The 576,716-nt window shown below is 36.7% G+C and overlaps 1 protein-coding gene and 1 long non-coding RNA gene across 3 annotated transcripts in view; both read left to right on the forward strand.

Moving 5' to 3' along the window:
• The first annotated feature begins 109,648 nt into the window (after nt 1-109,648).
• On the forward strand, nt 109,649-441,947 carry KCNH5 (potassium voltage-gated channel subfamily H member 5). Of its 2 annotated transcripts, none has more exons than XM_082386478.1 (11): nt 109,649-110,855; nt 137,699-137,822; nt 149,044-149,150; nt 153,481-153,609; nt 170,741-170,856; nt 177,692-178,084; nt 197,949-198,375; nt 319,276-319,475; nt 357,719-357,971; nt 373,312-373,508; nt 431,114-441,947. In XM_082386478.1, the coding sequence occupies exons 1-11, from the start codon at nt 110,783-110,785 to the stop codon at nt 432,059-432,061; spliced, it is 2,967 nt and encodes a 988-aa protein (XP_082242604.1). In that variant the 5' UTR covers nt 109,649-110,782; the 3' UTR covers nt 432,062-441,947. The 2 variants fall into 2 exon arrangements, with proteins under 2 accessions (XP_082242604.1, XP_082242603.1); XM_082386477.1 differs by lacking the exon at nt 109,649-110,855 and adding an exon at nt 110,959-115,111.
• Nucleotides 441,948-533,068: 91,121 nt separating this feature from the next.
• LOC309626206 overlaps nt 533,069-576,716 on the forward strand; it is a 1,050,100-nt gene continuing 1,006,452 nt past the window's right edge. Inside the window, exon 1 of the long non-coding RNA XR_014243021.1 lies at nt 533,069-538,636. This is a non-coding gene — a long non-coding RNA (uncharacterized lncRNA). The remainder of the gene's footprint in view (nt 538,637-576,716) is intronic.

Consider the following 576,716-nt stretch of genomic DNA (forward strand, 5'->3'; position numbering starts at 1 on the left):
ATGTTCATACCAGCTTTATTTATAATACCCACAAAATGGGAATAAGCCACATGTCCATAAATAGAAGAATAGGAAAATAAAATCGAAAAATACTCACACAATGGAATACTGCATAGTATTGAGATTGAATAAATTATTGCTAAATGCAACAATATTGGCAAATCTTAGAGGTATAATGAGTGAAAGCAGCTTGACAAAAAAGAGCACAGTACTATATTATTTCTTTTATATGAAGTTCAAGAACAGGGAGAACCAATCTATAGTGATAGAAATCAGAATAATTATTGCCTCTGTGGAGATGACGAGAAGGGGCAAAATAAACTTGCTCGGGTGATTAAAAAGCTCTATATCTTGGTTGGGGTTAAGTGAGCTTATATATAATTGTCAAAATTCATCAAATTGTACACTTAAGATCTGTATGTAAATGATAATTCTATTAAAAAAAAAAAGAAAAAGAACCCTTCCCGCCCCACCCCCAGAATCATGGTAAGGAACTGAATGCTGCAAAGAAAAAGAAAACTCTCCTGTAGCCCACATTCTATAATCCAATAGGTACAATTTCTTCAAAATTAACCTAGACTGGTAATTATCTTATTTAACAAAAATGTATTGTGTACCTCCTGTGTATGAGGCATGTTCTCTCATAGGAATTAGTGAACAGAGCAAAAAATAGCCTTGTTTTCATGTGCTTTACCTTTTAGGGGAAGTAAAGGATGGCGGTGGAGGGAAAAGCAAAATACAAGCAAGCAAACATCTTAAAGGATGAAATAATTTCAGATATGTGCCATGAAGAAAACTGACTGGGAGAAGAGGTAGGGGGGAAACATTTTCGATGACGTAATGAGGGAAGACTTCTTTGAGGAGGAGGTGACATTTGAGCTGAGTCTTAAATGATAGGAAAGAGCCAGCTGTGTGAAGATCTGTGGGAAGAGTATTTCAGGCAGAGGGGACAGCCAGTGTACACGTCCTATGGTGACAGTAAGTGTGGCACATTGAAAGAAAGGCAGAAGTTCTCTGTGTGACAGGGCATAGTCGGCAATGGCGAGAGGGGTAGACAGTAAAAGTGATCTTGTATCTGCTATTTATGGCTATGTGGATTCTCACTGATTGTTTTGAATATAAATATCCCTGGCCAGTGTCCAAATCATTTTATGGATATAGAATTTACATGAGAATATGCTTTGCAAACTGAAAATAACTAAATGCATTCCGGTTATTATTGCTATTATTTTTTTTAAATTAATTTACTTATTTTAATTTATTTATTTTTGCCTGCGTTGGGTCTTCGTTGCTGCACGCGGGCTTTCTCTAGTTGTGGCGAGCGGGGGCTGCTCTTCGCTGGGGTGCTCGGGCTTCTCATTGTCGTGGCTTCTCTTGGTGCGGAACATGGGCTCTAGAGCGCAGGCTCAGTAGTTGTGGTGCGCGGGCTTAGTTGCTCCGCGGCACGTGGGATCTTCCTGGACCAGGGCTTGAACCCTGGTCCCCTGCATTGGCAGGCAGATTCTTAACCACTGTGCCACCAGGGAAGCCCCATTGCTATTATTTTTAATGATTAAATATTTGTATGTTTTCATCAGTAAGCCCTACTTGTAAAAACTCTGCTTTTTTATTGCTTAGTAATCAAAGTTATAGTGGAACAATTAGAAAACTATAGATAGAGACAAAAGAACTTTTTGAAAAGCCCTGTAGTTATCTTAGTTATATAATTCTGAACATAATCATGTATATTAAGTTTCTATATTGTACTGCTCTGAAAATTGATATCACTATTCTATTTCCATGTCACTTAATATGTATCAAAATATTATTTAAAAGGCTACATAGTGAACCACTGCGCAAACGTACAATAATTAAATCCTGTAATCTTGAATATTTAGGTTGTTTTTTCCTCTGCATCATCATAAATGATTGTGCATCTTTGCGCTCATCCCTGTTTATGGGATAGAGTTTTGGAATTGAAGTTCCTTTTGATATATACTAATTGACCTTCCCAGTGTCTGTACCAATATAATGAACTGTTTCAGGGTCACTTTTTCCTTTATAAAAGTTACCTGGAAAAAATGATAGTTTTTCTATTGTTTTGTAGGCACATTCTGAACCAGGAAATGTGCTGTTTTGGTTTTTAGAAAATCAAGTCCAAGACAAAAGCTTTGTCTGAAAAAAAAAAGAATAAAGGCTATGCTCCAGTGGAAAAGTGTGGCTCAGGGGTTGACCCATTATGCTTCCTTCTTCCTGTTTGGCTAGTGTGTTACTGGAATCATTACGTGGTTGTATTACGAGGGGAAAGAATGAGAAGGAGACAGTGGTAATAGGATGAAGAGAATAGGTGCAGACAGAGCCTAGAAACAGGGTGAGGGAGATAGCATGAGCCTGCTGTGGTAGCACACGTCCACCTCCCAATCCCCGGAACTTGTGTTATTACACATGGCAAAGGGGACTTTGCAGATGTGATTAAGTTATGCATCTTGAGTTAGAAAGATCATCCAGAATTATCCAGGTGGGCTCAATGTAAGTATAGGGGTCCCTATAAGTGAAAGAGGGAGGCAGAAGAATCACAGTCAGAGGAGATGTGACAACAGAAGTAGAGGTCAGGGTTATGCAGTTGCTGGCTAGAAGGAGAAAGGCAAACTGGGAAAGGCAAGGAAATCCCCCCAGAGCCTCTAAAAGGAATGCGGCCCTGCCAACACCTTGATTTTAGCCATTAAGCCACCAGGGAGATCTATTTTGGACTTCTTACCTCCAGAATTTTAAGATAATAAATTTGTTTTGTTTTAAGCCACTTAGTTTGTGGTAATTAGTTATAGCAGCAGTAGGAAAGTAATACAGGGGCTGAATTTAACAGGGGGAGTTAGGGAAGTTATGTGATTTGAAAGAATATGAATATTTGCAAAATGAGTTTGATGTTTAGGTGGAGAGACAATGATGAAGGTAGGTAATGTATGTGTGAAACTGCAGGGAGTGGGTAGATCTGAATAAGGTTGACTCTTGAATAAAGTTGACGCCAAGACCTGAATCAGGTTGACTCCTGAGGCCACCACCCCCTCAGTACTTGTAATTTTCCTTCACAGCACTATTTGAAGTTAAATATATATTTATATAAATAATATATAATATGTTATCAATATATGTTTATATTTTTGTGTAATTATTATTTAACCTAGACTGCATTCTAGACTGCAAAATCTATGAGGGCAGAGACTGTTTCGTTGATCATAGTCTTCTGAGCAGTGCCATAATAACTAATAAAGAACAAATGGGCATGATAAAGATTAAGGTGAATGAATAAATTGGGGGAAGAAATTGATGATGGGTAAATAGAAAATAATAGAAAATCTAATAAGGAGGGAACCTAACATATAGCCAACTTCTTGTAGATGTAAAACTCCTTACATTGGCTATAGTGGTTTTCAGCCAGCAGGAGGTACTATTCTCTTTTGCAGTTCTGCTGGCATAGTGATTGATTAAGAGCAGGTGGGGGTTTTCGAACTAGACTTCTTTGGTTCAAATCCATATAGCTATGCATACTGTTCCTTGTATAGGTCTGTAACATGCTCAAATGTGATATGTGTCAGATAAGCTGGGCTAAAGTATAGCAAAAGGGTCCATCCATCCATCCATCCATCCATCCATCCAGTTCAGTGGTTAGGAGAGCACAAGTCATGGAGCCAGGGTTCTGTCTCAGCTCTGCCAATTACTGTGTGGCCTTGGGTAAGTTACTTAAAACTCAATTATTTATAAAACAGGGACACTAATAGGGTTGTGTTGTTGTAAGAATTAGATATAAAACTGTTAGAATAATTCCTGGCATATAGTCATTGATAAATATCATCTATTATTATTATTATTAATTGAATAGGATCAATTTTGGTTTAATAGAAAGAAGCAGAAACCAAGTCTGCTGCTAATAGCTGTGTGACTGTGGCCAGATTTTTCCTCTCTGGTTAGGGGAAGGGATTGTTCTACACCAGTGATTCTCAATCTTTAATGCACAAATGAACTGCTTGAAGGTCTTTGGAAAATGCAGGTTTGATTCAGTAGGTCTGGGGTAGAAGATGAGATTCTTCACTCCTAACGCACTCCCAGCTGATGCTGGTGGTTCAAGGACCACACTTTGGGAGGCAAAGAACTAGACCAGCTCTAAGTTCTAGCATCAATATTTCTGCTGTTGGTATCATCATCCTGCTAATTTCCCAGGCTATATAAATCTTGCAGTTTACATCAACTTTTTCTTCCTTCTCATTGTCTAAATCCAATCTTTTTTTTAAATTTTTTTTTTTTTTTTTACTGATTTTGTTTCCTCTTTGAAAATGTCTCTTCAATGACCTCTGAACCTAAACTATGTTAGAATAATTTAGAAAATTGACATAACTGCTTGATTATGTAGCCATTAAAAATTGTTAAGAAGAATCTTAACATGGCAAAATTTGTATAATTTAATATCATGAATATAAAAACACACATCATGTATGAGTGAATCTAGGGAGATCCCCTTCTCCCACCTGATGCTACATACAGGGGAAAAAAGAGTAGGAAGGAAATGTCCCAAAGGGGTTGAGCTTGGATGATAGAAATATGGTTCTCTCTAGGTATGTATGTTTTCCTTTCTTTTTCTATAGTTTCTTTAGTGAATACGTATCATTTGGAAAATGAAAACATTGTTTTCAAAGAATTATCAGACCAGAATCCTTCCAATTCAAAGATATTTCTGGAACCCTTAGGGACTGTTGGCCTCCTTTCTCTCATAAGTGTCTTTATAGACTCCCCTCTTTATTCTTTGTCTTCAGGCTTCACTGACAGGAAAGTCCCCACTCTCCAAAAAGAGTTTTCATTTCATCTCCCCTGTGAACAGAAACTCATTTTTTCCCCCAGCTCCTGCCTGACTGAAGGGATTAACCTCTTTCCTAAACCTTAACACGGTACAGAATACTCGTCCCCGCACCACTGGGTCTCACTTCCAATGGCTACTGAGGGCATAGGCCCAGAGTTCTGACACCATCAAGAATCTTGCCCCAACTCCTTTGGGTCTGCTTTACATAAAAGGACAGGGGGAGAATGTGGAAGGATGAAGTCAGACGTTGCCCAGCTGCAGCTTATGCCAGAAACAACTTGGGATGCAGTTCTACAGCTGCGAAGCAAACCAAGCAGCCAGCCATGTCCACAGCCGCTGAATCTCCAAGGGGAAAAGAGCCATAGGGCCAGATGTTACTTCTAGAAAAAAAATTGCTGTGCAGATCTTGGCCCCTGAATGGTGCATCTGTCCAACCTATCTTCCACTTGGTCATAGATAATAAAAACCCTGCTAGGAAGGCCTGGAAAAAACAAAGAAGGAACATAACTTGTCTATGAAAAGAAAGTCATGAAATACATGTTTTTGCCAAAGCATTTATTTTGGAGTTTCTCAGATTTCTTAGCTTGAATTCATATTGAAATGTCCTTTCTGGGAGGAAAAAAGTCTTTTTATCAGCTGCTGATGCACGTTCCTCTTGATTCCAGTTTTTATTCCCATAGGGTATGTGGACGAGGCTTGGTTATTCCTTAGAGGAGAGAAGGAAAACCCTTTCCTTGCCCTCGACTCTAGACTTTTCCAGAACACATCTTATCCTACTGTTAAGCCACTGTACTTTCCAGGTCATCTGGGTATGTTGGACAGGTTGTTTACTGCCCAAGTGTGGCTGATTGAGGAATAAGGAGGAGGCTAGAATCTAGCTGGTGTTCTAGACACTAGGCTGTGCCCTACACAGGTCTGCAACCAACTGGGAGGGGCATCTTTTCATAAAGAACACAAAGATGCTGTCCACTTGCCAAGAGCTGTGCCGATAGGTTTACCTTTGCATGGACAGGATGCCTTTTCCTCATTAGCATAAAGTGTTATGTGGGCTTATAGCCCAACCTAACCCTTAGACCTCCAAACTGGGATCACCATCCTTTCAGCTGCCGGGCCAGCAGCACCAAAGTCTTTGTCCTGACTGCAAATAGAGAGCTTGTAGGACTCTGCCCAGGGGTCAGAGCACCAAGTCTGGCTCTGAACAGTGTCTCCATTCTGATTAGGGAGGCTTTGCCCTGAGACCCAGGCTTCCCATTTATACTTAAGGGATATACTTTCTTGCCTTATTTTTTGACCCAAATTGATGTCTCAGATACATGCCTGGTATCTTGGTCCCTTTAAGCCCAGGAACCTGTTTTGGTCTGGCAGTTCGGTGTGCCAAGGAGTCAAGCACAGCTCCTGCTCCCCAGCCTGGCTGCAGCTCCGAGTTTCCCCCGTGGCTCGTTCCTGCTTGGATCTCAGAACGTGACCTGCTCCAGGGTGAACCTCCCCTTACTGTTCCACTTGCCTGTCTGCACGCTCCTGCCAATTTGTCTTATGTTCCTGAAGCTGACAGCTTGCCTGACCATCTCCTTTCTCTGTTGCTACGAATCATCTGGATAGTGCGTTCTCTTTCTTGGCCTGAGCTTGTCCTTAAAGCCTAGCTGTCTTCATTGGGGGGGTCTGGTTCTCTGTCTGTTCTTCCCTAGGGTGCCTCATCCTACCTCAGGGAAGGGGGCACATACCTGGCTATCCTCTGAGATGAGGCGCTTAGCTCCGAGAAGACCCCAGCTTTATGTGACCAAATAACCACTTAAATATTATAATGAATACTTCCTAAAAATATCTCCCTACCAGGTACACAGTGTCTGAAATTCTACCAAAGGCATTGCTCCCTCCAGGAGTCCTCTGCAAAGGTAAGGACCAGTGACCAGTCACAATTACTCATCACCAAAGTTAGTAATATCATGATCTTCCCTAATGACAGGAATCCAGAGTGGTATGTGGGCATAAGAGGTCTGGGGAGAGCCGAGCAGAAGAGACTTATACAAGGAGCAAGTAGCGGGGGGCGGGCACTGAGGACAAATTTCCCATTTTACTGCCTTTATGTGGTTCCAGTCTTGGGCAAACAGTTCACATAACTTTAGGCTTTGATGTGGTTTGGAATATCGTGGAGGCTGAGAGCAGACTGGACAAAAGCATTGTCTTTTGGGGTTAATAGAGAAAGAAACAGAAACAGGATTTGGTTATTATTTGGAAGTGAGCAGAAAAACTGAGGAAAGAACCATAACTGCACCAATTCAATAGATTATCATGTAAAACAGGGATCAAAAGATGGCTAGTGTCAGAAATGCATTAGGAACAAAGGTCAGGGAAAGGATGCAGGATTACAGGTAAGTCAACCTGTGGTTAGTCCTCACATCTCCAACATTAAGCTTTGAATGTGATGTACACCCTCATACTCTCACAGACTGTCTCTGGCACAGGTTGGAGTGCCTCACTTCCTCCATGTTAATAAGGGTAGTATTGACTGAGGGCAAGAGCTTAATATGTGATTAATAGGTCACTAAGTGGGGCTGAAGACTTTCCATCGATTTTTCTGAATCACTAGGGTTGCTTCATGGAAATTAACCTTGAGAGGTAGTGATCCAGAGGGGCAGGAACATGGCTTTGGTGTCAGCCAGGACTGGGTCCTCTCTAGTCCTGGCTCAACTATTGATACTTACTAGTTGTCAGAGCCGGAGAGCTTAACCTAAGCCTCACTTTCCTCATCTGTAAACTGGTGCTAAAATAGTAGCTATGTCAAGAGGGTATTATGAGGATCGCATATGTTGTTACATGGTATGATATCACAAGGCTCCAAATAGAATGCCCGGCAGAGGGTGAGTGTGAATGGTGCTTCTGTTTTGGAGGAATTCCCTATTTTCCTACAACACAATCTGGTATTCCTGTCAGTAGAGCTTCTCAGATGTCCAAAGAAGTCAGAGCACTTTCAGTTTTGAAACCTCTGGTATGGGAAGAAGTGAAATACAAAAGCAGATACACAGTTTATGTGATTGTATTTAACAAATCAATGTTGGTAACACATGCATGCACACCCAAATAGTATCATGCAACATGATTGTATTATTCATGTGATCCTGGTGCCCTACAGGGTGGTCTGGAAGGGATCCACGTTTAAAGTTGTGTGGGGAATGTCTTTCAGTTCTGTTTGTGTCATTCTGTAACTGAATGTTTAATCTTAACTGGAGATAAAGCGAAATAAAGTGAAAAGTCTAAATTTGAGACTTGGGCTCATGGCCCTCTAGCCCCTCATGGGATAAGCTCCAGCATTTAGAGAAATCTGAGCTGCACAGACAGACTGCTATTCTGTTTGTTTCTGCTGGTGGAAATCAGAGAATGTCTGCTGTGCTCTTATCAGTGCAACAAACAGACAAAGTGTAGGCTGAACTCGTCTTTATTTCAGGAAGATTGTAATGTAGAATGAGAACTGGACCAGGAAGAGGAACACTGCCTTAAGGTTTGATTCCAACGACCAGCACTAGGAGATGCAGAGGAAGGTGCTTTTCTTCCCCAGGATTCAATGTCCTGTCATTTGAATGACAGGGCTGGGATTAGCTCTTCCGAAGGCCTCTACTCTGACTTCTGTGATCCTGTTTGTGTGTGGAGTTTGCACATATGCATGGGGCATGCTTTCTTAAAGGCTGATATAATCTAGCAGAGTAAAAGATTTGATCTCACAATTTTCAGGTCAACTAAGTTAATTATAAAAGGTAATAAGTGGATAGTTAATTAATCACTAAGTTGCTTATAGAGGTTTTTCCTTGAAATAAAATTAATGCTTATCTTTAGGTCAATCGCTATCTTTACAAGATCTAAAACATCAGGGAAAGCAGTGAATCTGGAGATGGAAGGAGTAAGGAGTCAAACCTGAAAAGACTTATGGTTAGAAAGGGATGAGTCTGGGATAAAAATCAATAACAAGGTCTTCAGATACAACCCCAGGACCCCATTAGATGTTTTTCCACTCAGTCTTTACTTCTTTCATTTTCTCACTGTGTTTCTTTTTTAGCTTTATTATCTTCTTCTCTAACTATTTTTGTCCATTCACTATTCCACTTTTGTCCTTTCATTTTTTAATAAGTTCAAAGTGTAAAGCATAATGACTTGACGTATATCTTTTGAAATGATTACCATGATAAATTTAGGTAAGGTCCATCATCTCATATAGATACAAAAAATTTTTTTTCTTGAGTGATAAGAGCTCTTAGGATCTACTTTGTACATTTTAAAATTTATATAGTATAAGGTTTAAATTGGCAGATGGTAGAATACTCTTGGACAAGAAGAAAATCCTATCTATGAAAAAATTTTGACTTTTTATTTTTCCTCTCTGCAAACAGTGATTAGGTGGAAAGTGGGAAATATTTTCCGGTAAATAACTCACATATTTGGACATGTTTAGATGAGGGATGAGAAAATAAATGTATAACTTTATTTGAAGAGGAAGTTAAAAATCTATATTTAAGGTCTTTTGTGAAAGTGATTAATTCATATATAGCAAAAAGGCATTTAATAGAGTTAATTTTAAAAATTTACTTGAATAAAAATCTTTTGGCTAGAGCAACAGATTTCTCTACAAAATATTATTCACATAAGTTATTCAAACATAATGGTAAATTTACTATGATTCCAGATCAAGACAGATCTTGGGTGAGTTATGGGTGTGCCAGTCATGGTTCTCAAATTTCACCCTTGAGAGTTTTATTCCTTTAGATTCTGAAGATCTTTTGTCCTTCTGAGGTCCCCAGTAAAAATTCAAATATTTCTGAAGGGTATGGTTTGTCCTTTATGTGTTTTGACAGAAAGGGTGGTATCTGAGTGTGGCACAGGACCTGGAAGAGGGCTCACAGGGGCATGATCCCCTCTATTTCACTCATGTAGCAAGAACTATATTACCAGTGCTGTGTGGAAGGCTAAAGGCTGAGAGGCAGAACAATAACTCATTAATTCAAACTCTGAGGGTTATCTTGATGAGAAGGGCAGGGAACTCATTCTTGGAAAGTGAATGCATAGATTCCAGGGAAAAGAATAATGACCCCCAAGTGCATGGAATACTTGGCGTCACCATTCATAGAGATTTCCTTTGTTCATAACTGAATCCAAACTACTATTTAGAGAAGTCACTAAGTGAATCTGGGGAACTAAAAATTCAGTTCATGCCTTTGGCTAGGGGGTCACTGGGTATCTTTCTCCACCTAGTGGCCAATGGCTCCCGACCACAAAGTTAAAAGACAATTGGTTATCATGGCAATGAAACAGGCAAGGTTTCTTGTTTTGCTATACTAGGCTATCAAATCCTAGAATGAAGAAGATATTTAAGCATATGTTTGGAAAAGCCAGTGGGCGAATTAATAATTAGGTTGGCTTACATAGCTTCCATTGTTCAGTTGACATGCTTTGCATTCTAGAGGAGAAAGCAGTCAGGAATGCTTGCTGATAAGTAATGCACAAATAGAGTTAAAGCTTGAGGCCAATTTCATGATATCAAATGTTCACATTATAAAACTCACTTTTCAAGGACAGAAAAAGATACGAAGAAGAGATGCAAAGAAAATTAAATTATTAGTTTTATGTGATTTTTGGATAATCAGTTTCAGTTATGCTCTGGGCACACTGTAGGTACTCAGTAAAAGACTTTTGTATTGAATTGAATTTGGTGGATCTGCCTGTGCCTCAATTTTTAAATCGCTCGTGTTGCTTCTACTTTTCCCAACTAAAATCATACTCCATTAAAAACAAATACATATTTAAAAATATGTATGTAATGAGCATTTGTCAGTTGTTTTCATGTTGGTCTCTGCAATATTTGATGCTGTTGGATACTCCCTCCTTCTGGAAACTTTTCTCTTCCTCTCTGCTCTGGTTTCCATGACACCACCCTCTCCTGCTTGCCTCCTAGCTCCCTGGCAGGATTATTTTGTGTTTGCTTTCCAGTGTCACCCTTCTATCGTGGTCTCTTTAATACTACTGTGGCCTAAGGTTCTATTCTTAGCCCTCTTCTTTTCTCCATTCAACTTGTCTTTCTCTATGATCACATATTAATATTTGAACTCTAATGTAGATACTGGTGGTTCCAAAGTCTCCATCTCCAGCTCTTACCCATTCTCTCCTAAGTTCCAGACCCAAATTCCTACATGTCTGTTGGTTATCTCCACCACAGTACCCTGTAGGCACCTAGAACCCTGTGAAGTCCTAACTGAGCTCATTATTTTGTGCCCTTCTGCTACTTGCACTCTTGCTGGCATTGCCTATCTGGGTATGTGTCACTATTATTCAGTATCCAGGGTCCAAAGGATGAATAGTGTTTGTCTTCCTACAGCACAGAGTTGATTCTGATAACAAAATTAACATTAATAATAAGAACTATGATTTATTAAGCAGTAACTATTTTCCATTCATTGTGCTTGGTGTTTCATACAGTGTGCCAGATAATTTCTGAACCTAACGCCTACATCAGTTTTTAGTGCAGCTATGATGAAAAGTTCTGTGCTGGTTGCTATTATCCCAGCTCAAGGACATGCCTCAGCTGTCCTGTCTCAGGGCTTCCTCTGAAGCTGGGGAAGGCTGCTGAGCCAGCGAACAAGCCAGCCATGTTGTGAGGGGGAAATTAAGCTCCCAGGAGTGAACCTCACAAATGAGGAGTGAGAGTTTGTGGACTAATGCCCCAGCTTTCCATCCTTTAAAGGTACAACTCTGAGGGCCATTCTATAAGGCTCTTCAGAATGCTCCCTGCAGGATTGAGCCCCAGTTGCTTGGAGTAGTAACCAGTCCTAGAATGCATCCTTAGTGGGGCTTGGAGTTTCTCCCTCGCTAACTTACAATCCTGGCTCCCTGGGAGCACCTCCCAAACAAGCTACCTGAACCCAAAACCATTTTAGTCTCAACTTTGGGAGAACCCAAATTGAGACACACACATTTAATCCTCACTATAGACCTTTTTATGAACTAATACCAGCCTTAGCCCCATTTTATAGATGAGGAAACTGAGGCACAGAGAAGGTAACTAAACTTGCCCAGGGTTATTCAGCCTACTAGTTGAAGAACTGGCAGTCTGACTCCAGAACCTTCTGTCTGCCAAAACAGTGATCTGAGGGGCAAGCAAGAGAATAGCTGGGAAGGATACCCGATTGGCTCTGATATCCACACATCACTGGCCCTTCAATGTCAATAGATTTTTTCCTCAGCGTTTTCCAGTTTGATGATGAAAATTCTCAGGAGATTTTTGGTTTTATGAAAAAGTAGAATGGAAAGATTGACAGTTTTAAATATGCGTGCCTCTAAAAAAAAACAAAGTAGACTTTTATGACAAATTTAAAGGATATTGATGATTTATAAGGGAAAATAAGAATGATTTTTGAAATTTTTTGACACTGTGTACTTGAGGTTAATGCTTGGATGTTCTTGTGGATCTCTTTGCTTTAACAACAGAGGCATCTAAAATGTTTCCATAAAATGAGCACTCAGCTTCATTGTGAAAAAGCATTTTAAAATGTAGATAAAATGCTGATAAGCATTTTAGAAACATTAATGGTTCCTTGTATGATCATACTGAATCAGACAAAGGAGAAGTCAAAGATGGAATTCACCTTAATTTAGAGTAGCAGATGGGTTTTTGAAACTTTTTTGAAATTTGAAGTAAAATGAGGAAGAGGAACCATGCTTTGCCCCAGGTTCTTTAGATACGTGATCTCCTTTCACTTTCCAACAACTCTGCAAATATTCCTGTCATTTTTCTTGTCTGGCAAATGAGGAATTAATTTTAAAGGATTTGACAAATTCCTTTTAAGTCACACAGATATTAAGTGGGAAGCTGGGATTTAAGCCTGGTTTGAGTGGCTCTCCAAATCACACTCCCATTACATTGCCTGGGAAATAGAATGTAGAAACAAGATGCAAAGATTTTGCAGATGCAAATTTATAATGAGAAATCACTGTATATAAGTTGTTCCAGATTACATGGTATGCCACCTGAAGGCTGATGGTGTGTTATAGGATATGCATAAATACATTTTGGTGGACCTTGAATTAAAGAAGACAGTGACCTCCTATGGAATGGCTACTTGCAAAGTTCTTCTGACAATGTTCACAAGAACAGTCAAGGATTCTATATATAATAAAATCTCAAAAGTATTCCAATTTAGAAGGCTACCAACCTTGGCTAAATTACTACATTGAATGAAGTTAACTTGCCTTTCTTTTATGAGAAAAGTGTCCAATGTGAGATGTTATATTTATTTACTTATTTATTTGTAATTAAAATATAGTTGGTTTACGATGTTGAATTCATTTCAGGTGTACAACATAGTGATTCAATATTCTTATAGACCATACTCCATTTAAAGTTATAAAATATTGCCTGTATTCCCTGTGCTGTACAATATAGCCTTGTATCTCATTTATTTTATGCAGTGCTATGTACCTCTTAATCTCCTACCCCTAGCTTGCTCCTCCCCCAGCCCTCTTCCCACTGGTAACCACTAGGTTGTTCTCTGTATCTGTGAGTCTGTTTCTGTTTTGTTGTATTCATTCATTTGTTTTATTTTTTAGATTATACATATAAGTGATAATGTACAGTATTTATCTTTCTCTGAAATTTCACTAAGCGTGATACCCTCCAGGTCCATCCATGTTGTTGCAAAATTCCATTCTTTTTTATGGCTGAGTAATATGCCACTGAATATATATGCTACATCTTCTTCATCCATTCGTCTGTTGATAGAAACATGGATTGCTTCCATATCTTGGCTATTGTAAATAATGCTGCTATGAACATTGGGGTGCACGTATCTTTTCAAATTAGTGTTCATTATTTTCTGGATATATACCCAGGAATGGAATTGCTGGATCATATGGTACTTTTGTTTTTAATTTTTTGAGGAATCTCCATACTGTTTTCCATAGTGCCTGCATCAATTTACAATACATTCCCACCAACAGTGTACAAGGATTCCCTGTTCTCCACATCCTCTCCAACATTTGTTATTTGTAGGCTTTTTGATGATAGCCATTATGACAGGTGTGAGGTGATATCTCATTGTTGTTTTGATATGCATTTCTCAAATAATTAGGGATGTTGAGCATCTTTTCATGTGCTTTTTTGGCCATCTGTATGTCTTCTTTGGAAAAATGTCTATTAAGGTCTTCTGCCCATTAAAAAAATTTTTTTTTGGTGATAAATTGAGTTGTATGAGCTGTTTATATATTTTGGGTATTAACCCTTTGTTGGTCATATCATTTTCAAATATTTTCTCCCATTCTGTAGGTTGCCTTTTCGTTTTGTCAGTGGTTTTCTTTGCTGTGCAAAAGCTTTTAAGTTTAATTAGATACCATACCTTTGTCTTAGGAGGCAGATCCAAAAAAATATTGCTATGATTTATGTCAAAGAGTGTTCTGCCTATATTCTCTTCTAGGAGTTTTATGGTTCCAGGTCTTACATTTAGGTCTTTAATCCATTTTGAGTTTATTTTTGTATATGGTGTGAGGAAATGTTCTGATCTCATTCTTTTACATATAGCTGTCCAGATTTCCCAGCATTACTTATTGAAGAGACTGTCTTTTCTCCATTATATATTCTTGCCTCCTTTGTTGTGGATTAATTGACCATAGGTGTGTGGGTTTATTTCTGTGCTCTCTATTCTGTTCCATTGATCTATGTGTTTGTTTTTGTGCCAGTACCATACTGTTTTGATTACTGTAGCTTTGTAGTATAACCTGAAGTCAGGGAGCCTGATTCCTCCAGCTGTTTTCTTTTTTCTCAAGATTTCTTTGGCAATTTGCAGGCTTTTGGGGTTCCATATACATTTTAGGCTTATTTGTTCTAGTTCTGTGAAAAATGTCATGGGTATTTTGATAGGGATTGCATTAAATCTGTAGATTGCTTTGGGTGGTATGGCCATTTTAACAGTATTAATTCTTCCAATCCATGAACGCTGAGTATCTTTCCATTTCTTTGTATAATCTTCAACTTGAGATGTTATCTTTCATACTAGTGGTTGGCACATTGACCAAATCTGCTCTGATCCCTGTTTTTGTACATTCCATGAGCTAAGGGTTTTTAAATAACTAAACGGTTTTAAAAAAATCAAAAGAAGAATAATATCTCATGCCATTTGAAAATTAAATGAAATTCAAATTTTAGTGTACATAAGTAAAGTTTTACAGTAATATTCATGCATTTGTGTATTGTTTATAGCTGTTTTTGCACATCTGAGTTGAGTAGTTGTGACAGAGATTGTATGGCTCACAAAACCTAAAATATTTACCCTGTTTTATGCTATTTGGTGGCTGAAAGTAAGACTTGGAGCACTCGTTTCCTATGGCTTAATTTCCTAAAAATCATTAAAATGTCCAATGCAAATACACTGTACACCAAAATACTAATGTGCATGTACATTTTATTTATACATGATTGATTTTCTTCTCCAGTTTCATGAAAACACTACCTGAAACTTTATCTTTCAGAGTCAACTCCAATAATATATAACTATAGGGAGTGAGGACTGAATTCATCTGGGGAGTGGGTCATTCTTTGGAAAGCCATTTGCCTTGTAGGAATCATATTAACAGTGGTTATAATGGTGACCTAGCACTTTAGAGTTTAGAAATCACCTTTATTTACCAAGTCACATTTAATCTTGATATTTAACTTTATGAGATCATATTATGATTACTTTGTCTTTTGTTTACAGATAAGGAAACTGAGGCTTTGTAAGATTAATTGACTTGTCCAAGATCCCAAAATCAGTAAGTGTCATCCAGACTCAAATAGAGTATTTCATTTTCTTTTCTTTTTTTTTTTGAGAGGAGAGATTTTATTGTTAAATGGAAACATTTACGTTTTTATATCTCTAAACTATAAGAATGTTTTGTTATCAAAAAAGTGATGGGAATTTATTTAAAAGAACAGTTCTTAGAATTTTGATTTTATTTTTGGACTGCTTTACTATTTCTGGTGTTCTTCAAAGCAACATCCTTTTATCACTATAATTGCCAATATTTTATGCCAATTAAATTTCCAGCAGTGAGATAGATTTTACAAGTAGTGATGCATGTGAGTGTATATTAAAATTATTTTTACTTGTATGAGGAAATATGTTCATTTGATTATAGAAAAATTTCCATTTTAGTATTTTTCTGAATGAAAACCAATATTTCAAATGAATAAAATATATTAAAAAGAAAAGAATCAATGTCCCAAGGCACATGTATGAATTAACAGTGTCTTAACAAAGAGTTTATTTGGATGTGTAGTTTACTAAAGATATTAATGCAGAATATCAAGCATTATATGAGGTATTGGTGAAAGGGAAGAAGTCTTGTGCCTTTAATAAGTTCATGGTTTATGGAGAGATTAGCATGTGAAGCAATAATTATAATATATCTCAGGTTGATACACGTTATCATGAAAATCTGTGTAAAAGTGCTGTGGGTACTAATTAATTCTGACTGTGAAAGGAGAATATTGTCAAAAGATGTGTTGAAGAATTGAGTGAATAGATGGTTTCACCTAAGCAGAAAATATAGAAGAAGGGAAGTTTGGGGGATGGAGAGTGAATGACTGGGTGAGTGGGGTGGGGGTGAGGAGAAGTTATTGAGTTTGGTTTGGACAGACTGAACCACGAACAGTTTAAGTAGGGGCTAACACAGGAAAACAGATGGTTGCAATATTTTGTGAAAAGGGCTGTGATCAATAGCATGAGGTACCAAAGGAGGACAGAAGACAGGCACTAACTTTGACCAAGAGAGGAAATCTAGAAGAGCTTCCTGAAGGAAGGGACCTCTAAGCAGAGACTTAAGGAAAGAGCAAGAATTGTTTGGATAACATTGGTGGACCAGGGCTGTCATGTATGACTGTGTAGACACAGTAAAACTCCAGGGGATGGTGGTCACATAGACTCAGATGTGATTAGAGTTCTCCTGGAGTTCTTCAGTGCACAGCCTATACAACCATATATGCTGGACCTGTATGGGAATTGGGTGTTCTGGGTAGAAAGGAATGAAAGAGGGAGAAGGTTCTAGGCAGAGTAGACCAGAAGAGAAGATAAGGGCTCTGAGGCAGGAGAAAGCATGACATGGTCAAGGAACCAAAAATGGATTTCAGTTTCTGTTGTGCAGTTCAGGAATGGGATAGGGATGTAGAGGATAAATTGTTACTGACCCTTTCAAGTGGGTCCTAAGCAAGGATCCTCCTGCCAATAGAATGAGACCAAGTTCAGTAGATAAGCAAAGGAAAGCTTTAGTTTTTGATCAAAGAATGGAGAAACGTGAGCTCACGCTCTAGGGCACACACTCCCTGGCAGGCAGGCTGTGGGTGGGGCTGCCTTACAGGGGTCTTGTCGATGGGGAGGGGGTGGAGTTCTCATGGGGCAGACGCAGCTGTGCTGTTCAGGCCCCAGGTTGCAGTGCCGGGCACAGAGTCTCTGCACTCGGCCCACCACCATCTTGAATGGCCCACCCAGCTGAGGTGTCAGTGCATATGTTTTGCACCAGGAACTCTGGTCTGAAGGGCTAGGTGCCAGGCCTCTTCACGTGGGCTCTTATGAGCATGTGAAACTAGACAAGGCACCCAGGGAAAAAAACGGTTAGACTTTATTTTATTTCCCAGATTCTATCTTTATTTCCTGGGAACTGTTACTGGGCTTTGTCAGTAACGAATCCCTCCTGTGCCTTTTGTCCTCCTCCTCATTCTTGAGGGCACTGAGGGGCGCAGGTCTGGCTTCTGTAACTGCTTCCTGCTAAGTCTGGGCATCATCATAACCCCGGGTGGAGGAGCAGAACTTCTCCCCAGCCGCCTTTAGATGCGTGTGATTGTCTCCTGGTCTTAGTCCAAACTGTTCTATCCCTGAGTGACCAGCATTTGTTAACCTTTTGGAGACAAAGGACACCAGACAATTTCAGGTGCTTGCCTCATATCCTAGCAAGAGAATAATAGTCACATGTCAAATTTTTTCCTAAAGACGAAGGCATCTAGATCTTTTGCCTGAAGACACAAGTGTGCCCTGCTGTCGAGGCTCACTGCCCTGGACTGAGTATCCCTGGTCATACTTTTGTTGTTTTTCAGAAGAAAAGCTTCAGGTCAGAGAGAGGTTCACACCAGCAGTCTGGGGGTCCTTTGCCCCAGGTTGTCTTTCTGGAGGCTGGGACTTGGGGTCCCCTCTTCACTCGAGTGTGATGTACCCCTGGAGTTACCCCTGCAACTTCAGGGCACAATGGGTGGTTGGGATTACCAAGTGAGGCCCATTTGTGTAGGAGTGAGCTGATTTTGCCGGCTGCCAGTTTTCCAGGTTTTTAGGTTCACCCAGTCTCCTGGCCGGAATGGGTGCAGGGCCAGGTTGGTGGGTGCAGGCAGCACCTGGTTACCATATTCGTGAGGGCTTTCGTGGTTGCTCCTATCTGGAGGGCATACTTGAGTTGTTCTATTTCAAGGGGGTTAAAGTGTCCCTCCTCTCGGGCTTGGGGAATGGGGTCTACCATACATGAGTCAAATGCACTAAACTTATCCCTTGGGGCTAACTGCGTGGGGAGCAGGACAATGGGAAGCAACTTAATCCAACTTTCTTGAGTCTCGTGACATTGCTTGGCTAATGCCTGTTTCAAGGTCTGATTTGATCTCTCTACTTTCCCCCGATGACTGGGGGCCTCCAGGCTGAGTGCAAGGTCCGTTTTAGCCCAGGGCACTCATTATTCCCTTTTCACTAGAGACACAAATGCTGGACAATTATCACTTTGTGGGGGATCCTGGGAGCCCCAAACTGGGGAGTATTTCCTTTCGTAATGCCTTAGCCACTTCAGCTGCCATTTCAGTTGTAGCAGGGAATGCTTCTATCCACTCAGAACATGTGTCTACTAGCACCGAGAGATAACTGAAGTTGCCCGTACTCTCGGCATGTGAAATCAGTCTGCCAGTCTTCCCCGGGACATGTCCCTCTGGTCTGAATGGGCCTAATCTAGGGTCACTTGGGGGTCTGGTGCTGGGGCCGTTCACTGTGCAGATGGCGCAGGTCTCAACTATCCGACTGATTATACTTTTCATGCCAGGAGTTACCATGACCTCAACTAACCAATTACATAAGGCTTCCCTCCCATAGTGAGTTCCTTGATGAGCCTCCCTGATGGCTTGACAAGCTGCAGTTTGGGGAAAGAAGTATTGCTCATGTTCGTTGACTAGCCACACATGGCCTCCTAGATCTCTGTTGAAGCCCCATTTTGGGGTTTTATCTAATTCTTCCTTGTGTGGATTGGGGAATAATTGGATGGATCTGGCCTTCGAATTATGAGGGGTAGTGGCCAAGTTACTTTACTGGTTCTAGGGCCGCCCTTCTGGCAATTGCAGCCACCTTGTTGTTTTCCTTTATTACCTCTGCACCCACCTTTTGGTGACTCCCCCAGTGAATCACTGCCACCTTTTCTGGAAGCTGTACTGCTTCTAAGAGCTTCAGTATACTTAAGCCATGTTTCATTTGTTTATTCTCCACAGTAAGCATACCATACCTCTTTTCTTCCAAATGTGCTTGTTGGATGGCATATGCGTACTGGGAGTGTGTGTTAACATTTACGACCTTCCCTGTCCTGAGCATTAAGGCTCCTGTGAGGCCTACCAGCTTGGCCTTTTGGGCAGAAGTCCCTGGGGGTAGGCTTCTTCTATGACTTGGGTCTATGAGGTTGAGACTCTTAGGACTGTGTATCCTGCCAGTCTTTTTCCCTCTCTGATAAAACCGCGGCTGCCTGTGAACCATCCCTCTTTGGTGTTCGGGAGAAGCTCACTTTCCAGGTCAGGACGACTGGAATAAATCGTGTCTACGGTTTCTGTACCATCATGCACCAGGGTCCGCATTTCTGTGGGTAGCAGGGTGGCAGGATTTAGTGTGTGACAGGTTTTTATGGTAGCCACTGGTTTGCCTAAAAGCATAGCCTGAACTTGAATCAAACTTTGGGGGATAGCCATTCCGTTCCCCTAGAAATTACTGAAGCCTGAACCTGGTGTGAAGTCCATATAGTGACTGGCTGACCACACATTAACTTTTCAGCTTCCTTTACAGTTGTAGTAGCTGCTACTTCCTGTAGGCAACGAGGCCATCCCTTAGCGGTTTGATCTAATTGTTTAGAGAAATAAGCAACCACCAGAGTAAGGGGTCCCAGTTTTTGAGCTAATACCCCAGAGGTGATTCCCCTCCTCTCATGAATGTAAAAGTCAAAGGGTTTAGCAGAATCTGGGAGCGCCAGGGCAAGGGCCTGAAGTAATTGCTTTCTCAATTCTTGAGAGGCCCCTTCACATTCTGAATTCCATCCAAAAGGATCCTCATCCTTTCCCTTCAATTTTTCATATAGAGGCCTAGCTCTTAGACTATAGTTAGGAATCAGATGCAGCAAAATCTGGCCATCCCCAGGAAACCCCTAAGCTGTCTTCTAGTTTTAGAAGGGGTGAGACTGCAAACGACTTCTTTCCTTTACTGGGGTAGGTTTCTCTGACCTTCTGTGAGAAAGGAGCCTAGGTAGGTCACCCTAGTTTGTGATGTTTGAGCCATTTTCTTGGACGTCTTACATCCTTTATCAGCTAAGAGGTTCAGAGTGGCTACAGTATTTTTGTCAGAGGCCTCCTTAGTAGGGCTGGTGATCAGAGTATCATCCACATACTGGAGGAGGGTTCTTTCCTCCAGATGTAGATCTTTTAGGTCTTTAGCTAAAGTTTCCCCAAAGATGGTAGGGGAATTTTGAACCTTTGGGGCAGGACTTTCCAGCAGAATTGTTTTTGTTGCGTGTTTGGGTCCTGCCACTCAGAAGCAAACATTTCTTGTGACTCTGGGGCTAATGGAATACAGAAGAATGCATCTTTTAAATCTAATACAGAATACCAGGTCCTGGTGGTGGTAGAGTGACCAGCAAGGTATAGGGATTAGGAACTACTGGATGTATATCCTCAGTGGCTTCATTGACTGCCCTGAGGTCCTGTACTATCCAGTATTCCCCATTAGGTTTCTTTATGGGAAGAATGGGGGGTATCACAGGCTGATTGGCAAGGTCTAATAAGGCCATGGTCAGTTAGGCTCTGTGTAACAGGAGCAATGCCCAGCAAGGTGTTCCGATGGAGAGGATACTGCTTTCTATTGGGCCATGTATGCTGGGTTTTAGATGGACTATCAGGGAACTGCCTCCTACGGCTCATCCTACCCATCCTTGGGCCCAGACCTTGGGATTCACTCCAGCGAGGTTGACTTGCTCTGTCTGCGGAGGTCTGTCCTCAGCCATTAACATTATCATCTTGTGCCCTTAGTCTGAGGAGACACCAGTCTCCAGTTTGTCTCCCATCAGGTGGATAGTAGCCCCCAATTTATGTAAGATATCTCTTCCTATCAGGGGTATAGGGCATTCGGGAACATATAGGAAGGAATGGGTAAGCATGTGTTCATCCAATTTACATTCTAATGGCTCTATGAATGCCCATTCTTGGGCCTTGCCTGATACCCCCATAATTTTACAACTCTTATGACCGAGTTTGCCTGATCTGGTGTTCAGAACCGAGTAAGTGACACCGATGTCAACTAAGAATTCAATAAGCTTTCCCCCTATGTCCAATGCCATTCGGGGCTCCTTGAGGGTCAACTGGAGTGCCAGCTTAGGAGGCCCTGGCCCCATCATTCTTCATCTATTTGGACCATCTGCCTTTGAGGGTAGTTGCTGGGATCTGCCATTTCTGTCCCCTTTGGGAGTGGTGAGGGCATTCCCTCTTCCAGCGTCCCTCTTGTTTACATATGGTACACTGATTGGTCCTGGTTTCCTTGGCTTGCTATCCTTTGGTGGGGGCCAGGGCTCACTCACCAGAATTGAGAGTCTCTGTGGGCAGTTAGTCCAGATTCCCTGCACTGACCAGTTGACAGTGGAGGGCAACAGCCAGTAGGTGGGTTTGCCTCTGGGCCTTTTTATCCTCTGACTTTTCCTCCTCTATGTCTCGGTTATTAAACACCTGGTAGCTAACCTCGACCAGGCAAGAGGTAGGGTTATCTGGTTCTATTTCCAGTTTCTGAAGTTTACACCTAATGTTGGGGGCACTTTGGGAAATGAAATATGACCTCAGGATTGCATTCCCTTCCAATGACTCAGGGTCAGTGGTAGCATAGATTTGGAGGCAGTCCCTGAGGTGCTCTAGGAATGCTGAAGGGTTTTCTGTTGATTCCTGATTGATTTCCTTTATCTTATTCCAATTGATAGATTTCTTTCCTGCTGCCTGGATTCCCTTTAGGATCATATTTTTATAATGGGTCAGCCTTTGTCTTCTACCCACTTTTCCATTGTCTTGGTCGTCCCAGTTGGGTTTGTTATCTGGGACCACTTGATTCCTTGGTCTGAAAATAGCATGACCTGCGTTGTTTCTGTTCTTTGTCTGCTTCCTCCAGGGCTTTTGAAAAGACTGTGGCTTTTTCTTCCCCTGTTAGGAGTACATTGAGGGGCCTCTGGATGTCAGCCCAGGTAGGGTCATGGGTCTGAAAGATTCCCCTATTCAGATTCAGGAACCCCTCTGGATTTTCCCTCAACCCCTTACTATGACTTTTCTAGTTATATAGATCAGAAGTAGTAAATGGGATGTGTACCTGGATAATCCTTTCTTCTCCATCAGGCACCTGCCTCAAAGGGAATGCTTTTCCTGGTGGACTGTTGGACCATGGTTGGTAATTAGTTCTGCTTTGTGTAGTTGCTGGACTGGGTTCTGGGAGTGGGGGCTGGTATTGAGGGGGCCTCTTGGGCCTATGGCCCAAATTGAGACATATGAAGGAACAGAGTAGGGAGGCAGCAAAGAGGGTTATGAGTGACTTTAGTGGAAACAATGTTAGAAGAATGAAGGGAGTAGAGACTAGCACATCCTAGGTTGAAAAGTGAATGGGAACTACACATAATGGAGAGAGCCAAGGTATATGTTGATTGAAGTGGAAAAGAGGTCATTAACTAGAGAGGAAGAAGTTAGGTCAAGGGAGAAAAATATCAACCTGCCTGTCTGTCTGTCTGTCTGTCTATATATCTATCTATCTGTCTACCTAGTCTAGTCACCAAGGTGATATGGATCCACAGGCTCTGGATCAGCAGGTGGGTTACTTCTGAGACCTGCTATATATTAGTTTCCAGAAGAATCAGAGTGCCATCTTGTGATGCATCAGACAGAAATGAGGAGTTCTTCTGCTTTAACTGCTTTCAACCTGCCCACGTAAAGCTGCCATGCTTGAGGGGGAGGATAGTGCCTAGAAAACTATGGGAAGCCCCAGAATTTGCTCAGAGAGTTATTCCTTCCTTTTATTACTGAAGATCCACCTCACTTCAGTTCCTGCCTTGGTTCCCTCTTCACTTGGTTCCACTTTCTCATTTTGCTCCATTCAGACAGTTTACTCTGGAAACAACTTGGAAACTCTGTAGGATACACTATTTCTTGCTGTAGCCCCTTGGTACTACTTGCCTTGCAGAAGGTTCCCATGGTACTGCTGGTGAAGTTCATGGCTCTTCTCACAAAGAAAGTGATGAGTCACTGAAGTCATTTCTTGGCATGCTTAGAGACTGATGGGAAAAACCCAGTGGGAGGGAGATGCTTTGTCTTCTTGATTATTGAATTCATTTCCAGGGCCTTCTCAAATCCTTATATTTCTCCTCTTACTTTAAAAAATTATATTGTTGACTCATATCAGTGGAAAAATAAAGCATACACAGAAAATTTATGCCTTTCCTCAAACTCTCTATTCAATGTCTCTCTCTCTCTCATTTATCTATCTTGTATAATGTTATTGAAAAATAGGAGCTTTTTTTCCCCATGAGTAGTAGCTGATTTTTTGTTCTTAGGAAAATGTTTTTTGTTCCACAAATTTTAACTGTTGATGCCAGAAGAATAGAGATTTATAAAATTAGAGCCTGTGATTCTGTTAGTCTAGAAAGATCCGTGTTAAAGTTTTAAAAATTATCTCAGTAGTCTTTTACAGTGACGATCAAAAACAAAGAGGTTCCTATCGTGGCTATTAAAGTGTTCAGTTATTAAGTATCAATATTAGACATTTGTAAAATGTGTCTTTGAAGAGGAATTAGCAAAACTCCCTGAAGTCAGGAGCTGTTTTTCTTCTCATCTATTTATTTATTCATTCTATTTTGCACCATTCCCCCGCCCACCCTCTATCCCCCCAAAACCGAGGGCTTAGTATAAATGCTTGTATATATAGTGGTTCTCAATGAAAATTATTGTTGTTTCGGGTATTAGTTCTATTGATTTTCTGTTTTAACTCATTCATTTCTGCTTTCACCTTTGTTAATTCCTTTATACTACTTTCCTCTGGTTTATTTTCTTATTTATTTAAATTTTTTGAGCTCCATGCTTTATTTATTTTCATGTTTTAATGATGTAAATATATTTTTTAAACATCTTTATTGAAGTATAATTGCGATGTAAATATTTTAAGGCTATGAATTTTCTTCTGATCATTACTTTAGTTGTAGCCTATAGGTTCTGATATGTACTTTCTTCATTACTATTGTTTTCCAGAAATTCTATAATTTCTCTTTTCATTTCCCATTTGGCTTAAGAGATCAGGATTTTCTTTTTCTAGGTAGAAGAATATTTTCTAAAATTTTAATTAAATCCTACTTATGTTTCATTATTATTAGTGAATATTTTCTATATTATTATTACTATTATTAATTTATTTTTAAAATTGCACTTCAATTTATTGTGCTTTGCAGATATTGTGTTTTTTACAAAGAAAAGGTTTGTGGAAACCCAGTGTTTAGCGAGTCTTTCAGCGCCATTTTTCCAATAGCATTTGCTCACGTCATGTCTCTGTGTCACTTTTTAATAATTCAATATTTCAAACTTTTTCATTATTATTATATTTGTTATGGTGATCTGTGATCAGTGATCTTTTTTTTAAAAAACATCTTTATTGGAGTATAATTGCTTTACAGTGTTGTGTTAGTTTCTGTTGTATAACAAAGTGAATCAGCTATATGTATACATATATCCCTACATCCCCTCCCTCTTGTGTCTCCCTCACTCCCTCCCTATCCCACCCCTCTAGGTGGTCTATATTATTTTAATCTTTGGGGATTTATTAAGATTTTCCTTGTGGACCAATAGGCAATCAATTTTAAAGATAAGATGCATTTCTGTTTTAAAATATAAAATGAGGGGGGGCAGAGTCAAGATGGCGTACTAGGAGGAGGCGGAATTCATGTCTCCTTACAACTAGGGAACCTACCAGGCACTGTTGGGGGACCACAGACACCTAAGGGGATGGGAGGAACCCCCAGTGACCTGGTAGGACATGGGGCATGGGGGGAGTGAAGGGGGAAGAGAAGTGGTGGTGGGATGGGACTAGTGCCCCTGAGGGGTGGCTGGGGGAGGGGAAGGGATCCCATGCCCGAAGGAGGAGGTTGGGGGACCACTGGGAGGGCAGAGGATCAAAAGGGAGAATGGCTAGGTTTCCCCTGCCCACTTGGGTCCTCAGGAACCTGCTGAGATCCTGGGCCTGATCCTCTACCCACCGAGGCCCCCTCCAGCTGTGCGGGTCCTGATGGAGTGGGAGGGAGGGAAGGGGTAGCAAAAGTAAAGGCTGGACCTCCGGGACTGGCATCCCTGAGGGGTGGCTTGAGAAGGGGAGGAGTTCCTACACCCAGCATGACCCACCCACATTTAGGGGTCCAGCGGTGATGGGGGAGACCCTGGAGGAGACAGTGGGGGAGGGGCACAGAGGAACGGAAGGGAATGGGACCAGCGCTTTCCCACTTAGGCACCAGGGGGCCTGTTGGGCTCCTGTGCCTAAACCTCTGCCCTCGGAGCCTCCCTCCTGTGGCGCAGAACCCAAGCCCTGCCCCTATACCCCCACCCAGGGCCCTACCTCTACACTTGGAGACCCCCCTCTGACACCCCTTCCAACACGCTGGGCCTAAACCCCACCCACACAACCTCACTCAGGGCCCTATCTCCAAACTCCGAAACTCCACATTCCAGATGCCCTCCTTTCAACGTGCTGCCTATCCCCTTCTGCGCAGGTCCTAAGAAGAGGCCCCGCCCCACACTTCAAAGTCACCCCGCCTAGGCCCCTTCCCCAGGGCCTTTTCCAGCTGTGTGGGTCCTGAGTCTAGGCCCTGCCTCACGCTCAAATATCACCCTCCCACCGGCCTAGGTCCTGCCCCACCCTAAACCCCGCCCTTGCCTAAGTTCCACCCCTGCCTAAACTCTGCCCCCATAGCCAAGGCTTTTTTTTTTTTTCTTTTTCCCTCTTTTAGATTGGGGATCTCTTTGACCTTGTTGATTCATTATTGTTGATTCTTTTATATTTTTATTTTTCCTAATAAATCTTTTATTTTTCTAATTTTATTTTATTCTTTATACTTTGTTACTGTTCTCTCCTTTTGGCTTGTTTCCCTCCCCGCCCCCCCTTATTTTCTTTTTTCTGTTGTGGTTTTATTTTACCTTGTTGCAATTGTTTCAATTATAGTTTTATTTTCCCTAATATATTTTTTATCTTTCTAATTTTATTTTGTTTTTTATTCTTTGATATTGTATTGCTCCTTTCTCTCTTTCTTTCTTTATCTTTTCTTCTTTTCTTTTTTTACTGTGCCACGAAAGTTGTGGGATCTTGGTTCCCAGGCAAGAGGTTGGGCCCTAGCTCCTGTGGTGGGAGTTCTGAGTCCAAACCACTGGACTAACAGAGAACCTCAGAGCCCAAGGAATATTAATTGGAGTGAGGCCTCCTGGAGGTCCTCATCTCAGCACCAAGACCTGGCTCTATCCAACTGCCTGCAAACTCCAGTGCTGGATGTCTCAGACCAAACAACCAGTAAGACAGGAATACAGCCGCACCCTTTAAAAAAAGAAAAATTGAAATGACAAAAAAAATGTTACACACAAAGGAGCAAGGTGAAAACCTACAAGACCAAATAAACGAAGACAAAATAGGCAACCTACCTGAAAAAGAGTTCAGAGTAATGATAGTAAAGATGATCCAAGATCTCGGAAACAGAATGGAGAAAATACAAGAAACACTTAACAAGGATCTAGAAGAACTAAGCAGCAAACAAACAGTGATGAACAACACAATTACTGAAATTAAAAATACTCTAGAAGGAATCAATAGCAGAATAACTGAGGCAGAAGAATGGAAAAGTGAGCTGGAAGATAAAATGGTGGAAATAACTGACAGGGAGCAGAATAAAGAAAAAAGAATGAAAAGAATTGAGGACAGTCTCAGAGACCTCTGGGACAACATTAGACACAAAAACATTCAAATTAGAGGGTTTCCAGAAGAAGAAGAGAAAAAGAAAGGGTCTGAGAAAATATTTGAAGAGATTATAGTCGAAAATTTCCCTAACACGAGAAAGGAAATAGTCAGTCAAGTCCAGGAAGCACAGACAGTACCATACAGGATAAACTCAAAGAGAAACATGCTGAGACACAGTAATCAAACTATCAAAAATTAAATACAAAGAAAAATATTAAAATCAGCAAGGGAAAAGCAACAAATAACATACAAGGGAATCCCCATAAGATTAAGAGTTGATTTTTCAGCAGAAAACCTGCAAGCCAGAAGGGAGTGACAGGACATATTTAAAGTGACGAAAGGGAAAAACCTACAACCAAGATTACTCTATCCAGCAACGATCTCATTCAGATTTGATGGAGAAATTAAAACCTTTAAAGATAAGCAAAAGCTAAGAGAATTCGGCACCACCAAACCAGCTTTACAACAAATGCTAAAGGAACTTCTCTAGGCAGGAAACACAAGAGAAGGAGAAGACCTACAAAAACAAACAGAAGACAATTAAGAAAATGGTAACAGGAATATACATATCGATAATTACCTTAAATGTAAATGGATTAAGTGCTCTGACCAAAAGACATAGACTGGCTGAATGGGTACAAAAACAAGACCCATACATAAATTGTCTACAAGAGACCCACTTCAGACACATACAGACTGAAAGTGAGGGGATGGATTAAGATATTCCATGCAAATGGAAATCAAAAGAAAGCTGGAGTAGCAATTCTCATATCAGGCAAAATAGACTTTAAAATAAAGGCTATTACAAGAGACAAAGAAGGACACTACATAATGATCAAGGGATCAATCCAAGAAGAAGATATAACAATAGTAAATATTTATGCACCCAACATACGAGCACCTCAATACATAAGGTAAATGCTAATAGCCATAAAAGGGGAAATCAACAGTAACACAATAATAGTCAGGGACATTAACACCCCACTTTCACCAATGGACAGAGCATCCGAAATGAAAATTAATAAGTAAACACAAGCTTTAAATGACACATTAAACAAGATGGACCTAATTGATCTTTATAGGACATTCCATCCAAAAACAACAGAATACACTTTCTTCTCAAGTGCTCTTGGAACATTAGCATATCTTGCTAATTTGGGGTCACAAATCAAGCCTTGGTAAATTTAAGAAAATTGAAATCGTATCAAGTATCTTTTCCGACCACAACTCTATGAGACTAGATATCAATTACAGGAAAAAAACTGTAAAAAATACAAGCACATGGAGGCTAAACAATATGCTACTAAATAACCAAGAGATCACTGAAGAAATCAAAGAGGAAATCAAAAAATACTAGAAACAAATGACAATGAAAACACGACGACCTAAAACCTATGGGATGCAACAAAGCAGTTCTAAGAGGGAAGTTTATAGCAACACAATCCTACCTCAGAAACAAAATCATCTCCAATAAACAACCTAACCTTACACCTAAAGCAATTAGAGAAAGAAGAACAAAAAAACCCCAGAGTTAGCAGAAGGAAAGAAATCATAAAGATCAGATCAGAAATAAATGAAAAAGAAATGAAGGAAACAATAGCAAAGATTAATAAAGCTAAAAGCTGATTCTTTGAAAAGATAAACAAAATTGATAAACCATTAGCCAGACTCACCAAGAAAACAAGGGAGAAGACTCAAATCAATAGCATTAGAAACGAAAAAGGAGAAGTAACAACTGACACTGCAGAAATAAAAAGGATCACGAGAGAGTACTACAAGCAACTTTACGCCAATAAAATGGACAACCTGGAAGAAATGGACACAGTCTTAGAAAAGCACAACTTTCTGAGACTGAACCAGGAAGAAATAGAAAGTATAAACAGACCAATCACAAGCACTGAAATTGAGACTGTGATTAAAAATCTCCCAACAAACAAAAGCACAGGACCAGATGGCTTCACAGGTGAATTCTATCAAACATTTAGAGAAGAGCTAACTCCTATCCTTCTCAAACTCTTCCAAAATATTGCAGAGGGAGGAACACTCCCAAACTCATTGTACAAGACCACCATCACCCTGATACCAAAACCAGGCAAAGATGTCAGAAAGAAAGAAAACTACAGGCCAGTATCTCTGATGAACATAGATGCAAAAATCCTCGACAAAATACTAGGAAATAAAATTCAACAGCACATTAAAAGGATCATACACCATGATCAAGTGGGGTTTATCCCAGCAATGCAAGGATTCTTCAATATATGCAAATCAATTGATGTGATACACCATATTAACAAATTGAAGGACAAAAACCATATGATCATCTCAATAGATGCAGAAAAATCTTTTGACAAAATTCAACACCAATTTATGATAAAAATTCTCCTGAAAGTAGGCATAGAGGGAACCTACCTCAACATAATAAAGGCCACATATGACAAACCCGCAGCCAACATCGTTCTCAATGGTGAAAAACTGAAAGCATTTCCTCTAAGATCAGGAACAAGACAAGGTTGCCCAGTCTCACCACTGTTATTCAACATAGTTTTGGATGTTTTAGCCACAGCAATCAGAGAAGAAAAAGATATAAAAGGAATCCAAATTGGAAAAGAAGAAGTAAAACTGTCACTGTTTGCTGATGACATGATACCATACATAGAAAATCCTAAAGATGCTACCAGAAAACTACTAGAGCTAATCAATGAATTTGGTAGAGTAGCAGGGTACAAAATTAATGCACAGAAATCTTGCATTCCTATACACTAATGATGAAAAATCTGAAAGAGAAATTAAGGAAACACTCCCATTTACCATCGCAACAAAAAGAATAAAATACCTAGGAATAAACCTACCTAAGGAGACAAAAGACCTGTACTCAGAAAACTATAAGACACTGATGAAAGAAATTAAAGATGATACCAACAGGTGGAGAGATATACCATGTACTTGAATTGGAAGAATCAACATTGTGAAAATGACTATACTACGCAAAGCAATCTAGAGATTCAATGCAATCCCTATCAAACTACCAATGGCATTTTCCACAGAACTAGAACAAAAAATTGCACAATTTGTAGGGAAACACAAAAGACCCCAAATAGCCAAAGCAATCTTGAGAAAGGAAAATGGAGTTGTAGGAATCAGGCTCCCTGACTTCAGACTATACTACAAAGCTACAGTAATTAAGACAGTATGGTACTGGCACAAAAACAGAAATATAGATCAATGGAACAAGATAGAAAGCCCAGAGATAAACCCACACACATATGGTCACCTTATCTTTGATAAAGGAGGCAAGAGTATACAGTGGAGAAAAGACAGCCTGTTCAATAAATGGTGCTGGGAAAACTGGACAGCTACATGTAAAAGAATGAAATTAGAACACTTCCTAACACCATACATAAAAATAAACTCAAATGGATTAAAGTTCTAAATGTAAGGCCAGACACTATCAAACTCTTAGAGGAAAACATAGGCAGAACACCCTATGACATAAATCACAGCAAGATCCTTTTTGACCCACCTCCTAAAGAAATGGAAATAAAAACAAAGATAAACAAATGGGACCTAATGAATCTTAAAAGCTTTTGCACAGCAAAGGAAACCATAAACAAGATGGAAAGACAACCCTCAGAATGGGAGAAAATATTTGCAAAGAAATTGACAAGAATTAATCTCCAAAACATACAAACAGCTCATGCAGCTCAATATCAAAAAAACTAACAACCCAATCCAAAAATGGGCAGAAGACCTAAACAGACATTTCTCTATAGAAGATATACAGATTGCCAACAAACACATGAAAGGATGCTCAACATCACTAATCATTAGAGAAATGCAAATCAAAACTACATTGAGGTATCACCTCACACCAGTCAGAATGTCCATCATCAAAAAATCTACAAACAATAAATGCTGGAGAGGGTGTGGAGAAAAGGGAACCCTCTTGCACTGTTGGTGGGAATGTAAATGGAAACAGCCACTATGGAGAACAGTATGGAGGTTCTTTGAAAAACTAAAAACAGAACCACCATATGACCCAGCAATCCCACTGCTGGGCATATACCCTGAGAAAACCATAATTCAAAAAGAGTCAAAAAAAAAAAAAAAGAGTCATGTACCACAATGTTCATTGCAGCACTATTTACAACAGCCAGGACATGGAAGCAACCTTAGTGTCCATCAACAGATGAATGGTTAAAGAAGATGTGGCACATATATACAATGGAGTATTACTGAGCCATAAAAAGAAATGAAATTGAGTTATTTGTAGTGAGGTGGATGGACTTAGAGTCTGTCGTACAGAGTGAAGTAAGTCAGAAAGAGAAAAACAAATACTGTATGATAACACATATATATGGAATCTTAAAAAAAAAAAGGTTCTGATGAACATAGGGACAGGACAGGAATAAAGACACTGTTGTAAAGAATGGACTTGAGGACATGGGGAGCAGGAAGGGTAAGTTGGGACAAAGTGAGAGAGTAACATTGACATATATACACTACCAAATGTAAAATAGATGGCTAGTGGGAAGGAGCTGCATAGCACAGGCAGACCAGCTCCGTGCTTTGTGACCACCTAGAGGGGTGGGATAAGGAGGGTGGAAGGTGACGCAAGATGGAGGGGATATGGGGGTATACATATGCATATAGCTGATTCACTTTGTTATATAGCAGAAACTAACAGAACATTGTAAAGCAAGTATACTCCAATAAAGATGTTAAAAAAATTTTAAAAATAAAAAAATAAAGTACAGCAAAGAACCAAGGGAAAAAAAAATATATAAGATGATATATATCAATCAGATCTATATTATAGATTATGTTGTGTCAGTATCAGTGTCCTAATTTTTTTTCACATTGATCTTAGACAAAGAGAGGTAAGTTTAGATCTCCTATTGTTAGTATTTCAATATCTCCTTCTGTAATTTCTGTTTTTTAAAATATTTATTTATTTATTTGTTTGTTTGCACTGGGTCTTAGTTGTGGCAGGTGGACTTCTTAGTTGTGGCTCGTGGGCTCCTTAGTTGTGACATGTGAACTCTTAGTTGTGACATGCATGTGGGATCTAGTTCCCTGACCAGAGATTGAACCTGGGTCCCTTCATTGTGAGCGTGGAGTCTTAACAACTGTGCCACCAGGGAAGTCCGTGTAATTTCTGTTTTATGAAAGTTGCTACTTGGATTTTTTTTGTGTTTAGACATTGAGGGGAAAAATGAAGCAGATATTAAGGAAAAAAAAAAAAAAACAGCCCCTGATAGCAGACAATTGGTGCCTGGTCTGGCTCTTACAGGTAGGCCATGACATTCCACTGTTGAACTCACACATCACAGAATACCAACATCAGACAAGGTCACAAGATAATGTGAGACAAAAAGACCACTCCATAATCATGTGTGAGCAAAGGTAACATGAAGAACACGGTGCAAGTCAGAAAAATGACCACACATCCCCTTCTCCCAGTTAACATGAGCGACTGCTGCTTCACTATATTAGTCAGGCTTCTCCAGAGAAACAATAGGATACATATGGAGGTATAGAAAGAGATTTAGCATGAAGGTGGCTCACATGATTATGGAAGCTGAGAAGTCCCACAGTAAGCTATTTGCAATTACCAATCACAACCTTAACCCTACTCTGTTTTTGTTTTTTTTTTTTAACATCTTTATTGGAGTATAATTGCTTTACAATGGTGTGTTAGTTCCTACTCTGTTCTTAATAAACATTATTAAGATACCCAGTCATAGAATTAATCATTCCCACTTTTGGATACTACCTGATCCAGAGCTAAATCACATTTCCTTGAACCCTCCTCCTAATCACCTAACAGACCCAAATCTTCTAACAAGTCCTCCTTAGGTTACTGAGACACCCCAAGTTTCCCCCTGAGCTGTGGTCTCCCTTCTTGCAGCAGTGTCAGTAAACCCAACTTGGTTGGTGAGCATAAAACATAACTGGAATGTCTTTATTGTGAATTGTGACCTTGAGCGATGTTGTACCATTCTTTGTCTCTTTTGATGCTTGATCTGAATTCTACCTTGTGTAATATTATAGTCACAACCTCTGTTTTTTTTCTTTCTGTTTTTCCTTTATTTTATTTCTTGTGTTTAAAATTAGCTTTAAGCATGTCTTTTGTATAGAGTACAGAGGTGGATTCTGTTTTGTGATCCTATCTGAAGATCTTTTCCTTTCAATAGATTACTTAAGCTTACATACATGTATTGATAGAAAAATGTATGTTTGGTCTTAGTTCTGTCATTTTTTGTTGTGTTGTGACCAGAGACTCCCAGGAACCTAACCCTGTGTTTATCTTAGGAGCAATGGTTCAGGGTTTGCTAATTCAGTGTCTAGAGTGACCTTATAGAACATAATTACCACGAACAATGAGAGTCATCTGTATTTGTCTGCAGACTTTATACTTTAGGAAGAGTTGAGCTGTATAAAATCCTTGAGCTACATACATCTTAGCATGAGTATCTTGTAGGTGCTGCTCTGCTGTCTTCTGTGGTCTTTATTGAATGTTGTTGTCAATAAATCTGATCAAGCTTGTTTTTTCTGCCCTATAAGTGACTTGTTCTTTTTACTGTTTACACAAAAGCTCCTTTTTTCTTATTTTAAAATTCAAATAATTTTCTAGAATATGCCTCAGTGTTGACCATTCTGGGTCATCTTTCCCTGGTGCTCTGTGTGCCCTTTCTATATGTAGATTCAGCTCAGTCTATCTTCCTTCCTCTCTACTCCCCACCTCTCCCCCTCCCTCCTTTCCTTTCTTTGTTTCATTTCAGGCAAGGTTTTTTCTGTTGTTTAAATAGTTTAAAATGTTTGTTATGTTCCATCATTTTGGTTTTGTTTCTTCATTGACATCTATATCTATCTATATATTATATATATATATATATATATTATATATATATATATATATAGATCTATCTATCTATAAATAATATTTTAGTCCTGACTTTTTTAATGTAGTCCTTTTTGCCTCTTTCTATTTTATTTTGCATTTTGTTCGATTTTCTTTTTCTATCCTCTGTATCCTTACTGTGCTTTTTATGGTGTCTGCTCTTCCTTGTATTCCTTGTAGTTTAGTCTTCATTTCTGAAGTGATTTTGTCATTTTTTTCTATTTCTTTTCTGAGTGCTGTCAGTTCCTCTTGCCTATCCTCCTGTTATTAACTGTCACTTCCTCTTGTCTGACATCTCTTCTCTGAGTTTTGGTATTTCTCCTTTATAGTTTCAGTTGCTGCATAAAGGTTTAAGATTCTCAGCTGGAATGTTAGGTTGCACTTTTTAACCTGTTTTGTATCAATATTTTTCTGGGGTTTTACTGTCTGTAAGAAAGCTATCTTGCTCTTTTTCATCTTTTCATCAATATATTTCCTTGTAGTATCTTTGTGTGAATATAGAGCATATTTTTTGTTGTTACTCATATTTTAATGAGATAGATTTTTTTGTGTGTGTGGTTAGCAGGAAGTTCCCGTGGAGGTACGAGGCCAGGGTAGATTTCTAGGCTTCACAGCTCTCAAGGGTGTCCTCTCCTGTTGCCCTAGCAAAAGACTTAACAGATGGCCTCTTGTGAAGTCCCATCTTTATTCATTTCACTCATCAGCCTTGGGCTCACCTAGACTGTTCAGCAGGAGGTAGAGCCTTCCAGGCCAACTCACCCTTTTATAGTTTTTATATTTGCTGGTTCCTTCTGAGATCATTCTCCCTCAGGCTCCTCTGCACATCTTTCCTTCCTTCTGGTTCTGCTCCATCTTTGGGCAGCAATTATTTGCAATTTGAAGTTTTCTGATTTTTCTTTTTCTTGGTTTCATTGAAAATACAATTTATAAGTTTATTTTTCATTTTCCTTGCTCTTCTTTGTGGTGAGAAAGTTTAGAACTAAGATGTTTCTGTGTTTCTGCCAAAATCAGAACTCTTCTGGGTTGATGGTTCACCAGAGTCAGAATCAATATAATGTAGTGCTTCTTAGTCCTCAATCTCATTTGGGCCCCAGACTTGATTCCCCATTTCCCAGACCTGCAAGCTTATCCCCAAGCCACATTCGAGGTGATGGATAACAGTTATTTTGAAGAAATATAGGGAAAAAGACTCAGACTAAAGCCGATAATTTTTAAAAATTTTAAAATTTTTTATTGAAGTATAGTTGATTTACAACATTGTGTTAGTTTTTGGTGTACAGCAAAGTGATTCAGTTATATATTTATATAATTATAATATAATTTTATATATAATATAAATATTCTTTTTCATATTCTTTTCCATTATGGTTTATTACAGGATACTGAATATAGTTCCTTGTGCTATACAGTAGGACATTGTTATTGATTTGTTTTATATATAGTTGTTTCTATATGATAATCCCAAACTTCTAATTTATCCCTCTCTCACCCCCTTTCCCCTTTGGTAACCATAAGTTTGTTTTCTATTCTGTGAGTCTGCTTCTGTTTTGTAAATAAGTTCATTTGTGTCATATTTTAAATTCTAATTATAAGTGATATCATATGATATTTGTACTCTTTCTGACTTACTTCACTTAGTATGATAATCTCTAGGTCCATCCATTGTTGCTGCAAATGGCATTATTTCATTTTTTTTAATGGTTGGGTAGTATATATATATACTACATCTTCTTTATCCAGTCATCTGTCATTGGACATTTAGGTTGCTTCCATGTCTTGACTGTTATAACTAGTGCTGCTATGAATATTGGGGTGCATGTGTCTTTTTGAGTTTGAGTGTTCTCTAGATATATGCCCAGGAGTGAGATTGCTGGATCATACGGCAACTCTATTTTTTGTTTTTTAAGGAACCTCCATACTGTTTTCCGTAGTGGCTGCACCAATTTACGTCCCTGCCAACAGTGTAGGAGAGTTCCCTTTTCTCTACACCCACTCCAGCATTTAAAAAACATTTTTTTATTTTATATTGGAACATAGATGATTAACAATGTTGTGTTAGCTTTAGGTGTACAGCGAAGTGATTCGGTTATACATTTACATGTATCTATTCTTTTTCAAATTCTTTTCCCATTTAGGTTATTACAGAATATTGAGCAGCATTCCCTGTGCTATACAGTAGGTCCTTGTTGGTTATCTATTTTGAATATAACAGAGTGTACATGTCAACCCCAAACTCCCAATCTATCCCTCTCCCCCACCCTTCCCCCATGGTAACCATAAGTTCGTTCTCTAAGTCTCTGAGTCTGTTTCTGTTTTGTAAATAAGTTCATTTGTATCTTTTTTGTTGTTGTTTAGATTCTGTATATAAACGATATCATATGATACTTGTCTTTCTCTGTCTGACTTACTTCACTTAGTGTGATAATCTCCAGGTATCTATGTTGCTGTAAATGGCATTATTTCATTCTTTTTAACTGGCTGAGTAATATTCCATTGTATGTATGTACCACATCTTCTTTATTCATTCATCTGCTGATGGACATTTAGGTTGCTTCCATGTCTTGGCTATTGTAAACAGCGCTGCAGTGAACAGTTGGGTGCGTGTATCCTTTTGAACCACGTTTTTCTCCAGATATATGCCTAGGAGTGGGCTTGCTCTCCAGCATTTATTGTTTGCAGACTTTTTAGTAATGGTCATTTATGGCCAGTGTGAGATGATACCTCACTGTAGTTTTTATTTGCGTTTCTCTAATAATTAGCAATGTTGAGTATCTTTTCATGTGCCTGTTGGCTATCTGTATGTCTTCTTTGGAGAAATATCTATTTAGGTCTTCTTGGACTAAAACAGATAATTTTTGACTTATATTTGCATCTCTCTTCTTTTATGCAGAAAATATTTCCTGATGACATTTCTTATTTACTGTATTTAAAAAGTAACCGTGGCAATATTTGTACTAAAAAGAATACAGCTGAATACAGTTTGTGATTTCTTGACAGTTCCTTTCTTTTGTATATGTTCCCAGAGGAAGACACACTCAAATACGTTTTAGAGTCACTTGAAATAATTCTTCTGTATATATTCATACTATCAATTTGATATACTATTAGGTACATTTGTTTCAGTTATTTTTACAGAGCACTCTTTTTAAATCTATTTTAAAAAATTATGTAAGAGCATTTACATGGTTCCAAAATCACAATAATAAAGTACATTCAAAGACGTAGCTTTCATCCTTGTTGCCTGCACCCTATTCTCTTCCTCTCCTATATATAGCAGTTTATTCATTTTTGGTTTATTCATCAACTGTTACTTTTTCATAAATATACATATTGGTATCTCCCTGTCTCCATTCTTAGATAAAAAGTGTCATGTAATAAATATTTTTCTGAGTTTCAATTTTTTACTCTACAATATATCCTGGAGATCATATCATCACACAGTAGCAATATATAAAGTTCTCCTTCCTTCCCTCCCTCTCTCTCCTTCTCTTCCTTTCTCCCTCCCTCTACTTTTTTCCTTTCTTCCTTACTTTTAAAAATGAGGTATAACAACATAAATACAGTAAAGTGCACACATCCTAAGTGTTCATTTCATTGAATTTTTTCATATGTATGTGCCTGTGTAACTACTATCAGATCAAGATAAAGAAATTTATCACCACCCAAAAGGCTCCCTTTTGTCTCTTCACAGTCAGTATTCCAGAAATGAAATGATTATTTTGATGCCTGTTTTCATGGGATAGTTTTGCCTATTCTAGACATTCATATAAGTGGAATCACATGGATGTATAGTCTTTTACGTCTGGCTTCTAACATAATGTCTGTGAGATTTATCCATATTCTTGAGTATTTAGGAATTTGCTCTTTTCCAACACTGCGTAATATTCAGTTAAATGAATATACCACAATTTATTTATCCATTCCTCTGCTGATGGACATTTGGTTATTTCTAGTTTTATTTTTAAATTTTTAAATTTAATTTAATTTATTTTTTTATACAGCAGGTTCTTATTAGTCATCAATTTTATACACCTCAGTGTATACATGTCAATCCCAATTGCCCAAGTTTATTTCTAGTTTTTTGAGAATATTTTATTTTCATATGCATATCCAATTGTTTAAATGACTATGTCTTCTCCACTGAATTCCCTTTGTCAAAAGTCTGTTGACTGTGTCTGTGAGCCTATTTCTGGAACATTTACTCTGCTATATTGGTCTGTATCTGTCCTTTCATTAGTACTTTACTGTCTTGGATACTAGAGCTTCATATTTTCTTGAAATCAGGTAACAGGAGTTCTCCAGCTTTGCTCTTCTTTAAAAGAATTGTTTTGACTGCTTTAGTTTCTTTGCCTTTGACATAAATGTTAGAAATAGCTTGTTGTTATCTACTAAAAATGCTAGGATTTTCACTGAGATTATGTGGAGTCTAAAGACCAATTTGGGAAAAATTCACAACAGTATTGAGTCTTCTGATCCATGAACAGTGTGTATGTCTCCATTCATTTAGATGTTCTTTATCCCAATTCTGATTTCTTTGATAAGTGTTGTATAATTTTCAATACAAAATACCTGCACATATTTTGTCAGATTTGTATCTGAGGTGCTATTATAAATAGTACTCTTTCTTTAATTCTAGTTTCTAATTGTTAATTGTGAGTATGTTCAAATACAATTGATTTTTGTATCTTGTGATCTTGCTAAACCCACTTATTAGCTCTAGGGGCTTTTTTTAGATTCAGTGGAATTTTCTAATAGATAATCATGTTGTCTGAGACTAGATGACAAATTCCATGGCTTTTATTTCTTTCTTGCCTTATCAAATTTGCTAGAAATTACCTCTCTTATGTTCAAACTCATCATGTGTAAAGTTCAGGTGTTAGTCAATAACTTGAGGGGAATTTATATACAGCTCATGGGGCTTGCTTTCCTGAGGCTCCCTACCTTCTGTGATTTTAATTTTCAAGTTCTAGCTGCTTTGGCCACCTGAACTCCAGACTCTTTCTCCATAGCCCATTTAGACCACTGTATTTCTGCCAGGCGTCTATTCCTCTGTTTACAGGAAACGGGAAAGCAACCTCAGGGAAAGAGCCAGATGAATATGCTAAATCTCACCACCTGTTCCTTTCTTCCCGTATGTACCAAAGCTCCATTCCCTCCAATGCCCACAGTTATTTTAAAATATTGTAATTTTTCAGTGGGATGATTAGTTTGATACCAGCTATCCAATTATGGCTGCTATTGGAAGCTTTTAAATGTACCTTTAAGTGAAAGAAACAAGAAAAATAAAAGAAGCTGATATCAAGGATTTGGCTGTACAAGTAATTTTCAGACTTTCCCTTTTCTATATGACTCAGGCTCATGCATAAGTATTTATAAGTGTTATGGAACACCAACCAGATTGAGGAGGAGCTGCTTTGGGATTAATCACTGAAGATCTGCAACATTGACATTGTTTGCTACCATTGTACAATGGTTAGAATTTCTAAAGTGGAACCCCAAAGTATGAATATGCACACATGATACTCCAAGAACCTTAGGTTTTTCTGGAATCTCTTGATAACACGAGTCTTTAATGTCACTACCCTTATCTTTACTCTTAGAGTCCAGTCCAGGTACTTGGAGTATCCTTACACTTTTCTTGCTCCAAGCAATGACGCAAGAAGTATTAAGCAGAAAGATTCTACCAAAATGTTGCTGATTCCTATCTCCATCTGAAATTTCTATTGCCCTTTCCAATTTTTATCTCCAAACTTGAGGCCATTTCTATTATGCCATAAAATGCTGCCATTTGTTACATCTTCCTTCTAAACAAGCTCTTCTGAGTATGTATCTATACATATTTAATCCTTTTTGGTTTGTTTCACACCTTCCTTTCATAAACTCTTAGCATTTACATTCTCAATTTGATTTCAGATGAGTTTATACCTTTCCTTACCAAAATACTGTGTTACCTCCCATAGTCTGGACCCTATGTAGAGTGTATGTTTTTTCAAGAAAAAGACTTTGTCATCTCTATATTTTGTGCCTACCTCAGATTGTAACAAAATCCTTTGGTTCACAGCTGTTCTGTAAATGTGCTTACCAGCTAAATTACAGCATCGTATAACATTGCCTTTTAGTTGCTATTTGTATAGTTTTTCAAGGTTATTTTTTTCAGATGTTATTGGTGTTCAACCTAAAATTAGTTCCTTCAGTAAACAATTTGAAGCACAAAAGCTGCTTCAAGACACCATAAATATTGTTGATATCAATTGCCCATTTAGTGCTATAGGAGAGATTTTACCAACATATTTCCATAAACCTTAACTTCAGGGATTTATAATTGCAAAAGTGAAAAAGAACGTAAATTAAATTTCAGGAACTCATAATGCTAAGCTGTTTTAGAAATAGAGTTAGTGCTGTTGTATGTGTGTTGCAATTTGTTGTAGAAGTATTGGACACTTGGGTCATGTGGTGTCATGTCTGAGGTGATGGTGGTGGTCATTCTGCCATGCACAGCAGCCCTCATTTGTGATCCATTAATCTTCTGCAGTTGGCCTTCTTGTGACCAGATTAATTGCAGTAGAAAAGTGTGGACATTTTATAATAAGGCTCAATTTATTCTGGAGATGAAGACCATAAATGAATGTTTTTCTTTCTGTATTTCCTGATAAGACTTCAAATTGAGAGACAAAAACAAATGTTCAGAATAGCTAGAAGTTGGTCTAGAAATTGAAAATGATCATGAGTTCTTTGAATTACATTTCTGTTAACGTGGTGGTCTATTCCTTATTCTCCCCACGCTGAGCCTTCCTTTTTTTTTTTGTCAGATTAATGTTCCTTCCTTATTCACACAAAAGATTAAAGAGGACATATGAATATGAAACATATTCTTTTCATTAATCAAAGTTTTAATTCACCTTCTTGATAGACATCAAAAGACATACATTTCTGTGTTAGAATTAGAATTCTATAATACAACTAATATGAAGTGGGTAGCTTTATTTTAAACATGTAAAAGTATTTAATATATTTCTTTATTCTCATTTTAGATGAGGAGTTGTGTGGTGGGTGATAATTTCCCAACAGGAATCACCCTGTTTTTTTTTTTTTCTTTCCTATAGCAGCCTAACCTTTCCTTCTCTTCGTGGGAATGACAAGGGTATTTGATTGGAAGCAGTAGCTCTGTAGAAGGGGAGAAACTGTATCCACATGAAGGAAAATGGAGGTAATTTACTGTGATAATACAGTTAGAATTGTAGTGCTGTAAAAGACATTAGAGATGATCTATTCATGATTCTTATAGATGATGAAAACTGATATTCAGAGTAGAAGTGGACTTGCATGAGATCACATCACCATTTGACTAAGCAGGAATATAGCCAGGAAGAATGCTCTTTACCACTCCATAATGGTCGCAACCCACAGTCAGTACTCACACTGCTCTTCAGTAGTCGGGAGCACCCTCAACCCCACAGGGTATACAGCAAGGGTTCATGAGAGGAATTCCTGCTTAGGGAGTTTCATGACCCAGGGAAACTAGGGCATTCATGCTTCGTTTTTAAAGATCTTTGTGACAAGGTACAGTAAGGTCAAATGAGCACCTATGAAGGAGCCTCATTCTCATGCAGGGTATCTGCCAGCTTCCCTCCAGCTACTTGTTCTCACACCTGGTGAGCCAGATCCCATCTGCTAAACCAGGAGCACAGCTCAGGTGAGATTTTCCCAGAGGGAGAGGTAGAGGTAAATGCTACACCAACTCTGACATTGCTGACTTTTCTGATTAGTGCCAGGTGGTTTTGGCATTGTAGATAAAGGCAAAGTGGTTAAATGTTGGAATGTCTGGTATTTTAAAAATCTGGGAAAAATACAAAAATGATACCAAACCAAGCCAAAAATGATTGAAAAATACTTAAATAATACCAGAGAAATTTCTTATTACACCCTCCCTTCTTTGCTCCATGATACCCACTGGCATCAGATAAATGAGATTCTACCTCTTTTTCTATGGTTACACAAACAAAAAGAATTAGGATTTTATTTTGTTTTTATAAAAATGAAGCTATATTCTGCATACTTGATTTTTATCCCCAACAGTCATTCTTGGATTGCATTCCATATCAGTACCCAGCTACATAGTATTCCAAATTATGTATTATAACATCTCTGCGCTGAAGGATATATGTCACCTCTGATTTTTTACTTACAAGTAATACTGGAATGAATATCCTACACCTATCTATGTAATCATGTGTGAGCATTTCCTTTTGCTAAATCTATGGAGGTTGAATTTCTTGGTCAATGCATTTAGACATTGAAAAAGTTTCTAGATATAGACAATTCATCTTGAGGATTTGATATATAGGTGAAAACCAAGGAAAAGGGATAGATCTATATAAAAGTCCTAAATGTTCTCAGTACCAAAAATCTACAGGGATAAAGAAATTAAAATAATTGGCTTTTCTTACTCATTTTGGTATTCACTCAAAGTGGCTCTGAACCAGGGCTTCTCAAGATCATACTCAGACTTGATGATATGCTAGAAGGACTTACAGGATTCAAAAAAGCTGTTATATTCACAGTTATAGTTTATTACAGTGAAAGGTTACAGATTAAAATTAGCAAAGGTAGAAGGTGAATGGGTGAAGTCCAGGAGGAACCAGATGTAAGCTTGCAGGTCTCTTCTCCCAGTGGAGTCACATGAACCTGCTTAATTCTCCCAGCAATGATGTGTGACAGCATGTTGCCAACAAGGGGAACTTACCTGAGCCTTGGTATTCAGGGTTTGTAGCTTTAAAAGGTTTCAGGTTGTTCTTGTAAGCATGCAGCATCCACATGATTAAACTTAGCTACCCACTATTCAACCCCCCAGAGATCAACCTGGTAGAACATGGCCCAGAACCTCATGCATACAAAAACAGGCATTCACCATGGGTTGCATTATTAGCATAAATCATTTGGTCAAACTGATACAATCTGGCCCCAAGGCCTCAAGAATATAAAACCCTTAACAAGCAGGATATTCCAAGGGCTCAGAGGTTGTCTCCTAGGAGTAGGCCAAGGGCCAGTCCTCTTGAGATCAAGCCTTTCTTTAGAATGTGCAGGGGTTTGAGCAACCAGGCCTGAGTTAACTCTTTTCTGTACAGGCTCCTTGAACTTTATTGGAGTGATTCTGTCATGATAGGTCTAGATCTATTTGAAGAGAAGGAGATATTAAGGCTAATTGGAGGATGTTTGATCATTTCTTTATTTTAGGACTGAGCAATTTCTACTTATAATATGGAGCCATAATGTATGTGGTGGGGTCAGTGTCTGACCAGGGCTGACATAACTTGATTTGAATCCTAGTCTGAGCAAGTCCTGAATTTGAGTCTGTAGAGACTCATTTACTCCCATAAAGATCGGGAATTTGTACATGGGAGCAAAGCAAGACTTTTCAAGGATGGAAAGACAGTCATGTGAGTTTGAAAGAAGATGCATTTTTGGGGTATTGGTCCTTGGTCTGGTAAGGAAGAAGTGACATTAACAAATGTTAAATATCCAACATCAATTAATATCTATTCAAAAAACACAAACATTTGCTGTATACTTACTATATGCAGGTACAATGATATCCAGGTGGAGACAGGACCAACAGTTTTTCAAGGGGATAGGTGTTAACATTATAAAACTTTGACAACCTAATCAGTGACCTGACTCTAAGGAGAATAAAATCCAGGACAAGAATACAATTTCTTGGTCATACTGAGATAGCAGGCAGAGAATTCAGAAATTGCAAATCCTACTCTTAAAGGGGAAAACAAGAATCTCATCATGAGATGCTGGTCCAGAAATTAGGAACTTAGATAAGGAATAATAAGAAGAAAGGGTAAGGATTCAGTCACTGGGAGCCTAGGTCACAAGTCAGGAAATCAATTACTGACAAACTGCAGTTTTCTATTAGCATGGAACCAGAAGTATAACTCAAAGCCAGACTCTTACATTCACTGCATATTACCAAGATTGGGTTCAGAGCCTGAGAGGGACTCATTGGGTCCATTTGTAGATTAGAGCTATTTGGGGACCAGGTGTGAAGGGCTTTATACCACTCTTGTGCCTGTGTATGGTAACTTTTGTTTTATTAAGAAGAAATGTGTTTTATTTATTAAGTGACAAAAAATTCAGTAGGAGATAGGAAAGTATAGATCCAGTTGACTTATAGGAAGAGGGGAGGTGGATGATATGAATTAAGGGGTGATAAGGCAAAAAACATGGAGGAAAGAGTTTCCTAAAGTGTGGTGATTTTAGGTGGCTTATTAAAGAGATACAAACTTCATTCACTGGACGGCAGGTGGTGCCAATTCTATTCTGGTCCATTCTCAGAAAGACTCATCCCTCCTGTTATGGGTTCAATTGTGTCTCTCCCCACGCTCCGAAAAATGAAAAAAGATATACTGGAATCCTAGTGTCACAGAATGTGAACTTTTTGGAAATACAGTCTTGAAAGAGGTAATCAAGTTAAAATGAGGTCATTAGGGTGGACTCTAATCCAATATGACTGGTATCCTTATAAAAAGGGGAAATTTGGACACAGAGACAGTAATACACAGTAGGAAGATGATGTGAAAACACATGGGGAGAAGACAGCCATCCACAAGCCTGTAACAAGGAGAGAGGCCTGTAACAGATCCTTCCCTCATGGCCCTCAGAAGGAACCAACCCTGCCGACGCCTTGATCTCAGACTTGTGGCTTCCACAACTGTGAGACAATACATTTCTGTTGTTTAAGCTACCCAGTCTGTGGTACTTCATTGCGGCAGCTGTATCAAACTAGAGTACCTCCTATATCTGCCTCTTATGGCATTTCTCATCCTGTGCTCTAACTCCAAGGACATGGTCCTTTCTACCTTTGATCCTTACCTTATATATTTTTTTTTATAGATTTTTTTTTGATGTGGACCATTTTTAAAGTCTTTATTGAATTTGTTACAATATTGCTTCTGTTTTATGTTTTGGTTTTTTTGGTGGCGAGGCATGTGGGATCTTAGCTCCCCAACCAGGGATTGAACCTGCATCCCCTGCATTGGAAGGTAAAGTCTTAACCACTGGAACACCAGAGAAGTCCCTATATTTTCTTATCTATCAGTTCCCCTTAAAAAATATATTTGAGTAAACACAATAGGTCAATAAGATGTCATATTAAGTAAGTGATTGGATAGGTGGCAGGTAGAATATAGACTAGAGGGCAGTGGAGAAGAAAAATAAAGAATACAGTATGTAGAACAAACACCCTTGTGAAAACACAGAACCATTCAAGGCTATTCAGTTTCAAGTGAGTTGCTGATTAGGATAATAAAAGGAAGGTGAGAGAGAACTAATTTTAAAATCTTTGTCCTGGAGTAGTTTGTTCCTTGGCTGAATGAATAACTAAAACAATTCTCTAATATATTTACACTACATTACCGATAAATTTTGACATGTAGTGATTTTATTTTTGTTATTGTCAATCTGAAATTATATTTTGATCAATTTTTCTTTTTATTTGTAATAGTTTTTGCTTTACTTAGTTGATATAAAAATTTATGGTGGTTTGTTCCTTCTGTCAACGTAAATTCCTCTCTTTGCTACTTAAGTCTTTGTCTGTAATTGGTATGTGTCCCTGGCTTACTTTTTTGTTCTTTACACTTGATAAATATAACTCCATCTTCTTGTTTTTGACCGAAGTGCTCCCAGTTCACTTCCTAGTGTCTGGAAGGCGTTTATGTGGTGTGGCAACTGCCTGGTTGAGGCAGGATCTTATTGTATTTCCACTGCTTCTGACTCCATGAGTCATTGTGGCACATGAAAAATCATAATCCCCGGCATCGACTTCATCCAGTGCTCTTCCGTTCACTTCCTCCCTCCAAGGTTCTACACTGAGGACTGTACCTCATGTTCCTTTCCCCCACCTTCCTAGTTAGTTGGTTCCTTGAAGTTACAGCCTCCTGGTGTGTGTAAAAACAGATGTTGTACTGTTTGAGCAATCTGGGGAGTGGTATTTCAGAATGAATTGCCACTACAAGAGAGGGACTTGCTCAGTTTTCCATTAGTGCAAACATGGAATTTCTAACCTGAGGGCAACAGTAAGTATAATAGGTATTGTTTTTGCCCTCTCTTATGCATTCTCCCATCTTTTGGTATCAAATTCAATTTTTCTTTGAGAGGATACTCTTTCTCTCTTCCCCAGAGCTGATATGGGGTGGGAATAGGGAAGCAAGTGTTCCCCTAGAGCACATTTTCCCAAAGTGATGCTGTCTCAGATAATTAAATCCTTTTCAGAAAGTGTGTAGCTTTGTGTGTCCTCACCCACCCTGCAGGTAGAAAGTGACAGTAAGTGATGCGTTTCCACTCAGTCCCTGTGTTTTTAAAAGGTGTCCTTCTCTGCGTCTAAGGAGGAGACAGGTGGCTCTGGCACTGCAAATCAGAGAGCACTGCATATTTCCATAGTCACAGTGATTCATTCAAAGGTGGGGTGTGACCTGGGCAGAACCAGTGAGATATAATTTTCCCAGGCTGAGAAAGAGATACATACTCTTTCTTTTTGCATCTGAGCCCAGGAGAATACGATCTTGGAGCTGGTAGGGCCGCCACATGGAGCCTGAAATCCATTCAATTCAGCCTTTGTGAGAAAAGGCAGAGTCAAAAGATGAAGACGAGCTGAGTCTTACTAACTGCCTGAATTTTTATGCTAATGTGAGTTGAATTTTTGTCATTTGGAAACAAAGAATCACTGGCTGATATAGTGGCAAAGGGATGGATTGTCTCTCTACTTTCTTTTTGGTCATCTTGTTACCTACGTTCTGGTAGCAAAGGATGACCCATAGGTCACCAATTATTTTCCATTCCTACTTTAATGGCCTCACAGTTAGTTGAAATTCCTTCCAAATTCTTAGGACACATTAACAGTCAGCCCTAGTTTTCTCTTTCCGGTCCTTGTACATGTCTAGTGGGAGGTTGAGTGAGAATTAATGAAGGACTCTTTCAGATGCATTTTAAACTGGAATGGTGATGCAGATGACTGAGCTTTATCATGTTCTCATTTGACAATTTTCCCCAGTCCTCTCATGTTGATCCCTTATTAATTAGACTTTTTAAGTTTGGCTGCATGTAGCAGAAAAGCCAAGTGAGAGTAGCTTAATCTAGTTATGTTTTCTGTTTTCCTCACATAATGAAGAGTTGGAGGTAGGCAGAGTAAGGATGGCAGGGTGGTCTAGGTTGTCATCAGGGACCTGACTTCTATATTTCTGCCCAAATATCTCAAGCATGGGTTCTCAGCCTTCGGGTTTCAGGGCCTTGATACAGAATTCCAGATGGAAAAGAAAAAGACTGAGGAACAAACACCATGTGCCAGCTGAGTGAATTGTTTAAGAAAGCCTTCTTGGAAGCCCTGCTGAGTGACTTCCACTTACTTCTCGTTGGCTCAAACTGTCACATGGCCACTGCTAGCTGCAAAGGAGGCTGGATAGTATAATTTCTTAATTGGACACATGGGTGCTCCAAAGAATAACAGTGTTCTTTTAGTAAGAAGGGAGAAGATAGGGCTTCCCTGGTGGCACAGTGATTAAGAATCCGCCTGCCAATGCAGGGGACATAGGTTCAAGCCCTGGTCTGGGAAGATCCCACATGCCGCGGAGCAACTAAGCCCGTGTGCCACAACTATTGAGCCTGTGCTCTAGAGCCCGCGAGCCACAACTACTGAAGTCTGTGTGTCTAGAGCCTGTGCTCTGCAACAAGAGAAGCCACCGCAGTGAGAAGCTCACTCACAGCAACGATGAGTAGCCCCTGCTCGCCGCAACTAGAGAAAGCCTGCGCACAGCAACGAAGACGCAATGCAGCCTAAAATAAATAAATAAATTAAAAAAAAGAAGGGAGAGGAGAATGGGTAATTGATAGGTGGCTGGCAGGCTAATCTATAAGGAGAATAGGTACTGGATGGGTAACTAAGAGTCTCATCTGTGAAGTCCTTAATGCAACAACCCTTTCTAACATACTCAGTGCTTTGTATCTATTCCTATATTTTTGTTTTTATAAATATTCTCTGTATTTTTTTGGGGGGGGACCTTGTGTCTCTTTGCTACAGTGCTCTGTTTTCTGAAGTCTCTGAAGCTCACACATACTCACATACTGAAGGATACTAGTAGATTGCATGTTACTCGTGTTCAGAATTGTATTTTACATATTTAGGTCATGGAGGGACCAGTGGTATGCTGGAGCCTGCTCTACTGTCTCCTGAGAGTTGGTTAAATTTTCAGGAATTTTGCAAGATGGCTGTTAAGCACAGTCATCATTAAAACGTAAATTACGTAAACTTACAGTGAAATAAGTTATATTAAAAACAAAGGAAAAAACTTACTTCTTAATTATTTTACTCTGTAATTATCCCTATGCTCTTGAGGTTACTTGTATTTATTTTATCTGTGTGATGAAAATTAGATAATAGCATGCTACTGTGTATCTCTTCCCAATTCTGAATTCAATGACATCATGTTGGTAGCTGGAAGGGGCCATGGTGGGAATATTTACACCACGGAAATCAGCAAACACTACAAATTAAGGCTTGAGTTATTATTTTGTTGATTGTCTATCTAGACCTAAGAAAGTGATGGAGGAAAGGCTAATAATGCAGATTAAACTTAAGTTTGTGATGTTTTTAGCTGTTTCATTGTGAATAGCACAAAAGAAGAAAAAATTTCTTTCAGTATTAGGAAATTATTATCTGGTTCAGCAGAGTTTGTTCACATAATTGGCGAACTGGTGAAGTTTCAACATACATCTTAATTGTTTCATATTCATCTTTCTCACTAACAGTAACCAAAACATCAACCAAAATTCAAGTCAGAATTACACTTAGAGAGCCAGTTGTTAAGCAGTTACTAGTAAACCATGGCTGGCCCCTAAAGGGGAAGGAAGTTATATTCTTGACTTCTAGACTAGAGTTAGTTTATGTTGGAAAGAAACATCAGAGAACTTGCTTTACTTTTCTTCTAGACTAGAGTTAGTTTATACTGGAAAGAAACAGAGGACTTGTTTTACTTGACTTCTAGGCTAGAGTTAGTTTATGTTGGAAAGAAACATCAGAGAACTTGCTTTACTTGTAAGAGTCAACACAGCATCACTAGACCCCGATTCTAGCTTCTGCCTGCCTCTTATGCTCAAATGGAATCTGCCTTGTACCAGGTTCACTGACAAACTTTGAAAATATTCTTTACTTTGTGTGTGGTTTTCTTAAGTTATGCTTATTTGAACAAAGGGCTGGTTTGGAGTTTACCTACCTGTTTACCATTCATGAAGAACAGAGATTACTAAATGAATAGTCAAACAGGAAGGTGGAAGCAAGAATTCTGAAGTACTTTACCGGAACATTTGTAAATGGTTTTGTTTGCTGATGTTGCTAATTAGCTAACCGTTAATGCAGATCCTGTGGGCCTCCACTTGGCTGAGTTGTGTCTGTCACTAGGTGTGTTCAACTTACTAAAAAGTAATGTCATTGTATATCCTTACAAATCACCTATAATTAAGACTTTTCACTAATTCAGGTTTTTCTTCAAGTAGACTCAAACAGGTATTATGGTATAGAGTTAGGCACAGTTCTTAACTATTATACAGTAAGTTGCATATAAGCTCACTGGAATGTATTTCTCACTGTTGTCAAAATTTTCGCATTTTTCATCCCTTGAGAGTCATCATCCTCTAGTATCTTTGTGTAGTTGTGTGTGCATGTATGTGTGTGTGTGTGTGTGTGTGTGTGTGTGTGTGTGTGTGTACAAGCTAGAGGAGGGAAGAGTCTTGGGTCTTCTCCTCCTCCTTCATTCACTGGATCACTGCTCTTCTGAGTCTTGTCTTCCCACCCACCACTCTTCATTCTACCACTAGATATGGCTGTCGTTGCTAGAGTTAAATCCAACAACAAAAAGTCCATAGTACCTTTAAGACAGTGTTGTTCCTGTCTCAAGGGCCACTGTGGAGAGGGTTGTGGAGAAGGTAGAGGTAGTAAACACTTGGCAGGGCTCACTTCTCTTCGTGCTCCTCCTCATTTTCTTTAAGAACTTCACTGTGCTAAGTTGTATGAACAACAAGGATTATATAAAAGGAAGACATCTAAAAGTTTATTCAAAGTGCTACCTTTCCCATGGTTCAATAGAAATGTATCCAAGAGGTTAAACCATTGTCAGCCACTTTGTGGGCCATTGTCACTCCCCTGTAACATTTCCTAACTTTATTTTTGTGTCCTCAGGTTTACCTTCTCTTCTAACTTCCTCAGGGTGAATCTCTGCTCATCTTTTGGAAACCTTTTCCACAGGGCCAAGTGTGGCTTCAGGATCTATCTCTTTTACCCAGTAGTACATTTCTCAAAGTTTGAGTAATGTAGTGTAGAGATATGTCTTAGGGGCTCTAGGGAGACAGTGTAGGATAGCTTTTGAAAGGACTTCAGTCTAGAGTCTAGTCCTTTCCCTTTCAAATCTCTCTATTAAGATGAGTGCAGATGTGCTCGTTATATTCCTTTTTGAGTAATATTGATAAAAGTTCCTCTCTCTCAAATACACACACAACACTAAAACACACATGTACCCTCTATAGACACATATAAATTCTCAGAAATTAGTTTAGTATAATACAAACTCACAGATGGAAGAATATTCTCAACTACATTTTAATTTGTGAAGTCACTTATCTCAAAATATAAGATTTCACACTTTTATGCAGAGCATAATTCACTCATCTTCATTCATTCCTCTCCATGGCCTCTAAATTGTGTCCCTTCAGTCTCACTGAAGATTAAAAACCAACCAAATGGTATATACGTCTTAAAGAAAGCATTTAATGAAAAAAAGCCCCAGCTTGTGAGGGCTTCATTAAGCCTTCAGATGACTTGTCAGCTATTTCTTTAGTTTCTATCTGGATTGGAGAAAGTTTGTTTTTCCATTCGCACTACTCTTACCCATCAAGCAATCTTCTACTCATTCTTTGTGACCAAATATTGGAAGCTTTTCTCAACTCTATAGACGATTGGTCACTCACTTCTCTTTGCTCCTATGTTACTTCATATGTATCTCTTCAACAGTCTTGGTCACCTGGTAATTATTTCTTTATATAATGGTCTAGATTGTATCATCCAATATGGTAGTCACTAGTCACATGTGGCTGTTTAAATTAATTAGAACTAAGTAAAATTAAATATTCATTTCATCAGTTGCATGAGTCATAGTCCATGTGCTCCATAGTTGCATCTGGCTAATTGTTACCATATTGGTAAAAGAAATTATACAACATTTACATAATCACAGAAATTTCCATTGACCAAGCTGGTCTGTACTTCAGACTGTGAACTCTTGTATTACTAATCTTTGTGATCCTGGCCCTTAGTGTAGTGCCTGTAATAGATGCTCAATAAATACTTATTGAATAAATGAATGATGAAGAATTCCTTTATGTCACTTCTGAAGTCTAAGTTTTCTATGAATTTTCAATCTCTTTTTTACTGGAATGAAGAATATAGAGTTTGTTTCTGAAGTTTTAAGAGTACACTAGAAGTCACAAAGAATGAGTAGGAGATTGCTTGATGGGGAAGACAAGTACAAATAGAAAAACTAAACTTCCTCTAGCCCAGAGAAAATCTGAAGAAGTAGTTGATAACGAATCTGAAAGCTTAATGTAGTCCTCACAAGCTAGGGCTCTTGAGTGGCTTTTGAACAGTGAGGACTTTGCCTGGCAAATAAAATAAGAAAAGTGATTTGAGGAAGAGACAGGAACAAAAACATCAGGTTCAAAGAAATTTGGGGTGGCTTGTCCATGAGATGGTAACTAGTGTTGGGCCAGGTACTGTTCCATATACTTTACATATATTACCTCACTTAATTTTTAGGGAATAGTATTGTCTCCATTTTGAAGATGGGAAGACAGAGGCACATAGAAGTTAAATTCCTTGTTCAAGTAATTCAGGAAGTGACAGAGCCAAGATTCAAACTCAGGCAGTCTGATTTCAAAGCCTGGGCTCTACATCTATAAGTAAGACTGCCTCTCCCCATGAGTGGGAAAGGCTTAGAAATTAGGCTGGAGAGGAAATGAGAGGCAAATCATGGTGGGGCTTTCAGGGCCCCCTGAGGTGTTGAACTTTCCATAGCTGTGGAAAAAAACTGTTTGGAGCTTTGTTTTAGAAATATTATTGTGGCTGTAGGAGAGAGGATTGACTATTGGGGGACGATGTACTACCATGGGATTTATTACAAAAAACCTGGCCAAGAAATGATATGGGTAATGTACAGGGGGTAGGGTGGAAAGGAGTTGGTTTGAGAGAGATTTAGGTGTTTTTCTCATTAATAAAAAGAGCTGAATGGAGGAAAACACTCCAATTGTTAGCTGGATGTTGTCATCTACCTGCGATATCCAAAATGCTCTAGCTATCTTGTGACCATCAGGGGATGGTCCTGCTCCTGCATGCTAAGCACGCAGAGCAGAGAGAAGAAAAGAACCCAGAGGCTTTAGGATGTTATTCTGAAGCTGAAATAATTGGTCCAAAACTGACTCAAAGCTGCCTTTTCCTTGGTTTTCTAGTTGTGTGACATAATAAAATTTTTAATATTTAGACCTCTGTTAGTTGGATCCTCCATTACTTGTAGCTAAAAGGATCATAATAGGTTCAGCCACTCTTCTGGCATAAAGGTGATCATCCTCAGAACCCATTCATTATTTTATTTTATTTTATTTTTTTAACATCTTTATTGGAGTATAATTGCTTTACAATGGTGTGCTAGTTTCCGCTTTATAACAAAGTGAATCAGCTATACATATACATATGTCCCCATATCTCTTCCCTCTTGCATCTCCCTCCCTCCCACCCTCCCTATCCCACCCCTCTAGGTGGTCACAAAGCACGGAGCTGATCTCCCTGTGCTATGCGGCTGCTTCCCACTAGCTATCTATTTTACATTTGGTAGTGTATATATGTCCATGCCACTCCCTCACTTCGTCCCAGCTTACCCTTCACCCTCCCCGTGTCCTCAAGTCCGTTCTCTAGTAGGTCTGCGTCTTTATTGCCGTCCTGCCCCTAGGTTCTTCATAACCGTTTTTTTTTTTTTTTTAGATTCCATATATATGTGTTAGCATACGATGTTTGTTTTTCTCTTCATTCATCATTTTATACATTTAATAAATGTTAATTGAACATGTATGTGCCAAGCATGGCCCAGGTGCTTAGGCTACAGTAGAGAAGAGCACAGGTATGGAGCTGATGTCATGGAGTGTTGTAAAAACAGAGAGAAACTTAGTGTGTCTGGAGCTGAGTGAGTAGGGGGGAAGAGTATTGTGGGATGCAGTTAGAAAGATAGGCAGGAACCAAATTATGCAGGTAGAAAACATTGAAGAATATAAAATGAAGGAGACATGATCAGATTTGAAGTTTTAAAATGACATGTTAGCTTCTGCAGAAGCACTGAAGAAAGTTTAGAGTAGAGGCAAAAAGGGCAACTATTTACACTAGTCCAGGTAGAGATGAAATTGGTTTGAACTAGGGTGATTGCCATAGAAATGGAGAAAAATATGTGACTTCAAGTTATACTTTAGTGGTAGAATCAGGACATGATGATCATTTGGATCTGGGCACTAAAGGAGAGATCATTGTCAAAGTTGACTCCCAAGTTTCTGGCACTAGGTGGAGAACAGTCCAACTTTCTAGATAAGTAACACTAGAGAAAGAGCAAATTGAGGTAGCATAAGATACAAGAATTCAGTTTCGGACATGTTAAATATGAGATAACTGTGAGACATTTAAGTGGAAATTTTAGAGATGTAAGTCTGGATCTCCAAAAAGGAGTCTGACAACCAAACACATGGGATTGCAAGATGTCTGCTTATAGGTCTTTGGTCAGGAGATCTTTAACAATAAAGAGGAGCAAAGTTAACAGGAAAGTGAACTTATGCTCTCAGCCTCATGCTGGTAGACTTCCAACAATGCGAAGTAACCCGCATCTCTATGTCATAGACACTCCTACTGACACAACTCTTAAAATATATCTCAAACTACTTCTTTTGCCCACCTTCACTGCTACCAATATAGTATTTCAACTGGACCAATGCCATAGACTCCTCATATCTCTTGGTGGAGATGAACAAGGCAATTAGATGTGTGGTTTTGAGAGTCAGGAGAGAATCTGGGAGTAGAGATGTAAATTTAGAGTCATTGGAATAGGTAGGAGTTGGTAGACAAGGGATCAGGGTAGGGAGCATTCTAAGAAGGAGGATAATGTATGAAAGCACAGAAATATAAGGTAGTATTGGTTTGGGGAACTAAAAATTAAAAAAGGAAACTAACATTGAGTACAATTAGTCACTGGTGGGGAGGGGGAAGCTGGGGCGAAGTGAGTGTAACATCGACATATATACACTACCGAATGTCAAATAGATAGCTAGTGAGAAGCAGCTGCATAGCACAGGGAGATCAGCTCGGTGCTTTGTGACCACCTAGAGGGGTGGGGTAGGGAGGGTTGTAGGGAGGCTCAAGAGGGAAGGGATATGGGGATATATGTATACATATGGCTGATTCACTTTGTTATACAACAGAAACTAACACAGCATTGTGAAGCAATTATACTCCAATAAAGATGTATTAAAAAAATAATACGGTACATTGTTATTTAATCAATATAGCTTAAAATATATATGGGTTGGCACATAGTTCTGGGTGAATGGGAGAGATAAGGCTGATAAAGGGGCAAGTATATGGCCAGTCTTGCATGCTACACAAGGTATTTAGATTTTGTGCTATAACTCGATTTGCTTGGACGGTGTCAGAGGAGGCTTAGATGAAGACGAAAGAAAAATGTTCGTTCAAATTCAACAAATAATTATTGAGAACCTATTACGTAAGCTCTGGGTGATAAAAAACGAGGCCAGACTTGGTTCTGACTTTTGAGATGATCATCTGGTCAGGAAATGAGACGTGCAAACTAATAACTACATTATGAGGTGGAATGTGAGGCCTGAGGGCTTTAAAGTCAGGAAATGTGGGAAATAAAGATGTTCCAGGGAAGGTGGGTGAAGAATGATGGGCATAGACAAAGCTTTTGTGCATATGCAAGTGCATTTGTTGTCTGTGCAGAGGAAGAAAGGACTGAGATTTTCATAGAGCATGTGGTGCAATCAGGAAGGGATGAAGACAGAATTTGTGAGTAAATGAAAGTCATTCCATGAAATCCAACAAATAAAGATCCAGATTTAAAACAGATAAACTATGTTACCAAGTGATATTTGGTTTTATGAAAGAAGTCACTGTAGAATAAAAGCAGTGCTCTCCCCAAAGATAAGAGAGAATTTTATTCAAAAATTTTCCTTTATGTAACTTTCTAGCTCTAACTCAATGCAAGGTCTGTCTGTCAACTCCACACACATGCCTCTAGCACTTCTCTTTCGGTACACTTGACTATACTGCTACATCCCATTGCCTGAACCTGTAAACTGTATCAACCCCAAAACAACTAGGGGTACACACAAAGTAGAATTAGAATGTAGGTAATGAAAATAGATTAATAGCCTGAGCAGGTAGTTTGGGTGGCTGCTTTGGGGGAGGCTGATTACTTTGCTTTACAAGATAAGGTTATTGTGTAATGTTGGTCAAAATCTGCCCAGGAGAAGCAAACTGCTTTTATCTGTACTGCTGCTGGTTGGCAAACCATTAGACTGATTTTTGTGTTTGTTTGTTTATTAATTCTCCATGAAACCTGGATAATACTATAAGCATAAAGCAGCAAGCTTAAAATTAGAAAAAAATTTGAATTTACTCTGAAATCATGGTAATACTTTGTAAAGGAGAAGGAAAAGCAAAACAGTTTGTCAAAGCTAGTTATTGTGCTAGAAAAAATTGGGAGGTTCATAAGGTAAAACAAAAAAGTTTTATTTTCATAGTCTGAGATTCAGAGCAAATAGGAGGAAAAAAAGAAAGTCTAAAGATCTTACTACTCATTTAATAACTAGTCCAGTGCCTCTTTTAAAAAACTGCAGAATTAAGACTTGCATTCTGAAGTGGTGTGTTTTTTCAGAATACAGGTCTATGTTTCCCCTTGACGCCTGTTAACTGTGAGCTTCCCAGATTGGAGGTACACTGTATCTTGCAGTTGCACGTGTGTGCGTGTGTTTAAAGCTTTCGCTAAACTGGATTTTTTTCGTACCAATCTTACAGGAGGATTTGTGGAATCCTTTCCAGATATAATATTGCATTATTGTAAAAGCTTTACTCCTCTTATCTTTGTGGGCAGAGCGTCAGAATGGACTGCATATGAGGATTAAAATCAGCCTGTCCTGGAGTCAAATAAACCGGGATGGATTACACAAAACATTTTAACAAACGCTGGACGTCCTGGCTTGCCTTTATCTTTTACCTCTGAGATTTCAGAAAATGTTCCAAGAATATCATTTGGAGGAAAACAGAAATCAGATAAAAATTTAAGCAGCCATGAAGGCTGAACTTATGTAAAACATTGATCTTAGTTTCAGGAACCGCGTAAATGCATTTAAAAAAATAGTAGAAATATTCTTAGCTCTTCCTGCATTGGTGAGATGGGGCACCCCAAGGCCTTGCCCTATGCTCTGCTCTCCCCAGTCTCTGTCAGAGCAGCTCATTGCCATTCCCTGGTTTCCTTTGTAACCTACCAGTGTGGGTCTGGGCAGTTTTCAGCTGCACTTCTGAGCTCACCTCACATCCAGGGCCATCCCACTGCCTGCGATGCTCTAATTGGAAGTTCTGGAACGTCTCTCATTCCATGTGGCTAAAACATAGACCAGTCTCTTTGTTACTTATTTGTTATTGCTAAAGATTTTGTGGGAAAATATTAACTTAAGAGTATATTAATAATGTGGTCTAGGATTAATATAATACTTTTTCTCTAAAATGTTATAACCTAAGAATGGTTTTGGCCTGCCTGTGCCCCTAGAGAATTAGTAACAACGCCTCTTGCTACCGCCATTTGAAGACAGGTGTTTTCTGTGTAATTAAATTATTAGTAGGTTATAAGTAATTCCTTAATTAATGTTAGTAAGAGTCAGTTAAAAAAAAATCCTAACTACAATGAACAGCATCTGACTTTTGAAGTAGGTAGAATAATTTACACAGGTGAGAGAAATAAACCCCTATCTGGGAGCTGATAGGAGAGAGGGAAAGAAAAGAGAGGAAAATGGGCTGTTGTCCTGTTCTTCTGGACATGCAAGTCAGGGAACTCAGAGAAGCTGGTCCATTATTGAGCACAGGAATGAATCTTAGAGAAGCAGCAATGCCCAAGCCAAGCCACAGGGAGCAGAGAGCTGAAGCGTTCTGCAGATTAAAGAGTGGAATTGAGTTTCAGAGGATTCCTGAGGGAGGAGAGCTTCGGAAGCAGAGAAGCATGAAGTCTTTAGGGAATATCTAGTATTCAAATTTTGTTTGCCAGGCAGTACGTGGTACTCAAACTTCATGCCTTGCGTTTTGGGTAGAGATCAAAGAAAACGCGTCGTGTTCTTTCTCTGACACAGAACTTGGAGGACAGAGAAAGTATGTCTAGAAAAGACAAAAGCAACCTCTTTTACTTTCTCTTTCTATCCTGCCTCACTTAGGGAGAATCCCTGGTGAGGATGGGCAAGGTAGCCCGTTTCCACTGCCTGGGCGTTGAGAAGCACCTTCCTAATCTCTAAGGGCATCTGAGTTACACCTGGCTGTAGATGCCAGCTTGTTTGGCATTTTCAAAGGGAATTTTAGAAATTCGAAAATTATCTTTGGAGCCATCCTGTCCTGGATTTGAATCTTGGATCTGAAAATATATAAAACCTATATGACTATGGATAAATTTTAAGACTTGTAAAAAATGTTTGACTCCTCACCTATGAATAAGGGGCAATGATCCTTGCCCCAAAATGTTGTACTGAATTATATAATATTTGTCAAGCAAGTGGCACTGAGCCTGATATGTGATAGGTATGCAATACACAGTACCTTATATTAATGTCAGCAGATTGGGTTTTTATAATGAAACTTCAGGATGCACTAAAGCTGAGGCAGGAGGAAGCATGGAGCTGGCTCACGCATTTCTCCTCTTGCCTCTTTCCTCCTTTTTTTTTTTCTAAGAATCTAAATTTTTTTTTTTTTTTTTTTTTTTTTGGGGCGCGTTGGGTCTTCATTCCTGCACGCAGGTTTTCTCTAGTTGTGGCGAGTGGGGACTTCTCTTTGTTGCGGGGCTCAGGCTTCTCATTGCGGTGGCTTCTCTTGTTGCGGAGCGTGGGCTCTAGGCACGCGGGCTTCAGTAGTTGTGGCTTGTGGGCTCTAGAGAGCAGCCTCAGTAGTTGTGGCACGCAGGCTTAGTTGCTCTGCGACACGTGGGATCTTTCCGGACCAGGAATCGAACCCGTGTCCCTGCATTGGAAGGCGGATTCTTAACCACTGAGCCACCAGGGAAGTCCCTCTTCCCTCCTTTCTAACCTTCATTATCATCTGTTCTTCCCTCTCTCAACTGGCATTGGAATGATGTAAGAATTGAAGCCAGGTGGTAGTTCCAGGTGGGTAAGGATTGCTAGCAGAGAGCAAAGAGGAAAGGAAATGCAAAGATGGGCGCTTAGCAACAAAGAGAAATTTCCTTGGTTTTCTTGGTCAAGGCAGCATTTCCCGTGCTCACTTGGCTGACAGAGGAGGGACGCTCCTCTCTACCTGACCCTATCTAAATCCATCCTGTCCCTCGGGGCACCTCCTTGTAACTTTGTCTTGGGCACTTTTCTAACAGGTGCTTCCCACAGTTGTCACTACCAGGCATTAGGGGTGGATGGAGGTGGGAGGAGGGACTGGACTGTCCTGTGGTTATTGGATCCCCACTGCAGCTGGCTAATTGCAGGTTGGCCTTACTAATTTATCATACAGAGCATGTCAGGAGGTAAAACAGCTTCCCACAGCCTGTTTTCTGTCCGTGGTGCCTGGCCCTCTTCTGCTCTGGACAGCCATTTCCTGCATCTCTGGGTCCTAAATTCTATCTTCACAGAGGTTTCTTATGATTTTTGGTCTTCTGAGTTCTGTTAACCTCTTCTGGGCGTTTCCAAGTCTCAGTTCAAGGATGAGAAGGCTCAGTTCTACATGTGTCATATTTTCCCACAACTCCCTTTGGAAATGTTCTTTTTTGCATCTCTGATTCTGCTCTGATACACTCAGCCTATTAGAAAGTTTAATTTTTTAACAGGTCTTTTAAATCTGAATGAGTCTACTCAGTATTGTGGAACCTTGGTTACACAGATTAGGTAGGAAGGGAGGGTGACATTGATTTCAGATAAGGAGAAACTCCATTAGGTGCTCCTTCTGTGTATTGGAGAGGTATTTTATAACTTGTTAAATGCGTATTTTAAAAAGTACTTGCAAATTGACCCAAAGTATAATTTGAGAAAATGGCAAAGTGTCCAGCTTATCACTAAACTCTACAGGCTGGGCATCATCAGAATCATCAAGGTAGAGATGTCTTTTTATTTTAAGATCACAGTTAAGTATTCTAGATACAAGATGGGATAACAGGGGCTTCCCTGGTGGCGCAGTGGCTGGGAGTCTGCCTGCTGATGCGGGGGACACGGGTTCGAGCCCTGGTCTGGGAGGATCCCACATGCCGCGGAGCAACTGGGCCCGTGAGCCACAATTACTGAGCCTGCGCGTCTGGAGCCTGTGCTCCACAACAAGAGAGGCCGCGATAATGAGAGGCCCGCGCACCGCAATGAAGAGTGGCCCCCACTTGCCACAACTAGAGAAAGCCCTCGCACAAGAAACGAAGACCCAACACAGCCATAAATAAATAAATAAATAAAAAACAAAAAAACAAAACAAAACAAAACAAAACAAAAAAAGATGGGATAACAGATATTAAGAGCCTTCATCACAACATGCAAATAAGCTGTCTCAAGAGGTGAAGAATGCTGGCAATTTAGCTGATTTTGTTTCCTTTCTTGAGGAGGATTTGATCATCTGAAGGCACTGTGTGAAGGAAAACATTATAATTGCAAATCACGCCTTTATGAGAAACAGTGAAAAACCTATTCAAATCGGCTTACTTGCTACATCAGCTTCCTTGTACTACGGAACTTCAAAATGTAATTACTGGGCCAAACAAAGACAATGAATTAAAAAAAAAAAATGTCATACAACCAAGAAAAATCACACTCCCCAGTGTTTCCTTGGTGGCGTGTAATCCACACTGCTTCCACACAATAAACAATCCTTTGGGTTTTCTAAAGCTTTATAAATATTACAGTAAATTAAGTATCCTCAGAGAGTGATTATTTTCCCTTAATGAGTAATAATAATTGTTCTGTGCTGGCTTAACATGGCTGCTTTTCTCCAAAGAACTGATAATCTCTGTACTTTTGTTGCACTTTTTTGTTTATATTTGTGATTTTATTTTTATCCTAGGATATTTCAAAATGAGATTATTACATATGCTATATCTATGTCATTCAAGTGAATTTGTGAGACTAGAGAAAACATTAAGTGTTAGCTGGGCCATTTACTCTCTGTGTTGTCTTGGTCAGGTTAATTAATATCTTGTACTTTCATTTCTTCACCTGTATAATGTGACACAACACATGGCGTTTTTTGAAGACAAAGAATGTGAAAGTTGTTAAAGCATGATACAAAATACAGTTATTAGTTGTTTCAATTATTTATAAGATAATAATTACCATCATGTGAGAAATAGGTTTGTATCATTTACTGAGTATTCTGATTTTGGAGCATTTCTGCCTCAACTCAGAGGAATCTTTGACTCAAAATACACAGTGGTAAAAGCTCTTATTTCTAGTTTGAGCTTCTACAGTTACCTTCCTTTTTATTTCTCAGGAGTATATCCCACAAATGAATGGTCTGAGGGAAGAGAAACTTCAGCGCTACTCCACATACCCTACGACCTGTCTCTGGTGTACCCATCCTTTAGTGTGTACTTTACCTGTGGAAACATCTTTCTTCATAAGTGACCTTCATGCTAACAATCTGTTGCCTTTTAAGAAATGTATTCAGTTTATTTGACTTGATCTATCATCAAGACTCCTGCTTGGGCTTAAGCCATTATGTCCACTGATAGATTTGCAAACTGACATTTTACCGTATCTTTGGGTTCTGCATTCATGATTTGTGTGGTTCAAGTGGTTCCCCATGTAGCATATTTGCCCTTTTCTGTGATCACTGCATAAAGCAAGCACACCAAAGACTTAAGTCACTCATCTGCACAGAAGATTAAATTTGGTTCACTCCTTGAATTTGTTTCTAGGACAAATGACCTTTAAAAGATGTCTATATCAGTATTAGTTGCTTTGTTTTATTCAATTGACCTCACCCATTTAGATGGTTTTCAAAAACTTGTTCTATGAATTTTATTGCTATGATTTAAGTTTGTGGACCTCTAGAACTTATAACAATGCTCTTTTGAAATGATGGAGGCCCATCTCTCTGACCAGGTTTAAGCACTCCAGGCCTGTGTGCAGCAAGATTCACAGTAGCCTGGAGACACTGCCTGGCCTAATAGTTATATGATCCCCCAAAATGTCGTACTTAAGTGGAAAATGAAACATGTCATACTCTTACATATTTGTCTTTTATCTTCAATATTGTGACTTTGTAGAACATCTTTATGTGATCTATCTGTAAAATTTTTTTACAGAAATTTCCAAGTGTTCCCATTTGGATTGAAGAGGTCCTTATGCTACCACTTTCAAGTTGATGAAATATGAACTCTTTAAATCCATGCCTTAAAGCAAAATGTCTCAAAGAGATAAATTCCTAAGAAAGATACACTGCAAATTGAAAGTTATAATTCATTTTCATAGGAAGACAGCCAGGGGTTATTTTGATTTTAGATCATTTTATTCTGAATTTCTAAATATTCTATATCATTTTCCAGGCACTTGCAGTATGTTTTTGCCTGCATATAGTCTTCAGTAATTTTTGAAATGAGTTGTTGGCCTACCTTTGTGACCTTAATGGTGCCTTCTGTTCTTCTTAGACGAAGGGGACTTACATTCACTGAGTACTAGGTCCTGGGTGCGGTGCTGGGTATATTACCTGCATTATCTTATTTAATCCATAGAGTATTATTATGAGGAAATATATTATTGTCCTTATACAAATGAAAAAAATGAGGAAAAGAGAGCAACATATTCCGGCAAAATAGTAAACAAACTAGTATATGACAGAACTTAGATTAGATGTCAGACTCTGAAGTTTATGATCTTTCTACTATACGAGGTGGAGGTAAGAATGTTTTAAAGAAATCATCCAATTATAGTGAATTATCACAGTGTGCATGAATTTAATGTGTAGGTGTGTGTGTGTATTTAATGATAGTCTGCCAACTTGCAAGTAAAGATTTGAAGTATCTTGGAATCCCGGTGTATCTAGAGACCACAGTTACAGAACCTAAACATGGCATGGTCTAGCATTTGCCTGCACTGCTGAGTCAGCATGGACATGACCCCCCCCCCCACCCCCCCGCCCCCTCACATAACTTTGGATACAGAGATCTTGGCTTTGGGTGTTTCCCTCTGCTGACATCTAGTGCAAGGGTATCATTGCTAATGAATGCAAAGAATTTAGAAAACTGGAATTTAGAAAACTCTAAGTTATCATGAAATTCAGTGCCAGTGCTGTCCTGCTGGTGGGACTTTGAATCACTATGGGACCTAAAAGATGTAAAGTTAATTTAATCAGCCTGAGATGAAGCCAGTGGTCTGGTTACAGACAGTTTTAGAAATCAGCACTCAGGACCTAGTACTGATAGTGATTCACACTTCCATTCCTCTTGGAAGGAATAGGAATCATGAGTGCTGAACAATGGGAGGATTAGGCCTTTTCATGATGGCTCATATTTTTTAAAAATACATTTATTTATTTTTGGCTACATTGGGTTTTCATTGCTGCACGCGGGCTTTCTCTAGTTGTGACGAGAGGGGCTACTCTTCATTGTGGTGCACGGGCTTCTCATTGCGGTGGCTTCTCTTGTTGCAGAGCACGGGCTCTAGGCACGCAGGCTTCAGTAGTTGTGGCATGCGGGCTCAGTAGTTGTAGCTCACGGCTCTAGAGCACAGGCTCAGTAGTTGTGGCGCATGGGCTTTGTTGCTCCACGGCATGTGGGATCTTCCAGGACCAGGGCTCGAACCCATGTCCCCTGCATTGGCAGGCGGATTCCTAACCACTGCACAACCACGGAAGTCCCGATGACTCAGATTTAATACAGAAGAAGATTTTAATTCCCCAATTGAATGGAGACTTGGAAAATGCAGGCTTTTCTTATGACTCTAAATTAGTAATGTGGCATATAGGTAAAATAACCTGGGCAATATGTGGCTTTAAAAATTATTAAAAATCTACCTTTGCTTGAATGTGGAGGAACTGATCATGTAAAGTATAATAACTTCCTATACAGGGGAAATTATATATGCATATATATAGACAGAGGGGTAGATCCATTGATCCCTCGATCCATCCATTGATTTATCCATCCGTCCAACCATCCATCCAACCATCTATCCATCCACCATCCATCCATCCATCCATCCATCCACGTGCAACATAAGAAGAATTAACAGTAGATTATGAGATTTAAGTTGGCTTTCTTCTATGGTCAATGGAACAACTGCAGTAGTAAAATTGAATCAGCAATACTAATATCTGGATAAAAAATTTAAAAACCCCTCAATACTTGCAGTGACTCCAATAAGGAATTATCCTGGCTCTGTGCTTGTACTTTTTCATTAGCAGAACAATGGTGTCCATGTCTTCTCAACTCTCAAGAGTCAGGAATCAGAAGTTCTACTTTAACTCCTTTAAGTTTCCCCACTTGTAAAACAAAAGGGTGAATTGAGTGATCTCTAAGATCCCTGTGAGCAGCTCAGGATATATGGAAAGAGCTTTTTTTTTTTTGAAGTGACCTTATTTTATTTATTTATTTATTTATTTTTTTGTGCAATCTATACACACATACATCTCATTGATATGAAATCAGGTTTCTATACCCTATATATATATTTTTTTCCTTTTATGTAATTTTTTTAAAAAACATCTTTATTGGAGTATAATTGCTTTACAATGGTGTGTTAGTTTCTGGTTTATAACAAAGTGAATCAGTTATACATATACATATGTCCCCATATCTCTTCCCTCTTGCATCTCCCTCCCTCCCACCCTCCCTATCCCACCCCTCTAGGTGGTCACAAAGCACTGAGCTGATCTCCCTGTGCTATGCGGCTGCTTCCCACTACCTATCTATTTTACGTTTGGTAGTGTATATATGTCCATGCCACTGCCTCACTTTGTCCCAGCTTACCCTTCCCCCTCCCTGTATCCTCAGGTCCATTCTCTAGTAGGTCTGTATCTTTATTCCCATCTTGCCCCTAGGTTCTTCTGACCATTTTTTTTTCTTTTTCTTTTTTTTAGATTCTATATATATGTGTTAGCATATGGTATTTGTTATTCTCTTTCTGACTTACTTCACTCTGTATGAGTGAAGTAAGTCAGAAAGAGACTTACTTACTTCACTCAGTCTCTAGGTCCATCCACCTCACTACAAAAAACTCAGTTTCGTTCCTTTTTATGGCTGAGTAATATTCCATTGTATATATGTGCCACATCTTCTTCATCCATTCATCTATTGATGGACACTTGGGTTGCTTCCATGTCCTGGCTATTGTAAATAGAGCTGCAATGAACATTTTGGTACATGACTCTTCTTGAATTATGGTTTTCTCAGGGTATATGCCCAGTAGTGGGATTGCTGGGTCGTATGGTAGTTCTATTTTTAGTTTTTTAAGGAACCTCCATACTGTTCTCCATAGTGGCTGTATCAATTTACATTCTCACCAACAGTGCAAGAGGGTTCCCTTTTCTCCACACCCTCTCCAGCATTTATTGTTTGTAGATTTTTTGATGATGGCCATTCTGACCAGTGTGAGATGATATCTCACTGAAGTTTTGATTTGCATTTCTCTAATGATTAATGATGTTGAGCATTCTTTCATGTGTTTGTTGGCAATCTGTATATCTTCTTTGGAGAAATGTCTATTTAGGTCTTCTGCCCATTTTTGGATTGGGTTGTTTGTTTTTTTGATATTGAGCTGCATGAGTTGCTTGTATGTTTTGGAGATTAATCCTTTGTCAGTTGCTTCATTTGCAAATATTTTCTCCCATTCTGAGCATTGTCTTTCCGTCTTGTTTATGGTTTCCTTTGCTGTACAAAAGCTTTTAAGTTTCATTAGGTCCCATTTGTTTATTTTTGTTTTTATTTCCATTTCTCTAGGAGGTGGGTCAAAAAGGATCTTGCTGTGATTTATGTCATAGAGTGTTCTGCTTATGTTTTCCTCTAAGAGTTTGATGGTGTCTGGCCTTACATTTAGGTCTTTAATCCATTTTGAGTTTATTTTTGTATACAGTGTTAGGGAGTGTTCTAATTTCATTCTTCTACACGTAGCTGTCCAGTTTTCCCAGCACCACTATTGAAGAGGCTGTCTTTTCTCCACTGTATATTCTTGCCTCCTTTATCAAAGATAAGGTGACCATATGTGCGTGGGTTTATCTCTGGGATTTCTATCCTGTTCCATTGATCTATATTTCTGTTTCTGTGCCAGTACTATACTGTCTTGATTACTGTCGCTTTGTAGTATAGTCTGAAGTCAGGGAGCCTGCCTGATTCCTCCAGCTCCGTTTTTCTTTCTCAAGATTGCTTTGGCTATTCGGGGTCTTTTGTGTTTCCATAGAAATTGTGAAATTTTTTGTTCTAGTTCTGTGAAAAATGCCAGTGGTAGTTTGATATGGATTGCATTGAGTCTGTAGATTGCTTTGGGTAGTAGAATCATTTTCACAATGTTGATTCTTCCAATCCAAGAACATGGTATATCTCTGCATCTATTTGTATCATCTTTAATTTCTTTCATTAGTGTCTTATAATTTTCTGCATACAGGTCTTTTGTCTCCTTAGGTAGGTTTATTCCTAGATATATTATTCTTTTTGTTGCAATGGTAAATGGGAGTGTTTTCTTAATTTCACTTTCAGATTTTTCATCATTAGTGTATAGGAATGCAAGAGATTTCTGTGCATTAACTTTGTATCCTGCTACTTTACCAAATTCATTGATTAGCTCTTGTAGTTTTCTGGTAGCATCTTTAGGATTCTCTATGTATAGTATCATGTCATCTGCAAACAGTGACAGCTTTACTTCTTCTTTTCTAATTTGGATTCCTTTTATTTCTTTTTCTTCTCTGATTGCTGTGGCTAAAACTTCCAAAACAGTGTTGAATAATAATGGTGAGAGTGGGCAACCTTGTCTTGTTCCTGATCTTAGTGGAAATGGTTTCAGTTTTTCACCGTTGAGGACGATGTTGGCTGTGGGTTTGTCATATATGGCCTTTATTATGTTGAGGAAAGTTCCCTCTATGCCTACCTTCTGGAGGGTTTTTATCATAAATGGGTGTTGAATTTTGTCGAAAGCTTTCTCTGCATCTATTGAGATGATCATATGGTTTTTCTCCTTCAATTTGTTAATATGGTGTATCACGTTGATTGATTTGCGTATATTGAAGAATCCTTGCATTCCTGGGATAAACCCCACTTGATCATGGTGTATGATCCTTTTAAAGTGCTGTTGGATTCTGTTTGCTAGTATTTTGTTGAGGATTTTTGCATCTATGTTCATCAGTGATATTGGCCTGTAGTTTTCTTTCTTTGTGACATCTTTGTCTGGTCTTGGTATCAGAGTGATGGTGGCCTCGTAGAATGAGTTTGGGAGTGTTCCTCCCTCTGCTATATTTTGGAAGAGTTTGAGAAGGATAGGTGTTAGCTCTTCTCTAAATGTTTGATAGAATTCGCCTGTGAAGCCATCTGGTCCTGGTCTTTTGTTTGTTGGAAGATTTTTAATCACAGTTTCAATTTCAGTGCTTGTGATTGGTCTGTTCATATTTTCTATTTCTCCCTGGTTCAGTCTCAGAAGGTTGTGCATTTCTAGAATTTGTCCATTTCTTCCAGGTTGTCCATTTTATTGGCATAGAGTTGCTTGTAGTAATCTCTCATGATCCTTTGTATTTCTGCAGTGTCAGTTGTTACTTCTCCTTTCTCATTTCTAGTTCTATTGATTTGAGTCTTCTCTCTTTTTTTCTTGATGAGTCTGGCTAATGGTTTATCAATTTTATCTTCTCAAAGAACCAGCTTTTAGTTTTATTGACCTTTGCTATCGTTTCCTTCATTTCTTTTTCATTTATTTCTGATCTGATCTTTATGATTTCTTTCCTTCTGCTAACTTTGGGGTTTTTTTTGTTCTTCTTTCTCTAATTGCTTTAGGTGTAAGGTTAGGTTATTTATTTGAGATGTTTCTTGTTTCTTGAAGTAGGATTGTATTGCTATAAACTTCCCTCTTAGAACTGCTTTTACTGCATCCCATAGGTTTTGGGTCATCGTGTTTTCATTGTCATTTGTTTCTAGGTATTTTTTGATTTCCTCTTTGATTTCTTCAGTGATCTCTTGGTTATTTAGCAGTGTATTGTTTAGCCTCCATGTGTTTGTATTTTTTATTGTTTAGCTTGGTGGTTGTTGAGTGGAGTTGGGTCTTGATGTTGAGATGGAGATCTCTGGGAGATTTTCACTGTTTGATATTATGTGGTGCTGGGAGGTCTCCTATGGACCAATGTCCTGAACTTGGCTCTCCCACCTCAATGGCACAGCCCTGTTGCCTGGCTGGAGCACGAGGAGCCTGTCCTCCACACTGCTCAGAATAAAAGGGAGGAAAAGAAAGAAAGAAAGAAATAATAAGATAAAATAAAATAAAATAAAGTAAAATAAAATAAAATATAATAAAATAAAATAAAGTTATTAAAATAAAAAATAAAAAATATTAAGAAAAAAATTTTTTAAGTAATAATAAAAAAAACACAAAAATGGGCAGACAGATCCCTAGGACAAATGGTAAAAGCAAAGCTATACAGACAAAATCACACACAGAAGCATACACATACACACTCAGAAAAACAGAAAAAGGGAAAAAAAAAAATATATATATCATTGCTCCCAAAGTCCATCTCCTCAATTTTAGATGATTCATTGTCTGTTCAGGTATTCCACAGGTGCAGGGCACATCAAGTTGATTGTGGAGATTTAATCCGCTGCTCCTAAGGCTGCTGGGAGAAAGTTCCCTTTCTCTTTGTTCACACAGCTCCCGGGGTTCAGCTTTGGATTTGGCCCCACCTCTGCGTGTAGGTCACCTGAGGGCGTCTGTTCCCACCCAGACAGGACGGGGTTAAAGGAGCAGCTGCTTCGGGGGCTCCGGCTCACTCAGGCTGGGGGGAGGGAGGGGTACGGAGTGCTCGGGGAGGCTCCGGCGGCAGAGGCCGCCGTGACGTTGCAGCAGCCTGCGGCCGGAGGTGAGTTCTCCCGGGGAAGTTGTCCCTGGATCACGGGACCCTGGCAGTGGCGGGCTGCACAGGATCCCGGGAGGGGCGGTGTGGAGAGTGACCTGTGCTCGCACACAGGCTTCTTGGTGGTGGCAGCAGCAGCCTTAGCGTCTCATGCCCGTCTCTGCGGTCAGCGCTGATAGCCACGGCTCGCGCCCGTCTCTGGAGCTCGTTTAGGCGGCGCTCTGAATCCCCTCTCCTCGCACACCAGGAAACAAAGAGGCAAGAAAAAGTCTCTTGCCTCTTCGGCAGCTCCAGACCTTTTCCCGGACTCCCTCCCGGCTAGCCGTGGCACACTAGCCCCCTTCAGGCTGTGTTCACGCCGCCAACCCCAATCCTCTCCCTGCATCCGACCTCCGAAGCCCGAGCCTCAGCTCCCAGCCCCGCCCGCCCCGGCGGGTGAGCAGACAAGCCTCTCGGGCTGCTGAGTGCTGCTCGGCGGTGCTCCTCTGTGTGGGAATCTCTCCGCTTTGCCCTCCGCACCCCTGTGGCTGCGCTCTCCTCCGTGGCTCCAAAGCTTCCCCCCTCTACCACCCGCAGTCTCCGCCCACGAAGGGGCTCCTAGTGTGTGGAAACCTTTCCTCCTTCACGACTCCCTCCCACTGGTGCAGGTCCTGCCCCTATTCTTTGTCTTTTTTTTTTTCTTTTGCCCTACCCAAGTACATGGGGGAGTTTCTTGCCTATTGGGAGGTCTTAGGTCTTCTGCCAGCGTTCAGTAGGTGTTCTGTAGGAGTCGTTCCACATGTAGATGTATTTCTGATGTATTTGTGGGGAGGAAGGTGATCTCCGCGTCTCTTCCGCCATCTTGAAGCTCCTCCAAGAGCTGATTTTTAAGTCTGACCTACGTTTGAATCCTGGCTTCATTCCTTTCTAGTTATATAATTCGTCTGTGTCTTGAATTTTGTCTGTAAAATGAGAGTGTAATATTATTTCATATGGTTGATGGAAATATTAAATTAGAATAGGAAAAATGGTTTAGTGCATTGTAGCTAAGCAAGGGATTTTTTTGTTCTCTTTCTATAACTATAGGGACTAATTGAAATACCAAAACTTAGCTATTATTCTGGCTCTTTATTTTAACGGTTCAGATGAAACTGGTAAAAAGTATAGTATTACATGGGCCAATAGACAACAACTGCATTGAAATAAGCTGTGGTTAGGAGAGAAATCTCTCACAGGGCTGCTGTGGAAATTAAGCAAATAGAACATTTTTAAGTGACTTGTGGTTTCCTCCATTCAAAATATATTTACTGAAAGGGTGTGTGTGCTGGCACCATGCTGGGTGTACATGGGTGTGTCAAACCAGACGAGGTTCCTGCTCTCAGGAAGCTTAGAGTCTAGAGTGGGGAGACTATCATTATTCAAAGAAGCACACTGAAGAACCACTCTGTAGCCTCTTCTCTTGGGAGAATAAATCCGCATTTGTTCCAAAGGGATACTGATTATGGTAGGCTTCTTGTTACTCGGTGGCGAGTCAGGAGTAGTAGTGCATGTGAAGTGATTTTGATACAAGCAACTCAAGATCCTGCTCGCCCCAATTTATCACGAGGGCGTCTGTGAGCTGACAAAGGAAAGCAGCCAAGAACTGGGACCATTTTAGAGACCTGGGGAGACTCTGCCTCCTCATGGTCTGCCATGGTCTCTGTGCTCATGGTGTCTTTTTCTCTCTGTGGTTTTCTTTGCCTCTTAACCTTGGTTTTCCATGACCTACCATGGCCCTGACAAGATTTCATGGCTTTGTTCCAGCTTCTGCTCACTAGCAGCCTCATTATCTTAATAATGTCTACTTAAAATTTCCAAGAGAGACAACTTGGATCTCCTCACCTTTTTGCTCCAAGTCACACCAGAGTCCCTGACCAGCATGGAATGCTGCTCCTGATTCAGATCTACACTCCTTATCCTATCAGTTGTGGCCGGGGCTGCTGGACTAACTCTCAGCAGGAGGGGTGAGTAAGGAGGCCCTGGGTTGTTTATTGTGGGTCATCAGACCTAAACATAAAACCTGGCTGAAATATTTACTCAGGCCATTGGCTTCATATACTCACCAAAACACTTTCTGTTAGCTCACATGTCTTCTCACGTACCTGACCTTGGGGACATGGGGCTGTGAATAAGTTATGAATGCAATGGTGGCCGGAATGTAATGGTCATGCCATTGAAAATTAGGACATGGATATTTGGTCTGTAGATTCATCTCTTTTTGGGCAGTGACCACCAATCTGACCAGCCTTAGGTGTAATGACAAAACTGAATGTGCAAAGTGGAGAAACACACACTAGAATGGAAACCTTTCCAAGAACCAGGTTTGGTTTTGGAGTCTTTAATCTCATAGCATTTGAACTTGACCACACTCTTTGAGTTCAAATTTGAGAATTAATTTGTTGGGGTACAATATTTGAAATTACTTTATATACAAAAGTAATACAGAATAAACAGATAAATAAAATACAGATAATAAAAATAGCTTTAATCTTGCTACTGAGCAATAACTGCTAATCAAATTTTTATGTAATCCTTCCCAAAAGGGTGAAAGAACGTGTACAAAATATACAGACTGCTACATTTATAAAAATGGGATTATACTGTTTATACTTTTGTAGTCTGTTCACCTCACAATATTTCTGGAATTTATTTCCATTTCTCTAAATGTTCTTTTAGTATATCTTTACTTATTTATTTTAACATCTTTATTGGAGTATAATTTTTAGTATACCTTTAATGGCTAATGGCATCCTGTTGTATGAACAAAACATATACCTCCTAAATTGTTAGGAAATTAAATGTAGTTCTTGTTATTACAAACAATATTGGAACGAATTATTTTCCCTAAATATTTGCCAACCTCCATGAGGACTCCTTTGGGGTACCTAGTAGATTTGGTTGATGCTGTGCCCAGATCCCCTTTGCTAGACCCGTGCATCCATCCCCTAGCTGCAGTGTTTTGGTTGCTAATGACTCACAGCTACTTGCTTTCATCAGAAAGATAACAGCTCTCAGCTAATGGGAACCTGCTTGCTAAAAGGTTACAACTTCAACTGCTGGTGGCAGCTGCAAGCCAAAGACTGATTAATATGAGGATATATAAGACCAACCCTCTTTTTTTTTTTTTTTTTAAAGCACTTTTCTTTTTTATAGCTACTTTATTTATTTATTTTATTTTATTTTTGGCTGTGTTGGGTCTTCGGTTCATGCGAGGGCTTTCTCTAGTTGAGGCAAGTGGGGGCCACTCTTCATCGCGGTGCGGGGACCGCTCTTCATCGCGGTGCGCGAGCCTTTCACTATCGCGGCCCCTCCTGTCGCGGGGCACAGGCTCCAGACGCGCAGGCTCAGTAGTTGTGGCTCACGGGCTCAGCTGCTCCGTGGCATGTGGGATCTTCCCAGACCAGGGCTCGAACCCGTGTCCCCTGCATTAGCAGGCAGATTCTCAACCATTGCGCCACCAGGGAAGCCCCAAGACCAACACTCTTGATTCAAGGTAGGGCCATCTCGACAGGAGCAGTTTAGGCTCCAGAGCTAAACTTTATCCTTGCTTGACTCTTTCCTCTCCCAGAACTGCAGTCCTCACTCTCTTAAAAGTTTTCCCGAAGAGCAGTCCCTCAGTACATTATATGCACTAGAATCCAAGACTCCGGCTCTGTTTCTAGGGAATATGACCTAAGATAATATGAATACCTAGACGATATATTAAGAAAGAGAGCATGCATAAAGGACCATTGAATTTTTAAATTACTTCTTTACTGAGAATAAAATTCATGTACTATACAATTAACCCTTTTAAAGAAATCAAATCAAGGGTTGTAGAATATTCACAGATATGTGTGATCATCACCACAATTTTAGAACATTTCATCACCTCAAAAAGAAATAGTTTAACTATCACCCCTTTACCCAACCATCTTTCCCAGCCCTAAGAAAGCAATATTCTACTTTCAGTTTCTGCAGATTTGCTTAATTTGGATATATCATACAAATGGAATAATATGATTTGTGGCTTTTTGTGGCTGGCTTATTTCACACAGCATAATGTTTTCAAGATTCATCTATGTTCATATTAAAATTTCATCAATTGCCTTGTCTTGTTCTTGGAGAGAAAGCATTCAATATTTCACAATTATGTATGATGTTAGGGGTCTTAGATGCCCGTCTCTTATTAGGTAAAAAAAGTTTCCTTTTGTTTCTAACTTGCTAAGATTTATTATAAACAACTGTTGAATATTGTTAAATGCATTTTTTGCATTTATTTAAATGATCGTGTGGTTTTCCTCCTTTCTTTTTTTAACACGATGAATTACACCAATTGGGTTTTGAATGTTAAACTAAACTTACATTTCTAGGGGAAACTCCTCTTGGTCATGCAGTATTTTCCTTTTTATTTTGCTGGATTTCATTTCCTAGAATTTTCTGAAGGAGTTTTGTAACTATGTTCCTGAAGGATGTCAGTCTTGATAAAGCTAAAAGAGATGAATTTGAGGCCATAAGTTTATAATGCACACAACTATTGATTTGAAAAGCAGTGTTGAGAATTTTGACAATTTGTATAAATTTATATATAAAAAAGACTTACAAATCCTCTATTGTAAGTTGTCACATAGATTAAATTCGCAAAGAATAAAACTAGAATTTGAGAGCTTTTAGCTTTCTTTTATGTAGCAAAGGTATTCTGTGTCCAGATAAAAGAGATTTCTTTTATTAATAAGTTGTTCTAACTCTGTGTTTTTTGAATACTTTTAAATAACTTTGCAAAGGTGTTATCTATTTTCTTAAAGTTAAAAATATTAATAGTTATGGTTACATATTTTAAAATGTTGCATGTAACTATTTCTTATCTTTGGACATTTATGACTTACCTTCTGTATTTTTCTGACAAGTCATCTGGATTTTGCCTTTCCCAAACTCAAACCCCAAATTCATAATAATAAAATTATTGAGATGGGCTTTATGTCTAAACTATGTTTGAGTTTCCTGGAATGGCCACCAGGAAGCTCAAAGGTTTCCTCCTCCTTCATCCTTATAAAAGAAAGTGTAGGAATAATTATGTTTGCAGGGTATTCTCTACATGTTAATTAATTCACAGCTATTGTGAGAGCTCTTTTCTTTACCAAACACAGGATAAAGGAACAATATATGAAATCAACAACTCAAAAGAGAATTTCAGCCTTCCTAGGGTATTTATGTAAAAATAAAATATGTTAATATGAATAGATCTCAGTGATTGTGTATCTTTCATATTAAAATAAACATTATCATGTTCATGTACAAAGGCTGACGATATCTCCAGAAAGGTTTTGTTTCTAGGTTTTAACACTCTTGTCAATCAGGGACAATTATAATACAGTTTATGGGATAGATTAAAGGCCTAGAGGTATGTCAGTTTTCTCACTTTTCGTAGTATAATCTTTCTCCCAGCATAATCAGTGACTAAATTTTTATAAAATTGATTATGTGTTATAGCTCAGTAGAAGGTTCCATTCTCCTTCATTCTGATATTGTTAGCTGTTACAATAAATTAACCGGAGCATTTAGTTTTATTGTCCACAGGGGTTTTTGCTGCTTCTTTTCATTCCCCTAAAGGCCTCTGATTGTAAGATTAGTATCTGGAATGTGTCTTGTGAAAGGAACACCAAAAGAATCTGAGTAAGGGACTGCAACAGTTTCTTTCTTTCTCTCTCTCTCTCTTTCCCTTCCTCCCCTCTTCTTGGGATGCACTCTTGGAAAACTGTCACCCTATTGTCAGGAAGGCAGGCCATATAAAAGTGTTCTGGCCAGCATCTCCAGCTAAGGTCTCAACCCACGGCCAGCATTAACCATCAGTCAAGTGAATGAGCAAGCTCTCAGATGATTCCAATCCCATCCTTCAAGTCATCCCAGCTGGTGCCCAGTAAAGCAGGGATGAACTGTCTTTACCAAGCTCTGCTCAGATTACAGATCCATGAGCAAATTAAATGTTGTTTTGAGCCACTAAATTTTGTAATAATTTGTTATGCAGATATAGTAACCGGAACTGGGTTTTGGTCTGGAACGCAGTAACTGGAACTGATAGTATAGGGGATACATTTATAAGTGTCACTGACCTCACCACCACCAACAGGTGACTGAGTCAGTATTCCCACAATGATTTGGGTTCAGAAGCAGAAAACAACATAAAGCAAGTTGCTTCTTTCCCAGATCATTGGCACAAGACTCCCAGATTCCAAGAGCCACTGATTGCCATGAGTTTCTTGGCACTTTTTGTTTGTTTGCTTTTATCCTCTTTGTTATTGTTACACTTTTATTTAAAAAGTATTAGTAGGCAACCCTGTTCTTTAGTCACAGTAGTCCCAAATGTTTTATCCTTGACAATTATGAGATATGTGATTAATTCTTCAAATACTGCGAAGTTGAGTAACTCATACCCAAAGTAAAGGAAAGGCCAACTGGTTATCTAAGGAGGATCGAAATAGATTATGGGATATATAAGTGTGCTTCAAACTTTAATAATAATCTTCGTCACTGGAAGTAGAAGTTTACAAAAATGATTTTGATGTATTGGAAAATTATTACTCAGGGTAACCACCACCAGAAACAGGTGGCGGATCATTTCTGCATACCGGAATAAACACTTTTTTTTTAATAAGTTAGAAATGTCTTAGTCAATCTGATAAATAAAAACAGGTATAAATATTTTAAAAATTAAGTCTAGCCGACTTACAATATTATATTCATTTCAGATGTACAACATAGAGATTCAATATTTTTATAGATTATACACCATACAAAATTATTATAGTATTATTGACTATATTTCTTGTGCTGTAGATCCTTGTGAATTATTTATTTTGTAACTGTAGTTTGTACCTCTTAATCCCCTTCATCTATTTTGCCTATCCTTCCACCCTCCTCCCTTTTGGAAACCACTAGTTTGTTCTCTGTATCTGTGACTCTGTTTCTGTTTTGTTATATTGGCTCATTTGTTTTGTTTTTTAGATTCCACATATAAGTGAAAATGTATGGTATTTGTCATTCTCTGTATGACATATTTCACTTAGCATAATATCCTGTAGTTTCATCTATGTTGTTGCAGATGACAAGATTTCATTCTTTTTAATGGTTGTTTAATATTCCCTTGTATGTACGTGTGTATATATATATACACCACATCTTCTTTATCCATTTATCTGTTGATGAACACTTAGGTCGCTTCCATAACTTGACTATTGTAAATAGCGGTGCAATGAACATAGCTTAGGGGTCCACATATCTTCTGTAATTAGTGTTTTCCTTTTCTTTGGCTAAATACCACCCAGAAGTGGAATTGCTGGATAATATGCTAGTTCTATTTTTAGTTTTTTGAGGAACCTACATACTGTTTTCCATAATGGCTGTATCAGTTTACATTCCCACCGACAGTCTACTAGGGTTCCCATTTCTCCATATCCTCATCAACACTTGTTATTTCTTATCTTTTTGATGGTAGTCATTCTGACAGGTATGAGTTGATATCTCTTGTGGTTTTGATTTGCATTTCCCTGATGATTAGTAATGCTGAGCATCTTTCCATGTACCTGTTGGTCATCTGTATGTTTCTGGAAAAAATGCCTGTTTGGGTACTCTGCCCATTTATTAATCAGATTTTTTTTTTGATAGTCAGTTATATGAATTCTTTATATATTTTGGATATTAACCCTTTATCAGACATATCATTTGCAAATATCTTCTCCCATTTAGTAGGCTGCCTTTCTGTTTTGTTGGTGGCTTCCTTCACTGTGCAAAAGCTTTTTAGTTTAATGTGTACCAATTTGTTTATTTTTGCTTTCGTTGCTTTTGCATAAGCAGACAGATCCAAAAAAATATTGCTAAGATTGATTGCAAAGAGCATACTGGCTATGTTTTTTTCTAAGAGTTTTATGGTTTCAGTTCTTAATTCATTTTGAGTTTATTTTTGTATATAGTTTGAGAAAATAGTTTCATTCTTCTACTCAATATTGTTTAATTTGAATTTAGTTGTTACTAGTACAGTTAAACTTTCTTATGTTTATTAGATTTAAAAAATTTCCTCTGTTGTGAATTGAATGGTCACATTGAATATCTTTCTCATTAATGGGGTGTTCATACCTTTCTATTGATTTGTAAGAACATCTTATGTATATTAAGGATATTAATCGCTTATCTATCATATATTTTCACACAATATTTAGCTTGTAAATTTAAAAAATTTTATAGTGTTCCAACATACAGAAACTTGTAATTTTTTTTTTGGTCACTCGATCTACTAAGCTCTTCCTTTATGATCTGCCTTTGGTGTTAGACTCAGAAAATCTTTTTAAACTCAAGATTACAAATAACCACGTTCTTGTATGCATTTGTTATTTCAATTTTTAAAATTAAATATTTATATCAGATGTGACTTTTTTCTATGATTAGGCTATAAACAGATCATTTTTATATTTATTATCATAAAGCACAGCAATTAAGATAATTTATCCTCCAATTATTTGTTTTATTTAGTTGTAATATAAACTTTATGATGACTATGAAAACACATTTTCCATTATATATTTTAGTATTTTTAGAATCATCTTTTTGAGTTCCTACAATAATTTCACAATCTTTCCAAAATGTGTTCTTAATTTTTCCCTTCTTTTCATTCATTGCATACTTATTTATTCACTCACCAAACAGTTGTTGAGCCCACTAAGTACAAAATGCTGTGCTAAACCTTTCTACAACACATTATCATATTACTATTAGTAATGTACTAGTTGCAACCAAAGCAAGAATCATACATGTTATAGACAAGGCCGTAATTTAGTTACATATGGGAAATGTTGTCCAGCTTATTCTTATTGAGTTGCAATGTGGATGACCTAATATGGGCAAAAAGTATTGTAATACATATTATAAAAATATTTATTACATATCTGTCTATTTTGAAATTACTGAATAAAAATGTATCAAAGTTTGAAAAAAAAACTATCCTGGTGATTTAAAATAAAGATCTAATCCTATACATAATGGAGAAAATTATAAGCTCTAAAATGAGAGTTGTAGAAAAATATGCTATCGTTTATATTTAATGGTAAAAAGAATTAATGTCTGAGGCTTATAAAGCACAAATAAATATATCATAGGGAGAATCATAAATAATGACAAAATTATGAATTCCTCGTGTACACATTATGTATACAACATATTTGTTCCTGCTAGAAATTGATTTGTTCTTTGATAATAATGGTACTTGTAGCTCTATATGTCTCAGATGCTTAAAAATAATTTCCAATCTTGGGACTGTATTGACATGGAAATATTTACAGTGTCTTTCTGAGTGTAATTCTCAAGTCTCCTAAATTGACTTTTGCCCTCTATTTGCAATGCTGGAATCCTGTCCATCCTTTAAGGTCCTGGTTATTTTGCACCCTGGGTCAGGGATCTCCAAGACCACACTACAGTTCCATGATTCACTAGAAGGACTCACAGAATTCAGAAAAGTTATTATATTCATGGTTGCAGTTTACTATAGTGAGAGGATACAGACTGAAATCAACAAGGTAACCAGGTGCATAGGGTAGAATACAGGTGAGACCAGGTACAAATGTCCAATTGTCCTCTTCCAGTGGAGTTGTATGGGCAGTGCTTATTTCTCCCAGCAATGATGTGTGACAGCATGTACAGAGTATTGTCAACCAAGAAAGCTCACTTGAGCCTAGATCTGCAGAGATCTAATTGTAGGTGAGCTAGGTAGGTGTGGACCACACATGTGGCTGACCTTAGTTACTCAGTCTCCAGCTCATCAGAGATTAAACTGATACAGTATGGTCCAAGGCACCCCCCTGCCCCGCCAATAATTCACATTGTTGGCATAAACTATCTGGCATTGGCCCAAGGTCCAGGTATACAAAGACAATTTTATCAAGCAGGATATTCCAAGGGCTTAGAGGTTATCTCCCAGGAGCTGGTCAAGGATCAGCCTTTTCTTTGTAATGTGCAGGGTCTGAACAACCCAGGCCTGCTGAGTTAACCCTTTACTGCACGTGTCCCATATTTGACATGCTGAAATACTGCTCATTCTCTGAGGTCCAGATTATTTTGTACCTATTCATGAAGCTCTTCCTGATCCTGTCTCCTCCACTGACTGGCAACAACTTCCAGCATTATATGTTTTGAAAGCACTTTTTATTGAACTGGTCTTACTATAATACATAACAATGTGAAAGGGAGTTATAAATTAAGCTAGTGCACAGTGTTTCTTCCCAGCACCTGGGACAAAAGCTTTCATGTAATAGGTGTTAAACGTTTACTGAAAAGAATTACTGTTATATCTGCTCATGTTTTGGTGTTCCTACTAACTGGTGAACTCCTGATGATCAAGGACCATCTCGTGTTCATTTATTTGCTTTCCACAGAGTTTAAGGCCTTCTGTGGAATGTGATGGTTAATTTTCAGTGTCAACTTGACTAGCCTAAGGAGTGCCCAGAAAGCATTATTTCTGGATGTGTCTAAGAGAGTGTTTCCAGAAGAGATTAGCATTTGATTCAGTAGACTGAGTGAAGAGTACCCCCTCACCAATGAGGGGTAGGCCTCATCCAACCTGTGGAGGACATGCCTAGAACAGAAAAAAAAAAAAAAAAAAAGGAAGGCCAAATTCTCTCTCTCTCTTCTTGAGCTGGGATATCCATCTTTTCTTGCCATTGGACATCAGAGGTCCTGGTTCTCAGGCCTTTGGATTCCAAGACTTACATCAGTGGACCCTGGTTCTCAGGCCTCAGACTTGGACTGGATTATACCGCCAGTTTCCTGGTTCTCCAGTTTGCAGATCGCAGATTGTAGGACTTTTTGCCCTTCTGTAATCACATGAGCCAATTCCTATAATAAATCTCTTTGAAGATATAGATATAGATAATCTCCTATCGGTCCTGGTTTCTTTGAAGAACGTGACTAATACATGGAGTTAGGGATCAATATATATGTTTTTAATGGTGTATTCATGAAGCATTGGTTACATATCAAATGTTATTTAATCCTCACAAAACCCTATGTAGTAAGTACTATTATTATTTTCACTTTACAGATAAAGGCTAAATCCATGACCACTTAGCCAGCAAGCAAAAGAACTTGGACTCAGCTGCACAGTCTGGCTTCAGGGCCCTCACTCTTAACTGCCTCAGAGCCTCCTTGTTCTGACCACCGTGCTACAGTACTGCTGGTGACTTTTATTTTATTTTATTTTTTTATTTTTTAACATCTTTATTGGAGTATAATTGCTTTACAATGGTGTGTTAGTTTCTGGTTTATAACAAAGTGAATCAGTTATACATATACATATGTCCCCATATCTCTTCCCTCTTGCATCTCCCTCCCTCCCACCCTCCCTATCCCACCCCTCTAGGTGGTCACAAAGCACTGAGCTGATCTCCCTGTGCTATGCGGCTGCTTCCCACTAGCTATCTATTTTACATTTGGTAGTGTATATATGTCCATGTCACTCTCTCACTTTGTCCCAGCTTATCCTTCCCCCTCTCCGTGTCCTCAAGTCCATTCTCTAGTAGGTCTGCATCTTTATTCCTGTCCTGACCCTAGGTTCTTCAGAACCATTTTTTTTTCTTCTGGATTCCATATATATGTGTTAGAATACAGTATTTGTTTTTCTCTTTCTGACTTACTTCACTCTGTATGACAGACTCTAGGTCCATCCACCTCACTACAAATAACTCAATTTCGTTTCTTTTTATGGCTGAGTAATATTCCATTGTATATATGTGCCACATCTTCTTTATCCATTCATCTGATGATGGACACTTAGGTTGCTTCCATGTCCTGGCTATTGTAAATAGAGCTGCAGTGAACATTGTGGTACATGACTCTTTTTGAATTATGGTTTTCTCAGGGTATATGCCCAGTAGTGGGATTGCTGGATTGTATGGTAGTTCTATTTTTAGTTTTTTAAGGAACCTCCATACTGCTGGTGATTTTTAAAAGCCTGCCTCACCTTCCAAAAATACTGAACGTTAGTTTTGACTTATTTCTTAAACTATGGTTTCTTATATAACTACTGTTCAGGACTACATTGTCTTAGTTTAAAAATATGCATCAGTGACATTTATTAGTCAAGTAACTTAATTTCACTGTCTCTGAGATTTATCATCCCACTGAGGTATACACTGTTAAATGTTGGTGACTGAAATTACCATGTTATCTTTCAACAGTGGAAGCAGAAGGCAGAGCAGAATAATAATTTTATTTTCTGTAAACCCAGCATTGTCACTAGCTATATTAGGCATTCTAAAGAAAAGGGAATTTAATATATAAGATAGTGCAGAACACAAGAAAGTTCTTTCTATTTGGCAACTGTTACACTGTTATAATTTTTTAAAGCTTTGCCTACATGGGTGGATTAACACTTGACTGTTTCTACTTCAATTCAATTAAATTAATCATTATTTTTCTACCTCATGCATCAGAAGGTAGACACTTTTATGATTGACAGAAATCCTTGCATTTGAAAATCTCCAGTAATTGTTGAATACTCTTTGAAACTTCCAATTTCAACAATATTTCATAAAACTATGCAGTTGGCTTTCCAGGTTTTAAAGCAGATAACATATATAATGTGATTGTTTACCCTCTCTTCCCCTTTGCAAACAGAAGTACATTCTCTCCTCATTGGCAATATGCCACTCTGGCATAGACCATAGGGCAGAGAGCCTAGTGTTTTCTGTTGAACCATGGTTTCTACTTAAAACATGGTTTTTTGCTCCTATCTCACTGTCAGACTGATTCCTCTTGAACAACAGTAGCAAAAATGATAACACTGTTAAGTCTCTCAAGTTTAGGCCCACCCCAGGCCACAGACCTATTTAAAAAGAGGCAAGATGTATATTAATATCAATATTTTCCCCATTCCTCTCCATTATGTAGTGGGTCTCTCCGGTTTCATTTCTATTCCTCTCTCTCTGACCACACCCTGCCTCTGAGTCTTTTGCTGCCACAGCCAGTGTTTGGTGTCTATAACACTCCAGGCTGTATTTCCTCCCTTCCCTTCCTCCCCTCCCCTCCTGTCCCTGCCCCCCCTTTTCCACCCTCCCTCCTTTCTTTCTTTCTTTCTTTCTTTCTTTCTTTCTTTCTTTCTTTCTTTCTTTCTTTCTTTCTCTGTCTCTGTCTCTGTCTCTCTCTCTCCTTCCCTCCCTCCCTCTCTCTCTCCCTCTCTCCCTCCCGCTCTCTCTCTTTCTTTCTTTCCTTCTTTCTTCTCAACTCAGCACTACAGCTTTTGCTCTGATATTTCTTTTCTCTCTTCTTTGCTTATTCATCATTTGAGTCCCAGGATCAACCTACTTTATGAAAATTTTCTTTTACTCACAGACTCTATCTCCTGTGTTCCCATCCTACTTTGTCCATTGCTTTGTAAAAGCAACTTTTGTGTATTGAGGTAATTCAACTGCATACATGTTTTTTTCCTTAGTGAGACTGTAAATTTCTTGAAGGGAGAACCTTGTAATAGTTCTCTTTTACATTCTCATTGCTTATCACAGTGACGTGCAAAAATTTTTTGTTGAATGATTTAATGTATAATTCAAAAGCACAGATTCAATAATTAGACCTGGGCTGGAATCTCAACTCTACAACTTCCTTGCTGTGTAAACTTAGGTGTGCTCCATATCCTCTCTGAACCTCCTTTTTATTAATTAAAATGAGGACATTATAATCTTCCCCACAGGGTGATTGTGCAGTTTAATGAGATTATGTATATAAAGTTCCTAACAGAGTTTAGCATGTATTTTTCTTCTACTAGATAGATAAAAGTAGTTTCATCCCCAACATTTGCAAAATATATGCTCAATTATGTCAAAGGGATCAAATATAGCAACTGATGATTGAATGTGAGAAAAGAAAGTTATGTTAGAATTGGATATTTGTTACTGGAAATTTATAAACTGAATCATCTACATGTTGATTGAAAATTGACCATCCAAGGGTAGAGGTGGGAATTAGGACTATCAGGTAGATTTATCTTAATTTTATCTTGTAGAGGAAACTGGAAGCAATTTTTCCCTTTGTCTTTATGTGACAAATTGCAGTGTTGTCCACAGTGTATGTATGTAGAGTGTACCTACAGCAATAGGTGTATTTCCCTGTATACCTCCTGGGGTTGGATACCTGGTTTATCACTTCTTTCATTCATTCTTTTCCTACTTAAATTGGTTAGAAATCTTTTGGTTGCAAGTGACAGAAAACATAATTCAAACTAGCTTAATCAATCAAGGGAATGATATGTCACCCTGACATATCATTATATATGTCAGATTTAGATGCCAAGGATGCACGTGTGGGTATCAATTGGAAACTCCAATTGCTGACCCATTGTAGCTCTAAGTTCCTCCTTTTAAGTACAAAAAGCACTGCTTTAATTCTAGGCTTCATACTCCACTGACTAGGGGAAAGAGAGAAAGCTTCTTCTTCCCAGGAGTGTTTAGTAAAGTCTTTTCACATCTCTTTGGTTCTGACTAAGTAATGTGCTCATCTTTAAACCAGTCATGGTAGACAAAGTAGATAGGAAATGCTGACTGACTTAAGTGAAATAGACTCCTCTCCCAGAGCTGGTAGTGTAATGGGGTCAAGGCCATCTACACCATGTGACTGAGTTTGGGAGATGGATGCTACCAAAGGTACTTTGGGTACAGTGGAGAAAGGAGAGGGGGCGACAGGAGAATACATTCCAGAGAAGGAGCAAATAAATACCCCCTCCACAATCACCTGATTATCTACTCTGTACCTGGCACTGTTGTGGTAAATGCTGCTATTTTTTTTGGCAGTCCTGCTCTCTTCCTGTTTCACAGGTAGAATCTTGGACAAAAGAGAATGCAGAGGAGGTAGGAATGGAATATTCTTTTTTAAAGTGTGCTAAGTAGCACATGTTAATAGCATTATCCTGAATGTTGTTGAGAAGGTGTGAGCTTGCTTGTAATTTAGAATAGAGTCATTTTCTTTCATTTGATTTTTGTTACCATGGGCAGATATATTATGTTGGGTGTTTGCTCAGTTAAGTCCCTTGGGAAACTCCCTTTTCTCTAACAAAGAGGTGCTTTCTGTTTCCTTTCATATGGAATATAGTTTAAAGCAGAATGGATTTTGAGCATTCCTGACAAAGTGAGTGGATCTTTTGAACATGACACATGGAAAAATATTTTTTAAATCTTAGAGTTGGTTCTAGCTTTTTACTTCCTGATTTTATTTCAGCCTGATTCACCTTGTCACACATAAGACAAAGTGAATTGAAAAGTTATTAACAAATTATAAAAATCTATTGTGTTAATAAACATAATCTCACTCGCTGGAAATTTTATTCCAAATACTCCCATTCTAGGTTTCATAGGTACCAGAATGAAAATTTCTTTGTTTCTTCACTACATTTTGGTCAATTTTTCTACATTTTAAATGTGAAACATAAAGGTGAATGTGTCATATAGTATCTAATCATTTTACCAGAAGAGAATAATTTTCTTTATATGATTATTATTATTTTGTAAGATATTAATGAATATCTGGTTCAGATTTTACAAAGAAAATTTAAAAGACATCAGTAGTGAGTCACAAAATAAATAGGAATCGTACAAGTGAAGGTTTAATTTTGTGGATCCTTGTTATGGGCTGAATTGTGTCTCCCCAAACTCATATGTTGAAGTCCTAACACCCAGTACCTCAGAATATGACTGTATTTAGAGATAGGGCCTTTAAAAAAAGGTGATAAAGTTAAAATGAGGTCCTAAAGGCAGACCCTAATACAATCTGACTTATAAGAAGAGGAAATTTGGACACAGAGAGACACTAGGGATGCACCAGCACAGAGGAAAGATTATGTGAGGACACAAAGAGAAGGTGGCCGTCTGCAAGCCAGGGAGAGAAGCCTCAGAAGGGACAAAACCTGCTGACTGACACCTTGATCTTGAACTCCCAGTCTCCAGAACTATGAGCAAATAAATTTCTGTTGTTTATGCCAGTCTGTCTGTGGTATTTTTTACCCTAGCAAAATAATGTAATCGTCTATAAATGTGTATCTAAAGCCAGGTTATTTCCTTGTGAATTTATTGAGGTCAGGAAATATGGTGGATTTGTCTATGCTTCCTCAACATCTAACCAGAGTCTGGCCCAGAGTAGGTACATGGAAAGTGTTTGCTGAATTGAATTGAATAAATAGAAACCATGTTTTGATCACGGCAGTGGCAGAGCAGCTGACTGCCAGCCTGGCTCTTTCTGGTTTCCACCTGAAGTTTCCAGACTGTTGTCTGTTTGGTTTTCCCTAAATAAAAATGGCTGTTTTTGTTCTTTCTGATTATAAAGATGTAAAAGCATACACATATAGAAATGTGTGTTCATTGTAAAAAATAACCTGGTAATGCATCAAAGTATGAAGAAGAAAGTAGAACTCATCCAGAATTTCACCACCCAAAGTAACTGCTATTCAAATTTCAGAACATATGTATTTCTCAAGGCTTTGAGGGGGTGTATATCAATATGGTTATTAATTTTTCTCTTACAAATACATGACATGACTTATATGTGCTTGTTGTTTTTGTAATATGCCTTTTCCATATAATATAATTTGTATATCTTCCATACTAGAAAATAAACAAATATAAATTTATGGTAGCAATTTCAAGTGACTGAATTATATTACATTTAAGGTATGTGCAATTACTTATTTAGCCTAGCCCCTACTGATAGTAATTAGGTTGTTTCTAGTATTTTCCTAATATGAATAGTGCTGTGAGGATTTAGTCTTTTTGTTGTGGTTCTTATTATCCCTCTTTCTACTTCCATCTCTTTATTTATGACAAGAGGAAAGTATAAAACAACACACTCTGTAACATGTGTGCAATTGTGGAACTGGTAATATAGACACAGAGGTAATATATTGATCGATGCCTTAAGAGGAAATCCTTGCAGAATTCCCTTGGCTGGGATAGTTCCATCTTCTCCCAGGACCCAAAACCTTTCCTGGGAGTTCCACACTCAACTCTCAAGTTCCTTCCTTGCTGTCTCCATTTTGGATATATCAAATTCAAAATGTCCAAAATGCATCTTCTGATTTTGCTTCTGAAACATGTCTTTCATTAGTGGATCTTTCCCATCTCGGCCAATAGTGCCATTGTTCACCCAGTTGCTGATGTCTGGAACAGAGAAGTTATCCCTGACTCTTCGCTTGTCCTTACTTCCCACACCCATTTCATCAATGAGTCCTTGTTGATTTTACCTCCGAAATTTATCTCCAACCTGCCCTCTTCTTCCTGTCTCCACTGTTCATTTCGTGGCAGGACACTTTTACCTCTTGCCCAGAGTATGGTAACAGCCTTCTCGTTGGTCCCACACTCTCCTCTCCTGTTTCTTCCTGCTGCAAATTGATCATGCTACACCCCACCGATAAAAGCCTCAATGGGTCCCCTTTTTACTTTGCAAGGAAAAGTTCTAACTCCTTGCCTTGGTCTACACACTGAATGATACTGCATTTGTTTATGTCCAACATCACTTTGCATTGCTCTCCCCCGCATTACGCCACTGCACCCCCACTTTCTTACAGTTTCTTTAATGTCCCAAACTTTTCTGCACCTGCAGCTTATTACATGGGCTTTTCCCTCTGCCTGGTCTGCTCTTCCTTTTACTCCTTTTGGGCTTAGCTTCTTTCCTCCCTCTTAGTGTGCAGCTTAACTGTGACTTCCACAGAGAGACTTTCTATAAACTTTTAATCTAAAGTATGTCCCCTTTCCCTTTACTTTTCTCTTTGATCTCCATCTTTTGTTTTTTCCTTTCTTAGAAATTTTTTTGGTATTTACAAATATTTCACATCTTTATTGGTTTTCTTACCCATTGTCTCTCTCCTTTACTAGGAGCCATGCTTGGATACCAGTGCCAAAGACCTTCAACCTGCAGGCTTAACTCCACTCAGAGGCTGAGGCGGTCTTAGGACTTAAGGAGGTATGTCCCCACCAGATGTGATTTTGCTGCCTAAGCCCGAGGTGTGGTGACTGGGATGAGTGCTAGGGGCTTGCAGCATATTGAGCTGCAACTTTCGTCCCATCCCCTTCTCCTGAGCACCAATTCCATATGATGGGACTTCTGCCTCCAGTTTGGGTTTAAATATCAGTTGCCATCTAGGACGGATGGTTCCTTGACTACAAGCATACCTTGGTGATACTGCAGGTTCAGTTCCAGACCACTGCAACAAAAAGAATATCACAGTAGAGTGAGTGACAGGAATTTTAAATATTTTCAGTGCATATAAAAGTTATGTTTACACTATACTGTACCCTATTAAGTGTGAAATAGAATTATGTCTAAAAATTTATATACCTTAAATAAAAAATACTTTATTGCTAAAAATGCTAATCATCATCTGAGACTTCAGCAAGTTGTAATCTTTTTGCTGGTAGACGATCTTGCCTCAATGCTGACGGCTGCTGGCTGATCAGTGTGGTGGTTGCTGTGGCCGTTTCTTGAAATATGACAACAATAAAGGTTGCTGCGTTGATTGACTCTTCCTTTCACGATTTTTCTTGTAACATGCAATACTGTTTGGTAGCATTTTATCCACAGTAGAACTTGTTTCAAAGTTGGAGTCAGTCCTCTCAAACCCTGACAGTACTTTATCGGCTGAGTTTATGTAATATTCTAAACCCTTTGTTGTCATTTCAACAATCTTCACAGCAGCTTCACCAGGAGTAGATTCCGTCTCAAGAAACCACTTTCTTTGCTCACCCATAAGAAGTGACTCCTCATCTGTTGAAGTTTTATAATGAGATTGCAGCAATTCAGGCACATCTTTAGACTCCACTTCTAATTCTAGTTCTTTTGATATTTCCACCACATCTGCAGTTTTCTATCATTGAAGTCTTAACCCTTCAACGTCACACACGAGGGCTGGAGTCAGCTTCTTCTAGACTGCTGTTAATGTTGATATTTTGACCTCTTCCCATGAATCACAAATTTTCTTGATTGCATCTAGAATGGCAAATTCTTTTCCAGAAGGTTTTCCATGTACTTTGCCCAGATCCATTAGAGAAATCACTATCTATGGCAACTATAGCCTTATGAAATGTATTTCTTAAATAATAAGACTTGAAAGTCAAAATTACTCCTTGATCCATGGGCCGCAGAATGGATTTGTGTTAGCAGGCATGAAAACAGCATTAGTCTTGTTTGTACATCTCCATCAGAGCTCTTGGGTGACCAGGTGTATTGTCAGTATTTTGAAGGAATATATATTTTTTCTGAGCAGTAGGTCTCAACATTGGGCTTCATATATTCAGTAAACCATGTTGTAAACAGTGGATGTGCCGTTATCTAGGCTTTGTTGTTCCATTTATAGAGTAAAAGCAGAGTTGATTTCACATAATTCTTAGGGGTTCTAGGATTTTCAGAATGGCAAATGAGCATTGGCTTCAACTTCAAGTCCCCAGCTGCATTAACCCCTAACAAGAGAGTCAGCCTGTCCTTTGAAGCTTTGAAGCCAGGCATTGACTTCTTCTCTCTAGTTATGAAAGTCTTAGATGGCATCTTCTTCCAATAGAATGCTGTTTCATCTACACTGAAAATCTATTGTTTAGTGTAGTGACCTTCATTAATTATCTTAGCAAGATCTTCTGGATAACTTGCAGCTTCTACAACAGCTGCTTCACCTTGCACTTCTATGTTATGGAGATGGCTTCTTTCCTTAAACCTCATGAACCAAGCTCTGCTAGCTTCAAACTTCTCTTCTGCAGCTTCCTCACCTCTCTCCCTTCATAGAATTGAAGAGAGTTTGGGCCTTGTGCTGGATTAGGTTTTGGCTTAAGGGAATGTTGTGGCTGGTTTGATCTCTATCCAGATCATAAGAACTTTCTCCATATCAGCAGTAAGGCTATTTCACTCTCTTATCATTCATGTTCACTTGGAGTAGCACTTCTCATTTCCTTCAAGAACTGTTCCTTTGTATTCACAATTTGGCTAACTGTTTGGTGCAAGAGGCCTAGTTTTTGGCCTATCTTAGCTTATGACAGGCCTTCCTCAGTAAACTGAATCATTTCTAGCTTTTGATTTAAAGTGAGAGATGTGTAACTCTTCCTTTTACTTGAACACTTAGAGGCCATTGTAGGGTTATTAATTGGTCTAATTTAAATATTGTTGTTTTAATAGGGGGGCTCAAGGAGAGGGAGAGAGATGGGGAATGGTCGGTCAGTGGAGCAATCAGAACACACAAAACATTTATCAATTAATTTCACTGTCTTATGTGGGCACAGTTCATGCCCACAAACAATTACAATAGTAACATCAAAGATCATTGATCACAGATAATCACAAAAAATACAGTAATAATGAAAAAGTCTGAAATATTGCAAGAATCACCAAAATGTGACACACAGACATGAAATGAACAAATGCTGTTAGAAAAATCATGCTGATAGACTTGCTCGATGCAGGGTTGCCACAAACCTTCAATTTGTAAAAAAATGCAGTGTCTGCAAAGCACAGTAAAGTAAGCCTGTATAGCCATACCAGGCTCTCTCCCTGAAATTGGACTTGTTCCCAATTCCATCCCTAGCCATTGGCTAAGATGCCGCCACTAATCAGACAGAGTATTCTCTTCTACTTGTCCTACTCCTCCCTGCCTGTTTCGCCACCGACAGAAAATTCTGCTACTGTCTAGAGCTTCCTGTCATGCTTCACTCCCAGGTATAAATGATAACCTACACTGGAATCAAGCTCACCACTCTCCCTTTGGCTATTAGGATTTGGATTGCTTGCTGTCCAGTTTCATTGGAGCCAAACTGTAGGAAGAGGGGTTTTGAACCAAATAGTTCTGAATTTGAACTCTGGTTCTGACATTTATTAGCTGTGTGATCTTAGACAAGTTATTGACTTCTCTGAGTCTCAGTTTCACCATCTGTAATATGGGGGTAAATAATATCTACCTTGAAGAGTTGGGCAGATTCGTGATTACCTATGACAAGTAGCTAATGCAGAGCCTAGCATATAGCTGGCATTGAAGCCTCCCCACCCTGCCTGCTCTATCCTCTGTCCCTAGCTTCCTTCTCCCATTCTACTAGCCCATGGCACAGATTCCGTCCTTTGACTACGGAATTGCATGGGCTGTTTCAGGCTCTTCTTTCTCTCTTGATTTGAGCTGAGCTGACTGCTTTAACTTCCTGAGTTTATGTTTTCTTTTTGGCCCATATCCTTTAAACAAAAACTCCTTTTTAACTGCCTCTAGTTTACACATCTCAGCCACTTTGATCTATTTCTTTCTAGCATAAAAGCCATTTGTTCTATTTGGAGGTAAGATGTATGCCATAGTTTTTTCCAAGAACGCTATAGTAATCTCCAGAGAAGATGTTGGCCTGATCTCCCCAAAGATGATATATAGGGAGGATGGCATTCATTACATTCACATGCAAAAGATGTTCTTTTGAACAAGAGTATTTTTTGCGATGAATTTTTAAGTGCACAATTTATTTATTTTTTTTCAAGGTTACAATTAGCATTACATGACCATATGACTTTTCTGGAAGGCATAAAGCTGCTCCCTGGAGCCCAGCACCCTCAGACACCTTGGCAGGAATGGCTGGGATCCCATATGTTTCTTCATTCCTCCTAGACAGCGCTGACATTTGGGGGTTTATTCTTAGAGTTTGCTTCTTTGAACGTGTTTGGTTCAATCAGTCTACTGAAGCTGAGGTGGAATAAACTGTTTTTTAAAGAAATGGTACCATATTCAGAACAGGATGTTTGAGACACAACAGATGGGCTTGTGATCAGGCTAAATTGCCATTTATCAAATTTAGAGTAAACTTAACTAGATCCACAGCACTTAACCCAGTTCCTTAAAAAGTAGAAGCTCAAGAAATGCTGGTTAGACGAAAGAATGAATCATAAACAACTAAAGGCTGGAAATCTATTGACACCTTAGGGAAAGGAGAATATTTAAATAAGTTGCAGATCATTTAATCTTAGAATGTCAGATGTACTACAGTGTGAATAAATTGTCACTAATTTTCTTTTCCGAGATGAAAAGGTCAGAGCTGCTTTACATGGTAGTGGGTTACCATTTGTTGAGGACCTACTGTAACGGGCATCTACTCTTTTTGTTTACCCAGCGTCTCTGTTCCTTTTGGGGAACTGTGCCTGTCGTCGTAGTCAGTGAGATGATCGAATATGGTATTGTCTAGCACATGTTCCACTCTGAGCCAGGTCCTGTACTGTGTACCCTGCACAACCATTCTTGGTGCAGGCATAGACATGCAGATGTGTGACACAGGTAGTTCTCATCAGGGTCTTCCTCTGAACTGAAACATAGATATTGAAAAGAGAGGTTTCTATTTGAACTGGGATTACTAAACTCAGAATTAGTGAGTCTGGGCATTAGATGCAGGTAAATGTTTAATGGCAATCTCTGGCTGACTTCCAAAAAATGCATATTATATATATATATATATATATATATATATATATAAATTTATTATAAAGTCCACTGATATAAAAGGCATGTAACATAATTTTCAAGCAATATTAAAATATTCAGTACTCTTTCCTGTGAATTCCATATAGCCCATTGATTCTCACAGGATACTTTCACTGATTTTGGCTTAACTCTTGAGTTTGTGGTCAACCTATGGTTGTCATTGAGGATCATGTAGTTCCAACATAAACACTGGTTGATATTTTCATTTATCTTAATGATAAAAATCAAACAATGAAGCTATATGCTAGAATTTACAGTCATGCTAGTGATATGAGTGACTTCTTTGTTGAATTGTGTAACAGTTTTTGAATACTGGAAGAATATTTCCTTAAATGTTTTGTTGCTATTTACAGTGTGACAGCTATAGACATGAACACTTTAAACTTTAACCCTCATTATTTATAATCTGCATTTTCTCCATCATTTAGATAATCAACAAAACAGTAAATCATTTAGATTATCATTTAGATAATCAACAAAACAGTAAATCAAACCCTGATTTGTAGCATTAGCCGATATCCATGGCTGACGTCAAGGTTCCAATGTGACATCACTGAACATGGGGTTGAAAATTGATGTGCAGTAGCACACCAGTATAGCGGATTTCCACTGTACAGATATAATAGGAATCAATAGCCTTAAGAGCAGGGATAATACTAAAATGTAGTAACATAATTAGGAAGTGAATTTTGAGTATTGATTGCCTTCATTTTTAATATAATTCATTTAATTGCAAATTACTGTAATTTAATTTTTATTAATGATTATGTTTGACCACTCACTCACTAGATCCCTGAAAATTTACAAGTTGCTTTCACAAGCCAGTAGAAGCTAGTTCCAGCACATCACTGAACAAGGGCTGTTGCGGTGTGGATAATTCCTTCACCTGATAGAGAGGATCTGTCTGCAGAAAACCAGGCTCTTCCTCAAGGGAAGCGCTGTGGAGAAAGGGACCAGCAGACGGGATTCTGCCCAGGGATTATCTCCATTTCTTTCTGTTTTCTAGCTAGATGGACCCAGATTTTTGTTGCTACCAAATAGTCCTGAAATGTGGAGAGTTCCGTACTTTATATTTATTACTTCCATTTAAAATGGCCTTCATTTTACAGGTGAAGTATTTTGGTTATTAAACGCTGTCTCATTTAATCTTGAGCACAATCTATAAGATGTCTGAATGCATGTTTTCCTTTGTTCTCATTTTTCCGATAAGCCGTGAGAAGTTAAGTGACTTGGGCTTGGGTGAATTCAAGCCCAGTTCTGTCTGACCGCAAAACAACTTCCTCAGCCTGCCTTCTCAGCAAATGTAGGTTTACTAAATAGCAAATATAACAGCATCTGTAAGATTACTAAGCTTCTGCCCTAAAGAAAAGAAAACATCTGTTCACTGGCTTCTTCCACCTCTTAGCTCCCTCCCCAGTCTGCCATGATTCCTTAAAGCTCCCTTTTTGGCATTTCTTAGATATTTCATCATTTAATCCTCTTGTTCTCTCAAACCTAGAGATGTTAACAGCTTAGGGAAATAAGCTTAGGGAAATGATATTATCCTGAAAGAAGGCAGACAAAAAAGAGTCCATGTTGTATCATTTATATACTATTCTAGAAAATGCAAACTATAGTGAAAGAAAGCAGATCAGTGGTTGCCTGTGGACCAAGAAGGAGGGATGGATTGTAAAGGGGTAAAAGGAAACTTTTGGAGGGTGAAAGATATGTTCACTACTTGATTGCAGTGATGATTTTAACATCATGTATGTCAAAAGTCAATAAATCCAACACTTTAAACATGTGTAGTTTATTGTATGTCAATTATACCTCAATATAGCTGTTTGTTTTTGAAAACAAGTTGCTTTATACTTATTCCCTAGACATTTTATGTGTGTGTGTCTATCTTTCAGGCAGACTTTTGCTTTGGTTTTTAATGATCTATTTAAACAACTGACAGTGAACATTAACTAGAAACATTAAAGTCAGTAGTAACATGAAATATTAATATATGGAAAGGAAAAACGAAACCCCAATCTTATAAATCACGATTGAGTCATAAAATCTATAGCCTTTTACCATGTTCCTGCTTTCAAGTCAAAATGTATATTGCAGAAATCAATGAATATGTAATGTTTCACATTACATATGTTTTTTCCATTAGCCTGTATTTTTAAAGATCTTTTCCATATTTCTACATAGTCCGTGAATTTGGCAATTCTAATGGAATTTTGCTTAAAATTAAATTAACATATCATGATTTGCTTGTTGATTTATTCATATCTAAATATTTGGGTCATTTAAGTTTACTAGTAAGAATGCATAGTTTAGTTTTAGCAATTTTTATAAATTTATTTTTCATTTGAATCATCCCCTTGCCATATATTATTGATATTCCAACGTGACATAGGGGAAAGGACATTGAACATGGTGTCTGAAGAACTGGGTTGAGCTTTGACCTGCCACATACTGGCTGAGGATCTTCTAAAAGTCACTGAATATATCTGGGACATTTAAAAAATGTGAGCAATAAAAATAATTATACTTGTTCTATTAATCTCACAAGGTGTGGTTGAGAATCATGGAAAAATTTACAATTATAATTATTATCCATTAATTCATTGGGCTATTTTTTCATTGGAACCTCTTCTGTATAGATTTGTATTCATTCCAAGCAGATTTTGAAGAAAAAAATGTTTCCCAATCATATTAATTATGAATAATTTCTCATTCCTTCAAATTCTTCTTCATCTCCATTATGCTTTCTGTGTGTGTGCAGGTGATATAGTTTGATGTAATCAAACCTGCTAACCTTGTTATTTATAATTTCCTATGCTTCAGAAATAATTTAGAAACCTATTTTAAACAGTTTTAAAATATTTAACTCAGTAGTATATTTGGAATTTATTGTGGTGTATGGTGTGAATTGTGGCTAGAAATTATAATCTTTAATTCTACACTAAAATTTTCTCAACAGCATCGAATAATTAACAAATCAATTTACTTTGTGGCCTGCATGTTCTAGGTAGGCACTGAATAAGAGCTAAAGAAACATATATATGGAAGACTTGATCTCTGACCTTAAAGAGTTCATGGTGTAGTGAGGGAGACAAGTAGGTAAAACCAATAACATATATGATATAATTTCAGTGGGTTTCACTTTCTCTCCTTCCTGGGTGACCTTTAGGGCATGTGAGAATCATTCCATAACGTGTCCATGTGCCCATCAAGGTGTGGGGAATTTCTCTGCTAATTAAGGTCCTATCTCTCCAACCATTTCTCCTCTATGGCCTTCTTGGCTTCCTAGAATTCTACCCAGGAGATGAGGCAGATCTTCTCTGTCTTGACTCCCATAAACCTATTGGGGTTTTTGTGATTTTCCTTGGAAATCTAGGGCTCTGCCCACTTTGCAGCAGAGATAGGATGTTCTTACTCTTTGCTTCCTCTCCTGCTTGTCTCCCTTCCCTGAACACAGGGAAATTTTTTCTCATCTAGGCTGGAAGTGAGAGCATTAGGGATAGCTGGTTCTCTTTTGTTATTTACCAAATAACAGTGGTTAACAGAATAGTTAAGCATTTGGACTCTGAAGACAGAATACCTGGGTACATAATCCTGGCTACATCACATACCAGTTTTGTGACCTTGTGTAAGTTACTTAAATTCTCTGTACCTCAGTTTCATTTTTTGGTTCAATGGGAATAATTTAAACACTTACTATAGCGCCTGGCACATAAATGTTCAATAAATATTTGTTTAATTGAATGAAATTCAGTCTTCCTTTACTAAAATTAAATGAGATTAAATGAGAAAATGCCTGTTAAGTACTTAGAACAGTGTCTAGCACCCAGTAAGAGTACACATAGCCTTTATTATAATACTTTTCTTGTTGCATTTCTGCTTTTCCAATGCCTAGGACTTTGAAATTCAAAAGTCAAGAAGGGGTGAGTTATGGTGAGGAGCAATGATGCAATGATAGCAAGAGAGTAACAGTAAATATAGGGGTTGAAGGGGAACATTTATTAATGTTTCAAAAATATAATCTCTTCATATGCAGGGATCTCTTGTTTCCCCAATGGTCTTTTCTTTCCCCAAAGCATTAAAAAAACTGAGATATAATTGACATATAACATTATATTAGTTTCAGGTGTACAACATAATGATTAGATATTTGCATATACTGTGAAATGATCAACACAATAAGTCTAGTTAACATCCGTCACAATGCATAGTTATAAAAAAATATTTTTGTGATGAGTCCCCAAAGATCTTGTACGCCAATCATATACAGATTCCTTCTCCTAAAAGAAGTTACTTTTTTACTCAAAACACATCTTTCATTGCCTACAGAATAAACCCAAACTCCTTAATGACGTGTCCCTAACTGTGTCTCCAATTCTATCTCCCATTTGTCTTTTTCATTTTTTTTAGTTTTTATTGCAGTATAGTTGCTTTACAATGTTGTGTTAGTTTCTACTGTACAGCAAAGTGAATCAGCTATACATATACATATATCCCTTCGCTTTTGGATTTCCTTCCCACTTAGGTCACCATGGAGCACTGAGTAGAGTTTCCTGTGTTATACAGTAGGTTCTCATTAATTATCTATTTTATACATAGTATCAATAGTGTATATATGTCAATCCCAATCTCTTAATTCATGCCACCCCCACCCTTTCCCCCTTGGTGTCCATACGTTTGTTCTCTACGTCTGTGTCTCTATTTCTGCTTTGCAAATAAGATCATCTATACCATTATTCTAGGTTCCACATATATGCATTAATATATGATATTTGTTTTTCTCTTTCTGATTTACTTCACTCTATATGACAGTCTCTAGGTCCATCCACGTCTCTGCAAATGACCCAGTTTCATTCCTCTTTATGGCTGAGTAATATTCCATTGCATATATGTACCACATCTTCTTTATCCATTCCTCTGTTGATGGACATTTAAGTTGCTTCCATGTCCTGGTTGTTGTAAATAGTGCTGCAAGGAACATTGGGGTGCATGTGTGTTTTTGAATTATGGTTTTCTCTGGGTATATGCCCAGTAGTAGGATTGCTGTATCATATGGTAGTTCTATTTTTAGTTTTTTAAGGAACCTCCATACTGTTCTCCATAGTGGCTGTATCAATTTACATTCCCACCAACAGTGCAACAGGGTTTCCTTTTCTCCACACCCTCTCCAGAATTTTGTTTGTAGAATTGTTCACGATGGCCATTCTAACTGCTGTGAGATGATACCTCATTGTAGTTTTGATTTGCATTTCTTTGATAATTAGTGATGTTGAGCATCTTTTCCTGTGTTTGTCGGCCACCTGTATGTCTTCTTTGGAGAAATGTCTATTTAGACCTTCTGCCCATTTTTTGATTGGGTTGTTTGTTTTTTTGATATAGAGCTGCATGGGCTGTTTGTATATTTTGGAGATTAATCCTTTGTCAGTTTCTTCATTTGCAAATATTTTCTCCCATTCCGAGGGTTGTCTTTTCATCTTGTTTATGGTTTCCTTTGCTGTGCAAAAGCTTTTAAGTTTCCTTAGGTCCTATTTGTTTATTTTTGCTTTTATTTTCATTACTCTAGGAGGTGGGTCAAAAAGGATCTTGCTGTGATTTATGTCATAGAGTGTTCTGCCTATGTTTTCCTCTAAGAGTTTGATGGTGTCTGACCTTACATTTAGGTCTTTAATCCATTTTGAGTTTATTTTTGTGTATGGTGTTAGGGAGTGTTCTAATTTCATTCTTTTACATGTAGCTGTCCAGTTTTCCCAGCACCACTTACTGAAGAGACTGTCTTTTCTCCACTGTATATTCTTGCCTCCTTTGTCAAAGATTAGGTGACCATAGGTGTGTGGGTTTATCTCTGGGCTTTCTATCCTGTTGCATTGATCTATATTTCTGTTTCTGTGCCAGGACCATACTATCTTGATTACTGTAGCTTTGTAGTATCGTCTGAAGTCAGGGAGCCTGATTCCTCCAGCTCCGTTTTTCTTTCTCAAGATTTCTTTGGCTATTTGGTGTCTTTTGTGTGTCCATACAAATGGTAACATTTTTTGTTCTAAATCTGTGAAAAATGCCATTGGTAATTTGGTAAGGATTGCATTGAATCTGTAGATTGCTTTGGGTAGTACAGACATTTTCACAATACTGATTCTTCTACTTCAAGAACATGGTATATTTCTCCATCTGTTTGTGTCATCTTCGATTTCTTTCACCAATATCTTATAGTATTCTGCATACAGGTCTTTTGCCTCCTTAGGTAGGTTTATTCCTAGGTATTTTATTCTTTTTGTTGCAGTGGTAAATGGGATTGTTTCCTTAATTTCTCTTTCTGATCTTTCATTGTTAGTGTATAGGAATGCAAGAGATTTCTGTGCATTAATTTTGTATCCTGCAACTTAATAAATTTATTGATTAGCTCTAGTAGTTTTCTGGTGGCCTCTTTAGGATTTTCTATGTATAGTATCATGTCTTCTGCAAACAGTGATAGTTTTACTTCTTCTTTTCCAATTTGGATTCATTTATTTCTTTTTCTTCTCTGATTGCCGTGGCTAGGACTTCCAAAACTATGTTGAATAATAGTGGTGAGAATGGACACCCTTGTCTTATTCCTGACTTTAGAGGAAATGCTCTCAGTTTTTCACTATTGAGAATGATATTTGCTGTGGATTTGTCATATATGGCCTATATTATGTTGAAGTTGTTTCCCTCTATGTCCATTTCTGGAGACTTTGCATCATAAATGGGTGTTGAATTTTGTCAAAACCTTTTTCTGCATCTATTAAGGTGACCATATGGTTTTATTCTTCAATTTGTTAATATGGTGATTCACATTGATTGATTTGCATATATTGAGGAATACTTGCATCCCTGGGATAAATCCCACTTGATCATGGTGTATGATCCTTTAAACGTGTTGTTGGATTCAGTTTGCTAGTATTTTGTTGAGAATTTTTGCATTATGTTCATCAGTGATATTAGCCTGTAATTTTCTTTTTATGTGATATATTTGTCTGGTTTTGGTGTCAGGGTGATGGTGGTCTTGTAGAATAAGCTTGGGAGTGTTCCTCCCTCTTCAATTTTTTGGAAGAGTTGGAAAAGGATAGGTGTTAATCCTTCTCTAAATGTTTGATAGAATTCACCTGTGAAACCATCTGGTCCTGGACTTTTGTTTGTTGGAAGATTTTTAATCACAGTTTCAATTTCATTACTTGTGATCAGTGTGTTCATATTTTCTATTTCTTCCTGGTGCAGTCTAGGAAGGTTGTACTTATCTAAGAATTTGTCCATTTCTTCCAGGTTGTCCATTTTATTGACATAGAGTTGCTTGTAGTAATCTCTTATGATCCTTTGCATTTCTGCAATGTTAGTTGTAACTTCTTTTTCATTTCTAATTTTATTAATTTGAGTCCTCTCCCTTTTTTTCTTGATAAGTCTGGCTAAAAATTTATCAGTTTTGTTTATCTTCTCAAAGAACCAGCTTTTAGTTTCATTGATCTTTGCTATTGTTTTCTTTGTTTCTATTTCACTTATTTCTGCTCTGATCTTTATGATTTCTTTCCTTCTACTAACTTTGGGGTGTTGTTTTGTTCTTTTTTCTCTAGTTGCTTTAGGTGTAAGTTTAGTTTGTTTATTTGAGATTTTTCTTTTTTCTTGAGGTAGGATTGTATTGCTATAAAAGTCCCTCTTAGAACTGCTTTTGCTGCATCCCATTGGTTTTGGGTTGTCGTGTTTTCATTGTCACTTGTTTCTAAGTATTGTTTGATTTCCTCTTTGATTTCTTCAGTACTTTCTTCGTTATTTAGCAACGTATTGTTTAGCCTCCATGTGTTTGGTTTTTTTTACAGTTTTTTTTTCCTGTAATTGATTTCTAATCTCATAGTGTTGTGGTTGGAAATGATGCTTGATACGGTTTCAGTTTTCTTAAATTTACCGAGGCTTGATTTGTGAAGCAAGATGTGATCTATCCTGGAGAGTGTTCTGTGTGCACTTGAGAAGAACGTGTATTCCGCTGTTTTCAGATAGAATGTTCTATAAATATCAATTAAGTCTATCTGTTCTAGTGTGTCATTTAAGGCTTGTGTTTCCTTATTAATTTTCTGTCTGGATGATCTATACATTGGTGTAAGTGGAGTGTTAAAATCCCCTACTATTATTGTATTACTGTCGATTTCCCCTTTTATGGCTGTTAGCGTTTGCCTTATGTATTGAGGTGCTCCTATGTTGGGTGCATAAATATTTACAATTGTTATATCTTCTTCTTGGATTAATCCCTTGATCATTATGTAGTGTCTTTCCTTGTCTCTTGTAATAGTTTTTATTTTAAAGTCTATTTTGTTTGGTATGAGTATTGCTACTCCAGCTGTCTTTTGATTTCCATTTGCATGGAATATCTTTTTCCATCCCCTCACTTTCAGTCTGTATGTGTCCCTAGGTCTGAAGTGGGTCTCTAGTAGAGAGCATATATATGGGTCTTGTTTTTGTATCCATTCAGCCAGTCTGTGTCTTTTGGTTGAAGCATTTAATCCATTTACATTTAAAGTAATTATCAATATGTATGTTCCTATTACCATTTTCTTTATTGTTTTCAATTGTTTTTGTAGGTCTTTTTCTTCTCTTGTGTTTCCCAGCTAGAGAAGTTCCTTTAGCATTTGTTGTAATGCTAGTTTGGTGGTGCTGAATTCTCTTAGCTTTTTCTTGTCTGTAAAGCTTTTGAATTCTGTGTCAAATCTGAATGAGATCATTTCTGGATACGGTAATCTTTGTTGTAGGTTTTTCCCTTTCATCACTTTAAATATGTCCTGCTACTCCCTTCTGGCCTGCAATATTTCTGCTGAAAAATCTGCTGATAACTTTATGGGGATTCCCTTGTAGATTATTTGTTGCTTTTCCCTTGCTGCTTTTAATATTTTTTCTTTGTATTTAATTTTTGTTAGTTTAATTAATATGTGTCTCGGTGTGTTTCTCCTTGGGTTTATCCTGTATGGGACTCTTTGTGCTTCCTGGACTTGATTGACTGCTTCCTTTCCCATGTCAGGGAAGTTTTTGACTATAATCTCTTCAAATATTTTCTCAGACTCTTTCTCTTTCTCTTCTTCTTCTGGGACCCCTATAATTCAAATGTTGGTGCGTTTAATGTTATCCCAGAGGTCTCTGAGGCTGTCCTCATTTCTTTTCATTCTTTTTTCTTTATTTTACTCTTACAGCAGTTATTTCCACCATTCTGTCTTCCAGCTCACTTACCCGTTCTTCTGCCTCAGTTATTCTGCTATTGATTCCTTCTAGTGTATTTTGCATTTCAGTAATTGTGTTGTTCATTACTGTGTGTTTGTTCTTTAGTCCTTCTAGGTCCTTGTTAACTATTTCTTGTATCTTAACCCGTGCCTCCATTCTATTTCTGAGATCTTGGATCATCTTTACTATCATTACTCTGAATTCTTTTTCAGGTAGATTGCCCATTTCCTCCTCATTGATTTGGTCTTGTGGGTTTCTACCTTGCTCCTTTGTCTGCAACATATTTCTCTGTCATCTCATTTTGCCTAACTTACTGTGTTTATGGTCTCCTTTCTGCAAACTGCAGGGGTGTAGTACCTCTTGCTTCTGTTGTCGGCCCCCTGGTGGGTGAAATTGGTCCAGGGGCTTGTGTAGGCTTCTGGGTAGGAGGGACTGGTGCCTGTGCTGTGGTTGTTGGAGCTGAGTCTTTTCCCTCTGATGGGCAGGGCCACATCAGGTGGTGTGCTTTGGCGTGTCTGTGAGCTTAGTATGACTTTAGGCAGCCTATCTGCTGATGGGTGGGTTTGTGTTCCTATCTTGCTGGTTGTTTGGCATGAGGTGTCCAGCACAGGAGCCTGCAGGCAGTTGGGTGGAGCTGGGTCTTGGTGTTGCGATAGATACTCCCGCAGGCTGGGGAGGGTAGGCGGCCACAACTGGGGTGTGAACAAATTGCCTGTGGCAGCATAGACCAGCAGGCAGTTGCAACAGACTGGGGCATGCTGGCTCTCACTCCAGGCTTATTTTGTACTAGTTCATAATCTCAGAAGAGAAAGTTTCTCTTTCCAGTAGTTTCAATAAAAGTTCTGTGGTTGATGCTCACTGGAAAGTGCTGAGTTGCTTTCAATCTTTGTGTTACAGCCTCCTTTGCTGCTGTGATGACCCTGGCCAGAGCTACCTCCTCAGCATGTCTTGCTGCCTCCATGACCCCAGCACGGGCAGCCAGAAACCCCATTTGTCTTTGTTAAGTCTGAATTATACATTTTTAATCACATATTTTAAGGTTTCCTATTATTATGAATTTCCCTTTTTCTAGTTCTCTTACCTAGAAAGCTTTCCTCCTTCTTCTCACTGAGGGTACCCATCAAAGGGGACAAATAGAGGCTTATGTCCAGTTCACAATAATCTCACCAATTGATGTCCTTGCCTTGGACCTATGACTGTCCAAAGAAGACTTCTTTTCTTAATTCTCACAAAGATGCCAAAGTGGCTAGTGGCAGCTCTGGTGAGAAGATAATTAGGATTTCAACTGTATTTGTGATCTTTTCTTTACAACAGTGAGGCAAATGCTACAATAGAAAAAGCATATGGTGGCACTAGAAGAAGACACAGGAGGGGCTCTTTACTAAGTCTTGGAGAATCAAAGAAGGCCTTTTGGAAGAAATGATATCTAATCTAGGATCTGAAAGAATATGCCTGGTGATATAGGATGTGGGTAAAGGAAGAAAGAGAGAGCATGGTAAGCACAAGGAACAAAAAGGAGTGTAGGGAGCAAGGAAGTATGAGGATGTGGGGTTGCAATGGGGAATGGTGAGCGTCAAGACTGGATAAGTAAGCAAGAGTCTGATAGGGAAGGCTAAAGAAAGCCTAGCTAAGGGCTTTGGACTTTTACCTGAGGACAAAGAGGAACTTAGAAGGGTGACATAGATAGATTGATGCTTTAAGAGCTTTAGCTACAGTGCAGGGTGAAGAATGAATTGGGTGGAGCTTGGAGATGGAGATGGAGAGGAGTATGGCACGAAAACTGTAAGCAGCAAGACAAGTTTAAATGACTGTTGCAGTAATCCAAGTGGAAGATAAGACCCTGCAGTGTTTATTACTGTACCATAACCTAGTCTATCCTGACTGATACAAATTATGAATATGCTTTAGATACATGAAATTGGGGTAACAATAATTCTCAACCCTGATCTGACCTTGAGCAGTGCCAATGGTGATAGTAAAAAGTGGGCTCTTTAAGACATCTCTAGATGGTAGAATGAAGAGGATTGCCTGCCAGGGGTAGGGATAAAGAAGCATTGAAGTTATTGACTTGACAACTAAGTGGATGGAGGTGGTACACACTAGATGCAGAGAATGCTTGGGCAGGCTGCAAGATGATACACTTGTTTTGGATATGTTGAATTTGGGATCCCTGTGAAATTGCCACATAAAGAAAGTCAGTCAGCACATAGGTAGGCATGTCTAGAGTTACAGGAAAGAGAGCTATATTTTGGAATCCAGAAATTTGTGGATTTCCATATATTCATATCTTTCCTATAAGGATTGGGGACAGCAATTCCTGTTATCAAACACATTAATGTCTATGCAGCAAAATATATCAATATTCACAGCAAGTGGGATAAAGAAAAAGTACAAATAGCTTCATGACAATTCAGGTCAGCCTTTTCTGACAAATGAGTTTGTGACAAATTTATGAAAAAAAAAGTTTAGGATTTCAGAGTGTTCAATTTTAGAAATGTTGATACAAGACTGCCTACCTGTACTATCTCATTTAATTATTAAATCAACCATATGAGGTGGGGACTATTACTGTTCTCTTTTTACTAATAAAGGAACTCAGGCACACATAGGTTAACTAAAATGCTGAGGTCACACAATCATTATTCAAAACCAGGCAGTCTAAGGCAGGAGAATATTTCAAGTAGATGGGGGTTGGAACAGAGTCAACCATCATAGGCAGGTAAAGTGAAATTAAGAATGAAATTGCCTCACTTGATTTGGCAATTAACAAAAGGAAGGCAGCTTAAGGGAAGTAGTGGGGTGGAGGCCAATCCGTGGTGGGTTAAGGAGTAGATAGGAGACAAGGAAGTGGAGACACCTACTACAGACTACCCTTCTGAGAAACTGACATGAAGGGATGGGAGAGATGGAACAAAAGCTGGACTGAAAGTTGAGTTAAGAAAGCATTCTTAAAGCTTATTAGATGTTGAAGAGAGAGGAATGAGGGGACAGTCAGTAAAGTGAAGTCCCTCCAGAGGCATGAGTTAATAGGGTCCAGAGTGCTAGTGGAGGGATGTTGAGGGGAATTGCCTCCTATTCACCTAGAAGAAAGAAGAAAAAGAAGAGAGAGCCAAGGCAGGAAGTCTAAGAATTGACAACATCACCTATTCTCTGTAAGTCATCTTCTGAGACTGAGAGGTGGGAAGGTTACATCTGAGATGTGAAAAGACAGAAAAAGCTTTGAGAAAGCTACTGTAGAGAATGGAATGGATAGTTGACTAGGGATGTGGATAAGGATTGGGCTGCATAGAGAGGCAACTTGATTATGGAGGCCTTGAGTTTATGGTGCATCAGTCTTGGAGGTTTTGTGATTCTCTCCTGAGAAGCTCAGCAGCTACAACTATGAAGAAACTCACAGGTGGATATATGAGGGTTGAGTCTTTGCTGGATAGGTGTAACCATAGGTCTGATCCGTGAGAGTTGGGGATCTCGGCACAATATCTAAATCCCAGAGATTCTCATAAAGTGCAGCATTGCTCTAGGACAATGGTTCTTAACTTTAATGCACGTTGAAATCACCTGGGGAACTTTAAAAACTACTGATGTCTGAGTCTCATGCTCAGAAATCCTGATATACTTGGTCTGGGGGCTGTGGCCTGGACATTGGGATTTTTATAAGCTCCCCAGGTGATTCTAGTGTATAGTCAGGGAATTATTCCCCTAATTTCCTGTACCTAAAGTAAGTTCATAATCTGTACCAGTCAGGATAGATTAAGGTACAGTACAGTAAGAAACAGTGCCAAAATCTCAGTGTCTTAGCACAACAGAAGTTTATTTCCTGCTTATATAATGTCTACCTCAGGTCTAGGTAACTATTCCTGCAATTGTTATCCCTGTGTTGCTTGGCATTCCATAGTCACTGAGGTAGCGGAAGAGGAGCATCAAGAACTGAGTCCTGGCTCTTATCTGCTTTTACTAGGAAGTAATACATGTCACCTCCATTCACATTTCACTGACCAGAATTAGTTTATGGCCATAAATAATTTCAAGGAAGTGGAGAAGGCACCTGGTTATTGGTGAGCATTAGTAGTGACCACCACCTAGAGTTACTACTGTAAATGAAAGTAGAAGGGGATGAAAAGTGTTATTTACTTAAGAAACACTTACATGGTCCTTGTTACATGCCAGATACTATTTAATAGCTATCGAATAGGATCTCATTTAGTCCTCGTGACAGCCCTACTAAATAGGTCATTTTTAATCCCCATTTTACAGCAAGGGAAATTGAGGCTAAATAACTTGCCCTAGGTTATATAAGTGGCAGGGGCAAGATTAAATTACAGGCCGTCTGGGTCCAGAGTTGAAGCACTGAACCTCTATACAATACAACCTCTATTCTGCTTTCTCTCAACTTAGATTTTGGTGTGGGGGAAGGAGAAGGAGGAAGGTTATAAGTTTAAGTGTGGGACTGTGCAAGCAAAGGAATCAAACAATCATTTGGATATTTCATTGCTAGAGCACGGGTAGGGCTCTGGGGGAGGCAGAGAGTGAGATTCGGAAAATAGACTGGGAAGGAGGAAATGTTTGGACTGACACTACTGCTGATGACACCACTCCTGGAGGCCAGGATGGAGAGCAACTTCTGGCTTTCTGTTTTCTTCCTTCTGCCATTTCTCCTTCAGAGCCACCCATTTAGCATCTGAAGATTGCACCTTAGACCTCTGCTGAGGTTAGCTCAGAAACAGAGAGCAGGGTTAGAGAGAAAAATCATCCCCCTAGAGAGCAGTGGGTGGGCCATTTTCACATAAGGGATCAAACATTGTCAGATTGGACCTATTTTTAATGCATTTTTGAGAGTTTATACATAATTACAGCTACTGTCAAATAAACTATATCTTAAATCCTCAAAGGAGGATGTGCTTGATAAAAGAATCCTTCAGCAAACCTATAGTAATTACAAACCATCATTTCCTAGTATATCAGTTTTCTAACTCTTCACTCTTGTCTTGGTTACTGTTAAACTGGAACACACCTGCAGCCTCAGCCAGCTTTCCTTCATTTCATAGCAGTGACTTAGGAGTTCGCGAACACCTCTGGGTATTGGAACTCTTCGTTCTCACAGACAACACCACTCTAATTACAATACCCCAAGACAGAAGAAAAGGACAAATGCTTCTGCTTTGAAATGGAATCTCTGCAAGGAAACAAACAAAAAGAAGCCCTTTGTGTGACACTGAAGCTTTTTGATTCCTGTCTCTCTCACCTGTACATGCTGTGGCTTGGTTACAACAACTCTGTCTGCAAAACACTTATAAAATGCTGTACTGGCACCTGCTGCAATCTGCCAGCACATTCCTTAGGGCCAGTCAGTACATACGGTGCCGGTGCTGCTCTGTTTTCCTTAACTCTCTGTTGATTAGGAGCTATTGCAAGTGATTACCAGCTGTTGCAAGTGATTCTCTCTAGTGCTGCAAAACCAGTGATGGCAATAGAGATAATTGGATGTTGCTGGTTGTTACCACACTATGCCAACATCAGATTATTTTCTGTTATTTACAAGGAGCTCTCACCACAGGATTAGAAGACCCAGTTCTAGTCATAATGTACGTCTAAAGCACTGTGTCATCTTGGATTAGGCACTTCATCTCTCTGGGTCTTGTTTTTTTCTTCTGTAAAATGAAAATTTAAAGTAGAGGATTAAGAAAAGTGTGTAAACCAAGGATTTGACACTTTATAATGACCATTTTTTTTTACAATAATTAAAATAATTCCAAAGTTATAATGCTATGCAATTATTAAGGACAAAGAAGAAAGGATAAATGTCATTTTAATTAAATCTGCAGATGGAAATAAATGGGGAAGTTCTACCAGTAATTGTGTGACTGTGTCTTAACAGAGTCCAAAAGAGTTTCCTCTTTGGGAAGCGTGAGCTAATACACCCAGAGATGAGTGATTAGGAACAGGGATATTTATACTAGATGGGAAATGCTGGGAAGCTGAGATTTTATATCAATACCCAGAGGCGAGATGTGGGCAGCTGATGATGTGCAAAAGAACATACAGATTTGAGATATCTTCTGTTAATGGTGATGATGGATTCATCATATGTTAGAAGTCTAGGATAGCAGTCTATGAAATATATATGTTTATTTTTATACATATTTATATATATTTTATTTTAATTTTATATACATATAAAATCAGCCTGCTTGTTCACCACTTCATTCTGGGAATGGCTGATTAGTCATGGTCTGTACCGTAGCCTAGTCGACATAAACACAGGTCACACAAGACCCACCAGAGGAGAGGCAAAATCCAATTGTGTGTCTAAGCTCAGGTTTCGAGTTCCCCTTCCCCTTGAGGCAGGAGATAGGTGGGCTCCAGGCTAGACATTTACAACTGGCCTCCTGTTCACACTTCCTGGGGTGAGAAGAAGATGGGCTCCAGGCCGGACGTTCATTACCAGCCCCGTGTTTACATTTCCTGAAGCAAGAGACAAACGGACTCCAGGACTACATATTTATGACTGGACTCCTGTCTATATTTCGAGATCTGCACCTCGATATAGAAACCAGCAACAGAAATAGGGTAAATAACCGGACATTGGACATTTTTATGGCAGGGACAGAGTGGGACTAAACCCTGTTAAAAGGTCAAGAGGTCATACATTTCCCATCCTTGGGGCAAGGGAAACATTGCACATATGCAGAAAGGCTCCTTGGGGGTCAAAAAGGGCCCATAATATGTGATGCTAAGGCCGTCCCATAGGCCTCCGGGCTGTAATCCATCTTGGAAAAAAGTTGCTCACGCATGTTGGGGAGGGTCCTAGGGCAGGGCAGGTGTGGAAAAAGAAACCAGATAATTGGCCAAAGGTAAACAAAGATCTGGAAGAACTGCGGTATATAGATGACTTAACCACTTCTTTACTACGCTCCTCCTCATTAGGGAGGACGCCCACCCCCTTTCTCTCCAGGTGTGCATCTCTGCCTTGCTTTTGTCTTAACTAAACAAACTGTTTCTCTGTGTGCTCTCCCACTTGCTGTTGTGCTGTGTCTTTAATAATAAACTTTGTACCTGTTTTTTTTTAACATCTTTATTGAAGTATAATTGCTTTACAATGGTGTGTTAGTTTCTGCTTTATACCAAAGTGAATCAGTTATACATATACATATATCCCCATATCTCTTCCCTCTTGCATCTCCCTCCCTCCCACCCTCCCTATCCCACCCCTCTAGGTAGTCACAAAGCACCGAGCTGATCTTGCTGTGCTATGTGGCTGCTTCCCACTAGCTATCTATTTTACGTTTGGTAGTGTATGTATGTCCATGCCACTCTCTCACTTTGTCCCAGCTTACCCTTCCCCCTCCCTGTGTCCTCAAGTCCATTCTCTAGTAGGTCTGCGTCTTTATTGCTGTCTTGCCCCTAGGTTCTTCATGACCATTTTTTTTTTTTTTAAGAGTCCATATATGTGTTAGCATACGGTATTTGTTTTTCTCTTTCTGACTTACTTCACTCTGTATGACAGACTCTAGGTCCATCCACTTCACTACAAATAACTCAATTTCGTTTCTTTTTATGGCTGAGTAATATTCCATTGTATATATGTGTCACATCTTCTTTATCCATTCATCCGACAATGGACATTTAGGTTGCTTCCATGTCCTGGCTATTGTAAATAGAGCTGCAATGAACATTTTGGTACATGACTCTTTTTGAATTATGGTTTTCTCCGGGTATATGCCCAGTAGTGGGGTTGCTGGGTCGTATGGTAGTTCTATTTTTAGTTTTTTAAGGAACCTCCATACTGTTCTCCATAGTGGCTGTATCAATTTACATTCCCACCAACAGTGCAAGAGTGTTCCCTTTTCTCCACACCCTCTCCAGCATTTATTGTTTGTAGATTTTTTGATGATGGCCATTCTGACCGTTGTGAGATGATATCTCATTGCAGTTTTGATTTGCATTTCTCTAATGATTAATGATGTTGAGCATTCTTTCATGTGTTTGTTGGCAATCTGTACATCTTCTTTGGAGAAATGTCTATTTAAGTCTTCTGCCCATTTTTGGATTGGGTTGTTTGTTTTTTGATATTGAGCTGCATGTAACTGTTTTTACAGTTTTTGCCTCTGTGAGAAATGCATTTTTCACTGGGGGCAAGAGCCAGGGGGTGTGGTGGCTAGGATTCCTGGTTTTCATCCAGGCTACCCAGGTTCAATTCCTGGGCAGGGAATTAAGATCTCGCTTCACACCACCACTCACCGCTGCCTGTCCGAGATCACCCTTGTACACACCCGGTCAACTGCAGGAAGGGAGCTGTAACCTCAGCCACATCTCTGACTCCTGTCATGGCAGGCCAACCACAAGGATCCAATCTGTGCCTGAGTCCCTTGTTATTTAACTAAAGACACCCCAACGCATTTAGAAGGCAGTCTATCTGTAGGGAAATAAACTTGCACCACCAGCCGTGCTTGGGGTAGAAAGCAAGGTTAGACTAGTGTTATTCTACCGAGTCTCTTGATTTTGTGCGGAAAGAATCCTAGCAGAGCAAACTGCTCTTTACCTCGCATCAACCTTCTGGGTTTGCTCAGCTGCCCAAGCACTGCAGGAACGGGTGGAAATTTCAGAGGAGAGGGAGAAAAGGATCCTAAGATAAAGCCTGGATTCTGGCTGTGTATTTATGTGTCTCTCAGCTACAGGCAACAGGCCCTTACACCGACAGCTCTGGAGAGGCGGTGATGGTAACCTGAGGCCAGTGATTGGTAATCTAGGGGTTTAGGCGAGACACCGCCCCCACTCCCCCATCCCCCTTCCTCCCTGCCCAGGGTAGGAGCCGAGCAGGAGTTGTTTTCTCTGACCCCTGCCGGGGAGATTCCCGCTGTCTCCGGGTAACCTAGCCTTGACCTTTCCTAACAGGGGTTATCTAGCATATTCTTATCTAGCAAAAGGGGACGCCCCCATCCAACTCTCCTTTCGCCTTGCCTTCCTGCCTAACACTTTGCCTCGCCACCAACCTCTGACCTGGCCGCAGCGCACTTTGTCCTCACTCCTTGACCCTGTTTATGCAGTCGTCCTTTCTAGACAGGCCCGGGCGAAGCCTCTGGAGGGGAATCCGTAGGTCAGTTCTTCTCAAACTTGAGCGGGCATAATATTTATCAGGAGGGCTTGTTAAAACATTGTTGGCCCTCGCTCCCAGAGTTCCCGGTTTCCTAGCTCTTGGATAGAGCCTGATAATTTGCATTTTTAACAAGTTCTTAGGAGATGCCGCCAGTCCGGGACCACTTTGAGAACCACCGCCTTAGATAAAAGAAGGTGCCGGTGCCGCGGCGTGAGCTCCTCCATTTCTTTCCATCTCTTTCCCCGGTCCCTTCGCACTTATGCTATTTTCCCTTCTCCGTCATAGACTCTGGCTTTTGGACTCTGTTTCTAGCGGTTCCCCTCTTGTCGCCGGTTCCGAGCGTTGTTAGAGAAAATTCCTGCCCACACTCCCCAGTCCTGTGCAACGTCGCCCCCCCCCCCACCCCCCGCCTTTACTGTTTTTCCACAGCAAACGCTGCCCGCTGCACTCTCCCTCTCTCGGGTGTGAATTATTCACTCTCTTCCCTTACTCCTTGCATTAAGTGCAAGCTTTCCCTCAACTTAGCAGTGGCTGGGCTCGCTGCTCGCCTGTGCGCTCCGCAGCCCTGGGAAGCGTCCCTGTACTGCCGCCACGCTCCTCCGCGCGCCAGACCCAGCCTGGGGCGCCCGGGCCATTCCCGCTCCTGCTCTGCGCTCAGACCCTATCTGGCTCGGGCTCCAAGGTGTGGGCCAGGGCGGGTGCTGAAATCGCCTCTGTTGAGCTTCGGGCGCCGAAGCCCAGAGGGGGGCGGTAGCAGCGTCAGGTGGCTGCTCTGCGTCCCCGCGCGCCGCTCAGTCAGTCCCTGCTGCGCCCTCAGCCCGGACTGGAGCGGGAGATGATCAACACCTCCGCCCCGGCAGCTGCGTCCCCGGGAGCAGCCGGGACTCGGGACCTTGGCAGGAGAAACTGAGATGTGACCCCCTCCGACTGCCCATTGCCCTCTTTGGCATCCTGCCTGCTTCTCCCACTTCCTCTCCCACTCCACGGCCCCACTGGACAGCGAGCGTTTGCCTCGATCTCCGGGGAGAGAGGAGCGGCCACCAGGCGCACAGCCGGGCTGAAGTTGGGCTCAGCTGGGCAGCGCTGATCCGGCTGCGCCAGTGGGGTAGGCTAGGAAGTGGGAGAGGAGGGCGCAGTAGAGGGTCTGGGAGATAGGGCTTTGAGTGGGCTTTTCCTGCTCCCCCGGCCCCGGGGTCGGGGCAGGGGGAAAAATGCTGAGCCCGCGCCTAGGTGATCGCCGCCGCGACAGCAGCCTCAGCAACAGCTTCAGCATCAGCACCGGCGGGACAGCGACAGCGGGGGCGGCGCAGGCGCACTGTGCCCCGCGGAGCCTGCAGTTCCCGAGCCCCGTGTGCGGCACCGCCACAGTCTGGGCAGCGGCGGCCGGGGGAGCGCTACTACCATGAACTGCCTGGTCCTCCTCCCCAGAGCTGCTCATCCGGGTCGGGCTGGAGACACAGTCAGGGGACCCCGTCGCCGCCGCCGCGCCCCCTCTTCTTTCGGCTCGATCTTCTCTTCCACCTTTTCCTCTTCTTCCTCCACCTTCTCTTCTTGCGTTCCCCCCTCCCCCGCCGCGGATCCTGGCCGCTGCTCTCCAGACCCAGGATGCCGGGGGGCAAGAGAGGGCTGGTGGCACCGCAGAACACATTTTTGGAGAACATCGTCAGGCGCTCCAGCGGTAAGAAGAGTTGCAGTCAGAACACCCCTCCACCTCCATCCTGCCCACCCACGCCCCCCATCCTCCCCGTCCCATCCCTCTCCCAAGGCGGGAGGGGGACGCAGACCGCCCTACCTGGCGGCTGCAGTTACAAGATGGACCTGATTTTAGGTGGGAGTGGGAATGAGGTGGCCGAGGAAAGTTAGTTGCATCCCCTCCCCAAGACGTACTCTCCCCCCTCCCACCTGTCCAGAGCCCAGAACCGCAGGAAGCCAAGAGGGAGCAGCGGCTAGGGTGTAGGTACATCTGGAGAACAGAGTTGAGTTTCGCTATGTTGAGGGATATCTTTTTTGTTCATCGTTTCCCCACATTTTTAAACAAGTAGGCTGAAGAGACTGATCAAATTCTTAGAGTTAATCTCAGTGGAAGGGTTCCCTCAAGTTGGGAATGGCTGTGAAAGTGGCTACTTAAGATTTAGTTTCTGGAATGGCTTTCAGGCCCAACGGGCACCGCTGAAAGGAGCCTTGTGTATGAGAGGGTAGTTGGAGTTGAACCTAAGAAAGAGAGTCAGTTCTGGAAAAATGGGAAGGCAATTATTATGGTCAAATTTGTGTTTAAAGTTTTTTTTAAATTTTATTTTGCATTGGTCTGTATTGATCTATATGATATATTTGATTTGACTTAAACAGGAGAAATGTAGAAGGGAAGCAATAGCTACTGTGCTTTTAAAGTAACTAGAGAAAGAATTTTAAAAATGCCATTCTACCTTGCTATTGATGTTAGGGTTTTCTTGCCTTAAAGTGTCTTTGAATTGCCATCCATTTATGCATTCATTTCGTCTAAGATATCGAAATGGGGATGGTTATATATTTCACATTTTAGGACCTTATAAACTTTGCATTTTACTGAAATATACATTTTCTACTTGCTTTCAAATCTTTTATATAATTTTCAATTTTACAAGCAAGATATGTAAAATATCCTTTAAAGTTTTTTGTTTTTTGTTTTTTTCCTTCAGAGGCCTGTTATTATATTTTGAGATCCTTTGCTTGCAGAATTATGAGAAAGACATTTCTGCATATTGATTACAGTAGATTTTGGACCAAAGCAATGGAAATACTCTATGCAATTCCATAATCATTGTTTATTCATTCATTCATTCGTTCATTCAATGAAACAATATTTATTTGGGTGCCTTATACAAGAGACACTCTGTGGGGTCCTTCGGATAAAAAAATGATTAAGACATTTCTGCTCTCAAAAAGCTCCCTCCTTAGTGGCAAGACAGAGGCACACTCAAATGATAATAAATAATTAAATACAATTATGCTCTTCCTGAATTGGTAGATTAGGTTATATTAATTCTTAGGATATGATCTCTTCTAAAACTAGGCTTGCAAATATTTCCCCTGATTTAGGGACTATATGTTAAGTGTCCCAAGGTATTTTTCATCAATCTCTGACATGGTATTTGGTTTTCATTTGAGGCTTTTGACTTTATTTCTTTGCATTTGGTCAATGCCTGATACTATACAAGTCTTGAACAGACTTTTTTGGGTTCCAAAAAAAAAAATAGCTAATAGGCCTGGTTTAGTGTAAAAAAAAAAAAAACTATAATACTTTTAGCCATTCCAGTGTGATTTCAAATGTGTTTGATTTTTTATGATAATATAAAATATAAATTCCTCATGGTAGCCAATGTCTATGTTTATACATTACTTTCTTATATTAATATTGTACAGAAACCTAGAGTACAAGGAGATATTACTGTTAAAACAACCAGTTTGGGAAATTTAAAGGTTATTGGAATTAGCTATTTAAGGTATATCAGTCTGTTTTTCAACTTTCTCATCCTCTTGGGTTATTTCAACTCCATGCAATTTGGTCTGTGAGAGGACTTTTCAGAGAAGGCCTTAAAGAATAAAATCTGGAGGCTCTCTATTGCTCTGCGTGGTAACCAGAAAGTAGATGAGAATTCCTTGGCTGAAGTTTACTCATATAGCATCTTTGGGTGAAACTTCTCATACATACCGGAACTATGAGCCAGTTTTTAGAATATCTTTTATTTCTGATATACCATGAAATTAAGACTTACCTTATGTGGCTTAGAAAGAGCTGCTTCCATTGCCTCCATTTTAAATCTACCATCCAAGTCAATGAATGTTTTATCTTTTTTACACTTCATGTTATAATTGCTTCACTGGTTTAATGTTTCTTTCCATGGATAGCACCAAGTACAAATGAAAATTGATCTGTTTTTGCATTTTAAATATCACCTCTAATTGCTTATGGCTAACTTTTAATACCACTACTCAAAACCTCTGAGCTTTGTTTGAAATGTGTTAGATATTTGAGGAAAGTATATGAGCATGTATATGTAATCAATAAAAGAAAGTCTCAGTGCCACTTGTACAGGAAGAACCTCAGAAATTGAGAATTACAGTATTAAATTTCTCTACACTTTTATGTGCGAGTATCCCACACTTGTTGCCATTTCTATATGATTTGGCAGAGAAATAGAAAAATTCATTCTGAGAAATTGTTTGAGATTAACAGAAAATTCCCTTCAGGGTTCTCACAGATGGATTGAGTTTGTCACCGTGAAGATTTCATTATTCATTAACTTAACAACTTTGAAAGTGAAGTATTGGCAGAGCTTTAGTGGAAAAGAAAAGAGGCAGCACTCCTAATCTAGCTAAGAATTGAAGAAAGATGGGTTACTTTTACCCCATGAAGTGCTTCTTTTTCTGATACAACATCATTTTCTTCTTATGAAAATATCAGATCTTTTAGTGAGAGTCGGAGTAGAAGCATATCTAGAGATACACACAGATAAACATACAGACAGGTATCTACCCAGACACAAAGGTAGATGCAGAGGAAGAAAACTCTCTCTCTGTCTCACCACATAGAAAGAGCAAAAGAGAGATGTAAAAAGTAGCAGAAATACAGGGAGAGAGGGAAGGAGAGAGAGGGAGGGAAGGAGCATGGGAGGGAGAGGGAGGGGGAGAGAGAGAGAGAGAGAGAGGGAGAAAAGGAGGGATACTAGATATGAAAGGGCAATGGACACCAAGAGAAAAGGTCAAGTTTTATTTGTCTACGGTGATCATTAATGAGCTGAAATCTCTGCCAATTAGAAATCTATCAGAAAACTTCTTGATGGAGAAAAAAAGAGCAAGAAGTGTGGTATATTTGGGTATAGCTTTTAAACATGAGGATATTCTAATAAAGTTCCAAACTCCTCAGTTGCAATTTCCCAGAATAACAGTGCTGTATTCTTTGCCTTAGAGTAGCACTGTAGCCTATTTGCTGTTATTTTACACCTCTTGAGACTGGCTTTTTATTTTCCTTGTTTAGTTGACAGAGTCTGTTATGGGAAAGCATTTCAAATTGTCACTGGTGATTCAAAGTCTATAAAATAAAATAATGAGGGCCATTGAGTAGGATGGATACAAACATATCTTATAGCCAAATCCCAAAATAGTAGAAGTAGGGAATTCCTCTCTTTAGTTTTAAGATAAAAGATAAGATCATTTTTAGACAAATAAAAGGAATTACAATCATTCTTAACATGTGATTCTAGTAGGTATAGGGTACACATTATTACTCCAAGAAATTGTAAAGGTCAAAAGCATAAATGCAATAGCAAGGTTTAGATACATTTTTGGCCAGTAGAATCAAAATATGTTGCTAGGAAGGGAAAGTTTGGGAACCATGTGGTGAGTTCATTACCTGCGTGCAGTGTCTCATAGAAGGCCCCCGTCCAAAATGCCGACTGACCGAATCTGTGTCTGGAACATTATCAGGCCATCTTCCCTTATTTAAACCTTGCATAGTATTTATGCGAGCTATTCACCAATATATTTTGGGGCGTAGGGAGCAGTACACTTACGGGTAGAAGGTAGGTACCTGAAAGAAAGCAACAGTTTTTTAAGACTTTTAGGTGGAATTTTAGATTAAAACAAAACAAAACAAAACATTTCCAAGGCCTTCAATCTGATTATTGCTTTGGGCAGTACATTTTATATATATGTTGTCTTTGATTCCTTAACAAATAGGCAGAAATGATTAGTTTGGGTGACAGTAAACCTGGTTGCCATCTCGAAAATTTTTAACTATAAAAATAATGTCTTTTAAATTAGAATTTACTGTTCTTAAATATTTTAAACATTATGAAAAACTAGAAATGTTTTTCTCTTTAGAGAAAAAAGGGGCCCAGGAAAGAAGAAAACAGAAAAGGCAGTATTTTATGAACCACTTAACCTTCAAGAGAAGAAGTTGAGTATACTCAGTTTTTCATTTTGCCTGAAATACCTGGTTGCACAAGCACTTTCTTTACTCAGTGCTCTTACCTATAGGAAAATCCAAAATCATTTTTGTGCTATAATTAATATTTGTAAAAACTAAGATCTTAAATGAGAACCTATGGGAGGGGAAATAAGAGAACTCGTGATTTAAAAACAAAACAGAAAAGAAATAATAACTCATAATTCTCATCCAATTAAAAAAATTGTGGAAAACAAATGGATTATTGTGGGGTTTTTTGGTATAGAGTACTTGATATTTTTTCTTGAAAGATCTAAAATACTATTCAGGAAATGTTGATAAAACCACTTAGAGTTTGAAGCTTTGGTTTACCCAGGTCTTATAATGTATCACTTTTACCTTTAAAATATCATAGAGATTGAAATTATACTGACCACTTCCTAAATTATATTTATAAGTAAGCCAGAGGATTGTCCCTTGCTTTAGAGTACACACTGCCTTGTATAACAAATGCAGTGCTTTGTTGACTAGCGAGTTGCTTGTCCCAGGACATTCTTGTGTTCATTAGAAATTGCTCTGGTTGTTTATCTTTTGCTTGATTCCAGAAGTAGAGTATATAAGAAATCCCCGTGCCTGGCCATCTGTCAACTGCCCTACTAAAAGAAACATAAAGCAGTATTTTTGTTAATAGAAGGGAGTGGCTATGATTGTTTTAACTGATGGTGACTGAGTACATTTCTATAAAGGAGTCTTTTAGTTTAGTCAATATTTATCTTTTACTTTCATTGTTAATAACAGCTGCTTGGTAGCATGGAGGAACAACGCTTCCACCTTCTCTCCAGTGTCTGGTCTAGGAAAAGTTGTACTGTTCTCCAGAGCGCTGTAGTTAAGATTCACCACAAGAGGGCACTATAGGTCCTGCCACAGGTGAACTAAGTAGTTAATATCTTTCTGTTTCTCTTTTCTGTCCTTTTCCTCAAGTTTGATTGGGGGTTAAAATCAACGCAGTTAGTTCTTACTCTTGGCAGAAAATATCTAAAACACAAGACATATAGGAAAGTGAAATGAAGAAAGGAATTGCAATCTTATATTAGTTAATGGTGACCTACGTTTTGTGACTGAATGTGATATTAGTAAAAGCAGTTTATGGAAACAAATTCAAATAAATTTTAGACTAGTAGAGTATTTACTTTAGCAGATGAACAAAATTTTATTGTAATAAATCACCTCAGTGTGGTGATAATATGTATGAAATATAAAGTTTTGCAGAATAATAATGTATAATGTTCATAACTAGAAGGATGAATATATTTTCTATTTCAACAAAAATTTTCCTCATCAGATGTCTTGATATAATTTTGATTAAGTTGGTGAAGTAGAATCAGTTCATGACAGTGCTTTGATCTTATTAAAAGGTAGTTTACAGATTTACAGTTACTTACTTAGGGTATTATATGATTCTAGTATTTTGATGTTATCCAAACTTTAAAAATAAAATACAGAGCTAAAGTAAATATTCTTCAAAGTTCTTCAAATTTATTAAACTCTCCAAAAAATATGATTGGAGACATATTACTTTAGGAGGTTCTATTTCCTGTCAGTCATCAAGTCTGAATCTTGGTTTTAGGGATTTTTTTCTTTTTGGTAGGGTTAGAAACCATATTTTGAGAGATGCTCTGAAATGTCTCAAACAAAATCATTTTTAATGGGAAAAATTAAAATATGCCATACAGCACTTCTATGAAGAACAGAGATACATAGTGAAATCAAATGAACATGAATAACAAGTCACAAAACCAGTGGTAATTATTGTGGAAATTGAGGTCAAAGAAAGTAGTCTTGATGTGCTGTAAGAAATGGACATTTGTAAAACATTTTTCTTTACTCATAGAATTTTTAAAACTACAGTCATATGTTCTCACCACACACACGATAAAAGAAAACACTAGCTATGTGAGATGATGGACATGTTAATTAGCTTGATTGTATACGTATATCAAACCATCAAGTTGTACACTTTAAATATATACAATTTTTATTTGTCAGTTATACCTCAACAAGGCTGAAAAAAAAATCCTTAGTGTGTTCCACTAAATACCCTAGCTTAATAATGTATGATATAACTCCTCTTCATTATTGAAGAGTGACTAAAAAGAGTAAATATTCTCATTTTATATAATATAGAAGTTTTAATATTGGAAAGGCTTGGTCTTGAAAGATACTTGATCAAATGAGGGCTGTGACAATATTGTCACATATATCAGTGTGTTAGATGTTATTTTAGTGTTTGGTTGTTTATGGATACTGTTACTAATACAGAGAAATATTTGTGTACATTCTAGATAGTAGTTTTGTGATATGTTGAGTTTTCACATGGGAAAAGATAGGAAAAGTAAATAAAAAGTGAAATAGTTTATAAAGGAAGAGTGGTTGCAAAGCTGTTTGAAATTTTATTGAAATGGATTTCTTTCTTTCTTGGGTATGGTCCCATCAGAGAAACATAAGTACAAAGTCCTATTGATTTCACAAGTTATATGATTTGAGATCCGAGCTTAGGTGCACAATCAGTTTCTAGAGGTAATGACATGTAACTGGGACGTTGTGGAAGTGTTGGTATGTGGACTAAGCTTCTTGAGGATATGGGTTATACCTTACACATGCACATAGCACTAAGTACTAGTTGAATAAATGTTTTTTTGCTATTGCCTCCTAAATTAACCAAGTCTAGAATTGATTTTTTTCTGAAACACTGCTGATGAAATCTATTAAGTAAGCTTGTATCAGTAATTGTATAGTTTAAAATATTTAGGTAACTAATGTGTATATCTGAAAATGGAAATCATATTGTACAGGGAAAATCAGATGGGACTCATGAGAGCATGAGAGGTGGATGTGTATGTGATCTCACACTCATCTCTTATTCCAACTTGATGTACAGCTGAAATATTTCCTATCATTTTTGTTCTAATCTCCAAGGGCTTAAAAGATAGACTTTTATACAGGAAATAACTGTTTAGAAATTTGTTGATCCTAATTATTGTTTTAAAAACGATTTTGCAGTTAGGAGTTATTGATGGTTAACTTTTATCCTTGGGAATCGATCCGTACCAGTTTATGTATCTTCTGAGTGAGTTCTGCCTTGAGAAGCAGCTTGCAGTCCTGTGCACTATCCAGACGAAGAGGCAGAGTAGATTTTGGCTTTTTAGAGGCTGCACGGCCAGCCTCAGATCACCAAGTTTAACTGAAAATCAAGCGACTCACTTAGATTGAGGGCAAATTTCATCTTTATCCTGATCTTTTCTGTAAGCCTTTTCTGTCTGCTGGCATATTTTTGATTTGGGATAAATTATAGCACAATGAGTTTATTTTCATATATTTATGGCATTGAGAGAATAGAGGAATTTTTCAATGAGGGCTAAATAATCCCAGAATAAACTCCCCTAAAAATAACTCCCATCCTTTTGCTTGATGTTCATACTCTTTCTAGTTAATCATTCACTAATTCAACATATACTGTTGAGTGCCCACTATGTGCTAGGCTCTGATATAAGCACTGGGGATGCACATTGAACACAATGATAAAAATAACATTTCTCCTATTTTTTTTTTCTTTCTGTGAGGGGCAGTGTGCACACTGGTTAGGCACCATAGGTTCTGGAGGCTCGCGTTAAAGTCCTGGCTCTGATGCTTTTTAGCTCTGTGACTTATCTATACCTAGTTTTCTCCTTTGCAAAATGCAAGTAATAAAAGTGCCTAGCTTACGGTGTTGGAGTGAGGATTAAATGAGGAAATACAAGCAAAGTGCTGAGAACAGTGTCTGGCACATAACAAGCACCGTATCAGTATCAGTGTGGTTAGTTATTGTTATTAGTTAGATGTTTAAAACTTTGAATGCACCTTCTGTAGTTCATGCCTTTAATTCTTGGTCACCATTTCCTTTTGCACCTCTTTTCAATGGATTTCTGTGTAAAACGTAATGTTGAAACTTCTAGAAGTTTACAGGTGAGCATTCTTCTTGTGAATCCAAAAATCTTTTATTTGTCCATATTTTTCTGGCTCTGTAGGATTTAAGACTCTGCTCCCCTACCCTCTCCACATGAGTTCATCTTTTGGCTTTCATGACTTTTCACTTTCTCCTGCCCTTTTCCCTTTCTTTTTCTATACCCTTTCTATTCCTTTTCTATCCCCTTTCTCCTCCCCTCTCCTCCTCTTCCCTCTCCTGAAGGATGTTTGTCATTCAGGTTCAACCTTCAGCTGTCTTTCTTACATCTTTATCCTCCTTTTCAGAGCAAGTTTGTCCTTGGTCATAATTTAAAATGTATCCTTTCTGTTCTCCAGTCCTGTATTTCCAGTGGCCTATAGAATTTCTCTTGTACACCTCACAAGTTATCTAAAACTCATTGTGGCCAGAGAATTGAATTTATCATTGGTTTTGGCTTCAAATAGACTTACTTTTTTGGTATTTCCCCATTTTTGTCAAAGGTGTCTTTAATATTTTAATCTTTTAGTCTAGAAATCTTAGGGTCATTTTTGGCTTCCCACTCAGTGTAATATTAGTCTTACTTGCTAACCAGATTACTGATCCCTAGGGGTAAGAATTTTGCCAAGTAGTTTTTTCTTACCCTTTATAAGCGCTGTGTGCCAAGTGAGTGATTCCTGCCCATTCACTCTACTGACTCAGGGCATGAAACATGTCCATTACTGATATCATATACAGCCAATGTGTATAAGTATGATGGACCAAAGGAGGAGTTACAGGTTGAAAGAAGAGTTGCCTCACTACTGGGCCCAGAAACAAAAGATGTCCTCTGAGAGTGAGGAATGAAAGGTGTGATACCTTCTCCTTGTTCATTCCCAAGCAGCCTCTTTTTCCACTAGAGCAACCATCGTCAAGGTAACTGGTCATCTTTCTGGAGCTCTGTGGGGCAGAGAACAGTGCTCTGAACAGAGCAAAGGCATTTCCATCTTGTCTTGACACAGACTTCCGTCCTGACTCTAGCCATTACTCTTGGTGACATCCTAGGGCTCTACAGGATTATAGTAACTACCTTGTGGGTTTGCTGGGAAGATTCAGCAAACCCACAAATGTAGCAGATCTTGCACTGTGCCTCATCATAGCAAGGGCTTAATAAATGTTCACCTGTTCCTATTTTCTCTGAGGTAGGGGAGATTTACTTTTCTTTTCTTTTTTTTTAACCTGAAGAAAGCAAAGTATTAAATAGTTAAGGCTTTCCTAAGTCTTAAACTGGTGGATCTGAGATTAAAGGCATTTAGATTCACTTTACCAAGGGCTTACTTATTTGGAGAAAAAAACCAAAACCCAAACAAACAAATAAACACCACTCTTTCCCCCAACAAAAAAACTACTACTTACAGTCAAAGAAACATCAGTTCTTTTTACCTCAATAATTGGCAGTGCTTGGAGAAGCTGAAGAAGAAGGCAGAAATTCAGCCTCTTTTTGTAACTGCCTCAGTGAAATCTGGCCAAAGGAGAGAAATGAATTGAATTTGTGATCTGTATCTTTCCCTTGAACAATTAGCTCCTAATGCATAGATAGTAGAAATTAAAAAAAAAATAAGACAAAGCTTTAGAAAATTAATCGGATTGTAAATGCATTCAGAAAAGCCTCATTTCTACTTTTTCTACCAGGTGTGGAGCTTAGACTAGTCTTTTAATTGAAATTCTCCATTAGTTATCTTGCTATTAGTGTTTGATTGCCTTAAAAGGTTAACTTCAAAGAAAATAGAATCCCTTTAGAACAGCTGTAGTTCATTTGCAAAAACAAGGTTTGCTTATTTGCAGGATTGAAAAATGATGCTTAAACATTAAAAATGTAAAACTTTATTCCCCCTGACAAACATATCTTGACTGATTTAGCTTTTATCCAAGATTATATAACTAGCGAATGTTTTAAGTCCTTAGGTGTTTTAAGAAATGTCATTGTAATGAAATTCAGTAAAAATTTGTTCTTATCAACAGCAGGGTGAAGGTTTTCTGTTGTACTATGAGACTATGAATCTCATAGGCCATTATTGCAGTTATCTTTTACTTTTAATGATTCTGACGCATATACTTTTTAGAAACACATCTTTCATGAACAAAACACCAGTGATTAAAAGTAGAAACTTTGAATTGTTGAACATTTTTGTGTGTGTAGAAATATTTTCTATAACAAAATTGCTATTATTCCTACCATTAGAATTTCAGGAATATAAGTTAAAGTATCTCATGAATTCTGAACCACTTTGGCTAGATGGAAAAATGATGAATTTAATGCCATCAAAGAAACACAGAAACTTAAAAGTGTACCTTTGATCTTGAAGGAGATGAAAAGTGAAGGCATATTTTTATCTTTGATGACAGCTGAACAAGTTTGAATAAATTAACAGATATTTTTTGCATATTTCCAACTCCCACAGTGATGGTCTGCTTAATGTTGCCAATTAATACTATATAATAATTAGTTTCATTGTGGAATGAGACAGGTACAAAGTGTATGTGTCTACACACACACACACACATACACACACACACACATTTCCTTGATATAGAGCTGTAGGATAAAGGTGTATTTGTAAGGACATGAAACATACCAGTTTTATATTCTGTTATTGACATAGTAGAAGTGGGTAATTGAACCTACCAGAAATCAACATTGTGGATGTGGGCATGACATATAAATTATTTATGCTTTTGTTTAGCCATCTGTGCCAGGATTTTATTTAACCCAAATAAAAATGTGCTATATGTGCTTCAGGGATTGTTCTGCTGTTACTGTTCTCTGAAACTTAAATATATCTATAGATATCACTCACCCACTTAAGACAAGTTTAAAAAGTAATGTATGCTCCATGACTTAAATTCACAAGTTTCCAGAGTTCAGGGAAATCTGTGTCGGAACACCTAATTTTAATTTTTTTACAGAATTGTCAGTTCTTTGAAGAAAAATACCTAGCATAATTCTTATCTATATTCTTGACAATGTCTACCATTGCTCTAGTAATTACTTATTGGCCGTATGACTTTAAATAGGAATAAGAATTTTTATATTTGATCATTCAACAAACTTTTGTAGGTATACAGTGATGAACCAACAGACATCGTCCCTGCCCTCATGGAACTTGGAGTCTGGTGGGAAGATAGGTGTTCAACAAACCCAAACAAAATATAAATTACAGACTGTGGTAAGCACTTTGAAGGAAAAAGGGAGGGTGCTGTGATCAAGTGTAACAGAAACTAATTTTAATTGGGAGATGGTGTCAGGGAAGACATTTCTAAGGAAGTAGTGTTGAATTGAGGCCTAAAGTAAGAGGTAACTAGATGATGAGTGGGCAGAAGAATATTTCAGGCAAAGAGAAAACATGTGAACCATCCTAAGGAGGAAAGAGAAAACGAGTGGCTAAGTTTGTGAAGCTTAAAAGCCAGTGTAGTTGGATTGCAGTGGGCAAAAAAAGAGGAAGGTGGGAAACAAGGGTGGAGAGACAGTTAGAGGCTTGACTATTCCGGATAAGGCTTTTGCATTGTATTCCAAGTGCAGTGGACAGATCTCCTGGCCACAGGGGTCACTTGCTGTATAACAGCAAGTTGGGTTGGAGGGAGGAACAGTGACAGTAGGGGACCAGCCAGGAGACTGTTGCAATTGTCCAGGCAAGAGATGATGGTGGGTTGGCCTGGGAAGTAACAGTAGAGAAGGAGAGAAGTGTGGATGTCTCTGCTGTAGAATTATTAGGGTTTAGTGTTGAATTGGATGGCATGAATGAAGAGGTGTGAAGGATGGCTTTCAGGGTTTTGGCTCAAGCATCGGGCATAGAGAGAGGTAAGGATGGAGATGAAAACTGAGATGAGAAAACTGGGAGATTGCCAGGTTTGTAGTGAAGCTCTAGAGATTACCTGCATTATCACTTTGTTATCTAGCTCCCTTTTCATTCCCTTGAAGTAAATAAGAATGCAGCCAAAGAGAGCTTAGTTCAGTGAGACTGTGTACAGAGGTGATTTCTGTATTCTCCTTACAGAGGTTCAGAAGAGTATTACAGGCCAGATAACTAGCTTGGTCCGTCTGGTTGTTCTTGTGGATTAGAAATATGTAACTTCAGATTTTAACAGGAGGCTGGTTCAGATGAGAAACAAAGTAAATTTTTTTTTTGTATGTATGTATGTATGTATGTATGTATGTTTCCGAAGTAGGTTTTTTAAATTGAGGTATGGTCGATTTACAATATTATATTAGTTTCAGGTGTACAACTTAGTGCTTCAAAATTTTTATAGATTATACTCCACTTACAGTTATTATAAAATATTGGCAATATTCCCTGTGCTATACAATATATCCTTGTAGCTTAGTTATTTTATACACAGTAGTTTGTAGCTCTTAATCTCCTACGCCTCTCCCCACTAGTAACCACTTAGTTTGTTCTCTCTATCCAAGGTAAAATTTTGAATAAAACCAAGATTCCCAAACCAAATCTAACTTTATAATGAATATTTGACAATCAGCATTGTTGAAATACCCTCTTCAATACTTTTTAGAAAACATTAGTGATTGTTGCATGAGCTTCATTGTGTTGCTTTTAAGCTCCAAGTTTCCATTCTTGGCCACTGATTTTTGGAATGTGAATTCTTTAGCTCTTTGAATCAGAGAATTGCGGAGGGTGGGGTAATACTTGGAACTGTGAGCACCTGCACTCAAGTCCTTCCCTCATGGAGGCCCCGGGGTTCTGCGAGAGTGGCTGCAAATAGCCCTTAGCTCAATTTACCGGTTTCTGCCTATACTTCACCTCTGCTGGAGGAGGTCTATGCCAGGGTTTTAGGGCTTTCAGAATAAAGGTGATGATTTCTGGGTGGTGTGCTTCTCCAAGGTTAGGACTAAATGAATATAATGTGAGGGAAAATCCCGTTGACTTTTCTCAGAATCAGCACTAGACCTTGGAAATAGTATAAATTAGTGAATGTGTTTTATTCAGTGTGTTTGGTTTCTTTTTGTGAAGTCTTTTCCTTTCTCACCTCCATGTCTTGGTTCTTCCTCAGTACTCTAGAATTCTTTTGTGCCTTAGCAGTTCTTAAAATATCTGAAAACTTCTCTGTGCTTGTGCTTTGAAATACTTCTCTCTAGGGTAATTTGCATAAAAAAGATGAGAGGGAGAGAGAGAGGTTTAACCCCCAAAAAGGCGTTCCACACTTGTTAATGTCCATGGAATTTCTGGATCAGAGAATGGGGTAGTTTTCATAAAAACAAATGGAACGAAAACCTAAATAACCATCTAGTCATGCCAGATACAGGTAGTGTTGGAGCAGCTCAGAGGAAAAGATTCTTTTCCTGGAATTGCTATAGAAAGGAAGAATACATGCTTTTATATTGTTTTCATTGACTGAATATAACCTTTCTTCTTCCAGAAACTTCTGCCAGTGGAATTATTGACCTCATGGTTTCTATGTGATCTCCTTTAGGAATGGGATTAATATGTAGTGGTATTAAATTGTAGTTACTTTCCGTGATGTCTGAAGAAATAGCACTGTAAAGAGGAAGGGCTTCCCTTATATTAAATGAAAACAAAAGTTTAAACAGCAGTTCAGAAATATAGTGATGAAATAGAAAGTCTTAGATGGCAAGGCCTAATTCTGTCTTTCTCCCCCACTAGATGCCCTTTTCCTATGTTTGCCGAGTCCTCTAACTTCCCTGGCCTGCTTTCCCATCCTTAAAAGGAAGAAAAGGATGCACAAGATGAGTGTAGTCATGAGCTTGGGGAATCACCTGATGATCTCACTAAAAGGCAGATTCTGATTCATCAGGTCTGGGGTGGGTCCCAGGTTCTGCATTGTTAATAAATTCCCAGGTGATAACCGTCTACACTTTGAGTAGCAAGATATGAGAGCAAAGTTTCCCAAACCTGGCTGAGAATGAGACTGACCTCTGAGGCTGTATTTTTGTGTTCCAATCCCAGGGAGTCAATTCAGTGTGTCTGCATTAGAATTTAGCAATCTGTAGATTCTATTGCCGCTGCCAGCATTTCGGCATTATTGCAGTAGATTAGGGCTTCTCCACCCTGGCTGCGTATTAGACCACATGAGAAGATTTAAATATCTTATGCCTGACTCTCACTCCAGACCAATTAAAACCAACTCTTTGGGGCCTAGAATGAGTAATTCCTGTGGCCCCCTCCAATTCTCCTCAACCTCTATCCCAATCGAATGAATAGTCAAAATTGAGAAACACTCATAAGGATCCTAGTGGGAATTTTGAATTAGGGACGTGCTATTTGGTTTTTGACCTTCTAACTCTTGAAGAAAAAGTGCTTGTTTTATTTCATGTCCATCTCTGAGAGGATACTCGATGGTCTTGAAAGAATATAATAAGGTGTTTTCAAGTCTCAGGCTCTTGCAGAGATCCGTTTGAGAATTTGTCCATGTGTAGGATTATTGCTTCTGAAATGTTTTACTGGACTAGACCACCTGGTAGGGATAATTACCCAATTCTTAGAGCCCTCATACAGGAACGTCTGTGTATTTAAAACATTTGGACATGATTGTTTCAGTCCTTGATGATGTTTCTAAACAGTCTGAATTCCAAGGAAGGTTTAATTTTTCAGAATTCATGGCTGTTGGTGTGCTAAGAGCTGTGAGGACAAATCAGAACTGGTTTCCCTAAGCTTGGTTGATGAATGTCAGTGTATTTGTGCTGCTATTACAAAATGCCATAAATTGGGTGGCTTATAACCAACAGAAATTTATGTCTTACAGTTCTGGAGCCTGCAAGTTCAAGATCAGGGTGCCAGCATGGTCAGGTTCTGGTGAGAACCTTCTTCCTGATTGCAGACTGCTGGCTTCTCATTGTATTCTCCTCATATGATGGGAAGCCCAGCAGAGGAAGCACGTGCTCTCATCATTATTATAAGGGCCCTAATCGCAATCATGTGGATCTCCATCCATACGACCTCATTGAATCCTAATCAAATCTCAAAGGTCCCACCTCCTAATACCATCACACGAGGCGTAGAGTTTCAACATATCAATTTTGGGAGGACACACGCATTCAGTTCATAACAATGAGGATGATGATGGTTACTAAGAATTCTGGGCAATTTCTTTAATGACTTTATGTTTCCAAAACTTCTGAGCTGATCTTGCTTTCTAGATTTGCAACTATTTCCTTTGTAAAGAAGTTATCATTCAGTAAGCAGTTTGCTTTTCCCTGCCATGTTTTAAAGCCAAAGGGAATTAAAATTTTCTGGGAAGCAATTTTAATTACTCTGCTATCTTGTTCTTAATATTTGTTAATAATACCAGGTTTTACATTCACCAAAACAACAATTTTCATGACTATAGGGAAATGGAACAGTTGTGTGACTATATCATATACACATATTGCATTTCAACTAACAGACAAGTTTCCGAAAGAAGCTCCTGGACAATTTAATACTGAGCAACTTCCCTCTAATTTAGCTCTTAACATTAAAAAAATCTGTCTCCCCTTCTTCTTTCTCTCCCCCTTCCTCCTAATATTTTATTTTGTAGTTTAGCTCTCAGTATAATTTTATAGGTTTTGGTTTGCAGGGTCAACATTTAAAAATTTATTTTTTCTAGGTTCTTTGTTTATACACACACACAGAGCTCACACACAGAAAGCTCTCTCTGGGTATCTAATACAGTTGAAAAAGAATCTTATATATAATAAACAATAACAGTTTATAGTTTATAAAGAATTTTTACTCCAGTGGGTAGTTTATAAAGATTTTGCCTACATTATTCTAATCTCCATAAACTACCCAGAGTGGTAGGTATCATTATGAGGAAGCCAATAACCTAATTAAAACTCCCCAGGTTTTTCACAGTAGCTCCCTTGGTAGTATTGAGACAGGATCCAAATGCTGGCGGAAAATTTGGGGAAAGGATTTTAATGATAATTTGATTGTTATGACTGTTTACCAGTTGATGACTAGTTATATGAAGGACCTAGCACTGTGGTTGATTTTCTCAATTATGGTTTTATAAAACATTCAGAAATGATAGAAGCAGTTCTTATGCTTGTCTTCCTAAACCCAGAGCACATATTGCTAATGCATAATTATTAAGACCTTGAGGTAAGGGCTAGTGAGCACACAGTCCAGTTACTTTACTCTGTGTTGGTCTAAATTAATGGAATCAAACTTGAAGAATAAAGATAAATGGAGAGCATATTTCCTCGACTATTTTTTAAAACTTTAAAAAAACTTTGAGTTGCTAGGTTGAATTGAATATGCAAACAAATACTCTAGAGCGTACCTAGCAATTATCTGAATTGTCCATATTTTATGTTATTGGTTAAAATCAAGCATGTATTTAAAAAAAATAAGATAGAAGATAGGCAACATCTCAACAACTCACTTTTTTTAAATTTAATTTTTATTTTATACAGCAGGTTCTTATTAGTTATCTATTTTATACAAATTAGTGTATATATGTCCATCCCAATCTCCCAATTCATCCCACCCCCCCCACCCTTACTTTCCCTCCTTTGTGTCCATACATTTTCAACAACTCACTTTTGATTCCAACTTCTAAGTTCTTTTTCCTAAACCACTCTGCCTTCATGCTAATATGAGAGTTATTCCTCTCTGCCGTGAATTGTTTTAGGACTTACCTTTCATTCCTAGTCTTCTACTTTTCTGTCTAAAGCAAAAAATGAGGCACAGTTTCCCCTAGAAAAGGTTTGAAGTTGCAAATGTCTCAGTCAAGAATTAGAATTTAAGGAACCTGGGTGCTAGTTCCTGCTTCTGACCTCCTGGGGCACTTGGGGCTTGGTGAGTCTCCAACTCACTGTGGGATGGAGTTGCATGTAGACATCTGGCCCAATGCCTGGCAGAGAGTAAGGGCTCTGCTCCTGGTTGCTTTTGTTATTAATTTTGTTATTACACAGAATTACTAGGATGTAAGTGAAATAATATATCAACAGCAAATGGATAGTGAGAGCAGGGCCCTGCTGAGCTGGAGTCTTAATTTTCCTATTGTAGAGCTATTGAAAATGGTACATTGGGTTAGGGTTACATTTTTGATAGAGTTAACTAGGAACAGTTAGAGCTTCTGATCTAAATCCTAAAAAATGTCTAGAAAACAAGTCTGTTTATGAGAGAGGGTGGTCTGCAAGGCCTTTGGGGATAGTTTAAAGCAAGTTTTTAAAACCATGAGATACAACCCTCCATAGGGTGTAGATCCATTTAATGGGTCTTGACTGGCGCACTAAAAAATTGAAATAGAACAGAAATAGAGTACATCTCATGTAGTAAGAGTGTTATCTGAGAATTTTTTTCAGTTGTGTGTACATGTGTGCATGTGTGTAAACACACATTGAGTCACTATGTAAAATTTGTTTCTTACTATGAGCTTCAATTAAAGAAAGTTTGAAAAACACCGATTTGGATAGTTTCTGGGGAAAGAAGGCCTCCTGCAGTAGACCCTTTAATGTTTATGGTCCTTCTGTTTTAGAACTGTGGGATTCTCTTTCCTGGGATACTGACAGTTCCTTTAATTAATAAGTAATTACTGTATTGTGACTACTGTATGCATAGTAGGCATAAACTTTATAGTTCTGAGGACCGTATCATCTATTTGAGAAGACAAAAAAATAGCATATATGAAAGCATATATGAGGTATTTAGAGAGGCACTTCATACTAAATTTCATGATATCAATTATATAAAGAGAGATTCCTGCAATAATCTATGAATGCATTTGTTTATTGATATAGTCAGACAATTAGCAAGCATACATTAGATGCCAGGCACTGTGTTAGGTATTGGAGGATCAAATAGAACTTACAGCTCAACAGGCAGATATGCATTAATAATTTCATGACACAAATAGGTATAAAATTGCAACTTTGATAAGGGCTGTGAATGAGAGGTACATCATGTCTAAAATTATTAGGGATGACCTGGTCAGAAGGTTAGGGAAAGATTCACTAGAGTCATGACGATTGAGTTAAGATCTAAATAAATGTAGGTGTCAACCAAATGCGGAAGGAAAGCAATGATGTTCAGGCAGAGAGAATGTCAAGTTAAAAGGTCCTCCTATGGTGTGAGAGGACTTGAAACTTACAAGAAAAAAGAAAACATCAGTGTGGCTGTCATACTCAGGGCAAGGTGCAGCATGGTGAGAGTTGAGGTTTGACAGACTCTGAGGTCATTATAGGCCATGCAAAGTTGGGAGAGTTCTGAGAGCCCCAACAAGCTATTGACAGATGTTAAAGCAGGGAGGGGATATGATCCAGATTGAATTTTGAAAAGACCTGCCTGGCTTCAGTGTGGATAATCTATTGAAGGAGTCACTCAGTGATTCCTTCATTGAGAGGGTCTGAGTAAACCGATTAAGTAGCTCTTGGCATGGTCTAGGGGAGAGATGATGGAAGCTTGGTGTTGGGAGATGATGATGAGGATCTAGAGAAATGGAGAGATTTGAAAGGGTTCTAGGAGATAAAATTAATAAGATTTGGTAATAAATTAGCTATAGGGGTAATCAGAAGGATGTTGAAAGATGGCTCCCAGATTTCTGCATGGATGGTGATCTCATTTTCTAAGATAGGAAACACTGGGAAAGCATCTGATTTGGGGGAAATGACAGGTCATGGACATGTTCTACTGAGGTAAATTTAAGCTATCTATGAGGAGAGGTGAACCTGGATATAAAGATCTAGAGTTTATAGAAGAGGTCTGGTTTGGAGATAGAGTTACTGAATCTGTGGAGATAGGTGAAAGCAGAAGAGGAATGGACATAGAGGAACTTTAATATACTCACTGGATAAAGAGTGTTGAGTCTGCAGAGGAAATGGAGGAGTGTCCAGAGAATCAGGGAAATGTTGTTCTATGTAAGCTAAGGATTGAGACATTTTTAAGGAGGGAGTGGTTACCAATGCTTCTGAATTATTAAGTGGAAAGGATAAAAAGTGTCCTTTGGATTTGGTGACATGGAGAGATTACTGGTTACCTAGGTTGTCTTGGAGCAGTGAGGACATAAGCCAGATAGGAGTAAGTTGAGTGAATAGGGGCTGAGAAGACAGAGCCAATGAGAATAGACAACTTTTATGAAAAGTTTGTCCTGTGAAGGGTTGGACACAGACAGATATGATGGTAGCCAGAGGACGTGGATTCAGTGGTAACCACTGAATGTGTCATAGAGAAGGGAGAGTTGAAATGGTTCTTAAAAGTTTTGATAGGCAAAGGGATGAAGAAAAAGTATTTCAGGTGGATAGTAGGCATCATGAGTGAGCATCTTTTGGGGATATAATGAGAAAATTGACCTAACTGCGATAGTATGGACTTTAGGAGTAATGAGAAATATGTTGCACAGGCAGAGAGGATGAGGCTGGATTTCAGAGGACTTTGTGAGTCTGGGAGAGGATTCAGTGATGTAAGCAGTTGGGAGACTTGATCTGGATGAAGAGTGGTAGGATGGAGGCAGGGCTTGAGGGGGACAAATGAATGTTAGTCTGAAAATCAGGGAGACCATGTAGCAAGCTATATGCACTGCCACAGCTACTTAGTCATGAAGTGAGGAACATACGGATTAGAGAGGTTAAACTGACTAGGACCTGGCCTGGGCTAAGAAGGGAAAGAAGTTAATTTTTGATGATCATATTACAAATATTTATAATTGATGCTATATATAAATGAAAATATATATTTATAGAAAAATTTATATCTTATGAAGCATTTTTGCAGGAATAAGCTCATTTTAATCTCTACTCTAATCACTGTATGTACCAAGGAAACGTAGTATTACCATTCTTATAGCTAGGGTTCAGCTCAAATGCCACTGGTTTCCTAAAACTTGTGATTCTCTAGCCCTTTGTCCTTCTTGTATTTTCTTTTAAGTTTGAGGTATACTTTATATGAAGTAAAACATACAGATCTTGTATACAGTTCAGTTAGTTTTGGCAAATGTATATACCTCTGTAGTTTATATCTCTATAAAGATAGAAAACAATGACCTTCTCCAGAAAGTTCATCAGTCCCTCTACCATCAGTCCCTCTACCATCCCATTCCCCTCAGAAATCATTGTTCTGATCTCTGTCACCATAGATTGACCTTGCCTATATTTAAACTTCATATGAATGAAATTATAGTTTCTGACTTCTTTAAATCATCAGTGTTTTTCAGATTAATTTGTGTTGCTGTAATCTATCAGTAGTTTGTTCCATTTTAGAGCTGAGTGGTATGTCTTGTATGAATATGCCACAATTTTTAATCCATTCTCTTGTTGATGGACATTTGCATTGTTTTCAATTTTTGGCTACTGTGAATAAATCTGATGTGAACATTTTTCTACAAGTCTTTTTGTTAACATATCTTTTCATTTCACTTGAGTAAATGCCTAGAAGTGAAATTTCTGGGTCACAGTTGAATATTTAACTTTTCATGAAACTGTTTTCCAAAGTGATCCTACCATTTTATATTCTCATTAGCATTTTATAAAGAATTTCAGTTGTTCCATATTTTCATCAACATTTTTGTATTATTAGCCTTTATAACCACTCTAGTGGTTAAGCAGTGAAAGATCATTGTGCTTTTAGTTTGTATTTCCCTAATGCATGATGATGGTGAGTGTCTTATTCTTGTGCTTATTGGCTATTGTACATCTTCTTTTGTGAAATGTCTGTTCAAGTCATTTGCCCATTTTGTTAATTGGGTCATTTGCACTTTGGTAGGATTTTTCGGGCCTGTTTTGGATAGGAGTTCTTTCTCAGGTATCTGCACTGTGAATATTTTCTCTCAGTCTGTGGATTCCCTTTTCATTTTCTTGACAGTGTCCTTGAATGAGCAGTTGATTTTAATTTTGATAATGTCTAATTTATTTATCAATACTTTCTTTTATGGTGATTACTGTATGAGTCTTAAAAATTTTTGTCTTCCTCAAAGTTGCAAAGATTTCCTTCTATGTTTTCTTTTTAGTTTTCACTTTTGTGTTTAAGTCTATGACCTGTTTTAAATTATTTTCGTGTGTGTGGTGTGAAGTAAGGGTCATGGTTCAATTTTTGCTTGTATGGATAGCCAGTCATTTTAGCACAGTTCATTGAAGTTGTCTTTATTAATGAAACTGCCTTGGCATCTTTGCAAAAGATCAGTTGACCATTTATGTAAGGGTCTATTTCTGAACTCTTTAAACTGTTTCATTGATCTATTTGTCCTCACTCCAATCTCATACTATATTAATTACTATAATTGTATGTTTCTCCAACTTGGTTCTTCTTTTTCAGATTTTATTTTGGGTTATTTTAGGTAATTTGTATTTTCACAAACATTTTATAATTTTTTTGTCAATTACTTCAAAAAAGCCTGTTGATATTTTCATTGGGATTGTATTAAATCTATAGACTGATTTGTAGAGAATTGAAGTCTTAAAATATCCAGTCTTTCAATTCATTCACATGGCATAGCTCTCCATTTGTTTAGAAACCATTTGTAAGCAGCGTTTTTTAGTTTTCACTCTAGAGGTCCTACATGTATTTTGTTAAATTTATTTCTAAGTATTTTATACTTTTTGGTATCATTCTAAGTGAAATTGCTTTTCATTTTCCAATTCTTTAACGCTAGTTAATAGAAACAAAATAGATTTTATATTGACTTTATGTCTTGTAACCTTGCTTAATTCACTCAAAAATTTTAGATATCCTTTTGAATATTCCTTAGGATTTTCTACATAAACAATCATGTCATCTGCAAATAGAAAAAAGTTACATTTACCTTTTAAACATTTATATCTTCTGTATTTTTTTGGTTTGTTTCTCTCTTTTTCTTTTTTTTCCCTTTATTTTCTTAGATGGACCTCCAATGAAATGTTGAGTGTAAGGGTTGAGAGTATATATCATTGACTTTTTCCTAATCTTAGGGGGAAAATATTTAGTATTCTAGCTTTAAAAATGATGTTAGCTATGGATTTTTAAGCAGGTATCCTCTATCAGTTTGAGGAAGTTTTCTTTTATTCTTAGTTTGCTCAGACATTTTAACCATGAGTGAGTATGAATTTTGTCAAATGCTTTTTTCTGTATCTATTGATATATAATCATACGGCTTTTTCTTTTATTCTGTTGATGGATTGCATTGATTGATTTCATAATGATAAATCAACCTTATGTTCATGAGAGAAACCCTACTTGGTTATGATCTATTTTCATTTTTATATATTGCCGGATTCTATTTGCCAATATTTTCTTCTGGATTTTTGCAACTACATTCATAAAATCTATTGGTCAGTAATTCTTTCTTTAACAGCCCTTGTCAGATTTTGGTATCATAATAATGCTAACCTCATAAAACAAGTTAAGAAATGTTTCCTCACCTATTTTCCGAGAGTTTGTGTAATATTTGTACTATGTCTTACTTAAATATTTGAAAGAATTCCCTGAGCCCATAGCCATCCAGATGGCTTTAGTTTTCATTAAAATATATTAAGCTATTCAAATTTTCTATTTCTTTTTGTGCCTGTTTTTATAAGTTTTTTTTCAGAAATTTAATTCATTTCATCATAGTTTTATAATTCATTGGCAAAATATTGTTTGCACTGTACCTTTATTACCATTTGCTGTGTGTACTATATCCAGTGATGTCTCCTCTTTCATTCTTGATGATGGTAACTTATGTTTTCTTGAAGTTCACTCTTTGAATGTTTTCTATTTCACTGATCTACATTCTGACCTTTATTTACTTCCTTCTATTTAATTTGGATTTAATAGCTATTATTTTTCTAGTTTCTTCATAAAAGAGTTTAGATTATTGATTTTAAACTTTTCATTAAAAATAAACCTTTAAAATGAGAAATTTCTCTCTAAGCACTGCTTTAAATGTATACAACAAACTTACTATCATCCAGTTTAAAATATCTTCTATATTTCTGTTGATTTCTTCTTTGACCCAGTGGTTTAGAAATGAATTGGGTAACATCCAAATACTGTAGATTTTTCTAGATAATTAAAAAAAATGATTTCTGATTTAATTACTTTGAAGTCAGAAAATATACTTTATGTAATTTCAATATTTTGGAATTTATTGACAATTTTTGTGGCTCAGAGTCAGTTACATCTTGGTGGAATTTCCACACACACTGAAAAAGAATGTGTATTCTGTAGTGTAGTGTCGGGTGTTCTATAAATGTCAGTTAGTTTGAGTTAGTTGATAGTGTTGGTGTTCAAATATTCTGTATCCTCAATCAGTTCTTCATCTGGTTGTTCTGCTAGTTAAGGCAGAAGGTTAAAATCTCCCATTATTATTGTGAAATTGTCTATCCTAGTTATATCATTTTTTTCCTTCATGCATTTTGAAGCTCTTTCATTACTTTCATATGCATTTGAGAATGCTGTGTCTTCTTAATGAATTGACTCCTTTATTATTATTAAATGCTCCTCTTTATTTCTATTACCCCTTGTCTTCAGCTACTTTATTTTGTATTATCATGGGCAGACTTACTTTCTTATGCTTAGTGTTTGAGTAGTGTATTTTCCCCCACACTTTCACTTTCAATTTTCAAATTAAAAAATTTTTAAAGTCTTTATTGAACTTGTTACAATATTGCTTCTGTTTTATGTTTTGGTTTTTTTGGCCCCGAGGCATGTGGGATTTTAGCTCCCTGACCAGGGATTGAACCCACACCCCCTGCATTGGAAGGTGAAGTCTTAACCACTGGACCACCAGGGAAGTCCCGATCTATCTCTTTATACTTTAAATGGCTCTCTTAAAATACTAGACTATCAGTTTCTATTCTTTTTTTAAAAAATCCAGTCTGAAAATTTCTGTCTTAAAATTAGTGTGTTTATTCCATTTACATTTAATGTAATGCTTGATATAGTTGGATTTAGGGCTACCATCCTGTGGTTTATTTTCTATTTGTCCTGTCTGTTGTTTGTTTTTCCCTTCTTGATGTGTTTTGTGGGGGTTATTGTTATTATTATTGTTACTATAATTATTTTCTCAGCTAAAATACCTGTTACATTTGTTTTATTGTGATTCTGCTGGCAATGGTTTCTCCCAGCTTTTGTTTCTTAGTATGTCTTTATTTGACCTTCAATTTTGAAGGATATCTTTGCTCTCTATGAAAATCTAGGTTGATAAATATTTTTCTCTCAGTATTTTAAAGATGTCATTCCATTGATTTCTGGCCTCCTTTGTTTTTCATACTTTGTATGCTGTAGTTATTACACCTCCCCAACATATAACACATATAAATAATGTATTTTTTTTTTTATGTTTCAAATTTTTTTCCCTTATTTTTTATTAGCAATTTTACTGTCATCTTCCTACTGTTGCTTTCTTTGGTTTATCTTGCTTAAGGTTTACTGAGCTAAGATCTCTGTGTTGCTATTTTTCATGCTATTTGAAAAATTTTAGTCATTCTTTATCTAAGTAACATCTGTGTCCTATTCTGTTTTTTTCCCCAGACTCAGCTACATATATTTTAGGTTGCTCGATATTGTCCTCCCAGAATATCTTTTCAGTTATTTTCTCTTTTTGCTTCAGTTTGCAATAATTTGCATTGATATGTTTTTAAACTGTCCTTTCTTTTTTAGCATCCAATATATTGTTAAATCTATTCAGTTTTTTATTTCAGAGATTGTATTGTTTATTTCTATGTTCCCATCTCAACCTAGTGCCTATTTTTTCTCTGGATTATTGTTACAGTTTCCTGTTTCTTTGCATGCTTAATAATTTTTAATTGTATATGGACATTGTATTGATACAATGCAGAGATTTTGAACTTCATTATTTTCCTTTGAAGAGGATTTCATTTTATTTTGGCAGGTGGTTAAATTACTGGTGTGTCACCTTAATTATGATTTTAGCTTTTTTTATTTTATTTTTTTAGTATGAGTCTATTTTCTACATTTTTGATCTTAGTCTCAGGTCATAACCCTTTATCCTGAGACTTGATTTTTATTCCTGAAGTAAGGCCTTCTGTGGAATTAATGGAAAGCTCAAGGTATTTACCAAGCTTCTCTAACTTGATAGGACTCGAACTCCAAAATTTGTCCTATAGCTGGGACAGCTATATTTGGGAAGCTGATGAAGTTTCTGCCTACCTCTTTAGCCTTCTAGTCATTGCAAGACAAGATGGGTTCCTTGTAGTCTCATCCTGTGCATGCAGTTTAGGTCACAGAGAAGGATTTGAGGTGGATTTATATACAGGTTTATGGCTCCATATGTTAAAGGAACTCCACCTTAACTTCAAGCTGCTTTGGCGGTCCCATATTATGACCTTTGACTTTTTAGCCCCATAAGACTTTTCTGTTTGAGCTATCACCCACGAACTGTACAAACTGAGAAGTGCTCTCAAGGGAATGGACAGTTAAATGAATATCTCACCTAATGTGTCTTCCTTTTTTCAAGAGTTTGTCTTTTCCAGTTTCTATCCACTTTTGATTGTATTTTAGTGCCTTGAAACAGATTTTTTCCCCATATGTTGGCCCATGCTTCTTGATTCAGCATCTGTTCTGGTGAATTGTAATTGGTTACATATATGTTTTTCTTAATATGTAAGTTGTTTGAGAGTAAAAGGCATGGTTTATTGATCTTTATTTTATCCCATTGTCTGATCCAGAGTAGTGCCTTGTACTTAGAAGCTACTTAGTCAGTGAATTGCATTGTTATTTATATGAAGACCAACTGTGAGTCAGAATTTAAACTTCAAGTCATCTACTCATAAGTTAATTTCTCTTTAGTACACCACTCAATATGAGTTTAAAGAAGATTTTTTAGGTAGATATTTTGAAGTATAGTATTCCCTTAAAAATCTACTTGTAAAATATTAATATTTATTTTAAAAATAATTTTTTGTTTTATATTTTAATATTGTTTTAATTTTGATTTTAACATATATATCATTTGACCTACAAAACTGCTAAAGTTACTGCCTAAAACTGCTGGATTTTCAATCAACATATATGCCAAAAGATATTATTCTTTGTATTAATTTTTATACCTAAAGCAAAACCACTTCTCCATGCAAAACAGACCAGAGATGTTTCTTTTATTTAGAATAATGGTAGTTCCCAAATTCTGTGTAGCATGTGGTTGAAAATAATGTCTTTGAATAATTTTATTTTAAAAAGGGACTTTATTTAAAAATTTGATTTTAAATTAGACTTCTCTAGATCAAACTGATGGACAAAGAATTTGTCCCATCATGTCAAAATTACATTAATACAATTTTTGGAGGAATCATCCAAATTTGTCTCTGTTATTAAGTTTAATATTCTCAGTTTGTAGAGAAGTGACTGTAGCCCTTAGTCTTAATAAATTAAACTGTTTTTAGCTGTGATTATTATAGTCATTAACATTTATTTAATATTAACCATGCTTTGTTTTCATAGTGTAGTGTTTACTTGAATGCAAAGAGTATTGTAAACTGGCTTCTTTTCAATGGAGTTTTTAGTTTATATGCAAATCTTGTACTCATTGCGGATCTCACTTGCTGATCATGCTAAACTAATAATGCCAATTTCAAGGATACGTTTTATTATTTGTACCATAACAAAACATAGTTATATTTGTTTATTTTTATGAATTTGTCTTTTTAATTACTTGAAAGAAGTACATTGTTAAATGCAGCTAAAAAACTTCCCTTTTCTTCTTTCTCCTTTAGAATCGAGTTTCTTACTGGGAAATGCCCAGATTGTGGATTGGCCTGTAGTTTATAGTAATGACGGTTTTTGCAAACTCTCTGGGTATCATCGAGCTGACGTCATGCAGAAAAGTAGCACTTGCAGGTAGGTAACAGAACAGCTCAGGAATGTTTTCTAAAGTTTAACTAAATGTTGAATGTGGTTAAAAAGCTTAAACTTACTTAGACTCGCTGTGATTTGGTCTTGCACCCAGTTCTTTGTACAGAGCTCCCAAAACTCTTGGAATTTCTTGTTATATGTTAATGAGGTGACTTTTGGAAAGCCCTAGATAACCTAAAGACAGGGTTGGCTGCCAGAGGAGCCAACCATGTGATTAGTACCATGCCCTCTCCCCAGTCTCCTGGAGAGGGGCTGGAGGTTGAATCAATACCAATGGCAATGATTTAATCAATTATGACTGCGTTATGAAGCCTCCATAAAAACTCAGAGGACAGTTTCTGAGGCCTTCCAGTTTGGGCAACATGTGGAAGTGCCGAGAGTGGTATGTCTGGTGAGGGCATGGAAGCCCCATACCTTGTCCTGTGAATCTCTTCCATCTGCCTGTTTCTGAGTTATATCCTTTTATAATAAACCAGTAATCTGGTAAGCAAAATGTTTCTCTGAGCTCTGTGAGTCTCTCTAGCAAATTATTCAAACCAAAGGAAGAGGTCATGGGAACCTCTGATATATAGCTGTTTGTCAAAAGTACACATAACAACCTCTGCTTGTACCTGGTGCTGAAGTTTAAGAAAGGTGTCATGGGAACCTCCAATCTGTATTAGGTGGGTCAGAAGCACAGGCAACGACCTAGGCTTGTGACTGATGCCTGAAGTCCGGTGGAGGGTAGTCTTGTAGGACTGAACCCTCAATGTTTAACCTGCGGAATCTGATGCTATCTGCAGGTAGGTAGTGTCAGAATTGAGTTGAATCATAGGACACCCAGCTGGTGTCCCTAGAATTGCTTGTTGTTGGTATAGGGAAACTCTCCACCACACCCCCACCCACAGATTGGAATTGGTACCAGAACCTATTGATTCACATGAAAACTATAGGGTAAAAATTATATTAGAATGTTAAGGAGACTAAACTGTCAATAGAAATACATAGTTTAAGAGCCACTGGTGAGAACTTTTGCAAAGAGAAATATTTTTGCATAGTTGTGAATTTATTAATTCATTCAATAAATATTTTTTGATCACCCTCTGTGGGCCACAACTATTCTAGTGCCAAGTGATCAAAGGAACATCCTATATCAGAGGACCATTGATGTCATCAGCACTTCTTGAGTTGCTAAAACTGTATTGAACAAAGTAGAGGCAACAACCCCCAACCAAGTAGGACATGGTTTTTGAACATTTAAAAAAATCAAAATAAAGTTCTTTCATCCTGTGTAAATCACACGTACTTTGTTATGTTGGTACATTGTACCACTGCTATTTTGTTTGACTTATGTAAAACAGAATCTGGCATTTATATTATTTATAACAATTCTTTTAAAATATTCCATATCTGTGAGCTTAAAGAGAGTATTACCAAAAAAGATCATAAAAAAGAAAAGGAAACTCTATATAAGGAACCAATTTAGAACTGAAAGCTTTTCACAATATTTCAGTAAGGCCAGATGGGATTTTTTTCCTTGAGTTAATTTTTCTTTAAAGCTCACACTTAACTAAGTACCAAAATCATGTTATTTTAGAACTGCAAGGGGTCTGAATTATTTTCTACTCCATATTCGTTATTTTTCAGAGGAAAAACTGGGTTAGAATTAGGTTAAGGGATTTGCCCAGGGAAACAGTGATTTATCTTTTTTTCTACCCATTTATGCTGCGAAACATTATATGCATATACAAATATATATATTCTACATCTTCATGGAGGGTAGGGATTTCATATGGAGTCCAAACCTGACTATACATGGGAATCACTTAGAGAGGTTTTGCAAGACACAGATTCTCAGACCTCACCTCAAACCTATTGAATCAGAATCACCCCAGGTGGGTCGGTGGGGGCAGGAATCAGTGCTTTTAACCAGCAGCTCTGATGATCCCGACGCTTAGCCAGCATTGAGAAATTATCTGTTCAAACATCCTCTTTCTTCACTTATCCTCTCCCAGCAAGCCTCATTTTCTCTCTACTAAAGTCATTCTCATATTCAGCCTTCACTTCCAGGCCTGAAATTGGTAGGTGGGAATGATGAAAAACTGTGGCCCCTCGTTGAGAAACTCTCTTTGGTAGCCCTGATGTCTCTTGTGCCTTTTTATCTGCTGGGTGGATATTAGCTCTTGGCCTAGCACTGTCACTGAGGTGTGTGTTCTAAATTCTGGGAGGCCAAGGTTTGTATTGAGCATTTCTGCTCCCTTATGTCTCAGCAGGGTTTAGGTTAGGAAAAGGTTAGTTTTATGGTAGACCTAACCTGTGGAACAGGTTCTATAGAGAATTCCAGGAAATATAGATGCTCCCATACTATTTCCTGACCTCCCATCATCATCATGCCGGGCTTGTTTCAAGTTGCCATCTTCTACCTGAAGGTGCTCATGACTTTTCCTCCTTTGACTCCCTATAGTTCATCATTTGGCACCATCATTTGGCCTTAAACTAGTTTTTCTTATCCCTGGGGTTTTCATCGCTATTGCTTTTGTTGTCATTTTTGAGATGTATTGCTCTTCATATCTGGATATATTGTAAAGTCACGCTCACATCTCTTCTTGCTTCCCATGTATCTGCCCCTATACCCCAGCCTGTTTTCTTTGGCATGTGCAATTTTTCCTATAAAAAGTTCATTAAAAAATGCTGGCATGTTGTAACTGTATACTCTCTCCGCTTAAAGCATTGCTTTCCCTCCTACCACCAGTGCCAGATTATACATGCCTTGAAGGTAAGGATTCCATCTTGTTCACTTTTGTATGCACTACAGTGCAGCTCAGTGTTTTGTGTCAGTATTGTTGAATTGGTTGGCTTGTTTTGCAATAAACCCTAACCTAGGTCTCACAGGCTTCTGTATAACATGCTTTTATTTATTGTATTTCATCCCAAGTGTTATGGTATTTGAGGCGGGTAAGAAAGCAGAGAGCTTTGGATTATGTTACACTTTTTCACTGTGGGAAGAAGTATGCAAATCTCCCCCCAATTCTTCTTCACTTTTGTTAGAGATAGTATTTTGAAAATACCAGTATTCTTTTATTTTTTATTTAAACATGTTTAGTGGAGTATAATTGCTTTACAATGTTGTGTTAGTTTTTGCTCTATAACAAAATGAATCAGCTATATGTATACATATATCCCCATATCCCCTCCCTCTTGAGTCTCCCTCCCACTCTCCCTATCCCACCCCCCCATCCCACCCCTCTAGATGGTCACAAAGCACGGAGCTGATCTCGCTGTGCTATGCAGCTGCTTCCCACTAGCTACCTATTTTACATTTGGTAGTGTATATATGTCAATGCTACTCTCTCACTTCGTCGCAGCTTACCCTTCCCCCTCCCTGTGTCAAGTCCATTCTCTACGCATACCAATATTCTTTAAAATTTTTTTTATTCAGACATAGTTAATTTACAAGATTATATTAATTTCAGGTGTATAACAGTGATTCAAAATTTTTATAAATTATACTCCATTTAAAGTTATTTTAAAATATTGGCTATATTTCTTGTGCTGTACAATATATCCTTGTAGCTTATTTATAAATCATAGTTTGTACCTCTTAATCCCCTACCCTTATCTTACCCCTCCCCTCTTCCCTCTCCTCACTGGTAATCACTAGTTAAACATAACAGTATTCTTAACACAAACGATTATTACTTGATTGCACAAAATGCCCATTGTGTTCTGCTAATCTAAAACTTGCAAGCAATTGAATGCTCTCGCAGAGCAATGAAGACTAGCATCTGATATATGAGCAAGTGTTTGAAACCTATCAGGTTTTCTTAAGACATAGTTTATTTTAATGCACGCCCCTTTCAAACTTCTACATTCCGTTTTAAAATTAAACTACACCCATTTTACTTTCATTGAAGCACTTTTTAGAAGAATGAAGACCTGGAAATAATAAAAATGTCTGGTAGTATATTTATTAAAAAATGTTATGGCAAAGCCCTAACTTCCTACATCATATGTTGGAAGAATAATGACACTGAAAGAAGCTAACAATGTGTTACTAAGTAAAAAAATCAACCAACCAGCCAAATAAACAAACAAAAAAGATTTCAAAACAGTATCTGCATCATGATTCCAATTTTTTTTACATATAGTTGTTTTCCATTTCCTGTATAAGTCTATAAAAGCCTTTGAATATGATGCACAAGGAAACAGAGGGAGGAAAGAAAATTTTATACACATTTAGAAATACAGTGTTAAAGCTAATGTTATACAGTTTTGGAATCACTGAATTCCAGTTGAATATGGAGATAAATAATTTGATACTGAGGGTAGCCTTGTAAACAAATCAAAGAATTTTACTGATATTAATAATGACAAGTTTTAGACAAACATAACAGAATAAGAAACTACAAATCAGTGAGTATCACTTTGTGAGGAAAAAATATGAATACTTTATGTGCTGAAAAAGAGTCATCTTTGTATACAGCTTGCACTAGATGGATTAAAATTGATAGGATTAAAGTGGTAACTGCATAAAGATTACATGTCCTATTTTTAAAATATTCAAATGTGAGTTGTTTTATGGAAAATGACAAATATTAATTTGTAATTTTACAATATCAAGAGGCTAAGATTATTTATACATTATATATTATTATACTTTATTTATACATTTGTATATTTATTCTGTTTTCTTATCTTTTTCCTTCTTTGTCTTTCCCAATCCTTCTCCCATTAGACCAGGTGCATAGAATCAAATTAAACACTCCTCAGTTTGTCCCAATATTATCATTTGGATCTCTCTGGGCACAGTCTATTTATTTTATTTTAATTTAATTTTATTTGTTTTACTTTGTTTCATCTTCTTTTCTTTCATTTCTTTTCCCCTTCATTCCACTCCCCTTCATCTTCCATAGTTATTCATTTTAGTGTGTTCATTGTATGTCTTTCTAATCCATCTTCCATGTGTTTAATAAATACATGTATTCTTGAAATGATGTTGCTTTGTGTGTGTTTGTTTTTAAGGCCTACATAATTCATACCATGCAGTAAGATATACAGTTTCTTACTCTTTTCACTCACCATTATGTTTTTGATTTTTTTTAATGTTGCTATATCATAATCTATTTCATCATGTCTGACTGTTTCATAGTGTTCCAGGGTCCTCACAGCCTTCATTTTCTTTATCCACTTTACTAGTCTTGAACTCCAACTTCTGACACTTTGTTACTCCAACAAGTTGGAGGTAAACATCCTCATACACATCTTCTTGTGTTCCCATGGGAGAAGTTGTCTGTCTCTATGCCCAGAAATAGGATTGCTGGATAGTAGAATATATGCAGAAATTGTAAATTAACTGCTGTCAGATTGCTGTCCAGAATGGTCCTCTGTTTCTACTCTCAGCAGCCATGAGGGAGGGTTTTCCTATATCCTTGCATTTTATAAGAGTAGCTAAATTTCTACTAAAAAAAAAAAATCTGATGTGTGCCATGTACTGTCTCATTTTTATTTTAGCTAAAATTTCAAAAAATATTTTAATGAAATTTCTGGATTCCTAGGAAGTTCAAATGTTCATTTTATTGTCCAATAATTTCATTTCCAAGCTTTTGGACTGTTGCTCTTTACTGAGGGACACAAAATGTATTGCGTGTTTGTAGGAGATTGTATGTAACTTTTGGGGGAATGGCATTTAAAAACATCTGATCTTATCTCAAGACCCTTAGAAAGCCCTGACAGTCGAGACATACTGTCATAGGTCAGGTAGAAACCACTTTAGCATTTTGCCTTTGATTAACCTGAACCTTTTAAAAACCTGTTCTGCTTCTTTTTAAATTTATTTTTCATTTATTTATTTTTGTTTTTTAAGATAAAGGGGTGAGAAGAGCAATCAGATAGGTAGGGAAGATTGGAGTAGATAGATGCTTTCAAATACATTTTTTTTTTTTTGGAAGGCCCATTAATAATTCTTAACCAAGCTATCAAATTAGACGATGAAGCAGAGATATTAAGAGACACTTTATTGGATGTATTTTCACAGGTAGTTTTATTAACACAGGGTTACCTCAGTCAACAAGAGAACGTTACACATGACGGACGTCAGTCAGTCTGGTTCCATTTGGCTGAGGGCTCTGCTTCACGCTTAGCGAAAGCGTTGAAAGGCAGAGGTGCCTCAGTGATGTCACACTGCAAAGGTTAGAAATGTCTAGTTCTATTCCTCGTTTCCTTTAATTACGTGTCATGGAGCTACCATTTATGACTCTATCTAAATCCTTTTAAGCTCACATAAATTAATGGGTTGTGAAGCCCTTTGATTATGTTCCACTGTATAAAGTATGTAATGCTTTGACTTATTATAAAATTACTTCTTTCAGATTTTGAAAGCTGTTCTTGTTTGTTTCTAAATCCTTCTCCTCACCCTCTCTTAGGCTTCTTATTTTCTCATCCTTTGACTATAGGTTTCAGCCCATCCTCCCATTAACTTTTGTGATGATTTTACTTTTGTGGCTGAATCTCAGCTGGAGACCACATATTATTAAGTCAATCTGTGTGGCTTCTGTGAGGAAGCACTTGCTAGGCTGTGAACTACAGCCTATACATAATATTATCCTTTACTCATGGTGACTGAATGTTTGTGTGCTTATTAGTCCAGGAACATTGTTGACCATTAGCAGATTAAGATAGATTGGCAGCACTCACGATTAGATTATATATTTTTTCACTTTGTTAGATTCCTTTCTCCTTTGGAAGTCTGTCAACATTATAGCCATACTTACTGTCAGGTATTATAATGAGGCTGGTTTGTGAGATTTTGATGGCAAAACAAGGGATCCAAAAATAAGTAAATCTTGCTATAAACCAAAGCCAACTAGTCCTAGAAGTTTCCTAGGGTAGGATATACAGGAAGGATATACTGCCAAATGCTCAGGCAAGCTGGATATGGCCCAAGCCAGGCCTCAGGAAATCTCCCTTACTCCCAAGATCAAATCTTCCCACAAGTTAGTTGTGTGGCAAGGTAAGTGGCCAGATAATCCAGCAGCAGGCCCTGGGTGAATTCATGCCTCAATGTCATGGGTTCAAAAAGGAAGAAGACACACAAAATGATGTGTGTATCCCTTTAAGACACAGGGACCCTGCCCATTAGCAGGTATGGCCCAACCCTTGCCCTAGAATTGTAGAGGAGCAAAGGAGTAGGGTTGGGCTGGAGGGGCTTCTAACCCCACCCATAAGAAGCATTCCAGTAATAATTCAGTCATTGTACAGCACATTATAATTTGCAACTTCATGTGCATTATCCTTTTAATCCTCACCCTCTGAGTTATATTAACATTACCATCATTTTACTGATGAGGGAACTAAGAGTCAGAGAAGAGAACTTGGCCATGAACCTTACAGATTGTAAGTGGTCCTCTAAGTGCAGTGGTCCTCTGTTATATTGTGGCTGCTCCATATTATAGCAGGGATAGATTGCTTCTGTGCATCTAATTTTATTTTCCTTCCAATAAGAAAACAGTGCAGTTGTAGAAGTCATTTATTATTACTGAAGGGGAGCTTGGCTATCTAAGAGAGTAATTTGAAGTTCTGTAATTTTTTAGTATTCCCATTATATATTCCTGGAGGATATTCAATAAGAGACATAAAAAGTGTATAAGATTATTATATAGATATATCGTTTCTAAAGTCTGATGATTATCATTTCTAAATCTTGGTTTCCTTCAAATTCCATTAACCATTCAAAGACTTCATTGAGCTTCAGCCATCTGCAATCAGGCTGCAGGAAACCTCGGTAAAGAAATTCAACATTTACACATAAAAAAATGCCGAGCAAGTAAGCAAATGTGCCATACACATAAAATATGCAGAAGCATTGATTTAGTCATTTTGGTTTGGACAACTTTGGGTGGAAACACTTTCAAAGTTTGAATTAATCTCCAGAACACTTGCTTCGGAAGGTTGGATAATACATTTCAGACATTCTTTCAGGTCATTTTGAAATATCTTTTGTTATGTAACTGCTGCATTTTACCACTTCAAATATGTGTTCTGTCTCTGGAAATACGTAGTTTTAAAACTTAAAATAAAAATATGAGTGAAACTGCGTAAGAAATAAAAGCCTATTTTTGAAAAATTATTCAGAGTATAATAAGCTGGGATTTTTTTCTTAAAATGATCCTATTTTCTTAGGACAGTCTATTTTAGCATTGGGAGGGCTAAAGAATGGGTTATAGAATTTTTCGGAGTTTATTTGAGAAATTGCTTGTTTTCACCTTCTCTTCAGTATTTTAGCTGAATCAGACTTGTGTTGTATTTCTTCTTAAGTGGTATTATTACATCAATTTCTAAGACAGTTTCTTTTTTTTAAATTTGAGTTGTAACATTTTAAATCCTATTCGAGTTAATTTTTCACCATTTTTATCCTAGTTGCTTGTTATATTATAGATGATTTCTTTTTTTATGTTTTTCTGTTGGCCAATTATGAATATTGTGCTTTGGTTTACTGAACTATAGACTCTGACATTTAGTAATAGGAGTAAATACTTTCTCTTTTCTTTAAGACCACCAACATTTATTTAGTTTAATTACCCTTATTATTATTATTTTTTGAATTTTTAATGTTTTCTCTTTATTAGTGTCTTTAGGTTAAAAATAACAGTCAATAAAAAAGTTTACTTGTCTGTAAAAAATATTAACAGTATTAAATAGTGTTTTATTTGTGGGGAGGAAAGGAGGGTGACTTTGTGCACTTTAACTGAGGAATTCTAATTTAATTATAATGCCCTCAGGAGATTTTCATAAAACTCGCATGAGCTGAAACTCAGGCTTTGACAAGAACAGTGGCTTTTCAATGCCCTCTGAAGCTTCATGTGTTAGTCTGGCTATAGGATTATGGAGTTAGAGTCTGTCATCCTATTCTGATATTCTCTTGCTTATTTTACTATTATAATGACAATTAAAAATTCCTTTTTTATAAAAGAGAAAAGTATTGTATTGAAAATGCAGGCCACAGATTGGATAACCTTTGTTTGGCCTCATCTACTTTCTTAGTTTTTAGAATTCTAGTTGCTTAGGTTAGTGTTACCATAAGATGGGTCATTACTCTGTAATTTTTTTTTTTGAATTTTTGAATTTTATTTTATTTATTTTTATTTTATTTATTTTGTAATACAGCAGGTTACTCTGTAATTTTTAGTTGTGATATGGTTTCATGGTTGAATCCTGCTAGTTTTGCTGGCTCTTGCTAACAAACTATGCTTTTCATGTTGTAAACTTTCTAGATTGAGACATTCAGGAACAGATTTCCCATGAGGATAAAGAATCTTAACCTTCAGGGGCCTTTACTTGAGTGCATGTCTTTCAAGCCTCTGTACCTAATTTTGTTTTTATAATTTTGTATTCCTTTCCTTAAAAAGGGCCCCTAAAATTGTATAAGCTTCAGGCCCCGCCACACTTGGATTTACCTCTGGCTAATAAGCTAATTTATTGAAAACTCGAAGAAAAGCAATAACAAAGATATACTTGAGCCTTCAAAAACTTAGTCAAGTGCCACGTATTTTTTCCTGGTGGAAGAAATGGTCTGGACAATTATAGCAACTAGTAGAACTAGGTTTCTGAAACCAGATGCACAACTGATGATTGGGAAAGCATCAGGAATAGGGTTTTATAGGCTTGTAGTGCTTGACTGAGTTCTGTTTTGTAAATTCTCAGACTATTGGTGAGTTTCTCTTAGAAAAAATAGATAATTTAAAATGTTAGGAAATGTTTGTGGTATGTGGAAATTCACTCTTTAATCTATGTTTTGTATGTGCCGTAGTAATAGCATATGTCTCCTTCAATTTCTCTTCTTTATTTTCCCTCCATTGGCTCTCCTTGTACATATTTCAGAAAAATCCTCATAAATAGTGAGAATGCCAATGCAGTATATGTGTAATACGGAGTCTTCACATTTCATTGTAGTATGGGAGTGTAAAAAAGACCATGCAAGCTGAAACCATGTAATAGGATATTAATACTCAATTGAAAAATTATGATTGTTCTGTGACCTTTAACAGTGTTTGTCAAAGCATTAAAAAATCTCTTACTGTTGGTTATAAGTGCAGGGAAATGAAAATAATAGTCAAACTAATATTTATTTTGTACATTAGAGTATTTAGTGATCTATAACATTAGAAACATTGAGATGAAAGTGTTTCATTTCTTTGTAAAAAGCTATCACAAGTCATTTGAACAATTACATTCTCATAATATATTTTATGATATGAAGAGAGCTTTTTTTTTAAATCTCTTAGCAAACAGTCATACTCCTTTTAAGTTTGAATCCACTTCAACTCTTTTATCCTTCCACTTTCAGTATTGTGAATTACCTCCTAGGGCTCCTTTAATGTGAAGATTTTTTTACTGGCATGACTTCCTCTGGGAAACCTTGGTCTTTCTTATAACAGTCCCTTTCCTGATTTTATGTTGATAAGTTTATCCTCACTAGGTTCCTCTGCCTGCATATCTAGAGCCTCTCAAATGAGAGCAGTGTCAACATTCCCACTATTCTTATAGAAGAAATAACTTCATTTATGTTTAATTTGAATTTCACTTCCAGCATTATCACTTTACATTTCTTTGGTAGACTTTAATCTTTGATGGCGAATTCCTGCTTTTGTTTATCCATTTTTGTAAAATGTCACATTAGTTTACCACTGAGAGACAAGGAGACAACACAGCTACACACTTTGCTGTCTGTGCATGAACTGAGTAGTAGTAGATGCACAGTAATACTGACAGGCTTTAAAAGAAGTGGTATGATTTGTCACTGATTGTAATGTGTACTTGCTATTTACTAGTGACTTGTAGACTGATGAGCTAGCAGCAAAGTTTATACTTTATGCTATCATTCACAGTTAATATACTATGAAAACCAAACTTTGAACTGTGTTGTTGGGAAACTGGTATTATTTAACTAAAGCATAGTAACTAAAATTGCTGCATATTGGACTTGTGTAAAGACTGCTTCTCTCTCTCTTTCTCTCTCTCTGTATGTTCAAAATAACTTCTAAAGCTAGATTTTAGCAGGAAGTTTAGCAGTCATGGTTAAAACATGGTTTAAATATTTTAGTTCATTTTGTGGGAGCAACATTATATTTTGTAACTAAATCCAAATAATTAAAAAAAGACAAATATATGATTTTATGTAACATTTGAAAAGGAACACAAAACTGAAATGGATTTTTGGTGTTTTTTCCAGTTTTATGTATGGAGAATTGACTGACAAGAAAACCATTGAGAAAGTCAGGCAGACTTTTGACAACTACGAGTCAAACTGCTTTGAAGTTCTTTTGTACAAGAAAAACAGTAGGTATCTATATTACCAATAAGGTGTGTCAACTCTTTATTAATATTATGTCTTGGTAAGTGGTAGTTAAGCTATAGTGTAGAGAGAATATAAAACTTATTGCTTCTCTTGGCAGGAGGTACTTGTAAACATTAGATAGCAAAATTAATAAATAATACTTATGAAAAGCAACCTTTTGAGGACTGAAAGAAAAATATAATGCATTTCGAATGTGATTTTTTTTGTGTCAGGTGGCAAAATGTTCTGTGATTAATACTCATGGTAAAGATCCTATAGTTGTGACAGCAACTAAAAATGACAGAGAAATTCATCATTTCTTCTTACAGTTAAAGGGAAAGTTGATTGGTGTCAATGGGTATGTGTGATTACCTTTCTACACATATGTAGATGACGTGAGTATATGGTATCTACCTGAGGTGAATCTTTACCAGTATGGCCGTTTGCTAGATTCAGGCCATTTGCTGTTTTGTGTGGAAGGTGAGTGGAAGTAGTCATTACTTTCAGGATGGGCCATTCACATCTGGTAACTTTGTGTTGATTGTTGTTTGCTGTTCTCCATGATGGGATTTGTGAGTGGTCAATTGTCTGTTATATAATCACATAAGACCTCATGATATGGGTCTTAGGTAATTATGGGAGAGTCTGATGAGACACTCCATTGGAGTTTGGAGGAAAAAAACAACCAAACAAAAAACCAACTAGTACACTCATCAACCAAGTCTCCTTTCTAATTTGTTTTCTTTGAATAGTCACTTACTTTATTTCTTTTTGCTGCATTTCCAAACAGAGTTGTTTTTTTTTTTTAAAAAGAACAGTCACTGCATAAGATGAGTCAACTTATTTAGTGTTAATGTTAAATGATAGCAAAGCCAATTATTATCTTTTTAGAAATTGATGGTTACTAAATTCTTTCCCAGTTCAGGAAACATTCTAGCTTCAACAGGAAGCGCTTGTACTGTGTTTAGTGCTGGTTGGGTTTTGCGGAGCATAATTTATCCTCTCCATTGTACCTTAAACATTTGTTCTCTATGGAATATTTAGAATTGAATTTAGGTTTCTCTTTTTATTAATAGACCATCATAGGGATAACAACAACCATAGGCATTGCTTCACAGTAGTAGTGAAGTTCCCATTACCAGTAGCACCTGGTTATGGGAGCACCGGTCTTCGGTGGTTTTATTTAAGGAACGTCCTATCATCTTATCTTTCATTTTAGAATCAAGGCTGAAAATGTATTTCTCTTTGACATCATAGCCAAATGTCTGTTGGCTTACCAACTAGAAAACAATCCATTCTGAATGATCAGCTCTGCTTTCTACAAGAGAAAAAGCCAGTCTCTAGGTGCTTTCTGTTTTTTTTTTTTCCACTAGGTCCAAATACTTACTGATAAGCTGTAGTAGACCCATATGCCAAAACTCCCTTTCATTTTTTTTTTTTTTTTTTTTTTGCTGTGCCACAAGTCTTGTGGGATCTTAGTTCCCCAACCAGGGATCAAACCTGTGCCCCCTGCCTTGGAAGTGCAGAGTCCTAACCACTGGACCACCAGGGAATGCCCCCTGTCATTTTCATATAGGGTTGTTATCCCTCGAATGACTTCAGTATGTACCTCGAGTTTAACAAATAATTTAAGAATATTCCATGTTACTAGAGTCATTTCACCCTGGGATTTAAACAGAATAAATGAATCTTTTTCTGATTTTAAAGCTTCAAAGCCAAGTCCATAGTTTCTGATTTTCTCAAAAATACCTTTGTGGAAATTTTGTTTTGTTTAGATCCTTTAAGTCATGTTAACAATAGCTTTAATATTTCATTTCCAAAAGTTTCCTTCCAAGGTGGTTTGGATAGTTTGCTTTATTTTAATAGCTTGTAATAATTGTCTGGCCTTTGTTCAGGCCTGTCTGGTTCTTTTCAGATCTATACACTATCTATACACATGTAGCTGTCTGTTTAGAGCCAGTAGGAGTTATGGCCCATAGCACTATAGATTAAAACTCCTGTCTCTTCTGGAAAGTATCTGCGTTGAGTTTTTTTTCTTTAATATGAAGAATAGATATTATCCATGCATTATAAGGCAGTTCTACTATACTTAAAAGCAGCTTTAAAAAATCTTGTAAATAGCTAAAGGCTTTTGAACAACAACTGAAAAAAGTGTGTTCTTATGACATTTTTTAATGTTAGAAAAATTCACATGCCTGTAGAGAACTGTTTTGGGAATGCCTGAATGCCAAGTCCTCCCGACACTTCCATTAAATAATTAGCTAAACACCATTTGCAGACAGGGAGATTGAGGTATCTGATTTAATATGTGTCACGATTGACATTTCAGTTTGCAGCCTCTATTCTTTAGGTCCATTGCTCTGATTAACAGTGGGCTGCTTCTGCTGTTGAGAAAGAAGCAGTGGCTCTGGGATGATGACTGAAAATGGATCTTTCTGTTTACACAAAGGCAGAACTGTGATAGCTAGGGCAACTCCAAATAATCAATGCCAGGGCACTGCCTCGAGTTTCCAGCAGCTACAGGCCTCTCTACCTAACCCTCCCAGACTTCCCATCTCCTTGAACCCCAAATCCAGAATATGTATATTTCACCAGCCACTCAGCAAAAACTCAGCCTATTTGGAGAAGTCTGAGCCTGTGACTAAACCTGAAAATAGTATACCGTGATATCTGAAAACAATTTTACAAACAGCTCTGACTCAATGTCAAAATTTGAAAAGTTGCTGTTTTCCTAGGAAGGTATGAACTGTAACATCAACTCTTTCTGTTCAGATTTCTAGCAGACCTTGGAAAACGACTTATATTTAATGCCCCTTTCTCTCTCTTTATAACCCTGCTGCCTCAAGCTCACTGTGTTGGAACAGCCATAGGCCATGTATCTGCTAGCATCTGGGCCTGGTGATTTGTCAAACTGTGTACATCACTCACAGTTCCTGGACACACTGTGTAAAATAAGAAGCAGAAAACAAAGAACAAGCCTTTCTGGGAGATGGTATGATTGGTTTTGAGGTCCCTGTCTTATCCTGTAATCATTTTGGAAAAGGCCATGTCCTTCTGTAGACCCCCTGGGGTTGCAAAGGACCTGGTTGTCAGAACTGAATATTTATAGAAATCGCCTCTCTCGAATTCCCTGACTTCTAGCACCCAGTAGTTAAGTCACCCATTCTTGGGTAAATGGCAAATTCCCCTTTGTGGTGATATCGTTACCTGACAATTTTTGGCCACAGGTGTGGAGGTGCTTCTTATTGGTTTTCATTGAAAGTCACTAACAAGCTATCAACTCTCACCTAGAGATCATTAACAGCTGCACATTTCACTCCCCAAATCCCAAACTGACAAAAGACTTTATGTCTTTAAGAATGAATATTTGGAGAGGCTTTACTGCCTGTGGCTTGGAAAGACTATAATGGAAAATGTGTCTTTTTGATTCTGATGGAACATTCCCTCAGTGTTTTATCATTTAATGGGTAATTACTCCTTTGAAGGCATTTCTTGTGTCTTCAGATATTTATTATTTGACCCATTGCCAGTTTCTAATGTGTCCAAATCCTAAGCCTTGAATGCTTTGAAACTCTGTGTCCTCCGGAGTCTGTAGGAGCCACTGTTTGAAGAACATGGTGACAGAGACCAGCCTCATGCTTTGAGCGAGGGAGGTTGGAAGCAGTGTCTCATGAAGATGCCTGAGACTTTCAAGGCCTGGGGACATTTTTTTTTTTTCTTTAACACTGCCTTAAAGGCTTCAGGTATAGCTCTGTGTACATCAGGCTTCTAGTGTTGCTGACATCGTATCTCTCTGATGTGGGGATGTGGTCAGAGCCACAGAGTTATAAGTCTATCTGACTGATGAGAGTCTTGAGATAGAAGCAACATTTCAAAAGTTTCTCAAAGAGGAATACTTATCAGAGCATCAGGTATTGATGTTGAAGTCGACTGGAAACACTTCTCAAAGTGACAAGGAGGAATGCTCACACTTGGTGAGACTGTGGAACGGAGGTGGTGAGAGCAGCAGTGGTGCAGGGACCCAGATCTAAAGGTGATGCTGGCATTGCTTAAATAGCAAGACTGCCTTTATTCCACTGCATTGTGAAACGACACCCCATGCTTTACTTTCAAATTTGATACTTTGGGTTGAAAAATATGTTCATTAATTTTTGAGCAACTGGTAGTTGATATAAAATGAAAGGTGTTTTGATTCTTTTCAGCAATTAAAATACTATTGTTTTGGTGCTGATTCCTGGCATAGCAGTTGGCAGCTGAAGGAGGAAGGAAAGCAGGAGACGATGTCATCGTGGTGGCTATGTCACGCTCTGTTGTCCTTTCTGTCTTTTACAGGAACCCCTGTTTGGTTTTATATGCAAATTGCACCAATAAGAAATGAACATGAAAAGGTGGTTTTGTTCCTATGCACTTTCAAGGACATTACGTTGTTCAAACAGCCAATAGAGGATGATTCAACAAAAGGTAATTTTCAAAGGAATTACCATCCTTAAGGATTAGCCTGTCATTTAAATATATTATTATTATTTTAACAGCATCCATTGGTTGAACTTGAAAACAAAATTTTACTATGTAGCCATTATTTTGCTTTATTCATTCTAGTAATTGTCCAGAATCAGTTTTATTCAATCATATTGTTTGAATGGAAGTAGAACATTGAAATATTCATTGGTTAACTTAAATTATAAGTTAAATTATAAGAGGAATTGAGATGAGAAATAAGGAAGAGATTTCATAGAGCATTATTAATTTTGAATCAATATAATGGGAGTTTCAACACCTTCTATCATACTGAGCTTTAGAGACAAAGCTTGTGGGATTGTTTGGGTGATGTCCTATTAGAACACAGTTGATTAGTTGATTGAATTTTGTTACATTGATTAGAGCTTGATTAGTTGACTTTTCCAGGTTACTTTTCTCCCTTTATTTATTTGGTTGTTGTAGATTCTCTTGGGTAGATGTTGTTTAATTACGTAAAGAACAATTTTGTCATCCAGAAAGCGGCTGGCAAAATGCAAACATTCTGATTGGAGTCTTATTGACTATAATATTCAGAGAGACTGCTATAGAAAACATTAGTCAGTGGCATGTGCTTTTACCCCCTTTTATATGTAATTTACTCTCATTTTATTCTCTCCAATTATGTTTAAATTAGAAACTGGTGTCATATAAATGCAGAATTTCAAATACCCTCAGAAGATTTTATGAAACGTTATTTTTAATAATATCTTAGGAGACTAAAAATGGAATGTTTTCTTTACATTTAGCAAACATTGCCTTTTCTTACCTCTTTAAAAAAACTGGCACAGAAGTTTTAATCTTTTCAACTGCAATCATAATCATAGAAAAATTGCATTAGGTTTATTCCCTGCATATGAATTCATATGTATATTATATAAGTGTGTGTGTGTATATACATATGCTTAGTTTCTGGTTAGCAACAAATTGCAAGAGGAAAATTTTATGACGTGCAGAGCATTTAAAGTATGAGAGAAATGCATTTGTGACTATTTCTGAAAATGTGTGTGTTAAATCATCTCCTGGAGGATTGAATATTCACTTTTTGACATGTACTACCTGTTTCTCTGCCTCTACTCATAGAGCCACTGTCTAGGAAGTTTAGGATAAATTTAAATACTATTTTAAAATAGAATAGTCTTTTGATAGTGTTTAGGTTTCATGCTCCTTTGTATTAAAATTCAAGGTGCTCCATCCAATAGCAGTAGAATACATATTCTTCTCAAACTCACATGGAACATTCACTAGATAGATCATATTCTGGCCATAAAACATACTTTGACAAACTTAAAAGGATAGAAATCTTGCAAGGTATGTTCTTAGATCACAGTGGAGTTAAACTAGAAATCAATGAGAGAAAGACAACTAGAAAACCCCCAAATATTTGGAAATTAACACATTTCTAAATAGCCCATGGGTTAAAGAAGAAGCCTTAAGATAAATTAGAAAAATATTTTGAGCTAAATGAAAATTAAAATACAACATATCAAATTTCTGAGATGCAGCAAAAGCAGTGCTTAGAGGAAAGTGTATGTCATTAAATGCATATATTTGAATGAAGAAAGTTATAAAATTAATAACCTAAGCTTCCACCTTAGGAAACTAGACAAAGAAGAGCAATTTAAGCCAAAGCAAGCTGAAGACAAGAAGTAATAAACTTTAGAGTAGAAATCAATGAAATAGAAAACAGAAAAAACATTCTAGAGAATCACTGTAACTCAAGGCTGACTCTTAGAAAAGAATATTAAAGTTAACAAACCTCTAGCCAGGCTAACCAAGAAAAATGGAGAAGACACAAATTACCAATACAAAGAATTAAAGAAGGGCCATTACAACATATTTTGTGGGCATAAAAGCATGTAAAGAAATACTTTGAACTACTTGATAGCCACTGAATTGATAACTTAGTTAAAGTGGGCCAATTCCTTGAAAGACACAAACTACCAGAACACACACTAGGAGAAATAGGTAACCTGAATTGTCCTATATCTATTAAATAAGTTAATAATTAATAAACTTCCAAAATAAGAAGTGCAGATGGTTTCACTGGTGAATTCACAGTCTCTTCCAGAAAATAGTAGTACAGAGAACTCTCCTAACTCATTCTGTGAGGCCAGCTGTACCATCATACCAAAACCAGGAAGACATTACAAACCAACATTTCTCATGAATGTAGATGTAAAAACCCTCAACAAAGGTAGATTGCAATGACATATTAGAAGAATTACACATAATGACCAAGTGGGATTTCTTCCACATATGCAAAGCTGGTTCAAAATTCAAAAAACAATCACTCTAATTCATTGTACCAAAAGCAGGGTAAAGAAGAAAATTCATTTGATCATATCAGTTGGCATAGAAAAAGTATTTCACAATACCCAACTCCTGTTCATGATAAAACTCTCAGCAAAGTAGGAATAGAGGGGAACTTCTTCAACTTGATAAGAAACATCTTTGGAAAACCTGCAGCTAATAGCTGACTGTATCTTAAAGTGCTATATATATTTTTTAAAATTTTTATTTTATATTGGAGTAGAGTTGATGAACAATGTTGTGTTAGTTTCAGGTGTACAGCAAAGTGACTCAGTTATACACATATACATGTATCTATTCTTTTTAAAATTATTTTCCTATTTAGGTTATTACAGAGTATTGAGCAGAGTTTCCTGTGCTATACAGTAGGTCCTTGCTGGTTATCTATTTTAAATATATCAGTGTGTACATGTCAATCCCAAATTCCCAATCTGTCCCTCCTCCCCACCCTTCCCCCCTGGTAACCATAAGTTCATTCTCTAAGTCTGTGAGTCTGTTTCTGTTTTGTAAATAAGTTCGTTTGTATCATTTTTTTTTTTTAGATTCTGCATATAAACAATATCATATAATATTTGTCTTTCTCTCTCTGACTTACCTCACTTAGTATGGTAATCTCCAGGTCCATCCATGTTGCTGCAAATGGCATTATTTCATTCTTTTTAATGGCTGAGTAATATTCCATTGTATATGTGTATCACATCTTCTATATCCATTCATCTGTTGATGGACATTTAGGTTGCTTCCATGTCTTGGCTATTGTAAACAGTACTGCAATGAACACCGAGGTGCACGTAACCTTTCAAATCACGTTTTTCTCTGGGTGTATGCCCAGGAGTGGGATTGCTCTCCAGCATTTATTATTTGTAGTTTATATATATGTCAATCCCAATCTCCCAGTTCGTCCCAACCCTCTTCCCACCTTGGTAACCATAAGTTTGTTCTTTACATCTGTGACTCGATTTCTGCTTTGCTGATAAGTTCATCTGTACCATTTTACTAGAATCCACATATAAGTGATATTATTTGATATTTGTTTTTCTTTCTGACTTACTTCACTCTGTATGACAATCTCTAGGTCCATCCACGTTTCTGCAAATGGCACTATTTCATTCTTTTTTATGGCTGAGTAATATTCTATTGTATATATGTACCAGATCTTCTTTATCCATTCCTCTGTCTATGGACATTTACATTGTTTCCATGTCCTGGCTATTGTAAACAGTGCTGTAATGAACATCGGGGTGCATGGATCTTTTTGAATTATGGTTTTCTCTGGATATATGCCCAGGAGTGGGATTACTGGGTCATAGTGTAGCTCTATTTTTAGTTTTTAAGGAACCTCCATACTGTTCTCCACAGTGGCTGTACCAATTTACATTCCCACCAACAGTGTAGGAGGGTTCCCTTGTAGACTTTTTGATGATGGCCATTCTGAGTGGTATGAGGTGATATCTCATTGTAGTTTTGACTTGCATTTCTTTAATAATTAACGATGTTGAGCATCTTTCCATGTGCCTCTTGGCCATCTGTATGTCTTTGGAGAAATGTTTATTTAGGTCTTCTGCCTATTGTTTGATCGGGTTGTTTCGTTTTTTGATATTGAGCTACATGAGTTGTTTGTAAATTTTGCTAAATGGCTATATTTTAAAATAAAATATAAATGATTGGCATATGACTTGTGACCTAACATATTCTTCAAATGAATTTCTCTTGCCATCACACATGAATGATAGACTGAGTGAAAAGCTTTTATGTCATAGACTTTTCCCTCAAAAATATTTACACTTTTATTTACATTTATATTTGATGATTATTGTTTTTTCTCATTCACTTTAAGTGATTTCATGGCACAGCTAAAGTTGGCCAAGAAAAGTATGGTACTTTCTCACAGTTCTGACCTGCTGAACGTTAATGATGGTGTCTATTTATGGAAACTGGAAGTTGGCAGCATTTTACAATGAGGCTGGGGAAAGGGTGCTAATACTGAAGGACTGACCTTTATTTCTCAAGTTAGTACCACTCCATTTATCTGCCTCTACCTCCATCTCTCTGCCTCCTCACATCCACTCATTGAGCTCCTTTTCTCCTATTCTTACAAAAATGAACTCCATTCAAATAAACTCCAGACAACTCAGACCACTTGATTTTTGAGCTATGTGTTCAATAGACATGTAAATTAGAATTTATAGGGAAAATCAAACCCCATTGTGAAAAGCATTAGAGTAAAATATCTCTTTCCAGTGCCAGAATTTGTAGTGGAACAGCTTATTTTAAATAGACTTTTATTTTGAGACTCCTCCACACCTTTCAAATACATAACAGATTTCTGAAAAAGTATTACACAATGTAACTATGAATGGTGTATATGAGATACTTTCTATTATTCATGCGAGTTGTAAATATATGAAAAATTCAAGGGAAATAAAATATTTATGACCTTAAGCAATCATCCTACTATCCCTATGAAGCTAGCAGTATCAGAAGGTATGTTTTGAAAACTTGGCACAAAAATGTATCTTTCAACTTTTTAGATTGAGCCAAGGGGACCATGGAACTTTTGGGAAAGAGCAGATGAGATTTCATGATAATACTATAATATCAAAATGATTTGAGTCTAGAGCATTGAACTTGGACACAGTTATCTTACTTTTGATTCAGCCTTGGGCAACAGAGTTACTTAACATGAGCCTTCTCATGACTCTTCTAGGAGTATTTATTCTTTTTGTTTATTTTACCTATTTTTTGTTTTTCCCAAACAAAAATGCTGATTGAGCAAACATTATGGTGCAGAGACTGTTCTAGGTCCTGGAGATACAATGTTCCTTCCGTCACATACTAATGGGGGGAGGGGGAGGCATGACAAACAAATAAGTATATAGTGGAAGCTTTGTTCTGATTGCTCTTATTTTCTCAGTAAAAGAGGAAACGCAGTTATCAACTGAGAGTAAGGATGGTGAGGAGGTGAGGAGGAGGCATGAAACGGTTGTGTAGAGAGTGGAGCAGTGAGTGGCCAAGGTTAAATTCAGCAGGTTTGCTGTGCAGCACTAAGGTCCATGTGAGGCTAGTGGTTATACATTTCATTAGTATCTATGAGCATGATTATGTGTTTACTCCACCCGTGTTTAGTCACAGGTATATAGATGCTGAAGTAGGTGAGCTGGATTTAACCAGAGTTGGGATTTGGTCAGGTGAGCAAGAAGAAAAGAATCAGGGAGCTCAAGGATCAAGGAGAAGGGATCAGGGAGCCAAGGATGCTTGCAAGGGAGTAGGTTGAGGGTGTTTGCAAAATTTTGAAGCAATACTTAGGTAATAAAGGCTTGGCCTAGGACATAGGAAATAGTGTTTTAGGATGCAGAACAAACAAGGGAATTCACGCATTGGAAAGCCAGGATATAACATTTTTCATCCCAGAACAAGGGCATTTTACCTTCTTAATGTGAAAAGGGGCCAGTGATTGGAGCAAAGGCCCACATCCTTTGAAGATTCGACAAGATCTCCCTCTATTTATATTGGTATTTTTACCAAGAAACTCAGACATATGGGTGAAAGACTTGACTAAACTGGCTAACTGTGAATTTTATTTCTAAATTGTATCTCGGATAGTAACTATAGCATGATGGCAGACAACTAATTTGAGCACAGCTCTTATAATGAATCCTATGATCACCAAAACTTCATTCTAGATTAATTTTTCCCTTTAAAGTGAATGGCGCTGAGTGATGTCAACAATATCTTTGACTTATACCATGATGGATGGTAGCAGAAACTATTGAAGGGGAAGAAAACCAGCTTTGATGGAGTAGTTAATATGTGTCAGGAGCTTTGTATTCTTTTTTGCTCATTCCTATAATTCTGAAAATTAGTATTATTATCTCCATTTTACTGTTGAAGATCCTGACGCTCATAGTCTGACTGATTTCCAATCTGATGTTCTCTCTATTACACGATGCTGCCTCATCCTTTCCAGCGGAAACATATTGCTGGGGTTTGGCCACCCTAATCCCCTGCTCTCCTTTTTCCCTACAAAGATGAAGCACAAGTTGAGAACACTCTCAACTTGTGCTTTTGTACTGTTTTGAATCAATGGAATTTACTGATAATAATTCAGAGGCAAAAGTGTTTTTGTTATCTTTTGTTCCTGGTATTGAGGTCTTAGAACTGTTGTTCAGATGATCAGTCAATGGTACCTGATACATCATTTATAATAATACAAAGGGGAAAAATTACAGCCAAGAAATCCATTCTGTTGATTATCCCTATGTGTTCTAAAAGAGATGGTCCTAATCCCTGCCCATTTATACTGTACAGTATTTTCAAACAGATTCCAAAACTGCCAAGACACTTACAGTGTGAAATATCCTGTGCCAAATAGTTAGGGCATCTTTGTGCCAATAATTGAGACAAAAATACTTCCTGTAGAATGAAAACAACAGCAAAAATAGCAACCTTCCCCTTGTAGGAAGCCAATGGTTTTCTTTAGAGAGGAAACAACAGATGAAATATGAGTAATTATACCATGTGGTCTCTATGGCCAAGAGTATAATTGTTTACCTAAGCTTTTTTCCTATGGATTAGAGTCTTGTGTTGCAGTCTGGTAGATTGATTGAACTGCCTCTGTGACTTCCTTTTATTTTTAAGATTAGGCAGTCCATGACAAAGAGGTTGATTGCAACCCAATAGAGCTAAACTAATGTTTTATTAAGAGGAGTTGGCATCCTGAGCTTTTAGGATAACAAATGTTCTCATAATGCCATGAACAACTTATAGAGCAGCTATTAGGCTCTTCATATTCAGCAGTCTGTTCACATTACCCTGTATCGACCACATCGATAACATCAGCGAACTGTGCTGAATAATCAGTCACACCAGTTAGATCTCAGTAAAGGTGAGATCAGTAAATGTACTGCTGGGAAAAGTTAGAACTGCTGATGTGTCTTTTTTTCCTGACCTAGACAGTGTAGCTGCTCAACTTTTTCAAAGTTTGACTGTACAGAGGGGGTTGCTGACAGATCAAATGAACTAATCTATCTAATAACGTGGGTAATTCCAGATGTGCCCAAGAGCACAAAGGGATCGGCATAAGGAAATTCACTGGGGCATTGTTAGTGAAAGTGAAAAATCTAGAAACCACTTAAATGTTCATGAATAGAATATATACATGATCAGGAAAGAGCAAATGCCTAATTCTCTGAGATAATAAAGGTACAGGCAAGAATCAGGTGCCATTGTGGGTGGGTCTTGAGGTGGAGGGGACAGAAGGGAGGTTGAAGGCTGTTGTGTTTCTTGTGTCTTCAGTTCTTTGATTTTTCTTTTCTTAACTTTTTAAAAATTGGGATAGAGTTGCTTTACAATGTTGTGTTAGTTTCTGCTGTACAACAGAATGAATCAGCTATATGTATACATATATCCTCTCCCTCTTGGGCCTCCCTTCCACACCCCTCCCTCCCATCCCACCCATCTAGGTCACCACGGAGCACCGAGCTGTGCTCCCTGCACTATACAGCAGGTTCCAAGTAGCTATCTGTTTTACACATGGTGGTGTATATATGTCAATCCCAGTCTCCCAATTCATCCCACACCCACCCCGTGTTCACACATCTGTTCTCTACATCTGCGTCTCTATTCCTGCCCTGCAAATAAGTTCATCTGTACCATTTTTCTAGATTCCACGTATAGGCATTAATATACGATATTTGTTTTTCTCTTTCTAACTTCTCTCTGTATGACAGACTCTAGGTACATCCATGTCTCTACAAATGACCCAATTTTGTTCCTTTTTATGGCTGAGTAATATCCCATTCTATACACGTACCACATCTTCTTTATCCATTCGTCTGTCAATGGACATTTAGATTGCTTACATGTCCTTGTTATTATAAATAGTGTTGCAGTGAACATTGGGGTGCATGTGTCTCTTTGAATTATGTTTTTCTCTGAGTATATGTCCAGTAGTGGGATTCCTGGGTCATATGGTAGTTCTATTTTCAGTTTTTTGAGGAACCTCCATACTGTTCCCCATAGTGACTGTACCAGTTTACATTCCCACCAACAGTGCAAGAGGGTTCTCTTTTCTCCACACCCTCTCCAGCATTTATTGTTTATAGATTTTTTGATGATGGCCATTCTGACTGGTGTGAGGTGATACCTCATTGTAGTTTTGATCTGCATTTCTCTAATAATTAGTGATGTTGAGCATCTTTTCATGTGCCTCTTGACCATCTGTATGTCTTCTTTTGAGAAATGTCTATTTAGGTCTTCTGCCCATTTTTTGATTGGGTTGTTTGTTTCCTTGATATTGAGATGCATGAGCTGTTTGTATATTTTGGAGATTAATCCTTTATCCATTGATTCATTTGCAAATATTGTCTCCCATTCTGAGGGTTGTCTTTTGGTCTTGTTTATGGTTTCCTTTGCTGTGCAAAAGCTTTAAAGTTTCATTAGGTCCCATTTGTTTATTTTTGCTTTTATTTTCATTACTCTAGGAGGTGGGTCAAAAAAGATGTTGCAAAAAAAAAAAAAAAAGATGTTGCTGTGATTTATGTCAAAGAATGTTCTTCCTATGTTTTCCTCTAAGAGTTTTATGGCGTCTGGCCTTACATTTAGGTCTTTAATCCATTTTGAGTTTATTTTTGTGTATGGTGTTAGGGAGTGTTCTAATTTCATTCTTTTACATGTAGCTGTCCAGTTTTCCCAGCACCACTTATTGAAGAGACTGTCTTTTCTCCAGTCTCCTGTATATTGTATATCCTTGCCTCCTTTGTTATATATTAGGTGACCATAGGTGTGTGGCTTTATCTCTGGGCTTTCTATCCTGTTGCATTGATCTATATTTCTGTTTCTGTGCCAGTACCATACTCTCTTGATTACTGTAGCTTTGTAGTATAGTCTGAAGTCAGGGAGCCTGATTCCTCCAGCTCCGTTTTTCTTTCTCAAGATTACTTTGGCTATTCAGGGTCTTTTGTGTGTCCATACAAATGGTAAAGTTTTTTGTTCTAATTCTGTGAAAAATGCCATTGGTAATTTGATAGGGATTGCATTGAATCTGTAGATTGCTTTGGGTGGTATAGTCATTTTCACAATATTGAATCTTCCAATTCAAGAACGTGGTATATCTCTCCATCTGTTTGTGTCCTCTTTGATTTCTTTCATCAGTGTCTTATAGTTTTCTGAGTATAGGTCCTTTACCTCCTTAGGTGGGTTTATTCCTATGTATTTTATTCTTTTTGTTGCAATGGTAAATGGGATTGTTTCCATAATTTCTCTTTTTGATCTTTTCTTGTTAGTGTATAGGAATGCAAGAGATTTCTGTGCATTAATTTTGTATCCTGCAACTTTACCAAATTCACTGATTAACTCTAGTATTTTTCTGGTGGCATCTTTAGGATTTTCTATATATAGTATCATGTCATCTGCAAATAGTGACAATTTTACTTCTTCTTTTCCCATTTGGATTCCTTTTATTTCTTTTTCTTCTCTGACTGCTGTAGCTAGGACTTCCAAAACTATGTTGAATAATAGTGGTGAGAGTGGACATTCTTGTCTTGTTCCTGATCTTAGAGGAAATACTTTCAGTTTTTCACCTTTGAGCATGATGTTTGCTGTGGAATATCTTTTTCCATCCCCTCACTTTCAGTCTGTGTGTGTCTCTAGGTCTGAAGTGGGTCTCTTGTAGACAGCATATATATGGGTCTTGTTTTTGTATCCATTCAGCCAGTCTGTGTCTTTTGGTTGAAGCATTTAATCCATTTACATTTAAGGTAATTATCAATATGTATGTTCCTACTACCATTTTCTTTATTGTTTTGCGTTTGTTTTTTAGGTCTTTTTCTTTTCTTGTGTTTCCCGCCTAGAGAATTTCCTTTGGCATTTGTTGTAAAGCTGGTTTGGTGGTGCTGAATTCTCTTAGCTTTTGCTTGTCTGTAAAGCTTTTGATTTCTCTACCAAGTCTGAATGAGATCCTTGCTGGGTAGAGTAATCTTGGGTGTAGGTTTTTCCTTTTCATCACTTTAAATATGTCCTGCCACTCCCTTCTGGCCTGCCGTGTTTCTGCTGAAAAATCAGCTGATAACCTTATGGGGATTCCTTGTATGTTATTTTTTTGCTTTTTCCTTGTTGCTTTTAATATTTTTTCTTTTAATTTAATTTTTGTTAGTTTGATTAATATGTGTCTTGGTGTGTTTCTCCTTGGGTTTCTCCTGTATGGGACTCCCTGTGCTTTCTGGACTTGGGTGGCTATTTCTTTTCCCATGTTAGGGAAGTTTTTGACTATAATCTCTTCAAATATTTCCTCAGACCCTTTCTCGTTCTCTTCTTCTTCTGGGACCCCTATAATTCGAATGTTGATGCATTTAGTGTTGTCCCAGAGGTCTCTGAGACTGTCCTCATTTCTTTTCAATTCTTTTTTCTTTAATGTGCTCTGCAACAGCTATTTCCACCATTCTATCTTTCAGCTCACTTATTCGTTCTTCTGTCTCAGTTATTCTACTATTGATTCCTTCTAGTGTATTTTTAATTTCATTTATTGTGTTGTTCATCACTGTTTGTTTGCTCTTTAGTTCTTCTAGGTCCTTGTTAAACATTTCTTGTATTTTCTCAATCCGTGCTTCCATTCTATTTCTGAGATTCTGGATCATCTTTACTATCATTACTCGGAATTCTTTTTCAGGTAGGTTCTCCATTTCCTCTTCATTTATTTGGTCTTGTAGGTTTTTACCTTCTCCTTCATCTGTAGCATATTTTTTGTTGTCTCATTTTTTTGGATGGTTGGGGCTGTGTTCCTGTCTTGCTGGTTGTTTGGCCCTAAGCGTTCAGCACTGGAGTTTGCAGGCAGTTGGGTGGAGATGGGTCTTGGTGCTGAGATGAGGACCTCCGGGAGACCTCACACTGATTAATATTCCCTGGGACCTGAAGTTCTCTGTTAGTCCAGCAGTTTGGACTTGGTGCTCTCACCACAGGAGCTCAGGTCCTACCTCTGGCCTGGGAATCAAGACTATGCAAGCCATGTATTGTGGCAGGAAAAAAAAAAAGCAACAAACAGAAAAGAGCAGAACAATAACAAAAAGTAAAAAATAAAATAAAATTAGAAAAATAAAAAATATATTAGAAAAAATAACAATAAAAATGAAACAACAATAAAACAAAACAGAACCACAACAGCAAAAATAAGATAAAATAAAATAAAAAAGAAAATTAAAAAATGAATAAAAATAAAAAAATCCCTGGTACCTCCTTTACCAGTGTCCTTGCCCCCATGGTGAGCTACAGCCTACCCTTGCCTCCCTAGTAGGCCTCCAAGACCTCTAGGTAGGTCTCTGGACCCATTTGTTCAGCCCCACTCTGCATGTGTTCTTCTTATCAGTGTTTCTTCCTGGAGCTGGCCTGGAGCACATGTGCCCGTGCAGGCCAGCTGGGGCTCAGACCTCCACAGGTGTGCCCACAGTGGCCAGCACAGCTAGAGGAAGCCTTGGAGGGGCGTGGCATTTGGCCCACCTGGACCCACGTCACCAGAGGAGGCCCTGTCAGGGGTGGCACTCGGGCTGTCAGGACCCGTGTGGCCCTTGGAGGCTTTGGTGAGGGTGGGGCTCAGGCCCAGGACCCACTCGGCTGGAAGAGGCTTTGTTGGGGCAGTGCACAGGCTGTTGGGACCTGTGTGGCCCATGGTGGCTTTCAGGGAGACCAGTGCTCGGGCCTGCCAGGAACTGCACAGCCCATGCAGGCTTTGTCGGGGGGCAGTACTCAGGTCTGCTGGGACCCATGAAGCTGGAGGAGGCCCCAAATGGAGGAGACCTCAGCTGAGGCAGGGATCAGTTCCGGGACCCACGTGGGCAGAGGGGGCCCTGGGGGGGACAGGGCTCAGGCCTGGGACCCATGCAGCTGGAAGAGGCCTTGGTGGGGCAGAGGGGGGTGTGCAGCTCAGGCCCAGGACCCCAGCAGGCTTGCTAGTGCCCAAGTGAGCAGAGGAGACGTCGGCTGCGTTCCCTTCTGATTCCCCGATCCCCCGATCCCCCGAAGGTCCCTCTTCTTCCCTGCTGATCCCCTTGCTGTGAGTGGGCCTCTCCAAGTGTGGGAACCTCTCCCCTCCCCCAACCCCCCCTTAGGTGTGCTGGTCCCATCCTGCCTCCACTTTTCCTCCCCCCGCTCCCTCCCACGTCCTACCTCATTACATGGGGATTCCTCCCATCCCCTTAGGTGTCCAAGGTCCACCACCAGCGACAGTTGTGAGGAGATGCTGACTCCACATCCTCCTACTCCGCCATCTTGACTCTGTCTCGTCTTATGTTTTTTCAGTAATATATTTGATAAGCTAATCTGCTGAGAGTGAGGACAGAGGGGTGGCATAGGGGTCTTGAGAAAAATGCTAACTGTTTAGAACTGAGGACTGCAAGAAAGCCCTAACCAGAGACAAAAAGATCGCTGAGCAGTTCAGGGAGTGTATCTTTTTTGGGCTTCCTTTGATTTAAACGTGAAACAAATCACTCCTCGGCTTTGCATTTGTTTTCCAGCTCCAAGGGCATTTTGATATCAAAGCTCATAAATGGTTACTTGATTAGACCACTGCCTTTGCTTTCTCTAGGAAGAATCCTTCCGAAGTATTTCCTCCTAAGCTTCTCTCTTTGAGTAAGTCTGAGTCAGTTTGACAACTGTCACCACCTTTTTTTTTTTTTTTTCTGTTAGCAGCTCCCCACTTCTCTTTTTGAAGGAAAAATTATAATCCTCCACACACTTCCTCCTCAACCCTCTACCACACCATTTCTACCTTCTCCAACCCAAAGCCCTTCTTTCACAGTACCGATGAGTTATATTAGTATCTGCTGAGAGCTGAGCATATTTCCTTCTTTATATTCTAATTTTAACTACATATAATGTGGGATGCTGTGTTAATTTCTATTTAACTTTTCTACTAATGTTCTCATTCATTCATTCAAAAAATTTTCTAGTGCCCAGTATGTGCCAGTCATGGAACTAGACAACCAGGGATAGAAAGAATAAGATCTGGCACCTAAAAGTCATATCATGCTGTAAACTCCCTTTTCATCTATGTTTAAGGGTGGTCTCACTCAGAATACACTGTGTGAAAATTTTTAGAATGAAGAATTAACATTTTTCTTTCAGTTTCTTTCTGCTGTTTAATCAATGATAGTCCTATTTTTACTATGGAGAAAAATGTTGGTGTTTTATTTTCACAGTTTAAAATTTTTTTCTTCCTTTAGGAAATTGAAATAAGGTAAAGGGATGAAGTATTTCTTGATTTTATTGACTTCATGTGTAAAATGAGATACACCTACACAGGCACATTTGTTTCATATTTAAATGAGGAACTGCTGCTTCCTCATTAAGAAACAGTAGTGTGTGCTCATGATGCTTGAAATAGAAAACCAGAGGATGACGATAAGCTTTCATCATCATGTTTCTCCTTCCTCACAAGTTTACTTCTTTTTATGATCCTAGGAAAGGAGAGAACACATGGCATTTGATGATATGTGTTCTTCCATGTGTTATTGAATTCATTCCTTCAATATCTCCTTTTATTTTTTGAAAATATTTTCTGAATAAACCTTATCACATACAGGGAATGAAAATGGGCTTCTCTTTTAATCCAATAGTCAGATGTACTAAGAGGTGCAACATTATCTATCTTAGAAATATGAATCTTCAGTAAGAATAAGATTGACTTGTGGGAATTCCCTGGTGGCCCAACGGTTAGGACTCTGCGCTTTCACTGCTAAGGGCCAGGGTTCGATCACTGGTCAGGGAACTAAGATCTTGCAAGCCTTGCAACACAGCCAAAAGAAAAAAAAAAAAAGAAACTGAAGTCAAGATTGGCTTGGAAGTTTCTAGAAATATTCAATGCAATTTTAATATTCATTTGATGCAGAAGAGAAATGATAAACAGGAAATATTTTAATATACCTGTTGCCAACATAGTTACTGTCATCTGAAGACATCCTCACCATTTTAACCCAATAAAGCAAAAACCAAACCAAAACCCAACGATAATAAAACATAATATTTCATGTTTATGTTCATGATAATACAAATGGAGCTTATTTTTAAATCTTATTTTTAAAGTTACAAATAACTTTTAATTAATTAGTCAATTAATCAATTAAAGGCCTATTTTATGGCAGGCCTCTACCAAGTGCAGAGAATGGAGAGATGACGGTAGTTTAGTGGGAGTGACTGACATGCTTATCAACAACTGCATTAGTATTGTTAGTGCCACGTGAGGTATGTATTCTGTGGTGTGAATGCACAGAGGAGAGCGCATCTCTCTCATGAGTGGATCCAAGAAGCTACCAGTGGATCTCAGAATGCTTTAACTGAGTTTGGAGGTACCAGTAATCATTAGCCAGACAGATGGGGAGGGAAAAAGCATTTCAGGTAGACAGAGTGATTATAACATGTGAAAGCATGAAAGCATTGAATGTCATAGGGTGTACAAAGAATTCCTGGTGGATTTAATTTTACTTTTGAATTTGTTCTTTTAATTTGTTATTGATTTTAGTAAGGCCAGAATACAGAGCATGTATGAAGTGGAAGGAGATGGAAGCAGAGCAAATCTTTAGGGTCAGAAACTAAATGACATGTATACCAAGGATATTCAATGTTATCCTGAAGGCTTCCAGGGATCTCTTAAAGAATTTAAAATGGGAGAAGTGCATGGTAAGATTTGTGCTGTAGAAAGGACTCTGGCAGCAATGTGCAGAGTTGTTTGGGGAGTATGTGGTCAGAGAGCAGTAGAGACAGTGGTTTTTAGGAGCTACTGTCTAACTCAGGTGAAATATGATATATTGTCTAACATATGAGGGATGGAGAGAGGAGATTAAATTTGAGGGTATTTATTGATAAGTTATCATCTGTTAGTCTTGGAAGGGATTGGATATGTGTGTGGGGGTGGAGGTAATAGTGAAGGAGGATGGTGAATCTCAAGTTTCTGATTCGGACAGCTGGAAATATCATGGGGCCATGCACTAAGACCAAGAATACATTAAATATGCAGAGTTGGAGATGGGGGGAGAAGGTGATGATAAGATTGATTTTGAACACGTTAAGAGTCAGATGCCTGTAGAACATCTGAGTAAGAGGTGGCCAATGGCCAATTCGATACATAGGTCTAGTGCTTAGAAGAAAAGTCTAAGTTGGTGATATAGATTGCATGATGGTCTTTTGCATTGATGTTGAATTCTTAGAGAGTTGGTGGCATATCTGGTGCTTCTTTGTTTCTCCCGCACATTGCACAGGCAAGCCTTAGGGTTGCATACAATTCCCGAAGCCTAATATTTTCTGGTCTAGTCACTAGGATGAGGCCCATTAATGAAAAAGAATAAAAGATCTTCTATTATCCAATGCCAATTTACTTTTTTTCCCAATCCAATTGTTGATACCATAGAAAGAGCTAAATTGGTGGGGCAGTACAAACCTTAATTGAAGTCAAAGTTAGATTGAAGAATAGCGGTAAAGTATCATGTCACCTACCTGGTATGGTTTGAAAGACATTTGGTTGGTGCCTGCCCAGGATTTCTTCTTTCATTTTCTGTCACATTGTCTGAAAGTTCATCATTACCATTAGAGTCATTGCTTTGGACCATCAGGGGTTTTCATTTTTAAGGAGCTGTTTGGTAAATACCCTAGTTAAAGGTAATACCATGGAAATTATCAAATGGTCTTAATGGAGTCCATAATAGATTAGAGCTTTTTGGGATACCTAGAGAAAGGATAATTGAGATAGGAGTAGAGTATGGCTCGTTTTGTTCTACTTGTTCACATCTCATTGACATTTCCTTGAAGTTAATTAGCTTAATAATGAAAAATTAATGATTTTAATATTGGAAATAATGGAAGAAATTTCTTTCCCATTAAATTCACATTCCTTCCCCTCAGAAGTTAAGGTTACTACTCTTTTGGAAAACATTATTAAGGATTCTAGATATTCCAAAAATAATCTTTGAATATCAATGAAATTGTTAATAAGAGAGAAACTTTGCTACATTACAAAGAAGATGGAGGTGTGTGATAAGAACCATAGTATGTGAGATTTGTTGAAATTGGGCTTTATTCTCTTATGTGTATATATCTTCATATAAGTATACCATAGGACGGTTTTTATTAGGGTAATACTACCTGCTATAGTAAATAACCCCCCAACTTTAAGTGGTTTAACACAATAGAAGCATATTTCTTGCTCATATAACAATCCAAGGAAGTTGATCTTTGGCATATGGCATTCTTCTATGCACTGATTCAGTGGCTTTGCCATCCCCTGGGATCTTGTCACTTGCATCCAACTGGTAGAAGGATGGAGAAAGTATGGAGATGTTTCACTTGCTTCTTAAGTTGTTGCATGCGTGGAAGTGACACACATCAGTTCTGTCTCAATCCATGGGTGAGGACTAGGGACAGGCCCACACCTAGATGCAACGAATGCTGGGAAATGTATTCCTGGCTGGCAGCTGTTTCCCAGTAACAAATGTATACAATGCAAGGGGGAGGACAGAATTTTGTGGACAACTAGCTACCTGGCTATAGGGAATATATGATAGATATGAGCGAAACACAAAGATCACACATAAAAATTACTTACTATTTTATAACAGTACTTGAAATATATGATGACGTCTGTGTAGAAATTAAATGCTTTAGATTGATACTTTTCATTTGTTCCGCATGTTATGCTATTTCTGAGATCCCTTGAATATTAGCAAGAATGTAGGCTTCCATATTCATTATGTGTGAAAAACTGAGACTTTCTTTCCTTATTTTTAAGGTTGGACAAAATTTGCCCGATTGACACGGGCTTTGACAAATAGCCGAAGTGTTTTGCAACAGCTCACGCCAATGAATAAAACAGAGGTGGTCCACAAACATTCAAGACTAGCTGAAGTAAGTGCGAGATTAACTTTACTTCCCAACATGGTGGTGGTCATACATTTTTTCCCCCACAAATGTTTCAATTATTTGAAACATTTATTATTATAAATGGCTATTATTTTACAAACACTTATATGCTAATTGATTTTTCCTTGTAGAATTATAGAAATTTCCTATATTTCTTTTTATGCTCTCCTACTTCGGAAATGGGAAGGTAATTTATGACATCCCAGGGGATGTCTGTACAGAATGAGGTTTTCTTTGAGCAAATGAGATAGGGAGTTCACTAATTTGTTAATTTATGTGTGCAGCACACACTTATTGAGGGTTTGCTGCATGCTTGGTACTCTGAAAAGGATGTAAAGATGAATAGGCCATTGGCCCTATCATCAAGGAGTTAAAGATCCAGCAGAGGAGGGAGGGGTTACCTGAATGAGGTGATACCTGGGCTGAGTGAATCTTTTTTTTTTTTTTAATTGAAGTATAGTTGATTTACAATGTTGTGTTAGTTTCCGGTGTACAGCGAAGTGATTTAGTTATATATATATATATATATTATATAGATAATATATATATTATATGTACTCTTTTTCATAAACTTTCAATTATAGGTTATTATAAGATATTGAATATACAGTAGGACCTGTTGTTTATCTATTTCATATATAGTGGTGTCTGCTAATCCCAAATTCCTAATTTATCACTTCCCCACCTTTCCCCTTTGGTAACCATAAGTTTGTTTTCTATATCTGTGAGTCTGTTTCTGTTTTGTAAATAAGTTCATTTGTGTCATATTTTAGATTCTACATATAAGTGATATCATATGATATTTGTCTTTGATGCTTCGCTTAATATGACAATCTCTAGGTCCATCCATGTTGCTGCAAATGACATTATTTCATTCTTTTTTATGGCTAATATTCTGTTGTATATGTATACCACATCTTCTTTATCCATTCATCTGTCAATGGACATTTAGGTTGTTTCCATGTCTTGGCTATTGTAAATAGTGCTGTTATGAACACTGGGGTGCATGTATCTTTTTTTAAAAATAAATATATTTTATTTATTTATTTTTGGCTGCATTGGGTCTTCATTGCTGCACGTGGGCTTTCTCTAGTTGCGGCGAGCAGGGGCTACTCTTCATTGCGCTGCATGGGCTTCTCATTGTGGTAGCTTCTCTTGTTGAGGAGCACGGGCTCTAAGTGTGTGGGCTTTAGTAGTTGTGGCATGTGGGCTCAGTAGTTGTGGCTCATGGGATCTAGAGCATAGGCTCAGTAGTTGTGGTGCATGGGCTTAGTTGCTCCGCGGCATGTGGGATCATCCGGACCAGGGCTTGAACCCATGTCCCCTGCATTGGCAGGTGGATTCTTAACCACTGTGTCACCAGGGAAGTCCGTGCATGTATCTTTTCGAATGAGAGTTTTCTCCGGATATATTAGGCTGAGTGAATCTTGAAGGAAAAATATGTTGAAGAAGGGATGATGGTCATTTATACCAGGGAAGCCAGCATGTGCAAACACTCAGAGATGAGATAGTATGATGCCTTTCAGTGTGAATTCAATGTGGGTGAAGTCAGGTAGGGAAGGAAGGGTTAAGGTGGTTTACAGTGAACAGTGGTGTTTGGTGTCCCATGTGCCAGGGAAATGACATGATCACATTTGTGCTTCACAAAACCTCTCAAAGGAAGATTGGTCCCAATGGTCTTTGTAATTCCATGTTTTAATTGTATTAATTTGAAAACATCAGTCTAAGAATGGGTCCATAGATGTCACCAGATTGCCTAAAGAGATCCATGGCACAAAAATATTCAAGAACCTTTGTTTGACCTAGTGGCTCTGTGTTGAAATGGTAGACAGAGAAGCAAGTTAAGAGGTTCTAGTAGTAATTCAGCTAGGATGACCATGGCCTTAAGCAAGGGAGCCAGTAGCAGAAGTGGGCAGATTGCAGATGTACCAAGATTAGAGTCAAAGGGATGAGTCAAGGACAACTCTATGTTTTTGGCTTGAACAGCTGGGTAGATAATGCTACTGTTGGTTAATAAAATGTCAAATAGAAGATGAAGAAGAGAAAGTTTGGGGGAAATGAAAATAAGTTTAGTTTTGGACATACTAAGTTTGAAGTGCCTGACAGGAAATTCAAGTGGAGATCCCTAAAAGGGAGAGGGATTTATGGGTCTGGCTCTGGAGGGATCTCTGGGTTTGAGTTGCAGGCCTTGGTATCATCCTCATAAAGCCATAGGACTAGGTGATGTTACCCATAGAAAGTGTATTGAAACCAAAGAGAAAAGGAATGAGGACAGAACTCCAAGGCAGCTAGAAGCTTTGCTGTTCACATGTCTTCTGTCATCATCATGTGTCTTACTGGTATGAAAGATGACAAAAAGCTAATCAAGTACCAAAATTATGCTGAGCACTGAATGGGCACTCACAAAACATTCTGAGGTAACTTAACAAAGAAAAGAAAGATTAAATGTATATCTTCATCAGTTTGCTTTGCTGGAGAAAAGTGAGTTGAAGTTCTCAAGAGTAGCTTTCTTAACTAGTTGCAGACATTAAATTTAGTTTGGAGAGGGTTAGGAAGTAAAGTATGTTCTCTGATTTGGAAAGGCTCTGGAGTTTTTCTTAACCATAGCTAACAGAGAGACTTGTATGGCTTCCTGCTCTAAATAGCACTGTTAGCTGGGGGAGAGAGACATGTTTTTAAAAGCCCAAATAAGACATTAACATATCTAAATGTTAACTAATAATAGTAATCACAATATTTTAAAAGATGATATGCAATTAGTATAAGATTTAAAGCAGACAATTAGATACAACTTCTTTTTTTCAATCATGCTTGTTAATAAGTACTACTTGATTTTTTTTTTTTAAATTTATTTTAGGCTGTGTTGGGTCTTCTTTGCTGCGCACGGGCTTTCTCTAGTTGCAGCGAGTGGTGGCTTCTCTTGTTGCGGAGCATGGACTCCAGGTGCGCGGGCTTCAGTAGTTGTGGCTCATGGGCTTAGCTGCTCCACAGGCATGTGAGATCTTCCTGGACCAGGGCTTGAACCCGTGTCCCCTGCATTGGCAGGCAGATTCTTAACCACTGTGCCACCAGGGAAGCCCTGTACTACTTGATTTTGAAGCTACTTTCTTTTCTGCCTTCAGTTGTCCGTTTCTACAAATCAAGCTAAAATGTAGGAGCTTGTTTCTGTGACTGCTGACTTTTGCAGTTATGATTCTTACTGGGTCTTAACTTATTCAGTTTTTCTTTCTTTGTTAACACAGTTGGGCAAGAACAAGAGGAAAGAGACCATAGAGAGGAAAATTTTCTACCTTAGCAGCCTGAATCACTCAGGATAGTTTTTTTCTTCCATATCGAATGGAAAGTTCCTTTCTGCTTGACAGCTTATCATTTTTACTTCTACTTTTGAGGAACTTTCATTCCTGTTTCTTCCCACCTGATATTTTTCTTTTTTTTTTTGCTTTGCCTTTTGATTATTGTTAGTTTCTTTATCAGTCATCCCTAATTCACAAACCTGATTCAAATACAAAACTGCTTTCTGTGAGGTCTTAGGCTTGATTTCAGAGAACATGTGGAAATAAGAAGGTTTTCAACAGAGATTTAGTCTGTATGTGCTCTTAGATCTTCAAAGACTGACCTAAAAGAAGCACCAAGTTACCAGAAAGATATAGTTTTTCCAGTTGTACTCAGAGTCATATAATTTGCTCAGCTTGAGTATTTGGATTTGCTGTTAAATTTCAGGCTCTTTCACTTTTTCCAACACATATAAATTTTATCTTAATTCCACCAGGCCCCCTAAATTTGGAGCTGATCCCCACTTTCAAAGATCCTGGTCTCCATGTAGGCAGTTCATCTGTTTTCCACAGGTTCTGACATCCTGCTGATTGGCTTCAGCTTCTCACTTGTATCCGTGGTACTGAGTCCTTTAGAATCAGTGTGCTCAGATATTCAGAGAGAAAGAATATGTCTGTCTCAGTACAAAAATACATCAGTAAATGTGATTTCATCGCCCCTCTACCTAAGGCTTATTGCTCCTGAAAGTACAAATGAAATAACAAAGCGAAGAGTTGTTACTGCTTTATAAAGGAGTCTTAGTGATGGGGCTGAGATTAAAGTAGTGCTCTGCATATGAGAAGGATCAAAGCTGAAGCACATAGTGAGTCCCTTTCTTTGTTGTTGCTGCCATTCTTCTCCTCCTCTTCCTGCCCATCCTCCTTCTCTTGTAGCTGTTTTGGATTGCTTTACAAATGCAAGTCACCTTCCGAAGAACTGGGTTATGAATGTCTAAAGAAATATAAGACAAGGGTTTTTATTTTGAACTGTACATTATAATCACCTGGAAAGATTTTGAAAATATAGATTCTCTGGGAACCCACACAAGGTGAATTTAATTATTTTCTGGCGTGGGGTCTGAGTATGAGTATACTTTATTTTTAAAAACTTCTCCAGAAGATTCTAGTTTGTAGCCAGATTTAAGAAATACTGAACTCAAGAGTGATTCCATTCCATCTCTAGAGGAGACACCTTACATTTTTCCAGGGTGTTGAGCAGGGCCAACTTGTCTATTAACACAGTGTGTAGGGCCCACATGATGTTTGAATTTCTACTAATAGTAGAAGGAAAAAATGAACTTTTAGGTAAAAGAATTTTGAATACATAATATTAATTTATTCATCTTTGTAAAAATACAGTTGTAAAATATAATTTTTATTTTATTATTTTTAAGGAGGAAGGGGTCTAAGAAGGCAAAAATACCCAGGACCCATGAAGGTCCTAATGTACCCTGGCACTGAGTTTATTTTCTAAGTATGATTTCTTTGTGCTCAAACTATAGACTGTGGTAAAATATTAACATTGAATATGAAGGAAATTTTCATGTTTAACACAGTGAAATTAGAATGAAATTATCAGTGGTTGAAAAGTGAAAGAGAGACCATGGTTCTGTATGATTCTGTGTATGTAATGCTTTGTCTCAACATGAAGCTTCCCTGCCTGTAGGATAATTTGTTGCTAAGTAATTTAAGACCTTATGGGAAAAGTATGACTGGGGCACTGATAATGAGGATAAATATGTAAAAATCTTTATAAATAGTTCTTATAACTCCCAAACTTAAAACAATAATTATAATATACACCTAAAGAGAATATCAGTGATGTTTTTCACATTTCAAAATAGCAATGATTATATTATATTATATGCTTAGTTTTCAGTTATGTAAGTTCTATGTATGAGAGACTTTTTAGGATAAATCTCTCTCAAGTTTCAAAAAATGCTAGTATACTTATTTTGCTTTGTGGCATAAGAATTACATGCTAACAGGTATTTTTGTTTACATCTATTTGTACATTCACAAATTTAGTGCATTTATAATTTTATAATTTGAACTTGTTGACTCCTACTTTCTGGGTCCCATTAGTCCTAGGGACACTAAATACTTGGATGCATAAGATGGTAAAGCTTCTGAAAACACTGTTTATCAAAGTCCCATTTACAAACTCCTAAATACATAGGTTTACTCAGCTTTAGCTTCATTGATGGCAGAGGTCTCTGACCTGCTGCTTCAACTCCTTTTCACAATTTCCAGCTTCCAGGTTCTGGAAGGAAGTGTTAAGTCCTGTGTTTGTTACCTTTGCCCAGGGTTGCCCAGACCTCTGCTCTTGCTCTGTCATCTGCTTTTTCTCATTGTCTCTTTAATGAGACCTAATCAGAGCAAGTCAAGGTTCATATAACATTACATTGAAATTTTTCCATTTGTCAAAAAGGTATGGAGAAGCAAACCTGAATATTTAGGTTTTTTTTTTTTCCTAAAGGGAATTTGCATCTGGGCAGGAAACCCAATATTCTTTAAGTCCTGACTGAAAGGAAAAAAGGGAAAAGCAGGTTATAACATTTATACCCCTGCTATTGCTGTGCCAGTCATTAGGGCCCTGGCTGAGTCCCACACAACAGCAAGATCACCGGCAGTGGGGCCTGGGGGTTCAGCAAGGCCGTCAGAATCAAATTTATGCTCCTTGAGGTGCCAAATATGTGAAGAACGGATAACAGTGAGTCATGCAAATAACAGTGGGCAGTCAGTGAGATATGTGTGATTCTAGGCAAGCCTGCCAAGTGAGTGTGCAGAACTTGCAGAAGTGGGTGTCCAGCAGTGCTGTGGATCAGTGTTGGTGCTGGGGGAGGTCACTGAGAGCATGGCACTGCGGGTTGACCCTTGAGCTGGACCCAGGCAGTTGGAGGCTCCTTACCCCCACCCTTGTCCTTGGAATGTATACTCTGCTCACCATTCCCACAATGGGGCCATTTTCAAGGATGCAGGCTTGAGAGAGTAAGGTTTTGTTGAGACCTTCAGGTGTTGTTGTGACCTCCAGTCACACCTGTATATGTGACTGAACCCAGTTAAGGCTTCTGTATAAACTTTTAATATTTGGTGGGTGGGTTCAGAGATCTACTGGTCTTGTGGTTGCCCAATAAAAGCCTTGTAAGTAAGTTCCCTTGCATATTAAAACTGCCACCTACCAATCTGGAGTGGTCTGCCTCTTTCTTTGGTCTCTCCCTGACCTCCATGTATGGGGGCCAGTTTTTGAACCAACAGTTGGCCACTGGAGAGAAAGCCAGAGAGAATGGCAGACAGATCAACTTTGGTAGAGTGATTGGACATGGAGTGACTTTGAACAAACCTTGATACAACTTAGGAGAAGAGGGAGATGAAACTACAGAGCCTGACTGGCCTTGAAACCAGGAGTCATGATTAATAGGCTGTGGTTTGGCTGCCAGTAAATTTGAATTCATTACTAACTGTGCAGAGATGTCCGGGTCATTATATATACATTTTCTCTCTTTTAGGTTCTTCAGCTGGGATCAGATATCCTTCCTCAGTACAAGCAAGAAGCGCCAAAGACGCCACCACACATTATTTTACACTATTGTGCTTTTAAAACAACTTGGGATTGGGTGATTTTAATTCTTACCTTCTACACCGCCATTATGGTTCCTTATAACGTGTCCTTCAAAACGAAGCAGAACAACATAGCCTGGCTGGTGCTGGACAGTGTGGTGGATGTTATTTTTCTGGTTGACATTGTTTTAAATTTTCACACGACCTTTGTGGGACCTGGTGGAGAGGTCATTTCTGACCCCAAGTTGATCAGGATGAACTATCTGAAAACTTGGTTTGTGATCGATCTGTTGTCTTGTTTACCTTATGACATCATCAATGCCTTTGAAAATGTTGATGAGGTAAGTTTCTTTTTCTTTTTAGTACTTGAATCACATGTTTTGAGAAAATTAGGATAAAAGGAGCTTACAGATAATCCAAACTTCTTTTTAGCCACCACTTTCAATCTTCATCCTACTAAACACTTGCCATAAATTATCATATTTGATTACCTTATAATTTTCATCTGCTTTTTTTTCTTGATTTCTGGTTGAAAATACTGATTACTAGAAAAATGGCTATGGTTGGAGGTTGTGGTTGAAAGAGGTGGAGCAGAAGAAAAGCCACAACATTTGGAGTCAAATATGGTTTATGAACTAGATAATTGATTGAAAGGTGATGAAATAGATGTGTGTTTTGCTTTTTTGGGGGGGAAAACTGTGGCATTTTAAAACTCTGTGCACCCATAGGTCTTTTGACTCCTTCTTCTCCAGGTAGCAGTGCTTGAGTTAACAAAAAGATACAGAAAATTTTATGGAAGAGAAATTCTTGAATTTTTGCCTTTTTGGTTTCTTTTTTATAGTTTTTGCTTTAAATTTTGTCTACATTTGTGGTTAGAGACTATATTGGATGACTTCTGATGTCTGGTCACATTCAAGATTCTGCTTATTCAATGTTATCTGCACAACGAGAAATACTTAAAACATGTGTAATATCATGAAAGACCATTTTATTCAGAGCTTCTTAGCTCCTAACCTAGTAGTGGATGATTTTCAACTTGCTACACGAAGGATGTATATAAATGAGTCAATATAGAATGTATCTATTATTAAAATATGTTCATAATAATAATTACAAACTTAATTTCCCTGAAGATTTTACTCTGTCCTCATAGACTGTTCAGATGGAAAATTCTGCACTACATTGTTGTCATTGTTTGTGTATTTGGGAGGTAGATTGCAACTGCAACTTTTCTTCAGTAACTTCTTCCATAAAATTTCTGCATTCAATCAACTTTAATGATATTAAAAATATTTCCCTGAAAGTTAAGTATAGACATTGTATTTTGATGCTGTACACGTAATTGTTACTTGAAAAATTGGGGGAAAAAAAGGAATCATAGTAATTTGTTTTCTAATTTTAGATTTTACCTACATCAAGCTTTTAAAGGTATATTTATTTCTTTCCTGTTTACCTTCTGGAAGGGTTGAGAGGGGTTAATTTTGAAAATGCTAATCATATGATAAGAAGATAATAAGTCGTACTTATATGTTCACTTACTAAATGGATTAATATATTAAGATCAATGCATTAAGATTTCCATTATTTAGAACATAGGCATAAAGCTTTTAATAAAAATAATTAAAAGATTGGTTTAATTCATAGAAAAGTGAATACATTAAACAGATCACATAATAATAAATGCATTTAATATACCATACAAATACATGAAGAGATCCTCAGACTTACTAATATTAAGGAAAATGCAAAGTAAACCTACAAACTACACTGACATACCATCAGTTACCACACACACTAGATTGGTGAGTAAGGTGGCTTAGGATGTGCACTGCTCAGATCTCCTTTCATGAAAACCTGCTGCATGGAGCACAGTTAGGGGATTCCTGGAAGTGGCTCCTGGTTTGGGAAAGCCAATCATTAGCATCTCTTTCAAACTCAGCATTCAGTGATATCACACTGTCACACTGGTAGCTTGAAACTGGCCACAATGGGAGTATTTACACCCAGAAAGTCGCAAATGCTATGAATAAAAATTTTCTTTAACTTTCTGTGGAATTAGTTGTTAATCATTTACCAACACACCACTGAACCCAGTTGACTGACACCTGCTATGGTTTTCTGATCTGCTGCAGGTCACACATTGAAGCCATATTTCCCCAGCGTTGTGCCCAGCCAGTGACTAAGAATGGTAGTAACATTATGATTAGTTTACTCCTGCTCAATAAAGAGCTCCTCTATTGAGCAACTTTTGCTCTGGGACTCCCCATTTACCTGTGCTGTGGTTGAGGCTCTTTCTACACAATTCTTACTCCCCTCTTCACAGGTTTCAGACCTGCATTGTGGTCTGAAGGCTCCTCCCTCCTCCGTTTCTCCTTCATAGACATTTATCTCAGTAAAAGTCTTGCATATCTAACCCTAACTTGGCATTACTCTGTAGGAGACCTGAACTGGTGAAGCGATGGGGTGAGACCTCTCATACATTGCTCAAGGGAATGTTGGTAAAACTTCCATGAAGAATAATTGGCAATATTTCATTTTAAAAAAGAAAAGACACTAGGGGCAACCACTAGGGGCAATCCCCTTGTTTAAGGGATTCTTTGTTATTTGCTTCCCTCACCAAACAGCCAGATTATGTACCTACCTCTTGGTTTTTCAGTTTTAGGATTTGTCTTTGACTTCTCATTATGGAATTTGAAGTTTTAGCCTCTTTCTCCCTGCCCTAACTGTATATATGCACTATTTCCATCACCTCATTCTCACAATATAGGTATACCATTCTTTTGGTTCCATAAATAGTATTTATATCATTACTACTACAAATATGCTATTTATAGTTGAACCTTCAACATGCTGTGATTACTTTTCCTTTTCTGCACTTTCCATTTTCCTGAGAGTTGGTTTTATAATTTGCTTAGTTTTATGTACTAATCACTAACTCAATCGCTAAGCTCTATGCCAGTTGTCTAAATCTCCCTCCAGTACATTGATACAAGTAATATTCTATCAACATCATTTTCTTAAACAGATCTCTCTACACTCTACCCTCCCACCTGATGGACAGTTTGGCTAGCTGTAATATCCTAGGCCAGAGATAATTTCTCCTCAGATTTTGAAAGACACAGTGCCATTACAGTCTACCTTCTAATAATTCTCTTAAGAAACTTTAAGCCATTGTGACCTGTTTTCTCTTTCTGGAAATTTGATGTATCTTCTCTGTCCAGGGTTCTGAATCTTTCCAGTAATAGGCTTTAGTGTAAGTCCCATTTTCATCAGTTTTGCTGGGCACTGACTGGGTAGCCTTTTTCAATCAAGAAAAGCATGTTTTCTCTTTTGATTTTTTTCTTATGATGATTTTCTCCATCCCTTTCCCCCCTCTTTTCCATTCTCTCTCTTGCTGGAATTCCTTTTGTTCTTATACCTACTAGACTTCTCCTCTGATTCCTTTTTTTTTCTTCCCTTATTTTCCAATCTTTTATATTTTTGCCATACTTTCTGGAAGATTTTCTCAACATTATTTTCCAACTTTTCTTGTAACTAATAATGCTTTTTTTTTGCTTAAAGTCTTTTTGGCTTGATACTAATAGAGCTAAACTAGCATTTGTATAGTATTTGATATATGTATTTCTATTATTTAACTTTTTATCATTCTAGATTATTATACTCTAGTTGTGTCTTTTGTAAATAGTCTATACATTCTAAGAGTCTTTCTAACTGGGAAGTTTAGTCTATTTACACTTATTGTGATTAATTACCCTTTGATTTTCTTAGAGCATCTTATTTTCCATTGTAAAATGCTTTTTCTTCACTTTTCTCTGTTTTTATTTTTGCTTCTTTTCTGCCATCTTTTGGATTGACTGAATTTTTTAAATCTCCTGGATTTCCTCTACTGGATAGAAGTTTTTCTGTTAATTGATTACTCTTAATATTTTTAGCATCAGTATTTGACTTATGAGTATCTTTGCCCTTCTAAATAAATCAAGGGCTTCTCTTTACCTTCTCATCTTTCAAACTAGTATTGGCTTATATTTTGGTTCCACGTTATTTTTAACTTTCTCTTTCAATTATTAGAGGCCTTCTTTAGGGCATGTTTGTTGTGAGTCTTTGGGATGATGACTCTGAGTCTCAGTTTCCATATCTGTAAAAAAAGGGAAGGAATGCTTGACTTTTTTACTTCACACAACGATTTTAAGGAATAGATGGGAAAACAGATATGAATGATTTTTGTTTGTAGAATTGTGCATGTCTGAGGGGATGTTATTATTTCATTTGTATATGTCTGTTTCCTCAGCTTGGTGATAAGCCCTGTGATATTGAGGGATGTGTTCCATCCCCTTGGTAGTCCTTTGTTGCTCTTAGTACATATTGGTGACTCACCGACCTGAAGCAATAAAGTGTTAGCAAAGTTTTAGTAGATTGTACAATGACATAAAACAAAATAGAACTTAAAAATGAGAAATTGAGCTAGTGGTGGCTTGGGAATAGGAGAGTATGAGTCTGAAGATCACAATTTAATCCTTTGATATGTTACGAGTGCAGAATGACTTAGAGGACTTAATAACACTTTTTGTATTCAAGATTGTCTCAGTCAACATGCTCTCTTAAGACAACTTGATTTACTAGGAATTCACGAACTGGGTATGACATTCTTTAAGAGAAATGTAAGGCTGGGAAGACAGAATCCATTAAAGGAAATAATTCTGTTCGAAAAGAAGTATGTAATGTAAATTTCCTAGAAACCATAACAGGGGGTAAAAGATGTTATCACTAGGAATCCAAGGAATAGAAACAAGCTCTTTTGTAGCATGCATTTGAATACAGCTCTGGGAGGTTAGGGGGAACTGAATTATAAGACATCAGAGAAAAATGGGGCAGCTGCAGTTAACACACAGTTTGGTAGCCTGAGTGGACTTAGGAAACGTGATACATGGGGAATTCAGGGGACAATGAGTGGTATTAGTAAGTGGTAAACATGATAAACTAGGTTAGAACAAATTGAAATTGGAAAAATGATCACTTATGTATTGTTTCAGGAGACAAAATGATTGGGCCAGTGACTGTTAAGTGGAAGTATTATAAATATTTTTAATTTCCGGGAAGTTTATGGAAAATAATTTTCTAAATTATTATTTTCTTGAATTATGCTTGTCAAGTGGCCACATGTGTTGTTCCACTTTAGCATATCTGTTTACATAGCAAATTTTTATCTCTTGTCTAGTCATCAAAACAAGAATTGGAAATCAAAGAAGCTAATTATACTCATAGATTTTAGAGGCTTTTTGTCCCCTTTTGTGGAATTTCAGACGCTCTACCAAGAATAACATTTTAGAAATTGCTATTTAATACAATTTGATCACCATTACTTTTTTATTAAAGCCTGTAGGTAATTGAAATAATGTTTGAGTGGTATAGGTAAGGATTACATAGTATTTTTTTATTTTTTATTTTTACTAGTTTTAATCTTATTAAACCCATAGAAACATTGCCAAGTCTACCTTAGAACTGATTGATTTTTCTTATCAGTGTGTTTGCTCAGCTGATAATAGACTTTTTTTAAAGAGCTGTTTTAGGTTCACAGCAAAATTGAGAGGAAGGTATGAACATTTCCCATAGAGCCCCTGGCCCCACACATGCATAACCTCCCCCATTACCAACAACCCCACCAGAGTGAAACTATATTGACATATCATATTGCTATAAGTCCATAGTTTACAGTAGGTTCACTCTTGGTATTGTACATTTTATGGGTTTTGACAAATGCATAATGGCATATTGTAGTATCATACAGAGTAGTTTCACTGTCCTGAAACTCTGTGCTCTGCCTATTCATCCTTTCTTCCCTCCTAACCTCTAGCAACCACTAATCCTTTTATTATCTCCACAGTTTTGCTTTTTCCAGAAAGTCATATAGTCGGAATCATACAGCAGGTAGCTTTTTCAGATTGACTTCTTTCACTTCGTAATATGCATTTAAGGTTCTTCCATGTCTTTTCATGGCTGGTAGCTCATTTCTTTTTAGTACTGAATAATATTCCACTGTCTGGATGTATCACAGTTTGTTTATCCATTCACCTATTGAAGGCTATCTTGATTGCTCCTAAGTTTTGGCAATTATGGATAAAGCTGCTATAACCTTTTGTATGCAGGTTTTTGTGTAGGCATAAGTTATCAACTCATTTGGGTAAATATTAAGAAGCACGGTTGCTGGATCATATGGTAAGAATATGTCAGTTTTGTAAGAAACTACCAAACTGTCTTTCAAAGTGGTTTTACCATTTTACGTTTCCACCAGCAATGAATGAGAGTTCTGGTTGGCACACATTCTCACCAGCATTTGGTATCATCAGTGTTTTGGATTTTAGCCATTATAGTAGACGTGTAGTGGTATCTTGTTGTTTTAACATGCAATTTTCTAATGATATATGAACATCTTTTCATATGATTATTTACCATCTGAATATCTACTTTTGTCAGGTGTCTCTTCAGATCTTTTGCTCATTTTTAATGGGGTTCTTAATTTTCTTATTGTTGAGTTTTAGGAGTTTTTTAATATAGTTTAGATAATAGTCCTTTATTATTTGCAAATGTCTTTTGCGAATATTTTCTCCCAGTCTGTAGATTGTCTTCTCATTCTTTTGACAGTATCTTTCACAGAGCAGTTTTTAATTTTAATGAATTCCAGTTTATTAATTATTAGTTTCATTAATTATGCCTTTGGTGTTGTATCTGAAAAATTATCACCATGCCCAAGGTAACCTAGATTTTCTCCCACATTATCTTCTCAAAATTTTATAATTTATGTTTTACATTTAGGTCTATGATCCATTCTGAGTCAATTTTTGTTAAGGGTATAAAGTCTGTGACTAGATTCATATTTTTTTGCATTGGATGTCCATGTGTTCTATCACCATTTGTTGAAAAAAACTATCTTTATTGTATTGCCCTTGCTCCTTTGTCAAAGATAAGTTGACTATATTTATGGGGGTCTATCTGGGCTCTCTATTCTGTTCCATTGATCTATTTGTTTATTTTTTTCCACCAATACCATGCTGTCTTGATTTCTATAGCTTTACTATAGTTGAGTGTCTGTCCTCTGATTTTGTTCTTCTCCTTCAATATTGTGTTGGCTATTTTCTGCATAGACAATTATGTCATCTGCAAACAAAGACAGTTTTCTATTTCCCCTTCCCAGTCAGTATACCTTTTATTTCCTTTTCTTTTCTTATTGCATTTTCAAGGACTTCCAGTATGAAGTTGAATAGAAGTGGTGAGAATAGACATTCTTTCCTTCTTCCTGATCTTAGTGGGAAAGCTTCTAGTTTCTCACCATTTAATATGATGTAATATGATATAAGCTGTAGGGTTTTTGTAGATGTTCTTTTTCAAGATGAGGAAGTTCCTCTCTGTTCCTAGTTTTCTGAGAGTTTTTATCATGAATAGATTTTGCATTTTGTCAAATGCCTTTTTTGCATCTATTGATATGAACATATGATTTTTCTTCTTTAGTCTGTGATGTTATGGATTCTATTAATTGATTTTTTTTTAATTAATTGATTTTTGAGTGTTGAACCAGCCATGCATACCTAGGATAAATCTTACTTGGCCATACTATATAATTATTTTTATATATTGTTGGATTTGATTTGCTAATATCTTGTTGAGGATTTTTGAATCTATGTTCATGAGAGATATTCTTTTGTAGTTTTCTTTTCTCATATTGTCTTTGCTTCTGGTATTAGGGTAATACTAGCCTCATAAATCTGGGTTAGGAAGTATTGTTTCTGCTTCTACCTTTTGGAAGAGATTGTAGGCAATTGGTATAATTTCTTCCTTAAATATCTGGTAGAATTCACTCATGAGCCCATCTGGGCCTGGTGCTGTTTTGGAAGGTTATTAATTTATTGAATCAATTTGTTTAATAGATGTAGTTCTCTTCAAAGAATCTATTTTTGTATGTGTGTGAGTTTTGGCAGATTGTGTCTTTCATGGAGTTAGTCCATATCATCTAGGTTCTCAAATTTATGGGCAAAGAGTTGTTCATATGATTCCACTTTTTTGTTATTATTATTATTATCCTTTTAATGTCTATGGCATCTGTAGTGACATCCTCTCATTTGCCATGTTAGTAATTGTGTCCTCTCTTTTTTATTTTTCTTAGTTAGTGTGGCTAGAGGCATATCAATTTTATTGATATTATCAAAGAAAAAGCTTTTAAGATTTTATTGATTTTCTCTACTGATTTCCTGTTTTCAATTTCATTGATTTTTGCTATATTTTTAATATGTCTTTTCTTCTTGTTACTTTGGATTTAATTTGCTTTTCTTTTTCTAGTTTGCTAAAGTGGAAATTTAGGTTATTGATTATAGTTTTTATTGCTTTCTAATATATGCATTCTAAGTTATATATTTTCCTCTAAGTACTGCTTTGCTGCATCCCACGAATTTTGTTAAGTTGTATTTTCTGTTTCAGTTAATTAAAAAAGCATTAAATTTTACTTGAAATTTTCTCTTTAATCCATGTCTTACTTATAAGTGTGTTGTTTAATTTCCACATATTTTTGGATTTTCCAAGTATATTTCAGTTATTGATTTCTAGTTTAATTTCATTGTGGTCCAAAAGCAGGTATTGTATGATTTCTATTGTTTTAAATTTGTTAAGGTGTGTTTTATAGCACAGGATGTGGTCTATCTTGGTGAATATTTTATATGACCTTGAGAAGAATGTGAGTTTTTGTTGTTGTTGTTGTTTTGCTGTTGTATAAAGTAGTCAAAGTTGTCAATAATAGCCAGCTAATCGATGGTGCTGTTGAGTTCTGCTCTGTCCTTACTGATTTCTGCCTGCTAGACCTGACCATCTCTGACAGAGGGATATTGAAGTATATGATAGTGGATTCATTTTATTTCTCCTTGCATTTCTATTAGTTTTTGCTTCACATATTTTGATGGTCTTGTTAGGTGCATACAATATAAGGATTGTTATGTCTTCTTGGAGAATTTACCCCTTTATCATTATGTAATGCTCCTGTTTATCCCTGATAAACTTAGTTACTCTGAAGAGTATGAGACTTTTAATGCAATGAAATGTATTATCTCTGGGATGATTTTACCTTCTCTATGGGACTTTCTTAGTTTCTTATTAGCCTGCTTTAAAAACTTTTGCTGCAATTTTAAGTCCTATATACCTCCCAGTTCTTCTCTGCTTAAGAAAGCACATTAATAACACTAGTGCTTCTAATAATAATAAAAAACCATTTATATTTTTATCGATGATTGGATTAGTGGTTTATCAACACTTGTCTTTCATTTGTGTGCTCAGGGGAAGGTTTATGGGTGACCCTATTTTGCATCCTTCAATTCTACTTCAAGTTAAGAAGTCAAATCCAACAAAGATGTTGAGAAAACTAAGGGTTAGACCCTGTGCTCATTTCTGGAGGAATCAAGATTAGACCTTATGCTTCCTCAATGCAAAGACTCTGTCTTTCTAATAGCCTGGATTTACAGTGCCTGACACATAATTGCCATACTATATATATTTCTATTAAAGTGAATGAGGAATTGAAGCTTACAATGTTTCCTAAATATACCTGTTTCTTGTTAGTAATGGAAAAGTTAGGGCCAAAGGGCAGTCTTTGTGGCATAACCTTATCTGTGCCCCAAACTTCATTCAGACAGTAGGGCGTTATCCTTTGGCCGCTATGCTCACCTCTCTGTTCATAAGTTCCTTTCCATGAATATTCTCACTTAAATAATCTTCCAGTCATATGACCTACACTGCTAGCTTTCCATACATGTTTAGAGGTTACCTTAGGGTTTAGGTTCCTAAGCTGGGATCTCCCACTAGGAGTGCAAAACATTGTAGACTAATGAATACAAAGATGTACAAGGCAAAGTCACTGAACTCAAATGTACCTACCTTCTAGCTTGAGAGAAAAACTTTCTCAAAAATTATTCAAGAGTGTGAATAAAGGAGGAGTCAGTGTGAAGGAGGAGATGAGGTAAGGATTTGGAGAATGGGTAAGAGTCAGCCACAGGTTCCAAATTGGAGGATAGTGGCAGTAGGCTGAACTTTTAAATTCTATTCCAAGTGGAGATTGGCAGTACAGAATGTTAAGAAACAGATTTAAAGATCGATATCTTTTTTATATTTGAAAAATTTGGTGATGCTCCAGGATACATTCTTTGCATTAATTTTCTACAGAGGCAAAGCAGTCTGCCTAACTGAGGGAATTAGCTTTGGGAGGATAGGAGGTTGCAAGCAATCAGGATAGCAATAGGATTCCTTTGCTTGATTTTGTTGCTTACAGGAATAGAAATTTTTATCCGAACTGATCTTCATTCATGATGAAGGCTTCCTATTGTTAAACATTAGGAAATAATTCTGATATGGAGGCAAAGAAGGTTGAAATATATTGCAATATGTATACTATAAACCTTAAAATTTTTTTGCCTTAACTAACTACGGATACTTGCATAGAAATTGCTCTTTATCTTTCTGCATAGTAATTATCACTGTGCTTGAGAATACATCATTTCCTCACTCTTCTTTGAAGGAAGTTCTAAACCTCCATCCCTACTCCCTTTGGTCTTTCTATTACTTCATTCTATTCCATGATTTTATCTCTGCTCTCACATAACACATGCTAACTCACAAGGAACATGTTTATCTTTATATTGGAATTTTTCATCTTTAGGAAGTTTGTTTATTAGACATTGTGGATAAAGGATTAACAAAACTATTTCTCCTTCTGCATTGACAGATTTGGTCAACTGTCTTCCTTTGTTCTCCCAGGGACTGATGAAGGAAATATGCTATCTAGGTTTCTCGGCTGTATTACATGTATTTAAAAAAGATCTCTGATTGGTAAATTACATCTGGACTATGAAGAACTTTTAATGAGCTGTAAATAACCTGATGAGGATACCACAGCTTAAGGGTTGCCTGATTGATACAACTCCAAGCATATCCCTTGTGGAATTCTGAAAGCTATACCTGTGTTATTATAGGTGCTGGGTTAGGTGACATTTAAGCCTAGACCTGAAAGATGAGTAGGATTAACTAGGCAAAAGGAGTAGTTAGTGAGTTAGGGAGAGTGTTTTTAAAATTCACTTTTGGAGACCCCACCAGGTGAGAGAGAATATAAAATTTTTGAAGAAAGGAAAGACATTTTCTATAACTGGAGCACAGAGAGAAGAAGACAGAGATGCACATGGGAGACTGGAAAAGTAGGCAGGGGCAGGTTGTGTTAAGGAGTTTGGATGATTGTAAAGGTGGCAACAAGTTACTGAAGGATTTAAAGCATCTCCCAACCTGGTTTGCTTATGCATATATCATGATATTTGAAAAAAAAATCGAGACTTAGGCAATATACCTCTTTTTTGGTGCATATTTTGATCATGCTTTATATTCACTCTAGACCAATGGATATTAATGAGAGCATTTTTTTTCCATAATAAGAAGCATTTAAAATTCATATATCATGGATATTGCTTAAAACAGATGTCTATCTGTCTGTCTATCTATCTATCTATCTATCTATCTACTATCTATTTATCTACTTATGCCACTGTGTATTGATAAGAATATAAATAGACTAAAACAGGTGGTATGTACAAGTTATTTAAATTGAGATTCTCTACTGAAGCATATTAACTAATACAGGGAGTAATTAGGATTATTTCTCCATAATCTCTTGGTAACGTGAGTTGGAGAAGTGAGTTCTGAATAGGAAGGAGGCAATAGAACTTGTTATATGGGTTAGAGATGCAGATAACAATTGTAGTTTGCTACATTTTCTAGTTAGTTTTCTTTCAGTCTTTAAATTGCACTCTACAAAAGGAAATGGAAATGGACTATTTAGTCATTCATGTACAAAATCTACTTAGAGTAAGACCCCAATGCTTATAAAACAGAGTGGTTTCTATATAATTGCCTGATATTGTGCTACCCATGAAGATTAAATAACTATTAATTATTAATTACAATATCAGTGCTAGAGGAGTCAGAAATTATTATGAGAGATTTCTGTATTGGTTAGTTTATTCTTTAATTAGTGTATTCATTTTCTTAATAAATATTTGGTGCTTACACTGTGGCAGGGAGTTCTAGAGTGTGTGCTAGGGATAAAAGAATGAACAAAACATGATATGAATACACAATCAGAAAGAGACAAATGGCACAAAGGGAACATACCTGGTCCTTTGAGATTATATAACGAAATGACCTGCTCTAGACTAAACCAAAACAGATTTTAGAACAATGGAAGCTATCATATGATTTTAAACTATGAATGACTTCAAAAGATAACTCTTATATAGTGTTCAGAATAGAGTGGACGGAGTCAGATGAACGCCTTAAGATTTATTAGAACACTTCCATAGGTCTAGGAGAGAGATGCTAATAGCATGGTTTAAGGTGGTGTCAGTGGCGATGAAGAAAAGTGAATAAATTGGAAAGATATTTAGGAGTTAAAGTTAATAGGGTTTTAAGATAAATTGGGTATGGGGGATATCAAAGAAAGGGGCAACATATGAATACTTCTTGGTTTCTGGTTTGTGTAATCAAATGGCTAGTGCTTATATTTGCTTATATATTAGAAAAGAACCAGGGGCAATGTCTGGAATGGGAAGGTGGAGGGGAGAGTAGTAACATTTTTTTTTTTTTAATGGGAGAGACATGAGATATTTAAATGTCTATGGGAAAGATGTAGTTGAAGGGGGAGTGGCTGGATTTTTGAGCAGAGGAGAGAAAGTTTAAAATATAGTGGATAGATGAATTCATAAGAAAAGTAGTAAAATTGCTAGGTAGTTAGGAGATGTTTCGAGATTGATGATAATGAATTTCTAGTGGAATCAATCTGCCCTATTGTATTACTTTCTTAAGCAGTTCTTAAACACAGCCCTGAAGAAAGCTGATAATTGAGTTAGAATTAGGGTTTTGATACAGGTTATAATGAAGAGACAGACATGCTAAGGAATTCAGGATGTATGGTGTTGTTGAAATTATGGGGCCACATAAAGAAGAAAATGGAGAATGGAGGGGTTAATAGATTGGGAAAAAGCAGATCTGTCAGTAGACTGGAGATTCATTAAGGTTGAATGTTGATGTAATTGGACGGTTTAGCTCAACATAGAAGAAGATATGGTCAGAAAACAAGATGGTTCAATTCAAGATTTCAGAGCCGGAAAACATTTTAGATATGACAAATTTCAGATTATGACCTCGGGAGTGGGCGTTTAAGGAAAAGTGAAAAGATTGTTAGAGATGAATTGGTGGAGAAACTGCGAGGCCAGATTTTCAGCAGGGTCATCCACATGGAAACTGAAGTTACGTAGGGTGAGGGCAAGCTTTAGGTGAGGTTGGATTTAAGAACTATTTAGGAGGTATATGAAGTAATAACTTGGAGTTCTTTGTTCTCATGGAATATTTACTGGCATAAATTCTTGCAAAGCAAAATAGTGACACGTTTCCCAATACAAAAGGTAAATAATATCTAACAATTACATATTAAAATTTATTTTATATATTCATATCTTACCTATTTGGGAGAATGTCTTGTTAAAATGAGACTTCTATATCACATACATATCTATATTGCCCCCATTTTAAGTCAAACAAGTATGAAATACTGTGCACATAAATACATGTGCTTTCCTCACATTTGTATCAGTTAGCTTTTTTTCCCACATAACAAACTACTCCAAAACTTTATGGATAATAACAATCACCATTTATTTAACTCATTTTCCTGTGACCTAACTGAGTGATTCTGCTGACTTTGGCTAGATTTGGCTTATCTCAACTAAGTTCATCCATACATCTGTGGTAGGCTGCTGAGATGGCTGGTGGCTAACTGACCTGGGATGGCTCAGATGGATGTCATAGGGCTGCTCCTATGGTCTCTCATCCTCCAAAAGCCTAGTTGCCATTCTTCATATGACAACTTAGAACAGCCATGGGTTCTAAGACCATGACTGGTCTTGGAGGCTATGCTTCTTGAGGTCTAGGCTTGGAACTGGCCCAGTGTCACTTACACCACATTCTGTTGGCCAAAGTAAGTCATAAGGCTAGTCTAGACTCAAGTCAAGATGGGGAAATAGACCCTATCTTTTGATGGGAGAGGTTGCAAAGTCACATTGCCAAAGGATATGGATACAGGGAAGGAAATGACTCGAGCTATTTTTTTCCAAACAATCTACTACACATCCTGTGTGCGAGAATGCTAGATGTAGGTGAAAAACTAAGCAACTGGATATCATAAGTCTGTACTCCTGCTCTCTCATCCCCACTTAATTGTCATGTGTCCTTGGACAAGAAAGTTCTTTGATCATTCCTCTTTTGTTTATAGAGCAAGGGGGGAAGAAGGTAGGAAAGAATACTAGCTGAGTTATCTGCCTACTATCCTTAGTGATAATCAAATGAGAGAATTGATTTGTAGTTTAAATGGCTTTATCATTGTAAGCCATTATTTTTATGCCGATTACATCCCACATCTCTTTAATATGGGAATCCACAAAAATATCCTGAAGAGTTAATAACACTGAGATATCTCCTGGATATTTTTCTTTATGCTCCTATGGCCTGAGGGGCTTTTCAAGTAACTAGCTAGAAAGGAAGGCTGATGACTGAAAGTTCTCCATTAACCCTGCTATGTTCTATTATGCATTTGATGTGTTTGATATTCTCTTCCACCAATGGAACCCCAGGGATTTGTGAACTAAGAGCTCAGAGGTTGGGATAGAGGCAGAATGCCACTGGAGTGCAGAGGAAGGCACAGGAAGATTGGAAAGCATGGAGTGAAATTAAGCAGAAAATGAATGAGCAGACAAAACTGGTGGAAAGCACAGAATCAAGAGATTGTTATAAAAAGGTGTTAGTACAGAAGGGAGTCATTTTATTTTGGCCTGTCAAAGTATCCAGTATTACCATATGGGTTAAATTAAAATTCCCAACAAGGGATGAAATATAATTTGAGGGGACTTCCCTGGCAGCCCAGTGGTTAAGACTTCACCTTCCAATGCAGGGGGTGTGGGTTCGACCCGTGGTTGGGGGGCTAAGATCCCACATGTCTCGTGGCCAAAAAACCAAAACGTAAAACAGAAGCAATATTGTAACAAGTTCAATAAAGACTTTAAAAAATGGTCCGCATCAAAAAAAAATGTTAAAAAAAATTATGTATATTAAAAAAAGTATAATTTGAGGACCAATCTAAAGGTTATGAGGGTGAGTTATAAAATAAGTAAAATCTCTTATTTTAGATAGAGTTGAATATGACACCTCTTCCCCCCTCCCCAAATCACATGATGCAGAAGAAATCATTAATCTGAATTATGTACCGTGGTGAAATGTTAACCTTAACAACACAACAGTGACTAATGGATTTTCCTTAACATTGTCTTGATATTTAAATAAAACATTCTTTAAAAATTACATCAATATTACATGTAGAGCTCAAGGAATTTCACAAAGCAAACACACCTAGTAATTCCTAGTAATGCTGTTGTATTAGGAAACAGAATATTACCATAGCCCTCTCATGTCTTGCATAGTCACTACCCCTCCCTAAACAAAGGAAGCCACTTTGATTTCTAATGATGTCTGATCTAAGAGTAGTTCCATTTGTATTTAAACTTTTATAAATGGAATCATGCAATATATACTCTTTTGTGTCTAGTCTCTTTTTCTCAGTATGATACTTTTTAGATTCATTCTTGTTATTTCATATAGTTCTAGTCTGTTCATGTTTATTTCTGGATAGTATTGCATTGCATGAAGGTGCAATGATTTATTTATCCATTCTACTGGAGATGGACATTTGGATTGTTTCAAGTATTTCATCAAATTTTAGAACAAAGTCATTAACTTTGAGTTTTGATTATAGTAATTGCATTAAATTCTTTTGGATACAAAACAGTGGAGAATGAGATAGCTAAAAAAAAACTTACCAAATAAAGCAAACGCTTCTGTATTACTCATTTTGAATAACAGTTTCTGGTTTTATAAGTAGATGAAAGGGACACTGTGGACAAATTAAAAGGTGAAATTTTGGGGTTATGTTTGAGAGCAAAAAGGAGTTTGGTTTGACTGGAGCACTATTGCTTGGCAAAGGCATGGTTGGAAATGACCTGGCAGTGTGGACAGAAATGGGGTTGTGGACCTTGAAGGCCTATAGATATTGTGTTTAATGTCTATAATGAGCCCCTGGAGGATATGCTCGATACTGTCTTTTAAGAAGATTAATATTGCAGTGATTATTGGGATGAGGACAGGAAGACTGCACAGCAGTTGGCTATTGTGGGAAATGCATGACGAATCTGAAGGACTAGGTCCATTCCTTGCTAGCTGTGTGACTTTAGACAAGTCGTGTAACCTGTCTGAGCTTCAGTGTCCTCCTATGAACAGTGGAGATAGGAGTCCTGGTATTGTGAGAATGAAATGAGTTGGTCCATGTAAGAGAACTGCAGACTCTCTAGGGTTCTGGGGCCTCCACAGACCCCTAAGTAGGCCACTGCTGGGCCTCGGTGGGAATCAGTGGGAGGCAAAGTATTTAATCTCTTTTATTCAGTCTTATAGAGAATGCCTGTATTTAAGCCAATACTGCTGGTACTAATGTGATTTGTTAAATTGCACATTATGCTCTAGATATAGTGAGGTTCAGAATGAGATCAGATAGTGAAGTGCAAGGAGTGTGGACAAGACTGCCTATATTTGATTCTTGGCTCCTCCTCTTACCAGATGCATGAACTTAGTCAAATTATTTAATTTTTCTAGGCTATGTTTTAGTAATGACACCTATCACATAAGATTATTAACTATGCCCCCTCCCTGCCCCACCACACACTCAATTCACCCCACCCACATTTACTTGTGTCGTAAAAAGTTTTTCATACATTTATTGAATGTATTGACTGTTTAACCTATTACCATATGCCATGCTTGGTAATTGACACTAGGTATACTCTTCAAGGGGTTTAGAGTTTCCTGGGATACCATGCATGCAAACAGAGACTTGTAATAAAGTGCTATTATGATGATGGTTGTCATAGCGATGGGCAAAGAGTATATGATAATCCAACATAAGGACACCTAACTCTCACAGTGGGTATAACAATGAAGATGGTGGGGGAAGAAAGAAGATGTCAGGGAAATGGACATGGAGGAGAGAGTCTCTGCCATAAACTATAAGTAAGACCCTGGCCACCAAGAGAGTGGGAGGGAAGAGTGCTTTAAGTAGAGGGGACAAATTGTTAATGTGGCATGAAACAGCATGGGCACTCTGGGAACTACACATAGTTGAGCATGGCAGGAGTCTAGACAGCAGGAGGAGGACTTGCTGGGAGAGATGCTGACCAGACAGGCAGATGCTAGGTCCTGAAGGGCTTTGCATGTCATGGTGGGGAGTGAATACTTGATTCTATAGGTAATGAGCTAATACTAAAGATTTTAGACCAGAGAGGGACATGATTAGATATATATGATGTAAAACGATAGCAGGCAGGTAGCCTATACAGTGTGATCACATAATTAAAGGGAGTGAGAATAGAGGTAGTATGGCTGATGGAGAGGCTATTCCTGTCACACAGTGAGAAAAAACATGAAGCCATGACCAAGGCATGACCTTGGGAATAGGAAAGAAGGGATATTTTTGAGGGATTTATTCAGGTATATTTGGAGCACTTTGAATGCTGAGATCCTCAAGACTTGATAACCAGTTGGATGTGACAGGAAAGGGGATGCTCAGCCCCAGGTCTGAGAGACTGGGTTCATAATGATGTTGTTCACAAGAGTAGGGACATATTACCTTTTGAATACCTATGGAATGTCTAAATGGAAATGTACAGCAGGTGTTTGGCTTCTGTATCAGGAACTCATAGAAGTCAGTTGAAACATGGACATGCAGTAAATCAACCAGGAGAGGCTGAGGGTAATCATAATGAGAATCCTAACACATAAAAGAAGCATGGATAAGGTTAGCCCCAGAAAATGATTTTGAAAGAGATGTCAGCTGGGGAGTTGGCTAAGATCTAGGAGAAAGTGGTGACATAGAACCCATGACAGAGAGAGTTTACAATACTTACCAAACATTTTGTAACATTTAAATAATATTGGACATGGCTATAGAAAATGGTGCTTTTTGATTAAGTGGAGTCCAGAGTAGGTACCCCTCAGGGTGGATCACCTCCTCTTGGAGAGATCTGCCTACATCAGAGGTCAGGGGAATGTGTCCTCCCGTTATTTGGGCCTAATTTGAGTGGGTCCTGATTCTTTACATCTAGTTGAGGGTTGTGACTAGTTTTTAGTTTAAATGGGGATAAAGGTTTCCTCTCTGTTTTTTCTTCTTTTGTTTTTAGCTGTTTTTAGAAAAAATAATTACAGTGGAAATAATTTTCTCTGTAGTATTGTGTTGGCCAAAAAGTTCATTCCGGTTTTTCTGTAAGAGCTTATAGAAAATCCCGAATGAACTTTTTGGCCAACCCAGTATTTAAATAGAAGTAACACAGTTCCTTTAAAAATTGGAGCTAAGTGGAGGACAACATCTACAATAACACTTTTTATTTTTTAATTTAACCCTCTGAGTTTTTCATGCATTTTGACTATGGGTTTCTTTAGAGCAGAAGCAAGGCATATTTGTCTTAATGTCCCCAGGGCACAGCTCAGAGCCTGCCATGTAGAAATGCTCAATAAAAACTTATTTTTGTCTTTCTTGTTCATGATTATGTAGTTCCTTTTTTGAGAGCTTCCAAGCTCTCTTGAATCTTCTTACCTTTCAACATCTCATTTCATTGAATTATGCCAGTTCATCTTCTGAATTTTATTAATGCTACTCTTACTGTCTAAAGTTCAATATCCCTGCCTCCCCCAAGTGTTCAAGTGAAATAAGAATTGATTTAAGGCTGCGTATATGCCACAGCATTTGAGAGTAGGAATAGAGATAGAGCCAGGCCTAAGGTTATCGAGGTTGAGACAGAAAATTGTCAGGATGCTCCTGTTCCTTTTTTGCTTCCATAAGGTCTCCTGTTTCTACTTCTCTTTGTTTTCTCTCTCTATTTCAAATTTTTATTTTGAAAAATTTCAAATATATACTATCATATAGAGTATAACCAAATGCATTCCCAGCCTTTTTTCACTGTAACTTTACGATACCATAATTAGAGTCTCATTAATGTTACATCTGTTCTACTATACCAACCAATTCCTCCATGTTGATCAGACTTAAGTTCAGAGTAGGTTATGTTAGATGCCTTGTCTCCTCCCTGGGATATAGAATTAGCAGTAAGGAAGTCATGGACTCTGTGAGACTTGGAGGTGATGATCAGATGAGAGGGTCCTGGGTCACTGCTTTGTCTTTCCCTCATGCACCAGCAATGGCTTTACCCTCTCTACCTGGGTGGCTTATCACCTGCTTCCTCAAAAAGTAACTTTGAGAACTTCACTGATTGAATAAAGTCTATGCTATATTTCCATTTGGATAATGCTATATTTGATGTTTTAAGCTTCTTAACAAAATATGAATATTCTTGCTGCCATTCCCTTATAGTATTCTTTTCAATGACTATTGCCAGAAGATGATAGAGTTTTGTAGGTATGTTCCCATTCTAGGTTCAACTCTTCACTTTTTCACAGCTCTACAAATTTAGTGTTTATCATAACTGTGGCAGGAGTTGGTGGAAATAATGGCATTTGCTCATTCTAATATACACAGAAGTATTTCCTGTTTGCTTGACAGTAAAAGTAGGATTCCTTTTTCAGAAGTTTTGCTGTTCATAGCATTTATAAAGTAAGAAATAAAATTAAATCTTTTAGAGTACAGCAAAAGTTTTGTAGGAAGAAGAAATAAAAGGTCTAAATTCATCACCCTATTTCTATACTCTGAGTATATTGCATTTGAGCTATTTTCTCCTTTGGTTTTTCTCTGTGTTATTTATACTCCACTTATGAAAATAAACTCCATCTTCCTTACCTAATGAAAAGTTTTTTTATCTAATAATCTGCAAATATCTTATTTCCTGGTGGGAAGGAATCTGCATTTAAAAAGTTTCTTTATCACTTCAGCTTTTTGTTGTTGTTGTTGACTTAAAGTCGGAGCTGTAGTATGTGTATGTTCTTAGTATATAAATGGTGATTGAGTTCATTAAGGTGAACCACTGTATTGTTTTCCTTAGCCTTTTCTTTTCTGAAAGTGTTGTGTCATTTCTTTTTTTTTTAATTCAGGGAATCAGCAGTCTCTTCAGTTCTTTAAAAGTGGTGCGTCTCTTGCGACTGGGCCGTGTTGCCAGGAAATTGGACCATTACCTAGAGTATGGAGCAGCGGTCCTTGTGCTCCTGGTGTGTGTGTTTGGACTAGTTGCTCACTGGCTGGCCTGCATATGGTACAGCATTGGGGACTATGAGGTCATCGATGAAGTCACAAACACCATCCAAATAGACAGTTGGCTCTACCAGCTGGCCTTGAGCATTGGGACTCCGTATCGATACAATACCAGTGCAGGGATATGGGAAGGAGGACCCAGCAAGGATTCACTGTATGTGTCCTCTCTCTACTTTACCATGACAAGCCTTACAACCATAGGATTTGGAAACATAGCTCCTACCACAGATGTGGAAAAGATGTTTTCCGTGGCCATGATGATGGTTGGCTGTAAGTATCTTTTCTTTTATTTTCTTTTAAAAAAAAAACTATTGTTGTTGATAGTTCTCCAGGCTCCAGTCTCTGACAGGAGTAAATGAAACTACTTTGTCTTCAGAAAAATGTTTAATTCATATCATTTACATTGGTTTAATTTTTATTCAGCCTTAGAAAATAAAAATACACAATAATATAATTTTACTTTTTAGAATGTTTTAGCACATGAAAAGCAGTATGAATGGACTGATACAAAAATTAAAATGGGAACTCTTTGATTTAGTTCTGTTCATAGCATTGTACCTGGCAGAGCTATTTCCAAAAGGAGACCAATATCTAGAAAGGCAGCATCTGGCATATTCCATAGGTTTTGTGGGCAATGCATAAAATTCTGAAAAAGTAGACAGGGTCTGATGTGAGATACCCTGTTTAGAAAATGTTTTATTTAATAATTAGTTTTATGTAGGCTTTTACAATTAAGACTAGGCAAAGAGTTTATAAATCTAGTCTCCATTACAAAATTCTAGCTGGAATATATTCTGGTCTGAGAGAATGAAAGGATTAGTAAATGTAAGCTTATTTAGCAATGACAAAAGTGTCTAGGATGTAGCATACAGACCTGAGAACTAAATGTCTTGATGATATTCTTGGGAGTAGAATGCTGTCTACAGGAGTGAAGGACCAAGTATTCTATCCTCAGACTGAGGCTGGATGATACAGAAGATCAGAATTAAGGAAATACGTACAAAAGAAACTGTTGAAAAATGGAGATTTTTGAGGACTTCATCACCATACACACCCTCACGTTGACTTTGATGATTTATCCAAGCCTAGTTCTGAGACCTAGAGTAACCTTGGGACTGGAGTTATTTTATTTATTTATTTATCTATTTGGCTGCTTTGGGTCTTAGTTGCGGCACACGGGATCTTTTGTTGCGGCACGTGGGCTTTTCTAGTTGTGGTGTGCAGGCTTCTCTCTAGTTATGGTGCATGGGCTCCAGAGCGTGCGGGCTCAGTAGTTGCAGTGCGTGGGCTTAGTTGCCCTGTGGCATGTGGGATCTTAGTTGTCCAGTGGCATGTGGGGTCTTAGTTTCCCGATCTGGGATCAAACCTGTGTCCCCTGCATTGAAGGCGGATTCTTAACCACTGGATCACCAGGGAAGTCCCAGGACTGGAGTTATGATTAGTGTTATTAGCACCTTTTAAGCCTCTGGGTCATGGTAATTGGTTTTTGGTCTAAGCCATCCTCTTTGAGATTCCACATTATAGAATTTTATATTATGACACTAATGGGAAAAATGTTAGAGTCCAGGAATGTCAGCTGACTCATGGAAGGTCAGTATCTTGGGTCTAAACAAGGTACTTTTCGGAGTTCATAATGTCTGCAAGCTATTGGACACCAATGTTAACAGTTGTTTAGCCTTCTGTACTCCTTTGTACAGGTACAGAAACAAGAACACACAGGTTCTCTTTGCTGCTTAAAAGTAACAGAGGGAGAGTGAGAATTCCAAGTGCTGTTTCCTCCAGAGGCTTTTAGGAGGAAAATGTTCTTACAAAGAGATCCTGATGATCTCTTAATTAAACTACTGCCTACACACTGATAGTGGTAAGATGTATTGGCAAAAATGGTGCTTTATAAATTCAGAAGACAACGTTTTGTCAGATGCAGTATTTATTACTGTACTACTTTTAATATTTATATAATGCATTTTGCCTTATACTTGAGCATAGTTAGATTAAAAAATTTATTTTGAATTATAGATTCACTGGAAGTTGCAAAGACAGTATAGTGAGGGCCTTTGTGCCCTTCCCTTAGTTTCCTCCAATAGTTATATAACTCTAGTATGAGATCAACATTGGCATTGGTACCATGTGTGTATATAGTTCTGTGTTGTTTTATCACGTGTAGATTCTGTAACCACCACTGAAATCAAGACACAGAATTGATCCATTACCACAGAGATCTCCCTCATGTCACACTCACCCCTTCCCCCAAGCCTCCCTAACCCTGGCAACTACTGATCTGTTCTTTATCTATATAATTTTGTAATTTTGAAAATGCTATATAAATGGAATCATGCAAAATGTGATTTTTTGAAATTGGCCTTTTCCACTCAGCATAAGTCCCTTGAGATCCGTCTGAGTTGTTGAGTGTATTAATAGTTTGTTCCTTCTTATTCCTGAGTAGTATTCCATGGTTTGGATATACTGCTGTTTAATCATTCATCTATTGAAGGACATTTTGATTATTTCTAGTTTTTGGCTATTACTATAAAACTTTCATGCACATTTGTGTAGTTTTTTGTTTGGACATAAGTTTTTAGTTCTCTGGGATAAATACCCAGAAAAGAGATTTCTGGGACATATAGTGTCTATTTATTTTTTTAAAGAAATTGTCAAACTATTTTGCAGAGTGGACATACTAGTGTAGTTTGATTTTTCAACAAGAGAATAACAGAAAAATAAAATCTATGTAGAGTTGAAGGACACCATTATTTACTTTGTTTCTCAGGCCCCAAAACTTGGGAATCATCCTAGATTCCTGTTTTTCTCATGTATTACATCTATTCATAACAAGTTTTATTGGCTTTACCTTCAAAATACTCCATTCAAACCACTTCTTCAGAAATTCTTCTCAATGCTACCCTTCTATACAAAACCACCACAATGCCAATCACTCTTATTCTCTTCCCTTTAACCTTTTTCTTCATTGTATCTACCAAGACCTGAAACCATGTTTACTCTGTTTTTCTTTTCTTCAGAATGTAAGCTCCATGACACTAGGGCCTTTGTCTACCTTTTTTGCCTCTATATACTCAACTTCTAAATAATTCTTAATGCCATGCTCAATCTAAATTTGTTGTATGATTATAATAAGAATCTCCTGTTATTGAATCCACCCCAGTCAGGTCTCTGATGAACATACATTCCAGAAAAATGCACACTCTTTGAATTTTAGCCATGATGCCTTTGTGAAAGCCCTGGTGAGCTCACCTGTATTGTCTGCCTGTGGTAGTGCAGCAGCTCCTTCAGCTGGATTGCCCCAATCTTAAGTCTCTCATGAGGCCTGATAATAAGTTCTGAGAGGCTAGTCATTAGAAGCACCAACAACCCTTTCTCCCACCATTTTTTTTTTTTTTTTTTACCATCTACGTTCTGAATTTACCTACATTGGAAATTTTCACATAGATTCAGTTGAGTTTTCAAAACTTCATTTAGTTCAGAGTTGGTCCCATTCTTCTCTACTTCATGTATGGCTAATTATATTGCTATATCAAAATTTCTTTCTCCTCTCTTTTTCTGTTCCTGTCTTAATTTCAAAATGAAGTTCTGGTCATAAAGTGGATCCTTTTCTTCCTGAGTTTCTGCTATCTCCTTTCAACATCTGAATAAAGCAATATCTGATATCTTTTACCTGTCGAATTTGGTTTTCTTTTTATGCCTCTGAACAAATCCAGCTTCTATAGCCAGAGTGTTCCAAGGAGATGCCTTTTAATTTCCTTCTTAGTTCTTGGGTCCTTAGTAATTTCATGGAATATTTCCTTTGCAACAACCCAAGAAGCTGATAGAAAGCTGTTAAGACCCATGAAGTGTTACAGTAACTTCCCACAATTCCAAAACTTATTAGACACACATGCACAAAATATCAACCAAATGTGGCTATTTCAGCTGTTTGTGATCTTAGTATAATTTTTTTCCTGAGATAGTGTTGCCAAAATCTTGGCTCCCTGTACACCGATGCCAAAATGAGATACAGAGAGTTTTGGAGGAGAAAGAAAGGGTGGCTTTATTCTTTGCCAGGCACAGAGGCGAACACAGCAGGGTAGCACCTCAAGTGCTGTGCCCAGCTCCCTGGGGAATAGGGAGAGGTCTTATAGTCAGGGCTCATGGGCAGGGGTATGCGATAAGGATTAAGGTGGTAACGGTCCTGCATTCTTCTTTCTTCTGCAGTTTCAAAAGGGTGGGGTTGCTGACAAGATTAGGGTGTGTGCAGGGTCTCAGGTGGTCAGTCTCCTAATCTTGATGAGCTTCTCTGGTCCCTTTAATCTTGTCTCAGGTGGTTTCCTGGCTGCTCCTCCCTTGGTTTGCAACTGTTCAAATCTGCCCTTTGGAACTCAGGGAAGGTCACGGAGGCTGGAGTCTTGGCTGTAAGACATGGGGGACAAAAAGGGCTCTGTGCCTGGGAGCCCCATAGAGCCCTGCTCAGTTTCAATAGCACCAGGGAAAACAAAGGAAAACAAACCACCAGTGTTCTCAAAACCTAATATGTGTTACCAGCCACAGACCTAGCCAGGGATTTAGCGTGTGTGTGTGTGTGTGTGTGTGTGTGTGAGAGAGAGAGAGTGAGAGAGAGAGAGAGAGAGATGGAGAAGGGGAGTAAGGGAAGAGGGAGATAGAAAACCAGTTTATGCTTTCAGCTGTGCTAGGATCTAGTCAATCTGTGCCAGCTATTTGAGAAGCACCACTTGTAACCTTATAACTCAATAACTGAGAAAGATGTTTTGTCAAAAAGTTTTTGGAGATACCAAGTGCCTATTTTCTGTTGAGAAAGTAATCACTGCTTGTAAATGATAGCTTCATTTTTCTGGAGAAAGTCATCTGAAATTTTTGTGCCTTCCAGGAAAATTTAAAAATTTCAGGGGCAGCAAATCCAGTTCCTAGAGACTTTCTGAGCCCTCTTCTTTCTTTAATGGCCTTTCCTCTGAGACTCCTTGGTTCTTTCTGTTACTGAGTCCAAGCTCGCTCTGCTCACCGCGAGACAGGCCAGTAACTCGGTAGACGAGGTGTTGAGGCAAGGAAAGACGGCAGACCGAGAAGATGGCGGACTAGTGTCCCCAAAACACCATCTTATCGGGGTCTGGATGCCAGTTTCCTTTATAGAACAGAGAGGCGAAGAGTTGAGGAAGAAAAGTAAAAAGGCCATTCGTCTTGCAAAATCTTCTTGCTTGGCCTGCATCGGGGAGGGGATGTGTTAATTTCTTCTTTTCTGCAGCCATTCACAGGTGGGCAGGGTCAGAATGTCTCTCTGTGAGCTGAACAAAAGCCTTTTAGTTTGTCAGGCAGAGGGTCAGGGTTCCCTGTGGCAGGCCATTATGTATGCTTACAGCTGTAGATAGTGATTATAATAAGAAAAGCAATGAAAAGCAAAGGTAAAAGTTAAAGAAACAGAACCAACGCGGAGTCAGAATTCGCTCTTCCCTGTTAGATTTCCCCCTGATGCTAAATTGCATGTAGACTCTGTCCTGGACCACAGTCTCAAAGGTCTCCTTGTTGATATCAGGCAAATCTTCAAGCAAAGTTTATGACCGTGGCCTCCCTTCAATCCCAGTCACCTTATGTTTCCTCTTGATCCCTTCTATGTCAGCAGGATCCCAGAGTATTTCTCTTACCTGCTACCTAGGGATTTCTTAGGCTTATATCCTTTGTTCCTACATTCCCTCTAGGTAGAGAATCTTCCTGCTCAGATTCCAGATCTGGAAGGGTTGTTTCTTACATAGACCGACAACCATGTGTTTTTTTACCTCAAATTTGTCTTCTCTTAGTTTTGGCATGCGCTATGCCTTGAGTGCACTCCTTGGTTCTGGTAGCAGCCATTACTACCCCAGGACAGTCAGTTCTGAGTGAACCTGACTACTCTGCTGATATTCACGAAATTCACTACTAAAGGGCTTTTGTGAAAAAGAGCATTTTCGAAGTTTAGTTCTGCAGCAGTTGTGGAGAATAGCATACCTTATTTTTTAGATCAAGATGTGAGTCATCTCTGCTAATTTGCTCAGTAAATACTTGATGATGCCTTCCTGAAATATTTTCAAATCCATTTCATTCATATAATCTTATGATTGAGCCCCTAGTAACTTTCTTTTTTTCCCCAAAGATTAGCAGACTGACTGATTTTGCTTCTATTTAGAAAGCACCTTCATACACTGATAATTTGTTTTGATGGCTATAAAGCAAAGGAATATGAATTGGAATATTCTGATATGATTATCCTTTTTGTCTTAATGTATTTTTATGAATCCTCTTTTAAAGATTTATCAAGAAAGCAATTGCTTAGCTCCTTCTTCATTACTAAATAATCACATAAAATATTTTAGTTTAATCCAACAATTATAAAAAACTTTACATTTGCATCTTTCACTACAATTTTATAAAAAAAAGAAACAAAATAAAAATGTGAATAACTTTTTGCCATGAATCATGTCCGACCATAAATTAGTTTGCTTTTGTTTGCTTTGTTTTCTTTTAATATACTATAAAATATTAAATACATTAGTAAACATGTAGACAGTATATTTCAAAGGACTGTAAGTATTTGGGTATTTATTTTATTTAAAAACATTTTTCTCTCTTTCCATTGTTGTCTGCTTAGTTGCTAAATTGAGGCTTCCTACCTCACGTGGTATATGACACTCAGAATCTGTCCTGGTAGGATGCCATGCAAACTAAGTCCCTAAAAGTAAAGCAAAGCAAAATGAAAAACTACAAATATGAAAATTGCGAGGTTTAATTGGTAGTGAGGAAACCCTGTCATAATAATGCTAATCTGCAATTTTTAAATAGGATGTAATCCATGATAGATCAAATAGTCTCAGGACTTTCTGTAATGCACTGGCAAATGGTTTAACACATTTAGAAGAATAGCAGGGGAGTAGGATGTGTATGACAGGAAATTTGAATCTCCATGTGGGTGGTTAAGAGCCACCAGGGAGCACTTAGTTACACTCTGGTCACTCAGCGTCACGCAGAGGAGACAGATGCCACACATCATATTCTCCAGTTCATGGGCTCGGTTAGCACTCTCTGTGGGGTTCAGATAAAACCCAAGCTGAGATTATGGGCATTGCCCTCACCCCCCTCCATAGGAAATGGAAATAAATACAAGATGGTGAGACTCAGAGATTGGGAGAATACAGAATAAGGTGGAGCAAAGGCCTGTGTGACCTTGGATAGTTTTTGGATCTCTTTGGGTTTTTAATTTTTTCAAGTGTGAAATGCAGAGTTGAGATAAATGACTTTTAAGGTTCCTTTCAGTACTAACATTCTGTATATCTAAGATTCAGTTAGCGCAGTTATGCCACTGTCCTTAGAATTGGACTGGTTATTGGAGATGAGGTTAATATGGAAAAGGAAGGGGTGTCACTTAAAAGTTTTAGGGCTTTTCATATACAGTGCATATCTTGTTTTATGGAGAATAAGATATATCTTATATGGAATATATTTAATAAAGAGTTTAGAGGGAAGAACTTCAGGGAATATTATGGAGAAAAAAATTATACTTTTGGAAAGAGCAGTGTTTTTCCATATAGAAGTTAGGAAGCTAGGAAGACTGAAAGGCATTTGCCTCAGGGCATAGGAATAGACCCCAGGGAGAGTGCCCAGTGGGGACTCTGAAGGATATTTGGCCTGGATGGATATCGAGGCAGGTTAAAAGTGAGTTGTTACACTTTTCCAAAATTAAAAAAAAGTTTCTTTACAAATCTTAACATGAAACTTTAGGTGACACAGATATAATATCTTTAAGTTATGTGTTAAATTTTTTCTTGCCCTCACTATTGTGGTGTAGGTAGGAAATGGAGTGTGAACACACTGATTTTTAATTCTGGTTTTAGTTTTAACCAGATGGAGAGAGCTTTAAGCTTAATGTTTATTTTAGAAACTGGGTCAATTCTTTGTATCTGCTTTACCCCTGCTTATAAAAAAGACTTCTCTTCTTCTTCTCTTTTCTTTCTTTCTTTTTTTTTTAATAATCATTCCTGCCTTACAGGGTGGGTTTTTTAAATTTATTTATTTATTTATTTATTTATGGCCGTGTTGGGTCTTCGTTTCTGTGCGAGGGCTTTTCTCTAGTTGCGGCAAGTGGGGACCACTCTTCATCGCGGTGCGCGGGCCTCTCGCTATCGCGGCCTCTCTTGTTGTGGAGCACAGGCTCCAGACGCATGGGCTCACCAATTGTGGCTCACGGGCCCAGTTGCTCTGCGGCATGTGGGATCTTCCCAGACCAGGGCTCGAACCCGTGTCCCCTGCATTGGCAGGCAGATTCTCAACCACTGCGCCACCAGGGAAGCCCCTTCTCTTTTCTTTAATGAGCTGTGTATCCCATGAAGAAAAATATTTCATGGAGCCCAAAGTTCAGGGTTATAGGCACCTTTTTTTATGGCTTAGTAGTTTCAGATGTACAGTCCAGTAGTTTGAAAAAGACTGTGACGTGGACTTTACTCTCTGTTTCTTATTCAAAATAGAACTTGTATCTTTTGCGGGAATGTTCTTTTATACTCATGTTTCTTTTTATGCCTAGTCACATTTTCACAAAACCTCTCAGATTCTATAAAGTTTTTTTCCCAGAAAACAACAGGAAATTTTCTCATTCGCCTATTAAGTAGCCCACCTCTTTGCAAGGATTTGATCTCTGGAACTACCTTGTGTCCCTGTATTACTCAAAATTATTGAATTCATTCAGCATTATGCCAGATGTTCTGGTAGTTATGGTATTAGGAAGACAGCCTGGATACTTCCTAGCCCTCAGTAAGTTAGCGGTATGGTGAGTGTCAGACAAAAAAATATCACTGAATCCTCTCTCTCTCTCCCTCTCTCATTCTTTTCAACCCCATCTCCGTTCCCATCTCAGTTTCCATCCCCATTGCCCATCCCTGTCCCAGTCCCTATCTCTCTATCTCTATCTTCATCTCATCTCTTTTTGTACTGTGAACTAAGAGCTAAGACTTTGAACAGGTGAATAAGGAACTTGGGCTGAAGAGTAAGGCTGGTAAGAACAGAGTCTCTGGTTGTCCTGTTTATTGTATTTTTAACACAAAGTATTGTGCCTGGTTGGTAGCTGTGCTAATTAAACATATGTTGAATAAACAAATGAATAAACAAGTTCACCTGCCTCAGCCTGAGGAATCCAGGAAGGTTTCTAGGAGAAAGTGACTCTTGAGCTCAGAATACAAAAACAAGTCGGTGAATGAGGCAGGATTTAGGTACTTTCCAGGTAAAGAGAACCCATGTGAAAAAACATAGGAATGAACTGGGTTGGCTTTTTCTGCTGCAGTCCGTGTATTTCACTTTGGCTTGAAGAGAAAGTAGATGTGGATGGGGAGGAAGAAAGGAACCAAGGTGCCAAAAGGCTTTGTATAGCTTGAGAAGGAGTTTGTCTTTTATCCTAAAGGTTATGAGCTAAAGAAGAAGGATTTTGTTTTTCAGTGCAGAGGATAGTTTGGAGGAGATACAGGCTGTGGGCAGAGAAGCAAGTTGGGGGCTGTGGCAGTAATCTAGGAAGACATAAATGAGGTGGTAGGGATAGGGAGGATGGTACGGCTTAGAATTGGTAAAATCTTTTTTTTTTTTTTTTCTTTTTTTCTGTAAAGGGCCAGATTGTAACTGTCTTAGGTTTCAAGGGCCATAATGTCTCTGCTGCAACTACTCATTGTGCTGCTGTGGTGCTAAAGCAGCCATAGACAGTACACAAACCAATGAGCAGAGCTGTGTTCCAGTAAAGCTTTAAGCAGGTGGCATTTGGCACATGACCCATCGTTTCCCATGGTCTAGCACAGACAGTATCGGCTGTGAGAAGACCATGGACTTTGGAATCAGACAAATCTAGGTTCGATTTTTTTTTTATCACTTATTAAGAATTTACATCAATTATCTAAACCATCATCGGTAAAAGGGAGATAATAGTCCCTACATTACAGAGTTATTTGAAATACTCAGTAAGAGATTGTAAAGTTGCTGAAACATTTTTTTAAGTTGTTATGGTGATCGAACGAATGAGTGAGATATGGTAGAAGGAAGAGTTCAAAAGCACTTGTAGATTTCTGGCTAATTCAGCTGAGTGAAAGACAAAGCTCTTTTCTAAGATGAGAAAGAAAGCGCAGGTATTACTGGGGCAAGAGTGCAGTTCTTTTTTGGACATGTTGAGTGTGAGGGGTCTTCAGGTCATTTGTTAGAGATGTCCATGAGGTTAGAAGTGATAGAAGTTAGAAGTGTGGCTTTGGGTTCCAGAGACATGAGGCACTGAGAAATCTCTTTAGGAATCACAGTGTAGAGAAAGGAATTGTTGTCAAGAGCATGCAAGATAGAGCCAGAATGAAGCTGGCCAAGGGTGGACCCTGGAGGAAGGAGAGCCAGAGAGGTTAGGAAGAGAACCCAGAGGGGTAAAAAGGAAGCATGGATCCAGAAGAAGGGTTTGTTGCTAACAAAGAATGAGAGAGAACTTCAAGAAGTAAGGGGGAACAGCAAGACAATGGATATTGAATCAGGGGCAATCTGGCTGGAATTAGGAGGCCATGTGACCTTCCATGAGTAGTTTCATTGGATAGTTGAAGGGAGAGAGCCACAGGGGCATTTGTCTTTATGAGCTCTAAGTCTTTTTTTGTTTTCTATGTGAAGGAAAATAATTTTAATCAGTAGCCGTTAACCTAGTGCAGGTAGACTATGCTTGTACCGTATTTTTCACTGCCGGTGTTGCTTTTATCTGAATCAACTTTCAAGTTCAATAAAATATATTTAAATTAGATTATTAGGTGTATTATATATGCATGGAGTTTGAGAGGAATTTCATGTTACAAAATAGAAAAACAAAAAACTGACTTTGAGAGAAGTTTTTTATGAAATTCCACTTTCTAAGAACAGGCATTTTAGTCAAGAGAGAATTTTATTTACTGATGACTACAAGATGATTTGGGACCTTAGAATAAATTTAGTTTTGATTTCTGTGAATGTATATTGCCTGGGACAGGTTGTTACCTTGTAGGAGAAGTGGTGCTCTGCCATAGAGAGCACTGGGGAATTGCATGATCCTTACATAAGTAGTATCAAGGATCAGTGGACATATGATTTAAATTTTGCTGGAGATAAAGTAGTTAGATTTTTTTCCCACAGGTTGAAGGACCAGCAAATCCATAGATGAATATATTTAGAACATGTTAAGATAAATATCATCCCCAATGACCTTTATGCATGGATTTAAGAACTGCTTTGGAATGCTCCAAGAGGGAATTTTCTTTGGGGCAATTTCTAAGCCAACTAGTTCCCAAGTGACTGCTTCTTACCTACTTACTTAATTTTTACAAATATTGTGGTGACTGAGGTAGGCCTCCCTTGGAGTTCAGGTGCCAGGCACACGGTCTTGGGTTTGGGCTGTGTGTGTAGGAAGGAAGATTTCTATGGGATGAGAACTATATCCAGGTTGACTCTTTGGAAATATTGGAGACTTTTAAAAATTCTCTCTGAAGATAGCTCTGGAACTACCCTTTTAGATCCTATTTTCTTTAAAGTCAAATTTATGTTTAACAACCCCCAAAAGGCTTAATATGTGAAAGTCTAATTTGGGAGACTTACAGATTTAAAATGAATCTGTAAGGGAAGGAAACTTAAACTCATGCCTCTGGTTAGACTTTAGCAAAGCAGACAGGTCTAGTGTTGACTCTTTTAATGAGCCTTTGGGGTGGAAGCCAAGACATATTTGGGACTTTTCTTATACTGAGCTGTGTATGTGTTTGCCTGTCAGATTCCTTAGAAAAGGCCTCAAAGGACCTTCATAGTAGGTGTGTTCCCCCAACTCCTTCCCTTAGGAGGGCCAGCCTTGAGAATAACATCACTTCCCTGCACCTCTCCCCACCATTACGCACACTGACTCTCTAGATTCCATCATCCCTAAACAATTCCCAATCTGGATCTACCTGCCTCTTTTGCTCCTGTTCCAGGATTGCTGAGCACTAGCTGGAATAAACCACACAACCCTGTGAATAGGTGCCACTAAAATGCATGGTTCACAACCTTAGGGATCTTTACTTATTTTAGGTCATCTCCTGCTCACGTTTGCTGAGCAGCTATTCTTATGCAACTCGCAATGTTTTCTTTCCACTTCTCTAAACCTTTGATGACCCTTCTTCATCTCAGCAGATGGCCCCCCTTTTATTTCTCTGAAAAAGAAAGGACAACTGTAGCAAACATGCACTCCTTTTGTTCCTGACCCCCTTCTGACAAAGGCAGGGTAGAGGAGGGGGACGGGGACTGAGAGGGAGGGGGCGGGCAACACACACAAAACCTTGTAGGCCAAGGTAGTGGCTTTTCTTCTGACTCAGATGGGGGACTTTTGAAGGTTTGGGGCCAAAGAGTGGTATGATTTGTCTTATGTTTTATAAAGATCAATCTGGCTGCTGCGTGGAAGATGAGATATAACGGGACAAGGATGCAAGAGGGCAGACAGGTTAATAGTCAAGTTGAGAGATGATGGTGGTGGTAGTTAGAATTGATTAGATTCTGGACAAATGGTTAGGACCAATAAAATGTAAGGGTATGAGAGAAAGTGAAGGTCAGTATTTACTTTTAGGCTTTTGGTACAAACAACTGTGAAGCTAAGTTGTGCATGGTCATTTGTCATGTCTAATGGGCAGTTACATGTATGAACCCAGAGTTCTGTGGTCTTGGGTGTGGACATAGATATGCATTGTCTCTTGATATTTTATTTCCTCCAATTTTTTCCCTTCTCTTTTCTGTGTTGTCCATCTCTCTATCATTCTACTGGCTCTTTCTCATCAGCCCATAAACATGGTCATGTCTCTTCAATCCTAAAAAAATACACGTATGTGAATAAAACACTTGACTTTGCGCTCTCTTTAACTATTGACTATCTACCAATTCTTCCCATTTTAAGTAGGCTTCCTAAAGCATGTGCTTTACTTTCTTATCTCCATTTTCTACCTATTGAAAGTGGACTTCTTCTCCTGTACCACCTCTCAAAGTACATTTGCCAAAATTCGCAAACACCTTTTCATGCATATAGAGACATCTCCCTTGGCTTTGTCGACCTAAAAAACAAGAATCCAGTTCAAGAGGCAAAGTGTTTATTTGGGATAAAGGAATTACAATTGAGGGTATACATATATAGGTAGAAACCCAAATAGTGTTCTGATTATATGAGAGGGGCTCAGGGTTTTCTCTCATGAAAAAGAAAGGAAGATGAGGTAAGTTGTTGTTTTTTAGAAGTGTTCATTGGTACAAGATGATGTAAAGCTAGATTTGTACTTCATTGATTGGTCAGGTGACGTAGTCACTAGGTAAATGTTCATTTATCAATCCTTTCAATAGACAGGATATTCTGGTTTCTTTTGCTTACTTCTTGGAATGGTGGCAGATTGGTCCAGTTCAGAGGTACAGAAAATGGGATGTACAAGGTTATTCCTCTGGAATGGTTGTTCCGGCTCTATTTTAAATGGCTCTACTAATGTCATCTTTCACAGCTTCTTTGATGTTTATCTCTCCCTGGTTCCCCTCCCACTGCTCTGGCTATTTCTTCTCTGTTGCTTTGTTGGATCATTATACTCTGTCTCTTAAATATTGAACACTGTGATACTGGCAACAAATTATTGAAAGATCAAGGGCAGCTCTCCTGATAGGCTGAGCAGTGTCTCCCTACCAGGAGTGATTTAAGGGAGCCAGCCATCTTTCAGATATATCCCTGATCACTTCACCTGATGATCCCTGCTTTGCACGTCCTTCCCTCCAGAAGGCCCCTGTGAAACTGTCATTTTGTTCTCTGAAAGGTGGAAGTCTCTAGCCCCCATCAGCATGTCAGCACAGACATGTGCTGTGCTGACAAACTAGCTCACTATCACAGTGAAGAGAAAAGAGATGCTGAGATTTCAAAGGAGGGTGGAGAAAGCATTTGGAGCATGGGGTGCTGCTTGGCAGGCAGGGGTGGAAAGGAGCTAAGGTGATGATGCCAAGAGGGAAGAGACTCTTCCAGAAGGATATTTTTTTCTTCCGACCTCTATGGTGGGAAAATAATCAGGGATTGATGATTCATGCCCCCTTTCTCTGGTTTCCTGCCATGAGAACCTTCTTCCAAAGTCTGTCTAAAGTATCCCTGCCCTTTATTTATATCTCATTATCCCTTTATTATGGTCTGTAATTATATTTTTTGATTCTTTATATATTTACTGCTTGTCTCTCCAGCTAGAATGGGAGCCAGGAAGACAGGGAGCTTGTCTATTTGATTCAACTCTGTATCTCTGGTATAACAGGAACATAGTAGGTGCTCAACAAATTCTTTAGAAATGAATGAATGGATTTTGGTACTCCATATGTGAAAAGTTGTAAATTAAGAGCAAAGCAAAACCATACTGGTTCTCCAGAACTGAGATTTTAGTGTTGGCTTTAAATAGACATACAATAAAACTTAGATATATGAATATGTGATTGACTTCAGTTTTCTGTAACAGAGCTCACTTAGTTTGTGACCCACACTCCCCTACTCTTTTCTACCTTTCAAAATGCCCTTTGATGCTGCATCTGTCCTGTGGTTGTACCTGTCACTCTGTGTCTGTCATGTCCCAGAATTCTGGATGGGAAGTAAGATACACTTCTCTGTTGTTTTCAGATTTCCCCTCAACCTATTTTAGGTTTCTTTTTTTCACCTGTATTTCTTTCTATTCTGCCCACCTAGGTTTCACTGCCCCTTCCTCTGACCCCATGTTTTCTGGGAAAAGAGCTAAGATTTAACAATAAAAACAAAGCACAAGAAGAATAACAACAAAAAAGCCATTTGCTATCTCAGGGGCCTGGCACTTGCAAAGGAAATCTATGCTTTCAAGATTATTGTTTTGGCTATGGGATTGAAAAATGTCTAATTTGAAATTCAAAGCTATGCTGCTTTCTTTGTTCTCAGCTGTATTTACACTTTCCTTGAAAAGTGACTGCCACTGTTTCAGTGGGAGGATGGCAGAGGGGCCATTAGGAAGAGCAAGGGATTAGAGGGATGAAAATACTGTGTGTGCGTGTATGTATGTGTGTGTGCACACACACATACACACACAATCTCACGTGTTCCTCATCCTCAATCATAAGTGAGTTTCTGGCATAAGTGAATGAATTTGCCGCACTCCCAATCTCTTTCTTTTCATTGCTTATAGAAGGGAACCACCTGGGAATTTAAGTGGTTTGGAAACAACCATTTGTACCATAGACAGAATTTGATGATAAAGTTTGGATATTCTATTCTATAGAGGCAACATAAGGTTAGGACTCTTTCAACTTAGGTCAGAAGCAGAGATAATCATTTTTTGGTTTTTGTTTGCTAAAGAAAGAAAATCATATAAGTGTATTTTAGAGAAATATGCATCTTAAAACGAGTATTTCCATTCACCCAAAGAGAGATTTTACTGGATTTTGATGTTTGGTGAGAGGCTTCCTATAGCTGTGTGACTCTAACTGTTAGTTTAGTCATCAGAGAGAAATTCCCAGAGGAAAAAAAGGTGGTGATTGTAATGGAAGTTGGTTAATATGACAGCACCAGACAAGACAGCTGAGATAAACAAGAAAGAACCCAAGTCACACAGAGGAAGGGACGGAAATCCCAAATATTTTCTGAACCTCTGGTGTTCCTGGCTTCTTTTTAATTTAATTTGCAAGGTAATTCAGATTATCTGCCTGTTTTGTTTTTTTTTAATTTAATTTTTACATCAAAGTAGTACATACACATAAAGAGTCAAATAGTACTTCAAGGTTTATTTTGAAAAATAGAGGTTTACTTTTCTCCACACCTTTTCCCATTTCCCAGAGACTACTTTAAAATATTTTTACTTTTGGGGTAATATTTATCTTTTTTTTCTCTAAATACCATGATTATTGGAAAGGATTTTCAGTTTCAGTCATTAGCTATTGACTTCCATCTTTGGAAAATGCCCCCTGTCCCTTAACCACCACTTCATACACATATATACATTTCCAATTTTCTATCTTCTCAGTATATTTAGATCATGCTTTTGATTGAATCAATAGTCTGTGTTCATTTTTATGACTTGCAAACACTATTTCTATCTGAGTTGTGTGGTATTCTATCATTATTTTCCCATGCCACATTTGGTTTTCCCCAGGGTAATTATGGTCATCAAATATTTTTCTTAGTTTTCCATGTGCTTCTCTTTATTTCATTTCCAAAGTCTTCTGTATTGTGTAGCTCTTTCTCAATATGCTCATATTAGATAGTGATCAACATCTTGTCTTTGGAGACACCTTTCTTGGAGCCTTCTGACTATTCTGACCTAATCTCTGGAGTCTGATCCACAGCTCTCAGCCTGATACCTCCCTTCATCCATGATCTTCAGGATTCCCTTTGCCTTTCTCTTTTATGGACTCCTTGTTTTCTATGTCTGTTTTCAAGAAACAACTCTTACAATATTAGCCTTAAGAGAAAGGATAGATAAAAGATATTTGGGCGGGGGGAGGATTATACATGTGTTAAAATGGCTTTCATTTATCCTTACACTTAACTGAGAGTTCATCTAGGTAGAGATTTAAAGGTTAGAAATGATTTTATGTCAGAATTTTGGGGCATTCCTCCTTTGAATTTTGAATGGAACTATTCAGAAGACTGATTCCAGTCAAGTCTTTTTATTTTTATTTTTTAAATTGAGGTATAATGGCCTGTAACATTTTTATTAGTTTCAGGTATGTAACATAATGATTTGGTATTTGTATACATTGTGAAATGATCATCACAATTAGTCGACTTAACATCCATTACCTTACATAGTTACAAAAAATTTTATTTCTTGTGATGAGAACTTTTAACATCTTCTCTGTTAGCAACTTTCAAATATGCCATATGATATTATAGTCACCACGCTGTACATTGCATCACCATGACTTATTTTATAACTAGAACTTTGTACCTTTTGACTCCTTTTACTCAGTTCTCCCACCCCCTGCCCTCTGTCTCTGACAACTGCCACCAACCAATCTATTATCTGTATCTGTGAGCTTGGTTTTTTCATTTTTTTGTTTCTGTTTTTTTTTTTTTTTTTTTTGGCAGGATTTCATTTTTTCATGGTTGAATAATATTCTATTACATATATCTATATACCACATTTTCTTTCTCCATTTGTCCATTGATGGGCACTAAGGTTTGTTTCTATATCTTGGCTATTGTAAATAATGCTACAATGAACATGGGGATGCATATATCTTTTCCAGTTAGTGTTTTTATTTTCTTCAGATAAACACCCAGAAGTGGAATGGCTAGATCATCTGGTACTTCTATTTTTAATTTTTTGAGGAATATTTGTACTGTTTTCCATAGTGGCTGCACCAATTTCATTCCCACCAACAGTGCACAATGATTCCCTTTTCTCCACATCCTCACCAACACTTGTTATTTCTTGACTTCTTTGTAATTGCCATTCTAACTGGTGTGAGGTGATATGTCATTGTGTTTTTAATTTGCATTTTCCTGATGATTAGTGATGTTGAGCATCTTTTCATGTACCTGTTGGCCATTTGTATGTCTTCTTTGGAAACATGTCTATTCAGATCTTCTGCCCCATATTTAAATTGAATTTTTTTTTTTGCAGTTGAGTTGTATGAGTTCTTTATACATTTTGAATATTAACCCCTTAAAAGATATCTGAGTTGCAAATATTTTCTCCCATTCAATAGGTTGCATTTTCATTTTGTTGATGGTTTCCTTTGCTGGTCAGAAGATTTTTATTTTGTTGTAGTCCCATTTGCTTCTTTTTGCTTTTATTGCTTTTGCTTTTGGTGTCAGATCGATTCAAATCTTGATGCTTGTAAATAATATATTTTTCTCTCTTCTTACTTTCTGGAAACCTTTAAAATCTTTTGGTACCCAGTATTAGGAAATACTATGGTGATATCTTTTTCTTTGGTTCTGTTTTCATCCACTTTTCTAGATTCTCAATGGGCATATTTCATCATTTGGATATACCTATTTTTCACTCCTGGGAAATTTTCTTGAGTTATTTTCTTGAGAGTTCCTCCTTTTTCTTATCTTTATTGAAACTCTTACTGTTTGGAATCGAGTCTTCTGGATTAATTTTCTAATTTTCTTATCCTCTTTCTATGATTTTCTGTAATTTTGTCTTTTTTTTTCACTCTATGGTCTAGAAGTTTTCCTCAAGCTCATTTTCTAATCCTTCTATTGAATTTTTTTTTCTCCTAGCCTATGTCAATTTCCAAGAGCTCTCAAGCTTTATCTTTGTTCCTTCTTATAACATGCTGTTTTTGTTTCATAAGTTCAAAATCTCCTCTCTTCTCTCTGAGGATGTAAGAGAGTTTATATACAGTTTTCATATCCTCACATAGTCTCTGTTTCCTTTAAGTTGATTTCTGGTTTGTTGGTTTTGGTCTCTGTTTCTCATGTTGGAGGCTTTATGCAGATGTCTAGGAATCCTGGCTTTCTTTTTACGGCTGAATTTGTGACTGTGGCCTTAATGTAGGGAGATCTGATTGGGTCATTTTGTGGGGAATACTCAACATCACTATTTTTTTTTTTTTCTTTTGTCAATCCCAATCGCCCAATTCAGCACACCACCATCCCCACCCCACCGCAGTTTTCCCCCCTTGGTGTCCATATGTCTGTTCTCTACATCTGTGTCTCAAATTCTGCCCTGCAAACCGGCTCATCTGTACCATTTTTCTAGGTTCCACATACATGCATTAATATATGATATTTGTTTTTCTCTTTCTGACTTACTTCACTCTGTATGACAGTCTCTAGATCCATCCACTTCTCAACAAATGACTCAATTTCGTTCCTTTTTATGGCTGAGTAATATTCCATTGTATATATGTACCACATCTTCTTTATCCATTCGTCTGTTGATGGGCATTTAGGTTGCTTCCATGACCTGGCTATTGTAAATAGTGCTGCAATGAACATTCGGGTGCATGTGTCTTTTTGAATTACGGTTTTCTCTGGGTATATGACCAGTAGTGGGATTGCTGGATCATATGGTAATTCTATTTTTAGTTTTTTAAGGGACCTCCATATTGTTCTCCATAGTGGCTGTATCAATTTACATTCCCACCAACAGTGCAAGAGGGTTCCCTTTTCTCCACACCCTCTCCAGCATTTGTTGTTTGTAGATTTTCTGATGATGCCCATTCTAACTGGTGTGAGGTGATACCTCATTGTAGTTTTTTTTTTTTCTCATTGTAGTTTTGATTTGCATTTCTCTAATAATTAGTGATGTTGAGCATCTTTTCATGTGCTTCTTGGCCATCTGTATGTCTTCTTTGGAGAAATGTCTATTTAGGTCTTCTGCCCATTTTTGGATTGGGGTGTTTGTTTCTTTAATATTGAGCTGAATGAACTGTTTATATATTTTGGAGATTAATCCTTTGTCCGTTGATTCGTTTGCAAATATTTTCTCTCATTCTGAGGGTTGTCTTTTCGTCTTGTTTCTGGTTTCCTTTGCTGTGCAAAAGCTTTGAAGTTTCATTAGGTCCCATTTGTTTATTTTTGTTTTTATATCCATTACTCTAGGAGGTGGATCAAAAAAGATCTTGCTGTGATTTATGTCAAAGAGTGTTCTTCCTATGTTTTCCTCTAAGAGTTTTAGAGTGTCCAGTCTTACATTTAGGTCTTTAATCCATTTTGAGATTATTTTTGTGTATGGTGTTAGGGAGTATTCTAATTTCATTCTTTTACATGTAGCTGTCCAGTTTTCCCAGCACCACTTATTGAAGAGACTGTCTTTTCTCCATTGTATATCTTTGCCTCCTTTGTCATAGATAAGTTGACCATAGGTGCGTGGGTTTATCTCTGGGCTTTCTATCTTGTTCCATTGATCTATGTTTCTGTTTTTGTGCCAGTACCATATTGTCTTGATTACTGTAGCTTTGTAGTATAGTCTGAAGTCAGGGAGTCTGATTCCTCCAGCTCCGTTTTTATCCCTCAAGACTGCATTGGCTATTTGGGGTCTTTTGTGTCTCCATACAAATTTTAAGATGATTTGTTCTAGCTCCGTAAAAAATGCCATTGTTAATTTGATAGGGATTGCATTGAATCTGTAGATTGCTTTGGGTAGTATAGTCATTTTCACAGTGTTGATTCTTCCAATCTAAGAGCATGGTATATCTCTCCATCTGTTGGTATTATCTTTAATTTCTTTCATCAGTGTCTTATAGTTTTCTGCATACAGGTCTTTTGTCTCCCTAGATAGGTTTATTCCTAGGTATTTTTTTCTTTTTGTTGCAATGGTAAATGGGAGTGATTCCATAATTTCTCTTTCAGATTTTTCATCATTAGTGTATAGGAATGCAAGGGATTTCTGTGCATTAATTTTGCATCCTGCAACTTTACCATATTCATTAATTAGCTCTAGCAGTTTTCTGGTGGCAGTTTAGGATTCTCTATGTATAGTATCATGTCATCTGCAAACAGTGACAGCTTTACTTCTTCCTTTCCGATTTGTATTCCTTTTATTTCTTTTTCTTCTCTGATTGCTGTGGCTAGGACTTCCAGAACTATGTTGAATAATAGTGGTGAGAGTGGACATCCTTGTCTCGTTCCTGATCTTAGAGGAAATGCTTTCAGTTTTTGACCATTGAGAATGATGTTTGCTGTGGGTTTGTCATATATGGTCTTTATTACGTTAAGATAGGATCCCTCTATGCCCACTTTCTGGAGAGTTTTATCATAAATGGGTGTTGAATTTTGTCAAAAGCTTTTTCTGCATCTATTGAGATGATCATATGGTTTTTATTCTTCAATTTGTTAATATGATGTATCACATTGATTGATTTGCGTATATTGAAGAATCCCTGCATCCCTGGGATAAATCCCACTTGATTGTGGTGTATGATCCTTTTAATGTGCTGTTGGATTCTGTTTGCCAGTATTTTGTTGAGGATTTTTGCATCTATATTCATCAGTGATATTGGTCTGTAATTTTCTTTTTTTGTAGTGTCTTTGTCTGGTTTTGGTATCAGGGTGATGGTGGCCTCATAGAATGAGTTTGGGAGTGTTCCTTCCTCTGCAATTTTTTGGAAGAGTTTGAGAAGGATAGGTGTTAGCTCTTCTCTAAATGTTTGATAGAGTTCACCTGTGAAGCCATCTGGTCCTGGACTTTTGTTTGTTGGAAGATTTTTAATCACAGTTTCAATTTCATTACTTGTGATTGGTCTGTTCATATTTTCTGTTTCTTCCTGGTTCAGTCTTGGAAAGTTTTACCTTTCTAAAAATTTGTCCATTTCTTCCAGGTTGTCCATTTTATTGGCATAAAGTTGCTTGTAGTAGTCTCTTAGGATACTTTGTATTTCTGCGGTGTCTGTTGTAATGTCTCCTTTTTCATTTCTGATTTTATTGATTTGAGCCCTCTCCCTCTTTTTCTTGATGAGTCTGGCTAATGGCTTATCAATTTTGTTTATCTTCTCAAAGAACCAACTTTTAGTTTTATTGATCTTTGCTATTTTTTTCTTTGTTTCTATTTCATTTATTTCTGCTCTAATCTTTATGATTTCTTTCCTTCTGCTAGCTTTGGGTTTTGTTTGTTCTTCTTTCTCTAGTTTCTTTAGGTGTAAGTTTAGATTGTTTACTTGAGATTTTTCTTGTTTCTTGAGGTAGGCTTGTATAGCTGTAAACTTCCCTCTTAGAACTGCTTTTGCTGCATCCCATAGGTTTTGGGTCGTCGTGTTTTCATTGTCATTTGTCTCTAGGTATTTTTTGATTTCCTCTTTGATTTCTTCAGTGATCTCTTGGTTATTTAGTAACGTATTGTTTAGCCTCCATGTGTTTGTGTTTTTTACGTTTTTTTCCCTGTAATTCATTTCTAATCTCATAGCGTTGTGGTCAGAAAAGATGCTTGATATGATTTGAATTTTCTTAAATTTACTGAGGCTTGATTTGTGACCCAAGATGTGATCTATCCTGGAGAATGTTCCGTGCGCACTTGAGAAGAACGTGTAATCTGCTGTTTTTGGATGGAATGTCCTATAAATATCGATTAAATCTATCTGGTCTATTGTGTCATTTAAAGCTTCTGTTTCCTTATTTATTTTCATTTTGGATGATCTGTCCATTGGTGTCAGTGAGGTGTTAAAGTCCCCCACTATTATTGTGTTACTGTCAGTTTCCTCTTTTATAGCTGTTAGCAGTTGCCTTATGTATTGAGGTGCTCCTATGTTGGGTGCATATATATTTATAATTGTTATATCTTCTTCTTGGATTGATCCCTTGATCATTATATAGTGTCCTTCCTTGTCTCTTGTAACATTCTTTATTTTAAAGTCTATTTTATCTGATATGAGTATAGCTACTCCAGCTTTCTTTTGATTTCCATTTGCATGGCATATCTTTTTCCATCCCCTCACTTTCAGTCTGTATGTGTCCCTAGGACTGAAGTAGGTCTCTTGTAGACAGCATATATACAGGTCTTGTTTTTGTATCCATTCAGCAAGCCTGTGTCTTTTGGTTGGAGCATTTAATCCATTCACGTTTAAGGTAATTATCGATATGTATGTTCCTATGACCATTTTCTTAATTGTTTTGGGTTTGTTTTTGTAGGTCCTTTTCTTCTCTTGTGTTTCCCACTTAGAGAAGTTCCTTTAGCATTTGTTGTAGAGCTGGTTTGGTGGTGCTGAATTCTCGTAGCTTTTGCTTGTCTGTAAAGCTTTTGATTTCTCCATCAAATCTAAATGAGATCCTTGCTGGGCAGAGTAATCTTGGTTGTAGGTTCGTCCCTTTCATCACTTTAAGTATATCATGCCACTCCCTTCTGGCTTGTAGAGTTTCTGCTGAGAAATCAGCTGTTAACCTTATTGGAGGTCCCTTGTATGTTATTTGTCGTTTTTCCCTTGCTGCTTTCAATAATTTTTCTTTGTCTTTAATTTTTGCCACTTTGATTACTATGTGTCTCGGTGTGTTTCTCCTTGGGTTTATCCTGTATGGGACTCTCTGCACTTCCTGGACTTGGGTGGCTATTTCCTTTCCCATGTTAGGGAAGTTTTCGACTATAATCTTCAAATATTTTCTCTGGTCCTTTCTCTCTCTCTTTTCCTTCTGGGACCCGTATAATGTGAATGTTGTTGCGTTTAATGTTGTCCCAGAGGTTTCTTAGGCTGTCTTCATTTCTTTTCATTCTTTTTTCTTTATTCTGTTCCGCAGCAGTGAATTCCACCATTCTGTCTTCCAGGTCACTTATCCGTTCTTCTGCCTCAGTTATTCTGCTATTGATTCCTTCTAGTGTAGTTTTCATTTCAGTTATTGTATTGGTCATCTCTGTTTGTTTGTTCTTTAATTCTTCTAGGTCTTTGTTAATCATTTCTTGCATCCTCTCAATCTTTGCCTCCATTCTTATTCCGAGGTCCTGGATCATCTTCACTATCATTATTCTGAATTCTTTTTCTGGAAGGTTGCCTATCTCCAGTTTATTTATTTGTTTTTCTGGGGGGTTTTCTTGTTCCTTCATCTGGTATATAGCCCTCTGCCTTTTCATCTTGTCTGTCTTTCTGTAAATGTGGTTTTTGTTCCACAGGCTGCAGGATTGTAGTTTTTCTTGCCTCTGCTCTCTGCCCTCTGGTGGTTGAGGCTATCTAAGAGGCTTGATGGGAGGCTCTGGTGGTGGGTAGAGCTGACTGTTGCTGTGGTGGTTAGAGCTCAGTAAAACTTTAATCCACTTGACTGTTGATGGGTGGGGCTGGGTTCCCTCCTTGTTGGTTGTTTTTCCTGAGGCAAACCAACACTGGAGCCTACCTGGGCTCTTTGGTGGGGCTAATCAACATCACTATTTTTTACTTCATTTCTGTTGGGCTGCTCATTTTCCCAGAGAGGAATTTTTCCAATTTCTAGTCTGGATATTCCTTGCTTCCACTTTTCTGGGAGCTGAATATGGAAATAGAGCTAGGGGTTTGATATTCAGTTTGTACACTTTCAAATAATCTCCCTGATTTCAGTATGCTACCTCTACTTGAGACTCTCCCTAGTCTTCAGCTGAGGTGTGAAATGGACAGTTGCCCAGCTCTGTGGAATTAAGAAGGCATCTGGGAGATGGATATCCATCTACTTTTTGAACAGACTTTCAACAAGTCCTCCATTTTCAGCTCCCTTTTGCCCCCTCACTTCCAGAAGTATCTGGTGGTAGCAATTCCTGGGATATTTGGAGGTTCTGTACTGCAGATCAGTTTGGTTCTTGGCTTTCCCTCTGCTGGTTTAAGATTCAGCTTTCTTGTATCTGCTAAGTCAGTTACTACTTGTCCTATGCTTTCCAGGTTTCAGAAGTTTTTGTTGTTGTGTGTTCTCCTATTTTCTTTGTCCTTGTAGCATCATAGTTTAAAAAATCCATTTACTGTTTTTTTTGTGGAGTTTTGAGAAGAAGCAGAGGCACATGCATGTGGACAATCCTCCATATTGACCATATTGGCTGAGCCTTTCTGTGTTTTTGCATGGTTCTCTCAGTTATGCTGGTTCTTACTTCTGTTTCCTTTGTTTATTATCCAGATTTATACAGCTCTTGATCTAAAATTTTTCACTGTTATTTACCATTTGTCTCAATCTACTTGGTTAGTAGGGAATATCCCATCCTTACTAAACCCATCAGAAGTCCACTGCTATAATATCTGTCTGCTTAACCTGTAAGTCTACTCCACTGTCTGCTTGGCCTCTCAGCTATGCTCTCTGGTCCCTGATCTTTGGAAGTCCTGTGCTGTTGTGACAGTCTCTGCTCAGTCATTCTCTCTGGCATTCTTTCCCCCTTTATTCATTAGAGCCAAGCTTTCTCTTATACTACCTTAGTCCTCAAGCCCATCTCCAGCAGAGCATCTTTTTCCAATCCCTTAAATATATAGAATGACACTGTAAAAATGATCAAATACTCTGTCATTAGCTAGATTGAATTGGGTGGGGGGGGGTCTAACCTTTTCATGTAGGTTTATACTTTAGAATTAAAGGGAGGCATAAAATTTATCAGTATCATGGATGAAGCCAGACCAAAATATATTCAATTTCTTAAAGTCAGGATTCTGTTATACTCTTAGGACTAGAAGTGGTTGGCAATAAAGGGGTGAAAGGAAAAACCACTGTCAGTACTATGGCCTAAATTTAAGTGAATCAGGGGTAAATTCCTCTTCTATCAGCCTTTAATAAACAGCATTCTATAGTCCACAGTGAATTCAGCACAGTGATGTTTGGATTTTGTTGATAAACCTGTTATAGGTGTTTCTCAGTTTGTATTTGCTCTGAAATACTGTCAGCTGGAATACTTCACGGAGGCGGTCAGTGTCGGATGGGAACATATGTGCCTTTGATGAAAGCTGCTTTGCAGTGAAAATCACTGGGATTCCTGTGAAGCTCTGTCTTGTGTACATTGTTATATGAACACTACCTTTAAAATATTTGGCTTGATTCTGAAGTCCTAAATAGGTTTATAGAGTACAGGCCTACCAGCTGAGCAGGAGTAAAAATGAAATATTTCACTATTGTGTTATGTGGAGCTTTTCTGTTGTCAGATAGAACTTTGAATACATAAATTTTAATCAAGAGAAGTCTGACTAATAAAAATCATCATGGTTAGTGGTAAAAAGTAAGCTTTAAAGACATTATGATTAAAGGCTGTGTCCTCATTATAAATCAAGTAGCCAGAATTTCTGGAATGAAGAAGGGAGAAAATGGTGCGGGATGAGTTCAGAAAGGTAATGGGACCTGATCATTCAGAGCCCTGGAGACTATGTTATTTTGTGGACGGGAACCTCAAGAGTGTTCTGAGCAGCCAGTGACATGAATTTGCATTTTAACAGGATCACTCTGGCCACTGTTTTGAAAGTTAACTCTAGGTGACAAGGGATGGAAGAGACAATTCAGGAAAATTCTTGCAGTAATTTTAGTGAGAGGTGATGGTGGCTTGGATAAAGATAGTAGCAGTGGAGATAGAGGGCAGTGGGTAGGTCCTAGTTATATTTTGAAAATCAGATGTGGTGCATTTTTAAATTAAAATACAGTTGATTTACAATATTATATTAACTTTAGGTGTGCCAGGATAGTGATTCAGTATTTCTGCAGATTATACTCCATCAAAAGTTATTACAAGATGATGGCTAGAATCCCCTGTGCTATACAATACATCCTTATTGCTTATCTATTTTATACATAGTAGTTTGTATAAACTACTGTTAATCCCAAACTCCTGATTTGTTTCTCCCACCTTCCCTCTCCCCTTTGGTAACCACTAGTTTGTTTTCTATATCTGTGAGTCTGTTTATATTTTGCATATATATTCATTTGTTTTTTTTTTTAGATTCCACATATAAGTAATATCATACTGTATTTGTCTTTCTCTGTCTGACTTATTTCACTAAGCACAATATTCTCTAGTTCCACCCATGTTGCTGCAAATAGCAGGATTTCATTCTTCTTTATGGTGAATATTCCATTGTATGTATATGTATACATGTGTGTGTGTGTGTATATATATATATATATATATATCTCCACATCTTCTTTATCCACTCATCTGTTGATGTGGGCTGTAAAAGGAAGAGAGAAATTAAGGAGGATGACAAGTTATTTATTTTTGTTTTTGGTTCTCTGCACAGGTAGGGATGGAGATGATTATGGGGAAAGCAGAAAGGTTTTTTTTTTTTTTTGAGCAAGATGTAGAATTAGGAGTTAAATTTTGATAAGACATAAGTTTGGGGTGTTTGTTAGACATATAAGATGTCTAATAGGCAGTTGGGTGAGAAGTCTGGATTTCAGGGGAGAGATTCTGGCTGGAAACATATACATTTGAGAATTGTTGGTATCGAGCTGATATTTAAAGTCTGGGTGAGACTGGTTGAACTCCACGGGATTGAATGTAGATGGAGAAGCGATCTAAGAACTAAGCCCTGGGGCATTCCAATATTTAGTGGTCAATAAGACAAGGTGAAACCAGCAAAGAGATGGGAAAGAGTGCTTTGGAGGTAGGGAGAAATCTAGAAGTAAAGTGTCCTGAGGGCAAGGAAAGATGAGTGAGCATCCGTGGCAAGTGCCACTTACAAGTCAAACAGGACGACACCTGGGAATTGATCATTGAATTTTTCAGTCTGGAGGTCACTGGTGATCTTGATGGAATCTCTCTCTTCCTCAAACATCTGTGACAAGAACACTGTTTTCTCTTTGGCAAGTTCTCCACAGTGTCTTGGGATGAAATCTGACGGGGCCAGAACACATCAACTCTTTTAGAGCTATTGATGTTTTGCTTTCTTTTTTAGTCAGTTTGTCTCCTGTTGGGTTTATGTCTTCTCTTAGCAGTGCTCTTTATAATCTATACCCTAGTCTGAATATCATTCTGCCTGAAGTAGAAGACAGGCCAAGCAGGGGTCAAGGACTTGTGTATCCTTTGTATCATCCATCATCATTGACCTCCAACCCAAGAAGCAGGTACTATGGACTGAATTGTTTCTCCCCAAAACGCATATGTTGAAGCCCTAACCCCTGTGTGACTGTATTGGCGACAAGGCCTTTAAGGAGATGATTAAGGTTAATTGAAGTTAAATGAAGTCATAGCATGAAGCCCTGATCTGATAGAACTTGTGCCCTTATAAGAAGAGGAAGAGGCAACAGGGCTCTTTCTCCACCATGTGAGGACACAGTAAAAGGCGGACTGCTGGAAGCCAGGAAGAAAGCCCTTATCAGAACCCTATGCTGGAGCCTTACTACCAGCCTCCAGAACTATGAGAAAATAAATTTTTGTTGTTTAAGCCACCCAGTCTATGGTATATTGTTATGGCAACACAGACAGACTAAGATAGTGGAGCTCTGCTTTCTTTCTACTATTTATTCTTAGCATTTTTTCAAACATTAGTTCTCTGGGGACTTTAGATCTCTTAACAATCTAGTTAACAATCTAGTTTACTGTCTGCATAGCAATAACTCTCCATTTAGGCTTTGAAATACTGGCAGCTTCTTTAACTGAATCCAACATAGTACTTTGTGCTGAAGAGCATCTAAAAGTTTCATAAATCAGAACAGCTATGAAGATGTACTCCTAGCTTATCAGGCTCTTTTGCATTGAATTACTTTAACTTCCTAGAATTAAAGGTTGGGTTGCTGAGGCAAGCCTATCTTTCTTGCCTTCCTTGAATCCTTTTCTCTCCTCTCACCCCCTTATTTTCCTTCTGTACTAATCACTTGCAATATTTCCTGCCTGAAACGTTTTGAAATGTTTACTCTGTGGTATTCCAGGATTTATGAAACATTCATCCGGTATTGATCAATATGTAGCGTTTGTAATTTTTAAAGCCTTTGTAAGCCTGTAGTGGCAAGAAGAGCTTATCTATTTCTCTGGTTTATGCATTAACAACAACAAAAAAGTCAGTACCTGTGAGATCTTTTCTCTGATTCTTCCAGATTTTATTTTTCTTAATATGGGCATTTCTTTCTTTAATATTTTGTCAGAAAGCACTAAAACATTAAACAATTATTCGTAGTCTCTGGAAATCCATAATTGGAAATCTAACTTCAGATTACAGAATTATGTCTACAAGGGTTGATTATAGGCTGCACTGTGGCTATGTGGTCCAGACTATGGACCATCCCTATAACATAGGGACAAAAGAGAATGGCTACTCACTGGGAATTTAATGGTTTAAAGACACCAGGTGTATGTGCCAGGGGCAATGGAGGGGTTGGTTAATACTTTAATTTCTCTATCTTCTACCTGTGAGATGTAGAATGAATATGTAATATCTGTATTATCTATACGTATATCCTATGTAACATTATGTATCTTATTATATATAAATATGTATTTTAGACTGACACTAATGTTGAAGGATATTCATTATGGTACTCAAGGAAAAAAATAAAATAGTGTACTTGTGGAGAATTTTCAAAAAGGAAGAAGAAACATTTAGATGAACAGTTTAATATGCAAGCTATAGTTACACAAAAGAAAGCCCATATGGTTTAATGTCATACATTAGTTTGTTTTAAACCTTTTGTGGTTTATTTTTAATTTAAAATGAATATGTGCCTTAATTAGTTTTGAAGTGGGATAGGGAAGCATATGTTTTTTAGTTAAACACAGAGTAATTTATGTGGTATTCTCTCTCTTATTCTTGGTGCTAGGTCTTCAAGTTAACCAAAAATATGTCATCCAGAGACCCAGGTCAGCCCATCCTTATTGTGTTGAGAATGTGGTGTTTTTTTTTTCTTCTCATTACACTTTGCTTAACTGAAAAGAATTTCTAGGTCTTCATTCATCTATTAATCAAACACTTATTTGACAAATTTCATATTTATGTATATCTACTATGTAATACAAATTTATGTGTGTCCCCAGTGCCTTAATACCAAAGATATATTTATCTTTGTCTGGCTATCTTTTTTATCTATCTGCCTATCTATCTATCTATCTATCTAATAGAGATAAGTATAGATATAAACATAGATATCTGGGCCTAAGGATACAAAATGAAATAGTATCCTTTTCCTGCTCTCTAAACCTCAGGGATATCAAAGAAAAACTGCCTTATGAAGTTGAATATGGAAGAAGTAAAATTTAGATATCTGAATGCACTCATATAAGGTGGAACTCAGAATGTATGTCCTCTTCATCATTGTCTCTTGGAATAAACCAGAAAAAGAGCCTTGGTTATAGATATAATCATACAGTCCTATGTGTGTCATAGTGTTGTTATGAGGTCAGATGAAAGAACGCATAATGAACATGTTTTGTTTTAAACTTTTAAGCACAAAAAATTATTGTTGATATTCTCATAATACTCAAAATCCAGCCCCTATGTGTCTGTCTCTGTCAAAAGGAGGCAAGTCAAGATGTATTTTATTCATCATATCTGGGCCCAGAAGGCTGACAGGTGAAAGAATCTGTTCTTGCCCATCCTGGAATCAGCTCATAACCAGCCTGGTGGACACTGAGGGACATGTTGGTCCTGATTCACTGAAGGCCTCGAGAACAGCCAGTGAGATGGTGCCGGGCTGTTTCCATGCGGTTCTCTGGTGTGATGCTTTCCCCAGGGTGGTTGTCTGCTCTTCCTGTGTCCAGAGCTGTGTGGCTCTAGAGAGTCATGTGTGGTCATGAAAAAAGCTCATGTGGCTTTTTGGAGATTTCCCAGGATGTTGATGACGCAAAACTTGGTCAGACCAGGCTGGAATTGTCTCTAAACTTTTCTCCACTGCTTTCAATTTCTAGGTATGAGCCAAAGCATTTTCTTCTCCTTACTAATGGTCTATCAGACATTACGTATCAGTTAGGGTTTTGAAATTCTATCCACAGAGTCATGAAAACACAAATCATACTTTCCTATGTTTTAAAGAACAAGCTTAATTTATCTTCCATTTATTCATAGAAATGATAGGTTTTTAAGATCCTATTTTTGATTTGCTTTGGATTAATGAGTAGATTTTTGGTAGCAAGAGAGTGAAAATGGAGCCCTACATCCTTGCAAATGTGTTTAATTATGAAACACGCTGAGCCACATTTGACCATTTTTCGTTTCTGAACTAATGTCAGCCTCTCTAGTCTGCTACAGAACGTGTTTTGCAGCTCCACAACAAAGGATAAAAATAAAATAAATTTTTGGGAAAGTGCTTTGAGATAGCTAAAGATAGAGAGCCACACAAAAGCATACAAGCATTGGTAGAATGACAAATTAATTGTGCTGCCTTTACGTGGTAACACCGAACAATTAATGCACTTAATTGCTTTATTGAAACAAAAAGCTCTTTCGTAGTTTGCATGATTTCTTTTGTGTAATGAGAATGTTCATAAATTTATAAGTGAGTGCATAACCTCTGATTTAGGGAGTTTTGGTAATGCATCTCTGTTTTTTAAATTTTCAGACAGCATTTTTCTTTCTTATTTTATACATTCAGAACTGAGTTCCTAATGAGATAAATTGTTATAAATTGTTGGGAGGGGGAGGGAAGTGAAACTATTTTTAAGAAAGTAACAGCTTTGCATAATTTATTGGTGTTTCAGATTTCATGTTTAATGAATCGTATTTTCAAGACTAATTTTAATTTCTTGGGAACATAACCTAAATAAGTTTATTGTGAGGAATTTTTTCAAAACACAAAACAACACTGAGTCCAGTGGTTTTTGAGTTGCATTGGAGAGTTGAAGATTTCTGAGGGGTCAGCCTGGAACTGGAAGAGGGGTGGGGGAGGTGAGCAGGCAGGCACCACACTGGATGACCCATGAGGGTTTTGCACCTCACTGTAATCTGGCACTTAAAGTGCTCCGTACATTGGACTAAATGAATGAACAAATTGACCCCCACCCCTCCATCCCTGCTTTAACTTGAGAGACTCGGTTCTTCCCGTTTTCTTTACTGCAATCAGAGTAAGTTTTCCGAAGTTCACTGGAGCAGTTCCAGAGATGATGTAACATATTCTCTGGGGGGTCCTGCCCTATTGCTGCTACTCACACACACTAAGTATCCTGGCTACTCTTCCTATCATCTGCCTTCTCTTCCACATTTCTCTTCACCATTCTTCCTAGACCTCCAGCTCCCCTGTACCACTAGCCCCAGCGGGAGTCGGTGTCCTAAAGTGCTGGTCAAGCATCAGTCTGTATTTCCCCATTGCACTGGCATAGTGATCAGAAACACTGCCAACCAATTATGGAGATGGGCAAGCTCCCTGAAAACTGTCACGCACTGTGTAAATGCAAGCTATTAGTAATAGTTTTATATAGGAGTTTATTGATTTGTTAAAGTAGCTGATATCATCTTGCCAAAATTGGGCACCCTTAGATACCCTGGGACCTTGGCTGTCTGGTCTACCTTCCTAAGCCTTCATTGACCTCTCTACTTTTGGTTTGGAGATATTATATTTAAATTTAATCACGTTAAATAGACTGTTTGACCCTCGGTATTCTGAGACAGAGAAAATGATTCATCCTCTCACAGTATCCTTAGGTGATGCACGATGAGCAGGTAGATGATAACAATAGTAAATATTTAATGTACTTCCACGACAGGGAAGGATGATTCTTTACAGTATCTCATTTTACAGTGAACAGCTGACATTTTTTTAGGATGTCAGGTATGAATCTAAGTGCTTTACATAATTTGACTCATTTCATCCCCATAATAATTTTCTCGGTTAAGTGATATTATTGCCCATATTTTACAAGGGAGAGAAACTGTGCACAGACAGATTGAGTAACTTTGTTGAAAGCCACCCAGGTTGTAAGTCATGGGACTTGGTTAGGCAGTTTTACTCTAGCCTAGAATGTGAGATGCTCTCAGTTTAATCATCTCAGCAATACTGTAATTTCTTTTTATGTTTTTCTTTTCATCCCTGTGAATCCCAGAATGCTTTTCTAACCTTATAAAGCATACAGAAAAAAAAAACCCTAGAGCAGTTACATTGTTATTAAAATATCATCTCTAGGGAAGGAGCTATATATTTGTTTGCTAATAAGATGAAAATAGCTTCATTTTTTTCTGCTTATAAAAATAATACATACTTTTGAAGAAAATTGAAATAATACAGAAAATACAAATGAGAGAGCATATCACCTGAAGTCCTACTACCTAGAGGTATTTGGGCGAATACACTTTCTGAAATTTCTCCATGTACATGTACCTATAGCTTTTTTGTAAGTAAGACAATACTATACATATTGTTTTGTAAACTATTCGTATGCTCACAATGTTTTAGGGATGTCTTTTCTGTGGCAGTGACTATAAGTATATACCATGTTTTTTTTTTTTTTAATATACCATGTTTTAGAATGATTATGTCATACTGCTTTGTTTGGCTGTAACATAATGTATTTAAGCAGTCCCATATTGATGAACATTTAAATTACTTCCAATATTTACATTATAAACTTGATTTCCACAAATCTTCTGGTATGTCGACAGTTGCCTTTTTGGGAGTGGAAGTGGGATTGTTGGCACAAAGAACATTCATATTTTTTTTTTTTGGGTATATAGTGCCAAACCTGAAAGGTTGTAACAACTTAACACTCTACCAATATATTTTTAGTGTGCCCATTTCTTTTGTTTCTTTCTATTGTTGATTTTGTCTATTTTAAAATATCTGCCTGTTTGATAGTTGAAAAAAATTTTTGTTTTTATTTCTGATACTTCAATGATTAGTGGGGTTGAATGTATTTATTATGCTTATTGACCATTTATATATATGTATATATATATTTTGCAAATTATGTAACTATTAATGTCATCTATCCATTGTTTTTGCTAGTCTGTGGTTTCCTTTTTATTGATTTTTGTTATTTTATTTTATTTTTTTTTACATATTAAGGATATTAGTCTTTTGTTTATTCTATGTGTTGCAAATATTCTTTTTCCAGTCAGGGGTTACTTCTTCAGCCTTGTTTAGTCATATACTTGTGATTTGTCTATTTATTATTTGCCATAAACATTTAAAAATTTTTATGTGATCAAACAAATTTTTTAATGGATTCTTCTGGATTTTGAGGCATTCTTAATAAAACCTCCTTTACCCCAACATTGTAGAAATAGCTTCCTCTTAATAGGACACAGAACCAGGCAACGTAACTGTCATTTATTTGTCAATCACTTTTAAGTTTACTAAGCTTTCACAAACACTTTCTCATTTAAATTAGTTTATAATTTAATATTACTTTTAACGTTTCTCAGATGAGGGAAATCAGATGAAGAGGATAAATAATGTACCTCAAATCACACATCTAGTAAGGATTAGAATGTAAGTTAGTCTGATGCCAAAGCCATACTCTCAGCCATGGCACTTCACTATGCTCTCTTACATAGATGGGAAAGCAGTGGAAAAGAAAGGTTAAATGGCCTGCCTCATGCTGAAAAGTATTCCCCTTTTATGATAGAAAGATTAGGAACTGAATCCTTGACTGTTAATATGATGCTTCTTGTAGTAATTGGATTCCAGTTGAGTCTTTTGAAAGGAATTTCAGTGGAAAAGCAATTAGGCATTAAAAGAAAAGAGCTATAGGAATGTTAAGATTAAGAATAATGTGGGTAATGCTTTGGATTTTAAGAATTAAGAGGAAGAAGTCCAAGTAGTTAAATGAATTTGTGAAAATGGGTCAATAAGAGAGCACCACATCAGAGAGCTTGGTCCATTTTCAAGCAGGCGTGCTGAACAAATTCTTCCCTCCTCTCATGTCCAGTAAATAGTCAGAGCAAGTATTAAGCAGGATTTTACATGTACAATTAGGAAGGATTTTATCCCTGGTATTATACTGGATTTTGATGCAGATAAATTTCTCATTCACAGAACATTTTCAGTCTTCAGGTCAGAATTTACTGTTAGAGTAAAGAGGTATATAGATTTCAGTTGATATCACATCATTAACTATCAGCACTTGTATGAATGCACTGATATTTTCAGCAAGCACTGTATTTAAGACAATACAGAAAGTAAATATTTCTTTTTGCCCTCTTGTCCCTCTCTAAGGATAAGTTTGAATAGGCAGTAGTAAGTGGATGATTTCTGGTCTTGCAATGAGATGAACAGAGCTCAGTCTCATCAAAAATATTAGCACATTCAATGTGGAACCAAAGAAGCTATGTGACAATGTAAAGCTCGGTAACAGGAGTAAAGCAGATCTTATGTTGACTATGGCAAAACAAAGTGTAACCTCTCTCGTGGCAGTTAAACATATTTTAAGCTGTAGGGTAGGCTCCAGTTTTTATGCTAGTCTGTATTCGTATTTTATTGGTGTTAATCCTCAAACCTTAATTTCTCCGATTTCTAGAAAATAAGCCACATTACCTCCCATATGAATTGCTTCTAGATCTTTCAGGATTCTTCTCAGTGATTAAGTGGATAGAAAATTGCCTCACTGTACAATGTGGGCTCTGTTATTTTTACCTTCGTGTGGACCTCTTCCCTTACAGTTGAATTATCAGTCGTTTGTTGGGATCGAGAACCCTAAAGGATGAGAAGACTGTTTACTGGGGCTCGGCATTTATTTGCACCTGTGCCACACTGAAAGAATATTGGTGTGACCCTCTGTCGAGTTGTGCTGCTCTCCTCTCTAATCAAACCTGTCAGTTCCAGAGCTTCTTTCTCTGTGTTCTCAAATCCCATTAGTCGTGTTTTCTGGCCCAGAGGTTTTCAGAACAGAATCCAGAGTTTATATGGCAGTGGGGAAAGATTTTTTTCTCTTCAGAAAAACAGACGAGGCACCTCAGTGGTACAATAAACTTAATTGTTTTAGTGTTCTAATAAAAAGGCTTCATTGAACCAGGGCTTTCCCCTGAAGTTAATTACTTCTCACATTAGGATTGTTTTTCTAATAAAATAAAGCAGTGGCCTTAGGAAGAAGCCAAATTTTTGACATGTTATAAAAAATAACATTAAGGAATTTCGAGGCTCAAGAAATGTATTGACCTTTTTAGCTGTGTCTTCCTTTCAGTAGTGTCCCCCCATCAATCAATTATGCCAGGTGTTGCTGTGATAAAGAACATGAACTGAACATCAACCACACTTGGATTCAAAGCCTGGCTTTGCCAGTTACTGGGTGAGTGACTCTGGGCAAGTTGCTTATTTCTAAACCACAGTTTCCTCATTTGTCAAGTGGGCATTATAATGCCTTTCTCTCATTGAAGTTGCAACTTAAGATTAAATGAGATAATGTACACAAAATGCTTTCATAGTACCTGACATCAAATAAGTGTTCAATAAAAAAAGGATTTAGTGCTACTATTACGTACTGATTGTTACCAAACTGTTGGTACTTCCATAAATAGCTAACCTTTATAAATAACTTTTGGAATAACATTTTTCCCCATTTATATATACTTTTGCTTCAATACCAGTTGAGGACCTACCATGTGTCCAACATTGGGATACAGACAGAATAGTACATGGCTCTTGGGAGCTTAGGAGCTCAGGAGATAATGCCACCTTTACTTTTACTGCCTTCACTTGTTTCAATATCATGTGTAAATTTTCATGGGATTTGTAACCCCTAAAATGTCTACTGGGAAAGAGTAAAAGCCTACACCCCCTAAGAAATCCATTTCTTGCATTGGTGTTTCTTCATTAGATTTCTTCTACAAATGACAGTGGTTCTGGAACTTTACAAGCCTTAAATATTCTATTCAGTGTGGTGCACACCAGAACATATAGTCCCCATTTTCAAGAAATAGGGAGAGAAAGAGTTAGAAGAATATGCAAATTTATATAGTGAGTTGATGGTATTAATTCAATGCAGAAAAAAATACAAAAGCATAATTAGTTCCACCCAAATAATTGGTGGGAACCTCACAAGAGTTTTGGCCAGTTAAAAAGTCACAGAGCCAATTAGATAAAAAGATTGTTATGCTTCATATACTGCTTAATTGGAGCAGGGAGATCTCTGGTTGAGACCTGTGGTGTATTGATTTGATTCCATAAACATTTATTGAAAGTTTGTTCTGTGCCATGCCCTGGCTCAGCTCTAAAAATACAAAGGTGAATAAGACAAAGAACCTGTTCTCAAGGAATATAAAATCCAAAATCTAGTGGGAATTTTCCTGACAATTTATGCTTGAGAATTCACTTTCTGTCTTTTCTCACTGCTCAAATGGCAAGATATGCACATTTGAAATGTGAATATTCTCATGAGTATGTTATCAAAGTGTTCACTCTTTGTCACCTCTCATATGGCAATACTGCATATAATTGCCAGATTATGAGGGGCATGCGTGTATTTCTACAAATAAACACTACTATGTTTAGAAGTAGTGTATGAATATAGTGACTGGGAATTCCTTAAAAAGTAAGAGGAAGGAACATAAAGAAAATATCAAAGAAACTAGCTTCATGATAATTTCTAATAAATACTTTTTTCAGTGGAATCATACTTCATACTCAAGCTGAAAAATGACATAAGTAAAGAAAGATTAGGTAAAAGCATGTCATTGATTTCTAGACTGTCAAACTTTAAAACTTATATTATTAATTTCAGGTCATTTTCTAGACTAGTACCCACAGACTGGAATAAGAATATATCATTCTTCTAAAGAAGAATTAAGGTAACTGGGAATGTGTAGGCTGCTCTTATTATGACAGATGGGTTCTTCTACTTTACTTTCTTAAGGATGGTGGTGCTGGAAAATGGACTATTAGTTTCCTCTACTGTTGTTACCATTCATAGCTTACTTTCTGAAAATCAGAATTGCTGATAATGGATAACAGTTTTGACCTGTTCTTTCTCCTTCCTTTCTCTCCTATGTTTACTGAGCACTTAATGAACACCAGACACTGTACTCCTGGGGAAAATGATGAGGCATGCATAGAACTGAGGTTACATTTGAGGTCAAAGTAGTAGATGTAATATTGTAGGTGCCCTAAGACCATGAAGTAGTAATTCTGCACTTCCTAGTTGTGTCACCTTGGATCACTTATTGATCTTTATAAGGTTTGTTTCTTATCTTTAATGAAAGGTAACACCTATCTTATGGGTCATTGTGAGGGTCAAAGATATATGTTCATTTGTTCACTCACCAAATATTTATTGCACACTTACTATGTGTCAGATACTGTTGTGGGCTCTTGGAATACAAGAGTGAGCTAAGCAAAGATTCCTACTCTCATGGAGCCTACATTCTAAAGGGGGAGACAGGTGATAAGTAATAGACATAGTAAATAAGGGAATTGATAGTATATTAGCAGATAATAATTAGCAGATAGAAAAAGGATAAGTAGAGCAGGACCTGGGTGTTTGGGAGGGTTGGGGGCAGGGAGGGAGTCAGGTATGTTCACTGAGAAGGTGAAGTTCGAAGAAAGACTTGAAGGTGGTGAGAGTTACCCTGTGCATATCTTGTGAAAGCACCTTAACAAACAGAAGCAACAGCTGATGGAAAATGCTTTGGTGGGATTGTGACTGCCATGTTAATATCTGAGGAATAATGAGGAGCAAGCCAATGTGACTACAGCATTGTAAGGGGGATGAAGGGAAACTACGCACATGTAATGTGCCCCACATGGTGTTTGACAAATAATAGGCACTATTCAGTTATATTACTACAGCAGGAGGCCAAATGGTCTGAGGTAGGCATCAAACTGTTTTTGTGGAATCAGTGGCATTTAAGATGTAACTTAAAGCATAGATAGGACATAGACAATGCGTGCAAATTAGCCTGAATTTTGTTATTTAGTCCTTGCACCAAAAAGGGGCTAGGACTTTACCCCAAACTGTTTCATCGTCCTAACAACATGATCTAACCAACTCTCTGGTTTTCATTGCCAAATGTTGGGTACTGTAAGATTTCTTTCCCACTGATATTCTGCATGTTCTTTACGTATCTTCAAAGAAACATGTACATGTAATAAGTGTAAATGTACATGTAACATGTTTTATGTACATGTAGAGTACATGTAAATGTGAGAAGAGGGAAATGAGATGGTTTCCTTTTCTTGCAATGGAAAATTCCCAGGAAAAGAACAGTTCTGGTCACTTATATTATAAAGCCACACTGTAACCATAGTTTTTAAATGAAGTTTTATATAAAATCATGATTTTAGTGATCTGTTTTCAGCTGTTTCTCTGTTAGAGGCCAGTTTTACTTAATTTATTCAGTAAGTCCTAGATAACTCATAGACCGGAGTTCTATGGTGGTACAGATCCCTATCACATTCTTTACCTCTATCCCCTCATTGTATCTCTTCCAATTTAAAAGGGTGGTTTGGGGGCCTCCAGAAAATACAATCATGAGTGAGACTATCCCAGACCACATTAGGCCAACATAAATGATGACTCACCATGAGTAACTCAGTTGAGATGGTGATTAATGATTTCTGTTTTTGTAGAAGGAATATGGTTCACATCTAAGAGCTCTTTATACATCATTAGCAAATTTAATTTTTTATAATAACTCCTGATATATTTTCATATTTTAAGAAAACAAATTAGTGTTCATCTACTCCTAAAAATTCATCCATTTTCACTCTGTGTATATCCATTACCAGAATTTCTGTGACTGTGTTTTTTTGTTGATACTCTCTCAGACTTGAGGATGAAGTGAGAACTAATTCTTGATTTTTATACACAGGGTGAGGGATTTTAGTTGGGGAGGTTTGAAGCTAAAATTTTTTCTTCTCTCTCCACGACTCCATGAGCCTATTATAGGAAGAAAGCCAAGAGCAATTTTTTTTTTTAAACCTCAGGGATGTATTACTGCCCTACAGTTACTTGAAAGATGAATAAAATTCTGTGACAAACTGTGTTATTTTAGATGATAATTATGAATCATTAAGAAACCAAAGCTTTTTCCAGTATGCATTAAAAACCATTTTGGCTTGGATTTTGTAGTGTTCATGCTCTTTAACTTCTCCAGAGTACTGTAATTTTCTAGGGGGTTATATAAATTGAATTTAGAGAGTCTCTATAAATTAGACAAACCATTGCTATATTACCTACAATTATGAATCAGTTGCCCACCACTACTAGCCAAATACAGAAGTTTCAAATTTATTTTAACATGTGGTCTATTCTTGATTTATGTCACTATTGATTTTTCATGGTTTATTTTATATCCTAGGCTGTGAAGATGTATTCGATTTATCCTGTGGCTTCATTTGTCTTGACAAATCACTGCCCTAATCCCTCCCCACTTACATTTTTACTCCTTGGGAAGAAATTTTTAACTAAGTACTGATTTAGATGTCATTTTCAAATAGATGTTATTAGAAAATATAACTATATTTGTTAGGTAAATCTACACAGTTTAAGGGAAGAAAAACTTACCACTTTTTGCTCTCTGTAGTGATTAATAATCCCAGTAGGGGTTTAGATTTAGTAGATCGATGTACCAATCCCTGAAACTTGAAGGGAAACATACCTTGCTATGTGTAAATTACTTCAATGTTTTAAAAAAATAAACAGTTGAAGCATTCCATTCCCTCTTATTTTCACACTCAAAATGGCTTATAAGAGTGGTTAATCTTATATTTAACTGTGTTGTATTTGTGCATGGCAGATTATATTTTTTAGCTAATTATTAAAGTAAATCAAGACATAAGAGAAATTAAAAGATAATAGAGCAAGGTAAGAGAATGGAAGACTGATTCTGATGTAATTCAGCAAACATTCTCAGGATTAAAAGACAAGAATAAGATTTGAGCACTCACTCTTCCAGAAGGCAAGGGAAAGAGCTCTGTGGTTGGCTCACAAGTAAGAAAGAAAACAAAAAAAAAGTTGTGTAAAGTGTTCAGCAGCTCTTTGCATGAAGAAACCATGAGAGACTGGAAGCTCATAATTTGAGTTCATTGGTGCAAAACAGCAGAAACACAGCTAATCATTTATTAAGACTGCCTTGATATTTCCCTCAGCTCAGTGAAAACAACTGGTTACTCAAAGTCCCCCCGATGCCCTTGAAACACATCTCATTGGAGAGAGCTGTGTGGCTGACAGGGTCTTGGAGCTCCAGCGGGTGTCAGGCCTGTGCCTCTGAGGTGGGAGAGCCAAGTTCAGGACATTGGTCCACCAGAGACATCCTGGCTCCACGTAATATCAAATGGCTAAAGCTCTCCCAGAGATCTCCATCTCAATGCCAAGACCCAACTCCACTCAACAATCAGCAAGCTACAGTGCTGAACACCCTATGCCAAACAACTAGCAAGACAGGAACACAACCCACACATTAGCAGAGAGGCTGCCTAAAATCATAATAAGGCCACAGACACCCCAAAACACACCACTGGATGTGGTGCTTCCCACAAAAAAGACAAGACCCAGCCTCATCCACCAGAACACAGCACCAGTCCCCTCCACCAGGAAGCCTACACAACCAACTGAACCAACCTCACCCACTGGGAGCAGACACCAAAAACAACGGGAACTATGAACCTGCAGCCTGTGAAACAGAGACCCCAAGCACAGTAAGTTAAGCAAAATGAGAAGACAGAGAAACACACAGCAGATGAAGGAGCAAGGTAAACACCCACCAGACCTAACAAATGAAGAGGAATTAGGCAGTCTACTTGAAAAAGAATTCACAGTAATGATAGTCAAGATGATCCAAAATCTTGGAACTAGAATGGAGAAAATATAAGAAACATTTAACAAGGACCTAGAAGAACTAAAGAGCAAACAAACAATGATGAACAACAAAATAAATGAAATTAAAAATTCTCTAGAAGGAATCAATAGCAGAATAACTGAGGCAGAAGAATGCATAAGTGACCTGGGAGATAAAATAGTGGAAATAACTACCACAGAGCAGAATAAACAAAAAGAATGAAGAGAATTGAGGACAGTCTCAGAGACCTCTGGGACAAAACTAAACACACCAACATTCGAATTACAGGGGTCTCAGAAGAAGAAGTGAAAAAGAAAGGGACTGAGAAAATATTTGAAGAGATTATAGTTGAAAACTTCCCTAATATGGGAAAGGAAATAGTCAATCAAGTCCAGGAATCGCAGAGAGTCCCATACAGGATAAATCCAAGGAGAAACATGCCAAGAAACATATTAATCAAACTATCAAAAATTAAATACAAAGAAAAAATACTGAAAGCAGCAAGGGAAAAACAACACATAACATAAAAGGGAATCCCCATAAGGTTAACAGATGATCTTTCAGCAAAAACTTTGCAAGCCAGAAAGGAGGGGCAGGACATATTTAAAGTGATGAAAGGGAAAAATCTACATCCAAGTTTAACCATCAAGGATCTCATTCAGATTTGATGGAGAAATTAAAATCTTTACAGAAAAGCAAAACCTAAGAGAATCCAGCACCACCAAACCAACTTGACAACATATACTAAAGGAACTTCTCTAGGCAGGAAACACAAGAGAAGGAAAAGACCTACAATAATAAACCCATAACAATTAAGAAAATGGTAATAGGAGCATACATATCAATAATTACCTTAAATGTAAATGGATTAACAGCTTGGACCAAATGACATAGATTGGCTGAATGGATACAAAAACAAGACCCGTATATATGCTGTCTACAAGAGACCCACTTCAGACCTAGGGACACCTACAGACTGAAAGTGAGGGGATGGAAAAAGATATTCCATGCAAATGGAAATCAAAAGAAAGCTGGAGTAGCAATTCTCATATCAGAAAAAAGAGACTTTAAAATAAATACTATTACAAGAGACAAAGAAGGACACTACATAATGATCAAGGGATCAATCCAAGAAGAAGATATAACAACTGTAAATATTTATGCACCCAACATAGGAGCACCTCAATACGTAAGACAAATGCTAACAGCCATAAAAGGGGAAATCGATAGTAACACAGTCATAGTAGGGGAATTTAACACCTCACTTTCACCAATGGACAGATCACTCAGAATGAAAATAAATAAGGAAACACAAGCTTTAAATGAGACATTAAACGAGATGGGCTTAATTGATATTTATAGGACATTCCATCCAAAAACAACAGAATACACTTTCTTCTCAACTGCTTATGGAACATTCTTCAGGATAGATCATATCTTGGGTCACAAATCAAGCCTTGGTAAATTTAAGAAAGCTGAAATCATATCAAGTATCTTTTCCGACCACAACGCTATGAGACTAGATATCAATTACAGGAAAAAATCTGTAAAAAATACAAACACATGGATGTTAAACAATACACTACTAAATAACCAAGAGATCACTGAAGAAATCAAAAGGGAAATCAAAAAATACCTAGAAACAAATGACAATGAAAACACAACGACCCAAAACCTATGGGATGCAGCAAAAGCAGTTCCAAAAGGGAACTTTATTGCAATACAATCCTACCTCAAGAAACAAGAAACATCTCAAATAAACAACCTAACCTTACATCTAAAGCAATTAGAGAAAGAAGAACAAAAACACCCCAAAATTGACGGAAGGAAAGAAATCATAAAGATCAGATCAGAAATAAATGAAAAAGAGAGGAAAGAAACAATAGCAAAGATCAATAAAACTTAAAGCTGATTCTTTGAGAGGATAAACAAAATTGATAAACCATTAGCCAGACTAATCAAAAAGAAAAGGTAGAAGACTCAAATCAACAGAATTAGGAATGAAAAAGGAGAAGTAAAAACTGACACTGCAGAAATACAAAGGATCATGAGATATTACTACAGGCAACTCTATGCCAATAAAATGGACAACCTGGAAGGAATGGACAAATTCTTAGAAAAGCACAACCTTCCGAGACTGAACCAGGAAAAAATAGAAAATATAAACAAACCAATCACAAGCACTGAAATTGAGACTGTGATTAAAAATCTTCCAACAAACAAAAGCCCAGGACAGATGGCTTCACAGGCGAATTTTATCAAACATTTAGAGAAGAGCTAACACCTATCCTTCTCAAACTCTTCCAAAATATAGCAGAGGCAGGAACACTCCCAAACTCATTCTATGAGGCCACCATCACCCTGATACCAAAACCAGACAAAGGTGTCGCAAAGAAAAAACTACAGGCCAATATCCCTGATGAACATAGATGCAAAAATCCTCCACAAAATACTAGCAAACAGAATCCAACAGCACATTAAAAGGATCATACACCATGATCAAGTGAGGTTTATCCCAGGAATGCAAGGATTCTTCAATATACGGAAATCAATCAATGTGATACACAATATTAACAAATTGAAGGAGAAAAACCATATGATCATCTCAATAGATGCAGAAAAAGCTTCTGACAATATTCAACACGCATTTATGATAAAAACACTCCAGAAAGTAGGCATAGAGGGAACTTACCTCAACATAATAAAGGCCATATATGACAAACCCACAGCCAACATCATTCTCAATGGTGAAAAACTGAAAGCATTTCCTCTAAGATCAGGAACAAGACAATGTTGCCCACTCTCACCACTATTATTCAACATAGTTTTGGAAGTTTTAGCCAGCAATCAGAGAAGAAAGAGAAATAAAAGGAATCCAAATCAGAAAAGAAGAAGTAAAGTTGGCACTGTTTGCAGATGACATGATACTATACAAAGAGAATCCTAAAGATGCTACCAGAAAACTACTAGAGCTAATAAATGAATTTGGTAAAGTAGCAGGATACAAAATTAATGCACAGAAATCTCTTGCATTTCTATACACTAATGATGAAAAATCTGAAAGAGAAATTAAGGAAACACTCCCATTTACCACTGCAACAAAAAGAATAAAATACCTAGGAATAAACCTACCTAAGGAGACAAAAGACCTGTATGCAGAAAACTATAAGACACTGATAAAAGATATTAAGGATGATACAAATAGATGGAGAGATATACCATGTTCTTGGATTGGAAGAATCAACATTATGAAAATGACTATACTACGCAAAGCAATCTACAGATTCAATGCAATCTCTATCAAACTACCATTGGCATTTTTCACAGAACTAGAACAAAAATTTTCACAATTTTTATGGAAACACAAAAGACCCCTAATAGCCAAAGCAGTCTTGAGAAATAGAAATGGAGTTGGAGGAACCAGGCTCCTGGACTTCAGACTACACTACAAAGCTACAGTAATCAAGACAATATGGTACCAGCACAAAAACAGAAATATAGATCAATGGAATAGAATAGAAAGCCCAGAGACAAACCCACCGACCTATGGTCACCTTATTTCTGATAAAGGAGGCAAGAATATACAATGGAGAAAAGACAGCCTCTTCATAAGTGGTGCTGGGAAAACTGGACAGCTACATGTAAAAGAATGAAATTAGAACACTCCCTAACACCATACACAAAAATTAACTCAAAATGGATTAAAGAACCAAATGTAAGGCCAGACACTATAACACTCTTAGAGGAAACATAGGCAGAACACTCTGACATAAGTCACAGCAAGATCCTTTTTGACCCACCTCCTAGAGAAATGGAAATAAAAGCAAAAATAAATAAATGGGACCTAATGAAACTTAAAAGCTTTTGCACAGCAAAGGAAACCATAAACAAGATGAAAAGACAACCCTCAGAATGGGAGAAAATATTTGCAAATGAAGCAACTGACAAAGGATTAATCTCCAAATTTTACAAGCCACTCCTGCAGCTCAATATCAGAAAAACAAACAACCCAATCCAAAAATGGTCAGACAATCCAAAATTGGTCAGACAAACTGAATAGACATTTCTCCAAAGAAGAGATACAGATTGCCAACAAACACATGAAAGGATGCTCAACATAACTAATCATTAGAGAAATTCAAATCAAAATTGCAATGAGGTATCACCTCACACCAGTCAGAATGGCCATCATCAAAAAATGTACAAACAATAAATGCTGGAGAGAGTGTGGAGTAAAGGGAACCCTCTTTCAATGTTAGTGGGAATATAAATTGATACAGCCATTATGGAGAACAGTATGGAGGTTACTTAAAAAACTAAAAATAGAAGTACCATATGACCCAGCAATCCCACTACTGGGCATTTACCCTGAGAAAACCATAATTCAAAAAGAGTCATGTACCAGAATGTTCATTGCAGCTCTACTTACAATAACCAGGACATGGAAGCAGCCTAATTGTCCATCAACAGATGAATGGATAAAGAAGATGTGGCACATGTATACAATGGAATATTACTCAGCCATAGAAAGAAACGAAATTGAGTTATTTGTAGTGAGGTGGACGGACCTAGAGTCTGTCATACAGAGTGAAGTAAGTCAGAAAGAGAAAAACAAATACCATATGCTAACACATATATATGGAATGTAAAAAAAAAAAAAGTTTTTGAAGAACTTTGGGACAGGACAAGAATAAAGAAGCAGAGTAGGGAATGGGCTTGAGGACACAGGGAGGGGAAAGGGTAAGCTGGGACGAAGTGAGAGAGTGGCATGGACATATATCCACTACCAAATGTAAAATAGATAGCTAGTGGGAAGCAGGTGCATAGCTCAGGGAGATCCGGTTGGTCCTTTGTGACCACCTAGAGAGGTAGGACAGGGAGCCTGGGAGGGAGACGTAAGAGGGAGGAGATATGGGGATATATGTATATGTATAGCTGATTCACTTTGTTATACATCAGAAAGTAACACAACATTGTAAAGCAATTATGCTCCAATAAAGATGTTAAATCACAAAAAGCAAACAAAAAAACCAAAAAAAACCTGAGGAGAATGAGAAAGAAGAATAAGATTTGATTGTTGCCATCACTCAGTTTTCAATTTATTATTATAAAATTGTAAAATAATTATTAATAATTTACTGTGTTTATTATGTTAGGGGCATTTTAATACATTCTGTTGTTCTTTTACATGTAGCATTTCATTTAATTCTCACAACACTAAAGGTAGGCAGGCTTAGGTATAAATAATATTTAGTTATATATATATATATTTTTTCAGTATATTTTTCTCATTAGCTTCATTGAGATATAGTTTACATATAATATTAGGCAAGTTTAAGGTGTACAAAGTGATTAAGTGAAACATGTATATATTGTGAAATAAACAGTGGAGTATGTAAAGCACTTTATATTTCTTGAATTTTTAAACAGTAACTAGTTAAAAGCCTTTTTCCACTAACCTGAAATGCTGATTTTTCACACACACAAAATTTTCACACTGGGTGCACTTATCTTTCTCCTATTTTGTTGATCAAGATGTCAATCTCTGAACCAATGTCATGTTTTATTTATTTATATATCTTTGTAATATATTCTGATAACTGGTACGGTACAATTCCAAGGTTTGGCTATTCCTGAGCATTAACTCTTCTATACGAATTTCAGAATTATCTTGTCAAGTTACATAAAAACATTCTATTGGACTCAATATTATATTAAATTTATGGGTTAAATTGGGATCATTAATATATTTATAGCATCAACACTTTCCTTCTGTGCACATGGTACATCTCCATTTATTCAGGTATTCTTATATGTCCTTTGCTTAATATTTTTTGAGCACATACTATTTTTAAGGCATTGTTATAGGTGTTGGGGATATAACTGATTAAAATGCCCCTACTCTTAAGTAGCTTATATTCTAGTGGAGGAAGAGAGAAGATAAACAAATAAAATTCAAATATATGGTATGTTTCATTGGATAAGCACTCAGAAGAAAAATAAAGTAGGGTGTAAGGAGAGAGAACAATAGAAGTGTGTGTGTGTGTGTGTGTGTGTGTGTGTGTGTGTGTGTACATGCATGCACCCTTTTTGGTTAGGGAAATTTTCACTGATAAAGCAACAGAGTTGAATCAGGAGTGTAAGTGAGCATGTGTATATCTTGAGAGAGAGCTGTTTTCAAAACATGCAAATCTGTGAGGTAAGAGGCCTGATACGTTGAAAACACAGTACAGAGCCCAGCATAGTTAGACTAGAGAGAGAGGGAGAAACATTTTGTAGTTGTCACCATAAAGATCTTGAATATTTTTCATTCTTGCTCTGAATATCTTTTTTATGTTCTTTCTAAAATTACCTTTCTAACTGGTTATTGCAGGTGTATCAGAGAATTTCTGATTCTTGTGTGTTGATTTTATATTCTGTCACATTACTGAACTTAGTATTTTAACAGTTGACTTTATTTGATTTTCTATTAAGTGACAATCCTGCCTAATGACTATCTCTTCCCTCCTAACTATATGTTTTATTTATTTTTTCCTTGTCTCACTACATTTCTATGATGCTCAGTAAAATACGTAGCAGTAGCTATGAAAGTGAGCATCTTTTTTCCTTTCTCTAATTTTAATGAAATGCTTCCAATTTCTCAATAAAACATGATGTTTACTCTGTCTTTCTTTAATGAAGCAGGGGAATTTTCCCCATATTTATAATTTGGTAAGCCAATTTTTTTAAAGTAAAAACTTTTCAACATCTCTCACAAAGCTTGTATGAGTGTGTGTGTGTGTGTGTGTGTGTAATATATTAATGTTGTAAATTGCACCTTTATATAGAACTATTTTTCAATTTTCAGACATACATTGATTAAAAAATATTGTGTCTACAGGTGCAGACAATGTTCTAGGCACTTGAGTTGCATTATTGAACAAAACACCCCCAAATTCCTGACTTCATGGAGCTTACATTCTAATGATGGAAGGTAGAAAATATAAATGATAAATATAATAAATGCAAAAATTATATTTTTAGTAGGAAGAGATAAGTGCAATGTAAAACAGAGACAGCAGAGCAGACAAGGGGAATCAGATGTGGGGAGTGGGTTTGTACTCTGATTTAAATGGGCTGACATCGCGGGTTCTGAGCACAGTGGCATGACCTGCCTTGTGGCTCTGCAGGCTCACTCTGGACTATTAGACTGTATGGAGAACATGAGCAGGGCAAGAAGAAGGAGACATGTTAAGAGCTCATTATATTAATAAAAGAGAGATGGTAGAGACAGATCTGGTAAATAACAGTGGAGGTGATGAAGACCTTCTATTTTGAAGTAGACCTAACTGGGTTTTCTGGATTTTCAGTTGTATATGGGGTATGAGAAGAAGAGAGAGGTTAAGGTTTCGGCCTGAGTAACCTGATCACAACCTTTCTTTTAGTAAATGGCTAGATTTGATTTGCTAATAATTTATTTAGGACTTTGATGATAGTCAAATTAAAATTATGCTGGGATTGTCTGTTCTTCCATAAGCTTTGCCTGGTTATATTAGCCTTTTAAAATACATAGGGCAGCTTTCTGCATGTTTAGGAGAAGTTTGTATGAATTGAGTTTTCTTTTACCTAAAATTTTGGTGAAGCATGCTCAGAAACTCATTTAGACCTTTGCCTTTTTTGGGAAGTGGAGGGATGTGTCAGGGATCCCTGAGACCAACCCCAAGTTTGGTGATTTGCTAGAAGGACTCACAGGATTCAGTATTTAGTTGTACTCGTGGCTAAGATTTATTTCAGCAAAAGGGTGCAAAGCACAATCAACAAAGAGCAAAGACATATAGTAGTGTGTATATGTCAATCCCAATCTTCCGGTTTACCCCTTCTCCCCTACCTGCTTGTAACCATAAGTTTGTTTTCTACATCTGTGACTCTATTTCTGTTTTGTAGATAAGTTCATTTGTACCCTTTTTTAAGATTCCACATATAAGCGATATCATATGATATTTGTCTTTGTCTGACTTACTTCACTTAGTATGATAATAAGGACCTACTGTATAGCACAGGGAACTCTACTCAATACTCTGTAATGGCCTATATGGGAAAAGAATCTAAAAAAAGAGTGGGTATATGTATATGTATAACAGATTCACTTTGCTGTATAGCAGAAACTAATACAACATTGTAAATCAACTGTACTCCGATAAAAATTAAAAATAAAAAAGGAACAAAGCCACAGGGCATGGGGCAGTTTGGAGGAACCCAGGTGCAAGCTTCCAAGAGTCCTCTTCCAGTGGAGTCACTTAGGCTACACTTATTCCACCAGCAACAAGATGAACATCTGTGAAGTGTGGTCTACAGGGAAGCTCATTAGAGACTCAATGCCCAGGGATTTTCTTGGTGGCTGGTTACATAAGCACCCTGTGTATAGCATACAACCAAATTCCAGACAGCCAGAAAGAAAGCAGGTGTTTAGTGTAAACCATACTATTTACGGAAACAGTGTAGGCACAGTGAACCACTCATATAAAGTTTTATGTCAGTGTAGGGAACTGTTTACCAGTCAAGTTCCCAGATGGCAGCCAAGGGCCAATCTTGCAAACTGACCTTTCTAAGGATTGTGGTCACAGACTTGTTACGGTAACTTTTTTCTGTCCAGAGGAATTGGGTGTTATAGAGATAGGAGGTAGATCATATTGATTACTGTTTCAATTTCTTCTGTATTTATTGATTGATTTCGATTTTTAATTTCTTCATGAGAAAATTTGGGTATTTTTTCCTCAGAAAACTTGTCATTATAATTTGATTTCAAGTTACTGACAATTGTTTATAATATTGTCATATAACTTTGATATTATTTTCCAGGCTTTGCTCCTTTTTTTATTTCTAATATTTATTTGTAACTTGTCTCACTTTTCTAGATTATACTTGCCAAAAGTTTGTCTCTATACCTGAATTGAGATTAATTGTAGATTAACATGAAGTTGTAAGAAATAATACAAAGACATCCCATAGGCCCTTTACCCAGTTTCCCCAATGGTAACATTTTGCAAATCTATAGTATAATACCACAGCCAATATACTGATGTTGATGCAATCTGTTAATCTTACTCAAGTTTCTCTAGCTTTACTTGAACTCATTTGTTCTATACAATTTATTTTATTGAACAAGGTGTAACGATACTAAACTTCCACCACCTTTTGTAAGCACACCACACTGCCTCCTATACAGACACCCTCCCGCATCCTTAACCCCTGGCAATCACTAATCTGGCGATCTGTTTTCCATTCCTAAGAATTTTTCTTTCGAATTGTTATGTGTCTCACTCAGCATAAATCCCTGAAGATTCATCCAAATTGTTGTGTGTATCAACAATTTGTTCCGTTTTATTGCTGAATGGTATTCCACGGTATATATAAATAGACATCTGGCTATTATGAATAAAACTGCTGTGAGCATGTGTTGACAACTTTTTGTGTGAATATACATTTTCATTTCTCTGGGATAAATGCTCAAGAGTGCCATTGCTGGGTCTTATGGTAATTGTGTGTTGACTTTGATAAGAAACTGCCAAACTGTTTTCTGGACAGGTTGTACCATTTTAAATTTCCACCAGCAATGCATGAATGATGCAGTTTCTCCTCACCAGCATTTGGTGCTTTCACTGTTTCTTATTTTATCCATTCTGATAGCCATGTAGTGATACCATGGTTTTAATTTTTGTTTTTCTGGTGACTGATGATGGTGAACATCTTTTTATTTGCTTATTTGCCATCTCTCTGATTATTTTATTTATTTATTTAATATACTTTTTAAAATTTTTTTAAATTTTATTTTATTCACTTTTTTATACAGTAGGTTCTTATTAGTCATCAATTTTATACACATCGGTGTATACATGTCAATCCCAATCACCCAATTCATCACACCACCATCCCCACCCCCCATGGCTTTCCCCCCTTGGTGTCCATAGGTTTGTTCTCTACATCTGTGTCTCAATTTCTGCCTTGCAAATCGGTTCAACTGTACCATTTTTCTAGGTTCGACATACATGCGTTAATATACAATATTTGTTTCTCTCTTTCTGACTTACTTCACTCTGTATGACAGTCTCTAGATCTATCCACGTCTCAACAAATGACCCAATTTCGTTCCTTTTTATGGCTGAGTAATATTCCATTGTATATATTTACCACTTCTTCTTTATCCATTTGTCTGTCGATGGACATTTAGGTTGCTTCCATGACCTGGCTATTGTAAATAGCGCTGCAATGAACATTGGAGTGCATGTGTCTCTTTGAATTATGGTTTTCTCTGGGTATGTGCCCAGTAGTGGGATTGCTGGATCATATGGTAGTTCTATTTTCAGTTTTTTAAGGAACCTCCATACTGTTCTCCATAGTGGCTGTATCAATTTACATTCCCACCAACAGTGCAAGAGGGTTCCCTTTTCTCCACACCCTCTCCAGCATTTGTTGTTTGTAGATTTTTTGATGATGCCCATTCTAACTGGTGTGAGGTGATACCTCATTGTAGTTTTGATTTGCATTTCTCTAATAATTAGTGATGTTGAGCAGCTTTTCATGTGCTTCTTGGCCATCTGTATGTTTTCTTTGGAGAAATGTCTATTTAGGTCTTCTGCCCATTTTTGGATTGGGTTGTTTGTTTCTTTAATATTGAGCTACATGAGCTGTTTATATATTTTGGAGATTAATCCTTTATCCATTGATTCATTTGCAAATATTTTCTCCCATTCTGAGGGTTGTCTTTTGGTCTTGTTTATGGTTTCCTTTGCTGTGCAAAAGCTTTTAAGTTTCATTAAGTCCTATTTGTTTATTTTGGTTTTTATTTCCATTACTCTAGGAGGTGGATCAAAAAAGATCTTGCTGTAATTTATGTCACAGAGTGTTCTTCCTGTGTTTTACTCTAAGAGCTTTATAGTGTCTGGTCTTACCTTTAGGTCTCTAATCCATTTTGAGTTTATTTTTGTGTATGGTGTTAGGGAGTGTTCTAATTTCATTCTTTTACATGTAGCTGTCCAGTTTTCCCAGCACCACTTATTGAAGAGACTGTCTTTTCTCCATTGTATATCCTTGCGTACTTTGTCGTAGATTAGTTGACCATAGGTGTGTGGGTTTATCTCTGTGCTTTCTATCCTGTTCCATTTATCTATATTTGTTTTTGTGCCAGTAGCATATTGTCTTGATTACTGTAGCTTTGTAGTATAGTCTGAAGTCTGGAAGCCTGATTCCTCCAGCTCCGTTTTTTTCCCTCAAGACTGCTTTGGCTGTTCGGGGTCTTTTGTGTCTCCATACAAATTTTAAGATTTTTTTGTTCTAGTTCAACAAAAAATGCCATTGGTAATTTGATAGGGATCGCATTGAATCTCTAGATTGCTTTGAGTAGTATAGTCATTTTCACAATATTGATTCTTCCAATCCAAGAACATGGTGTATCTTCCATCTGTTTGTATCATGTTTAATTTCTTTCATCAGTGTCTTACAGTTTTCTGCACACAGGTCTTTTGTCTCCCTAGGTAGGTTTATTCCTAGGTATTTTATTCTTTTTGTTGCAGTGGTAAATGGGAGTGTTTCCTTAATTTCTCTTTCAGATTTTTCATCATTAGTGTTTAGGAATGCAAGAGATTTCTGTGCATTAATTTCGTATCCTGCAACTTTACCAAATTTATTGATTAACTCTAGTAGTTTTCTTGTGGCATTTTTAGGATTCTCTTTATATAGTATCATGTCATCTGCAAACAGTTACAGTTTTACTTCTTCTTTTCCAATTTGTATTCCTTTATTTCTTTTTCTTCTTTGATTGCCTTGGCTAGGACTTCCAAAACTATGTTGGATAATAGTGGTGAGAGGGGACATTCTTGTCTTGTTCCTGATCTTAGAGGAAATACTTTCAGTTTTTCACCATTGAGAATGATGTTTGCTGTGGGTTTGTCGTATATAGCCTTTATTATGTTGAGGTAGGTTCCCTCTATGCCCACTTTCTGGAGAGTTTTTATCATAAATGGGTGTTGACTTTTGTCAAAAGCTTTTTCTGCATCTATTGAGATGATCATATGGTTTTTCTTCTTCAATTTGTTAATATGCTTTATAACGTTGATTGAGTTGCATATATTGAGGAATGCTTGCATCCTTGGGATAAATCCCACTTGATCATGGTGTATGATCCTTTTAATGTGCTGTTGGATTCTGTTTGTTAGTATTTTGTGGAGGATTTTTGCATCTATGTTCATCAGTGATATTGGCCTGTAGTTTTCTTTTTTTGTGACACCTTTGTCTGGTTTTGGTATCAGGGTGATGGTGGCCTCATAGAATGAGTTTGGGAGTGTTCCTTCCTCTGCAATTTTTGGAAGAGTTTGAGAAGGATAGGTGTTAGCTCTTCTCTAAATGTTTGAAAGAATTCACCTGTGAAGCCATCTGGTCCTGCACTTTTGTTTGTTGGAAGATTTTTAATCACAGTTTCAATTTCATTACTTGTGATTGGTCTGTTCATATTTTCTATTTCTTTCTGGTTTAGTCTTGGAAGGTTATACCTTTCTAAGAATTTGTCCATTTCTTCCAGGTTGTCCATTTTATTGGCATAGAGTTGCTTGTAGTAGTCTCTTAGGATGGTTTGTATTTCTGCGGTGTCTGGTGTAACTTCTCCTTTTTCATTTCTAATTTTATTGATTTGAGTCCTCTCCCTCTTTTTCTTGATGAGTCTGGCTAATGGCTTATCAATTTTGTTTATCTTCTCAAAGAACCAGCTTTTAGTTTTATTGATCTTTGCTATTGTTTTCTTTGTTTCTATTTCATTTATTTCTGCTCTGATCTTTATGATTTCTTTCCTTCTGCTAACTTTGGGTTTTGTTTGTTCTTCTTTCTCTAGTTCCTTTAGGTGTAGGGTTAGATTGTTTATTTGAGATTTTTCTTGTTTCTTGAGGTAGGCTTGTATAGCTATAAACTTCCCTCTTAGAGGGGCTTTTGCTGCATCCCATAGATTGTGGATCGTTGTGTTTTCATTGTCATTTGTCTCTAGGTATTTTTTGATTTCCTCAGTGATCTCCTGGTTATTTAGTAACATATTGTTTAGCCTCCATGTGTTTGTGTTTTTTACATTTTTTTCCCTGTAATTCATTTCTAATCTCATAACATTGTGGTCAGAAAAGATTCCTGATATGATTTCAATTTTCTTAAATTTACTGAGGCTTGATTTATGACCCAAGTTGTGATCTATCCTGGAGAACGTTTCGTACGCACTTGAGAAGAAAGTGTAATCTGCTGTTTTTGGATGGAATGTCCTATAAATATCAATTAAATCCATCTGGTCTATTGTGTCATTTAAAGCTTTTGTTTCCTTATTAATTTTCTGTTTGGATGATCTATCCATTGGTGGAAGTGAGGTGTTAAAGTCCCACACTGTTATTGTATTACTGTCTATTTCCTCCTTTATAGCTGTTAGCAGTTGCCTTATGTATTGAGGTGATCCCATGTTGGGTGCATATATATTTATAATTGTTATATCTTCTTCTTGGATTGATCCCTTGATCATTATGTAGTGTCCTTCCTTGTCTCTTGTAACATTCTTTATTTTAAAGTCTATTTTATCTGATATGAGTATTGCTACTCCAGCTTTCTTTTGATTTCTATTTGTATGGAATATCTTTTTCCCTCCCTTCACTTTCAGTCTGTATGTGTTCCTAGGTCTGAAGTGGGTCTCTTGTTTTTGTGGGTCTTGTTTTTGTATCCATTCAACAAGCCTGTGTCTTTTGGTTGGAGCATTTAATCCATTCACGTTTATGGTAATTATCAATATGTATGTTCCTATAACCATTTTCTTAATTGTTTTGGGTTTGTCTTTGTAGGTTCTTTTCTTCTCTTGTGTTTCGCACGTAGAGAAGTTCCTTTAGCATTTGTTGTAGAGCTGGTTTGGTGGTGCTGGATTCTCTTAGCTTTTGCTTGTTTCTAAAGCTTTTGATTTCTCCATCAAATCTGAATGAGATCCTTGCTGGGTAGAGTAATCTGGGTTGTAGGTTCTTCCCTTTCATCACTTTAAGTATATCATGCCACTCCCTTCTGGCTTGTAGAGTTTCTGCTGAGAAATCAGCTGTTAACCTTATGGGAACTCCCTTGTATGTTATTTGTCATTTTTCCCTTGCTGCTTTCAATAATTTTTCTTTGTCTTTAATTTTTACCAGTTTGATTACTATGATTGGTGTGTTTCTCCTTGGGTTTATCCTGTATGGGACTCCCTGTATTTCCTGGACTTGGGTGGCTATTTCCTTTCCCATGTTAGGGAAGTTTTCGACTATAATCTCTTCAAATATTTTCTCTGGTCCTTTCTCTCTCTCTTCTCCTTCTGGGAATCCTATAATGCAAATGTTGTTGCGTTTAATGTTGTCCCAGGGGTCTCTTAGGCTGTCTGCATTTCTTTTCATTCTTTTTTCTTTATTCTGTTCTGCAGCAGTGAATTCCACCATTCTGTCTTCCAGGTCACTTATCTGTTCTTCTGCCTCAGTTATTCTGCTATTGCTTCCTTCTAGTGTAGTTTTCATTTCAGTTATTGTATTGTTCATCTCTGTTTGTTTGTTCTTTAATTCTTCTAGGTCTTTGTTAAACATTTCTTGCATCTTCTCGATCTTTGCCTCCATTCTTTTTCCGAGGTCCTGGATCATCTTCACTATCATTATTCTGAATTCTTTTTCTGGAAGATTGCCTATCTCCCCCTCATTTAGTTGTTTTTCTTTTGGGTTTTATCTTGTTCCTTCATCTGGTACATAGCCCTCTGCCTTTTCATCTTGTCTATCTTTCTGTGAATGTGGTTTTTGTTCCACAGGCTGCAGGATTGTAGTTCTTGCTTCTGGTGTCTGCCCTCCTCTCTCTGATTATTTTAAAAGAACTTATTTCATTTAGTTGATAATTTTATTCTTGATTGAATTAATTTAAACTTTTACCTTTGTACTTTCTTTGAGTTTATTTTGTTTTATCTTTAATTTGAAACTTACATCTTTTTGTTTGTAGTTTTATTTTCTCTTAAGCATATCTAATTCTGAAAACTTCCTTTGAGAATTTCTTTGGATATAAACCACAGGTTTTGATATATAATGCTCTCATTATCGTTAAATTTTCTATTTCCAATTTATCTTTAAATTTATTTCTTATTACATGAATTATTTTAAATTACTTTATCTCCAAGTTTAAGTTTTTGCTTTGCTTTTTGATGTCTGTTAGTTGCAATTTTATTTCATCCTGCCTAGTGATTGTGACTACCATGAAATAAGTTCTTTTGGAATATGATGTATTCCAAAAGTTTTTCATGTTGTGTCTTGCATGTTTGAAAACGATGCACATCCTCTGTTGTGTTATATATATATATATATATATATATATATATATATATATATAAAACTCTTGGATCAATTATATATATCTATTAATTAACTTTTAATCAAATCTTCTGTGTCCTGTTTAAATATTTTGATTTGTTAGCTAGAGAGGTGCATCGAAATCCCAATATGTTTGTGGATTTATCAATTTCTCCTTGTATTTTTCTTACATTTTTCTTACAAATTATGTTGCTTGATTCATCAGTGTTTTCTTTGTTGATTGTTGCTTTTATCAATTTTAAATATTCCTTTTGGTTCCTGTTTTTCTTGCTTTTTGTATGGCTGCTTACCCTTCCCCTCTCCTTTTCCTCCTCCTCTTCTTCTTTTTTGCCATTGCAAACCTTCTTATTTTAATTAACTTTTTCGGCATATATCTTTTTCCCCCTCTAATTTCTACATTTGTGTGGAATTTTGCTTTAGGTATATTTCTTTTCAACCATACTGTTGAAAACTTGTGGTTTAAAAATTATGTTTAACATAGTTATGTTTAAGTTGAATTTTGCCATTTTGGAATTATTTTATGTTTCTCATATTTTTCACTCTTTCCGCACATTCTTTCCAGCCTTTTGCTGAATTGACTATCTTGTTGTGTTTGTTGTTGTAGTTGTTTTTAAAATTTATATTCCCTTTAATTATTTGAAAGTTTCTCTGGTTGGCATTCTAAATTTTTAATGTATATACTTGGCGTCTTTTTAAAGTAAATTTATTGAAGTACATTGACATGTAACAAGATATAATATAAAAACAATAAACTACATATATTTAAAATGTAAAATTTTATATTTTGACATATATTTCAAATATATCTGTTTGATTTACATATAATTATATATTTCAAACATGCATATTTGATTTATATAAAAATATGTATATTGATATATAACATATAATCAATTCAGAGCCCTGCTAAATATATGTTTATTTTTAACATATATTAAAACATATGTTATATACATATGTTTATATATATATATATATTTAACAGGGCTCAGAATTAATTATACACTACTCCACCTTGTCCAAGAAAAGACCTATAGCATTCTTTTAATTTTCTCCTCTCCTTCCCTATCTCCTGTCAACTATTATGTTGCCATTATCTACAAGTTGTTTCATACTTTTGTAGTTTTGTTTTTAGTATTAACATTCACTCCTTATTTACAGCTGTTAAGTTTCAGTCCATTCCTCTGGATGTTGCAATTTTGTTTTCTTTCTTTGTTTAGATGCTGTTTCCCATCTTGCAGGGATTCTCAATAGTTTTCCTGAATCTGAGGTTTGCTGAACATTCCTCATCTAAGTTTCAAAAGCTATTTTCTAATAGAAATTTGGGATAGGAAGGAGGGACCATGGCATATTCTAAGGCTGCCATCTTGACCAACAACTCAGGAGGCCCTTTTTCTGTGAACAGGAGGCAGGCAGGTATTTGGAAGTCAGACTTGTCTGTCACATGTCTGCTCATCGCTGCTCCCCTGACTGCTAACAAAGTAGTCGACCTCATTGAGCTTCACTTTCCTAACCTATAAAATGGACATCATAGCAGTCTTGTAAAGATGAAAGGAGTTGAAGAATGACAAATAGGCTTGTATTACTACCTGTTTATTGCTTAATTAATATTGATTTCTTTTCTTTTCTGGTCAAATAAAATGAAATATGATACTTTTAATCAAACTAAGTTGTAGACATGTGGAATATTACTCACAAGAGTCTGTTTAGTTTGTATACATAATTATGTTTGAAAATCATTTAAATAAGGTCTTTGGGGGACTTCCCTGGTGGTCCACTGGTTAAGGCTCTGTGCTTCCACTGCAGGGGGCACAGGTTTGATCCCTGGTCGGGGAACTAAGATCCCACATGCCATGCGGTGTGGCCCCAAAAAAACCCCAAATAAAAGTGGTGGAAAAAATATGTTAGTGAAATTTATTAAAAAAATAATGAAAATAAATAAGGTCTTTGGTGACATATTGATTGAGGATACCCTTGGGATGTCTGGGAATGTACCCCCAATATTTTGAAGACAGCATTGTGGTAGATGACCCTGTCTTGCATAATGCCATCATGTGGATCCAGCAGTAGGAGGGCATTGACTATTAGTTGATCGTTGAGTTACTTATGATGCTGTTACATAGGGCAGGGGTCCAGAGTAAGGTTCAGATGCTGCTCTGCTTTGGGCCTGTCACTTGCCACTGCAGCCGGCAACTCGAGTTTGAGAACTGCTTCCTGCTTTACAGAAAACATGAATAAACAGAGAATGACAAAAAGATGTGACTTAATATTGAGATCCTACTTTCTTTTAATTTCTAATACTTGTTACTCAAACTCCTTGTGTAGGTATCAACTTTCAGTTTCCTGATTCTGCAGGCATTCCTGGATTGCAGCTACTTTGTTTCTTGTCCCAGATACTGATCTCCTTGGATCGTAGGCCCCTTGTTATGTATTAACCTTGGCAGTTGCCCTTTACTTCAAGACTTGCATGAAATTGTCAATGAGACCATCATGTAGGAGAGAATACAAATGTATGATAAACTAGGAAACAGTCAGTATGGCACTGTGAAGACAAATCATGGCAGACTTATTTCATTTTCGTCTCTGATAGAGTGACAGGCCTCATAAACAAGGGGGAGTAATGGACAAGATCTATGTTGCTTCCCTGTAATTACTCCTGAAACACTCTAGGTATGACGGGCCATATTTTATGTTTCCATACAGTTGAGAAACAGGATCTTTGTCACTGGACCTGATTAATCTGTCCAGTTTTTCTGAGAGTCTGCATCCAAACTGATATGCTGAATAAGTTGTGCTAACAAAAACCAGGGCAACAGAGATAAATAAAGAATTAAAATAACTCTGTCCATCTAAAAAAGACCTTGAGAGGCTTCCTACATGTGTAAAATTATAGTCAGAATAGCAGGAAGGGGTTCAGATTGTAAGGTTAAGAAAACACATTGGGGCTTGAAAAGATGCAAGCTATATCTTAACAAAAAATCCAGGAAGAATTGAGAGGGTATTGTAAATTTTTCAATGAAGGATACAACTTTTGTTTTTGAGACACTTTAGGCAAGGTGTTTGAGAATGCTTTGAAGTGGGTTGGACTTGGATCCCCTCCTTCAATCCAGTAAAGTATTTTTATGCATGTGTACTTTCATGGGGAAAGTGGAATGAGAAAGAATATGGATGTCACCAGAAGATGAGACAAGAAAAAAAAAGTTTTATTATTAAACAAAAAAGAAAACAAACTCTCTAATTTGTATCCTACTTGTGGTGGGTGAGCAACATGACTTTTACATGTGAAAGGTGGTCTATTCATTTTTTCTTTATGAACTTAACAATTTCAATTGCAAAGCAAAGGATAAAAGCCCAGCTGAGTTCTGTTTGTTGTTTAACAGAGAGATGAATGGGTTTTATATTTTCAGTATCCAATCTTTTTTTTTTAAAGGGAAGATGGATTATTCTCATTCTTAATGGAAACTGTGAACAGTGTTGACCCAACTGAAATATAGATTTGTGTAAAAGAGAGGAAAGTGGTTTTGTTACAGAATGAGCTTCTGTGTTCCCTCTACCCCTCAGCTCGATCACTATTTCATTACAGAAGTCTTCTCTGACCTCCAGCCTAGGTCAGCTCAGCTTTTGATAAATTCACAGCACCAAGTATGTGTAGCTGTCTGTGTGTGACACACATCCGCATACAAATGTCATATTTGTGATTTTTAATTTAATCTTCCTCAGTAGATAGACTGTAAGTGTCTCTGAACATAGGCACTCACAAGTTCTGGCTCATTATTTTCTAATCGAAGCCTAGTGTCTGACACCTATTAGACTCTCAATAAATGAATGCGACAATGAATGAGTGAATGTAGTCTAGATACTAAAATACTTCAAAAAACCCCCTAGACTATGAGGATGAATAAAAATGTGATCATTGCCCATGAAAGGAGTTTTCACTTTAAAAGTTTTATAGTATGTGTATTACCTTTTGAGCAAGGAAGGCAACTTCCCAAATATATGGAAGAAGCAGAGTGGTGGGTAGGAGGCAATGTTGTCATGTTCTGGGTGTGTGGCAGATGGATATGAAGTGGGCCTTGTTACAGCCTCCGTCTCGACCCAATTTCAGCAACTGTTTCTGAACATGTTTCTCTTTCATCGTGTAATTGAAAGCCTCTTTAAAAGCACTCAGTGGGTCCTTCTGATATAGCAAGTGAGAGTGATCAAAGCCATGAGAGAACTAGACGTCGTTGGCTTACCCTGGAAGCCTGGCTTTTTCACTCCCCTCCACTAACAATTGTTTCATGGGACCAAAAGTTTGTTCATTTACTGGAGAGCAGGAAAGGTAGTAGTGATTTTCACGGCAATTGAACACATTTAGATTAATTTCCTAACTTTTGGCGACTTCATGATTTCATGGCTACCTCTTTGTTGGTAAAGTCCAGGACTTGTATCTTACATCTGTCATTTTGTTTTCTCCTAAAGTAAAGGAGAACAGAGGGAAAGAGATCTTAGCAAGGAAGAGAAAAATAAGATGGAAAGAATCCAAACTTTCATCTTGTAGTCACTATGAAATCAAGTCCAGAATGATGGTGGCTTTCAGGGCAGACATTCATGATTCTCAACTCCTACAACCTTTTCTCTGTGACTCATTATTTTCCATATTCATTAATAATTTTTGTATTAGGGTTATAATGCAAAGGTTACCAAGTGTTTTCCCTTTCATTTGAAGCTAAAACAAAACAAAAGAGGCTTAATCCAAAGGATCTGATGAACTGGTAAAGTTTTGAGATTTGGAGATAAGAAGGGAAGTTGTGGTTACTTATTTGGACTTCATTAGAAGGAGATATTTTCTTTTCTTAGTCTAGTATGGATTCGATCCCATCTGAACCCAGATGATTGGCTTGGTGACTTTTCAAAGACTCCTTAAGCTCTTTGATTTGTGAACAATGCTAAAGAAATAAACTGATACTCAGAAGTGAATCTAGGTCAGTGGTGGGTAAATTTTGAATTTTATAAATGAATGTCCTTTACATTATAATCTAAGTTACTTCTATTTCCTTTTAAACTTCCTTTTATCTGAAAAGCAAAACTTGAACACATGAACTAATAATTATTACCGGTGGAAGGGTTTGTGGAAGTCAGACATAATCAAATTTCAGGTGTAAGACCTCAATTTGGCTTGTGGTGAGGGGAAGTGAATTGAGAAGTACATCCTGAGTTGGAATTCTGTACTTTTGTCAAAGTCTGGGCTAGAGATTATCACTAGCAGCCACTTAAGCCTCAACTTAAGATGATTATTATGATTAAGATGATATATCTGTGAGAAATGATAAACATGTCTAAAAGAAAACTGTTTTTCTACCTTTGATGAGGGCTTAATTTCTGTGGAGTGTGTCTGTGTGTTTAGGTGCCTGTGTGTGAGGTGACCCAAGGCAGCTTCTCCAGATCAGAGAAGGTATTGTTTATGAGGAAACCATTGAGGACCATGGGGGACCTGGGTGGGTTAGTGTGTGGGTGGGATTTTGCTGAAAATGAGAGGATCTCTGTGGTTGGAATGGAGAAATCAAACATAACACACTCTCCAGTATAATGAACTAGGCGGCTGCTAACTAGGTTTCCTCTGCTTTTACTTCTGTAATAATAACATAAAAGTGAGATAGTGTGACTGAATTCAGTGTGGTGGAGACCCTTCACTTGTGTGAAATAACAGATTCATGCCAATGAAGGAAAAACATGTGTAGTGATTGAGAGAAAATATTCTGGTAATCTCATTCTTGATGTGTAGAAAGATTGCTTAGACTAAAATTATTTACATGCCAATATGGAAGCAATTACTTTTCAACTTACTTGCATTATTAATGAAGATGATGTGCATTTCTGAGGAGGTTGCATTTGTAACAAATTCATAAGGGTATTCTTAGAGTATTTTTATAGGAATGTCACTATTTTTGACATATTGGAAAACTGTACTCTCTTAATTGCACATAAATGTTACAATTCCTTAAGAAACTGATGTAAGAATATTTTTCATTCAAGAAAAGAGACTATGGTTGCCTCACAATATTTTCTGAAAAGTAAACAAATATGATTTACAATATGATAAACTTTTTGATGTATGGTGTCCGATCAACTTTTTAGTATTAAACTATTATAATAACATTAGTAATCATACATTTTATATAACTTGATAGCCTTAAGAATGGGGCCAATCATCCATCCATCTATCCATTCATTACTTTTCTAGCTACTTCCTCGGGCCATATGAATGATGCAGTCTAGTTTCATATTTGTCGTTGTGAAACAATCTTTTTATTTATTTATCACTGAAACCCTGGCACATTTCCTGTCACTTCTAGATGACTTTTTCTGAGCTCACAGTGACTCAGTGTTCTTCATGGGCTAGTAGAGAGAACTGAAGAGGACCATACATGTTGTCTGACCAAACTTTTCAATGAAACTGAGGTCCAGAGATACAAAGTAATGAGATTGATGATACCAAGACTATTGTTATATTCATTTTAACTGTCTTCATTTCTAGCCCATCTTTCCCTTTAATCTCAGAAGAGAGGTCGCTCCTCATTTATAAAGGGAGAGACTCCGAGTTGGGTCCCATTCCTTCCCTCTCTGGGAGGAACCTAGTTTCCATAATAAACACTTGACATATTCTCATCCTGAGATTTTTAGCCAAATGGAAGCCAGGAATGGATTGAAATTTGGTAGTATAGGGGTATGTGTGTGTGCTTGTGTGTGTGCATGGATGCATGTGTGTGTGTGTGTGTGTGTGTGTGTGTGTGGTGGTGGTGGTGGCTGTGGTTTGAGGACTCCATCTTTTGACAGGAACACAGAGTAGAGGGAAGAGGAAGAAGGGAGGTCTACTTTTTCATTTGGAAAACATTAATTGGAGGACTACAGTATTCTGCTCTTATCCACAACTATTTATTATGCACTAATGATGGGCCTGACACTTTTTAATTTTGATAATTTATGAAAAATCACATAATTTTCATCAATGTATTTATAACAGTCTTATGAAATAAATATTATTACCCACATTTTTTCAGATGAGAAAATTATAGCAAAGAAAAATTGAGTGATTTGTCTAAAGTCTTATGACTAACTGGTGGCAGAGCTAGGATTTAAGCCAGATTCCTCCAACTCTTAAGAAATAAACCTTACTGCTTCTATCAGACCCAACCTATGCTGGTCTTAGAGAGGGAATTAAGTCATAGTTTCCAAGAGTGGGGAGATAAATATGCAAGTAAAAAATGGGTATGAAACCTTATACCCATTGGTTAGCAAGATTCAGTTATGCAAAATAAGTTCTATAGATCTGCTGTACAACATTGTGCCTACAGATGACAATAATGTGTTGTACACTTAAAAATCTGTTGAGGGTAGAGCTCATGTTAAATGTTCTTACCACAATAAAATTTAAAAATTGTATATGGATTATAAAATAAACATCTGTTTTCATATATTTTAAAAAGTATTATGCAGTTGGATGAGGGCAGGAATTATAAGTACTTCTTATTTGTTAAAATAATTTTTGTTGTGTGATATATCATATATCTAAAGAGTGTTTATCAAATATATATACAGTATCAAAGCAGTAAAATGTACTTACCATGCAGCTTCAAGGAAAAAAAGAAAAACTCTACCAATGGTTTAGGTGTCATCATGGCCCTTTATAATCCAACACCCTTCCCTCTGCCTTAGAGACCACTGTCCTGGTTTTGTTTCCATAGCAAGGAATGTGTCCACACACAATATATTGTTTAGTTTTGCCTGTTTTTGCATTTAGTGTAAATGGATTCCTATACTATACGTGACTTGCTTATTTGCCTCAACATTATGTGTTTTAGTTTCATTCATCATGATATGTGAGACTGTAGTTCATTTTTCTCCCACAGCTGAAGTGTTCCATTGTATGACTGCTGCAATTCTTTTTTAACCAGTCCAATGTGAGGTAGATATCATGATTATCTCTAGTTCTATGTTTTGTACAAACAATGCTTCTATAAACCTTTTTGTACACATCTCTCAGTGCACATGCGCACTAAGTATATATACACCTGGGAGTGGAATTGCCGTGCACTTGGTCAGTTTTACAAGATGATGTGAAATTTTATTCCATTACCACCAGATCGCTGAGAATGTGATAACTGCGTTTTCAGGTTACATTTCTCTGATTATTAATAAGAATTTTTTAAAAGATGAGAATCATTTCATATGTCTCCTACTATAATGGACCTTTTCAAGTCTTCTGTCCATTTTCATTGAACTGTCTTTTTAATTGATTCATTAGATTTCTTTCCATATTCTGAATATATCATTTATTGGTTACCTGTATATGTGTTGCAGGTATCTTCTCACAGTATGCCACATATCTTTTCATTTTCATTCTGGTATCTTCTTATGAATAGATCTTCATCTAATGTGATCAAGTCAATCTTTCATGGTTTGTGATTTTGTCATCTTGTTTGAGGTCGTAGAAATATTCTCCTATGTTTCCTTCTGCATATTTAAAATTTTTTCCACTTTTGCTTAAATTCTAGAGAGATCTAGAATTTATTTTTATTAGGAAATGAGGTAGGGATTTCTTTTCACTTTCCTACATGTGGATAGTCAGTGATTCTAGCACCATTATTGACTTGTTCATTCCCCCCCACCCACATCTATAGTGTTACCTTTTTCGTATATCAGCCTTTCATAGATATATGGCGTTATTGGGAGTTATCTGTCTTTCCATATAATTTAGTGTGTTAAGCCACATTACCAAATTTGTATATGTGTTTACCACATGCCAAACACTGTTCTAAGATAAAATGTAATCTTTATAAGGAAGGTACTCTTATTATCCTCAATTTCTAGATGTAGCAACTGAAGTGCAAAGAGTTAACTTATCCAAGGTCACACTATCCAGAAAGTGGCAGACCCAGCGTTCCAGCACAAGCAGTATGGCTCTGTATACTGTGCTGCCTCTCCAATACTTACTTGTTGCCTCATAGTACTAGAGGTTTATGATTAATGTTAGTATAACGTACAGCAAATCTTCCAATCTTGTGCTGCTCATCTCAGAGTGCTGTGACCTTTCTTGGTACTTTTGTCTTCCATATAAGTTTTAGAATCACCAAGTAAATTTATATATATACACACACACACACACACACACAAACACACACAGAGGAATACCTACGAACTGTTGATATAAATTTGATTTTACATTGAAACTGTAGATCAGTTGGTAGACAACTGGCATCTCATGATACTAAGCATGGTCTGTCTTTCCATGTGTTTATAATTTTCTCCATAAAGGTTTTACATGTCTATTGTTAAGTTTATTTCTAAAAACATATGTATAAAATATATTATGTATTATATGTTAACTCATTTACTTCATTTGTGAGCTTCACAAGGACAGAAAGTTTTGTCTTTTATTTACCTATTTTTAACTTATGAAGTCCCAGTACATGAGCTACATAATGGCCACTTAATGAATATTTCTTGAACTAATAAATTATAATAGCATACTTAAAAACTGTGTTTTCTAACCATTTATAGATATTGAATAGGAAAGCCCTTAATGTTTCTTTATTAAACTTACAGCGAATTATAATGACAAACTTTAATCATTTCTAAAAATTTGTCGAAAATTCTTTTGTGATTTGTATGTTATGAAGCACAACATGATTTTTCTTTCAATCCAAACACTTTAATTCATTTTCTCATCTTATTAGAACTAGCTAGAATTTCTAGTTCAGTGATGAAAGCAAATATTCTTACCTTGTTCTAGATTTCAGAAAAATACTTTTCTCTTTTGCCATCAATTATGATGTTTGCTCTAGGGTATTTTTTAAAATACCCTTTGTCATGTTATAGAAGGGTCCTTTTACTCTTGTCTGCTGATAATTTTGTAACAAATAGTCAAATATTATCAAATCCTTTTCTATATTTATTGAAAACATTTTTTTTTCTCTTTTAATCTGTTTACATAGTGAATTCGAGCAATACCGTTCATAATGATGACTCAATCTTGCATTTTTGGAGTGGACTTATTTGGTCATTATGCATAATTATATGTGGATACATAACTTTTTTTATAGATTGTTGAGGTTTTTGTTGCTGATATTTTATTGAGAATTTTGCATCTGTATACATAAGTGAGAGTGGCAGTAATATTTTTTTACATTCTGCTTGTCTAATTTGGTATCAAGGTAAACTAGCCTCAGAAAGGAATAGGACTTTTCCTAACTTTTTCCAGATTCTGATGGAGTTAATGTTAGACTGAATTAATCTGTTTCTTGAATGTTTCATAGAACATTCCTGAAAAATCATCTACACCTGGTGATAATTTTTGTGATAACATATTAATTCTGATTCTTTTTTTTCAATATTTATAGTACCATTTATAATATTTGTAGTACCATTTATAATATTTGTAGTATCAAGAAAAGGTTTTCTCTTTTTTTGAGCCATTTTGCTGTGTTAAGTTTTGCTAAATTACATTTTGTGGAAATTTGTTTATTCCACATACATTTTCACATTTATTAGCACACAGTTTTCATCTCTGACACAAAGTTGTTTTAAGTCTGCTGCACCATCGTTTATTTTTAATTATATTTTAATTTATTTCTGTTTTTTTCCTTGACCAATGATTTTAGGCACTTTTATTCTTTTTTTCAAAGAACCAACTTTTGGTTTGTTTACTGTCTTCATCAGATTTTTTGTTTTCATCTTCATTAGTTTTTACACTTAGCTATTTCATTCATTAAATTTCTTTTTATTTTTTAAAAAAATTCTTCATTTGGTTGCTGAGCTCATTTATTTTCAGCTTTTCTTCTCTGTATTGTAAGTATTCAGTACTTACTTTCTCTTAGGTTTATCATACAATTTTCATACACAGTACCATAATTCATCACCTATTATAACTATTATTTTATATAACACTTAGAAAAATACGATGATAACATAATAGTTTCTCATCATTTCTAATTTTTATTTTATACTTGTTTAAAGATTCTTTAAATGTTTTAAAACATATAATTGTGCTGTACATTGCTCTTGTGCATACATGTGAAAAAATATATAAAACTAAATTGGTTAAGATATTTAATAAACTTCTTCACATCCAGAATTCAACTCTTCTGAATCACTTATTGATTCAGAGTCATGGACTCTTATTTTTGTCCACATTGTGTCATCCTCTGTGCTATCAAGAGCTTTTATTAAAGAGTGTTTTGCTATTTTTCCTGGGATTTTCTTCCAAAATGCTCACAGCTATTCTGTGAGTTTTGATGCTGGTGCTTTTTGATCTTAGCAGAAGTATGTCACTGGATCATATTTGGTCAACAAACAAGATTTGTATTTCTTCCTCAAATGGTTCTAAATATGAAATATGGAGGGTACAATTTTCTTAAGTCACCAGGAAAAACAATTATGTGCAGTTAATGCAATTACATCAGGTCAACTAAAATTGAAAGTCATCATTGATTATAAGATACATTCTGATTTCAGAAATATTAAAATGTGAAAAACTGCATGCTTAGATTAGAAGATAGTGCTCAGCTCTAAGTATTTTCTAATTCTATTTTGATATCTTCTTTCTTCTTTGACCAATAGGTTATATAAAAGCCTATTTTAACATTTCTAAATGCATGAGTGTTTTATTTTATTTTTGCTATTGACTGCTTACTTAATTGTGTTTTTAGTCAGAAAATATATTATGTATCAGTGTTTTTAAAATTTGTCAAGACTTGTTTTATGGCTTGTGTAGTCAATTTTTGTTAACATTCCTTGTATGTTTGAGAAGAATTAAACTCTCCAGTTTTTGTGGCTTATGAATTGTGTTATTCAGTATCTTTAATGATTTTTTTATCTGCTCGATAAGTCAGTTAAGAGAGATGTATAAATAGCTCCAATTATCTTTATAAATTTTTCAAAATCCCCTTGTACATTGGCAATTTCTGCTTTATATATTTTAAACCTGTATTACAAGGTGCATACTAATTTAAAATTATATCTTTCTAGGGGATTGAAATTTTGATCAATATGTAGTTACTCTACATATCACTATTATGCACCTAATGTCTATTATGCATTCATTATATCTCTAGCAATAATTTTTAAAGTATTAGATCTCTAGCAGTATTTGCATTTATCTTTAACAATAATATTTAGGTGGAGGTCTATTTTATCTGTTATTAATACTATAATTATTTTGATTATAATTTATCTGTCATATAAATTTTAACCTTTAACTTTCAACCTTTCAGTGTTCTTACACTCTTCTGAATCTCTTGTAAACAGTTCACAGTTGTATTTTTAAAAAATTCACTTTACCAATCTGGTTTTTAACCAAAGATTTTAGTTTATTTACATTAGTTTTAATCGCCAATACTTTAAAATTCATATCTATAATCTTACTTTGGGTTTTCAATTTTTAATTTTTCTGTTTCTTTTCTTTCTTTTCTGTTTTCTTTTGAAATGAGTTTTTCTCCCTGTACTATTTTGGGAGTTATAATTTCCATGTCTATCCTTTTAGTGATTTCTCTAGATATCTCAATGTGTTTGTTTAACAAAGTCTACGAGTATCTTTACCTTCTTTCAGTGCAATATAAGGGATTTAAAATCAACTTCACTCATTCCCTTCTGAGATTTTTACCATTGTTCTAATCTTTTATTTCTATTTAGTTTTTAATGCAAGAAATTAGGTATCATAGTTACTAAAATATACATAATAGTGAATATTTTTTCTCTTATTTTCTAAAATGTAATCTTAGAATTTAATCTTTTATTATATTATATATTACATTATATTCTCCAGTCTGTGTCCCTAACATATTCTATGCTCCTTAAGACCAAGTATCTGGTTTTATTTATTTTTTAAATTAATCCACAGTGCTTGAGACAATGCCATGTACTTATCAGGTACGTAATAACTCACTGGCTCACTGCCTCATCTTGCAATTATACTCGTGAGTTTTCATTAACTGAGAAAATTTAACATCCAAGTTAAAACATTTAGAGATTTTCTTTTTCCTGCTATGGTTAGTATTGGTTTTTTATGCTCCATTTGCATGGGGCTGATTCAACTGGAAGTTCCAATTACCAGGCCAAGCTGGTGTGGGAAGTAGTGGGTGGAAAGAGAGGTAAAGAGAAAAAACGAGGAATGCAAAAAATATTGTTGCATTTTGTGATTATGTGAAAACCAGTAAAACTAATATGATTCCATTTTTTTTTCCATTTGCTGCTCTTCTACCTAACTATATTCTTTCCCTTTCAAATTATTGACCTCTACGAGTTCTCATAATGTTCCCATGCTATAGATGAGGCAGTGATACATTTTATTCCTTGGCCTTGTTCTGCATCAAACCAGGCCATGGTAGATCCAAGACAAAATTCACATCTCTTTTCTTCTTATCCATGATGTTCTTTTTCAGTATTCCAGCATCTTTCAGATAAAAACCCTCTTTCTTCAGTATGTGGTAAATACCCTTGTTAATTTTTCAGCCTTATCTTTTCTAATTGGTTCATCTAGAAAAACATTTCTTTCCCGCTAATAAAAACACATTTTTACCTTACAATATCTGATCCAAGAATAGCTTAAAAATAAACCTGAATTTCACTTAAGATAATGTAATAAAGGACTCCAGATCAGACATCTGTTACTCATTATTTATAACCTCTGGCTAAAAGTCATGCTAATCAGGAGTTATTGCTATTTATTTCTCAGACTGCTTGCTGAGAAGACTCATGCATTGTCTTTAGTCATTTTCAATTTGCTTGTGATGTCAGTAAAGCATAAATAGAATTTAAAACACCAGTTGTTAGTGGGGGACAGGGGACCATCACCATAAAGCAAGTTAGTGATCAAAATTTATTCTAACCACTGCCTCGAAGTGACCTTTTGTCAGCTTACTCAGTTGTTGAAGAGTAATTTGGAACTAGTAGCTTTCAGTAATTGTTTTCTTCTAAAGAGAGGCAGGGTGCTTTTTACGTATATTCCTCACATGTGGTCGTGTGATATTATTTGTACGATCTTCAACAAGTGTCAAATCTTTCATTGAGATTATTTGCTTTGCTGTTACATATAGTTACTGGAACCCAAAAGGATCAAAAGAGGGCTTCCTATGGCCTCATGAAGATCTTTGTTTCAAAAATCTTTGAATTCTGATCAGAATGCCTATAAAAGAAACAGGAATTCATTTCATAGTCTGTAAGTCAAGTAGCAGTTTCTTGTGTAAATTCTGTTGATGGTTGGGCAACATATACTATATTGTTCATAAAATTGAACTCTGAATATACCTCAGAAAGACTTTTGAAAACATATGGATCAATCTGCTTTTTACTTTTCCTTTAAGGATACTCCCCACGGTAAGAGGAAGGTAGAAAGGAGATTCCCTCACAATTCCCAGTATTCACTGGCAATGCAAACTGAAGAATTGAAGCAGCTATACCACTAGTAGGCCTCCATCTTGAGCTCTCCCCACCCCCAAACATTTTTATGTCAGTTATCTACTATTCGCTGACAAAAGTAAATTGAACTGTCTCACTGTATTGCTATAGAGGTCCTTATGCAGTCAAAACAGAATGTAATTCTGGCTGATTCACAGCTTATAGCTGCAGTGACCTATTGACATTTCAAATGAAAAGAATGATTTGCTTGGTGCCACTAATGACTATGACTTCTGCCCTTCCCCTCCTAGTCTCAGAGTACTGCCATTAAGGAGAGCAACATTGTTGAGATTGTTCTGTAGATTCCCTGTTTCTGGATATACCTATGGACTATTGGATTGAATACACAGCAGAGATTTCCATCATTTCTTCCCACTGGCAAAGCTTATGGTGTTAAAGCAATTTCTTCTTTCTATGCCCCCACCCTTGGTCATCATTTTCCCTACTATGAGAGTGAATTAAGTCTTTATGCAAGTGGAGTTAGGGTTATAACTGCTACAGGAATTCATAGAAAGGAGGGTTCAGTGTAGGCTATCCATGCATGCTAAAAAGAGGTGTTCCTCCTCAGCAATGCTGATGGACCTTCACAAGGTATCTCTTTGGAGTATAAGTCCTATAAGTAGATTTTTGTGAGAAAAAGACATGAATCTTCTGGTTGTCTTAAATTTCAATGTATTCTTATCATATCTCTTAATTAAGAAGACTGTGATCATAAATGTTGCTGCACATGGTGCATTTCGATTTGTTCTTTGCTCCCATCCTGACTCAGAAAATGACTTGCTTTCTTCAGATCATTATGTTGAATGAGTTAGTGTTGACTAATGAGTTCTTTAATCTATATTGATAGCACAAGGGTTACAGTTGTGTGGCACTAGGTTATCAGAATTTTTCTATAATTTCCTAGGGGCCTGAAGTAAATAAAACAACAGATGACATTTATAATTAATATTAATACTCTAAAATATCTCAAAATAGAAAGTAGGAAAGAACCTTCTCATCTCACATTTCCAAAGATTAAAAGGCTTATTTAAGAGTTAATTGTGCATGTGGGAATTACATATTATTTGTCATATTATTAGCTGAGTCTAAAACTACAGAAAGGCCGAATGTCAAGTTTCCTTCCATTATTAAGTTCAATGTTATGAATTTAAGGTCTTTCTCTCTGTTTCTGAATTATCATTAGAGTAGATTATAGTAGTAATAGTATAGTAGTAGTAGATTATAGGCTTGGTTATTGAGCCTTGGTTTATTGAGCCTTGGTGAGTTTAATTTCAGTGCATTTAATGAAAATCAAAGGTGGATTCATTTAGTTAAGGCCATCAGATGGAGGATACTCTTCTGTACAGGGACTTAAGGTAAGAGTAGAGAATGACTTACAATTAACTTTTGGCTTCTAATTTAGCAAATGGTCAGACAAAAGTTATCTAGAATGGGCTGGATGTTAACCAATGTTAGGTAGCTTTTGTTATGATACAGTGGAAATCATTAGTAACCTTGATTTTTAGGTATTCTGAGGGGTGCAGTTTGAACACTCAGTTTAAATATACTGATAAAAGTAAAGAAAGAATAATTTCCTGGAATAAGAAACTGAGATTGAGTCAGTTTTGTTGCTACTTGAGATGGAGGAAATTTATGAGGTAATTGAACACAAATGCAATTACAAACACACAAGAGGACAATAAAGTACTTATACCCCTTAGTTATGATAGCTTTTATTACTTACCAATCTGAGCTCTTCCCTTCCCACTTCCACACCTCCTAGGATATAGATCCCTTCTCTTTGATACTTAGATTCTATATGCATGCGTGTTTTGTGGTGTTTGTGTGTGTGTACGTGTGTGTCTGTGTGTTCTAAGTATAGGGTTATAGCCTCAGGGGCATAATGTTTAGTTTTAGGTCTTGGTGACTCATATTGATTTGATGCCTGGTTGATCCATGACATTTTTATGACCTTCAACTTCTAATTTTCTACTTAACCTTCTAATGCCTTTTTGAGCAACTGTCTTCAATACTTGTCAGTAACTAGTTTATCTCCTATGTAGTTATATACTCAATTGAAATACACAGGCACTATGCAGGGTAATTTATTGCTGTACAGGATTGTTATTGTGCAGAATTTGGTACTTAATGAGCCAATTTTGTCTCATATCCAAAACATTGTAGGTATTAAAATAGTCTAAATGTCAGAATCTTCCTTGGCCTCTCACCTTGTGAAGATTTGATTCTCAAGAATCAGAGAGACAGAGCAATGGGAACTGGGCCAGCATTAAAAACCCAGCCCTGCCTTGTCAGTTAATGTGATCATTGACTGCTCTCTAGACTACTGCATCATCTTTCCCCCTGATTCTGGGTATCTGGCTCTTAGTTCTTGCCTCTCTTTTCTTCCTGTCCCTTGGCTCTGCTATTCCTGATATTCTGTTCCCCTACAATTGAGCTTCCTTTGGTGCAATCTCTGTCTTCCCAGGCTGTGTCCCCATGTGATGTTCTGCTAGAATTTTGTCCAATGCTCTGTCTTCAGTGTCTAGAACAGTGCTTGGCAGGTGACAGGCTTTCAATTAATAATTCATGTTGAATGAAATTTACTTACTTTTGTCTCTATCATTTTGTTTTCCTTTTAACTCTCTCACCTTTGCATTTCCATGAGTAGTCTTTGTCATCAGGTATCGAACTTGTTACCTAAGGTGTGATACAGGAACTCCAGACAAAACCCCCTTTTTCTTGGAGCTCATGCACATCTAGCTACTTCTAGCCCGTGGCAGTCCACTGCATGTTACAACCAAAGATGTTAATGTTACAAGGTGTTATCACCCATTAGAGTGTATTGCAGCTGGCACCTAAGGATAAATTAGAGTCTCCAAGTGACTTTGGCCTCTCCCAAATTAGATATTTTTATGACTAAGAAGTTCTTAGGTTTTATCAAAGAGCAATTTCAGGAAATTCTTTGACAAGTGGACTTTTTTTGGTATAATATCTACTTGGGTTGGGGTCAGTGATCTTTTCATTGGCAAGAAAAATAAACTTTGGGAAGAGAGACACAGATCCAAATGGATTATATGGATAGATGACAGGCATTCTGCAATCTTAGGAAGTCTACAAGTAATGATATTGTGTAGGTCAAGATGTACACAGACACTTGCTTCTAATATCTAGTGGCTCTATTTCTGCCCTTGAGAATTTATCTAATATAGTTCACTGAGGAGAACCTTAAAATTCTATAAGACGGAGTCTTATAGGAATGTATATCAAATTATTTTCCAACTTAAAACCACAGAAATATCGATCTTAGAGCTGAAATCCACCTTAAGAGATCACATATTTTAGATGCCTGCCTACAGGCAGGTTAGGTGTAATTCAAATTTCATACAAAGCATCCATCTGAGACCCAAAGAGGTTGAATGACTTTCCTGCCAAGGGTGACATAGCAATGCTTTGACAGAAAATAAATTTCATCTATTGAGTTATAGTCTAAAAGGGAATATATGTTCTCATAATTTCTGTTTAAATTTTCCTTTCATAGAAAGCTTTTGAAACAATCTGCCATGTCATAAGAGCATCTTCTTATAACACATGCAGGGCTTTTCAGTCTTTGTAGTTTCAGCTGAATGGGACTAGAGGATAAAATCAAAGACTCCCCCCCCCCCTTTTTTTTTTCGAGGCAGAGGGTTTATGCTCTTGGTATGACAAAGCACAATAAATCCAATAAAATATAGCAGACCTCCAAAGTTATCTGTAGAGACTCAGACTCTTGCTTGAGAATCTTCATGCCAACATTTTTTTAATCATTCTTAGGTAAAGGAAATGTAAAATGCTCTTAGAAGCACATGCATTAGAATTAGTAGAAAGGTTTTGTAAAATTTCAGAGATAACTGAGACTAACCATCTCACCCGCAACTTCCTATTTTAAGGAGGAAGAATTGGGTCCTAATAATTGATGAGGCTATATATTTGACCACAATTAAGGAAAAAGCATTGGGACTCCAAAAGTTTCATGCTGAACTACCCAAAGGCAAAGCTCACAGTAGAACACACTTGTTCTGACCCCAGGGCCAAGGCTTTTTCCATTTTAACGAAGTGAGTCCCCTTCTAGGAACCTCAAACCTTATATCATGCTCAGCATTATTTTATCTGATGTTTTCAGCACTGTGGTTTAAGTTGAAAGTTCATCTCACAGTTCTTTTTCTTTGAATATATCCAAATGATTTTTGAAGCATTAATAACAGGCAATTTTATCTTGTTTTTTTCTTATACTCTGTGTTTTGTCTTCCTACTTTTGGAAATATTCACCATAGAGCTTCAAAATACTAACATTGATTTGCATGGGCCACAGAACTTCTGACCTGAAATCTTGGGCAGTCCTTATTTGTAATTATAATCTGTAGTAGCACCAGAATATCTAAACAGTGCTATTTTGCTCTTGCCTCAATCAAGAACTGATGTGGCTTGTATTGCTTTCCTGCTGTTGCCAAAAAGACCACACAAAATAAGTGGTATAGTTCTGAAGTCTACCTGAAGTCCAGGTTAGTATGTGGAAGTGATTAGGCCCATATTTTGTCAAATTTATGCAGTGATAATAGTAAAATAATCATCTCATTTAAATAAGATAGCATAATAACAATTTATATCAGTAAAATTAGGAGCAAGGGGGCTAATTATGTATTCTCCCTTAAAATGTTCTTTCTGTTATTGTCAGAGGACTAGGTAAGCCAAATGTGGCATTTTGTTTGGCATTTTCTTATGTCTAGAAGTATTAGTTTAAACTCCTGAAAAGTACAACTCCCCATATCATCACACTACCAGTTCTACTCATATCTAAATGTTCTGTTATTCAACTATGTCATCTAACTGTCTTATCTGTTCTGGCATTAGTCCCTCACATATGTTGTTTTTTTTTTTTTAATACAAAGATGTAGTAATTCACCCATTTTTATGCGTTTTTCAAAATGCTCCATAAACTCCATAAACCTATTCCAATAGCTGAGTCTTTGGAAGGAAATACACATCCAACCAGGTGTGTATATTAGCATAAAGCTCAGGTTGACAGGAGCCATATTTTTCCTGAAAAGCATGATTGAAGAAGCCAGTTTTACAGACAAAGAGCTCAGGACCAATTTCTTTCAAGGTTCAACTCAAGTTTGACAGCTTGAAGAATTTCATGTAGCAAATGGCAAAATATTCTTTTAAAATTTTCAACCGGTGTCACAATCATTGTAGGTTTCCAGACACACCCACAACCCAGTCCCAGTTAAAACCATGGGAAGCATTGCTGCCACAGCTTTGGTGCTGCACAGCCTTTAAGGAGAGCATGTGGCTGGCGGTGTTCTTGAAAACCTCTACCCAGCAGGATTCTGTTTTTTGTTTAAGTGCAGACCACATGGCATAATACAAAAATCAAAGCACAAATTTTTACGTGCTGCAAGTATTGCAGTTTTTGACCGAACTGCTTCATGCTTGGATGTTATCTTTTGGGTTGATGGGTTCCACAGGAAACCAGCTGTGTAGTTAGAGATGTTTTGGCATGTCTGTACCAAAGTTGCAGCCTGAGGATGCCCAGAAGAGAGATATTCTTGTGTATGTGTGTTTGTGTGTGTTTTCCCTGCAGGTGCTGAATTTTCAAGGAGAGATTCAGCTTGAGCAAACGTGATTAATAATTGTGAGATGTTTATTTGCAAACAGACAAGTGTTGGCAACACAGACTCCAAAGCAGAAATTATTACATTAGAGAAGTGCTATGGGATTCAGGTTTCATTTTTTTCCTTACAGGTCTAGCCCTTTCTTCTAACATTTTTTCTTTGGAATTTCAACATTTTATTTATTTGTATAAAAACACTATATAATATACTTTCTCCATCTAACTTCATATTTCATTGTGCTTCTCCCTTCTACTATGTGATGGTAAATAACAGCTCTGAAAAACAAAAGGGTACTTTGGTAATGATCTTCACCATCCTCTCAACAAACTTCTGTCCTTATACCCATGATATTTTAAAGTACTTACTTTTTAACTATCTGCTACTTCTACTGTAATCTGACACTCCCAAGGGCACAGGCCATGTCATTTTGTCATTGTCTCCTGACTGTCTGACATATTTTTAACTATGATTTTTTATATTATTTGTGAGCTTGGTCAGTGACAGAGACTGATAATCTTAGTTATAAACCTTTATCTTTTTATCACAGTCCTGGAAAATACTTTTGCCTTTTATATTCTCCTATAACATTATATACTCACTATATTCTTGGAATATGGGATATGATAATAATTATAATTAACATAATTGTCTTAGAGCTTACAAGAGGTTTAGATATCATGTTATCCAAAGGAAAGATAATCAAATTAAGGTCCAGAGAGATGACCTGACTTGTCTAGTACCATATTGGTAGGTTTTAGTTTCAGTTGTGGGTTGTTTGATTATGTATATATTTAATTTGGTGGTATTTCAAGAATCTTTTCCTGAACACTAAGATCAAGCGTGGAAACGTAATTAATATCATTATCCAATTCATTCTTCAAGAACTGGTCTTTACTTTTTTATTCATTAAAGTAGAATACTTGTTTTTTAAGGATTTGAGATCATCTTTGTTTTTTGTATACTGGCATCCTATAAAGTTATACAAATAATTCATAAATTGATCATGTGCCTTTTAAAATCTTTTAAGAAAGCATCTAGTTTGTGTCTGAATTTATTTACTTCATTCTGGAATTGATATAATTTTGTGTTATATAATTCAGATGAAAATTTTCTGGACTTTGAACTTGCACTAATTCAAGCTTAGATTTTTAATGTTTATATCATCAATATTTTCCACTTACTAGCTTATTATCTAGCTTTCTATTCCTTTGTGTTTGTCATTTGGGTTTTTAAAAACAGCTGGCATATTCATGGCATATTTATATCCTCTACATATACATACCTCAAAGCTCTGTAAATGGCAAGCCTAGAATAATAATTTTCATTTCTAAGTCAGTTGTTTGGAATGCAAATCACAGACCCAGGGAAGTCAGCTTTTTAAGTGTGGGCGATATACATACTGAATGCTATTAGTATCATATTATAGGTACATTACAGGTTAAATGGGGTCTTGTGAGTTGTTGTCTGGTTTTATTATAATTTCAATTAGAAAAAATTATTTTTAATTCTAACAGAGAACTTAAAAAAATGCCCTTTCTTCAGTACTGGTGATTCTCTAAGTGGCAAAAAAGACTGTGGCTATGAGGTAGATACTTCTGGGATTTAAAACTTGTTAAATTTCTGTGTCTGAATAAGAGAAATCAGATGGCTGTGTATATATCCAGATAGTCTAACTTGGGAGCAAAGGACATCTGCCTCCATGGCTTAAAGATTCTTAATGTTCACTCCTTCAAATTTACTCTTTCCACCCATTTTTGTATTATTGTTATTATTATTGCTGTAATACATATCTATGGTGGAAAAAAGAACAGCAAGGTGTAAAGTGAAATGTTAAATTTTCCCTCTATCACTCCAGTCTGCAGAAGTAATTAGTGTGATTAATAGCTTCTTGTGTATTTTAACAGAACTTTTATGTACCTACAAGTATACTTCATTAGTTTATCTCAGTCTCAGTTTTTCTCTCTGAATATACCATTTACAAGTCTGGTCTTAATGAACACTGGACTGCCGGCATCGCAGTTTCAAAGTGTCCTAGAATTTTGGTATTCTTAATTTACATTCCATGAGTATTTCAAAAGCCCAGAAATAGCAGAAGCAAAGTCAGGGAATCACTGGAGTAGTAATTAGTAAAATTTTATTTTGCTTTATTATTTTATTTATAATATTGTACACACACTAAAGAGATGGTTTGCAAACTGGGAGCACTCAAACCAAAACATGGAAGGGAGGCTCAGGGGTATGTGGTTACAAAGCAGCTTATACAGTGAGAAACCAGTCACTGTTTATTCTTCACAATGATTGGTTATAATATTAGAATTTTCTTACATGGTAGGGAATTGGTTAGTAGTCACCTCATATCAACCTTGGGAAACAGTTTAAGTTTGCTTATGATTTCCAGAGGCATAAGCAAGAAATGACCCAATGATTCTGATAGATATCATTTGGCATATGAGTGGCTGCGGATAGGCATTTAAAACCTTTAAGCATATACAACACACTAGAGAGGTTAATATAGTGACTAAAAGGGAGCAATAGCCAAGGATCGAAAATTTCCTGGAGCAGAGATTCCCAGGAGCTAAGATTTAACCAATTAAATAACTTAAATGGGTTATAATTTTTTTTAAGGTAGAAAAATATCACATATCTAAAACATATGAACATAAACATAAATATACAGACAGATACAAGCAGAGATCATATAGCTTTTGTTTTAAAAATTCTAGCCATGTCTCAGGTATAAAACTCAAAAGAATAGTTGGATCGAAATTGTATTTCTTGGCGGACAAAGTTAACTTCACCTGCTCAGTCAGCCAAAGTGTTTCACTAAAGATTTTTTTATTGGCATGCTGAACTGTTTTTGTTTTTGCTTTTGTTTTGTAACATCTTTATTGAAGTATAATTGCCTTACAATCTGTTAATTTCTGCTGTATAACAGAGTGAATCAGCCATACATATACACATATCCCCATATCCACTCCCTCTTGCGTCTCCCTCCCACCCTCCCTATCCTACCCCTCTAGGTGGTAACAAAGCACTGAGCTGATCCCCCTGTGCTATGCGGCTGCTTCCCACTAGCGATCTATTTTACATTTGATAGTGTATATATATCAATGCAACTCTCTCACTTCGTCCCAGCTGACCCTTCCCCCTCCCTGTGTCCTCAAGTCCATTCTCTATGTCTGAGTCTTCATTCCTGTCCTGCTCCTAGGTTCTTCAGAACCATTTTTTGTTTTTTTTAAGATTCCATATATATGTGATAGCATAAGGTATTTATTTTTCTCTTTCTGACTTACGCCACTCTGTATGACAGACTCTAGGTCCATCCACCTCACCACAAATAACTCAATTTCATTTCTTTTTATGGCTGAGTAATATTCTATTGTATATATGTGCCACATCTTCTTTATCCATTCATCTGTCAGTGGACACTTAGGTTGCTTCCATGTCTTGGCTATTCTAAATAGTGCTGAAATGAACATTGTGGTACATGACTCTTTTTGAGTTGTGGTTTTCTCAGGGTATATGCCCAGTAGTGGAATTGCTGGGTAATATGGTAGTTCTATTTTTAGTTTTTTAAGGAAGCTCCATATTGTTCTCCATAGTGGCTGTATCAATTTACATTTCCTCCAACAGGGCAAGAGGGTTCCCTTTTCTCCACACCCTCTCCAGCATTTATTGTTTGCAGATTTTTTGATGATGGCCATATTGACTGGTGTGAGGTGATACATCATTGTAGTTTTGATTTGCATTTCTCTAATGATTAGTGATGTTGAGCAACTTTTCCTGTGTTTGTTGGCAATCTGTATATCTTCTGAGGAGAAATGTCTATTTAGGTCTTCTGCCGAGTTTTGGATTGAGTTCTTGGTTTTTTTGATATTGAACTGCATGAGCTGCTTGTATATTTTGGAGACTAATCCTTTGCCATTTGCTTTGTTTGCAAATATTGTCTCCCATTCTGAGGGTTGTCTTTTTGTCTTGTTTATGGTTTCCTTTGCTGTGCAACAGCTTTTAAATTTCATTAGGTCCATTTGTTTATTTTTGTTTTTATTTCCATTTCTCTAGGTGGTGGGTCAAAAGGATCTTGCTGTGATTTATGTCAAAGAGTGTTCTTCCTAAGTTTTCCTCTAAGAGTTTTATAGTGTCTGGCCTTACATTTAGGTCTTTAATCCATTTTGAGTTTATTTTTGTGTATGGTGTTAGGAAGTGTTCTAATTTCATTCTTTTACATGTACCTGTCCAGTTTTCCCAGCACCACTTATTGAAGAGGCTGTCTTTTCTCCATTGTATATTCTTGTCTCCTTTATCAAAAGTGAGGTGACCATAGGTGCGTGGGTTTAGCTCTGGGCTTCCTATCCTGTTCCACTGATCTGTATTTCTGTTTTTGTGCCAGTACCATACTGTCTTGATTACTGTAGTTGTGTAGTATAGTCTGAACTCAGGGAGCCTGATTCCTCAAGCTCCGTTTTTCTTTCTCAAGATTGCTTTGGCTATTCGGGGTCTTTTGTGTTTCCATGCAAATTGTGCAATTTTTTGTTCTAGTTCTGTGAAAAATGCCATTGGTAGTTTGATAGGGATTGCACTGAGTCTGTAGATTGCTTAGGGTAGTATAGTCATTTTCACAATGTTGATTCTTCCAATCCAAGAACATGGTATATCTCTCCATCTGTTTGTATCATGTTTAATTTATTTTTTCAGTGTCTTACAGTTTTCTGCATACAGGTCTTTTGTCTCCTTAGGTAGATTTATTCCTAGGTATTTAATTTTTTTTGTTGGAATGGTAAATGGGAGTGCTTCCTTAATTTCTCATTCAGATTTTTCATCATTAGTGTATAGGAAAGCAAGAGATTTCTGTGCATTATTTTTGTATCCTTCTGTTTTACCAAATTCATTGATTAGCTCTAGTAGTTTTCTGGTAGTATCTTTAGGATTCTCTATGTATATTATCATGTCATCTGCAAATAGTGACAATTTTACTTCTTCTTTTCTAATTTTGATCCCTTTTATTTCTTTTTCTTCTCTGATTGCTGTGGCTAAAACTTCCAAAACTATGTTGAATAATAGTGGTCAGAGTGGGCAACCTTGTCTTGTGCCTGATCTTCGAGGAAATGGTTTCAGTTTCTCACCATTGAGAACGATGTTGGCTGTGGGTTTGTCATAGATGGGCTTTATTATGTTGAGGTAAGTTCCCTCTATACCTACTTTCTGGAGGGTTTTTATCATAAATGGGTGTTGAATTTTGTCAAAAGCTTTTTCTACATCTATTGAGATGATCATATTGTTTTTCTCCTTCAATTTGTTAATATGGTGTATCACATTGATTGATTTACATATACTGAAGAATCCTTGCATTCCTGGGATAAACCCCACTTGATCATGGTGTATGATCCTTTTAATGTGTTGTTGGATTCTGTTTGCTAGTAGTTTATTGAGGATTTTTGCATCTATGTTCATCAGGGATATTGGCCTGTAGTTTTCTTTCTTTGTGACATCTTTGTCTGGTTTTGGTATCAGGGTGATGGTGGTCTTGTAGAATGAGTTTGGGAGTGTTCCTCCCTCTGCTATGTTTTGGAAGAGTTTGAGAAGGATAGGTGTTAGCTCTTCTCTAAATGTTTGAAGAATTTGCCTGTGAAGCCATCTGATCCTAGGCTTTTGTTTGTTGGAAGATTTTAAATCACAGTTTCAATTTCAGTGCTTGTGATTGGTCTGTTTATATTTTCTGTTCCTTCCTGGTTCAGTCTCAGAACATTGTGCTTTTCTAAGAATGTGTCCATTTCCTCCAGGTTGTCCATTGTATTGACATATAGTTGCTTGTAGTAATCTCTCATTATCCTTTGTATTTCTGCAGTATCAGTTGTTACTTCTCCTTTTTCATTCCTAATTCTCTTGATTTGAATCTTCTCCCTTTTTTTCTTGATGAGTCTGGCTAAAGGTTTATCAATTTTGTTTATCTTTTGAAAGAACCAGCTTTTAGTTTTATTGATCTTTGCTGTCGTTTCCTTCATTTCTTTTTCATTTATTTCTGATCTGATCTTTATGATTTCTTTCCTTCTGGTAATTTTGCAGTTTTTCTGTTCTTCTTTCTCTAATTGCTTTAGGTTTAAGGTTAGGTTGTTTATTTGAGACGTTTCTTGTTTCTTGAGGTAGAGTTGTATTTCTATCAACTTCTCTCTTAGAACTGCTTTTGCTGCATCCCATAGGTTTTAGGTTGTCGTGTTTTCATTGTCATTTGTTTCTAGGTATTTTAAAATTTCCTCTTTGATATCTTCAGTGATTTCTTGGTTATTTAGTAGTGCACTGTTTAGCCTCCGTGTGTTTGTATTTTTAACAGATTTTTTCCTGTAATTGATGTCTAGTCTCACAGCGTTGTGTTTGGAAAAGATACTTGATATGATTTCAGTTTTCTTAAATTTACCAAGGCTTGATTTGTGACCCAAGATATGATCTATCCTGGAGAATGTTCCATGAGCACTTGAGAAGAAAGTGTAATCTGCTATTTTGGGATGGAATGTCCTATAAATATCAATTAAGTCCATCTTGTTTAATGTCTCATTTAAAGCTTGTGTTTCCTTATTTATTTTCATTTTGGATGATCTGTCCATTGGTGAAAGTGGGGTGTTAAAGTCCCCCACTATTATTGTGTTACTGTTGATTTCCCCTTATATGGCTGTTAGCATTTGCCTTATGTATTGAGGTGCTCCTATGTTGGGTGCATAAATATTTACAATTGTTATATCTTCTTCTTGGATTGATCCCTTGATCATTATGTAGTGTCCTTCTTTGTCTCTTATAATAGTGTTTATTTTAAAGTCTCTTTTGTCTGATATGAGAATTGCTACTCCAGCTTTCTTTTGATTTCCATTTTCATGGAATATATTTTTCCATCCCCTCACTTTCAGTCTGTATGTGTCCCTAGGTCTGAAGTGGGTCTCTTGTAGACAGCATATTTATGGGTCTTGTTTTTGTATCCATTTAGCCAGTGTTTGTCTTTTGGTTGGAGCATTTAATCCATTTAATTTAAGGTAATTATTGATATGTATGTTCCTATTACCATTTTCTTTTTTTTTTTTTAGCGGTAACTTTTTTTTTTAATTTTTATGTATTTTAGTTCTTTATTTTTGCCTGTGTTGAGTCTTCATTGCTGCTAGCATGCTTTCTCTAGCTGCAGCAAGTGGGGGCTACTCTTCGTTGTGTTGCGCGGGCTTCTCATTTTGGTGGCTTCTCTTGTTTGGAGCACGGGCCCTAGGCACACGGGCTTCAGCAGTTGTGGCACTCAGGCTTAGTAGTTGTGGCATGTAGGACCTTCCTGGACCAGGGATCAAACCCCTCTCCCCTGTATTAGCAGACAAATTCTTAAACACTGTGCCACCAGGGGAATCTGTATTACCATTTTCTTAATTGTTGTGGGTTTGTTTTTGTAGGTCTTTCCCTTCTCTTGTGTTTCCTGCCTAGAGAAGTTCCTTTAGCATTTGTTGTCAAGCTGGTTTGGTGGTGCTGAATTCTCTTAGCTTTTGTTTGTCTGTAAAGTTTTTAATTTCTCCATTGAATCTGAATGAGATCCTTGCTGGGTAGAGTAATCTTGGATGTAGGTTTTTCCCTTTCATCACTTTAAATATGTCCTGCAACTCCCTTCTGGCTTACCATTTCTGCTGAAAGATCATCTGTTAACCTTATGGGGATTCCCTTGTATGTTATTTGTTGGTTTTCCTTTGCTGCTTTTAATATTTTTTCTTTGTGTTTAATTTTTGATAGTTTGATTAATATATTTCTTGAAGTGTTTCTCCTTGGATTTATCCTGTATGGGGCTCTCTGAGCTTCCTGGATTTGATTGACTATTTCTTTTCCCATATTAGGGACGTTTTCAACTATAATCTCTTAAAATATTTTCTCAGACCCTTTCTTTTCCTCTTCTTCTTCTGGGACCCCTATAATTCGAATGTTGGCGTGTTTAATGTTGTCCCAGAAGTCTCTGAGACTGTCCTCAATTCTTTTCATTCTTTTTTCTTTATTCTGCTTTGAGGTATTTATTACCAGTATTTTATCTTCCAAGTCACTTATCTGTTCATCTGCCTCAGTTATTCTGCTATTGATTTCTTCCAGAAAATTTTTAATTTCATTTATTGTGTTGTTCATCACTGTTTGTTTGCTCTTTAGTTCTTCTAGGTCCGTGTTAAACATTTCTTGTATTTCCTCCATTCTATTTCCAAGATTTTGGATCATCTTGACTATCATTACTCTGAATTCTTTTTCAGGTAGACTGCCTAATTCCTCTTCATTTGTTTGGTCTGGTGGGTGTTTACCTTGCTCCTTCATCTGCTGTGTATTTCTCTGTCTTCTTATTTTGCTTAACTTACTGTGTTTGGGGTCTCCTTTTTGCAGGCTGCAGGTTCATAGTTCCTCTTGTTTTTGGTGTCTGCCCCCAGTGGGTAAGTTTGGTTCAGTGGGTTGTGTAGGCTTCCTGGTGAAGGGGAGTGGTGCTTGTGTTCTGTTGGGTGGGGCTGGATCCAGTGTTTCTGGTGGGCAGGGCTGCCTCCGGTGGTTTGTTTTGGGTTGTCTATGAACTTAGTATGATTTTAAGCAGCCTCTCTGTTAATGAGTGGGATTGTGTTCCTGGCTTGCTAGTTGTTTGGCATGGGGCATCCAGCACTGGAGCTTGCAGGCCATTGGGTGGAACTGGGTCTTATCGTTGAGATTGAGATCTCTGGGAGAGCTCTTGCTGATTGATATTACATGGGGCCAGGAGGTCTCTGGTGGTCCAATGTCCTCAACTTGGCTCTCTCAACTCAGAGGCTCAGGCCTGTCACCCGGCTGGAGCATGAAGACATTGTCAACCACATGGCTCAGAAGAAAAGGGGGGAAAAAATTTTAAAAAAAGAAAAGAAAAAAATTATTAAAATAAAAAAAATTATTAAAATAAAAATAATAAAAAAAAGAAGAGCGCAACCAAACCAATAAAGAATTCCACCAGTGATAACAAGCACTAAAAACTATACTAAGATATACATAAAAATCAGAAACAAGTCAGTTGCAGACAGCAAACCCCATGTTTACAATTGCTCCCAAATTCCACTGCCTCAATTTTGGGTTGATTCATTGTCTATTCAGGTATTCCACAGATGCAGGGTACCTCACATTGATTGTGGGGATTTAATCCGCTGCTCCTGAGGCTGCATGGAGAAATTTCCCTTTCTCTTCTTTGTTTGCACAGCTCCTGGGGTTCAGCTTTGGTTTTGGCCCCACCTCTGAGTGTAGGTCGCCGTCAGGCTTCTGTTCCTGCCCAGACAGGACAGGGTTAAAGTAGCAGCTGATTAGCGGGCTCTGGCTCACTCATGCTAGGGCGGAGAGAGGGTACGGTAGTTATAATTGGAATGCAGAGGGAGCCTATGGTGACAGAGGCCCACGTGACTTTGCAGCTGCCTGAGGCGCACCGTGTGTTCTTCTGGGGAAGTTGCCCCTGAATCACGGGACCCTGGCAGTGGCCGGCTTCAGAAGCTCCTGGGGGGATGGGGGGGCAGCGTGGATAGTGACCTGTGCTTGCACACGGTATTCTTGGTGGCAACAGCAACAGCATTAGCGTTTCATGCCCACCTATGGGGTCTAGCTGATAGCCATTGCTCGCGCCCGTCTTTGCAGCTCGTTTAGGCGGTGCTCTGCCTTCTGTGGGCAGACAGGGAAGGAATCCCCTCTCCTCGTGCACCCTGAAACAATGGTCTCTTGCCTCTTAGGCAGCTCCAGAGTTTTCCTGGACTCCCTCCCGGCTAGCTGTGGCACACTAGCCCCCTTCAGGCTGTGTTCATGCAGCCAACCCCAGTCCTGTCCCTGGGGTCTGATCTCTGAAGCCCAAGCCTTAGCTCCCAACCCCCACCTGTGCCGGTGGGTGAGCGGACCTCTCAGGCTGGTGAGTGCTGGTCAGCAACAATCGTCTGTGCGGGAATCTCTCCGCTTTGCCCTCTGCACCCCTATTGCTGCACTCTCCTCCATGGCTCTGAAACTTCCCCTCTGCCCACCCCCTGTCTCTGCCAGTGAAGGGGCTTCCTAGTGTGTGGAAACTTTTCCTCCTTCACAGGTCCCTCCCAGAGGTGCAGGTCCCATCCTTATTCTTTTGTCTCTATTTTTTTCTTTTTTCCTTACCCTACCCATGTACGTGAGGATTTTCTTGCCTTTTGGGAAGTCTGAGGTTTTCTGCCAGCATTCAGTAGGTGTTCTGTAGGAGTTGTTCCACATGTTGATGTATTTTTGATGTATTTGTGGGGAGGAAGGTGATCTCCATGGCCTATTCCTCTGCCATCTTGAAGGCCACCTCTCTGAGCTGTTTTTGGAGTCATTTTGTGTTTTAGAAGCTTCTGTGTACCAATCAAAGAATGCATTCCATTGTCTCTGAGAGGTTTGGAATCCTCTCTTTTAAGGGTTCTCTTTAAGATGGACTTACCTAAGATAAAGTTCCCCAAAGTGGCTACTGCAGTTCCAAAAGTTCACTTGTTTCTCCAAAAGACACAAGAGCTTGGCCCGTAGACCAGATGGAACCCATCTTTGTCTCTAGATTTTCTAAGACGTCTTAATTGTGAGGGGCTCTGTTGTCCAACAGCAGTTCTAAAACACAGGGAATCACATGTTTTTTCCCTTTTTGAGCAGATTAGGATGACTTATCAAGAAGCGTTGATAAACAAAATACAGGTGTGCACAATAAAGTCTAAGTGCTCAAAACAAAAAGAGAGCAGAGAGCTGGAATCCAAGAGAGACACCCTCAAATTCGGGGTCAGTGAGAAAACAGTGAACTCAGTGAGCTCTGTGGGTAGCAGTACCTGTTAGCTTACTGGCCTTGGAGTCATTGGGGGTCTTCTGTGGATACCACTTCTGATGCCATGAAATGTCAAAAGTTTAAGAATAACAGAAGTAAAACCAATGAATCTCTGAGGCAGTAGTTAGTAAAAATGTATTGTGCACACACCGAAAGGACAGTTTGCAAATCAGGAGCATTCAAACTAAAACATGGAAGGAGGCTCAGGGGTATATTGTTATAAAACAGTTTATATAGTGAGAAAGCAGTCACTGTTTAATTCTTCACAGTGATTGGTTATAATATTAGAATTTTCTTAAATGATGGGGAATTTTTTAGTGGTTACCTCATATCAACTTTGGGGAGCAGTTTAAGTTTGCTTATGATTTCCAGAGGCATAAGCAAGAAATGACCCAGGCTAAGTTTGTCTTGCAAAATAAGCTAAATTAAGCTTTGCTTGTTTGACTAAACTGGTTTTGTCTGCTCAGGGAATTTTTCAAGGCTGTCTCCGTTTGTTTTTGATTTTAACAAGTAACAGCGGAGTTATCACTGTCCTGAACTTAGAAGCAGCCCCTAGTTAATCGTAATATTCCATACTGAGAAAAACCTATTTTTTTCAGGTGAAATCATTGCATTTCCTGGGGTACCTAAGGGGCTAACTAATTTGCTAGCTTTCTAAACAGGGCAGCTAAATTTTCCTAGACACATTGTAGGTAATTGAATTCTACTGAACTTGGAAATACATCCAATTCTTACTCAAAAAGCTGTCCTGATTGGATCAAATAGTTAAATGGACAAATGGAGGTGGGAGAAGAACCATACTTCAGAAAGCAGAAAGAAAGCATCTGCTGTTTATCTCCCAGATTAATGAGTGCAGTCTATTGGAAGAGTGAGTATTAATTAACTCATTAAACAGTTCCCACTGTGATTCCTCAATGTAATTTCAGGCTAATCTGATGTTCAGAGACTTAAAACTTAACTGCAGAAGCTTATCATTTTAACCTATTGATAAAACTTTCAGGGACATTAGAAAAATTTCTTAGGCCATATAGGAGCAAGGAAGTAATACAAAGCTAAAGGCTCTTGTGCAGAAGGTACTTAAAAATTTTTTTTAGCTTATTTTACCGAATGCTAATTAAGTTGACCAATATGAGGCTAAAGTTTCATGTTTTATTAATAAAAGCCTTGATTGGTGGTGAATTTGCCTCTGTGTCTAATTCTGAAGAGTTACACTGTTGAATTAAAATCCACCCAGGAAGCATGTTCAGCGTATATTATAATGGGAAAACAAATTTAGTAAACCACATGAAGAAAGAAAAGGCAAGAAAATGAACATTCCAAACTCAGTTTTGAAGGAACTGTTCTGTGAGTGAGAGTAGTGGCACTATTACTCCAGGGCACATATTACACTATAGGTTCGAACCACAAAAGCATGTGGCCCTGCTCTGTAGTCTATGGCTGTATTGTGACACTGTTATTAGTGTCACACATGAAGCATGAGTCTGATTACTGAGTGTGTAGCACATTGCTTGTGAGACTTGGCTGAAGTCCCATGGTTGTTCATAGTTGAGCATAGAAATTACAGCATGCAGCTCAATACTGATTGATTCCATAATTCACATTCACTCTTCTTAGCGGGAATTATTATTTTCCTGAAAAGGACTTTTAACCTCTTGTCCTCCCCAGCTGACCAGGAGGAGAATGAGGTCGAAGAGTGTTCAGTGGATTCCAGAAGGTCCCTAAAAGATTATTAAATGTTTAAAATAAAAGCTTTCCAAGGGTGGTAGAAATATAGTGACCATCAGAGTTATTTTAGGAGACTATATATAAATCTGATCAGGAGGTAGGGCTTGGAAAGTAGCCTGAAATTTGAACCTAGGCTTCACTGCTCACTAGCAATGTAACTTTGGGAAATTATTTAATCTAGTGAATATTCTTCTTCTTCTTCTGGATCTGTAAAATATAGATATTTATATCAACTTCATAGAGTATTGTGATAAAAAGTGCTTCTTAAATGGCATTATTACTAGCAATATACACAGTGATAATGAACTATTTTCCATTTATTACATCATGAGGGATTTCAGGGATTTCAGAAGTGAGGCATTCTTGTCATGAGGATTTATAAATGGTGGAACTAATGCAATCTTCCATGGAAATCTTTAGATAAGTGATGTGTATTTAGTCTCTTTTTGTTCTTCTGTAACCCACTATTGTTTATTTTAGAATCTAAGTTCTTGGAAGCTAAGCACCATGTCAGCATACCATTGACTACCTCCACTGCCAAATATGGGTAGAAAACTATGATCTATTAGGTGGCCTTAAATGTCCCCTAATGCATATGCATTTTATTGAAACCTTAATGGTGTTTCTATGCAATGTCAATTCAAATGTTGAAAAGTGACAGATTTAGATACATTCAACTCCTACAAAATGGCTGCAGTTTTGCAGCACTTTTTCCCTTTCTGTGTCAATGAAAGGAAGGACTGAGCCATATATCAGTGACTGGCTGGCACTAGCACTCTATGTGGAACCTTTGTTAGTTCCAAGTTCAGCTTGGCAACAAACACACCCAGGACTTATTTTTCATCTTCTAAAAATAGGTTCATGTTTCTCAGATGTTTTCAAATGGACAAATACTACACTAAATTTATAATGGCTGTTTCTTATTTAAAAAAAGAGGAAACAAGTGAAAATTGGGCACAGTGATAAAGTTGCCACTAACGTTAACGAAAGTCTTCACAATCCTCTCTTTTCTGCTTGCTTACCACCCACTTTCTTTTATCTTTTACTCTTGTCCCCAAGAGCATCTATACATCATCATTTTAATATTGTTCTAAAAACCTATGGTTGCATGTAGTTTCTGGACCATAGTTGACACTAAATACTTTTTTTTTTTGAGTGAGGATCTCCTTTTGGCTGTATAATGCCACAATATCCTAACTGGTGTGCCCAATGAGATCAAACAGTTTCTCATTGCACCAGCATTGAAAATCAGATCCTCCTTTCAACTTTCTTACATTGTGAAAGGATTTTTAAAACTCAGTGTTGGATTTTCTTTCTTGAAAATTTTTCTTTTGATATTTTTCCCTTTAGTTTGGGGAATTTGGAGTGGTGTGTAAAAGTGCATGCGTGTGTATGTATGTGCATTTAAGAAAAAAGGATGGAATTTGTAGTTCTAATATATAATTGCACTACTAATGAGCTATTTTTCAAGTGCCACAGTCTATTCCACAGAAAATATAATTGCATGTAGAATGATCTCCTAATAAAGAAACGGTTGCAATACCCTTGATTGTGAAACATGAGAAGGAATTGAGATAAAATGTTTAGTTCAGTGCCTCTCACAAAATATCACAACCCAAAACTTCACTGAACATAAACCTAGATCAATACATTTCTGGTAGAAAAAAATTTAAACACAGTTTGTGAAGCAGTTATGTAATAAACACATAGCTTAGTATGCTTAATGAAATATTCTTTAATAAAAATGTTCTTATGTGGCAGAAAGTGGACACAAAGCCCTGCCCTGGCTCTGTGAATTTAAAACTTATTATATGGGCTATATTATGATTAGAAGACATGACTGACACTTGCTTTTGAATATCACTAAAAGCAGAACTATAAAAACAGTCTTTTCAAAATGCACAAAGAAGAAACACAGATAACTTATATGGAAAGAGATAAACACCTCTGATAGTTAACAAAATGCAGACTAAAAAGTAAATTCCAAATCAAATTGGCAAAGGTGCAACAAATTTTAATGCCTGATACTGGGAGAGAGCAGAATGAGATAACTGCATCACACTACAGATAGGAATATAAATTGCTACAAGTCTCTGGAGAGTATTAGGGAATATGCTTCAGGGAGCTTAGAATGTGCCTTAATTACCAGAGATGTGGTTGAAGGTAAAGGTTTACCTTTACATTGGAAATAAACTAAATGTTCAATGATAATGGACTGGTTAAAGAAATGCCTGCATTCATTTAATAAATATTTTGTCTATACTCATTATGTGCCACACACTTTTCTAGTCTCTGGGGATATTGCTGGAGACAGATGACATGCACATGGTTTGATACTTACTATAGATTAAAATGTTAGAGTATAATCATGTAGATTACATGGAGTTGTTGGTCATATGGTAAATATGTATAATTTCATAAGAGACTGCCAAACAGTTTTTCAAAGTGGTTGTACCTCTTTGCATTCCCATTGGCTATGTATGAGAGTTTTGGTTATTCTATATCCTTTCCAACATATTCTATAATTAGTCTTTATAATTTAACCCACTCTGGTGGGTGTGTAGTAATATCTCATTATGAATTTTTATTTGTATTAGCCTGATTATTAATGGTTTTGAGAATTAGTTTTGTTCTTATTAATTATTCTTTTAATTTCAATTCACCCATTTCTCTTACCACCCATCCGCCACATCTAGCAACTACCAATCTGTTCTCTGTATCTATGAGCTTGTTTTTTTTCTTTTGTTTGTTTTCTTAGATTCCACATATAAGAGAGATCCTATGGTATTTGTCTTTCTCTGTGTGACTTATTTTACTTAGCAAAATGCCCTCCAACCCCATCAATGTTTCACAAATGGCAAGATTTCATTCTTTCATTCTTTCTTATGACTGAATAATATTCCATTTTATTATATATATATATATATATATAATACATATACATACCACATTTTCTTTATCCATTCATCCATTGATGGACACTTAGGTTGTTTCCATATTTCCATATCTTGGCTATTGTAAACAATGCTGCAGTGAACATGGGGGTGCATATGTATTTCAAGTTAGTGTTTTCATTTTCTTTGGATAAATACTCAGAAATGAATTTGCTGATCATATGGTAATTCTATTTTTAATATTTTGTGGAACCTCCATACTGTTTTCCACAGTGGCTGTGCCACTTTACAGTCTCACTAATAGTGCACAGGGTTCTCTCTTCACCATGTCCTCACCAACACTTGTTATTTCTTGTCTTTTTGATAATAGCCATTCTAACAGGTGTGAGGTGATATCTCATTGGGGTTTAATTTGTATTTCCCTGATGGTTACTGATGTTGAGCATTTTTTCATGTACCTGTTGGCCATCTATATGTCTTCTTTGGAAAAATGTCTATTCAGATCCTCTGCCCATTTTAAAAATTGTATTTGTTTTTTTGCTATTGGGTTGTATGAGGTCTTTATATATTTTGGGTATTAGCCTCTTATCAGATATACGATGTACAAATATTTTCTCCCATTCAGTATGTTGCCTTTTCATTTGGTTGATGGTTTCCTTTGATGTGCAGAAGCTTTTTAGTTTGATGTCCCACTTGTTTATTCTTGCTTTTGGTGTCAGATTAAAAAAATCATCACCAAGACCTATGTCAAGGAGCTTACTGCCCATGTTTTTTTCTAGGAGTTTTATGGTTTCAGGTTTTACATTCAAGCCTTTAATCCATTTTGAGTTCATTTTTATGTATGTTCTAAAATAGTGTTGACATTTCATTCTTTTGCATGTGACTGTCTAGTTTTCCCAACACAATTTATTGAAAGGACTGTCCTTTCCTCATTTTATAATTTTCTCTCCTTTGTTGTAAATTAATTGACCATATATGCATGGGTTTATTTCTGGGGTTTTTGTTCTGTTTTTAATGCCAATACCATCCTGTTTTAATTACTATAGCTTTGTAATATAGTTTGAAATCAGGGCTTATGATTATTATTCATTACTATATCTTTTTTTAAATGAAGGGGTTATGGGCTGAATTGTGTAACTAAAATTCATAAGTTGAAGTGCTTAGTACCTCAGAATGTGACCTTATTTGAAGATAGGGTCTTTAAAGGGGTAATTAAGTTAAAATAAGATCATTATGATTGGCGCTAATTCATTATGACTGCTGTCCTTATAAGAATAGGAAATTTGGACAGAGACATGCACAGAAGGACGATCATGTGAAGACATAGGGATAACATGACCATCTATAGGCCAAGGAGAGAGGCCTGCCAGCACCTTGATCTCAGACTTTTAGCTTCCAGACTTGTGAGAAAATAAATTTCTGTTTTTTAAGCCACCCAGTCCGTGGTACTTTGTTATGGGAACCATCACAAACTAGTGCAGAGGGTCTTTGAACTTTTTGGCCATTTTAAGTTAAGATACTGGTTTAAAACATATTCTTTATACATTTTTGATATTTTTTGTATATATATATTGTGAACACTTTCTCCCAGTCTGTGGTGTGAATTTATATTTTCTAATGATAACACTTTGAAGTGCAGAAGGTTTTAATTTGTAAGAAGTCCAGTTTATCAATTTTAAAAATATTTAGTGCTTTTGGTGTTCTGTAGAAATATTTTCTTTTACCTTAAGGTCAATAAGATATTGTTCCATGTTTTCTTTTAGTAATTTTCTAGCTCTAGTTTTACCTTTAAGTCTATGATTGTACTTTGAATTTTTAAAAAATATATTATGTATGGTAAACATCAAGATTTATTTTCTTTCATGTGAAGATACTGTTTTTCCACCTCCATTTACTGTGTACTACTGTCTTCTCTATTTAATTACCTGGCAAACATCAATTAACCAAACATGTGTGGTTCTACTTCTGGACTCTCTATTCTGTTCCATTGATCTATATATCTTACCCATATGGCAATACCATATTATCTTGATAAAGGTCACTATATAGTATGTAATATATAGTATGTTTGTGGAATTTTATCGTTCAGGGTTTACACATATTTAGTCAAACTTGTCTTTAAATATTTCATGCTATTTGATTTTTGAAGTGTTATTTTTTTCAAATTTAATTTTCCTGTTATTTGTTGGTAGTATGTAGAAATAAAAGTAGATTTTTGTTTATTCTATTTGTGTCTTGCACATGACTATATTCACTTTTTTTGTTGTTCTAATAGCTTTTGGTATATATCCTAGGATTTTCTATTTGTACAATCATGTTATTTGTAAACCAGCTATCCTTCACCTTTCCAACTAGTATGTCTTTTCTTTTTCTTGCATTATTCCACTGGTTAAGATTTCAACATAATATAAAATACAAGTGTTGAGAGTGAATATGCTTTACTTCCCATCTTAGGGGAAGGTCTTAAATCTTTCACTATTAAATATGATATCACCTTTTTTTGTAGATTACTTTTATCACTTTGAAGATATTTCCATCTACTTTTCTGAGAATTTTTATCATTAATGGTTATTAAATTTTATAAAGTGCTTTCTTGGACTCTATTGAGATGATTGTATGATTTTTCTGCTTTAGTCTCTTATTATGGTGAATTACATTAATTGCTTTTCCAAATGTTACACCAATCTTATATTCCTAGGATAAATCACATTTGGTTATGATATTTATCTTCTTTAAATGTTGCTGAATTTGGTTTGCAAATATTTTATTGACTACTTTTAGTATCAAGGTAATACTACCTTCATCAAATAAGTTGGGAATTATTTTTTAAAAATCTATTTTCCGAAAAAAACTTCCTTAAGATTCCAAACATGTTTTCCTTAAATATTTGAGAAATTCCCCAGTAAAACCACCTGGGTAGAGTTTTATTTGTTGGAAGCCTTTTAATTTCAAATGTCATATCTTTAATAGAAATTGTGCTATTCAAATTTTGTCTATTTTTGTGGCAGTGTGGTAAATTGTGTCATCCATGAATTTAACCATTTCACCTAAGTCATCTAAATCAATGATGTAAAGTATTGTTTATAGCGTTTATTATTAATGAAAGTCTCCACTTTCATTCCTGATATTGATAATTTTTGTTATTCTTAATCAATCTAGTTAGAGATTTGTCAGTTTTATTGCCTCTATAAAAATAACCATCTTTAGGTTTCACTGTTTTTTCTCTTTCTTTTTTTTAATTTAAAATTTTATTGACTTCTGCTTTTACCTCTTTATTTCCTTCCTTCTACTTGCTTGGGGTTTAATTTAGACTTATTTTTCTAGATTCTTAAGGTTGATACTTCAATCATCATTCTTGTCTTTCTCTTTTAATATACATGTTTAAATTTACAGATTCCCAATTAAACCCTGCTTTCATTTCATATACAGTTTTTTGATATTTTTCATTCTCAAAATATTTTCTAGTTTTCTTTTTGATTTCCCCTTTAATCAATAACTTTTTTAAAAGTATGTTATTCAATTTCCAAATATTTGATAATTTTTTCCAGATATTAATTTGTTATTGATCCTTGTTGATCCTTGGTTTAAACTTTCTTTCTTCCTTCTTTTCTTCCTTCCTTTCTTTTTCCTTCCTTCCTTCCTTCCTTCCTTCTTTCTTTTCTTTCTTTCTGTAGAATTTCAATCTTTTAAAAAATTCATTAACATTTGTTTCATTGTATGCCATATGGTCTATCCAGGTGAATGTTCCATATTCACCTGAAAATTAAGTGTATTATACCATTGTTAGGAGTAATGTTCTATAGTCAATTAGGTCAAGTTGCTTGATAGTAGTGTTCAGGTTTTAAGTTTTCTTATTGATTTTCTGGTACTTGTTCAATGAATTCCTGAGAGAGGAGAATTCAAGTTTCCAACTCTATTTGTGGTGCTATTTCCACTTTTAGTTCTTGTAGGTTTTGCTTTATTTATTTTGAGACTCTTTTTTTAGGTGCATACACATTTAAGATTTCTCTGTATTCTTAATGAATTAACTAACATTATCATAAAGTATTCCTCTTTATCTCTGTTAGTATTTCTTGTACTGAAGCCTCCTTTGATAAATTTATCCCATCCAGCTTTCTTATGTTTACTGTATCTATGGCCATTTTAAAATTTCAAACTATCTGTGTCTTTATATTAAAAGTACACTTCTTATAGTTGGGTCTTGTGTATTTACCTAATCTGACTTTCTCTGCTTTTTTAATTGGAATGTTTAGACTATTTACTTTTAATGTATTGTCACTATAGTTGGGTTTATGTCTACTATTTTGCTACTTGTTTTTGTTGTTTTTCTTTTTTCCCCTCTTTTCTGCCTTGATATTTAGTGAATATTTTTAAACATTCAATTTTATTGCCTCTGTTGGTTTATTACTTAAACCTCTTTGTTCTAATTTTTAATGATTGTTCTATGGTTTATGTATTTTATCCTGCTTGGTGCTTATTGAGCCTCTTCAATCTATGGCTTTTGAATTTTCATAAAATTTGGGAACATTTCATCTCTCTTTCCTTACATATATTTCTCCATCTTCATTGTCTTTCTAGGACTCTAATTACATGTATGTTAAAGTATTTGGCATTGTCTCACAGGTTACTAATATTCTGTTAATAGTTTTAGGTGTTTTCTCTCTTTCTTTGGTTTGGATAATTTCTATCACTATGTCTTCAAGCTTACTGTTCCCTTCTTGTGAAAGAGTCTAATCAGCTATAAATCTTACCCAGTGCATTTTTCATTCTAAATTTTGTATCTGGTTATTTTTATACCTTCCCTTTCTTTCCACTTTATGCTCGTATTTTTATTTAAATCCTTAAGCATATTTATAAAAGCCATTTTAAAGTTATTGTGTGCTAATTATATCATCTCTTTTATATTTATATTGACTGATTTTTTCCTGTTTATGGGTCACGTTTTCTTCTTCACATATCTAGTAATTTTTGAACAGATGTTGGACATTGTCAGTGTTATATTGTTGATTGGATTTTATTGCCTTCCCTTAAAATGTTTTGAATATTGTTTTTATACATGGTTCACTAACTTGCAGATAAGCTTGATCCTTTTAATGCTTGTTTTTAAAGCTTTGTTAGATGAGTATAAAAAAAACTTTACTCTTTTACTAGTTTAACCCTACTCCTAAGACATGACTCTTCTGGGTTTTCTACTGAAAAGCTGTGTGTTCAGTGAGGTCTCTTCACTCTGGCTGGTTGGAAGACAAGTCAATAAAAGCTTTTTATGATATTTGGATTCAGCTTACAGATCCACTAGCTATTTTTGTTTGGTCTCTAGAAGTTTCTCCCTATTCATACACAGTATAATATTCAGACAAAGACTTAAGTGGGGGCATATGTATATTTCTGGAGCTTTTTCCTTTGCTTAGCATGTTCATTTCTGATCCTTGGTCATGAAAACTTTAGTTTGCTTAGCCTTTCCCAGATTCTGATCTCAGTCTGGTCAACTCACCTGATTGCTCTCATCAACTTAATTCCCTTTCCTCTTCACTCCCCTCCACCCCATTTTGTGGTCTCCAAAAAGATATCCAAGGCAATTGTTGGGCTCATCATGTTTATTTTCTGTCCCTCAGAGTAATAGTTATGTCCTGTTTGCTGTCCAACTTCTAAAATCAGTTGTTTCATGTATTTTGTTAATTTTTGTTTTCTCGTTATTTATGAAGGGAGGATACTTCTGTTATCAATTACTACATCATGGTTGGAAGAGGGCTTAATGTTCCCTAAAACATATCTACCTTAGTTTTAACTTGTTCAGAGATGAACTTAATGGGAAACAAGAAGAATCACAAAAAATAAACCTTTCGAGTCTAAGTTAGCCTTCTTAGTGTTTCATCTAGTGATACTTTTAAAAGCAGATTTAATACTTTATCATCTTATGGTTATTTGCTTTATGAAGTTTTTAAAACAATAGGTTACTATTTAAGAATAGTACATAAGAAATCTGAAATGAATTTAAGATAGCAAGCAAATCTTGCTGAAGTTTTGGAATTTGGGATTTTGCTGATCATCTGCAGTAATGTTCTTGTCATGAAAATGCTTAGGAAGTATTTTCTGGCTTCCAAAATCTTTATATATGCCAATATGATATTGAAGTCAGATTTAAATTTCTCATATAACAACATACAAAGCTGACGAAATTTTACTGTTTCTTATTTTAGAACTATAGCTCACTTTTCTTGAGTACTTGTATGTGTCAACCTCTGTGCAGACCATTTTATATGCATTATGTCATTTAATTCCCTCCTATAACCATGTAGGCAAGGCATCTTATTATCATTGTTGTTGTTATTAATTTTTTTATCTGAGGAAACATAAACTCAGAAAATTAAATAAATTTTACAAGGTTACAAACTAGTCTGTAGTACTTTTGGGACTTGAATCCAGATTCATCTTATTCAGATATCCCATGCTCTCAATCTCATGAGCAATTTAAAAGGAAAGAAGCACATTTATACACAAGAGGCTCAGTTGCTTTCGTTATGAACTTCTTTGTGAAGTTCAAATCTTCTGTGGTAACAAACACACAAACAGAGTCACCAGAAAAAACCTCATGTCTTCAGAAATGAAGTTCTAGGAGATAAACTTTAGTCTGAACTCTGTTCCTTCCTCTATGGAAGGATTTTTTTTAGTTTATTTTAAATACAAATTATTTTCATTGTTAACCTCAAGAGTTTCAGGTCTCCTGTTTGTTTAAGAGTTAGTGGGTATTGAACTCCCTAAAATACCCTGTCATGTTAGAAGCCTAGGTTTAAAATTAAAAATAAAAAGCTAGAACTAGATCAACCCTTGGAGCTGAGCCATCAGTTGACCTACGCATATACAGAAGTCACTTTGTGTCTGTCAGAAGCAGACTGGCGACAGTCACTCACATGGTTTGCAGAGTCTAAGGGCTGCTCTCATTTCCAGCTACTTCTATACCCTGCCACCTGATCCTTTCAACTGGGGAAAATTACTGAGAAGGATTTTTGGCATTTATGATAAATGGGTACAAATTTTTATTATTCTACTCCATAGCTCAGAAAAGCAAATATTAGTGTTTGATTTTTTAAGTACCTCCAAACAATAGTTAATGAAATTCAAAGTATTGGGACATTAGACAATCATCCTTCCCAGATGTAAAGTCTATGATTTAATCAGTTGGACCACTCATTTTTGTCAGGTGCCCAAGTATGTATAACATATTGATATGTGCTTGGATCTCTGATTTATGTATAGTTCTTATTATCAGATAAATTATACAAATTTTCATAATGACTGAAAGAATTACAAAAGGCATTCATTTCACTCAGAAACAGTCACCTTATAGGCTTATATATTGGTAACAATATAGAGAACTCTGTGATCCACATCCACCCTGTAGTTGTGAGCTACAAGTAAAAATTGGTTGTTAAGCAACTGAGTTTTCAGCTTCTTTTCTCCCCTAGAAAAGCCTACTATTACCCAGTTCTTACAATTGGAACGTGATCTTTGGCAAGGATGTCAATCAGGAGGCTGAGGTGTGATAAGTGCTTAACCAGGACAGTGGTAATATGGGTAGGGAGGGGAGGCAGATTTCTCACCTGTAAATGGAGAGTAGTGCCCAATCCCATGTTTGTTAGAAGGATTAAATGGGACTGTGAAAGCACATGTAAACTGTGAAAGCCGGGAAATCTTAGGTGGCACATTTCTTCTTCATAGTGTTAATGACAGCTGTCAGCCTCAGTCACCCAAACTTTTCATGTAAATGTTCAGTTTTAACGTACTGTCAGGTTATGTACTACCTGACGGCAGCCCTGAAGATCTTTTTCATCACATGCTTATTATAGTTGACATTTCTGCCACAATGATGTGCCCAGTAAAATGAACTTAGTATGGCTTTATTCCATACATGTCAGACTTGGGCAGTAGTGATTTATTGAAAAGGTGAACATGTGGTACCTAGTGTTATTAGAAAGGAATGAAACTTAGTCATGTGGGAGATAGAGACGAAGTTTAGTAATATGTCATGCACTGTTTTATGGGATACACGGTATTTCATGGGATACAGCATCTTGAAAATTAGAAAGATGAGGATAATTTTATAGAATCAAAAATTAAAACCTTTAAAACCTATTAAATCAATGACACTTCCGTTGACCTAACAGGTTTATGTTGGCTCCATTCATTATAAGCACTTAACTAAGTTTTGCTTTTTAACCAGCTCCTAATGAATAGACTGAGGATAGAAAGTTTCTATAGAAAGAATATCCAAAGTTTCTACGAATCATAATTCTCAGGAATCATAAGTGAAGTAATATGTTCTGCTTTTTGAGTTTCCAGATGATGGATTTTTTTCCTTTCTTCCTATATCATTACATGGATTTGTTCCTTTAATTTGATGATGATGTCTTACACATTATAATCGCTTGGTGATTACTCATTGAAAGATCCAATCCTGTTTAAACACAGGATGGGATATTATCTTTAAAAGAAGTCAGTGAAGTACGCTGTCATATATAAAATAAATGCTTACAATTCATGTTTAACATCAGTTAATTTATTGCTGCAAGCAGTGTACAAGATTCTCCTGGGAAATGCACAATTCATGGAAAATATGTTCTTCTGCATAATAAATTTACACTTTATGTAGAGACGATAAAAGTATACAACTGAAGTGATTTACAAAAAAGAATTGGGAAGGTACAGATCAACATAAAGGAAAAAAATACAGACTGATTAGGCAACGTGCCAAGTTATGGTCAGCCCTTCCCAGGCTCTCTAAGAATGCAAGAATATAACTATGTGAAAGTCCACTAACTTAAGTTCAGTTTCTCTGTCTTGCTGATTCTTCCTCATGTCTTTTGGTTTATATTCTAGATCCTCATTATTTCCCTCTTCATAGAGATGGTGTCCAACCTGGTAGCTTGTCTATCTGTCTTTAGTCTCTTTCTCATTCCAGTACAGCTTCTCTAAAAGGATAAAAGTATGCTTTTTCAAGTAGCCTTTTATCCCTTATTCATCAAACACCGACTCGAGTCAATTAGGGAATGCCACTTTAACACCCACAAAGCATAGTGGCAGGGGACTGCAAAGAGTCTATGCCTAAAAACCCAGTAAGCCTTGGCTAGAGAAAGCAAGGAGACCTGCCAACTCACATATACTATTCTTCACCTTGCTGTCTGCCATGGCTAGAGAAAGCAAGGAGACCTGCCAACTCACATATACTATTCTTCACCTTGCCGTCTGCCACTGCCTAGATCTTTTTAAAAATTTTCTTTCTGTTTTTAACTGCATCTTTTTTTTTTTTCACATCTTTATTGGAGTATAAATGCTTTACAATGTTGTGTTAGTTTCTGCTGTACAACAAAGTGAATCAGCTATATGTTACATATATCCCCATATCCTCTCCCTCTTGAGCCTCCCTCCACCCTCCCTATCCCATCCCTCTAGGTCGTCACAAAACACCGAGTTGATCTCCTTGTGCTATGCAGCAGCTTCCCACTAGCCATCCTTTTTACATGTGGTAGTGTATATATGTCAATGCTACTCTCTTATTTCATGCCCGCTTCATCTTCCCCCACTATGCCCTCAAATCCGTTCTCTATGTCTGTGTCTTTATTCCTGCCCTGCCCCTAGGTTCATCAGTACCGTTTTTTTAAATTCCGTATATATGCGTTAGCATACAGTATTTGTTTTTCTCTTTCTGACTTACTTCACTCTGTATGACAGACTCTAGGTCCATCCACCTCATTACAAATAACTCAGTTTTGTTGCTTTTCATGGCTAATATTCCATTGTATATATATGTGCCACATCTTCTTTATCCATTCATCTGTTCATGGACATTTAGGTTGCTTCCATGTCCTGGCTATTGTAAATAGTGCTGCAGTGAACATTGTGGTACATGTATCGTTTTGAATTATGGTTTTCTCAGGGTATATGCCCAGTAGTGGGATTGCTGGATCATATGGTAGTTCTATTTTTAGTTTTTTAAGGAACCTCCATACTGTTCTCCATAGTATCAATTTACATTCCCACCAACAGGGCAAGAGGGTTCCCTTTTCTCCACACCTTCTCCAGCATTTATTGTTTGTAGATTTTTTGATGATGGCCGTTCTGACCGGTGTGAGGTGATACCTCACTGTGGTTTTGATTTGCATTTCTCTAATGATTAGTGATGTTGAGCATCTTTTCATGTGTTTGTTGGCCATTTGTATGTTTTCTTTGGAGAAATGTCTATTCAGGTCTTCCACCCATTTTGGGGATTGGATTGTTTGTTTTTATGATATTCAGCTGCATGAGCTGCTTGTGTATTTTGGAGATTAATCCTTTGTCAGTTGCTTCGTTTGCAAATCTGCATTCGAAGATTGTCTGAGGGTTGTCTTTTCGTCTTGTTTATGGTTTTCTCTGCTGTGCAAAAGCTTTACGTTTCATTAGGTCCCATTTGTTTATTTTTGTTTTTACTTCCCTTACTCAAGAGGTGGGTCAAAAATGATGTTGCTGTGATTTATGTTATAGAGTGTTCTGCCTATGTTTTCCTCTAAGAGTTTTATAGTGTCTGGCCTTACATTTAGTTCTTTCATCCATTTTGAGTTTATTTTTGTGTACGGTGTTAGGAAGTGTTCTAATTTCATTCTTTTACATGTAGCTGTCCATTTTTACCAGTACCGCTTACTGAAGAAGCTGTCTTTTCTCCATTGTATATTCGTGCCTCTTTTGTCAAAGATAAGGTGACCATATGTGCATGGGTTTATCTCTGGGCTTTCTATCCTGTTGCATTGATCTATATTTCTGTTTTTGTGCCAGTACCATACTGTCTTGATTACTGTAGCTTTGTAGTATAGTCTGAAGTCAGGGACCCGGATTCCTCTATCTCCATTTTTCTTTTTAAGATTGCTTTTGCTATTCAGGGTCTTTTGTGATTCCATAAAAATTGTAAATTTTTTTTGTTCTAGTTCTGTGAAAAATGCCATTGGTAATTTGATAGGGATTGCATTGAACTTGTAGATTGCTTTTGGTAGTATAGTCATTTTCACAGTGTTGATTCTTCCAATCCAGGAGCATGGTATATCTCTAGATCTGTTTATGTTATCTTTCATTTCTTTCATCAGAGTTTTATAGTTTTCTGAGTACAGGTCTTTTGCTTCCTTAGGTAGGTTTATTCCTAGGTATTTTATTCTTTTTGTTGCAATGGTAAATGGGATTTTTTCCTTAATTTCTCTTTCTGATCTTTCATTGTTAGTGTATAGGAATGCAAGAGATTTCTGTCCATTAATATTGTATCCTGCAACCTTACCAAATTCATTGATCAGTCCTAGTAGTTTTCTGTTGGCATCTTTAGGATTTTCTATGTATAGTGTCATGTCATCTGCAAACAGCTTTACTTCTTCTTTTCCCATTTGGATTCCTTTTATTTCTTTTTCTTGTCTGTTTGCTGTGGCTAAAACTTCAAAAAGTATGTTGAATAATAGTGGTGAGAGTGGGCAACCTTGTCTTTTGCCTTATCTTAGAGGAAATGGTTTCAGTTTTTCACCATTAAGAATGATGTTGGCTGTGGGTTTGTCATATATGGCCTTTATTATGTTGAGGTAAGTTCCCTCTATGCCTACTTTCTGGAGTGTTTTTATCATAAATGCGTGTTGAATATTGTCAAAAGCTTTTTCTGCATCTATTGAGATGATCATATGGTTTTTCTCCTTCAATTTGTTAATATTGTGTATCACATTGATTGATTTGCGTATATTGAAGAATCCTTGCAATCCTGGGATAAACCCAACTTGATCATGGTGTATGATCTTTTTTATGTGCTGTTGGATTTTGTTTGCTAGTATTTTGTTGAGGATTTTTACATCTATGTTAATCAATGATATTGCCTGTATTTTTCTTTCTTTGTGACATCTTTGTCTGGTTTTCGTATCAGGGTGATGGTGGCCTCGTAGAATGAGTTTGACAGTGTTCCTGTCTCTGCTATATTTTGGAAGAGTTTTAGAGGATAGGTGTTAGCTCTTCTCTAAATATTTGATAGAATTCGCCTGTGAAGCCATCTGGTCCTGGGCTTTTGTTTGTTGGAAGATTTTTAATCACAGTCACAATTTCAGTGCTTGGGATTGGTCTGTTTATATTTTCTTTTTCTTCCTGGTTCAGTCTTGGAAGGTTGTGCTTTTCTAAGAATGTGTCCATTTCTTCCAGGTTGTCCATTTTATTGTCATATAGTTGCTTGTAGTAATCTCTCATGATCCTTTGTATTTCTGCAGTATCAGTTGTTACTTCTCCTTTTTCATTCCTAATTCTGTTGATTTGAGTCTTCTCCCTTTTTTCCTTGATGCCTCTGGCTAATGGTTTATCAATTTTGTTTATCTTCTCAAAGAACGAACTTTTAGTTTTATTGATCTTTGCTATCATTCCCTTCATTTCTTTTTCATTTATTTCTGATCTGATCTTTATGATTTCTTTCCTTCTGCTAACTTTGGGGTTTTTTTTGTTGTTGTTCTTTTTCTTTCTGTAGTTGATTTAGGTGCAAGGTTAGGTTGTTTATTTGCGATGTTTCTTGTTTCTTGAGGTAGGACTTTATTGCTATAAACTTCCCTCTTAGAACTGCTTTTGTTGCAACCCATAGGTTTTGGGTTATTGTGTTTTCATTCTCATTTGTTTCTAGGTATTTTTTAATTTCCTCTTTGCTTTCTTCAGTGATCTCTTGGTTATTTGGTAGTGTATTGTTTAGCCTCCATGTTTTTGTATTTTTTAGAGATTTTTCCCTGTAATTAACATCTAGTCTCACAGCATTGTGGTCAGAAAAGATACTTGATATGATTTCAGTTTTCTTAAATTTACCACCGCTAGATTTGTGACCCATAATATGATCTCCTGGAGCATGTTCCATGAGCACTTGAGAAGAAAGTGTATTCTGTTGTTTTTTGGTGAAATGTCCTATAAATATCAATTAAGTCCATCTTCTTTAATATATCATTTAAAGCTCGTGCTCCTTATTTATTTTCATTTTGGATGATCTGTCCATTGGTGAAAGTGGGGTGTAAGTCCTCTAGTGTGATTGTGTTACTGTCAATTTCCCCTTTTATGGCTGTTAGCATTTGCCTTATGTATTGAGGTGCTCCTATGTTGAGTGCATACATATTTACAATTGTTATATCTTCTTCTTGGATTGATCCCTTGATCATCATGTACTGTCCTTCTTTGTCTCTTGTAATGGTCTTTATTTTAAAGTTTATTTTGTCTGTTATGAGAATTGCTACTCCAGCTTTCTTTTGATTTCCATTTGCATGGAATATCTTTTTCCATCCCCTCACTTTCAGTCTGTATGTGTCCCTGTGTCTGATGTGGGTGTCTTGTAGACGGCATATATATGGGTCTTGTTGTTGTATCCATTCAGCTAGTGTGTGTCTTTTGGTTGGGGCATTTAATCCATTTACATTTAAGGTAGTTATCAATATGTATGTTCCTATTACCATTTTCTTAATTGTTTTGGGTTTGTTATTGTAGGTCTTTTCCTTCTCTTGTGTTTCCTGCCTAGAGAAGTTCTTTTAGCCTTTGTTGCAAAGCTGGTTTGGTGGTGCTGAATTCTCTTAGCTTTTGCTTGTCTGTAAAGGTTTTCATTTCTCCATCGAATCTGAATGAGATCCTTGATGGGTAGAGTAAACTTTGATGTTGGTTTTTCCCTTTTATCACTTTAAATATGTCCTGCAACTCCCTTCTGGCCTGCACTTTCTGCTGAAAGATCAGCTGTTAACCTTATGGGGATTCCCTTGTATGTTATTTGTTGTTCTTCCCTTGCTGCTTTTAGTATTTTTTCTTTGTATTTAATTTTTGATAGTTTGATTAATATGTGTCTCGGCATGTTTCTCCTTGGATTTATCCTGTGTGGGACCCTCTGTGATTCCTGGACTTGATTGACTATTTCCTTTCCCATATTAGGGAAGTTTCAACTATAATCTCTTCAAATATTTTCTCAGTCCCTTTCTTTTTCTTTTCTTCTTCTGCTACCCCTATAATTTGAATGTTGGTGTGTTTATTATCGTCCCAGAGGTCTCTGAGACTGTCCTCAATTCTTTTTATTCTTTTTTCTTTATTCTGCTCTGCAGTAGTTATTTCCACTATTTTATCTTCCAGGTCACTTATTTGTTCTTCTGCCTCAGTTATTCTGCTATTGATTCCTTCTAGAGAGTTTTAAATTTCATTTATTGTGTTGTTAATCATTGTTTGTTTGCTCTTTAGTTCTTCTATGTCCTTGTTAAACGTTTCTTGTATTTTCTCTATTCTATTTCCAAGTTTTTGGATCATCTTTACTATCATTACTGTGAATTCGTTTTTCAGGTAGACTGCTTCTTTCCTTTTCATTTGTTTGGTGTGGTGGGTTTTTACCTTGCTGCTTCATCTCCTGTGTGATTCTCTGTCTGTTAATTTTGCTTAACTTACTGTGTTTGGGGGTCTCCTTTTCGCAAGCTGCAGGTTCATAGTTCCTGTTGTTTTGCTTTCTGCCCCCAGTAGCTTCCTGGTGGAGGGGACTGGTGCCTGTATTCTGTTGAATGAGGCTGGATCTTGCCTTCCTGTTGGGGTGGACCACGTCCTGTGGTGTGTTTTGGGGTTTTATTATGATTTTAGATAGCTTCTGTGCTAATGGGTGGGGTTGTGTTCCTGTCTTGTTAGTTCTTTGGCATAGGGTGTCCAGCCCTGTAGCTTGCTGGTCGTTGAGTGGAGCTGTGTCTTAGTGTTGAGATGGAGATCTCTGGGCGAGGTCTCGCTGTTTGACATTATATGGAGCCAGCAGGTCTCTGGTGGACCAATATTCTGAACTCAGGTCTCCCACCTCAGATGCCAGGCCTGACACCTGCCAGAGCACCATGACCCTGTCAGCCACATGGCTGAGAAGAAAAGGGGGAAAAAAAGAAAGAAAGAAAGAATAAAATAAAATAAAATAAATTTATTAAAATAAGAAATTTTTATTTTTTAACAATACAAAGTACTGAGTCTGGCAGATAGAAACTTTTCCCCATTGTATATCCCTATATCTCCCATAATGCTTAGCATTGTTTACACGCAATAAGCACTTAATAAATGTATGCTTGGTATGTTGATGCATACTCTGATTATTGGCCAATGCAAAAAAGGCCTAAATATAATTATAAAATAGCTTAAACACCTTCTTAGAAGTTTTGATCATGTGTATACAATTTAATGTCTTCTATACAGACACAAATTAATTATGCCATTTCACCATAAGGGACAGAGTCTAGTTTAGCTGCTGTAATTTTTTCATGTTAGTTGGCCACTTTTGTCAGTAACCCACTTTATTGAAGAACATTCTAGTTATTCTTAGGGATTATGAAGGAAATAGATGATACTGGCTCTGCATTAAAGAGCTTAAAGAATAAATTTATTTAAGGATTATATTGCCTGTCCTTTGATGAATTGTTTGCTATGCATTACATGAAATTTTAATAGGTAGTAAGATCATTCAGGTACCATACAGGCAGCTAGAGAGATACATAGTCTGAAAAATCCAGCCTCCCATCGCTTTATTTATAGCTAGGTGAAATTAACTTTTTTTTTTTTTAGAAGGAGGCTACCTTTTTTTTTTTTAAAGAGATTTATTTTTTTTTTTAAAGATTTATTTATTGATTGATTGATTGATTGCTATGTTGGGTCTTCGTTTCTGTGCTAGGGCTTTCTCTAGTTGCAGCAAGTGGGGGCCACTCTTCATTGCGGTGCGCAGGCCTCTCACTATCGTGGCCTCTCTTGTGGCGGAGCACATGCTCCAGACGTGCAGGCTCAGTAATTGTGGCTCACGGGCCTAGTTGCTCCTCGGCATGTGGGATCTTCCCAGACCAGGGCTCGAACCCATGTCCCCTGCATTGGCAGGCAGATTCCCAACCACTGCGCCACCAGGGAAGCCCGAAATTAACTTTTTAAAATTCATTCACTGGGCAAAACTCTGACTTGGTTGGAAAAGAAGTTAAGGATGTGGTTTCTTCTTTCATAGCTCAGTGTAGGTAGGGAAGTGATAAATTAGCTTATGGAAGAAATACAAAGTACTGAGTCTGGCAGATAGAAACTTTTCCCCATTGTATAGATCCCATAGGTTCTCTCAGAGTGCCTTTACCTTAAAGGCTATGTGTATACACTAAACATTTTTAAGGAGAAAAATAAAATCACAGAATTTTAGTATTTTAGGAAAATTTTCCAGGTGGCCATGTGCCGACTCTATTGTAACAGAGACTGGAGATAGAACAGTTAGGAAGCTTTTGTGGTAACCTATCCATAGGATGAAAAGACCAGACTCTGGGACCTTAATAGGAAGGAGGCTATGAGTTTGAGCTATTCTGAAGGCAGAATGAAAAACTCTTGGTAATTGATATTATAAAGGGGTCATATAGAGATTGGAGCCAACAACGGAGCTGAGAAGATCAGTGGTGCTCTTGACCAAAATGTCTGCCAGACAAAACTATTCAGAGTTTCACCTTTGAAAAGCTGTAACTTTGTTTTCATTTCCACTATGTAAAGGGTTTATAGGTTATATGCATTGAGGAAATGCTCACAGAATGACATTTGCAATATCTCATCTCCTTTTCCAGCTCCAAAATGAAACCTGTATTCCACAACCCAAAATCCTCTTCATCTGGTTTGGAAACTTGATGTTTAGTGTAGTTTCCAAATTAGAAGGAAGCAGGAGAATAGTGACAAGCACACAGATCCCTGGACCTGGACAATTTACTCTGCCCAGTGCTTTAAAGAAGGTGTTCAAAGACTGCTGATAAAAGACATTTATTTGTTCCTGAGTTCAGTGGGCTGACGGTAATATTTGAGAAAATGGAAGGAGGGGCCTTATGAAGGTTGTTACATCATTAAAAATTGATGACAGAGCACCTAAACTAGATTGTGATGGAGTGCCAATGGATGCAGCACTGACTTAAGAATATACAATTTGATACAATTGAATATACATGTTAATCTCCCCATCATCATCATCAGGATGATGGGGAGCTTATAAATGTAAGAATATATGTAATTTGAGGATGATTATGGGCAAATTATAAATGTTAGATTTGTATTATTCATGTTCCCTGGGTATTTTGGCTTCAAGATTCACAAATTAGAAATTCCATTACTAAGTATGTATCCAATTTTCTTGAATTTTTAATTCTCTCAAAATAAACATTAATTTCTGATTAATGTTGATGTGTATCATAGTGTTTAATAGTGTATCACAGTGAATAAGCATAAGCAGAGTAAACTAAAAATTTCCTTTTATGTTACAGAGATATTAGTCAGTAAATTTTCTTTTCTACTGCATTAAATGTTATTTGAGTAATGTTGCAACCATAGCAGATTTAAGGGCTTTTGCCTGTATTCAACCATATCCTAGTTTAGTGATGGGCCCAGAATATCTCTTGGTACTTATCATTTAAGGGGTGCATGCTGTTTCTACTTGGTCTATATTCTAACCCTTGGAGGTGCTTAATTATTTGAGATCTGATGTTCACACTTAAGAACTTTTGGTCAGATCTATGATTAGTAAGCAATTAATATTGGCTACAGAAGTCTGCTATGGGGTAGAATAATTATTATTTGCAACATCAATCTTAAAGCTGATAAGGGTGTTAGGTTGTGTAGTTGTTGAGACTGAAGCTCTGATCTAATTCTGGGCAGATTAATTTCCTGAATGTGTTCCTTATATTTTACAATGAGGATAAAATAGTAACTTAGGGTGATTGTGTGAATTTGGTGAGATAATGTACATAAAGCTCATAACAAGTACTAAGTAAAGGTTTGCTATCACCATTAGCATATCAGGTTTCTTGATGATCTTTTATGTATATGTCACCTGGAAATTAATCTGATTGCTCTCTAAAATGATTTATAGCTTCTACCATTTTAAGAAATATAAGTAACTTACTCTTTTTGCAAATTTTGGCACTTCTTTATGCTTATTAGAAATATTAAGTAATGCTGAAGTTTAAAGAACATCAAAATCACTACAAATCCTATTGACTAAATATAAGAACTGTTAACGTTTTATAAACATCCTTCTAGTCACTTTTCTATGTATACCCATAAGTCAACCCTCCACACACATATTCACAGATATAATATTACAAAGAATGAAATTAAGAAAACTTTTTATAATAAAAATATGCTATTAATTTTTTGCAGATATATCCCCAGAAATCCCCATCATAATCTTAATGGCTTCCTAATTTTCAGTTGTGTTGTTGTACCATCTTTTGTATCACCTAATCTTTATTTTTGAACATTTTACTTTTTTCACATATTATAAACAACACTTCAGTGATCATTTTTGTGTGCTCATTTTATAATGTCATAGTTTAACTTCCAAGAAATGGAATAATTTGTCTAAACAGTATATCCATTTAACTTCTAACCCATATTTAGTATAGGCATATTTTCTTGATTAATTTCTGATGATATCTTTACAATATTATACTATGACTTAGAATATATTTATTTTTCATAAACTACTAAGTTCCAGTAACTTATGTCCCCATGTTCTAATATTTTTGGTATTAGAATATTAGCAGATAATTTTCACTGTAGCGATAACTTTTGTGATTTATACCTCTTAACAGCTGTTTTGTTTTTTGCCTTCCATCTCTTCAGACTGGCAAATCAGAATGCTTTAATGATATTCTCAGTCAGATTTGACCTGGGATGGTTCTTATGTACTTGCTGTTTGCTTTGCTACATAAGGAGAATCCTTTAAAGTTAATTCAACTTCTATTTTTCATTGTTCAGAAGTTATGTGTTTGGAACTATGTTGTCAATAGAGAGATACAAAGGAGTATAAAAGGTAATTGCTTTCAAGAACTTCATTATGTTTATAGCATGATATGTTAACACATATAGGGGAATATAAAAATATAAACCAAGGCATATAATTACTCTTTTAAGGAATGAGGTATTGATAGGTTCTGTAGAAGAATAGGAGAAATTCCTTTACCTAGGATAATCAGACAAGGTTTTATAAAGGAAATAATAAGCCCCAAAGAGTGCCTGGGATTTAGGAAGGATGAAGGAAAAGGGAGAGGGCTTTGTATCAGTTATCTATTGCTGTGTAAGAAATGACTCCAAGACGGAGTGACTTCATACCACAGTGAGTCATTATTTTTCATGACTCTGTTGGTTGACTGGATAATTAGTTCTTTAGTTCATTTCCCTCAGGTAGCTACATATAGTTGGCACCTTGGCTAGGGACAAGGTTCAGCTGGGACCACTGGATAACTATACCTCTCCATTCTTGCTATCTTGCTATCAGTACATTCCAGGCTTCCTCATGAATGATGGTCTCAAGACAGCATTCCAAGAAAGCAAAAGCAAAACAAATAAGTCCCTTAATGTCTCTGGAAATTGCATAATATCATCTCTGCCATTTTCTACCGGAAGTCATAAAGTCAGCACAGATTAAAGGAAGTAGATTCCACCTTTTGGTGGGAGGAGCAATAAAGTTTCATTGCAAAGAGATGTGCGTACCAAGATAGGAAAAATATATGGTCATATTTTGAAATCCACCACAAAGGAACTGAATGAACAAAGATTTGGAAGCAAGAATAAATTATTTGGAGGTTCAGCAAGAAGATAGGTTATGACACTGTTTTTCAGAATACATGAGAAGCTCTTGGCTATTCCACAGATACTGTTCTTAGGCGCCTCAACAGTTTATTTAAGTTGTTCGCAGTGCCACTTTACTCTTTGGGTCTTGGATCAATAATACTTGTGTTTTGGTAAAGAGATATTTTAATACTATTTCAAGTTTTGTATTTAGTGTTCCCATATTAGCATAAGTATAATAGTAATACCCACTTTATAGATATATAGAAAGAGTAAGTGATCTAATGTTATCCTCTGTTTATTGCTTCTTTTCATATTCTGGTACTAAAGATTAGAGAAATGGCTTGCAGGTATCATTAATGAAAAGCATTAATGAAAATTACTGGAAAACATTGAAAATGTCTACCTAGTACAAAATAAACAGAACAGCTGTAAATAAAAGAAATTCCATTTTTCAACATAGTGAATCCATTCTGTACTTACTATATTTTCTCTTTTTTTTTCCTTTTTTCTTTTCTGTAACTGATAAAAGTAGACTTACAACTAGGTAGAGTGATCTGTTGTTTGCATTTTATAATTTGAAGGGCAAAAGAAAATCTCTGAATCAAATCATTGAACCACTGCAGTATCTGAATCTCACCATTGTTGTTTCCTTGTGTTTTAAAGGTTTTTTTTAAATAAAAAAGATATAATATAAGAATATATATAAATACCCTGAAAAATACAACTAATAAATGAATTCAGTAAAGTTGCAAGATACAGGATTAATATGCAGAAATCTGTTGCTTTTCTATACACCAATAAAGAACTATAAGAAAGAGAAAGTTATCCCATTTAAGATCATATCAAAAAGAATAAAATACCTAGGAATAAACTTAATCAAGATGGTGAAAGACCTATACTCTGAAAACAATAAAACATTGATGAAGGAAATTGAAGATGATCAAATAAATGGAAAGATATCCCGTGCTCTTGGATTGGAAGAATTAATACTGTTAAAATGGCCATACTACTCAAAGCAATCTATGGATTTAATGTAATCCATATTAAAATACTCATGATATTTTTCACAGAACTAGAACAAATAATCCTAAAATTTATTTGGAACCACAAAAGATCCTGAATTGCCAAAGCAATATTGAGAAACAAGAACAAAGCTATAAGTATCACCCTCCCTGACTTCAGACTCTATTACAAAACTACAGTAATCAAAACAGTATGGTTCTGCCACAAAAACAGACACATAGTTCAATGGAATGGAATAGAGAGCTTAGAAATTAACCCATACACCTATGGTAAATTAATCTTTGACAAAGGAGGCAAAAATGTACAATGGAGAAGAGACAGTCTCTTCAACAAGTGGTGCTAGGAAAACTGGACAGCTACATGTAAAAGAATGAGATTAGAACATTTCCTCACGCTATATACAAAAATAAACTCAAAAATGGACTAAAGACCTAAATGTAGGACTCGAAACCATAAAACTCCTAGAAGAAAATAGGCAGAACACTCTTGGACATAATATTTTTTTGGATCTGTCTCCTAAGGCAAAGGAAACAAAAGCAAAAATAAACAAATGAGACCTAATTAAAATTAAAAGCTTTTACACAGCAAAAGAAACCATTGACAAAATGAAAAGACAACCCACTTAATGGGAGAAAATATTTGCAAATGATATGACTGGCAAGGGGTTAATATCCAAAAATATATAAACAGCTCATACAACTCAATATCAAAAAAACCAAACAAGTCAATCAAAAATTGGTAAAAGACCTGAACAGACATTTTTCCAAAGAAAACATACAGATGGCTAACAGGCACATGAAAACATGTGCATCACTAATTATTAGATATGCAAATCAAAACCAAAATGAGATATCACCTTCCATCAGTCAGAATGGTCATCATAAGAAAGTCTACAAATAACAAATGTTGGCGAGGTTGTAGAGAAAAGGGAACCCTTGTACACTTGTGGGAAAGTAAATTGGTATACCCACTCTCAGAAACAGTGTGAACGTTCCCCAAAAAACTAAAAATAAAACTACCACATGATCCAGCAATCCCACTCCTGATTACCTGGAAAACAACAAAAATGCTAATTTGAAAAGATACATGCACCCCAATGTTCATAACAGCATTATTTTACAATTGCCATGGTATGGAAGCCACCCAAGTGTCCATCAACAGATGAATGGATAAAGAATACATGGTGTATATATACAACAGAATATTACTCAGCCATAAAAAAGAATGAAATTCTGCCAATTTAAGCAACATTGATGGACCTAGAGAATATTATGCTTAGTAAAATATGTCAGACAGAAAAAGACAAGTACTATTTGGTATCACTTGTATGTGGAACCTAAAAAATAAAAGGAATGTATAGAGCAAAACAGAAACAGACTTACAGATATACAAAACAAACCAGTGGTTACCACTGGGGAGTGGGTAGGGGAGAGGGACACATTAGGGTTACAGGATTATGAGATACAAACTACTATGTATAAAATAGATAAGTATTATACAGCACAGGGAATTAAAGCCATTATTTTGTAATAACTTTTAATGGAGTATAATCTATAAAAATACTAAATCACTATGCTGTACACCTGAAACAAATATAGTATTGTAAATCAACTACACTTCAATAAAAAATAATAGTCATTGCCATATAATTACTGAAACTATTTTGATGTAGTCAGTTTTTATGATAATCATGGGATTAGCTGTAAACAGTTGAAATGTGTCCAGTACTATGCTATAATTTTGATAAATTTAAAAAATGGTCCCTTCTGTGTATCAACTTATCTTACTAGTTGAGAGTTAATTCAAGTAATGATTCAATCAACTCATTGTATCATGTGGAATTCCTCCTTCAAAATTCCAACGTCCCTAAGAGGGATATTGTATTAAATAGTTTTCAATATTTAACACTTAATATAAAGTAATTAATGAGATTAATTTCTAACAAAATAGTTGGCATGGTTCAGGTACTAGATGAAATGGGGCATGGATTAAGTGAAGACTGGGAAAGAGAAAATATCTGTTTCATAAGTGGATGCGTAGAAGCAGCTTACATGTATGGGTAATTGCAAAAGAGCATCCAGGGAAACCAGGAGCCATTATGAGACAGCTGGAAGGAGAATAAAACTTCGAAATTGGAGATCTGATGATCAGCTTCTTCACTTTGTTCTAAGGCCAACTGGAGTGATTTCAAGTGTTTTAGCAGGCTGTGGGAGACATATAAAATCATACATTGGTGGAATATTCTCCTTCCATGTCTTAGATATCATTATTAAAGGTGGACTTTAGTGAATAGAAATAGAAATGGAAATGATGGATGAACCACCTATGTGGCTTTAATGGTTACCAGAAATGCATTCTCATATCAATATTTTAAATTGCTTAGTCTAAGGCCAATTATTACTTGCCAAGATTTATAAAAGAAAGATAACTAGGAGAAGTAAATGTTGGATGTCAACTTGAACAGGCACAAAAAGTCTAAATCATTAATAAGAACATGAATGGCTGCAGCTTGACCTAGGGAGCAAACAAAATGAAGTGACTGGAGAACACAGTTTATTCAGAGAACTGGATATCATCATCTGATCTGTTATCCTGAGCAACTCATAAGAGTGGAGGCAGAGTTACAATTAATTAGCTAAACATAGATTTTGTTTTACTCTGCAAATTGTTTAACCCTGAGAAATAAACTATATTTAGTTTATATACTTGGAATGACTATAAGTTTATTTGTGAATTTTTGTAAACTATGGAAAGGAAATAATCATTAGCCCCTTCCAAAGCATGTGAGTTGGGAGAATTAAAGAATAATGCCATTTGCAGCAACATGGATAGACCTAGAGGTTTTCATACTGAGTGAAATAAGTCAGACAGAGAAAGACAAATATCATATGATATGGCTTATATGTGGAATCTAAAAAAAAGTATACAAATTAACTTATCTACAAAACAGAAATAGAGTTACAGATGTAGAAAACAAACTTATGGTTACCAGGGGTAATGGGAGGGAGGGATAAATTGGGAGATGGGATTGACATATACACACTACTATATATTAAATAGATAACTAATAAGGACCTACTGTATAGCACAGGGAACTCTACTCAATACTCTGTAATGGCTTATATGGGAAAATAATCTAAAAAAGAGTGGATATATGTATATGTATAACTGATTCACTTTGCTGTACACCTGAAACTAACACAGCATTGTAAATCAACTATACTCCAATAAAAATTTAAAAAATAAATAAAATTAAGGGCCCTGATAAAAAATAAAGATTAATACCTTTCTATAGGAAGTAGTGAATACTATTTGAGAACAGGGATCATGTTGAATCCTTAGTGACTATTGTAATGGCTGCATGTAATAAGTTCAATAAATATCTACTGAATTAAATGATACATGAATGAATAGTAGAATCTGTGATTGGCTATATGGCATTATTCAATCTTTGTCTCTTTTTGAGAACATTAAACATTCATTCATGACTTTAATGTATATGTTATGAAAATAATAGGTGTTTTTAAGTACTAAAATGTATTAAATGTTAAAAAAACATTTTCTAAATATGCTATTAGGCTCTGATGTGCATCGTAAGGAGCTCGTTACCCTCCTCTCCCAGGTTTTCTAATCAGTTGAGAATCAATCTTTTTTATTAGGCTATTAATAAAACTACTTATTAGAATATTAAAGTTGCATAACTAATCAAAATTAGTGGCTTAAAACAAGAATAGCCATTTATTTCACTCATGAATCTGTAACTTATGCAGGTCTAGGAAGGCATGACTTTCTGTTCCATGTGTTATCAGCTGGGATGGCTTGAATGGGTCTGAAAAATTCACTTCTTAGTTGGCTCAGCCACATACATGGCTGGTAAGCTGATGTTGTCAAGCTGTGTGCTGCACATACAATCATAGATTGATAGGACATTTTCCTTCCTATCTTAACTATTCTTATTAAATATGAATATAAATAGAAAGGGAAGTGATGGTTGAACCACCTGCACAGCCTTAAGTGTTACCAGAAATGTCTTCTTATATCAATATTTTAGATTGTTCAGCCTAAGGCCAGTGCTTAGCTGGGAGCTCAGCCAAGACTATTGACCAGGGGCCTTAATTCTTCTCCATGTGGAACTTTCTAGAAGAATGGGGTTCCTCACAACACGGAAGCTAGATTCTAAGAGCAGGTGTTCTAACAGTGAGGAATTGGATGTTTCTAGTTTCTTAAGGCTTGGGCCCAGATATTGGCATATGATTATAGTTACTGTAGTCTATTAGTAAAATAGTTATAGAGTATGCCTAGATTCAAGGGAAAGGAATATAGACACTGCCTGTCAATGGAAGGGGTGTCAGAGAATTTGTAGCCTTCTTTAATCTAACATAATTATCTTTAAAATAATCCCCTTGTCGTGAATAAGAGAAATATAAGACTTTTTAGATAAGACATTTACTAGTGTATATGCCAGAATTATCAATTCATTAAATGTGATAAGCTTATAAAATTAGCTTGTCTTAAGTTATCTTAAGCTTAAAAGGCTACAGGAGAGCATATAAAAGGCTTATCAAATTTTAACAGATTATTCTAATTATTCCTAGTAAAGTAGGCAAATTATGTCTATGGCATCCCATTCAAAGGGTAAAATTCTATAATAGTACTCTGCAAAACTTGCCAGGCCAAGCATGAGCATTCATGTTTGATGAATGACAATAGGCCTTCTTAATTTATTTATTATCTTAACATGGCCAAGGTATGTGTCACCTTAGCTTCTAAATATTTTATTCTCTCACGTGCATTAATAGTGTGTATTCCTTCTATGTTTTCGTATCGCCAGTAGTGAAGTTTGACTTGAAAAAAAGGATGTTTCTGAAAAAATGTTTCCTAGGCTTTTAGTGTGTGAACTTACTGGAAAAAATATCTGAATACCTATTATGTTCCAGGAAGTGGTCTGTGTTCTGGAAATACAGCAGTGAACAAAAAAGGACAAGACCCAAGCCTGTACTTACAGATTTTGCATTTCTAATGGGGAAGATAGATATCAACAAGCAAATAAATAAAGGTGTAATGTAAATTAAAGTAGTGATAAATAAGATTAAGAACACAGGCATAGTAAGCAGGTAGAGAGTTGTATTGAAGGAAGGGGATATTCTTTCTGCTGAGTGAAAAATTAATTGTTTGGGAGCTATTTCCATGATGACGATGATGTTGATGACAACGACGATGATACATACCTAGCATTTCATGGATACTTACTCCCTACTGGACTTTTTAAAAACTGATTTATATGTTATATCGTTCAGCACAACTCCTTTGTAAAGATTCTAAAGTAACTGTAAAGTTGTAAGAGGAAATAATAGAATCCTACAGAGATTTAGTAACTGGCCCAAAGACAGATAGCTAGTAAGTGGAAAAGCATATACTCTTAAAGGATGCAAGAATGCTGGTAGAGGTAGTGCGAAGGGATTGTACTGAGGCTCTATTTTGAAGGTAGAGCCAATAGGAATTGTTGATAGAGTAGATGTAAGAAATGAATCAGAGAATGAATTGAAGAATGACGCTTTAGTTTTGGTCTGAGCAACTAGGTGTGGATTTACAATTTAATGAGATGAAAAGTGCATTTGGTTGTTGAAGAGAAGGTGGTGTAAAATAAGAGTTCTCTTTTGGACTTGTTAGATTTGAATGGCAGTGAGACATCCAAGAAGGCTTGTGAGTCTGTACTTCAGGGGATAAGTATTACTTTGGGAGTTAGCAGCATAGAGCTAGTTTCTACTAAGATCAATTTCTTTCATTATCGTGTGTCATGTCCCAGGGTCACTCTCATTAAAGATGTACCCATTTATCCTGGGAACACAGACTGTGGTGGGAGGCAGTATTGTTGCTTACTATGGAATATCATGCTTGCTGTCATTATATTTTATGAAATGTGTACTAGTCCTAAATGTGGAAAATATTTTTAAGGAAGAAGTGGTTTCTCTTTTTTAAAATATACATATATTACATGGATTTGTACATGTGATAACATTTTATAAAGCTGTACAACAAAAAAATGACTGCATGTAAAAAAATGCTGAAATATAATGTCCATAGTCTGGTTAATTGTATTTTGCCATTGTCAATTGCCTGGTTTTGATAAATTACTATAGTTCTGTAAGATGTCATAATTGAGAGAGCTACATGTGGGTACATGTGGGTATATGAACTTTCTGCATGATTTTTTTTAACATTTCAAGGTAAAAAATTATATATATATAATTATGTATATGCTATATATGTATATATAATTATGTGTATGTTACATATTTGTATATATACTTATATACATATAATTATATATATAATTGAATGTCTTACCTTAAACTGTGACCTTGATTAGTCCTTCCCAGTGCAGGACACCACACTCACATGAAAGTTGGAGGCAGAAAATATCCTTGTAATATACCAAACTTAATGGGATGTTGATTGTATTCTTCATTTATTAGTGCTGAAAACGTTAAATACATTGGCAGCTTTATTCATATTTTAGTACTTAAGCTTTTCATATGACTAGAATGTATGCATATTTAATGTACCCCCAAAGATGAAATGTGTGGTAATTTGTTAAGCAAAAAGGCAGTAGTAAGACACTTTGGCAAATATAACATATTACAGGCATCTTAGGGAGCCAAATGAGTTGAACATGTCAAAATAATAGTTCTGTGGTATTTACTGACAACTTAAAATAGCTGGGGGCTATCTATTCAAAAACATGATTGTGGCATTATTTCATTAACCTCTAAAAAGCTCATTATTTTAAAAACATAAATCCTCTTTATGTCTCTTTTCAGGAAATGCAAAATTCCATTGGTTGCATGATTCTTCTACCATTAGTTTGTTCACATTATTTCTGTGTTCATCTTTCTTAATGCCAACAATGATGGAATAGAATGTTAAGTCTGTGATTACCTCTACTTTTTTGTTGTTTTTAAATATAAACAAAGATTTAAGGACCCAGATGGGAAATGTCAGCACTATATTCTTCCTACTCACTTCTAACAAAATATCATCTATCTTAACAAATGTTCTTCACAGGCATCAAAATCCCTAAATAACAGGCAAAAAACCCCCCAAAAAAAACCAAAAAAAAAAAAACCAAACAAACAACTGAGTAAATGCTTGTAAAATCATAGCTTCCTATTGTGAAATTATAATTTGTTGTACTCAAAGAGCAACTGTTATTTAAAAAACAAATGATTTTCTGAAAATAGATTGAAGATCTTAAGTTGCTTCACTGGCTTGTTGTTATACTACTTCCATCAAGTGAGATTTGGTTGATGAAACTGTGAAATGAAACAGTCCATACTTTTTGTTTAGACGAGTAATTTTTCAAATGCTTAGAGGAACAAGCATGGAAGTGATCACTGTCTGATATTCCACTTATTTGTGAAATGCTTATGGAATGAATGTGGTTACTAAACATTGTGTTTACTTTATATTAAGGGGAATAAAATACTGCCCTCTTTTCAAAAGAGCTTAATGTTAAAGGAGTAAAATCAAAGGGACAAGATAGGCTGGGAGTGGTGTGTGATTGAAGGTGTGTTGATCTGGGGCTGAACTCAATTGCTTTTAAAAGCTTTTTCAAGGTCAGGTCAACATTAGTAACCTGACCAGATCTGGAGAGAGAAGAGTTGGTAAATTATGGGTTGAGGGAGGGAGTAGCAGTCAGGGGCATTAAAAACCCCTATTCCTGGGCTTCCCTCGTGGTGCAGTGGTTGAGAATCTGCCTGCCAATGCAGGGGACACGGGTTCGAGCCCTGGTCTGGGAAGATCCCACATGCCGCGGAGCAACTGGGCCCGTGAGCCACAATTACTGAGCCTGCGCGTCTGGAGCCTGTGCTCCGCAACAAGAGAGGCCGCGATAGTGAGAGGCCCGCGCACTGCAATGAAGAGTGGCCCCCGCTCTCCGCAACTAGAGAAAGCCCTCGCACAGAAACGAAGACCCAACACAGCCATAAATAAATACATAAATAAAAAAATTTAAAAAAACATCTGATTGTCTGAAAAAAAAAAACCCTATTCCTTTCCTAGCCACTGTAGATGAATAACAATGGTTTGCAAATTGACTTTATTCTTAATTAAAATAATGAAATAAAAAAGCCTTATGATACTGGGTTACTGACATAAATTTAATAACTAGAATTTTCAGGCACTCCCAAAGTTTCATTTTAACTGTTAATTCCAACCCTGTTTCTCTCTAGAATCTTCTAGAAATGGAACACTTTGATTTGTCTTCCCTCCCTATATTTCTGATGTTCTGTCAAAAATATTGATAAGCAGGGAAGTAATCCAAAACCTGGACGAAGCAAGCAGTGAGAAAGAGCATACATTTCTAAACTGGATCATCAATCTCTCGAAAATTTAAATTGATTAGGCTTCATTCAGGAGGACAGGGCGGGAGGATAACTTTAGTCATATGGCTAAGAATGTCTTAGGCAAATCATAACCTTGGATCATCTAATTCTTCATGAAATCTATCAACCACTCTCATGTTTTACCACAATGACTAGAGTAGTGCTCACTCATAAAATCATGTTTATCATACTAAAGATAACACTTACTGAGTGAACACCAAATTCTGGGCACTCTTCTCAGGGGTTACCATGAATATGCCGAAAAGTTTATAAAGGCATCTCTGTCAAGTGATTCATTGGTTTCACCAATATTAACATCATTTTTTTTTTTCACTTGGGGTATTTGATTTATTTTCATCATTTCTTCTCTTTCAGCTCTTCTTTATGCAACTATTTTTGGAAATGTTACCACAATTTTCCAGCAAATGTATGCCAACACCAACCGGTACCATGAGATGCTGAATAATGTACGGGACTTTCTGAAACTCTATCAGGTCCCCAAAGGCCTTAGTGAACGAGTCATGGATTATATTGTCTCAACGTGGTCTATGTCAAAAGGCATTGACACAGAAAAGGTATGGGTTATTATGATTGTTCTTGTTATTTATTTTCTATTTCAATAGGATCTTCAGATGCCCATAGCTTTCCCACTCACACATTACTTATATAATTGCTTTATAAATGTTACTCTGTATTTCATAAGTGACATATCAGTCAATCATATTATTTAGTGCTTGTAAGGTGGAAAATGTTCAACCATTAATCATCAATTAGTACTAGTCATCAAACTCAATTTAGGAATTGTGGTTCCTGAAAACAGCTAATTACTTCATTTCCTCAAAACATTCTCATTACCACTCAGAGTAATTTGTCACATTCCTCTAAAATGCTAACTGTGCTGCCATTTCTTTTGCTAGATTTTATTCTTGATTTCTCTTTTGACATTTTGCCCATTTAAAATTCAGAAAGAAACTTCCTTGTTTATAACTAAAAGATTATATGTCTTCTATTCTACCCTCTACTTAAATTTCTCTTCTCTCTATCACATGTTCTATAATGCAACTTATAATTCTTTGTTTTCCCTTTTTCCCTACACAAATCTATGAAATGGATATGACCCTTGCAATCCACCTGTCATATCTAATTTCTTGCTTCTCTTTTCATGGAACCACTTTAAATTTTTCCCATCTAACTCATATTAGGGGCAAAGAAGAAACCAAAGTCCTCCCCATGATAAACAAAATCAAATAAATTCTCACTTCCTACACCCAGCTGATTCACATCCAATATAGGGAATGACAATGATAAGACTTTTAGAGAAAACTGATCTTAAGCTATGTCACTTTATAAGTATCAGCGAAGGCTTTATTTTTAGGTACTGATTTTTGACATATGATAATCAGATAGCACATAACCTTCCTTGCCATTTCCCACAAATTTTATTTTTTTTAATCATATGAGGTTGACTTGTAGTTTTTCTTTCAGACCTGCTCAACAAGCACCTTTCAATGTCAAAGGGAAAGAGCCAATGAACAAAGTAGATGTTTAGTTAGGGGAATTTCATGAAACAAGTAGGAAGTTGTAAGCCAGAGCAGGTGTTAGGAGCAGAGGATTGAGGGGGGATGAAGGGAACGGACTTGAGGGTAAGAGCTGAGGGAGGGAAGCCTTCAGAGAGAGTGCAAGTGAGATACTGGAGGCTAGCTATGTGGAAGAGTTATGAAAGAGGGTGAGATTTGCTCTTCTTTTGACATTTTACAAGATGCAGTTAAATGGCCCCTTAAAGTGGAATGTGTGACCACAGAGGGGAAAAGGACAAACTGCATACCTGTGGAATTTGATTAATGTGTACCTGAACTGATATAAGGTTAGTAGGGAGGGAATCCAAAGAAGGAACAAGATCTTCCTGAGGGGTGCACATAAAAGTCAGTGTTTAAATCGCTAGAAGCAGGATGTTCTCTGAGGTCCACATTCAATGAAACTGAGCTCAAGACGTAACCATCTACCTTGTCAATCACTGTCTCAGTCAGAAGCTTTTCTTTCCAGAAAATTCAGTGGGATCTCATGGTAGTTGACAGATAACATCAGTAAACTGATGGAATAATAGCCCTTTACACTAGAAAAGTACCTGACCCAGAGCCTATGCCACAGATCTGGTACATGGCAGATTTTTGAGTTCCCTTCTCTAAGTTCCCAGATGCTGGGTTAGTTCGGGAATGGAACCAATAGATTCTCACAAGCTTCCCCTCTAGTACCTGCTCAACTGTCTGCTTCATGATGCAGTTAAGGTGTAATATACTGGCATTGGGTGTTTACGGAAGTGCACCCACCATGTAGTTATTATTGACATTTTTGTGGTTGTTTGCTGTTCATCATTTGTTGTCACAGAAATGTACTTCTGATTGGTAGAATATCCATGGACAAGGGAATAATAGGGAAAAAATGGGGAGGTTAATATTAAAGGTGAAATAAAATTTTAATTCACATAAAAAGATTTTTAAAGAAATAAGTAAAAATATTAAAATGAATTAACTTTTGGATAAGAGAAAATCATGGATGTGCCTTCTAACTAAATGGGAAATCTTTAGAGTAGTGTTTGACTAGTAGGAAGAGCAGATTTAAAGAACCGTGGCACATACGAAAGTCTTTGTATGTATTAATGCATTGGAGTACATAACAAATTAAGTGATAAATAAATTTGGCTAGAATATGTAAAACCTCTCACACCAAAAACTATGGAAACAAAAATGAGATAAAGCATCTGCAACAAATACCACAGGTGAAAGGTTAATTACCTTAATATGTAAAGTGATTTTACAGATCAATAAGAAGAATTAGAATACATGGGGAAAATGAGCTGAACGCATAGATAGTTTATAGAAGACAAAAGTAAAAATTCCTAATAAACATACAAAAAGTCTTATTTTTACTTGTAATGAATAAATATTGAAAGAACAAGAGACTGTCAAATATAATGCCTAATCTTAGCAAAGGCTGTAGTGACTGACACTATCATATTATTCTAGTCTGTGTGTAACTTGGTAGGGTGCTTCTTGAAAACAGTTTTACCAAGATAATATCCTAAATTTGGGGATATTCTAGACTTCAGTCCTTATGCCTCTTCCCTTTTCTGTCTAGAGTCTCTCCTTCAGTGATATCATACAATCTCATGACTAATAATATATGGTAACACCGCCCTAGTATACATACTCATCCTGGACCTACTCCCTGAACCACAGATTCTCCTATTCAACTGCCTACTCATATCCAATGAAGTTATCCAGAACTGAACTCCTAATCATCTCCCATAAACCTGCTCTACTGACATTCTTCCTCAATGCAGTTAATGGAAACTCCACACCTCAGTTGCTTAGGACAAAGCTTCCACATTGAAACTTCCCCCAAATCCTATTGGCTCCACCTCCATTTCTCACCACCTCCATTGAGATCAGCTGGTTCAAGTCACCATCATGTCCTACGTGGGTTATTCTGTAGCCAAGTGATTGGTCTGTGCACTCACCCCGTCCCTGTATAGGTTATTCTCAGCACAGCAGCCAATGAGCTTATATGGCTTTCATAATAAAGCTTTCTATCTTCTTTCTCTCTCTTATCTCTCATCTCTATCTCTTTTTTTATCTTATTTATCTCATCCATCCATCCATCTGTGTATCTAACTATCTATTTTATATTCATCTTTACTTTTGATAATAAGAATGACATTGGTTGAACCTGTTAAAATGCAAGGGTAGAAAAAAGAAAATGAAAGTTCGATGACAGTAATCACATAAATCCTGTAATTGTAGTCATAATCTTAGAAGTGTGGATTTACTTGAGGATAGCTTCAGTAAACAGCATCTGATTTTTAACAGTTATACCATATTTGATATTAGAGACCTCTATTAGACTTGCTGTTCCTCAATAAGTGAAATATTTGTCTTACTATATGTTTCTTATCTTACATTTTGTTGATTGTTTCTTTCAGATATTTTATCAATGGTGGTTGTTATCAAATTTAACTTTGAGTATGTACTGAAAAAGATCAAACTATAATGTGTGAAATGAAATGTCTTTGTTCTAACGCTTCTCTTGTTAGTTCTAAAACAGTTATTTTTTTTCAGCTGTTGGTGCAATAGAATTTAATGATGCATTTCAGCTAATTAGAGAAAACGTTTGCCCCAATTACTGAGATTTCATTCTGTCTCTTCCACATACTTAGTTTTATAGATATTTTGAATTCAGCTTTAACCCACAAGCAAATTAATCACTGTGATTTAATTCAGTCTTAACTTGTCTTTTGTGAATAATGCTTTCTCTAATACAAATTGTGGCATTAAAATCACTACTGATGTGGAGATTGTAGCATTTTTATCATGAAAGTTTGCCTTAGGCAATTTAAAAATATAAAACAGTACCTAGATTAATTTGATTTGGTTCAAAGTATTTTATTGACTACTAATTACTATAGTTGCTTTAGATTCTTTTCAAATTTTATAATCAAAATCCGTCCTCTGGGCTTTGCTACTTGCTAACATTCTGTGCAGTTAAAAGACAAGAGAAATGGGTGGAATGAGTGAGGATTTAAAAGGGAAAGAGCAGATTATGGGAAAAAAATAGAAAGGATGATAGTTAAAGCTCAAAAAATCTATCCTACAGTTTGAAATGATTTTACTGAGAAATAATTCAAATAAAGTAAATGGCTGGGGACTTTATTTTCAGCTTTAGGACTGTATGAAAAAATATATAACTTGTAGCATGTTGTGTAGACCACATATTTCTCATAATACTGGAATCATTTTCAGCTTGTTTTGTAGAATGAAGTTTAAAACCTTAATGTTTTTTATTTTCCACTGTCTAACATTTTTTTTTCTAACATGTTCTTTGAAGAAACTCAGTAGAAAAAGCTCTTTGGTCTTCATTTCTTGTTTCATGGGTTTTGTAATAAGCATAAAGTTATCAGTAGGCAGATCCCATTATATGAAAAGTTCTGGCAGAATTATGCAAAACATTCAGGCAGAATTATGCCTTTAAAATGTAAAGAAATTGATTTTGAATATTTTAAAATCTTGGATTATTTTTAAACCAGATCTATAACAGGAGCACTTCTTCCAAATATAGTAGGCAATATATGTATTTTTTCTACGAATTAAAGTAACTTTCTTTTAATCAGTTTACTTTTATACAAACATATTTTTTAATTTAGGAAAGCCTGTCTAAATATTTCTTTGTATTCCTAAATGTGAGAAATGGGGATACATTCTTATATATTCATGGTGTCATTATCTTGGTTCAATATTTAAGTTATTTAAATGCTTCAAGAAGTTTTTATAGCAATGTACAGCTGAACCCAAGAGTGAAAGCACTAGCCTTCCAAGAAGAGCTCCCCCCAGTTAAATATGCCATGTAAGTATATACATGTGAAGATAGTAAAACAAAACTGAATTGGTCTTAAGATGCATTAATAGGACTTTTGTCTCTGGATCGAGAGAGGTACTAAGCATCCCAATACAGTCCATGTTATTCAGATCATAGATAAAATATTATGTTCAGCTATCAGCTGGATATTTTAAAAGAAATATTATCGAATGGCAGCACACTTACTAGAAGATAATCATGATGACATAAAGTCCTGGGAATCTTGTTATAAGATGACTAGTTAAAGGAAATATGAATATTTAGTTTGGCTAATTGAAGATTTTGGGCAGAGGTATGACAGGTCACCTGAACTATTTGAAGTATTTAAAGATGCAGTGATCTATCTGCTTCAGGAGGAGATTAAGTCCCTGCGGGTAAAGGATACAGACAGAACATCATCCAAAATGAACTTGCAGGTCCTGACACTGAAATTAAATAACAGCTGTATCTGAATGATTTAGAGTACTATTACATATCATAACCTGTTTACAATTAAGAATCATATATTCAAGAGATCCTATATTAAAAATTATAGAATAAAATTCAGTAATGGTTCAATAATTATTTCCCAACAATTTTTTATTAGTACATCTAAGTACTGTAGTCTTACACATGAAACTAACTGGTTTTTCCAAGGTAGCAGAACAAATACCATCTTAAAAAAATTATGAGGACTCAGCATCCCTGTTGGGGCTAAGCCAGCCCAGGCCCATTGGACAATTGGCATGTTTTTCCTGTGGTCTTTAAATAAACTGCTTGTTGGGCAAGAGAGACTATGGCTAGTTTATTATTATAGGAAACTATATTTTAGCATGTTGTGTGAAAGCACCGTGGCCCAAATATTTGAAAACTGTGACTTTTATATCTATACCTATACATGGCAAAGGAATTTAACTATTGTCATGTCCACATGTGCTTCTCAGTTGTTACCTAGTGAAAAATTACAGGGTAAGCATTCAGACTTATTATTGACATTTCTCTTTTCTAGCTGACCTGCAGGCTTTACCTGAAAAGGTAGACTTTATCTGAAACCTCAATTATATTTTTCCTTTCATGGATCAGAAGTTAAATAAAATAACACTCAAGGGTTTATTAGAAACATTATAAGTAGAGAGGAACTTTAATATTTTCTGTGATAGAAATTTGAAACATCAAATTATATTTGGTGTGTCATGGCTTTTGGCATGGTTTAAGAGTACTCCAATGCCAGCTTTATATTATTGTTAGCTAATAAAATTACTAGTAAACTTTTTGTGTGTCGGGTAGTAGGCAGTATTAGTTTTCTCTAGTAAGGATAGGGAGACACTGTATAACTTAGGCTAAAACCTGAGTGGCTCAAACCTTTCTCTAGGAATAATATTAAGCACATTATTTTTATGTACCATGTTGAAATTACTTTAGTGCGTTAGAGTGAGCTAGTTTGTATTTCATTTTCTCACCACTCTGTCACTAGCCTCTGAGGAAGGGACTACAGAGTCATTTGATATCTATAGTCCAGGAATGAGAAAGAGTTGTCCATGTAGGGCCATGGATGACTTGCTCAGTAGCCTGGCTTTATCTTGACCGTGAGGATTGGTTTCCATGCTCTGTGTTCACATCTACAATGGAGATACCACCACCCACCTTACTTAGTTGTCTAGAGGATGAAAAGTGCCTGCATAAGATAAGCAATAATAAGTGTTATCAAATAATTTAGCTTATTGTGGTTACAATCAATTGATTTCCTCCTTTACTAACCATAAACTATAAAAACTAGGTCATGCCTGGCGTCATTTTTACCTTAGTCTTTGCTTGGTATTCAGTGCATACTGTTGTCTTTATTTTTTTTAATTTTTAATTTTTTTTTAATTAAAAACAAATTTTAATTTAAAAATTTTTTTAATTAAAAAAATTTTTAACTTTTCTCTTTAAATATAGATGAAAATAGAACCTCAATTGGAGAGTAATTTAGATGAATAAAATATTTCTATATACATATACATTGAACACAAATAAAGAAATATATTTTGGATTTTGGTGAAAAAATTAAATCATGAATGAATCTACATGTTGCAGATGGTGTTATAGTATGAGTAGGTGTTTGTGACCAACCTATTATTTTGTACTAAGCTGCCTTGATTGATCCATTTTTAAACTCTAACTTTACTACAGTAAATCTGTAGAAATGGATATTGAAATAACTATTTTTGAATGAGATCATAGTGCTTCCTTCAACTTTTGCAGTTTGCTAGATAAAGGTAGGATTATACAGATGGTTGGATTTCATAAAATAAACTTAAAAAAAAGATGTTTCCACTTCTGTGATTTCTGTTGTTGTTGATATTATTTGACTGTGTTTGTTATTTTTAATTTTTATTCCAGAGCCTTATGGCTTTCTACTCTCCATCCACTTTCCCATCTCTTTCCTAATGTTTATGGTAATGACTAAAAGATGCCTATTTTTTGGCTCAGGCTGATTGTTTTTTATTTTGGTCATTTATATTCTATGAAGTACTAAAAGCTACTTTTAGTTCCTTTACTAGTAGTGCTAAATAACCAATGGTCATCCCTGTCTGGCACAGCAGAAGGCAATGAGAAGGTGGAGCAAATAGAGTAAATACATTAAAAGAAACTAAATAATTGTTATGTAAGAAAGAAATTCCTCTAGTTGTTCACTGCCAATTGCCTGAGATGCTGCTTCATGCCCTCCTCCTGGGCACAGTCCTGGAGTCAAAGAGAGAGATACATTGCTATGCAATCTAGCAACTTTCTCTAAAGTTTGCTTCTTATGAGTCTTGATCTGTCTTGAGACCTTTAGACATTCTCTTCTTTTCTTATATTAGCATTCTTCCTCATTTCTTTATATCTCAAACTTTCTTGTGGAAGTCTTCATTTCCCTAATTTCTGCTGCAGTATCTCTAAGACATAGAAGATGTCAATTAAGGAAGGATCTATACTATGGTAGAATTTATAAAAAGGAAAGTAGCCATCTTTTAAAATTTGCATCCAAATCAAAGGGAAATATGGTTTTACATTTCAAGATAGATCACATGACAGGCTACAAAACAAGTCTCAGTAAATTTAAGAAAATTGAAATCATATCAAGCATCGTTTCTGACCATAATGCTATGAGACTAGAAATCAACTACAAGAAAAAAATTGCAAAAAAACCACAAACACTTGTAGGCTGAACAATATGCTACTAAACAACCAGTGGATCATTGTAGAATTCAAAGAAGAAATAAAAAAATACCTGGTGTCAAACTAAAATGAAAACACAGCAATCTAAAATCTATGGGATGCAGCAAAAGCTGTTCTAAAAGGGAAGTTTATACAAGCCTATCTCAGGAGACAAGAAAATTCTCGAATAAACAACCTAAACTTATACCTCAAGGGACAAGAAAAAGAAGAACAAACAAAACCCAAAGTTAGTAGAAGGAAAGAAGTCATAAAGATGAGATCAGAAGTAAATGAATAGAGACTGAAAAAATATAGAAAGATAAATGAAAGTAAGAGCTGGTTCTTTGAAAAGATAAACAAAATTGATAAACCTTTAGCCAGACACATCAAGAAAAAAAGCAAGAGAGCCTGAATCAATAAAATCAGAAATAAAGAAGTAGTTACAATCAACAACACAGAAATACAAAGGATCATAAGAGATTACTATAAACAGTTATATGCCAATAAAATGGACAACTTAGAGGAAATGGATAATTTCCTAGAAATATAAATCTCCCAAGACTGAACAAGGAAGAAATAGCAAATATGAACAAATTACCAGTAATGAAATTGCATCAGTAGTAAAAAAAAAAAAAAACTTCCCAACAAATGAAAGGTCAAATCAAAACAGCAATGAGATATCACCTCACACCCATCAGAATGGCTATCATCAAAAAGACCAGAAATAACAAATGTTAGTGAGGCTGTAGAAAAAAGGGAACCCTTGGACGCTGTTGGTGGGAATGTAAATTGGTACAGACACTATGGAAAATAGTTTGGAGGTTCCTCAATAAACAAAACATAGAAATACCGTATGATCTAGCAATTCCACTCTTGGGTGCATATCCAAAGAAAACAAAAAGCACTAATTTGTAAAGATACATGCATCCCATTGTTTATAGCAGCATTACTTACAATAGCCAAGATATGGAAGTAATCTAAGTGTCCATCAACAGGTGAATGGATAAAGATGATATCACACACACACACACACACACACACAGAGGAATACTACTCAGCCATAAAAAAGAATGAAATTTTGCCTTTTGCAAGAACGGGGGGACCTGGAGGATATTACACTTAGTGAAATAAGTCAGAGAGACAAGTACTGTATGTTATCACTTTATATGTGTAATCTAAAAAATAAAACAAATGAATGAATATAACAAAAAAGAAACAGACTCAGATATAGAGAGGAAACTAGTTGTTACCTGTGGGAAAATGGAAGGTGGAGGGGAAAGATAAGGGTAAGGGATTAAGAGGTACAAACTACTATGTATAATAACTAAATGGAGTATAATCTATAAAAATTTTGAATCACTATGTTGTACACCTGAAACTAATATAATTTTGTAAATCAATTATACCTTGAAACCGTGGTTTCACAAGGGGGAAAAAAAAAGGGAAACATGGTTTTGTAGGATACTGTAGTAATTGCTATGGAGTGGTAAATAAAAGTATACATAGTCCCTGCTCTTGTGTTGCTCTTGCTCTGAGTTTAATGTGAGAGGAAAGACTTAAATAACCAGAGTTAAATGTATGATTCCATATTGTGATGATGCTTGACATATAATACAGGGAGCTATGGAAGATTTAAAAATAATAGAAGAGGGAGTGGATCTAGTTAAGGTTGGATGATGTGGGTTTAAGACGGCAATGGAGAAAGCAATAAAATTTGAACAGAAAAGCTTGTTAGAAAATGAAACTTCACATATTTTATAACAGAACTCAAATTACCTGTATGCTAATCCTCAAGTAACTGGTTTGAAGATGGAAAACAAAAGAAAGGAGAAAAAGCTAAGGTCTAGTTAATCCATTAGCTACTTAAGTCATTAATTAACTATACATAGACTCTACATTCTATGTGCTATGGAATAATTTGAACTGAGTATTCATATCGGCTGAAAATCTTACTCTAAAACCAATAACAGCACATACGGGGACATATGGACTCCACTGGTTCCCTAATCCTGATTAAGCTAATCAGCACATATTTGTTTAGAAATGGGTCTGCTGCCTTTGTGGACAAGTATCAGAGAATACATTCATGACCAGAGCATACTTTACACATTCTGTTTTCATCGTTTCTACCAAGGATGAATAAATGTTAGAAGAAAAATATTTTTCTAACCATTTTACCCCCAAAATGTTTATTTAATAGAGATATACAACTTATATAAAATAAGAAATTAGAGCTAGGCAAAGAAGAAACTATCATAAATCACCCATAATCCCACCACTCACAGGAATGTAGCTTGCCACAAACATACAGTACCACTATAAGAAATTACAGAATGAATATATCAATAGTGGTCCTACCATCAAACTTATTACTTATATAGGACACCTATTACAAGAAAAAGGCCTGATTTTGTAATCAAAATTTAGTGGAGTACTGGAGTTAATATTCTTGATAATAAATTTATCTTTAATTGGTTTTAAGAAAGTTCTTGTAATAAATCTCCCTACAAACTTACAGAGGAAGAGTTTCATTTCTGTGGCTCTTTGAGAGCTATTGTAAAATGTTCAAAGGTAAGAAAAACCAAAATATTCAAAAACAAAACAAACCAAAACAAACAAGCAAACAAAAATCCCTGAACAGTCTAATTTTCCTTTTTGATCCTTAGTTTTAAAGTACATTATAGAAGATTCAAAAGAACTGAGAGAAAACCTCAAATCTTAATTCCATGACCTTTACTTTCTCACTAATAAAACGTGAGACCTGATATCACTTAATCTTAATATACCTCTTATCTATTGGCAATGATGCATAAGAATGTTAGTGTCAAAGCATGAGTTATTTCACAGAGGTAAATTTTCCAGTTGACTGAAACTTGTACTTTCCTGCACAATTATTTAAGAATCTTGAGAAAAGCCTTTCAAATGATATTACATGTTTTCCTTAAAGAGACTATTATATATTACATAAATTAGGAAAATATTTTCTTCACAAGGAGCACTACATCTCCTCAGGAATTTAGACATGTACTTGTTTAATACTTTAATTCCAAATCCATAATAGAGAAAGGCAGTTTGGTTATTATAATTTTAAGGATAACCTCTTAAAATAGTATATGAAATATTTATTCTTATGTTTGTTCATATTTGTATTGACTTTCACACAAAATTATGGACTTCTCATAAATTTAAAATCAATATAAAACAGTACAACAGACATACATATATACTTCCACATATACATACAAAAAAGAATTAAATACAATAGAGGTGTCTAGCCACCTGGAGTGTCATTTTTACTGAATTTGGTCATATTGACCTCTTGATTTTCTTGGCAGCTAAATTAAAAAGAGAAATGTTGTCTATTAAAGGAGGCAAACACATTTGCCTAAAGACTAATATATTTTCTTCTGGCATTGAATCCAAATAGGACTTTGTCATGCAAATCTTTTGTTTGCAAGCAATAGAGTATATTGATTAAGATCAGGGATCAGCAAACTTTTTGTGTAAAGGACCAGAAAGTACATAGTCTAGACTTTGTGGACCATGTGGTCTTTGTTTCAACTACTTAACTTTGTCATTGTAGCATGAAAAGAGCCATAGACAACATGTAAATAATGAACACTGCTTGGTCCCAATGAAAGCTTATTTATAGTTACATTAATTTGAATTTCATATATTTTTACATGTCGTAAAATATTTTTTTCCCCCAATCATTTAAAAATGTAAAAAACATTCTTAGCTTACTGGCCATACAAACACAAGTGGAAGTCCAGATTTACCCCTCAGGTCCTAGTTTGCTGACCTCTGCTTAAGATTACTACATCTCTAGTCAGATTGTCAGATTTCTATCCTATTTAAAATTGCAGCATCTCTACCCTTAAAGTCCTTAGGTAACTTCCACAATTTAATTTTCTTCACAAAACTTATCACAACTTGAAATATTTTATATATATAGTTCATTTCTTTATTTGTTAAATGTGCCACTATTAGAATAAACATTTCATGCAGGCAAGGAGTTTTGTCTCTTTTGTTCATTGCTGAGTAATTTGCATTTAGAATAGTGATTGGTACATGTTAGATGATCAATAAATTTTAATTTTATCAATGGATATAATTCTGGGGTTCATAAGGACATATACATTTGGAAGCCATTAATATATAAAAGGCCTTGAAGACTTACCTGTCTTCAAGACTTACCTGTCAAAATGACATTATAGCTAGGAAAGAGAAAAGAGTTTTGAGAAACTCCTACATTTATTTATTTATTTATTTTAAAAAACATTTTTAAACATCTTTATTGGAGTATAATTGCTTTACAATGGTGTGTTAGTTTCTGCTTTATAACAAAGTGAATCAGTTATACATATACATATGTTCCCATATCTTTTCCCTCTTGGGTCTCCCTCCCTCCCACCCTCCCTACCCCACCCCTCTAGGTGGTCACAAAGCACCGAGCTGATCTCCCTGTACTATGCAGCTGCTTCCCACTAGCTATCTATTTTACATTTGGTAGTGTATATATGTCCATACCACTCTCTCACCCTGTCATATCTTACCACTCCCCCTCCCCATATCCTCAAGTCCATTCTCTAGTAGGTCTGTGTCTTTATTCCTGTCTTGCCACTAGGTTTTTCATGACCTTTTTTTTTTTTTCCTTAGATTCCATATATATGTGTTAGCATACTGTATTTGTTTTTCTCTTTCTGACTTACTTCATTCTGTATGACAGACTCTAACACCATCCACCTCACTACAAATACCTCCATTTCATTTCTTTTTATGACTGAGTAATATTCCATTGTATATATGTGCCACATCTTCTTTATCCATTCATCCGATGATGGACACTTAGGTTGCTTCCATGTCCTGACTATTGTAAATAGAGCTGCAATGAACATTGTGGTACATGACTCTTTTTGACCTATGGTTTTCTCAGGGTATATGCCCAGTAGTGGGATTGCTGGGTCGTATGGTAGTTCTATTATTAGTTTTTTAAGGAACCTCCATACTGTTCTCCATAGTGGCTGTATCAATTTACATTCCCACCAACAGTGCAAGTGTGTTCCCTTTTCTCCACACCCTCTCCAGCATTTATTGTTTCTAGATTTTTTGATGATGGCCATTCTGACCGGTGTGAGATGATATCTCATTGTAGTTTTGATTTGCATTTCTCTAATGATTAATGATGTTGAGCATTCTTTCATGTGTCTGTTGGCGATCTGTATATCTTCTTTGGAGAAATGTCTATTTAGATCTTCTGCCCATTTTTGGATTGGGTTGTTTGTTTTTTTGTTATTGAGCAGCATGAGCTGCTTGTAAATCTTGGAGATTGATCCTTTGGCAGTTGCTTCATTTGCAAAAATTTTCTCCCATTCTGAGGGTTGTCTTTTGGTCTTGTTTATGGTTTCCTTTGCTGTGGAAAGGTTTTAAGTTTCATTAGGTCCCATTTGTTTATTTGTGTTTTTATTTCCATTTCTCTAGGAGCTGGGTCAAAAAGAATCTTGCTGTGATTTATGTCATAGAGTGTTCTGCCTATGTTTTCCTCTAAGAGTTTGATAGTGTCTGGCCTTACAATTAGGTCTTTAATCCATTTTGAGTTTATTTTTGTGTATGGTGTTAGGGAGTGTTCTAATTTCATACTTTTACATATACCTGTCCAGTTTTCCCAGCACCACTTATTGAAGAGGCTGTCTTTTCTCCACTGTATATGCTTGCCTCCTTTATCAAAGATAAGGTGACCATATGTGCGTGGGTTTATCTCTGGGTTTTCTATCCTGTTCCATTGATCTATATTTCTGTTTTGGTGCCAGTACCAAACTGTCTTGATTACTGTAGCTTTGTAATATAGTCTGAAGCCAGGGAGCCTGATTCCTCCAGCTCCATTTTTCGTTCTCAAGATTGCTTTGGCTATTCGGGGTCTTTTGTGTTTCCATACAAATTGTCAAATTTTTTATTCTAGTTCTGTGAAAAATGCCAGTGGTAGTTTGATAGGAATTGCATTGAACCTGTAGATTGCTTTGGGTAGTAGAGTCATTTTCACAATGTTGATTCTTCCAATCCAAGAACATGGTATATCTCTCCATCTATTTGTATCATCTTTAATTTCTTTCATCAATGTCTTATAATTTTCTGCATACAGGTCTTTTGTCTCTTTAGGTAGGTTTATTCCTAGATATTTTATTCTTTTTGTTGCAATGGTAAACGGGAGTGTTTTCTTAATTTCACTTTCAGATTTTTCATCATTAGTGTATAGAAATGCAAGAGATTTCTGTGCATTAATTTTGTATCCTGCTACTTTACCAAATTCATTGATTAGCTCTAGGAGTTTTCTGGTAGCATCTTTAGGATTCTCTATGTATAGTATCATGTCATCTGCAAACAGTGACAGCTTTACTTCTTCTTTTCCAATTTGGATTCCTTTTATTTCTTTTTCTTCTCTGATTGCTGTGGCTAACACTTCCAAAACTATGTTGAATAATAGTGGTGAGAATGGGCACCTTGTCTTGTTCCTGATCTTAGTGGAAATGGTTTCAATTTTTCACCATTGAGGACAATGTTGGCTGTGGGTTTGTCATATATGGCCTTTATTATGTTGAGGAAAGTTCCCTCTGTGCCTACTTTGTGCAGGGCTCTTATCATAAATGGGTGTTGAATTTTGTCGAAAGCTTTCTCTGCATCTATTGAGATGATCATATGGTTTTTCTCCTTCAATTTGTTAATATGATGTATCACGTTGATTGATTTGCATATATTGAAGAATCCTTGCATTCCTGGAATAAAACCCACTTGATCATGGTGTATGATCCTTTTAATGTGCTGTTGGATTCTGTTTGCTAGTATTTTGTTGAGGATTTTTGCATCTATGTTTATCAGTGATATTGGCCTGTAGTTTTCTTTCTTTGTGACATCTTTGTCTGGTTTTGGTATCAGGATGATGGTGGCCTCGTAGAATGAGTTGGGGAGTGTTCCTCCCTCTGCAATATTTTGGAAGAGTTTGAGAAGGATAGGTGTTAGCTCTTCTCTAAATATTTGATAGAATCCGCCTGTGAAGCCATCTGGCCCTGGGCTTTTGTTTGTTGGAAGATTTTTAATCACAGTTTCAATTTCAGTGCTTGTGATTGGTCTGTTCATATTTTCTATTTCTCCCTGGTTCAGTCTCGGCAGGTTGTGCATTTCTAAGAATCTGTCCATTTCTTCCAGGTTGTCCATTTTATTGGCATAGAGCTGCTTGTAGTAATCTCTCATGATCATTTGTATTTCTGCAGTGTCAGTGGTTACTTCTCCTTTTTCATTTCTAATTCTATTGATTTGAGTCTTCTCCCTTTTTCTCTTGCTGAGTCTGGCTAATGGTTTATCAATTTTGTTTATCTTCTCAAAGAACCAGCTTTTAGTTTTATTGATCTTTGCTATCATTTCCTTCATTTCTTTTTCATTTATTTCTGATCTGATCTTTATGATTTCTTTCCTTCTGCTAGCTTTGGGGTTTTCTTTGTCTTCTTTCTCTAATTCCTTTAGGTGCAAGGTTAGGTTGTTTATTCGAGATGTTTCCTGTTTCTTGAGGTAGGCTTGTATTGCTATAAACTTCCCTCTTAGAACTGCTTTTGCTGCATCCCATAGGTTTTGGGTCGTTGTGTCTCCATTGTCATTTGTTTCTAGGTATTTTTTGATTTCCCCTTTGATTTCTTCGGTGATCACTTCGTTATTAAGTAGTGTATTGTGTAGCCTCCATGTGTTTGTCTTTTTTACAGATCTTTTCCTGTAATCGATATCTAGTCTCATAGCGTTGTGGTCGGAAAAGATACTTGATATGATTTCAATTTTCTTAAATTTACCAAGGCTTGATTTGTGACCCAAGATATGATCTATCCTGGAGAATATTCCTTGAGCATTTGAGAAAAATGGGTATTCTATTGTTTTTGGGTGGAATGTCCTATAAAAATCAATTAAGTCCATCTTGTTTAATGTATCATTTAAAGCTTGTGTTTCTTTATTTATTTTCATTTTGGATGATCTGTCCATTGGTGAAAGTGGGGTGTTAAAGTCCCCTACTATGATTGTGTTACTGTCAATTTCCCCTTTTATGGCTGTTAGTATTTGCCTTATGTATTGAGGTGCTCCAATGTTGGGTACATAAATATTTACAATTGTTATACCTTCCTCTTGGATCGATCCCTTGATCATTGTATAGTGTCCTTCTTTGTCTCTTTTAATGGTCTTTATTTTAAAGTCTATTTTGTCTGATATGAGAATTGCTACTCCAGCTTTCTTTTGATTTCCATTTGCATGGAATATCTTTTTCCATCCCCTCACTTTCAGTCTGTATGTGTCTCTAGGTCTGAAGTGGGTCTCTTGTAGACAGCATATATACGGGTCTTGTTTTTGTATACATTCAGCCAGTCTGTGTCTTTTGGTGGGAGCATTTAATCCATTTACATTTAAGGTAATTATCGATATGTATGTTCCTATTCCCATTTTCTTAAATGTTTTGTGTTTGTTATTGTAGGTGTTTTCCTTCTCTTGTGTTTCTTGCCTAGAGAAGTTCCTTTAGCATTTGTTGTAAAGCTGGTTTGGTGGTGCTGAACTCTCTCAGCTTTTGCTTGTCTGTAAAGGTTTTAATTTCTCCATCAAATCTGAATGAGATCCTTGCTGGGTAGAGTAATCTTGGTTGTAGGTTTTTCTCCTTCATCACTTTAAGTATATCCTGCCACTCCCTTCTGGCTTGCAGAGTTTCTGCTGAAAGATCAGCTGTTAACCTTATGGGGATTCCCTTGTGTGTTATTTGTTGTTTTTCCCTTGCTGCTTTTAATATGTTTTCTTTATATTTAATTTTTGATAGTTTGATTAATATGTGTCTTGGCGTGTTTCTCCTTGGATTTATCCTGTATGGGACTCTCTGTGCTTCCAGGACTTGATTAACTATTTCCTTTCCCATATTAGGGAAGTTTGCAACTATAATCTCTTCAAATATTTTCTCAGTCTCCTGCTTTTTCTCTTCTTCTTCTGGTACCCCTATAATTCGAATGTTGGTGCGTTTAATGTTGTCCCAGAGTTCTCTGAGACTGTCCTCAGTTCTTTTCATTCTTTTTTCTTTATTCTGCTCTGCAGTAGTTATTTCCACTATTTTATCTTCCAGGTCACTTATCCGTTCTTCTGCCTCAGTTATTCTGCTATTGATCCCGTCTAGAGTATTTTTAATTTCATTTATTGTGTTTTTCATCATTGCTTGGCTCCTCTTTAGTTCTTCTACATCCTTGTTAAATGTTTCTTGCATTTTGTCTATTCTATTTCCAAGATTTTGGATCATCTTTACTATCATTATTCTGAATTCTTTTTCAGGTAGTCTGCCTATTTCCTCTTCATTTGTTACGTCTGGTGTGTTTTGACCCTGCTCCTTCATCTGCTGTGTGTTTTTCTGTCTTCTCATTTTGCTTATCTTACTGTGTTTGGGGTCTCCTTTTCACAGGCTGCAGGTTCGTAGTTCCCTTTGTTTCTGGTATCTGTCCCCAGTGGCTAAGGTTGGTTCAGTGGGTTGTGTAGGCTTCCTGGTGGAGGGGACTAGTGCCTGTGTTCTGGTGGATGAGGCTGGATCTTGTCTTTCTGGTGGGCACGTCCACATCTGGTGGTGTGTTTTGGGGTGTCTGTGGCCTTATTATGATTTTAGGCAGCCTCTCTGCTAATGGATGGGGCTGTGTTCCTGTCTTGCTAGTTGTTTTGCATAGGGTATCCAGCACTGTAGCTTGCTGGTCGTTGAGTGAAGCTGGGTCTTGATGTTGAGATGGAGATCTCTGAGAGATTTTCGCCGTTTGGTATTACGTGGAGCTGGGAGGTCTCTTGTAGACCAGTGTCCTGAAGTTGGCTCTCCCACCTCAGAGGCACAGCCCTGATGCCTGGCTGGAGCACCAAGAGCCTTTCATCCACACAGCTCAGAGTAAAAGGGAGAGAAAATAGAAAGAAAGAAAGAGGATAAAATAAAATAAAATAAAGCTATTATAATAAAAAATAAGAAAAAAATGATTAAGAAAAAATTTATTAAGAAAAAAAGTTTTTTTAATTTTTAAAAATAAATTTATTAATATTTTATAATAAAAAATAAGAAAAAATATTAAGAAAAAATTTATTAAGAAAAAAATTTTTAATTTTTTAAAATAAAAAACATGAAAAAACTTATTAAGAAAAAATTGTTTTAATTTTTATAAATAGAAAATAAGGAAAAAATTATTAAGAAAACATTTATTAAGAAAATAAAAATTTTAAGTAAAAAAAAAAAACAAACAGACGGACCGAACCCTAGGACCAATGTTGAAAGCAAAGCTATACAGACAAAATCTCACCCAGAATCATACACATATACATTCACAAAAAAAGGAAAAGTGGAAAAATTAATATATCCTACTCCCAAAGTCCACCTCCTGAATTTGGAATGATTCGTTGTCTATTCAGGTATTCAACAGATGCAGGTACATCAAGTTGTTTGTGTTGCTTTAATCCGCTGCTTCTGAGGCTGCTGGGAGAAATTTCCCTTTCTCTTCTTTGTTCGCACAGCTCCCGGGGTTCAACTTTGGATTCGGCCCCGCCTCTGCGTGTAGGTCGCCTGAGGGCGTCTTTTCTTTTCTCACACAGGATGGGGTTAAAGGAGCAGCTGCTTCGGGGGCTCTGGCTCACTCAGGCCAGGGGGAGGGAGGGGTACGGAGGAGGCGGGGCGAGCCTGCGGCGGCAGAGGCCGGCGTGACGTTGCAGCAGCTGGAGGCGCGCCGTGAGTTCTCCCGGGGAAGTTGTCCCTGCATCACGGGAGCCTGGCAGTGGTGGGCTGCACAGGCTCCCGGGAGGGGCGGTGTGGAGAGTGACCTGTGCTCGCACACAGGCTTCTTGGTGGTGGCAGCAGCAGCCTTAGCGTCTCATGCCCGTCTCTGGGGTCCGTGCTGATAGCCGCGGCTCGCGCCCGTCTCTGCAGCTCATCCACGTGGTGCTCCGAATCCCCTCTCCTTGTGCACCACGAAACAAAGAGGCAAGAAAAAGTCTCTTGCCTCTTCGGCAGCTGCAGACTTTTTCCCGGACTCCCTCCCATCTAGCTGTGGTGCGCTAACCCCTTCAGGCTGTGTTCACGCCGCCAACCCCAGTCCTCTCCCTGCGATCCGACCGAAGCCCGAGCCACAGCTCCCAGCCCCGCCCACCCCGGCGGGTGAGCAGACAAGCCTCTCGGGCTGGTGAGTGCTGCTCGGCGCTGATCCTCCGTGCGGGAATCTCTCTGCTTTGCCCTCCGCACCCCTGTGGCTGCGCTCTCCTCCGTGGCTCTGAAGCTTCCCCCCTCTGCCACCCGCAGTCTCCGTCTGCGAAGGGGCTTCCTAGTGTGTGGAAACCTTTCCTCCTTCACGGCTCCCTCCCACTGGTGCAGGTCCCGTCCCTATTCTTTTGTCTCTGTTATTTCTTTTTTCTTTTGCCCTACCCAAGTACGTGGGGGAGTTTCTTGCCTTTTGGGAGGTCTGACGTCTTCTGCCAGCGTTCAGTGGGTGTTCTGTAGGAGCAGTTCCACGTGTAGGTGTATTTCTAATGTATCTGTGGGAAGGAAGGTGATCTCCGCAGCTTACTTTTCCGCCATCTTGCCCAGACCCCCGAAACTCCTACATTTAGATGAAGTAGATGAGAAAGGGCCTGAAAGGACATTGATCAGTGGTTGGTGATATCAGATCAAAAGCAGAAATATTTTATTTTATGGAAGTCAAGAGAGAAAATGAACAACTATCTTGAAATCTTCTAAAATATAAAATGTGAAAAATTCTGCTTGGATTTTTCAACATAGAATATACTTGTGGACTTGATAAAAGCAGATTTATTAGAGTAATGGAGACAGATGCAACATTGGAGTGAGGAGGAGTAATGTGTAGTAATTAAGAGTGTGATTTTGGCATAGGGATAATCAAATTAACATATGGTAATGGTGCAAGTTAATGAATCTAAAAATAGCCCCAAACATATGGAGAGACATTATATATGACAGAGATAGGCAAATATACATGAGTGGGAAAGGCAAGACCATTCAATAAATGTTATTGGGCTTAGGAAAAAAGTTCAATCTGACCTCTCCTTCCCACCATATCAATCAATTCTGGGCTTTAAGACTTAAATATGAAAAAACTGTGTCAATTTCATATGGAACCACAAAGGACCTCAAACAGCCAAAATAATCTTGAGAAAGAGCAAAACTGGTACATAACACTTCCTGATTACAAAATACTTTACAAGTCTGCAGTAATTAAAATAGTAAGGTGCAGGCCTAGAGATAGACATATAGACCATGGAACAGAATAGAGAGTTCAGAATTAAATTTGCACATAAATAGTCAACTGATCTTTGACAAGGGTGCCAAGAATTCACAATGGGGAAAGGATAGTCTCTTCAACAAATGGTGTTTGGAAAACTGGACATTCATACGCAAAAGAATGAAATTGGGATCTTATCTGACACCACACACAAAAATCAACTCAAAATGGATTAAGACATTGCCAAGACAATGACAAAAAGACAATCAAGAAAATTTGCCCTGTGTTTTCTCCTAGGAATTTTAGAGTTGCAGGTCTTATGTTTAAATCTTTGCAATGATTTCTTGGATATGACACCAATAGCATAGGCAACAAAAACAAAAATAGACAAATGGGACTGCATCAAACCAGAAAGCTTCTGCACAGCAAGGAAAGCAAATAATAGATGAAAAGGCAACTTACAGAATGGGAGAAAATATTTGCAAACCCTATATCTGATGAGGGGTTAATACCCAAAATATATAAGGAACTCACACAACTTAACAGTAGAAAACCAAATAACCCAATTTAAAAATGGGCAAAGGTCTTGAATAGACATTTCTCCATAAAAAACATACAAATAGGCAACAGGTATATGAAAATGCTGTTATAGAAAGAGCAAAAGGACTTTAAGTCACCCAGACCATGAATCTTATTGACCTTTGTAAAATGGAAATAATAAGATCTGCATTGTATAATTTTCATAAGGATTAAAATGTTGGTTTCATTTTCTATTTTTTTCAAAATATGAACCAATTGAATCTAAGAAAACAATATTGAAATCCCTGCCAAGCTGTGTTTGAACTTGAGGAGGAGGATATTTGGTTTGCTACTCTAGTAAAATACTAGATACTGTGATTTCAAAATAGGCGTAAGGCTGACTATCCAGGACAAGGTTAACTTTTGAGTCACTCAGGTCTTTGGACTTTCCCAGAATGTTACTCATATTTTGTTGATAAAATAGTGTAGTAGTTGTTGTTGTTAAACTATCTTAACCAATAGACTAGAAACTTCTGAAAGTAGTGGCTGTATATATTTTTTTGTCTGTATCTGAAAGACAAAACATGTTTCTGGCATTCATAGGTGACCATCAATCGATGAGCAAACGAAATAGGAAACAATGATAGAACTGTTTTAGAGTGCTTTTGAAACTGTTGTAACTCTGAATGGGACTTGAACCCACACGCTGGGGCAAAGTAATAGATAAGAAGTGGATTTATTTAGAGAGAACCACACTCCACAGACGGAGTGTGGACCATCTCAGAAGGCGAGAGCCGCACCAGGGTATGGGGTTGTCAGTTTTTATAAGGGTGGGTAATTTCATAGGCTGATGAGTGGGAGGAGTAGTCCAGCTATTTGGGGGAAGGGGTAGGGATTTCCAGGAATTGGGCCACCGCCCACTCTCTGACCTTTATGGTTGGCCTTGGAACTGTCTGGCACATGTGTGTGTGTCATTTAGCTTGCTGATGTGTTACAATGAGCATATACTGAGGCTCAAGGTCTAGTCCATCTTGGACCTATTTGGTTCTAATCAGTTTATGTCATTGGGCTATGTCATTCTTTTAAAGGTTGTGCCCTGCCCCCTTCACTCCTGTTTTGCTTTGAAAACCTCTGTGGACTTAGTCAGGAAAGCAGTTATACTGCTTTCTTAGTTTATTAGATTAGTTAACACAATTTGCAAAGCTAGTATCATTAAAGGATTCATTAACTGGAAAAAAAATAATTGCATAAAGATTTTGTTCAGGCATAAAGCATCACTAAGGACCAAACAAACTTTGTCCAAATGAGATTTTCAGTACAGTTTTGAAGTGTCTGGGCATTTAAGAAGATGAAACTGGAATATTTTATAGAGAACTGTGTTATAAATTGCAAAATTACAGCTTGATTTCCCAGAGCAAAGGGTTTTTTGGCTAAAGCCTTTGCCTTTGTGCTAGAGGCTAATGCCTCAGGTCAGAGGTTTGGCATTTGGTTTACCCTGGGGCAGAAGGACAAACTGTAGTTGTCTCTGATGAGATTGAACTAATCTTCCAGCCAAGGTGGCACATGTAAATCCAGAGCATACAGACAGTTCTCCTACTGAGGGGCATTCTCAAGTATTTTTAGCTTTATGAAATGTAACACAATAAAAGTGTATTAATGGCACCTAATACAATGCTCTGTTATTAGTTGATGTTCTAGGGGCTCTGGTTGTTTGAAGGGATATTTGCCCTTCCTGAAAAGGGAGGGAAAAAACTTTTAGTTTTTGTTAATACAAAACTTTTAGCTTTATTTTAAAAAAAACTTTTATTTTGAGATAATTGTAAATCACATGCAGTTGTTAGAAACAACATAGAGAGATTCTACTTTTCACTCGGTTTCCCTCATAACCAGGAAGATGACATTGATATGAATTATCAACCTTATTCAAATTTCGCCAGTTTACACACACTAATTTCTCTCTGTGTGTATGTGTGTCTGCGTTTGGTTCTACAACCAGCAATTTTATCACAAGCATAGGTTCATGCAACCACCACCACAGTCAAGGTACAGGGCAGTTCCATCACAGGGTCCCTCGTGCTATCCTTTCACTGCCACAGCCTCCTCCCTCCCCCGCACCTTCCTAAATCCTGGCAACCGCTAATCTATTCTCCAGCTCTTTAATATTGTCATTTCAAGAATGCTATATAAATAGAATCATGTAAACTTGTGACATTAGCTTTTTTCATTGTGTGTGTAACTCCCTTGAGATCCATCCAAATTATTGTGTGTATCACTAGTTTGTTCCTTTTCATTACTGAATGGTATGCCATGGCATACATGTACCACAGTTTGTTCAACTATTCACCCACTGAAGAAAATTTGTGTTGTTTCCATTTGGGGCTATTACAAATAGAACTACTATAAACATTCATGGACAGGTTTTTGTGTGGATATTAATTTTCCTTTCTCTGGGATAAATGCCCAAGAGTATAATTGCTGGGTCATATGTTAAGCACATGTTAGTTTTGTATGAAACTACCAGAATAGATATACAATTTTGTATACATACCAGCAATATATGAACAATCTATTTTCTCTGCATCCTCATATCATTTGAGGTTATCACTATTTTTTATTTTAGGTGGACAGTAATATCACATTGTAGGTTTAATTTGTATTTCCCTAATGGCTAATAATGGTGAACATATTTTCATGTGCTTATTTTTCATCTGTATCTTCTCTTCAGTAAAATATCTGTTCTTGTCTTTTGCCTGTTTACTAAGTGGATTTTTTTTTTAAATGTTGAGTTTTGGTACTTCTTATATATTTTAGATATTTGTCCCTTGTTGGATATATGATTTGCAAGTATTTTTTTCCAGTTTGTCGTCTGTCTTTTCATTCTCTTCAAGTTTTATAGTCTTACATTTTATATGTAAGTCCATGATGCATTTTGAGTTAATTTTTGTGTAAGATGTAAGGTTTAGGTTGAAGTTTGGCCTTTTTTTTGCCCCTGTATGTCCAATTTTTCCAGCACCATTTGTTGAAAAGAGTGTCTTTGCCAATATCATTCTGTTTTCATTGCTACAGCTATATAATATACCATAACATTGGATAGAGTGATTCCTACTACCTTGTTCCTTTTTCAATGCTCTGAGCTATTCTAGATCTTACACCTTTCCATTTACATTTCAGAATAAGCTTATCTATGTCTACCAAAAAACCTTGCTGGAATTTTGATAGGAATTGCGTTAAACTTATAGATCAATCTGGGGAGAACTGACCTATTTACTATGTTGGGTCTTCCAATTCATTAATATGGTATATCTCTCCATTAATTTAGGTGTTCTTTGATTTCCTTCATCAGCATCTTGTAATTTTCAGAATACAGATCCTGTCCCTGTTTTGTTAGATTTACTATTTTATTTTATAAATTATAAATGATATTATGTTTTAAGTTTTCATTTCCATATGTTCATCATTACGTTTTAGTTTTTTGAATATTTCTTTAGCCTTTCATCTATTGCTTTTCCTCACAGTCAACACACACCTCCCACAAAATTTCTAACAATTTGCTGTCTTTGACCTGCCATGTGCAGAAACTAGGTCATGTTTGCAAGATCTGGGACTCTGGTAGAGTTCCCTGAAAAATCAAGTGACGTCTGAGGGCATCTGTTACATGCAGATCTCACATGCGTGTGACGGTCTTTTCTCCTATTCATGGACAGTTTTACTTCTCTTGTATTCATGGCTATTTTCTGGATGATGAAAATTGCCACAAGTTTGATTACTGTCATGTCTGGTTTCTCAGCAATGAAGACATTGGTAGCAAATATCAATGTAAGTAATACATAAAACAAAATTCATTTAGAGTTAATTTCCCCAAAGTCCCTTTAATAATGTCAACATAACATGCTATATCAAAAAGATGATCATTTGGTTTCTAGTATATTGCAGAATATTAATGAGTTTTGAAGGAATTTCTTAAACTTAAAAAAAATATGTATTTCTCTGGTGCTACTAAATGGGCTCACATAAATAAGGAAAGTTTGTTTATTTTTGGTCCTTAAAACATTTAAACAGTTTAGTCACCATGACAACATATATACTATTAAGTAAACAATGAAAAAACTGGCAGTATTTACTGTTCTGTTTTCAGGTCTTATTAACAGCATTGATACAAACTTAAGATAGTAGACACTACATTTAGTGATAGAAATTCGTTATGATGTACCAATCATTTAAAAAAAGCTGTTTCAACTACATGAAGAGAAAAAAACATAAACATTGATTAATTATAAATGGCCAAGTTCTCACTTTGGTTTGGCCTGCGTAGATCAGCTCTCTTTTTCCCAAACATTCCTTAATTATACACTCCTCTGAGCTGCTGCCAATAATGTATTTTCCCTAAAGCTGGCTTCATTTTTGCAACCTGTTCACCTTTCCTTGTAACTTTGACTGACTAGTGAGTTTGTCTTATTTCCCTGGTGAGATAGGCAAGCAACTTGCATGCAAAAACTGTTTGTAACTATTCATTAATGCCACTTCCTATGTATGTTTTACATAAAAATACACTCTATGCCAGTACTATGTAATTATTGAATGAAATTAGGTAGTGGTGTCTCCTGCAGTGTTCTGTTCCACACATGGTACAACTTAATTCTATCCAAATTTGCCTAATGCTAATATTTTTAGTGATTGGAAAATGGTGATAGTAATGATTTTCCATATAGTGTTTTATCAGAGAAAGGTACTCACCCACACTACATACACACAAATAACCTATACAAATCATAGACATAAAGATCAATAAGTTTTTATATATGTATATACCATGTAACTGCTACCTAGATCAAGATAAAAACATTTTTGTCACCCCAGAAGGTTCATCCCATGCCATGTCCAGGCAATTACTGTCCCCTCCCTACTCCAAAGAAACCACTATTTTAAAAATTAAGATATAATTCACATATCATAAAATTCACCATTTTAAAATGTACAATTCAGTAGTTTTTCGTAGATTCACATGGTTGTGTAACCATCACCACTCTCCAGAACATTTTCATCACTCCGAAAAGAAACTTCATCCCCATTAGCAGTAACTTTCTATTATCCCCTCTCCCAAGCCCTTGGAAAGGACTAATCTACTCTCTGTCTCTATAGATTTGCTAATTCTGGACATTTCGTATAAGTGGAATCATATGATATGTGGTCTTTTGTGACTGGTTTATTTCACTTAGCATGTTTTCAAGATTCATCCATGTTATAGCATGTATCACTACTTCATTTCTTTTTAGTGACTGAATAATATTCTCTTGTATGAATTTACCACATTTTGAGTATCCATTCATCAGTTGATGGGCATTTGAGTTGTTTCCTGTAACCACTATTTTGATGCTAAACTTCACATAAGTGGAATTATACAGTATATATGTAGTATTCACTTATATGGATATATCAGAATTTCTCGGCTCATTCTATGGCTGATGGACACGAGGGTTGCTTCTAAGTTTGGGCTGTTATGAATAAAGATGTTATGAAATTTTTGTACCTGTCTTTTAATGAACATATTTACAGACTTCTGTAGTATATATACATAGGGATGAAATTGATGGGTTGTAGTATTGGTAGAAGTTTGGTTTTATTAGAAATTGTCAAAGAGTCTTGGAAGTGGTCATATTATTTGACATTCCCACTAGAATGGGACAGTCCATTTAACTATCTGATATAGTCCAGTTGCTCCACATATTCTCCAGGACTTAGTATATTGTCAGCCTTTTACATTTAGCCATTGCGGCGTGTGTGTATTGGTATCTAATTGTGGTTTTAATTTGCATTTCTCCATACTTAATGGTTTTGAACACCTTTAAAAGTCATATTATCTGTTTAGATAATCTCTTTTGTAAATTGCCCAACTCTTTTTAAATTTTTTTAAATTAGATTTTCTGCCTATATCCTATTGATTTGTAGAAGTTTTTCATGTTATCTGAGATATGAGTCCTTTGTAAGATACATGTATTACAAATATATTCTTTCAATCTAAGGCTTATATTTCATTTTCTTAACTTTGAAAATTATATTTATTGTACATGCTTTTAAAAATTAGTTTTAATATAGTCTGTATGTTGTTTCTTATAATTTGCTTATGCATGAAATACTGCCATAGAAAATTTAGGGGGAATATTTGAGCATGTAAATATTCAAGTAACTATACTCTTTTGTCTATTCCAGTTGTCCCAGAGAGCTAAATTCCTGAGGCAAGTTACTAATAGTGAAGGGTATAATTTACAAGGAAGCTTTGTCTGATATTGCTATCCCATTTCAACTATACAAAATAACATTACAGGCTTTATTCAATAAGAACATATTGATCAGGGTTTAGTTTATAAATGTCGACATATTGGGAGAGTGAGTGGAAGAGCTTGGTGTTCTTTGAAAGATTTCTGGTTTTATAGTACATAGACATCTTACACATAAACACACTGCTATATGTACTATATCTGTCATCTATATATGACAGAGTTGTGAAAAAATGTTTCAATATGATCTCAATTGTTCAAACATTGGTATTTTTAAATTTTATTTAGTTATTCTTCTGATTAATAATTTCCTAATCTTTTCAAGACAACTTAACTTTCTAGCTGTTATTTTCTGTATGCTTGATTTTATCCATCTGGATATACACATGCACACATATATGGAATTATTTGGAATTAGAAGCAATATAAATAATCAACCCACATATCTTCATTTACTACTCATGACTTCTCTTGACTACCTTTACTTTCTACAGTTTATATTAAATTACATAAATATATTAAATTACATTAAGTAATTTGAAAGAGACCTGATGCATATCTTTAGGAACTGAACGGTAGGTTGAGACATAAGCATTCATAGTCAAAATCATTCTAGAAATAATTGTCACTACTGATTCGGTGGTTCCAATTTCTGTTTCATTCATTTTCTTTGGATAATAACTATCTGTTTGAAAGTAACTTTTTTAAAAAATAAAAGTTGTATATATTTAAGGTGCATAACATGATGATCTGATTACATATAAATAGTGAAATGATTACTGCAGTCAAGCTGATTAACATATCCATCTTCTCACATAGTTACTATTTATGTTTGTGTGTGGTTTTAAAGGTAAACTTTAAAAACTAGAAATTGTCATACTGAGTGAAGTAAGTCAGACAGAGAAAGACAAATATCATATGATATCACTCATATGTGGAATCTAAAATAAGGGTACAAATTAACTTATCTACAAAGCACATAGTTACAAATATAGAAAACAAACTTATGGTTACCAGGGGGAAAGAGGGTGTGAGGGATAAATTGGGAGATTGAGATTGACATACACACACTACTATATATAAAATAGATAACTAATAAGGACCTACTCTATGGCACAGGGAACTCCACTCAATACTCTGTAATGACCTATATGGGAATAGAATCTAAAGAAGAGTGTATATATGTATATGTATAATCGATTCACTTTGCTGTACAGCAGAAACTAATATAGCATTGTAAATCAAGTATACTCTAATAAATATTAATTTAAATAAATAAATAAAGGGATCAATTGCATATACCCACTCTTTTTTAGATTCTTTTCCCATATAGGTCATATCCATGTGGAAAGAACATATTCATGTTTTTTCCAGGCATTAATCAACTTTGCCCTTCCAAAGTAACTCATATGTTAGCTTCAAGAACTGTATATTGATTTTGCCAGTTGCTGAGCTTTATATAAATGGACTTATGTAGAGAATACTCTTTTGTGTCAGGCTCTTTTTTAACCAACATTATGTTGTTGAGATTCAGGTATGTTATGTGTAGTTGTTTCTTCTTTCATCCTTGTTGCTGAATAGCAGTCCATTGTGTGAATATGCCACAATGTATTTATTTATTCTAATGTTTATGGATCTTTGGGTAATTTTCACTTTGGAGCTATTATGAATAGTTCTGCTACACTCTTGTTTATATGGTTTTGTCCATATATATAGACATTTCTGTTGAGTGTATACCTACAAGTTGAATTGTTGGATGTTAAGGTATAATATATATATATATATACAGCTCTGTCACCAGGTAATAGAAGTACTAATTCACTTCCACCCACAATATAAGAGAGGAACTCATTCTTTTAGAGATGCTGGGAGCATCATTTGTCATAGATGACTTTTAAAAAGATCATGTCCAGATTGTTTCTAGGATGGTTTCCAATCTTCTGCATAATTAATCAAATTACTTTTAAAGTATAATTTTAGAAAATATTTTCACATGAGTAAAAGTGTTCTTATTTAGTCAAATATATGCACATATAAAAATACAGACATGAGATAGAAAATAGAGAACAATAGAAACTCTAAATTTCATCAGAGCCCTACCTTTGGAAAGTTAGTAGCCCCAAACAGCAGCTTTAACAAGTTAAAAAATTGGTAACAACTGCTATTTGTTTCTTTTCACTGCTCACTTTACTAGAAAACCAAGACCATGAAAAACTTGGTAGAATTGGTTTTCTGTGTTTTTTAAACAAAAACCTTAGGTCTCACTTTTGTATATGAAGTCTAGTCACAGGAAATTTATCTGTAAAGTGAAACCTTTGGATTTTAATCTATAATCTCTCACTGGTTAGAGCAGCCTTCTGTCGCTAAATATGACCTTTTACTTTTAAACAATGGAAGTTAATTTACTTTGGTTTTATTTCATTACATGGTGCTGAGTTAACTCTCTAGAGGTTTTGATACCCCCAGAAATTGGCAGACTAACATCCAGACAGCTGCTCTCTCTTGGTCCGCATGGCTGCCTGGCTATAGTTAAAAATAGTAATAATAAGGTGAGCTTTCTTTTCTTCCTATAAAATGAATAAGAATTGAATTCCTGTAGAGAACACTACTCCACTTGTTGGCAGTCTTGAACTCCTCATTCCCAGGAAGGATTGTAAAAATGTTTTATGTGCAAATGTCACTTGCCTGACATTTTCCACTAATTTTCACTAACTTAATACCCACTCAGTTTTATTGGTGAGCAGTGATTAATTAGCAATGCATAACAATTGCATGAAAGGGAGCAGGAATTTTGAAGAATGTCAACGATGACTTCAATGCCTATCAAAATGTCATCAATGTATTTATTCCATTGCCCTAAGAAAGAAAACGGGATCATCTTCACTAATCAATTATTACTAAAGATAGCTGATACTATATTATTCCTGATACAGGATTTTATAGATAAACAGTAAAATATTTTAGAGCAGTAAGAGACCTCAAGAGGGAGCCTTGTTTAGTTCACTACCTTCAGGCACTTAAAATACAATTATTCCCATTTTCACACTAGAAATTTGTTGTAGATTGACTAGAAGTGGTCCAACTGTGGTCACTGAACTAGGGAGTAGTGGTAGGAAACCACCTCCACTAAGACTAAAGTGTTCCAGCCTCTGTCTCATGTCACTACAGTTCTTTTGTTTCAGGTGAAATTGCCATTTGTTTCTCTTTCAAATGAAAATGGGAGATTTCAGAGAGAGATTATTAAAATCATGTAAGATACTCATATACTACCAGTCAAAGTGTAATTTGGTACAACTTGTTTGGGAAGCAATTTGGCAAGAGCCTTAAAAATGTTTTTACACATTACTCACTAATTTTACTTCTAAAAATACTGTCCTTAGACAATCAGATATAGGTACAGGGTATTTGTTATGACTTGATTTATGAAAGGGAAAACTGAAAATCTCAATATCCAGTTATAATGCAATGGTTAAGTGAATTGTGTTATAATGATACTAGGGATTATTATGCAATGATTCAAATTTTGTTTTTAAATCAATATTTCATGGCATGGGAAATGATTATAATATGACACTGAGTGATTATAGCATGAAATAAAACTTTAGAGACTCAAGTTTTATGAAAATGCTATATACATATATAAATATGTATAAATAATGAAGAAATTTTATTTTCTTCTTTATAGTTTTTTGATTTCCCATGTTTTGTATAATGAGTGTTAAAATACATTTTAAAGTATGTTCCAAGAATGCATAAAAGAGGATAAACCTTCTTCCTTTGACTCTAGTCAACCATTTCCTTAGAGAATCTTGATTTAACTTCTTGGTTTCTAATTAAAGTATGTAGGCTCATTCTTCTAAGCTTTCTCTAAGCACTAATACCATAATGGATGAAAGTGATGGGGGAAGGAATCTACCTGAGTGACATTTATCAAATGTTCTCTCTATGCTAATATCTAGTTCAATCCTTTCAAGATGTACACTACAACTTATATATAAAATAAGATGACTTCCCTTTGGCAAATAGTAATGGATAAATAAATAATTTGTCAGTGAATCCTCATGTCTTTACTGACACATTCTATATGCATTCTATTTACTGGAGCTAAAATGAAAGGGTTTAGTTATAAATGGAAACAAATTTGCAAAGATTTTTGTAGTACACTAAGAACAAGAAAACATCAGAAAGTGACAGATGTTATATTTTATTGCTGGTTGAGCTTCACTCAGGAGCATGGCTTAAGAGCTGGAACTCAACAGTTTTGGATTTTGCTAGTAATTTATCGAGAGGCCTTGAGCAAATCACATAACCTTTATGTTATATACATTTGCGTTTTCTGTAAAATCGGGCATTGGACTAGGAGCAGTGATTTTTCAAGCTTTTGCTGTCTGGAAACTCCAGGGAGTCAGGCACCATGAGAGTTTTAGCTCATGGATCTGGAGGGCCTGCAGAGTAGCCAGCATGTAACTAGCATATAACCAGAGCTCAGTAGCTATGAGTTAAATGAATGAATGTGGCCTCTGGAGCCCTGCCTAGGAGTCTGCTTTTCCATCAGAGTTTCATCCAGCATAATTCTGCTTGTATCTGCTTTACATATTGGGCATAAGGTAAGATTTCATTAAAAAAGTAAAGGATAATTTTATTGCTGTAAATAAAATTTTGAAATCTCTAGGACAAAGTCCTTTCAACTCTGTGATAATTTAATGTTACTACAGTGTGCTATTATTTAAAAATACAGATCACAACACCTTTATTCTCATTTTTCCCTTCTATACAGTACCAAATTCTATGATAGAGCTGTATATAAATTGTATTTATGACACAGTGAGGGATGGTCTGTTTTTTTTTTTTCTTTTGTTGGATGAATCAGAGGTGACTAGACAGAGAAGGAGATGATGGAATATGCCAGTCAAAAGGAACAGCATGTGTAAAGGCAAACAGCCATGAGCAAACATGGCAACTTTAGAGAGGTGAGAAATATCATGTGACTGGGATACAGGGTTGAAGGAAGGTAGTAAGGGTTGTGGCTGGAGGAGGCTCCCACCATAGAGAGCCTTGTATGCTTGCGTAGGACTTGAGTTTATCTGGTGGGGAAGCAAGCTTTTAGATATTTAAGAAAGTGAGATAACATGATTATATTTATGTTTTATTAAGAGTTCTCTATAAGGACCTACCATATAGCACAGGAAACTCTACTGAATACTCTGTAATGGCCTATATGGGAAGGGAATCTTAAAAAAAAAGAGTCGTATGTATATGTATAACTGATTCATTTTGTTATACACCTGAAATTAACACAACATTGTAAGTCAACTATACTCCAATAAAAAAATTTTTTAGAAAAAAGGGTTCTCTAGTCTCAGTGGGTTTTTTTGGTTTTTTTTTTTATAATTAATTTTTATTGGAATATAGTTTGCTTTACAGTGTTGTGTTAGTTTTTGCTGTACAGCAAAGTGAATCAGTTATACATATACATATATCTACTCTTTTTAGATTATTTTCCCATATAGGTCATTACAGAGTATTGAGTAGAGTTCCCTGTGTTATACAGTAGGTTCTTATTAGTTATCTATTTTATATATAGTAGAGTATATATGTCAATCCTAATATCCCAATTTATCCCTCCTTCCCCCCACCTTCCCCCCTTGGTAACCATAAGTTTGTTTTCTACATCTGTGACTTGATTTCTGTTTTGTAAATAGGTTCGTTTGTACCATTTTTTTAGATTCCACGTATAAGCAATATCATATGATGCTTGTCTTTCTCTGTCTGACTTACCTCACTCAGTATGACAATCTCTAGGTCCATCCATGTTGCTGCAAATGGCATTTTGTTCTTTTTTTATGGCTGAGTAATATTCCATTGTGTGTATACACACACACACACACACACACACACACACATCTTCTTTATCCCTTCCTCTGTCAATGGAAGGGAAGAAAAAAGACCTACAAAAACAAACCCAAACAATTAAGAAAATGGCAATAAGAACACTTATATCAATAATTACCTTAAATGTAAATGGATTAAATGCTCCAACCAAAAGACACAGACTGGCTGAGTTGATACAAAAACAAGACCTGTATATATGCTGTCTACAAGAGACCCACTTCAGACCTAGGGACACATACAGACTGAAAGTGAGGGGATGGAAAAAGGTATTCCATGCAAATGGAAATCAAAGGAAAGCTGTAGTAACAATACTCATATCAGACAAAATAGACTTTAAAATAAAGACTGTTACAAGAGACAAGGAAGGACACTACCTAATGTTAAGGGATCAATCCAAGAATAAGATATAACAATTGTAAATATATATGCACCCAACATAGGAGCACCTCAATATATAAGGTAAATGCTGACAGCGATAAAAGGGGAAATTGACAGTAACACAATAAAGAGTGTGGGACTTTAAAACCCACTTAGACCAATGGGCAGATCATCCAGACAGAAAATTAATAGGGAAGCACAAGCCTTAAATGACACATTAGACCAGATAGACTTAATTGATATCTATAGGACATTCCATCTAAAAGCAGCAGAATACATTTTCTTCTCAAGTGCACAGGGAGCATTCTCCAGGATAGATCACATCTTGGGCCACAAATCAAGCCTCAGTAAATTTAAGAAAATTGAAATCATATCAAGCATCTTTTCTGACCACAAAACTATGAGATTAGAAATCAATTACAGGAAAAAAAAAACTGTGAAAAACACAAACACATGGAGGCTAAACAGTATGTTACTAAACAACCAATGGATCACTGAAGAAATCAAAAAGGAAATCAAAAAATACCCAGAGACAAACGACAATGAGAACATGACAATCCAAAACCTGTGGGACGCAGCAAAAGCAGCTCTAAGAGGGAAGTTTATAGCAATATTATCTTACCTCAAGAAACAAGAAAAATCTGAAATAAACAACTTAACCTTACACCTAAAGCAACTAGAAAAAGAAGAACAAACAAAACCTAAATTTAGTAGATGGAAAGAAATAATAAAGATTAGAGCAGAAATAAATGAAATAGAGACAAAGAAAACAGTAGCAAAGATCAATGAAACTAAAATCTGGTTCTTTGAGAAAATAAGCAAAATTGATAAACCTTTAGCCAGATGCATCAAGAAAAAAAGGGAGAGGACTCAATAGTAAAATTAGAAATGAAAAGGGAGAAGTTACTACTGACACCACAGAAGTACAAAGGATCATAAGAGACTACTACAGACAACTATATTCCAATAAAATGGACAACCTAGAGTAAATGCACAAATTCTTAGAAAGGTACAACCTTCCAAGACTGAACCAGGAAGAAAAAGAAAATATGAACAGACCAATCACAAGTACTGAAATTGAAACTGTGATTAAAAAATTCCAACAAACAAAAGTCCAGGACTACATGGCTTCACAGCTAATTCCATCAAACATTTAGAGAAGAGTTAACACCTATCCTTCTGAAACTCTTCCAAAAAATTTCAGAGGAAGGAACACTCCCAAGCTCATTCTATGAAACGAGACAAAGATCTCACACACACAAAAAAATTATAGGACAATATCACTGATGAACATAGACACAAAAATTCTCAACAAAATATTAGCAAACCAAATCCAACAACACATTAAAAGGATCATACACCATGATCAATTGGGGTTCATCCCAAGGATGCAGTGATTCTTCAATATATGTAAATCAATCAGTGTGATACACTACATTAACAAACTGAAAAATAAAAACCATATGATCATCTCAGTAGATACAGAAAAAGCTTTTGACAAAATTCAACACCCATTTATGATAAAAACACGCCAGAAAGTGGGGCATAGAGGGAACCTACCTCAACATAATAAAGGTCATATACAACAACCCACAGCAGACATCATTCTCAATGGTGAAAAACTGAAAGCATTTCCTCTAAGATCAGGATCTAGTCTCAGTGTTGAGGTTAGATCTTTGGAGCCTAAGGGGTATCTGTTATGATTCCTCTTGATCTTGGGTTTGATGAAACTGGCATCATAAATACTCAATTTTTCTTTTTCAGACCATGGCATTCTTCCTTTTTTTCACACTTGGTTTGCAGAATTCTAAAAACGACCCCTTATATACAGCCATAGCTCTTCCAAAGAGAAAACTTATTGTCTTAATTAAGAGTCTACTTTGATTTATTTCTATCCTGACATGAAGAAGGGATAAATAATCAACTTGGGAGTCAAATAAAAGAGGTCACTTTTAACTGAATATGTTCTACTGAAATGCAATTTCATTTATTTATAACTATGAGATATCCAATGAGGAATATACCAGTGGAGGTTGGATATGACATTCAAGGCAGAGTACATTGAAACTGGGACCAATGGACCAGGTGTGAGAGTCATTTTGCATCATAACTTTATTTTATCACTTAAAACTAAATTTTGCCTTGCTTAAGACACTTATTAGGGCTTTCATATACAGAAAAAAATAACACTATACTCATATTTTGATGACAGACACATCGTGATAGAGCACATGCTCTGTATATTGGGAAGGAGCTTGCCACTAGGGGTGACTTTGGTCTATTTTAACACTTAGTTTTAATTTGTCACTTTATAACATCTGGACTTTAGTATATCCCGTGAATCAAAATAATGAGGCAATGTCTTAAGGAAAGTGAAAAAAAACTGGAAAGATGCACTCAAAATGCAATAAAAATCCTCTTTTGATATGCCACTAAACAGAGAATGTTGCTAACATTGGAAGATTTCATTTGCAGCATGAATCTTGAAAGAAATAATTAAAAGGGCATAAAATGACTATTACCAAAATGAATCTAAAACAATGAAAATTCTGTAAGGTAAATGGGATAGAAATAGATTGATCCGTTTTCCCATTAAGCAATTCAGTGCAATGTTTATGCATGTGTGTATGTATTTTAAAATTGCTTTTATGATTTTTGCTTTCTAGAACCAGTTTCATTTTCAACTTGAGGAAAATATAATATTAACACTAGTTAAAGCTTAAAATGTATTCAGGCTCCTGCTGAAATACTTTCTTAATTCTGCTTGGAACCTCATCAAACAGCCAAGAAACAGAATTCAGGCAGGAGTGGAAAATGAAATAAAAAAAGCAAACTGCTTTTTTAGAGAACTAAAAAAACCAGTAAATTTTGTAGGAATACTCATGTTCAGTAGGGAAAATTAAAACTAGCCTTTCTTTAACTTTTGCCATGTGCAAGACTAAATTGGGCTAACTCAAGTTCTTTCATTTAATTCCTACAATGAACCTATGAAATAAACACTATCATCCCATTTCACAGATGGGGTTTAGAGTCGTTAAATAACTTGCCTTAGGTTACAGAGGCAATAGGTGGTAGATTTGCACCCATACCCATGTCCTCTTGAGGTTGATCTTTTATGGTACCTCTAAGTCATAAGTAATGACCTCTAGGCAGCATATGCTTCCATGTCACCTTGGCAATGCCCCTATCATAGCACTTTTCTCACTGTATTATAATTGTCTCTTTACATGCCTACCTCCCCCTACTTCATGGTTACCCTACTTCGTGGTTACCTCCCCCAAAGCAAAGAGCATCTTATTTATCCTTCTAGTTCCAGGAATTTAATGCAGTGGCCTGCCCCATAGTAGAAGCCCAATAAGTGCTTATTGAATGACTAATATCGTCAGAAGTCACTAAAAGTTAATATAGTAAAAAAAAATTTATATTATTATGGAAAATAACTGATGTGGAAAATGCCAATTGCTTCTATATCCCTTAAGTTAAGTGCTCCTTTCCTTAAAGAGGAACTCTTTCAGAAAGATAGGTGAGCTGATGGCTACTGCATATAGGAGTTCAAAGGAGTAAGAAAAAATCCACAAAGATGCTTTTAAGTGATGTGAGATAGTATCACAGTACTAGGAAACGTTAAGGGGAGGGATGCTGAAATCATCATTTAATGAACGGTCTTTACATTTATGATGGGCTCATCTTCTACACATGGAAGCAACCAGCTTTTCGTTTCAAACAGAAATTTCCTTTTCATTGATAGTGAACCCCAATAAGAGGAAAGTCAGGGGATATTCCAAGCCTTAGGTAATTTTTTAAAGGTTAAAATGCAATTAGTACAGGAAAGAAAACCATTTTGTATTAAAACATTATTCAATATAACTTAATGAGGAAAAATCAACTTCGACTTCAGCTTGAGGGATTCAAATTCTATCAAAGAAAAACATTTCTGATTATAAGGAATAGTTTACCAAGGGAGTTGGGAGAGGATTCTAAGTGAGTTTGCACATGCATCTTTAAATTGGGCAGCCCTGACTTCTGTAATCATATCTTGCTTGATGATGCTCTGATGATAATGTGAGGATAATATCCATTTTAATCGGGGTCTTTAATTGCCCTGTCTGAAAGCTACAGGGAATAAAAGCTTTGTACCCCTTTATCTCTAAGCATGTTTCTGCCGTTTGTTCCCCCTTCTAAAGGATACTTAGAGCTCATTCTGCTGTTGCTTTCAGCAGTCTTTAGGAGTCAAAGACCCGAATGAACAAGGGCTGCCACGCAACGTGATGTGCCCACCTTGCCAGCATTGACATTGCCAGTTGCCTAAGCCCTACAGAAGGCTGGTGAATATTCTTTTCACTCCCTGAGCATGAATTCATTAGTAAAATGAAAATACATATTTCAGAGTGAAGACAGCACATTGAGAGTGGAGTTATATCAGCCATGTCAAATTTCATGTCATGTTGCAAAGGTGCTTCTGTTGATTTTGTTGTCTTATAACTGGTTAATACGAATCCACCTCCAATGTGTAGTAAAAGTCCATTATCCTGAATTTTGATTTAGTTACGAAAAAATTCTAAAACAGCAACTAGATAAAATGAATGTTAATGACCTATCTTAGTTGGCTTTTTGATGACATTATATTAAGTATTTTTCTGAGACACTTCCTGGCCATTTTAAGACTCTGTTGTCTCTATGGTGAGATCCATACCCCCTCAGAGCTTTAGCACGTGGTGCTGTATTATAATAGCCCATATGCTCATCAGCCCATCCCACTGGATTTTTAGATCTTTCAGAGCAGAGCTGTGTCTTGTTACCTTTTTCCTTAATACACTGTTTTGCAGACTGTGTCATAGTCAATAAGTATGTTAGATTATTATTTTTTTTTTTTTCTGAAATAGTCCCTCTCTATTTTCTTCTCACTTATGCATCTCTCACTTTCTTCAGGTCCTCTCCATCTGTCCCAAGGACATGAGAGCTGATATCTGTGTTCATCTAAACCGGAAGGTTTTTAATGAGCATCCTGCTTTTCGATTGGCCAGCGACGGGTGTCTGCGTGCCTTGGCGGTAGAGTTTCAAACTATTCACTGTGCTCCTGGGGACCTCATTTACCATGCTGGAGAAAGTGTGGATGCCCTCTGCTTTGTGGTGTCAGGATCCTTGGAAGTCATCCAGGATGATGAGGTGGTGGCTATTTTAGGTACTGTGAACTTTCCTAACATAGTAGCAAACGTGTAACAGTTTTAGAGATTTTACTTCTCAGGTTTTTTAAGATAAATTCCCTTTGCTTGGTGACTTTGGAAATTGGGTCACTGATGAGATGATGAATCTCAGTGAAAACTAGTAATTCCGTTTCAGCAGAGAACATTAGTATTGGTCATAGCTTAATGGGCTGCATGAGGGTTTGATTAAATTTTCTTTGGCCACATAGGGCAGTGCCTTTTAGACTGGAGGTAATCGCAGCCTAAGGTGGCAGTACCTCCATGTTGGTAAGTGTGAAAATGGCTTGTGAAATGATTGTCAGTTTAGTAACCTGAGTGTTAGTCTCAGAGGGACAATAGAACCCGTGTAGTTCAACATTTACTTTTAGAGATGTATAAATTGAGGCCCAGAAAACTTTAGTGACTGGCCCAGCTAGTTAGTAAATGAGTTAGGGCTTGAGTACAGATCTTCTTACTCTAAACCTCTCTGCTTCCTCACAGTGGACCTAAGTAGTGAGCTGAAAGTGATGAGGAGGTAAATGAATTTGAACCAGTGTATTGGAATAATCACAATGCAAGTAAACTTAGGTTTTTAAAGCTGGTTTTGTCCATCTACATTTATGAATCAGGAAAGTTATTCAGCTAATAGTAAATTTGTTCTAAAATTCAGAGAGCTGGTAGATAGTTGCACTGATGAAAAAAGGCAGTGACAGAACATGTGAGTGACAAAATTTTTAAAAATTACATGTTTGGGGACAGTGTAATCCATTTTACATTTTATCTTGGTAAAAAAATTGCTAAGTGATATTTTAGATCATTTTCTGCTCAGATATCTGCAGCATGAATTCCACATAGATTAAAAAAAGGAAGCAATAATGAGGTCAGAGGAGAATCATTTCTTGTGTTTTTTCAAGTAAAATAAGTTAGAATTGCAGGATGTCAACTCCCTTTTGATCACATTTTTCATGGCTTGTATCTCATGAAAAATGAGCTCAATTTTTAAACTATTGGATTTTTTAGCTACTGAGGTCAACCTACCATAGCTTGAATGCCACTTATTCTCATAAGTAAAGACTGACTGATGTATTTTAGAAACTGCAAAAGCAAAATCCAGCCGCAAAATAAAGGACTGATTTCAAAAAACACAATTACTTGGAAAAGACAGAATTGAGAAACAATGACTCTTCATAGGAAAATAGGTTCAGTAAAATTTGTAAGGGTTACAGAAAAGGATTCAGTGTTGCAAATGACTGAACACTATTGTTTGTAACCCTTTCCTTAACTGTTGAGAAATAATATTACATTTATGTATAAATTTCTTTTAGAAACTTTTTATTTTTGATTTTTTTTTTTTGCAAGGAAAATGCATACAGTACTTAGAGTCAGCACTCTGGGTGTGTTTAATGCTGCTTAGTGCTTGTTCTGCTTTGTTTCTTGGAGTATAAAGGAGTTATATAATCCTTCATTAAAAAGTGTACATTTTGCCAGAACAATCCTTTGTGGTAAAATGGAGTATATACACACTACAACCATTCTTGTTTGCTTAAAGAAGAGGATAAAACACAAGCCCAAAACAGGTGTATTTTTTCCTGCATGTTCATGTCAATGGTGGGTGGGAGAACAGACATAAAATATATTACACTAAAGTGAGTACCGTCATGATAAATTACCTCGGCTGTGCACTCATTGTCATTTGCTTTGCCCCATTTTCTTCATTATAGCTTCACCTTGGTAGATTCTTTTCTAAAAAGATGGATGGAGAAAGCCCTGAGTGTAGTACCTCTGGGCTGGATCTGCTAAGCTGGAATCATTTGCTCAGTGAGACAGACAAAATGTATTTTCTTTTCATTTTAAAATAAAATGGTAGCTGGTTTTGCCCAATGACACAGTAAAAATGAACACAGGGCCCCTGGGTATTGGCCCAGTCTCATCATATATCTGTCATATTTTATTTCTTTGAATGCATGCTTTTTGTTTATCCTCCTCAAAAATCTTGAGATTTCAGAGACTTTTCATCTCTTGGTTTAATGAGTCAAATTATATATACACATCTCTGGCAATCTTTCTTTATCGTGTGGGCCTCTAACAAATATTAGTTCAGCCAAAAGGCAGTCAGAAGGTTTTTGTTTAGAAAAAAAAAGTTTTGATCTAGAAGTGATCTTCCAAAGAGGAGGTAAGTGGGTGGTGGGGAGGCATGGGCGCAAAGGGTCACCTAGGTGCCATGGTGCTGGGCAAAGACAGTGTCCTCATGGAGTCTGTGATTTGGGTCACTGGTGGCGAGATAGTCATGGAGACAAGCTTTGGGAACTCTGCCTTGGTGTTGCACCTTCCGCTAATCTGGCTTTATAGGAAGGCAATCTGAGGAGACTGTGGACTAGGAGCATGGACTCATGGTGAGTTTCTGCAGAAGATGGAGTGTGATGTCATACATGAGAGACGACTGCACCACATGCAGTGGTGTGTCTGCCATGGTCTAGATACACCCTTGTGCTCATATGGTTTACAGGTTCCACCCATGAGGCAGCTGAAGTCCGGTGCCTGCTGCCACCTGTGCTTCACCTGAGGGGCATGGAACCTGACAGAAGAGCCTTTCTTAACGAACCAGATTCTTGACTTGTAGATCAGTAGTCACACCAGCTCCGTTGTCTGATTTCTCAGTGTGGTTTCCATTGGGGACACATGTTTTCAGATTTTTCTAAACCAAAAATACTTACTTTTACAATTAAAAAGGTTTTTTGTTTTTTTGTTGAACACTTAAGATGCTTTAACAATGTTTAGGAAAGGGAGAGGGGAAAATAGTAACTCATCAGCATCACTTCTGACACTTTGTGACTGTTCATTCCTTTTCTACTATTTTTTCTTCTTATCTTCTCATTTTTTGGTAGCCTAATTACAAACTTAATGAAAAGTTGCAAAAATTATCAGCATGTGAAATTTGACATATAGCCTTCGGTTTTCTACCTTACTGAGTAAGTTGATTAGGTCTTCAATATCTTTACTTATTTCTTTTTCTTCTTGATCTATTTTTGAACTGAGAGTGGCATGGTAAAGTATTTTATTATTAAGGTGTTTTATCCATGTCTCTTTGTATCTCCTGTAGTTTGTACCTTATAGTGGTTGTTGCTGTGTTATTTGGTGCGCAAATATTCATATTATATCTTCATTTTGAATTGTGTCTTTTAGCATTGAAATGTGTCCTTTTTAATCATGACCCTTATAAGGGTCAGACAGAAACAGCATCCTCTCCCCCATCTCAGTATACCTCAAAAAAATGAGAATTTGTTTTAAATTGGTCTGATAAATAGGCCTTGCTCTCTCTTACACTGATTTATTTGCCAGTTGAAAGGTAGAAAACTGAAGTCGTTTTAAAATTGATTAAAAATCTCTGAATCCAAAAACCAGGTGCAGTGCATTCTTTTGGATCCTTGCCTCTAAACGGCCTCTTGGTAGGTACCTAATTCTTTAGTGTGTCAAAAGTGTTAAGGTGTTTAATGAATAAGTTCTGAAGCAGAACTAATTAATGGAAAGATAAAAAATGTAGTCAATAAATACCTTCTTTTTTAACACTGAGAGGTGGCTTCAAGTTGTTTTCTAAATAGGGCCTAGGAAGATAATTGCAGTTCATGTCTTTTTCTAATGTGAAGTTCTTTCAGTTCTTACACCTCCACCTTTTTTTTCTTTTGACCTTCCCACTTTTTATGAAACACAAAGAATTCCAAACTAAGTTCATGATGCATACATAACATTTTATATGCTTTAATATCGTTTTGCTTTTTAGTTTTTACCCTATAATTACTTAATGTGAACAGAGTTATTGGTATGCCTAAAATAGCCAGGTTACTTTTAAGTGTCTCGACAAAGTATATTGTACCTTATAGAGACTAGAAAAATGGCATTTCCCCACTAACTTTAGACCCAACTCCTAAGATATTTGTTTTGCTGCATTCACATTTTGTCTTTTCTCTTCTTTGTTCACTGATTGTTAGAATCATATGGTTGGAATTATTAATATAAGACAATCTGTATCTAAGTCTTTTAATTGTAACTTTAAATTCCCAAGAGAACTATGCTTGTTTATGTAGAGTTTGGATGGAAGGTTAGATGCTCCTATCAAGTTGGGGGAAGAGGGCTTAAGTGAGGAAGGGAAAGACAGAATTAAGTGAACTTAATAATATAAAAAGGGTAATTTCTAGAACCTGGGTTAAGATTCCATTTTAATTAGAATCAGTTCATCTCTTATAAACATTTGTGCATTATCAAAGAAAACATAAATTATAGTTCTCAAAATTCAAAATCTGCTTCTTATTTTTATTCCAAAAAGAAAAAATCTGAGATGTGAAAGAATAATATTCTGCTGTTTTGAGAATTTGTGAAAATGTGACTTTTGTGTTGTGGTTAAGATTTCTTCCCATATACTTATTATTAACAGTTGAGTGCTTCACACTTTAAAGTCTTAAAAGGGCTATCCCCAAGCCCCAGAAAATTATTTTCTTTTGCATCCACATTTCTGTGTTTTGAGATGCTGTACTATGAACCAGGTAGGTTTACTTTACATATTATGATGATGATGAACTTAGTTAATTTAGACATTTTTATAATAGGCAAACCAGTTATTTGCTTTAAAAAATTGCATGCTTATCTTGTTTTAAACTTTCTAAGTAGTGATTAAAACATTTATCTATGGTTTAAATTATACACTTTAGAGTTCCTCAGCATGTAGATTTTTGGATAAAATATAGTCTTTACAATCTGGTAGTTTAGACTTAACTTCAAACCCTCACCCTACTATCCTTCAAAACCAAGTCTTGTTCATTTTGTCTCCTTGATGTCTCTTTAACCTATCCTTAATGTCCCTCCCCATGACCACTGCTCTTAAAATTTTGGTTCTGGGTTGTGGCTGCCATCTGAAAAGCCTGTCTACTCTCAATCTGTTATCAACTTCAACCTCCAAATCTATGTTATGCTACCACCACAATAATTTTTCTAAAATATAAAGTATCTTGTTAGTTTCCTTGTTAGGATTGTCGTTTTGGCACCTTGGGGATAAAATGTTAGCTCTTAGCATGGCCTATGAAGCCATTTAGGTCTTGGTCTTTGCCCTCCTTTCCAGCCTGATTTGTGCTATTCCCTATTCCTACTCTATTTTCACCATATTGAATTGCAGGAAGTTTCCTAAGCACCAAGTTCTCTTATTGGCAAGCTATTGCATATACTGCTTCCTTTGTTTAGAACATTTTTTCTCCTCTTTTTAATTGTCTCTTGCTTCTTCATCTTCTTTTACTCTTTCCCTTCTTGCCCTAGTCTGGATCAGACGCCTCTGTTCTGGGCTTCTACTTCATGCCTACACAGGGTTCTTAGTCTATCTTTTACTTGTTTGTACTCCTACTGCATTGTGCGTACTTGAAATGTCTTGCTTATTTTTGTCTCTCTGTCATCTGTGATAGGACCCCTTAAATAGGTTCTCAGTAAAGGTTCAGTGAGCAAAATTAGCCAGCACTTTGTTTTGCCATTAAGCAGTTTTTATAATTGTTTTAGTTCTGGGCGCCTACAAAAAATGTGTTGTATTCTGTTGCCATTTTCTTTATGTTTTATCTTGAGATACTGACTACCCTCTGTTTCTCTTTCATCTATATGATTTTAGTAAAATGCATTTCCCTAAGACTCTTGCTTTAGCATAGATCTAGTATGGACTGAGAAAATATTTTCCTACTGTTAGTCAGGAAGTTTGAACAAGAATAAGAAGAGATAAATGTTAAATATCTCAGGCCACTAACAACTCTTTAATAAAACACTCCTTCCTTGTTCTCCATCAGGAACTCCCAGTAGCAAGAAAGAATCTAACTTGTACCCTGGTCATTGACCATGGTAGAAAAACTTTATATCTGTGGAAGGGGATTTGACTTTAATTCCTAAAAGTGACATTACTTTTGCCATCAACTGGAATGAATAGGTCTACAAATTAGAATTAATTTTATTAGAAAATTAACATTTAAGAGTTAAAAGGGGCTTATGGAAAGAAAAATCATATGTGTAGTTAGTAATTGAGCTTGCCTATACTTAAGTAAAATTTAAACTCTATAGTAGTGTTTTGATTTTAAGATTCCCTATCAAAATATTTAAAGTATATTTTTGAGAAATGAAATCCAGACCCCTTTGAAAGTCTGATTTAAATACCAATAGTTGTTAAATACTCATTATCTTATAAGCATTATTACATCAAATTCTCTAATTTACTCTGTGAAACAAGTACTTGCTGTAATCATCTTGCCGATGAAAAAACCAAGGCTCTGCAGTATCAGGTGATTCGCCCTAGGTCACAGCTAGAAAATAAGTGGTGGGTATAGGATTTGAACCAAGACTTATCTGACTCAATGTCCATTCTCTTAACCATCACATTACAAATGTGATGCTTTCTTTAACAGGAATTTTAAAATGGAATTTTGAAATTATACAACTAGTTGGTTTAATCTTGACAGAAAATGGAGGGCCTATGTTAACTTTACCAAATTGTTTCCTTTTATTAAAAAAAATTTTTTTTCTAACAACACTAAGTACCACACCAGTGTATGTTACAAAAGACCAAACATGACCCAAGTATAAGATGGTTAATCAGCTACTAAATATCTACAAATATGGTCCTCCTCCAAGTGACTAGTTTACTCCAGGCAGGTGTTTAGGACTGGGGAGAACTGGCTCAGAGTGTGAATCTCATGAGCCCTCAGAACACAAGATGAGGATCTTAAGTTCTGCTTATGGGTCTTTCATCTGGGTATTGGAAGAGTTCAGGGTCCATCTAGTTGGTAGGTATTAAAGTGGAAATGAAGCTTTTAAGAATGCTCCAGGATTGCAGGAATGGCCACAAATCTTTGCAGTTTCTTCCATGAAGAGGTGGAGTCTATGTCTCCACTCATTGAGTTTCTACTGGCCTTGTGACTTGTCTCAGTTCTTAGGCTGAATCCTCTACTCTTCCCTTAAATGCTGACAGTCTCTGGACAGAGTAGGGATGCTTGGCCTGCTTTTCTCATTGCTCTTTTTTTTTTTCCTGAGGTCATGGCATCCATGTACAGAAAGCTTCATCTTCATTTTTGCAGATTTCTTATATCTACCTACATATCAGTGTCTTGCTCCCACTCTCCTTCTCTACCCTGCCTTCCCCTAGTCAAGCCCATTATTTCATATTTTCTCAAAAAGTATCAAGGATTCTTTTGTCTTTAAGGAATTGAAAACTTAACTAATTACAGGTTTAATAAGTTGGTTTCGTTTTGTCACTAAGAAGATCAAAGCTAGTCAGTTGTAGGTGTTGGTTTACTTGCTTCGTGATGCCATTGAGAATTCAGTCTTCCTTTTGGTATACGGAGGGGGAGGTGTTATTGGTGAGTACATGCACATCAAAATTACTTGAATTTTTAAATTTGCAAACTAAAAAACAGATTCAGAAAAATCACAATATAAACATATAACCTAATGAAACTTTATAATCAAAGATCCTGTAACCATTTCACAAGTTAAGAAACAGAACTTTTAAACCCCTGACCCCCTGGAGAAGTCCCACCGTGTGACCCATCCTAAACACCAAGTTTAATTTGCTTATTTCTAAATTTGATCTATCTTTTAAATATTTTTAAATCTACAGTTCCCCCCCATCCCTTTCTTTTCTTTATAATTCTTTGCTGTAGAGCCTGGGCCTTTTGTCCTGCAGAGTTCCCACAATCTGGATTCTGCTGATTGCATGCTCACTGTAGTTCAACATGTTCCTTCATCCTCTATATTTCCTGTCAGTTAGCAGCTGGATCCAGAGGCTTGATCAGACTCAGGTTCAATCCCTTTGCAAGACTCTAGGTGGGTGTGTTCTTTCATCAGATGACTCGTGATTATCTAGTTGCATTTTTTGATGGTGTTAACAACTGCTGATACTCAATGCCTAGATCCATTAATTCACTGGGAGTTGCAAAATGAAGATGTTCTAATTTTATATTTTTGTTTGTTAGTTGGAATGCTTTTATAGAGAGATACTTCCTCTCAACTACTATTTGGTTATTCAATATGCAGTTCACATAGGAATGGCCACATATATGCTTGATACTTTTCCATTATTTACCAACTTTTAAGATAACTAATTGGTTTCTTATCCTCTGAGGGTACCTAGATAGTTTCTTAAAAATATCCTTATGTACTAATGAATTTAAACAAATGATGAATTTCAGTGCTTTGCAGTTTTGACCATTATTGAAGTGCAAATTGTCCTATCTTTGGCAAGTAAGAGCCTCTTCAAGTCGGCTCCTGAGTCTTTTTGATACAGCAGTCTTTCTTTGCTATGTAGTATGACCAGATCCTCATCTTGTATAATTCTGTCCCACACCTGGAATCAGCCATTAGTCATTTCTCCAAGAAGCTTGAATTTGTTTTTGTGAAAAATATTTCACAATCTTGGTCCTACAGATATTCACTGCTACTGAGTTGGTCATTGTCTCTTGGTCCATTTAATAAATAAAATGAGGAGAAAAATATTTGTATGTGTGTCTGTGTCTCTGTGTGTGTGTGTGTAGTATGTATATATATATATATATATATATATATATATATGTATATATGCACACACATATAAATAAAATTTCTCATGAGTTCATACAATATATTTAACAGAAACTGAGTACAATAGGGCTTTATCTATCCGTGTCTATATTGCATCTTCAACTACCTCCTTCCATATTGAGAATGCTGAGTATGATAGAATTAAAATATTGCATAATTGCTCAATTGCTTTATGCCACATTACAAATATAACAACCTCAGAATAACAGTACTAATGCCATCACCACCAATATGATTACTGAAAATACATAAAAAGATTTTTGCATATACTTGTCCTGTTCTCCCCCACCCATCATTATTTTTAGTAGTTGTACTATCTCTATATTATTGAAGCATATAACCATTGCATACTGTACCCTCTCCCTTTTAACCTTCATTTAGTCTTAATTCTACAAGTAACTGTATAGTTAGTGCTACCACTAGTCTATGTCAGTGTCTCTCTAGGTATTTTGGTTGTATGAAGATTATTCACTAATAGTAGGAAAAATCCATGGGAGCAAAATTCCCTGAGTTCTTTTATATTGGTGATATAGTTTGTGTCCTTTATTCTTGAAAATCAGTTTTGCTGGATATGAAATTCTTGGTTCACATTTCTTCCTAGAGTGTTTTAAATGTTACTCTTTCCACCTCACTCAGATCAATAGGCAAATCATGGATGTTTTGTGTTCTGCCATCATATCTTTTGTGTCTTTCTGTCCTCTTTAATCTTGTTGTCACTGCCTTAACTCATGATGAGGTGAATTATGAGGTGAGGTGAAATCATGTATTTGTAATCTGTGAAATTCATATGGCTGTCTCACAGTGATGTAACAGTACTTCCTTTGCCACTCTTCACAGTGTCATTAGTTCTGCTATTAAAGCATTGGATAGGCCCTGACTCTCTTTACTTGAAACACTTTTAGTCGTTCGTCTTTGAAATAGGATGAAGCAGACTGTTGCATGGCATTAAATGTTCTCCCTCTTGGGTGCTGTGTTTTCCCTCTAGACTTGGTCTTCTCTCTGTGTCCCATAGGTTCCCAGTATTGGGCTAATACTGTTCATCATCCCCTGGGCAGATCATGCTCATGCTGCTCTTTCACAAAAAGTGCTGCTCTTCTCTTGAAGGCTCCGCTGTGATTAAACCCAAACACTACTTTACTTGTGAGGTCTTAACTAAATACCCTCAAATTCAAAACAAATGCTTTTTCTTGTGTGCATTGCCTATCCTGATCCTATAGTACTTATTTTATTCTTTCCTATTTTATCATTTTTTGGACATGTCTCTCTTATTATACATTAAAAATTCTTGAGAACAGGATTTCTATTTCCTGCATGTCTCTATCCCTCCACAGCATAAAGCACATGTTCTAGCTGAAGGGTAGTATTAGAGCTAGGGTTAGGATGCTAGATGTATTTATTGAATGGGGTGAAGAGGACAGCCGTCATTTCTCCCATTTGACAGGTGTGAAGTGTGCAAGACTTAGTTATAATATGAACATTATAATAGGCTTCAACTCTAAATGCTTTCTTAGAAAAAGAAAACAGAAGAATTTCAAGATATAACTGCTTTTTAGTTTAGTCTTTTTTCTTGGACTTGTTTTTTATAATATGCTACTAACTTTCTTGATTTGGACACATGTTTGGGTTTCTGTATGTAACCAATTTGTTCTTAACGCTAATAGTGCCAAATTCAGGATACCAGCCTGCTAATTACCATATCTTCTACCTCCTCAAAGGCAGCTACCATCATCCCTTACTTATCTATCAGGATACTCTCTATTTTTTTACATCTCCTTTTTTCTTTTAATAGATCTTTAGTGGAGTATAATTGCTTCACAATACTGTGTTAGTTTCTATTGTACAACAAAATGAATCAGCCGTACATATATCCTCATATCCCCTCCCTCCTGAGCCTCCCTTCCACCCTTCCTATCCCACTTAGTAACAGCTATTTGGCTCATTCTTTGTGTGTGTAAATAAAAATTCATAAGCTAAATCAGTGATTTTTTTGTAGATAAGAATTATTGGCTTCTCTAAAAGTGTCAAGGTGTATCTGTTATAATTTTTCAACAGAACGACTTTGGACATCAATCACTGAAGATTGGCAGGCACCAATTCTAAATATTTTAAAGATTCTATTCTTACACACCAATATAATTTCTAAAGTTTAATTGCTCATCATCTTCTTTCTGTTCTTGTCCTTCAAAATATTACTTTATGACATTTGCTGTCCATAAATAGTCCAAGTCAATTTAAAATCACATAATTTAAAAACTCTTAGTGTTGTTCATTTGTAAATGGATATTTTTGTTCATATGTATTCATAATAAAGTTTATGAGCTGACTACAACAATCAGTTATAGTGAAGGGCTGACTGATAAAAGTAAAAATGTGAATTAAGTCCATTCTGTAGAAGAATCATTAAATAGAGCTATCAGTACAACCTCACATACATTCACAGGAAACTACCTAAGTAAACTTCAAATGCTATATTTTTAGGGATTCGTTGGCTATGGTAGATAGCTGTACTCACTCATGAATAACTGAGATAATTTTTATGAATTCATTTTATGTATGTCATTAACTCACCAAATGATGTGTTTCATATTAAAATAAAAACACTCTGTCTGTAAAACCAGCACGTCAGGGGACCGGCATACCATGATCTGTATTACTCCTTTAATTATGTTGTAACTTTTTGTCTCTGTTTTGTCTTTAAATTTTACAGTTTTCTGCTCTATGAATCTTTAACATTTACTTCTGTTTTACAATCCTGTTTCCTGTGGTTTGAAAGTAAAATACTTCATAAGACTTGATGCAAAGAACTGAGAAAATATAAATAGACCAAACAACAACTTTCATGTTGAGTGTGAGCTTTTCTACTAATTTTAGGGCTTTGGGGGAAGGTTACTTTTCTCAAACTCTGAAATGTTTCTAGCTGAGACTACTTGCACCCAGTGGGAACTGACCTAAAAACTAGCATCAAATATTCTATAGTTATGAGGATGAACAGGATTTCCCAGTCCTGAAAGTGTGCAAAATCTTTGTGATGAAAAAGAAGGGCGCTTCTCTATTAGATAGTCCATGCATAACCCCATGTCTTCACAGCTGTGATTCCTGCACATTACTCAGTGTAAATGTGCATAATATTTCCTGAAGAAGAACATTAGTCAGCTCATAAATTAACTGATTTACAAGACAACTGTCTTTCCACAAGTGCCTTAAAAGTTTGTTGAATTGAGTGACTATTAGGTGATATAGAAAACTGGATAAAGCAAAATAGTTTGAAATGGTTGATTAATGTCTAATTGATATATTGTGTATCCTAATGGAAATTCTATGTTATAAAACAATTAGTATTGTTTATATGTAATGTGAGTTCTGATGTTTGGAGCAGAATAATCCACATTTATTAATTTCGCTATGCTTCTCTAAATATTTTTAGGGAGAGGATCAGAGGATAAGTTTTACTTTGGTTGAGTCAGTTAACTTTTTGTGTTACTTTTCAGCCTCATAGACTTTTTATTTCCCCATGATAGTAAAAAAGATAAATAACTTAAATTTAAAATTTTTGATAGAAATATGGTGAGAATTTTAATTTCATCAGTTAGGTAAAATAAAACATATAACAGACATTTGAATACCTCCACAATTTAAAATGGTCTATATTGGCAAGGGGAAATTTATGTATATATTGAGTATTTTTTACCTATCGATGATGCACTTATCAATCAATGAATATTTACTGTTCTGCAGATCTGTGTACCTGTTTTATTAAAAAGTATAAGGAAAAACGTCTGTGAAAATAATTGCTATTTTAAAATAAAAGATTCATTAGAGAAAAATTTAGAAAACAAAAAGTAGAAGGAGGGAAAACAATAAGCACATCACTTGAAGCCAATTGCTGTAATAGCTATGTGCATTTTCTTTTAGTCTTGTATCCCTTTTGATTTTTAACACAATTTATTATCAATCAACAAATTAATAATAACATAGAATATACTATATAGAATAATATGGAATAATAAAACAATATATTTTGGTCCTATCAAGATTATTTTTCTTTAAGAAATTAAGAAATAGTAGACTTCTAATTGAAAATTCTTTTAGTCGTAGAGTTTCAGTTTCATTTTTATGTACTTTATTATAGCTACAACCATAATCATTCTTTGTATCTTTATTTTTTTATTTAACATTATAAAATTTGCATTTCTGCATGTTATTTCTGAAACTAGTTTTAATTCGATATGAATTTATATATAGATATAGATTTCTGTTTTCGTTGGATATTTTATTTATTTATTTTTGCCAATCTGAAGTTATGATTAATAGCACTCCAGTGAATATTACATGTGTTTGTTCTAAATCTTTTGACTGATTCCCAGAAGCGAAATTACTGAGTCAAAGGCACTAGTAATTATTACTGTGGTTACTATACATGAAAATCAAATAGTTGAAAAGTGATGAGTACTTATAAATGGGTCAGAGCTTGCATTATAAATGATAACTTGAGAAAAGGTTTCAGAAATGAATCAGAGGGAAATGTAATCATTTTTCTCTCTTCAAGGTAAAAGCCAGTATAGAAAGAGTAGCAGTGACAATAGAGGAAAAGGAACGAGAAGCGGATCAATGCCCTGTTATTTCCATAGCACGGGGGACTAAGAAAATATAAAAGCTGTTGATCTCTTCTGTTTAAAAAATAATACAAGTAAATTATAAGACGTAATAAAACTCATCCATTATCCTGTAATGAGAGAAAACCTACTATTTGATGCATTCGCTTTGTGTGTACATGTGTGTGTTTCTGGGGAGAAGAGGGTGTATAAAATGATATAATACTATATGTATGATTTGATATCCTGCTTTTGTTATTTTATATAATGTGAACATTTCTCTGTTACTTTTAAAAATTTATGATATTTAGTGGCTGCATAATATTCCATAATTTATTTATTTATTTTTTTTCATTCACATTTATCTTGTTTCTACCTTTTATGGCTATTATAAATTCACTTCAGTGAACATCCTTATAAGCAATTTTGGTACTTCTGATAATGCAATTAGAGTAAATACCTATAATTGGAATTACTAGTTTAAAGGTAATGCCATTTATGGATTTCTGAAATTCATCTCTGTGGAGGTAGGGTTTGTCTTACAAATTTCTATAGTTAAAGTCTCCCTTAGGTTACTTTGATGCTGTATAACCTCAGACACCTTATTTGGCTCTCAGGTCTCTAGTTATCCTTCCTTGGACAAATATATGACTATCGGACATTTAAGTTGTTCATCAGTGTCATGAACTAAAAAGAATTTGGCGAGGGTCAGGTAACAAATGATACTGCTCAAGATTTATTAAATATATATTATGGTTATTTTATGCTGATCATTTGATCACATGGTAGTTTTAACCACCTCCTCAATAATATATATGTTTTCTCTCTCCATACCAGAGTGCCTCGTGGTTCTCTAAGGATTTCCAAACTGCCTGTGTGGGGTGGGCAAAGAATCTGTAATCTCACTCAGCCTCAGCCTCTCTCTCTCTGTCTCTCTCTGTGTCTCTGTCTTGTTCTCTCTCCCTTCCCCTCTCTCTCATTTCTCTGGTTACACACTATCTTTTCTTTCCAGTGGTCTGACTGGCCTGAAGTGTTACAAGTAGTCTTTCTTCTTCTTTTTTCCTGTCAGTTCTGACTTTAATCTGAATAATGAGAGCAGATATTCACTCATCTCTGTGGTTAGAGGGCAGAAAGAATAAATCTTCGGTAGCGTGGCTCTAGGAAGATTTTTTTTTTTCACCTAGAAATATTCCCCGTCTTTTTCTCTTTAAAACTTTCCCTTTCCTACAGAAGAACAGAGAACGCAGTTGACAGCCCTTCAGAAGCCAGGGACACTTATGGAATTGCCTCAGCAGAAAAGCCTTTCAGCACTTCATCTCTGAAGCTTCTTCATTTCCCTTTGTTTGGGCAACTAAGTACTCTTGACTCAGGATGGTGAACTATTGATTTCAGGTCACCAGTGGGCGTTGCTCTGAAGTGAATAGTTGATTCCTGTGTTCTAGAATTCTAGAATTTTAAAAAGACATCCACATTTGACTACAGTACAGCACCCTTTATGGAACGGTTTATGGCATAGCAAATCTGGGCTTCCATGTTTTACCCAATTTAGCCTCTTCGGCTCTATTATTATGGACCAGAGCTCTCTCCCTGGCCCTGAGGCCTTGCATAAAGTTTGGCTCGGTGAAAAGAGAAGGCTATCCTTTGGGAATCAGTGATGGTGAGATTTTGTTTGCCTGGAGCACAAGACTTAGTTGCTGAATAATGTATGTTTAACGTATGTTGAGTCAGTTCCAGATTTATAAAGGCTGTAACAGGAGATCCTTGTATATTGCCTCTTACTGTCATTTCTACCAGCAGGAGCAGAAGAAGGGATGAACCTAAGAAGTCACCTTTGCTCCTTCTAATCAGAATGCGAAAAGTTAAGGTGGCAGAAGATAATGAAACTATTTGTTAAAATGAGGTTCTTGGCTTCTCTGTTGGATTTCATTTATTCAAGCCACTCCAGATTTCCTTCAAGAACTGAATATAAGATGATGTTACTTTACATATTATATGAAAATGTTGTACATTGTTACATGTATATAGATGGTGTTATATACTTAGACTCCAAATTACGCTAGACGATCAATACCATATATGAAACTGAATAAAAAATCGTGACTAGGATAAAAACAAGTGTAGATACTTGAATATCTATATCTTAATTGTTTTCCAGGGAAAGGGGATGTATTTGGAGACATCTTCTGGAAGGAAACCACCCTTGCTCATGCCTGTGCCAATGTCCGAGCACTGACATACTGTGACCTCCACATCATCAAGCGAGAAGCCTTGCTTAAAGTCCTGGACTTTTATACAGCTTTTGCAAACTCATTCTCAAGGAATCTCACTCTTACTTGCAATCTAAGGAAACGGGTATGTTGTCTGGACCCACTTCCACTTATTAGCATCTAGAGGGTTAATACCTTATATGCTATTAGTTGAAGAGTGGTAAAGTGATTTTATTTCATAGTAGCACATTCCCATCAATGTAAAGTGACATGATTTTTTTCCCCTTTCTTTATATTTTGTTTACTTTTTAAAGAGGGGATAAAAACCCTGAGTACATGGGTAAAGATTTGAATCTTTATCATTTAAGTGCAAAATGAAAAACAGACTTGAGGAGAAACAAACTGTACTATAATATAATTAGTTAATTCTTGGGGTTTATAATACTGCCGTAAAATTAATATCAATGTCTCTTACTTTATTATGTGGATATTTTAAAGCTAGTAAGGTTAATCAAACTGGTTGCCTACTTTATATTCCTGATTCTCTTTACACCCTCCCTCGCATTTAATAGTCAATTCATAAAGCTCATTCCCCATTAATTCTTTCAAACACACTATCTCAAAAAATAATTAGCCATACTGACATATCCTATAAATAGATTTAGGAATCCTTTACTTGGCATGGCTGCTGCAATTTTAATCTTCTTGCTGTTTTCTTTTTTATTGATGAGTGTGGCACAAATTTAATTTGCATAAAGAAATCTCCTAGCTCTGACTTATAAGTCATTGGACATTGGCGAGGGCTCTTTTATTGCCAACAGTGAAATAGATGTTTGGATAACAGCACTTAAGGAATTTCATCTAAGATGATTACCTGTCTATGATGAAGTATTTTGAAATAACAAGCCTTCCCTTCCATTAACCTCTTAAATAGAACCTTCCTGCTAGTTAACATGGAGAAAAAAATCAATCCAAGAGACAAATTAACATCTATACTGCAGCAACAAAGAAATGTGCATAAGTAAGCAAATCAATGTAATTCTCTACTCAGGGTTCTAAGAGAGGATAAGACTTCAGGAGTCATATTCGTACTAGTGTCACAACACTTGATTTATATTTGAATAGCAGTTTCAGTTTATATTTTGTTAACAAATAGTTATTGAGCATCCACAACCTGCAAGACAAAATGTAAAGAACTATAGAGAGCATGAGGGCTAAATACACAGTCCCCACACTCAAGGAGATGACAGCCAAGTGCGAATATTACGTGAAATGCAAATATGTGAAACATCTATTTGTACAAGTAATTGAGAGTTAAGGTAATGATAAACCTGGAAGAGGGGTACCAAACAGGGCACCTGCTCATTCATTAGGGAAATTGGAGTCCTGTCTAGTATTACACAGAAATATGTCTCCTTAGGTCTGTGTTCTACCTTCTCTTCTACAAGGCTACCTGGTGGATATTTGAAACTTGTATGTCTTATTAAATCTTCCCAATATACATTTTGCCAGTTTTAGAATCTTCCCACGTACTACAAGCTTACCAAAACTCAGATCTGTCCTGACAGTCCTCAGGACAGATATTATTTGTCACTGTGCTCCTCAAAGCACTGTTGTCTACACATCATCTCATCTGATGTTTATAATATTCCTGTGGGGAAAAAAGGGCAGTTATTTTCCCTTCAAAACACATGAGGGAACTCAGACCTAAAGAAATTAATATTAAATAACCAACTGATATATTTGCAATGCAAGGTGTCAAAGAGGGATAATTAAGACAACTCACCAGTGGCAAATAAAGTTTGGTTCTTCAAGATGAGTTAATCACAAAGCTCTATCATCTCTTTTTCTCTTTCATACATCTGAGCATGTGCACATTACACATGCGCACACACACACACACACACACACACGTTGGTTATAAGAGCTGAGCACACATAGCAGTGTGTCTATCTCTGATGGTGTTAGAGACAGAAAATTCGTGCTGTTTTTTTAATGGGGCCCAGGAATGGAGCGCCTGCCTCTGTAGGTGCGGGTGTGCTAGTTATATCATATGGCTTCTTCCCTTGTTCCTTGTTATAACATGTGTCAGGTTTTTTGTTTGTTTATTTTTAAAAAATATTTCCTGCCCTTCTGCAATTGATAGATGGTCTCAATAACTTGAATGTGGGTGTATCGCTAATCAGTGTCACTTTAGTCTCAGAAAAAAAGTATTTTCATAAAGAAGAGAAACTAAAAAAAATGATTCATGAGAATAGCTACCATTTTGAGAGCCTATTTTATAGCCATGCACTTCAACATATTTTGCATACAATAATTAATCTTATTAAATATCAACAACCCACAGATGAGGCAGTATAATCTCCATTTCATGGATGAGGAGGTTGAGGTGCTGAGAGTGAGACAGCAAGTTGCCAAATAAATTACGGGTCAGCGTCCATCTCTGTCTGATTCTAAAACCCATATTCTTTCGATTATACCATGTTGCTTTTGTTTGTCAAAATAGCTGACTTTTTCCCCCTACAACAATACCCTACAGACACACTCTCAACAGTGTATGGAGTTTCTCATTCACTAAGTTACTTTAACTTCATTCCCCCATTGAGCTATTAACAGAAAATATTTTGTTCTTATTGCTACTATTTTCAGCATTCTTTCAGTGAACATTGGTTGTGAATCGTAGAATCAAGACTATGTCCTTAGCATGCTAACGATATCTCCTAGCTATCACAATCATTAATTAAGGGCTAGCTCCAAGTTGGGGGAGCAGATCTGGGGCTCAGGTTTCCAGGCTTCATAGACTACAGCTCTAGCCACATAAGCACATACAGTAGCTCTATAGTGTGTAGTTCTCGGTGGCTGTAGCAGGGAGGAATTTGGTAGTGCTTTAGCTGCTTGTCTCCATCTCCATTAAGGAGAAATAAGACGTTTGTTATGCAAATATAGCTCCCACTAATCATCCTTCGGTCCCTCTATATAAAATTTCTAGACCTATAACTGGTAATTTCATCCAAAAACTAGAGCAGGGGTTGGCAAAATTTTTCTGGCAAGGACCAGATAGTAAATATTTTAGAATTTGAGGACCATGTAGTTTCTGTCTCAACTACTCAACCCCACTATTGTAGCGTGATATTAGCTGTCTTAACTTGGGCTGCCATTACAAAACACCATGGATTGGGTGGCTTCACCAACAAGAATTTATTTCTCACAGTTCTGGAGGTTGCGAAGTCCAGGATCAAGGCGCTGGTCAGTTCGGTTCCCCAATAAGGGCTCTTTTATTTCTGGTTTGGCAATGTCTGCCTTCTTGCTGTGCCCTCATATGGTGGAGAGAGATAGAGAGAGGAAACAATTTCTCCAGGGTCTCTTCTTACAAAGGCACTAATTTTATCATGAGGACCCTCATGACCTCATCTAAACCTAATTATCTCCCCAGGACTCTTTCTTCAAATATCATCCTACTTGGGGATTAGGGCTTCAACATATTGATTTTAGGGGAACACAATTCAGTCCATAGCAGCAGCCAAAGATAGTATATAAATAAAAGAGGATAGCTGTGCTTCAGTGAAACTTTACTAACACACGTGGCTTCTTATGGGCCTTAGTGTGTCAGTAGCTGAGAGTAGAGGACCGGAAGTTAGATGGGGAGGACAGTAGGTATGCAAATAGAATTCTTCCCCTTTGTTAGAAAGCAAATCTCTACTAATTGCCACCCAGCAAGAGGGGGTCATGATGGAATGGAAAATGCCATATCTAAGAGGTGGTTGCACACAAAAATAAAATCCAAACAAACCAAACAAAAAAAGAGGTGGCTACAAGAGCCAGGTAGATAACACATGTGAGTAAGGCAAGGCTATGTGGCTATGAAGACTGGAAAGTTCACACCACACGTAGAAGGGCAGCTGCTACTCAGTCTGCTTGTACATTGCCTTGGAATACCAGCCCACTGTTGCTTGGTCTGCATATTTTTTTTCAGAGAAGCCAGAAGTATGAATTTTTATGTGAAATCTCATTAGTTTGGTAACTAATTTACTTTGTCTTTGAAAACACTATAGTCAAACAAAACAGATCTGCTTGCCCTTGGTCAACTGTTTGTGAACTGAATGGAATGATTTAAAGAACCCCTGATCTCATGATACTAGAAGCCTGAAATTTTTACCTGCATCCTGTAAATTTGGATGAGAAAAATGATTATATCGTTATTTTCTTTAATTTCTAAGTGAAATTTAGCCCTTTTTTCAATTATGAAAGTTGATAACAAACTACAGTGTTATTAGAAGTACCAAAAGACATTACAGATATTTTCATAGCATATTGTTTTTGTTGAAGACATCCTAAAATGTTGTTTGCACTCATCAGTACTTAATAATTATGATAGTTATTAGACCTGCTGTGATAATAATGTTACTGTGTTAATAAAAAAGCACATAGATTACTATCTTGCGAATTAGTTTTAAAATTTGGTAACTGAATTTCAATACAGTATGTTTCCTTTGCAACACTATGTATTTTATTTTGTGCATTTAAAGCAGCTCTTCTGGAATGAGGTCTATTCCACAGGCTTTACCAGACTGCTGGAGATTAAGATCCCCCATGCGAGAGTCAGAAACTAGACTAAGTTGAGTAAAAGGACTGGTTGGTATATGTTTTTCAATAATAAGAAGACAGTTCTATAGTTTCCAATACGTTTAAACATATTCAGAAAAGGCATAGGAGAGCAACAGAGGAAGGTTGACTCACTTGCTGATTTTATTTATGATTTATTTATTTTACCTATTCAAGATACCATTTCCTGGAATGACTAAATGGTATTTATTAACTTGAGGACCAGCCCTCAGGGACAGATCTGAGAAGGCACACAGCACAACCAGCACAGGTGATATGTAAATCTTAAAGAATTCTAATCAGACGTTAAACGTAATCTCTGCACTTCTGCTCATTCTGCCTCCTGTTACACAATGATCTTTACCATTGTGTAAAAAGAGTAAATGTAGCAAGCCTGACTGCTGGACTTTGAAAGAACTGCTTACCAAGTGGGCCCTTGGCTGGCATCTGAGAACTTGAACTTCAAGAGAGTTCCCACCACTCTAATAATAGTGGCTCACGGTACCTGCGAATTATCCAAACAGTGTGGCTTATGCTAAACATTTACTTTCCTTCAAGGAGTGTGGCATTTTAGTATGTGCCAGACAGGATACCTGTGTGACTAAACTCCAATAAAACCACTGGACACTGAGTCCATAATGAGCATCCTTCGTGGCAACATCTCACGAGTGTTGTCACAACTCATTGCTGAAGGAATTAGAGAGAGGACACTTGGAGGCGTGTTTATGGAGTGGAGCCCATTGGACATTGATCCAAAATGATGCCAAACTGATGCTTACCCTTTAGTTGTAGTCTCAGAGAAATGCCTCCACTGTTGCCTCAGAGACTCATCTTGCTCCTGGTTGATACTCCTTTTTACCATACATTTCTGAATCCCTTAAGTCAAGACACAGGATAATCTGGAGCACCTCAACAGTATTCATTTAACCCTTGTATTAATCTGCTCAGACAGCCATAACAAACTAACACAGTCTGGGTGGTTAAACAGAAATTTATTTTCTCACAGTCTGGAGGCTGTACGTCCAAGATCAAGGTGCTGGCAGCGTTGGTGTCTGGTGAGAACTCTCTTCTTGGGTTGCAGACGGCTGGCTTCTTGTGTTCTCACATGGCCTTTTCTCCGGGCGTGTGTGTGGGGAAGAGAGCATGAACTCTCTGGTGTCTCTTTTTACTGTATAAGGATTCCACTGGATCAGGGACCTACTCTTATGACTTCATTTAACCTTGATTGCTTCCTTAGGGGCCCCACCTTTAAGTACAGCCACACTAGGGGTTAGGGTTTCAATATATGAATTGGGAGGGCAGGTAGGAAACAAAAATTCAGTCCATAACAACCCTGTTTTTTTAAAATTGAACGTGAAGGAGTAATTTTTAGAAATATTCTAAAATCAACAGTTACGGCTGATATAGGTCTGTATTACTGGGGAAGTGCTGCAGTATCAGTATTCAGCATTGATTTTTGTAACTTCTAGGCAATGCATAATTATCAATACTTGCAAAATATTCTTGCACTCCTACAGTGATTTAAGATCCCCGTTTAAACTTAGAAAAATTTCCAAGAATGACCAATACCAATTCTAAATTGGAAAATCAGAAATAGAGGTACCTGTAGCATTCTTTTCACCCCGTAGAGCCAGAGTCCTTTTCCACAGGTGGCACTGTTTTCAAGTAGAGTGCAGCTGAAGCCAGCTGGCAACTTTATGGATGAATGTAGTACCAGTCCTATATTTTAATGTTCCAGTGGTAAGAAATAGCAGTTTAGACTCACTCTTGAATTAGCACAGGCTCAGAACTATGCAATGGTTTTTCTTTCCCGAAAGCATTCTTATCATGGGAAATCCAGTGGTACAGAATGTCTTTTTTTCTGTGAGCAATGAAGCATCTCTACAGCAATTACCTTCTGTGGATGGAAAACATACTGAAATTGGATATCAAATAGGCCTAAAGTATTTGCTTGGTGTATATGTGGTGCAAACTACATGTATTTCAATGGTCATTACTGGCATCTTTGAAGAAATAGTCTAGGAATGTGATAATGGGAGTTCCAACTTCAGTACCTTCTTCTCCCGCACCCCCCCCCCCATATCAGCTAAACAAAATATGGGAGCACATTCATTCCACAAATCCATGTTTTTTATCCCATGAAAAAGACGCTAGTAAAAACATTGTCCACAGTTGGAACAAAAGATATATGGTCTCCATAAAACTCAAGTATTCTATAGTATCTACACTTACTTTTCTCACAGCATTGATTGCGGTACTTTGGTTTCCTATTTACATTTTTGTTTTTTCAACAGAACAATAAGCTTCATAAAGTAGGTATTTTCTGTAATCTCTGTATTGTCGATGACCAGAAGAGTGCCTGTAGTGCCTGCTAATTGAAGGAATGAAACGTGAATCAGACACGTTGCCCAGCACAGAATAATCGCGGTCATTCAGAGAAGCAAATGGTACCCTTGACAACTTTGGCAAAGAGTCTTATGAAAATAGGATTATGAAAATGACCGTTACTAATTAGTGTTAAATCACAATTAGAGTTAACTTCCAGCTGCAGTTTCTAACCATTTATGCCTGCAGATTCTGCACAATGCTAGTGCTTCCAGAATAGTACAACAATTTTATCACTGTTGCGTGAATTAAGATCGCCTGATGCCAGGGGCTAGATTTACCAGGATACTGCCTTAATCTCATGCTAAATAACTTTGAAGAGCAAACTTTTTTCTCGAAGTTTCCTTTGAAGAATCTGTATACCACACTTGAATCTGAACAGGGTGTTGTTATAACTCTCATGACCTCAATTGAGCATCAGGAGTGCAGATTCACTGTGAACTACTGGCCCTGCTGGCAATAGCTCTGCTTATACATTATGGTTTGTAGAACTTTCACCTCTAAACTGATGTAGTTTGCACACCACAGGCATTATCTCATTTGAGCTTCAAATCAACACTGTAGGGAAGTGAACAAAGAGAGATAAGGTGGCTTGCTCATGGCCACAGAGCTGATACTGCTCTGAGGCTCCAGCCTCAGTTTCCCAACTCCAAGCGGCTCTCATTTCTCTGATGGTGGTAAAAAGGAGCAGACTTTCAGCAATTCCAGAAGTTTGTCATGTGCATTTAGGTAAAGCAGAGACCTAAATATGCAGTCTTTTGAGCCCTTAAGCTGCTTCTATTTAGAGCTCTCTGTTGGTCTGCTTCCAGATCGAAAAGAAACTTTTCCACATTTAGTTACCAGGACATAGGTTCACAGATCTCTCACTCTTCAATAATGCCTCCAAAGCAGTCAGTTAAGGACGGAGTTTCCTAAGTTTTAGAGTGGGGGCTAGATTCAATAATTTACCAACATAACTTGACAGTAGATAATACTGTCTGTTTGATAACTCTTTCCAACACTAGAGTTTATTCTGATTGCAAGAAAGTATGTATAGTAGTAGTAAACAAGAAGGAAATGAATAAGCATGAAGTAGACTGAAGCATATTCAACTAACATAAGAAGGTAGACATTTTATAAATTATTTTTCTTGGGAATTCTCAAAGTAGCCAACAATCACTTGAAACAATCCTTTGTTTAATTTTAGAGCTGAATTCTGCCTTACAGTAGTGCCTTTCTAGGAGTATCATAACTGGATGCCAGACTGTTTATTTCCAATATGTCTACCACTTCTGAATTCTCAACAATTAATATTTGATGAGGGACCACTGAAAGCCCGGTGCTATATCACGCCATCTTCATTTAAAGGAAAAATATTCCTTTTGAATTAAAAAGCAAGGATTTCTATTAATATTAAGGCTGAAATGTACATATTTTCTTCCCTAATGCCTTTGGTATTGATTTAAATTTGGAATGCATGCAATTTTTCCTATCCTAACTTGTTATTTTCTTTTGTCTCTTTTTCCTTCCCTCTTCTGGAAAAAGAAGTTAATGGATGTGGTCGTATGTAAAGTATCAAATTTGGATCTGTTTATGGATCTGTATTTTAATGAATTTTTAGGCAGAGTTCTTTTGGGGGAGTTCCTTCCTCCCCAGTCCCCAAGACAACACCTAAATTTGATCATATAGTTTGTTATTATAGGGATTTCTTCCCTTCACTTTTTAAGTGGGATCCACTGACTCAGCCTTTTCTGTCCTCTGAGGTACCTGAGAAAATATAGAGCTCAAAAGACATGTGTTCAAAAGCCTTCCACGCTGATTTTGAGAAGTAGCTTTGTAACACTTTATAACAGGACATATTTTGAGAAGAATTTGGTTAGTCAGAAGAGGGGTTTCAAGATGCTTATTGTGAATTCAGAGAATTCAGATTATTGCCAATAAAGTAAAATAAATATTGTAATAAAACATATCAGTTTATATAAAATAAAAAGCCTTTTAAAGCATTATATGCATTTTACAAATGCAAAAATGGAGAACTGCTCTGTGGTTAGACTTAATTTGTAATAGTTGACTGTTATGACCCAAATAGAATCTGCCTTCCTGGAATGTCCATTTTTTTTTTTCCCAGCTGGGAGGTGCATTTCACAGATTTTGACATTCCAACCAACTAATCTTTTCCCAAAGGAATCAAATCAAGTTGTTCTACTAAATAGGCAGAGACACTCAGTTGACCCAGAGAAGCTTCAGTATTTTCTCCCAGAGAAAGGCCTTCATTTTCTGCCTCTTCTTTCTGAATCAGGTTATACTTGATTCATCCAACACTTTTAGGAGTTGGCATTGATTTTGCTGGGGTTTGTTCCATGTCCGCAGTTTTATCCTCTAGAGAGTGATGTCATCAGCAGAAGTTCAGCAGAGGCACTTTCCCTTAGGAAGCTCACACTCTGGAATGGAAACTGCAGAGTAAAAACTGTAACTGCTAATTCTGCATGTAAAAAGTAGCCAGTTTTCCCTGAAGGCAACACAGAGAGGTAATGTGGGGCATTGAACCCTGTCCAGGAATTTGCTTCCCTCTTTTAACAGCTGCCTTAGCAACTAGTTGAGATATGGTTGTGGATGGCATCATAATTCTAGCATGTTAAATGGGTGACATGTAACACAGGTCCTTTGAAAGTGAGTTTACCGTGACAAGAAGATACGTGCCCCTTCCTGAGTGAGAAAATAGTGTTTCCTAATGCTTGGAAATTCAGAAACCAGAATGTAGGATGACCTACTTAGCTACTGTAGAGTGTGCTGTCACATGGGGAAGGGTCTGTTATGCCAGCAAAAACCAAGCATGGAAGATCAGATCCAGCCTGCTGGATTTACGACACCATAAAAGGAGGCTGACTGCTGGCTTGTTAATAGCAACGTTCCACACCTGGCAGTCACAGAGTGGCTTGTTACTGAAATCACACACTAGGAGGACTTTTTCTGAAGGCTGTTGGGAGTGGGTATGGGGTGGGGAGCAAAGAAAACTGCCTGAAAGGGCCTCATCCCCTACATTCTAATGCAGCTGACTTCTCCAAAGTGTTTGCAAAAAAGGGCTTAATGTGGACCTTTGCTCTGGTGAGAAAACAATGAAAGTAGATTTGTTTTGTTCTTTTTTTTAACATCTTTATTAGATGTTTAATTGCTTTACAATGTGTGTTAGTTTCTGCTGTATAACAAAGTGAATCAGCTATACATATACATATAGCCCCATATCTCCTCCCTCTTGCGTCTCCCTCCCACCCTCCCTATCCCACCCCTCTAGGTGGTCACAAAGCACAGAGCTGATCTCCCTGTGCTATGCGGCTGCTTCCCACTAGCTAGCTATTTCACATTTGGTAGTGTATATATGTCCATGCCACTCTCTCACTTTGTCCCAGCTTACCCTTCCCCCTCCCCGTGTCCTCAAGTCCATTCTCTAGTAGGTCTGCGTCTTTGGATTTGGTAGTTTTGCCAAGCTGAAAAATCTCTGTTGTTGCATTCCTAGGTCATTCTACTTGGCACACTCCTTTTAGAGGGGTATTTTAATTATGAACCAGAAATTCTGTGGAGGTTGACAACAGTAATGAAGCTCAAACAATGCAGAAAGAGAGAGAGAGAGGGAGAGAGATGACTTTAAAAATTCAAAAAATCAATCAGGGCAAGTCTGTCAGCAGAAAAGACTTGCAACAAATGCAATTATATGAAAATGTATCTGATGCTTGGAGGGTAAGCTGGCTTTACTATACCAAACAGGATACAAGAGATTTGGATTTCCAGCTTTTGAACAAACTTTATAAAACAAACACATCAATCTCTTTCTGGAAGCACAGGCACCGCTGTATATTCCAGGGTCAAATATCCATATCCCAGAAATAAATTCATAATTGATGCCATAGGACTTTAAATTATTCAGGCATTTTCTCATTTTGTCCAAATCCTCTTTGAAAAAATATGCCCAATTTAAATATGCTATTCTAGTCTAGATTTCAGACAGTGTTCAACATCAGATGTGTTCTAGTTTGTCAAAGATGCAGTTGATTAATTTTGATTAAAGAATATCAGAAATGCAGTTAATACCTCACCACAATAAAGTCAAGCTAAAATAAATGACCAGGGTGGACTTCCCTGGTGGTCCAGTGGTTAAGACTCCGTGCTTCCACTGAAGCGGGCACGGGTTCGATCCCTGGTCGGGGAAGTTCCGCATGCGGTGCGGCCAAAAAGAGAAAAAAAAGGAATGACCAGCCTTATAATAAAGGCAAAGTATAGCAATTCATACAGCAAAAAAGTGGTTATTTTAAATGCAAGACAAGGGCAAAGGTATTCCTTTTTTGAATTATAAAAAGCCTTTTGTTCTCAAAACTTAAAATTTGAGATCACATTTTTAAAATATGGAACAGTGAAATCATCGAGATTTAGACAAATGGAGGAGAGCTTGGGAAAAGAATATATTACGAGGAAAAAGATATGTGCCACTTGAATTGCTATTTTATAAAAGCACCTAGTCACCTATCCTATGACTTCAGTTCCCTCCTCAAGGATCAGCTTTGCCAGCCCCCCCATTCGCCTCCCCACTTTCTCCAGCTCCACGTGATCTCTCCTTTCTCTGTACTCATATACCACCCACCACTGTGTCATTTATTCAGTATTTACTGCATGTTGCTTTGTAGGGTTATACGTATTGAACAGATGCCGTGTCCCCATACATTGACTGTTAAGCTCTTAAAGACAGAGAAATGTTTATTATCCCATACATCCAACTATTCTTTGCGCTCCAGCACTCCAGAGACATTTGTTGATTGAATGACTGAGTACTGATACTGCAGAGTTCATTACTTCAAAGCAATGTGTGCTGCTTCCCTTTCTGGCAGCAGAACCCGATACCCATGGGGGAATAAGTACTGAGAGTAAAGTAGCAGGAAAAGAGGTATCCAATTTCTTATTTTTTACAATTCTGATAACTACTGGGATCATTTTGGATGTATCTTTAAGAAGAATTTGCAAAGATTACATTTTTGCGGAATTAAAAACATTCCTTGGGAAATTAAAGATGAAAAATGTGGACTTGCCATTGGATTACTATAAGCAGATACATTTTAACTAGTTAAAACCTGTCCAAAAATAGTAAGGGGAAACGGTAATATTTGGGACTCTCCAAGGGGTACCTGAATTCTCTCTTTGCCAGCAGCAGGTATTGAATTTAGAATGAATCTTTGGTTGTTGTTTTGGTGAAAGGAGAAAAGGGAAAAACATGTCCCAAACACATGGCTCCTTCTCTCTTAAACAACTACAGGCAGGAAAAGTGGACCACAGCTTCCACCCAATTCAGAAATAAAAGCAATTTTGTTTACACCCATAGTCAAAGAGAATCTATACTCTTTCATAAGGAATGTTCCAAGATCTGTCTTTGTAAGAACTAGAGAGGCAGCTTCTGGTTCAAGAGTATGATCTTGGGCACATGAGTTTACTTCCTATGTCTCAGTTTATACATCTGTAAAATGGTATAATAGTCAGTAAATATGCATGGAGTACTTCTTAAGTGCCAGGTACTTTTCTAAATCCAGACTATTTGGAGTGAATAAAACAGATAGGTTCCTGTCCTCATGGGGCTTAGGGTCTAGTACCCTCCTCATAGAGTTGTTGTGAGTGTTAAATGCATAGAGACCATCCCACGTGAGGCCTTAGTGAAGATTAGTGGTGCTGATGGGGAAATTGGTGGTGATGAAGATGTTGACAGGATGCATTTCATAAGTGGCAGTGCCAGACTGGTGCCCAAGACCCTCTCAAAATTCTAATGGGAAGAGAAGGTCAACCTTTAGTCTCAGTATTACTGGAGTCTGTCAGTCACTGGTGATATGAAATTAAGAGCAATGTTAGCAAGGTATCCAGGTCTGATCTCTTTAGAAAGTAGAAGCTCCCTCTTAAGAGCCAAATATAGTATGTACTGGTGAGGAATTCCATAAGCAGCAATGGGATATGCTGAGAATTGTGGAAATAAATGCTTTTATGCTTGCCCAGAATAATGTTGACTTTTCCCAAAAGAAATGCCTACTTTCTTCTGTTAACACTAAACAATATTTACCTCTGCCTTTTTCTAAACTTCACAGATTCAACATATATAACTTCTATTAGGGGTAAAATCTCAGTTGTGGTCCCTAACATTTGATGAAATGATTTGGCTAATGATACATGTTAAGAGAACAGGCAGGGGTTGTGATGTCAAGTCCAGTTCTTGGCCCTTTTAACCCATGGATTGCATTTCTCTAATCTAAGTTAATGAACACACTTCCATGCTGTTTTGCTGTGTGTGTGAAGATGAGCATTAGCAAATTTTTTTTTTGAATTTTATTTTATTTATTTTTTTATATAGCAGGTTCTTATTAGTTATCTATTTTATACATATTAGTGTATATATGTCAATCAATACCTCCCAATTCATCCCACCACCCCAACCCCACCCCCGCCACCCCACCCCCGCCACTTTCCCCCCTTGGTGTCCATACCACAGATGTTGTTCTCTACATTTGTGTCTCTTATTTCTGCCCTGCAAATCGGTTCATCTGTACCATTTTTCTAGGTTCCACATATATGTGTTAATATATAATATTTCTTTTTCACTTTCTGACTACTTCACTCTGTATGACAGTCTCTAGATCCATCCACGTCTCTACAAATGACCCAATTTCGTTCCTTTTTATGGCTGAGTAATATTCCATTGTATATATGTACCACTTCTTCTTTATCCATTCGTCTGTTGTTGGGCATTTAGGTTGCTTCCATGACCTGGCTATTATAAATAGTGCTGCAGTGAACATTGGGGTGCATGTGTCTTTTTGAATTACGGTTTTCTCTGGGTATATGCCCAGTAGTGGGATTGCTGGGTCATATGGTAATTCTATTTTTAGTTTTTTAAGGAACCTCCATATTGTTCTCCATAGGGGCTGTATCAATTTACATTCCCACCAACAGTGCAAGAGGGTTCCCTTTTCTCCACACCCTCTCCAGCATTTGTTGTTTGTAGATTTTTTGATGATGCCCATTCTAACTGGTGTGAGGTGATACCTCACTGTAGTTTTGATTTGCATTTCTCTAATAATTAGTGACGTTGAGCAGCTTTTCATGTGCTTCTTGGCCATCTGCATGTCTTCTTTGGAGAAATGTCTGTTTAGGTCTTCTGCCCATTTTTTGATTGGGTTGTTTGTTTTTTTAATATTGAGTGGCATGAGCTGTTTATATATTTTGGAGATTAATCCTTTGTCCATTGATTCATTTGCAAATATTTTCTACTATTGTAAGGGTTGTCTTTTCTTCTTGTTTGTAGTTTCCTTTGCTTTGCAAAAGCTTTTAAGTTTCATTAGGTCCCAGAGCATTAGCAAATTTAACTTGACCTAAAATGTGTACTTTAACTAAATGTTCTAAACTCATCCTGAATTTTATCTATCAAGTTTGACTGTCTGAGCACTCTTCTTTCTATTGAAATACTGTCCTATTAACTATGCCCCCGTGGATATAGAAACAGTTATTACATAAATGGGTTTATCTTAGCGGGAGACACTCAGGGGAAGCATTGGGAAACATGGAAAAGAGCTTTTCCAATCTGTGCTTAGTATTAACCTGGTAGTTTTGTAAGCCAAGAGTTAAGTTTGCTCTCTTTTTTTTTGAATTTTTGTATTTTATTTTATTTATTTTTTATACAGCAGGTTTCCTCTTATTTAGAACCTCGAGCTAAATTTGAATTGCACTTTTAGAAGTAAACGGCAACTACATTTTGCTTTCATAAAAAATTTAACTTCACCTGCCCTTAACATTCTGGCATCTTTGAAGGATTTAATTAAAAAAAAATTATTTGTATCCATTCATCTGCTTGTGAGAAAACATAATAGAGAGGCAACTGGTATGGGAAGAGATATATTACTTCAATAAGCTCATTCCATTAGTCATATTTGTCAAAGAAAAGGTGAACTAATATCTTTCTTTTTTATAATATTCCCTGCAAGAAAAAGTTGCTCATTTTATTCATGTTTGACATTTCATAGTAAAGGTAAAATTCATTTTTAATGAAAAATATTCCACAGGGTTATTAATTTAAAGAAATGCAGAGAGAGAGAACTGTCATTTAAAAAGAGCAACTCATGAATTAGAGAATTAGAGAAAGTACCCAGTCAAAATACAGCTCAGTGAAGTTCTTTCTCCAGGATCTGGGCCAGGCAGTGGAAGTGACCCTTACCTGCACCCTGGATGGCATCTGTGTCATCTGGGCATGAGCTGCTTTTGCATCAAAGCTTTGGTAACTTAAAGAAGTAACTCCTTGAGTTTATTACTTGTACCTTTTATTATACTTATATTTAGTCCATTTTTCTCACAAAATTGTAAACTACTTGAGGTCAAAGATTGTGAATAGTGTAATCATAGCATCTACAGTAGCGTTTTATACTGTAATGTTCAAATAATGTTTGGCAAGTGAGTGAATCAATATTGGAGCTCCTCCTATTTGCAAGAAGATTGAATATAGTTATCATTACATGCATTTACATGCCCCTAACATAAATAATATCTCTAAGAAAAGGTTAAAGAGGTTAGATTTTTAAAAATCTGTTGAAGAGAAGCTAATGCTGTAAAAATCTGCAGCAGAGCCAGATTGTGAAGAAAATTGTAATGTAAATTTTCCCGTTGATGGATTCATACCTCCCTCCCACCTTCTAGAACTTCAGGTTTTGCCTCTACCCCCACTCCCCAAGCTTTATTCTCCATGTAGCTTTTTGGGGCTTAGAAATACCCACTCTTCTGTTGACCATGACATCTATCTTTTGGGGTGTTGTAGAGGTTTGAGGGGTCTAAGGTATAAAACCCCTATGTCTATCTCATATTTGCAACCAATTGAGAGATTAAAATATCACTGTTATTACTGATAAAGCTGATTGGAGGATATAGCTTTAGAGCTTTATCAAGTGGGCTTTCTAGTACTTTAGCCCTGAAACAGAAAGATTTACCATCCAGGCACTGATCTGGCTGGGTAACCACAGCTCTCACCTATGAAGGAAGAGCCTGCCCTGATAAACTCCTTCTGCAGTAAATAAGCCTAAATGCTTCATCTCCGCAGGAAGGACAGTTTCTAAAGGGGAGAGGAAATGGCTACACTTCTTCTAACCTCACCAACCAGAGAGGTCATTCCTTTTCTGGAGAGAAGGAAGTGAAAGAGAGGAGAGTATTAGGACTACTAGGCTTATAGAAGTCCTTCTGTTTGGATACCTCATTAGGGGAGAGTAGCTATTCTCCCCTAATGAGTACAAATGGACTCACAGTACTTAATGATTTATAACATACGAGTATAACATAAATGTACAAACTATATAACATTTATAACGTACAACATTTATATGCATTTATAATAAATACTTTTATATATACATAAATATAACATACTATATATGTATATAACACACATTTCTTTTACAGTATAATACATATGTGACATATCACTTATGTATATTTACACTTTAAATGATTACCCCAGTCTCTAACATAAATAGGAATTCCAGGAGAAGTGATTATGACCTGAAGGATTGCAGGCAACCTGAAGGAGATGCCATGGGACCATGAACATTTTTAGGGGTGACTTAGATCAGACCATAGGGAAAAGTGACGATCATGGATTACCTGCATGAGAATCCGTTGGGGTACATGTTCAAGTTGCAGATTTCTGAGCCCCACTTTAGATACTGAGCCATAGTTACCAGGTACGGGGTGGGGTGTAAGGATTCACTCCAGGTGATTCACAAGCACAGCATGGTTGGAAAGCCATTGTTAAAGTGGCAGCTGCCTAACATTAAGGTATGCAGAGGGTTGTGACCAGCTTTTGTGATCCCTTGGTCTCCACTGAAAAGAGACATGGAAGGTGAAGTTCTTTAGATTGAGTGAAGACTCTTCTGACAATAAGGGTAACCAGGGAAATGGCTGCTTTGTAAAGGAATTATTGATAGTTCCAAGTGCGCAGCATTTCCTACCCAGAGATTTCTGGCACTTACACCCATACTACGACATATGGTCCATGTGGGAAGCAGGGCACCAACTAATATGCAGTCTGTGTGTATTGCTATGGGCCTCTGTGATGAATACCTACCCCCTCACCAATCCTCAGCCCCCTGAAGAAGTCTCTCTGGCCCCTGGCCTCTAACCAAAGTCCCTCTTCCAATGATTATTTAAATAAAAATGGATAAAATATATGTGATTTGTTCTCTGAAAGTTTTAAACCATATATCATATAGATATTTAAAATTATACTTGTTTAGAGAGTTGATCAACTTGGTGCTTTTGAACATGCCATACAATGTTAGGTATTCTGAGGAAATATTGCTTTTGATGGAAAGTCAGACTCATCATTGATTTTTAGGTTAAAGTTGCCTTTTCTGACAACCACTTGTAGTGTGAGGACAGCGTGTTAATTTTTTACAAGTGGCATGACTGCTGCTCTGTCTGGGACAACACAGGCCTTAAGATGGGGGGGGATGAGTGACTCTTTGAGACTTTCCACCTTATGAGCTTGTGATCTACATAGACAAACTTGAGTAACCAGCTACTGAATTGATTTGCCATACAAGATAACTTTTGTGCATTAAAAGTCTGGAGATTTGACCTTCACTCTTGTTGTCAACTTGTGTAATATCAGTGTCTTACAGGGAAGCAAGTGTTAAAGAACTCCCTCTGCTAAACTCCAGGTCAAAACAAAATGTAGACGTGAAGGCTAACTTGTGTAAGTCTGTTGATGTGTCCTTGGAAGGACATGCACTTTACATTCTCCCTGGTTACTTATCCCAATTTCCTTACTTCTCCATTCATTACACCTAAGAGTCTTTTGGATTCCAAAACAGATTTTGGATTGGGCATTCTGAAAGCTATGATATTTTACTGGATTTTTTTCAAAGTTTCTGATTCTCTCTCTCTTCCTTTATATCTATATATCAATTTAGATAGATAGATATAAATATATAGATATAGATATAGATCTATCTATATTTATTTTACTGGATCTGATGTCAAAAAGTCCATTTGGCCATATTCTGAGACTATTTGTGGTAATATGGAAAAAATTCATAGGCTAAGAATGAGAGAATCTATATTTAAACCATGGTGATATTTCTTACTTACTTCCTATCTTAGGTGACCACCTTAACCTCGTGTGCCTCAATTTGGTCATCTTTAAAATTGGAATAGTTATAATATCTGACATTTCTGTAGCTCTTACAGTTTAGTAATCTATTTAAAATGCAATATCTTATGTATCCTTCAGGGATCATATATCCATTTAATAAATGAGAAAACCAGGACCTACAAAAACAAAATAACTTGTCAAGTTCTCTCAGTATTAAATGGTAAAGTAACAGTCCTTGAACCAAAACCCATCTTCAGAAAGTTTACTAATTTTTCCCTTATATGAATATGTTCTACAGAGCCCAGGGAATTATTGGAAGAAGTTAAGTGAGGTATAGCAGAAAGGTTTTTAAAAAATCAATAGTTATACAAATGTTAAGTTAATATTTAATGAAGCAGGATTGTTTTTACTAATGAAACCCTTTATTTTTACTTTTCTCTTTAGTTCCCTGAGATTAGAAGAATTCAAAGCTGATATGGGATAAAGAAATTAATATAGAGGCAAAGCTTCAGATAGCAGTTTAAAGACTTGATTTTTTTATTTCTTGTGTTAACTGGCCATTCCAAACCAGGCTGAGGCTGTCCTCGACTCTGTATTGGATGAAGACTGCATTGACAGCTCCTAACTAAGTATCGGCGCTCTGCAATCAGCTTTCTCTTCCCTGATAAGAGAGCTTTCTTTTTAAAAACCCTTGTCATGCAGCAAATTTCTAGTGACTTTTACACCTGTGCTGAGGAGAAACATTAGCCATTGTTAAAATGAATAAATGCCCATTATTGCTCACCCTGAAGCCAAGTTTCGTACATGTGAGGAAGCAATTTCCTTGCAAATTGAGCCCTGCTATTCAAAGCTTCTGCTCTTTTGACTTCTGATTTTGACCTCACATTTGAACCACTCTGTTTTCGTTGACTACAGGGTCCTAATACAGATATCCTATATATATCCTACTTTTCCTGGGTAGCAATCACAAGGGCTTTGCATTGCGTCTTAGCTATACTGGAGGATGACTGCTTAGGTCCTCATCACGCTCCCCAGCATGTGAAGTGCAGGTATACTACATAGTGTGTATACATCTTAAATATGCCCTCCAAATTTGGTGAAAATTTTAGTCTATTTTTGCATGATGTGGTAAACAAACAGATTATTTTGCTTATGTAGATTTAGAAAAATAAAACTCTCAGCAAGTTTGTAAGTTCACCTTAGGTTGTATGGTGCTTCAGCTGCCACTGTGGCTTTACCTTGGAATATAGAGCTTTCTTCCTTTACTCTTTTAAAGACATAGAGACTGCTATAGATTGAATGTTTGTGTCCCCCCAACCCCAGACTCATGTTGAAATCCTAATCCCCAAGGTGGGACCTTTGGGACATAATTAGGTCATAAGGGGAGAGCCCTCATTAATGCGATTAGTTCACTTATAAAAGAGACCTGAGAAACTCCCTCACCCTGTTCCACCAGGGGAAGGCCAGAGAGAAGGCACTGTCTATGAAACAGAAAACAGGTCCTTACTAGACACAGAATCTACCAGCACCTCGATCTTGGACTCCTCAGCCCCCAGAACTGTGAGAATTACATGAGCCATTCGGTTTATGGTATTTTTGTTACAACAGCCCAAATAGACTAAAGCAGAGATCCACATCCAATCAACAAATATGTGTTGAATGACTACCGTGTGACAAATGTTGCAAGGGAATGAAAAGTAATAATGAAGTAAAAAACCTCTTTTGAGGATCAGTTTTATTCTGGGAATTGAACTGGTTAATTTAATTAACCACGTTGGGGGTGGAGTCCAGTGGAAAAAATCCAAAAATTTACTTTTCTGTAAATATAGGCAAGATAGTGAATTTGAGTGGTAAGGGACCATCCTAGCCTCAGCAGTGAGGCCCAACTGGAGGTTTGCATATAAAGGAAAATTTATGTTTTGATACAGATTTCTGACCATCGCTTTGACAGAGGAAGCAGGGTATATTGGAATGTTTTAATGCAGTGGTTTTCCACCCAGGCTGCACTCTAGAATCACTATCATTCTGGGAGCTTTGAAACAAAGTATGATGCTGGGCCTCACCCCTAGAGATTCCAATTTAAATTGGTTTAGAACAAGGCATAGATATATTTTTCTTTTAATTTTATTTTTTATGTTCCCTGAGTGATTATAATGTGCAGCCAGAGTTGAAAACCACTCTTTTAGGTCAGTGATTTTAAAAACCGTGCACAAGAATCACTTGGGGGATATTGGTTAAAATTTAGATTCCTTGGGGTCTGCCCTCAAAGGGTTTGGTTTGGCTGGTCTGAAGTAGGACCCAAGAATCTATCCTAAATGATTATAATTTGGATGCTTCTTGGAAAACACTTTGAGAAACACCACTTTTGAGCTTCAGGTGTTTGTAATCTGATTGGTTGTCTTGTGGAAACCAGACTAGATCTTCTAATTCACTAAAAGGAGTATCTAAAGTCAACTTTCTTGGATAGCTAAGGGAGAAGAATGTAGCTATTTTTTTCTTAATCTTTTAAAAATTTCTTTCCCTTCTGACTCATCTATAAAATTAGGTGTTTGCTGTGCAAGAGTGTCTCCCCTCTTGGACATAGACTCAGTCTATAAAATCTTTAAGAGTTTCTGCTTTTGGTTTTTATGAAAATTTAATTGGATTATTTTATTCACTTTATTAAGGATTTTTATTTCTTAAAATATAATTATGTTAACTTACTTCAATTAAAATCTGATAATAAAACCTACAAGAAATGAAGATCTTTCAAGAACCTAAAATAAATTGAACCATGTATTATAGGGTACCTTGTACTCTTTTGCTACTTATGACATTAGCTAAACTAAAGTTTCTAAATAGATTGTATGCTCTTCATGCCACTGGTTTCCAGATGTTATTTCATTTAATCCTACCAGGCCTTTGAGGAAGATATTACCGTTCCATTGTATAATCCAGAAAACTGAGATCCACAGAGGTTAAGACTAAGTGGATCCCAAAGGTTGTAACACTTATAAGCAGCAGAGATGGAATTTAAGGCCCTGGATCTCACTTGGAGGCTGGTGGTCTTTTCTTATACTAAACTGTCTTTAGCTACAGAAAAATCACAGACGATTTTTGTAGAACTAACAATTTACAGAGCTTTTCATTTAAACCACTAATTCTATCTTTTTTTTTTTTTTGCATAGATATGTATTAGAACAGAAATGTAGAGTCTATTTTAAAATGAAAGCAAAAAACCAAACTATATTACTGTGTATCACCAGGAAAGAAGGATTAGATAAATAATGAAATTTTTAGAAAATAATATCAACTTCTATTAGCCAAAAGTTTCTTTCTCATATTGTCTTTTTCTCTCTCTGACAATACATTTAAAAAAGTCATTCAAAGTAACCTGCAAATATCACTCATGTGGGTGGATCCTTCTCTCCATGCCTTATGTTATCATTGGGTGGGGAGAGGGGACTCAGAGGTCCTACAAGATATCGGAAGAGATGCAAAAGCTTTTACAATCTAAAATCTGGATGACTCAATCAATTTTAACTGAAAGTTGGTTTGGCATGTTCAGTTCATTAAAAGAATGAGCCATGGTATGCTAGTAGCTCACTATCTACAGGCAGCCTGTAGTACAGAGTTAGAAGGTCACTCTATCTGCAGTATCATGAGCTTTCTCTAAATGCTCTTCTCCTATCCTAATCTAGCCTATGGACAGGGCAGGTCCTCGCATTGTCAATCATCCTCTCATCTCATATATTATTATGGTCTTTTTTTTCCCCCTATATCTGAAGCATTAAGTACCTCAGAAAGTTCTTAAGGAATAGGTACAAGCCACTTCGTCTGTAAATACACTTATTTTGCTGGGAAAATTCCATTATGAGCCTTCTTCACATAGTGATCTATAGAGTTTAAGATTATAATGCTTGCCCTTAAAAATGTGAGAAGGATGTCTTTTACATTTATAAGCCTTTTCCTTTTTTTCATACTCAATGAAATCAAGGCATATGTTTAAGTTATTTCTACTTAAAAATAAGACAGGTCTGGAAATTACCAGATTAAATTTAGTTAAATAAGTAATGGAAGCCAGAAATGACACTATTAAAGGTTTCCCATGAGTTCTTTGTTTTAAATTGCTGCATAGAGTTTATCAGTCTGTATTGCTCTAAAGAGACAGGGAAAGGCTTTATATGTTAGTGGATATTAATTTCATTCTTACTAAGGATTATCCAAAAGTGATTTCTTGACACTAAACAATCAGCTGTGTAACGTAGAGTTGACTAAACTTAATTTCTACCACCATATTAAATATCTTTTATTTTATGATTAGCTTGTCAAAATATATGAATGAGCTTAATAAAAATAAACAAAGGAAGGAAATCAGAATGAGATTAAAGCATAGGGATGTTTTCCTTTTGGAGTTACATCTCTTAAATGTCACTTTCTTTGAACTAGCTTCACAGAATAGGAAGGCTTTTTCAGAATGGGATGAACGCAAGGGGCAAGTTTAGGTGTAATGTTAGAAAATCAGCAGGGGAACAAAATGGGGTAGGGGGCTGGTGAGCAAGAGGAGAGCAATAGATTAAAAAGTAGCTGGAACATGGCCACCTCTGTCTGACTGCCTAGGCAAGAGATATGATGGTCATCATTATTATTGAGTTTATAAGATCAGATAAGACAAATACACACACACACACACACACACACACACACACACACACACACACCCAAGGTTGAACAAGGGATGGATGGGAGTAATAACAAAAAGTGTGTCCTTCTACGGTCAAATGTATCCTCACAAATGCCTATATACATACCTTCTGTATATTGTGGCCACATTGTTGTTTGAAAGATATACATTGATATCTTAGTCCATGTAATGATTCTATTACAGACTCCTACTTGACTTTCTTTCTTCTCCTATCAGTTTAACAGACCCGCCTTGTTTAAATGTGTAATTTCTAGGAATGGAAAGCAGTTTAGCTATTTATATGGTCTGTTTGTCAAGAGAAAACATTCTTAGCAGTGCTGATTCAGATGTTAAAACATTCCCATCCCACCCCACCAAAAACACTACCTTACTTTGCTGAAAGGTTTACATTTGATTATGTTTTATATTTATGGCCTATCGATAAAATACCATTAAAATACTGTTGTAAATCAAAGACAGTGTTCTACTGGCAATCCTTGAGCTACACAGCAAACTTTCCGTTCAATTCTTCAAACTCCCTGCAGGTTTATATCACAAAGAGTAACACTCAAATCCCATGCCCTGGGTCTATAGGAACATAAATCTTTGTCTACTTATAATGTTTGTACAGAACTTTCTCATAGAAGTATTTCAATCTGCATGATGGTGCCATGATTGAAGCTGGCAGTACTTTGGGATTTATAGTTTCAATGGGTCACAGAACTGCCTATCAAAAGTTTTCTCTGTTAAGATGGTAAATGTTGATATTTAGTAGACAACATCTTAGACATCCTCCAACACACTGACATATAATTTCTTGTTTTTCAAATGATGTAAGTATTACTTTAGCACTGCCCTCAAAACTTCCCCTCTAAGAACTCTTAAATACCTTGACACAAACCTCACACAAAGAGCCTTTGTCATTTGAGCTAGAGGTTCTAAGTGTTTGGTCCAAATCAAACCTCAAAGAAATCTATTAAATTTCTGAAATAGGATTTTAAATGTTTCTTGTCTTGGGCAATGTGTATTCTTTTTTTAAAAAATTTATTTATTTATTTATTTTTGGTTGCGTTGGGTCTTAGTTGCGGTACATGAGATCTCTTTGTTGAGGTATGCGGGATCTTTCACTGTGGTGTGCAGGCTTCTCTCTAGTTGTGGCATGTGGGTTTTCTTTCTCTAGTTGTGGCTCATGGGCTCCAGGGCACATGGGCTCTGTAGTTTGCAGCATGCAGCCTCTCTCAGTTGTGGCATGCAGGCTTAATTGCCCCGCGGCATGTGGGATCTTAGTTCCCCGACCAAGGATTGAACTCGTGTCCCCTGCATTGGAAGGTAGATTCTTTACCACTGGACCACCAGGGAAGTCCCGCAATGTGTATTCTTGAGGGAGGTTTTATGTTTTATTAGCTTCCCAAAAAAGCATGTTACCTCACAAGAGATTGAACGCTTCTTACAATTTAGTTAACAAGACATGCCATACACCACTGTCTTTGACTCTGTCACCATACTATAATTTGTACTGGAGAGAAAGTTTACCGTTGACATTATTAATTTCCACAGATTAAGGATGACCCCTAAATATCTATATTGCCCTTAAAACCTACTTACAGATAAAGTTATCACAAATCTGTCTAAATTCTTCTTGAAGTTTGTACTGCTCCTGGTCAAGTTACTCCCCTTGCCTGGCATGTCCTACAGCCTCCCTACTTCTCTTCCTTTCAGGTACCTTAAGACCCACCTAAAATGTTGCTATCTCTAAAAACTCTTCTAGAATCCCTCAGTCAGTTTCCCTCTTTCATAATGCACTTTGACCTTCCCTGGTGGTCTAGTGGTTAGGATTCGGCGCTCGCATAATGCACTTTGTGTGTGTGTGAGAGAATTCCTTCTATTAACGGCCTTTTATAGTTTGATTTGTATTGATGGCTGTATAGTCCTAAGTAGATTGCAAACTCCTGTAAGGGAGAGACCATGTTTTATTCATCATTGTTCCCTCTATCAGGCACAGTGCCTGGCCCTCAACAGATACTTAGGAAATGCTTTCTGTTTAACTGTAGGATGAATTTTAAGTTGATACCAGATGTCCTAAGTATGATTGTAGGATTTGATAGGGAGATGAACGCAAACTATACGTTATCCATGGAATACTTACTTGGCAGGAGTATATTAGCATATGTAGATGATAGTGGGCAAGGTAAATTGAAGAAACCATAATATGATATTTAAAAATATTTTCTCTTTCCTTTTTTATGAAATGATACACTTTCAGGCAATAATTCTGAGTCTCATTCACTCACAATGAGTTCTTTGTGGCCTCAAGAAAGCATAAATGTCCTGGGTTCTTAAGTATTTTGCTATATACCCAAGTATGTTCAGTAACTCTTAGCAAGTAATAGCTGTCAATAATGAATATTGCATTTCCCAGCTCCCACTTAAAATTTTTTTTAAGTCATGCTTGGCAGGGATTTCTTTTACTTTTTCTTTTTTAGAACATATTTTCAGGAAGCCTGACTTCTCAACAATTAAGAATGCCGTCTCTTATTACTTGCCTCTTAACATAGAGCATCACTTTCATTCTATAACACTCGGAGTATTTTAATAATAGCTCATATTTATATAACACTGTACGGATTACATATGTACTTTTTTTTTTTTTTAAGTACTCAAAGTGTGTTTTTTCTTTTTTTTTTTTAATTTATTTTTATTTATTTATTTTTGGCTGTGTTGGGTCTTCGTTTCTGTGCGAGGGCTTTCTCTAGTTGCGGCAAGTGGGGGCCACTCTTCATCGCGGTGAGCGGGCCTCTCACTATTGTGGCCTCTCTTCTTGCGGAGCACAGGCTCCAGACACGCAGGCTCAGTAGTTAAGGCTCACGGGCCTAGTTGCTCCGCGGCATGTGGGATCTTCCCAGACCAGGGCTCGAACCCGTGTCCCCTGCATTAGCAGGCAGATTCTAAACCACTGCGCCGCCAGGGAAGCCCTACATATGTACTTTTATATGTATCATCTAAGTTGATCCTCAGAACAACACTGTGAAGTAGATAGAGTGGATTTTATTCTCATTTTCACCGATGAATAAACAGACTCAGACACTACTTACACTTATCCTCGGTAAGTGATTCCATGGGGTATAGAACCCAGGAATTCTAACTCCAGTGACAGTCAGTATTCATTCTACTTTGTGCTACCTCTAAGGAACTAGAGATAATCTATTTATTCACTCAATAGATACACCAGATTCTTGTGTATTGTGCCAGATTCTGCATGTTCTAGGCACTCAGTGTACATCATTGAACAAAACAAACAAACATCACGTCTTTGTTGAGATTAAATTCATGTTGGAAAAACAACAAATACAATAAACAAAATGTATAGTGTATTAGATGGTGATGATTAATGTGGAGGAAAATGAAGCAGGGAAAGGGATTAGTGCATTTTCAGAGGGTTGCAATTGTATACAGGGTAATTAGGCCTCATGAAAAATGACTCTTGAGGCAAGATGGAGAGAGGCTTATGGATATCCAGGGAGCATAAGCAGAGGAAACAGCAAGTGCAAAGGCCTGAAACAGGAGTTTTCTTAGCATGTCTGAGGGACAGAAAGCAGGCCAGTGAGGCTGGACTGTGGTGAACAAAAGAGAGGATAATGGGAGATAAGATGAAAAGGTACAGAGTCTTGGAGTCCACTGTAAGAACTTTGGTTTCTACTCTGAATAAGATGGGAAGCCATGGGAGAATTTTGAGTAGAAGACTAGTATGACATGCTGTATGTTTTAAAAGATTTGCTCTTGCTTCCATCTTATACACTGAGTATAGATTATGGGTTGGGGGAGGGGAAGCTGTAAAAATGCAGAATGAGAGACCAGTGAGGAGGCTATTGCACCCACCCAAGCATTGGGGGCTGCATTAGTTTGTTAGCGCTGCTTTAACAAAGCACCAAAAACTGGGTGGCTTATAACAGAAATTTATTGTCTCACAGTTCTGGAGGCCCGAAGTCTGAAATCAAGGTGAAGGCAGGGCCATACTCTCTCTGATGGCTCTAGGAGAGAATCCTTCCTTGCCTTTTCTACCTTCTGTTGAATCCTTGCCATTCCTTGGCTTGTAGATATATCACTTCAGTCACATGGCTGTCTTCTTCCTGTGAGTCTTCACATCTTTCCACTGTGCATATCTGTCTCTGAATTTCCCCTTTTTATAAGAACACCAGTCATATTGGTTTATGGTTCATCCTAATGACCTCATTTTAACTTGATTACCTCTGTAAAGACTATTTCCAAATGAAGTCACATTCTGAAGTACTAGAGGTTAAAACTTATATATGTACATATACGTATTCAATTACTATATACATATATTTCAAAAGTATATACAGATATATATTTCAATTACTGGATAATTTAAATATATGTATATATATACTTACACACGTATGCATATATACATTACATATAATAGCATAGTGACTATTATAATTGCTGATTAGTAGCTATGATTATTTTTGTTCTTAAAATTATTATGATGATCAGATGATCACAGTAGCAACACTGCTTGTAAGGAAACAAGCCTGTGTTTCCTTGGGTGATGCAAGAGGACAACAGTATCCGTGCAACTGAGGAACATCAGACATCACATCCCTCTCTTCAGTTCAAGGGGTCCCTAGGGTAGCTCACATGGTCCTAAGTAGTCTTGCCTCACTGTTCTCCACTGCTTGCTCTGCCCTGTATCTGGGATCACCATCATTCCTGAGCCTACCCAAGTCACTTTCTAACTACAGATGCAGCTCCATCATTCTTGTCACCTCTTTATGTCACCAAAATTGATTATATCAATTCTCCCTGTTGATCCTACAAGTCCTTGTGCTACAAAATCCTTCTCCCACTTTCCAAACTGAATATCATTAAGCTATGTTTCCAGCAAGATCTCTAATAGGGTCACAGGTATAGTGATTGGCTATCAGCTCTCACACATGTTGACATGATATCTTCCTCGGTCTTGAGCCATATAAATCCAGCCTGGTGTGCTCCAAGGACTTGTCTGCACTTGCCTTAATTTCGAGTGAATACATAGTGTAGGACCTTACACTGGTATATGGCTGCTGCATACAGTATATCAATTCATGGCTTCGAAAAACTTTCCTATGATATATCAGAATACTAGGTTTTTCATGGATATCCAAAATGTTTCAATATTCATTTTCTAAGTAGTGACATTGATGTTAAGGAGTAACAAGAAACTTGCTATTACTAATAATTACTCTTAGTTTACAAAAATTTATGTTAAATATTTGCTTTAATTTAGGTAACTGTGCTAGTCAGTGTTAAAAGATGACCAAGTCATGTTCCCTGCCTTAGAGCATTTCAGGTTTAATGAGGTAGAGAGAGATGCTAACAGATAATTTCAATATACTATTTTAAATTTTCTGAGAGATTTTATGGTGTTCTGGGAGCCCAACTATAGACACTTAGCAGCAGGAGGACAGTGGGAAGGGCATAATGCCAGCAGAGGAGGGGTTTCCTGGAAAATAACTGTGCTTAGGCTAAAACACTAAGGACACAATCAAACAACACGGTCAAGAGCATTTTGGTAAGAGTGACAGATTTCAAAAGGCATGGAGGCATAAAATGTTATGACTTGAACTAGAAATGATAAGCAGTTTGGTATTAATAACACGTAAAGCAGAAGGCATGATAATTCTAGCTGCTGAGACTAAGGGTATAAGTAAGGGTCAGGATGGGAAGAAAGCACTTGTTTGATTTGAAAGAGCTCAAACTACAGCCATTCAAGGGTCCTAAACAGTGGAGTGGCATGGTCAGATTTTTCACTTCAGAATTTCTCTCTGGTGGAAGCATGAACATTAATTTTCAAGGAATTGTGACTGGAAGATGTTATGGTGGGGAGTGGGGAAGAGAGAGGAGTCTAGGATGAGTCAGACTTCTTACTGAATAAATGGAGCCATCAGACTAGAGGAAAATAGAAGAAGGAGCAGTTCTGAGGCACGTAGTGTAAGGACAATGATTATAGTATTGGCCATGCTGCACTTGAAGTGTCATCGGAATGTATAGATATTTGTGTCTAACATGTGAATAGCTGGATTTGGACCATGTTGGATATGCTTGATGTCTTGAGAGTGGAGGGATTAACATAGGAAAGATATAATGTTAAAAGGGCATTGGGCCAGGAACTGAACACCAGTGTTTGAAGGGATAATTGTAAGAGGAACCCACTAATGAGACATAAAAGGAGAACCAAGAGAGTATCATGGGTCTAAATCTAAGGAAGTTAATTTACTTAAAGAATGGAGTGGTAAACAGTATAAAGTGAAGAAAAAATGTCCAGTAAGATATGGACCAAAGAATGATCACTGGATTTGTCTATGTAGAAACCAGTAATAGTTGACCAGACAGAAACAAAACAGGTTTAGTGTAGGGATGGTGGGACAAAAGCTAAGTTGTGTGGGCTGATGACTGAATAGGAAGCGTGTAAGTAGTATCTATATAAACTATTATTTCAAGGAAATTATATCCAACTAGGCCCTAGCAGTAGACAAATGACAGACTCTTATTAGATAATTTTAGGAGGGCTAATAAAAGGCTTACACACGAAGTGTGGGCAGCCCTCATGGTTTCTCCACATAAGGGATAGTGCTACCCATGGGCTACTTACAGCACACCATTATCATCTATTGACCTAACTGAGATAGGAGAAAGGAGAGAGAGGGGGAGAAGGGCAGAGAGAGAGAGAGAACCTGTATCAAAAATGTTCCCTGTTAGGAGCTATGACCTTTAACCAAGGAATTAAACCAGACCATGGAGACACCCCAAGGAGGAGCTGGGATGATAAAATCCCCACTCTCCTTCCTTCCTTAAGTCTCCTTCTAGTGCTTCCCATTGACCAAACCCAATTGAAAGCAAGGCAGAAAGTAGGCCCATTGATGTAATCATACAGGCCAGCATCCAGTGGCCTGGAGGTCGAGAAGGGTGGGGAGTGAATCTGGAGGGGTAAATGGAATATAGTCAGTACAAAATCAGTTTGAGTAGAGCAATAAGAAGATACAGTATTAGCTAAAGTAGCTGCAAAGTCAAATGAAGAGGTTGAGTTTTATGAAGTTTTTTTTTCCCACTGTAACAGCATGGGAGAGAACTAAAAGCTGAGGTAAAAAGTCAACAGAAAAGAAGTTCACACTATTGGAGAATTTAAGGATAATTGATAGAGAAAAGTCCTGGAGGATTCAGGTGACAGATAAAGAGTCAAAGTGAAGGGGTGGCTTTAAACAGAAGGAAGAACATCTCATTTTCTCAGATTGGCGAGAAGGAGAGGCAGAAGTCTGGTTGTATTGAATCTTTAGTAAGGGGGAGAGGTAAGAAATTGAGAGAACTGTTGATAGAGAAGGTATGATCATCTGCTGGGCAGGAGAGGGTGGAATATATGGGTGGATTTGGGGAGAGTTAAGTATCTTTTGTTTTTTTTAAACTTTAAAAATATTTATTTATTTGTTTATGTATTTATTTTATTTTTGACTGCTTCGTGTCTTAGTTGCGGCAATCAGGATATTTCGTTGCGGCATGGGCTTCTCTCTAGTTGTGGCTTGTGTGCTCAGTAGTTGTGGCGTGCGGGCTTCGTTGCCCCAGTTCCCTGACCAGGGATCGAACCCGAGTCCCCAGCATTGGAAGGCAGATTCACTGGACCACCAGGGAAGTCCCAAGAGTTATATATCTTTTAAATAGACACTGTGGGGAGCAGAAGAAGGAATTGACCAAGACAGGACATGCCCACTGAAAGCCTGGTTAATGTTGGAGATCCTGAGCTATAACATGTGCCCTATATGTATGACTGAGGGATTTTTCTTATCAGTGGTATATGCACAACAGCCTGACTGTGTAATGCAAGGCCGGTTAAAGGGATGATTCAGGATACTGGTTTTATCAGATTAATTTGGTAGTAGGGCAGGACCAAAGGAAATGAGGCCATTGTTGATATTCCCTCAAAACCCATCTTATGCAACTGAGATCATTTTATTTCCTCTGTCTTCTTTTGGGTGCTATTTTTAAAGTATATGTGCAACATATATACTTAAACCCATGATAATCGTGGTGTTCTTGGAAATATTTCACAAAATGTAGATAAAATTCCTACAAGTATCATAATTAGCATTTTCATGCTCAGCACAACACGTTTTTTTCTGAAGGTTAGAGCAAGTGTCACATAGAGCAGATAAATATAGTCTAGGTTCAAATTTTAGTAAACACTTGTACTATATTTATGTATCTACAATGCATGTGGAAACCAATGGTATTTGCTAAATCCATGCAGCTTGTAGCTAACAAATTAATATCGTATCTCAAAATAGAGAACTATATTGAATTATTGCAATATTTTCTCTTCATTTCTTTTGTGTTTTTTAATCAATATGATTACTATTTAAAAATGATCAGTTATTATCTTTTCAAGATCCTAAAAATGTTAGTTTTTACCAATAAAGTCAATGGAAAAATGATATTGTTAGAAAAGAGTGTCACATGGTATGGCTACCCCAACCCAAATCTATACTTACTGTTTGGAATATAATTAAATATCACCCAGTTGGCTATTGGCCTCTGTAGTTTTACTCTACCAGTTTTTTTTTTTAATAAGGATATATTTTTTAATTTAATTAATTTATTTATTTATGGCTGTGTTGGGTCTTCGTTTCTGTGTGAGGGCTTTCTCTAGTTGTGGCAAGTGGGGGCCACTTTTCATCGCGGTGCGCGGGCCTCTCACTATCGCGGCCTCTCTTGTTGCGGAGCACAGGCTCCAGACGCGCAGGCTCAGTAGTTGTGGCTCACGGGCCCAGTTGCTCCGTGGCATGTGGGATCTTCCCAGACCAGGGCTTGAACCCGTGTCCCCTGCATTGGCAGGCAGATTCTCAACCACTGCGCCACCAGGGAAACCCCTCTACCAGTTTTTAATATGTGTGTCCTTGTGTCAGGGATGAAATCTGCCTATCAGTAAAAACAGATTTTAATTGTATATAATGTACATTAAGTCAGCAGAAATAAAGATTTCTGAATCTATTATGTTCTCAGATTCATTTAACTAATAAACATTTCCATGTGGTTGTTCTTGATTAGATGTGGGAAGAGGTTTCTTCATTCTCTTAGTATTAAACAAGATGAAATAACTTGGAGAAATTTCTTTCCATATAGTGAAGAGTAACAAAGGGAAAATAAAGGGGAGCGATGTGTCATGTAAATTGATTACTATGCCACTGATTGTAGTACTTGATCCATGGTGGGCATTACTACTGTAAAATTATGGATTTTGCTCTCTTGCAACCATTTCCCCCATAACTATCAAAGGATGTAAGATAATCTTATCTATAGGAATCACTAATTCTAAGGCAATGCTGGAAATTAAATAACTGTACTCTAGTAGATATTTTATTTTGGCTTTTTAAAACTAAGGATCAGAATATAATACTTTATCCATATGTTTCTTGTCCTTGCATGCAGTCTATTAAGTCCAAAAACTATATTTTTATTTAAAACTATAAAAAGTAATTCCTAGAATAAGTTTGTATTCTTGCAAAGTCTGAAAAAAAAAATAAAGGGCTGGTTTGCATGCAAAATGTAGATTATTTTAACTTACTCTTTGACTTCAACAAAATAGTATGTATATGACAATATTTAAATCAAACTGAAAATTCACAGAAAATCTGTTAGTTTCTTTGTAAAGAAAATGCCAGCTACTAAAATTAATAACCTCCCAAATTTCAGTATCATAATAAAATTTTAACTGTCATTTATGTAAAAATCCAAAGAAAGTGATTGGTGGGCAGTCTTCCATTGGGTGATTCAGGGACCCAGAATTTTCCCATCTGTTGACTCCATCATTCCTTAGATGCACTGGCCTTTCACTTCTGGCTGACAACAAGAGTGGATCCTGCATGGAAATTATACTAGGCTAGGCCTGGACATGATGCACATCATTTCTGCACACGTTCCCTTAGCTAGAGCTGTCATGTGGTAACTTCTAAGTGAGGCAAGGAAATGTCAGCTAGCCTTGTGCAAGGGAAAAAAGAGGAAACGGTTTGGTGATAAATTAGTAATCTACCGTGGAGATTGACTATATGCCTTACCCTTCTTCCTGCACCTAGAACACAGAGTAGACAATAGCAAGTCTCATCTAGCTCAAAGTCTGGCATATCCAGACAATGTGCAATCCTCTTTCTCAGGTTTGAATGTCAAGAGTTTGTTTTGAGCCATGTTGAGGCTGAGGTGCCTATTGGCTATCTAAGTGGAGAGGTTGAGCGAGTAGCTGGGTATATGTGGTGTCCATATGTTCTGCTTTGCCCAGGGCAGTCCTGATTTATGCCTATTACCTTGGAATAATTATTAATAGGACCTTCTCTCTCTAAAATGTATTCAGTTTAGATGATATGTTATATGGATATAAAAGCTTGAAGTTTAGACTATGACTACATAAAATTTTTGGTTATTCTTTGAGGTATAGCTGTCATTTAAAATTGTGGACCCTCAGGTACTCTGACATTTAGAAATCAGGAAGAAGAGGAGGATTCAGATAAGGTGACTAAGGCTAGTCACTGGCCAGTGACTAGGAAGTGAACCAGGAGAGTGTGGATGTCACATGACATGCAGAAAAAGTAGAAATAATGACTGCTCTCATGGATCTCACAGTCTTCTGAAAAGAATGAAAACTTTAAAAAGTAAATTCAATTACATTTCTAGATTAACCTTCCGTCTCTTAGTCCCAGGAAACTTTGACTCCAGGAATAGAGAACAAATCAAGGTTCTTTTAATGCACCATGATCTTAGTTTTCTGCATGTTCTACCAACTGTGTCCTCTGCCTACACTTCCTTTCATCCTTTATCCCTTTGGTGAATTCCTACTCATGATTCAAGGTCCTGCTCAAAAGTTTAGGAAGCTTTCCCCAAATCCCCACACCAGGCAACATTTGTGACTTCACACAATTGACTATCATTAGTTACTCCTTCCTCCCATGATCTATCCCAAGCAAGCTTATTTTATTCATCATTATATCCTCAGCTCCTACAAGCCTGTCACGCACACAATAAAGGCTCCTGTAAATTTTTGATGAATTATAATACACTGAGTTATCCCATTGCATTGTAATAACATGCTAATGAGAGGATCTACTCCTACTACACTGAGAATCCTTGGGAATGGAACAAGTTCTTATTTATTATTTAAGTAAACTTTTAACTGATAAATAACTCATATATAGCAATGTGTATAAACCATAAGTATACTGCTTAATAGATTTTTACAAACTGAATACATCCATGTAACCAAAACCTAGCCTGAGAAACAGAACAGGAAGCATGTCAGAACATTTCCTGCTTTATTACATGCTTCCTGTTCGACGAACCACAACCAAGATTTAACTACTGTGCTGACTTTTAACACTTATTTATTTATTTAATTGAATGTTACGTTCTTTAAATTCTATAGTGCTTTACAATTTTCAAAAGTTGCACTAACATGATTTCATATAATCCCATAGTAACCCATTTTTTTCTCTACCCCTATATTGTTCCTCCCCCTTCCCTCCCCCCACTGGTAACCACTAGTTTGTTCTTTGTGTGTAAGTCAGCTTCTTTTTTGTTTTATTCACTGGTTTGTTGTATTTTCTAGATTCCACAAATAAGTGATATCATACAGTATTTGTCTTTCTCTGTCTGACTTGTTTCACTTATCACAATGCCTTCCAAGTCCATCCATGTTACTGCAAATGGCAAAATTTCATTCTTTTTTTATGACTGAGTGGTATTCCATTGTATATATACACCACATCTTCTTTATCCATTCATCTGTTGATGGACACTTAGATTGTTTTCATGTCTTGGCAATTGTAAATAATGCTGCTGTGAACATTGGGGTGCATGTATCTTTTCAAATTAGTGTTTTTGTTTTTTCTGGATATATACCCAGGAGTGGAACTGCTGGGTCAGATGGTAGTTCTATTTAGGTTTTTGAGAAACCTCCATACTGTTTTCCACAGTGGCTGCACCCATTTATATTCCCACCAACAGTGTACAAAGGGTTCCTTTTCTCCACATCCTCATCAACACTTATATTTGTGGTCTTTTTGATGATAGCCATTCTGACAGGTGTGAGGTGCTATCTCATTGTGGTTTTGATTTGTATTTCTCTGATGATTAGTGATATTAGTGATTTTCATGTGCCTGTTGCCATCTGTATATATTATTTGGAAAAATGTCTATTTAGGTTTTCTGCCCATTTTTAATTGGTTTTTTTTTTTGATATTGAGTTGTATGAGCTGTTTATATATGTTGGATACTAACCTCTTATTGGTCATATTATTTGCAAATATCTTCTCCCATTCAGTAGGTTGTCTTTTTGTTTTGTTGATGGTTTCCTTTGCTGTGCAAATGCTTTTAAGTTTAATTAGGTTCCATTTGTTTATTTTTGCCTGTTTCCTTTGCTTTCAGAGATGGAGCCAAAAAGCACTGCTGCAATTTATGTCAAAGAGTGTTCCACCTGTTTTCCTCTAGGAATTTTATAGTATCTGATCTTAATCCATTTAGGTCTTTAATCTATTTTGAGTTTATTTTTGTGCATGGTGTTAGAGAATGTTCTAATTTTATTCTTTTACATGTAGTTGTCCAGTTTTCCCAGCACCATTTATTGAAGAGACTGTCTCTTCTCCATTATTTATTCCTGCCTCCTTTGTCATATATTAATTAAGTGTAAGTGTGTCAGTTTATTTCTGGGCTCTCTATTCTGTTCCACTGATCTATGTGTCTGTTTTTGTGCCAGTACCATACTTTTTTGATGACTGTAGCTTTATAATATAGTCTGAAGTCAGGGAGCATGATTCCTTCAGCTCTGTTCTTTCTCAAGATTGTTCTGGCTATTCAGGGTCGCTTGTGTTTCTATACAATTTTTAAAATTATTTGTTCTAGTTCTGTGAAAAATTCCACTGCTATTTTGATAGGAATTGCATTGAATCTGTAGATTGCCTTTGGTAGTATTGTCATTTTAAAAATATTAAGTCTTCCAATCCAAGAACATTGTGTATCTTTCCATCTGTTTGTGTCATCTTCAATTTCTTTCATCAGTGTCTTATAGTTTTCTGAGTACAGGTCTTTTACCTCCTTAAGTAGGTTTATTCCTAGGTATTTTATTCTTTTTTGGTGCAACAGTAAATGGGATTGTTTTCTTTTTTCTCTTTCTGATAGTTTGTTGTTAGTGTATATAAATGCATCAGATTTCTGTATATTAATTTTTATCCTGCAAATTTACCAAATTCATTAATGAGCTCTAATAGTTTTCTGGTATCATCTTTAAGATTTTCTATGTATAGCATCATATCATCTGCAAACAGTGACAGTTTTACTTCTTCCTGTCCAGTTTGGATTCCTTTTATTTCTTTTTCTTCTCTGATTGCTGTGGCTAGGACTTCCAAAACTTGAATAAAAGTGGCAAGAGTGGACATCCTCGTCTTGTTCCTGATCTTAGAGAAAATGCTTTCAGCTTTTCACCATTGAGTAAGCTGTGGATTTGTCATATATGGCCTTTATTGTGTTGAGGTAGATTCCCTCTATGCCCACTTCCTGGATAGTTTTTATCATAAATGTATGTTGAACTTTATCAAAAGCTTTATGGCTTTATCTGCATCTATTGTGATGATCATATGGTTTTTATTCTTCAGTTTGTTAATGTGGTGTATCACATTGACTGATTTGTAGGTGTTGAAAAATCCTTGCATCCCTGGGATAAATCCCACTTGATCATGGTATATGATCCTTTTAATGTATTGTTAGATTTGGTTTCCTTGTATTTTGTTGAGGATTTTTACATCTATGTTCATCAGTGGTATTGGACTGTAATTTTCTTTCTTTTTTTGTGATATCTTTTTCTGGTTTTGGTATCAGGGTGATGCTTGCCTCATAGAATGAGTTTAGAAGTGTTCCTTCCTCTGCAGTTTTTTGGAATAGTTTCAGGATAGGTGTTAACTCTTCTCTAAATATTTAGTAGAATTCATCTATGAAGTCATCTGGTTTGGACTTTTGTTTGTTGGAAGTTTTAAAATTACTGATTCAACTTCATTACTGGTAATTGGTCTGTTCGTATTTTCTATTTCTTCCTAGTTCAGTCTTGGAAGATTGTACCTTTCTAAGAATTTGTCCATTTCTTTTAGGTTGTCCATTTTATTGGCATGTAATTGTTCATAGCAGTGTCTTATGATTCTTTGTATTTGCGTGGTGTTGGTGGTTGTAACTTCTCAAGTTAAATCTCAAGAGTTAGCTATTGTTCTGACTTTTAACACTTTAGATTAGTTTCATGTCTTTTTGATTTTTAGAGTTATATAAATGGAATTACACATTACATACTCATTTGTATATGGCTTCTTTCACTCAGTATTATTTTGTAGGAGTCATTCATGTTGCCTATAGTTGTGGTTCGTTGTAGAGTTTTCTATTAAATGAATATACTTCAACTTATCTGTTCTAGTCTTGATGGACATTTGGGTTTCCAGTTAGGGTTATTATGAACTATATTGCTACAGACATCCTTGTGCATGCCTTTTTATTTACATTTGTACAAATTTTTTTTTGGAGGGGGTATATACCTAGGAGTGAAATTTCTAAGTCTAGAGTATATTTATCTTTAGCTTTAGTAGATACTCATCAAACAATTTTTACAAATGGTTGTATGAATTTGTACACTCACCAGCAGTTTATGAGAATTCAGTTTTTCTACATCCTCACCAAAACTTGTTGTTTTCTTTATCATTTTAGCCATTCTGGTAAGTGTGTAAGGGAAATACATTGTGGTTTTAAATTGTACTGCCTTGATGCCTATTTAAGATGAACACTATTCCATATAATTAATAACCATTTATATAACTTTGTCTTGGTAAGATGTTCATTTTTCTATTGGAGTTGTCTGTCTTTATTCTTAATGATTTGTAACAATTCTTCATATATTTTGCATATGAGTCCTCTATTGGATATAGCTATTGAATTTATCTCCTTTCACTCTGATTGTCTTTTGGTTCTCTTCATGGTATTTCTCAAAGAAAAAAAAGCCTTAATTTTAATGTAGTTAGTTTCATTTATTCTTTTTCCCCCTTTATGATTCCCACTTTTTTTTTGCTGTTTAAGAAATCTTTTCTTATCCCAAGGTATTGAGATTTTCTCCTATTTTTTCTTTTAAGAGTTTTATGGGTTTTGCTCTCCTCATTTGGATCTGTAATCTATCTCAAGTTGATTTTTGTGTATAGTGTGAGATAAAGGGCAAGATATATATTTTTCAGATAGTCCGTTTATCATATACCTATATTGAAAACATCACTTTCCCCAGATTACTGCACCATTACCTTCATCATAATTTAGTGTCCAAATATGTATGGGTCTATTTCTGGACAGTCTATTCTGTTCATTTGTGTATCTGTCTATTCATGTGCTCCTATAGAGTGAATAATTGTGTTCCTTCAAAATTCATATGTTGGGCTTCCCTGGTGGCACAGTGGTTGAGAATCTGCCTGCCAATGCAGGGGACACGGGTTCGAGCCCTGGTCTGGGAAGATCCCACATGCCACGGAGCGACTAGGCCCATGAGCCACAGCTACTGAGCCTGCGCGTCTGGAGCCTGTGCTCCGCAACAAGAGAGGCCGCGACAGTGAGAGGCCCGCGCACCGCGATGAAGAGTGGCCCCCGCTCGCCGCAACTGGAGAAAGCCCTCGCACAGAAACGAAGACCCAACACAGCCAAAAATAAATTAATTAATTTAAAAAAATTTAAAAAAAAATTCATATGTTAAAACTTAATCCTCAATGTGATGGTATTTGAAAGAGAGGCCTTTGGAAAGTGATTAAGTCATGTGAGTAGAGCCCTCATGAATGGGACTAGAACCCTTATAAAAGAGGCCCCAGAGAGCTTCCTTCCCCCTTCAGTGAAAAGAGAGCCCTATATGAACCAGGAAGTGAGCATTCACCAGATACCATATCTGCCAGTGTCTTGATCTTGGACTTCCCAGCCTCTGGAACTGCAAGAAATAAATTTCTGATGCTTATAAGCTACCCAGTCTTTAGTATTCTGTTGTGGCAGCCTGATAGGACTAAGACATGTGCTATACCACACTATCTTAATGACTATTAATTAGACATGTGCTATACCACACTATCTTAACTACTATTAATTAATTAATTAATTACTACTAGTTTTTAATAGGAAAATATGGGCAGTATAAGTCTTCTAGTATTTTTCCTATCAATTAGTTTTGCTTTGGCTATCGTGTGCATTTTACATTTCTATATAAATTGTAAAATTAGCTTGTTGATTTCTTCAAAAGATCCTGCTAGGATTTTGATTTGGATTATAACAAATCTGTGAATCAATTAAGGGAGAGTTTCTTCTATCTTAGCAATAGTCATTGTTCCAAACCATACACATGGTATGTCCCTGCATTTATTTAAGTCACTTATTTTTGCATTCTCTATGCATAATATGTGCCTAGAACTCAGCTGACCCTCAAAAACATAAACTCTCATACGCCCTCTCCTTCCACTCTTATGTCCTCAATCAACTATGATCTCCCATATTTTCCCCTTTTATACCATGTGATTCTCAACTAAAAATATTTAGTTTACTCCTCAGAGATTATCCTTCATTCAGACCCAAAATTCTCTGAAGTATCAACTGGGCTATATAATCTGTGCTCTCTAAGAAAGTAAGGCAAAGACTTTTCTCAAGTTAGTACCTTTATTATTTTACCTATGTTAGTAGGAGACAGTACCTCCTATCAGTAATATATATGGAATATGAGGCCCTTCCACACAAGGATGACACAACTAGCTAATAATAAATAGAAAATGATCGTGGCAGATCTATCTTGACTGTATAAACATACTTCCAAATAGAATAAATCACAGATACATGTTTTACTTAACAAATATTAGATTTGGTACCAATATATGAATTTATTTATGTAGGAAGCTTCAAGTGAAGTTATCATATATTCTAATGCCATCTAATACTCACATATAATTTTTCAAAATTTGTGCCCCAGTAATGTGCAGAGCCTAGATCTCTTTAACCAGACTTTCCAATGATGACAGCTCAAACTTTACTTCCATGGGCCTCTGCTGGCTTTGCAGTGTGTGTATGTGCATGCATGTTGGTGGGCAAGTGTACTGGCACATCTCAATCACTTAATCAATAAACAGCTCTATTCTTTTTAAAACTGTAGTTTCCAACTCCTGACAACTGCAGCACTAAAGGAACAGCCACATAACTTCTCATACTCTGCTTTGACTAGAATAACTAATTACAGTTTAGTACTGTAGGGACAAAGTTATTAGCTAATACGCAGCTCTAGACACTGCAATTCAATTACTGGCCTACAACCTTTAGAAGCACAAACCTTGGTAATTAGCAGCAAGCTTTCATCTTATCTCAGCACAGCATGTAAGCAGTTGCCTCCGGAAGAAGCAGAATCAAAACACAGATAAGAGCAGCACATGTATGTATTCTAGATCTATAATTGTTACTGAGGGTCACAGAAGCCTCAGCAGGGAAGGGTTCGATGCAAAGAATTTTGACACTTTGAAAATGAGTCAAGTGTGCTATTTTCTAGCAAGAAGTTATGTTAGGAATAATTTAAAGAGTGTAAAGTAGATTGTCTGTCTTATTTCATAAATTTGAAGATAGAGCTGAAAAGAACTAAGCCTAGCACTGTAATAACTATTTAAATAAAGAAACTAAAGTCCAAAAAGATTATGGGACTTGCATACAAGGTCACATAGCTAATTAGATCCTGGCTAGGACTAGAACGCCAGTCTCCAAATGACCCATCATTGCTGTTTCCATTGCACCCTCTAAACATCAAGTCTCCTGCAAAGGACATTTTCAAGTTGGAAAGAGGCACTTATCACCAATTCTGTTCCTAGTAGCCTTTTACTAAGTTAAACATAAAATAGTGTATAATATGGTACACTGCTTTTCAGTCTGCGAAAGGCAGGGATAGATGGTCTCCTTTGCATTATCTAAATGTATTGAACAAATTATTCAAATGGAATAGTGTAGAGATGTTCCAAAGAGGCAGGGTGAAATCACTTGCATATCTAATTTAGCTTTTATGGAAAGTTCAAAAATCCAAGTGGTGAATGAAAGAGGAGAGATTTCTACACAAGAACTTGTTTATTTTGCAATCAACAATTCAGCTGGGTGAATTCAATTCAGCTGGGTGAATACATGCTATATTTATGCCACTCATTAGATTCAACATAAGCAGTTGATGTCTGTTTGACATGGAATAGCTAAATCATCCTGATAAAATAGAGAATTGTTTACTTTAAATAGATATTTAAGTACAGCTGATGTTTAGAAGGGCTGAGTGGCTTGGTCAAGTTTATACAGGTAGTCATTGTCAGAGATAGTATCCAAACCCTTGCCTCCTGACTCTCAGAGACATTTAAAAAAAAAAAAAATTTGCCACAGAATTTTAATCTAGAAATAAGAGATACCCATGGGGGAAATGGAGAGTGGACTTAGGAACCAGAAAATGTGAATACTGAATCCCACTGTGAATGACTGGCTGTCCATCCAAATGCCTGTTCACTTGACTCCTCTGAGTTTCAGCTATCAAATTCCACAAAATAAAGAAATACCCAAGAATTATTTTATTTTATGTAAATTTGATTCTGAGTGTAAAAGATTGAAACAGTATTATATCATCTAGACTAGATATACATTTCTAAATCTTTCTAGAGGTTAATACTCCAATAGAGATAATTATTTACCTACTCAATCTGTATTTCCCAACAGCAAAGAATTTGTGTGTGTGATATTAACTAAAAGCTGCATCATTCTTTTAGCATCAAATGCAAAAATTAACACACATTTAAATAAATGTACTAGAGTTGGTTTTCCAGACAAAAGCCGTGGACATTTTCTGTCATTAAGAAAATCGTTCTTAAGGTATTGTACCTGCCTTACCTCAGTAATTGTTCTCCCTGAGGCACAGCAATTATCTTACAAGGCAAAAGCTAAAGCCACATATTAGGCGTGTTCCTGGGGACAAAGGAGTAGTATCAAATGAGATCGAGTAGGGTAATATAGCTGAAAGTGCACTGTAAACTACGAAACAAAATTATACACAGCATTAGGAATGTCAGCATGGAATAGTGGCAGGAGCACTGGAGTCGGCATCAGGAAATAGATTTCAGTCCCAGCTTGGCCATTTACTAGCTAAATGAGTTTAAGCAAGTCACATAACTTCTCTGACCTTCATCTGTTAAATAGCGATAATAATAATTGCCCTTCCTGATTTGTGGAGTTGCAGTGGGAGAGGGGATGAGGTAACATATGCTAAAGTGTGTTATAAAATGTATCATATTTGACAAATGTTAAACAATGTTATTTTCTACTTGCGTCCTGAAGAGTCCCACTACCTATTCACATGTCTACATCTCCTGTGTATTAAACTTTCAGCCTAGAGTCATGACTTTGGTGTATGCCATTATTAAAGCGATTTAACCTCCTTTATCATTTAATTTCCTTCTCCCCAGTCCTTTGAGCCTTTAAATCCTTTGCATCTCCCTTAAATTTAGATCAGGCATTCTTAAATCAGACTAGTCTAGTTGAGTCCAATAGAACCGGTTGGAAACCACGCTTTGTCTCTTATTAGCTGTGTAGACTTGGGGAAGATTTTTAAATCTCTCTAAGCCTCAGTTTTTTGTTTTTTGGTTTTTTAAAATTTATTTATTTATTTATTTATTTATTTATTTATTTATTTATTTATTTATTTATTTATTATTTTTAGCTGTGTTGGGTCTTCGTTTCTGTGCAAGGGCTTTCTCTAGTTGCGGCAAGCGGGGGCCACTCTTCATTGCGGTGCTCGGGCCTCTCACTGTCGTGGCTTCTCTTGTTGCGGAGCACAGGCTCCAGACGCGCAGGCTCAGTAGTTGTGGCTCACGGGCCCAGTTGCTCCACGGCATGTGGGATCTTCCCAGACCAGGGCTCGATCCCGTGTGCCCTGCATTGGCAGGCAGGCAGATTCTCAACCACTGCGCCACCAGGGAAGCCCTAAGCCTCAGTTTTTTAATCTATAAAATGGATTACTGTGAAATTTAAATGAGCAAATAATCCATGGGAAATACTTAGTAAAATTCCCCTAATCCAATATTTTTATTGCAGTAATTCCAAGGTGAAAACATGTGGAAGCAATAGCTACTATGAATAGAATAATTATGTTCTCAAAAGCAGTGTGGTCTAGTGGTTCATGTATGGGTCTCAGGTAATACTAGGGGCTTTATTCTTACATTCATAGCAAAACATAATGGACATGGTTTTTCTTCATCAGTTTTGTTCCTTTGAACTTGAGTGTGCTAAAAATTCTATACTAAGAACTTTGAAATAAAATAACTTTATTCTTCTGAATCTTCTTCTGAATTTTCAAATGCTAACAAATAGTCACAGTTGAAAATTATAGTTACTTAGAAGCATTCTTTTTTTTTTTTCTTAATAGTACATATTATGTTGTGTTCAGATTCTGGGGCAATAAATTTTCTTTTATTCTTGTTCAGCAATGCCTTTACAATTATTTTCTTTTTTAATGACAGGTTCCCCCAAATTAGTTAGTTTTGTTTTTGTTTTTACCAATATATCAAGTGTGTAAATGACAATTTTCAACTCAGTATACTTAAGACAATGTGGTGTTGAATTCAAATTTGAATCTCCAATATGTCTGTCGCCAGTAAAACTATGTGAATGTTTGTTTAATTATTACCCCTGCATTGTTCATGACTTATGTAATTATTTTTCTTCTGGGTCAATGATCAATATTTTCATTTGTCTTGGTGAATAGTTATGGAAATAGTCTTAATTTCATGTCTATTTATTGATAAATTTATATTTTTGTGTGTGAGAGGAAGTTTGTGAGTTGAAAGTAATTTTTGGAAAGTTTATGGCTCTCTTTTTAGATATTATTTGAATTTTTAATTGTTGGAAAAAACATAACATAAAACTTCCCAACTTAAACTGTACAGTACAGTGTGTTAAATATATTCTCATGTTTGCACCTTGGGGAAGAATGCAATGCTCCTGGGCATCAACATAAATTGATATCAATAGTGAGACTTTGCCACCATTAATTCTAAAATATGTGGCATTGACTTAGCAGGAGTAGAAATAAGTGAGGAAATTGATATTTGAGACTTGAAAAGATGTAGACAAATATCTTCCAGTGACAAAACATTTGGTAAGGTGGCTACCTCTGATTGCCTTCCAATGCTCTATTTCTTTTGGAACAGTTTGGAAAGCACAGTATTAGTAGTGAGTTGGGGTTCTGACTGGTTACATTTAGCAAGGCATGAGAAGAAAGAGGTGGTCACCGGCAAGAACTGGCTGTTTGTAAGCAGATATGGAAAGGAATTTAGAAAAGGAAAAATCAGAAATAAGATTGAAAAGTCATTGTACAAAATAGTCTATTAAGACGGTTTTGTGGCAAAGATCAGATAATGGATATGACCTCCCATCAAGCCCAATGCCTTCAAAGTAGTTTCCATCATGGAGAAAGAGACAGAGGCAGAGAGCAACAGAGAGACATGGTGCCAACGAAGAAAAGGATTAAACCAGGCTTGAGAATTATATCTAGGAAAGAACTTTTCGTGAGGTTGCAGGAGCACGGAATTGACTATAAACAGATCAGAAACTTACTAAATTTTTTTAGATAATTATATTGCCAAAGAAACCATAAGCTTGGTCTTAAAAAGTCGTTTTGCTATGTGAGCTCAAAACCAAACCTTAGGCCCCAAAATTTTGCACAGGCAGGAAGAAGCTGAGGAAGACAAATTCCTGGACAAATTCTCCAATCCCCAAATTAGGTTTGAACTATAGAGGGAAAAGGACAAAAAAGAACATCCAAAGAGATAGAATCAGGAGCCACAGAGAACAATAGATGAGAGAGCTTATCCCAGGTAGCAGACTGAGAGACCAACAAAGGAATTTACCCTACTGCCAGGGCAGAGGGGCCTCACAATGCCTGCCTGGCAGATTTCATCATTGCTGTGGACCAGCAACTGCTGAGCCTCTCAGCCATTATTCCCTACCCCTTTTTATGGGAGTGTTTAATCAGTTATCCTGTTCCTGCTCCACTTTTATACATTGTGCACATGTTGATATATGCATGTGTGTATATATGCATGCATATTTGTGTGTGTGTGTGTGTGTGTGTCTAGGGGGGCAGATAACTTGTCTTTATAGTTTATAGGGCACCATATCAGGTTTCACCATCTCAGAAAATGGTACTGCTATTTATACTTTTGCTTAGCCTAAACAGAGACTTAAAAAAAAAAAATTCTCTTCTCTCAGATTGTTTATCCAGCCCATTAGTCTTACTGGCAAAATAAATCCAGAATTTGACCACTTGTCACTACCTCCATTTCTACCTCTCTGGTCTAAGTCACCATGATGTTCCCCCAGAATTACTCAAAAAGCCTCCTGATTGGTACCCTCCTCCTATCATTCTGGCCGTACAATTTGTTTTCCCCACAGCAGCCTGAGCTATCCTTTTAGAGTGGAAGTGAGACAGTGTGAATCCTCTGCTCCAAAGTCTGCATGGCTTCTCCTCACATTTAAAAACCAAAGTCCCTGGCCTCCTCGCCAGTCATTCTCCCCGTGTACGAAGTGCCACCCACTCTGCCCTCCTTACCATTCCTCAAACATGCAGAGCGTCCTCTCAGCTTGGGTCCCCCCTCTCCCCATGGCCATCTGCATGGCCCACTTCTTCATTCCATGACTACCTTTGCTCCAGTAACACTTCCTCATAAAGACCCAACCACTTTGCCACTCCTTATTTTTCTTTGTACCCCACATCATCACCTGACATTTTATGGAATATTTAAGGGGTTTTGTTTTGTTTACTGATGTATACCTAACTCAAAAACAGGGCCTGAAACATGGTAGGTGTTTCACAAATACTCACAATATGAATGAATATCTTGTTTGCTGCTGTATCTCACCATTAATGTGTCACAAAATAAATGCCGTTAGAGTGTAGAATAGGATGGACCCAATTCTATCTGGGGCGGTAAAGTGAAAGCCTCCCAGCAGGGCTAGCTTCATGGATGCCCAACTCGTGCAGTCATGCAGGCCTTGCATTTAGAAGAGCCCTGCTCTTGGTTGAACGCTCTGCTGCTGCTATCTTGAAATTCTTAATAATTTTGAACAATGAGACCTGCTTTTTTTGTAGTGATATAATTCACACACCATACAATTCACCATTTTAAAGTGTACAATTCAGTGTTTTTTAGTATATTCACAAAGTTGTGCGACCATCATCACTATCTAATTCCAGAACATTTCCATTACCCCATAAAGAAACCCCACACCTGCTGGTAGTCATTCCCCATTTCCCACATCCTCATGCCCCTGGAAAACATTAATATACTTTCTGACTAAATTTGCCCATTCTATACATTTCATATAAGTGAAATCATACAATACATAACGTTTTGTGTTAGGCTTCTTTCGCTTAGGGTCATATTTTCAAGGTGTAGGATGTATCAGTACTTCGTTTCCTTTTATGGCTGGGTAATATTCCATTGTAAAGTTATACCACATTTTGTTTGCTGATTCATCCATTAATAGATATTTGGGTTGTTTCTACTTTTGGTCTATCATGAATAATACTACTATGAACATTCATGTACAAGTTTTTGCATGACTGTATGTTTTTAATTTTCTTGGATGTATACCTAGGAGTGGAATTGCTGGGTTGTATGAGTACTCTATGTTTAACTTTTTGGGAAACTGCCAAGCTGTTTTCCACAGAGGCTGTAGCATTTAATATTCCCACCGGGAATGAATGAGGGTTCCAATTTCTCTACATCCTCCCAACACTGGGTATTTTCTGTTATTAATAGTACTTGTTATCTTTTAATTATAGCCATCCTAGAGGATGTGAAATGTATATCATTGTGGTTTTGACTTGCATTTCCCTAATGACTAATTATGCTGAACATCTTTTCATGTGCCTATCGGTCATTTGTATACTATCTTTGGGGAAATGTCTATTCAAATTCTTTGACCATTTTTATATTTTTTTTAAATAGAAGTATAGTGGACTCACGATGTTGTGTTAATTTCCGGTGAACAGCAAAGTGATTCAGTCATACATACATACATATATATACACACACATATGTATGTATATATATATATATATATATATATATATATATATATATATATATTCTTTTTCAGATTGTTTTCCCTTATAGGTTATTACAAAATATTGAGTATAGTTCCCTGTGCTATACAGTAGGTCCTTGTTGGTTATCTGTTTTATATATAGTAGTGTGTATGTGTTAATCTCACACCTAATTTATCCCTCCCCCTCTATCGTTTCCCCTTTGGTAACCATAAGTTTGTTTTCTATATCTATGAGTCTATTTCCGTTTTGTATATAAGTTTATTTGTATCATTTTCTTTTTTAGATTCCACATATAAGCAATATCATATGATATTTGTCTTTCTCTGTCTGACTTACTTCACTTAGTATGATAATCTCTAGGTCTATCTGTGTTGCTGCAAATGGTATTATTTCATTCTTTTTTATGACTAATTCTTTTTTATGACTAACATTGTATATATGTTCCACATCTTCTTTCCATTCATCTGTCGATGGACATTTAGGTTGCTTCCATGTTCTGGCTATTGTAACTATTTTTAAATTTAAATTTTTTTGTCTTTTTTGTTGAATCATAATAGGTCTTTATATATTCTGTATGCTAGATCAGGTATATGATTTGCAAATATTTTCTCCCATTTTTTGAGTTTTTTTACTTTTGTGATAGTGTCCTTTGAAGCAAAAAAGTTTTGAATTTTTGTGAAGCCCAATTTATTTATTTAATATATTTGGTAGCTTGAGATTTAGATGTCTAAGAAAGCTTTGCCTAATTCAGGGTCACTAAAATTTGTGCCTTGGATTTCTTCTAGGAATTTTATAGTTTTAGCTCTTACATTTAGGTCTTTGATACATTTGGAGTCAAATTTTGTATATGGTATGAGGCTGTCATCCATATTCATATTTTATTTGTAAATATGCAGTTGCTCCAGCAGCATTTGTTGAAAAGATTGATCTTTCTTCATTGAATCCCCTTGGCCTCCTTGTCAAAAAGCAATTGACCATAAATGCATAGGTATATTTATTTATTTATCTGTTTATTTATTTATTTATCTTAGTTCTATTCCATTCATGTATATGCCAGCACCACACTGTCTTGATTACTATAGCTTTGTAACAAGATATTTTTCCTCATGTTTTTGATTTCTTTTCTTTTTTTAGATTCTTTTCCCATATAGGCCATTACAGAGTATTGAGTAGAGTTCCCTGTGCTATACAACAGGTTCTTATTAGTTATCTATTTTATATATAGTAAATAGTATGTATATGTCAGTCCCAATCTCCCAGTTTATCCCTGCCCCCTTATCCCCTGGTAACCGTAAGCTTGTTTTCTACATCCATGACTCTACTTCTATTTTGTAAATAAGTTCATTTGTACCCTTGTTTTTAGATAATACATACAAGCAATATCATATGATATTTGTCTTTCTGTGTCTGGCTTACTTCACTCACTATGACAACCTCTAGGTCCGTCCATGTTGCTGCAAATGGTATTATTTTGTTCTTTTTTATGGCTGAGTAATATTCCATTGTATATATGTGCCACATCTTCTTTATCCATTCTTCTGTTGATGGACATTTAGGATGCTTCCATGTCCTGGCTATTATAAATAGTGCTGCAATGAACATTGGGGTGCATGTATCTTTTTGAATTATGGTTTCCTCCAGGTATATGCCCAGGAGTTGGATTGCTGGGTCACATGGTAGTTCTATTTTTAGTTTTTTAAGGAACCTCCATACTGTTCTCCATAGTGGCTGTACCAATTTACATTCCCACCAACAGTGTAGGAGGGTTCCCTTTTCTCCACATCCTCTTCAGCATTTATAGTTTGTAGATGTTTTGATGATGGCCATTCTGACTGGTGTGTGGTGATACCTCATTGTAGTTTTGATTTGCATTTCTCTAATTAGTTGTAATAAGTTTTTAAACTGGGAATATGAATCCTCCAATTATATTTGTATATTTTGATTTTTTTAAGCTATTCTGAGTCCCTCGCATTTCCACCTGAATTTTAGGATCAGCTTGTCAATTTCTGAAAAATAAGCAGTAATAATTTTGATAGGAATTGAATTAAATCTACAGATCAATTTGGGGAATACTGTCATGTTAACAATATTAAGTCTTTCAACTCATAAACATGAGATGTCTTTCTATTTATTTAGGTCTTCTTTAATTTATTTCAACAATGTTTTTGTGTATAAGTCCTGCACTTATTTTGTTAAAATTTTTCCTAAGTATTCTATTCTCTTTGATGCTATTTTCAATGACATTATTTTATTAGCTTTATTTTCAGATGGTTCGTTACTAGTGTATAGAAATACAACTAACTTTGATGTTGATTTTGTATCCTGTATTCTTGCTGAACTCCTTTATTAGCTCTAATAGTTTTGTGTGTGTGTGTGTGCGCGTGCGTGTGGATTTTCTGTGTACCTAATCATGTCATCTCCAAATCAAGATAGTTTTAATTCTTTTTCATTCTGGATGTCCTTTATTTCATTTTCTTGACAATTTCCCTGGCTAGAACCTTTAGCACAATGATGAATAGGGGTGGCAAGATGGCACATGCTTGTTTCTTTCCTGAACTCAGGGGAGAGCTTTCAGTATTTTACCATTAAGCATGATGTTAGAGGACCTGAATTTTTATGTTTATTTGGCCCTACATATTATGTAGCTGGTTCTGCCTCATAAAGAAGAGCACAGTTGGGCTGAGGATTAAAGGATAAGTGGGAGCTCCCCAGCAAGTTAGGAGGAGGAGAGAGAACAATATGTGCAGTATTACATTCTGGATCTCAAAGTGATTCAGTGGCTGGTGTGTTAAGGTCAAGTGAGACTGAAGAAAATAGAGATTGGAGGGGCAGGTAGACTGAACCACTGTAGGCTTGCTGACTCTATTAAAGAGCTTTAGTTTTACTCTGTGATTTTTTGTGTGGGACACTATCATATCTGATACACAATAGCAAAGAATGGAATAAAGGGAAATGAAGCTAGAAATTGAGGCAAGGAGGACAAATCATGGATTACTGCAATATTTGAGACAGTGAATCTAAACCTTGCCAGCTTTACCTTGGAACAGCTATATTCTTGGTTTTGAAGACTTTAGCTTCCTTCTTTTATTATTTTTTTAATGAAAAAAAAACTTTAGTTATAAAAACATGTAATTGTATCAGTAATTCTAGAATGTCCTGCATTTGCATCTTACTCACCACCCTTATTCACATTAGGCATTTCCCAACACATTAACAAAATCAAAACATATTCTTTTTCTCACTTCCTTTTTCCTTTCTACTCACCTCCCTTCCTTCCTTTTTCTTTACATTAATCAGTTAATTAATTAATTCCTCAAAGTTTATTTAGGACCGAAGAGGCTAAACTAGATCTGTAACACATTCCTTGCCCCTGAAGAGCCTATAGATCTGAGTGGCTGAAATGAAGCAAGGCAGCCATATTTCAAACAGAGATTGATGCACCATTGTTATCCTTCAGTCACACATGGTCACCTACCACAGCTCTGTCACTGTGGCCTTTGTTAAGAAAAGTTTATAGCCTCTGATATATACATGATAGTGTTTAATAAGTACTGCTTTGTTGTATTAGTTCAGGTTGGAATGACTGAAAGGACTACAGTTAGAATTAGTGACTAAGTTTATAGAAGCAGTAAAAAGAACCAAAAAAACCAAACCAACTAGATCCTTAAATGTCAGATGAACTGGAGCTGCTGCTTGATTGCATATAGCTATAGATTCCTAGTCAATTCACAGATCTGGAAAGTGATGGGTCATTTCAGAGAGCGCACCTCTATCCTCCAAATTACATAACACTAAATCCATGTCATTAAATAAATGATTCTAACCCCTTTTTTTCTACTTGCCTTTATTGGATTTCAAAGTTCAGTACACATTCAAATTATTTAATTTTGATATCCCTTTTATGATCAAATGTCCTACTTTTGAAATGGAAAGCTCAGTTGGACATGTTCCCTGTTAAGTTTAAGAAGATTTTATCATTTAAATAAATTAAACCTTCTATCATGGGCTCCACAGAACATAATGAAGCAAGGAGAAGAAAAGCTTAAATGAAATAAACCTCTTTGCTGATAGAAAGAGTACAGACTATTGTGCATTCTACCAATAAATGTGTGGCTAGAATCATAGCCTGATTCGTGATTTTTCTTTTTAAATTTTGTCCTTAATTTTTTGGTGTTCATTAGCAATTTGATTTGCCATTGGGCAAAAGACACAGAATACATCAAGTGCAGGAGGTTCTAGATTATTAACACTGAGGAAAAAAAACAAACGTTGCATTTTTTAAAAGATAATTTGATTATCAAACACCATGTTGATAATCATGGATATACATTTTTTTACATGATTTAATTCATGTAAGTTGATCTCCTATGAACTTCACTCAGATCCTTTAACACTTTCTAAAATAATGTTTTGGGGATTTTGTTTTTTAATCTTTGCCTTCTAGGGAAAAATCATCATCATTTCCATGTTATCATTAAGTAGAATTCATCTATATAGCTTATGTATTGAATTATTGAATTAACAGGAAATTTTTTACTTTCTGTATGACACATTGCCAATGTAAGAATCAACTGGATTATGAAAACTCTTATTGTTTGAAGATTCTTTCAATTGCCAAAAAGTAGCATGCAGATTTTTAAATCTAAACTAAACTATACACTGTTTTTAAAGGTTTAACTAAATAAAATTTATCAATCTTTCTATTCCTTACTAATTTGAACCATTTTATTTTACATGATTAAAAAGTTAAAGGTAAAAAGCACTTCTTTAAAAGGAAAGATTCAGCATGAGCTCAGATAATCTATTTGAGAATGTTCATACTTGTAATAGTAATGTAGAATAATTTCCATCCTATTTTTTATGATGAAATGTAGTCTCCTTAGTCATAAAAATATATCGTTATTCAAACTTGGAGTTTAGGGTCATAAACTTCAAAACTTTGATCTTCAAAACTATAAGGACTTATAGGGATGGCTTATTACATTTAAAGATTTTGAAATACAGTGAGTTTTGTTTTCTTATTTGTTATATAATGAATTTTTATAACTTAAGACACAACAGAAAGCTATCATGCTTTACATGTAAGACATAGATCAATTGGTTGTGACACCTCAGTAGATTATTAGTCTCTAAACCCTGTAAATATAATAAAATCAACTCTGTTTTTTTGTTTCTTTGTTTTTAATTTCAGAGCTTATATTCTCTTACCTTGCATTAGGAAAGTTTTGCTTTGTCATCAACTAGAAAATAAGTTCTTAATGGATGTCATTCTATTCTTACAATTGAAGGATTCTGATTCAAGTTCTTTAAAGATTGATTTGTGGGTCAAAGATTTGAACCTGATTCTACTCAGCAAGAATTTGTCAACTCTCTACTTGTTTAACAAGCACAGAGCTTCAGTTGTTTGTTCAATTCACCACTTTGAGGGACGGTTCATCATGGCAAATGCTCTATGAAGGGTTACCTGTTGGATGTTAAACTGCTATATCACTCCCTACTTCACCCACTCACCTATCCAGGTTTTCACAGGGTCCAGAAGGTGGTGTCAAAGTTATATTGAGGAGCTGCAGTAGAGTATAATGGTTAAGACTGTTTGTAATCTGACTCCTTGGGTTTGTATCCTGGCCACTTACTAGCTGTGTGACCTAATGAAAACCATTTAAACTCTTTGTGCCTCAGTTTGCTCTTCTGTAACATGAGAATAATAGGACCTATCTCATAGAGTAGTTATGACAGTTAAATGAGATAATATGTTTATGACCTCTTTGCTATATGCAAATTTTTATAAGTATTTTTCAATAAGCCATAATTTCTGCTCTGCAGTCAAAAGAAATAAAATAAATTTAGTCTCATTCAGTAAACTCCATTCAAACCAATAGTTTTTTTAAAGTGACCTCTGGCTTAAAAGCCTGGTTATTGTAAATAGTTTAATCAAATCCAGGTGTGAACCCTTAGGACTCTGTCTTCCATATACAAAACTTCATTCTTTCTCATTTCATTTTACATCTTCTTGGTGGCAAAATATGCCAACCCAGTTCTATCTCATTTGTCTCTTGATGCAGACTGGCAGCCTGGCCCTGTAACAGAATTTTTTTTTTTTTCTTTGTTCTCAGTAGTTTGGCATTAGGAGTCTTTGTTCTCCACTTAATAGTAGCAGTGCAAATGCCTTTGTTGGTTCTTGGTGGGGTGGGGCCGGCTGGTGGTAAGGGAATCTGGAGAAAGAAGGCTTTTTCTACTGATATTTTACATGGGTACATTATACCTTTAAATCACAAAGCATCCCAAACTTGGTAGGCACACAATAATTATAAGCAATTATTAGCCATTGTATTGAAAATTTAAAACATAAAGCTGTGGCCTAAGATGTCCACAGATTCTCAGTCTCCAGGAACCCCAAATCTTTCATAAACTGTGAACTGTACATGGCAGTATCAATATGTCCCATTCAGATAAATAATGCATGATTTCTTAGTGTGTGTCCTAAATATTGCATGGATGTCCTGCATTTTATCTGACACCCCTATGTGCCCTCCTCCACTGTTCATTTGAAATAGATGCTTTTTTCCCCAAACGTGAAGGGTAATCTCGGTTACCACACTGCACTAAGGCTATGTCTTTCCAAGGTTAAGTAACTACCTTTAAAAAGGCAAACAAGGTCAGAGCGGAGTGGGAAGGAGGATGTCATGTCAGTTGATAGAATCAAAGTAAATGCCTTTTCAATGAACGGAGATGATATAGGAATAGAGTATCTGTGTTTCCATGTTTTGATTTGTCCAGTACCAAAGAGTGTTAATATCTTGAAGGTTTAGCATGAGCCCTGTTTACTCAGGAAGCACAAGAAACATGTCAACCCTTTGAAAGACTTCTAATTAAACTCCTGGAACTTTGATGTCAGACTTAGAGATTAGTATTACATTTTAAAAAAATATCCAGTTTCATGTGCCAGTAGAGAAGGAAAAATATGCTGGTGTTAATAGACAGCTATTGAATTTAGAGAATATTTATTTTAAAATACAAATTATTGCCGCTTGATAAGCTATATTTAGTGTATCAATCTTAATTTAGAAAATGATGTGCTTTTAGATGGAGGATTGCTTCTCCTTGACTTTTGTGTTTACAGTGCTCATCGCTAGTATTGGTTTCTAGTATGAGGTCAATGATTATATGTTATTCCTGGAAGCTGCTGAATCTCCAAGAGGTGATGAAAATGTTTTCAAACAGGAAGTATTTTATGAGAGTTCAAGGGGAGACAACCAGCATATTTTGAGTGTCACTTATGTGCTGGAGACTATGTGCTTCACATGTATTTCTAATCTAACCAACAGCTTAATGAGAGAGGGTGATGGAGGTAAGTAATTTTGCTAGTGTCATAAAATTGTCTGATTCTGAAAGCACATTAATATAACTCCCTTGTGAATATTCCTTATAACCCTCATCTGCAGTTATTTTGTTCTTTAGATGACTGAGCAAAAATCTCACGCTTACCAAATTCACTTCTAACTCTGATAATATAAGTGGTAATAATTTCTTACATAGTCAGCCTTTTAAATTTCTCTTGATGGAGTTGTAACTTCTTCCCAGTATTATTTTCAAAATATATTTATACTAAAATTTATGCTTACTTATTTGTGAATACTCATCTAACACTACATGTACTATGTATTTAATTTTATATTTGAATTTTAAAGAATATTGGAATTTGAAGAGTCCAACCTCCTCCTCAGTGAAAGTATTACACAGACAACATTCGTATTTCTGTTTGGCTATTTCAGTGGTGTGAGTTTCATGAGTTTTCAAGGCAGTTTATTCAATTAATAGGTAGTAGTTTGAAATGAAATTTGTATACTGACTTGGTATTTACCTTCCAGAAACTTCTAAGTATAAATCCTTGTTCTGCCCTCTGGAGCCACATAAATAAATTTAATCCCTTCTCCCACCCAACCCACGTGCTATGCTGGTAAACTGTTTAACTTTTCAGTAGTTTTATAGCCTAGAACTCTTACTATTTGGCCTCTAAACAGATGATGGCATTAAAAATGGCTTTGGATCATATCTATATGATTCAAAAGAAAACCTTACAAAAAATAGTGATGTATTGCAAGGAAAATTAAGAGATAAATATGTTTTCTTATACATAAAAGTATACACACATGTATATATATATACTAAGTAAGCTAAGCAAGCTTCATCAGTGTTTCTGTGTTGGATTTTAAGTGTATTGCATCTGTTAACTGGCATTGGAACATTTTTCCCTTTAGAAATGATCTTACCCTATCTTCAAGGGTTTCCTTTATAAAACAAAGTACAACTGGTATCTTGTCACACAAGTATAAAGTCATATGTTTTTATTTTTAATTTATTTATTTATTTTCAATAAGGTAATTTTATTATTATTATTATTTTTTAACATCTTTATTGTAGTGTAATTGCTTTACAATGTTGTGTTACTTTCTGATGTATAACAAAGTGAATCAGCTATACATATACATATATCCCCATATCTCCTCCCTCTTGTGTCTGCCTCCCACCCTCCCTATCCCACCCCTCTAGGTGGTCACAAAGCACCCAGCTGATCTCCCTGTGCTATGCGGCTGCTTCCCACTAGCTATCTATTTTACATTTGGTAGTGTATATATGTCCATGCCACTCTCTCACTTCGTCCCAGCTTACCCTTCCCCCTCCCCGTGCCCTCAGGTCCATTCTCTACATCTGCATCTTTATTCCTGTCCTGCCCTGAGGTTCTTCAGAACCTTTTTTTTTTTTTTAGATTCCATATATATGTGTTAACATACAGTATTTGTTTTTCTCTTTCTGACTTACTTCACTCTGTATGACAGACTCTAGGTCCATCCACCTCATTACAAATAACTCAATTTTGGTTTTTTTATGGCTGAGTAATATTCCATTTTATATATGTACCACATCTTCTTTATCCATTCATATTTCGATGGACATTTAGGTAGCTTCCATGTCCTGGCTATTCTAAATAGTGCTGCAATGAACATTATGGTAGATGACTCTTTTTGAATTATGGTTTTCTCAGGATATATGTCCAGTAGTGGGATTGCTGGGTCGTATGGTAGTTCTATTTTTAGTTTTTTAAGGAACCTCCATACTGTTCTCCATAGTGGTTGTATCAATTTACATTCCCACCAACAGGGCAAGAGGGTTCCCTTTTCACCACACCCTCTCCAGCATTTATTGTTTGTAGATTTTTTGATGATGGCCATTCTGACTGGTGTGAGGTGATACCTCATTGTAGTTTTGACGTGCATTTCTCTAATGATTAGTGATGTTGAGCATTCTTTCATGTGTTTGTTGGCAATCTGTATATCTTCTTTGGAGAAATGTCTATTTAGGTCTTCTGCCCATTTTTGGATTGGGTTGTTTGTCTTTTTTTTGATATTGAGCTGCATGAGCTGCTTGTATATTGTGGAGATTAATCCTTTGTCAGTTGCTTCATTTGCAAATATTTTCTCCCATTCTGAGGGTTGTGTTTTTGTCTTGTTGATGCTTTCCTTTGCTGTGCAAAAGCTTTTAAGTTTCATTAGGTTCCATTTTTTTTTGTTTGTTTGTTTTTATTTCCATTTCTCTAGGAGGGGGATCAAAAAGGATCTTGCTGTGATTTATGTCATAGAGTGCTCTTCCTATGTTTTCCTCTATGAGTTTTATAATGTCTGGCCTTACATTTAGATCTTTAATCCATTTTGAGTTTATTTTTGTGTATGGTGTTAGGGAGTATTCTAATTTCATTCTTTTCCATGTAGCTGTCCAGTTTTCCCAGCACCACTTATTGAAGAGACTGTCTTTTCTCCACTGTATATTCTTGCCTCCTTTATTAAAGATAAGGTGACCATATGTGTGTGGATTTATCTCTGGGCTTTCTATCCTGTTCCATTGATCTATATTTCTGTTTTTGTGCCAGTACCATACTGTCTTGATTACTGTAGCTTTGTAGTGTAGTATGAAGTCCAAGAGCCTGATTCCTCCAGCTCCATTTTTCTTTCTCAAGGCTGCTTTGGCTATTTGGGGTCTTTTGTGTTTCCAAACAAATTGTGAAATTTTTTGTTCTAGTTCTGTGAAAAATGCCATTTGTAGTTTGATAGGGATTGCATTGAATCTGTAGATTGCTTTGGGTAGTATAGTCATTTTCACAATGTTTATTCTTCCAATCCAAGAACATGGTATATCTCTCCATCTGTTTGTATCATCTTTGATTTCTTTCATCAGTGTCTTATAGTTTTCTGCATACAGGTCTTTTGTCTCCTTGGGTAGGTTTATTCCTAGGTATTTTATTCTTTTTGTTGCAATGGTAAATGAGAGTGTTTCCTTAATTTCTCTTTCAGATTTCTCATCATTAGTGTATAGGAATGCAAGAGATTTCTGTACATTAATTTTGTATCCTGCTACTTTACCAGATTCATTGATTGGCTCTAGTAGTTTTCTGGTAGCATCTTTAGGATTCTCTATGTATAGTATCATGTCATCTGCAAACAGTGACAGCTTTACTTCTTCTTTTCTGATTTGGATTCCTTTTATTTCTTTTTCTTCTCTGATTGCTGTGGCTAAAAATTCCAAAACTATGTTGAATAATAGTGGTGAGAGTGGGCAACCTTGTCTTGTTCCTAATCTTATTGGAAGTGGTTTCAGTTTTTCACCATTAAGAATGATGTTGACTGTGCGTTTTTCATATATGGCCTTTATTATGTAGAGGTAAGTTCCGTCTATGCCTACTGTTTTTATAATCATGTTTTTTATCTCTCTCCCCCTCCACAGATCATTTTCCGCAAAATCAGTGATGTGAAGAAAGAAGAGGAGGAGCGCCTCAGGCAAAAGAATGAGGTCACCCTCAGCATCCCCGTGGACCACCCGGTAAGAAAGCTTTTCCAGAAATTCAAGCAGCAGAAGGAGCTGCGGAATCAGGGGTCAACGCAGAGTGACTCTGAGCGAAACCAGCTGCAGGTAGAAAGCCGCTCCTTACAGAACGGAGCCTCCATCACTGGCACCAGTGTGGTCACCGTGTCACAGATTACGCCCATTCAGACATCTCTGGCCTATGTGAAAACCAGCGAGTCCCTCAAACAAAACAACCGTGATGCCATGGAACTCAAGCCCAGTGGCGGTGCTGACCCCAAATGTCTCAAAGTCAACAGCCCCATAAGAATGAAGAATGGAAATGGAAAAGGGTGGCTGCGACTCAAGAATAATATGGCAGCCCATGAGGAGAAGAAGGAAGACTGGAATAATGTCACTAAAGCTGAGTCGATGGGGCTACTGTCCGAGGACCCCAAGGGTAGTGATTCAGAGAACAGCGTCACCAAAAATCCATTAAGAAAAACAGATTCTTGTGACAGTGGGATTACAAAAAGTGACCTTCGTTTGGATAAGGCTGGGGAGGCGCGAAGTCCGCTAGAGCATAGCCCCATCCAGGCTGATGCCAAGCACCCCTTTTATCCCATCCCTGAGCAGGCCTTACAGACCACACTGCAGGAAGTCAAACATGAACTCAAAGAGGACATTCAGCTGCTAAGCTGCAGAATGACTGCCCTGGAGAAGCAGGTGGCAGAAATTTTAAAAATACTTTCAGAAAAAAGTGTGTCCCCGACCTCTTCTCCCAAATCCCAAATTCCGCTCCAAGTACCTCCCCAAATACCGTGTCAGGATATTTTTAGTGTTTCAAGGCCTGAGACACCTGAATCTGACAAAGATGAAATCCACTTTTAATATATATATATATATATATATATATATATACACATATATATTTGTTAATATGTTAAAAACAGTATATACATCTATATACATATGTGTGTATATACAGTATATACATATATATATATTTTCACTTGCTTTCAATATGATGAACACAATATGGATTTTGATATGTAAATATTGCATGTCCAGCTGGATTCTGGCCTGCCAAAGAAGATAATTATTAAAAACATAGATATCGCTTGTATATTATGCAGTTGACTGCATGTACGCTTTACATTTATTTATAATCTCTATAATTTTAAAAGGTATGATTTTTGTTAACCAAGGCAATGTAATAGTTAAAGAATCAGGGTCCAACCTGCCAATGTTGCCATGACAAATTTGATCTCAGGCCGACTATATTGAGCTGTCATTTCCTCACTCTTCAGTTAAGTTAAAATTATAAATTAATGCCAAGGAAGCATTCAACATTTTAAAATGTTAGTGCCATTTTGTGACCCCTTTCCATAGGATATTTTTCTGTAACTTAGTGTTAGGTTATTTTCCCCAATAGACAGTGTTTGCTCCATTTAAATGACTGTTTTGTTGCCTCAGTCAGATAGCAGTGTGGGATGCTGAGAACTTATTGCTATGGGGTTTGTGCATGTATTGCATTTTTGCTCAACTATACCTCTCCTTTTTTAATATTATACTTAGATAGTAATCATAAACTCTTATGTAAGGATATCCCTATTCCCTCTGTCTTGAATAACAGCCACCATCTTATAAGCTGATTTTATCAACCCCATAAATATGAAACTATTAATATAGTGTATATTATAGAAATTCTGCATCACAGGGTAAAAGGGCCTTTTAACAACTCATGTTAGAGATGGTGATTTTCCAAAGGTGATGAATGTTCTAAATTTGTTTTTTTAAAACTTGTTCAAGGGTGAAGTTAAAAGGCTCTTAGCAAAGAAACAAGCAAACAAAATACATTTAAGTAATCATATCAAAAATTAAACTAGAATGATATAAAATAAAAAAGAATATAAATAGACAAGTTTTTGTAGCTTATTCGTGACTTAGAAAGAATGAAACACGGGTACAGAATTGTTCACACCTGATTCTTAACTGCTTATAGAGGTAATACATGAAATGTGGTTAGAAAAAAAAGAAAACTAAATAGTAGATGTTAAGTTGCTCAACTCAGACAACTGCTTTTCTATAATTTTATTCTGGTTACAATTTTCTAAAGCTTTTTTTGCACACAGTTCTACTGCTGGACTTCTGCTGAGTTGATACAATAGACTACCACAGCTCGGACAGATCCGCTTATGAAAGGGGGGTACTAAAGACTGAATTTCAGAGTCTTTTGGGCCACAAATTCTCTTCTTAGAAAGTGCCTATTATCAACCAAAAAAAAAAGTAACAAAAGGCTGTGTATAGCTAGACTCTTAAATGCTGTGTATTGAGAATAAAATGCACACTCATTTGTGAGAACCTAGAAAACTTTATTTCTTTTGACTAAAGTTTACTTTATAAAGTTGATCAGAGAGGCATACTTTTAAATTGGTGCATGCATGACATTTAACAGCGGGAGCAGGGCAGTTAATGTTTGCATCATGTTGAAAATATATAGCAGTAATTTGTATATTATTACATATATGACCATCTGTACATATATGTTAACATACACAAGATGATAGCAAAATCAAAGGAGATATTTTGATGTATTGTACCCATTTTTATGAGCTTTTTAAACTATCTCTGAGGATCCCCAAACAAAAACAACAGAACTGGAAAACAAGTTACGACCATCAGACTGGAGAAGTGAAAAAACAAAGTGATTTATAAAAACAGTTGATATTTTAGAATTTCTATTAGAGGTTCTTCACATGCCCACAAGATGTGCCTCTTTAATCCAGGAGTCTCAGAACAGATGTTATGTGCCATGGGTTCCATTTTCCTTTCTTTGTGCCCATAACTTCCATTTTTCAAAATGGAAGTTTTCAGGGGAACACATCTCCATGCTATGCTACAATATCTACCTACCATAGGCACAAGACAATGAGGTAACCATGGTGTAAGAAATCAACATTGAAATTGAGACTCTGTTGCTTTTATGATGAGGATGGTACCTTTTTCTTGACTTCAGATGTTTATTGAATTTCAGGGTATTTTCTATTTAACCATGTATGAGACAAGCTTGGCTAAGCTTTCAAAGTGCGTGGTAAAAATAATCTGAGTACAGAAATGTTTAGTTTAACTTTAGCCATGTGCTTCAGAAATACCAGTTGGTGTAAAGGTATGAGTGACTGTGAAACAGCAGGGCAGTTTGTAATTGTGATCCATGCCTTTGCTTATTAGTGTTGCTAATATCTGCTGTGTTCTGACATTGACTCAGAGCTTCATCCAATTGACCTACAATATCGATGTTCATATATAGAGGAAAGAACCATATACTTTAGAACTACTTCAGGTTGTCACAAAAAAGGGAAGAGTATCGGTTGCTTATTTATGGTGCAGTTATCACAGTATTCTTTTCCAGCCACCTCTGTTCCTGTGTGCATGATATGATGAAGTGCTGAATGCACTCTGCTGTTTTCAGAAGGAATGCATGTGTTCAGCTAACATTGTATATAGAGTAGTCTTTTAGGTTTCCAGATTCCACAACTCTTTCCAGTCAAACTTACTCAGATTTGAATGAGGGGTGAGCACTTGCTTTATTACATGCAGTAATGATACAGTCATGTTCTGTGTTGCCTCAACCAGCACATAGACAGTAGATTCTCTTTTGGGGGACCAGATGACTGCATGTTTTATTCTTATACTGTATAGATGCTCTCAGTGCATCCAGAGTAAAATTTTGTATTATTATCTTTCTGAACAATGGAATAATAGGAGTAAATAGATATGTATTCAAAATTTGAACATTTTCCAAAGCAACTTATACACCTTCAATATTTTTCTATGATAATGTATAAGATCAGATGCTGTACCCTGGACAGGTGGTTGTAATGTACTGTGATAACAGAAGTCAAACAAAAACGGAAATGTGAGCTGCATATCATAATGACAAGTTTTATCAGTCTGTATTAGGATATTATTGCACTAAATGTGATCTAGTAAATAGAGGAGCTTATGATAAAAGGCAAATAGGAACATGAAAGGCAGATGACAATGCCAAAGCTGCTCGTGTCCCACATTGACATAAATAGTCCTTAGAATGGTCCAGGCATAGACGTTGAATAGAGACACATACTTCATTGTTAAAATGGAAAATTTTTATTATGACACTGGTTTCATCTTACATTAAGTATAGAAGTACGAATGTCCTAAGTATTCAGTTAAAAAATTATGTAGATCAGAACAAGAGAATTAGAAAATTTGGGGTTTTAAATTGCTCCTAAGAACAAATATATACTCTGAGAGTACCCAGCACTTTAAAAATATTAATTATGACCACTAATTAAACTGCATTTTGAAAGTTAATCTTATTTGAGCCCAAATGAAAACCGGAGCTTTCTGCCCTTAAATTTAAGGAGATTTGGCTCACCTGTGAGATCTGACCCATCTGCTGTTCTATTTTAAATAAATTCTTTTAGAAACCTGTTTTTAAAAAAGTTAGTCTTCAGAACAGTGACTGTTTTTGAAGTGTGCAGTGGCTGATACTAGTGAAATTATTTGTCATATCCCTAATAAATTCCACTATCTTTTAAGATATCTATCTCTTTTCCAAAATTTTATGTAGGTAATAAGAAAATTTGTCTAGAATGTACATATCATACATGAATAACTTTAAAGTAAGAATATTTTGTAACCACGTGAATGTTGTGTTTCATACTTTGTTATGATAAGTGCATTTCTCTTGTGGTCTAGACGGAAAGGGAGAGAAGAAAGAACAACTTTTTGGAAAACTAGAATTCAAGCCTAGGATGAATATCTGAGCTCTATCTTGGATTCTGCATCTAGCTTTGCCACAGTCGCACTGTAACTTTGGGCAAGTTAACTGTTTTTTGGTGTATCTGGGGCTTCAGTTTCCCTACTGATAAATAATACAATGAAGGTAAGAACTGCTCCCTTCTTTCGCCAAGATGATATTAGGTCAGTGGAAAATCATCTTCCTCTCAGATGAAAATAATATTAAGACAAATTTTTTTTTTTTCATTCATAGCAGACTAGCCAAGATGCACTTTCTAAATATTCTTCTAGGTTTTAGAGAAGACTTCTCTGGTCAGAGGTTGGTGGGGAAAGGCATAAGTAGCTAAATAATTATTGGTCAATGGCCTGTGAGTATAAGACTTGAAAATTATCTGGGAATATAGAGCTACTAATCAAATAAACATGGAAAGAATGAAGAACTTTTAGGAAGGAAGAGAGAAATAAGAGAAAAAGGCATATGTAAATATTATGATTTTTCTTATTCTACCTAATAATACTGCTCAGCAGAAATTCTCAATTTTGTGAGAAAAAGTAAACAACTTGGTGAATATTCAAGGTATAATTCATCTTCAACTTTTTGTATGAAAATAATCATGACTTTCTCAAGATAATGGCTCCACATAGGTAGATGTTCTTATAACAAAATTTTAACTATGAAAGAATCCTTTCCAATGACTAATCAGTTTTTCAGTGTGTATCTTGAACTGGGAAAAAACAGTTTTAAAAAAGGGAAATCATTTGAATTACATTAGAAAACCACTCATGTTGTATCCTAATGAGAGTGTTTTAATTTTAAAAAGTTATAATTTGTAATTAGTAATATTGGTGACTCAAGGAAGCCACTTATAGCATGTAAAAATTTATTTTCAAAAATGAGACTCATTTTGTTAACAATTGTTCGTTCTGCAAAGACAGTCTTGTAAACTAAGAGATACACTCAAACCTGCAGTCACTACATTTGCCATGACCCTTTGAGTAAAGAAAATAACAAGAGCATGTAGAAACAAAGGGGAAATTTTAATGTACTACAAGAGATATTTAGATCTCTTACTGGGTTTTCTAATCTTTCCATCAAATCAGAATTTTAAAATTATTATTACAAATTAGGAATTAGGCATTATTTTGAAAACAGACACAATTTCTCAAGTTAAAGGAAGACTAGTTATAATGCCTGAGACTTTCAAGAAGTATTAGAGGAGGTTTAAGGGGATTGGTCATCATTGACCATGACTTTTTACTATGCGTTGTAATCCTTATGAGTTATTTGCTAAGTGGTCAGTAACGTTTATATTTTTATCTGCTGTGATGGACCCTTGGCATTCCAACTCACAGTCATATTACATATGTATTTGCATATGTAAATAAATATTTTCAGTCAACTTGCTCTCAGTGTAAACTTTGTACTTAACAGCCTAAATGTTGTTAGCAGCTTAGATAATAAAAACTCTTACAGATGTGGCATGACATTTATTATTTTATAGAGGGTTGATATAGATTAATTTGACATTATAGGAAATATTCTTCTTATCTTGGTCTAGGAAAACATATCAAGAGGTGTTACATGTGGGACTACACGATCAGAACAAAAACAGAGTCAGGTTTTAAGTAGGATAGTGGTGCCAGACTTCATGAGTTCACAGGAGTCCAAATCAGGATTTGCATTTTCACATTTGGAATAGATCTACAAAGAAGAGCATAATGGAGGTCGCAGTTTAGTGCATGGAGAGCTAAGCATGGTCACTGGCAATGCTTATGGGTGCAATCAGATCAACTTTGGTGAGTTTACATAGAATTTTTTTTTTTTTGTCTTCCCTTAGCTTTACTAGTGTACATTGCTTTACATTACTTTTATTGACTGCTCTGTGTAAGTATGTGCAGCCTTCTCAATGAGAAGGATTGGCTAAGTCTGGATCTTCCATTAGTCATCAAAAAAAAAAAATATATATATATATATATATGGCTGGGGAATAGATGAGGGAACTTGTCAGGATAGCATAGCTATTGAGATTCTAACACAGGCAGGCAGACCCTGGAGAGAAAACTTCACTTTATAAAATATTGACATTGCAGTCGCTATCTAGTCCAACCACAAATTTCAGATATTTCAAGACGTGTACTTTTAAAGTTTCCTGAATTTAAAATAATTTTTAAAAATTTCACACTATTATGTAAGTATAAATTTTTATTTTTCATAATAGGTTAGAGTAAATGACAGAGGTTGAAGTCATAACTGTTGCAAGCACAAGGTGCCCTATCCCAATAATGAAATCTTCCTTTATTTCTCCCAACAACTTACCAGTAGAGATAAGTCACCAAATGTGGCTATAAGTAAGAGGCAAGTTGTGGTCACTGGTATTAACATTTCCTTTTCCAACTGAATTTTAACCCAAAGAGGTAATGCATGATAGTCAAGAAAAGCAAGAAACATTCAGGTTTTTTTCTATAATCTCTCTTAATTTTTAATATTGGGGTTTGGATGAGACTATAGAAATATTTTATTTCTAAAATTTATTTTTGACCCACTGAATTTTAAGTAGATTATGCAGATCTTTTAATTTTTTTTTTTAATTGTACCACTGTTGGCTTCTTGGCCAAATTTCTATTAAATGCATTATCCAAATGAACTGTTTCAGCTTAGAATAGCAATTTGTATTATATCCAAATTTAATGAGCCTCTTGGATGTATATTTACTTCAGAGAGTTTAAATAATTTTCTCTAAGGAAAAAAATGTTAATATTCTTAATGTGATTTATTTGTTCTATCCTTTGAGATTTTTTTAAGATAATGTTTTGAGATAAGGAGAAAAAACAAGGTATTACATTATACTCTGGGATCCTCAGCCCAAACCATCTTGTTTTCACTTTGATGATAATACAGCAAGAGGTAACCATGGAAAAGATCATTCTACCTTTTTCAGAACAACTGGGGAGGACCCCAGTGACACTGTATAAAGCTTTTATAGTTAGCTCACTTTCATCCCTGGCTTTTACATTATCACTGTGTTACTATTTAAATATGGTCATGACTTGTGCTACATCTAAATGCATTTGTTCAAAGAACAATTGACCTAAAAGTACAGTTGGGCCAGAGTTATAACTGAGGAAAATAAAAAAGGGGGTTAGGTATAGCTGTTACTTTCTCTTAATGTGTTTTCTCTGTGTGATGCTCTTAACTATTTATTTATTTATTTATTTATTTATTTAGAGATAACACATTGTCAAAACCATAGTTAAGACTTTAATGAAACATTAGGAAGCAGTGTGAAAGTTTGTCAAATACTGGGGCTTTAATATATATATAAATGAGTGCTCCCCCATCAACTGAGTTTAGAACTTCTAGTTCTTACCCAGAAGCCCAGGCCCATAAACATTTGGCTGGTTGGGCTCTATCTTCATGGAGTAAAGCCAAGAGGATCTGACCACTCTCTCCTTCATGCATATTTACTAACTGTCGAATGACCAGACCAGTCAAGGCCAAAATATCTACACTGATGCCTGAATAAACCAGATTGGGTATTCATAGCAACCAAATTAAGTATTTCACTGCCAAATATTTTATCCTCCTTATCTGCTAAATCATCTTTGATGACATGAATTTGACCTCTTCCTTCCATGGTCAGACTCTCTATTGGGAAGTTGGACTTTGTGATTAAAACAACATAAAGATTATTGTAAGTCACAGAGGTGTTGGTGTCATGGATCCCTCATTTGCTCTTCAATTTTTTCCAACCAAAGTATGATGGGGAAGATTCCTGATGAGGCCATGATTGAGCAAACAGGAAGAATAGCTAGCAAACTATGCAAAATCACAATAATGATTCATTTTGAATTTCATGTCAAAAACATTTTGATAGACCTGGGTCTTTAATAATGGTATATTATGTCACAGCCATGCATTGTCAGTTTATACAAAAGCCAAATGTACTTTTATTTAAAATCAAGATTATTTAAAATATTTCAGACTTAGAAAAATAGTGGCAAGGATAGGTTTTTGATCTGTGCAGCAATGTTTTCATGTTATGATTCTCAGTGTTCTTTTTCAAAGATGGTATAAATGTCTTGTTCACTTCCATCTTATTGGCAGCACTGGCGTCTTCCATTGAGCAGTCATCTTCCTCCTTAGATCCCATTCACAGTTAAAGAGAGATAAAACATGCATTTTATATTAGGAACAATATGATTGTTACCACATTGAAATTGGAAACCAATTTAGACCCATTTCTACCCTACACATCCACTGTAGTTTATGGGAAAAGCAATGATTCCTAGAAGTGCTTGGTACTCAGACAACACAAAGTAAAATGTGCATATTTATGATATATTAAAAACTATAGATTTCTTTTTATTCTATGCTCTAGTGACATTGTTTACATTAGTTGCAGCATTTTGTATACTATACTGCAAATTCCTGACTATAACACTAATGTTACTATGGGAATGTATTTTTGCAAGTTTGTAAATGTTTTTGCCACTGCAACCATATTGGTGGGAATTTGGAGTATTAAAAATGCCTCTATCTGTAAGGGTTAATTCACTGGAAACAATTGATTTATTTATTGGCCAAGGAAATAATGCAAAACTTCATGTGATGTTTTTAATACCTTATGCTAAGCAGTACTAGTTTGCTCTTTTCAAAATTTAATTCATGTTTAGCAAATCATTTTTTCTACTTAACAAAGGTATTGCAATGTGTAATATAGAAATTTTGTATGTACTGTTGACATCACCTGATTGCTGAGAGAATGTGTGAAAATGTTTTTAACTTTGTGACTTTAGGGTCAATTCTGGAATACTTGTGATCAAAATTTGATTGTTTCTGGGAAGTTTGTGGTGATTATCACTTTACTTAAGATTTGTTCTCAAGACACAATCATTTAAAGAAAAGTGAATTGGCAGGTGGAAGTTTCTAACCCAAAAGAATTCTGGGTTTCAGCACAATAAACTGTATTTCATCAGGGAGGATTAACTTTGGTTTTTTTCCCACACTTTATTTAAATGTGAATATTTTTTCATGATACAGAATAAAATGTGCATTTTATGGAACTTGTTTGAATTGAGTCTTTTTGAAAATTATTGTTTTGAATTTAGTTTAGTAAATTAAAAGCTCTGCATTACAAACACATGAAGCAGTGGGTTCAGAGAAAACAGTCTTTGATATATTAGTTTAAAATGTTATTTTAAACTTCTATAATACTTTTCCTCTGATAAATTGTACTGACAGTATAAGTAATAAAATTAGAGTCATATATATGAAGTTGAAATTTTAAACCCCAACAGTAAGTTTGTTTGAATTAGAAGATATCTCTGTTTCATGAAAGATGGAAAATAAAATCTGGATGGAATTTTGGAGAAAATTTTTTTAAAATGGGATTTCTTTAATATTTCTTCATTCTATCAATCTATCAAAAATGTTATTTTTTCCCTAACATTATAGGTTTATCCCAGTCTGTGAAATTTAGAAGCATAGGGGAAGAATGTACATGGAACAATAGAGTACTTTCATTTTTTCGAAACGTTCATAAATGGTTCTGCCACTAGCACTTGAGGCATTAAAAGGTAAGGGTTGAACATATAATAAAGAAAGACTGTTATAGGAGAATGCAATTTTTTTTTCTAGTTGAAGAAACACAGTTTAAGAGGTGAATTTTTGGACATCACTGAAGAGTTACTGGTATCTATTGTTTTTCTGTGCAATGTAACATTTTTGATTGAGAGACAACTAAATAAAGCTTTGTCTTTGCTATGGTTGCATCCGGGTATATTTATAGAGGGTAGAGGTTCTAGAGTCTGCTCTCATTTATGTAGGAGCCAAGGATATATGATGATCACACACAACTAAATGAATATCAATGTAGTGGCATACTTTCTACACAAAATGTCAGTAATTAACGCTTCCTCCACTCTTTCCCCCTTTTTTCCTTCTTTCCTTACACACACACACACACTCAGAAATATATTACAATCTCTCCATGTAAGTTTGGTGGTAATAACTTAATTGAGAAAGATACTTATTTTCAAAATGTGATAAAACATATTATGGATTTATACGAGATTAAGAGGAGGATGAGACAGAAATTTTTGTCCTATGGGATATTTTCTCCTGAGGGTGTGGTGAAGAGCAGAGCATGTATGAACCTTCCAATTCTCAATCTTCTTATGTTAGTATGCTTCTACTCCCAACCAGCAAGGAGTGTTTTGCTTTCTATAAGATTGTTGAAAACAAGTCAGATCCATTTTGCTTAATCTAGGTAAATAAGCATAATGTGCTTTAATTGGATCAAATAAAGATGTGCCCAATGTGAGAAAACCAGAACTGACAATTTACAGCTGGAAGGGACGTTGGAAATGAATCGGCACCACACCTACTTTAAGAAACCAAGGATTGGAGAGGGTAAGTGATTCTCCAAAGTTATATGTATCGTTATTGCGATTAAATAGGAGCTAGGATTAAAATTCAGTTGTCTTGATTCCAAGTCCAGTGTCTGTTCCACTATATCACATTGCTGTGTGGGTTTTCCACAATGAGCACAAGCACACATACACACACACACACACACACACACACACACACACACACACACACACACGTTTCAGGTAATGCTACTAAAATGTTGCTAGTCTCATCTCTGAGTGTTGCTGAAATGACAGTTGTCCAACTGTGCTATTGACTTAAAGCTGTGTGTCCTTAATTTCAATTTTCTTAAATTAAAAAAGGTATCTCAGAAAAGGTGTACTCTCCCTTTGATATTGATTGTTATTTAGTATCCTACAATCATGATACTCTCTGTATACCTAAGAGTTTTAGAATCAACTTAATAGATCAAGTTTGTTGTATCTGGCTAAGGCTGCAAGTTGGGAAAGAGTTCAAAAAGACACAGAAAGATTGGCTAGTCACTGACCACCCCAGATCACGTGTGTGAGGAGCAGAAACTGGAACTTCTGGGCCTCTAGTCTCCTGTGAGTCCATGGGGGTACAATAAACACTACTTTCCATCTCGCCTGATTCTACTGTCTTCTGGTACTTAAAATTAAGTCTTTAAATGTGTGTGTATGTATATATGTGTGTGTGTTTGGGGAGGATACCTCCCTTAGTTCTTAAAATTCACTGGGACTATTCCAATAAAAAGGGGAAATGTATGTCTGTCATGGTTTATAAATAATAGTGTTCAATATGGTCAGTTGCTGGTGGAGTAGTGCTAGCATCTTGTCACCTGGAATCATTCAACCCATCAACAAACATTGCTTCTGTGTATGATATGATGACCAAACTGACCAAATACAGCTACACCCAAAGTATGGATCTTAGGGTTGGCTGTCTTCCACATCTGTGAATGTCCTATTCTAACAACAACAGCAAGATTCTGTTGAAATGCTTATGCTAATGACCTTGAGCTATTTAAATTACTGATTGGCAAGAGTGCCAAGAACAATTCCTGGGCTTAGGGAAATGGAAGAATATCAGCTTTTTCATATCTTCTTTAAATTTCCATGCTCTTCACTCTTAACACCATTCCCCCAAATCTTAACAACTCGGGCAGAGAGAAGAGAGAAGATTTTCAGAATCCTGGTTCTTTCACTGCTGCCCATGCACACTATCTGCTGTTCCCTGTAGTTTTCCACTGGGCTCTAAGCAGGGGGAGGAGAAGAAACACTCTGTAGGTGACCTTGAGCTGCTGGCTTTGTGACTCCCTGCCTGTCTAAGGAAAAAAAGGAGGACTAAAGCAAGACATCCAACAATCACCATTAAACCCTCTAAACGACAGGGTCTGAGAGGACAGAGGGCAGGGAGGAGAGCTGCCTTTCAGCACATCAGCAGCAAGTAAGACACTTCTGTGCTGGTGGGGTTGCCAGGAGCCTAGCTCCTCTTCCTTTCCTTTGCTAGTGGGTACTTTATTCTTTGTGCAGCCTGGAGTAGGTTGGGCCAATGATCAGATGAGATAATAGTGAGAGTGCTTTGAAAAGTATGATGGGTTATACAAAACTTGAGATTCTTTCTATTTACTATTAATTTTCCCGGTAGTCAAGTGTAGATCCTAGAATTTATTGAGGAGCCATAAATAGTAGTAACGCACACTGACACCAAGTTTCTAGTGAAGTTCCAGGTTTTTTAACCTTCTTTATAGAGAAAATCAGAAAAGATAAAAATTTGTTCAGGCATGGCCAGCAGCTAGAGTGATTTTACTTCCCTGTCAACCATAAAGGCAAACACATACCATACACACCCTTTCCTGCCCTACCTCCCAATTCAGGAAATAAAATATATTTTTTAAAAACCTCAACTTATGGGCTATATAATAGCCCTAATTTAATTAATCTGAAATTCTCAAGAAAGCAGTACCATTTGACATTTCTACTTTCAGTGAAAATATGAGATCTCTGTTACACCAACTGGAAGTTAAATACTGTTTCAGCATTCTTTCTGATTTATGATTCAGAGCTATAAGATAAATTCCCATAGTTAATGTTAAAGCAGTAGAGAGGCTCCTAGAGGTTGAGTTAGTTTAGGACTTTCACCCAACTTTATTTATTTATTTAAACTTTTTATTTTATATGGGAGTAGAGTTGATTAACAATGTTGTGATAGTTTCAGGTGTACAGCAAAGTGATTCAGTTATACATTTTCCCATTTAGGTTGTTACATTCACCCAACTTATTTAGATACAAGTGCGGTTGGCAATTTAGAGAGTTTATACTGAACATGACACAGGGACCAACGTTCAATACCAGCAACTACATCCACCTCACTAAGCCTCCTTTCTATGCTCTGACAAGATATCTGTGGCTTATACAGAATTATATCTATTGTGCTTTTGCACCTGTTTTTACTGTTTCACTCAAGTTGACTTTGATATAGAACCAAAATTCTCACTATTTTGTATGTTGTATATGGATGGATAGATAGATAAGTAGAATTATCTACCATTTGTCAGATAGAGTCCTAGTTACTTTCATGTATAATGCCCCCAATGACCCCATTAGAGAGTCAAAGCCACAGGCTCTAGGTGACTAAAAGGCTTTTCTAAGCTCACATAACTAGAAAGTATCAGAGAAAGTTTTCAAAGCCAGAGTTCTGACTCCACATCAAGTTTTTATTTGCCTCAGAGTGTCTCTCAGACATGTACTAGATACGTGGTTTACATATAAACAATTGTAGAAATAAAAGAAATGTTACTATTATTTGCTGGGGGGGGGTGCTCCTTCATGGTCCACCGTCCTCACAGAAAATTATCACTACTCTCAGAACTTCAGGGTTTGGCCTTGTGCTGTTCCTAAGGCAGGACACAAGGTACAGTCTCACCGTTACGTGTGGTCTGTCTCTTAGTTTCTCCTTTGCACACTGATCCGTGTGGAAAAGCCCCACAGGAGCACTGAGATCAGTGTAGATGTAGACATGTAGACATGAAGCTTTGTAAAGAAAAAAAATCTTCTTCCTTTATAGCATCCCTCAATGCTTAGAAGTGTGCCCTGTGCCCATTGCAGTTACTACAATTAAAAGTCTTGAAAGGGAGGTGTCCGCTGCTCTGGTGAGATGGGGCTGGGAGATGCTCTCCTCAGCTCCTTTCCTGGGTGGGCAAGTCAGGCTCTAGGGCTGGCAGAAATCCTCATTTGAGGGTCCCACCGAGGTCCCTGGTCAGAGTGCTGCCCCTGAGCGGAGCAGCTGCTTGGGACTACTGCTCGGGAGCTGCAGAAAGCCTCTGGAATGTGACATGTTATCACTTTGGGACCATTGGCCAGCTGCGCCTGACTTGGCCACATGAAGTCTTTCACTGTCCCAGTCTCTGAACTGAAGAGAACCAACACTATTAGCATATCTCTCACCACCATGAATGCAAGGTATTTCAGTGAAGAGTATCAGAGGAAATATAGAAATCCCAGACTGGCATGTGCAAGTTGTGAGGAATGGGGGAATAACCCAATGTATCTGGGTGACTTTTGGAGACAGCTAAGACAGAGCTACAACTGGGCAGTGGCTGACACCCAACTCATAGCCCATCTTCTCCAGCCGTGTGGCTGGTATGGTCTTGGTGCTCCAGCTGGCTGTCAGGCCTGAGCCTCTGAAGTGGGAGAGCTGAATTCAGGACATTGGTCCACCAGAGACCTCCCGGCTCCACGAAATACAAGTTGGAGAGAGCTCTCCCAGGTATCTGCATCTCAACGATAAGACCCAGCTCCACTCAACAACCAGCAAGCTCCAGTGCTGGACACCCCATGCTAAACAACTAGCAAGCCAGGAACACAACCCCACCCATTAGCACAGAGGCTGCCTAAAATCATACTAAGTTCACAGACACCCCAAAACACATCACCAGGTGTGGTCCTACCCACTAGAAAGACAAGACCCAGCCTCATCCACCAGAACACAGGCACCAGTCCACTCCACCAGGAAAACTACACAACCCACTGAATCAACCTTACCCACTGGGGGCAAACACCAAAAACAATGGGAACTATGAACCTGCAGCCTGCGAAAAGGAGACCCCAAACATAGTAAGTTAAGCAAAATGAGAAGACAGAGAAATAAATGGAAGATGAAGGAGCAAGGTAAAAACTCACCAGACCAAAGAAATGAAGAGGAAATAGGTGGCCAACCTGAAAAAGAATTCAGAGTAATGATAGTAAAGGTGATCCAAACTCTTGGATAGAATGGAGAAAATACAAGAAACATTTAACAAGTACCTAGAACTAAAGAGCATACAAACAATGATGAACAACACAATAAATGAAATTAAAAATTCTCTAAAAGGAATCAATAGCAGAATAACTGAGGCAGAAGAATGGATAAGTGACCTGGAAGATAAAATAGTGGAAATAAATACCACAGAGCAGACTAAAGAAAAAAGAATGAAAAGAATTGAGGACAGTCTCAGAGACCTCTGGGACAACATTAAATGCACCAACATTTGAATTATAGTGGTACCAGAGAAGAAGAGAAATAAAAGGGCCTGAGAAAATATTTGACGAGATTATAGTTGAAAATTTCTCTAATATGGGAAAGGAAATAATGAATCAAATGCAGGAAGCACAGAGAGTCCCATACAGGATAAATCCAAGGAGAAACATACCGAGACAAATAGTAATCAAGCTGTCAAAAATTAAATACAAAGAAAAATATTAAAAGCAGCAAGGAATAGCAACAAATAACATACAAGGGAATCCCCATAAGATTAACAGCTGAACTTTCAGAAGAAACTCTGGAAGCCAGATGGCTTCACAGGCGAATTCTATCAAACATTTAGAGAAGAGCTAATACCTATCTGTCTCAAACTCTTCCAAAATATAGCAGAGGAAGGAACACTCCCAAACTCATTCTATGAGGCCACTATCACCCTGATACCAAAACCAGAAAAAGATGTCACAAAAAAAGAAAACTACAGGCCAATATCACTGATGAACATAGATGCAAAAATTCTCAACAAAATACTAGCAAACAATCCAACAGCACATTAAAAGGATCATGCACCCTGATCAAGGGGGGTTTATCCCAGGAATGCAAGGATTCTTCAATATATGCAAATCAATCAATGTAATAAACCATATTAACAAACTGAAGCAGAAAAACCATATGATCATCTCAATAGATGCAGAAAAATATTTCAACAAAATTCAACACCCATTTATGATAAAAACTCTCCAGAAAGTGGGCAGAGAGGGAACTTACCTCAACAAAATAAAGGCCATATATGACAAACCCACAGCAAATATCATTCTCAATGGTGAAAAACTGAAACCATGTCCACTAAGATCAGGAACAAGACAAGGTTGCCCACTCTCACCATTATTATTCAACACTGTTTTGGAAGTTTTAGCCACAGCAATCAGAGAAGAAAAAGAAATAAAAGGAATCCAAATTGGAAAAGAAGAAGTAAAGCTGTCACTGTTTGCAGATGACATGATACTATACATCGGGAATCCTGAAGGTGCTACCAGAAAACTGCTAGAGCTAATCAATGAATTTGGTAAAGAAGCAGGATACAAATTAATGCATAGAAATCTCTTGCATTCCTATACACTAATGATGAAAAATCTGAAAGAGAAAGTAAGGAAACACTCCCATTTACCACTGCAACAAAAAGAATAAAATACCTAGGAATAAACCTACCCAAGGAGACAAAAGACCTGTATGCAGAAAACTATAAGACACTGATGAAAGAAATTAAAGATGATATAAACAGATGGAGAGATATACCATGTTCTTGGATTGGAAGGATCGACATTGTGAAAATGACTATACTACCCAAAGCAATCTGCAGATTCAATGCAATCCCTATAAAACTACTAATGGCATTTTTCACAGAACTAGAACAAAAAATGTCACAATTGGTATGGAAACACAAAAGACTCTGAAAAGCCAAAACAATCTTGAGAAAGAAAAATGGAGCTGGAAGAATCAGACTCCCGGACTTCAGACTATAGTACAAAGCTACATTAATCAAGACAGTATGGTACTGGCACAAAAACAGAAATATAGATCAATGGAACAGGATAGAAAGCCCAGAGATAAACCATGCCCATATGGTCACCTTATCTTTGATAAAGGAGGCAAGAATATACAATGGAGAAAAAACAGCCTCTTCAATAAGTGGTGCTGGGAAAACTGGACAGCTACAGGTAAAAGAATAAAATTAGAACACTTCCTAACACCATACACAAAAATAAGCTCAAAATGGTTTAAAGACCTAAATGTAAGGCCAGACACTATAAAACTCTTAGAGGAAAACATAGGCAGAACACTCTATGACATAAATCACAGCAAGATCCTTTTTGACCAACCTCCTAGAAAAAGGGAAATATAAACAAAAATAAATAAATGCTACCTAATGAAACTTTAAAGCTTTTGCACAGCAAAGGAAACCATAAACAAGACAAAAACACAACCCTCCAAATGGGAGAAAATATTTGCAAATGAAGCATCTGACAAAAGATTAATCTCCACAATATACATGTAGCTCAATATCAAAAAAACAAACAACCCAATCCAAAAATGGGCAGAAGACCTAAATAGACATTTCTCCAAAGAAGATATACAGATTACCAACAAACACATGAAAGAATGCTCAACATCACTAATCATTAGAGAAATGCAAATCAAAACTACAATGAGGTATCACCTCACACCAGTCAGAATGGCCATCATCAAAAAATCTACAAACAATAAATGATGGAGAGGGTGTGGAGAAAAGAGAACCCTCTTGCACTGTTGGTGGGAATGTAAATTGATACAGCCACTATGGAGAACAGTATGGAGGTTCCTTAAAAAACTAAAAATAGAACTACCATATGACCCAGCAATCCCACTAATGGGCATATACCCTGAGAAAACCATAATTCAAAAAGTGTCATGTACCTCAATATTCAATGCAGCACTATTTACAATAGTCAGGACATGGAAGCAACCTAAGTGTCCATCGTCAGATGAATGGATAAAGAAGATGGGGCACATATATAAAATGGAATATTACTCAGCCATAAAAAGAAACAAAACTGAGTTATTTGTAATGAGGTGGATGGACCTAGAGTCTGTCATACAGAGTGAAGCAAGTCAGAAAGAGAAAAACAAATACCATATGCTAACACATATATATGGAATCTAAAAAAAAAAAAAAAAAGATTCTGAAGAACCTTGGGGCAGGACGGGAATAAAGACACAGACATAGAGAATGGACTTGAGGACACAGGGAGGGGGAAGTGTAAGCTGGGACGAAGTGAGAGAGTGGAATGGACATATATACACTACCAAATCTAAAATAGATAGGTAGTGGGAAGCAGCCGCATAGCACAGGGAGATCAGCTTGGTGCTTTGTGACCACCTAGAGGGGTGGGATAGGGAGGGTGGGAGGGAGACGCAAGAGGGAGGGGATATTGGGATATGTGTATACATATGGCTGATTATTCACTTTGTTTTGCAGCAGAAGCTAATGCACCATTGTAGAGCAATTGTACTCCAATAAAAATGTTGAAAAAGAAGAAAGTCTTGAAAACATGCTGGAATTTTTCAGGTCTATTCTTTTTAGACTCACTTCTGTTTTGAAAAGCTTTAACACAGCTAACTCATGCTGGAAAGCTATTCCTATCACTTGGTCTTCTCTTTGCCTTTAAGATGAGGATGCATCACACATCACTTTCACCTGTCTGATGTTATCACGAGTTCCCATTCTTGCCACAGGTGCAACCCTCCCAGCCCCACTTAGCATGAAGAGCTCCCCACCTGGCTGGTTCTCAGCCAGAACAGTGCCTTCCTCTCAGTCCTCAACTAAACGGATTCATTTCCTGCCAACCCATGAGTTTTTTCATACAAGCCAGTCACATCCTCATACGGGAACCAAAGATCACTCCCACCCTCTTGTTACTACAAAGCCTTCCCCCCAGGGCTCCTGCTTGTTCTGTTCCTGATTTCAACCCCAGTGTGGCCGTACGTGGTATGCAGCGTCATTCTCCCCCAGAATGTGAGTATATGTGACTATAACTGCTATTTTGTCTTTCCAATGTTTTATGTTGTGCATTTGACCATCTTGTACCATTTGGAATGGTGGATTCTTCCCTCACCAACAAGGTGAATAGGATGCAGTTAGAACAGAGTTTTAATTCAGTTTACTGAAGAGAGTTTTAATGTCTATCAACTAACATTACTCATCAAAAGTGAGCACATTGTGTCTCTTTTCACTTTGATGGTTTAATTTAGTGACAGTCTCTGTGTCCTGTGGGGCTTTGCAGTCAAATGTGGTGATAAAATTTGATTGGGTATAAATTTTGGATTTTGTCTTTTGACATGTCACTAATATTTCATAATAAAGCCAATTTATTTAGCATAGATGGGGATCGTCCATGCAGTAAAAATCAGTCTCTTTTTTATGCAGTTTGAATGTATAGAACAACTCATTTTCCTCATTCACCGTTCTTGATGTTGGAGTTTGCTGATGCAATAAAACAGAAGTAATGATACTTTCCTTCTTGCAAATGTCTTTACTTTCCAAAACACTCACTCTGTATTTTCTAGGTATCAACATATTTATAGTTTATGTGGACAATTTGATGGTGAGAGACATTATACTTTTTCAGAGTTCTTATGCAATCTTTTGACTACTCTAATTTAGATTGATTATTTAGACCATTGGTTCTCAGCTGTGGGCAATTTTGCTCTCAGGGGAAATTTGTCAGTTTCTGGGGGCATTTTTGGTTGCCTAACTGGGGCAGAAGTGCTACGGGTGTTCACTGGGTAGAGACAAGGGATGCTGAAATGCATCTTTCATTGCCTAGAATAGCCCCCCATAATAATGAATTAGCCAGCCAAATACGTCCGTAATATGGAGCTTGAATGTGATATTGTGATTTATAATAAATACATATTTGGTCTTTGTCCCTGTTTCTGGCACAGAGGTCCCAAAACTCTCAGAATTTCCTAAGTGATGAGAGTGATGGAGGGGTCTTCTGTTTTGTTAAAGAGGTGACTTTTGGATAGCATCTAAGAAGGGGTGTGGGGACTTCCCTGGTGGTCCAGTGGTTAAGGCTGTGCGCTCCCAATGCAGGGGGCACGGGTTCGATCCCTGGTCGGAGAACTAAGATCCCACATGCTGCCGCAGCGTGGCCAAAAAAAAGGATGGGTCTGTTTGCCAGTGGAACCAACGATGTGATTAGTGGGTTGGAACCTTCAGTTCCACCCCAGCAACTTCTGGGGAGGGGGAGAGGGGCTGGAGATTGAATTCAATCACCAATGGCCAAAGATTTAATCAATTCTGCCTAGGTAGTGAAGTCAGCATTAAAACCCCAAAAGGACTAGGTTCAGAGAGCTTCTGGCTTGGTGACCATGTAGAGATTTGAGGACAGTGGCAAGCCTGGAAAGAGTATGAAAGGTGCATGATCTTTCCACATACCTTGCCTTATGTTTCCATCTGGCTGATCCAGAGTTATAGCTTTTTATAATAAGCCAATACTCTAGTAAGTAAAATGTTTCTCTGAGTTCTGTGAGCCTCTCTAACAAATTAATCAAACTCAGGGAGGAGATCATGGGAACCTTTGCTTTATAGCTGCAGTCAGAAGTACAAGTTACAACCTGGACTTGTAATTGGCATCTGAAGTGGAGGGCAGCCTTGTGAGACTGAGCCCTTAACCTGTGGAATCTGATGCTGTCTCTGGGTGGACAGTGCTGAAATTGAGTTGAATTGTAGGACACCCAGCTGGTGTCGGAGAATTGTTGAATGTGTGGAGAAACTACTCTCCCTCCAAAGACACACACATATAAACACACACACACACACACACACACACACTCTCACATAGTAATTGGTGATCTTATTGAGAAACCCAGATTTAGACTATATGCTGTGTTGCTTGCTCTTTTCATATTACAAAAACCATAATGTGAATAATTTGACCCACGATGGGTCGGAAGTTAGCTTATTCAGAAGCAGCCCTTGAGAACATTTCAAAAAATAGTCCCAAACACTAAAATAAAGGCTGAGGGCTAGGGCATAGCTCATCCAAAGCTTTCAACCCTTTTAGTCTATATATAGTCTGTACATCCAACAATCCCTTCCTATCTGTCTGAACAAAGCAGAATCCATTCCATATTCTGCCATGATAGAATGGTAATTCTCAGTCTAATGCTATAACTTTCAGCTCGGTATATCCTTTACAGAATATTTGTATCTTTTTCATTTGATATTCAAGTTTTCACATATTTATATTGGCTTCTTTCATTTGAAATTTGTAGATTGAAAAAAATTTGAATCCCTAACTTTTATTTTAGATTTCACTCAACAGTTAAACAATTCTTAAGTATCTCTCAAATTACAAATTAAATTAGCCTTTTCTTTTTCTTTTTTTCTTTTTTTTGATAGAACCCAGTACATTAAGGCTTAAATTGTAGGAGACAGAATAAATGTTGGCAAAAATATCTTTTCTGGGCTCATTATGAACAATTTTAAAGGAATGCACCCTGGTTTAATTATGTTGGGATTCCTGCCCTTCATCACCCTCCTCTTTCCCTTCTAAGTTGTACAGAGCTCTGACTGACTCATTAAACAATCTTTGGAAGGAGAGTCTGAGCTTAGAGGCAGAGATATGAGTTTGCCTGTGCATGTCAGTGAAAAAAGACATTGAGAGTCCTGCACACATTCATGTTTCCATTACTGTTATTATTACAAATTCAGACTAAATGTGATGGCTCCTGCATGACCACACGTATACATCATATTCATGTGAGCGGAAGAAGCTTAGGAGACAATAAATTATATTAACTAAATAGCTATCATTCTCATTTCATTGTTAATAACGTGATTCCTAGAAATATTTCTTGACTCCACCAATTTTGCCTCCCTTACCCCTGCTAGTGATTCACACTTTGTATACAAGTGAATTTTGTCTGCTATTAGAATTTTGTTGCCCGATGAAGATCTATTGGAGAAGCTTTATTGTCCCTTTACAACTAACTTTTTTGAAGTATAATTTAAACAGCATAAAATTCACTTATTATAAGTGTACAAGTCAATGATTTTTAGTAAATTTATATAGTTGTACAATCATCACCATAATCCAGATCTAAAACATTTCCATCATCCAAAAAATATTTTCTGGGCCCATTTATAGTCAGCGCTCACTATAACCCCAAGCCCTGGGGAATCACTGATGTGTTGTTTCTATAGATTTGCTTCAACTAGAAATTTTATATAAATAGAATCATACAATATGTAGGCTTTTGTGTCTAACTTCTTTCATTGACAAATTTTTTTGAGTTTAATTCATGCTGTTGTACGTGTCATGAGTTCATTTTTATTGCTGAGTACAGTTATATCCCACTTTGTTTATCCATTCACCAATTTAATAGACATTTGGATTGTTTCCATTTTTTAGTTTTTATGAATAATGCTGCTCTAAACATTTGCATGCAAGTCTTTGTGTGGATGTACATTTTCATTTGTTGTGGGTAGATGCCCAGCAGTGGAATTACTGGGTCATATGGTAGGTGTACGTTTAACTTTTAAAGAAAATACCAAAATGTTTTCCAAAGTTACTATACCATTTTACATTCCCACCAGCAATGTATATGATAGTTCCAGTTTCACCACATCCTTTCCAACACCTAGTATTATCATTTTTTTTGATTATAGCCATTCTGATGTGTCTGTAGTGTTATCTCTTTGTGGTTTAAATGTGTATTTCTCTAATGACTGGTGATGTTAAGCATCTTTAATTCACCCTTCCTATATCTTTCTTGGTGAAATGTCTGTACAAATATATTGCATTAAGAAAACATTCAGATTTCTTACCTTTTCCTTTGTCTCTTAATGCCATTATTTTTCAGCTTCATAGGATGCCAATTAATTGATTTATGAGCTATAAGAGTATACCCTTTTGAGGTATTTTAGTGAATTGAGGGGAGGTAAGAGAGTCTAGCACTTTGGGGAAGTACTAACTTAAAGTTACAAAGCTATCTTAGTGCTTAATGTTTGACTATTTCAAGGAACCCACTTAGATGATTTCCTAAATACAGCTAATAGATGCTGGAAAACAATTATGGTGCCAAAGATTTAAGTCTCAAGAGAGTTTGTTTATCTCACAAGCTGATTTTGAAAAAAATTCAGAAGGAATTTATCTGAATGAAGTCTGATTAAAATATAAGAACTCTCAAAGGTAAAGTAATGAACTCTCAAGCCATAAAAAGATATGGAGGAAACTTAAATGTGTATTACTAACTGAAAGAAGTCAGTCTCAAAAGGCTACCTACTATATGATCCAACTATATGACATTCTGAAAAAGGCAAAATTATGGAAAAAGTAAAAAACATCAGTGGTTATCAGGGGCTAGGGGGCAGGGAGGGATGAATAGGCGGAGCATGGAGGAATTTTAGGGCAATGAAACTATTCTGTATCATTCTATAATGGTGGATGCATGTCTTTATACATTTGACCAAACCCACAGGATATACAACACCAAGCGTGAACCCTAATGTAAACTATGGACTTTGAGTGATAATGATGTGTCAATATAGATTCATCAGTTGAAACCAATGTACCACTCTGGTGGGGATGTTGGTAATGTGGAAGCTACACGTGTGAGGGGGCAGGGGGTAATGGGAAACCTCAGTATCTTCTGCTCACTTTTGCTGTGAACCTAAAACTGCTCTAAAAATGAAGTCTATTAAAAAATTAAAGCTGCATATCTGTGTAAGATATGTTCCTTCCAATCCAAGCAACTTAGTGTCTGGACCAACTCCTGTTTACTTTTCAAACTTACTTTGTCAAATTCTTTATTTTGTAGATAAGTCACTTAGTTGGTTCTATCCACTAGATTCTTCAGCAGCCTGTAGTTTTTATTGGTGTGTTTATTTGTTTGTTTTTTAGTTAAACTAAAATAAAAATATTGTTCTTGCTCTGTAATCAAGGAGGCATGGCTATATAACAATACTATCAATATATACCAATATTCTCTTTAGAAAAGTCTTAGTTTGGTTCACAAGCTTAGGAAATGCAGCAATACAGAATTTGCTGGTCCCCCATTGTTGGTTTGTTTTGCAAACTCATTCTTGGAAATTTATAAAGAAAATATTTTTTTCGTTTGACTTGTTAGGTAGGGTTTGTTCTTCTTTCGACTTGTTAGCTAGCGTTTGTTCCCAGAATAACCTAATGAGAAAGAACTTGGGCTATTCTGAGCAGAACAGACTTGCTTGCAGTTAGAGGGATTTAGTATTGCTCCAAACCAAGTGTTGGCTCACTTTTCTCTGCCACATCTCAAGCCACAGTGAAGCTTTGAAAGAAGATGCCTATTGAAAACTGCCACACCATCCTGGGACCCCAGACTGTGATGCTTCTAAATATACTTGTTCTGTGCTTATAAAGCACAGACTGGCTCTGACTAATTTACAAAAATAAATCCCATTTCCACTGGACTGATTCTGTGACCTAATTCTGTGAGGACTAAGACTGTATCTCCTGGTCACCCTTGTTCCCTCAGAACCTGGCAAACAGCCATGCTTATAGAATATATTCAGTAATCATTTGCTGACTAAACAAACATTGATTGTTACCGTAACATTGTTAAATGTTAACACTGTGCAATGTTGAAGGAATATCTGAATACCTCACTGGTTCCCTACTAGAGAGACTATCTTCTGGCTCAGTGTTTTCAGGTTTCTTTAAATTTATTCCTTTTGGTGCAATACAGTTAAAATGAAGAAATCAAGATTGTATGTTCTGGTATGGTGCTAACAACATTATAGACCATGTGGAATTACCAATACATAGCTGTGCCATTTTAATTCTCCTGTAATTGTGCAAAAGTAGTTTATTCTACAAACATGCATTAGATTCATAATGTATAAAACTACTATGCCTAGAAAAGGAGAGTACACAGAGGTAAACAAATAATACAAGGGGCTTAGTACAAGTGGAAGGAGTGAGGAAGGAAACGGAGAAAATGCTGATTGTGGAAAGAATTACCCTGAAACTTCGAAAAGGGAAGATCAGTGATAAGGTCTACCTCAGTTTTTACTCACAGAGGTGTAGAACTGTCAGCAAAAAAGCAGATGGGGGCTTCCCTGGTGGCGCAGTCGTTAAGAATCCGCCTCCCAATGCAGGGGACAGGGTTTGAGCCCTGGTCCGGGAAGATCCCACGTGCCGCGGAGCAACTAAGTCCTTGCACCACAACTACGAGTCTGCTCTCTAGAGCCCACAAGCCACAACTACTGAGCCCGTGCGCCTAGATCCCGTGCTCTGCAACAAGAAAGGCCACTGCAATGAGAAGCCCATGCACCGCGACAAAGAGTAGCTCCCTCTCACTGCACTAGAGGAAGCCCGCGCGCAGCAAGGAAGAGGCAACACGGCCAATAAATAAACAAATAAATTAAAAAAAAAAAAAAAGCAGATGGATAGAAGGAAATGCTCCTGAGTGGTGTACCTAATGATCAAAGAGTGAGCCCTGCCCCAGCTCAAGGGAGCTGAAGTTGTTAGAATAACCTATACAGAGTTACAGACCTGTCACATGAAGTTTTCTGAGCATAGATGTATTAGTTTACCATACCACCTAAGTTTTTTCCAGAGTCTATTATGAGTTAAGATTTGAAGTTTATGGAAACCATGTTATTTTATTGGATAGAAATTAGATTGAAAATGTGTGGCTTGTATAAATAAAGAGGTACCATTTTATTTTCTAATTTAGAAGAGTGTTATGCTATTCCAGAGGTTCACAAGTATTGCAGAAGACACCCCCCCCATCTTTATTGTCTGTTAGTGAATGAAATTCGTCATCATTTAGTAGTACCCTTTGGGAATAGGGCTACAAAGGCTGTTGAAATTTTTTTCAATTCAAACTGCACATTAAATTGTTAACAATATATTCCAGCACTAATATTTTTAATTAAACTTTTATTTTGAAATAGTTATAGATTCATAGGCAGTTGTAAGATAGTATGGAGAGGTCCTTTGTACCCACTTTCCCGCAATTGTTACATCTTAACTCGTTATAGTATAATATCAAAACTAGGAATTCAACATTGGCACAATGTGTGTTTATAGGTCTGTCTTTTTCTCTCATGGGTAGTTTGGTGTAACCACCACTGCAGTCAAAACGCAGAACTGTTCTACCACCACAAAGTTCTCCCTTGTGCTACTGCCTGCTCGTCACAACCTCCACCCTGCCATCTCATACCATCCCCCACCCAAGCAACTACGAATTTGTTCTCTGTATTTATAATTTTGTCATTTCCAAATGTTTCGTGAATAAAATCACATATTAGGAGATCTTAGAGATTGACATTTTTCATTCAGCATAATACCCTAGAGATTCACCCAATTCACTGTGTGTATTAATAGCTTATTCCTTTTAATTTTTGCAGAGTGTTCCATAGTATGAGTGCATCGAAGTTTGTTTCACCATCGAGGGTCATTTTCATTGTTTCTATTTTTAGCCTATTACAAACAAAGCTGCTATGATCAATTGTGTATAGGCTTTCTTGAGCGCATTAGTTTCATTTTTCCGAGATAAATGTCCAGGAGTGCAAATTGCTGTGTTGTGTGATAAGTGTATGTGTAGTATTTTAAGAAACTGCCAAAGTGTTTTTGGAGTGACTGTACCATTTTACATTCCTACCAGCAATGTGTGAGAGATCCAGTGTCTCCACATCCTTGCCAGCTTTCAGTACCATTGCTGTTTTTCACTTGAGTTGTCCTAATAGGTGTATAATTACGGTGGCTTTACATTTCCCTAACGGCTAGTGATGTTCAACATCTTTTCATGTGCTTATTTGCCATCAGTATTTCTTTTTCAGGAAAGTGTCTCTTCATGTATCTGTCATTTTTTAAATTGAATTGTTTTTTTTTTCTTCTATGTTGAGTTCTGTGAATTAGTTATGCGTTCTAAATGTGAGTCTTTTTTTGGATGTGTGGTTTGCAAATATTTTCTCCCAGTCTATAGCATGTCTTTTCATCATTTTAACAGGGTTTCTTGGTAAAACCAAGGTATTTAATTGTGATTAAGTTCAATTTGGAGATTGTTTTTAATAACTAATGCTTTTTGAATTATGTCTAAGAACTCTTCACAAATTCCTGGGTCCTGAAGATTTTCTTCTATGCTATCTTCTGAAAGTTTTAGATTTTCGTGTTTTACGCTGAAATCTATGGTTCATTTTAGAGTTAGTTTTTGTAAAAGATGTGAGATTCACACCTTTTTTGCCTATAGATGTTCAGTTATTTTAGAACTATTTGTGGAAAAGTTTATTATTCTTCTGTTGAATTTTATTTGCACCTTTGTAAAAAATCGGCTGGCCTAATGTGTTCCATTTATTTATGTGTCTACTGCTCTGCCAATATTGCATGATCTTACTGGAGATATAGAATAAATCTTAAAATAGGATAGAGTAATTCCTCCCATCTTATTCTCATTTTTCAACTTTATTGAAAATAAATAAGTTCAAAATTATTTTCAACTATTCTAGCTCCTTTGCATTCTGTATAAATTATAGAATAATCTTCTCTATTTCTTTAGAAAATTTCGTTGAGGTTTTAATAGAAATTGCATTAAACCTGTATATAAATTTGGGGAGAATTAGTGTCTTCACTATCTTGAGTCTCCCAATCCATGACTATAGTATATCTATCCATTTATTTAGAGATTTTTTGAATATCTTTAATTATCATTTCAGGATACAAGTCCTGTACAAGTCTTATTGCATTTACATATAAGTATTTTTGTGTGTGTGATTGTAAGTGATATTGTATTCTTAATTTGGTTTCCACAAACTTACTGCCATTGTATAGAAATATAATTTATTTTTATGTTTATCTTGTATTCTATGACCTTGCTGAACTTACTCATTAGTTATAGGAGTGTTTTTATAGTGTCCTTGGGATTTTCTATGTAGACTATCACAGCATCTACAAATAAGGACAGTTTTACTTCTTCCTTTTTGATCAACCTGCCCCTTATTCATTTCCTTGCTTTACTGCACTGGCTAAAACAGTTGATGAGAGATGAAAGAACACATTGGGTGGTTAAGATCTTCTTCAGGGAGCAATGAGAAGTTTAACTTGGCAAGAACAAAGGATACATCTATGTTATCAAACTCTTGTATTAAACTCTTGATACAAGTGGAGGAAGGGACTGGAGAGGTGCTTTAGAGTTACAATGAGAAAGACCCCAAATGCCAGAACAAATGGTAGAAAGTAACACGACACATAGTATATGATGGCTACAAACCAAAGCTTTTCATAGATTATTTTTCTTACTTTTCCCCTCAAATTGGAAGGTATCACCCATATTTTACATTTTGAAACTTATTAAAAATTTATTCCCAATTAACAGTCTAGATTCTAATATTTTTAAAAAGTAAAATAGAAGAAAGTTTTCTTTTTGGCACTGGTTTTGAAGTTTTTGTATTTTTTTTAAAGCAAAAACAAAGTATGCTTTTCTACTTAAATTTGTTATTTTTTTATTTGTTGCTTTTTATATTCTCACCTTTTTTAAACAATAAATTCATACCTCCTTATAAATTCTCCTTGTCCAGAGTTATCAAATATTTCTGTTATAGAGAAATCTATAAGAAGATGTTTGAAGGAGCTTCTTCAAACAAAATCAAGGGTAAGTGACCAAGGAAAATATTTCTGAATAACATATAAAGATTGACAAATTTTAGTCCCCACTTTCTTACTCACTATAAATAACAGTTGGTAGAAGAAAGCTGAAAATAACTGCTACTTTTAGCATATTTATTAAAGAGCTATGTAGGTGGAAATTTTGTCAAATGCTAAAAAATACACACAAACAATAGACAAGCTGAAAAATGGGATTGTAGTGGGTGGTTGAAGCATCTTTCTGCTAAATCATGCCATGAATACTTCCTTCACATGCAGACTTGAATAATTTCTTACGGTATTTCGTTGTCATGACAACAAGTTTTACAAGAGCATTTTCAGCTTCCATAGTTAGAAGTGCACAAAAAAGAGTGCATTGATACAGTGCAATGATAAAATACAGTACAATGATACAGTGAACACAGGTGAGCCTTAGTTATTACATCTGAATAAAAGCCCCCTTCTTTATCATAGTCATATCCTTGAAAAAATTTTAAATGTGATACTTCTTCCCTTTTCAAAGAAAGGTCATTTTACCATAAAGTTTATTTCCTGAGAAAATGAGTTTAAAAGGCTCCAAATTTTTCTCAGTTTAAATGCTATTAGATTGAAAGGTAATTTATGAGTAAGACATGATGACATCTAATACATGAGAGGACTTTGAAGTTATATTCTATTTCTTGTAGAGATGAATTTTGATGATTACTAGTAAGCCTAATATAGTTGAAAATATAGGTTGAACATGAAAATACTGTTAAGAATGTGATGGTAATCTGCACTGGGCAAATTATTTTATCTTACTTGAAAATCTCATTAATATAAAAAAAAAAACCCTCTCAGGTTGTCTTGTTTCTCTTTTGCAAATAACTCCAAGATAAATGGAAAGTCTTTCTTTGTGTTAATTTTAAATGTGTACACCAATAGAGTGTTTTGTAGCTATGCATTAACAGATAATCATCTTCAAATAATCAACACATAAAGTTTTACCTTGGAATGTTCATTATCATCTTATTTCTAAATAGAGGTAAGAGGTGAAAAATCAATATTTTGTGCTCTTTAAAAGCATTTCTTTAATATTCAAATTTCTTGAAGAATTACAAATCATTATTTGAACCAGGAGTATGACTGTATTATAGCAGCTTAACTGGGCCCAAATTTTAGTGCCGTTTTCTTCTTCTTCATATTACTTTAAGAATGCTTCTTCTGACTCAAGCTATGTCTCCAATCTATCTTAATAAAAATACTAATATTCTGAAAAGATTCATTTTTATGATCATTCTAGCTTATCAATTAGAATATTATATACAGTGTATAATAAATTGCAGCTAGAACTTGAGGAAACTGCATAGTTCAGTGCCTAAGAATATTCACTCTGGGGTAAGTCTCACTGGGTTCTAGCCCTAGCTCTATCACTTAGTAGGATGTAATCTTAGGCAAGTCTTTTCACCTGTAGGCATTTTGTTTCCTCTTATCCAAAATAGGGCTAGTATGGTTATTCTAGAGCCTTCTGGAACTCATGTTCCTTTTAGTTTTCAGATTCATCTTCCCAAGGTGGGATTTTAATTCTCATTATCAAAGATGGCTACTAGAGCCCATTTCATATACATTCCAAGCAGTGGATGTAGGGGAAAGAAGGGAGAAGAAGACATGGGCCCCAAACTTTTAAGGAGACTTCATAGAAATACTATACAACACTTCTGATTACATCTCATTGGCTAAGACTGACTTACAGACCCTATTTAGGTGTAAGAATGACTGGGATATGTTGAATTTTAGAAGGGTGGCAATATGGTTGGCCAAATATACTGGGTTACTTTTGCTAAATAGAAATAGCAGAATGGATTTCAGGAGATAACTTCGAACACAAATTCCTAGTAAAATGTTTATGATGCTGCTTTACACTTAATATTCCAAAGTAGTATGTGAAATGACTGAATGCTTCAATTAGGAAAGTACTTGGTAAAACCATATTTTTCCTCGGAGTGCAAAGGCACAGAGCTGATTCCTTTAATGGGTTTGTATGAAGATATTTCTTCAAAATCTGTTATTTGTGAAATATTAAGCTTGATGCTGCTAGGGCTGTAATAGTAAGATACACGCCCCACTTTTATTGAGGTGGTGGGTAAAATAACTAACCATTGTTTAAGGAATGATATGGCAAGTGCTATAAAGGATCTATAAAGGTTTGGAGCTCAAGGGAAAGTAAGAGAAACCTGGAATTGGATGGATGGATTAGAATAGAATAGAATTCCAATGGCTATTGCATTGAAGGGTGGCATTGGGGGAGAAGTAAAGATAAAATATATAACATAAACACAGTTATGGATGTGGGAAATAATGGCATTAATTTGGGGGAATGTCTTGACTACACCATGCATGTATTGGAGAGGAAGACATAAAGCTTAGGGAGGCTAGAATAAAGAGGGCTTTACATGCTTTACTAAATGGAAAATGTGTTCTAAATTCATTTAAAAAATGGTGAGCCATTGAAGGTGCAAGCAAGAGAGTGACATGATTAAAATTATGTCATAGGATAATGAATTTCACTATAGTGTATAAAGCAAATTAGAGACAATGAGAAATGGAGGCAAATAAATAAGTATAACTTACCCAAATAGAAACGTATAGATGAGAAGTGAACAGGACTTGGATGAGAGAGTCAGGAAAGGTGCTGGAAATGATAGTCCAGACCAGGTTTACAGATGTTTATGGGACCAAACTCTGTGGGTTCAAATCCTCCTTAGCTAATTACTAATGGAGTCAACATAGACAGGTGAATTAACCTCATTGCGTCAGGTTCATCATGCACATGACGATAACACCTGCCTCATTGGGTTGTTATGATGATAACATGATTGAATACCAGTCCCTGGCTTGTGGTCAGTAATTTGTGTTAGTCATCACGATTGATATAATAGTAAACATTATTATTTGTTAATTCTTAAGTGATTATAGGGGTTGAGAAGATAGAGGCTGGCAAAGAATATGGAGGAAGAAGAGCAACAGAGAAGGAGCAATGGCTTAGAGTCCACAAGCAGAGGGAAACATTGTTTCTAGAGTCATAACCTTCCTATGAAGAAGACAAAAAATATGCCAATAGTTTTGGAAAGTAGAACTGCTGAGGTAGCAGATTCATTAGAGAAGTAATGGCAGAACCCAGACTGCGAGGGCTTAAGATGTAAGAAGGTAGTGAAAAAGCAGAAGCGAATAAATTCATCTTATTTGTTTAAAAACAATTGGTACTTAAGGAAAGGAAAGGAATAAGGTTAAGTAGCTAAAGCTGACACCAGAAGAGAGAGAAACTTTTTTAAGATGGGTTTATTTGTTTCTGTATGCCAGGAAAAAGTGAACATGTTGAGAGGTTGTATTATTCTGACAGCTTTTTTCAAGACTTTCCAGGAAAGCATTTTACAAGAGAACCTGGATGTACCCACAGAGGTTTTGCTTTTGTTTCTCGTTTTTGTTGTTGTTGTTGTTGTTTTGTTTTTAATGATTCATAGCCTTATCACCATTTAGAGGAAAGGCAAGAATATTGTTTACAAATGGAGGCTTGTGATAATCTTGTGAAGTTTTTTGTATGCTTGATGATTGTTAAATCTTTATTTTCAATAACATATGGATGATAATTTAGCAGTGTTCTATTTCCACAGTTATTTTTCATTCATCAACCAATAAATGTTCATTGGTCCTTTACTCTGTGTAGGCAGTGTTAGTGCAGTGGGAAACAAAAAAATAAAGGATCTCTGTTTCATTGTGTGCAGGAGACAGTTGGAATCTGGGTAAACACACTTTCTAAAACAGAGAAATATACTCTAGAGTTTTTTCTAAAAAAGTATAATTTGTGTTCTTATTTGTTTATTTTGGTAGGAAGTTCATGTATTTTGCTTAAAGGCTTTAAATTGTTTCAGCTATGTTTTGTATGTGATTAATTTATTCCAAAAAATTTAAGAGTGTTACAAACAGACACACATATACTCACTTCAGTAATGTGACTCATTTGAGAAAATTTCTGTTAGAATTACAGAATATTTTAAAAATGATATTCTTTTATTTTCAAATAACTATTATGATTGCAATTCACTGCTAAAAGCATTGATAAGTAGAAAACACACCAGACCCTATTTTAAAATGTGACTTTACCATTATTATCAGTTACCTACAAGTAGTTTAAGGCTGAATTACAGAGATACAAATATGGAATTATCCTAAGTGACAATGTCTTGCTGCATGTTGACATGCACAAGAGAAGTGTTGTGGTCCTATCTTTGTAGGTATGACTGGTGGTAATTATCATCTGTGTGTGAGGCTGTGGCTCAGATGATCAATACCAAATGGTGGGCCTCACCACACTGCACCCATCCTACATTGATCTTTGATTTGTGGTTGAAACCATTGTCCACTATAATTTTGCATCAGGTAAATTGCATACATACTTTTGTGGTTTAGGGTTACTGATATCTCTTATTTAGAATCTGTATTCTCAATATTTACACTGTGGAAGCCAGGTTGTAACCAAAACACTCTGTTGCTAAATATTCCTTACACCTTAGTGAGCAACAGGACCATTAGAAAACCTGGAGATGCAGTCTTATAGACAACACAATTTGCTTACCATCACAATTCCTACAGGCTTACTTGACGCCAAAAAGTAAGGTCATACCTAACATTCTGTCTGCTCAGTTGACTACTTCTACAGTCTCATGTCCAGACCCGAGCCTAGAAACGACTCTTAATTAAGTAAAGTATGTCTTTGGTTCTCCCAGGAGCTCTTTCTCCTCTTCATATCCTCTCTTTCTTATAATTTCCTATAATTAGCCAAAGGCTTAATTTCTACATAGAAATTCTTGACACTACACAGAGGTATATGCCTTCTTAACAGAGAACATCTTTCATATATCTTGTGAAAACTAAATCAAACCAAACAAAGCAAAAACTATGGTTATTTTGAGCAGGCTGTAGTTTTCCACAGCTATATGTTTGTTGCTATGTCTTGATGATATATACATATGTTACTATATTTCTTCTTAATCTGAAAGACCTAAATTCAACTTACTAAATTTCTGTACGTCAGTATAGAGACATCTGAATATCTTCTGACTGCTTTCTTATACTTTCTTCATTGATAACCTTTACATACTTCAAAGTAGTTGTTTTAAAAGATGTGACTGGTAATTTTGTTTCTTGGTCTCCATTTTTACTTGGAACCCCCATATTTTGGATCATCAAAATATGTAGAAATTCCTCTCCAGAATTTTAAGGAGGCAAACTTCTCCTATTTTCTGGACTCTTCATTCTTCTTTCTTCCTTAGTTGAACTCCTACAGCATGATAATGACTCCCTGATATCTAGGATAAGTCATGGCATTTGGCAAGAGAGATTTGGGAAGCTCTGATCTAATACCCTGGGAGACAGATGGAGGTCACCTAAGAGTCTTCTCTGACCTTGTGTCCTAGTTCATGCTCCCAAACTAGGTCACTCCCTGTTTCAATTTTCTCATTCCTTAAACCTGATTCCTGGACTTGATGTCCTGCCTTCATCCCTGACTTGATCTTGGCACTTTCCCATCAATCATGTATTCTTGCCCTCAAACTCCAGGCTACTGAAATGGTCCTGCTATCTGTTCACAAATTCCACACTGTCCCATTACCCTGTCCAAAACCTCATAGTGCTCTATGTCTGTGTGCTTTTAAGAGATACTCTTTCTACTAGAGGCTGAGACCAATATCTTGCTACCTTTAGTTCTTGTTCCCTCTCTTCACCTATTTAGTCAGTTTCCACATTGTGTAGATTTTTTGTTCACCGTCTCAAAGGTGTCCCTAACTTATCCCATGGCTGTTGCTCTGATTCAGACTCCCATTATCTCTTATATGAATATTATAATACAAGTGATCTTATTAGCACTGATGGTCTCTCCTTTCAACTGGTGTAAGTCCATTCATCTGTGAAAACATCCATGATCTTCACTGAAAGAAGTAGTCCCTTCTCCTTGGCTATCTATCTATGTAGTGTCTCTATGAGAGTAATAATTATACTATATCAAAGCAGTATTTGTATGTATGTCTAGTGCTATTCTAAGAGCTTTACAAGTATTAACTCATTTAATACTTATGAAAACCCTATTCTACTTTTACATGTGAGAAAACTGAGGCATAGAGATGTTGTCATGTGTCCATGGTACCTAGCTAATACCACGACAGAGTCAAATTTGACCTGGAAGTCTAACTTTAGAGCCTTACACAACCTCTCTAATTAAGATTAATTATTATCCTCTTCAAGGATATTCATAAATATTCAACAAATTGTACATAAGCTGGCAAGAATAATCTGGGCTTCTTACTTTAAAGAAACTTTCTATTTTGAGTACTAGATGATGTTTTAACAGGTTTGTTTTCCCTGCTTCAGTAGAGATGAAGTATCTTTGGATATTAGTTATATTAGTGATTTTTTCATCTAATCTAGGCAAGTTATTAATAGTTCATGATATACTACCTTGAAATAACTAGTCTTCAAGAAGGAGAAAATAAAGTTAAGAATGGTGGAGGCAACTATGAAGTTCCAGAAGGCCTTGAAAGTAAGCACCATATTTTATGTGTATATAAGAAGTAGGCAGAAGGTATCTGAGGTCAAAGACAAGGAGAGGCAGTAAGAATAGAGAGAAAAGGAGAAGCAAAGAGAAGGATCATTTCAATTTGCTCAGAGGAAAGCAATGGATTGTAAACTATGAACTCTGCATTTGTCCTTTTGGACTGGAAATGCCACTACTATTAATTGGACACTAGCATTTTATAAAGAATTATAGTAATTTAGTAGGATGTATCTTCTATTGAGTTGGTGTAATGTCAAGAGATGGGAAGAAATGAGAGAAATGCATTTCTAAGGGAAAAAATTTTTAAGTAACCTCAAAATTTCTCCCATAATATTCACTCATGTGATGATTAACTATGACAAGTTTGAAACCTGAACAAAGTTTCAGTTGAATTATTTATCCAAATTTGGTCCAAAGGCAGATTAATATGTGAAACTCTTTCCATTGTCACCAAGGGAGAAATGTTACTCTAAAAGTAGCGACTATGTAAACACGTGTTATACTGTGGATAGAGAGTGTCACTCTCCTTGCTGTGCTTTTAATATCTGTAAATATGATCTCCATGGCATATTATCCACCAGGACTATGTTATTTCACCATTGGTGACGTACTTCTTTACCTCCCATTGATTTATTTGATTAGTAAAAAAATGAGGGTTAAGGATGGCAATTACTATAAACACTGTCAATAACCAAGACTTGGGACCCTTGGTACATGAGGAAAGATCTTTCTAAAGAAGCCTTTTAATCATCTCTCTACTTCCTCTATTCATGTGTAAAAGCATGGATTTTAGAAGCATAGAAGATGAAAGAATGGGCAAATAAATAGAAGTTTTGCTCTATTAAACTATGATCATGACTTCCTTTTTAACTTTGTTTTTCCATAGGGTATTGCACACTCCTATAAAATATAAAATGAAATACTTTGGATTATCCTAGTAGCCATGCTTGTCTATGAGGTAACCAAAAGTGGCTCTATTTGCTGATTCCCTATCATTAAATAAAAAACAAAAACGAAAACAAACAAAAAAACTCCTGAATCCTGCATCTGCTCTATTTATATATCCTTTGTGTAGCAGGCGTGCCCAACATGATTATATCCTTATTCAAGGCTGATAATTCATTTTTCGCAAAAGAAAATAGCTGTTTTTCAAAGATTAGTTCTTAGTATTTATTAAGTATGTATTCTGATGCCAGAAAAAAAGGGAAATACATCAAGCTCAACTGATGGTGAAAGGGATGGAGGTAAAAATCACAGATGGCATGAATCATTTGGATCCCTTGGTACCCCACAATCAGCATTCAAACAAGGATTTGGGCAAACAGGCACCTCTCCACCTCTTCCTCCTGGATTCAGAATATCTTTGAATCACACTGGATGGTCTTCACAAAGCAGCTGGGCAAACTGCCTTCAATCAAGAAAGCTAGCCAGGGCTTCTAGGGGTGGTATAATTCTGGTTTGTTCCCTATGCTGAAATATAATGAATGAAGATTATTATTTTAAGAAATCTTGGATCTTCCCTAAGCAAAACTCAAATTATTGAGCATTTGGAACAGGCTAACTACTAAAAGTGATAAATTACTCATGGCATATGCAGAACTGATCACATCTATGTCTCTGAGGGCCCTTTCCAAGCTGGTTCAGTTTTATTTCTCTGGTGTGAGTGCCTGACATACTGTGCAAACAGTAGTCTCAGAACTTGGTTTATTTTAGACAGTGGTGTGCTTAGAGTATTTGATCTCTGGAGCAGATCATTTTTTTTAACACCTTATTCCTCTGTAGAACAAAAAACTTATGGTAATAATATAATAATCAAAAATAATTATTTTAAGATTCTTTCTTTAGTTTTATAACAAAAATTAACAATTAAAAGTGAAAGATAAAAACTGATTTAAAGAAATTATTCAAATTCAGTAAAATGTTTTACCTATGAACTAAAACTTGCTCTTAAAAAAGAATATTATATCTCACGTCACACTTTGTTTCACTGTTTTAAACTGTAAATGCAAATAAAAACAAATTACAAATATATTCTATGCATATAGAATATATGTGTAAAACTCAATAGTAACTGTAGGATTTGTTTAGAACTTAGATAAACCAAATAGTTTTTGAGAGATATATTTATCACTGATGTTAAGAATTGCCAACGAATGGTGCTAATGAAATATAGACCCTATTTTAGTTGGATTTATTATTATTTTTCAATTCTGTAGAGTCAAAGCATCCTCTTATCCTCTTATTGCTGCGCCAGGACAGAACTCTCGAACACTAGCCTTGGTACCACTCGGCTTGAGAAGATTCCCAGTAACTCAAATTAGCATCCCCTATGCCCTTCCACATAATTGAAAGTACTTAAGGTCAAGTGAGTACTTTTTGGTGTGCAGCAGCTTGTCATTCTTCCTCCTTGCCCACACACATCTCTTTCAAATGGCACTATAAATGATCTTCATGGGATCAGAACTTTTACTATAAACATTTCTTTCTGAAACACCCTGTGAGGACTGTAGTTCTCTTTGATCTAACAGCCAGCCTGAGGGTAATAGATAATACTGGTCATGATGTGATTTATCCCCACGTTTCTTTTAGAATTCAGTTTAGCCCAATTCTCTGCTGCACACCAAGCTTCAGGCCTAAGAAACCTAGAGATTTCTCTTTGCTCATAGCAGGACTAGAAGACAGGTTTTCCTGGTCCAGATTAAATGCATTAAAATTATGCATAGATGAAAGTATAATGATCTAACATTCATTTTAAAGCTGTTACTTCCACTGAAGGGGAACAGAAAATAGAATATCTAAAGAAAGGAACATGCATAAATATCAAGTTAATAGCTTTCTTGCTGGTTAGGACACAGTGAGCAAATAAAAGTAAGTATAATAATTCACTGTAAGACAGAGGATATTAAAATGAATCATTACCAAAATGGGGCCAAAGCCAGTATTGCTGAAGTAGATTCCTCTTGTAAACTTTATCATGTCTTGACAGTGAGAGTTTTTATTTGTTGAGTATTGAATATCTATATTTACAGAAATTGTTATGGTTAAGCATGGGATCTAATAATCCAAAAAGCCAGAAAGCTGCATGCTTTTCAAAAATCTCCATTCTGGCTATAAATAGCAGGTAATTGTGTGAGAGTCCTCTTGTACTTCTTTCAAACACATGTGTATGTTGGTGGGGGGGCAATGGGTAGACAGTTGCAGCAGGATACACATCTGTGACCTCATTAACTTTGTTTTTTTAAAAAATATATTATTTAATTTATTTTTTTAAAGAGCAGGTTCTTATTAATTATCATTTTATACACATCAGTGTATACATGTCCATCCCAATCTCCCAATTCATCACACTACCAACCCCCACCGCTGCCACTTTCCCCCCTTAGTGTCCATACGTTTGTTCGCTGCATCTGTGTCTCAATTTCTGCCCTGCAAACTGGTTCATCTGTACCATTTTTCTAGGTTCCACAGATATGCATTAATATACTATATTTGTTTTTCTCTTTCTGACTTACATCACTCTGTATGACAGTCTCTAGATCCATCCACGTCTCTACAAATGACCCAATTTCATTCCTTTTTATGGCTGAGTAATACTCCATTGTATATATGTACCACCTCTTCTTTATCCATTCCTCTGTTGATGGGCATTTAGGTTGCTTCCATGTCCTGGCTATTGTAAATAGTGCTGCAATGAACATTGGGGTGCATGTGGCTTTTTAAATTATGGCTTACTCTGGGTATATGCCCAGTAGTAGGATTGCTGGGTCATATGGTAATTCTAGTTTTAGTTTTTTTAAGGAACCTCCATACTGTTCTCCATAGTGGTTGAATCAATTTACATTCCCACCAACAGTGCAAAAGGGTTCCCTTTTCTCCACACCCTCTCCAGCATTTGTTGTTTGTAGATTTTTTGATGATGCCCATTCTAACTGGTGTGAGGTGATACCTCATGGTAGTTTTGATTTGCATTTCTCTAATAATTAGTGATGTTGAGCAGCTTTTCATGTGCTTCTTGGCCATCTGTATGTCTTCTTTGGAGAAATGTCTATTTAGGTCTTCTGCCCGGTTTTGGATTGGGTTGTTTGTTTTTTTAATATTGAGCTGCATGAGCTGTTTATATATTTTGGAGATTAATCCTTTGTCCATTGACTCATTTGCAAATATATTCTCCCATTCTGAGGGTTGGCTTTTTATCCTGTTTGCAGTTTCCTTTGTTGTGCAAAAACTTTTAAGTTTCATTAGGTCCCATTTGTTTATTTTAGTTTCTATTTCCATTACTCTAGGAGGTGGATCAAAAAAGATCTTGCTGTGATTTATGTCAAAGAGTGTTCTTCTTATGTTTTCCTCTAAGAGTTTTATAGCATCTGGTCTTACATTTAGGTCTCTAATCCATTTTGAGTTTATTTTTGTGTATGGTGTTAGGGAGTGTTCTAATTTCATTCTTTTCCACATAGCTGTCCAGTTTTCCCCGCACCACTTATTGAAGAGACTGTCTTTTCTCCATTGTATATCCTTGCCTCCTTTGTCATAGATTAGTTGACCATAGGTGCGTGGGTTTATCTCTGTGCTTTCTATCCTATTCCATTGATCTATATTTCTGTTTTTGTGCCAGTAGCATATTGTCTTGATTACTGTAGCTTTGTAGTATAGTCTGAAGTCTGGAAGCCTGATTCCTCCAGCTCTGTTTTTTTCCCTCAAGACCGCTTTGTCTATTCAGGGTCTTTTTTGCCTCCATACAAATTTTAAGATTTTTTGTTCTAGTTCTGTAAAAAATGCCATTGGCAATTTGATAGGGATTGCATTGAATCTGTAGATTGCTTTGGGTAGTATAGTCATTTTCACAATATTGATTCTTCCAATCGAAGAACATGGTATATCTCTCCATCTGTTTGTTTCATCTTTAATTTCTTTCATCAGTGTCTTATAGTTTTCTGCTTATAGGTCTTTTGTCTCCCTAGGTAAGTTTATTGCTAGGTATTTTATTCTTTTTGTTGCAATGGTAAATGGGAGTGTTTCCTTAAATTCTCTTTCAGATTTTTCATCATTAGTGTATAGGAATGCAAGAGATTTCTGTGCATTAACTTTGTATCCTGCAACTTTACCAAATTCATTGATTAGCTCTAGTAGTTTTCTGGTGGCATCTTTAGGATTCTCTGTATATAGTATCATGTCATCTGCAAACAGTGACAGTTTTACTTCTTTTCCAATTTGTATTCCTTTTATTTCTTTTCCTTCTCTTATTGCCATGGCTAGGACTTCCAAAACTATGTTGAATAATAGTGGTGAGAGTGGACATCCTTGTCTTGTTCCTGATCTTAGAGGAAATGCTTTCAGTTTTTCACCATTGAGAATGATATTTGCTGTGTGTTTGTCGTATATGGCCTTTATTATGTTGAGGTAGGTTCCCTCTATGCCCACTTTCTGGAGAGTTTTTATCAGAAATGGGTGTTGAATTTTGTCAAAAGCTTTTTCTGTCTCTATTGAGATGATCATATGGTTTCTATTCTTCAATTTGTTAATATGGTGTATCACATTCATTGATTTGCATATATTGAAGAATCCTTGCATCCCTGGGATAAATTCCACTTGATCATGGCGTATGATCACTTTAATGTGTTGTTGGATTATGTTTGCTAATATTTTGTTGAGGGTTGTTGCATCTATATTCATCAGTGATATTGGTCTGTAATTTTCTTTTTTTGTAGTATCTTTGTCTGGTTTTGATATCAGGGTGATGGTGGCCTCATAGAATTAGATTAGCAGTGTTCCTTCCTCTGCAATTTTTTGGAAGAGTTTGAGAAGAATAGGTGTGAGCTTTTCTCTAAATATTTGAAAGAATTCACCTGTGAATCCATCTGGCTCTGGACTTTTGTTTGTTGTAAGATTTTTAATCACAGTTTCAATTTTATTACTTGTGATTGGTCTGTTCACATTTTCTGTTTCTTCCTGGTTCAGTCTTGGAAGGTTATACCTTTCTAAGAATTTGTCCATTTCTTCCACGTTATCCATTTTATTGGCATAGAGTTGCTTGTAGTAGTCTCTTAGGATGCTTTGTATTTCTCTGGAGCCTGATTCCTCCAGCTTCTGTGGTTTATGTTTTAACTTCTTTTTCATTTCTAATTTTATTGATTTGAGTCTTCTCCCTCTTTTTCTTGATGAGTCTGGCTAATGGTTTATCAATTTTGTTGATCTTCTCAAAGAACCAGCTTTTAGTTTTATTGATCTTTGCTATTGTTTTCTTTGTTTCTATTTCATTTATTTCTGCTCTGGTCTTTATGATTTCTATCCTTCTGCTAACTTTGGGTTTTGTTTGCTCTTCTTTCTCTAGTTCTTTTAGGTGAAAGGTTGGATTGTTTATTTGAGATGTTTGTTGTGTTTGAGGTAGGATTGTATTGCTATAAACTTCCCTCTTAGAACTGCTTTTGCTGCATCCCACAAAATGGGCTTTGTCGTGTTTCCATTGTCATGTGTCTCTAGGTATTTTTTGATTTCCTCTTTGATTTCTTCAGTGATCTCTTGGTTATTTAGTAACGTATTGTTTAGCCTCCATGTGTTTGTGTTTTTTACGTTTTTTCCCATAATTGATTTGTAATCTCATAGTGTTGTGGTCAGAAAAGATGCTTGATATGATTTCAATTTTCTTAAATTTACTGAGGATTGATTTGTGACCCAAGATGTGATCTATCCTGGAGAATGTTCCGTGCACACTTGAGAAGAAAGTGTAATCTGCTGTTTTTGGATGGATTTTCCTATAAATATCAATTAAATCTATCTGGTCTATTGTGTCATTTAAAGCTTTTGTTTCCTTATTAATTTTCTGTTTGGATGATCTGTCCATTGGTGTCAGTGAGGTATTAAAGTCCCACACTATTATTGTGTTACTGTCGATTTCCTCTTTTATAGCTGTTAGCAGTTGCCTTATGTATTGAGGTGCTCCTATGTTGGGTGCATATATATTTATAATTGTCATATCTTCTTCTTGGATTGATCCCTTGGTCATTATGTAGTGTCCTTCCTTGTCTCTTGTAACAATCTTTATTTTAAAGTCTATTTTGTCTGATATGAGTATTGCTACTCCAGCTTTCTTTTGATTTCCATTTGCATGGAATATCTTTTTCCATCCTCTCAGTTTCAGTCTGTATGTGTCCCTAGGTCTGAAGTGGGTCTCTTGTAGACAGCATATATATGGGTCTTGTTTTCGTATCCATTCAGTGAGCCTGTGTCTTTTGGTTGGAGCATTTAATCCATTCATGTTTAAGGTAATTATTGATATGTATGTTCCTATGACCATTTTCTTAATTGTTTTGGGTTTGTTGTTTTCTTCTCTTGTGTTTCCTGCTTAGAGAAGTTCCTTTAGCATTTGTTGTTGAGCTGGTTTGGTGATGCTGAATTCTCTTAGCTTTTGCTTGTCTGTAAAGCTTTTGATTTCTCCATTGAATCTGAATGAGATCCTTGCCTGGTAGAATAATCTTGGTTGTAGGTTCCTCCCTTTCATCACTTTAAATATGTCATGCCACTCTCTTCTGGCTTGTAGAGTTTCTGCTGAGAAGTCAGCTGTTAACCTTATGGGAGTTCCCTTGTATGTTTTTTGTCATTTTTCCCTTGCTGCTTTCAATAATTTTTCTTTGTCTTTAATTTTTGCCCATTTGATTACTATGTGTCTTGGCTTGTTTCTCCTTGGGTTTATCCTGTATGGGACTCTCTGTGCTTCCTGGACTTAGGTAGCTATTTCCTTTTCCATGTTAGGGAAGTTTTTGACTATAATCTCTTCAAATATTTTCTTGGGTCCTTTCTCTCTCTCTTCTCCTTTTGGGACCCCTATAATGTGAATGTTGTTGCATTTAATGTTGTCCCAGAGGTCTCTTAGACTGTATTCATTCCTTTTCATTCTTTTTTCTTTATTCTGTTCCGTGGCAGTGAATTGCACCATTCTGTCTTCCAGGTCACTTATCCGTTCTTCTGCCTCAGTTATTCTGCTATTGATTCTTTCTAGTGTAGTTTTCATTTCAGTTATTGTATTGTTCATCTCTGTTTGTTTGTTCTTTAATTCTTCTAGGTCTTTGTTAAACTCTTCTTGCATCTTCTCGATCTTTGCCTCCAATCTTATTCCGAGGTCCTGGATCATCTTCACTATCATTATTCTGAATTCTTTTTCTGGAAGGTTGCCTATCTCCACTTCATTTAGTTGTTTTTCTGGGGTTTTATCTTATTCCTTCATCTGGTATATAGCTCTCTGCCCTTTCGTCTTGTCTATCTTTCTGTGAATGTGATTTTTGTTCCACAGGCTGCAGGATTGTAGTTCTTCTTGCTTCTGCTGTCTGCCCTCTAGTCCAACTCATTAAATTTTAAATCCTATTTTGTGAATTCCAGAAGTGTTAGGACCCCAAAGTTAAATTTAATCAGTAAAATTGCTTATCTACATGTTTGTGGCAAAAGAAAGGAGATTTAAGAAACTGGAAAAACACAACTTAATGTAGGATAATGGATCTCTATAATTACAGAAGAGAAAAGAAATACTTGGTTAAATAATATTTGTAAAATTATTTTACCCCAGTGTAAGTAGTGTAGGAAAAACTGATAGCTCTTTGAATTCAGGAACTTCAGTTAATTATTGAACAGGGTCATAGATGTATATATCACTCAACTCTACTAAATATAATGGTCATGAAAATGGGATACCTTATTTACATGTATAGAGTATATAAGATGTCTCTTTGTTAAGTGCCTCATATCTCATATATACAAATATTTCATATATGGAATTATATATATATATATATATATATATATATATATATATATATATATGTAATCACAGGTAGGTCACTTAATAATTACCCGTTTTTGAGTTTTAGGATTTATGTATATTTTATACACCTATTCACATACAGTTTGTTTTTCAAGCCTCACAGCTTGTCACCCCTTCTGGTCTACAGCTCTTTCTAGCTGCAAGAGTCACTTGACCTCAGTGTATAGCACTGATGAGACCAGCCCTGAATTCTGGCTAGAGTGACAGAATATCAAGAAAATTCTTTGTGGTTCAACATTGGGCCATTCTGATTTGCCTCTAATCTGGGTCTAAGCTTGAGTCCTCATGATTAACTGGATCTTCATCTTGCTCCTTGTATCTAAATTTTGAGATCAGACATGGACTTAGATCAAACTTCACTGAGAAGCATTCTTTGACTCAACCAAAAAGCCCAGACCCCCAGGCAGAAAAGGTCATTCCTGAGTTTGTCTTCCTGAATGTTCTTCCTGCTCCTTCAATCCCTGAGATCTAGTTAACTATGGGTTTGCTTTTTTCACTTTGTTCTGTTCTTTGAATTATATTGCATCCAAATTTACTTTACATAAAGTAGGTGTTCAGAAAATGTTTGATCACCTGGTTTCCAAAATTCTAAACCTTCTACATTTGATTTGCCCTCTGAAATTGGCATGTTCTGGTTCTTTTCTGGCTTATCACTTGTACCAGTCTTAACTCTTCCTCTATGTTGTGAGGGTTTGTCTCCCTGGAAAATCTTACTGAGAATCTTTGGTACCCAACTATTGGGAACTTACTTCCTGACCCTAAATTTTACCCTGACCACCTGCTTCTCAGCTCGACCCTATTCTAATCATTCTGTTTCCTTCTGGTCCTATCATTCTAATCTATCTCTTTGCTCTGAATTCTTTACCCTGTCACCAACACTCCTCTAAAGTTGATGTTTAATGTGCTTTGGTTGGGGAGAAGGAGCCTTTATCAAGTTATGCTACACAGAGAAAATAGTACAAAGGTTGAATTTGATGCCATAGAAACTTGTGTGGCTTTAGTACTTTTATCTTTTGTTTTTTCCAATTTAATTAACAATGAAGCTTTGTGAGGTTTTAATTGGACAATGTATAGCAATGCACCTGTACACAGGGCCTGGCATACCTTCTCTGTCATTCAGGATTTGGTTAGAGCAGCAAAACCATCAGAAATGAGATAGAATAAGGGATTAATTAGAGGGGCTTGACATTGTGCAAGTGTGGGTGTTGGTTAAACAATTTATGTATGGCTGTTGGTTTTGCTTCTGGTGCTGGACCTGAAGTGAGCAGGGAGTTGGAAAGGAGAGATGGGTGTGAAGTGAACAAGAGCAAGGACAAGTTGTAATACAGGAGGATAAGTGGGAACCAAAGGATAAGCTGAAAATTGAGTTAATCTGTCACCACCGCTAATCCTATAATTTAGATGAGGCAGGTGACTTGTAGGAGAGGCTGACACTCTCTTTCAGAATCCTAAAAATGCATCTGGCTCAGGTGTTGGAGAAACCCAAGGAGGAGATAAGACAGAAGCCAACATGGCGAACCCCATATCCACAACAACATAATGAGCTGCACTAGCATCTGACCTGCCAAGTAAAACAAGACTCCTGATTCACTTCTAGAGTCCACTCCTTCCACGAATTTCCCTTGCCGTGAGCCCTCACCCAGAATCATAAAGAGAAGAGAATTCTAGGAAACACATTTCAAGCTCAGCTAAGCTGGCATAATACAGAGACCCCAAATCCCTTTCTTTCTTCCCATTTGTGCTTCAAGTCTGTATCTAAAAAGGTGTGGTAAAATATTATATGTAAACTCTTTAGGACTTGTTTAAATGACCTAATTGAATTGCCCTTCTCTGATTCAATCAGCAAGGTGAGGTTATTCCATTTGTCAGGAAATTGGACATCTGCTCAACCCTATTTTTGTCTTTGTTCTTTAAGCTGGATCAAGTTATTTCACTTCTCTTTGCCACAGTTATTGTGTGTCTAGGATTTAACAGTACTTTCGAGGCTATGACTATAGCAATTTTGTACTTCTTTCAAGCATGATGGGAGGATAATTGGTTTATGACATATGAAGCCCTTTTAAGCTTCTTCAGTGAGCAGGGCGGTGAGGGCATCACAGTACCAAACTTCATAAAACTGTTCATTTAATTGTTTTCACTCATCCAGACCCACTGCTGATAATCCTGATATGAACACTGTGCATTGTTCTTTCAAAAGCAGGGTTATTTTAGATTTAGAAAGGTCTCCAAAGCTTTTTAAACCTGTTTGAGCCCTGAAGGTCTTTAAGAGCAATGCATTTTCCACCACATTAAATAATACATTCAAGTGTAAGTGGTTTTCAAAGTGAGGAACTAAAGAAAAGGGCACCAGATGAAGCTGCTCTTGCTGTGTCTCCAAGGTGACTGTTTGTCACGTAGCAATGGGCCTGGCCCCCTGGCAAGGCTGGTAAAGTGGCCTTGGTGGAGAGTGACAGTGTAATCACTACAGCTCCCTTCAAAGCTGTCGCTCATAGACTAGATCTGACTAAATTCCTCAAAACATTGAGTTCAATGGTAGAAAAGGAAATAGCCCATTGCCTGTATCAACCTTGAAATTTAAAATCAAATATAATATATTAATTTAAAAAAATGAATCTCTTAAGAACTCAGATTTGCAACATATGCAAGTGCTTGCAGGGAGGAGAACCTGGGAAACACATTCTTGACCAACCTCTAAACAACAGGAGGATAGGATTTTTAAATCCTACTTTAGCTATTAATATTTAAGGATCTCAGTATCCTTTTTCCTGAAAAAATGTAGCATTTCTTAGAATATTTGCAACGTCTAAGTGAAGAATTTATCTGTCATCCCTTTGAATATTGAATGTGTGTTTAAGCACCACATGGAAATGATTGGTAATTCTATTTCTAGTTTCTAAATTAATAGTTTCTAGATCTTCTGGCAACAGGTCTCTAATGTGTCATTTTATCATTTATCAAAGATAGACTACGATATTAGCAATTAATTATGGCCAAACACAAACCCAGTTAAGACCTCTAGTAATAGTCCAGAGGGAAATAAAAGGACCTGAAGTGTGGCAGTGGGGCCAGAAAGGAGGAGGTGGAATTGAGATTTCTTGACTTTGGTGGTTGGGGAAGTACAAAAAAGCCAATTTGGAGGTTTCTAGCTTGGGCCATTGGGTAGATGGTAATGCAGTGATCTGAGAGAGAAAATGGAGGAAGAGAAGCAGGCAGGAGATGAAAAGATCAGTTTGTAGCCGATATCTGGAACTAACTGCCGCATCACTGGGTACATCTGTGGAAGTTCTGAGTGGCTTTCCCATCAATATCCATCCTCCTGAGCACCGACAAAAACAGTCTAACCTCTCACCATCTGCATTTAGTGAGGGGAATCGCAGCTGCTTTCCATGTCCCCACAGTTGGAAAGCCCCGTGATGCTGTCAGCATTTCAGAGTGGTTGGTTGGCACTGGTTCAGTTTGTGGGTGGATTTTATTGTTGTTAATGATAGTGCTGTTGGCTGTTTTCAGCGCTAGTGATTTGTCCGCTACTTGGCATAGGATGCAAAATTGCTGAAATCAGGGCACATGGGGGAGAATCTTAAAATCGTGCCCTTTTAAAATGTTAACTAATGAACTTCAGTTTGATATTTTACCAGAGCCCTTGGGATTATGGGTGATAAAAACTAAAAACGTAAGGTTGATGTGCTGGAAGCAATGATAAAATTTGCTTTTTATGCACTTTTAGAAAATGCATAAATGTTCCAGGTCAGGTGGCACAGTAGCTGTCATAATGCGTTGTCATCTTGTCACTCTTACACTTTATCCTCTGCGTAGGATTGTGTTTGTTCAGACTCTCAATTGCATTAAGCTGCTCCTTATTAGAATAAAATATACTCAGTTCCATAAATACTGAACTAAATTCACTTGGGTATTTTAATACTGGTTTTTATCCCCAATCTTAATAAGCTCAGATGCACAGCTGCATTAAGTGACAATTGAGATGTTCTTTACCTTCTTATATAATGAGTAGAGAATGGGGTTTCATGAATACTGACTTTCATGAATATTATGTGGGTGTGTTATACATTTAAATTGTTTTCCTGTCTACACAGGAAAAGTATAATGTTTAATAGAGTGGCCCTGTCCTTGCATTCTTACTTCTGTATTATTCAGAATACCTGCCTACATATAGAATGCATTCAGAATATTGGTTATAGTTGTTACTCTCTATTTGGAGGAAAATGGAGCAAGAAGGAAAATCAGGCTTTCTAAAACATGTTTGGGAAAACTAAATGGATGTATATCTTTTAAGATAGCTGAACATGTCATCTTTTAAAACCTTAAACCAACTCCCAGTTCTTGCCAAAATTATCTTACTATAAATAAAAATTTGATTTACTTATCTTTAAAGTTCTTTAAAGTTTGGTACTATGAGCATCCCTTTGCCTCACCCCTGGACAGTCTGCATCATTTAATTCTTCCTTCAAGTGTTCTCTCTTATCCATCCGTTCCTTTCACGTAGGTCTTCAACACATCACCTCTGAAATTACTGAAAGGCTTTTTAGCAGGACTTTCTGCTACTAGTCTAGTCACTTTTCATTGTCGTATGCCAGTTTAATCTTCTTTAAAATAAATTTCTTCATATTATTCCTCTTTCAAAAACTGTGAGTTCCTTTTTCTTACTATGCAGGTATGAAATTGAATCTTTTAGCACTCAAGGATTTTTCACAATCAGAATTATCTCCCTAATTCAATATTTGTATCATTCATCCATTACTCATAAACTGGCATTTTTATTGTTCAATGGCATATCTCACTTTCCTTTCCCCATGATTTTCCCTTGTTGAAAGTGCCTCCCAACTCCTCTGCCTTTACGAACTGTACCCACCCTTCGACATTCTGCCTCCAGTCCCACTCCCCTTTGACACTCCCCTGGAAACTTCTCTGACCTAAAAATCTCTACCATGCAGTTTAGTATTTAATTAAACGCTATTTTAACATATAGAACTCTGAGGTATGAACTTTCACTGTTTAAAAACTTTAAATAGTGGAAAAATATTTCAACACGTGCAAAGGTAGAAAATTTAGTAAAATAAGCATCTAAATATCCAGTTGCCTGGCTCCGAAAAGGAGCAACTCATAGCTAGTCTTGTTTGACCTATGCGCCACCTCTTTTCCCTGCCTTAATATTTCAGAGTAAACCTCAGAAATCATTGCATTTTATTTTTAAATATTAATAATGTGAAACAAACTTTTTGGCAGCATTGTTTACCTGTTTTTAATTGCCCTGGGCACCTGAATCTATCCTGCAATAATCAGGAGGTACCTACCCAATCCAAATAGCTATCTCTATTTCATATTCATAACCATATCTATAACCTATCTATATCTGTATCTATATTCACATGCATATGAATATATTTATATTCATATCTATATATCTATATCTATATATATAAATAAGTATATCTGAATCTGTAACTCTATCTCTATCTCTATATCATGTCTGTCTGTCTATATCAATCTATATACCAGAAGGGATTCACAACCAAAAGATTTAAACAAGCTGAAGCTGTGTTATGGAATGAAGAGACTTCACATTGTGCTATTCATTTAGCACAAGCATAAATAGCTATTATAAATGATATCTTTTCCACAGTAAGTTTCTCATACTTGTTTGATTCCTTATTAAAGAAGCATCTTCTCTTATTATATAATTATACAGATGCTCTCTGAGAGTTCCATGCTGCATTTGACCCACATTAATCTATCCTGAGATGCTCAGTAATTTTATCAGAGCCCTTGCCAGGTGTTCTTAACTGATACATGAACAAATATTCCCAGTTCACTTTTACACCTTCATCAACCACAATACTAAGGAAGCTTCAGGTCCCTGTAAGATGCTCTGCAAATGCCTGCCACTGATTACTATTGCTCTGGAAGGAGTGCTCTCCTTGTATCTCACTGGAACCAAGGTTGATCTGAATTCTTTGAAGTCTTTGACCAGTTTCTTCTTTGTTCCACTTTTCTGTTTTTTGTAACTGTATTTTCTAGTTGATAGGTAAGAGCTACTCCTCTAGGCCAGTTGAATAACTTCCCAATTACACTCAGCTGACAGTGGTTCTCCCATTTATTGGAAGGTAGAAATACAGATGTCAGGACACCACCATGACTGTTTCAGTGCAGGGTATTCCTGTTAACTCACTCATGTGTAGACTTCCCTTAGGGGAAAATTTTGAATGGTATCCCCAGCTCCTTCTCTGGCAGCAACCATATTTTATACTTCAATCCAAAGAACGCTTCTGAGTACTTACCATGTGCCAGATATTTTATTAGATGTTGGGTCTTTAGGGGTTAAAAAAAAAAGTCACTGTCCCTTCTACTGAGGGCCTTACAGGCAAAGAAAATAATTTGTTTAATAGGGTATTGATCATGCCATTTTTTTCCAATATCTCTCCATCCTACCATTCTGTGTTACAACAGTCCCCAGTTTCCTCTAACTTCTCTGATCATTCCTATTTTGTTTCCACTGCAGGCTCCTCTTTTTCCATCAATTCCTCAAATGTTGGTGTGCTCCCATACTCTGTATTTTGTCTTCCTCTGTCTCTGTTGTCCATATTCTCCTAGCGTGATCTCATATGCTCCATCCTGGTGATTAATAGTGGTACTCCTAACTAAAATATCTCCTTTGCATTCCAAACCCATATATTTCCAATTTGCTGGACATCTTTTCTTTTTCCACCAAATCTTTTACTCTTCTGCCACTGGCACTCCATACCTCCACCAGAGTCTGGCTATTAGCCCAGCATGCTCCTCCATTCACTCTCTATGTGCAGCCCTGACAATTCTTTTTTCTGTTTCATTTCTCAAATACATTTCTTCTCCCATTTTCCATTAACACTTCAATTTTACTAGTTGCGGCTCTCTTTTCTCTTCCCTGGGATATTACCAAAACTATCAGATCTTCCTGTCTCCTCTTCTCTTCTCTAATTCATTCTTCACACAACAACAGCTTCATAAACTATTCCATAAAACATAAAGCACAAAAGTAAAGTATAATATTTCCCGATTAAAAACTTTTAATGATTCTCAGTTGCCTATGTGATAAACTCATATTTCCTATTCAGGACAGGCTCTCCAAATTCTGACTCTGTCTACTTCTCCAGTCTTATTTCATGATTCCACCTCTCCCTACTTTCACATCCCATCTCCACCAACATACACACATTCACCCAAATCACATGCATGACTTCCCTATCTTTTCTCATGCCTGGGAATCCATTCTGGTACTTTCCCAAGAGAACACATCTTCATTTTCTAAGACTTTGTTCATTTACTTATATTTTAACCTGAAGTGTTTCCTTCTGCTTATGTAGATTTGATTTCTCACATATTGTACCTCCACTGTGCTGTATACATAATTTCATAAAGCACCAAAGCTGCACTACTGCATTGTCTGTTTGCACATATGTCTTCTACTATAATAGGTTCATTGAAGACAAGAACAAGGTTAAATTCACCTCTGAACTCCTGATACCTAACGGAGCACCAAGTTTATAGAAAACACTACATGAATGTTTATTGACAGATGGGATGGAAGAATGATGCAAAACTTCCTATTTATTTAATGTTATTCAATTCCATATTTGTATGTTTATAAACTTTATCTTTTGAGGCCTTGATATTCGATTCTCTGAAGAATCTCTACCAGTCTACTCTCCTTGAAGTGACTAATATTGTGATATGATAGTTAACTTTGCCCCTTCAGATGTTAAAAGGAGCATGTTAAAAGTTAGCCATTTTGAGTCTAAAGGTTTTGAAGGAAACATAATTCAAACTTCATGCTGGGTCTTACCACTGAGTGTAGTGGACACATGGATTTTTTGACCGCCCGGCATCTGCCTCCCCTTCGTATGTTTCCACTAAATGTCTTGGTAGGAGGCAGCGCCTGAATCCTACCACAATTCCAGAAAGCCCAGTTAATTCAGATTCAAGCTTCTCTCATGAATGAGATCTAGGTTTGGCTAACGAGATCAAGATCCTCCTGGCATTTTAAATATGAGGGAGTCACACAAAATTCAGAGACAGCGGGACTCATCCATTTGTGCGGAAGCCACACCCATTTCCCAGGTTGGGTAGCGGCAGCCGTGTCCGTTTCATCTCCAGTGGCAGAGGAAGAAGTATCTTCACATAACATTGCCTGTGGTCCTGGCACCTGCCTGATATTTCCTTGCTCCTGCTCGTTTTCATTTCATTTGCTAGACTTCTGAGGAGTTTCCTAAATTAATCCAATCTTTTTTGATAAAATCCTTCAGCTTCAATTGACCAGAGTCAATTTTTGTTTCTTTCTGCTAACAAAATTTACTAATAACTATCGGTGAATTTTATTTATGTAAAACTGTTTAAGTGGAAGGCTATGTGCTAGTATGCCTCTAATTTAAAATGGATGTATTTAATTCACTAAATACACTGAGCACAGTTATTCCAAGTAATGAATACAGAAGCAAAATATTCTTCGAACACAACGCCAGAGAGCAGACTCTGTGGGTAAATGACATAAGTAATTTATGGATAATAACCACTGCTTTGCCTTCAGATATTTATCTCTTTTGTATGCCTTTCCCCAGGTGCCATCTGAAAGGGGAATAGTAGGCAGCTAATGAAGGTGTTCTCTGTGGTATTATAAGCAGTCTCAAGAATAAGGTATAGAGCAATTGTCTGCAATCATAAGCAGATGTTGCAAAGCTCTATAAGCCTTAATGGCTGTTGTTTCAATAAAGCTTTTTAGGAGGAAAAAAAATCAATAACACTAAAATAAATTGTCTATGGGAAACATTTACTCACCATTTTTCATGAGAAAATTACTGTATGGAGACAAAATTGCGCTCTTTGGATACAGTTTGAAAGTTGAAAAGCTAAGGGGATTGTGTTTATACTTGCATGTTTGGCTTTTGTGAGTTTTATGAATTATCATTGGGACATCTATAGAGCCTTTACTAGTGAAAACTCTGCATGGTGTTAGACTTTAAGCAACCTAAACAATGTGAAAGGAAAACTACATCCTGTTCAGCTGAAATCATGTAGTACTAAATGGAGCAGATGGGGGCCTCAAGATTTGAATATGTCAAAACTATAGATTCTTTCCTGTCTCTTAAATTGGACCTCTGGTGGCTACAAGAAAAGCGAGCAATCTGTATGTGAAGCCATCTAGATATTTCCCTCCTATTCATATAACAGATTCATGAACAGGCCAGTCTGTAAATTAACTAGGAGATGCTGGCATCTTAGCCATATTTTGAAAGTGAAACCTTATAGCCTCTACCAGTGTTTCCCAAAGGATGGCCCTGTGACCACATACAACAAAGTCACTTGGGATGCTTATTAAAAGTGTAGATTCCTTATCCCCACCCTACAAACTCGAATTAGGAAGTAGTCTTTATACGTGTCTATGATGCTACACTCTCTAGTATTAATCATTGATAATGTCTCTCTCCTCTTAAATATCCTCCCTAGGACCAGAGTTAATTCTAATCAAAATGTGAATAAGTACAGATTTATATGCAGAACCTTATTTCCTGCCCAGTCTCCTCCCTTCCCAACTCATTTGGCAGGCATATCTTAGCCACTTCCCTACCCTTTTCCACATAATCCATTATCTGGTGCTTCTCCTAATGCCATATGCTTTCTGTGACCCCAGGCACTCAGAATTTGGCCATCACATTCCTCAAACTCTATTCTTCCATTAAAACAACTCTCCTAAATTTTATCCCCATAGCCAAGTCATCCAAAGCAATAAGGAACTATCGACAATCTACTCTGTAACTAATTGAGAGGGCTGAAGAAAATACCTAAATAATCCTTCCATCTTGAATGATACTCGAGTATTTAACAGACCCTCCCCTGTGCAAAGCACCTCATCAGCTGTCTCTTCCAAGGGAGTCAATAATCACGTAAGATTTTGCAGCTAGTGTTCTTTTAATAAATATTTGTTAAAAGAATGATGGAAATTACAATCCAGGTTGAAGGGAATGGTAACATGGTGGTAGGCCTATGAGAGAAATAAAGCCTCTAGTACATGAATAGGAAGTGAAGAAGGCTTGCCAGTGACAGGTAAATGATTTAATAGAAGTGAAGTCAGAATGTACCATGCTGAATGCTCCAAAAAAGTCATTAGCCAAGGAAAGCAGAGAGATATCTACTGCCTGTGTGAGGGGGTGGGTGGTGGGGAGTAGAGTGTGTGATATGTGAGTGGTGCAGCAGGGCAGGAGAATTTTAAAATACATCTTAAAGGAACTTAGGTAAGATTTCACTTGATACACCAAAAGGGATGCGAGATGGAAGAAACAGCACTGAACTTGGACATGTAGAGGTCTAAACTGGAGGTGAGAAGGAGGGAGTTGGCACTGGAATCATTGAGGGAGAGGAATCTAAAGTGAATTGACTACAGCTGTACACGGGTGTGTGGGAGGGGAAGCTGGCTCTGCTTTCAAGTTCAACTGACAATAAATATGTTGGTAGTTTGAGTGTGATAATAAGCCTGTTATTTTCTCTGAAAGTCCTGCCCAGGTAGAGTTTGGTCCTCTTACAGCTCCCATGCATTAGTGAAAACACAACTCCTGTTATCCATTATTTGCTGAAAGTACCCATGTGGTGATTGTCTTAATACTGGAATTGCCCAAGTAAGATTTTCAGGAAATGGAGAAAGGATGTGTGAAAAATGCAGTCTGCTATTCCTTTGAAATGGGAAGCCTAACATTCTTGGCGATACTAGAAACCAAAGATCCTTAATTTGATTTCTTTCCACCGCAGATAAAAACATCATGATTGTTTTGCTGCTTTAGTGAGGAGAAAGAGTTACCCATAGGCAAAAAACTGTAGGGGGAAAAGGCAGGAGAAACATTAGAGTTATTTTACAAATAAAGAAACGAAGAATCAAACCACATTTGGGAGGACCAGTCATTATCCAGGAGTCATTTACTGTTAAAGTGGCAGAGTCTGTTAATCCAATAATAATATTTAGGAAGAAAGTGTAATATCTTTTTAATATAAATAGATCTTCCTATCAGTATAATTTTTTTGAATTTCTGAATTTTATTTTATTTTATTTATTTTTTTATACAGCAAGTTCTTATTAGTCATCCATTTTATACACATCAGTGTATACATGTCAAACCCAATCTCCCAATTCATCACATCACCCGTACCCCACCCCCGCCACTTCCCCCCTTGGTGTCCATACGTTTGTTCTCTACCTCTTTGTCTCAATTTCTGCCCTGCAAACTGGTTCATCTGTACCATTTTTCTAGGTTCCACATATATGTGTTAAAATACAATATTTGGTTTTCTCTTTCTGACTTACTTCACCCTGTATGACAGTCTCTAGATCCACCCACGTCTCTACAAATGACCCAATTACGTTCCTTTTTATGGCTGAGTAATATTCCATTGTATATATGTACCACCTCTTCTTTATCCATTCATCTGTCGATGGGCATTTAGGTTGCTTCCATGACCTGGCTATTGTAAATAGTGCTGCAATGATCATTGGGGTGCATGTGTCCTTTTGAATTATGGTTTTCTCTGTATATATGCCCAGTAGTGGGATTGCTGGATCATATGGTAATTCTATTTTTAGGTTTTTAAGGAACCTCCATACTGTTCTCCATAGAGGCTGTATCAATTTACATTCCCACCAACAGTACAAGAGGGTTCCCTTTTCTCCTCACCCTCTCCAGCATTTGTTGTTTGTAGATTTTCTGATGATGCCCATTCTAACTGGTGTGAGGTGATACCTCATTGTAGTTTTGATTTGCATTTCTCTAATAATTAGTGATGTTGAGCAGCTTTTCATGTGCTTCTTGGCCATCTGTATGTCTTCTTTGGAGAAATGTCTATTTAGGTCTTCTGCCCATTTTTGGATTGGGTTGTTTGTTTTTTTAATATTGAGCTGCATGAGCTGTTTATATATTTTGGAGATTAATCCTTTGTCCGTTGATTCATTTGTAAATATTTTGTCCCATTGTGAGGGTTGTCTTTTCGTCTTGTTTATGGCTTCCTTTGCTGTGCAAAAGTTTTTAAGTTTCATTAGGTCCCATTTGTTTATTTTTGTTTTTATTTCCATTACTCTAGGAGGTGGATCAAAAAAGATCTTGCTGTGATTTATGTCAAAGAGTGTTCTTCCTATGTTTTCCGCTAAGAGTTTTATAGTGTCTGGTCTTACATTTAGGTCTCTAATCCATTTTGAGTTTATTTTTGTGTATGGTGTTAGGGAGTGTTCTAATTTCATTCTTTTCCATGTAGCTGTCCGGCTTTCCCAGCACCACTTGTTGAAGAGACTGTCTTTTCTCCATTGTATATCCTTGCCTCCTTTGTCATAGATTAGTTAACCATAGGTGCGTGGGTTTATCTCTGTGCTTTCTACCTTGTTCCATTGATCTATATTTCTGTTTTTGTGCCAGTACCATACTGTCTTGATTACTGTAGCTTTGTAGTATAGTCTGAAGTCTGGCAACCTGATTCCCCCAGCTCTGTTTTTTGTCCCTTAAGACTGCTTTGGCTATTCTGGGTCTTTTGTGTCTCCATACAAGTTTTAAGATTTGTAGTTCTAGGTCTGTAAAAAATGTTATTGGTAATTTGGTAGAGATTGCATTGAATCTGTAGATTGCTTTGGGTAGTATAGTCATTCTCACAATATTGATTCTTCCTATCCAAGAACATGGTATATCTCTCCATCTGTTTGTTTCACCTTTAACTTCTTTCATCAGTGTCTTATAGTTTTCTGCATACAGGTCTTTTGTCTCCCTAGGTAGGTTTATTCCTAGGTATTTTATTCTTTTTGTTGCAATGGGAAATGAGAGTGTTTCCTTACTTTCTCTTTCAGATTTTTCATCATTAGTGTATAGGAATGCAAGAGATTTCTGTGCATTAATTTTGTATCCTGCAACTTTACCAAATTCATTGATTAGCTCTAGTAGTTTTCTGGTGGCATCTTTAGGATTCTCTCTATATAGTATCATGTCATCTGCAAACAGTGACAGTTTTACTTCTTCTTTTCCGATTTGTATTCCTTTTATTTCTTTTTCTTCTCTGATTGCCATGGCTAGGCCTTCCAAAACTATGTTGAATAATAGTGGTGAGAGTGGACATCCTTGTCTTTTTCCTGATCTTACAGGAAATGGTTTCAGTTTTTCACCATTGAGAATGATGTTTGCTGTGGGTTTGTTGTATATGGCCTTTATTATGTTGAGGTAGGTTCCCTCTATGCCCACTTTCTGGGGAGTTTGTATCATAAATGGGTTTGACTTTTTTCAAAAGCTTTTTCTGCATCTATTGAGATGATCATATGGTTTTTCTTCTTCAATATGTTAGTATGCTGTATCACATTGATTGAGTTGCGTATATTGAAGAATCCTTGCATCCCTGGGATAAATCCCATTGATCATGTTGTATGATCCTTTTAATGTGTTGTTGGATTCTATTTGCTAGTATTTTACTGAGGATTTTTACATCTATATTCATCAGTGATATTGGTCTGTAATTTTCTTTTTTTGTAGTATCTTTGTCTGGTTTTGGTATCAGGATGATGGTGGCCTCTTAGAATGACTTTGGAGTGTTCCTTCCTCTGTAATTTTTTGGAAGAGTTTTTGAAGGATAGGTGTTAACTCTTCTCTAAATGTTTGATAGAATTCACCTGTGAAGCCATCTGCTTCTGGACTTTTGTTTGTTGGAAGATTTTTAATCACAGTTTCAATTTAATTACTTGTGACTGGTCTGTTCATATATTCTATTTCTTCCTGGTTCAGTGTTGGAAGGTTATACCTTTCTAAGAATTTGTGCGATTCTTCTAGGTTGTCCATTTTATTGGCATAGAGTTGCTTGTAGTAGTCTCTTAGGATGCTTTTTATTTCTGCTGTCTGTTGTAACTTCTCCTGTTTCATTTCTAATTTTATTGATTTGAATCCTCTCCCTCTTTTTCTTGATGAGTCTGGCCAATGGTTTATCAATTTTATTGATCTTCTCAAAGAACTAGCTTTTAGTTTTATTGATGTTTGCTATTTTTTTCTTTGTTTCTATTTCATTTATTTCTGCTCTGATCTCTGTGATTTCTTTCCATCTGCTAACTTTGGATTTTGTTTGTTCTTTTTTCTCTAGTTCCTTTAGGTGTAAGGTTAGATTGTACACTTGAGATTTTTCTTGTTTCTTGAGGTAGGCTTGTATAGCTATAAACTTCCCTCTTAGAACTGCTTTTGCCACATCCCGTAGGTTTTGGATCATCGTGTTTTCATTGTCATTTGTCTCAAGGTATTTTTTGATTTCCTCTTTGATTTCTTCAGTGATCTCTTGGTTATTTAGTAACGTATTGTTTAGCTTCCATGTGTTTGTGTTTTTTATGTTTTTTCCCATAATTGTTTTTTATGTTTTTTCCCATAATTTCCCATAATTGTAATCTCATAGTGTTGTGGTCAGAAAAGATGGTTGATATGATTTCAATTTTCTTACATTTACTGAGGCTTGATTTGTGACACAAGATGTGATCTATCCTGGAAAATGTTCTGTGCACACTTGAGAAGAAAGTGTAATCTGCTGTTTGGGGATGGAATGTCCTATAAATATCAATTAAATCTATCTGGTCTATTGTGTCATTTAAAGCTTTTGTTTCCTTATTAATTTTCTGTTTGGATGATCTATCCATTGGTGGAAGTGAGGTGTTAAAGTCCCACACTATTATTGTGTTACTGTCAGTTTCCTCTTTTATAGCTGTTAGCAGTTGCCTTATGTATTAGGTGCTCCTATGTTGGGTGCATATATATTTATAATTGTTATATCTTCTTCTTGGATTGATCCCTTGATCATTATGTAGTGTCCTTCCTTGTCTCTTGTAACATTCTTTATTTTAAAGTCTGTTTTATCTGATATTAGTATTGCTACTCCAGTTTTCCTTTGATTTCCATTTGCATGGAATATCTTTTTCCAACCCCTCACTTTCAGTCTGTATGTGTCCCTAGGTCTGAAGTGGGTCTCTTGTAGACAGCATATATATGGGTCTTTTTTTTGTATCCATCCAGCGAGCCTGTGTCTTTTGGTTGGAGCATTTAATCCATTCACGTTTAAGGTAATTATCGATATGTATGTTCCTATGACCATTTTCAATTGTTTTGGGTTTGTTTTTGTAGGTCCTTTTCTTCTCTTGTGTTTCCCACTTAGAGAAGTTCCTTTAGCATTTGTTGTAAAGCTGGTTTGGTGGTGCTGAATTCTCTTAGCTTTTGCTTGTCTGTAAAGCTTTTGATTTCTCCATCGAATCTGAATGAGATCCTTGCCGGGTAGAGTAATCTTGGTTGTAGGTTCTTCCCTTTCACCACTTTAAGTATATCATGGCACTCCATTCTGGCTTGTAAAGTTTCTGCTGAGAAATCAGCTGTTAACCTTATGGGGGTTCCCTTGTATGTTGTTTGTTGTTTTTCCCTTGCTGCTTTCAATAAATTTTCTTTATCTTTAATTTTTGACAGTTCGATTACTATGTGTCTCGGCGTGTTTCTCCTTGGGTTTATCCTGTATGGGAGTCTCTGTGCTTCCTGGACTTGGGTGGCTCTTTCCTTTCCCATGTTAGGGAAGTTTTTGACTATAATCTCTTCAAATATCTTCTTCGGCCCTTTCTCTCTCTCTTCTCCTTCTGGGACCCCTATAATGCGAATGTTGTTACATTTAATGTTGTCCCAGAGGTCTCTTAGGCTGTCTTCATTTCTTTTCATTCTTTTTTCTTTATTCTGTTCCGCAGCAGTGATTTACACTGTTCTGTCTTCCAGGTCACTTATCCGTTCTTCTGCCTCAGTTATTCTGCTATTGATTCCTTCTAGTGTAGTTTTCATTTCAGTTATTGTATTGTTCATCTCTGTTTGTTTGTTCTTTAATTCTTCTAGATCTGTGTTAATCATTTCTTGCATCTTCTCAATCTTTGCCTTCATTCTTTTTCCGAGGTCCTGGATCATCTTCACTGTCATTATTCTGAATTCTTTTCCTGCAAGGTTGCCTATCTCCACTTCATTTAATTGTTTTTCTGGGGTTTTATCTTGTTCCTTCATCTGCTACATAGCCCTCTGCCTTTTCGTCTTGTCTATCTTTCTGTGAATGTGGTTTTAGTTCCACAGGCTGCAGGATTGTAGTGCTTCTTGCTTCTGCTGTCTGCCCTCTGGTGGATGAGGCTATCTAAGAGGCTTGTGCAAGTTTCCTGATGTGAGGGACTGGTCTTGGGTAGAGCTGGCTGTTGCTCTGGTGGGTAGAGCTCAGTAAAACTGTAATCTGCTTGTCTGCTGATGGGTGGGGCTGCATCCCCTCCCTGGTGGTTGTTTGGTGGTTGTTGAGACGACCCAACACTGGAGCCTACCTGAGCTCTTTGTTGGGGCTAATGCAGTCTCTGGGAGGGCTCACACCAAGGAGTACTTCCCAGAACTTCTGCTGCCAGTGTCCTTGTCCTCACGGTGGGACACAGCCACTCCCCGCCTCTGCAGAAGACCCTGCAACACTAGCAGGTAGGTCTGGTTCAGTGTCTATGGGGTCACTGCTCTTTCCCCTGGGTCCCGATGCACACACTACTTTGTGGGTGCCCTACAAGAGGGGAGTCTCTGTTTTCCCCAGTCCTGTCGAAGTCCTGCAATCAATTCCCACTAGCGTTCAAAGTCTGATTCTCTAGGAATTCCTCCTCCTGTTGCTGGACCCCCAGCTTCGGAAGCCTGATGTGGGGCTCAGAATCTTCACTCCAGTGGTTGACTTCTGTGGTATGTGTTCTCTAGTTTGTGAGTCACCCACCCAGAAGTTATGGGATTTGATTTTATTGTGATTGTGCCCCTCTTACCATCTCATTGTGGCTTCTCCTTTGTCTTTTGATGTGGGGTGTTTTTTTTGGTGAGTTCCAGTGTGTTCCTGTTGATGATTGTTCAGCAGTTAGTTGTGATTCCAGTGTTCTCGCAAGAAGGAGTGAGAGCATGTCCTTCTACTCCGCCATCTTGAACCAATCTCCCTCCCTATCAGTTCATTTAGCACTTCACATATTTCTGAGATTTGGATTTTAAAAAATCTATCTGCAAACAAATTCTGTCCTTATATTAAACTTGCCTTTTTGGTCTCTGAGAAATTTTCTCATATGTATTTTGATTCAGTTATATTTCTTCCTGGATTAGATTCTTGGAATGAACCAATCATACCTAAGTATCTTGGAGAAGAGTAATATGAATCCACCATATCAGTCACCTGGCCTCCTTCGTTTCAATTTAAACACATCATCTTTATGCTGTTTGCCAGTTCATCTCGCTATTTCTTTAGCTCTGCATAAAGAAATCAATTTTACTCCCGGATTGAGAAGAGATTGTTATCAAAATATGCATATTATGGGGCTTCCCTGGTGGCGCAGTGGTTGAGAATCTGCCTGCCAATGCAGGGGACACGGGTTCGAGCCCTGGTCTGGGAAGGTCCCACATGCCGCGGAGCAACTAGGCCCATGAGCCACAACTACTGAGCCTGCGCGTCTGGAGCCTGTGCTCCGCAACAAGAGAGGCAACGATAGTGAGAGGCCCGCGCACCGAGATGAAGAGTGGCCCCCACTTGCTGCAATTAGAGAAAGCCCTTGCACAGAAACGAAGACCCAACACAAGCCATAAATAAATAAACAAATAAATTAAAAAAAAAATTTGTAAAAAAAAAAAAAATGCATATTTTTAGGTCCTAAATTATATATGAAACAAGAAATTTGATTTTGTTTCCCTTAACACAGTTAATCATGTCTTATAAACTCAGTAAGAACACATAATATAAACAAGATAGCAAATAATCTACACATGGGAGCATGTTGGCATTTATAATCTTCATGGCTTTCAACCGCCACAAAAATAAACTAAATCTTTTAGTAATATTTCTAATTCTCATTATAATTAAAGTTAATTCTTTACTCCATAGGGTAGGGAAACATATATAATAATTCAACAGTGATATTAATTATTTAAGCTTCTATAACCCTTTAGAATTGTCAAAGTATTTTTCATGATTTTAAACTTATTTAATTTTCACAACACAAAAACTAGGAAAGCAGGACAGATATTATTTCCTTTTGATGCATGTCATAGCTGAGCTGCTAAATGGCTAGGCTTAGGTCTGAAAGCTAGTAAGAGGCAAAGCCAGAACTCAAATCCTGGTGGGCTTCCGACTTCAGTGAGCAGTGTGCCAAAAGAGTGCATGAAGTAGTGTCTCTTGATTTTTATATAGAAATTCAGAATAAGGCTGCCACTAATGTAAAAAGGTACAAATATATTTTAGCAATGGATCTTTTTAATATATTCTAATTTTTATAAAGTAACTTGTAAGATAGTAAATATTTTTTTAATTTTCAAAAATTTTTATACAATTTTTAAAGGTTACTTTGCATTTATACTTTTTACAAAATGTTGGCTATATTCCCTATGTTGTACAATACATCTTTGTAAATAGTAAATAGCTTTCTTTTTGATAATAAAAATATAGCATAAATAGTAAAACAATAAAGATAGGCAATTTCCTTTCAAACTTTTTTACAAAATGCTTTGCAAATTTAGAAACTGGAAATCAGGATAAAAGCTTAATGACTAAAAGGTGTATACTGAATTAATATTAAGGAACTGAATAGTAAATTTTAATAGGATAGATCGATTTAAGTACTTATTCTTAAATAGGAAAAAGTAAGATAAAAAAGGAAGAAAACACTCATTTTATTATCACGTAGTTTAGACGCAAACACTGCAATTAGTATTAAAAAAAATCATTATAACTTTTTAATTTGTTTCCAACAATTTAAAATTTCAATCATTTGGAATACCCTGAATATAAAAATCAGCCTGAAGCCACCAATTCATGAAAAACTCGAGCAAAATCCTTCATATTTTAAAATTATGATATATTTTAGTACTTCTTAGTTTAAGCAAGGAAAATTATCACCATAATATATGACTTACCTAAAGCCACTTGTATCTTTCCATTGGAGCTTTTGAGCAAAAAGAATGAATAAAGTTATGGATTGAAAATATGCTAATGTTTTATGAGAACACTAGAAGAAAAAAAAATCAAAAGTTGATATGAGACTTCATGAAGGCTTCAAAAAAGTTTCATAATCAAGAGCACCAAAACACCTTGTTAACATAAGAAAGCACATACATATGTCAAGCAAATAATAGGCAGAATGATTTTGGTATCACCTTCCAATTCTTTCTGTCTAAGTCTACTTCAGTGTATTTAGGAGAAATGTGTCTCCAAATCTCATCAGATGTCTCTTCTTCCATGGTTCTGATTCTGAATTTCAGTGTTCCAATTTGACCTTCGCTGGGATGGTCAATTACCTGGATAGCGTTAGGACAGCAATTTCAAGGAAATTCTCAGTCTCTCTTTGCATTTTCATAAAGTTCACAGTTTAAATACATCATCTGTTTAATTCTTATTTTGCCTTTAATTTGCTCTTTACAGTTCTGAGAAATACAACTTCAGGAGGACATGTAACTTAACTCCTTCACTGTGTATTATCTGTAAAAATGTCTACAGAGGTCCTATCCCAGGAAATATATATAGACTGTCATGCCTTTCAATAAAAAGAGCCTTTTAACCCCTATCCTCCACACTCCACCATCCTGCAGGAGTCATAGAGACCTCATTACCTACCATGCTGCACTCAGGAAACCCTATCCATCTTGAAGACCATCCTCCCATCGTCTTTTGATAACTGGAACACCAATATGTTAGGAAAGGTATTGGCCTTTTAAGCAAGGTATTGCTTAGCCTAAAGAAGTGATGAATGAAATTTTAGGCATTGTGGCATGGTGAGTGGAAGATATTTATGAACAAAAAGGAAAAGCATTGCCACATGTGGGTCACTTTCCATTCTTTTGCTAGATACCATCTTTAGAAAAATCTTCCTGGTTTCCATGGCTTTGCCTTACTGGTTATATTTCCTCATAGAGATGTAAAGATGAATATGATAGTCACTGATCTCATCTAAACATTCAAGTTCTTTTCTTTCTAGACACAGAGCAAGATTAAACTTTCTTCTTTTGAAGTTAGGAGGGATTGTGTGACTTGCTTTGACCCATAAACTATGATCAGAAGTGTCATGAGTCACTTTCAAGCAGGTACCTTAAGAGTAAGCACACCAGTCACCAAACTCCCTTTTCCCACCTTTGTAATCTTGGAAACACAGAGATAGAGCACCTTAGCCTGAGTCATTGAGTGTGGATGATATAGGGCAAAACTCCCTCCCCAGACGACTCAGTGATAAACAAGTAGCAAGAATATGCCTTTATTGTTTTAAGCCAATGATATGTTGGCATGATTTGTCCTTATAACAAAAGCTATCCTATCCTGACAGGTATAAGAATCAAGTTGAATACAGTGTAAAACTACTTCAAAAAGGTTAAAGCTCACATAAACATAACTACCATTTCCATGGGAGATGCCTTTTGTTATTCATAAAACAGGCTCTAAGTTTCATCAGTCCATTGTAAGCAATTTGAGTTTTAAGTTCAGTCTTGATTTTTGTGCTTGATCAATCAATAAGAGTTTTGCTAGTAAATATATTGATGAACAGAGAATTCTGGAAGCTGCCTAAGTAACTTCTTTTGTTTCATCTTACTTTTTATTGTGGTAACTGGTTTATAACCTTATGTAAGTTTCACGTGTACAACAATATATTTCTACTTCTGTATACATTATAGCATGCTCACCACCAAAAAGTAGTTTCCATTTATCATCTTACTCTGGCTCCCCTTTACCCATTTCAACCTCCCCTCCACCTGTTCCGCTTTGGTAACCACTACTCTGAACTCTATCCATGTGTTTGTTTTGTTTGGTTTGCTTTGTTCATTTATTTTTTTTTTTGTTTTTTTTACATTCTGTATATGAGTGAAATCATACGGTATTTGTCTCTCTCTGTCTGACTTACTTCATTTAGCATAATACCCTCAAGATCCATCCATGTTCTCCCAAATGGCAAGATTTCATTCTTTTTTATAGCTAAGTAATATTCCATTACATATATTTACCGTTACCTCTTTATCCATTCATCTATCAATGGACACTTAGGTTGTTTGCATGTCTTGGCTATTGTATATAATAATGTGATGAATATAGGGATGCATATATTTTTTCAAAGTAGTGTTTTTGTATTCTTTGGATAAATACCCAGAAGTGGAATAGCTGGATCATATGGTAGTTTTATTATTAATTTTTTTAAAATTTAAAGTGGGACATTTTATCACTTTAAAGAGAAGCAGAGAAAGCTATTTGGTGGACAATAGATAGTTCTAGGATAGGGATTGTCCTGATTTTCCACCCCAGGGATACATCAAGATTCATTAACAGAGCAAGAAGCTGTGGACAGCTTTGCTGGCCATCCTGAGAACCCAAGGCAATTTGGCCCTCGTGTGTCTTTTTGTCCCATCTCAGTGTCTTCAGGTTTTTTGCTTGGTTATACAATATAGGTCCTGATTATGTTGGAACAGAGTTTAGGGTAAAAAGCAGTTTCCGTGGATTTCAGGACTGCAGTTCTAAGCTATATTTAAAGTCACAGGTAAAGTCACAGGTATATTTAAAGTCACTATTAATAGTCCAGGCTATTTGGAAGCCTGGAATAAGTAAGAGTTGTATAACAATATAATGACTGAGAATCTAATGATTTAAAAAAAATAAAAAATAAAATGCATGTCGAAACGATAAAAGGCCATAAGATGTTTTTCCAGTATGTGCTTCTGAAAGGCTAGTATTTTCTCCTTTCTTCTCTCTTTGTTATATTTCTCTTCATGTAATTGAATTCCATCCTTCTGCTCCATTAACTTTCAAAAGAAGCTCTATAGCAGGTGCTAGACTCAGGCAATGTCAGAGCCCTACAAAGATCCATTAAGTAATTAACAAACACTTAAAATATGTTAACAATTCATCAATGCATTAAACATTTTGAAAAACGACTGTTAGTAATTAGTCATGTTAAATGTTCAGTATATAAGGAAAATGACAGTTGTAACTCTTCCTGCCACCTTGAAAATAGCAATATATTTATTGATCTGACCTTACAAAGTGAACTTCTAACCTAGAGTAACTGTTTTGACTCAATCTGTAACGTTTTACTATCATTATTTGATGTGTTTAATGGAACTTCTTATATCCTAATGTTAAGTGGTACCTAAACTGTAAGTAAGCTTTTTTTTTCGAAAAATGATCCCTAATTATGAATATTTTAATTTCTACAGTAGCTCCTATGCGTAGAATAAGGTAGTCAATAAAAGCTTTCAAGGTCTGATCAGAAGAGCAGTCGCTGTTTTTCCTTAACCATACTCCTTGATTTGCAAGAAAAAAGCTATTCCGTTTGATTATTTTCCTCCAAGGGTTATTTGCAGAGCACATGTGATGTAGGGCACCCTATTTCAGGGCTTTTTAAGGACAGTATTCTGATCTCTTAGGCTTAATGAGCAGCGTTTTTTAAACTTGGGCAAGCAATAAAAGCATTCCTTCACTAGGGCAACCTGGGAGTCCAGGGAGATCAGCTGCTTTCCCCTCAGAGGCATTCTGCCCAATCTGAAGTAAAATGCAGAATTAAGAGAATAAAACTACTGGGCTAAAGCAGGAGTAATGTACACATGAGATACTCAACTAACAAACTCAGTAGGAGAAAATATTTACACATTTTAATATGCTTAGTGTTTTATTTTTGTTTCTCACAGTACAACTGTGGGTGTGGAAGGTATCTGCTCAAACACGACCATCTGCTTGGAAGATCTATTTAAAATAAAGGTAAAATGCACGAGTGTAACTATATCAACACACACACTAAGATTGGTGTAGTTTTATTTTTCTCTTGTAAAGTTTAAATTCCTAAGCCTTTCTAATCCAACAAGCTGATAGTTTTTGACTCCAAACTTCCAGTTGACTGCCCTTCCTGAAATAGCCTTTGTGCTTCTTTAGTCTTTAAGCAGCTTGTGTTTTGCTTAGCTAGTCATCCCAGTTTTTTCCTTTTCTCCATTTCTGCTGAAAGAAAAATTGAGATGTGGCCAAACTCAATGATTCAGGGGACTCAGGGAGAAATGTTCTCACAAAATAGTCATTCTACTTCTTCAGACAAACCACTGGTGGTTCATTTCGATGTGTGTCCAAGTTGCTATGTCTTGCTTGGCAAAGTTATCTGAATTTTGAGATGGAAAAGCATCCAAATTGGGTACACGGTAAACTAGCCTAGCTAAGAAAAGAAACTGAAACAGATCATGGCAGTAAAAGCAGAGCATCATGAGAAAGGATTACAATTACTGAAAGGTTAATGTATCAAGCTAAAGAGATTGAAGATATTGACAAGTCTCATCACAACTCATTGGCAGGATTTTACTTGCTGATTCACTGATTTTTTTCCCCCAAATGCTATTTCCCTACTCCAATAATGAGAATATTGTAAGCTTTAAACAGTGAAGTATCAATGTGAATAATAAGATTTTTAATAGATTCACTAAATTGAAAAAAAAAGGACCAGGTCATTATTATAGTCATCATATTGCAAATGCAACCTAAAAGCTATCACAAACATGAGAGACATATTGTATTTTTATTGGCTGTTGATATAGTAGGTAGGTCTGAGAAACATATCAGTTTAAGTGTATTATGTAATTACGACAATTAAATATCTTCTGTGTTTAAGACAAAATGCAAGCTACTGTATGCCCCATTGTATGCACAAATAAAAACCCATAGAAACAATGTAGAAGCTGGATAAGTTTACAAAGTCCTCATAGCAAGCATTGACTCGTTACTGGTATTAACTCAAACTCACAATCAAAATTTACTTTTCAAATAATTCTTGAAAGCAGAGCCAGAAAATAATCTGAAAAGAGAGGATCAGAAACTCCGTAAAGTAAATCTACAAAACTTAATTCAGTGTAATGGTTCAGAAAAGTACTGTTGATTATGATTGAACTTATTCACAGCTTAATCACAATCATTGTACGAACAGTTGGTAATAGAAACACCTGTTATTTACATCGATGAAGAGCAATCATTACCTTGTAGATATTAATTGTGCACTTACCCTCTGAGCCTCATTTTCCTCATCTGTGAGGTGGGTAAAGTAATAATCCCTATTCCATAGAATTAACGTGAGGACCGACTGAAGTAATGCTCATAAAGTGGTAAGTCAAGTGTCTTGGCCATAGAAATTTATTTAAAAATAGAATCCAAATCATTTCTATGTCTTTCTAATTGCACTGAGAATAAAAATCAAACATACTATCAAGGCTTTTTATACCCTAAACATCTGACACTTGCCTACATATCTCTATCTCATACTCTATTCACTTTGCTCAGTATGTGCCAGCCACACATGCTGGCCTTCTTCTGGAAGCTTGAACACACCAAAGAAATTCTCAGTCCAGGACCATTGCTCCTCTTGCTGCCTTTTCCTGGAATGATCATTCTCCAGGCCTTTGAGAGGTGATCCTTTCATCAGTCAGCTCTCAACTCATTGGCTCCATCCTCTAAGAGGTCTTTCCTCACCAGAGGTCTAAAGCTGTCCAACCCCTCCTCCAGCCTCATCCCTCTGTGTCTCACTAACCTGGCTTATTTCCTTCATAGACTTTAACCATTGTTAAAAGGTAACTTTCAGAAAAAGGTAAAATTATAACCCTCAGGAAGACATAAAAATAAACATTTAAAGATTCTATTCTACTCCATACAGTGTTATAACCTGTTCAAAAGACAACCTGTAATCGGGAGGGTGGGAGGGAAATGCAAGAGGGAGGGGCTATGGGAATATATGTATACGTATAGCTGATTCACTTTGTTATACAGCAGAAACTAACACAACATTGTAAAACAATTATACTCCAATAAAGATGCTAAAAAAAAAAAAAGACAACCTGTAAATCAGACAAATTTGTAGATCAGGCATATTGAAATGAATTTGCAAATGGAGATGAAACTGACTTTTTTGGCAGGGGAGTGGAAGGAAATGCAGAAGAGAAGTCAATTGTACTTCTACTAGACGGAACAGAATTTGCAAGTGTACAAGAATAATTTTGCATTGCTATCGGTTTTCTACAATTTATAGAACTACAGTTACTGAAAGATGATGAATGATTAAAAGCAGATAAACTGGAGGGATATCCTCTTGACAGCGCATCATTTTCCACTGAAGCACAAATATTTTCTACACTATATACTAATTCATTTATTTATTTACTTGTTTATTTTCTATTTAACCCACTTACTCATTTATTGAAGACTGTCCCCATTGCAAGCTTCCTCAGGGCAGGGATTTTGATTTGTATACTGATGAATCCCAAATGCCTGGAACCATGCCTGACATATATATTCTATAAATACAGTTTAAAAAAAAAGGAAATACTTGATATATGCTTGTTTTCACTGCTTTATAGGTACCATTTTCACCTTTCTTGAAATTTGTACAATCTTGTTCACATTTTTATTCTCTTCCTCTTCCCCTGCTAACTTCAATAGCCTTAGAAACATGGACGCTTAGAGCTGAGGGGGAAACTCAGAAGTCAATAAACTTCAAAAGCCTTGTTTTATGGGTAACATAATTGATGTCTTGAGTGATTTGACAAATGTTTTTAGCAGAGCCAGGGCTAGACCCTGCTGTCCTGATATTCAGCCCAGGGTTCTTCCCCAAACAAGATTTTCTTAAATTTGAATAATAGAGTAATTTCTTTTAATATGAATTAAAAGTCTAACTCGGAGAAGCACTGACTTATGAGCTCAAAGTATCAAAATATCTTTCAATTGTGCATTATCACCTCAAAAAACAAGTTTATTTTTATAATTGATAAAATATTAATTTAGATTATCATCAAAATAAAAACTACAAATTAAAAAAAATCCTCATCTCAAAAATCCTCAAGAATGTATGCATGGATTCAGGGTGAAGAAACACTGAACCCAATTATGACCCTCCAGCCAATCTGATATCACAGATTTGCAACCTTTTTTTCACTATCATTGCCTTCAAATTGATTTTAATTCTATAAATGTCTATAGTACTTGGATATTGAAAATAAGGTACAATGAGACAGCAAATATAAAAATTAAGAAGTCACAGTCATCTTGAAGAATTTTTGGTCTAATGAAAGAACTAAGACAAATATACAGTAATTATAACACTAGGAAAAATATGTGTATTAGTCAGAGTTCTCCAGAGATACAGAACCTACAGGATATACACATGGGAAGAGATTTATTATAAGGGATTGCTCATGGAGATCTGCATCTAGCAAGTTGAAGACCTGAGAGAGTCACTGTGTTACTGACCAGGGTTCTTGGCCTTCCCTAATCAATAGAAATTGATAAGAGGCCAGACAAGAAATTCTGGCAAGGCTTTTTTGGGCCTCCTGCTGCAGCAGCGAGGAGCAAAAACAAGTAACAGGTTTCCTTGCTCACTCGCTCGCTGGGGGAGGTGGTGAGCTGGTTCCTTATATGGGGTGAGGGTAGGGCCAGGTCCAGGGGTCAGGCTGGAAGGGTGACTTAGGTGGTTTGCCCGCCCCTTTATTGGTGTTGTGTGCAGGGGGCATGTGCAGTACCCTGTTTTTGCTCCTGGTACCATGTTTTTGCTCCCGACTCTTCAGAAGTGGCAGTTGGGTTTTTGGTCTTTTTTGTAACTTTTTGTCCATGATTTTCCCCAATGGTACATACATGCAGCTATTTTTAGTCCCTTATAGTTTCTTTGTATTTTGTTGCTAGAGGAGACGTTTGTCCAGGTGCAAACACTGCAGCAAAGGGTCCCAGGTCCCAGATTCCAGGCTGTCTGAAGTGATATAGTTCCAGTTGGAATACATAGACCTGAGAATCAGGAGAGCTGATGATGGTGTAATTTCCTGTCCAGAATGGTAGGCTTGAGACCCAACAGGAACTGATTTTTCAGTTCAAGTCCAAAGGTGGGAAAAGACCAATATCCCAGCTCAATCAGTCAGGCAGGAAGAGTTCTCTCTCTCATGGGAGGGTCAGCCTTTTTGTTTATTCAGGCCTTCAACTGATTGGGTGTGTGTCTCCCACATTAAAGAGGACAATCTGCTTTACTCAGTCTGCTGATCCAAATGATAATCTAATCCAAAAACATCTGCACAGGCACCAGAATAACGTTTGACGAAATATCTGCATACTCCAAGTCCCAGTCAAGTTGATACATAAAATTTCCCAATACAATTTGTAACTCGTTGTTAAAAATAAAATTTAATTGCCTCAAAGGTTTAAAAGGTTTCAAACAAGAGTTCACTTCAGAAAAGAAGCTATTGATTTCCCTCATTTATTCTTCAATCCTATTGTTCACTCATCTGGTATTTATTGAGCAGTTACATGGGAGAGATTCCATTTAAAGGCTGGGATTTCAACATAAAGCCCCACCCCTATAGAGAACGTATGCTCTGGCGATATGGACAGCACCTAGACCACAGAATCATGTAGCGTTCCTCCCTGATCTCCTGCTAAGATCTTGGCCTGGGTGTCTCCATTCCTGCACTTTTCACAGCTTTCTACCTGTCTTTTCTCTTGCTTGCCAATGTTCCTGGCAGATTAGCCATTGAAATCCTCCTCTGTTCACCCATTTCAGATATTCGTTAAGAAAGTTGGTGATTATTGGCTCAGCCTGGGTCTGTGGTCCTGCTAAGCCTTTTAATCTTCCTCCTCCTTTATATTGTGCCTGCTAGGTCATGTCCACATCTTGCTGTTGACCTTCACTGCACCTGGACCGCAAAAGACTCACAGTCACTGTGGAAGCCACACACGTAAAATCTGTGTGGTCCTCAGTGCCCCATAATACCCTCAGTACTGTTCTATAGATTTTCTCTTTAGGGCAGGCCCTGTGTCACATGCCTTACAGACATTATCACATTTTCACATGCTAGGAACCTTCAAGCTTGAGAGTTATTATGATCTCCATTTTGCATATGAGAAAATGGAAACTTTAAGAGGCTAAAAAAATCTTCAAGGTCACACATCTCAAAAATGATGCACCCAGAATTTAAAGTCCCACAGTCTAGTTCTGGATTCCAAATTCTTCCAGCCATGTAATTCTGTCTCCTCTGTCATTATCCTCCTTCTGGGACACCTTCCAGCCCCCATTTCTCCCCCTGGGCTCTTGCTTCTATGTCTGTTTCCTTTTTCTATGTCTGCCTTCATTCTCTATTCTATTAACTCTTTCCTGACTCCAAACCTTCTCAGCTGTCTCTAACCTGGAGGGGAAAAAAAAGTCCTAAGTTGAACAAAAAAAACACATATCTATTTGTTCAATACACCTTTCAATGAGGCACTGAGGCCTGCCAACTATCAGCCCACTTCTCTCCCTTCATGCCAACTTGCAGAATAAGCAGCCAATTTCTACTTTAAAAAAAATCACATGTTTCTCTTTCTCTCAGACCTTGAGTGTAGTCTACATTACTCTCACTCTGCCAGAATTGTATCTTTCCATCTCCTATGATGTGCACACTGTCAAACAGAATGGCTTTTTCTGAACCCTTATTCTATATGCCCCCCATGTTCTCTTGGTACTGTGGACCACAGAGTCATTTGCAATATTTCAGCATAGGTTGAATCTCTAAATAGAGCAGTGGTTCTCAACTGGGCAGAGGTCAGGGGAGGGAAATTTTGTCCTCAGGGGACATTTGGAAGTGTCTACAGACATTTTTTTGATGGACATGACTGGGGAGGGAGTCTACTGGATTCTAGTGGGTAGAGGCCAGGGTTGCTGCTAAATGTCTTATAATGCACAGACAGCCCCTCATAACAAAGGATTATCCAGCTCAAAAGTTGATAGTGCTGAGGTTGAGAAATCTTTAGAGTAAAAGGGAAAGAGAATTTTTGAAATTTTCTGTGTTTCAAACTCGAAGTAGATCCACCTGGTTTAAACTGCCATAATTGGGATTATAGAAATGTTTATTCTACTTTTATTTTCCACTTTGGCATCTGGCACAGACAAAATGGTAAATGCAGCAGAGAGCACATCATGACCAGGCTCTGAGTGTGTGTATCAGACTATAACACCGGGTGCTAACTACCAGCTACAAATTCCTAAGAGGTTTTCAGTCTGGACGCCTTGCAAAATCTACCCACGTGCCATGATATTCAGCTCAGCAGCGGTGTTCCTATTAGTAGTGCTCAAAATCCAGCTTCATGAAACTAATGACAGGGAATTTTCCACAAAGAGCCTTGTTCTCCCTATTTCTCCTCTTTTCTGTCTTGATTGGAAGAGCTTCCATTTTCTGGTCATCACTTCTCAGGCATAGAGGGATTGTAGAAGGAGTTGGTTGCAAACTTATTAAAAACAAGATTTTATTACATTGTGGAATATCTGAAAAATACTCAGTAAAGTGTAGGAAACGTAAGCTTAATTCCTGATACAAAAATTGCAGATGTCTTACACAGTTGTAGATTTTCAACAAGTATTTGTTGAATAAGCTACCATCTTTCCATTCTGATTCCATAGATTGAAACCATCAAATCCCCACCCTGAACTCCATAGTCCTCTTCAATTCCAGGACCTATTCAATTAGATTACAGCCTGGCTCCAACTGACCTTCAAGTTTAATTTCTCAGTAATTTTGCCTATGAACCCTGCTGTATTCAAGCCAGTATAATTAAAGTTTCAAGAATAGTCTGTTCCCACAAGTCTCTCTGAAGTACAAGACTTGTTCAATAGAAAAAAAAAAAAAAAAACTCTTCTGAAAATGTAAATTCTATGCAATGAGGCCCAATAGTTTAAATTATTTTTATAGGCAATATTGTAGTGTTAAATTTTTACAATACAGAAATTGTTTGTTTAAAATGGAAAAAGTTGAGAACAAACTTGAGCGTCAATAAAAAACATAATGTATAAAATAGGCTCCTATCTAGGGATCTGATGCTAGAACATGTGAAATCTTGCCTCTTAAACAAGTAGAAAAATCTTGCCAAAATGTCAAAATATGTTAACCACCCTTTTCTTTACCTACTCCATGGACTTCAGAAAAATCCCACAGTACAAAAAGTATTTAACAATCTCCATTTTTATTACAATATCACCAACAATTAGAATCTAATGCTACAAAGTTGATTTATATGTGTCATATTTTTTTCAAACTAGTATGACAGTTTTTTTTTAATTAATTAATTAATTTATTTATTTATTTATTTTTGGCTGTTTTGGGTCTTCGTTTCTGTGAGGACTTTCTCTAGTTGCGGCAAGCGGGGGCCACTCTTCATCGCGGTGCGCGGGCCCCTCACTATCGTGGCCTCTCTTGTTGTAGAGCACAGGCTCCAGATGCGCAGGCTCAGTAGTTGTGGCTCACGGACCCAGTTGCTCCACGGCATGTGGGATCTTCCCAGACCAGGGCTCGAACCCGTGTCCCCTGCATTGGCAGGCAGATTCTCAACCACTGCACCACCAGGGAAGCCCCTATATGTGTCATATTTAATACTAAATATACTTCATCACAATACCCTACTTCCACAAATGTCCAGAGGACATGAGTTCCTTTTTTGCCTTGTGTTGTGGAAACTCCTTATTCTCCTAAAATCTTATTGTCCTACTCAGTTTATCATTCTTAACTCCTCATTGCTATTGTTTTCTCTGAAATCCCCTCCCTCCCTGGACGCTCACTACATTCCAGCTATGGTGAGGTGTTGTACCAAAGTGATTAAGAGCATTTTGGTTTTGGAATCAGACGTTTCTGGATCATAGTCCACATGTTGACACTTACTAGTTGGTACTTGAGATCTCTCACCCTCAGGCAAGATGGTTGCTGTTTCTTAGAGTATTGCATCCACATTCCTAGCTTAAAGGAAAGGAAAGACCAAGAATGAAAATCCTTCTAGCAAGGTGTTATCTTGAAAGACATACTCTCTCCAGGGATTTTTGGTTATATCTAATTGGCTAGAACAGTGTCACATGGCCACTTCTAGATTAAGAAAGAACTGGAAATTGGTTTATTTTGTTCCTCTTGTCTATATTAGAGGAAACTGAGGGATTGAGAAAGAAAGAGGTTATAATAATGCTCACCCTTTACTCTTTGCCCCATGCAGTTCCACCAATACAGAAGGCTTGATATGGCATCTTTATTCATTTGTTCAATTTCAGTGTATTGTCATGTATTTAAACTTATATACTCTTGGTGAGGTGGATTTATGGGTTACATTATCTAATTATAACTGAATGAAATCTCACATAAAAGATAAGTATCTTAAAAATGATTTGTCCAAGGAAACTATGATATGAAGATAATACTAATAATAAAAGAAACACAGGGGCTTCCCTGGTGGCGCAGTGGTTGAGAATCTGCCTGCCAATGCAGGGGACACGGGTTCGAGCCCTGGTCTGGGAAGATCCCACATGCCGCGGAGCAACTGGGCCCGTGAGCCACAATTGCTGAGCCTGCGCTTCTGGAGCCTGTGCTCCGCAACGGGAGAGGCCGCGGTGGTGAGAGGCCCGCGCACCGCGATGAAGAGTGGCCCCCGCTTGCCACAGCTGGAGAGAGCCCTCGCACAGAAACGGAGACCCAACACAGCCATAAATAAATAAATAAACAAATACTTTAAAAAAAAAAAAAAAAAGAAACACAAACTACAATACAAGGTCATTATCACACACGTTCTGTGACTAAAATGATCACAATCCAAACAGATCAGACTAGAAATCAGGCAAAAATGTTGAAATTGTCTGAAAGACTTAAGGATAAACTTCACCTAAAGTGTATATGGGATGTTGAGATGCCATATACATGAAACCATTGTGATTTGTCTGAAAAACACTCAGAATTTAAAACATACAAGCACCAAGCATGCAGAATATGAAAACAAACTCGACAACTTTTTAAAGTAATGTTTAAATTTATGTGAATCTCAGTCCAGTGCTTTAAATTTTTCAGTGAATTTGATAAATATTTAGAGTCTTCTGTTGAAATTTTCTTACCTAATAGGAAAAAACAAAGAGACATCAATAGGGAAGTACTTATTTCTTTGCCACAGCAAAGTTGGCTGAAATGATATATGAAAAATAACGTGGACAGTGATAAACTGAAATGCATTTCTCTGTCAGCAAGTTCTATTGGAAGACTTGTGGAGGGGGAGGGGAAACATTGCTCCTGCAGATTTGGAGAACATAGTACTATATTTGAATAAATTATCCAGAGTGGGTGAATGACTATAGAGTTGGATAAAAGTAAAAGTATTTTTAGCATCTCTCAGCTCTTAAGCTGAGAGATTTTTTTAAAGATTCTTTTTTCAATCATGACTGTACAAATAACTGCATCTTTGTGTACCATTGAAAGAAAATGTACCAGAGATTATATAGTCTCACCATAAAATGAATTATCTAATGTATTCACCAGGAGAGGCTGTGCTATAATTTAGTAACAAATTAAATTAAAATTACAAGGGCTTAAGAAATTAAAAGTTGTTTATTTCTTGCTTTTACCAGGTCTTTTATGTGTCTAATAGATTCTTCCCAAGGGGGCTTTCAAGCAATGACCTAGAGATCCAGTGTGCTTCCACTTTCGTGCTCCATCATCTCAGCACAAGGCTGCCAGGTCACTGTAGCAGGAAAAGAAATGGCTGGACCTTCATGAGGGGGCTTTTTACTGACTTAGGCAGTAAAAAAAAAGAAAAAGTCACTTCCACTTACATTCCACTGGTCAGAAGTGGTTGATGGCTCCATTAATGGTAAAATGGTGGGAAGTATCATTTCCTGTGTGCACAGGAAATAGAGATGAACTGAATAATGATGACCACTAGTACAGTTTTCCACATTTAATACACATAATTTTTAAAATTAGAAGTGTGTAAAAGTAAACATTATGGAGCAGTTTATTTGATGGAATGAGAAAAGGATTCCAGAACAAGATTACAAAGGTAGCACTATATGTGAAACTCATTTACTGCATATTTCACAGACAATGTATTTTAGCAATGAGGTTGAAGCCAGAGTATTATGGATGAGGTTAATTTGAAAATTAGACTTTTCCATTATATTCTCACTAGTATGAAATATTAAATTTATCATCTACCAGGTTCTTCTGTTTGCAGTGATCAGTGCTGTTTAATTGCTCTCTCTTAACTGTTGCAGCAGACCTGCACTACTTTTAGTTATTGTAAATTTTACATTTTAGCAACTGTAGGGCAAGCATTACCCTGATACCAAAACCATACAAAGATATTGCACACAATAAAATTACAGGTCTATATCACTGATGAACATACATGCGAAAATCTTTAACAAAATATTAGCAAACCAAATGCAATGATACATTACAAAGATCATACACCATGACCAAGTGTGATTTACCCCAGGGATTCAAGGATGGTTCACTATCTACAAATCAATCAAATATGATGCATGACATTAACAAATTGAAGAAAAGGATCATTTGATTGTCTCAATTGACACAGAAGAAGCTTTAGGCAAAATTTAACATCCACTTGTGATAAAAATTCTCAACAAAGTGGGTATAGAGGGAAAGTGTCTCAACATAATAAAGGCCATATATGATAAGCCCACAACTAACATCATACTCAATGGTGAAAAGCTGAAAGCATTTTCTCTAAGATTAGGAACAAAACAAGGGTGCCCACTCTTGCCACTTTTTTAAACCTAGTATTGGAAGTCCTAGCCACAGCAAACAGACAAAAATAATAAAAGAAATCCAAATTGGAAAGGAAGAAGTAAAACTGTCACTGTGTGCTGATGACATGATATCTACTTTAGTACAAATCCTAAAGATGCACCAAGAAACTACTAAAACTCATCAGTGAATTTGGTAAAGTTGCAGGGTAGAAAATTAATATACAGAAATCCGTTGCATTTATGTACACTAACAATGAACTATCAGAAAGGAAATTAAGAAAACAATCCCATTTACAATCACATCAAGAAGGATAAAATACCTAGGAATACATCTAACTAAGGAAGTTAAAACTTGGAAAACTATAAGACATGGATAAAAGAAATTGAAGACAACACAAACAGATGGAAAGATATACCATATTAATTGGTTGAAAGAATTAATTTTGTTAAAAAGACCATAGTAATTAAGGCAAGCAACCAATGGCATTTTTCACAGAACTAGAACAAATAATTTTAAAATTTGTATGGAAACACAAAAGACCCTAAATAGCCAAAATGATCTTGAGAAAGAACAAAGCTCAAGGTATCATAATCCCTGATTCTAAAACTACAGTCATCAAAACAGTATTGTACTGGCACAAAAACAGACCCATAGATCAATGAAAAAGAATAGAGAGCCCAGAAATAAGTCCACACCTATATGGGTAATTAACCTACCACAAAGCAGGCAGGAATATACAATAGGGAAAAGATAGCCTTTTCAATAAATGGTGTTGGGACAACTGGATAGCTACATGCAAAAGAATCAAACTGGACTACTCTCTCACACCATGAACAAAAATAAATTTGAAATGGCTTAAAGACTTAAATGTAAGACCAGAAAACATAAAACTTCTGGAAGTAAATATAGCTAGTACGTTTTTTGACATTGGTCTTAGAAATATTTTTGGGGGATGTGCCTCCTCAAGCAAGGAAAACAGAAGCAAAAATAAACACATGGGACTACATCAAACTCAAAAGCTTTTGCACAGTGAAGGAAACTATTAACAAAATGAAAAGGCCACCTACTGAATAGGGGAAGACATTTGCAAATGATATATCCGATAAGGGGTTAATATGTAAAATACACAAATAACTCATACATCTCAACATAAAATAAAAACCTAATTAAAAAATAGGCAGAGTACCTGAATAGACATTTTTCTAAAGAAGACATAATGATAGCCAACAGCACACAAAAACATGATCAACATCACTAATCATCAGGGAAATGCAAATCAAAACCACAGTGAGATATCACCTCACACCTGTCAGAATGGCTATTATTAAGAAGACAACAATAACAATCGAATACTACTCAGCCCTAAGAAAAGGATGAAATCCTCTCATCTGTGACAACATGAATGGGCCTTAAGTGTATTATGCTATGTGAAATAAGTCAGATAGAGAAAGACAAATACTGTATGATTTCACGTATATGTGAAATCTAAAAAAACAAAACAAATGAAAAAACATAAAAGAGAAGCAGAGTTACAGAGAACAAACAAGTGGTTGTCAGAGGGGATGGGGATGGGAAGAGGAAATTAATAGGTGAGGGAGATTTAGAAGTACAAACTCTCAGTTGGAAAATAAATGAATCATGGGTATGAAACGTACAGTGTGGGGAATATAGTCAATAACTATGTAATGTCTTTATCATGGCCTATGATTACTAGGCTTATCGTGATGATCATTTTGAAATGTACAGAACTATTGAAACATTGTGTTGTGTAACAGGAACTAACATAGTATTGTAGGTCAATTATACTTCAAAAACAAACAAACTCATAGAAAAAGGGATCAGATTTGTGGTTACCAGAGGCAGGGACTGAGGGAAGGGAAAATTGGATGAAGGTAGTCAAAAGTTATAAACTTTCAGTTACAAGATAAATAAGTATTAGGAATATAATTACAGCATGATAAATATAATTAACACTGTTGTATGTTATATATGGAATTTGTTAACAGAGTAAATCCTAAGAGTTCTCACCACAAGGAAAATTTTTCTATTCCTTTAATTTTGTATTTATATGAGATGATGGATTCTTACTAAACTTATGATAATCATTTTGTGATGTATGTAAGTCAAATCATTATCCTGTATACCTTAAAATTATACAATGCTGTATGTCAATTAGATCTCCATAAAAAAGGAAGAAAATAATCGAAAAAGAAAGCCATGGAAATAGGATATATATATTATTTCAAGAGTTCAGGTAAGAAATGATGGTGTCTTTTTTTTTTTTTAACATCTTTATTGGAATATAATTGCTTTACAGTGGTGTGTTAGTTTCTGCTATATAACAAAGTGAATCAGCTATACATATACATATATCCCCATATCTCTTCCCTCTTGCATCTCCCTCCCTCCCACCCTCTCTATCCGACCCTCTAGGTGGTCACAAGGCACGGAGCTGATCTCCCTGTGCTATGTGGCTGCTTCCCACTAGCTATCTATTTTACATTTGGTAGTGTATATATGTCCATGCCACTCTCTCACCCTGTCACATCTCACCCCTCCCCTTCCCCATATCCTCAAGTCCATTCTCTAGTAGGTCTGCATCTTTATTCCCATCATGCCCCTAGGTTCTTCATGACCATTTTCATTTTTTTTTTTTTAATTCCATATATATGTGTTAGCATACGGTATTTGTTTTTCTCTTTCGGACTTACTTCACTATGTATGACAGTCTCTATGTCCATCCACCTCACGACAAATAACCCAGTTTCGTTCCTTTTTATGGCTCAGTAATATTCCATTGTATATATGTGCCACATCTTCTTTATCCATTCATCTGTCAGTGGACACTTAAGTTGCTTCCATGTCCTGGCTATTGTAAATCGAGCTGCAATGAAAATTGTGGTACATGACTCTTTTTGAATTATGGTTCTCTCACGGTATATGCCCAGTAGTGGGATTGCTGGATCATATGGTAATTCTATTTTTAGTTTTTTAAGGAACCTCCATACTGTTCTCCATAGTGGCTGTATCAATTTACATTCCCACCAACAGTGCAAGAGCTTTCCCTTTTCTCCACATCTTCTCCAGCATTTATTGTTTGTAGATTTTCTGATTATGGCCATTCTGACTGGTGTGAGATGATATCTCATTGTAGTTTTGATTTGCATTTCTCTAATGATTGATGATGTTGAGCATTCTTTCATGTGTCTGTTGGCCATCTGTATATCTTCTTTGGAGAAATGTCTATTTAGGTCTTCTGTCCATTTTTGGATTGCATTGTTTGGTTTTTTGATATTGAGCTGCATGAGCTGCTTGTAAATTTTGGAGATTAATCCTTTGTCAGTTGCTTCATTTGCAAATATTTTCTCCCATTCTGAGGGTTGTCTTTTGGTCTTGTTTATGGTTTCCTTTGCTGTGCAAAAGCTTTTAAGTTTCATTAGGTCCCATTTGTTTATTTTTGTTTTTATTTCTATTTCTCTAGGAGGTAGGTCAAAAGGGATCTTGCTGTGATTTATGTCATAGAGTGTTCTGCCTAAGTTTTCCTCTAAGAGTTTGATGGTGTCTGGCCTTAAATTTAGGTCTTTAATCCATTTTGAGTTTATTTTTGTGTATGGTGTTAGGGAGTGTTCTAATTTTATTCTTTTACATATAGCTGTCTAGTTTTCCCAGCACCACTTATTGAAGAGACTGTCTTTTCTCCACTGTATATTCTTGCCTCCTTTATCAAAGATAAGGTGACCATATGTGCATGGGTTTATCTCTGGGCTTTCTATACTGTTCCATTGATCTATATTTCTGTTTCTGTGCCAGTACCATACTGTCTTGATTACTGTAGCTTTGTAATATAGTCTGAAGTCAGGGAGCCTGATTCCTCCAGCTCCGTTTTTCTTTCTCAAGATTGCTTTGGCTATTCGGGGTCTTTTGTGTTTCCATCAATATTGTGAAATTTTTTGTTCTAGTTCTGTGAAAAATGCCAGTGGTAATTTGATAGGGATTGCATTGAATCTGTAGATTGCTTTGGGTAGTAGAGTCATTTTCACAATGTTGATTCTTCCAATCCAAAAACATGGTATATCGCTCCATCGGTTTGTATCATCTTTAATTTCTTTCATCAGTGTCTTATAGTTTTCTTAGTACAGGTCTTTTGTCTCCTTAGGTAGGTTTATTCCTAGGTATTTTATTCTTGTTGTTGCAATGGTAAATGGAAGTGTTTCTTTAATTTCACTTCAGATTTTTCATCATTAGTGTAGAGGAATGCAAGAGATTTCTGTGCATTAATTTTGTATCCTGCTACTTTACCAAATTCATTGATTAGCTCTAGTAGTTTTCTGGTAGCATCTTTAGGATTCTCTATGTATAGTATCATGTCATCTGCAAACAGTGACAGCTTTATTTCTTCTTTTCCGATTTGGATTCCTTTTATTTCTTTTTCTTCTCTGATTGCTGTGGCTAAAACTTCCAAAACTATGTTGAATAATAGTGGTGAGAGTGGGTAACCTTGTCTTGTTCCTGATCTTAGTGGAAATGGTTTCAGTTTTTCACAATTGAGGATGATGGTGACTGTGTGTTTGTCATATATGGCCTTTATTATGTTTAGGAAAGTTCGCTCTATGCCTACTTTCTGGAGGTTTTTATCATAAATGGGTGTTGAATTTTGTCAAAAGCTTTCTCTGCATCTATTGAGATGATCATATGGTTTTTTCCTTTCAATTTGTTAATATGGTGTATCACGTTGATTGATTTGCATATATTGAAGAATCCTTGCATTCCTGGGATAAACCCCACTTGATCATGGTGTATGAACCTTTTAATGTGCTGATGGATTCTGCTTGCTAGTATTTTGGTGAGGATTTTACATCTATGTTCATCAGTGATATTGGCCTGTAGTTTTCTTTCTTTGTGACATCTTTGTCTGGTTTTGGTATCAGAGTGATAGTGGCCTCGTAGAATGTGTTTGTGAGTGTTCCTCCCTCTGCTATATTTTGGAAGAGTTTGAGAAGGATAGGTATTAGCTCTTCTGTAAATGTTTGATAGAATTCACCTGTGAAGCCATCTGGTCCTGGACTTTTGTTTGTTGGAAGATTCTTAATCACAGTCTCAATTTCAGTGCTTGTGATTGGTCTGTTTATATTTTCTATTTCTTCCTGGTTCAGTCTCGGAAGGTTGTGCATTTATAAGAATTTTTCCATTTCTTCCAGGTTGTCCATTTTATTGGCCTATAGTTGCTTTTAGTAATCTCTCATGATCCTTTTAATTTCTGCAGTGTCAGTTCTTACTTCTTTTTCATTTCTAATTTTATTGATTTGGGTCTTCTCCCTTTTTTCTTGATAAGTCTGGTTAATGGTTTATCAATTTTGTTTATCTTCTCAAAGAACCAGCTTTTAGCTTTATTCATCTTTGCTATTGTTTCCTTCATTTCTTTTTCATTTATTTCTGATCTGATATTTATGTCTTTCCTTCTGCTAACTTTGGGATTTTTTGTTCTTCTTTCTCTAATTGCTTTAGGTGTAAGGTCAGGTTGTTTATTTGAGATGTTTCTTGTTTCTTAAGGTAGGATTGTATTGCTAAAACCTTCCCTCTTAGAACTGCTTTTGCTGCATCCCATAGGTTTTGGGTCATCGTGTTTTCACTGTCATTTGTTTCTAGGTATTTTGTCAGTCCTCTTTGATTTCTTCAGTGATCTGTTGGTTATTAAGTGGTGTGTTGTATAGCTTCCATGTGTTTGTATTTCTTACAAATTTTTTTCTGTAATTGATATCTAGTCTCATAGTGTTGTGGTCGGAAAAGATACTTGATACGACTGCAATTTTCTTAAATTTACCAAGGCTTGATTTGTGGCCCCAGATATGATCTATCTTGGAGAATGTTCCATGAGCACTTGAGAAGAATGTGTATTCTGTTGTTTTTGGATGGAATGTCCTATAAATATCAATTAAGTCCACCTTGTTTAATATGTCATTTAAAGCTTGTGTTTCCTTATTTATTTTCATTTTGGATGATCCCTCCATTGGTGAAAGTGGGGTGTAAAAGTCCCCTAGTATGATTGTGTTACTGTCGATTTCCCCTTTTATGGTTGTTAGCATTTGCCTTATGTATGGAGTTGCTCCTATGTTGGGTGCATAAATATTTACAATTGTTATATCTTCTTCTTGGATTGATCCCTTGATCATTATGTAGTGTCCTTCTTTGTCTTTTGTAATAGTCTTTGTTTTAAAGTCTACTTTGTCTGATATGAGAATTGCTACTCCAGCTTTCTTTTGATTTCCATTTGCATGGAATATCTTTTTCCATCCCCTCACTTTCAGTCTGTATGTGTCCCTAGGTCTGAAGTGGGTCTCTTGTAGACAGCATATATATGGATCTTGGTTTTGTATCCATTCAGCCAATCTATGTCTTTCGGTTGGAGCTGTTAATCCATTTACATTTAAGTTAATTATCGATATGTATGTTCCTATTACCATTTTCTTAATTGTTTTTGGTTTATTATTGTAGGTCTTTTCCTTCTCTTGTGTTTCCTGCCTAGAGACGTGCCTTTAGCATTTGTTGTAAAGCTGGTTTGGTGGTGATGAATTCTCTTAACTTTTGCTTGTTTGTAAATATTTTAGTTTCTCCGTCAAATCTGAATGAGATCCTTGCTGGGTAGAGTGATCTTGGTTGTAGGTTTTTCTCCTTCATCACTTTAAATATGTCCTGCCATTCCTTTCTGGCTTGCGGACTTTCTGCTGAAAGATCAGCTGTTAACCTTATAGGGATTCCCTTATGTTTTATTTGTTGTTTTTCCCTTGCTGCTCATAATATTTGTTCTTTGTAGTTAATTTTTGATAGTTTGATTAATATGTGTCTTGGTGTGTTTCTCCTTGAATTTATCCTGTATGGGACTATCTGTGCTTCCTGGACTTGATTCATTATTTCCTTTCCCATATTAGGGAAGTTTTCAACTATAATCTCTTCAAATATTTTCTCAGTCCCTTTCTTTTTCTCTTCTTCTTCTGGGACCCCTATAATTCGAAAGTTGGTGAGTTTAATGTTGTCCCAGAGGTCTCTGAGACTGTCTTCAATTCTTTTCATTCTTTTTTCTTTATTCTGCTCTGCAGTAGTTATTTCCACTATTTTATCTTCCAGGTCACTTATCCATTCTTCTGCCTCAGTTATTCTGCTGTTGATTCCTTCTAGAGAATTTTTAATTTCATTTATTGTGTTGTTCATCACTGTTGGTTTGCTCTTTAGTTCTTCTAGGTCCTTGTTAAAGGTTTCTTGTATTTTCTCCATTCCATTTCCAAGATTTTGGATCATCTTTACTATCATTATTCTGAATTCTTTTTCTGGTAGACTGCCTATTTCCTCTTCTTTTGTTAGGTCTGGTGGGTTTTTACCTTGCTCCTTCATCTGCTGTGTGTTTTTCTGTCTTCTCATTTTGCTTAACTTACTGTGTTAGGGGTCTCCTTTTTGCAGGTTGCAGGTTCATAGTTTCTGTTGTTTTTGGTGTCTGTCCCCAGTTGCTAAGGTTGGTTCAGTGGGTTGTGTAGGCTTCCTGGTGGAGAGGACTAGTGCCTGTGTTCTGGTGGATGAGGCTGGATCTTTTCTTTCTGGAGGGCAGATCCACGTCTGGTGGTGTGTTTTGGGGTGTCTGTGGCCTTATTATGATTTTAGGCAGCCTCTCTGCTAATGGATGGGGTTGTGTTCCTGTCTTGCTAGTTGTTTGTCATAGGGTGTCCTGCACTGTAGCTTGCTAGTCATTGAGTGGAGCTGGGTCTTGGTGTTGAGATGGAGATCTCTGGGAGATTTTTGCCATTTGATATTACATGGAGCTGGGAGGTCTCTTGCAGACTGGTATCCTGAACTTGGCTCTCCCACCTCAGAGGCACAGCCCTGATGCCTGGCTGGGGCACCAAGAGCCTGTCCTCCACACGGCTTAGAATAAAAGGGAGAAAAAAAAGAAAGAAAGAAAGAAAGAAGAAGATAAAAAAAATAAAATAAAGTAAAATGAAAGAAAATAAAATAAAGTTATTAAAATGAAAATTAAAAAATAATTAAGAAAAAAATTTTTTAAGTAATAAAATAAAAAAACAGACAAACAGAATCCTAGGACAAATGGTAAATGCAAAGCTATACAGACAAAATCACACACAGAAGCATACACGTACACACTCACAAAAAGAGAAAAAGGGATAAAAATGTATATATCATTGCTCCCAAAGTCCACCTCCTCAATTTCGGATGATTCTTTGTCTATTCAGGTATTCCACAGATGCAGGGTATATCAAGTTGATTGTGGAGATTTAATCTGCTGCTCCTGAGGCTGCTGGGAGAAACTTCCCTTTCTTTTCTTTGTTCGCACAGCTCCTGGGGTTCAGCTTTGGAATTGGCCCCGCCTCTGTGTGTAGGTCGCCCGAGGGCGTCTGTTCTTTGCTCAGACAGGACGGGGTTAAAGGAGCAGCTGATTCAGGGGCTCTGGCTCACTCAGGCCACGGGGAGGGAGAGGTACGGATGCGGGGTAAGCCTGCGGCGGCAGAGGCCGGCATGACGTTGCAGCAGCCTGCAGCACACGGTGAGTTCTCCCGGGGAAGTTGTCCCCGGATCACGGGACCCTGGCAGTGGCGGGCTGCACAGGCTCCCGGGAGGGGCGGTGTGGATAGTGACCTGTGCTCGCACACAGGCTTCTTGGTGGCGGCAGCAGCAGCCTTAGCGTCTCACGCCTGTCTCTGGGGTCCGCGCTGATAGCCGCGGCTCGCGCCCGTCTCTGGAGCTCGTTTAAGCAGCCCCTGAATTCCCTCTCCTCGCGCACCAGGAAACAAAGGGGCAAGAAAAAGTCTCTTGCCTCTTCCGCAGCTGCAGACTTTTTCCCAGACTCCCTCCTGGCTAGCTGTGGTGCACTAACCCCTTCAGGCTGTGTTCACGCTGCCAACCCCAGTCCTCTCCCTGGGACCTGACCTTTGAAGCCCGAGCCTCAGCTCCCAGCCCCGCCCACCCCGGCGGGGGAGCAGACAAGCCTCTCGGGCTGGTGAGTGCTGCTTGGCGCCAAGCCTCTGTGCGGGAATCTCTCCGCTTTGCCCTCCACACTCCTGTGGCTGCGCTCTCCTCCATGGCTTCCTGCCTCTGCCACCCACAGTCTCCGCCCACGAAGGGGCTTCCTAGTGTGTGGAAACCTTTCCTCCTTCACAGCTCCCTCCCACTGGTGCAGGTCCCGTCTCTATTCTTTTGTCTCTGTTTTTTCTTTTGCCCTACCCAAGTACATGGGGAGTTTCTTGCCTTTTGGGAGGTCTGAGGTCTTCTGCCAGCGTTCAGCAGGTGTTCTGTAGGAGCAGTTCCACGTGTAGATGTATTTCTAATGTATCTGTGGGGAGGAAGGTGATCTCTGTGTCTTACTCTTTCACCATCTTGAAGCTCCTCCTTGTGTTGTCTTAAAACATTTGGCCACAGTAGAATTAAAAATAATTAAACAGATTCTGGAAATATTTAGAATAAAAGAGCACATATGATTTACTCAAAGGTGTAATAAACAGTGTGAGTGAATGTGAGTGTAAAAAACAAAGTCAAGGTCTTGGACCTGAACGACTAGAAGAAAGCTGTTTCCATTTCTGAGACTGGAAACACTAGGAGAGGGGCAGGTTTGAGATGAGTCAAGAGTTCAGTTGAGGAAATATTAAGTTTGAGAGGCTTGATAGAATGGAGTGAAGTGGAGATGTCAAGTAACCAGTTTTATATATTTGAGAGTGAAGCTCAGGGTAGAAATTGGTGCTCAAGATGTACATTTGAGAATCATTACCAAAGTGATACTGTTAGAATTCATGGGACTGAATGAAATAATCAAAAATATTTATTAAAAAAAGAGATGTGTAAAGCTAAAACCTAGGGCAAACGAATACTCAGAGGGCTGAGAGATGGGTAAGTATTCGGAAATGTGACTAACAAAACATAGGATGTGATATGAAAGGGCAAAGAAAATGGTATTCTGGAGGCCAAGTGAAAAAAATCAGCCACTGTGTCTATGAATGGTTGGCTGATAGACTGAAGAAGATGAGGCTTGGGAAGTCATATTGAAACTGACATAGAATCTTTGTGGGGAGGTGGTGGTGAAGATGAAAGCCTGCTTGTGGTTGTTTTAAGAAATATTGGGAGGAGATGAAGTGGCGATGGTAACTAGGGTTTTGCTGTAATAAGAATCACAGAAATGTGTAGTAGCTGGGGTAGAATATGGGGTCAAGGCAGTTTTCTATTAAGGTGGGATATATTAGAGCATATTTTTATAACTTTGGAAATGATGCAGCAGAGAGGTACAAATTGAGATGCAGGTAAAAAGTGACAACTGCAGGGGGATATGAAGCTGAGTGCTTGGGTAGAGGTGTTTGATATTATGATTTATGAAAGAAGGAATGGCATAGTGCATGCAGGTAGGGTCATTGATTGGAGAATGGAAGCATCTTGACATTCTCTTTTTGTTCCTTTTATTTTATCAGTGAAATAACAAGGAATTTATACCAACTGAGCTTGAGATAGAAAGCAATATGTCCAGAAAAGGGGAGAAAACATGAAATCACCTATTAGGAGAGTGGGGGAGTGAATAGACAAAGGAATTTAGGAAGATATCTAGGTAGCACTAAGAGCTTTGTCCTTAGACTCTTTAGCTTGGTTGTGTGATTTCTCCTGTCACATTCCTCTACTCAAGTGCAGTGTGGGGTAAGTAAACAGTTGGACTTAACTAATGATGACAACGATTAAGTAAGAAAGAGAAGTAACAGAGTGAAGAGGATGCAAGAGAATGATTAGAAAGATAGACCACATAATATAAACTGGGCAAAGAGAGAAGTGAAGAAGAGAAATGGGGTTCATGAATGAAAATGTAATAGTATTTGTGAAGATGTAGACCAGTAGTTTGAAAAATGTTTTAAAACTGCATTATGAAGGCTGTTTTGTGGGTCATAGTCAGCATTGTTGAGAATAAACACAATGGAATGGGACAGAACTGAATACAAAATACCAGATAGCATCACAGATAATAAGCGTAAATATGATTTCATAAAATATTTGTCTTAATTATATACATGTGTATATGTATATGTATATATGTATATGTATGCTAGGCTGCAATGTAAAATTATTTTTTTAATCTAGGTCCTGGTCAAAGCTCTTTGTAATCTTATTTAAGAGACGTGCTGGTACTTCCCTGGTGGCTCAGTGGTTAAGAATCCACCTGCTAATGCAGGGGACACTGGTTCGATCCCTGGTCCAGGAAAATTCCCCATGTCATGGAGCAACTAAGCCCACATGCCACAACTACTGAGCCCACGTGCCACATTTACTGAAGCCCGGGCGCTCTAGAGCCCATGCTCCTCAACAAGAGAAGCCATCACAATGAGAAGCCGGTGCATCTCAGTGCAGAGTAGCCCTGCTTGCTGCAACTAGAGAAAGCCCACGCACAGCAACGAAGACCCAATGCAGCCAATTAATAAATAAATAAATAAAAATAAGGGAAGTTCTTGGTAAAGACCTGGGACATCAGCCTCATCTGTTACTACAAATACAAATTTGTTGCTACAGTTTATAATTCTTCTGTTTTGGAAACAAAAGCAATCAACATTTTCAACTCTATTAGGCTGTGAATTATGGGATTCTTATTCAATTTAGATTGCAGGCTGGGGCAGAGAACAGCTCTCTTAGCAGTGCCCTATTTCTTTCCATCTTAGCTTTTTGACTGGTGAGGTCTAGTTTATGTTCATATTTCTCTATCAAGACATTTTTGCTGAAAATGACAAGATATAATCAGCATACACCAAAAAAATCTGGATTTCCTGCCATTTCCCCTAACACCACAGACTTAATAGGAACAAGGCTTGTGTTTCAAGTTACAGCAGGTGAAAAATTGGCCAAATATTTCTCCACCACATAACGAAGGTCACCAATTCTCCATGACAATATGTGCGTCATCCCTCTCAAGGTGCTTATAAGTCAATTCTATATTCTAGCATCTTACTTCCCCTTACCAAATTCTATTTAAGGCAAGGATGGTAATTAGCCAAATGCAGCAGAGAATACAAATAATAGCTATTTAAACAAATGAGAATTTATCTTATTTTTCATGTAACAGAATAGCCCAGGGCTGCTGAAGCAACTCCTCCTTGCCACTGACATCCCAAAATGTATCTTTCCATCTAGTCATCTTTGGTTATTTATCTGTTTTCTACCAGCTTTATGCCTATTCTTCTCTACTCTGCTCTGAACTACTGGCAGTGGGACTCTGCAAGCTATGTTTCCCAGATTCTTTTGGCAGCTGGCTTCTTGATAAATTTTGCCAAAAAGAAGTCACTGATGGGAGGTTTTAAAGTAGGAGAAAAGAAGAACAATTCTGATTCTGGCTCTGAAAGCACGGGCAGTTGCTCTAGTAGCTGGTGGTTGTACGAGTAGTGGAGACCAGATGGCCGTGCGTTTACTGTAGTAGCAGGTCAGCTCTTCCTGGATTCCGGCTCTGGCAGGTGTAGCTCCGTTTGGAAGTTCTAGCCCCTGTGTGCTAGAAAGTGCGGGTAAATGGGCTCCACTGCAGAGATGATAGTGGTTTTCTGATTTCAGGGTGACATCTTTTCTTCCTTCTGCTCCTCTAGTCCTTTTCATACATTTTAACTGTTTCCCTGTATTCAGTTCTCTATGCTTGAAGTATCTAATTTTTTGTCTTCTTTTGTTTTCCTGAGAAGATCACAACTACGTGATCTCAGGAAAAAGATGATCAAACATAAGAATCTGAATGGTCTTGAACAAAATGGTGAGTGCATTACCAGTGAAAAATGTAATACTGATAACAGTCCATGGCATGGTTAATGTTGACAATTACTTTAAGTATAATCTGTTTGAGCCAGAGAAAGAATGTATATAGAAGACAGAGCATGGGAAACCAATTGAACACTGGAAGATCCTCTGAAGCAGGTGTCTTGCAGGAAGATGCTCATTCTCCCCTAGTATCACCCTACCACTCCTAATTACTTCTAGACCCATAACTTAGAGCCATAGTACAGGAAGTTCTAGAAGGAAACTTAAAACCTCTAACCAGGGTAGAGTTGAGTTTGAACTAAACAATAGAAAATGTTAATGTATAACAGTAGAAACCTGGAAACTATGTGTCGAAATGGATTCTAAGATCTTAGTGAGGGTTTATGGAGATCAGCTTTTAAATGGAGTTTGTTTAGAGTCTCTCTCACAGTGGGCCCAATGGATCTAACCATCATGTGGTTATTTCCTCAGTTCCTAAATACAGAATTAGAATAAACACACTCAACAAATGACAAAATCATCACATTGGTTCAGGAACTCCCCTTCCTTTTTGGTGTGTAAACCAGAGCCAAGGCTTCGTATGTGGGAGTACTACAGAGATTAGTGCTCTCATTAAAGACTTGAAAGTTGCAGGGGTGATGATTCCTGTCATGTTCTCATTTAACTGCCCTGTTTGGCAAGTCGATTCTAGAGAATGCCTATGGAGTATCATACATCCAATTAGGTGTAACTTCATTTAGATCTCAAAATGTGGTATATTTATTGAAGCACATTAAACAGCCCTTGACAGCTGATACACATATTGATCATATTGCTTTTTTTCCTCCATATAAACAACAAGGATGACCAGAGGCAATTTTTTTCACCTGGTGGGGAGAGGGTCCTATCAACCCTTCTCCTCTTACTCATAATAGACTGTGGAGAACCTTGACCCTCCTGACATCACATAGATCACTCATTATATTGACTGGACCTGAGGAGCAGTGCAAGACAGAAATCCTAGAAGCCTAAATAAGACAAATATGTCCCGAGTGTGGGAAATGAACATCATGAACATTCAGGGGTCTGTTTCTTTAGAAAAGTTTCTAAGAGTTCAGATGTTTGGGGTTTGTTGGGATATTCCTTCCAAAGTAAAGGATAATTTTCCTATCATTAAGAAAGAGGCACAATCATCTCTGAATTTTAAAAGCAGGATATATCATTATGGGTGTGTTCTTCTCACTCATTAACTTAGTAACTGATGTTTGGGTGAGTCCTGAAGCAAAGTAAGGGCTGAAGCAGGCCAGCCTGCAGTGCAAACTACTCTAACACTTAGGCCTTTTGACCCAATTGGTGTCATGATGCTGAAGTCTGTGGCCATCAAGGATGTTGTATAGACCTCTGGTTCCTGCTTGCTACTTGCCCAGATAAATAGTTAATGACTGAATACGGGGTACCAGATGGTCACACAACCTGAGTTACCCATCATGAACTGAACGATATATAATCCACAATCCATAATGAAATCTATGGACATCAACACTGCTATTAAGTGAAAGTGGTATATATGTAATGGACCAATGACTAGAGTACGGTACTTTTTAATTCCATAGCCAAAACACAACAAATTCAGGAATCAAAGGGTGGAAGTGGAAGAGATTCCTTCCTTTACTACTTTTAATAACCCACTCCCCAAAGTGTTGCTTCCTGTTCCAAAAAATTTGAACTCTACTCATTCAGAGATCTTAGTTCCTAAGAGAGTGTGTGATAGTTTGTATTAAGTTCTTTAAAGGCTCTCAGTTAGTCCCACAGCAGCTTAGTGAGGTAAGTAAAGAAGTTCCCTTCTTAAGATGAGGTCCAGTAATCAGCCAGAGGTCACCCAGCTGTTGGTAGGGGGCAGTGCTGGAATCTGAACTTAGATTCTTCTGCTTCCAAAGCCTGTGCTCTTTCCCACTACATAATTTTAACCTCAAAGATAACTGCAAAACGTTACATCTCATCCCTAGCACAATGGAAACCATGTCTTGTTGGCAATAAGGAGCCATTTGTCTGCTTACCATTGCTGTGGAAAAACCACCCTAAAACAATCACAGCTTTTAGTTTGTTCATGGATCTGAAGTTTTGGCAAGGCTCAGTGGAAATAGCTCCACTCCACTAATGGCAGCTTGAAGCTTGAGGGCTAGAATCATCTGAAGGCTTGTTTACTCACATATCTACCAGGTGATGCTGACTATCACCTTGGACCTTACTGGGGCCAAAGGCTGAAACACATATGCATGGCCTCACCACGGGGCCTGGGCTACCTTACAACATGATGACTTGTTCCCGCTGGTGAGCATAGTAAAGTAGAGAGAGGCAGGTGGAAGTTGTGTGTCCTTTGATGACTCAATCTCAGAAGTCAAACAGAGTTATAGTCACCCCTCTGTATCTTTGAGTTGTACATGTATGGATTCAACCCACTACAGATCAAAAATATTTGGGAAAAAAATTCTGGAAAATTACAAAAAGGAAAACTTGAATTTGCCTCATGCTGGCAACTATTTACCTATCATTTACATTGTATTAAGCATTATAAGTAATCTAGAGGTGATTTAAAGTATACAGGAGGATGCGTGTAGGTTATTTGCAAATACTATGCCATTTTATATTAAGGGACTTGATCATCCACAGATTTTGGTGTCCCAGGGGTCCTGGAACCAATCCCCTGAAGATACCAAAGGATGACTGTACTGCTGCATTCTACTTATCCCACAAAGTCTGGCCCAGTTTCAAGAGGAAAGCTGAGAAGATGAGTCAATTGCTTATAACTTGGAGAGCAGATTAGGCCTTTATATTTTTAGCTGTAAGAAATTCCTTAGCAACTCACCACCCACTCTCCCCACCACCATAAAAAAAAGAGCCCACTCTACTCAATGTATCAGGTCTGTTGAGTATTCTGCCAAAGTGTCTCTGAGTACAACAATGAATCTTTACTGCCTTCTTTGAGTGGGTTAATACCAAATGTCATGAAGATAATTTTTATGAGGAAATAGCACCTGTTCCCACTCTGTCATAATTTTATAAATAAAGTGATTATTAATTACCAAACCACTTTATACAGGCAGAAAAGTTGAGAAGAAAATATATGAGGAAGTCATGTTATATAGAGAGGGTAAAAGCCAGTCTTTGTGTCCTTATTTTCTCCCAGAAGTTGAAGGAGAGATGTAATAGTTTGATATATGATATGCTACATGAGCACTGACGCACTAAACAAAGAACAGGGATAGGACAGCAGTACAAACTAGTGAATGACACTCAATGGTTACCTGAGTAATTCCTTGACTTGGTGATGCCAAGTTTCTCAGGGCCTCACTAGCTCATTGACTCTTGGCAACCTGCCCCATACAACTACTTAACCCCTGTTCCATCATGAGTGTCAGGAGTGAGCCCAGGAGTGAGGGTGGGAGGAGAGGATGCTTGATGTCTTTATAGACTGTTTTCTCATGGTCTACCTCCTTCCTATGAAAACTCTCATTTCCACACCAACATTGTTATTTCCCCACGCTCCCCAAAGAGTAAGACCCCTTCCTCACAGGGCCTGTGCTGGGTGATATGTGAAGCACAGGAGGAGATCTCTGCTAACCACCCCATCACATGCAGCCACTTGACCTCTCACCAGGACCCCAGGAAATCAATTTCTTTAGTTTCCCCCTCCATTAACCTGGCACACATTCAATAGGTTGGACTAGAAATTGATGGCAGAGATAAGCGCTTCCAGACTATTTGTCCCCTGGACACCTCACAGGCAACACCCATGTTTTCAGCTATGCCCAGATGAGCAGGAATCTCAGTATAGGCTTAGTATTGGGCCTCTATTATAAATACTTCATTTTGCAACCCTTTTAAGTCTTTGCAATATCCCCTAAATGTCATGTTGTGTCATGGGTAGTGATGAGATTTGGTGAGTCAGGCAGGACTCATGACCTGGAAGAAGAGTCTGAACTGTGGACTCAGGGATTACTCTGGGGGGAAAAAAAACTGGAAATAAGGACAAGGCAGAAATGGGATTGTTGAAAATGTAGCCTGAAGCCTGATCAGATACGTAAGAACCAGTCACTGAATAATTACTTCCATTTCCCCTCAGACCCATTTACTTTCATCGTGGAAGAGCTAGATAGGGACAGAAGTGGATTTATTGATTACAAAGATTAAACATTTCTAAAGCCTGAATTTTATTACCTCTCTTCTTGATTTAAATCTTTTGGTAGCTCCCCACTGTTTTCTGAATAAAAGAATAAACTCCTAAACGTGGCATATAAGGACCTCACTAATTAATTCCTTGCCTTTTAAGCCTCATCTCCTGTATTAGTTTGTAAGGGTTAACAAGGTACCATAGGTTGGGTTGCTTAAATAAGGAAACTAATTTTCTCATGATTCTGGAGGGCAGAAGTCCAAGATCAAAGTGTGGTCATAATTGGTTCTTCTTGAGGCCTTGCTTCTTGGCCTGTATATGGCCTTTTTCTCCCTGTGCCTTCACATGGTCTTTCCTCTCTGTGTATCTGTACTAATTTCCTTTTATGATAGGGACACCAGTCACATTGATTTAGGGCCTACCATAATGACCTCATTAAAACCTAATTACCTTTTTAAAGATTCTACCTCCAAATGCAGGCATACCTCATTTTATTGTACTTTTCTTCATCACACTTCACAGATACTGCATTTTTTACAAGTTGAGGGTTTGTGGCAACTCTGAAACATTGAGCAAGACTATTGACACCACTGTTCCAACAGCGTTTGCTTACTTTGCATCTCTGTTTCACATTTTGGTAATTCTCACATTATTTCAAGCTTTTCCATTATTATTATATTTGTTATGGTGATCTATGATTAGTGATCTTTGATGGTACGGTTGCCACTGTTTTGGGACACCACGAACCCCAACCATATAAGATGGTGAACTTAATCGGTAAATGTTTTGTGTCTTCTGACTGCTCCATCAACCAGCTTTTGCTCCATCTCTCTCCCTCTCCTCAGTCCTCCCTATTTTCTGAGACACAACAATATCGCAATTAGGCCAATTAATAACCCTACAATGACCTCTAACCGTTTAAGTGAACAGAAGACTTACATGTTTCTCAGTTTAAATCAAAAGCTAGAAATGATTAAATTCAGTATGGAAAGCATGTCAAAAGCCAAGATAGGCTGAAAGGTAGCCCTCTTGTGCCAAATAGTTAGACAAGTTGTGAATGGAAAGGAAAAGTTTTTGAAAGAAGTTAAAATTGCTACTCCAGTGAATATGCAAATGATAAGAAAGTAGAACAGCCCTATTTTTGAAATGGAGAAAATTTTAGTGGTCCTGATAGAAGATCAAACCAGCCACAACATTCCCCTAAGCTAAGCCTAATCCAGAGCAAGACCCTAACTCTCTTCAATTCCTTGAAAGTTAAGAGAGGGGAGAAAACTGCAGAAGAAAAGGGTGAAGGTAGCAGAGATTTGTTCATGAGGTTTAAGGAAAGAAGCCATCTCCATAACATGAAAGTGCAAGGTGAAGCAGCAAGTGTTGATGTAGAAGCTGCAGCAAGTTATTCAGATGATCTAGCTGAGATAATTAATGAAGGTGGTGACACTAGATAATAGATATTCTAAGTAGACAAAACAGCCTTCTGTTGGAAGAAGATGTCACCTAGGTTTATCATAGCTGGAGAGGAGAAGTCAATGCCAGGCTTCAAATCTTTGAAAAACAGGCTGCCTCTCTTGTTAGAGGCAAATGTGGCTGGTGACTTGAAGTTGAAGCCAATGCTCATCTACCATTCAGAAAATCTAGAGCCCCTAAGAATTATGCTAAATCTACTCTGCCTGTGCTCTATAAATGGAACAATAAAGCCTGGATGATAATGTATCTGTTTACAACATGGTTTACTGAATAATTTAAGCCACCATGAAGACCTACTGCTCAGGAAAAAAGAAAGATTTCTTTCAAAATATTACTGCTCACTGACAGTGTGCCTGGTCACCCAAGAGCTTTGATGGAGATGTACAAAGAGATTAATGCTGTTTTCATGCCTACTAACACAATCCATTCTGCAGCCCTTGGGTCAAGGAGTAATTTTGACTTTCAAGTCTTATTATTTAAGAAATACATTTCATAAATCTATAGCTGCCATAGATAGTGGTTCTTCTGATGGACCTGGGCAATGTATATTGAAAAACTTCTGAAAAGAATTCAATATTCTAGATGCCACCAAGAACATTCATGGTTCATGGGAAGAGGTCAAAATATCAACATTAACAAGAGTTTTGAAGAAGTTGATTCCAACCCTCATGGATGACTTTGAGGGGTTCAAGACTTTAATGGAGGAAGTCCCTGCAGATGTGATATAAATAGATGGAGAACTAGAAGTGGAGCCTGAAGATGTGACTGAATTGCTGCAATCTCATGATAAAACTTGAACAAATGAGAAGTTGCTTCCTATGGATGAGCAGAGAAAGTGATTTCTTGAAATGGAAACTATTTCTGGTGAAGATGTCATGAAGATGGTTGAAATGACAACAAAGGATTTAGAATATTACATAAACTTGGATGATAAAGCAGTGGCAGAGTCTGAGAGGATTGACTCTAATTTTGCAAGAAATTCTACTGTGGTTAAAATTCTAGCAAACAGCATTGCATGCTACAGAGAAATCATTCCTTATGGAAGAGTCAATTGATGTGGCAAACTTCATTGTTGTGTTATTTTAGGACATTGCCAAAGCCACCCCTACTTTCAGCAACCAACACTCTGATTTGTCAGCAGCCATCAACATTGAGGCAAGATCCTCCACCAGCAAACAAATTACAACTAGCTGAAGGTTCAGATGATGATTAGCATTTTTAGCAGTAAATTATTTTTTTAAATTAAGGTATATACTTTTTTAGATATAATTCTATTTCACACTTAATAGACTACAGTATATTATAAACATAACTTTTATATGAACTGGGAAACCAAAAAGTTCCTCTTACGTGCTTTATTTTAATATTTTGCTTTATTGCAGTGGTCTGGAACCAAACCGGCAGTATTTCTGAGGTATGCCTGTATAGTCACATACTGAGACACTAGTTGTTAGGACTTCAACATAAGTTTTGGGGATACACAATCAGTCCAAATATCTATTAACCCTTTTTCTCCTTTTCCCTCAAAACACACACACACACACACAATCCTTTAGTTATACCTAAAATTACTGTGGATTCTTTTTGCAAATATTGTAACTGTGTTGGAATGCTCAATAAGTCCACTAAACTCAGCTTCCTTAAAAGGCTTCACTGCAACTCTGTTCCTCAGATTATGTTCGCATAGAACCTTCTGTAAAGTTCTATCATGTTGTCTATCACATGGAATGGTACTAATCTATTATCTTTCCCCCACAGCCCATAGAGGTAACAAAGGCATGTTTGAGGTTTTCCTGCATATAGTAGATGTCCCACAACTTTTTAGTGACTGAATGAAAGTCTATTACTACTTTCTGTACAATAACTAGAAGACAGAATGATTAAGTTAAGTAGAGGGACCATGAGCAGTATGCTGACCCCCAATTTTTTCTTTGTCCAGGGCTAGGACAAGTGCTACAAGGAATAGAGGTAAAAGGTTGTCATTAAATGCAGATTCTGGTGTGTAAGAGTATGGTAGGGGCCAAGGCAGCATGGAGGTTGGAGCAGCATGGGCTCAGAATAGGCAAGTCTGGGTTCTAATGGTGGCTCTACTCCCCAGCTCTGCTTACTTTGTGCCTGCAGGTAAGTTTCTTGACTTCTCTGAACTTAGTTTCCTCACAATAAAAGTGATGTTAATAATGCCTATTTTGAGTTGGTGTTGTGAGAATTCAATGAGATAACATATACAAGTATGTAAAATAATCATTATTTAACCTTTAAAAAGACATTGATATGTAAGTACCCTAGATATGTAAGTGCATTATTAAACATAAAATTCACATATCGTTGTATGGAATTTGCAGGAAGAACTCCTGACTGAAAGGAACCTCATTTTGACATCAAGGTCAAGTCTAAGCTGCAAATATAGGTTCTATGAGTGAGTTTCTATGAGTAAGGAAAAAATGGAGTTGCAGTACTTTTGAGTCTTATTACACTGTGATTGATGAAGGTCTTAAGCATTGGAATGTTCCTCTTCACATTCAAATCTTTGTGTCATATCATTACAAATAGAAAGTGGAATACTTAACTTGAGGAATTAAGCCAGAGAAAAGTTGTCTCTTTTATGTGTTTCAAATACCAGGCAAATTGTGCTCTGTATCAATGGTGACACATTTAAATGTAGTTAACCCTCTGCCCCAAGTACATACACTCTTAAGTAGAAAATGTTCATTTTGGTCCAATCTGGTTACAGCTTAAGAAAATGGGGTGGCTTTGATGTTTCCTATGTCTCCAATAATGTAAATGTCATAGCATAGAAGGTTGGGGCCTGATCTCACTTTTTAGTCTTCTAGTTTCAACCTATAAATAAATAATTAAGGTGATAGGATTTAGCAGATGAATGAAGCTTCATAAATTAAAAAAATAAAAAAATAGAAAAGATATTGATGAAAAAACTTTAATGACATGGAAACATTTTAATATTTAATGGAAAGACAGTAAAAATTTTTAAGTTAAATCTACAATATGAACTCAATTATGTAACAAAAATTAGACACATACACACACACAAACACAGACATTTAGAAAAAAAGACTGAAAGCAAATATTCCCTTATGTTAGTTGGTTCATACAGGAAGCACACATCATGATGGAATTAGGAGTGTAAGTGCTCTGTTTGTCAGGGGAGTGAAAGACAAAAGAAGAAGGAAGCAGGATTGGGCAGAAGTAGCCATTAGACCACTATACAGATCTGATACCTGGGACATGGGAGAGTAGAGAAAGCCCTCTCCACAAAGCAGATCTGACCATCTCTGCCAACCCAAAAGGGAACTCCAGAGCAAAGGTGGACCATTAGAGGAGTTTCATGTTAGGCAGAATTAGCTAGGGTCTGGTACCTCAACCATGCTCAGTTATTGGCTGGGAAGAGCATGGCCGCAGCTCCAAAGCTGAGGAGGATCTCCAAGGTGTTAGGGGTTGACGGCTGGCAGCTAACTACATTCCTTGCAGCTGCACTGAGAGTTTTTTCTTGAAGGGAGATCCAAGTGACTTATCTTCATAGCTGCCACACCAATTACTCTTTTTTGTTTTTCAAGTATATAATACAGTTTTATTACTATAATCATTATGTTGTACATTAGATCCTCAGTGGTTCTTCATTTATAACTGGAAGTTTGTAGTCTTTGACCAACATCTCTCCTTTTCCCTCAACCCCCAGCCCCTGATAAGCACCATTCTAGTTTCTATTTCTATGAGTTGGGCTATTTTAGATTCCACATATAAGTGATAATATACAGTATTTGTCTTTCTCTGTCTGACTTATTTGACTTAGCCTAATTCCCTCAAGATCTATCCATCTTGTTGCAAGTGACAGTATGTCCTTCTTTCTCATGGCTGAATTATATCCCATTGTTATAATACAGTCATTCCCAGGTATCTATGGGGGATTGTTCCAGCATCCGCTGCAAATAGCAAAATCTGCAGATGCTCAAGTCCTGTAGTTAGCCCTCTGTATCTCCAGTTCTGCCTCCATGGATTCAACCAACCACGGATCATATTTATTGAAAAAAATCTGCGTATAAGTGGATTCACACAGTTCAAACCCATGTCATTAAAAGATCAACTGTATATACCACATATAACACATCAGCTGTATATACCACATATAACACATCAGCTGTGTTATACAACAGATGAATCTTTATCCATTCACGTGTATTGACTTTTAAGAAGAGAAAGAACTATTTCCATTTCCTTCCTCATAATCGTCTCTATTTTTAAAATTTCTTATACTTTATCATTCATTCTCTTTTAGTCAGAAACATATTTTAAATTATGCCCAGAAAAAAACCTTTCAACTTCTTTTATAAATAATAAGACAACCTGTAATGCTAGAACAGTACTAGTTTTAATAATGATATGTATAATAACTAATATTTTATTAATTGTATATTATAGGCCAGTCAATGTATTAAGTGCTCAATCTGTGTTTTCCTATTTAGTCCTTGCAATTGTATTATTTTTCACATTTCATCTGTCAGCATTCTTAGAGGAAAACAATAGAACCTGACTTGGGTTTGCTTAGAGAACTGTGTTGGATGGACATGGGGAAGCTAACAGAGTCTTCAGGAAGGCTGGAGGATGGGGTAGGGAGCTGGTATGCCAGGGGTGGGAGGAGGCAGCCAACTCAGATGTTGCTTAAGGTTCCTGCTCCTGGATGCCCCAGGCTGCCTCTGCTGTGCTTTTAGCATCATCCAATTCTCATCTCTCCTTATATGCGTGCACTCCTCCTTCCAGAGGCAAAGCCTCAGCAGGAAGAATTGTTGGCCACATGCTGGAGTCTTAACCAATAGGATGGGGGTGGGGTCGGGTTGAGAGGATATCTGGCCTCTTTGACCTCCATGGTGGGAAGACATACAAGTGGTAGATTCCTCAGAAGGAAGCAAAGGAAGGTTGTGTGATGCCAGCTAAAAAGAAGGAAGGGAAGGAGAGAGAGAGAAAAGAAAGAACACAAGAGAGAAAAAAGAAGTGGAGAAAAAAAATAGGAGAAAAATTCCTTCCATTCCTATTTTATAGATGAGGTAACAGATGTTAAATAACTTCCTCTCAGACTTACAGAGGATAAGTAACAGAGCCAAGATTCAACACCAGGCAGCCTGATTTCAAATTTTGTGCTTTTAATCTTGCTGCTGTTCTTGCACCCCAGACTCTGACAAGCCAGAAACATAGAAGAGAATGTACTAAATGCAAATTTCTGCTTTCTCAAGGTCACCTTCCCTCCTAGGCTCTGGAGCATTCCAGACTGAGTGCATAACTGCATACTAGTTTGATTTGAGCACTACCTCTGCTCCTTAAAGAAACCTTGTACTAATTGAGAAAACAAAGACCCCTGTACACTTGAAGCAAACCAGAAAGAAAAAAAAAAGGCTGATCTCAGCTGCAGACTGGGATATCTTAAGGTAAAGCACATGTGCTGATATGCAACTTTTCTTAGGTCTAGCTCACAGCCCTTCTTTCTGTCCCCTGTTAGGCAGGAGCAAAAGCTGACTGGGACTGTTGCTTTAATACCTCAACTCTGGTCCTTGTGTGAGCTACAAAAAAAAAAAAAAAAAAAAGAAGCGTTTTTATCCTTCAAAGAGTAAGACTTACTCTGGGGTTTTATTTTTTACATCGATACAATAATCTAACTTCCTGAAGCGTTTAAACTAAATGCTCAATTTTCAATGAGGATCTTAACAATCATCCAGGAACTGGGGTGATGAATGCCTCCAAGGGGTGAACACTGTGACATGGTAGAAAGAGCGCCTGCTTTGGGTTTAGGAGAGCTGGGTCTCAACCCCAGAACCATAATGTATAAACTGTGTGACCTCAGGCAAGTCATGTATCCTTTCTGAGCTTTGATTTCCTCATAAATGAGAATACTAAATTGTGCATCCCTGGGTGGATGTAACGTTCAAGCTGGATAATGAGCTTGGAACTGGCCAGTGATATATAAATGATGTTATTTTTTTTGCTATGGACAGTCTGGAAAGGGTCTTGGAAGCTAGAAAAGTAAGCTTCGGGTCTTCATGTCTTTCAAGAAATATCAAGTTTTCTTTTGACAGACCTGAAACAGACCTTCCCAGGCAGTGGCCTATCATAGATAGTTCCAGTCCAGGGCAGGGGCCATCCCTGGCTGTCAGACAGCAGGGCGCTCCCCAGCTGGTTCCTGGCCAACACACCAATGCACCTTGACTCCAGCAAAACAATAGGCTGCTCTGCTCACACTGGGGCTGAGGAATTGTTAGCTCACGCCATTTCTGGGAGCACTGCTGGGCCAGGTGAAAGACAGGGAGGGTGTGACTGCTTAACGATTTATGTTCTTACATTCTGCTCTTTACTTTCTATCCTTTATCATAAATTATAATCATGCTTATTTTTGTGAAAAAATGTTTAATGCTGATCTCTATTTCTATAAGTTCATTGAAAACATGGAAGAGGTCTATTTTTAGCACTTTTGAGTTCTTAGCACCACACCAAGTGTCTGTTATAAAGTAGTCACTTGAGAAGAATTTAGTGAATAAATTTATGAATAATAAAGTATTCTTGGGAAATTTAACAATCAAATGTGGTACCACAGTGACTATCATCTTGTGTAGGAATATTTCCTTCCCTTTCAGCATCCTGTAAAAGTGGAATCATAGGAGAGGGAGTTAAGAATTGATATGCATGCAAGGTTCTATGGAAACATTGTATTTTCTCCATTTCAAATTTAGTCAATTATTTGAGTAGCTGATATTGACTGAGATAATGTATTTTGCTTTTCCTTTTTTAATCTCCTTTTTGATTTCTAAAGAATAATACATAAATGAAGTGATCAAGCTTTGCTTCATTCTTCAGAGATCCTTTGGGAACACTGTACTTTTAGATGAGACCCCAGAATCTCGGGGACACCACTGTATAAGTACGTGAATGACATTCATCTCCTTAGCGAAGAAAGAGAACAGCATAGAAACAGTTGGGAGCCATTTTTGAGAAGTGCATAAACATTTCCCAACTCACTTTCCTTTTTCTGTGTACAGACAATTCATGCAGCTAATGACAAATGTAAATTTTGGAGAGCTGTTTTCTGCAAGACATTTCCAGAGACTACCTACAATTTACCTCATCAGGCAAGAAGTATGAATTTTCTTTTCTTTTTGGTTGTTAAGAACAAAAAAATGCTTTCTCAAATTCACTCTGGCATTGATTGGGAGGAAAAATGAGTTTTAGTAGCTCTGAGATACATTCTCCCCCCAACTATCCCTATTAAAAACCCATCAGAAATTCAGAATTATGGTTGTTGCATGAATTGGATCAATCATGCGATCATGGCACAGTGCTTTGCAGGCAAGCCCAATAGCTAATGGTTTACAGCTGTCATGGCACTCCAGTGAGGGTTAATAAGAAACACTCTAGGATGTCTATTAAAGCAACTGGAATGCAAAATAAGAAAAGCAAGTTGAGTATTCTGTCAGAGAGATGGACCTAATTTAATAGAAAAGTTGGGGTTTTCATGCCACTAACCAAGACCTGTACTGAAAGGAAGTATTAGATAAATAATGCCCGAACACAGCTTGGGCTTCTGCCAGAGTGCAAATGGATATGAGGAGAAGGGAGACAGGGCAGCATGTCAGGAAGGACTTTTACCACAGGTACACAGATAATACCTCTGCCCATTTGGAGATAAGCATGCTTATTCTTTAAATACTACAAGGATTTTTAAGGCCCTTGAAATCATCTTCCATATACGGATAAAGCTGAAGCTATTCGTTCACATGTTTATCGAGCACAGGGAATATGCCAGATACTGTGCTGGACACTGAAGACCAAAATTTCCTGGCCTTAGAAGCTCAGAGGATAATGAAAGAGAATGTAAACAAACACTACAGCATGTGAAAGGGGAGCTAGACTAGACCAAGTGCTTCATAGAGAGAAGAGGTGTGTCTTCATCTTTGTACATCTTTAGCTCTTAGCCCACTGCCTGGCACATGTATTCAGTTCTTCATAAATACTGAAATTGGTGAGAACAGAGATGCGATTATAGACCTTTATAATATAGGAGTTCAACTTTCCAGGAAGTGACAATTGAACAGAATTGTTGATGACAGAGACTAAACAAGCAAAGAAAGAGACCAAGAATATTCTAGGCAGTGAGAAAAGTATGTCCAAAAGAGGGGAGTGATTGAGAGTGGGGCAATTTCCTAGAACTGCAAAACAGTATTTGTTACACCTGCAGGACAAGGTGAATGGTAGGGAATGGTCAGACGTGGGGCTGGACAGGCTACAGGGACCAGATCTCAGAGAATGTCATGCTGAAGAACTTGCATTTTAACCCTGAGGTGACTGAAAAACCACTGAAGCATTTTAAGCAGGGAACTGACATGACTGGATTTACAGTAGTAAAAGGCCACTATGATAGCTTTATGAAGGATCACTTAGAGGGGCGATAAAATTGTAGGCAGAGTGTGATGGAGAGGCTTTGAAATGATCTAGACAAGAATTGATGGGGACTTGATAAATAACACTGACTGTGAGGATGGAGATAGGTGGACTGATTTGAGAGATATATAGGAGGTAGAACTGGCAAACCTGGTGATTATAGGCAGAGGTGAGAAAGGAAAATGTGTCAGGAAAAATGCTGAGGGTTCTGACTTGGGCACTGAGGAGAAGTATAACACCATTCGTTGATTGAGGTGGTGAACATTGAAGGGGAGAGATTTGGCCGAGGTAGATAATAGTGGTTCTCTTATTTATGTGATGAGCTTGAGGGTCTGGGGAAATTCAAATGGAGATACCCAATAGGTTGTTGAATATTTAGGTATATAGACTATAGATCAAAAGAGAGCTCTAGACTAATGATATAACTTCGAGAGTCGTTGACTTGTACGACTTGTAATTTTAGCGTAGAGACTAGATGAGATCCTGCAGAAGAGAAGGTAGAATGAGAGGAGAGTCTGCAGAGGAAAAAGAAAAGTTCCTCTGCGTAGCTTGTCTAAAATAAGAAGCTGAATAAATAGGAAAAGAAATAAGAAAAAGGTGAGCATCTAGACTATATGCATATCCACTAAAGGAGCAGCACTCCAAAAAAAAAAAAAAAGTAAATAAAGGATGGGTCGACATCTTGTCTCTAAGAATATTGCTTAATTTTACATTTATTGTCTCCAACATTCAGCATTCCCAAATCATAAATCAAACGTACCAGAATTGTACATTCTTTTTTTTTTTTCCTGTGCAAGACGAAAATGTACCAGTTCAATGATAATATCATGACGGGAGAGCCCCAAAGAAAAATAGCTCTCATTTGGGAATCAGGGTATAATTGCAGCTCACTCCCATCTCTCCTGATAAAGCTCCTGCTGCTTATTTTGGGATACGTGTTGTGATGGTGATGGGGGTGGAGTGGGTGGAGTCTAAGAGGAGGAAATCCTGAAAGATGACATAAAGTGTGAAAGGATTTAAGCTTTATATAGCTTTGGAAAAGTGTACTCCCTGCAAAGGATGTATTGATTTGTTTCAACTGTGCCTGAGGTGGTGATGGGCACCACATTAGCAATACGATTTCCGTCATCACCTCAGACACTGGGGGTTTTATGGCTTTCCTTTAAATCTGTTTTTTGAGGCTCTGTTTTTATAATGCTCTTCCTCTAATTAACTTGGTTATTTTGATGATGTAAAAGTCCGCTTTACTTGTCAGCTTTGGTGCTTAATTTGGTGCCTAATTCCCACTTTCAGTGACGTTGGCAATCATCTTTAAAATGGCAATCACCAAAATGTATTTAGAGTATCCACCTGTTTACTGTGTGCAGCTGAGGAGCCTAAAATGGCCTAGCTCAGGTCAGATCCAGTGTTGATTAAAAAATAAATTATTCCTGCCTCATTCTATTAAGAAGTAAAATGCTTATTTATACTTGTTTCTGGATATAAACATTTTAATGTACACTTTACCTACAACAAAAAGCAGCATAGTCTAGATACGCATTAAAATGGAATAGTGAGGCCTTGAAAACAAGAAGGAAAGAAACCTACAAATCTTTCTTCAAGGAATAAACTCAAATAAAAGCAAAAATGAAAGCACTTTGATATAAAGCAGAAACTAACACACCATTGTAAAGCAATTATACTCCAATAAAGATGTTAAAAACAAACAAAACCAAAAAACAATAGCTTTATTTTCAAACAAAACCACATTTAAAAGTCCTTTCACACTCATTACTTTGTTGCCTCATTACCAATCCTTTCAAGGCAAGGATTATCATCCCCACTTTACAGATGAAAAACCTGAAGTAGGTGGAGTAAGTGACTTAACCAAGGTCAGAGCTAGAGAAGAGATCAGAAATAAAACCCAGGTCATCCATAGTCACCTGCCAGAAATCATTCTTTATTCCATGGAAATGGAGAACTGGTGATCTGCAATTCTGACACGTAAGAAATGATTGGGAAATCATGCACTTCCAAAGTGCATTGAAAGGCTCTGGATTATCATCCTTAGGAAACAATCTTGTCCAAATAAAGACACATTTAGTGTTTGTGTTTCTGCAAACACATGAACACCATGAAACCAAATGTTTTTGCATTTGGTGTTCATTAATTAAAAATTTCTTAACAATTAGTATATTTCACAGGTGAAATTGAACTGTTCTACTTACAAGAATATTGATTAAATAGTGTAATAAGAGTCCTAGTTTAATTTTTTTCCTTTTCAAACAATGCAGTAAGGCAAACTTACTGCTTCTATTCTGGTTTGTATTGGTTTTAGGAACTTATCTGATGTGAATATTCCAGGGCAGGCAATTTATCGAGTTCACAGTGCGCACACTAACTGCCAGTATGATCAGGCCATCAAGATGGCTGTTCTCCTGTTCCCTGTACATCCCCTGCCTGACTAGTCCATGCTTCACCTACACCTACTCACATAACTAGCCAATCCTCTTAATTATAGGGCTTAATCAGTAACTGCCTACATGCTTGCCCCTGCCCCAGGTGCTGGTTTCTCTGGTAACTGACGAGCCAACCTGACATCAATTTCCCATCTAACTGGTAGCCTCCTTCTTCCCCCTCAGTAGCGAAGGTGCTTCAATGTCCTGCCTGCCGTCTGCTCTCCGTGGCAGTGTCGGTCCAGGACTTTTGCTTCAAATGCGTAAGAATCCCTATCCAATACATCGTGGTGTCTCCAGGCTCTTTCTTCCGTCTCGCAGCTGGGAAATTACAAGGTATGCAGGCCTGCAGGGTGCAGCCAAACACTTTCACTGGAGAATATTTTAATGAACATCTTTTGGTAAGTGACAAACATTTTTGTAGCTAGATGTGAAGGTTTTCTTTACACATATATGTAATTCACATGTAATATATGTGCATATTCTTTACTTATATATAAATGTATATGTATTGGTAAATAAATTGATAAACAAGTGAAAAAATATATATAGAGAGAGAGAGAGAAAACAGAAACTCAGAAGAGAAGATCCTGAAGCATTCTTCTTTTACTCTAAAAAGTTTCTAATTCTTCTAATGGGTCAGTCAGAGCTATTCTGGACCAAAACTGAATTGAAGAAAGTCTAATTGGAGTCTATACTGAGATTGAGATATTTATTCATTTCCATGCGAAATGAGGTGTATGATATATTTTAGAGCAGGCTTTGCAACAAGCCTTTGTAAGAGTTTTAATACTTAATGCAAAATAAATAGTTTAATAACTCTGAACTGCACTAAAAAGCTGTCCAAATTTCTGCTCATTTAAAAATCAATCCAAATTTATGCTCATTTGACTCATGGCTGACCAGGAATTTTTACATTAACTTGTTTCCCAAGCCTTCTATAATCCAGGAAAATGTTTCATATTTAACTTAAGTTAAACACATTTGTGTAATTGTGTTATTGCAATGTTTTATCAAGTCAAGCATAAGGTATATACTGCCAATAGTTAATGGTAGGAATAGTCATACATTAAATATCTCACTTAACATATTTTATATTGAAGTTTATCAATCCTGTTTCCTCAAAAATATAATTTAATCTTGGTTTAAGATGACATAATAATCCTACGTATTTTATTCTTTTTGATGTGATGGTAAATGGGATTGTTTCCTTAAATTCTCTTTCTCATCTTTCATTGTTAATTTATAGAAAAGAAAGAGATTTCTGCATATTGGTTTTGTGTCCTGCAAATTTACCAAATTCATTGATGAGTTCTCGCAGTTTTCTGGTAACATCTTTAGGATTTTCTATGTATAATATCATGTCATCTGCAAACTGTGATAGTTTTACTTCTTTTCCAATCTGGGTACATTTATTTCTTTCTCTTTTCTGATGGCCGTGGCTAGGACTTCCAAAACTATGTTGAATAAAAGTGGCAAGAGTGGACATCCTTGTCTTGCTCCTGCTCTTAGAGGAAATGCTTTCAGCTCTTAACCATTGAGAAGGATGTTTAGCTGTGGGTTTGTCATATACGGCCTTTATTATGTTGAGGTAGTTTCCCTTTATGCCCACTTTCTGGAGAGTTTTTAATCATAAATTGGGGTTGAATTTTGTCTAAGGCTTTTTCTGCATCTATTGAGATGACAATATGGTTTTTATTCTTCAGTTTGTTGATGTGGTGTATCACACTGATTGATGTGTGGATATTGAAGAATCCTTGCATCCCTGGGATAAATCCCACTTGATCGTGGTGTATGATCCTTTTAATGTGTTGTTTGATTTGGTTTGCTGGTATTTTGTTGAGGATTTTTGTGTCTATGTTCATCAGTGATATTGACCTGTAATTTTCTGTTTTTGTGGTATCTTTGTCTGGTTTTGTTATCAGGGTGATGGTAGCCTCATAGAATCAGTTTAAGAGTATTCCTTCTTCAACTTTTTGGAAGAATTTCAGAAGGGCAGGTGTTAACTCTTCTCTAAATGTTTGATAGAATTTGCCTGTGAAGTCATCTGGTCCTGGGCTTTTGTTTGTTGGGAATTTTTTAATCACAGTTTCAATTTCAGTACTTGTGATTCTGCAATCCCACTCCCGGGCATATATTTGGAGAAAACCATAATTTGAAAAAATACATGCACCCCAGTGTTCATTGCAGCACTATTTACAATAGCCAAGACATGAAAGCAACCTAAATATCCATTGACAGAGGAATGGATAAAGAAGATGTGGTACCGTGGAATATTAGCTATAAAAAAGAATGAAATAATGGTGCAAAATGGTGCCTTTTGCACCAACATGGATGGACCTAGAGATTAGCATACGAAGTGAAGTAAGTCAGGCAGAGAAAGACAAATATCATATTATATCACTTATATGTGGAATCTAAAAAAAAAATAATACAAATGAACTTATATACAAAACAGACTCACAGACTTCAAAAACACTTATGGTGGGCTTCCCTGGTGGCGCAGTGGTTGAGAATCTGCCTGCCAGTGCGGGGGACACGGGTTCGGGCCCTGGTCTGGGAGGATCCCACATGCCGCGGAGCAACTGGGCCCGTGAGCCACAATTACTGAGCCTGCGCGTCTGGAGCCTGTGCTCCGCAACAAGAGAGGCCGCGATAGTGAGAGGCCCGCGCACCGCAATGAAGAGTGGCCCCCGCTTGCCGCAACTGGAGAAAGCCCTCGCACAGAAACGAAGACCCAACACAGCCATAAATAAATAAATAAATTAATTAATTAATTAAAAAAAAACACTTATGGTTACCAAAGGGGAAACATGGTGGGGAGGGATAAATTAGGAGTTTGGGATTAACATATACACACTACTATATATAAAATAGATAAATACACACTACTATATATAAAATAGATAATCAACAAGGACCTACTGTATAGCCCAGGGAAATCTACTCAATAATCTGTAATAACCTAGATGGGAAAAGAATCTGAAAAAGAATGGATATATGTATATGTATAACCGAATCACTTAGCTGTACACCTGAAAGTAACACAACACTGTAAACCAGCTATACTCCAAAAAAAACTAAATTTAAAACATGTACATTAAAAAAAGATGATATAATAAATGTTATTTTAATACATGGACTTCTTTATTTCAATTTGGAGACTACCACTTTGCCAGGTTATTGTTATCCTTATATTTCAGAATTTTTCTGGATATTCTTGTTATTTTTTCCATGTGAATTATAGAATATCTCGTCACTCTTCTCTCCTCACCCCAAAAATTTATACTAGTGTCTTTTAGAGTCAATTTTATTGAAGGATAATTTACATAAATTGTATTCATTTAAATGAACAATTCAGTAAGTTTTGGTAAATATGTATAACTGTATATTTCCTTTACCCCACAAAGTTCCCTAATGCTTCTTAACAGCAATTCTCCTAACCTGGCCCCAAGCAACCACTGATCTGTTTCCTATCACTATAGATTAGAATTTCATGTAAATGGAATTCTACTATATGGACTCTTGTGTCTAGCTTATTTTATTCAGCATATTGGTTTTGGTAGCCATTCATGTTCTTGATATAGAGTAGTTTGTTTCTTTTTATTGCTGAATATCATTCCATTATATAAGAGTACCACTTCTTTTTTTAATCCATTCTGGAAGCACAAGGGAATTTTTTTCTGATTTTTCACAGTGAGAACCCAGTGGGGTTCCTGGAGGTAAGTCACATGAAAGTGTGGGGATCCCTTAAGAATGGGCCCCCTTGGAAATATCAACACTCAGACTACTCTACACTGAGCCTCCAGTAGTTCATCAGTTGCAGTTTGAAGTGTTCCCATTGATAGGGGCTTCTGCTCTCTACACGTTGTGATTCTCTGTATCTGCGTGTCTGTCTCTCCGAATTTCAGAGCAGTAGTTTGTCTTGTGACCTCAGTTCTCTGACGGATCTAAGAAGAGTTGTTGATATTCAGTTTGTTCAGTTTTTTTTTCTTGTTGTGAGGATAGGAATGACAACTTCTAAGGTCAGCTTGGAAGCTGGAAGTGCTCTTGCTATACATTTATTTTTAGTAATTCACCTTATTGAGTAAAAGAGTTCTTTATATTTTGTGGATAAAGGTCCTTTGTCAGATACGTGGATTTCAACTACTTTCTCTCTTAGTTTTATTTTTTAATTGTTCATTGTTAGTATAGACCCAAAAAGAAAAAAAGCAAAAGAAAAATGAAAAACCTCATCCATATGGAAAATTAATTTACAACAAAGGAACAAAGAGCATACAATGGAGAAAGGGCAGTCTTTTCAATAATGGTGCTGGGAAAACTGGACAGTCACATGAAAAAGAGTACAATTAGACCACTATCTTTTACAGCATACACAGAATTAATTCAAAATGGATTAAAAGTTTTGAATATAAGACCTGAAACCATAAAATTCCTAGAAAAAAAAGTAGGGTAACCTTATTGACATTGGTCTTAGTGATGCTTTTGTGGCTCTAACTTCAAAGGCAAGGGAAAAATAAACAAATGGGACAACATCAAGCTCAAAAGCTTTGGCACATCAGAGGAAACCATTATCAAAATGAAAAGGCAACCTACTGAATTAGAGAAACTGCTTGCAAATCATATATCCATTAAGGGGTTAATATCAAAATATATAAAGAACTCATAAAACTCAACAACAAAAACCAAAACAACCTAATTAAAAAGTGGGCAGGGCATATGAATAAACATTTTTTCAAAGAAGACATACAGATAGCCAATAAACACATGAAAATATCTTCAACATCACTAATTATTAAATCAGAAACACCTCACACCTGTTAGAATGACTAACTTGTATTATCAAAAACACAAGAAATAACAAATGTTGGAAAGGATGTGGAGAAAAGGGAACCCTCATACACTGTTGGTAGGACTGTAAATTGGTGCAGGCACTGTGGAAAGCAGTATGGAGATTCCTCAAAGAATTAAGAATAGAAATACCATATGACCCAGACATTCCACTTCAGGGCATTTATCCAAAGAACACAAAACATTAATTTGAAAAGATATATACAGCATTATTTGCAATACCTAAGATAAGGAAACAACCTAAGTGTCTATGGATAGATGAATGAATAAAGAGGATATGGTATATATACAGTGGAATACTACTCAGCCCTGAAAAAGAACTAAATCCTTCCACTTGGGACAACATGGATGTAACTTGCAGGTATTATGCTAAGTGAAATAAGTCAGAGAGAGAAAGACAAATACTGTATGATTTCACTCATAGGTGGAATCTAGAAAAACAAAACAAACCAAAAAAATAAGCTATAGATACAGAGAACAGATTGCTGGTTATCAGAGGGCAAGTGGGTTAGGGGCTAGGGGAACTGGTAAAAAATTGGTGAAGGAGGTCAACTGTATTGTAATGGATGGTAACTAGACTTACAGTGATCATTTTGTAGTGTATACAGATGTCCAATTACAATGTTGTACACCTGAAACTTAAATAATAAAAAAACCCTGATTTTTGTATTTTGACCTAGTATCCTGAAAACTTGCTGAATTATTAATTCTAATAGCATTTTTGTAGATCCTTTAGAATTGTTTATATACACAATCATGTCTGCAAATACTGTTTTACTTATTTTTTGCTATCTGTAGGTATTTTATTTCTTTTTCTTGACTTATTGCACTGTCTAGAACTTAGTCTATGGTGCTGACGTGGTGAGAGCATACATGTTTGCCCCATTACCAATCTTAAGAAGGAGAGTTTCTCTTTCACTATTAACTACCAAGTTTGCATGGATGTCCTTTATCAGGCTGAGCGTTGCCTTTTATTTCTAGTTTTATGAAAGTATGGGTTTCAATTCTGACTAATACTATTTTTGCAATAATTTTGTTTCCTTGATGAATTGACACTTTATCATTATGAAATGTCACTTTATTTTGTGTTGTAGTATTCTTTGTTCTATAGTCCTCTTTGGTATTGATATAATGACTTCAATTTTCTTATGTGTTTTATGATCTATCTTTTTTTATCTTTTACTCTTAAGCTCTATATTTATTTATATTTAAAATATGTTTCATGTAGACAGCATATTTGAATCGTTTTATATCCTGTATGGCAATCTCTATCTTTTAATTTGAATGTTCAGAATATTTATATTTAATGTAATTACTTACATGGCTAGGTTTTAAGTCTATTATCTTGATTTTTTTTCTATTTGCCCCATAGTCTTCATTTTATTTTTCCTCTTTTCCTATGTTCTTTTGGATTAAGTTAGTATCTTTTAGTATTTCACTTTCTCTAACTTTGGTTTATTAGCTATACCTATTTGCATTAAATTAATGGTTGCTCTAGTGTTTAAAATATGCATATTCAGCTTATCATGATGTATTTTCAAAGAATAATATACCATTTCCCAAATAATACATGGAATTTAGAGCAGTATGTTACCCTTTACCCCTCTTATTCTTTGCAGTTTGTTTTCATACCTTTTACTTCTACATATGGTTATATAGCCAAAATACAGTGACAATATTTTTTTGCTTTCAACAGTTATCTTTTAAAGAAACTTAGAAAGGAGAAAAATTGGTTTTTGTGTTTACTAACACATTTATCATTTACAGTACACTTTATTACTTTATATAGATCTAAATTTTCATTTGAAATCATTTTCCTTCTCTGGATGCTTTTATGGTTTTTTTCTTTATCACTAGTTCAGTAATTTGATAATAATATACCTTGGTATGCTTTCAAAGATGTGTTTTTCTTGCGTGGAGTTCACTGAGCTTCTTGAATACTTAGGATTAATCAAATTTGAAATTTTTTCAGCCATTTTTTCAAATATATATGTATATTTTCTGATTGACACCTTCTGCTTTGGTGACTCCAATTAACCTTATATTAGATCACTTTATATTGTCCCACAGCTCACTGAAGCACTATTTCTTTTCCATCTTTTTAGTTACTGTGCTACATATCCTATACCAACTATTCCAAAATGTCTAGAAGCACAAGTCCCCCTATTACTCTTTTATTTCTATATATTTAAATTGAAAAAAATTTTCCCAAAATATGTTTAATTTTTAATTCATATTAGGAGGTATAAATATGAAAGAAAAACACACTGTGCAGCTGGAAACAATTTGTATGTCTATTCATAAATATAGCTTTATGTATTAAAAATATTTTGTATTATGTATACATGCCAGTTACCTTTCATTAACAAATACAAAACCAAAGATGACCAAATATTTGAGGAAAATAAACAAAACAAAAGATATATAACATGAAGTAACAAAAAAAAATGCCCCTGAAAAAATTAGAGATTACTACAAGAAAGAAAAACAATCTAATTGTTATCCTCACAGTGATTTGAAATGATACTGCATTCATAAAGTAAGAACTGACTGATCTGAAAAAGAAGTTATCAGAAAACAAAACAACAACAAAAATTTTTGAAATTAAAATATTGGGAAAAAATTCAACATGTGGGATTAAAAAGTACAGATGAACTGCTCTGAGGTTTATTTCAGCATCCTGTTAATGCCAACCACCTAGTAAATATGGCAAAATGGTCACAACAGGAGACAGATTTAGTGGTCAGCTCAGCTCAATGTAAAAGTATTATCATCTTTATTACCATGAAAATAACTACAAAATTCTCTCAGCTGTCCAAAGCATCATTTTGGTAAAGAAAGGACAACACAGTGCAAGGTATTATGAATAATCAGGTTTTCTCCTTAAAACCATGCTTATGTTATATTTCCTAGCTGTGCATGCTTTGAACTGTTTCTAATTCCATTGTCCTGGTTAGAAAAGAGAAGTCTTTCAATATTTAATTAACACCAGGAAAGTATTAGAATCCATTTAAGACAAAGGAAGAGAAGCTAGAGTTTAACCTTATCTTGACCAGCATTGCTACATCATGAATCAGAAATTCAGATTAACCTTTATTTAATTGCCTGTACTTTTAGGAGTAAGTTTTTACATGTAAAATTGAATAGCAGAACTGAAAATTTTGCTTGTATATGATACAATTATAAAATTAGAGTCAGTACATTCATAAATAATTGTTTGAAGGTTGACAAGAGATACAATAAATGAATTTGATTGTCTGGACCAAATTATTGAGCATGGAAAGTTTGTTTGCATAAAATTAAATCACATAAACAAAACACTGATGAATGGTTAACACCAGGCCGATGTTTACACTAAATCAAATAAGTTGAGCTACTGTAGACACAAGCTAATATGGTAGAACAGGCTTTGTTTCTTTAGGGTATTGGTATAAGAATGTTTATTATGTTAAGTATGACTGACAGTTACTTTTTATGAATCATAGTAATGAGCTTAAGTCATCAAAATGTCTCAGATAATCAACATTATCATCTAGCATTTTGTATGTCCAAGATATTTGCAGTCAACATGTTTTTCTTTCAAATTACTGTTCAGGGCATTCTTGTCTTTTTGTCCGATCTCGTTACCGCTGGTTTCCAATATACACGATGTTATTTTGCACAAGTTTGTTTATAAGTTAAGGGTTTGAAATGATAAACAACGTTTAAAATGGTGACTTTATTCAAGAGTTTTCTCACCGCCATTGTGAAAATAATATGGTTGAATACTAAAAATGTTATTCTCTTTCTCTTTGGGATATTCAAGACTAGTGCTGAGCTATTCTAGAAAGAGTGGCAGTCATGTACTCTCTTATTTCTATTGATCCCAATTATGCAGTTATTTTTATTTTAAAAGATGTTCTAAATTGCCTTTCTAACCAAACAATGGAATATCTGGCATCAATGCCAAATATATGTCAGGTTGACTATAGGTTTGTGAGGAAGCAACAGTCCTTAGATTATCCTTGAAACATGGACACAGTTATTTGGAATGTTGTAAATTAAAAGAAATGTGCTTTTTAAAAAAAAACAAAAAACAAAAAAACAACTTTAATTCCATGGAGAAGGGAAGTTGAAACACATAATCTGCAAAGAGAGAAGTTGTAAACCAGGTAGTTGCTGGGAGTAATCTCTTCAAGCCACAGCCTAGGATGCTACCTTCCTCAGCAAGAAGTCTGGCTTCTGGCCAATGTCCCTCTTTTCAGTCTTTTCTACAAAACTTCATCTCTCTACCCTGAATTTCCTCATATTTTCCTTGTCCTCAATCCCTCTCGTCTCCCTTCCCTGACAAGTTATGTTAAACAAAATCAAATAAGAATATCACTATGTCAGCAAGTTAAGCTTATAAATTAAATAAATATTTATTTTCTTCTGAAGCAAAAACCTGAAAGCATAAATCACTTTCTCAAGTCTTTTCATTCTCTACTTTGTTCTCAAAATCTTTTAAATGTCACAGGCACTGAGCTGATTATCTCTATGTCCTCTCCTCTTCTCATTCCCTTCAGTTCTCTCCAATCTGGTATATTTGCTTATGGTGTCTGTCCCTATTTACATAGCATGGTGCCCATGTCACCATTGGAAAGACTGAAAATTCGACGACCAAACCATCGGAGCTAACCAACATCTTTTACTATCTCAGGTATTTCATAGTTAGTGCATATTGTGCTGACTAATCACAATAGAGGAGTCTGAAGTAATCCAGGATCTCCACTTGGGAATAGTCGACAGGCAGGTTAAGAAGCATAAGAAGCTTAAGTTCAAATCCACAGGGAGATAGAGCATAGGGTGGGAGAGCCCATAGTGATTTCAGGCTGTTAGAGAGATAGGTCCATATTTCCACCTTTTAAATACGTGAGGGGGTATGTCTGTGTCATTTCAAATGACTAGAGTGCTTTTGTATAAAACACCAAACTAGGTGCTATGGAGGACAAGAAGAGAAAAGGTATATGGAATCTTTATCTATGAAGTGCATGCTGTGTAGTTGAAACATTGAGATGTTTAGTCAAATGGTATAATACAATATAAGAACATGTCAAACAAAATACTACTAATTTTCTATGGTTTTAATAAGAACAGAATTTTATCTGGATAGCAACTGTTTTATATTACATATCTCCACTGATTACAGAGTAAGAAAAGATGAACATAAATTTAAGCCAATGGGTTTGATTATAAGGAGCATGCCATGAACAACTATTTTTTTAAACAAAATAACAGTGGCTCTGCTTTCATAATGGAAATTGGAAAATACTGTTTCATGCTTCCTTTCAGTCCTATGTTTTAGATAATAATAACTATTAATTATTTTTATTCTCATCAGCATTTTTATTTATAGATGTATTTTATCAGTGTATTTCCACAGTAACAAATATACTGGCAATTGAAATGCATTAGTTAACCATGTTATCTTTCTTTAGTGTTTTTAACTTGTAAAGGCATTAAGTACTATGTTACAAAGCAATAAACTATGAAGTATAAGAATATGAGTCATAATTAGCATTATAATAAAATAAAATGATTAGACAAATATAGCACACATTTAATGACATACAATTATCATAATATAAATGCAAAAGTATAGATGGTCCATAGTCCATGTAAGTGGCAAATTTGTATTTCTTTTATGTGATCAAATAGTTAAGCAATCATGTTTCCCCCATACATCTCTCTCTCTCACACCCACTCACACAACACAATTTTGAAAGCAAAACATCAAGAGCTAGCAACCATAAGAAGTTTGCAATCATTTTATTTTTTTCAAATAGACATATCTAATTCTCCCATAACCTGTTCATTTTAATGTATAGATTTTTAATTATATTTCTGTTACAATCCAGTAGGTAGATGTTGAAATCTAAGGGACAAACACCCCTGTCTTTAGGTTGGCCAAGTAGATTTATGCTTAGCTCTAATTTTACTTCCACATTGAATTCTGATTTCAAAAAATAGCTAGAAATAAAAATGATCTAGTTTTAACATAATATTCTAATGGCATAAATTTAGACCAATATGAGGAAAACAGACTTTGGTCTGATTATCTATATTTCTTGATAAATCCAGATAATTCCAATCAATGTTTCTCTAAATTCTGACCCTCTCCTAAATGCAAATCTCCAGTTTAGTCTTAGAGTCAAAATATAAAAATAGAGAGATGAACTCATGATGAGGCACAGCATACAGTGCTATTGTGGTTTTCAGTATGGTTAGAACACAGTTTCTATTTATTAGAGACCTAGTACTTACACTAAAATTTTTTTAGAACAAAACTCTGGACCAGTGTCAAGGAAACAGGCTAAATCAGGAAAAAGAAGAGTGGGAGTCAAGACTGGCATCATGTGAGATGCAATGCAGAAACAGAACTATCAGAAAAACACACATATCAAAGCAGAAATGAGTCATGATGACTGGGGTGAGCAATTTTCTGAGAACCAAACAAACTATAAGTAAGAAAAAAACAAAGCTAGCTAGAAAACTGACTCAAATAACAATATCAAGATGAGGTACTCAAATAAGGCAGTTGTTCTGGCTGAAGTGCTTTTATCCCTATTACTTAGAACTGCATTGTCCAATATGATAGCTACTACCCTTGTGTGATTATTTAAATTTAAGTAATACTTAAAGGACCAGTTCTTCAGTGTCAGTAGCCACATTTTAAGTGCTCGGTAACCGTATGTGGCTAGTAGCTCCTTTATTGGGTAGCAGGGGTGTAAAACTTTTCCATCATTGCATAAAGTTCTCTTAGATAGCACTGACCTAGAAATATGAATCGATCCCATCGCCAAATCTAAATGGTTATAAAGAAAAAACTCTACTAGACTAGTCCTCTTCTTGTAAATAGTCATAAAACTGAACAAAATATATGAAGCAATAGCATTCAGGCACTGTACAAGAGGCAATACAAAAGTGCAATCCATGAGAGCTGAAAAACTGAAGGTGAGATCTATAATCAGAGCAGCTACCTACCTGGACATCATATTCTGACCACAGCACACTGAGCCAGAGTAGAGCACGGAAGTCATGCTGAATTTAGGAGTCAGATATCAAGACCTCCTGGCAACTTAAGTCATTGGAATATGTGGGGAAAGACATTGGAGATTAGGCAGTTGTGCAGAGGGTTTCCCAGTGGGTTCTTGGCAGTGGGGCGAACTGTGCATGGGCAGGGCAAGACAGCATTGGGCTTACTGGATTACAGCTGGTATGGAATTGAGCTCAGCCAGAGTCTAGAAAACTTGTAAATATTCTTCCAACATGGTGGACATTCAGCTGAGACATCAGAAACCCCCATCTTAAAAACAAACAACAACAACAAAAGGGACCTACTCTAGATCTGCCCTAATAAAGGCTAAAACCCTGCTCTGGCCACATATACAGGGGAGGCAGTGTTTAAATATTGAGTCCTATCAAGTTAGAAGGGCTTGGGAAATGTAGTAAGCTTCTTAGAGATCCCCACTAACAAAATGTAAAACAGCATACACAAGTTCATGGTGTTCAGCCAGGAACTGAACATTGAATTAGAACAATAATAACTTTCCAGGGGAAGATAACAGACTTCAGAGTTTCTAAAAATGTATCATTTACAATGTCGAGTACAAAAGAAAATATTAGTAGACATTTAAGAAATAGAAAACTATGACTTAAGAGTCAATAGAATAAAAAGTAGTCTATAGGAACTGACCCACAGTGACTCAGACGTTGGATTAATCAGGCAAAGACTTTAAAGCAGCTATGATAAACAAATAGGTTCAAAGAATTAAAGACAAAGATGTTTAAAGGATTAAGGGGAAAAAGTAAGTCTTTCCTCAGGGTGCGCTGGCAGCTATCACCTTGGTAAGGGGTGGGGCTGGAGATGGAGGGGCTAGAGCTGATGCCAGATGCCGGGCAGGACTTCCCCTCTGCTCTGTGGCCATCACCAACCTATTGATGGGGAGGCCGAATCCCAAATTGCTGGAGCAGAAGCCCCAAGGGTCAGGCCCGAACTGGTTTTGTTCCAAGTGTCTGTTTTGCCCTCTCCCTGAACCGGGTGGGAAGTGCTAAAGCACTGGGGCCTGTGCAGGCTACAGCTGCCCACCCAGCCTCTGCCCCAGGACGGGGTTACCTCTGCATCCCACGGTCAAGTCTTTTCCCTGGGCATGGCTACCGAGATCCAGTGCTGCACTGTGGCGTGCAGTGAGTGGAGCCGGAGTGTTTGCTTGGCGCAGCCTGTGGCACTCAGTGAGTCAGTTGTGGGAAACCCTGCAGCCGCTAGCATAGACTTCTCTCTGCCCTGCCTGCGAGCAAACCAGCGAGCACCAGTCCCGGCCTCTTACAGCCCTTCTGTTAGTCCCAGTGGTCCTCCAACCAGCCAAGGAGGCTTGTCTCTCCCACATGGGACCCCAGGACTGCAGCACTCAACCTGCAGCTTGAAATGCTCACTCCTATGTGTCCACCCGTATAATCTCCCTTTTTCTCTGAGTCCCCCTCCCAGAGGCACAGGTCCCAAATGGATTGCTTTTCTCCTCTTCTAACCCAATTACCTGTGGATCTTTCTTAAAGCTCTGGTTTTACAGAAGTCCTTCTGCCAGTTTCCAGTTAGTTTTCAGTGAGAATTGTTCTACACGTAGATGTATTTTTGATATGTTCATGGGCAGAGGTGAGCTCCATGCCCTCTTACTCTGCCACCTTGATCAGAATCCTCCTGTGGTACTTATTTAAACTATATTTTGAGTAATTCAGTGTCCTTTGGGCACGATAAAAAAACACCCATTTATTTCTTGACTCATCATTTAGTCATTACTTGGAATTGCTGTTTTTACAACAATTTTCCTGTAATTTTATCTAAATGCTTGCACTTGCCATTATTTGAAATCTCTGGGGTTGTTTTTATCATACAGATCTCTACATTGAAAGCTGCCACTTGAATCCCATTGGCACTTCAAATTTTATTTATTCAAAATTGTATAAATGTACTCTTATTTCCACATCATTATCGCTCTGAAATCCCCACATTTCCTAACATCCCATGTTCAGTCAGTCTCTGTAACGTTCCTCAAAACTGGTCTGTCCTTTCTTGTCCCATTTCATTAATTCAGACCCCACTACTTTTTATCTGGACCCTAACTATCATAATGGTATTACTTCCAATCTATTAATTTTCATACTGTTTTATTTCTTTGTTTCAGGATTCAACCCCCTAATGCCCACCTTAATCTTTACAGAAGGCAACAATTTCTTTTACTAGGTATCCTTTGAGACTGGGTGTTATAGATACTGTTATTTGGAATCCACGTCACAATGTGTGATATATAGTAGGGAAAGAGAGGCCATTCCCATTTCTCCAAGGTACATGGCATGGCTCCAGCATTCTGAATGCTTCAGGGAATGTTTCGTTATTTGGTCAATTGAAAGATTTTGAAGGCTTAGAAATAACCAGTAGACAATACCCTAGTGGATAAGGAAATTGAGTTCCCCAATATCTGTGATAGTGATTAGGCAACAGTGAGATCTGTCTTAAAGTGGATTTTTAGGTGGTGAACATTTAGGATTATCCCCTTCTCTACCATCAGTCCTCACTTAATGGAACTGTCTTCCAGTGATTACAGGCATAGCTAGTTTTATTGTGCTTCACTTTATTGTGCTTCATAGATGTGACTTTTTTTTTTTTAAATTGAAGTTTTGTGGCAGCCCTGTGTCAGGCAAGTCTAATAGTGCCATTTTTCCAACAACATTTGCTCACTTTTGTCTCTTTGGTAATACTCACAATATTTCAAACTCTTTCAAAACTATTTTTTTAAAAATATCTTTATTGGAGTGTAATTGCTTTGCAATGTTCTGTTAGTTTCTGCTGTATAACAAAGTGAATCAGCTATATGTATACATATATCCCCATATCCCCTCCCTCTTTAGCCATTATGTTTGTTATTGTGATCAATGATCTTTGATGTGACTACTGTAATTGTTTTGGGGTGCCATGAATTGCAGCCATATGAGATGGTGAACTTTAGTGATAAATGTTGTGTGTACTCTGACTACTCTCTCCACTGGCAATTCCCCCATCTCTCTCCCTCTCCTCGGGCCTCCCTATTTTCTGAGACACAACAATATTTAAATTAGGCCAATTAATAACTCTACAATGGCGTCTAAGTATTCGAGTGAAAGGAGGAGTCACATGTCTCTCATTTTAAATCAAACCTACAAGTGATTAAGCTTAGTGAGGAAGGCATGTCAAAAAAAAAAAAAAGGAGGTTGAAAGATAGGCCTAGGGCTTCCCTGGTGGCGCAGTGGTTGAGAGTCTGCCTGCCAGTGCAGGGGACACGGGTTCGAGCCCTGGTCTGGGAAGATCCCACATGCCGCGGAGCAACTAGGCCCGTGAGCCACAACTGCTGAGCCTGCGCGTCTGGAGCCTGTGCTCCGCAGCAGGGGAGGCCGCGATAGTGGGAGGCCCGCGCATCGCGATGAAGAGCGGCCCCTGCGTGCCACAGCTAGAGAAGGCCCTCGCACGGAAACGAAGACCCAACACAGCCAAAAATAAAAATAATTAAAAAAAAAAAAAAAAGATAGGCCTAAAGCAAGGTCTCTTGTGCCAAACTGTTAGCCAAGTTGTGAAGGAAAAGAAAAGTTCTTGAAGGAAATGAAAAGTGCTATTCCAGTGAACACACGAATGATAAGAAAGAAAGAAAGCAGCCTTATTGCTAATGTGGAGAAAGATTTAGTGCTCTGGATAGAAGATCAAACCAACTGCAATATTCCCTTAAACCAAAGCCTAATATCCAGAACAAAGCCCTAACTCTTTTCAATTCTATGAAGGGAGAGAGGTGAGGAAGCTGCAGAAGAGAAGTTTGAAGATAGCAGAGGTTGGTTCATGAGGCTTAAGGAAAGAAGTCACCTTATAATGTAAAAGTGCAACGTGAAGCAGCAAGTGCTGAAGTAGAAACTGCAGCAAGTTATCCAGGAGATCTAGCTAAGATCGTTAATGAAGGTAGCCACAGTAAACAATAGATATCCGATGTAGATGAAATAGCCTTCTATTAGAAGAAGATGCCACCTAGGACTTTTAAAGCTAGAGAGAAGTCAGTGCCTGACCTCAAAGCTTCAAAGGACAGGATGCCTCTCTTGTTAGAGGCTAACGCAGCTGCTGACTTGAAGTTGAAGCCAGTGCTCACTTACCATTCAGAAAATCCTGGGGTCCTTAAGAATTATGCTAAATCTACTCTTCCTGTGTTTTATAAGAACAACAAAGCCTGAATGATAGCATGTCTGTTTGCAACATGGTTTACTGAATATTTTAAGCCCACTGTGGAGACCCACTTCTCAGAAAGAAATATCTGTCTTAAAATATTACTAGTCACTGACAATCCACCTGGTCACCCAAGAGCTCTGATGCAGATATACAAAGAAACTAATGTTGTTTTCATGCCTGCTAACAAAACATCCATTCTGCAGCCCTTGGATCAAGGAGTAAGTTTGACTTTTAAGTCTTATTCTTTAAGAAATACATTCTGTAAGGCTATAGCTGCTAAAGATAGTTATTGCTCTGATGGATATGGAAAAATAAATTGAAAACCTTCTAGAAAGTATTCACCATTTTAGATGTCTTTAAGAATATTCCTAATTCATAGAAAGAGTCTAAATATCAACATTAGCAGGAGTTTGGAAGAAGTTGATTCTAACCCTCATGGATGACTTTGAGGGGTTCAAGGCTTCAGTGGAGGAAGTCATTGCAGATGTGGTGGAAATAGCAAGAGAACTAGAATTAGAAGTGGAGCCTGAAGATGTGACTGAATTGCTGCAGTCTCATGAGAAAGCTTGAATAGATGAGAAGTTGCTTCTTATGGATGAGCAAAGATAGTGGCTTCTTGAAATGGAATCTACTCCTGGTGAAGATACTGTGAAGACCTGAAATGACAACAAAGGATTTAGAATACAAATACATTGGTAAAGCAGTGGCAGAGTCTGAAAGGATTTGACTTTGATTTTGAAAGAAGATCTGCTATGGGTAAAATGCTATCAAACATCATTGCAATGCTACAGAGAAATTGTTCCTGAAAGGAAGAGTCAATGGATGTTGTAAACTTCACTGTTGTCTTATTTTAAGAAATTACCAAAGCCACCCCAACCTTCAGCAACCAACAGCCAACACCTTGATCTGTCAGTAACCATCAATGTTGAGGCAAGATCCTCCACCAGCAAAAAGATTATGACTCACTGAAGGATCAGATGATGGTTAACATTTTTTAGCAGTAAATTATTTTTTGATTAAGTTTGTACATTGTTTTTTAAGACAGAGTGCTATTGAACACTTAACAGACTATAGTATAGTGTAGGCATAACATTTATATGCACTGAAAAACTAAAAACTTTGTGTCACTCACTTTATTGAGATACTCATTATTGTGGTGGTCTGGAAACAACCCATAATATCTCCAAATTATGCCTGACCAGACTATGCTCTAAAGTCGTAAAATTATCCATCTTGTTATGATGATGTTGATGGTGGTTAAAATAAAGCATTGAAGAAAGTACCAGAGTGTTTAGCAATAAACACATAAATAAAAAAAAATTAAGAAAAACCAGCTTTATCTAAGAACAGAGTAAAAATACAAATACATATAGATCTTTTTAACACAAAATTGTTGTTAACAAGGTACAATGGAGAGGGAATATCTAGTCTCTATCATGAAATAAAATGAAAATTGAAGAAGCCACAAGTACAAGCCAAATATTGTTGTAGGACAGAGGGCACTATATAACCATAGCAAGTGAGGTTTTGGTAAAGAACCTAGTTGTAGTAGATGAGCAACTTAGGAAGAGGGGAATTTTGATCTAAATTTAATGTGCAAATCCAATCAATATGTCTCAGAACCTTTTAGGTACTAGCTACCTGTCATTTCTCAAGTAGACTTTAGTTAGTTAGATATAGGACATGAGTCACAAAGTTGCTATATCCACATTGCCTGACTTATGCTATTATTCAGCATTGTTGCATGAAAGAAATAGTCGATTTGAAAATGGGAAATGCTCACTTTCTTGGTGCACTGGATTAGTTAGTCTTCAGTCTCAGTAGTCTAGACCAATGCTGCTCAACATATGGCCTGTGAACTGATAAAGGACACCAACTCTGTTGCAGATCTGCAAAAAGATAAGTACTATAAGTGAGTGTAAGCATTTATATTTTTTATAGTAATTTGACATTACTGTGACATCCAAAGGCATGATAAATGGATTTGCCTTTTTGAATAAGATTAGACCAGTTCAGTTGTTGAATTCATGGTACGATTTTCATATAGTGAGAAGTGCCTACTACTATGCCTTATAAGACAATATAGTGAGGTGTGATGTTTTAAGGTGTCTGCCATCACTATTTCAAAAGATTTCAGAATATAAGAAAATATAAGCTTTTATTTTTATAACAATATTTTATACTTAACTTTTGATCAATCAAAATTTTTTTTCTAAATTTAATATTTATAACTCCTAACTAAGTTAAGGAAGCCAATTTTGAATTATTTATTTTAAAATATAACTTACATGTGGCTAAACAAGCTTCATCATACTCTTTGTCAAGCAAAGACACCCTTTTTCCTAACATGGCAATAGTAATGAAACAAATGATAAAAATGGAAGTGATTCTGAAAAAATAAAACAAAAAAATATTCATCCAAGTTATATTTAATTTTGTTTTGTAAACATATTTGATGATGAAGTGAGAAAACCACAGAGTATTATTTGCAGAGATATACTGGCTAATGAAACAATGAAACCATTAAAACCTAATTGGAATTTTCAAACAAACCATTACAAATAAATTCACACAAAAATAATAATTTGAAAGGAAGAATATTGAACTATTAAGTCAACAGAAGACGTTTATTATGTTATATGTGAGTATTGATAATCTAAAAGGCACTCTTTCAATGAACAAATATAGCTTTTATAATTATTTTCATTTTTTAAAATTGTATGTTCTGATTATACTTTTGAAAGATGATTCTATGTCTATTGAATCTAATAAAGATCAGGATTTTATATTGTATTTATTTCATTTTAATATTAATACATTTTTATTGTATGCTAAGTTATATTGGTCTACAATGGATATGAACCACACACAAACAAAAAATTAAAAATATTCACAAATAGTTTAAGAAGCTCTCCTCTAGGCAGCCTATATTTTAGCTTAGTGTTTCTCAGACTTTAAAGTGCATGCGAATCACCTGGGGATCTTGCTAAAATGAGCATTCTGATTCAGTATATTCATAAGACTGAATATAATGGGAATCTTTCTTTGAGAGACAGGAAAGATAAGATCCTGACAGTATTTGTAAATTTAAAACTTTTTTGTCTGATTAATACCCCAGTCTTCCCATGGTTCAAGACATCAGAAAACTGTTCAGGGTGTCAGAAAACTTGAGCTTTACTGGCTTTATGTATCAGAAGACAACGTTTGAGACTAGTAGAACAAAAATTAAGGGGCAGAGAATCTAGGAAGGAGGAGGTCACACAGATGGAAGCCCCAAAATCTGCATGTAAAATGTGAAATCACTGAAATCTTTGGCTAATCGAGAAACTGTGCAATTGCAGAGGAGACACCAGTGTCTACAGTAACTTGAAGGTGGAAGAACTGATCAGCGATTTCAACTGCTGATATAAACAAGAAACCTGAATTTGAAGTTTGACCTAGTTGAGTTAATTGTAAGGTAGAATAAGAATTAATCTTGAGACAAAGATAGCTAAATTCAGAATCTCTACAATGTATCCATCATAAACTTTAATATCCACCTTAAAAAAAAAAAAAACTAAACATTTGAAAGAACAGAAAAAATTGACTCATACGGAAATAAAAAAGTCTGGGCACCCAGGGTTAGACAAGATAAATTAACCACAGTGCACCCTATTCATTCAGCAATTTAAAACTAAAACCCTGAAAGAAGTAAAAAAACTATCACAAGTCTTTGAAAGTGGGAAAAGGAAGTCAAATTGGCTGGAACCTTGAGACTCAATGGATAATGTTTCAGTGAGTTTCCTAGGGTAAGCATACATCTGTCTCCTGGTAACTAAAGCAGCTTGCAACTCAGAAACAACAATCAATACAGACAAAATTAGCCTCAAGGAAAGCCCACACTCTAGCCAACGGCTGAGAAGAGGACTGACCTACAGAACAGTACCCTTTGGACTACCAGACCTATTATAGACAAGTTCTACAAAAGGAGTTGGACCCCACCCTCACACCAATGGAGTTTTCAGAGACTGTGGGACAGAGCCTTGCCAATCATGAAACTCATCTGTAAATATAATGCTATAGATGGGTTTTCTAAAAAAGCATTATAAAAATATAACCTGTAAGTACTAATCAAAAGAAATCTTCAGTGGTTTTATTAACATCATATTAGTGGACTTCAGGGCAAGCAAAATCATCAGGGCTAAAAGTGGCAGTTCACCAAGAAGAGAAAACAATCCTGAATGATCGTGCACAAAATAAAGATCTTTGAAATATGTATAGCACATGTATTTATGTAATATACATAAAAACTGAAAGAACGGAGAGAAGAAATTAAAAATACCCTTAAAATTAAAGAAGACTGAAATCATTTCAAGTGTCTTTTCCAAACACAAAAGTATGAAACTAGAAATCAATAACAGGAGGAAAACTGGAAAAGTCACAAGTATGTAGAAATTAAACAATACAATCCTGAACAACCAAGTTGTCAAAGATGAACTCAAAAGGGAAATCAAAAAATATCTTGAAACAAATAAAAATGGAAACACAAAATATCAAAGCTTATGGGATACAGCAAAAGCAGTGGTAAGAGGGAAGCTGACAGTGATAAATGAGCACATTTAAAAAATCTCAGGCTTCCCTGGTGGCGCAGTGGTTGAGAATCTGCCTGCCAATGCAGGGGACATGGGTTCGAGCCCTGGTCTGGGAAGATCCCACATGCCGCGGAGCAACTGGGCCCGTGAGCCACAATTACTGAGCCTGCGCGTCTGGAGCCTGTGCTCCACAACAAGAGAGGCCGCGATAGTGAGAGGCCCATGCACCGCGATGAAGAGTGGCCTCCTCTTGCCACAACTAGAGAAAGCCCTCGCACAGAAACGAAGACCCAACACAGCCATAAATAAATAAAATTTAAAAATCTCAAATAAACAACCTAACTTTATGCCTTAAGGAACTAAAAAGAAGAAAAAACTAAGTCCAAAGTTAGAAGAAAGGAGATAACAGATCAGAGAAGAAATAAGTAAAATAGAGAATAGAAAAAATATTAAAAATCTCAATAAAATTAAAAGTTGGTTTTTGAAATGAGAAACGAAATTGACAAACTTTTAGCTAGACTTTTCAAAAAAGACAGTGAGGACTCAAAATTAGGAATGAAAGGGGAGACATTACAACTGCTATTACAAAAATGCAAAGGGTCATAAGAGATTACTATGAACAATTATATGCCAACAAACTGGATAACCTAGAAGAAATGGATAAATTCCTAGAAAACATATAACTTATCAGTATGAAATAATAAAGAAATAAAAAATCTAAACAGATCAGTAATGGGTAAAGATATTGAATCAGTAATCAAAAACTTCCCAGCAAATAAAAGCCCAGGACCAGATAGTGAATTCTACCAAACATTTAAAAAAAGAATTAATGTCAATCTTACTCAAACTCATCCAAAGTATTGAAGAGGAGGGAGTACTTCCAAACTTATTTTATGAGGCCAGCATTACCCTGATATCAATGCTAGATAGTGATATTAAAAGAAAAGGAAACTATAGGCCAATATTCTTGATGAATATAGATATAATAATTCTCAACAAAATACTGCCAAACTATATTAAACATAGTACTGGAAATCCTAGCCAGAGTAATTAGGCAAGAAAAAAGGCATCCAAATTGAAAAGAAAGAGGTAAAACAGTCTGCTGGTGACATGATCTTGTACATAGAAAAATCCTAAACTCCACCAAAAAATTGTTAGAACTAATCAATGAATTTAGTGAAGTTGTAGGATACCAGATCAATATACAAAAATCATTTGCATTTCTATAAACTAATGATGAACCATTTGAAAAAGAAATTTAAAAATCTCATTTACAATGACATCAAAAATAATAAACTATTTAGGAATAAACTTAAGGAAGTGAAAGATTTATACACTGAAAATTATAAGATATTGATGAAAGAAACTGAAGACACAAATAAACAGAAAGATAGCCCATGTTCATGGATCAGAAGAGTTAATATTGTTATAATGTTCATACCACTCAAAGCCATATATATATTCAATGCAATCCGTATAAAAATTCCAATGACATTTTTACAGAAATAGAAAAAACAATCAAAAAATTCATGTGGAATCACCAAAGACCACAAATTGACAAAGCAATCTTGAGAAAGAACAAAGCTGGAGGCATCCTATTTCCTGATTTAAAAGTATATTACAAAGCTATAGTCATCAAAACAGTATGGTATTGACATAAAACCAGATACATAGACCAATGTAACAGAACTTAGAGCCCAAAAATAGACCCTCACATATACAAACTACTAATATTTGCCAAGGGAACCAAGAATACACAATGGGGAAAGGATAGTCTCTTCAATAACTGGTGTTGCTAAAACTAGATAATCACATGCAGAAGAATAAATTTGGACGACAATCTTACACCACTAACAAAAATTAAATTGAAATGGATTAAAGATTTAAATATAAGACCTGCAACTGCAAAATTCCTAGAAGGAAACATAGGAGAAAATATCCTTCATATTGGTCTTGGCAAATTTTTTGTTTTTTGGATTTAACCTCAAAAGCACAAGCAACAAAAACAAAAAGAAATAAGTTGGGCTACATCAAACTAAAAAAGCTTCTGCACAGCAAAAACAAACAAACAAATTAAAAAAACCAAACAAAATCAACAAAACAAAAAATCAACCTACAGAATGGGAGAAAATATTTGCAAACTATCTAGCTGATAAGGGTTACTAATATCCAAAATATGTAAGAAATTTATATAACTCAGTAGTTTAAAAAAATCTGATTTAAAAATGGACAGAAGACATTTTCCCAAAGACAACATACTGGCCACACAAATGGTCAACAGGAACATAAAAAGATATTCAACATTGCTAATCCTCAAGGAAATGCAAATCAAAACCACAGTGAGATATCACCTTACACCTGTTAGAAAAACTACTATTAAAGAGACAAGAGATAACAAGTGTTGGTGAGGATGTGGAGAAAAGGAATTCTCATGCAGTGTTGGTGGGAATGTAAATTGGTGAAGCCACTATGGAAAACAGTAAGATGTTCCTCATAAATTACAAACAGAACTACCATAGGATCCAGCAATCCCACTTTTGTGTATATATGCAAAGAAAATGCAATCAGGATCTCAAAGAGATATCTGCATTCTCATGTTCATTGCAGTATTATTTGTAATAGCCAAGATATGGAAACAACCTAAGTGTCTCCTATGGATTAATGGATAAAGAAGATATGGTATATATACACAATGAAATATTTAGCCATAAAAATAATTAAATCCTGCCATTGTGCCTTATGCTAAGTGAAATGCCAGAGGAAGACGAATAATGTATGATCTCACTTATATGTAGAATCTAAAGACATCAAATTCATGAAAAGAGAGAGTAGATTGAGGTTGCCAGGGTCTGGGTTGTGGGTAATGGGGAGGCGTTGATCAAAGTGTATAGACTTTCAGCTACAAGAGAAATAAGTTCCAGGGATCTAATGTACAGCATGGTGACTATAGTTAACAATACTATATTCTACAGTTGAAAGTTGCTATACATGTCGATCTTAAATGTTTCACCATTTAATAACAACCCAAAGATGTGAGGTCAAGTCTGTGTTGACTAACCTTACTGTGGTAAACATTTTGCAATATAGATGTATCAAATCATTACATTGTACACCTCAAATTCATATGATGTTATTTGATGATTATATCTCAATTAAGCTGGGAAAAAAATCAGTTAATGCACTCTACATCTTATAGTCCAAGGAAGGAAACACTCATGATCATATTATCAGATGCAGAGAAATATTTGAATCCCCATTTATGATAAAAACTCTCAATAAAACAAGAAGAGAGAGGAACTTCTTCAAACTGATAAAAAGCATGAACAAAAATCCTACATCTGTCATCCTACTTAAAGGTGGAAGACTGAACGCTTTCCCGATAAGATCAGACACAAGGCAAGAATGACTACTCTCACCGTTTCTATTCAGCATGGTATCGGAAGTCCTAACCAGGGCAATAAGTCAAGATATGGAAATAAAATTCGTATATAATATAAAAAAAGAAATAAACACTTTTCCAATTTGCACATGTTAAGAAATTTAAAATATCACAGTCTACAAATAATCTGGAATTTATAAATGATTTAGCAAGGTCAAAGGATGCAAGGCCAATACACACAAAAAAATCAATCATATTTCTATACATTAGTAATGAAAAAATTGTTAACTAAAATTAAAAACACAATACCATTTGAAATAGTACCATTAAGATATATAATACTTATATGTAAATCTAACAAAACAAGTACAAGATCTATATGTTGAAAACTGAAAGTAGACTAAAATAAATGGTGACAAGTACTGAGTTCATAGGTTGGAATAATCAACAATGTAAATAAACAATTCTCCCTAAATTAACTATAGACTTAATGCAAGCTCAATCAAAGTCCCAGCAGAATTTGTGCTACCTATAAATAAGCTGATTCTAACATTTAAATGGAAGGGCAAAGACATTAGAATAGCTAAAACAATTTTGAAAGAGGACAAAGTATACTGAGATCATGGTCCAGAAATAGACCCTTACACATATGGATAATTGGGGGTGTTTTTTAAGTTACAAAGGAAATTAAATGTAGAAATGATGGTCTTTTCAACATATGGTGCTGGAATAATTGCGCGTCCATATGCAAAACAATGAATCTCAATCTAAATATCATGCCTTATGCAAAAATTAACTAAAAATGGATCATAGATCAAAATTTAGAATTACACGTTTTTTAGAAGAAACCATAGGAGAATATCTTTGTGACCAAAGCTACATCAAAGATTTTGTAGACATGATACTAAAGCACAATAAAAAATAATAAATTGGACTTTGCAAAATATAAAACCTCTGATCACCAAAATTCATCATTAAGAAAATATACAGGCAAGTCACAGACAGAGAATATATTTGTGAAACATATATCCGAAAATATCCTGGTATTCAAGATAAAGAACTCCTACAATGCAATACTGAAAAAATTGGCAAAGTTTTGAAAAAACACTTCAAAAAAGTATACACGTAAAAAAATGCTCAATGTCATTAATTTGCGTCAGGAAAGTGAACGCTAAAATCACAATGAGACACGACTACATATCAATTAGAATGGCTGAAAGAAAAAACCTGCCTAGAAATATTATTTGTATTTTATTGTATAGCCAAAAACTAAAAAGAGTCCAAGTGTTCATCAATAGGATATGGATAAACAAACTGTAATATAGACATTCGGTTGGATACTACTTAACAGTAAAAGGAACAAACTACTGTCTTGTGCAAAAATATCGGTGAATGTCAAAAACATTGAGTAAAGAGACATTACACAAAAGAGTATAGATTGTACGATTTCATTTATATGAAATTCTAGAACAAGCAAAACTAATCACTGTTAAAAATATATATAAGAACAGAACTTGCCTCTAGGAAACGGGATGGACTGAGAAAGGGCAGGAGGAAACTTTCTAGGATATTCTATAATATATCTTAAAAGGGATAGCAGTTAGATAAACCCTGTTTACAAAACTTATAGAATAGTACACTTAAAAGTCTTCATTTCCTTGTATGTAAATTTTATCTCAAAAGGAAAAGAAATGTGAACGAAGATGGAACTTAAGTTAGTGTGAGCACATTGAAGTACTATGGGACACCTGCACTGATGTTTCACTTACTTGGAAACATATCAAAAATTAGATGGACTTAAGTGTGGGTAGACAGGTAAATAGGTGGACTGGTATGTAATAAATAAATTATAGTGTATAATGTCAAATATAGAATCTAAGGGTTATGTATATGGTTTTCATTGTAATATTCTTTAAACTAATTTTTTACATTTGAACATTTAATACTAATTATTGGAGGAAATACTATTCATCAAGCTTTATTATACAATGAAACTACATTACAAAAGAAGAGCTAAGTTATGAGGGGATTGTTAGAACACCTGTCAGGGAAGACCTTTCTCTAACACGGGGAAATATTAAAGTGGCAGGCAATATTACTGCATTGTACACCTCAAGGGGAGACTTGTGCAACATGGCAGCTCATACAGAGGAGCTAGAGTAGGGAAGGTAGGAAGGTACCATAAACCACTCACACTCGCTTCCATATTTTTGTACCACTAGGTAAGAATTTTTATTTCCATAAGCATAATGCCATGGGTTCAGAACAATACCTTTTTATAAATTTGACCAAAAAATCAATTTCTGTTTGCCCATTTTTAAAAATTCAGAGTATCGGATGAGTTTTACTAGAAGGGCACAAATTCATATATGTAGCTAAAATTATTTATTTATGTATAGACATTTATAATTCTTTTAATTCAATGCATATATATCATACAATGAGAAATAACTGAATAAAATAACACTTTTATTTTTTACATTATTTTGCAATCATCCTGAATACTTGAATTTAGGATTAAGTAAAAATGGTTTATAACCAATGCATTACTGGATCAACAGTTTTAAAAAGATATATTTACAACCTTCCAGAAAAAGTGAATCCTCAAATTGATAATGACATATTTCCTTGTGCTTGTTGACAGGATTTCTATTCACTGCTTTCTTTCTTAGATGTAAGTACATGTACCTTCAGACTCAAAAACATGCACCAAACAACACTTTTTAGGATCCTTTCATGAATAATACATTAACAAGCTTTCAGATGTTTATAGTCATCTCTCCCACTTAAAAGTGAGAAGAGAAGGATCAACTAATTTGTAGAAGGCAAAATTTCTGGGCTCTCTACTCACTCACTTTGTGAATTCATCCTTCCAAGCCTGTCTCTAGTTATACAATGTAATGACATATACTACCTACATTACTATTGAGTACAAAGCTTTAAAACAAAATACTTGGCTTCAGGGATGCTTTTGTCTTCAGAGAAACCTAAGTCTGTTGAACAAAGTGATAAAGTTTTTCAAAGATGTCTATCAATATTTATGTGTACTTGCTGTAAAGTAGGGTGTATGTTATAGAAACCTGCTATATTGTACAAATAAAGTGCATGAAACAGCAACATAGCACATTTACAGGGCAATACATGTATAGGGTTATACAAAAATACAAATCTGTACAGAATAATATATTGACATTAATTTTTTTAATTTATGTTTTTCTTGTCTCCCCCCACCGCACCCCCCCAGTTTCATGCTAAGTGGGCTACAGAGAAGTCCAGTTGCAAGGAATAACTTAAAATGAAAGGCCTCACCAAGCCTGGCCTCCCTGGAATTAACTATACCAGAAGGCAACTGATTCATGGGACAGAGTGAAGCACAGTGGAAAGGAAAGGACAACATATGAGGCAAAGTGAACAAAGATTAGGAGTGTTCAAAATGGAGGGCTTCTCTTTAGTGAGGTACATAAACTCAAGTTCCCCAAAACTCCTACAATCCGGGATGCGGTATCTGAATTCTGTGAAATAGGCTACCAAAGATCCAGTGAGGGAATTGCATGAGGAAGTGACTGTGCTGTAAGTTATCCCCCTGGAGGTCACAGATACTTAGGTTCCCTGCACAATGAAGAGGAGTCGGAGACCACTGATCTCAGGCCAAGCTCAGCCCAGAAAATTTTCACAAAGAAGTTATAAGTTCAGTATTACTTTAACTTCTCTAGTCTCCTACCTATTTCCTTTTCCCTCATGTCACCAGGCATTTAACATTAACATGGGGACAAGAAGATAATGATGATCTTATTCAGAATTTTATTTATTTAAAACCTGTTAAATGCTTCTATTCACTGAGCACTTGATTAAGTGATGGAGACATGACTGTGAGCAAAAAAGAAGCTCGATCCATGCTTTCGTGGAGCTTTCTGGGAGAGGGGGAGAGAGATTAATAATAAAATCTTGCTAATAAATAGTTACAAATTTAGATTGTCCAAAGGAAAGGACATTATTCTATGACAGTGAATTACATGGAACCTGATTGAAACCATGGTAGTATTAAGTGACCAGATAGGTGACTAAAGGTGAGATTTGAGGATGGATAAGGATTAATGAGGTGAGGGCTAGTGGGGAGAAGTATTGAACAAAATATATTAAAGTTCTAGAGCAGGAGAGAGCATGGTTCATTGAGAAACTGAGAAAGACCACAGTTGTTGGAGAAAAGATATAAAGAAAAACTGGCACAGGGTGGAGAGGTATCTAATATCTATACCATTAGATCATTTTGACCTTGCTGAAGATTGAAGTCTTTGTCCTGAGATCAATGGACAGCCCTTGAAATGTTTTAAAAGATAATGGATGCATCATGATTTTTGATTTCTGTTTTGAAAAGATCACACCTGCTGTAATTCAGAGAATGAATGGTGGTGGGGAGGGCTGTCAGAATAAAAACTGAATTACTAGTTAGTAGGTTCTATAATAGTCCCAGCAAGAGAGGATGATGTCCAGGACTAGGGGACAGTGGATAGAGCCAAGTGGAATGGATTGGGAGTTAGTTGCGAGATTAAGCTGGACAAGTTTTAGAAATCAGTGGATGATAGCAAATGAGGGAGAGAGCAAGATTACAAATGCCCTCCAGATTTCTGATTTTCACTTGGATGATTTGTGGAGACTTTCATTAGTACAAAGAATAGTAGAAAAGATCTTATGAGATTTGGGGTGGAGGAGAATCAATTGACTTCCATCCTGAGTACTTTGAATTTGAAGTACCTATGTGACATCCAATAAGAGACATTAGTAGATGTTAGATATATATGGTCCAGAGCCAAAGATATACTTTGGGAGCCATTCATGTAAGGGGAGCATTTGGAATCATGGGTTGGGAGAAATTGCCTAAGGAGACTCCATAGAGTGAAATGAGAATGCAGCCAAGAACCCATGTTTGAGGAACTACAACATTTGATGCCTGAGTGAAGGAGGACAAGGCTGCAGAAGAAACTACAAAGGGAGCATGTGAAAGAAAGAAGGAAATCTAGGAGAATGTGGAATGATTAAAATCAAAAGAAGTTTCAAGAAGGAGAGAGGAATCAACTGTGTCAAATACTCTTACCAAGTCAGATACAATAAGCAATTCATTAAACTGGCCTTTTGAGGAAGATAGAGGTCATCCGTGACGTTTGAAAGAACTGCTTTGGTGAATTGATAGGGGGATGGATTGGGGAATAAGTATAAAATAAGAAAGTGAGACAGAAAATATGTACATATCTTTTAGAGAGTCTGTGAAGGGGAGAAGATCAGTGAGGCAATAGGAGGAGGATTTGTGATTGAAGGAAGGTTTAACTGTGAGACCTGAACATGTTTTATGTAACCAGCAGAAGGACCACTACAAAAGAGACAAGGGATAGTGGAGTGATGTTCCTGAGAAGGGCAGAAAGGGTCATATCTAAAGCACCAGTAGAAGAAGTGGCTTTAGATAGGAAAAGGGACTCATCTGATGAAATAGGAAAAAAAAAAAAGTAAGAGATGATGAGGACAGATGTATGTAGGTTTGTTGGTTCGGAGGCAGTGAGCTGGCAAAGTTTCCACCTGATAGCTTCAGTTTTCCAAGTGATGTATGAACTGAGGCTATCTGTCAAGAATGAGGAAAAAGCTGGAGAGATGGTATACAATTCTGAAAAGAATAGAGAATGGTGTTATTGTTGAGAGCGGGACAATGAGTTGATCAGAACAACATAGTAGGACAGCATGGCATTACCAAGCATTTATTTGGGATGGTTATTGTGATTTTGAAAAGAAGCTAATAGCCCTGTTTTGAGACTTTCTTAGCAGAGGACTGGTCTTTTTCTCTGAAAGACCATTGTATACCCTCCACACACTAGGCCAAAACCATTCTCCTTGGCTTTCTCTTCCTTATGTTACAAAAATCATCATCACCATCATCATCCTAAATCGCATATATCCAGTGAATAAGAAAAGAACATGCCTCATTCTTCTCCTTTTATGACACGTATCTTATTCACTGGGATCATCCCTCCCCTAGCTCAGAAGCTTTCAGACATTAGCAAAGGCATTCTAAAGTGGTTATGGCATAGACGCTCTTACAGTTTTTGGTTTTGCCCTTTTTAGTCCCTCTCACACATCTTCTCTCCTCTTCCAGATAATTGCTTTTCATGGTCATTATCTTATTTCCTCACTCCTAAAAGAAATGATAAGAAAGCCACTGTGTAAATTGTGATTTTTGGAAGGTTACTTTAATTTAAGGAGATAATGTCCTAGCAGGCAAGGTTGAGGGGTGCGTGGCAGGGAGGAAGACCCAAATGTTTTCCCATCTGATTTCAGTCAAGTTCACTCTAAACGTTAGGTCTTCTTATGCTGCTTTATATCCAGTTTCTGCAGCACTACAGCTCTGCAACATTTTAAAAGTAAGTCTTAAAAATCCTACAACACAGGAAAAATGCAAAAAAAATTAAATAAATAAGAGAGAGGGAGAGAGAGAAAACACAAAAAAATTAAATAAAATGCCCTTTTAAGTTCTAAGTTGTTAAAGGTAATTAACTGGCTACAACCCAGCTCTCCAGTCCATAATCCTTAGCCTTTGAAAGAGTTGATTTTTAGAAGACTATTTAATTTTGCTTCTCTCCTCACAAGTGCCAAAATCAGAGAAAAGCACAGGAAATAGAGTAAAGGAAGAGTCTAATTTCTGAGAGTATATCACTTTTAAAAAACATTTTGAAAACAGTGTTTAAAAGGTTTGAAATGAACTGTTTTATACATATAAAGAATTATATATAACATACATTGTGCAAAGAATTTAAAACCTGAACATTCATGAACATACCACAGCTAAAAAAACAGATCACTCTGTCCTTTTTCACTGCCATCTCTGAAGACATCTTCAGAGAAAAGGAAAAAGAAAGATTAAAAAAAGTGGAATTACCTCAAACCAACTCCTGCCCACATGAAGGTGACCTCAATTACCCAAGGAAGCTCTCAGCTTAACCTCCAAAATAATATGGCAGTCTTTTTAAATTACAAGCCTGAGACAGAACCCTGGGGAAAGAACCAGCCTCAGAAGATGGGCCCCTTGAAGCTGCAGAAAGCACTGAGACACTCAGCCCCACCATTTTTCAGATCTTAAACAACTTGGTAAATAATAAATTTCAGGTGAGACTCAACAGAAACTGTCCCTTGAGGCTGGTCCTGCCGAAAGAAGCCAGGATGAAGTCCTGTGTTAATGACTTTAACATACTCCCTGAAGAATGCTGTTTTTATTGCTGCCCAACCTATGACATATCTTCTTTCCTATTAAATGAGAATGAAAACATGTCAGAATTTAATAAAAGTTTGTCTTTACCTATAAACAATTCTAAACCAAATAAAACAACAATCCTACTCTGCCAGATGTTACTTAAGCTCTTCAGAGATGTTAAACCCAAAGTCCTGTCAAACCAACTTCCCAAAGAAAAGTGTGTATTTCAGTTGCTCATGTAGGACTGAATCATTGAGCCTCAAATTAAAACATGCCTCAGGCAACAAGAAAATTTTTGTGTTGCTAGTCTCTCTAATGCCTGACTGTAATGTGGTATATGTCAGAAGCTTCTTGAATATCCAGACTGCAAGCTTCAACTAAATAATTAATGCTATCAAAGTGTGGTTTCTTTTCTCTCCAGTAATTCTTCTAAAGTCTGATTTTTTTTGCCAGACTGAAGCACTTTTCACAGGGTCTAGCGTTGAGGAAGCTGGAAGGTGAAATTGATAATACTCATGCTCATGCAATAAAAGACTGTCTTGGAATTCAAAGGAACACATAATGGACATTGAGATTTTATTAAAACTCCTTATAAACAATAAATTAATGTATAAATATTAGACATTAAACTTAACTGTTTATAAAAACTTGAGCATTGAAAAGATTCTACTCTTCCTTATTTTTTACTCCTTTGAAAAATAAAACCTAAAATCTTTATCTGAACAGAAAGACAACATGATGTGAGAACTGCAACAGAAATTGCTCTGTATCAGGATTTAGAAGATGAGGATCTGTGTGGTCAAAACCGGTTTCTTCACTGAAAGAATAGGGAAAATAATTCCTGCCTGAGTGATTCCAGAGCTATACTGTATGGCTCAAAGAAGATCACATAGTATGTACAAGTGCTTTGACCATTGCAAAAATACTACATACGTGTGACCTATTAGACTTCTCTTTTCCATTTTTATGCCTTAACTTTTGTCCTCATCAGTTAAATTAATTCTTATTGTAATAACTTGATTTAAGTGACTTGAAGATATTTCTTCAAATGTAATCTCATTTCTGAATAAATAAGCAGGAAAAGAAATTGATATAAAATATTTATAGGAAGGAAAATGGATATATGTGTATATGTATGTATATCTATGTATACACATACAAACATACTATAGATGTACTGGTAGAGATGGTGTATTAGTCAGGGTTCTCCAGAGAAAGAGAACAAAGGGGAATAGATGGAAAGATAGAGAGATAGAAAGATGGATGAACGGATGGATAGACAGATGAGTCTGAGAAATCTCTTGATCTTCTGTCTGCAAGCTGGAGACCCAGGAGACCTGGCAGTGTAATTCCAGTCTGAGTCCAAAGGCCTGAGAACCAGAGGAGCCAGTGGTGTAAATCCTAGTCCAAACGTAGGTGAAGACTGATACCCCAGATCAAATGGGCAGGCAGAAAGGGAACAAATCCTCCCTTGCTCTGCTTTTTGTTCTATTCAGGCCTTTAACAGATTGGATGATACCCACCCACAATGGGGAGGGCAAGTACCCTCACAGACATACCCAGAAATAAAGTTTAATCTGGACACCCCAGGGCCCAGTCAAGCTGATACATAAAATTAACCATCACAGATAGAAACACCTATTAGTTATCAGGTCTTTCTCTTCCCCTTATCTGCTTCTACCTTCATCCTTGTTGACTTAACCAGATCTCCTTACATAAATTTCATTCAGCCTCATTTCTAATCCTTTATTCCTTATTCCAACTGGATTAGGCTTGTGCTTGGCCATCCCTTCAAACTGCTGTACTTCTTACTCACTGGATTTGTAGGCTTACTTCTCACCCACTTCAATATCTTCTGCATTTTTAAACTTTCTATCTTGCCATGGCAAACCGTATAGTCAGTCCTCTTATGTGCTCCCCTTACTCTTCTTAGATCCTCTCCCTCACAACTTTATTCTTCAGGTTTCCTTCTCCAGGTCTCCAGGACACACATTCTCTTGTGTCTTCACTCCTAAAAACATCACTTTTGCCTCTGCTTCCCATTCAACATACTCTCCCATGCTAAACTCCTAATGTCACAAAAAGTCATGTCTGTTCACTACCTCTCCATTCTTTGTTCTTTACTCCCCAGCCTTAGGAAGTTTTCATTTGGCCATTACATTGTCTCTGAATCTGCTCTGCCAATGGTCACCAATGCCTACAAATCATCAGGACCAACTCCTGCTTTTTGTACTCCATCCAACTTGGCTTCCCTAAAGCCTGGACCACTCCTGCCTCTTCTTGCCTTTTTGGCTCACTATGCGTCCTCCCTTGATGCTTCCATTTCTTAAGCTATTAAACACTGATATTTCACATGGTCCCCTCCTTAGTAATTGCTATATTTTCCTTTTCTGGACACCTTCATCCACTGCTATAAACCCAAAATTTAAATTTGATGCAAAGGACTCTCAGATCTACATTACTAACCTTGGCTTCTCTTGACCTGAGTTCAGAGTTTCCAACAGTTATCAGGACATCTTCACATCTAACCAAAAACTCAATCTACTAACAACCAATACTAATTCTATTTCTTCAGTGTTGCTGACATCTCTTTCCTCCCTCATCCCTACTGCCATTGTACTCATTTGAGGACCCATTACTTTTTGTTTGGACTATTGTGACAGCCTTTAAACCAATCCTATCTCTCTGTCCCCAATATAGCCACAGGCTTTATCTTCCTAGAGCACTATTGTGATCATGACCCACTCCTGCTCAAGCACTGCTAATGTTTCCTGATTTGCTACAAAAATAAAGCCCTCATTCTTTAGCATGATATTTGTGGTCACTCACTTCGTTTTTATCTCCCATTAAAATCTTCCCTTCCCCCACCCCCACTTCTACCTTCAAACGAGAATACTAGATGTCATTCCCCAAATTTTGTAGTCTCTGGGCCTTCATTGCTTCTATTGGTCTTTCTGCCAGAATATTCCACCCTAATTTATTGTTTATATCCAGATACAGGTTCAACTACGATGCTGTTAAATCATTCCCTAATTGCCCAAGTTGGGTTTTATGTTCCTCTGTTCTGTGTTTATAGGACACTTTTACCATGAAAGCACAATTGTGACTTGAATTTCACTGTCTATGTGTCTACTTTCTTCAGCATATTCTCATCATTAAATTCCTCCACAGCACACATACTTTGTGCAAAATAGGAATTTGATAACTGTATTTGAATTTGAAATGTTTCTCATTGAGAGATTTGTATATCTCTGAGCAGTACCACCAAATGACCTTAATCAACAGTAACAGCAGTCTGTTAGCATGCGTGTAGAAATGCTAAATGCTGAATTAAAACTTTTTTTGGTTATGGCACATCAAAATTTCCTTAACTTACAAAGTTCTTTACTTTTTTCAGGAGCATGTTAGCATTGCTGTTAATATTAGTAATTGCTCAACAAATAATTGTGGGTTGAATGTCAAATGAATATATTGGTATAGATGTTCATTTTTTTTAGTTTTTAGAAAGTGAAAAATTATATTGCCTAAGAGAGGCTTAAAAGGAAACTTTCAGCTCAAGTTCTAGAGGAGGCAGCTCCTTTTACACCTGACTAATAAAGTGCTACAGGGCTGGCTTCCAAGAACTGTTTTCCTTATCCCACAGGGCAGCTACTCTCCAGAGAATGGCTTCATTTTCTCACAGCTGTCATCTTTTAACCTTATTTTTGAAATCAGATCTATGGAAAAAAAAACACCTGCTTTTCGAGCAGGTGCATGGGGACATGCTTTAGTGGGAACCAGCAGGAGTGGCTTCCCAATGCCATCATTTCACTTAGATTAGCCAAGACTACAGAGTGGTGCCCTCACCTTTCAGGTACCATTTAATCCAGAGTGTGCATTTCAGAGCCAGTCCATTGTAGCAATCACTGTGACATCTCATATCTGCTTAATTACCAGGTTGAAAATGCACCATATTTTGAGTTTCTGGTTAAGTCTAAGTCATTTTTCTTCCAGCCACACACTGCTTGACAGCAAGGAAACATTTCATTAGCAATAAGAATGACTTTCATTTTTTTCTCTCATTTTCAGCTTTTTGAAGAATTCTTTAGATGAAAATGCTAGCAAAACTTGATTTTCATTTCAACTCATTGTCACTTTGATTTATTCTCTAAGCAACGAATGAACGGGAACATAGAGCAAGCAATAAAAATGGCATTTTTCTTCTTCTTCTTTTTAAAAGAACACTCTCATTTTGGCTCAAGGAAGCTTCTTCTCCAATAAGCCAAAGTATTGATCTGTTGAGTAGATCTGAAATTAAAGTTACCCATGAGAAGAGGATTTTACCTGTCTTACTACTAAGAGATTTTTTTTCTATTGAGAGTCGATATATGTGTGTGTCTGTGTGTGTTTCATATGTGGGTATAAATGTGTATATATATATGTATATATTCACACACTAAAACATATTCACACTATTTCATACTAAGACAGATTTCAAATAAACTAAGTTAAAATAAGACAAAAATATTTATCTGATCCAGCCTATTTTTAATTCTTCTCACAGCCCTTATTTATTATTCCCTGAAGATCTTTACAAATCAGAGATGAAGAAGTACAAAATAGGAGTTAAGAACAATCTTGGAAGTTAGACAGATCTAGGTTAAAATTCTGATCACGTTATTTCCTAGCTCTAAGGTCTTGGACAATTTACTGCTATCTCAGAATCAGTTGCTTGATCTATAAGAGAGGACTAATTTTACTTACTGCATGGCATTTTTATGAGAATTATGTGGTAACATATTTAAAGCATTAACATCAAGCCTAGAACACAGGGGTAGCCAGAAGTGATAATGATTGTATTTAATCAAAGCACTGTCATGTGAAATTGGAAAAATTAATGAAAACATGCATCCAGTATAGATGGAGTCGCCATCCTAGTCCCAACTGCCCTCTTACTGAGTGGGATCCTCAATTCCTGAGACTGACTGACCAATAGCAGAGTACCTGCTCTACTCTGAGCATTAGGGTCATAGACAGTCAAGTTGTCCAAGAGCTTAAAGATCATTTAGCTCAAACACCTGTCTACTCTCTTCTATTTAAACAAAAAATAAACATTTCTCAATCGAAGATTTGTCATTCAATCAATAGGGTTAAGTTTTAAAAATAAAAGTAAGAGATCATGAAGAAACCTAAGAATTTGTCCTGATTTCTTCTTTTCCAGTGCCTCTATCTTCCAACCAACAGCTAGTACTATTAGCTATCCCTCCAAAATGCATTGATAACCTTTCTCATCAATTCTACTACTACCACTCTAGACAAGGCTACAACTGTCTCTCATCTGGGCTTCTGCAACAGGTCCCTAACTAATATTTCTGTTTCCAGTTTTGTCTCCCTATAGTCCATCTAACTACACAGCAGTAGAGTGATATTTTTAGAAAATAATTCAGAACATGGCAACCTTTTTTTTGATTGAAGGTTAGGTGATGTATAATATAATATAAATTACAGGTGTACAATATAGTGATTCACAATTTTAAAGGTTATGCTCCATTTAGAGTTATTATAAAATATTTGCTATATTCCCCCTGCTGTATAATGTATCCTTGTAGCCTATTTTATACATAACAATTTGTACCTCTTAATCTCCTACCCCTATGTTGCCCTGCCCCACTGCCCTTCCCCACTGGTAACCACTAGTTTGTTCTCTATATCTGTGAGTCTGCTTCTTTTTTGTTATATTCACTAGTTTGTTGCATTTTTTAGATTTCACACATTTGTCTCTCTCTATTCGACTTATTACACTTAGCATAATACCCTCCAAGTCCAAGCATGTTGCTGCAAATGGCAAAATTTCATTATTTTTTATGGCTGAGTAGTATTCCATTGTATATACATATATACCGCATCTTCTTTATCCATTCGTCTGTTGATAGACATTTAGCTTGCTTTCATATACTGGCAATTGTAAGTAATGCTGCTATGAACATTGGGGTCCATGTATCTTTTTGAATTAGTGGGGGTTTTTTCCAGATATATACCCAGGAGTAGAATTGCTGGGTCATATGGCAGTTCTATTTTTAATTTTTTGAGAAGCCCCCATTTTGTTTTCCACGGTGGCTGCACCGATTTACATTCCTGCCAACAGTGTACAAGGGTTCCCTTTTCTCCACATCCTCGCCTACATTTATTATTTGTGTTCTTGCTGATGATAGCCATTCTGACAGGTGTGAGTTGATGTCTCACTGTGGTTTTGACTTGCATTTCCCTGATGATTAGCGATGTTGAGCATCGTTTCATGTGCCTATTGGCCATCTGCATTTCTTCTTTGGAAAAATGTCTACTCAGGTCCTCTGCCCATTTCTTAATCTGTTTTTTTTTTTTTTTTTTGATGTTGAGTTGTATGAACTGTTTATATGTGTTGGATGTTAGCCCCTTATTGGTCATATCATTTGCAAATATTTTCTCCCATTCAGTACGCTGTCTTTTTGTTTGTTGATGGTTTCCTTTGATGTGCAAAATCTTTTAAGTTTAATTACATAGCATTTGCTTATTTTTGTTTTTATTTCTTTGCTTTAGGAGGTGGTTCCAAAAAATACTGCTACAATTTATGTCAAAGAGTGTTCTGCCTATGTTTTCCTCTAGGAGTTTTGTGATATCCAATCTTACATTTAGGTCTTTAATTCATTTTGAGTTTATTTCTGTGTATGGTGTTAGAGAATGTTCTAGTGTCATTCTTTTACACATAGCTGTCCAGTTTTCCCAGCACCACTTATTAAAGAGACTGTCTTTTCTCCATTGTATATTCTTGCCTCCTTTGTTGTAGATTAATTAACCTTAAGTGCATGGGTTTATTTATGGGCTCTCTATTCTGTTCCTTTGATCTATATTTCTGTTTTTGTGCCAGTACCATACTGTTTTGATGACCATAGCTTTGTAGTATAGTCTGACGTCAGGGAGCCTGATTCCTCCAGCTCTGTTCCTCTCCTCAAGATGTTTTGGTTTTTTTGGGTTCTTTGTGTTTCCATACAAATTTTAAAATTATTTGTTCTAATTCTGTGAAAAATGCCATTGGTATATTCATAGGGATTGCACTGAATCTGTAGATTGCCTTTGGTAGTGTAAACATTTTAACAAAATTGACTCTTCCATTTCAAGAATACAGTATATCTTTCCATTTGTTTGTGTCATCTTCAACTTCTTTCATCATTGTCTTATA

The sequence above is a fragment of the Balaenoptera borealis genome (assembly GCF_965194805.1).
Source record: "Balaenoptera borealis genome assembly, chromosome: 3".
Taxonomy (NCBI): Eukaryota; Metazoa; Chordata; class Mammalia; order Artiodactyla; family Balaenopteridae; genus Balaenoptera; species Balaenoptera borealis.

Bases quoted from the DNA above. Each gene is read 5' to 3' on its own strand.
- KCNH5 (XM_082386477.1), top strand. From the start codon at position 114,961: ATGTCTTTTAAATTAGAATTTACTGTTCTTAAATATTTTAAACATTAT. The intron at 319,476-357,718 runs GTATGGGTTATT...CACTTTCTTCAG, and splicing joins AAGGCATTGACACAGAAAAG to GTCCTCTCCATCTGTCCCAA. The intron at 357,972-373,311 runs GTACTGTGAACT...ATTGTTTTCCAG, and splicing joins TGAGGTGGTGGCTATTTTAG to GGAAAGGGGATGTATTTGGA.